The sequence below is a fragment of the Pseudophryne corroboree genome, chromosome 1, assembly GCF_028390025.1.
Source record: "Pseudophryne corroboree isolate aPseCor3 chromosome 1, aPseCor3.hap2, whole genome shotgun sequence".
In the NCBI taxonomy this organism is placed as follows: Eukaryota; Metazoa; Chordata; class Amphibia; order Anura; family Myobatrachidae; genus Pseudophryne; species Pseudophryne corroboree.
In genome coordinates, this window is record NC_086444.1 from 1246081549 (window position 1) to 1246658264 (window position 576716).

At 52.8% G+C, this 576716-nt stretch overlaps 1 protein-coding gene and 1 long non-coding RNA gene across 2 annotated transcripts; both read right to left on the minus strand.

The window, feature by feature from the left end:
• Positions 1-259: 259 nt before the first annotated feature.
• Positions 260-316874, minus strand: LBX2 (ladybird homeobox 2). The gene is made up of 2 exons (XM_063925785.1): positions 316503-316874; positions 260-2023 (listed from the first exon to the last, which is right to left on the minus strand). The coding sequence occupies exons 1-2, from the start codon at positions 316825-316827 to the stop codon at positions 1569-1571; spliced, it is 780 nt and encodes a 259-aa protein (XP_063781855.1). The 5' UTR covers positions 316828-316874; the 3' UTR covers positions 260-1568.
• Positions 316875-429689: 112815 nt separating this feature from the next.
• On the minus strand, positions 429690-541859 carry LOC135033071 (uncharacterized). Its single transcript, XR_010228542.1, has 3 exons — positions 541788-541859; positions 430329-430391; positions 429690-430242 (listed from the first exon to the last, which is right to left on the minus strand). It is a non-coding gene; the product is annotated as an uncharacterized LOC135033071 (long non-coding RNA).
• Positions 541860-576716: the final 34857 nt, after the last annotated feature.

The following is a 576716-nucleotide window of genomic DNA, read 5'->3' on the forward strand; positions in this document are numbered from 1 at the left end:
TATTCCATACATATGACTGATTGCACAGTATCACTTCTCCGGTTCTGTATGCTGGGTGTACTTCTCACTATGTGACATTATTCCATACATATGACTGATTGCACAGTATCACTTCTCCGGTTCTGTATGCTGGGTGTAATTCTCACTATGTGACATTATTCTATACCAGGCATGTCCAAACTGCGGCCCTCCAGCTGTTGTGTAACTACATATCCCAGTATGCCCTGACACAGTTTTGCTGTCAGAGAATGCTAAAGCTGTGTCAGGGCATGCTGGGATGTGTAGTTTCTCAACAGCTTGAGGGCCTCAGTTTGGACATGCCTGTTCTATACATATGACTGCACAGTATCACTTCTCTGGCTCTGTATGCTGGATGCAATTCTCACTGTGACATTATTCTATAAGTATGACTGATTGCACAGTATCACTTCTCTGGTTCTGTATGCTGGATGAAATTCTCACTGTGAGATTATTCTATACGTATGAATAATTGCACAGTATAACTTCTCTGCTGCTGTATGCTGTGTGTAATTCTCACTGTGTGGCATTATTCTATACGTATGACTGATTGCACAGTATCACTTCTCTGGTTCTGTATGCTGGATGAAATTCTCACTATGAGAGATTATATGTATGACTGATTGCACAGTATCACTTCTCTGGTTCTGTATGCTGTGTGTAATTCTCACTATGTGACATTATTCTATACGTATGACTGTACAGTATCACTTCTCTGGTTCTGTGTGCTGGATGTAATTCTCACTGTGTAACATTATTCTATACGTATGACTGACTGCACAGTATCACTTCTCTGGTTCTGTATGCTGGGTGTAATTCTCACTGTGTAACATTATTCTATACGTATGACTGCACAGTATCACTTCTCTGGTTCTGTATGCTGGGTGTAATTCTCACTGTGTAACATTATTCTATATGTATGACTGCACAGTATCACTTCTCTGGTTCTGTATGCTGGGTGTAATTCTCACTATGTGACATTATTCTATATGTATGACTGCACAGTATCACTTCTCTGGTTCTGTATGCTGGGTGTAATTCTCACTATGTGACATTATTCTATACGTATGACTGCACAGTATCACTTCTCTGGTTCTGTATGCTGGGTGTAATTCTCACTATGTGACATTATTCTATACGTATGACTGCACAGTATCACTTCTCTGGTTCTGTATGCTGGGTGTAATTCTCACTATGTGACATTATTCTATACGTATGACTGCACAGTATCACTTCTCTGGTTCTGTATGCTGGGTGTAATTCTCACTGTGTGACATTTTTCTATTCGTATCACTTCTCCTGTCCGGAATTCGGCATACAATGCACAGTATCTCCTCTTTTACTGTATTAGTAAATGGCTGCACAGTACAAGTTCTCTGTTATGTTCCTGTGCGCTGTGCGATACGTCATCTGACGCAGTGCGTCCCCGGAGACCCCGCTGATACCGTCTATACATAATGTCCCCCGATCAGACGGTTCATGCCCATTACACCATCATCTGAGGTGGGATCCAGAAGTTCATTATCAGGGTCCATCAGCCCCGGCCACCCCTAGTCATCCACCTCTATCTCCTCCTCTTCTGAGAACTCATCAGCTGTGCGCTCCATGGAGGAACCGCGAGGGGACTGAAGGAACAGTCCTTGTGAGTTTGGCGAGCAGGATCTCTCTATGGTGTCATCGTCATCCTCCTCCAATCCCACCTCAGGCATGGAGACCAGCTTCTCCAAGTCATGTGGTGGCAGCTTCTTCAGTGACTCCACATCAGCCTTCATCTCCTCCAGGTCCCTCTTCAGCTTGGCTCGGCGGTTCTGGAACCAGGTTATGACTTGGGCATTACTGAGTCCCAGCTGTTGGGCGATGTGGTCGCGGTCTGCGGGGGACAGGTACTTCTGGTACAGGAAACGCTTTTCCAGCTCGTAGATCTGGTGGTTGGTGAAGGCTGTCCGGGATTTCCGCCTCTTCTTTGAAGTGGGCCGATGTCCATACGAGCTGACCTGGTCACGGCCTTTGAGTCAAAGAGGAGTTGGTGAGAGTAAGAACGCACATGGAAGAAAAGAGATAACATACAATTAGTCAGAGTCCTCCAGCAAAGCCTTGTCATCAGTCTAGCATCAGAATAGTGACATTTCCCAATACAGCATCAATTCTTCTAGGTACACTTGCACAGAGTTTTTGAAGGAACTTGGCAGGGAGGTTGTTCCAGACATCTTGGAGAACTAACCACAGATTTTCAGTGGATGTAGCTTGCTCACATCCTTCTGTCTCTTCTTGTAATCCCAGACAGACTCCATGATGTTGAGATCAGGGCTCAACAACCTCCCTGCCGAGTTCCTTCAAACACTCTGTGCAAGTGTACCTAGAAGGACTGATGTTGTTTTGACGGCAAAGGGCGGTCACACCAAATATTGATTTAATGTCTCTTCTCTTCTGTTCATTCACTTTGCATTTTGTTAATTGACAACAATAAACTATTAACACTTCTATCTGTGAAAGTGTTCTTACTCTGCGGCATTTTGACCATACCTGCCTAAAACTTTTGCACAGTATTGTATATGTATACTCTCAATGTTATCAGTCACCCTGGAGAAACCAGCCCATTACAGGTAGGGGTACTGTTAGCACATGGAAGCTTCACTGACGGCTAAACAATTATATATATATATATATATATATACATACACATACAACTTTTTTATAAACTGATTACCAGTTATATTATATAGCACACATATTCACATATTCCGCCACTCCGTACAGAGAGCATATCACAGTCACCCACTATCTCCCTGTCACCCCTGCCTCCCCAGTCACCTACTATTTCCCTGCCTCCCCAGTCACCTACTATCTCCCTGTCACCCCTGCCTCCCCAATCACCTACTATCTCCGTCACCCCTGCCTATATCCCTGTGACCCCTGCCTCCCCAATCACCTACTTTCTCCCCTGTCACCCACTGTGGCCGGAGAGACAAGCCAGCCACACGTGTAATGGCATCTGCGGCACTGAAGGGGTTAACCCTCGTGCCCAGCGCCATGTTGCGGACTGTTTAAAAGTTTGTTGAATGATGTGTTTTAACATGTCATATGTAGTGCTCTGTGCACCATTGCAGGAAGACATGTTTAAATGTATTTATTTTATATTCAAGACAAGCTTGGTGTATATTTAAAGGGAAACACGTGTTTAAATGAAATGTATTTAAAGGAAAAATGGCTCTGTGCTAGCAGAGAGGTGTGAAGGACAAAACCTTTTGATGTGTAAGTTCCTTAGAGAGAGATACTAATCACTGGGTCTATGGGCTTGGAATCTGTTTCATGTAGGGGATGTAATTGATTTACGATCCGTGAATGGCAGATAAAGGAAGGAAGACTGTTTGTTTGTATTGTAGCCATTCCTGTTGTAATCTTAAACACTGGGATTGCCTGCAGATGGGAATGACCAGACACATTTGTATTTTGAAGATATGTGATAAATTTATCAATAGTGAATGTTAATCTGATACCAAACGTTGTCTGGGTGACAGGAAGGAGGATATTGTTTTATTGCACTTATATCCTTGTAAAATGTAATTTATTGGTATTTTGTAAAATAACCTGATTGGTTGGAGAAGACAGGGAGGGCTTACCCCCCTGTGGTACTGTGTGGAAAACTGACATAAAAAGGAGACCTGCGTGCCTCCAGAGTAGTTGTACCATCTTTATTCTGCTGAAACATCTGATTGTATGCTGTTGCCCCTAGCAATAGGGAAGGGTTCTCTTTAGAACTATTGAGCAAATAAATATCTTTGCCTCAAGAAGACTGCTTCATCTTGTGACCAGCAGGGTTAGGCCAAACCTAGCCCCGTCCTCCGGCTGTCCAGGGAAGCACCTGACGTCTCCAAGTTCCGCCTTCCGCCAGCTACCGGTAGAGGCCTAGCAAGTGGCTAGAGGGGATTCGTCAACACCACACAGGTGTGGTAAGGCAGTGCGTCGGCACATACAGAGCAGAACCGTGGTTCCAAACGCCACGGCAGGTTAGGAGTTTGGTGGTGGCAGCGAGAACCCGCCCACAGCGCAGTGGGTGGAGTCAGTAACAGGCGGTTACTGACGGTAAGCGGGAATCCCCTATGTGGTCAGGCCTCGTGCGGCTTGACCTTCCATTCTGTGCGCAGTCAACGGGACGCGGCAAGCGGCGAGTGCTTCCTTACGGTACCGTCCTGTCACACCCACTATCTCCCTGTCACCCATTCCTCCCTCACCAGTCACCTACTATCTCCCTGTCACCCACTATCTCCCTGTCACCCCTGCCTCCCCAATCACCTACTATCCCTGTCACCCCTGCCTCCCCAGTCACCTACTATCTCCCTGTCCCCCCTGCCTCCCCTGTCACACACTATCTCCCTGTCACCCCTTCCTCACCAGTCATCTACTATCTCCCTGTCACCCACTATCTCCGTCACCCCTGCCTCCCCAATCACCTACTATCTCCCTGTCACCCCTGCCTCCCCAATCACCTACTATTTCCCTGTCACCCACTATCTCCCTGTCACCCCTTCCTCACCAGTCACCTACTAATCCCTGTCACCCACTATCTACCTGTTGCCCACTATCTCCGTCACCCCTGCCTCCCCAATCACCTACTATCTCCCTGTCACCCCTGCCTCCCCAATCACCTACTATTTCCCTGCCTCCCCTGTCACCCACTATCTCCCTGTCACCCCTTCCTCACCAGTCACCTACTATCTCCCTGTCACCCACTATTTCCCTGTCACCCACTATCTCCATCAACCCTGTCACCCACTATCTCCCTGTCACCCCTTCCTCACCAGTCACCGACTATCTCCGTCACCCCTTCCTCACCAGTCACGCACTATCTCCCTGTCACCCCTGCCTCCCCAGACACCCACTATCTCCTTGTCGCCCCTTCCTCACCAGTAACCTACTATCTCCCTGTCACCCCAGTCACCCACTATCTCCCTGTCACCCCTGCCTCCCCAGTAACTTACTATCTCCCTGTCACCCCTGCCTTCCCTGTCACCCACTATATCCCTGTCACCCCTTCCTCACCGGTCACCTACTATCTCCCTGTCACCCACTATCTATCTGTCACCCCTGCCTCCCCAATCACCTACTATCTCCCTGTCACCCCTGCCTAACCAATCACCTACTATCTCCCTGTCACCCCTGGCTCCCCTGTCACCCACTATCTCCCTGTCACACCTGCCTCCCCAGTCACCTACTGACACCCCTGTCTCACCAGTAACCTACATCTCCCTGTCACCCCTGCCTCCCCAGTCACCCACTATCTCCCTGTCTCCCCAGTCACCTACTATCTCCCTGTCACCACAGTCAACCACTATCTCCCTGTCACCCACTATCTCTCTGTCACCCCTGCCTCCCCAATCACCTACTATCTCCCTGTCACCCCTGCCTCCCCTGCCACCCACTATCTCCCTGTCACACCTGCCTCCCCAGTCACCTACTGTCACCCCTGTCTCACCAGTAACCTACTATCTCCCTGTCACCCCAGTCACCCACTATCTCCCTGTCTCACCATTAACCTACTATCTCCCTGTCACCACAGTCAACCGCTATCTCCCTGTCACCCCTGCCTCTCCTGTCACCCCTGTCTCACCATCAACCTACTATCTCCCTGTCACCACAGTCAACCACTATCTCCCTGTCACCCCTGCCTCCCCTGTCACCCACTATCTCCCTGTCACTCCTGCCTCCCCAGTCACTATCTTCCAGTCACCCACTATCTCACCATCACCCCTGCCTCCCCAGTCACTTACTATCTCCCAGTCACCCACAATCTCACCATCACCCCTGCCTCCCCAGTCACTTACTATCTCCCTGTCACCCCTGCCTCCCCAGTCAATTACTATCTCCCAGTCACCCCTGCCTCCCCAGTCACTCAAAATCTCCCTTTTACCCCTGCCTCTCCAGTCACTTACTATCTCCCAGTCACCCAAAATCTCCCAGTCACCCATCTTCCTGTCACCCCTGCCTCCCCAGTCACCCACTATCTCCCTGTCACCCCTGCCTCCCCAGTCACGCACTAACTCCTTGTCACCCCTTCTTCACCAGTCACCTACTATCTCCCTGTCACCCACTATCTCCCTGTCACCCCTGTCTCACCAGTAACCTACTATCTCCCTGTCACCCCAGTCACCCACTATCTCCCTGTCACCTCTGCCTCCCCTGTCACCCACTATCTCACTGTCACCCCTGCCTCCCCAGTCACCTACTATTACCCTGCCTCCCCTGTCACCCCTTCCTCACCAGTCACCTACTATCTCCCTGTCACCAACTATCTCCCTGTCACTCCTTCCTCACCAGTCACCCACTATCTCCCTGCCTCCCCGGTCACCCACTATCTCCTTGTCACCCCTTCCTCACCAGTCACCCACTATCTCCCTGTCACCCCTGCCTCCACAGTCACCCACTATCTCCCTGTCTCACCAGTAACCTACTATCTCCCTGTCACCCCTGCCTCCCCTGTTACCCACTATCTCCCTGTCACCCCTGCCTCCCCAGTCACTATCTCCCAGTCACCCACTATCTCACCATCACCCCTGCCTCCCCAGTCACTTACTATCTCCCAGTCACCCACTATCTCACCATCATCCCTGCCTCCCCAGTCACTTACTATCTCCCTGTCACCCCTGCCTCCCCAGTCACTTACTATCTCCCAGTCACTCAATATTTCCCTGCCTCCCGAGTCACTCAAAATCTCCCTTTTACCCCTGCCTCTCCAGTCACTTACTATCTCCCAGTCACCCAAAATCTCTGTCACCCATCTTCCTGTCACCCCAGCCTCCCCAGTCACCCACTATCTCCCTGTCACCACTGCCTCCCCAGTCACCCACTATCTCCCTGTCACCCCTTCCTCACCAGTCACCTACTATCTCCCTGTCACCCACTATCTCCTTGTCACCAGTGCCTCAATGGTCACCCACTATCTCCCTGTCTCCCCAGTCACTTAATATCTCCCTGTCACCCCTGTCTCACCAGTAACCTATCTCCCTGCCACCCCAGTCACCCACTATCTCCCTGTCACCCCTGCCTCCCCTGTCACCCACTATCTCCCTTTCACCCCTGCCTCCCCAGTCACCCACTATCTCCCTGTCACCTGCAGTCTCACCAGTAACCTACTATCTCCCTGTCACCCCAGTCACCCACTATCTCCCTGTCACCCCTGTCTCACCAATAACCTACTATCTTCCTGTCACCCCAGTCACCCACTATCTCCCTGTCACCCCTCCCTCCCCTGTCACCCACTATCTCCCAGTCACCCATTTTCCTGTCAACCCTGCCTCCCCAGTCACCTACTACTGTATCTCCCTGTCACTGAATATCTCCCTGTCACCCTGCCTCCCCAGTCATTTACTATCTCCCAGTCACCCACTATCTCACCATCACTCCTGCCTCCCCAGTCACTTACTATCTCTCAGTCACCCACTATCTCACCATCACCCCTGCCTCCACAGTCACTTACTATCTCCCTGTCACCCACTATCTCACCATCACCCCTGCCTTCCCAGTCACTTACTATTTTCCAGTCACCCACTATCTCACCATCACCCCTGCCTCCCCAGTCACTTACTATCTCCCTGTCACCCACTATCTCACCATCACCCCTGCCTTCCCAGTCACTTACTATCTCCCAGTCACCCACTATCTCACCATCACCCCTGCCTCCCCAGTCCCTTACTATCTCCCTGTCACCCCTGCCTCCCCAGTCACTTACTATCTCCCAGTCACCCACTATCTCACCATCACCCCTTCCTCCCCAGTCACTTACCATCTCCCAGTCACCCACTATCTCACCATCACCCCTGCCTCCCCAGTCACTTACTATCTCCCAGTCACCCACAATCTCACCATCACCCCTGCCTCCCCAGTCACTTACTATCTCCTTGTCACCCCTGCCTCCCCTGTCACCCACTATCTCCCATTTACCCACTATCTGTCTGTCAAACACTATCTCACCATCTCCCCTGTCACCAACTATCTCCCATTTACCCAGTATCTGCCTGTTGAACACTATCTCACCATCTCCCCGTCACCCACTATCTCCCATTTACCATCTATCTGCCTGTCAAACATTATCTTACCATCACCCCTGCCTCCTCTGTCACCCACTATCTCCCATTTACCCTCTATCTGCCTGTCAAACACTATCTCATCATCACCTCTGCCTCCCCAGTCACTTACTATCTCTTTGTCACCCAGTATCTCACCATCACCCCTGCCTCTACAGTCACTTACTATCTCCCAGTCACCCACTATCTCACCATCACCCCTTCCTCCCCAGTCACTTACTATCTCCCAGTCACCCACAATCTCACCATCACCCCTGCCTCCCCAGTCACTTACTATCTCCCAGTCACCCACTATCTCACCATCACCCCTGCCTCCCGTCACTTACTATCTCCCAGTCACCCACAATCTCACCATCACCCCTGCCTCCACAGTCACTTACTATCTCCCAGTCACCCACAATCTCACCATCACCCCTGCCTCCCCAGTCACTTACTATCTCCCAGTCACCCACTAACTCACCATCACCCCTGCCTCCCCTGTCACTTACTATCTCCCAGTCACCCACTATCTCACCATCACCCCTGCCTCCCCAGTCACTTACTATGTCCCAGTCACCCACAATCTCACCATCACCCCTGCCTCCACAGTCGCTTACTATCTCCCTGTCACCCCTGCCTCCCCTGTCACCCACTATCTCCCATTTACCCACTATCTGTCTGTCAAACACTATCTCACCATCTCCCCTGTCATCAACTATCTCCCATTTACCCAGTATCTGCCTGTCGAACACTATCTCACCATCTCCCCTGTCACCCACTGTCTCCCATTTACCATCTATCTGCCTGTGAAACACTATCTTACCATCTCCCCTGCCTCCCCTGTCACCCACTATCTCCCATTTACCCTCTATTTGCCTGTCAAACAAACACTATCTCATCATCACCTCTGCCTCCCCAGTCACTTACTATCTCCCAGTCACCCACTATCTCGCCATCACCCACTATCTCACCATCACCCATTATCTCCATCACCCTCTGCCTTTCCCCGTCACACTCTGTCTATCCCTATTTACCTCTCCCTGTCACCCTCATTTACCCCTATCCCTATTTACCTCTCCCTGTCACCCTCATTTACCCTCGGCCTCCTTTATTGTATCGCTTAACCTGATTCTCTGCCCCAGCAAGTCCTGCTGCCTGTATGCCAACAAGTGTGTGTGCTTGATTAGAGGTGCATGGACCAGCTAATGCAAGCACCAGGGAACGTATGCCTGAGGGAAGGGGGGGGGGGGGGGGGTATGAGATAGCGTTTCATGGCACCATTAGAGTTAGCAATTAGTGGCAGCCTAAAAAAAAATGTAGGATCTGGCTTATTGGCAAAGAATGTCTTGGCTAGTGGGTCTGTTGTGTTTTGCAAGATGCATAGATCCGGCCAGCAAGGTAAAGGTAAGTAGGTAACAAGAGAAGAGGAACACAGCAGTCTGCCCGGAGGAGCTAGTGGAAGAGGTACATAGTACACAGAGCAGAAGGAGGCCATGCTGATATATCTCTGGTAACCGACGCGTATACCAGTTTACATCTTTGTATAAATGCTGCAAAGTGGCAACTGAGCTGCAGGGAAAGGACTATGGCACGCATTCACCTAGCACTGGGGCAGCCCCCGCGGTGTCAGAGTCCAGGTGCTCAGAGGAAAGAATGTAATGCATCGGCCAATGGCAGTCTGCCAGTCATAAGACATACACAGGCTCGCTGGAGGCGTGATAAGGTCATGGCTTTAGTGGTGGGCTATGTTTCATGGAGATCCGAGCATTGATGGAACCACTGTGTGCCAGCCAACATTCCGGCATGAGTGCATCAGAGGAGACACCCCTGCCCATCTAGGGTAAGGATGAGAGGCATGGTGTCACCTGTATGGGGGCCAGAGCAAAGCCACGAGAAGAAAGGGGGAGGGGTTGCAGAAAGGGCAGTAGGTTGGTCACATGATCCGGTTATTGAAAGGGGACCCTCTGCCCTCAGCTCCGGTACATGATTCCGATGCGATAAGGGCTGGTGTCCCACAGCGCTGTCTAGGACACCAAAGGAATAATAGCAAATTTATACTCAAATGTAATAAGGTGTGACCTTCTAATCTGCCATATACTGTACACGTCTCTGCTTATTTCAGGTGTGGGGTTCTCAGGGTCAGGGGGAAGGGTGGGTTACGAGAAGATTCAGATGCTCAAAGGTTTATAGTTTTAAATACGTCCCAAGTTTCAGATGAAGCTCAATGGAACTTGGTGTGAGCAGAACCTGCGGCCTCCCTTCTCCTACAGCCTCAGCCGCACACAGATGTGCGCACATCGCATTCATCACTGTAATCTGGCGCAGTCATTTATTTGCGTCTATGTGTTTTAATTAGAGATGTGCGCCGGCCCAAATCTTGGGTTTTGGTTTTGGATCCGTATTGGTTTTGCCCTAACCGCCCTTCTGGGTTTTTGTTTTGGATCTGTATTTTTATTTTTAGAAAAATATTCTAAAAACAGCTAAAATCACAGGATTTGGGCCTGTTTTTGTTCCTACTGTATTATTAACCTCGATAACATTAATTTACAGTCAATTTTGTCTACCTCACAGCTCACAATATTGTTTTACCCAAGGGATCTTATGGAGCTTCACTCTAAACTAGCAAGACCGCTATTTTGATCTTCAATGATTCAGTTATATCAGGTATGGTTCCCAAAGACTGGCGTATAGCGGAAGTAGTGCCAATATTCAAAAAGGGAAGTAAAGCTGAACCGGGTCACTATAGACCAGTTAGCCTTACATCTATAGTGGGGAAAGTATTCAGAAGTTCCTTGAAGCCAATAACGTAATTAAAACGAACCAACATGGATTTGTGAAGGACAGATTATGTCAAACCAATTTACTTGGCTTTTATGAAACAGTGCGAACCTTGATCAGGGTAAGGAGGTGGATGTAATCTTTTTAGACTTTGCCAAAGCTTTCGACACAGTACCACACATGCGTCTTATCTATAAGCTACAAGAAATAGGGCTAGGGAGCACAATATGCACTTAGGTCAGAAATTGGTTGGTTAATAGGGAGCAGCGCATTGTGGTCAATGGATCATTTTCAAATTGGACTGAAATGCTAAGTGGTGTGCCTCAAGGGTCTGTACTTGGACCACTATTGTTCAACATTTTCATTAACGACCTAACAGTAGGTTTAGAGAGCATGGTGTCAATTTTTGCAGACGATACCAAATTGTGTAAGGTTATAAATACGGAGGGGGATGCTGAGTCTCTTCAGAACGACTTAACTAAACTGGAAGCATGGGCAGCAAAATGGAGAATAAGATTCAACACATACAAGTGTAAGGTAATGCACTGTGGGGGCAAGACCAAAAATTACACCTACATACTAAATGGGGTAATATTAGGGGATTCTGTACTGGAAAAAGACTTAGGGGTTCACGTAGATAACAAATTAAGCAGCAGTACCCAAAGTAGGAGTGCAGCAAAGAACGCAAATAAGATATTAGCATGCATAAAACGGGATATTATATAAATCACTAGTGAGGCCACATCTTGAATAATGTGTACAATTTTGGGCACCATACTACAAAAAGGATATCCTGGAGCTAGAAAGGGTTCAGAGGCGGGTGACCAAACTAATTAAGGGCATGGAGGCGCTGGAATACGAGGAAAGGCTTGCAAGGCTAGGCATGTTTACACTGGAAAAAGAGGAGACTAAGAGGGGACATGATCAACATCTACAAATATATAAGGGGACAATACACAGAGCTTGCGCGGGACCTGTTTTTGGTAAGATCAGCACAGAGGACACGTGGACACTCGCTTAGGTTAGAGGAGAGGAGATTCCACACAAAGCGTCAAAAAGGTTTTTTCACAGTAAGGACAATACGTGTTTGGAATTCCGTGCCTGAGAGAGTAGTAATGGCAGACTCAGTCAACACCTTTAAGAGTGGGTTAGATAAATTCCTAATGGATAAGGATATCCAGGGTTATGGTGCGTAGTCACTAGTGATGTGCACCTGAAATTTTTCGGGTTTTGTGTTTTGGTTTTGGGTTCGGTTCCGTGGCCGTGTTTTGGGTTCGAACGCGTTTTGGCAAAACCTCACCGAATTTTTTTTGTCGGATTCGGGTGTGTTTTGGATTCGGGTGTTTTTTTCAAAAAACCCTAAAAAACAGCTTAAATCATAGAATTTGGGGGTCATTTTGATCCCATAGTATTATTAACCTCAATAACCATAATTTCCACTCATTTTCAGTCTATTCTGAACACCTCACACCTCACAATATTATTTTTAGTCCTAAAATTTGCACCGAGGTCGCTGGATGGCTAAGCTAAGCGACCCTAGTGGCCGACCCAAACACCTGGCCCATCTAGGAGTGGCACTGCAGTGTCAGACAGGATGGCACTTCAAAAAAATAGTCCCCAAACAGCACATGATGCAAAGAAAAAAAGAGGCGCACCAAAGTCGTTGTGTGACTAAGCTAAGCGACCCTAGTGGCCGACACAAACACCTGGCCCATCTAGGAGTGGCACTGCAATGTCAGACAGGATGGCACTTAAAAAAATAGTCCCCAAACAGCACATGATGCAAAGAAAAAAAGAGCTGCACCAAAGTCGTTGTGTGACTAAGCTAAGCGACACAAGTGGTCGACACAAACACCTGGCCCATCTAGGAGTGGCACTGCAGTGTCAGGCAGGATGGCACTTAAAAAAATACTCCCCAAACAGCACATGATGCAAAGAAAAAAAGGGGCGCACCAAGGTCCCTGTGTGACTAAGCTAAGCGACACAAGTGGCCGACACAAACACCTGGCCCATCTAGGAGTGGCACTGCAGTGTCAGACAGGATGGCACTTAAATAAATACTCCCCAAACAGCACATGATGCAAAGAAAAATGAAAGAAAAAAGAGGTGCAAGATGGAATTGTCCTTGGGCCCTCCCACCCACCCTTATGTTGTATAAACAGGACATGCACACTTTAACCAACCCATCATTTCAGTGACAGGGTCTGCCACACGACTGTGACTGAAATGACTGGTTGGTTTGGACCCCCACCAAAAAAGAAGCAATTAATCTCTGCTTGCACAAACTGGCTCTACAGAGGCAAGATGTCCACCTCCTCCTCATCGTCCGATTCATCACCCCTCTCACTGTGTACATCCCCCTCCTCACAGATTATTAATTCATCCCCACTGGAATCCACCATCTCAGCTCCCTGTGTACTTTGTGGAGGCAATTGCTGCTGGTGAATGTCTCCACGGAGGAATTGATTATAATTCATTTTAATGAACATCATCTTCTCCACATTTTCTGGAAGTAACCTCGTACGCCGATTGCAGACAAGGTGAGCGGCTGCACTAAACACTCTTTCGGAGTACACACTGGAGGGAGGGCAACTTAGGTAGAATAAAGCCAGTTTGTGCAAGGGCCTCCAAATTGCCTCTTTTTCCTGCCAGTATACGTACGGACTGTCTGACGTGCCTACTTGGATGCGGTCACTCATATAATCCTCCACCATTCTTTCAATGGTGAGAGAATCATATGCAGTGACAGTAGACGACATGTCAGTAATCGTTGGCAGGTCCTTCAGTCCGGACCAGATGTCAGCATCAGCAGTCGCTCCAGACTGCCCTGCATCACCGCCAGCAGGTGGGCTCGGAATTCGTAGCCTTTTCCTCGCACCCCCAGTTGCGGGAGAATGTGAAGGAGGAGATGTTGACGGGTCGCGTTCCGCTTGACTTGACAATTTTCTCACCAGCAGTTCTTTGAACCTCTGCAGACTTGTGTCTGCCGGAAAGAGAGATCCAACGTAGGTTTAAAATCTAGGATCGAGCACGGTGGCCAAAATGTAGTGCTCTGATTTCAACAGATTGACCACCCGTGAATCCTTGTTAAGCGAATGAAGGGCTCCATCCACAAGTCCCACATGCCTAGCGGAATCGCTCTGTTTTAGCTCCTCCTTCAATGCCTCCAGCTTCTTCTGCAAAAGCCTGATGAGGGGAATGACCTGACTCAGGCTGGCAGTGTCTGAACTGACTTCACGTGTGGCAAGTTCAAAAGGTTGCAGAACCTTGCACAACGTTGAAATCATTCTCCACTGCGCTTGAGACAGGTGCATTCCACCTCCTTTGCCTATATCGTGGGCAGATGTATAGGCTTGAATGGCCTTTTGCTGCTCCTCCATCCTCTGAAGCATATAGAGGGTTGAATTCCACCTCGTTACCACCTCTTGCTTCAGATGATGGCAGGGCAGGTTCAGGTGTTTTTGGTGGTGCTCCAGTCTTCTGTACGCGGTGCCTGTACGCCGAAAGTGGCCCGCAATTCTTCTGGCCACCGACAGCATCTCTTGCACACCCCTGTCGTTTTTTAAATAATTCTGCACCACCAAATTCAAGGTATGTGCAAAACATGGGACGTGCTGGAATTTGCCCAGATGTAATGCACGCACAATATTGCTGGCGTTGTCCGATGCCACAAATCCCCAGGAGAGTCCAATTGGGGTAAGCCATTCTGCGATGATCTTCCTCAGTTGCCGTAAGAGGTTTTCAGCTGTGTGCGTATTCTGGAAAGCGGTGATACAAAGCATAGCCTGCCTAGGAACGAGTTGGCGTTTGCGAGATGCTGCTACTGGTGCCGCCGCTGCTGTTCTTGCAGCGGGAGGCAATACATCTACCCAGTGGGCTGTCACAGTCATGTAGTCCTGAGTCTGCCCTGCTCCACTTGTCCACATGTCCGTGGTTAAGTGGACATTGGGTGCAACTGCATTTTTTAGGACACTGGTGAGTCTTTTTCTGACGTCCGTGTACATTCTCGGTATCGCCTGCCTACAGAAGTGGAACCTAGATGGTATTTGGTAACGGGGGCACACTGCCTCAATAAATTGTCTAGTTCCCTGTGAACTAACGTCTAACACCAACATAGTTGTCAAGGCCTCAGTTATCCGCTTTGCAGCAGGATGACTGCTGTGATATTTCATCTTCCTCGCAAAGGACTGTTGGACAGTCAATTGCTTACTGGAAGTAGTACAAGTGGTCTTACGACTTCCCCTCTGGGATGACGATCGACTCCCAGCAGCAACAACAGCAGCGCCAGCAGCAGTAGGCGTTACACTCAAGGATGCATCGGAGGAATCCCAGGCAGGAGAGGACTCGTCAGACTTGCCAGTGACATGGCCTGCAGGACTATTGGCTTTCCTGGGTAAGGAGGAAATTGACACTGAGGGAGTTGGTGGTGTGGTTTGCGCGAGCTTGGTTACAAGAGGAAGGGATTTACTGGTCAGTGGACTGCTTCCGCTGTCGCCCAAAGTTTTTGAACTTGTCACTGACTTATTATGAATGCGCTGCAGGTGACGTATAAGGGAGGATGTTCCGAGGTGGTTAACGTCCTTACCCCTACTTATTACAGCTTGACAAAGGCAACACACGGCTTGACACCTGTTGTCCGCTTTTCTGTTGAAATACTTCCACACCGAAGAGCTGATTTTTTTGGTATTTTCACCAGGCATGTCAATGGCCATATTCCTCCCACGGACAACAGGTGTCTCCCCGGGTGCCTGACTTAAACAAACCACCTCACCATCAGAATCCTCCTTGTCAATTTCCTCCCCAGCGCCAGCAACACCCATATCCTCCTCATCCTGGTGTACTTCAACACTGACATCTTCAATTTGACTATCAGGAACTAGACTGCGGGTGCTCCTTCCAGCACTTGCAGGGGGTGTGCAAATGGTGGAAGGCGCAAGCTCTTCCCGTCCAGTGTTGGGAAGGTCAGGCATCGCAACCGACACAATTGGACTCTCCTTTGGGATTTGTGATTTCGAAGAACGCACAGTTCTTTGCTGTGCTTTTGCCGCAAGTCTTTTCTTTTTTCTAGCGAGAGGATGAGTGCTTGCATCCTCATGTGAAGCTGAACCACTAGCCATGAACATAGGCCAGGGCCTCAGCCGTTCCTTGCCACTCCGTGTCGTAAATGGCATATTGGCAAGTTTACGCTTCTCCTCAGACGCTTTTAATTTTGATTTTTGGGTAATTTTTTTACTGATCTTTTGTGTTTTGGATTTTACATGCTCTGTACTATGACATTGGGCATCGGCCTTGGCAGACGACGTTGATGGCATTTCATCGTCTCGGCCATGACTAGTGGCAGCAGCTTCAGCACGAGGTGGAAGTGGATCTTGATCTTTCCCTATTTTTTTAACCTCCACATTTTTGTTCTCCATATTTTAATGCGCACAACTAAAAGCCACCACAGGTATACAATGTAGATGGATGGATAGTATAGTATTATATTACTTATGGACGACGAGTGCACTGACGACACAGAGGTAGGTACAGCCGTGGCCTACCGTACTGCTTATATATATAATATACTTTATATAACGGACCTGGTGGACACTGTCAGCAGACTGCTAAACTAGTATGAAGAAAAAAAAAACACCACAGGTAGGTATACAATGTAGATGGATGGATAGTAAGTATAGTATTATATTACTTATGGACGACGAGTGCACTGACGACACAGAGGTAGGTACAGCCGTGGCCTACCGTACTGCTTATATATATAATATACTGTATATAACGGACCTGGTGGACACTGTCAGCAGACTGCTAAACTGGTATGAAGAAAAAAAAAAAACACCACAGGAGTGTTTTTCAGGCAGACAAACGTATACTGGACTGGTGGTCACTGTCAGCAAAACTGTGCACTGTACTCCTGCTATAACTGCTCCCCAGTCCCCACAATTAGGCAGTGTGAGCAGTGCACTCAGCACAGATATATCATGCAGCAGTGCAGCACACTGAGCACAGATATGGTGGAGCGTTTTTTTTTGGGCAGAGAAACAAAGGATTAAACTAACTCACTGGTGGTAAACCCTGCACTGTACTCCCTAACAGCTGCTCCCCGTCCCCAATCCTCCCCACATAACTAAGTCACTCAGTGTACTCTGTTCTTTTCTAATATAACGGAGAGGACGCCAGCCACGTCCTCTCCCTATCAATCTCAATGCACGTGTGAAAATGGCGGCGACGCGCGGCTCCTTATATAGAATCCGAATCTCGCGAGAATCCGACAGCGGGATGATGACGTTCGGGCGCGCTCGGGTTAACCGAGCAAGGCGGGAGGATCCGAGTCGCTCGGACCCGTGTAAAAAAAAGGTGAAGTTCGGGCGGGTCGGATCCCGAGGATCCGAACCCGCTCATCGCTAGTAGTCACACACTATAGTTATTTAAAAAAGAGGAATAAAACACAACGGCTGACATAAGCATCAGACAAAATTAGTCCAAAAATATAGGATATATAGGAGACCACAAATAGGTTGAAATTGATGGACAAATTGTCTTGTTTTCAACCCTAGATACTATGAAACTTTTTAATTCCTTTTAGGCCAAAGGCTGCAGCGAGCTGGCTGGTTACTAACCAACAGAGCAGTGGCACAAACATACGGCAGTTTATAGCACATCTATGAAACATTGTCACACAGCAGTGCAAAAATGAAGAGAGGTGCAAGATGGTGTACTTGTGCTCTCCCACCCACTCTTATGTGGGATATTAAAAAGGATATGCACAGTGTAACAAACCAAGCACTTCAGTGACAGGGACTGACACTTTTGTGGCTGAAGTGCTTGCTTTGTTTGGGCCCCCACAAAACAATTTTTTGGAAGGACTACTGCCGATCACTAATGAGGAGGTTGATGATGAGGGTGTTAATCACATAATCTTGTAAAAAAAATTAATGAATTCGACGCAAATTACATAATATGGAGGAGGTGCCTAGATGGCTACATCCTGGCCTCTACTAACTTAGGCTTCACAAATGGAGCAGATGCCTTCACAATTATTGTCATGATTTGGGTAAAAATAATCCTACACCCAAGTGGTGGCTTTTTTGGTGTTATACCCAGGCATCACAATGGCTTTCTTTTTATCATGGGCAAGAACTGCAGCCTCTGGTGGCTGACTGACACACACAAAATCATCAGCATCCTCCATGTCAGACAGTAGTAGTACACACATATCCCGCTCATCCTGTTCCACTTCCACACATGAATCCTCAATTTCTATTATGTCCTCATCACCATCTTTATGTGTACTGCTCTCTACATGTACAGATGGTGCAGATATGGTGGAAGGAGATGAAAGGCTTTTCTATGAGGACAGTGTGAGAAATGTCAGACTCACACATAGCTGATGTGGACATCCTTTAACGTTCCTCTGAAATATGTGACGGTTCTGAATGCACAGTTTGTTCTACTGCTTTAGTTGTTTTTATTTTATTTTTAAACCTCTTCTAGACTCTTCTGGTTGCAGAACCACCACTTATAAATAAAGGCCACTGCGTGTGGTGAATGACATATTGCCAATTTTATGTTTCTCTGCAGCTAACTTGCCTTTTGATGTTTTTTCTTTTCCACTGCAAAATTATATTGCTTCTTTGATTTTACATGTCCTGACTCAAGCCCTCTGTGCCCTTGTGCATTGGCCTCAGTAGATGATGTTGATGGACTTGTATTGTCATGACTGGTAGCAGCAAATGCAGCACTAGTATGTGCTTCCTGCTCTCCTCTCAATTGTTTGTCTTCCATATCTATCAAGTATCAACAAACACTAACGAAGTGGGGTACAGCACACACCACAATTTGTTCAAAGATGTACCACCTACAGTGTCACAATATGTGTTTGAGTCAGAAATAGTGATCAAACACTGCGTTTTTTATTTCACCAACAGTTTTGCACAATACGTGTATGATTACGAAATAAAATATATTACTGTGGTACCATCTTTCCCCACAGTATCACACAATACGTGTATGAGTATGAACATATATTACTATGGTACCACCTTCACCCACAGTGTCACACAATACATATATGAGTACAAAATATAAAATATATTACTGTGGCACCACCTTCACCCTCAGTGTTGCACAATATGTGTATGAGTACAAAATAAAATGTATTACTGTGGTACCACGTTCACCCACAGTGTTGCGCAATAGGTGTATGAGTACAAAATAATAATATACTGCGGTCTGATCGGCAGTGTGACAGTACTTATGAAAATAAAATAAAAATTATATAGAACACTGCGGTACAGCAAAAACAAAAATATATACATTTTTTATAATTATATATTAGGCTTTTTAGCTTTTATTATTTTAGTTTTACACTGGGGTGGAGCCCCTGGATGGACGGATAGAGCACCCCTAGGTAGACAGAGCACCCCTTGTCAGATACAGCAGATGACAAAGAAATAGGAACCCTAGTTTTTTGGGGGGGCACTCTTATGAAATATATATATATATATGTTAAAATATAACCTTTATTAAATTCGTTAAAACAGATAATTAATCAAAACACAGACAAGGACAGATATCAACATATAACATAAATATAACACCTGACAGGTGGTCCAGGGGGTAGAAAGTTTAGGAAAAGGCACCTGACATCAAAATGTTTCACACTATTACAAAGGGGTAGGAACTGTCACATTAAAAACAGACAAATCAGTGCCCCTCCCCCCCAAAACCCACCCCTACTAAGGCTGAAGAACAAACTTTGCATAGGAAAATGCAGGGGGGGTTCCAGTTGCTCGGAATGCCCCCTTGCCCACAGCCTGCCCAGCGGCCTCTACATGCAGTATAAAAGTGCTGCTGCACATGCCCAGTGGTAGCAGATTTTCCTCCCAGGTCTGCTGTGTGTGTCAGTGGATCTGAGTGCTCAATCATTGCACCCACCAGAGAGAGAGTCTGAAGTGTCATACAGGGATCTTTAGGACTGCACTTTGTGTGGGGCCGGCTATAGGTTGTTACATGCTAATTATACATCCTTCATCGGATGATGACATTCGCTCCAAAAATTTGGAAACCCCCCTCCAGGAATCCAGCATTGACCCCTGCTGGGTGTTCACAAATCCCTGAAGAACATTTAGGGGTGTCCACGTTAGCTATGTGTGTCTGACATTTCTCACACTGTCCTCATAGAGGAGCCTCCTTCACCCTACATCCACCATTTCTGCACCGTCTGCACATGTGGGGAGCAGTACAAGTAAAGATGATGAGGAGGACATAATGAAAATTGAGGCTTCTGTGTCATGACTGTTAGTTTTTGTGCACCCGGCGTATATGTGAAGTCCGTGCAGGGAACTGGAGGACTATGTGTAGAATTGCTGGTCTGTGGGAAACAGTACAATATGGAGGTAAGGAACCGGATATGACTGGACCGGGCTGGTTACTGGATATGTATGGATGGGGCTGGTTACCGGGTATGACTGGACGGGGCTGGTTACCTGGCTTGACTGGACCGGGCTGGTTACTGGATATGACTGGACGGGGCTGGTTACCGGATATGACTGGACGGGGCTGGTTACCTGGTATGACTGGACCGGGCTGGTTACTGGATATGACTGGACGGGGCTGGTTACCGGATATGACTGGACCGGGCTGGTTACTGGATATGACTGGACCGGGCTGGTTACCGGCTATGACTGGACGGGCTGGTTACCAGCTATGAATGGACTAGGCTGGTTACTGGATATGACTGGACCGAGCTGGATACCAGATATGACTAGACCAGGCTGGTTACCGGATATGACTGGACCGGGCAGGTTACTGGATATGACTGGACCAGGCTGGTTACCGGATATGACTTGACGGGGCTGGTTACCGGATATGACTGGACTGGGCTGGTTACCGGATATGACTGAACTGGACTGGTTACCGTATATGACTGGACTAGGCTGGTTACCGGATATGACTGAACTGGGCTGGATACCGGATATGACTGGACTAGGCTGATTACTGGGTATGACTGGACGAGGATGGTTACCGGATATGACTGAACTGGGCTGGTTACCGGATGTGACTGAACTGGGCTGGTTACCGGATATGACTGGACTAGGCTGATTACCAGATTGAATGGATTAGGCTGGTTACTGGATATGACTGGACCGGGCTGGTTACCGGATATGACTGAACTGGGCTGGTTACTGGATATGACTGAACTGGGCTGGTTACCGGATATGACCGAACTGGGCTGGTTACCGAATATGACTGGACTAGGCTGGTTACCGGATATGACTAGACTGGGCTGGTTACCGGATATGACTGAACTGGGCTGGTTACCGGATATGACTGGACTAGGCTGGTTACCGGATATGACTGAACTGGGCTGGTTACCGGATATGACTGAACTGGGCTGGTTACCGGAAATGACTGAACTGGGCTGGTTACCGGATATGACTGGACTAGGCTGGTTATCGGATATGACTGAACTGGGCTGGTTACTGAATATGACTGGACTAAGCTGGTTACCGGATATGGCTGGACCGGGCTGGTTACCGGATATGACTGGACCGGGCTCATTACCAGATATGACTGGACCGGACTGGTCACTGGATATGACGGAACCAGGCTGGATACCAGATATGACTGGACCCGGCTGGTTACTGGATATGACTGGACGGGGCTGGATACCGGATATGACTGAACTGGGCTGGTTACCGGATATGACTGGACTAGGCTGGTTACTGGATATGACTGAACTGGGCTGGTTACTGGATATGACTGTACTAAGCTGGTTACCGGATATGACTGGACCAGGCTGGTTACCGGATATGACTGGACCTGGCTCATTACCAGATATGACTGGACCATACTGGTCACTGGATATGACTGGACCAGGCTGGTTACCATTTATGACTGGACCAGGCTGGATACCAGATATGACTGGACCGGGCTGGCTACTGGATATGACTGGACCGGGCTGATTATCGGATATGACTGGACCGGGCTCATTACCAGATATGACTGGACCGGACTGGTCACTGGATATGACTGGACCAGGCTGGTTACCATTTATGACTGGACCGGGCTGATTATCAGATATGACTGGACCGGGCTGGTTACTGGATATGACTGGACCGGGCTGATTATCGGATATGACTGGACGGGGCTGGTTACTGGATATGACTGGACCGGGCTGATTATCGGATATGACTGGACCGGGCTGGTTACCAGATATGACTGGATCGGGCTGGATACCAGATATGACTGGACCAGGCTGATTATCGGATATGACTGGACCGGTCTGGTTACCAGATATGACTGGACTGCTCACTGTGAACCGGGCTGGGCACCGGTATTACTGGTAATGCACTGTAAACTGGGCTGGGTACCAGTATAACTGGTAGTGCATGGGAACTGGGCTGGGTACCAGTATAACTGGTACGCTCACTGTGAACCAGACTTGAGAGCTACAAAACTGGACAGCAAAATAACAGAGGTTTGCAGGAACTATGGTAATTAATGTTACCTCTTAGGGAGCTCAGCTACTAAGCTCACACTGAGCTGTGTGACTCGAGGAACTGGCAGCTTCTGAAACTCTGGTCTCTCTACTTATACCTCTTGGTCCTCGATGATTGGAGAATAGAGTCAGATGATTCAGGGAGTCTCAGGCTGGCACAGGATTGGATAGCTTATAGTCAGGTGATTAGACCCTGTCACATCAGTACTACAGGTTAGGCTCTGATGTGGAGTGAGGCCTAGCAGTCCAGAAAAACACTGTAGCCTTAACTTCTAAAAATGAACAAAGGATGCTGGATTTTAGGCCCAAACACCAAAGAGCTGAGCACAGTGGAGAATCAAATGCTGCACACAGGATCCTGCTAACTACTCACAGAGGAATTATTACTCAGGTGACTAATCAAGAGTAAGCAACACAGATCACAGTCTATGGGGTAAATTTACTAAGATGGGAGTTCTATTTAAAATGGGATGTTGCCAATAGCAACCAATTAGATTACAGGTATTATCTTCTTGAAGGTGCTAGATAAATGAGATGTAGAATCTGATTGGTTGCTATGGGCAACATCCCATCTTAAATAGAACTCCCAACTTAGTACATTTAACCCTACATGCTGAGCTGAAGCAGATGCAGGTTACAGGAAATGCTGAGGTAAGCCACAGAACATGAGAAATACAGTCAGATTCATGACATGCTAGTGCGGAAGTTTAACAGGATGAGGAGGATATTTGTGTACTGTCTGACACTACTGAGGAGTAGTTCTTGCCCATGATAATAATTCAAGCCATTGTGATGCCTGGGCATAAAACCAAAAGAGCCATCTCTTGTGTGTGGGATTATTTTTCCCCAAATTTTGACATTTGTGAAGGCATCTGCTCCATTTGTAAGGCCAAAGTTAGAGGTAGGGATGTTAACCATCTAAGCACCTCAATGTTACATCATTTAGTGGTGAGTTCATGAAATGTATTTTACAAAATTACAATAATTTGTTGTAATAAACACCTTCATCATCAACCTACTCAATAGTGATTGGAGGAAGTTCTTTAAAAAAAGAATTGGTTTGTGTGGTCCAAACAAACCAAGCACTTCAGCCACAAAAGTGGCAGTCCCTGACACTGAAGTGCTTGGTTTGTTAAATTGTGCATGTTGTTCATAAAAGTGCCGGTCTCTCGAGTGGTGACGGGATTCCGGTGTCAGTCACATGATCACTGGCATCCCATCCATCAGGATGATTAAGACATCCTTATATAGTCCACATCTCAATTTTAATTATTTTTAATAATCAATCGATCACTCTTTTACCTGTCTTCCACTGTTTACTCCGCGTCCATTTCCCTGTACTGCCCTCGGGTCTCTAAGCTAGTTCCTGATGAATGAAAACATTCTTTGTTACTTTCTTTCTGGTCGTATAGTTTATTAAGCTGCCACCCTGTCACCGCAGCGCTGCTCCGTTTCCTAAATGTGCAATGTTTGTAGTTGAACTGCCACGTATGTGCCGCCCACTGCTGTCACTTAGCTTAGTCAGTCAGCTACAGTAGCTCAGCGCAACCTTCTGGCCGGAACTAGATGAAAACAATGGTGAGAGGTGAGGAAATTAATGTTTGTAAGGTTGGTTATATTGCAGGAACCAAAAAAAAGGCCCAATTGATGTGATTTTTTGCTGTTTTTATAAATTTTGAAAAAAAAAATCAGATCCAAATCCAAAAGACGGGTGTTGACGCACATCTCTAGGTAAAATGCACCGATTTGAGTGTGATGGAAATATTGTTTTAATGTGCTGGAGTGTTTCGTTTGATATTTTGTTGGCAACTCATTGTTGTTTTGCTACTGACAATAAAAAATAGTGTGTTTTAAGTTAGGCTAATGCCGAATTCTCGTGTAAATAGACGCCTCCTGCCGACTTCTGCGTTGTGCTGCTGTGGCCGGGACTCAGCCATCATATCCCTCTGCAGGAACATTGGCCATATGTGTCACCCTCAGGTCATTCAAACGGCCATCTCAGAGCCATAGCTGCTCCAGGAAACAGACACTAGCATTGACACACATGGGGGCAACTTGCCTCCGTTATTCAGTGCCACCCCTCCCCACCCAAAAATGGCAGCAGCCTGTCAATCAGGCGGCGGCTTAGAGGGCAGCGCGTGCAATGACACGCACGTGCAGAATGGGTCCTGTGTGTGCATAGTCATCCTTCCATTGGAGTGGCACGCGTACAATTGGGCCTGGGTACAGCTCATGATCAGGCAGTAGATAGGGGTCTCTTTCATTGATCAAATGTATGCATTCAAATTACTACTGGGATAAAGAGTGATGTGGGGCCCGCTTGAAGGTTGGACAGCCAAGTAAAGCCACTTTCAGCCCCAACCGCTACTAAATAGTGAACTATGCAAATGCACAAATTTAATTGCAAAGTTCCACATTTTGAAGTGAAACGCGTTGGTAGAGTGCGTGTCTCAGCTACAGTGAAGATCCATAACTCACACAGAGCTGACAATGGTAGACCCCAAACTCACTGCAACTTCAGTGTGTGATTACAAGCTCTGTGCTAGTTCCTGGCTCTGGGCAGTGGGTGATTACAGGCTCTGTGCTAGTTCCTGGCTCTGGGCAGTGGGTGATTACAGGCGCTGTGCTAGTTCCTGGCTCTGGGCAGTGGGTGATTACAGGCTCTGTGCTAGTTCCTGGCTCTGGGCAGTGTGTGATTACAGGCACTGTGCTAGTTCCTGGCTCTGGGCAGTGTGTGATTACAGGCGCTGTGCTAGTTCCTGGCTCTGGGCAGTGGGTGAATACAGGCACTGTGCTAGTTCCTGGCTCTGGGCAGTGGGTGAATACAGGCACTGTGCTAGTTCCTGTCTCTGGGCAGTGGGTGATTACAGGCACTGTGCTAGTTACTGGCTCTGGGCGGTGGGTGATTACAGGCTCTGTGCTAGTTCCTGGCTCTGGGCAGTGGGTGATTACAGGCACTGTGCTAGTTCCTGGCTCTGGGCAGTAGGTGATTACAGGCGCTGTGCTAGTTCCTGGCTCTGGGCAGTTGGTGATTACAGGCACTGTGCTAGTTCCTGGCTCTGGGCAGTGGGTGATTACAGGCGCTGTGCTAGTTCCTGGCTCTGGGCAGTGGGTGAGAGGCACTGTGCTAGTTCCTGGCTTTGGGCAGTGGGTGATTACAGGCAGTGTGCTAGTTCCTGGCTCTGGGCAGTTGGTGATTACAGGCACTGTGCTAGTTCCTGGCTCTGAGCAGTGGGTGATTACAGGCGCTGTGCTAGTTTCTGGCTCTGGGCAGTGGGTGATTACAGGCACTGTGCTAGTTCCTGGCTCTGAGCAGTGGGTGATTACAGGCACTGTGCTAGTTCCTGGCTCTGGGCAGTGGGTGATTACAGGCGCTGTGCTAGTTCCTGGCTCTGGGCAGTGGGTGAATACAGGCACTGTGCTAGTTCCTGGCTCTGGGCAGTGGGTGAATACAGGCACTGTGCTAGTTCCTGTCTCTGGGCAGTGGGTGATTACAGGCACTGTGCTAGTTACTGGCTCTGGGCGGTGGGTGATTACAGGCTCTGTGCTAGTTCCTGGCTCTGGGCAGTGGGTGATTACAGGCACTGTGCTAGTTCCTGGCTCTGGGCAGTAGGTGATTACAGGCGCTGTGCTAGTTCCTGGCTCTGGGCAGTTGGTGATTACAGGCACTGTGCTAGTTCCTGGCTCTGGGCAGTGGGTGATTACAGGCGCTGTGCTAGTTCCTGGCTCTGGGCAGTGGGTGATTACAGGCACTGTGCTAGTTCCTGGCTCTGGGCAGTGGGTGATTACAGGCTCTGTGCTAGTTCCTGGCTCTGGGCAGTGGGTGATTACAGGCGCTGTTCTAGTTCCTGGCTCTGGGCAGTGGGTGATTACAGGTGCTGTGCTAGTTCCTGGCTTTGGGCAGTGGGTGATTACAGGCACTGTGCTAGTTCCTGGCTCTGAGCAGTGGGTGATTACAGGCGCTGTGCTAGTTCCTGGCTCTGGGCAGTTGGTGATTACAGGCACTGTGCTAGTTCCTGGCTCTGAGCAGTGGGTGATTACAGGCGCTGTGCTAGTTTCTGGCTCTGGGCAGTGGGTGATTACAGGCACTGTGCTAGTTCCTGGCTCTGAGCAGTGGGTGATTACAGGCACTGTGCTAGTTCCTGGCTCTGGGCAGTGGGTGATTACAGGCACTGTGCTAGTTCCTGGCTCTGGGCAGTAGGTGATTACAGGCGCTGTGCTAGTTCCTGGCTCTGGGCAGTTGGTGATTACAGGCACTGTGCTAGTTCCTGGCTCTGGGCAGTGGGTGATTACAGGCACGGTGCTAGTTCCTGGCTCTGGGCAGTAGGTGATTACAGGCGCTGTGCTAGTTCCTGGCTCTGGGCAGTGGGTGATTACAGGCACGGTGCTAGTTCCTGGCTCTGGGCAGTGGGTGATTACAGGCGCTGTGCTAGTTCCTGGCTCTGGGCAGTGGGTGATTACAGGCGCTGTGCTAGTTCCTGGCTCTGGGCGGTGGGTGATTACAGGCTCTGTACTAGTTCCTGGCTCTGGGCAGATGGTGATTACAGGCTCTGTGCTAGTTCCTGGCTCTGGGCAGATGGTGATTATAGGCGCTGTGCTAGTTCCTGGGTCTGGGCAGTGGGTGATTACAGACACTGTGCTAGTTCCTGGCTCTGGGCAGTGGGTGATTACAGACACTGTGCTAGTTCCTAGCTCTGGGTAGATGGTGATTACAGGCACTGTGCTAGTTCCTGGCTCTGGGCAGTGGGTGATTACAGGCGCTGTGCTAGTTCCTGGCTCTGGGCAGTGGGTGATTACAGGCACGGTGCTAGTTCCTGGCTCTGGGCAGTGGGTGATTACAGACACTGTGCTAGTTCCTGGCTCTGGGCAGTGGGTGATTACAGACACTGTGCTAGTTCCTAGCTCTGGGTAGATGGTGATTACAGGCACTGTGCTAGTTCCTGGCTCTGAGCAGTGGGTGATTACAGGCACTGTGCTAGTTCCTGGCTCTGGACAGTGGGTGATTACAGGCGCTGTGCTAGTTCCTGGCTCTGGGCGGTGGGTGATTACAGGCTCTGTACTAGTTCCTGGCTCTGGGCAGATGGTGATTACAGGCTCTGTGCTAGTTCCTGGCTCTGGGCAGATGGTGATTATAGGCGCTGTGCTAGTTCCTGGGTCTGGGCAGTGGGTGATTACAGACACTGTGCTAGTTCCTGGCTCTGGGCAGTGGGTGATTACAGACACTGTGCTAGTTCCTAGCTCTGGGTAGATGGTGATTACAGGCACTGTGCTAGTTCCTGGCTCTGGGCAGTGGGTGATTACAGGCGCTGTGCTAGTTCCTGGCTCTGGGCAGTGGGTGATTACAGGCACGGTGCTAGTTCCTGGCTCTGGGCAGTGGGTGATTACAGACACTGTGCTAGTTCCTGGCTCTGGGCAGTGGGTGATTACAGACACTGTGCTAGTTCCTAGCTCTGGGTAGATGGTGATTACAGGCACTGTGCTAGTTCCTGGCTCTGAGCAGTGGGTGATTACAGGCACTGTGCTAGTTCCTGGCTCTGGGCAGTAGGTGATTACAGACACTGTGCTAGTTCCTGGCTCTGGGCAGTGGGTGATTACAGACACTGTGCTAGTTCCTAGCTCTGGGTAGATGGTGATTACAGGCACTGTGCTAGTTCCTGGCTCTGGGCAGTGGGTGAGAGGCACTGTGCTAGTTCCTGGCTTTGGGCAGTGGGTGATTACAGGCAGTGTGCTAGTTCCTGGCTCTGGGCAGTGGGTGATTACAGGCGCTGTGCTAGTTCCTGGCTCTGGGCAGTGGGTGATTACAGGCGCTGTGCTAGTTCCTGGCTCTGGGCAGTGGGTGATTACAGGCGCTGTGCTAGTTCCTGGCTCTGGGCAGTGGGTGATTACAGGCGCTGTGCTAGTTCCTGGCTCTGGGCAGTGGGTGATTACAGGCACTGTGCTAGTTCCTGGCTCTGGGCAGTTGGTGATTACAGGCACTGTGCTAGTTCCTGGCTCTGAGCAGTGGGTGATTACAGGCGCTGTGCTAGTTCCTGGCTCTGGGCAGTGGGTGTTTACAGGCACTGTGCTAGTTCCTTGCTCTGGGCAGTGGGTGATTACAGGCGCTGTGCTAGTTCCTGGCTCTGGGCAGTGGGTGATTACAGGCGCTGTGCTAGTTCCTGGCTCTGGGCAGTGGGTGTTTACAGGCACTGTGCTAGTTCCTTGCTCTGGGCAGTGGGTGATTACAGGCGCTGTGCTAGTTCCTGGCTCTGGGCAGTGGGTGATTACAGGCGCTGTGCTAGTTCCTGGCTCTGGGCAGTGGGTGATTACAGGCACTGTGCTAGTTCCTGGCTTTGGGCAGTGGGTGATTACAGGCGCTGTGCTAGTTCCTGGCTCTGGGCAGTGGGTGATTACAGGCACTGTGCTAGTTCCTGGCTTTGGGCAGTGGGTGATTACAGGCGCTGTGCTAGTTCCTGGCTCTGGGCAGTGGGTGATTACAGGCACTGTGCTAGTTCCTGGCTCTGGGCAGTGGGTGATTACAGGCACTGTGCTAGTTCCTGGCTCTGGGCAGTGGGTGATTACAGGCGCTGTGCTAGTTCCTGGCTTTGGGCAGTGGGTGATTACAGGCGCTGTGCTAGTTCCTGGCTCTGGGCAGTAGGTGATTACAGGTGCTGTGCTAGTTCCTGGCTCTGGGCAGTGGGTGATTACAGGCACTGTGCTAGTTTCTGGCTCTGGGCAGTGGGTGATTACAGGCGCTGTGCTAGTTCCTGGCTCTGGGCAGTGGGTGATTACAGGCACTGTGCTAGTTCCTGGCTCTGGGCAGTGGGTGATTACAGGCGCTGTGCTAGTTCCTGGCTCTGGGCAGTGGGTGATTACAGGCACTGTGCTAGTTCCTGGATCTGGGCAGTGGGTGATTACAGGCACTGTGCTAGTTCCTGGCTCTGGGCAGTGGGTGATTACAGGCTCTGTGCTAGTTCCTGGCTCTGGGCAGTGGGTGATTACAGGCGCTGTGCTAGTTCCTGGCTCTGGGCAGTGGGTGATTACAGGCGCTGTGCTTGTTCCTGGCTCTGGGCAGTGGGTGATTACAGGCACTGTGCTAGTTCCTGGCTCTGGGCAGTGGGTGATTACAGGCGCTGTGCTAGTTCCTGGATCTGGGCAGTGGGTGATTACAGGCACTGTGCTAGTTCCTGGCTCTGGGCAGTGGATGATTACAGGTGCTGTGCTACTTCCTGGCTCTGGGCAGTGGGTGATTACAGGCGCTGTGCTAGTTCCTGGCTCTGGGCAGTGGGTGATTACAGGCAGTGTGCTAGTTCCTGGCTCTGGGCAGTGGGTGATTACAGGCTCTGTGCTAGTTCCTGGCTCTGGGCAGTGGGTGATTACAGGCTCTGTGCTAGTTCCTGTCTCTGGGCAGTGGGTGATTACAGGCACTGTGCTAGTTCCTGGCTCTGGGTAGTGGGTGATTACAGGCACTGTGCTAGTTCCTGGCTCTGGGCAGTGGGTGAGAGGCACTGTGCTAGTTCCTGGCTCTGGGCAGTGGGTGATTACAGGCACTGTGCTAGTTCCTGGCTCTGGGCAGTGGGTGATTACAGGCACTGTGCTAGTTCCTGGCTCTGGGCAGTGGGTGATTACAGGCGCTGTGCTAGTTCCTGGCTCTGGGCAGTGGGTGATTACAGGCACTGTGCTAGTTCCTGGCTCTGGGCAGTGGGTGATTACAGGCGCTGTGCTAGTTCCTGGCTCTGGGCAGTGGGTGATTACAGGCACTGTGCTAGTTCCTGGCTCTGGGCAGTTGGTGATTACAGGCACTGTGCTAGTTCCTGGCTCTGGGCAGTGGGTGATTACAGGCGCTGTGCTAGTTCCTGGCTCTGGGCAGTGGGTGATTACAGGCACTGTGCTAGTTCCTGGCTCTGGGCAGTTGGTGATTACAGGCACTGTGCTATTTCCTTGCTCTGGGCAGTGGGTGATTACAGGTGCTGTGCTAGTTCCTGGCTCTGGGCAGTGGGTGATTACAGGCACTGTGCTAGTTCCTGGATCTGGGCAGTGGGTGATTACAGGCGCTGTGCTTGTTCCTGGCTCTGGGCAGTGGGTGATTACAGGCGCTGTGCTAGTTCCTGGCTCTGGGCAGTTGGTGATTACAGGCGCTGTGCTAGTTCCTGGCTCTGGGCAGTGGGTGATTACAGGCGCTGTGCTAGTTCCTGGCTCTGGGCAGTGGGTGATTACAGGCGCTGTGCTTGTTCCTGGCTCTGGGCAGTGGGTGATTACAGGCGCTGTGCTAGTTCCTGGCTCTGGGCAGTTGGTGATTACAGGCGCTGTGCTAGTTCCTGGCTCTGGGCAGTGGGTGATTACAGGCGCTGTGCTAGTTCCTGGCTCTGGGCAGTGGGTGATTACAGGCGCTGTGCTAGTTACTGGCTCTGGGCAGTGGGTGATTACAGGCACTGTGCTAGTTCCTGGCTCTGGGCAGTGGGTGATTACAGGCACTGTGGTAGTTCCTGGCTCCGGGCAGCTGGTGATTAGAGGCACTGTGCTAGTTCCTGGCTCTGGGCAGTGGGTGATTACAGGCGCTGTGCTAGTTCCTGGCTCTGGGCAGTGGGTGATTACAGGCACTGTGCTAGTTCCTGGCTCTGGGCAGGGTGTGATTACAGGTGCTGTGCTAGTTCCTGGCTCTGGGCAGTGGGTGATTACAGGCGCTGTGCTAGTACCTGGATCTGGGCAGTGGGTGATTACAGGCGTTGTGCTAGTTCCTGGCTCTGGGCAGTGGGTGATTACAGGCTCTGTGCTAGTTCCTGGCTTTGGGCAGTGGGTGATTACAGGCGCTGTGCTAGTTCCTGGCTCTGGGCAGTGGGTGATTACAGGCGCTGTGCTATTCCTGGCTCTGGGCAGTGGGTGATTACAGGTGCTGTGCTAGTTACTGGCTCAGGGCAGTGGGTGATTACAGGCGCTGTGCTAGTTCCTGGCTCAGGGCAGTGGGTGATTACAGGCGCTGTGCTAGTTCCTGGCTCTGGGCAGTGGGTTATTACAGGCACTGTGCTAGTTCCTGGCTCTGGGCAGTGGGTGATTACAGGTGCTGTGCTAGTTACTGGCTCTGGACAGTGGGTGATTACAGGTGCTGTGCTAGTTCCTGGCTCAGGGCAGTGGGTGATTACAGGCGCTGTGCTAGTTCCTGGCTCTGGGCAGTGGGTGATTACAGGCGCTGTGCTAGTTCCTGGCTCAGGGCAGTGGGTGATTACAGGCGCTGTGCTAGTTCCTGGCTCTGGGCAGTGGGTGATTACAGGCGCTGTGCTAGTTCCTGGCTCTGGGCAGTGGGTGATTACAGGTGCTGTGCTAGTTACTGGCTCTGGACAGTGGGTGATTACAGGCGCTGTGCTAGTTCCTGGCTCTGGGCAGTGGGTGATTACAGGCGCTGTGCTAGTTACTGGCTCTGGACAGTGGGTGATTACAGGTGCTGTGCTAGTTCCTGGCTCAGGGCAGTGGGTGATTACAGGCGCTGTGCTAGTTCCTGGCTCTGGGCAGTGGGTGATTACAGGTGCTGTGCTAGTTCCTGGCTCTGGGCAGTGGGTGATTACAGGCACTGTGCTAGTTCCTGGCTCTGGGCAGTGGGTGATTACAGGCGCTGTGCTAGTTCCTGGCTCTGGGCAGTGGGTGATTACAGGCGCTGTGCTAGTTCCTGGCTCTGGGCAGTGGGTGATTACAGGCGCTGTGCTTGTTCCTGGCTCTGGGCAGTTGGTGATTACAGGCGCTGTGCTAGTTCCTGGCTCTGGGCAGGGTGTGATTACAGGTGCTGTGCTAGTTCCTGGCTCTGGGCAGTGGGTGATTACAGGCGTTGTGCTAGTTCCTGGCTCTGGGCAGTGGGTGATTACAGGCACTGTGCTAGTTCCTGGCTCTGGGCAGTGGGTGATTACAGGCACTGTGCTAGTTCCTGGCTCTGGGCAGGGTGTGATTACAGGTGCTGTGCTAGTTCCTGGCTCTGGGCAGTGGGTGATTACAGGCGCTGTGCTAGTTCCTGGCTCTGGGCAGTGGGTGATTACAGGCGTTGTGCTAGTTCCTGGCTCTGGGCAGTGGGTGATTACAGGCACTGTGCTAGTTCCTGGCTCTGGGCAGGGTGTGATTACAGGTGCTGTGCTAGTTCCTGGCTCTGGGCAGTGGGTGATTACAGGCGCTGTGCTAGTTCCTGGCTCTGGGCAGTGGGTGATTACAGGCACTGTGCTAGTTCCTGGCTCTGGGCAGTGGGTGATTACAGGCAGTGTGCTAGCTCCTGGCTCTGGGCAGTGGGTGATTACAGGCGTTGTGCTAGTTCCTGGCTCTGGGCAGTGGGTGATTACAGGCACTGTGCTTGTTCCTGGCTCTGGGCAGTGGGTGATAACAGGCTCTGTGCTAGTTCCTGGCTCTGGGCAGTGGGTGATTACAGGCGCTGTGCTTGTTCCTGGCTCTGGGCATTGGGTGATTACAGGCAGTGTGCTAGTTCCTGGCTCTGGGCAGTGGGTGATTACAGGCTCTGTGCTAGTTCCTGGCTCTGGGCAGTGGGTGATTACAAGCACTGTGCTAGTTCCTGGATCTGGGCAGTAGGTGATTACAGGCGCTGTGCTTGTTCCTGGCTCTGGGCAGTGGGTGATTACAAGCACTGTGCTAGTTCCTGGATCTGGGCAGTAGGTGATTACAGGCGCTGTGTTAGTTCCTGGCTCTGGGCAGTGGGTGATTACAGGCACTGTGCTAGTTCCTGGCTCTGGGCAGTGGGTGATTACAGGCACTGTGCTTGTTCCTGGCTCTGGGCAGTAGGTGATTACAGGCGCTGTGCTTGTTCCTGGCTCTGGGCGGTGGGTGATTACAGGCTCTGTGCTAGTTCCTGGCTCTGGGCAGTGGGTGATTACAGGTACCGTGCTAGTTCCTGGCTCTGGGCAGTAGGCGATTACAGGTACTGTGCTAGTTCCTGGCTCTGGGCAGTGGGTGATTACAGGCTCTGTGCTAGTTCCTGGCTCTGGGCAGTAGGCGATTACAGGTACTGTGCTAGTTCCTGGCTCTGGACAGTGGGTGATTACAGGCACTGTGCTAGTTCCTGGCTCTGGGCAGTGGGTGATTACAGGCACTGTGCTAGTTCCTGGCTCTGGGCAGTGGGTTATTACAGGCATTGTGCTAGTTCCTGGCTCTGGGCAGTGGGTGATTACAGGCACGGTGCTAGTTCCTGGCTTTGGGCAGTGGGTGATTACAGGCGCTGTCTAGTGCCTGGCTCTGGGCAGTGGGTGATTACAGGCTCTGTGCTAGTTCCTGGCTCTGGGCAGTGGGTGATTACAGGCTCTGTGCTAGTTCCTGGCTTTGGGCAGTGGGTGATTACAGGCTCTGTGCTAGTTCCTGGCTCTGGGCAGTTGGTGATTACAGGCGCTGTGCTAGTTCCTGGCTCTGGGCAGTGGGTGATTACAGGCGCTGTGCTAGTTCCTGGCTCTGGGCAGTGGGTGATTACAGGCGCTGTGCTAGTTCCTGGCTCTGGGCAGTGGGTGATTACAGGCGCTGTGCTAGTTCCTGGCTCTGGGTGGTGGGTGATTACAGGCACTGTGCTAGTTCCTGGCTCTGGGCAGTGGGTGATTACAGGCGCTGTGCTAGTTCCTGGCTCTGGGCAGTGGGTGATTACAGGCACTGTGCTAGTTCCTGGCTCTGGGCAGTAGGTGATTACAGGTGCTGTGCTAGTTCCTGGCTCTGGGCAGTGGGTGATTACAGGCACTGTGCTAGTTCCTGGCTCTGGGCAGTGGGTGATTACAGGCGCTGTGCTATTCCTGGCTCTGGGCAGTTGGTGATTACAGGCGCTGTGCTAGTTCCTGTCTCTGGGCAGTTGGTGATTACAGGCACTGTGCTAGTTCCTGGCTCTGGGCAGTGGGTGATTACAGGCAGTGTGCTAGTTCCTGGCTCTGGGCAGTGGGTGATTACAGGCGCTGTGCTAGTTCCTGTCTCTGGGCAGTTGGTGATTACAGGCTCTGTGCTAGTTCCTGGCTCTGGGCAGTGGGTGATTACAGGCACTGTGCTAGTTCCTGGCTCTGGGCAGTGGGTGATTACAGGCTCTGTGCTAGTTCCTTGCTCTGGGCAGTGGGTGATTACAGGCACTGTGCTAGTTCCTGGCTCTGGGCAGTGGGTGATTACAGGCTCTGTGCTAGTTCCTGGCTCTGGGCAGTGGGTGATTACAGGCACTGTGCTAGTTCCTGGCTCTGGGCAGTGGGTGATTACAGACACTGTGCTAGTTCCTGGCTCTGGGCAGTGGGTGATTACAGACACTGTGCTAGTTCCTGGCTCTGGGCAGTGGGTGATTACAGGCGCTGTGCTAGTTCCTGGCTCTGGGCAGTGGGTGATTACAGGCTCTGTGCTAGTTCCTGGCTTTGGGCAGTGGGTGATTACAGGCAGTGTGCTAGTTCCTGGCTCTGGGCAGTGGGTGATTACAGGCAGTGTGATAGTTCCTGGCTCTGGGCAGTGGGTGATTACAGGCACTGTGCTAGTTCCTGGCTCTGGGCAGTGGGTGATTACAGGCGCTGTGCTAGTTCCTGGCTCTGGGCAGTGGGTGATTACAGGCACTGTGCTAGTTCCTGGCTCTGGGCAGTAGGTGATTACAGGTGCTGTGCTAGTTCCTGGCTCTGGGCAGTGGGTGATTACAGGCGCTGTGCTAGTTACTGGCTCTGGGCAGTGGGTGATTACAGGCGCTGTGCTATTCCTGGCTCTGGGCAGTGGGTGATTACAGGCGCTGTGCTAGTTCCTGGCTCTGGGCAGTTGGTGATTACAGGCGCTGTGCTAGTTCCTGGCTCTGGGCAGTGGGTGATTACAGGCGCTGTGCTAGTTCCTGGCTCTGGGCAGTGGGTGATTACAGGCGCTGTGCTAGTTCCTGGCTCTGGGCAGTGGGTGATTACAGGCGCTGTGCTATTCCTGGCTCTGGGCAGTGGGTGATTACAGGCAGTGTGCTAGTTCCTGGCTCTGGGCAGTGGGTGATTACAGGCGCTGTGCTAGTTCCTGGCTCTGGGTGGTGGGTGATTACAGGCACTGTGCTAGTTCCTGGCTCTGGGCAGTGGGTGATTACAGGCGCTGTGCTAGTTCCTGGCTCTGGGCAGTGGGTGATTACAGGCACTGTGCTAGTTCCTGGCTCTGGGCAGTAGGTGATTACAGGTGCTGTGCTAGTTCCTGGCTCTGGGCAGTGGGTGATTACAGGCACTGTGCTAGTTCCTGGCTCTGGGCAGTGGGTGATTACAGGCGCTGTGCTATTCCTGGCTCTGGGCAGTTGGTGATTACAGGCGCTGTGCTAGTTCCTGTCTCTGGGCAGTTGGTGATTACAGGCACTGTGCTAGTTCCTGGCTCTGGGCAGTGGGTGATTACAGGCAGTGTGCTAGTTCCTGGCTCTGGGCAGTGGGTGATTACAGGCGCTGTGCTAGTTCCTGGCTCTGGGCAGTGGGTGATTACAGGCGCTGTGCTAGTTCCTGGCTCTGGGCAGTGGGTGATTACAGGCTCTGTGCTAGTTCCTGGCTTTGGGCAGTGGGTGATTACAGGCTCTGTGCTAGTTCCTGGCTTTGGGCAGTGGGTGATTACAGGCGCTGTGCTAGTTCCTGGCTCTGGGCAGTGGGTGATTACAGGCAGTGTGATAGTTCCTGGCTCTGGGCAGTGGGTGATTACAGGCACTGTGCTAGTTCCTGGTTCTGGGCAGTGGGTGATTACAGGCAGTGTGATAGTTCCTGGCTCTGGGCAGTGGGTGATTACAGGCTCTGTGCTAGTTCCTGGTTCTGGGCAGTGGGTGATTACAGGCACTGTGCTAGTTCCTGGCTCTGGGCAGTGGGTGATTACAGGCGCTGTGCTAGTTCCAGGCTCTGGGCAGTGGGTGACTACAGGCTCTGTGCTAGTTCCTTGCTCTGGGCAGTGGGTGATTACAGGCGCTGTGCTAGTTACTGGCTCTGGGCAGTGGGTGATTACAGGCGCTGTGCTATTCCTGGCTCTGGGCAGTGGGTGATTACAGGCGCTGTGCTAGTTCCTGGCTCTGGGCAGTTGGTGATTACAGGCGCTGTGCTAGTTCCTGGCTCTGGGCAGTGGGTGATTACAGGCGCTGTGCTATTCCTGGCTCTGGGCAGTGGGTGATTACAGGCGCTGTGCTAGTTCCTGGCTCTGGGCAGTGGGTGATTACAGGCACTGTGCTAGTTCCTGGATCTGGGCAGTGGGTGATTACAGGCACTGTGCTAGTTCCTGGCTCTGGGCAGTTGGTGATTACAGGCGCTGTGCTAGTTCCTGGCTCTGGGCAGTGGGTGATTACAGGCGCTGTGCTATTCCTGGCTCTGGGCAGTGGGTGATTACAGGCGCTGTGCTAGTTCCTGGCTCTAGGCAGTGGGTGATTTCAGGCTCTGTGCTAGATCCTGGCTCTGGGCAGTGGGTTATTACAGGCACTGTGCTAGTTCCTGGCTCTGGGTAGTGGGTGATTACAGGCACTGTGCTAGTTCCTGGCTCTGGGCAGTTGGTGATTACAGGCGCTGTGCTAGTTCCTGGCTCTGGGTAGTGGGTGATTACAGGCACTGTGCTAGTTCCTGGCTCTGGGCAGTGGGTGATTACAGGCGCTGTGCTAGTTCCTGGCTCTAGGCAGTGGGTGATTACAGACACTGTGCTGGTTCCTGGCTCTGGGCAGTGGGTGATTACAGACACTGTGCTAGTTCCTGGCTCTGGGCAGTGGGTGATTACAGGCACTGTGCTAGTTCCTGGCTCTGGGCAGTGGGTGATTACAGGCGCTGTGCTAGTTCCTGGCTCTGGGCAGTGGGTGATTACAGGTGCTGTGCTACTTCCTGGCTCTGGGCAGTGGGTGATTACAGGCTCTGTGCTAGTTCCTGGCTCTGGGCAGTGGGTGATTACAGGCTCTGTGCTACTTCCTGGCTCTGGGCAGTTGGTGATTACAGGCACTGTGCTGGTTCCTGGCTCTGGGCAGTGGGTGATTACAGGCTCTGTGCTACTTCCTGGCTCTGGGCAGTTGGTGATTACAGGCACTGTGCTGGTTCCTGGCTCTGGGCAGTGGGTGATTACAGGCACTGTGCTAGTTCCTGGCTCTGGGCAGTGGGTGATTACAGGTGCTGTGCTAGTTCCTGGCTCTGGGCAGTGGGTGATTACAGGCACTGTGCTAGTTCCTGGCTCTGGGCAGTGGGTGATTACAGGCACTGTGCTGGTTCCTGGCTCTGGGCAGTGGGTGATTACAGGCGCTGTGCTAGTTCCTGGCTCTGGGCAGTGGGTGATTACAGGCTCTGTGCTAGTTCCTGGCTCTGGGCAGTGGGTGATTACAGGCACTGTGCTAGTTCCTGGCTCTGGGCAGTGGGTGATTTCAGGCTCTGTGCTAGTTCCTGGCTCTGGGCAGTGGGTGATTACAGGCACTGTGCTAGTTCCTGGCTCTGGGCAGTTGGTGATTACAGGCTCTGTGCTAGTTCCTGTCTCTGGGCAGTGGGTGATTACAGGCTCTGTGCTAGTTCCTGGCTCTGGGCAGTGGGTGATTTCAGGCTCTGTGCTAGTTCCTGGCTCTGGGCAGTGGGTGATTACAGGCACTGTGCTAGTTCCTGGCTCTGGGCAGTTGGTGATTACAGGCTCTGTGCTAGTTCCTGTCTCTGGGCAGTGGGTGATTACAGGCACTGTGCTAGTTCCTGGCTCTGGGCAGTGGGTGATTACAGGCTCTGTGCTAGTTCCTGGCTCTGGGCAGTGGGTGATTACAGGCACTGTGCTAGTTCCTGGCTCTGGGCAGTGGGTGATTTCAGGCTCTGTGCTAGTTCCTGGCTCTGGGCAGTGGGTGATTACAGGCTCTGTGCTAGTTCCTGGCTCTGGGCAGTGGGTGATTACAGGCACTGTGCTAGTTCCTGGCTCTGGGCAGTGGGTGATTTCAGGCTCTGTGCTAGTTCCTGGCTCTGGGCAGTGGGTGATTACAGGCACTGTGCTAGTTCCTGGCTCTGGGCAGTGGGTGATTATAGACACTGTGCTAGTTCCTGGCTCTGGGTAGTGGGTGATTACAGGCACTGTGCTAGTTCCTGGCTCTGGGAAGTTGGTGATTACAGGCACTGTGCTGGTTCCTGGCTCTGGGTAGTGGGTAATTACATGCGCTGTTCTAGTTCCTGGCTCTGGGCAGTGGGTGATTACAGGCACTGTGCTTGTTCCTGGCTCTGGGCAGTGGGTGATTACAGGCGCTGTGCTAGTTTCTGGCTCTGGGCAGTGGGTGATTACAGGCTCTGTGCTAGTTCCTGGCTCTGGGCAGTGGGTGATTATAGACACTGTGCTAGTTCCTGGCTCTGGGCAGTGGGTGATTACAGGCTCTGTGCTAGTTCCTGGCTCTGGGCAGTGGGTGATTATAGACACTGTGCTAGTTCCTGGCTCTGGGTAGTGGGTGATTACAGGTATGGTGCTAGTTCCTGGCTCTGGGCAGTGGGTGATTACAGGCACTGTGCTAGTTCCTGGCTCTGGGCAGTGGGTGATTACAGGTATGGTGCTAGTTCCTGGCTCTGGGCAGTGGGTGATTACAGGCACGGTGCTAGTTCCTGGCTCTGGGCAGAGGGTGATTACAGGCACTGTGCTAGTTCCTGTCTCTGGGCAGTGGGTGATTACAGGCACGGTGCTAGTTCCTGGCTCTGGGCAGAGGGTGATTACAGGCACTGTGCTAGTTCCTGGCTCTGGGCAGTGGGTGATTACAGGTATGGTGCTAGTTCCTGGCTCTGGGCAGTGGGTGATTACAGGCTCTGTGCTAGTTCCTGGCTCTGGGCAGTGGGTGATTACAGGTATGGTGCTAGTTCCTGGCTCTGTGCAGAGGGTGATTACAGGCGCTGTGCTAGTTCCCGGCTCTGTGCTTAGTAATAAATAGAAGTAAATTATTATCTTGTTATTTTCTGCACTTAGTGATTCTCCATGTGTTACTCATTAATATACTTCTAATTTCAGCGACATATATTCTCCATCTTATAATGTTGAAGGTAGTTCTATAATCTCCTGCTGATTGCCCATTCATTATAACCAGCATGTAGAGAATGTGTGCAATGGGATTCAATGTTTCCGCCTCTGGTTGGAATGTCTGTGGTTCGGGGTGGGTGGTGGGGGGGGGGGGGGGGGGATAGAGACTTTCTGATATATTGCTCTTCCCTGGGAACACGGATAAGAGGAAATAAAAACCCCTGATTGGCTGAGGGCTACACTTCATTTGATGCCCTATTTTGTAGAATGGTGCGTTGCTGATATATAATTGCAGCAGACGTGCCGTTCTGGTGCGCTCAGTTGTGTCACTTGAGGAGGGCATGCAGGAGGTGGCACAGCGAGGGTGCCCGGGACAGACGTGCATCTGCCATGTTGCCTGAAACGTGATCATTAATAGATTAGAGATTCTCCTCCGGATGGGTATTTATATACCTGTCAGTAAGAGATAGTGGACTGTACCCATCATCAGGGGCAGCAGCTGCTCCCGGAGATCCTGTGTCACATGGCTGCCAGCAGCGGAGGGAGAAAATCTCATTTCTAAGATCATTTACTTGATATTAAGTAAAACAAAACTCATATAATAAACGATGCAGAAACTACAGCTGTGACACCTAGGTGCAGGGCATGGAGCAAGCCGCTAAGCTGCCCAGGGGGTACCAGTACCACATGAGGGGTAAAACAATGGCTGGTGATGGGCGGAGTCCTCTAACTGCTACACACATGTGGGCTGAACCTACGACACACACAGCTCTGCATGGAGAAAAGAGAAGATGCAGCTGCACACTCTGGACCTCAGATCTGGTTGGACGTGAGCCCTGCTGCACAAAGTACCGATGTTTGATACGTTGTGTATGGGCCGGTCCCGTTCTGTGCGTGTGCGAGTGGGTCCTACTGCACAGGACGCAGGAATGGCATCAGACTGTCAGGGATTTACACTCTCATGCCATTTGTTGGAGGGGAGGGGGAGACGTGTCGCTATGATTTAGGGGATGGGGAAAAGCCAGGGATTTCCGTAATTGAATTCCTGGACTCTGTGATGTGTGTCCCCATGGGTTCCGCAAGCTGCCCAATGGTATGTGAGTGATTTAATGCCTGGACACAGGTGGGATCACTACTGCAGCAAGAGGTGCCTCGTGTAATAGATGCCTCCTGCTGCATCACCATACATCACTATCACTGCTGCATCACCATACATCACTATCACTGCTGCATCACCATACATCACTATCACTGCTGCATCACCATACATCACTATCACTGCTGCATCACCATACATCACTATCACCGCTGCATCACCATACATCACTATCACCGCTGCATCACCATACATCACTATCACTGCTGCATCACCATACATCACTATCACCGCTGCATCACCATACATCACTATCACTGCTGCATCACCATACATCACTATCACTGCTGCATCACCATACATCACTATCACTGCTGCATCACCATACATCACTATCACCGCTGCATCACCATACATCACTATCACTGCTGCATCACCATACATCACTATCACCGCTGCATCACCATACATCACTATCACCGCTGCATCACCATACATCACTATCACCGCTGCATCACCATACATCACTATCACCGCTGCATCACCATACAGAGCTATCACTGCTGCATCACCATACATCACTATCACTGCTGCATCACCATACATCACTATCACTGCTGCATCACCATACATCACTATTACCGCCGCATCACCATAGATCACTATCACTGCTGCATCACCATACATCACTATCACCGCTGCATCACCATACATCTCTATCACCGCTGCATCACAATACATCACTATCACCGCTGCATTACCATACATCACTATCACTACTGCATCACCATACATCACTATCACTGCTGCATCACCACCATACATCACTATCACTGCTGCATCACCATACATCACTATCACCGCTGCATCACCATACATTACTATCACTGCTGCATCACCATACATCACTATCACCGCTGCATCACCATACATCACTATCACTGCTTCATCACCATACATCACTATCACTGCTGCATCACCACCATACATCACTATCACCGCTGCATCACCATACATCACTATCACCGCTGCATCACCATACATCACTATCACTTCCAAGGAAACAGCAGCAATTACCACTTGGTCCACATCTGAATGACCCTCTCTAAGAACACTGGCAATCACAGAACAATTACAATTATCTCTGCATTTTGAGGTTCTTAGCATAACTGTTGGCCATAACATATCGGCCCCCTTCCATGGCCAGGTGACCTAATCAGGTCACCTCATCAGGTGGGCTGTGGCAGGTCGGCCATATTGTTTGCCCAAACATGATGCTAATAAATTTTCTCCATGTTATATAGCAGGGTGTATTATAATTGTTCTGATTGTCCGTATCCTCAGAATATACGCCTGCATTTTCTTTTTTTCTGTGTGGCACTACAAGTCTCAGCATGGTAGCAGTTCTTATTGTGTGTAGAATTAGGGTGTGCAGCCCTCCCCTCCCATACAGATCTCTGCACGGACACAGGTGGCGAGATTTACTTTCAGCGCATGTGTGTTTCTCCATCCACATACCAGATGGACAAAGAGCACCAGCCGGGCCTGCGGGGTGTCGGCGAGCGTCACTGCTGTGTATGTGGTTCTGTCCGACCGCCATGTCGCAGGCGATCACCCCGGCATTGCATACGATGTATCTTGGGTGATCTCGCCTGCGGGGTCGGACATGATCGTTAGTGCAGCACGGTCAATCTGGAGGATCCCATCCGATGCTCACGGGAACGTGCATCAGATCAGATCGGAAGCACCTCCAAAATGGCTGATTTCCTCCGATATATCGGCCCGAATACCCAAAATATGATGAAATCGGGCATTATCGCTCTAGTGTATGGGGCCCTTAACACCTAGCGTGGAGCTGATGCAACAGCCAATAGTAATGATGTAAAATCAATGCGCGCTGCGGCCGCCGTCTGCACAAACCCTGTATTATCCCTGCAGAGCCGGACATCGGGGTCACACACAGCCTCCCTCTACCAGGGCACACAGCCTCCCTGTACCAGGACACACAGCCTCCCTCTACCAGGGCACACAGCCTCCCTGTACCAGGACACACGGCCTTCCTTTACCAGGACACACGGCCTTCCTTTACCAGGACACACAGCCTCCCTGTACCAGGACACACAGCCTCCCTGTACCAGGACACACAGCCTCCCTGTACCAGGACACACAGCCTCCCTGTACCAGGGCACACAGCCTCCCTCTACCAGGACACACAGCCTCCCTGTACCAGGACACACAGCCTCCCTGTACCAGGACACACAGCCTCCCTGTACCAGGACACACAGCCTCCCTCTACCTGGAAACACGGCCTCATTCTACCAGGACACACGGCCTCCCTGTACCAGGACACACGGCCTCCCTCTACCAGGACACACGGCCTCCCTGTACCAGGACACACAGCCTCCCTCTACCCGGACACACGGCCTCCTTCTACCCGGACACACAGCCTCCCTGTACCAGGACACACAGCCTCCCTCTACCAGGACACACAGCCTCCCTGTACCAGGACACACAGCCTCCCTGTACCAGGACACACAGCCTCCCTGTACCAGGGCACACAGCCTCCCTGTACCAGGACACACAGCCTCCCTCTACATGGACACACAGCCTCCCTGTACCAGGACACACAGCCTCCCTCTACCAGGACACACAGCCTCCCTGTACCAGGGCACACTGCCTCCCTGTACCAGGACACACAGCCTCCCTCTACATGGACACACAGCCTCCCTGTACCAGGGCACACTGCCTCCCTGTACCAGGACACACAGCCTCCCTCTACCTGGACACACGGCCTCATTCTACCAGGACACACTGCCTCCCTGTACCAGGACACACAGCCTCCCTCTACCTGGACACACGGCCTCATTCTACCAGGACACACGGCCTCCCTGTACTAGGACACAGGGCCTTCCTTTACCAGGACACACGGCCTCCATATACCAGGACACACGGCCTCCCTATACCAGGACACACGGCCTTCCTCTACCAGGACACACGGCCTCCCTGTACCGGGACACACGGCCTCCCTGTACCAGGACACACGGCCTCCCTGTACCAGGACACACAGCCTCCCTGTACCAGGACACACAGCCTCCCTCTACCTGGACACACGGCCTCATTCTACCAGGACACACAGCCTCCCTGTACCAGGACACACAGCCTCCCTCTACCTGGAAACACGGCCTCATTCTACCAGGACACACGGCCTCCCTGTACCAGGACACACGGCCTTCCTTTACCAGGACACACGGCCTTCCTTTACCAGGACACACGGCCTTCCTTTACCAGGGCACACAGCCTCCCTGTACCAGAATACACGGCCTCCCTCTACCCGGACACACGGCCTCCTTCTACCCGGACACACAGCCTCCCTGTACCAGGACACACAGCCTCCCTGTACCAGGACACACGGCCTCATTCTACCAGGACACACGGCCTCCCTGTACCAGGACACACAGCCTCCCTCTACCAGAACACACAGCCTCCCTGTACCAGGACACACGGCCTCCCTGTACCCGGACACACAGCCTCCCTCTACCAGGACACACAGCCTCCCTGTACCCGGACACACGGCCTCCTTCTAATCGGACACACGGCCTCCTTCTACCCGGACACACAGCCTCCCTGTACCAGGACACACAGCCTCCCTGTACCAGAACACACGGCCTCATTCTACCAGGACACACAGCCTCCCTGTACCAGGACACACGCCGTCCCTCTACCAGGACACACGGGCTCCCTCTACCAGGACACACAGCCTCCCTGTACCAGGACACACAGCCTCCCTCTACCAGGACAAACGGCCTCCCTCTACCAGGACTCACAGCCTCCCTCTACCAGGGCACACGGCCTCCCTGTAGTAGGACACACGGCCTCCCTCTACCAGGACACACAGCCTCCCTGTACCAGGACACACGGCCTCCCTATACCAGGACACACGGCCTCCCTGTACCAGGACACTCGGCCTCCCTGTACCAAGACACATGGTCTCCCTCTACCAGGACACACAGCCTCCCTCTACCAGGACACACGGCCTCCCTCTACCAGGACACACAGCCTCCCTGTACCAGGACACATAGCTTCCCTGTACCAGGACACACAGCCTCCCGGTGCCAGGACACACAGCCTCCCTCTACCAGGACACACAGCCTTCCTGTACCATGACACACAGCCTCCGTGTACCAGGACACACGGCCTCCCTGTACCAGGACACACGGCCTCCCTCTACCAGGACTCACAGCCTCCCTCTACCAGGACATACGGCCTCCCTGTACCAGGAAACACGGCCGCCCTCTACCAGGACTCACAGCCTCACTGTACCAGGACACACAGACTCCCTGTACCCCAGAACACGCGGCCTCCCTGTACTAGGACACATGGTCTCCCTCTACCAGGACACACAGCCTCCCTCTACCAGGACACATGGCCTCCCTGTACCAGGACACACGGCCTCCCTCTACCAGGACACACGGCCTCCTTCTACAAGGACACACAGCCTCCCTCTACCAGGACACACAGCCTCCCTGTACCAGGACACACGGCCTCCCTCTACCAGGACACACTGCCTTCCAGAACCAGGACACACGGCCATCCAGCAACATAGCACACAGACTCCCTCTACCAGGACACACGGCCTCCCTCTACCAGGACACACGGCCTCCATGTACCAGGACACACAGCCTCCCTGTACCAGGACACATGGCCTCATTCTACCAGGACACACGGCCTCCCTGTACCAGGACACACGCCCATCCTCTACCAGGACACATGGCCTCCCTGTACCCAGACACACAGCCTCCCTCTACCAGGACACACAGCCTCCCTGTACCAGGACACACAGCCTCCCTCTACCAGGACACACGGCCTCCCTCTACCTGGACACACAGCCTCCCTGTACCAGGACACACGGCCTCATTCTACCAGGACACACGGCCTCCCTGTACCAGTACACACAGCCTCCCTCTACCAGGACACACAGCCTCCCTGTACCAGGACACACAGCCTCCCTCTACCAGGACACACAGCCTCCCTGTACCAGTACACACAGCCTCCCTGTACCAGGACACACGGCCTCCCTGTACCCGGACACACAGCCTCCCTCTACCAGGACACACAGCCTCCCTGTACCAGAATACACGGCCTCCCTCTACCCGGACACACGGCCTCCTTCTACCCGGACACACAGCCTCCCTGTACCAGGACACACAGCCTCCCTGTACCAGGACACACGGCCTCATTCTACCAGGACACACAGCCTCCCTGTACCAGAACACACGGCCTCATTCTACCAGGACACACAGCCTCCCTGTACCAGGACACACGCCGTCCCTCTACCAGGACACACAGCCTCCCTGTACCAGGACAGACAGCCTCCCTCTACCAGGACACACGGCCTCCCTCTACCGGGACACACAGCTTCCCTGTACCAGGACACACAGCCTCCCTGTACCAGGACACACAGAGCCTCCCTCTACCTGGACACACAGCCTCCCTCTACCTGGACACACGGCCTCATTCTACCAGGACACACAGCCTCCCCGTACCAGGACACACAGCCTCCCTCTACCTGGACACACGGCCTCATTCTACCAGGACACACAGCCTCCCTGTACCAGGACACACAGCCTCCCTCTACCTGGACACACGGCCTCATTCTACCAGGACACACAGCCTCCCTGTACCAGGACACACAGCCTCCCTGTACCAGGACACACAGCCTCCCTCTACCTGGACACACGGCCTCATTCTACCAGGACACACAGCCTCCCTGTACCAGGACACACAGCCTCCCTCTACCAGGACACACGGCCTCCCTGTACCAGAACACAGGGCCTTCCTTTACCAGGACACACGGCCTCCCTATACCAGGACACACGGCCTCCCTATACCAGGACAGACGGCCTTCCTCTACCAGGACACACGGCCTCCCTGTACCAGGACACACGGCCTCCCTGTACCAGGACACACAGCCTCCCTGTACCAGGACACACAGCCTCCTTGTACCAGGACACACAGCCTCATTCTACCAGGACACACAGCCTCCCTGTACCAGGACACACAGCCTCACTCTACCTGGACACACAGCCTCATTCTACCAGGACACACGGCCTCCCTGTACCAGGACACACGGCCTTCCTTTACCAGGACACACGGCCTCCCTATACCAGGACACACGGCCTCCCTATACCAGGACACACGGCCTTCCTCTACCAGGAAACACGGCCTCCCTGTACCAGGACACACGGCCTCCCTGTACCAGGACACACGTCCTCCCTGTACCAGGACACACGTCCTTCCTGTACCAGGACACACAGCCTCCCTGTACCAGGACACACAGCCTCCCTGTACCAGGACACACAGCCTCCCTGTACCAGGACACACAGCCTCCCTCTAACAGGACACACAGCCTCATTCTACCAGGACACACGGCCTAACTGTACCAGGACATACGGCCTTCCTTTACCAGGACACACGGCCTCCCTCTACCAGGACACACAGCCTCCCTGGACCAGGACACATGGCCTCCCTGTACCAGGACACACGGCCTTCCTCTACCAGGACACACGGCCTACCTGTACCAGGACACACGGCCTCCCTGTACCAGGACACACGGCCTCCCTGTACCAGGAAACATGGCCTCCCTGTACCAGAACACACAGCCTCCCTGTACCAGGACACACAGCCTCCCTCTACCAGGACACATGGCATCCCTGTAAAAGGACACACAACCTCCCTCTACCAGGACACACGGCCTCCCTCTACCAGGACTCACAGCCTCCCTCTACCTGGACACACGGCCTCCCTCTACAAGGACACACAGCCTCCCTCTACCAGTACACACAGCCTCCCTCTACCAGGACACACGGCCTCCCTCAACCAGGAAACACAGCCTCCCTCTACCAGGACTCACAGCCTTACTGTACCAGGACACACAGACTCCCTGTACCAGGACACACGGCCTCCCTGTACCAGGACACTCGGCCTCCCTGTACCAGGACACATGGTCTCCCTCTACCAGGACACACAGCCTCCCTCTACCAGGACACATGGCCTCCCTGTACCAGGACACACGGCCTCCCTCTACCAGGACACACGGCCTCCCTCTACAAGGACACACAGCCTCCCTCTACCAGTACACACAGCCTCCCTCTACCAGGACACACGGCCTCCCTGTACCAGGACACACGGCCTCCCTCTACCAGGACACACTGCCTTCCAGAACCAGGACACACGGCCTTCCAGTAACATAACACACAGACTCCCTCTACCAGGACACACGGCCTCCCTCTACCAGGACACACAGCCTCCATGTATCAGGACACACAGCCTCCCTGTACAAGGACACACAGCCACCCTGTACCAGGACACACGGCATCATTCCACCAGGACACACGGCCTCCCTGTATCAGGACACACGCCCTCCCTCTACCAGGACACACGGCCTCCCTGTACCCAGACACACAGCCTCCCTCTACCAGGACACGCAGCCTCCCTGTACCAGGAAAAACAGCCTCCCTCTACCAGGACACACGGCCTCCCTCTACCAGGACACATAGCCTCCCTGTACCAGGCCACACGGCCTCATTCTACCAGGACACACAGCCTCCCTGTACCAGGACACACAGCCTCCCTGTACCAGGGCACACAGCCTCCCTGTACCAGGACACACAGCCTCCCTGTACCAGGACACACAGCCTCCCTCTACATGGACACACAGCCTCCCTGTACCAGGGCACACAGCCTCCCTGTACCAGGACACACAGCCTCCCTCTACCTGGACACACGGCCTCATTCTACCAGGACACACAGCCTCCCTGTACCAGGACACACAGCCTCCCTCTACCAGGACACACAGCCTCCCTGTACCCGGACACACGGCCTCCTTCTAATCGGACACACGGCCTCCTTCTACCCGGACACACAGCCTCCCTGTACCAGGACACACAGCCTCCCTGTACCAGAACACACGGCCTCATTCTACCAGGACACACAGCCTCCCTGTACCAGGACACACGCCGTCCCTCTACCAGGACACACGGGCTCCCTCTACCAGGACACACAGCCTCCCTGTACCAGGACACACAGCCTCCCTCTACCAGGACAAACGGCCTCCCTCTACCAGGACTCACAGCCTCCCTCTACCAGGGCACACGGCCTCCCTGTAGTAGGACACACGGCCTCCCTCTACCAGGACACACAGCCTCCCTGTACCAGGACACACGGCCTCCCTATACCAGGACACACGGCCTCCCTGTACCAGGACACTCGGCCTCCCTGTACCAAGACACATGGTCTCCCTCTACCAGGACACACAGCATCCCTCTACCAGGACACACGGCCTTCCTGTACCAGGACACACGGCCTCCCTCTACCAGGACACACAGCCTCCCTGTACCAGGACACATAGCTTCCCTGTACCAGGACACACAGCCTCCCGGTGCCAGGACACACAGCCTCCCTCTACCAGGACACACAGCCTTCCTGTACCATGACACACAGCCTCCGTGTACCAGGACACACGGCCTCCCTGTACCAGGACACACGGCCTCCCTCTACCAGGACTCACAGCCTCCCTCTACCAGGACATACGGCCTCCCTGTACCAGGAAACACGGCCTCCCTCTACCAGGACTCACAGCCTCACTGTACCAGGACACACAGACTCCCTGTACCCCAGAACACGCGGCCTCCCTGTACTAGGACACATGGTCTCCCTCTACCAGGACACACAGCCTCCCTCTACCAGGACACATGGCCTCCCTGTACCAGGACACACGGCCTCCCTCTACCAGGACACACGGCCTCCTTCTACAAGGACACACAGCCTCCCTCTACCAGGACACACAGCCTCCCTGTACCAGGACACACGGCCTCCCTCTACCAGGACACACTGCCTTCCAGAACCAGGACACACGGCCATCCAGCAACATAGCACACAGACTCCCTCTTCCAGGACACACGGCCTCCCTCTACCAGGACACACGGCCTCCATGTACCAGGACACACAGCCTCCCTGTACCAGGACACATGGCCTCATTCTACCAGGACACACGGCCTCCCTGTACCAGGACACACGCCCATCCTCTACCAGGACACATGGCCTCCCTGTACCCAGACACACAGCCTCCCTCTACCAGGACACACAGCCTCCCTGTACCAGGACACACAGCCTCCCTCTACCAGGACACACGGCCTCCCTCTACCTGGACACACAGCCTCCCTGTACCAGGACACACGGCCTCATTCTACCAGGACACACGGCCTCCCTGTACCAGTACACACAGCCTCCCTCTACCAGGACACACAGCCTCCCTGTACCAGGACACACAGCCTCCCTCTACCAGGACACACAGCCTCCCTGTACCAGTACACACAGCCTCCCTGTACCAGGACACACGGCCTCCCTGTACCCGGACACACAGCCTCCCTCTACCAGGACACACAGCCTCCCTGTACCAGAATACACGGCCTCCCTCTACCCGGACACACGGCCTCCTTCTACCCGGACACACAGCCTCCCTGTACCAGGACACACAGCCTCCCTGTACCAGGACACACGGCCTCATTCTACCAGGACACACAGCCTCCCTGTACCAGAACACACGGCCTCATTCTACCAGGACACACAGCCTCCCTGTACCAGGACACACGCCGTCCCTCTACCAGGACACACAGCCTCCCTGTACCAGGACAGACAGCCTCCCTCTACCAGGACACACGGCCTCCCTCTACCAGGACACACAGCTTCCCTGTACCAGGACACACAGCCTCCCTGTACCAGGACACACAGAGCCTCCCTCTACCTGGACACACAGCCTCCCTCTACCTGGACACACGGCCTCATTCTACCAGGACACACAGCCTCCCCGTACCAGGACACACAGCCTCCCTCTACCTGGACACACGGCCTCATTCTACCAGGACACACAGCCTCCCTGTACCAGGACACACAGCCTCCCTCTACCTGGACACACGGCCTCATTCTACCAGGACACACAGCCTCCCTGTACCAGTACACACAGCCTCCCTGTACCAGGACACACAGCCTCCCTCTACCTGGACACACGGCCTCATTCTACCAGGACACACAGCCTCCCTGTACCAGGACACACAGCCTCCCTCTACCAGGACACACGGCCTCCCTGTACCAGAACACAGGGCCTTCCTTTACCAGGACACACGGCCTCCCTATACCAGGACACACGGCCTCCCTATACCAGGACAGACGGCCTTCCTCTACCAGGACACACGGCCTCCCTGTACCAGGACACACGGCCTCCCTGTACCAGGACACACAGCCTCCCTGTACCAGGACACACAGCCTCCTTGTACCAGGACACACAGCCTCATTCTACCAGGACACACAGCCTCCCTGTACCAGGACACACAGCCTCACTCTACCTGGACACACAGCCTCATTCTACCAGGACACACGGCCTCCCTGTACCAGGACACACGGCCTTCCTTTACCAGGACACACGGCCTCCCTATACCAGGACACACGGCCTCCCTATACCAGGACACACGGCCTTCCTCTACCAGGAAACACGGCCTCCCTGTACCAGGACACACGGCCTCCCTGTACCAGGACACACGTCCTCCCTGTACCAGGACACACGGCCTTCCTGTACCAGGACACACAGCCTCCCTGTACCAGGACACACAGCCTCCCTGTACCAGGACACACAGCCTCCCTGTACCAGGACACACAGCCTCCCTCTAACAGGACACACAGCCTCATTCTACCAGGACACACGGCCTAACTGTACCAGGACATACGGCCTTCCTTTACCAGGACACACGGCCTCCCTCTACCAGGACACACAGCCTCCCTGGACCAGGACACATGGCCTCCCTGTACCAGGACACACGGCCTTCCTCTACCAGGACACACGGCCTACCTGTACCAGGACACACGGCCTCCCTGTACCAGGACACACGGCCTCCCTGTACCAGGAAACATGGCCTCCCTGTACCAGAACACACAGCCTCCCTGTACCAGGACACACAGCCTCCCTCTACCAGGACACATGGCATCCCTGTAAAAGGACACACAACCTCCCTCTACCAGGACACACGGCCTCCCTCTACCAGGACTCACAGCCTCCCTCTACCTGGACACACGGCCTCCCTCTACAAGGACACACAGCCTCCCTCTACCAGTACACACAGCCTCCCTCTACCAGGACACACGGCCTCCCTCAACCAGGAAACACAGCCTCCCTCTACCAGGACTCACAGCCTTACTGTACCAGGACACACAGACTCCCTGTACCAGGACACACGGCCTCCCTGTACCAGGACACTCGGCCTCCCTGTACCAGGACACATGGTCTCCCTCTACCAGGACACACAGCCTCCCTCTACCAGGACACATGGCCTCCCTGTACCAGGACACACGGCCTCCCTCTACCAGGACACACGGCCTCCCTCTACAAGGACACACAGCCTCCCTCTACCAGTACACACAGCCTCCCTGTACCAGGACACACAGCCTCCCTCTACCAGGACACACGGCCTCCCTGTACCAGGACACACGGCCTCCCTCTACCAGGACACACTGCCTTCCAGAACCAGGACACACGGCCTTCCAGTAACATAACACACAGACTCCCTCTACCAGGACACACGGCCTCCCTCTACCAGGACACACAGCCTCCATGTATCAGGACACACAGCCTCCCTGTACAAGGACACACAGCCACCCTGTACCAGGACACACGGCATCATTCCACCAGGACACACGGCCTCCCTGTATCAGGACACACGCCCTCCCTCTACCAGGACACACGGCCTCCCTGTACCCAGACACACAGCCTCCCTCTACCAGGACACGCAGCCTCCCTGTACCAGGAAAAACAGCCTCCCTCTACCAGGACACACGGCCTCCCTCTACCAGGACACATAGCCTCCCTGTACCAGGACACACGGCCTCATTCTACCAGGACACACAGCCTCCCTGTACCAGGACACACAGCCTCCCTGTACCAGGGCACACAGCCTCCCTGTACCAGGACACACAGCCTCCCTGTACCAGGACACACAGCCTCCCTCTACATGGACACACAGCCTCCCTGTACCAGGGCACACAGCCTCCCTGTACCAGGACACACAGCCTCCCTCTACCTGGACACACGGCCTCATTCTACCAGGACACACAGCCTCCCTGTACCAGGACACACAGCCTCCCTCTACCTGGACACACGGCCTCATTCTACCAGGACACACGGCCTCCCTGTACTAGGACACAGGGCCTTCCTTTACCAGGACACACGGCCTCCATATACCAGGACACACGGCCTCCCTATACCAGGACACACGGCCTTCCTCTACCAGGACACACGGCCTCCCTGTACCGGGACACACGGCCTCCCTGTACCAGGACACACGGCCTCCCTGTACCAGGACACACAGCCTCCCTGTACCAGGACACACAGCCTCCCTCTACCTGGACACACGGCCTCATTCTACCAGGACACACAGCCTCCCTGTACCAGGACACACAGCCTCCCTCTACCTGGAAACACGGCCTCATTCTACCAGGACACACGGCCTCCCTGTACCAGGACACACGGCCTTCCTTTACCAGGACACACGGCCTTCCTTTACCAGGACACATGGCCTTCCTTTACCAGGGCACACAGCCTCCCTGTACCAGAATACACGGCCTCCCTCTACCCGGACACACGGCCTCCTTCTACCCGGACACACAGCCTCCCTGTACCAGGACACACAGCCTCCCTGTACCAGGACACACGGCCTCATTCTACCAGGACACACGGCCTCCCTGTACCAGGACACACAGCCTCCCTCTACCAGAACACACAGCCTCCCTGTACCAGGACACACGGCCTCCCTGTACCCGGACACACAGCCTCCCTCTACCAGGACACACAGCCTCCCTGTACCCGGACACACGGCCTCCTTCTAATCGGACACACGGCCTCCTTCTACCCGGACACACAGCCTCCCTGTACCAGGACACACAGCCTCCCTGTACCAGAACACACGGCCTCATTCTACCAGGACACACAGCCTCCCTGTACCAGGACACACGCCGTCCCTGTACCAGGACACACGGGCTCCCTCTACCAGGACACACAGCCTCCCTCTACCAGGACACACAGCCTCCCTCTACCAGGACAAACGGCCTCCCTCTACCAGGACTCACAGCCTCCCTCTACCAGGGCACACGGCCTCCCTGTAGTAGGACACACGGCCTCCCTCTACCAGGACACACAGCCTCCCTGTACCAGGACACACGGCCTCCCTATACCAGGACACACGGCCTCCCTGTACCAGGACACTCGGCCTCCCTGTACCAAGACACATGGTCTCCCTCTACCAGGACACACAGCCTCCCTCTACCAGGACACACGGCCTTCCTGTACCAGGACACACGGCCTCCCTCTACCAGGACACACAGCCTCCCTGTACCAGGACACATAGCTTCCCTGTACCAGGACACACAGCCTCCCGGTGCCAGGACACACAGCCTCCCTCTACCAGGACACACAGCCTTCCTGTACCAGGACACACAGCCTCCGTGTACCAGGACACACGGCCTCCCTGTACCAGGACACACGGCCTCCCTCTACCAGGACTCACAGCCTCCCTCTACCAGGACATACGGCCTCCCTGTACCAGGAAACACGGCCTCCCTCTACCAGGACTCACAGCCTCACTGTACCAGGACACACAGACTCCCTGTACCCCAGAACACGCGGCCTCCCTGTACCAGGACACATGGTCTCCCTCTACCAGGACACACAGCCTCCCTCTACCAGGACACATGGCCTCCCTGTACCAGGACACACGGCCTCCCTCTACCAGGACACACGGCCTCCTTCTACAAGGACACACAGCCTCCCTCTACCAGGACACACAGCCTCCCTGTACCAGGACACACGGCCTCCCTCTACCAGGACACACTGCCTTCCAGAACCAGGACACACGGCCATCCAGCAACATAACACACAGACTCCCTCTACCAGGACACACGGCCTCCCTCTACCAGGACACACGGCCTCCATGTACCAGGACACACAGCCTCCCTGTACCAGGACACATGGCCTCATTCTACCAGGACACACGGCCTCCCTGTACCAGGACACACGCCCATCCTCTACCAGGACACATGGCCTCCCTGTACCCAGACACACAGCCTCCCTCTACCAGGACACACAGCCTCCCTGTACCAGGACACACAGCCTCCCTCTACCAGGACACACGGCCTCCCTCTACCTGGACACACAGCCTCCCTGTACCAGGACACACGGCCTCATTCTACCAGGACACACGGCCTCCCTGTACCAGTACACACAGCCTCCCTCTACCAGGACACACAGCCTCCCTGTACCAGGACACACAGCCTCCCTCTACCAGGACACACAGCCTCCCTCTACCAAACACACAGCCTCCCTGTACCAGTACACACAGCCTCCCTGTACCAGGACACACGGCCTCCCTGTACCCGGACACACAGCCTCCCTCTACCAGGACACACAGCCTCCCTGTACCAGAATACACGGCCTCCCTCTACCCGGACACACGGCCTCCTTCTACCCGGACACACAGCCTCCCTGTACCAGGACACACAGCCTCCCTGTACCAGGACACACGGCCTCATTCTACCAGGACACACAGCCTCCCTGTACCAGAACACACGGCCTCATTCTACCAGGACACACAGCCTCCCTGTACCAGGACACACGCCGTCCCTCTACCAGGACACACAGCCTCCCTGTACCAGGACAGACAGCCTCCCTCTACCAGGACACACGGCCTCCCTCTACCAGGACACACAGCTTCCCTGTACCAGGACACACAGCCTCCCTGTACCAGGACACACAGAGCCTCCCTCTACCTGGACACACAGCCTCCCTCTACCTGGACACACTGCCTCATTCTACCAGGACACACAGCCTCCCCGTACCAGGACACACGGCCTCCCTCTACCTGGACACACGGCCTCATTCTACCAGGACACACAGCCTCCCTGTACCAGGACACACAGCCTCCCTCTACCTGGACACACGGCCTCATTCTACCAGGACACACAGCCTCCCTGTACCAGGACACACAGCCTCCCTGTACCAGGACACACAGCCTCCCTCTACCTGGACACACGGCCTCATTCTACCAGGACACACAGCCTCCCTGTACCAGGACACACAGCCTCCCTCTACCAGGACACACGGCCTCCCTGTACCAGAACACAGGGCCTTCCTTTACCAGGACACACGGCCTCCCTATACCAGGACACACGGCCTCCCTATACCAGGACAGACGGCCTTCCTCTACCAGGACACACGGCCTCCCTGTACCAGGACACACGGCCTCCCTGTACCAGGACACACAGCCTCCCTGTACCAGGACACACAGCCTCCTTGTACCAGGACACACAGCCTCATTCTACCAGGACACACAGCCTCCCTGTACCAGGACACACAGCCTCCCTCTACCTGGACACACAGCCTCATTCTACCAGGACACACGGCCTCCCTGTACCAGGACACACGGCCTTCCTTTACCAGGACACACGGCCTCCCTATACCAGGACACACGGCCTCCCTATACCAGGACACACGGCCTTCCTCTACCAGGAAACACGGCCTCCCTCTACCAGGACACACGGCCTCCCTGTACCAGGACACACGTCCTCCCTGTACCAGGACACACGTCCTCCCTGTACCAGGACACACGGCCTTCCTGTACCAGGACACACAGCCTCCCTGTACCAGGACACACAGCCTCCCTGTACCAGGACACACAGCCTCCCTCTAACAGGACACACAGCCTCATTCTACCAGGACACACGGCCTAACTGTACCAGGACATACGGCCTTCCTTTACCAGGACACACGGCCTCCCTCTATCAGGACACACAGCCTCCCTGGACCAGGACACATGGCCTCCCTGTACCAGGACACACGGCCTTCCTCTACCAGGACACACGGCCTACCTGTACCAGGACACACGGCCTCCCTGTACCAGGACACACGGCCTCCCTGTACCAGGAAACATGGCCTCCCTGTACCAGAACACACAGCCTCCCTGTACCAGGACACACAGCCTCCCTCTACCAGGACGCATGGCATCCCTGTAAAAGGACACACAACCTCCCTCTACCAGGGCACACGGCCTCCCTCTACCAGGACTCACAGCCTCCCTCTACCAGGACACACGGCCTCCATCAACCAGGAAACACAGCCTCCCTCTACCAGGACTCACAGCCTTACTGTACCAGGACACACAGACTCCCTGTACCAGGACACACGGCCTCCCTGTACCAGGACACTCGGCCTCCCTGTACCAGGACACATGGTCTCCCTCTACCAGGACACACAGCCTCCCTCTACCAGGACACATGGCCTCCCTGTACCAGGACACACGGCCTCCCTCTACCAGGACACACGGCCTCCCTCTACAAGGACACACAGCCTCCCTCTACCAGTACACACAGCCTCCCTGTACCAGGACACACAGCCTCCCTCTACCAGGACACACGGCCTCCCTGTACCAGGACACACGGCCTCCCTCTACCAGGACACACTGCCTTCCAGAACCAGGACACACGGCCTTCCAGTAACATAACACACAGACTCCCTCTACCAGGACACACGGCCTCCCTCTACCAGGACACACAGCCTCCATGTATCAGGACACACAGCCTCCCTGTACAAGGACACACAGCCACCCTGTACCAGGACACACGGCATCATTCCACCAGGACACACGGCCTCCCTGTACCAGGACACACGCCCTCCCTCTACCAGGACACACGGCCTCCCTGTACCCAGACACACAGCCTCCCTCTACCAGGACACGCAGCCTCCCTGTACCAGGAAAAACAGCCTCCCTCTACCAGGACACACGGCCTCCCTCTACCAGGACACATAGCCTCCCTGTACCAGGACACACGGCCTCATTCTACCAGGACACACGGCCTCCCTTTACCAGGACACACAGCCTCCCTCTACCAGGACACACAGCCTCCCTGTACCAGGACACACAGCCTCCCTCTACCAAGACACACAGCCTCCCTGTACCAGGACACACAGCCTCCTTGTACCAGGACACACGGCCTCCCTGTACCCGGACACACAGCCTCCCTGTACCAGGACACACAGCCTCCCTGTACCAGGACACACAGCCTCATTCTACCAGGACACACGGCCTCCCTGTACCAGGACACAAAGCCTCCCTCTACCAGGACACACAGCCTCCCTGTACCAGGACACACAGCCTCCCTGTACCAGGACACACGGCCTCCCTGTACCCGGACACACAGCCTCCCTCTACCAGGACATACAGCCTCCCTGTACCAGAACACACGGCCTCCCTCTACCCGGACACACGGCCTCCTTCTACCCGGACACACAGCCTCCCTGTACCAGGACACACAGCCTCCCTGTACCAGGACACACGGCCTCATTCTACCAGGACACACAGCCTCCCTGTACCAGGACACACGCCGTCCTTCTACCAGGACACACAGGCTCCCTCTACCAGGACACACAGCCTCCCTGTACCAGGACACACAGCCTCCCTCTACCAGGACACACGGCCTCCCTGTACCAGGACACACGGCCTCCAGCTACCAGGACACACTGCCTTCCAGAACCAGGACACACGGCCTTCCAGTAACATAACACACAGACTCCCTCTACCAGGACACACGGCCTCCCTCTACCAGGACACACAGCCTCCATGTATCAGGACACACAGCCTCCCTGTACCAGGACACACAGCCACCCTGTACCAGGACACACGGCATCATTCCACCAGGACACACGGCCTCCCTGTACCCAGACACACAGCCTCCCTCTACCAGGACACGCAGCCTCCCTGTACCAGGAAACACAGCCTCCCTCTACCAGGACACACGGCCTCCCTCTACCAGGACACACAGCCTCCCTGTACCAGGACACACGGCCTCATTCTACCAGGACACACGGCCTCCCTGTACCAGGACACACAGCCTCCCTCTACCAGGACACACAGCCTCCCTGTACCAGGACACACAGCCTCCCTCTACCAGGACACACAGCCTCCCTGTACCAGTACACACAGCCTCCCTGTACCAGGACACACGGCCTCCCTGTACCCGGACACACGGCCTCCCTGTACCAGGACACACAGCCTCCCTGTACCAGGACACACGGCCTCATTCTACCAGGACACATGGCCTCCCTGTACCAGGACACAAAGCCTCCCTTTACCAGGACACACAGCCTCCCTGTACCAGGACACACAGCCTCCCTGTACCAGGACACACGGCCTCCCTGTACCCGGACACACGGCCTCCCTGTACCCGGACACACAGCCTCCCTCTACCAGGACACACAGCCTCCCTGTACCAGAACACACGGCCTCCCTCTACCCGGACACACGGCCTCCTTCTACCCGGACACACAGCCTCCCTGTACCAGGACACACAGCCTCCCTGTACCAGGACACACGGCCTCATTCTACCAGGACACACAGCCTCCCTGTACCAGGACACACGCCGTCCTTCTACCAGGACACACGGGCTCCCTCTACCAGGACACACAGCCTCCCTGTACCAGGACACACGACCTCCCTCTACCAGGACACACGGCCTCCCTCTACCAGAACACACAGCCTCCCTGTACCAGGACACACAGCCTCCCTCTACCAGTACACACAGCCTCCCTGTACCAGGACACACAGCCTCCCTCTACCAGGACACACGGCCTCCCTGTACCAGGACACACGGCCTCCCTCTACCAGGACACACTGCCTTCCAGAACCAGGACACACGGCCTTCCAGTGACATAACACACAGACTCCCTCTACCAGGACACACGGCCTCCCTCTACCAGGACACACAGCCTCCATGTATCAGGACACACAGCCTCCCTGTACAAGGACACACAGCCACCCTGTACCAGGACACACGGCATCATTCCACCAGGACACACGGCCTCCCTGTACCAGGACACACGCCCTCCCTCTACCAGGACACACGGCCTCCCTGTACCCAGACACACAGCCTCCCTCTACCAGGACACGCAGCCTCCCTGTACCAGGAAACACAGCCTCCCTCTACCAGGACACACGGCCTCCCTCTACCAGGACACACAGCCTCCCTGTACCAGGACACACGGCCTCATTCTACCAGGACACACGGCCTCCCTGTACCAGGACACACAGCCTCCCTCTACCAGGACACACAGCCTCCCTGTACCAGGACACACAGCCTCCCTCTACCAGGACACACAGCCTCCCTGTACCAGGACACACAGCCTCCCTGTACCAGGACACACGGCCTCCCTGTACCCGGACACACAGCCTCCCTGTACCCGGACACACAGCCTCCCTGTACCAGGACACACAGCTTCCCTGTACCAGGACACACGGCCTCATTCTACCAGGACACACGGCCTCCCTGTACCAGGACACAAAGCCTCCCTCTACCAGGACACACAGCCTCCCTGTACCAGGACACACAGCCTCCCTGTACCAGGACACACGGCCTCCCTGTACCCGGACACACAGCCTCCCTGTACCAGGACACACAGCCTCCCTGTACCAGAACACACGGCCTCCCTCTACCCGGACACACGGCCTCCTTCTACCCGGACACACAGCCTCCCTGTACCTGGACACACAGCCTCCCTGTACCAGGACACACGCCGTCCTTCTACCAGGACACACGGGCTCCCTCTACCAGGACACACAGCCTCCCTGTACCAGGACACACAGCCTCCCTCTACCAGGACACACGGCCTCCCTGTACTAGGACACACGGCCTCCCTCTACCAGGACACACGGCCTTCCAGTAACATAACACACAGACTCCCTCTACCAGGACACACGGCCTCCCTCTACCAGGACACACGGCCTCCCTCTACCAGGACACACAGCCTCCATGTATCAGGACACACAGCCTCCCTGTACCAGGACACACAGCCACCCTGTACCAGGACACACGGCATCATTCCACCAGGACACACGGCCTCCCTGTACCCAGACACACAGCCTCCCTCTACCAGGACACGCAGCCTCCCTGTACCAGGAAACACAGCCTCCCTCTACCAGGACACACGGCCTCCCTCTACCAGGACACACAGCCTCCCTGTACCAGGACACACGGCCTCATTCTACCAGGACACACGGCCTCCCTGTACCAGGACACACAGCCTCCCTCTACCAGGACACACAGCCTCCCTGTACCAGGACACACAGCCTCCCTCTACCAGGACACACAGCCTCCCTGTACCAGGACACACAGCATCCCTCTACCAGGACACACGGCCTCCCTGTACCAGGACACACAGCATCCCTGTACCAGGACACACGGCCTCCCTGTACCCGGACACACAGCCTCCCTGTACCAGGACACACAGCCTCCCTGTACCAGGACACACGGCCTCATTCTACCAGGACACACGGCCTCCCTGTACCAGGACACAAAGCCTCCCTTTACCAGGACACATAGCCTCCCTGTACCAGGACACACAGCCTCCCTGTACCAGGACACACGGCCTCCCTGTACCCGGACACACAGCCTCCCTCTACCAGGACACACAGCCTCCCTGTACCAGAACACACGGCCTCCCTCTACCCGGACACACGGCCTCCTTCTACCCGGACACACAGCCTCCCTGTACCAGGACACACAGCCTCCCTCTACCAGGACACACGGCCTCCCTGTACCAGGACACACGGCCTCCCTCTACCAGGACACACTGCCTTCCAGAACCAGGACACACGGCCTTCCAGTAACATAACACACAGACTCCCTCTACCAGGACACACGGCCTCCCTCTACCAGGACACACAGCCTCCATGTATCAGGACACACAGCCTCCCTGTACAAGGACACACAGCCACCCTGTTCCAGGACACACGGCATCATTCCACCAGGACACACGGCCTCCCTGTACCAGGACACACGCCCTCCCTCTACCAGGACACACGGCCTCCCTGTACCCAGACACACAGCCTCCCTCTACCAGGACACGCAGCCTCCCTGTACCAGGAAACACAGCCTCCCTCTACCAGGACACACGGCCTCCCTCTACCAGGACACACAGCCTCCCTGTACCAGGACACACGGCCTCATTCTACCAGGACACACGGCCTCCCTGTACCAGGACACACAGCCTCCCTCTACCAGGACACACAGCCTCCCTGTACCAGGACACACAGCCTCCCTCTACCAGGACACACAGCCTCCCTGTACCAGGACACACAGCCTCCCTGTACCAGGACACACGGCCTCCCTGTACCCGGACACACAGCCTCCCTGTACCAGGACACACAGCCTCCCTGTACCAGGACACACGGCCTCATTCTACCAGGACACACGGCCTCCCTGTACCAGGACACTAAGCCTCCCTTTACCAGGACACACAGCCTCCCTGTACCAGGACACACAGCCTCCCTGTACCAGGACACACGGCCTCCCTGTACCCGGACACACAGCCTCCCTCTACCAGGACACACAGCCTCCCTGTACCAGAACACACGGCCTCCCTCTACCCGGACACACGGCCTCCTTCTACCCGGACACACAGCCTCCCTGTACCAGGACACACAGCCTCCCTGTACCAGGACACACGGCCTCATTCTACCAGGACACACAGCCTCCCTGTACCAGGACACACGCCGTCCTTCTACCAGGACACACGGGCTCCCTCTACCAGGACACACAGCCTCCCTATACCAGGACACACAACCTCCCTCTACCAGGACACACGGCCTCCCTCTACCAGAACACACAGCCTCCCTGTACCAGGACACACAGCCTCCCTCTACCAGTACACACAGCCTCCCTGTACCAGGACACACAGCCTCCCTCTACCAGGACACACGGCCTCCCTGTACCAGGACACACGGCCTCCCTCTACCAGGACACACTGCCTTCCAGAACCAGGACACACGGCCTTCCAGTAACATAACACACAGACTCCCTCTTAGAGATGAGCGGGTTCGGTTTCTCTGAATCCGAACCCGCCCGAACTTCATGTTTTTTTACACGGGTCCGAGCGACTCGGATCTTCCCGCCTTGCTCGATTAACCCGAGCGCGCCCGAACGTCATCATCACGCTGTCGGATTCTCGCGAGGCTCGGATTCTATCGCGAGACTCGGATTCTATATAAGGAGCCGCGCGTCGCCGCCATTTTCACACGTGCATTGAGATTGATAGGGAGAGGACGTGGCTGGCGTCCTCTCCATTAGAATAGATTAGAAGAGAGAGAGAGAGAGAGAGATTGTGCAGACAGAGTTTACCACAGTGACCAGTGCAGTTGTTGTTAAGTTAACTTTTATTTAATATATCCGTTCTCTGCTATATCCGTTCTCTGCCTGAAAAAAACGATACACAGCAGTCACACAGTGTGACTCAGTCTGTGTGCACTCAGCTCAGCCCAGTGTGCTGCACATCAATGTATAAAAGCTTATAATAATTGTGGGGGAGACTGGGGAGCACTGCAGGTTGTTATAGCAGGAGCCAGGAGTACATAATATTATATTAATTTAAAATTAAACAGTGCACACTTTTGCTGCAGGAGTGCCACTGCCAGTGTGACTAGTGGTGACCAGTGCCTGACCACCAGTATAGTAGTATATTCATTGTTGTATGTATTGTATACTATCTCTTTATCAACCAGTCTATATTAGCAGCAGACACAGTACAGTGCGGTAGTTCACGGCTGTGGCTACCTCTGTGTCGGCAGTCGGCACTCGGCAGGCAGTCCGTCCATCCATAATTGTATAATTATATACCACCTAACCGTGGTATTTTTTTTTCTTTCTTTATACCGTCGTCATAGTCATACTAGTTGTTACGAGTATACTACTATCTCTTTATCAACCAGTGTACAGTGCGGTAGTTCACGGCTGTGGCTACCTCTGTGTCGGCAGTCGGCAGGCAGTCCGTCCATCCATAATTGTATTATTATAATATATACCACCTAACCGTGGTTTTTTTTTCATTCTTTATACCGTCATAGTGTCATACTAGTTGTTACGAGTATACTACTATCTCTTTATCAACCAGTGTACAGTGCGGTAGTTCACGGCTGTGGCTACCTCTGTGTCGGCAGTCGGCAGGCAGTCCGTCCATCCATAATTGTATTATAATATATACCACCTAACCGTGGTTTTTTTTTCATTCTTTATACCGTCATAGTGTCATACTAGTTGTTACGAGTATACTACTATCTCTTTATCAACCAGTGTACAGTGCGGTAGTTCACGGCTGTGGCTACCTCTGTGTCGGCAGTCGGCAGGCAGTCCGTCCATCCATAATTGTATTATAATATATACCACCTAACCGTGGTTTTTTTTTCATTCTTTATACCGTCATAGTCAGTCATACTAGTTGTTACGAGTATACTACTATCTCTTTATCAACCAGTGTACAGTGCGGTAGTTCACGGCTGTGGCTACCTCTGTGTCGGCACTCGGCAGGCAGTCCGTCCATCCATAATTGTATTATAATATATACCACCTAACCGTGGTTTTTTTTTCATTCTTTATACCGTCATAGTGTCATACTAGTTGTTACGAGTATACTACTATCTCTTTATCAACCAGTGTACAGTGCGGTAGTTCACGGCTGTGGCTACCTCTGTGTCGGCAGTCGGCAGGCAGTCCGTCCATCCATAATTGTATTATTATTATAATATATACCACCTAACCGTGGTTTTTTTTTCATTCTTTATACCGTCATAGTCAGTCATACTAGTTGTTACGAGTATACTACTATCTCTTTATCAACCAGTGTACAGTGCGGTAGTTCACGGCTGTGGCTACCTCTGTGTCGGAACTCGGCAGGCAGTCCGTCCATCCATAATTGTATTACAATATATACCACCTAACCGTGTTTTTTTTTTCATTCTTTATACCGTCATAGTCAGTCATACTAGTTGTTACGAGTATACTACTATCTCTTTATCAACCAGTGTACAGTGCGGTAGTTCACGGCTGTGGCTACCTCTGTGTCGGAACTCGGCAGGCAGTCCGTCCATCCATAATTGTATTACAATATATACCACCTAACCGTGGTTTTTTTTTCATTCTTTATACCGTCATAGTCAGTCATACTAGTTGTTACGAGTATACTACTATCTCTTTATCAACCAGTGTACAGTGCGGTAGTTCACGGCTGTGGCTACCTCTGTGTCGGCACTCGGCAGGCAGTCCGTCCATCCATAATTGTATTACAATATATACCACCTAACCGTGGTTTTTTTATACCACCTAACCGTGGCAGTCCGTCCATAATTGTATACTAGTATCCAATCCATCCATCTCCATTGTTTACCTGAGGTGCCTTTTAGTTCTGCCTATAAAATATGGAGAACAAAAAAGTTGAGGTTCCAAAATTAGGGAAAGATCAAGATCCACTTCCACCTCGTGCTGAAGCTGCTGCCACTAGTCATGGCCGAGACGATGAAATGCCAGCAACGTCGTCTGCCAAGGCCGATGCCCAATGTCATAGTACAGAGCATGTCAAATCCAAAACACCAAATATCAGAAAAAAAAGGACTCCAAAACCTAAAATAAAATTGTCGGAGGAGAAGCGTAAACTTGCCAATATGCCATTTACCACACGGAGTGGCAAGGAACGGCTGAGGCCCTGGCCTATGTTCATGGCTAGTGGTTCAGCTTCACATGAGGATGGAAGCACTCAGCCTCTCGCTAGAAAACTGAAAAGACTCAAGCTGGCAAAAGCACCGCAAAGAACTGTGCGTTCTTTGAAATCCCAAATCCACAAGGAGAGTCCAATTGTGTCGTTTGCGATGCCTGACCTTCCCAACACTGGACGTGAAGAGCATGCGCCTTCCACTATTTGCATGCCCCCTGCAAGTGCTGGAAGGAGCACCCGCAGTCCAGTTCCTGATAGTCAGATTGAAGATGTCAGTGTTGAAGTACACCAGGATGAGGAGGATATGGGTGTTGCTGGCGCTGGGGAGGAAATTGACCAGAAGGATTCTGATGGTGAGGTGGTTTGTTTAAGTCAGGCACCCGGGGAGACACCTGTTGTCCGTGGGAGGAATATGGCCGTTGACATGCCAGGTGAAAATACCAAAAAAATCAGCTCTTCGGTGTGGAGGTATTTCACCAGAAATGCGGACAACAGGTGTCAAGCCGTGTGTTCCCTTTGTCAAGCTGTAATAAGTAGGGGTAAGGACGTTAACCACCTCGGAACATCCTCCCTTATACGTCACCTGCAGCGCATTCATAATAAGTCAGTGACAAGTTCAAAAACTTTGGGTGACAGCGGAAGCAGTCCACTGACCAGTAAATCCCTTCCTCTTGTAACCAAGCTCACGCAAACCACCCCACCAACTCCCTCAGTGTCAATTTCCTCCTTCCCCAGGAATGCCAATAGTCCTGCAGGCCATGTCACTGGCAAGTCTGACGAGTCCTCTCCTGCCTGGGATTCCTCCGATGCATCCTTGCGTGTAACGCCTACTGCTGCTGGCGCTGCTGTTGTTGCCGCTGGGAGTCGATGGTCATCCCAGAGGGGAAGTCGTAAGCCCACTTGTACTACTTCCAGTAAGCAATTGACTGTTCAACAGTCCTTTGCGAGGAAGATGAAATATCACAGCAGTCATCCTACTGCAAAGCGGATAACTGAGGCCTTGGCATCCTGGGTGGTGAGAAACGTGGTTCCGGTATCCATCATTACTGCAGAGCCAACTAGAGACTTGTTGGAGGTACTGTGTCCCCGGTACCAAATACCATCTAGGTTCCATTTCTCTAGGCAGGCGATACCGAAAATGTACACAGACCTCAGAAAAAGAGTCACCAGTGTCCTAAAAAATGCAGCTGTACCCAATGTCCACTTAACCACGGACATGTGGACAAGTGGAGCAGGGCAGGGTCAGGACTATATGACTGTGACAGCCCACTGGGTAGATGTATGGACTCCCGCCGCAAGAACAGCAGCGGCGGCACCAGTAGCAGCATCTCGCAAACGCCAACTCTTTCCTAGGCAGGCTACGCTTTGTATCACCGCTTTCCAGAATACGCACACAGCTGAAAACCTCTTACGGCAACTGAGGAAGATCATTGCGGAATGGCTTACCCCAATTGGACTCTCCTGTGGATTTGTGGCATCGGACAACGCCAGCAATATTGTGTGTGCATTAAATATGGGCAAATTCCAGCACGTCCCATGTTTTGCACATACCTTGAATTTGGTGGTGCAGAATTTTTTAAAAAACGACAGGGGCGTGCAAGAGATGCTGTCGGTGGCCAGAAGAATTGCGGGACACTTTCGGCGTACAGGCACCACGTACAGAAGACTGGAGCACCACCAAAAACTACTGAACCTGCCCTGCCATCATCTGAAGCAAGAAGTGGTAACGAGGTGGAATTCAACCCTCTATATGCTTCAGAGGTTGGAGGAGCAGCAAAAGGCCATTCAAGCCTATACAATTGAGCACGATATAGTAGGTGGAATGCACCTGTCTCAAGCGCAGTGGAGAATGATTTCAACGTTGTGCAAGGTTCTGATGCCCTTTGAACTTGCCACACGTGAAGTCAGTTCAGACACTGCCAGCCTGAGTCAGGTCATTCCCCTCATCAGGCTTTTGCAGAAGAAGCTGGAGACATTGAAGGAGGAGCTAACACGGAGCGATTCCGCTAGGCATGTGGGACTTGTGGATGGAGCCCTTAATTCGCTTAACAAGGATTCACGGGTGGTCAATCTGTTGAAATCAGAGCACTACATTTTGGCCACCGTGCTCGATCCTAGATTTAAAGCCTACCTTGGATCTCTCTTTCCGGCAGACACAAGTCTGCTGGGGTTGAAAGACCTGCTGGTGACAAAATTGTCAAGTCAAGCGGAACGCGACCTGTCAACATCTCCTCCTTCACATTCTCCCGCAACTGGGGGTGCGAGGAAAAGGCTCAGAATTCCGAGCCCACCCGCTGGCGGTGATGCAGGGCAGTCTGGAGCGACTGCTGATGCTGACATCTGGTCCGGACTGAAGGACCTGACAACGATTACGGACATGTCGTCTACTGTCACTGCATATGATTCTCTCAACATTGATAGAATGGTGGAGGATTATATGAGTGACCGCATCCAAGTAGGCACGTCACACAGTCCGTACTTATACTGGCAGGAAAAAGAGGCAATTTGGAGGCCCTTGCACAAACTGGCTTTATTCTACCTAAGTTGCCCTCCCACAAGTGTGTACTCCGAAAGAGTGTTTAGTGCCGCCGCTCACCTTGTCAGCAATCGGCGTACGAGGTTACATCCAGAAAATGTGGAGAAGATGATGTTCATTAAAATGAATTATAATCAATTCCTCCGTGGAGACATTGACCAGCAGCAATTGCCTCCACAAAGTACACAGGGAGCTGAGATGGTGGATTCCAGTGGGGACGAATTGATAATCTGTGAGGAGGGGGATGTACACGGTGATATATCGGAGGGTGAAGATGAGGTGGACATCTTGCCTCTGTAGAGCCAGTTTGTGCAAGGAGAGATTAATTGCTTCTTTTTTGGGGGGGGTCCAAACCAACCCGTCATATCAGTCACAGTCGTGTGGCAGACCCTGTCACTGAAATGATGGGTTGGTTAAAGTGTGCATGTCCTGTTTTGTTTATACAACATAAGGGTGGGTGGGAGGGCCCAAGGATAATTCCATCTTGCACCTCTTTTTTCTTTTCTTTTTCTTTGCATCATGTGCTGATTGGGGAGGGTTTTTTGGAAGGGACATCCTGCGTGACACTGCAGTGCCACTCCTAAATGGGCCCGGTGTTTGTGTCGGCCACTAGGGTCGCTAATCTTACTCACACAGCTACCTCATTGCGCCTCTTTTTTTCTTTGCGTCATGTGCTGATTGGGGAGGGTTTTTTGGAAGGGCCATCCTGCGTGACACTGCAGTGCCACTCCTAGATGGGCCCGGTGTTTGTGTCGGCCACTAGGGTCGCTAATCTTACTCACACAGCTACCTCATTGCGCCTCTTTTTTTCTTTGCGTCATGTGCTGTTTGGGGAGGGTTTTTTGGAAGGGCCATCCTGCGTGACACTGCAGTGCCACTCCTAGATGGGCCCGGTGTTTGTGTCGGCCACTAGGGTCGCTAATCTTACTCACACAGCTACCTCATTGCGCCTCTTTTTTTCTTTGCGTCATGTGCTGTTTGGGGAGGGTTTTTTGGAAGGGACATCCTGCGTGACACTGCAGTGCCACTCCTAGATGTGCCCGGTGTTTGTGTCGGCCACTAGGGTCGCTAATCTTACTCACACAGTCAGCTACCTCATTGCGCCTCTTTTTTTCTTTGCGTCATGTGCTGTTTGGGGAGGGTTTTTTGGAAGGGCCATCCTGCGTGACACTGCAGTGCCACTCCTAGATGGGCCCGGTGTTTGTGTCGGCCACTAGGGTCGCTAATCTTACTCACACAGCTACCTCATTGCGCCTCTTTTTTTCTTTGCGTCATGTGCTGTTTGGGGAGGGTTTTTTGGAAGGGACATCCTGCGTGACACTGCAGTGCCACTCCTAGATGGGCCCGGTGTTTGTGTCGGCCACTAGGGTCGCTTATCTTACTCACACAGCGACCTCGGTGCAAATTTTAGGACTAAAAATAATATTGTGAGGTGTGAGGTATTCAGAATAGACTGAAAATGAGTGTAAATTATGGTTTTTGAGGTTAATAATACTTTGGGATCAAAATGACCCCCAAATTCTATGATTTAAGCTGTTTTTTAGTGTTTTTGGAAAAAAACACCCGAATCCAAAACACACCCGAATCCGACAAAAATAATTCGGTGAGGTTTTGCCAAAACGCGTTCGAACCCAAAACACGGCCGCGAAACCGAACCCAAAACCAAAACACAAAACCCGAAAAATTTCAGGCGCTCATCTCTACTCCCTCTACCAGGACACACGGCCTCCCTCTACCAGGACACACAGCCTCCATGTATCAGGACACACAGCCTCCCTGTACCAGGACACACAGCCTCCCTGTACCAGGACACACGGCATCATTCTACCAGGACACACGGCCTCCCTGTACCAGGACACACGCCCTCCCTCTACCAGGACACATGGCCTCCCTGTACCCAGACACACAGCCTCCCTCTACCAGGACACACAGCCTCCCTGTACCAGGAAACAAAGCCTCCCTCTACCAGGACACACGGCCTCCCTCTACCAGGACACACAGCCTCCCTGTACCAGGACACACGGCCTCATTCTACCAGGACACACGGCCTCCCTGTACCAGGACACACAGCCTCCCTCTACCAGGACACACAGCCTCCCTGTACCAGGACACACAGCCTCCCTCTACCAGGACACACAGCCTCCCTGTACCAGGACACACAGCCTCCCTGTACCAGGACACACGGCCTCCCTGTACCCGGACACACAGCCTCCCTGTACCAGGACACACAGCCTCCCTGTACCAGGACACACGGCCTCATTCTACCAGGACACACGGCCTCCCTGTACCAGGACACAAAGCCTCCCTCTACCAGGACACACAGCCTCCCTGTACCAGGACACACGGCCTCCCTGTACCCGGACACACGGCCTCCCTGTACCCGGACACACAGCCTCCCTGTACCAGGACACACAGCCTCCCTGTACCAGAACACACGGCCTCCCTCTACCCGGACACACGGCCTCCTTCTACCCGGACACACAGCCTCCCTGTACCAGGACACACAGCCTCCCTGTACCAGGACACACGGCCTCATTCTACCAGGACACACAGCCTCCCTGTACCAGGACACACGCCGTCCCTCTACCAGGACACACGGGCTCCCTCTACCAGGACACACAGCCTCCCTGTACCAGGACACACGACCTCCCTCTACCAGGACACACGGCCTCCCTCTACCCGGACACACGGCCTCCCTCTACCAGGACACACAGCCTCCCTGTACCAGGACACACAGCCTCCCTCTACCAGGACACACGGCCTCCCTGTACCAGGACACACGACCTCCCTCTACCAGGACACACGGCCTCCCTCTAAAAGGACACACGGCCTCCCTCTACCAGGACACACAGCCTCCCTGTACCAGGACACACAGCCTCCCTCTACCAGGACACACGGCCTCCCTCTACCAGGACACACGGCCTCCCTGTACCCAGACACACAGCCTCCCTCTACCAGGACACACAGCCTCCCTGTACCAGGAAACACAGCCTCCCTCTACCAGGACACACGGCCTCCCTCTACCAGGACACACAGCCTCCCTGTACCAGGACACACGGCCTCATTCTACCAGGACACACGGCCTCCCTGTACCAGGACACACAGCCTCCCTCTACCAGGACACACAGCCTCCCTCTACCAGGACACACAGCCTCCCTGTACCAGGACACACAGCCTTCCTCTACCAGGACACAGAGCCTCCCTGTACCCGGACACACAGCCTCCCTGTACCAGGACACACAGCCTCCCTGTACCAGGACACACAGCCTCTCTCTACCAGGACACACGGCCTCCCTCTACCAGGACACACAGCCTCCCTGTACCAGGACACACGGCCTCATTCTACCAGGACAAACAGCCTCCCTGTACCAGGACACACAGCCTCCCTCTACCAGGACACACAGCCTCCCTGTACCAGGACACACGGCCTCCCTGTACCAGGACACACGGCCTCCCTCTACCAGGACTCACGGCCTCCCTCTACCAGGACACACGGCCTCCCTGTACCTGGAAACACAGCTTCCCTCTACCAGGACTCATAGCCTCACTGTACCAGGACTCACAGCCTCACTGTACTAGGAAACACGGCCTCCCTGTACCAGGACACTCGGCCTCCCTGTACCAGGACACATGGTCTCCCTCTACCAGGACACACAGCCTCCCTCTACCAGGACACATGGCCTCCCTGTACCAGGACACACGGCCTCCCTCTACCAGGACACACGGCCTCCTTCTACGAGGACACACAGCCTCCCTCTACCAGGACACACAGCCTCCCTGTACCAGGACACACAGCCTCCCTCTACCAGGACACACGGCCTCTCTGTACCAGGACACACGGCCTCTCTGTACCAGGACACACGGCCTCCCTCTACCAGGACACACGGCCTCCCTGTACCCGGACACACAGCCTCCCTCTACCAGGACACACAGCCTCCCTGTACCAGAATACACGGTCTCCCTCTACCCGGACACACGGCCTCCTTCTACCCGGACACACAGCCTCCCTGTACCAGGACACACAGCCTCCCTGTACCAGGACACACGGCCTAATTCTACCAGGACACACGGCCTCCCTGTACCAGGACACACAGCCTCCCTCTACCAGGACACACAGCCTCCCTGTACCAGGACACACAGCCTCCCTGTACAGGACACACGGCCTCCCTGTACCAGGACACACAGCCTCCCTCTACCAGGACACACAGCCTCCCTGTACCAGAACACACGGCCTACCTCTACCCGGACACACGGCCTCCTTCTACCCGGACACACAGCCTCCCTGTACCAGGACACACAGCCTTCCTGTACCAGGACACACGGCCTCATTCTACCAGGACACACAGCCTCCCTGTACCAGGATACACGGCCTCCCTGTACCAGGACACACGGCCTCCCTGTACCAGGAAACACAGCCTCCCTCTACCAGGACTCACAGCCTCACTGTACCAGGACACATGGTCTCCCTCTACCAGGACACACAGCCTCCTTCTACAAGGACACACAGCCTCCCTTTACCAGGACACACAGCCTCCCTGTACCAGGACACACAGCCTCCCTCTACCAGGACACACGGCCTCTCTGTACCAGGACACACGGCCTCCCTCTACCAGGACACACTGCCTTCCAGAACCAGGACACACGGCCATCCAGTAACATAACACACAGACTCCCTCTACCAGGACACACGGCCTCCCTCTACCAGGACACACAGACTCCATGTACCAGGACACATGGCCTCCCTGTACCAGGACACACGGCCTCATTCTACCAGGACACACGGCCTCCCTGTACCAGGACACACGCCCTCCCTCTACCAGGACACGCGGCCTCCCTGTACCCAGACACACAGCCTCCCTCTACCAGGACACACAGCCTCCCTGTACCAGGACACACAGCCTCCCTCTACCAGGACACACAGCCTCCCTATACCAGGACACACAGCCTCCCTGTACCAGGACACACGGCCTCATTCTACCAGGACACACAGCCTCCCTGTACCAGGACACAGCCTCCCTCTACCAGGACACACAGCCTCCCTGTACCAGGACACACAGCCTCCCTGTACCAGGACACACGGCCTCATTCTACCAGGACACACAGCCTCCCTGTACCAGGACACACGCCGTCCCTCTACCAGGACACACGGGCTCCCTCTACCAGGACACACAGCCTCCCTGTACCAGCACACACGGCCTCCCTCTACCAGGACACACGGCCTCCCTCTACCAGGACACACAGCCTCCCTGTACCAGGACACACAGCCTCCCTCTACCAGGACACACGGCCTCCCTGTACCAGGACACACGGTCTCCCTCTACCAGGACACACTGCCTTCCAGAACCAGGACACACGGCCATCCAGTAACATAACACACAGCCTCCCTGTACCAGGACACACGGCCTCATTCTACCAGGACACACAGCCTCCCTGTACCAGGACACACGCCGTCCCTCTACCAGGACACACGGGCTCCCTCTACCAGGACACACGGCCTCCCTCTACCAGGACACACAGCCTCCCTGTACCAGGACACATAGCCTCCCTCTACTAGGACACACAGCCTCCCTGTACCAGGACACACGGTCTCCCTCTACCAGGACACACGGCCTCCCTCTACCAGGACACACAGCCTCCATGTACCAGGACACACAGCCTCCCTGTACCAGGACACACAGCCTCCCTGTACCAGGACACACGGCCTCATTCTACCAGGACACACGGCCTCCCTGTACCAGGACACACGCCCTCCCTCTACCAGGACACACGGCCTCCCTGTACCCAGACACACAGCCTCCCTCTACCAGGACACACAGCCTCCCTGTACCAGGACACACAGCCTCCCTCTACCAGGACACACGGCCTCCCTCTACCAGGACACACAGCCTCCCTGTACCAGGATACACGGCCTCATTCTACCAGGACACTCGGCCTCCCTGTACCAGGACACACAGCCTCCCTCTACCAGGACACACAGCCTCCCTGTACCAGGACACACAGCCTCCCTGTACCAGGACACACGGTCTACCTCTACCAGGACACACGGCCTCCCTCTACCAGGACACACAGCCTCCATGTACCAGGACACACAGCCTCCCTGTACCAGGACACACAGCCTTCCTGTACCAGGACACACGGCCTCATTCTTCCAGGACACACAGCCTCCCTGTACCAGGACACACGCCGTCCCTCTACCAGGACACACGGGCTCCCTCTACCAGGACACACAGCCTCCCTGTACCAGGACACACGGCCTCCCTCAACCAGGACACACGGCCTCCCTCTACCAGGACACACAGCCTCCCTGTACCAGGACACACAGCCTCCCTCTACCAGGACACACGGCCTTCCTGTACCAGGGATCACGGCCTCCCTCTACCAGGACACACAGCCTCCCTGTACCAGGACACACAGCATCCCTGTACCAGGACACACAGCCTCCCGGTACCAGTACACACAGCCTCCCTCTACCAGGACACACAGCCTTCCTGTACCAGGACACACAGCCTCCCTGTACCAGGACACACGGCCTCCCTGTACCTGGACACACGGCCTCCCTCTACCAGGACTCACGGCCTCCCTCTACCAGGACACACGGCCTCCCTGTACCAGGAAACACAGCCTCCCTCTACCAGGAATCACAGCCTCACTGTACCAGGACGCACGGACTCCCTGTACCAGGAAACACTGCCTCCCTGTACCAGGACACTCGGCCTCCCTGTACCAGGACACATGGTCTCCCTCTACCAGGACACACAGCCTCCCTCTACCAGGACACATGGCCTCCCTGTACCAGGACACACGGCCTCATTCTACCAGGACACACGGCCTCCTTCTACAAGGACACACAGCCTCCCTCTACCAGGACACACAGCCTCCCTGTACCAGGACACACAGCCTCCCTCTACCAGGACACACAGCCTCTCTGTACCAGGACACACGGCCTCCTGTACCAGGACACACAGCCTCCCTCTACCAGGATACACGGCCTCCCTGTACCAGGACACACGGCCTCCCTGTACCAGGAAACACAGCCTCCCTCTACCAGGACTCACAGCCTCACTGTACCAGGACACACGGACTCCCTGTACCAGGAAACACGGCCTCCCTGTACCAGGACACTCGGCCTCCCTGTACCAGGACACATGGTCTCCCTCTACCAGGACACACAGCCTCCCTCTACCAGGACACATGGCCTCCCTGTACCAGGACACACGGCCTCCCTCTACCAGGACACACGGCCTCCTTCTACAAGGACACACAGCGTCCCTCTACCAGGACACACTGCCTCCCTGTACCCAGACACACAGCCTCCCTCTATCAGGACACACAGCCTCCCTGTACCAGGACACACAGCCTCCCTCTACCAGGACACACGGCCTCCCTCTACCAGGACACACAGACTCCATGTACCAGGACACACAGCCTCCCTGTACCAGGACACACGGCCTCATTCTACCAGGACACACGGCCTCCCTGTACCCAGACACACAGCCTCCCTCTATCAGGACACACAGCCTCCCTGTACCAGGACACACAGCCTCCCTCTACCAGGACACACGGCCTCCCTCTACCAGGACACACAGCCTCCCTGTACCAGGACACACGGCCTCATTCTACCAGGACACACGGCCTCCCTGTACCAGGACACACAGCCTCCCTCTACCAGGACACACAGCCTCCCTGTACTAGGACACACAGCCTCCCTCTACCAGGACACACAGCCTCCCTGTACCAGGACACACAGCCTCCCTGTACCAGGACACACGGCCTCCCTGTACCCGGACACACAGCCTCCCTCTACCAGGACACACAGCCTCCCTGTACCAGAATACACGGCCTCCCTCTACCCGGACACACGGCCTCCTTCTACCCGGACACACAGCCTCCCTGTACCAGGACACACAGCCTCCCTGTACCAGGACACACGGCCTCATTCTACCAGGACACACGGCCTCCCTGTACCAGGACACACAGCCTCCCTCTACCAGGACACACAGCCTCCCTGTACCAGGACACACAGCCTCCCTGTACAGGACACACGGCCTCCCTGTACGTGGACACACAGCCTCCCTCTACCAGGACACACAGCCTCCCTGTACCAGAACACACGGCCTACCTCTACCCGGACACACGGCATCCTTCTACCCGGACACACAGCCTCCCTGTACCAGGACACACAGCCTTCCTGTACTAGGACACACGGCCTCATTCTACCAGGACACACAGCCTCCCTGTACCAGGACAAACGCCGTCCCTCTACCAGGACACACGGGATCCTTCTACCAGGACACACAGCCTCCCTGTACCAGGACACACGGCCTCCCTCTACCAGGACACACAGCCTCCCTCTACCAGGACACACAGCCTCCCTGTACCAGGACACACAGCCTCCCTTTACCAGGACACACGGCCTCCCTGTACCAGGACCCACGGCCTCCCTCTACCAGGACACACAGCCTCCCTGTACCAGGACACACAGCATCCCTGTACCAGGACACACAGCCTCCCGGTACCAGGACACACAGCCTCCCTCTACCAGGACACACAGCCTTCCTGTACCAGGACACACAGCCTCCCTGTACCAGGACACACGGCCTCCCTGTACCAGGACACACGGCCTCCCTCTACCAGGACTCACGGCCTCCCTCTACCAGGACACACGGCCTCCCTGTACCAGGAAACACAGCCTCCCTCTACCAGGACTCACAGCCTCACTGTACCAGGACACACGGACTCCCTGTACCAGGACACACGGCCTCCCTGTACCAGGACACTCGGCCTCCCTGTACCAGGACACATGGTCTCCCTCTACCAGGACACACAGCCTCCCTCTACCAGGACACATGGCCTCCCTTTACCAGGACACACGGCCTCCCTCTACCAGGACACACGGCCTCCTTCTACAAGGACACACAGCCTCCCTTTACCAGGACACACAGCCTCCCTGTACCAGGACACACAGCCTCCCTCTACCAGGACACACGGCCTCTCTGTACCAGGACACACGGCCTCCCTCTACCAGGACACACTGCCTTCCAGAACCAGGACACACGGCCATCCAGTAACATAACACACAGACTCCCTCTACCAGGACACACGGCCTCCCTCTACCAGGACACACGGCCTCCCTGTACCAGGACACACGCCCTCCCTCTACCAGGACACACGGCCTCCCTGTACCCAGACACACAGCCTCCCTCTACCAGGACACACAGCCTCCCTGTACCAGGACATACAGCCTCTCTCTACCAGGACACACGGCCTCCCTCTACCAGGACACACAGCCTCCCTGTACCAGGAAACACGGCCTCATTCTACCAGGACACACGGCCTCCCTGTACCAGGACACACGGCCTCCCTCTACCAGGACACACAGCCTCCCTGTACCAGGACACAAAGCCTCCCTATAGCAGGACACACAGCCTCCCTGTACCAGGACACACAGCCTCCCTGTACCAGGACACACGGCCTCCCTGTACCCGGACACTCAGCCTCTCTCTACCAGGACACACATCCTCCCTGTACCAGAATACACGGCCTCCCTCTACCCGGACACACCGCCTCCTTCTACCCGGACACACAGCCTCCCTGTACCAGGACACACAGCCTCCCTATACCAGGACACACGTCCTCACTCTACCAGGACACGCGGCCTTCCTGTACCAGGACACACAGCCTCCCTCTACCAGGACACACAGCCTCCCTGTACCAGGATACACAGCCTCCCTGTACAGGACACACGGCCTCCCTGTACGTGGACACACAGCCTCCCTCTACCAGGACACACAGCCTCACTGTACCAGAACACACGGCCTACCTCTACCCGGACACACGGCCTCCTTCTACCCGGACACACAGCCACCCTGTACCAGGACACACAGCCTTCCTGTACCAGGACACACGGCCTCATTCTACCAGGACACACAGCCTCCCTGTACCAGGACACACGCCGTCCCTCTACCAGGACACACTGGCTCCCTCTACCAGGACACACAGCCTCCCTGTACCAGGACACACGGCCTCCCTCTACAAGGACACACGGCCTCCCTCTACCAGGACACACAGCCTCCCTGTACCAGGACACACAGCCTCCCTCTACCAGGATACACGGCCTCCCTGTACCAGGACACACGGCCTCCCTGTACCAGGAAACACAGCCTCCCTCTACCAGGACTCACAGCCTCACTGTACCAGGACACACGGACTCCCTGTACCAGGAAACACGGCCTCCCTGTACCAGGACACTCGGCCTCCCTGTACCAGGACACATGGTCTCCCTCTACCAGGACACACAGCCTCCTTCTACCAGGACACACAGCCTCCCTGTACCAGGACACACAGCCTCCCTGTACCAGGACACACGGCCTCCCTGTACCCGGACACACAGCCTCCCTCTACCAGGACACACAGCCTCCCTGTACCAGAATACACGGTCTCCCTCTACCCGGACACATGGTCTCCTTCTACCCGGACACACAGCCTCATTCTACCAGGACACACAGCCTCCCTGTACCAGGACACACGGCCTCATTCTACCAGGACACACGGCCTCCCTGTACCAGGACACACAGCCTCCCTCTACCAGGACACACAGCCTCCCTGTACCAGGACACACAGCCTCCCTGTACAGGACACACGGCCTCCCTGTACGTGGACACACAGCCTCCCTCTACCAGGACACACAGCCTCCCTGTACCAGAACACACGGCCTACCTCTACCCGGACACACGGCCCCCTTCTACCCGGACACACAGCCTCCCTGTACCAGGACACACAGCCTTCCTGTACTAGGACACACGGCCTCATTCTACCAGGACACACAGCCTCCCTGTACCAGGACAAACGCCGTCCCTCTACCAGGACACACGGGATCCTTCTACCAGGACACACAGCCTCCCTGTACCAGGACACACGGCCTCCCTCTACCAGGACACACAGCCTCCCTCTACCAGGACACACAGCCTCCCTGTACCAGGACACACAGCCTCCCTTTACCAGGACACACGGCCTCCCTGTACCAGGACCCACGGCCTCCCTCTACCAGGACACACAGCCTCCCTGTACCAGGACACACAGCATCCCTGTACCAGGACACACAGCCTCCCGGTACCAGGACACACAGCCTCCCTCTACCAGGACACACAGCCTTCCTGTACCAGGACACACAGCCTCCCTGTACCAGGACACACGGCCTCCCTGTACCAGGACACACGGCCTCCCTCTACCAGGACTCACGGCCTCCCTCTACCAGGACACACGGCCTCCCTGTACCAGGAAACACAGCCTCCCTCTACCAGGACTCACAGCCTCACTGTACCAGGACACACGGACTCCCTGTACCAGGACACACGGCCTCCCTGTACCAGGACACTCGGCCTCCCTGTACCAGGACACATGGTCTCCCTCTACCAGGACACACAGCCTCCCTCTACCAGGACACATGGCCTCCCTTTACCAGGACACACGGCCTCCCTCTACCAGGACACACGGCCTCCTTCTACAAGGACACACAGCCTCCCTTTACCAGGACACACAGCCTCCCTGTACCAGGACACACAGCCTCCCTCTACCAGGACACACGGCCTCTCTGTACCAGGACACACGGCCTCCCTCTACCAGGACACACTGCCTTCCAGAACCAGGACACACGGCCATCCAGTAACATAACACACAGACTCCCTCTACCAGGACACACGGCCTCCCTCTACCAGGACACACGGCCTCCCTGTACCAGGACACACGCCCTCCCTCTACCAGGACACACGGCCTCCCTGTACCCAGACACACAGCCTCCCTCTACCAGGACACACAGCCTCCCTGTACCAGGACATACAGCCTCTCTCTACCAGGACACACGGCCTCCCTCTACCAGGACACACAGCCTCCCTGTACCAGGAAACACGGCCTCATTCTACCAGGACACACGGCCTCCCTGTACCAGGACACACGGCCTCCCTCTACCAGGACACACAGCCTCCCTGTACCAGGACACACAGCCTCCCTATAGCAGGACACACAGCCTCCCTGTACCAGGACACACAGCCTCCCTGTACCAGGACACACGGACTCCCTGTACCCGGACACTCAGCCTCTCTCTACCAGGACACACATCCTCCCTGTACCAGAATACACGGCCTCCCTCTACCCGGACACACCGCCTCCTTCTACCCGGACACACAGCCTCCCTGTACCAGGACACACAGCCTCCCTATACCAGGACACACGTCCTCACTCTACCAGGACACGCGGCCTTCCTGTACCAGGACACACAGCCTCCCTCTACCAGGACACACAGCCTCCCTGTACCAGGATACACAGCCTCCCTGTACAGGACACACGGCCTCCCTGTACGTGGACACACAGCCTCCCTCTACCAGGACACACAGCCTCACTGTACCAGAACACACGGCCTACCTCTACCCGGACACACGGCCTCCTTCTACCCGGACACACAGCCACCCTGTACCAGGACACACAGCCTTCCTGTACCAGGACACACGGCCTCATTCTACCAGGACACACAGCCTCCCTGTACCAGGACACACGCCGTCCCTCTACCAGGACACACTGGCTCCCTCTACCAGGACACACAGCCTCCCTGTACCAGGACACACGGCCTCCCTCTACAAGGACACACGGCCTCCCTCTACCAGGACACACAGCCTCCCTGTACCAGGACACACAGCCTCCCTCTACCAGGATACACGGCCTCCCTGTACCAGGACACACGGCCTCCCTGTACCAGGAAACACAGCCTCCCTCTACCAGGACTCACAGCCTCACTGTACCAGGACACACGGACTCCCTGTACCAGGAAACACGGCCTCCCTGTACCAGGACACTCGGCCTCCCTGTACCAGGACACATGGTCTCCCTCTACCAGGACACACAGCCTCCTTCTACCAGGACACACAGCCTCCCTGTACCAGGACACACAGCCTCCCTGTACCAGGACACACGGCCTCCCTGTACCCGGACACACAGCCTCCCTCTACCAGGACACACAGCCTCCCTGTACCAGAATACACGGTCTCCCTCTACCCGGACACATGGCCTCCTTCTACCCGGACACACAGCCTCATTCTACCAGGACACACAGCCTCCCTGTACCAGGACACACGGCCTCATTCTACCAGGACACACGGCCTCCCTGTACCAGGACACACAGCCTCCCTCTACCAGGACACACAGCCTCCCTGTACCAGGACACACAGCCTCCCTGTACAGGACACACGGCCTCCCTGTACCAGGACACACAGCCTCCCTCTACCAGGACACACAGCCTCCCTGTACCAGAACACACGGCCTACCTCTACCCGGACACACGGCCTCCTTCTACCCGGACACACAGCCTCCCTGTACCAGGGCACACAGCCTTCCTGTACCAGGACACACGGCCTCCCTGTACCAGGACACACGGCCTCCCTCTACCAGGACTCACGGCCTCCCTCTACCAGGACACACGGCCTCCCTGTACCAGGAAACACAGCCTCCCTCTACCAGGACTCACAGCAGGGCCGGCTCCAGGCCTACTAGCACCCTGAGCGAGAAAATGTAAAAGTGCCCCCCCCCCCATGCGCGCGCCGAAGGCGCGCGCGCTCTTGGAAAAGTGGGCGTGGCCTCTTGAAAAAGTGGGCGTGGTCTCGTCCCCCAGCAGTGCCAGCTACACATGACATGCCCTCCAGCAGTGCCAGCTACACGTGCTAGTGTTCACTTTTTAGGGCAGGTTGCTGATCACAGGGAGGACACATTTTTAAGTTAGGTGGGCAAAATGATGTACATACTGTAATGCTTGTTGTTCCCATTTCCACACGCTAAAGCATGGACAGTGCGCGCCGAAGGCGCGCAGCAAAAATTTAGGGGAGTTACTTCGTGGGGAAGGTGCGTAGCCACATTATAGTGGCAATTCACATTACACCACACAGTAGTGCAGCTAACACACATTGCACCAGGTAGAACCTCCTATAAGAGCACGTTAGACACATTGCGCCAGGTACAGCACTGAGACACACTGCCCAGCCACAGACGCCTAGCGGGAACACTACATGATATGCCCCCCAGCAGTGCCAGCTACACATGACATGCCCCCCAGCAGTGCCAGCTACACGTGACATGCCCCCCAGCAGTGCCAGCTACATAAATGGCCACACAGTTCCAGATGGATAAATGCCCCCACAGCGCAGATATGCCCCCACAGTGCCACATACATTAATGCCCTCACAGTGCAAGATATGCCCCCACAGTGCAAGAAATGTCCCCACAGTGCAAGAAATGCCCCCACAGTGCAAGAAATGCCCCCACGGTGCCAGATACATAAATGCCCCCACGGTGCCAGATACATAAATGCCCCCACGGTGCCAGATACATAAATGCCCCCACGGTGCCTGATACATAAATGCCCCCACGGTGCATGATACATAAATGCCCCCACGGTGCATGATACATAAATGCCCCCACGGTGCATGATACATAAATGCCCCCACGGTGCCTGATACATAAATGCCCCCACGGTGCCTGATACATAAATGCCCCCACGGTGCCTGATACATAAATGCCCCCACAGTGCCAGATAAATGCCCCCACAGAGCCAGATAAATGCCCCCACAGTGCCAGATATGTCCCCACAGTGCCAGATATGCCCCCACAGTGCCAGATATGCCCCCACGGTGCCAGAAATGCCCCCACAGTGCCAGAAATGCCCCCACAGTGCCAGAAATGCCCCCACAGTGCCAGATATGCCCCCACAGTGCCAGATATGCCCCCAGTGCCAGATATGCCCCCACAGTGCCAGATATGCCCCCACAGTGCCTGATATGTCCCCACAGTGCCTGATATGCCCCCACAGTGCCAGAAATGCCCCCACAGTGCCAGAAATGCCCCCACAGTGCCAGATAAATGCCCCCACAGAGCCAGATAAATGCCCCCACAGAGCCAGATAAATGCCCCCACAGAGCCAGATAAATGCCCCCACAGTGCCAGAAATGCCCCCACAGTGCCAGATATGTCCCCACAGTGCCTGATATGCCCCCACAGGGCCAGATATGTCCCCACAGTGCCTGATATGCCCCCACAGTGCCAAATATGCCCCCACAGAGCCAGATATGCAATGCCCCCACAGTGCCAGAAATGCCCCCACAGTGCCAGAAATGCCCCCCACAGAGCCAGAAATGCCCCCACAGTGCCAGAAATGCCCCCACATAACCAAAAATGCCCCCTGTGTGCCAGAAATGCCCCCACAGTGCGGATCTCCCCCCCCAAAAAAAAAAAAAAACCTGCGGCGCTGGGGAGGAGTACTGCTGTCCGCCTGTGTGGGAGCGCTGGCGGGCGGGCGGGAGGCCGGGCGAGTGAGCCTGAGCCTGGGTCCGGGCTGGCGGGCGGGTGGGCGGCCACTTGTGCAGGCGGGCTATGCGCGGCGCCGGCGTCTGACGTTAGATACCGGCGCCGCGCAGCGCGCATACACAGCGCGACCGCCAAATGCTGCAGCAGCACACACACAGGGCCGGCTCCAGCATCGAATATGGCGGCGCCAGCGTGTGGCGCCCATTAAGGGTGGCGCCCTGCGCGGCCGCTCTATTCGAACATGCCTAGAGCCGGCCCTGACTCACAGCCTCACTGTACCAGGACACACGGACTCCCTGTACCAGGAAACACGGCCTCCCTGTACTAGGACACTCGGCCTCCCTGTACCAGGACACATGGTCTCCCTCTACCAGGACACACAGCCTCCCTCTACCAGGACACATGGCCTCCCTGTACCAGGACACACGGCCTCCCTCTACCAGGACACACGGCCACCCTCTACCAAGACACACAGCCTCCCTGTACCAGGACACACAGCCTCCCTCTACCAGGACACACGGCCTCCCTGTACCAGGACACACGGTCTCCCTCTACCAGGACACACTGCCTTCCAGAACCTGGACACACTGCCATCCAGTAACACAACACACAGCCTCCCTGTACCAGGACACACGGCCTCATTCTACCAGGACACACAGCCTCCCAGTACCAGGACACACGCCGTCCCTCTACCAGGACACACGGGCTCCCTCTACCAGGACACACGGCCTCCCTCTACCAGGACACACAGCCTCCCTGTACCAGGACACACAGCCTCCCTCTACCAGGACACACAGCCTCCCTGTACCAGGACACACGGTCTCCCTCTACCAGGACACACGGCCTCCCTCTACCAGGACACACAGCCTCCATGTACCAGGACACACAGCCTCCCTGTACCAGGACACACAGCCTCCCTGTACCAGGACACACGGCCTCATTCTACCAGGACACACGGCCTCCCTGTACCAGGACACACGCCCTCCCTGTACCAGGACACACGGCCTCCCTGTACCCAGACACACAGCCTCCCTTTACCAGGACACACAGCCTCCCTGTACCAGGACACACAGCCTCCCTCTACCAGGACACACGGCCTCCCTCTACCAGGACACACAGCCTCCCTGTATCAGGATACACGGCCTCATTCTACCAGGACACACGGCCTCCCTGTACCAGGACACACAGCCTCCCTCTACCAGGACACACAGCCTCCCTGTACCAGGACACACAGCCTCCCTCTACCAGGACACACAGCCTCCCTGTACCAGGACACACAGCCTCCCTGTACCAGGACACATGGCCTCCATGTACCCGGACACACAGCCTCCCTCTACCAGGACACACAGCCTCCCTGTACCAGAAAACAGGGCCTCCCTCTACCCGGACACACGGCCTCCTTCTACCCGGACACACAGCCTCCCTGTACCAGGACACACAGCCTCCCTGTACCAGGACACACGGCCTCATTCTACCAGGACACACAGCCTCCCTGTACCAGGACACACGCCGTCCCTCTACCAGGACACACGGGCTCCCTCTACCAGGACACACAGCCTCCCTGTACCAGGACACACGGCCTCCCTCTACCAGGGCACACGGCCTCCCTCTACCAGGACACACAGCCTCCCTGTACCAGGACACACAGCCTCCCTCTACCAGGACACACGGCCTCCCTGTACCAGGACACACGGCCTCCCTCTACCAGGACACACAGCCTCCCTGTACCAGGACACACAGCATCCCTGTACCAGGACACACAGCCTCCCGGTACCAGGACACACAGCCTCCCTCTACCAGGACACACAGCCTCCCTGTACCAGGACACACGGCCTCCCTGTACCAGGACACACGGCCTCCCTCTACCAGGACTCACGGCCTCCCTCTACCAGGACACACGGCCTCCCTGTATCAGGAAACACAGCCTCCCTCTACCAGGACTCACAGCCTCACTGTACCAGGACACACGGACTCCCTGTACCAGGAAACACTGCCTCCCTGTACCAGGACACTCGGCCTCCCTGTATCAGGACACATGGTCTCCCTCTACAAGGACACACAGCCTCCCTCTACCAGGACACATGGCCTCCCTGTACCAGGACACACGGCCTCCCTCTACCAGGACACACGGCCTCCTTCTACAAGGACACACAGCCTCCCTCTACCAGGACACACAGCCTCCCTGTACCAGGACACACAGCCTCCCTCTACCAGGACACACGGCCTCCCTCTACCAGGACACAATGCCTTCCAGAACCAGGACACACGGCCATCAAGTAACATAACACACAGACTCCCTCTACCAGGACACACGGCCTCCCTCTACCAGGACACACAGACTCCATGTACCAGGACACACAGCCTCCCTGTACCAGGACACACGGCCTCATTCTACAAGGACACACGGCCTCCCTGTACCAGGACACACAGCCTCCCTCTACCAGAACACACAGCCTCCCTGTACCAGGACACACAGCCTCATTGTACCAGGACACACGGCCTCATTCTACCAGGACACACAGCCTCCCTGTACCCAGACACACAGCCTCCCTCTACCAGGACATACAGCCTCCCTGTACCAGGACATACAGCCTCCCTCTACCAGGACACACGGCCTCCCTCTACCAGGACACACAGCCTCCCTGTACCAGGACACACGGCCTCATTCTACCAGGACACACGGCCTCCCTGTACCAGGACACACAGCCTCCCTCTACCAGGACACACAGCCTCCCTGTACCAGGACACACAGCCTCCCTGTACCAGGACACACAGCCTCCCTGTACCAGGACACACGGCCTCCCTGTACCCGGACACACAGCCTCCCTCTACCAGGACACACAGCCTCCCTGTACCAGAATACATGGCCTCCCTCTACCCGGACACACGGCCTCCTTCTACCCGGACACACAGCCTCCCTGTACCAGGACACACAGCCTCCCTGTACCAGGACACACGGCCTCATTCTGCCAGGACACACGATCTCCCTGTACCAGGACACACAGCCTCCCTCTACCAGGACACACAGCCTCCCTGTACCAGGACACACAGCCTCCCTGTACAGGACACACGGCCTCCCTGTACGTGGACACACAGCCTCCCTCTACTAGGACACACAGCCTCCCTGTACCAGAACACACGGCCTACCTCTACCCGGACACACGGCCTTCTTCTACCCGGACACACAGCCTCCCTGTATCAGGACACACAGCCTTCCTGTACCTGGAGACACGGCCTCATTCTACCCGGACACACAGCCTCCCTGTACCAGGACACACGCCGTCCCTCTACCAGGACACACGGGCTCCCTCTACCAGGACACTCAGCCTCCCTGTACCAGGACACACGGCCTCCCTCTACCAGGACACACGGCCTCCCTCTACCAGGACACACAGCCTCCCTGTACCAGGACACACAGCCTCCCTCTACCAGGACACACGGCCTCCCTGTACCAGGACACACGGTCTCCCTCTAATAGGACACACTACCTCCCTGTACCAGGACACACGGCCTCCCTCTACCAGGACACACAGCCTCCCTGTACCAGGACACACAGCATCCCTGTACAGGACACACAGCCTCCCGGTACCAGGACACACAGCCTCCCTCTACCAGGACACACAGCCTCCCTGTACCAGGACACACGGCCTCCCTGTACCAGGACACACGGCCTCCCTCTACCAGGACTCACGGCCTCCCTCTACCAGGACACACGGCCTCCCTGTATCAGGAAACACAGCCTCCCTCTACCAGGACTCACAGCCTCACTGTACCAGGACACACGGACTCCCTGTACCAGGAAACACTGCCTCCCTGTACCAGGACACTCGGCCTCCCTGTACCAGGACACATGGTCTCCCTCTACCAGGACACACAGCCTCCCTCTACCAGGACACATGGCCTCCCTGTACCAGGACACACGGCCTCCCTCTACCAGGACACACGGCCTCCTTCTACAAGGACACACAGCCTCCCTCTACCAGGACACACAGCCTCCCTGTACCAGGACACACAGCCTCCCTCTACCAGGACACACGGCCTCTCTGTACCAGGACACACGGCCTCCCTCTACCAGGACACAATGCCTTCCAGAACCAGGACACACGGCCATCAAGTAACATAACACACAGACTCCCTCTACCAGGACACACGGCCTCCCTCTACCAGGACACACAGACTCCATGTACCAGGACACACAGCCTCCCTGTACCAGGACACACGGCCTCATTGTACCTGGACACACGGCCTCCCTGTACCAGGACACACAGCCTCCCTCTACCAGAAAACACAGCCTCCCTGTACCAGGACACACAGCCTCATTGTACCAGGACACACGGCCTCATTCTACCAGGACACACAGCCTCCCTGTACCCAGACACACAGCCTCCCTCTACCAGGACATACAGCCTCCCTGTACCAGGACACACAGCCTCCCTCTACCAGGACACACGGCCTCCCTCTACCAGGACACACAGCCTCCTGTACCAGGACACACGGCCTCATTCTACCAGGACACACGGCCTCCCTGTACCAGGACACACAGCCTCCCTCTACCAGGACACACAGCCTCCCTGTACCAGGACACACAGCCTCCCTCTACCAGGACACACAGCCTCCCTGTACCAGGACACACAGCCTCCCTGTACCAGGACACACGGCCTCCCTGTACCCGGACACACAGCCTCCCTCTACCAGGACACACAGCCTCCCTGTACCAGAATACACGGCCTCCCTCTACCCGGACACACGGCCTCCTTCTACCCGGACACACAGCCTCCCTGTACCAGGACACACAGCCTCCCTGTACCAGGACACACGGCCTCATTCTGCCAGGACACACGGCCTCCCTGTACCAGGACACACAGCCTCCCTCTACCAGGACACACAGCCTCCCTGTACCAGGACACACAGCCTCCCTGTACAGGACACACGGCCTCCCTGTACATGGACACACAGCCTCCCTCTACTAGGACACACAGCCTCCCTGTACCAGAACACAAGGCCTACCTATACCCGGACACACGGCCTTCTTCTACCCGGACACACAGCCTCCCTGTACCAGGACACACAGCCTTCCTGTACCAGGACACACGGCCTCATTCTACCAGGACACACAGCCTCCCTGTACCAGGACACACGCCGTCCCTCTACCAGGACACACGGGCTCCCTCTACCAGGACACACAGCCTCCCTGTACCAGGACACACGGCCTCCCTCTACCAGGACACACGCCCTCCCTCTACCAGGACACACAGCCTCCCTGTACCAGGACACACAGCCTCCCTCTACCAGGACACACGGCCTCCCTGTACCAGGACACACGGTCTCCCTTTAATAGGACACACTGCCTTCCAGAACCAGGACACACGGCCATCCAGTAACATAACACACAGACTCCCTCTACCAGGACACACGGCCTCCCTCTACCAGGACACACAGCCTCCATGTACCAGGACACACAGCCTCCCTGTACCAGGACACACAGCCTCCCTGTACCAGGACACACGGCCTCATTCTACCAGGACACACGGCCTCCCTGTACCAGGACACACGCCCTCCCTCTACCAGGACACACGGTCTCCCTGTACCCAGACACACAGCCTCCCTCTACCAGGACACACAGCCTCCCTGTACCAGGACACACAGCCTCCCTCTACCAGGACACACGGCCTCCCTCTACCAGGACACACAGCCTCCCTGTACCAGGACATACGGCCTCATTCTACCAGGACACACAGCCTCCCTGTACCAGGACACACAGCCTCCCTCTACCAGGACACACAGCCTCCCTGTACCAGGACACACAGCCTCCCTCTACCAGGACACACAGCCTCCCTGTACCAGGACACACAGCCTCCCTGTACCAGGACACACGGCCTCCCTGTACCCGGACACACAGCCTCCCTCTACCAGGACACACAGCCTCCCTGTACCAGAATACACGGCCTCCCTCTACCCGGACACACAGCCTCCCTGTACCAGGACACACAGCCTCCCTGTACCAGGACACACGGCCTCATTCTACCAGGACACACGGCCTCCCTGTACCTGGACACACAGCCTCCCTCTACCAGGACACACAGCCTCCCTGTACCAGGACACACAGCCTCCCTGTACAGGACACACGGCCTCCCTGTACGTGGACACACAGCCTCCTTCTACCAGGACACACAGCCTCCCTGTACCAGAACACACGGCCTACCTCTACCCGGACACACGGCCTCCTTCTACCCGGACACACAGCCTCCCTGTACCAGGACACACAGCCTTCCTGTACCAGGACACACGGCCTCATTCTACCAGGACACACAGCCTCCCTGTACCAGGACACACGCCGTCCCTCTACCAGGACACACGGGCTCCCTCTACCAGGACACACAGCCTCCCTGTACCAGGACACACGGCCTCCCTCTACCAGGACACACGGCCTTCCAGAACCAGGACACACGGCCATCCAGTAACATAACACACAGACTCCCTCTACCAGGACACACGGCCTCCCTCTACCAGGACACATAGCCTCCATGTACCAGGACACACAGCCTCCCTGTACCAGAACACACAGCCTCCCTGTACCAGGACACACGGCCTCATTCTACCAGGACACACGTCCTCCCTGTACCAGGACACACGCCCTCCCTCTACCAGGACACACGGCCTCCCTGTACCCAGACACACAGCCTCCCTCTACCAGGACACACAGCCTCCCTGTACCAGGACACACGGCCTCCCTGTACCAGGACACACAGCCTCCCTCTACCAGGACACACAGCCTCTCTGTACCAGGACACACAGCCTCCCTCTACCAGGACACACAGCCTCCCTGTACCAGGACACACAGCCTCCCTGTACCAGGACACACGGTCTCCCTGTACCCGGACACACAGCCTCCCTCTACCAGGACACACAGCCTCCCTGTACCAGAATACACGGCCTCCCTCTACCCGGACACACGGCCTCCTTCTACCCGGACACACAGCCTCCCTGTACCAGGACACACAGCCTCCCTGTACCAGGACACACGGCCTCATTCTACCAGGACACACGGCCTCCCTCTACCAGGACACACAGCCTTCCTGTACCAGGACACACAGCATCCCTGTACCAGGACACACAGCCTCCCTGTACCAGGACACACGGCCTCATTCTACCAGGACACACGGCCTCCCTGTACCAGGACACACGCCGTCCCTCTACCAGGACACACGGGCTCCCTCTACCAGGACACACAACCTCCCTGTACCAGGACACACGGCCTCCCTCTACAAGGACACACGGCCTCCCTCTACCAGGACACACAGCCTCCCTGTACCAGGACACACAGCCTCCCTCTACCAGGATACACGGCCTCCCTGTACCAGGACACACGGCCTCCCTGTACCAGGAAACACAGCCTCGCTCTACCAGGACTCACAGCCTCACTGTACCAGGAAACACGGCCTCCCTGTACCTGGACACTCGGCCTCCCTGTACCAGGACACATGGTCTCCCTCTACCAGGACACATCGCCTCCCTGTACCAGGACACACGGCCTCCCTCTACCAGGACACACGGCCTCATTCTACCAGGACACACGGCCTCCCTGTACCAGGACACACGCCCTCCCTTTACCAGGACACACGGCCTCCCTGTACCCAGACACACAGCCTCCCTCTACCAGGACACACAGCCTCCCTGTACCGGGACACACAGCCTCTCTCTACCAGGACACACGGCCTCCCTCTACCAGGACACACAGCCTCCCTGTACCAGGACACACAGCCTCATTCTACCAGGACACACGGCCTCCCTGTACCAGGACACACAGCCTCCCTCTACCAGGACACACAGCCTCCCTGTACCAGGACACACAGCCTCCCTATACCAGGACACACAGCCTCCCTGTACCAGGACACACAGCCTCACTGTACCAGGACACACAGCCTCCCTGTACCCGGACACACAGCCTCCCTCTACCAGGACACACAGCCTCCCTGTACCAGAATACACGGCCTCCCTCTACCCGGACACACGGCCTCCTTCTACCCGGACACACAGCCTCCCTGTACCAGGACACACAGCCTCCCTGTACCAGGACACACGTCCTCACTCTACCAGGACACACGGCCTCCCTGTACCAGGACACACAGCCTCCCTCTACCAGGACACACAGCCTCCCTGTACCAGGACACACAGCCTCCCTGTACAGGACACACGGCCTCCCTGTACGTGGACACACAGCCTCCCTCTACCAGGACACACAGCATCACTGTACCAGGACTCACAGCCTCACTGTACCAGGACACACAGCCTCCCTCTACCAGGACACACAGCCTCCCTGTACCAGGACACACAGCCTCCCTCTACCAGGACACACAGCCTCCCTGTACCAGGACACACGGCCTCCCTGTACCAGGAAACACAGCCTCCCTCTACCAGGACTCACAGCCTCACTGTACCAGGACACACGGACTCCCTGTACCAGGAAACACGGCCTCCCTGTACCAGGACACTCGGCCTCCCTGTACCAGGACACATGGTCTCCCTCTACCAGGACACACAGCCTCCTTCTACAAGGACACACAGCCTCCCTTTACCAGGACACACAGCCTCCCTGTACCAGGACACACAGCCTCCCTCTACCAGGACACACGGCCTCTCTGTACCAGGACACACGGCCTCCCTCTACCAGGACACACTGCCTTCCAGAACCAGGACACACGGCCATCCAGTAACATAACACACAGACTCCCTCTACCAGGACACACGGCCTCCCTCTACCAGGACACACAGACTCCATGTACCAGGACACATGGCCTCCCTGTACCAGGACACACGGCCTCATTCTACCAGGACACACGGCCTCCCTGTACCAGGACACACGCCCTCCCTCTACCAGGACACGCGGCCTCCCTGTACCCAGACACACAGCCTCCCTCTACCAGGACACACAGCCTCCCTGTACCAGGACACACAGCCTCCCTCTACCAGGACACACAGCCTCCCTATACCAGGACACACAGCCTCCCTGTACCAGGACACACGGCCTCATTCTACCAGGACACACAGCCTCCCTGTACCAGGACACAGCCTCCCTCTACCAGGACACACAGCCTCCCTGTACCAGGACACACAGCCTCCCTGTACCAGGACACACGGCCTCATTCTACCAGGACACACAGCCTCCCTGTACCAGGACACACGCCGTCCCTCTACCAGGACACACGGGCTCCCTCTACCAGGACACACAGCCTCCCTGTACCAGCACACACGGCCTCCCTCTACCAGGACACACGGCCTCCCTCTACCAGGACACACAGCCTCCCTGTACCAGGACACACAGCCTCCCTCTACCAGGACACACGGCCTCCCTGTACCAGGACACACGGTCTCCCTCTACCAGGACACACTGCCTTCCAGAACCAGGACACACGGCCATCCAGTAACATAACACACAGCCTCCCTGTACCAGGACACACGGCCTCATTCTACCAGGACACACAGCCTCCCTGTACCAGGACACACGCCGTCCCTCTACCAGGACACACGGGCTCCCTCTACCAGGACACACGGCCTCCCTCTACCAGGACACACAGCCTCCCTGTACCAGGACACATAGCCTCCCTCTACTAGGACACACAGCCTCCCTGTACCAGGACACACGGTCTCCCTCTACCAGGACACACGGCCTCCCTCTACCAGGACACACAGCCTCCATGTACCAGGACACACAGCCTCCCTGTACCAGGACACACAGCCTCCCTGTACCAGGACACACGGCCTCATTCTACCAGGACACACGGCCTCCCTGTACCAGGACACACGCCCTCCCTCTACCAGGACACACGGCCTCCCTGTACCCAGACACACAGCCTCCCTCTACCAGGACACACAGCCTCCCTGTACCAGGACACACAGCCTCCCTCTACCAGGACACACGGCCTCCCTCTACCAGGACACACAGCCTCCCTGTACCAGGATACACGGCCTCATTCTACCAGGACACTCGGCCTCCCTGTACCAGGACACACAGCCTCCCTCTACCAGGACACACAGCCTCCCTGTACCAGGACACACAGCCTCCCTGTACCAGGACACACGGTCTACCTCTACCAGGACACACGGCCTCCCTCTACCAGGACACACAGCCTCCATGTACCAGGACACACAGCCTCCCTGTACCAGGACACACAGCCTTCCTGTACCAGGACACACGGCCTCATTCTTCCAGGACACACAGCCTCCCTGTACCAGGACACACGCCGTCCCTCTACCAGGACACACGGGCTCCCTCTACCAGGACACACAGCCTCCCTGTACCAGGACACACGGCCTCCCTCAACCAGGACACACGGCCTCCCTCTACCAGGACACACAGCCTCCCTGTACCAGGACACACAGCCTCCCTCTACCAGGACACACGGCCTTCCTGTACCAGGGATCACGGCCTCCCTCTACCAGGACACACAGCCTCCCTGTACCAGGACACACAGCATCCCTGTACCAGGACACACAGCCTCCCGGTACCAGTACACACAGCCTCCCTCTACCAGGACACACAGCCTTCCTGTACCAGGACACACAGCCTCCCTGTACCAGGACACACGGCCTCCCTGTACCTGGACACACGGCCTCCCTCTACCAGGACTCACGGCCTCCCTCTACCAGGACACACGGCCTCCCTGTACCAGGAAACACAGCCTCCCTCTACCAGGAATCACAGCCTCACTGTACCAGGACGCACGGACTCCCTGTACCAGGAAACACTGCCTCCCTGTACCAGGACACTCGGCCTCCCTGTACCAGGACACATGGTCTCCCTCTACCAGGACACACAGCCTCCCTCTACCAGGACACATGGCCTCCCTGTACCAGGACACACGGCCTCATTCTACCAGGACACACGGCCTCCTTCTACAAGGACACACAGCCTCCCTCTACCAGGACACACAGCCTCCCTGTACCAGGACACACAGCCTCCCTCTACCAGGACACACAGCCTCTCTGTACCAGGACACACGGCCTCCTGTACCAGGACACACAGCCTCCCTCTACCAGGATACACGGCCTCCCTGTACCAGGACACACGGCCTCCCTGTACCAGGAAACACAGCCTCCCTCTACCAGGACTCACAGCCTCACTGTACCAGGACACACGGACTCCCTGTACCAGGAAACACGGCCTCCCTGTACCAGGACACTCGGCCTCCCTGTACCAGGACACATGGTCTCCCTCTACCAGGACACACGGCCTCCCTCTACCAGGACACATGGCCTCCCTGTACCAGGACACACGGCCTCCCTCTACCAGGACACACGGCCTCCTTCTACAAGGACACACAGCGTCCCTCTACCAGGACACACTGCCTCCCTGTACCCAGACACACAGCCTCCCTCTATCAGGACACACAGCCTCCCTGTACCAGGACACACAGCCTCCCTCTACCAGGACACACGGCCTCCCTCTACCAGGACACACAGACTCCATGTACCAGGACACACAGCCTCCCTGTACCAGGACACACGGCCTCATTCTACCAGGACACACGGCCTCCCTGTACCCAGACACACAGCCTCCCTCTATCAGGACACACAGCCTCCCTGTACCAGGACACACAGCCTCCCTCTACCAGGACACACGGCCTCCCTCTACCAGGACACACAGCCTCCCTGTACCAGGACACACGGCCTCATTCTACCAGGACACACGGCCTCCCTGTACCAGGACACACAGCCTCCCTCTACCAGGACACACAGCCTCCCTGTACTAGGACACACAGCCTCCCTCTACCAGGACACACAGCCTCCCTGTACCAGGACACACAGCCTCCCTGTACCAGGACACACGGCCTCCCTGTACCCGGACACACAGCCTCCCTCTACCAGGACACACAGCCTCCCTGTACCAGAATACACGGCCTCCCTCTACCCGGACACACGGCCTCCTTCTACCCGGACACACAGCCTCCCTGTACCAGGACACACAGCCTCCCTGTACCAGGACACACGGCCTCATTCTACCAGGACACACGGCCTCCCTGTACCAGGACACACAGCCTCCCTCTACCAGGACACACAGCCTCCCTGTACCAGGACACACAGCCTCCCTGTACAGGACACACGGCCTCCCTGTACGTGGACACACAGCCTCCCTCTACCAGGACACACAGCCTCCCTGTACCAGAACACACGGCCTACCTCTACCCGGACACACGGCCTCCTTCTACCCGGACACACAGCCTCCCTGTACCAGGACACACAGCCTTCCTGTACTAGGACACACGGCCTCATTCTACCAGGACACACAGCCTCCCTGTACCAGGACAAACGCCGTCCCTCTACCAGGACACACGGGATCCTTCTACCAGGACACACAGCCTCCCTGTACCAGGACACACGGCCTCCCTCTACCAGTACACACAGCCTCCCTCTACCAGGACACACAGCCTCCCTGTACCAGGACACACAGCCTCCCTTTACCAGGACACACGGCCTCCCTGTACCAGGACCCACGGCCTCCCTCTACCAGGACACACAGCCTCCCTGTACCAGGACACACAGCATCCCTGTACCAGGACACACAGCCTCCCGGTACCAGGACACACAGCCTCCCTCTACCAGGACACACAGCCTTCCTGTACCAGGACACACAGCCTCCCTGTACCAGGACACACGGCCTCCCTGTACCAGGACACACGGCCTCCCTCTACCAGGACTCACGGCCTCCCTCTACCAGGACACACGGCCTCCCTGTACCAGGAAACACAGCCTCCCTCTACCAGGACTCACAGCCTCACTGTACCAGGACACACGGACTCCCTGTACCAGGACACACGGCCTCCCTGTACCAGGACACTCGGCCTCCCTGTACCAGGACACATGGTCTCCCTCTACCAGGACACACAGCCTCCCTCTACCAGGACACATGGCCTCCCTTTACCAGGACACACGGCCTCCCTCTACCAGGACACACGGCCTCCTTCTACAAGGACACACAGCCTCCCTTTACCAGGACACACAGCCTCCCTGTACCAGGACACACAGCCTCCCTCTACCAGGACACACGGCCTCTCTGTACCAGGACACACGGCCTCCCTCTACCAGGACACACTGCCTTCCAGAACCAGGACACACGGCCATCCAGTAACATAACACACAGACTCCCTCTACCAGGACACACGGCCTCCCTCTACCAGGACACACGGCCTCCCTGTACCAGGACACACGCCCTCCCTCTACCAGGACACACGGCCTCCCTGTACCCAGACACACAGCCTCCCTCTACCAGGACACACAGCCTCCCTGTACCAGGACATACAGCCTCTCTCTACCAGGACACACGGCCTCCCTCTACCAGGACACACAGCCTCCCTGTACCAGGAAACACGGCCTCATTCTACCAGGACACACGGCCTCCCTGTACCAGGACACACGGCCTCCCTCTACCAGGACACACAGCCTCCCTGTACCAGGACACACAGCCTCCCTATAGCAGGACACACAGCCTCCCTGTACCAGGACACACAGCCTCCCTGTACCAGGACACACGGCCTCCCTGTACCCGGACACTCAGCCTCTCTCTACCAGGACACACATCCTCCCTGTACCAGAATACACGGCCTCCCTCTACCCGGACACACCGCCTCCTTCTACCCGGACACACAGCCTCCCTGTACCAGGACACACAGCCTCCCTATACCAGGACACACGTCCTCACTCTACCAGGACACGCGGCCTTCCTGTACCAGGACACACAGCCTCCCTCTACCAGGACACACAGCCTCCCTGTACCAGGATACACAGCCTCCCTGTACAGGACACACGGCCTCCCTGTACGTGGACACACAGCCTCCCTCTACCAGGACACACAGCCTCACTGTACCAGAACACACGGCCTACCTCTACCCGGACACACGGCCTCCTTCTACCCGGACACACAGCCACCCTGTACCAGGACACACAGCCTTCCTGTACCAGGACACACGGCCTCATTCTACCAGGACACACAGCCTCCCTGTACCAGGACACACGCCGTCCCTCTACCAGGACACACTGGCTCCCTCTACCAGGACACACAGCCTCCCTGTACCAGGACACACGGCCTCCCTCTACAAGGACACACGGCCTCCCTCTACCAGGACACACAGCCTCCCTGTACCAGGACACACAGCCTCCCTCTACCAGGATACACGGCCTCCCTGTACCAGGACACACGGCCTCCCTGTACCAGGAAACACAGCCTCCCTCTACCAGGACTCACAGCCTCACTGTACCAGGACACACGGACTCCCTGTACCAGGAAACACGGCCTCCCTGTACCAGGACACTCGGCCTCCCTGTACCAGGACACATGGTCTCCCTCTACCAGGACACACAGCCTCCTTCTACCAGGACACACAGCCTCCCTGTACCAGGACACACAGCCTCCCTGTACCAGGACACACGGCCTCCCTGTACCCGGACACACAGCCTCCCTCTACCAGGACACACAGCCTCCCTGTACCAGAATACACGGTCTCCCTCTACCCGGACACATGGCCTCCTTCTACCCGGACACACAGCCTCATTCTACCAGGACACACAGCCTCCCTGTACCAGGACACACGGCCTCATTCTACCAGGACACACGGCCTCCCTGTACCAGGACACACAGCCTCCCTCTACCAGGACACACAGCCTCCCTGTACCAGGACACACAGCCTCCCTGTACAGGACACACGGCCTCCCTGTACCAGGACACACAGCCTCCCTCTACCAGGACACACAGCCTCCCTGTACCAGAACACACGGCCTACCTCTACCCGGACACACGGCCTCCTTCTACCCGGACACACAGCCTCCCTGTACCAGGGCACACAGCCTTCCTGTACCAGGACACACGGCCTCCCTGTACCAGGACACACGGCCTCCCTCTACCAGGACTCACGGCCTCCCTCTACCAGGACACACGGCCTCCCTGTACCAGGAAACACAGCCTCCCTCTACCAGGACTCACAGCAGGGCCGGCTCCAGGCCTACTAGCACCCTGAGCGAGAAAATGTAAAAGTGCCCCCCCCCCCATGCGCGCGCCGAAGACGCGCGCGCTCTTGGAAAAGTGGGCGTGGCCTCTTGAAAAAGTGGGCGTGGTCTCGTCCCCCAGCAGTGCCAGCTACACATGACATGCCCTCCAGCAGTGCCAGCTACACGTGCTAGTGTTCACTTTTTAGGGCAGGTTGCTGATCACAGGGAGGACACATTTTTAAGTTAGGTGGGCAAAATGATGTACATACTGTAATGCTTGTTGTTCCCATTTCCACACGCTAAAGCATGGACAGTGCGCGCCGAAGGCGCGCAGCAAAAATTTAGGGGAGTTACTTCGTGGGGAAGGTGCGTAGCCACATTATAGTGGCAATTCACATTACACCACACAGTAGTGCAGCTAACACACATTGCACCAGGTAGAACCTCCTATAAGAGCACGTTAGACACATTGCGCCAGGTACAGCACTGAGACACACTGCCCAGCCACAGACGCCTAGCGGGAACACTACATGATATGCCCCCCAGCAGTGCCAGCTACACATGACATGCCCCCCAGCAGTGCCAGCTACACGTGACATGCCCCCCAGCAGTGCCAGCTACATAAATGGCCACACAGTTCCAGATGGATAAATGCCCCCACAGCGCAGATATGCCCCCACAGTGCCACATACATTAATGCCCTCACAGTGCAAGATATGCCCCCACAGTGCAAGAAATGTCCCCACAGTGCAAGAAATGCCCCCACAGTGCAAGAAATGCCCCCACGGTGCCAGATACATAAATGCCCCCACGGTGCCAGATACATAAATGCCCCCACGGTGCCAGATACATAAATGCCCCCACGGTGCCAGATACATAAATGCCCCCACGGTGCCTGATACATAAATGCCCCCACGGTGCATGATACATAAATGCCCCCACGGTGCATGATACATAAATGCCCCCACGGTGCATGATACATAAATGCCCCCACGGTGCCTGATACATAAATGCCCCCACGGTGCCTGATACATAAATGCCCCCACGGTGCCTGATACATAAATGCCCCCACAGTGCCAGATAAATGCCCCCACAGAGCCAGATAAATGCCCCCACAGTGCCAGATATGTCCCCACAGTGCCAGATATGCCCCCACAGTGCCAGATATGCCCCCACGGTGCCAGAAATGCCCCCACAGTGCCAGAAATGCCCCCACAGTGCCAGAAATGCCCCCACAGTGCCAGATATGCCCCCACAGTGCCAGATATGCCCCCAGTGCCAGATATGCCCCCACAGTGCCAGATATGCCCCCACAGTGCCTGATATGTCCCCACAGTGCCTGATATGCCCCCACAGTGCCAGAAATGCCCCCACAGTGCCAGAAATGCCCCCACAGTGCCAGATAAATGCCCCCACAGAGCCAGATAAATGCCCCCACAGAGCCAGATAAATGCCCCCACAGTGCCAGAAATGCCCCCACAGTGCCAGATATGTCCCCACAGTGCCTGATATGCCCCCACAGGGCCAGATATGTCCCCACAGTGCCTGATATGCCCCCACAGTGCCAAATATGCCCCCACAGAGCCAGATATGCAATGCCCCCACAGTGCCAGAAATGCCCCCACAGTGCCAGAAATGCCCCCCACAGAGCCAGAAATGCCCCCCACAGAGCCAGAAATGCCCCCACAGTGCCAGAAATGCCCCCACATAACCAAAAATGCCCCCTGTGTGCCAGAAATGCCCCCACAGTGCGGATCTCCCCCCCCCCCCAAAAAAAAAAAACCTGCGGCGCTGGGGAGGAGTACTGCTGTCCGCCTGTGTGGGAGCGCTGGCGGGCGGGCGGGAGGCCGGGCGAGTGAGCCTGAGCCTGGGTCCGGGCTGGCGGGCGGGTGGGCGGCCACTTGTGCAGGCGGGCTATGCGCGGCGCCGGCGTCTGACGTTAGATACCGGCGCCGCGCAGCGCGCATACACAGCGCGACCGCCAAATGCTGCAGCAGCACACACACAGGGCCGGCTCCAGCATCGAATATGGCGGCGCCAGCGTGTGGCGCCCATTAAGGGTGGCGCCCTGCGCGGCCGCTCTATTCGAACATGCCTAGAGCCGGCCCTGACTCACAGCCTCACTGTACCAGGACACACGGACTCCCTGTACCAGGAAACACGGCCTCCCTGTACTAGGACACTCGGCCTCCCTGTACCAGGACACATGGTCTCCCTCTACCAGGACACACAGCCTCCCTCTACCAGGACACATGGCCTCCCTGTACCAGGACACACGGCCTCCCTCTACCAGGACACACGGCCACCCTCTACCAAGACACACAGCCTCCCTGTACCAGGACACACAGCCTCCCTCTACCAGGACACACGGCCTCCCTGTACCAGGACACACGGTCTCCCTCTACCAGGACACACTGCCTTCCAGAACCTGGACACACTGCCATCCAGTAACACAACACACAGCCTCCCTGTACCAGGACACACGGCCTCATTCTACCAGGACACACAGCCTCCCAGTACCAGGACACACGCCGTCCCTCTACCAGGACACACGGGCTCCCTCTACCAGGACACACGGCCTCCCTCTACCAGGACACACAGCCTCCCTGTACCAGGACACACAGCCTCCCTCTACCAGGACACACAGCCTCCCTGTACCAGGACACACGGTCTCCCTCTACCAGGACACACGGCCTCCCTCTACCAGGACACACAGCCTCCATGTACCAGGACACACAGCCTCCCTGTACCAGGACACACAGCCTCCCTGTACCAGGACACACGGCCTCATTCTACCAGGACACACGGCCTCCCTGTACCAGGACACACGCCCTCCCTGTACCAGGACACACGGCCTCCCTGTACCCAGACACACAGCCTCCCTTTACCAGGACACACAGCCTCCCTGTACCAGGACACACAGCCTCCCTCTACCAGGACACACGGCCTCCCTCTACCAGGACACACAGCCTCCCTGTATCAGGATACACGGCCTCATTCTACCAGGACACACGGCCTCCCTGTACCAGGACACACAGCCTCCCTCTACCAGGACACACAGCCTCCCTGTACCAGGACACACAGCCTCCCTCTACCAGGACACACAGCCTCCCTGTACCAGGACACACAGCCTCCCTGTACCAGGACACATGGCCTCCATGTACCCGGACACACAGCCTCCCTCTACCAGGACACACAGCCTCCCTGTACCAGAAAACAGGGCCTCCCTCTACCCGGACACACGGCCTCCTTCTACCCGGACACACAGCCTCCCTGTACCAGGACACACAGCCTCCCTGTACCAGGACACACGGCCTCATTCTACCAGGACACACAGCCTCCCTGTACCAGGACACACGCCGTCCCTCTACCAGGACACACGGGCTCCCTCTACCAGGACACACAGCCTCCCTGTACCAGGACACACGGCCTCCCTCTACCAGGGCACACGGCCTCCCTCTACCAGGACACACAGCCTCCCTGTACCAGGACACACAGCCTCCCTCTACCAGGACACACGGCCTCCCTGTACCAGGACACACGGCCTCCCTCTACCAGGACACACAGCCTCCCTGTACCAGGACACACAGCATCCCTGTACCAGGACACACAGCCTCCCGGTACCAGGACACACAGCCTCCCTCTACCAGGACACACAGCCTCCCTGTACCAGGACACACGGCCTCCCTGTACCAGGACACACGGCCTCCCTCTACCAGGACTCACGGCCTCCCTCTACCAGGACACACGGCCTCCCTGTATCAGGAAACACAGCCTCCCTCTACCAGGACTCACAGCCTCACTGTACCAGGACACACGGACTCCCTGTACCAGGAAACACTGCCTCCCTGTACCAGGACACTCGGCCTCCCTGTATCAGGACACATGGTCTCCCTCTACAAGGACACACAGCCTCCCTCTACCAGGACACACGGCCTCCCTCTACCAGGACACACGGCCTCCTTCTACAAGGACACACAGCCTCCCTCTACCAGGACACACAGCCTCCCTGTACCAGGACACACAGCCTCCCTCTACCAGGACACACGGCCTCCCTCTACCAGGACACAATGCCTTCCAGAACCAGGACACACGGCCATCAAGTAACATAACACACAGACTCCCTCTACCAGGACACACGGCCTCCCTCTACCAGGACACACAGACTCCATGTACCAGGACACACAGCCTCCCTGTACCAGGACACACGGCCTCATTCTACAAGGACACACGGCCTCCCTGTACCAGGACACACAGCCTCCCTCTACCAGAACACACAGCCTCCCTGTACCAGGACACACAGCCTCATTGTACCAGGACACACGGCCTCATTCTACCAGGACACACAGCCTCCCTGTACCCAGACACACAGCCTCCCTCTACCAGGACATACAGCCTCCCTGTACCAGGACATACAGCCTCCCTCTACCAGGACACACGGCCTCCCTCTACCAGGACACACAGCCTCCCTGTACCAGGACACACGGCCTCATTCTACCAGGACACACGGCCTCCCTGTACCAGGACACACAGCCTCCCTCTACCAGGACACACAGCCTCCCTGTACCAGGACACACAGCCTCCCTGTACCAGGACACACAGCCTCCCTGTACCAGGACACACGGCCTCCCTGTACCCGGACACACAGCCTCCCTCTACCAGGACACACAGCCTCCCTGTACCAGAATACATGGCCTCCCTCTACCCGGACACACGGCCTCCTTCTACCCGGACACACAGCCTCCCTGTACCAGGACACACAGCCTCCCTGTACCAGGACACACGGCCTCATTCTGCCAGGACACACGATCTCCCTGTACCAGGACACACAGCCTCCCTCTACCAGGACACACAGCCTCCCTGTACCAGGACACACAGCCTCCCTGTACAGGACACACGGCCTCCCTGTACGTGGACACACAGCCTCCCTCTACTAGGACACACAGCCTCCCTGTACCAGAACACACGGCCTACCTCTACCCGGACACACGGCCTTCTTCTACCCGGACACACAGCCTCCCTGTATCAGGACACACAGCCTTCCTGTACCTGGAGACACGGCCTCATTCTACCCGGACACACAGCCTCCCTGTACCAGGACACACGCCGTCCCTCTACCAGGACACACGGGCTCCCTCTACCAGGACACACAGCCTCCCTGTACCAGGACACACGGCCTCCCTCTACCAGGACACACGGCCTCCCTCTACCAGGACACACAGCCTCCCTGTACCAGGACACACAGCCTCCCTCTACCAGGACACACGGCCTCCCTGTACCAGGACACACGGTCTCCCTCTAATAGGACACACTACCTCCCTGTACCAGGACACACGGCCTCCCTCTACCAGGACACACAGCCTCCCTGTACCAGGACACACAGCATCCCTGTACAGGACACACAGCCTCCCGGTACCAGGACACACAGCCTCCCTCTACCAGGACACACAGCCTCCCTGTACCAGGACACACGGCCTCCCTGTACCAGGACACACGGCCTCCCTCTACCAGGACTCACGGCCTCCCTCTACCAGGACACACGGCCTCCCTGTATCAGGAAACACAGCCTCCCTCTACCAGGACTCACAGCCTCACTGTACCAGGACACACGGACTCCCTGTACCAGGAAACACTGCCTCCCTGTACCAGGACACTCGGCCTCCCTGTACCAGGACACATGGTCTCCCTCTACCAGGACACACAGCCTCCCTCTACCAGGACACATGGCCTCCCTGTACCAGGACACACGGCCTCCCTCTACCAGGACACACGGCCTCCTTCTACAAGGACACACAGCCTCCCTCTACCAGGACACACAGCCTCCCTGTACCAGGACACACAGCCTCCCTCTACCAGGACACACGGCCTCTCTGTACCAGGACACACGGCCTCCCTCTACCAGGACACAATGCCTTCCAGAACCAGGACACACGGCCATCAAGTAACATAACACACAGACTCCCTCTACCAGGACACACGGCCTCCCTCTACCAGGACACACAGACTCCATGTACCAGGACACACAGCCTCCCTGTACCAGGACACACGGCCTCATTGTACCAGGACACACGGCCTCCCTGTACCAGGACACACAGCCTCCCTCTACCAGAAAACACAGCCTCCCTGTACCAGGACACACAGCCTCATTGTACCAGGACACACGGCCTCATTCTACCAGGACACACAGCCTCCCTGTACCCAGACACACAGCCTCCCTCTACCAGGACATACAGCCTCCCTGTACCAGGACACACAGCCTCCCTCTACCAGGACACACGGCCTCCCTCTACCAGGACACACAGCCTCCTGTACCAGGACACACGGCCTCATTCTACCAGGACACACGGCCTCCCTGTACCAGGACACACAGCCTCCCTCTACCAGGACACACAGCCTCCCTGTACCAGGACACACAGCCTCCCTCTACCAGGACACACAGCCTCCCTGTACCAGGACACACAGCCTCCCTGTACCAGGACACACGGCCTCCCTGTACCCGGACACACAGCCTCCCTCTACCAGGACACACAGCCTCCCTCTACCAGGACACATGGCCTCCCTGTACCAGGACACACGGCCTCCCTCTACCAGGACACACGGCCACCCTCTACCAAGACACACAGCCTCCCTGTACCAGGACACACAGCCTCCCTCTACCAGGACACACGGCCTCCCTGTACCAGGACACACGGTCTCCCTCTACCAGGACACACTGCCTTCCAGAACCTGGACACACTGCCATCCAGTAACACAACACACAGCCTCCCTGTACCAGGACACACGGCCTCATTCTACCAGGACACACAGCCTCCCAGTACCAGGACACACGCCGTCCCTCTACCAGGACACACGGGCTCCCTCTACCAGGACACACGGCCTCCCTCTACCAGGACACACAGCCTCCCTGTACCAGGACACACAGCCTCCCTCTACCAGGACACACAGCCTCCCTGTACCAGGACACACGGTCTCCCTCTACCAGGACACACGGCCTCCCTCTACCAGGACACACAGCCTCCATGTACCAGGACACACAGCCTCCCTGTACCAGGACACACAGCCTCCCTGTACCAGGACACACGGCCTCATTCTACCAGGACACACGGCCTCCCTGTACCAGGACACACGCCCTCCCTGTACCAGGACACACGGCCTCCCTGTACCCAGACACACAGCCTCCCTTTACCAGGACACACAGCCTCCCTGTACCAGGACACACAGCCTCCCTCTACCAGGACACACGGCCTCCCTCTACCAGGACACACAGCCTCCCTGTATCAGGATACACGGCCTCATTCTACCAGGACACACGGCCTCCCTGTACCAGGACACACAGCCTCCCTCTACCAGGACACACAGCCTCCCTGTACCAGGACACACAGCCTCCCTCTACCAGGACACACAGCCTCCCTGTACCAGGACACACAGCCTCCCTGTACCAGGACACATGGCCTCCATGTACCCGGACACACAGCCTCCCTCTACCAGGACACACAGCCTCCCTGTACCAGAAAACAGGGCCTCCCTCTACCCGGACACACGGCCTCCTTCTACCCGGACACACAGCCTCCCTGTACCAGGACACACAGCCTCCCTGTACCAGGACACACGGCCTCATTCTACCAGGACACACAGCCTCCCTGTACCAGGACACACGCCGTCCCTCTACCAGGACACACGGGCTCCCTCTACCAGGACACACAGCCTCCCTGTACCAGGACACACGGCCTCCCTCTACCAGGGCACACGGCCTCCCTCTACCAGGACACACAGCCTCCCTGTACCAGGACACACAGCCTCCCTCTACCAGGACACACGGCCTCCCTGTACCAGGACACACGGCCTCCCTCTACCAGGACACACAGCCTCCCTGTACCAGGACACACAGCATCCCTGTACCAGGACACACAGCCTCCCGGTACCAGGACACACAGCCTCCCTCTACCAGGACACACAGCCTCCCTGTACCAGGACACACGGCCTCCCTGTACCAGGACACACGGCCTCCCTCTACCAGGACTCACGGCCTCCCTCTACCAGGACACACGGCCTCCCTGTATCAGGAAACACAGCCTCCCTCTACCAGGACTCACAGCCTCACTGTACCAGGACACACGGACTCCCTGTACCAGGAAACACTGCCTCCCTGTACCAGGACACTCGGCCTCCCTGTATCAGGACACATGGTCTCCCTCTACAAGGACACACAGCCTCCCTCTACCAGGACACACGGCCTCCCTCTACCAGGACACACGGCCTCCTTCTACAAGGACACACAGCCTCCCTCTACCAGGACACACAGCCTCCCTGTACCAGGACACACAGCCTCCCTCTACCAGGACACACGGCCTCCCTCTACCAGGACACAATGCCTTCCAGAACCAGGACACACGGCCATCAAGTAACATAACACACAGACTCCCTCTACCAGGACACACGGCCTCCCTCTACCAGGACACACAGACTCCATGTACCAGGACACACAGCCTCCCTGTACCAGGACACACGGCCTCATTCTACAAGGACACACGGCCTCCCTGTACCAGGACACACAGCCTCCCTCTACCAGAACACACAGCCTCCCTGTACCAGGACACACAGCCTCATTGTACCAGGACACACGGCCTCATTCTACCAGGACACACAGCCTCCCTGTACCCAGACACACAGCCTCCCTCTACCAGGACATACAGCCTCCCTGTACCAGGACATACAGCCTCCCTCTACCAGGACACACGGCCTCCCTCTACCAGGACACACAGCCTCCCTGTACCAGGACACACGGCCTCATTCTACCAGGACACACGGCCTCCCTGTACCAGGACACACAGCCTCCCTCTACCAGGACACACAGCCTCCCTGTACCAGGACACACAGCCTCCCTGTACCAGGACACACAGCCTCCCTGTACCAGGACACACGGCCTCCCTGTACCCGGACACACAGCCTCCCTCTACCAGGACACACAGCCTCCCTGTACCAGAATACATGGCCTCCCTCTACCCGGACACACGGCCTCCTTCTACCCGGACACACAGCCTCCCTGTACCAGGACACACAGCCTCCCTGTACCAGGACACACGGCCTCATTCTGCCAGGACACACGATCTCCCTGTACCAGGACACACAGCCTCCCTCTACCAGGACACACAGCCTCCCTGTACCAGGACACACAGCCTCCCTGTACAGGACACACGGCCTCCCTGTACGTGGACACACAGCCTCCCTCTACTAGGACACACAGCCTCCCTGTACCAGAACACACGGCCTACCTCTACCCGGACACACGGCCTTCTTCTACCCGGACACACAGCCTCCCTGTATCAGGACACACAGCCTTCCTGTACCTGGAGACACGGCCTCATTCTACCCGGACACACAGCCTCCCTGTACCAGGACACACGCCGTCCCTCTACCAGGACACACGGGCTCCCTCTACCAGGACACACAGCCTCCCTGTACCAGGACACACGGCCTCCCTCTACCAGGACACACGGCCTCCCTCTACCAGGACACACAGCCTCCCTGTACCAGGACACACAGCCTCCCTCTACCAGGACACACGGCCTCCCTGTACCAGGACACACGGTCTCCCTCTAATAGGACACACTACCTCCCTGTACCAGGACACACGGCCTCCCTCTACCAGGACACACAGCCTCCCTGTACCAGGACACACAGCATCCCTGTACAGGACACACAGCCTCCCGGTACCAGGACACACAGCCTCCCTCTACCAGGACACACAGCCTCCCTGTACCAGGACACACGGCCTCCCTGTACCAGGACACACGGCCTCCCTCTACCAGGACTCACGGCCTCCCTCTACCAGGACACACGGCCTCCCTGTATCAGGAAACACAGCCTCCCTCTACCAGGACTCACAGCCTCACTGTACCAGGACACACGGACTCCCTGTACCAGGAAACACTGCCTCCCTGTACCAGGACACTCGGCCTCCCTGTACCAGGACACATGGTCTCCCTCTACCAGGACACACAGCCTCCCTCTACCAGGACACATGGCCTCCCTGTACCAGGACACACGGCCTCCCTCTACCAGGACACACGGCCTCCTTCTACAAGGACACACAGCCTCCCTCTACCAGGACACACAGCCTCCCTGTACCAGGACACACAGCCTCCCTCTACCAGGACACACGGCCTCTCTGTACCAGGACACACGGCCTCCCTCTACCAGGACACAATGCCTTCCAGAACCAGGACACACGGCCATCAAGTAACATAACACACAGACTCCCTCTACCAGGACACACGGCCTCCCTCTACCAGGACACACAGACTCCATGTACCAGGACACACAGCCTCCCTGTACCAGGACACACGGCCTCATTGTACCAGGACACACGGCCTCCCTGTACCAGGACACACAGCCTCCCTCTACCAGAAAACACAGCCTCCCTGTACCAGGACACACAGCCTCATTGTACCAGGACACACGGCCTCATTCTACCAGGACACACAGCCTCCCTGTACCCAGACACACAGCCTCCCTCTACCAGGACATACAGCCTCCCTGTACCAGGACACACAGCCTCCCTCTACCAGGACACACGGCCTCCCTCTACCAGGACACACAGCCTCCTGTACCAGGACACACGGCCTCATTCTACCAGGACACACGGCCTCCCTGTACCAGGACACACAGCCTCCCTCTACCAGGACACACAGCCTCCCTGTACCAGGACACACAGCCTCCCTCTACCAGGACACACAGCCTCCCTGTACCAGGACACACAGCCTCCCTGTACCAGGACACACGGCCTCCCTGTACCCGGACACACAGCCTCCCTCTACCAGGACACACAGCCTCCCTGTACCAGAATACACGGCCTCCCTCTACCCGGACACACGGCCTCCTTCTACCCGGACACACAGCCTCCCTGTACCAGGACACACAGCCTCCCTGTACCAGGACACACGGCCTCATTCTGCCAGGACACACGGCCTCCCTGTACCAGGACACAGCCTCCCTCTACCAGGACACACAGCCTCCCTGTACCAGGACACACAGCCTCCCTGTACAGGACACACGGCCTCCCTGTACATGGACACACAGCCTCCCTCTACTAGGACACACAGCCTCCCTGTACCAGAACACAAGGCCTACCTATACCCGGACACACGGCCTTCTTCTACCCGGACACACAGCCTCCCTGTACCAGGACACACAGCCTTCCTGTACCAGGACACACGGCCTCATTCTACCAGGACACACAGCCTCCCTGTACCAGGACACACGCCGTCCCTCTACCAGGACACACGGGCTCCCTCTACCAGGACACACAGCCTCCCTGTACCAGGACACACGGCCTCCCTCTACCAGGACACACGCCCTCCCTCTACCAGGACACACAGCCTCCCTGTACCAGGACACACAGCCTCCCTCTACCAGGACACACGGCCTCCCTGTACCAGGACACACGGTCTCCCTTTAATAGGACACACTGCCTTCCAGAACCAGGACACACGGCCATCCAGTAACATAACACACAGACTCCCTCTACCAGGACACACGGCCTCCCTCTACCAGGACACACAGCCTCCATGTACCAGGACACACAGCCTCCCTGTACCAGGACACACAGCCTCCCTGTACCAGGACACACAGCCTCATTCTACCAGGACACACGGCCTCCCTGTACCAGGACACACGCCCTCCCTCTACCAGGACACACGGTCTCCCTGTACCCAGACACACAGCCTCCCTCTACCAGGACACACAGCCTCCCTGTACCAGGACACACAGCCTCCCTCTACCAGGACACACGGCCTCCCTCTACCAGGACACACAGCCTCCCTGTACCAGGACATACGGCCTCATTCTACCAGGACACACAGCCTCCCTGTACCAGGACACACAGCCTCCCTCTACCAGGACACATAGCCTCCCTGTACCAGGACACACAGCCTCCCTCTACCAGGACACACAGCCTCCCTGTACCAGGACACACAGCCTCCCTGTACCAGGACACACGGCCTCCCTGTACCCGGACACACAGCCTCCCTCTACCAGGACACACAGCCTCCCTGTACCAGAATACACGGCCTCCCTCTACCCGGACACACAGCCTCCCTGTACCAGGACACACAGCCTCCCTGTACCAGGACACACGGCCTCATTCTACCAGGACACACGGCCTCCCTGTACCAGGACACACAGCCTCCCTCTACCAGGACACACAGCCTCCCTGTACCAGGACACACAGCCTCCCTGTACAGGACACACGGCCTCCCTGTACGTGGACACACAGCCTCCTTCTACCAGGACACACAGCCTCCCTGTACCAGAACACACGGCCTACCTCTACCCGGACACACGGCCTCCTTCTACCCGGACACACAGCCTCCCTGTACCAGGACACACAGCCTTCCTGTACCAGGACACACGGCCTCATTCTACCAGGACACACAGCCTCCCTGTACCAGGACACACGCCGTCCCTCTACCAGGACACACGGGCTCCCTCTACCAGGACACACAGCCTCCCTGTACCAGGACACACGGCCTCCCTCTACCAGGACACACGGCCTTCCAGAACCAGGACACACGGCCATCCAGTAACATAACACACAGACTCCCTCTACCAGGACACACGGCCTCCCTCTACCAGGACACATAGCCTCCATGTACCAGGACACACAGCCTCCCTGTACCAGAACACACAGCCTCCCTGTACCAGGACACACGGCCTCATTCTACCAGGACACACGTCCTCCCTGTACCAGGACACACGCCCTCCCTCTACCAGGACACACGGCCTCCCTGTACCCAGACACACAGCCTCCCTCTACCAGGACACACAGCCTCCCTGTACCAGGACACACGGCCTCCCTGTACCAGGACACACAGCCTCCCTCTACCAGGACACACAGCCTCTCTGTACCAGGACACACAGCCTCCCTCTACCAGGACACACAGCCTCCCTGTACCAGGACACACAGCCTCCCTGTACCAGGACACACGGTCTCCCTGTACCCGGACACACAGCCTCCCTCTACCAGGACACACAGCCTCCCTGTACCAGAATACACGGCCTCCCTCTACCCGGACACACGGCCTCCTTCTACCCGGACACACAGCCTCCCTGTACCAGGACACACAGCCTCCCTGTACCAGGACACACGGCCTCATTCTACCAGGACACACGGCCTCCCTCTACCAGGACACACAGCCTTCCTGTACCAGGACACACAGCATCCCTGTACCAGGACACACAGCCTCCCTGTACCAGGACACACGGCCTCATTCTACCAGGACACACGGCCTCCCTGTACCAGGACACACGCCGTCCCTCTACCAGGACACACGGGCTCCCTCTACCAGGACACACAACCTCCCTGTACCAGGACACACGGCCTCCCTCTACAAGGACACACGGCCTCCCTCTACCAGGACACACAGCCTCCCTGTACCAGGACACACAGCCTCCCTCTACCAGGATACACGGCCTCCCTGTACCAGGACACACGGCCTCCCTGTACCAGGAAACACAGCCTCGCTCTACCAGGACTCACAGCCTCACTGTACCAGGAAACACGGCCTCCCTGTACCTGGACACTCGGCCTCCCTGTACCAGGACACATGGTCTCCCTCTACCAGGACACATCGCCTCCCTGTACCAGGACACACGGCCTCCCTCTACCAGGACACACGGCCTCATTCTACCAGGACACACGGCCTCCCTGTACCAGGACACACGCCCTCCCTTTACCAGGACACACGGCCTCCCTGTACCCAGACACACAGCCTCCCTCTACCAGGACACACAGCCTCCCTGTACCGGGACACACAGCCTCTCTCTACCAGGACACACGGCCTCCCTCTACCAGGACACACAGCCTCCCTGTACCAGGACACACAGCCTCATTCTACCAGGACACACGGCCTCCCTGTACCAGGACACACAGCCTCCCTCTACCAGGACACACAGCCTCCCTGTACCAGGACACACAGCCTCCCTATACCAGGACACACAGCCTCCCTGTACCAGGACACACAGCCTCACTGTACCAGGACACACAGCCTCCCTGTACCCGGACACACAGCCTCCCTCTACCAGGACACACAGCCTCCCTGTACCAGAATACACGGCCTCCCTCTACCCGGACACACGGCCTCCTTCTACCCGGACACACAGCCTCCCTGTACCAGGACACACAGCCTCCCTGTACCAGGACACACGTCCTCACTCTACCAGGACACACGGCCTCCCTGTACCAGGACACACAGCCTCCCTCTACCAGGACACACAGCCTCCCTGTACCAGGACACACAGCCTCCCTGTACAGGACACACGGCCTCCCTGTACGTGGACACACAGCCTCCCTCTACCAGGACACACAGCCTCACTGTACCAGGACTCACAGCCTCACTGTACCAGGACACACAGCCTCCCTCTACCAGGACACACAGCCTCCCTGTACCAGGACACACAGCCTCCCTCTACCAGGACACACAGCCTCCCTGTACCAGGACACACAGCCTCCCTGTACCAGGACACACGGCCTCCCTGTACCCGGACACACAGCCTCCCTGTACCCGGACACACAGCCTCCCTGTACCAGGACACACAGCCTCCCTGTACCAGGACACACGGCCTCCCTGTACCCGGACACACAGCCTCCCTGTACCAGGACACACAGCCTTCCTGTACCAGGACACACGGCCTCATTCTACCAGGACACACAGCCTCCCTGTACCAGGACACACGCCGTCCCTCTACCAGGACACACGGGCTCCCTCTACCAGGACACACAGCCTCCCTGTACCAGGACACACGGCCTCCCTCTACAAGGACACACAGCCTCCCTCTACCAGGACACACAGCCTCCCTGTACCAGGACACACAGCCTCCCTCTACCAGGATACACGGCCTCCCTGTACCAGGACACACGGCCTCCCTGTACCAGGAAACACAGCCTCCCTCTACCAGGACTCACAGCCTCACTGTACCAGGACACACGGACTCCCTGTACCAGGAAACACGGCCTCCCTGTACCAGGACACTCGGCCTCCCTGTACCAGGACACATGGTCTCCCTCTACCAGGACACACAGCCTCCCTCTACCAGGACACATGGCCTCCCTGTACCAGGACACACGGCCTCCCTCTACCAGGACACACGGCCTCCTTCTACGAGGACACACAGCCTCCCTCTACCAGGACACACAGCCTCCCTGTACCAGGACACAGCCTCCCTCTACCAGGACACACGGCCTCTCTGTACCAGGACACACGGCCTCCCTCTACCAGGACACACAGTCTTCCTCTACCAGGACACACAGCCTCCCTGTACCAGGACAGACGGCCTCCCTGTACCAGGACACACGGCCTCCCTCTACTAGGACACACGGCCTCCCGGTACCAGGACACACAGTTTCCCTCTACCAGGACACACAGTCTTCCTGTACCAGGACACACAGCCTCCCTGTACCAGGACACACGGCCTCCCTGTACCAGGACACACGGCCTCCCTCTACCAGGACACACGGCCTCATTCTACCAGGACACACGGCCTCCCTGTACCAGGACACACGCCCTCCCTTTACCAGGACACACGGCCTCCCTGTACCCAGATACACAGCCTCCCTCTACCAGGACACACAGCCTCCCTGTACCAGGACACACAGCCTCTCTCTACCAGGACACACGGCCTCCCTCTACCAGGACACACAGCCTCCCTGTACCAGGACACACGGCCTCATTCTACCAGGACACACGGCCTCCCTGTACCAGGACACACAGCCTCCCTCTACCAGGACACACAGCCTCCCTGTACCAGGACACACAGCCTCCCTATACCAGGACACACAGCCTCCCTGTACCAGGACACACAGCCTCCCTGTACCAGGACACACGGCCTCCCTGTACCCGGACACACAGCCTCCCTCTACCAGGACACACAGCCTCCCTGTGCCAGAATACACGGCCTCCCTCTACCCGGACACACGGCCTCCTTCTACCCGGACACACAGCCTCCCTGTACCAGGACACACAGCCTCCCTGTACCAGGACACACGTCCTCACTCTACCAGGACACACGGCCTCCCTGTACCAGGACACACAGCCTCCCTCTACCAGGACACACAGTCTCCCTGTACCAGGACACACAGCCTCCCTGTACAGGACACACGGCCTCCCTGTACGTGGACACACAGCCTCCCTCTACCAGGACACACAGCCTCACTGTACCAGAACACACGGCCTACCTCTACCCGGACACACGGCCTCCATCTACCCGGACACACAGCCTCCCTCTACCAGGACACACAGCCTTCCTGTACCAGGACACACGGCCTCATTCTACCAGGACACACAGCCTCCCTGTACCAGGACACACGCCGTCCCTCTACCAGGACACACGGGCTCCCTCTACCAGGACACACAGCCTCCCTGTACCAGGACACACGGCCTCCCTCTACCAGGATACACGGCCTCCCTGTACCAGGACACACGGCCTCCCTGTACCAGGAAACACAGCCTCCCTCTACCAGGACTCACAGCCTCACTGTACCAGGACACACGGACTCCCTGTACCAGGAAACACGGCCTCCCTGTACCAGGACACTCGGCCTCCCTGTACCAGGACACATGGTCTCCCTCTACCAGTTCACACAGCCTCCCTCTACCAGGACACATAGCCTCCCTGTACCAGGACACACGGCCTCCCTCTACCAGGACACACGGCCTCCTTCTACAAGGACACACAGCCTCCCTCTACCAGGACACACAGCCTCCCTGTACCAGGACACATAGCCTCCCTCTACCAGGACACACGGCCTCTCTGTACCAGGACACACTGCCTCCCTCTACCAGGACACACAGTCTTCCTGTACCAGGACACACAGCCTCCCTGTAGCAGGACAGACGGCCTCCCTGTACCAGGACACACTGCCTCCCTCTACCAGGACACACGGCCTCCCGGTACCAGGACACACAGCCTCCCTCTACCAGGACACACAGTCTTCCTGTACCAGGACACACAGCCTCCCTGTACCAGGACACACGGCCTCCCTATACCAGGACACACGGCCTCCCTCTACCAGGACTCACGGCCTCCCTCTACCAGGACACACGGCCTCCCTGTACCTGGAAACACAGCCTCCCTCTACCAGGACTCATAGCCTCACTGTACCAGGACTCACAGCCTCACTGTACCAGGAAACACGGCCTCCCTGTACCAGGACACACAGCCTCCCTGTACCAGGACACATGGTCTCCCTCTACCAGGACACACAGCCTCCCTCTACCAGGACACATGGCCTCCCTGTACCAGGACACACGGCCTCCCTCTACCAGGGCACACGGCCTCCTTCTACGAGGACACACAGCCTCCCTCTACCAGGACACACAGCCTCCCTGTACCAGGACACACAGCCTCCCTCTACCAGGACACACGGCCTCTCTGTACCAGGACACACGGCCTCTCTGTACCAGGACACACGGCCTCCCTGTACCAGGACACACGGCCTCCCTGTACCCGGACACACAGCCTCCCTCTACCAGGACACACAGCCTCCCTGTACCAGAATACACGGTCTCCCTCTACCCGGACACACGGCCTCCTTCTACCCGGACACACAGCCTCCCTGTACCAGGACACACAGCCTCCCTGTACCAGGACACACGGCCTAATTCTACCTGGACACACGGCCTCCCTGTACCAGGACACACAGCCTCCCTCTACCAGGACACACAGCCTCCCTGTACCAGGACACACAGCCTCCCTGTACAGGACACACGGCCTCCCTGTACCAGGACACACAGCCTCCCTCTACCAGGACACACAGCCTCCCTGTACCAGAACACACGGCCTACCTCTACCCGGACACACGGCCTCCTTCTACCCGGACACACAGCCTCCCTGTACCAGGACACACAGCCTTCCTATACCAGGACACACAGCCTCATTCTACCAGGACACACAGCCTCCCTCTACCAGGACACACAGCCTCCCTGTACCAGGACACACAGCCTCCCTCTACCAGGACACACGGCCTCTCTGTACCAGGACACACGGCCTCTCTGTACCAGGACACAATGCCTTCCAGAACCAGGACACACGGCCATCCAGTAACATAACACACAGACTCCCTTTACCAGGACACACGGCCTCCCTCTACCAGGACACACAGACTCCATGTACCAGGACACATGGCCTCCCTGTACCAGGACACACGGCCTCATTCTACCAGGACACACGGCCTCCCTGTACCAGGACACACGCCCTCCCTCTACCAGGACACACGGCCTCCCTGTACCCAGACACACAGCCTCCCTCTACCAGGACACACAGCCTCCCTGTACCAGGACACACAGCCTCCCTCTACCAGGACACACAGCCTCCCTATACCAGGACACACAGCCTCCCTGTACCAGGACACACGGCCTCATTCTACCAGGACACACAGCCTCCCTGTACCAGGACACACAGCCTCCCTCTACCAGGACACACAGCCTCCCTGTACCAGGACACACAGCCTGCCTGTACAAGGACACACGGCCTCCCTGTACCCAGACACACAGCCTCCCTCTACCAGGACACACAGCCTCCCTGTACCAGAATACACGGTCTCCCTCTACCCGGACACACGGCCTCCTTCTACCCGGACACACAGCCTCCCTGTACCAGTACACACAGCCTCCCTGTACCAGGACACACGGCCTAATTCTACCAGGACACACGGCCTCCCTGTACCAGGACACACAGCCTCCCTCTACCAGGACACACAGCCTCCCTGTACCAGGACACACAGCCTCCCTGTACAGGACACACGGCCTCCCTGTACCAGGACACACAGCCTCCCTCTACCAGGACACACAGCCTCCCTGTACCAGAACACACGGCCTACCTCTACCCGGACACACGGCCTCCTTCTACCCGGACAACACAGCCTCCCTGTACCAGGACACACAGCCTTCCTGTACCAGGACACACGGCCTCATTCTACCAGGACACACAGCCTCCCTGTACCAGGACACACGCCGTCCCTCTACCAGGACACACGGGCTCCCTCTATCAGGACACACAGCCTCCCTGTACCAGGACACACGGCCTCCCTCTACCAGGACACACGGCCTCCCTCTACCAGGACACACAGCCTCCCTGTACCAGGACACACAGCCTCCCTCTACCAGGACACACGGCCTCCCTGTACCAGGACACACGGTCTCCCTCTACCAGGACACGCTGCCTTCCAGAACCAGGACACACGGCCATCCAGTAACATAACACACAGCCTCCCTGTACCAGGACACACAGCCTCATTCTACCAGGACACACAGCCTCCCTGTACCAGGACACACGCCGTCCCTCTACCAGGACACACGGGCTCCCTCTACCAGGACACACGGCCTCCCTCTACCAGGACACACAGCCTCCCTGTACCAGGACACATAGCCTCCCTCTACCAGGACACACAGCCTCCCTGTACCAGGACACACGGTCTCCCTCTACCAGGACACACGGCCTCCCTCTACCAGGACACACAGCCTCCAAGTACCAGGACACACAGCCTCCCTGTACCAGGACACACTGCCTCCCTGTACCAGGACACACGGCCTCATTCTACCAGGACACTCGGCCTCCCTGTACCAGGACACATGGTCTCCCTCTACCAGGACACACAGCCTCCCTCTACCAGGACACATGGCCTCCCTGTACCAGGACACACGGCCTCATTCTACCAGGACACACGGCCTCCTTCTACAAGGACACACAGCCTCCCTCTACCAGGACACACAGCCTCCCTGTACCAGGACACACAGCCTCCCTCTACCAGGACACACGGCCTCTCTGTACCAGGACACACGGCCTCCCTGTACCAGGACACACAGCCTCCCTCTACCAGGATACACGGCCTCCCTGTACCAGGACACACGGCCTCCCTGTACCAGGAAACACAGCCTCCCTCTACCAGGACTCACAGCCTCACTGTACCAGGACACACGGACTCCCTGTACCAGGAAACACGGCCTCCCTGTACCAGGACACTCGGCCTCCCTGTACCAGGACACATGGTCTCCCTCTACCAGGACACACAGCCTCCCTCTACCAGGACACATGGCCTCCCTGTACCAGGACACACGGCCTCCCTCTACCAGGACACACGGCCTCCTTCTACAAGGACACACAGCCTCCCTCTACCAGGACACACGGCCTCCCTGTACCCAGACACACAGCCTCCCTCTATCAGGACACACAGCCTCCCTGTACCAGGACACACAGCCTCCCTCTACCAGGACACACGGCCTCCCTCTACCAGGACACACAGACTCCATGTACCAGGACACACAGCCTCCCTGTACCAGGACACACGGCCTCCCTCTACAAGGACACACAGCCTCTCTGTACCATGTCAAAGTCAGAAAAATATCTCTATGCACACTGCCATATTTGCACCTCATTCAGGTCCGCGCTGCGCATGCGTGCGCTCTCCCGTGAGTGCGCATACCCGCTGTTGCGTGCACCCGCTGGTGCTCGGTATGCGTATTTACGGTAAAGTTTGTGTAGTCGTAGCGTGCGACTCAATCGTTACATATTTTCACTAAATAAGGTATTTTATAGATCATGGTCCCTTTGATAGATTCTGAAAGTTTGGTTAACATAGCATGTTCCTGAACAGAGAGATCCCTCTTTGTATTGTACGAAGGGTCTAACAGGGGTCATACAGTAGTGTTTGGTACCCATCGGAAGAGTATTTAAATAGCAATATTCCGGTGTTGGTTTGGAGCGGATTAATCGCTCGTGCGAATAGCTATGGACATAAGAAGTTTATGTCCATTTACTATTATTTGTTCTTACTTAGTCATGCGGCGGGAAACCCAGTATCCCACCCACCTGAACAGTTGGAAACAGTCACAGCCCACCTGTATGAATCAACCTATGACCTTTTGTTATAATGCGAAGCCGAATTCCTGTGTCCAATGGACAATGAGATTGTAGGGACCATTGAATTGTATTGTGTGTGGGGCATAAATAGGCAGGCCGACCATATCCACTTCACTCTCTTCAACGGTTCTCATTGCTGATAATCGGGAGCTGGATATCGAGGCGCATGCGATCGTTCCCCTTGTGCGTAAGTTTTCTCCGTAATCATATTGTCTTACTGTGAGCCATCTCTCTCTCTCCCTCCTCTATCTCTCTCTCTCTCTTATTTTCCCTTTATTGTATTGTATTGTATTGTATTTCCTGTGTAGATATCTGGTTAGTTGGTTTATGTTATATTGTAGTGTATCATTTGTACTGTGATTCCTTTTGCAAGTATAATAGTTAAAATACATATAATAGGTTTTGGACCCTAAGCCCAGGTATCTGTGTATTCTTTATAGGGTTAAGTATTCTCTGAGCGTCGGTGACGCTCTAGCAGCTTTGTAGTTAATCAGGTTTCACCAGGTTGCACTTACACTCTGTCTCTACACTAAGGTATACTGTGTATCTCATTGTTAAAGGTATAGATATAAAGGTTTTAACGTTGTAAGCGTCTGCACCGCTGGTGATCTCCTCGTGGTCCCGAGCGTACGCTACGCTATAGCGAATCATTACGTTAGTCGGCAGCCAATAGCGTACCTGCCTGTGATCACTGGGCCGTAAGCGAACGTGACGCTTGAGCGTCTCGACTACGGTTGAGCGATCGCTACACAACTTGCGTACCCTTACGGTACTTCTTACGTAGATAGCGTACAGTGTTCTTAGACCTCTTAAAGTGTTTTATATACGATAAATATTTAGCTTTATCAATTGGGGGCTCGTCCGTCCTTCACATATCTGCACTAGGTAGATCAGCAGACATTATCCCTCAGCAAAGGGCGGGAGGTTGTATCCCTCGTAGTGCTGACAGGATAAGCGTCTGCTTCGCTTAGGTAAAGAGTGCTGAAGGAATCCGGGAACCGGAGGTAAGAACAAAACGCTAGTGCCTTTTAAAACTGTTTATTTTTCTGTCTTGCGTACACACGCACGCACACACATATATATCTGCATTTCTTTTTCTTTTTCATTTTCGTATATCACTCTCCTGTCTGCCAGTTTTATAGTTGATAAAAGTGCTAAAAGAGAGTTGCCGTTATTTCATAGTTTAAGAATAGATAACATAGTTAAAGGATAGACAAACACACAGTTTTGCCTGGGAGATAAGGCGAAGTCAGTGTGTTGTGTGGTAGATGATCAAGGATCATCTACATTGATAAAAGTATAAATTGTGTTACGGTGGATCTTTGCTTTGCGTATACGTGTCTCTAACAAAGACTTGCGTACGCAATCCAAAGGCCGACGCACGCAGCGTACGTTACGCAACGGAGCGTCCGGTTACGCCCACGTAGCTCAAGTCACGATAAGTTGATTTTTAATGCAAAGCGATAAACAACGCAAAGCGATAAATAACGCGAGGCGAGAAATAACGCAAGTCTATTTTTGGGTGTCCGAAATTTAATTAACAGATCCTGCTCCTAATTGGTAACACACCTGATCTAAAGAAAAATTTCTGCGCAGAAATAGAAATAGAAACAAAAGTGTACATGTGATGAGTGAGTGTTTTTACAATTTTTAAAGGCTGAACCACAAGAAAAGTCGAGTACTCGTGAGGTACATGCGTGTAAGTGACGTGCACGGTGGCTAGGGAGGCATCCCTGGTTAAATATACAATTTTGAGCATTAGAGTATAGCAGACCAGGAGGTCATACTGTAACAAGACCAGGAGGTCATAGCAGACCAGGAGGTCCAGGTACAGCCGACAAGGAAGTCCGCTATACAGTTCACAGGCACAACACCGAAAAGGGTTGGTGCAACACCCATATAGGCCATATAAGCTCTGGCTGAAGGAATTCGCAGCAGTAATTTTCGATTCCATTGGTCTTTCCGTACATAAGCTTAGTTGTTTGTGTACTGAACTATTGGACCGCACGTAATTGTGTACATTAGTTAGTAATCTGACCTAATACCATTAGAGTAAAGGGGTCACAAACGCTATTTGTACACTCTAACGTGATTTGTGTAATTTTTTTTATTTTAAGGGAAGTTTGCTGCTCACTCAGGAACTATCCAGCAACCAATAGTTACTGGAAAGAGTAAGTGTTCTTCGGATAACCCTTGCAGGTTCCAGTAAATAGAGGTTCAGGTCGCAGGGGCCCTAGGTCGAGTACGCCAGCACCATATCGGTGTGATCAGGTCGTATTGGTCGGCGTGGGCGAGTGAGTGGGGTACTCGGTAAACCGCCACCGTCAGCCTATTTTGGACATTTGGTTTTGCGTAAGAGTTGGCTAAATAAAGCAACACTTTCGAACTATGGGGGCCACTTGTTCAGGTAGGGGGCGATCAACCTCGGTTCGGGTTGATTCAGTGGTCCGACCAATTGGGTCGGCCAGGTATATAATGTGTGAGAAATATGGAAGTCACACAGAAACTTTATGTGATGAATGGGAGAGAATGACTGTACATGACGGGGAGAAATTCCCAAGAGTAGGTAGCTTCAGCTCAGAAGTGTTACAAAATTTAAGGAGGAGGATATGTCTCATAAAATCAACAAAGAGACGAATCCAGCATTATGATTATTTACAGTTGTGGCAACAGGAAGGTGAGATACAGAGAGGTTTGGCTCAGGCGGCGGGATCTGGCTCTAACAGAAAACTGATTGCCACGGCCCCACCGCCACCATATATATCAGGAGAGAAGTTGATTGCGGAGAAAGACGCACTAAGGTGTAACACAAAATCACTTAGTAACTGTGTAAATGTTAATGATAATGTTAACCCATTAACCCATGCAAGTATTAACCCGTGCAAGTTGTACCCTGTTTTGAACTTTCCTCAGGAGTGTGATCAAGAGGACGAATCGGCAACGATTTCAGCGCTCTCTCTAGCAGCCACCATAGCAGAGACCACAGTAGGCACAGCTCCACCCACGAGATTAGTAAAGGCCCCTAGCGGAGGGATAGGTGAGGTCGTATCAACTGGTAAGTACGGCACCATGCATTATGCTGAAACTATTTCACCACAGCCTGTAGAATCTACACAGAATGAGGTTGTTAGAATTACACCTGTTAGAGTAATAGCAGTGCCAAATGGGAAAACAGACACATCAGGAGCCACTCCCATTAGGAACATTGCCATGTACACCCCATTTTCCCGAATGGAATTAAGGACCATAGTGTCTGAATTTCCTGACCCTAGAAAAGACTTAGTTGCCAGTCAAAAATACATCAGAGACTTAGGTAACACTGTAGAGCCCAACAATAAAGACTGGCAGATATTGCTGAGAGCATGTTTACCCTCAAATGTCGACGCAACTCAATTTTTAGCTGATTGCGGACTAGATCATGATGTACCTCTTACAGATGTGTACAACCAAGATAATGTGAAAAGAATAAACTTGCAGTTAGAGTATTTCCCAGCAGTAGCTAAATGGAATAAGATATTCTCCATTAAACAGAAGGAGTCAGAGACAGCTGCAGAGTATTTTCACAGAGCATTATTAGAAATGGCAAAATACACAGGCATAGAGGACATTAAAACAGACACAAACCATCGGGAAGTAGCAGTATCGGTACTGATGGATGGTTTAAAAGAGTCTTTGAAGACTAGGGTACAGACCACACAACCATGTTGGCGAGGTCTGTCTGTGGCTACTTTGAGAGAGGCTGCTATTGATCACGATAGAAACATCACCAGACACAGGGAACAACAAGGTGATAAATTAATGTCAGTAAGTATACAGGCCCTGACCACAAGGCAGCCTTTGTTTGTATCACCAAATCCTGTGGGTAAGTCAAGTATGGTTACCTGTTATTCTTGTCACAAACAGGGACACATGGCACGAGATTGTAGAGTAAAGAATCCACGAAACTCATACCAACCCCCTAGACAACGACACGACACACGACATTGGGATCGGGGTCCACAGAAACGGAGTTATGAGCCACATACAGGGGAAACAAAAAGATATCCCCCGAACAGAGGCTGGCATGCCTCTGGTAGTTCCCAGCTAACTCCCTCACAAGTAGTTGCTGCCAGCGGGATTCAGGAAGGTCACCATACCCAATAGGGGTGCGGCCATACCTGTAATCTGCAGCCAGTAAAATTAATTGCCAACCTTGGAAGTGAACCCGAGATCGCAATTAATGTAGCTGGTAAAACTTTAAACTTTCTTGTAGACACAGGGGCGGCCAAGTCAGTGATAAATTCGACAGTGGGCATGAGAACCACTGGTAGGACAATTCCAGCCATGGGAGTAACAGGAGTAGTCCAGCACTACCCTGTTAGCAAACCAGCCGAGATTACAATAGGGCCTTTGCATACCAAGCATTCCTTTTTGCTGGCTGCATCGGCACCAACCAATCTCCTGGGAAGAGACTTACTGTGTAAAATGGGGTGCGTCATTTATTGTACTCCTGAAGGTGTATTCTTGGACATACCTGAGAAACACGCTCAGGAAGTGCGAGACATGTTAGACTCCCCATCAAAATTAATGTCACATACCATTATGACAAATAGGAATCCATCCCAAATAGAAGAGATGACATCTCAGATACCAGAGTCACTTTGGACAAAAGACGGACAAGACACTGGATTAATGGCAAACGTAGCTCCAGTAGTTGTACAAGTAAAAGATGGTAGGATAGCTCCAAAAATCCCACAGTATCCTCTGAAGCCAGAGGTGGAGTTAGGAGTTTTCCCAGTAATAGAGCGCTTGCTACAACAGGGCATTCTAGTAAGAACGTCCAGCACAGCAAATAGTCCCATCTTCCCTGTTAAAAAGAGTGGGGGGAGGGGTTACAGGCTAGTGCAGGATCTAAGGGGGATTAACAAAATAGTTGAGAGTCAGTTCCCCGTAGTGCCAAATCCAGCTGTCATCCTAATGCAAATCCCTCCCACTGCCAAATTTTTCACTGTTATTGACCTCTGCTCCGCTTTCTTTTCGGTACCTCTGCACCCTGACAGCCAATATTTGTTTGCATTTACATACAGAGGAGTCCAATACACATGGACTCGATTACCACAAGGTTTCATAGATAGTCCAAGTATATTTTCTCAGGCTTTGCATGATTGTTTACAGTCTTTCCAACCAGACAGTGGATCAGTATTGATACAGTATGTGGACGATTTATTACTGTGTTCAGATTCACTGGAAGCATCTCTGAAGGATACGAAACAGCTCCTGTTTCATCTTTCAGACACAGGACACAAGGTGTCCAAAGACAAGTTACAATTATGCCAAACTAAGGTAAAATATTTGGGACACTGTCTAACACAAGGACTGAGACACCTGACCGCTGATAGAATCCAAGCAATTAGAGACATGACCCTGCCACAAACCCAGCAACAGATCAGAACGTTTTTAGGAATGTGTGGGTATTGCCGTAATTGGATCCCAGGGTTTTCCATTTTGGCGTTACCTTTGCAGGAAATGGTCTCCTCAAACAAACCTGATAGGATTTCGCATACAGACGAGTCCGAAACAGCATTTGAGAGACTTAAACAGTGCCTAACACAGGCACCAGCACTAGGTATGCCAGACTATGGAAAACCCTTTGAACTATACGGAACAGAAAGTGCTGGTTGCGCGGCAGGTGTACTAACCCAAAAACACGGTGATGCCAGTAGGCCAGTTGCATACTACAGCGCTCAGCTAGACACGGTAGCGCGATCCCTCCCCACATGCTTGCGAAGCGTTGCTGCGATAGCATTGCTAGTGACAAAAAGCGAAGATGTCGTGCTAGGCCACAACCTCACAATACATACGCCACATGCAGTATCAGCCTTATTGAATTCTGCCCAAACCAGACACGTCTCATCAGCGAGGTTTACAAGATGGGAATTGGCACTAATGGCCCCCGTAAACATCACCATAAGGAGATGCAGTGCATTAAATCCTGCAACGTATCTCCCAGGTGTGCCTGGTCAGGCACAAAGGGTGGAAGGTGAGAGTGATGGGGAAGGAGGATTTAATATAAAGGAAGATACACATGATTGTATGGAATATTTGACCCAAAATTTTACCGCAAGGCCTGACATCAGTGACAACCCACTGGAAGATGCAGAACTCACGTTCTACACGGACGGTAGTTGTCATAGACTGTCAGACTCGGGAGACTTGTGTACTGGATACGCAGTCGTAGATGACCAAGACACCATAGAAGCGGAACCGCTAGGCCCACCTCACTCAGCCCAGGTTGCTGAACTGGTCGCCCTAACCAGAGCATGTGAATTGGCTAAGGGTAAGTCAGCCAATATCTACACCGATTCTAGATACGCATTCGGGGTAGTCCATGATTTCGGAGCCCTATGGCGCCTCAGAAATTTCATGACGGCAGCTGGTACACCGGTAGCGCATGCAATTCACATAAAAAGGCTCCTAACAGCGATACAGGAACCCGACAGAGTGGCTGTTATCAAATGTAAAGCACACACATATAGCCAAGACCCGGTATCACTTGGTAACAGCCGAGCAGACGAAGCTGCTAAGTTAGCAGCTGCTACCCCCATACAGACAGACACCACACAATTGATGGTATTTAATACCATTAACACACAGAAGTTGTGTGAAATGCAAAATTTGTGTTCCACACAGGAAAAGGCAGTCTGGAAGGCAAAGGGATATGGCCAGGAGTCCTCAGGACTCTGGACGGATGGACATGGTAAACCAGTGGCCCCCAGAGCATATCTTCCATGTCTGGCTGAAGCAGCTCACGGGCTGACTCATCTAGGCAAGGAAGGGATGTGCAAATTGGTGAGAGCATATTGGTGCGCCCCAGGATTCTCCTCTCATGCGAGTAAAAGAGCAATGTCATGCCTTACCTGTTTGAGAAAGAATATTGGAAAGGCAATACCTACAGAACCATCCCATATCCCACCTGCCGGCGGCCCTTTCCAGGTAATACAAATTGACTTTATACAATTACCCCCTTGTCGGAATTTGAAATATGTACTTGTTTGTATAGATGTTTTCTCAAATTGGGTCGAAGCATTTCCTGCGGCTACAAATACCGCTATGTTTACTGCTAAGAAAATTGTGCAGGAATTTGTATGTAGATACGGTATCCCTAGAATAATCGAAAGTGATAGGGGTACCCATTTTACAGGTGATGTCTTTCAAGGAATGTGTAAGTTGATGGGAATTGATAGCAAGCTGCACACTCCGTACCGTCCACAGGCGAGTGCGAAAGTGGAAAGAGTGAACAGCACTATTAAAAATAAATTGAGTAAAGTGATGGCAGAGACAGGATTGACATGGCCAGAAGCTTTACCCATTGTATTGTACAGTATCAGAACCACTCCCAGGTCCCCCCTTAATCTGTCTCCCTTTGAAATCTTGTTTGGTCGACAACCGCATGTCATGATTAACCCTCAGGATGATTTGAAATGTAACAATGAAGTAACTATAAAGTACTTGATTAACATGAGTAAACAGTTAAGGAATCAAAATGATAATCTGAAGTTGGTGATTCCTGATCTACCTGATAGTAATTGTCATGACATTGAACCTGGGAATTATGTAATGATACGGAATTTTCTACGCTCAGGTTGCCTTATTGACAGATGGGAAGGACCATACCAGGTCTTATTGACTAGCACTACAGCATTGAAGGTTGCTGAGAGAGAGACTTGGGTCCATTCATCCCACTGCAAGAAGGTTGCTGATCCAGAGAAGTCCCGTGATAAGGAACAGACGGTAGAGGTTGTATCACTGGAGTGTCTGTTCCAGGAGGACTGAGGCGGCACCTGAGCCTTGAAGACCGAGAGCTGTTGTCGACTCCCCACTCCCTTTTATTGTTTTCCTCCACTTCCCATCCCCTCTCCCTCAAATTTCTTTTTCCTCCTTCTCATTCTTCTCCGTTTCCTCCTATAAGATGGACTTGCCCCAAGAGACTGTGATCCGGATTTTCCTGTTGACCATGATGTTGACCAGAGCAGTCTGTTCCGGCGAGAGTACCATGGAGGTCGATAGAGGTTCTGGAATGGGTTCTGATGATAAAGATGGAGGCGTAGTTTTCCAAGATCAACCTAACCAACAAGCAAAGGCGAGTATCAGAAAACGATCCGATAGCATTGACCATAGAAGAAATTGTGACGGATTGTTAGCTGAAGAAAACTGTATCTGTAGGCTCTGTAACAATGTCATTGAAGATGGGTGCATTAAGAAATGCCAATCCAGTTTTAATATCCATATGGACCGGCATCCATTGAGTGACTATCACTCCTTAGTGGGTAATGTGTTAAACAAAACAGATTGTTGGGTATGCTCTCAAGTACCTCAGGGTCATAGCAAATCAGGGCTAGTACCATTTCCTTTAACGATAGGGGAGGTACTTGAGTTAAATGGTGGGAGACCGGTGGACAGGAGGTTTAATATCTCCAGCCCTCCTAGTTTGAAGCTCCACCAATACCATGTGGATAGGTCCCTATTATGTTTCAACATCTCTAATCCCAGAAAGCCGGGAAATTGGGAAGTGTCATGGAGTAACCACACCATGACCTTTTCGCATAGAGCAGATAGAATGCCTACAGATACAGAGCTTGTACGCCACATAGCTAGTAGAGGAAAATCTTTCCGGTATAGGTACACCTTAGGAAATAGGATTACGAGAGTTGGAGAAGTATCACCAGGATACTGTGCACATATCGTACAACCTGATACGTGTATTAAGCAGATGGAAGAATTAGGGTTAGGAGATTTCACCTGGAAGGTGTGTAATATGGTTATGTCCTTCTCCGTCCCATATGTTCTCCCCGATGATGCATATTTCATATGCGGGAGAAAGGCGTACAAGTGGCTTGCCCCAAACTCTGAAGGATTGTGTTATATTGGAAAAGTATTGCCTGAAGTAATGACTGTAACACATGATAAAATGAAAGACATACATCGTGGTGCCCAAGCTCCTTATACTCACACCCACTACGAGCACGTTGTTAAAAGGCACCTGATAGAGAAGACAGAGCATCCGGCCTCTGATCTGATAAGTGAATCCACCGGGATTCAATTCTTAATCGCGTTAGATTTCACCCGCACCGCTAGAGGAGTGCTAAATTATAAATACATATCGGCGCTCGCAAATTTGTTAGATAATATCACTGAAATGTATGATGACACGTTTAGATATACTGGAAGAGAACTTCAAGCTTATAAAACAGAACTGGTGCAGCATAGAATGGTTCTTAATTACCTCACAGCAGTGACAGGCGGATATTGTGTTACATTGGCAACACAGTACGGCGTGAAGTGTTGCACGTATATCACGAATAGCACCGAGGATCCGGTCGAGGTCATAGACCAAAAGATGGACGATATTCTCCAATTGAAGTGGGAATTTCGCCGAAAACACAATCTCACTCTTGCTGCTGTAGGTAATGAGCTGACTGGTTGGGTGTCATGGTTGAACCCACGAAATTGGTTCTCCGGTTTGGGAGACTGGGCTCAAGGAGTCATAATGGATGTTGGGAAGTTTCTCCTATGTATCTTAGGTGTTGTCATATCAATTGGCTTGATATTTAGATGCGGTCAGGCTTTAATGAAGTGCAAACATCGTACCAGGGTAATGAGTTTGAGGAGTGAGGAAACTGTAATTAACCTGGATTTGATTTATGACCCAATGATAGAAATAATGATGTAATGAAAATGCGATTATACGGTCCGTTTCTTTCACCTGTTTTTCTGGTTTTTCCCCAAGATAAAAAGACCCACTTGGACGAGGAAGTTGACGAGACGCTATACAGACAACGGATAGACCAAAGAAGAAGTTTTGACCACTTGAGATATGGACATTTGATGAACTTTGCCATGGATCCCCAGTTTCCCTAGAATTCTTAAACTTACGCTAGCCCAACATTTTTTGTAAATCTAATGGCATTGACAAAGCTTTTTGCTCACACCTAATGGGCAACACAGCGCAAAGAAGACGACTTTCAACTGATACCGAACAAAACTTCAACCGACAGATGTACATTAACCTGACATAGAATACTACTGCATTTTCCATAAGTGTTCTTTATCTTCATCTCTACAACCCTCAGGTAATGACACACATAGTATAGGGAATACAGGCACAGATATCAGCAATCACATATTCCCCCATTCATGTATCATCAACTAAAATGTGCTCCCCATTTTGTTCAAAATCCGAAAAGAGCTCGGTAAAGTTTGACAGCCCATCCACAGACCCGTACCACGGGATAAGAAGGAATTCAAATGTATACTTCGCAATACCTCGAAGCTTGATTTACAACATGTACGGCACGATGATACATGACCCCCCAAACATGGACTCATACACACATGCTTCTGCTATCTCACTAGGTCATACCCTCTTCCCACCTACTCCTCTCTCCTCCCTTACCCAACCATGGAAATGAATTAACCCCAGACATATATTTTTCTCCTTTTGAAATGTTTTAGAAGGTGGCAGTTATTATTGACTGCCAAAGGGTGGACTGTCAAAGTCAGAAAAATATCTCTATGCACACTGCCATATTTGCACCTCATTCAGGTCCGCGCTGCGCATGCGTGCGCTCTCCCGTGAGTGCGCATACCCGCTGTTGCGTGCACCCGCTGGTGCTCGGTATGCGTATTTACGGTAAAGTTTGTGTAGTCGTAGCGTGCGACTCAATCGTTACATATTTTCACTATATAATGTATTTTGTAGATCATGGTCCCTTTGATAGATTCTGAAAGTTTGGTTAACATAGCATGTTCCTGAACAGAGAGATCCCTCTTTGTATTGTACGAAGGGTCTAACAGGGGTCATACAGTGGTGTTTGGTACCCATCGGAAGAGTATTTAAATAGCAATATTCCGGTGTTGGTTTGGAGCGGATTAATCGCTCGTGCGAATAGTTATGGACATAAGAAGTTTATGTCCATTTACTATTATTTGTTCTTACTTAGTCATGCGGCGGGAAACCCAGTATCCCACCCACCTGAACAGTTGGAAACAGTCACAGCCCACCTGTATGAATCAACCTATGACCTTTTGTTATAATGCGAAGCCGAATTCCTGTGTCCAATGGACAATGAGATTGTAGGGACCATTGAATTGTATTGTGTGTGGGGCATAAATAGGCGAGCCGACCATATCCAACTTCACTCTCATCAACGGTTCTCATTGCTGATAATCGGGAGCTGGATATCGAGGCGCATGCGATCGTTCCCCTTGTGCGTAAGTTTTCTCCGTAATCATATTGTCTTACTGTGAGCCATCTCTCTCTCTCTCTCCTCTATCTCTCTCTCTTATTTTCCCTTTATTGTATTGTATTGTATTTCCTGTGTAGTTATCTGGTTAGTTGGTTTATGTTATATTGTAGTGTATCATTTGTACTGTGATTCCTTTTGCAAGTATAATAGTTAAAATACATATAATATGTTTTGGACCCTAAGCCTAGGTATCTGTGTATTCTTTATAGGGTTAAGTATTCTCTGAGCGTCGGTGACGCTCTAGCAGCTTTGTAGTTAATCAGGTTTCACCAGGTTGCACTTACACTCTGTCTCTACACTAAGGTATACTGTGTATCTCATTGTTAAAGGTATAGATATAAAGGTTTTAACGTTGTAAGCGTCTGCACCGCTGGTGATCTCCTCGTGGTCCCGAGCGTACGCTACGCTATAGCGAATCATTACGTTAGTCGGCAGCCAATAGCGTACCTGCCTGTGATCACTGGGTCGTAAGCGAACGTGACGCTTGAGCGTCTCGACTACGGTTGAGCGATCGCTACACAACTTGCGTACCCTTACGGTACTTCTTACGTAGATAGCGTACAGTGTTCTTAGACCTCTTAAAGTGTTTTATATACGATAAATATTTAGCTTTATCAACCAGGACACACGCCCTCCCTCTACCAGGACACACAGCCTCCCTCTACCAGGACACACGGCCTCCCTCTACCAGGACACACAGCCTCCCTGTACCAGGACACACGGCCTCATTCTACCAGGACACACGGCCTCCCTGTACCAGGACACACAGCCTCCCTCTACCAGGACACACAGCCTCCCTGTACTAGGACACACAGCCTCCCTCTACCAGGACACACAGCCTCCCTGTACCAGGACACACAGCCTCCCTGTACCAGGACACACGGCCTCCCTGTACCCGGACACACAGCCTCCCTCTACCAGGACACACAGCCTCCCTGTACCAGAATACACGGCCTCCCTCTACCCGGACACACGGCCTCCTTCTACCCGGACACACAGCCTCCCTGTACCAGGACACACAGCCTCCCTGTACCAGGACACACGGCCTCATTCTACCAGGACACACGGCCTCCCTGTACCAGGACACACAGCCTCCCTCTACCAGGACACACAGCCTCCCTGTACCAGGACACACAGCCTCCCTGTACAGGACACACGGCCTCCCTGTACGTGGACACACAGCCTCCCTCTACCAGGACACACAGCCTCCCTGTACCAGAACACACGGCCTACCTCTACCCGGACACACGGCCTCCTTCTACCCGGACACACAGCCTCCCTGTACCAGGACACACAGCCTTCCTGTACTAGGACACACGGCCTCATTCTACCAGGACACACAGCCTCCCTGTACCAGGACAAACGCCGTCCCTCTACCAGGACACACGGGATCCTTCTACCAGGACACACAGCCTCCCTGTACCAGGACACACGGCCTCCCTCTACCAGGACACACAGCCTCCCTCTACCAGGACACACAGACTCCCTGTACCAGGACACACAGCCTCCCTTTACCAGGACACACGGCCTCCCTGTACCAGGACACACGGCCTCCCTCTACCAGGACACACAGCCTCCCTGTACCAGGACACACAGCATCCCTGTACCAGGACACACAGCCTCCCGGTACCAGGACACACAGCCTTCCTGTACCAGGACACACAGCCTCCCTGTACCAGGACACACGGCCTCCCTGTACCAGGACACACGGCCTCCCTCTACCAGGACTCACGGCCTCCCTCTACCAGGACACACGGCCTCCCTGTACCAGGAAACACAGCCTCCCTCTACCAGGACTCACAGCCTCACTGTACCAGGACACACGGACTCCCTGTACCAGGACACACGGCCTCCCTGGACCAGGACACTCGGCCTCCCTGTACCAGGACACATGGTCTCCCTCTACCAGGACACACAGCCTCCCTCTACCAGGACACATGGCCTCCCTGTACCAGGACACACGGCCTCCCTCTACCCGGACACACGGCCTCCTTCTACATGGACACACAGCCTCCCTTTACCAGGACACACAGCCTCCCTGTACCAGGACACACAGCCTCCCTCTACCAGGACACACGGCCTCTCTGTACCAGGACACACGGCCTCCCTCTACCAGGACACACTGCCTTCCAGAACCAGGACACACGGCCATCCAGTAACATAACACACAGACTCCCTCTACCAGGACACACGGCCTCCCTCTACCAGGACACACGGCCTCCCTGTACCAGGACACACGCCCTCCCTCTACCAGGACACACAGCCTCCCTATAGCAGGACACACAGCCTCCCTGTACCAGCACACAGCCTCCCTGTACCAGGACACACGGCCTCCCTGTACCCGGACACTCAGCCTCTCTCTACCAGGACACACAGCCTCCCTGTACCAGAATACACGGCCTCCCTCTTCCCGGACACACGGCCTCCTTCTACCCGGACACACAGCCTCCCTGTACCAGGACACACAGCCTCCCTGTACCAGGACACACGTCCTCACTCTACCAGGACACGCGGCCTTCCTGTACCAGGCACATAGCCTCCCTCTACCAGGACACACAGCCTCCCTGTACCAGGACACACAGCCTCCCTGTACAGGACACACGGCCTCCCTGTACGTGGACACACAGCCTCCCTCTACCAGGACACACAGCCTCCCTGTACCAGGACACACAGCATCCCTGTACCAGGACACACAGCCTCCCGGTACCAGGACACACAGCCTCCCGGTACCAGGACACACAGCCTCCCTCTACCAGGACACACAGCCTTCCTGTACCAGGACACACAGCCTCCCTGTACCAGGACACACGGCCTCCCTGTACCAGGACACACGGCCTCCCTCTACCAGGACTCACGGCCTCCCTCTACCAGGACACACGGCCTCCCTGTACCAGGAAACACCGCCTCCCCGTACCAGGACACACAGCCTCCCTGTACAGGACACACGGCCTCCCTGCACGTGGACACACAGCCTCCCTCTACCAGGACACACAGCCTCACTGTACCAGAACACACGGCCTACCTCTACCCGGACACACGGCCTCCTTCTACCCGGACACACAGCCACCCTGTACCAGGACACACAGCCTTCCTGTACCAGGACACACAGCCTCATTCTACCAGGACACACGCCGTCCCTCTACCAGGACACACGGGCTCCCTCTACCAGGACACACAGCCTCCCTGTACCAGGACACACGGCCTCCCTCTACAAGGACACACGGCCTCCCTCTACCAGGACACACAGCCTCCCTGTACCAGGACACACAGCCTCCCTCTACCAGGATACACGGCCTCCCTGTACCAGGACACACGGCCTCCCTGTACCAGGAAACACAGCCTCCCTCTACCAGGACTCACAGCCTCACTGTACCAGGACACACGGACTCCCTGTACCAGGAAACACGGCCTCCCTGTACCAGGACACTCGGCCTCCCTGTACCAGGACACATGGTCTCCCTCTACCAGGACACACAGCCTCCCTCTACCAGGACACATGGCCTCCCTGTACCAGGACACACGGCCTCCCTCTACCAGGACACACGGCCTCATTCTACAAGGACACACAGCCTCCCTCTACCAGGACACACAGCCTCCCTGTACCAGGACACACAGCCTCCCTCTACCAGGACACACGGCCTCTCTGTACCAGGACACACGGCCTCCCTCTACCAGGACACACAGTCTTCCTGTACCAGGACACACAGCCTCCCTGTAGTAGGACAAACAGCCTCCCTCTACCAGGACACACAGCCTCCCTCTACCAGGACACACAGCCTCCCTGTACCAGGACACACAGCCTCCCTCTACCAGGACACACGGCCTCTCTGTACCAGGACACACGGCCTCTCTGTACCAGGACACACGGCCTCCCTCTACCAGGACACAATGCCTTCCAGAACCAGGACACACGGCCATCCAGTAACATAACACACAGACTCCCTCTACCAGGACACACGGCCTCCCTCTACCAGGACACACAGACTCCATGTACCAGGACACACAGCCTCCCTGTACCAGGACACACGGCCTCATTCTACCAGTACACACGGCCTCCCTGTACCAGGACACACGGCCTCCCTCTACCAGGACACACGGCCTCCCTGTACCCAGACACACAGCCTCCCTCTACCAGGACACACAGCCTCCCTGTACCAGGACACACAGCCTCCCTCTACCAGGACACACAGCCTCCCTATACCAGGACACACAGCCTCCCTGTACCAGGACACACGGCCTCATTCTACCAGGACACACGGCCTCCCTGTACCAGGACACACAGCCTCCCTCTACCAGGACACACAGCCTCCCTGTACCAGGACACACAGCCTCCCTCTACCAGGACACACAGACTCCCTGTACCAGGACACACAGCCTCCCTGTACCAGGACACACGGCCTCCCTGTACCCGGACACACAGCCTCCCTGTACCAGGACACATAGCCTCCCTGTACCAGAATACACGGTCTCCCTCTACCCGGACACATGGCCTCCTTCTACCCGGACACACAGCCTCATTCTACCAGGACACACAGCCTCCCTGTACCAGGACACACGGCCTCATTCTACCAGGACACACGGCCTCCCTGTACCAGGACACACAGCCTCCCTGTACTAGGACACACAGCCTCCCTGTACAGGACACACGGCCTCCCTGTACCAGGACACACAGCCTCCCTCTACCAGGACATACAGCCTCCCTGTACCAGAACACACGGCCTACCTCTACCCGGACACACGGCCTCCTTCTACCCGGACACACACAGCCTCCCTGTACCAGGGCACACAGCCTTCCTGTACCAGGACACACGGCCTCCCTGTACCAGGACACACGGCCTCCCTCTACCAGGACTCACGGCCTCCCTCTACCAGGACACACGGCCTCCCTGTACCAGGAAACACAGCCTCCCTCTACCAGGACTCACAGCCTCACTGTACCAGGACACACGGACTCCCTGTACCAGGAAACACGGCCTCCCTGTACCAGGACACTCGGCCTCCCTGTACCAGGACACATGGTCTCCCTCTACCAGGACACACAGCCTCCCTCTACCAGGACACATGGCCTCCCTGTACCAGGACACACGGCCTCCCTCTACCAGGACACACGGACTCCTTCTACAAGGACACACAGCCTCCCTCTACCAGGACACACAGCCTCCCTGTACCAGGACACACAGCCTCCCTCTACCAGGACACACGGCCTCTCTGTACCAGGACACACGGCCTCTCTGTACCAGGACACACGGTCTCCCTCTACCAGGACTCAATGCCTTCCAGAACCAGGACACACGGCCATCCAGTAACATAACACACAGACTCCCTCTACCAGGACACACGGCCTCCTTCTACCAGGACACACAGACTCCATGTACCAGGACACACAGCCTCACTGTACCAGGACACACGGCCTCATTCTACCAGGACACACGGCCTCCCTGTACCAGGACACACGCCCTCCCTCTACCAGGACACACGGCCTCCCTGTACCCAGACACACAGCCTCCCTCTACCAGGACACACAGCCTCCCTGTACCAGGACACACAGCCTCCCTGTTCCAGAACACACGGCCTACCTCTACCCGGACACACGGCCTCCTTCTACCCGGACACACAGCCTCCCTGTACCAGGGCACACAGCCTTCCTGTACCAGGACACACGGCCTCCCTGTACCAGGACACACGGCCTCCCTCTACCAGGACTCACGGCCTCCCTCTACCAGGACACATGGCCTCCCTGTACCAGGAAACACAGCCTCCCTCTACCAAGACTCACAGCCTCACTGTACCAGGACACACGGACTCCCTGTGCCAGGAAACACGGCCTCCCTGTACCAGGACACTCGGCCTCCCTGTACCAGGACACATGGTCTCCCTCTACCAGGACACACAGCCTCCCTCTACCAGGACACATGGCCTCCCTGTACCAGGACACACGGCCTCCCTCTACCAGGACACACGGCCTCCTTCTACAAGGACACACAGCCTCCCTCTACCAGGACACACAGCCTCCCTGTACCAGGACACACAGCCTCCCTCTACCAGGACACACGGCCTCTCTGTACCAGGACACACGGCCTCTCTGTACCAGGACACACGGCCTCCCTCTACCAGGACTCAATGCCTTCCAGAACCAGGACACACGGCCTCCCTGTACCCAGACACACAGCCTCCCTCTACCAGGACACACAGCCTCCCTGTACCAGGACACACAGCCTCCCTGTTCCAGAACACACGGCCTACCTCTACCCGGACACACGGCCTCCTTCTACCCGGACACACAGCCTCCCTGTACCAGGGCACACAGCCTTCCTGTACCAGGACACACGGCCTCCCTGTACCAGGACACACGGCCTCCCTCTACCAGGACTCACGGCCTCCCTCTACCAGGACACACGGCCTCCCTGTACCAGGAAACACAGCCTCCCTCTACCAAGACTCACAGCCTCACTGTACCAGGACACACGGACTCCCTGTGCCAGGAAACACGGCCTCCCTGTACCAGGACACTCGGCCTCCCTGTACCAGGACACATGGTCTCCCTCTACCAGGACACACAGCCTCCCTCTACCAGGACACATGGCCTCCCTGTACCAGGACACACGGCCTCCCTCTACCAGGACACACGGCCTCCTTCTACAAGGACACACAGCCTCCCTCTACCAGGACACACAGCCTCCCTGTACCAGGACACACAGCCTCCCTCTACCAGGACACACGGCCTCTCTGTACCAGGACACATGGTCTCCCTCTACCAGGACACACAGCCTCCCTCTACCAGGACACATGGCCTCCCTGTACCAGGACACACGGCCTCCCTCTACCAGGACACACGGCCTCCTTCTACAAGGACACACAGCCTCCCTCTACCAGGACACACAGCCTCCCTGTACCAGGACACACAGCCTCCCTCTACCAGGACACACGGCCTCTCTGTACCAGGACACACGGCCTCTCTGTACCAGGACACACGGTCTCCCTCTACCAGGACTCAATGCCTTCCAGAACCAGGACACACGGCCATCCAGTAACATAACACACAGACTCCCTCTACCAGGACACACGGCCTCCTTCTACCAGGACACACAGACTCCATGTACCAGGACACACAGCCTCACTGTACCAGGACACACGGCCTCATTCTACCAGGACACACGGCCTCCCTGTACCAGGACACACGCCCTCCCTCTACCAGGACACACGGCCTCCCTGTACCCAGACACACAGCCTCCCTCTACCAGGACACACAGCCTCCCTGTACCAGGACACACAGCCTCCCTGTTCCAGAACACACGGCCTACCTCTACCCGGACACACGGCCTCCTTCTACCCGGACACACAGCCTCCCTGTACCAGGGCACACAGCCTTCCTGTACCAGGACACACGGCCTCCCTGTACCAGGACACACGGCCTCCCTTTACCAGGACTCACGGCCTCCCTCTACCAGGACACACGGCCTCCCTGTACCAGGAAACACAGCCTCCCTCTACCAAGACTCACAGCCTCACTGTACCAGGACACACGGACTCCCTGTGCCAGGAAACACGGCCTCCCTGTACCAGGACACTCGGCCTCCCTGTACCAGGACACATGGTCTCCCTCTACCAGGACACACAGCCTCCCTCTACCAGGACACATGGCCTCCCTGTACCAGGACACACGGCCTCCCTCTACCAGGACACACGGCCTCCTTCTACAAGGACACACAGCCTCCCTCTACCAGGACACACAGCCTCCCTGTACCAGGACACACAGCCTCCCTCTACCAGGACACACGGCCTCTCTGTACCAGGACACACGGCCTCTCTGTACCAGGACACACGGCCTCCCTCTACCAGGACTCAATGCCTTCCAGAACCAGGACACACGGCCATCCAGTAACATAACACACAGACTCCCTCTACCAGGACACACGGCCTCCCTCTACCAGGACCCACAGACTCCATGTACCAGGACACACAGCCTCCCTGTACCAGGACACACGGCCTCATTCTACCAGGACACACGGCCTCCCTGTACCAGGACACACGCCCTCCCTCTACCAGGACACACGGCCTCCCTGTACCCAGACACACAGCCTCCCTGTACCAGGACACACAGCCTCCCTGTACCAGGACACACAGCCTCCCTCTACCAGGACACACAGCCTCCCTATACCAGGACACACAGCCTCCCTGTACCAGGACACACAGCCTCCCTGTACCAGGACACATGGCCTCATTCTACCAGGACACACGGCCTCCCTGTACCAGGACACACAGCCTCCCTCTACCAGGACACACAGCCTCCCTGTACCAGGACACACAGCCTCCCTCTACCAGGACACACAGCCTCCCTGTACCAGGACACACAGCCTCCCTGTACCAGGACACACGGCCTCCCTGTACCCGGACACACAGCCTCCATCTACCAGGACACACAGCCTCCCTGTACCAGAATACACGGTCTCCCTCTACCCGGACACATGGCCTCCTTCTACCCGGACACACAGCCTCCCTGTACCAGGGCACACAGCCTTCCTGTACCAGGACACACGGCCTCATTCTACCAGGACACACAGCCTCCCTGTACCAGGACACACGCCGTCCCTCTACCAGGACACACGGGCTCCCTCTACCAGGACACACAGCCTCCCTGTACCAGGACACACGGCCTCCCTCTACCAGGACACACGGCCTCCCTCTACCAAGACACACAGCCTCCCTGTACCAGGACACACAGCCTCCCTCTACCAGGACACACGGCCTCCCTGTACCAGGACACACGGTCTCCCTCTACCAGGACACACTGCCTTCCAGAACCAGGACACACGGCCATCCAGTAACATAACACACAGCCTCCCTGTACCAGGACACACGGCCTCATTCTACCAGGACACACAGCCTCCCTGTACCAGGACACACGCCGTCCCTCTACCAGGACACACGGGCTCCCTCTACCAGGACACACGGCCTCCCTCTACCAGGACACACAGCCTCCCTGTACCAGGACACACAGCCTCCCTCTACCAGGACACACAGCCTCCCTGTACCAGGACACACGGTCCCCCTCTACCAGGACACACGGCCTCCCTCTACCAGGACACACAGCCTCCATGTACCAGGACACACAGCCTCCCTGTACCAGGACACACAGCCTCCCTGTACCAGGACACACGGCCTCATTCTACCAGGACACACGGCCTCCCTGTACCAGGACACACGCCCTCCCTGTACCAGGACACACGGCCTCCCTGTACCCAGACACACAGCCTCCCTTTACCAGGACACACAGCCTCCCTGTACCAGGACACACAGCCTCCCTCTACCAGGACACACGGCCTCCCTCTACCAGGACACACAGCCTCCCTGTACCAGGATACACGGCCTCATTCTACCAGGACACACGGCCTCCCTGTACCAGGACACACAGCCTCCCTCTACCAGGACACACAGCCTCCCTGTACCAGGACACACAGCCTCCCTCTACCAGGACACACAGCCACCCTGTACCAGGACACACAGCCTCCCTGTACCAGGACACACGGCCTCCCTGTACCCGGACACACAGCCTCCCTCTACCAGGACACACAGCCTCCCTGTACCAGAAAACAGGGCCTCCCTCTACCCGGACACACGGCCTCCTTCTACCCGGACACACAGCCTCCCTGTACCAGGACACACAGCCTCCCTGTACCAGGACACACGGCCTACCTCTACCCGGACACACGGCCTCCTTCTACCCGGACACACAGCCTCCCTGTACCAGGGCACACAGCCTTCCTGTACCAGGACACACGGCCTCCCTGTACCAGGACACACGGCCTCCCTCTACCAGGACTCACGGCCTCCCTCTACCAGGACACACGGCCTCCCTGTACCAGGAAACACAGCCTCCCTCTACCAAGACTTACAGCCTCACTGTACCAGGACACACGGACTCCCTGTACCAGGAAACACGGCCTCCCTGTACCAGGACACTCGGCCTCCCTGTACCAGGACACATGGTCTCCCTCTACCAGGACACACAGCCTCCCTCTACCAGGACACATGGCCTCCCTGTACCAGGACACACGGCCTCCCTCTACCAGGACACACGGCCTCCTTCTACAAGGACACACAGCCTCCCTCTACCAGGACACACAGCCTCCCTGTACCAGGACAAACAGCCTCCCTCTACCAGGACTCACGGCCTCTCTGTACCAGGACACACGGCCTCTCTGTACCAGGACACACAGCCTCCCTCTACCAGGACTCAATGCCTTCCAGAACCAGGACACACGGCCATCCAGTAACATAACACACAGACTCCCTCTACCAGGACACACGGCCTCCCTCTACCAGGACACACAGACTCCATGTACCAGGACACACAGCCTCCCTGTACCAGGACACACGGCCTCATTCTACCAGGACACACGGCCTCCCTGTACCAGGACACACGCCCTCCCTCTACCAGGACACACGGCCTCCCTGTACCCAGACACACAGCCTCCCTCTACCAGGACACACAGCCTCCCTGTACCAGGACACACAGCCTCCCTCTACCAGGACACACAGCCTCCCTATTCCAGGACACACAGCCTCCCTGTACCAGGACACACGGCCTCATTCTACCAGGACACACGGCCTCCCTGTACCAGGACACACAGCCTCCCTCAACCAGGACACACAGCCTCCCTGTACCAGGACACACAGCCTCCCTCTACCAGGACACACAGCCTCCCTGTACCAGGACACACAGCCTCCCTGTACCAGGACACACGGCCTCCCTGTACCCGGACACACAGCCTCCATCTACCAGGACACACAGCCTCCCTGTACCAGAATACACGGTCTCCCTCTACCCGGACACATGGCCTCCTTCTACCCGGACACACAGCCTCCCTGTACCAGGGCACACAGCCTTCCTGTACCAGGACACACGGCCTCATTCTACCAGGACACACAGCCTCCCTGTACCAGGACACACGCCGTCCCTCTACCAGGACACACGGGCTCCCTCTACCAGGACACACAGCCTCCCTGTACCAGGACACACGGCCTCCCTCTACCAGGACACACGGCCTCCCTCTACCAAGACACACAGCCTCCCTGTACCAGGACACACAGCCTCCCTCTACCAGGACACACGGCCTCCCTGTACCAGGACACACGGTCTCCCTCTACCAGGACACACTGCCTTCCAGAACCAGGACACACGGCCATCCAGTAACATAACACACAGCCTCCCTGTACCAGGACACACGGCCTCATTCTACCAGGACACACAGCCTCCCTGTACCAGGACACACGCCGTCCCTCTACCAGGACACACGGGCTCCCTCTACCAGGACACACGGCCTCCCTCTACCAGGACACACAGCCTCCCTGTACCAGGACACACAGCCTCCCTCTACCAGGATACACGGCCTCCCTGTACCAGGACACACGGCCTCCCTGTACCAGGAAACACGGTCCCCCTCTACCAGGACACACGGCCTCCCTCTACCAGGACACACAGCCTCCATGTACCAGGACACACAGCCTCCCTGTACCAGGACACACAGCCTCCCTGTACCAGGACACACGGCCTCATTCTACCAGGACACACGGCCTCCCTGTACCAGGACACACGCCCTCCCTGTACCAGGACACACGGCCTCCCTGTACCCAGACACACAGCCTCCCTTTACCAGGACACACAGCCTCCCTGTACCAGGACACACAGCCTCCCTCTACCAGGACACACGGCCTCCCTCTACCAGGACACACAGCCTCCCTGTACCAGGATACACGGCCTCATTCTACCAGGACACACGGCCTCCCTGTACCAGGACACACAGCCTCCCTCTACCAGGACACACAGCCTCCCTGTACCAGGACACACAGCCTCCCTCTACCAGGACACACAGCCACCCTGTACCAGGACACACAGCCTCCCTGTACCAGGACACACGGCCTCCCTGTACCCGGACACACAGCCTCCCTCTACCAGGACACACAGCCTCCCTGTACCAGAAAACAGGGCCTCCCTCTACCCGGACACACGGCCTCCTTCTACCCGGACACACAGCCTCCCTGTACCAGGACACACAGCCTCCCTGTACCAGGACACACGGCCTACCTCTACCCGGACACACGGCCTCCTTCTACCCGGACACACAGCCTCCCTGTACCAGGGCACACAGCCTTCCTGTACCAGGACACACGGCCTCCCTGTACCAGGACACACGGCCTCCCTCTACCAGGACTCACGGCCTCCCTCTACCAGGACACACGGCCTCCCTGTACCAGGAAACACAGCCTCCCTCTACCAAGACTTACAGCCTCACTGTACCAGGACACACGGACTCCCTGTACCAGGAAACACGGCCTCCCTGTACCAGGACACTCGGCCTCCCTGTACCAGGACACATGGTCTCCCTCTACCAGGACACACAGCCTCCCTCTACCAGGACACATGGCCTCCCTGTACCAGGACACACGGCCTCCCTCTACCAGGACACACGGCCTCCTTCTACAAGGACACACAGCCTCCCTCTACCAGGACACACAGCCTCCCTGTACCAGGACAAACAGCCTCCCTCTACCAGGACTCACGGCCTCTCTGTACCAGGACACACGGCCTCTCTGTACCAGGACACACAGCCTCCCTCTACCAGGACTCAATGCCTTCCAGAACCAGGACACACGGCCATCCAGTAACATAACACACAGACTCCCTCTACCAGGACACACGGCCTCCCTCTACCAGGACACACAGACTCCATGTACCAGGACACACAGCCTCCCTGTACCAGGACACACGGCCTCATTCTACCAGGACACACGGCCTCCCTGTACCAGGACACACGCCCTCCCTCTACCAGGACACACGGCCTCCCTGTACCCAGACACACAGCCTCCTCTACCAGGACACACAGCCTCCCTGTACCAGGACACACAGCCTCCCTCTACCAGGACACACAGCCTCCCTATTCCAGGACACACAGCCTCCCTGTACCAGGACACACGGCCTCATTCTACCAGGACACACGGCCTCCCTGTACCAGGACACACAGCCTCCCTCAACCAGGACACACAGCCTCCCTGTACCAGGACACACAGCCTCCCTCTACCAGGACACACAGCCTCCCTGTACCAGGACACACAGCCTCCCTGTACCAGGACACACGGCCTCCCTGTACCCGGACACACAGCCTCCCTCTACCAGGACACACAGCCTCCCTGTACCAGAATACACGGTCTCCCTCTACCCGGACACACGGCCTCCTTCTACCCGGACACACAGCCTCCCTGTACCAGGACACACAGCCTCCCTGTACCAGGACACACGGCCTCATTCTACCAGGACACACGGCCTCCCTGTACCAGGACACACAGCCTCCCTTTACCAGGACACACAGCCTCTCTGTACCAGGACACACAGCCTCCCTGTACAGGACACACGGCCTCCCTGTACCAGGACACACAGCCTCCCTCTACCAGGACACACAGCCTCCCTGTACCAGAACACACGGCCTACCTCTACCCGGACACACGGCCTCCTTCTACCCGGACACACAGCCTCCCTGTACCAGGGCACACAGCCTTCCTGTACCAGGACACACGGCCTCATTCTACCAGGACACACAGCCTCCCTGTACCAGGACACACGCCGTCCCTCTACCAGGACACACGGGCTCCCTCTACCAGGACACACAGCCTCCCTGTACCAGAACACACGGCCTCCCTCTACCAGGACACACGGCCTCCCTCTACCAAGACACACAGCCTCCCTGTACCAGGACACACAGCCTCCCTCTACCAGGACAAACGGCCTCCCTGTACCAGGACACACGGTCTCCCTCTACCAGGACACACTGCCTTCCAGAACCAGGACACACGGCCATCCAGTAACATAACACACAGCCTCCCTGTACCAGGACACACGGCCTCATTCTACCAGGACACACAGCCTCCCTGTACCAGGACACACGCCGTCCCTCTACCAGGACACACGGGCTCCCTCTACCAGGACACACGGCCTCCCTCTACCAGGACACACGGTCTCCCTCTACCAGGACACACGGTCTCCCTCTACCAGGACACACAGCCTCCCTGTACCTGGACACACGGTCTCCCTCTACCAGGACACACGGCCTCCATGTACCAGGACACACAGCCTCCCTGTACCAGGACACACAGCCTCCCTGTACCAGGACACACAGCCTCATTCTACCAGGACACACGGCCTCCCTGTACCAGGACACACGCCCTCCCTGTACCAGGACACACGGCCTCCCTGTACCCAGACACACAGCCTCCCTTTACCAGGACACACAGCCTCCCTGTACCAGGACACACAGCCTCCCTCTACCAGGACACACGGCCTCCCTCTACCAGGACAAACAGCCTCCCTGTACCAGGATACACGGCCTCATTCTACCAGGACACACGGCCTCCCTGTACCAGGACACACAGCCTCCCTCTACCAGGACACACAGCCTCCCTGTACCAGGACACACAGCCTCCCTCTACCAGGACACACAGCCTCCCTGTACCAGGACACACAGCCTCCCTGTACCAGGACACACGGCCTCCCTGTACCCGGACACACAGCCTCCCTCTACCAGGACACACAGCCTCCCTGTACCAGAAAACAGGGCCTCCCTCTACCCGGACACACAGCCTCCCTGTACCAGGACACACAGCCTCCCTGTACCAGGACACACGGCCTCATTCTACAAGGACACACAGCCTCCCTGTACCAGGAAACACGCCGTCCCTCTACCAGGACACACGGGCTCCCTCTACCAGGACACACAGCCTCCCTGTACCAGGACACACGGCCTCCCTCTACCAGGGCACACGGCCTCCCTCTACCAGGACACACAGCCTCCCTGTACCAGGACACACAGCCTCCCTCTACCAGGACACACGGCCTCCCTGTAGCTGGACACACGGCCTCCCTCTACCAGGACACACAGCCTCCCTGTACCAGGACACACAGCATCCCTGTACCAGGACACAGCCTCCCGGTACCAGGACACACAGCCTCCCTCTACCAGGACACACAGCCTCCCTGTACCAGGACACACGGCCTCCCTGTACCAGGACACACGGCCTCCCTCTACCAGGACTCACGGCCTCCCTCTACCAGGACACACGGCCTCCCTGTATCAGGAAACACAGCCTCCCTGTACCAGGACACACAGCATCCCTGTACCAGGACACAGCCTCCCGGTACCAGGACACACAGCCTCCCTCTACCAGGACACACAGCCTCCCTGTACCAGGACACACGGCCTCCCTGTACCAGGACACACGGCCTCCCTCTACCAGGACTCACGGCCTCCCTCTACCAGGACACACGGCCTCCCTGTATCAGGAAACACAGCCTCCCTCTACCAGGACTCACAGCCTCACTGTACCAGGACACACGGACTCCCTGTACCAGGAAACACTGCCTCCCTGTACCAGGACTCTCGGCCTCCCTGTACCAGGACACATGGTCTCCCTCTACCAGGACACACAGCCTCCCTCTACCAGGACACATGGCCTCCCTGTACCAGGACACACGGCTACCCTCTACCAGGACACACGGCCTCCTTCTACAAGGACACACAGCCTCCCTCTACCAGGACACACAGCCTCCCTGTACCAGGACACACAGCCTCCCTCTACCAGGACACACGGCCTCTCTGTACCAGGACACACGGCCTCCCTCTACCAGGACACAATGCCTTCCAGAACCAGGACACACGGCCATCAAGTAACATAACACACAGACTCCCTCTACCAGGACACACGGCCTCCCTCTACCAGGACACACAGACTCCATGTACCAGGACACACAGCCTCCCTGTACCAGGACACACGGCCTCATTCTACCAGGACACACGGCCTCCCTGTACCAGGACACACAGCCTCCCTCTACCAGAACACACAGCCTCCCTGTACCAGGACACACAGCCTCATTGTACCAGGACACACGGCCTCATTCTACCAGGACACACAGCCTCCCTGTACCCAGACACACAGCCTCCCTCTACCAGGACATACAGCCTCCCTGTACCAGGACACACAGCCTCCCTCTACCAGGACACACGGCCTCCCTCTACCAGGACACACAGCCTCCCTGTACCAGGACACACGGCCTCATTCTACCAGGACACACGGCCTCCCTGTACCAGGACACACAGCCTCCCTCTACCAGGACACACAGCCTCCCTGTACCAGGACACACAGCCTCCCTCTACCAGGACACACAGCCTCCCTGTACCAGGACACACAGCCTCCCTGTACCAGGACACACGGCCTCCCTGTTCCCGGACACACAGCCTCCCTCTACCAGGACACACAGCCTCCCTGTACCAGAATACACGGCCTCCCTCTACCCGGACACACGGCCTCCTTCTACCCGGACACACAGCCTCCCTGTACCAGGACACACAGCCTCCCTGTACCAGGACACACGGCCTCATTCTGCCAGGACACACGTCCTCCCTGTACCAGGACACACAGCCTCCCTCTACCAGGACACACAGCCTCCCTGTACCAGGACACACAGCCTCCCTGTACAGGACACACGGCCTCCCTGTACGTGGACACACAGCCTCCCTCTACTAGGACACACAGCCTCCCTGTACCAGAACACACGGCCTACCTCTACCCGGACACACGGCCTTCTTCTACCCGGACACACAGCCTCCCTGTACCAGGACACACAGCCTTCCTGTACCAGGACACACGGCCTCATTCTACCAGGACACACAGCCTCCCTGTACCAGGACACACGCCGTCCCTCTACCAGGACACACGGGCTCCCTCTACCAGGACACACAGCCTCCCTGTACCAGGACACACGGCCTCCCTCTACCAGGACACACGGCCTCCCTCTACCAGGACACACAGCCTCCCTGTACCAGGACACACGGCCTCATTCTACCAGGACATACAGCCTCCCTCTACCAGGACACACGGCCTCCCTGTACCAGGACACACGGTCTCCCTCTAATAGGACACACTACCTCCCTGTACCAGGACACACGGCCTCCCTCTACCAGGACACACAGCCTCCCTGTACCAGGACACACAGCATCCCTGTACCAGGACACACAGCCTCCCGGTACCAGGACACACAGCCTCCCTCTACCAGGACACACAGCCTCCCTGTACCAGGACACACGGCCTCCCTGTACCAGGACACACGGCCTCCCTCTACCAGGACTCACGGCCTCCCTCTACCAGGACACACGGCCTCCCTGTATCAGGAAACACAGCCTCCCTCTACCAGGACTCACAGCCTCACTGTACCAGGACACACGGACTCCCTGTACCAGGAAACACTGCCTCCCTGTACCAGGACACTCGGCCTCCCTGTACCAGGACACATGGTCTCCCTCTACCAGGACACACAGCCTCCCTCTACCAGGACACATGGCCTCCCTGTACCAGGACACACGGCCTCCCTCTACCAGGACACACGGCCTCCTTCTACAAGGACACACAGACTCCCTCTACCAGGACACACAGCCTCCATGTACCAGGACACACAGCCTCCCTCTACCAGGACACACGGCCTCTCTGTACCAGGACACACGGCCTCCCTCTACCAGGACACAATGCCTTCCAGAACCAGGACACACGGCCATCAAGTAACATAACACACAGACTCCCTCTACCAGGACACACGGCCTCCCTCTACCAGGACACACAGACTCCATGTACCAGGACACACAGCCTCCCTGTAACAGGACACACGGCCTCATTCTACCAGGACACACGGCCTCCCTGTACCAGGACACACAGCCTCCCTCTACCAGAAAACACAGCCTCCCTGTACCAGGACACACAGCCTCATTGTACCAGGACACACGGCCTCATTCTACCAGGACATACAGCCTCCCTGTACCAGGACACACAGCCTCCCTCTACCAGGACACACGGCCTCCCTCTACCAGGACACACAGCCTCCCTGTACCAGGACACACGGCCTCATTCTACCAGGACACACGGCCTCCCTGTACCAGGACACACAGCCTCCCTCTACCAGGACACACAGCCTCCCTGTACCAGGACACACAGCCTCCCTCTACCAGGACACACAGCCTCCCTGTACCAGGACACACAGCCTCCCTGTACCAGGACACACGGCCTCCCTGTACCAGGACACACAGCCTCCCTCTACCAGGACACACAGCCTCCCTGTACCAGAATACACGGCCTCCCTCTACCCGGACACACGGCCTCCTTCTACCCGGACACACAGCCTCCCTGTACCAAGACACACGGCCTCCCTGTACCAGGACACACGGCCTCATTCTGCCAGGACACACGGCCTCCCTGTACCAGGACACACAGACTCCCTCTACCAGGACACACAGCCTCCCTGTACCAGGACACACGCCCTCCCTCTACCAGGACACACGGCCTCCCTGTACCCAGACACACAGCCTCCCTCTACCAGGACACACAGCCTCCCTCTACCAGGATACACGGCCTCCCTGTACAAGGACGCACGGCCTCCCTGTACCAGGAAACACAGCCTCCCTCTACCAGGACTCACAGCCTCACTGTACCAGGACACACGGACTCCCTGTACCAGGAAACACGGCCTCCCTGTACCAGGACACTCGGCCTCCCTGTACCAGGACACATGGTCTCCCTCTACCAGGACACACAGCCTCCCTCTACCAGGACACATGGCCTCCCTGTACCAGGACACACGGCCTCCCTCTACCAGGACACACAGCCTCCCTGTACCAGGACACACGGCCTCATTCTACCAGGACACACGGCCTCCCTGTACCAGGACACACAGCCTCCCTCTACCAGGACACACAGCCTCCCTGTACCAGGACACACAGCCTCCCTCTACCAGGACACACAGCCTCCCTGTACCAGGACACACAGCCTCCCTGTACCAGGACACACGGCCTCCCTGTACCAGGACACACAGCCTCCCTCTACCAGGACACACAGCCTCCCTGTACCAGAATACACGGCCTCCCTCTACCCGGACACACGGCCTCCTTCTACCCGGACACACAGCCTCCCTGTACCAAGACACACAGCCTCCCTGTACCAGGACACACGGCCTCATTCTGCCAGGACACACGGCCTCCCTGTACCAGGACACACAGACTCCCTCTACCAGGACACACAGCCTCCCTGTACCAGGACACACGCCCTCCCTCTACCAGGACACACGGCCTCCCTGTACCCAGACACACAGCCTCCCTCTACCAGGACACACAGCCTCCCTCTACCAGGATACACGGCCTCCCTGTACCAGGACACACGGCCTCCCTGTACCAGGAAACACAGCCTCCCTCTACCAGGACTCACAGCCTCACTGTACCAGGACACACGGACTCCCTGTACCAGGAAACACGGCCTCCCTGTACCAGGACACTCGGCCTCCCTGTACCAGGACACATGGTCTCCCTCTACCAGGACACACAGCCTCCCTCTACCAGGACACATGGCCTCCCTGTACCAGGACACACGGCCTCCCTCTACCAGGACACACGGCCTCATTCTACAAGGACACACAGCCTCCCTCTACCAGGACACACAGCCTCCCTGTACCAGGACACACAGCCTCCCTCTACCAGGACACACGGCCTCTCTGTACCAGGACACACGGCCTCCCTCTACCAGGACACACAGTCTTCCTGTACCAGGACACACAGCCTCCCTGTAGTAGGACAAACAGCCTCCCTCTACCAGGACACACAGCCTCCCTCTACCAGGACACACAGCCTCCCTGTACCAGGACACACAGCCTCCCTCTACCAGGACACACGGCCTCTCTGTACCAGGACACACGGCCTCTCTGTACCAGGACACACGGCCTCCCTCTACCAGGACACAATGCCTTCCAGAACCAGGACACACGGCCATCCAGTAACATAACACACAGACTCCCTCTACCAGGACACACGGCCTCCCTCTACCAGGACACACAGACTCCATGTACCAGGACACACAGCCTCCCTGTACCAGGACACACGGCCTCATTCTACCAGTACACACGGCCTCCCTGTACCAGGACACACGGCCTCCCTCTACCAGGACACACGGCCTCCCTGTACCCAGACACACAGCCTCCCTCTACCAGGACACACAGCCTCCCTGTACCAGGACACACAGCCTCCCTCTACCAGGACACACAGCCTCCCTATACCAGGACACACAGCCTCCCTGTACCAGGACACACGGCCTCATTCTACCAGGACACACGGCCTCCCTGTACCAGGACACACAGCCTCCCTCTACCAGGACACACAGCCTCCCTGTACCAGGACACACAGCCTCCCTCTACCAGGACACACAGCCTCCCTGTACCAGGACACACAGCCTCCCTGTACCAGGACACACGGCCTCCCTGTACCCGGACACACAGCCTCCCTCTACCAGGACACATAGCCTCCCTGTACCAGAATACACGGTCTCCCTCTACCCGGACACATGGCCTCCTTCTACCCGGACACACAGCCTCATTCTACCAGGACACACAGCCTCCCTGTACCAGGACACACGGCCTCATTCTACCAGGACACACGGCCTCCCTGTACCAGGACACACAGCCTCCCTCTACCAGGACACACAGCCTCCCTGTACTAGGACACACAGCCTCCCTGTACAGGACACACGGCCTCCCTGTACCAGGACACACAGCCTCCCTCTACCAGGACACACAGCCTCCCTGTACCAGAACACACGGCCTACCTCTACCCGGACACACGGCCTCCTTCTACCCGGACACACACAGCCTCCCTGTACCAGGGCACACAGCCTTCCTGTACCAGGACACACGGCCTCCCTGTACCAGGACACACGGCCTCCCTCTACCAGGACTCACGGCCTCCCTCTACCAGGACACACGGCCTCCCTGTACCAGGAAACACAGCCTCCCTCTACCAGGACTCACAGCCTCACTGTACCAGGACACACGGACTCCCTGTACCAGGAAACACGGCCTCCCTGTACCAGGACACTCGGCCTCCCTGTACCAGGACACATGGTCTCCCTCTACCAGGACACACAGCCTCCCTCTACCAGGACACATGGCCTCCCTGTACCAGGACACACGGCCTCCCTCTACCAGGACACACGGCCTCCTTCTACAAGGACACACAGCCTCCCTCTACCAGGACACACAGCCTCCCTGTACCAGGACACACAGCCTCCCTCTACCAGGACACACGGCCTCTCTGTACCAGGACACACGGCCTCTCTGTACCAGGACACACGGTCTCCCTCTACCAGGACTCAATGCCTTCCAGAACCAGGACACACGGCCATCCAGTAACATAACACACAGACTCCCTCTACCAGGACACACGGCCTCCTTCTACCAGGACACACAGACTCCATGTACCAGGACACACAGCCTCACTGTACCAGGACACACGGCCTCATTCTACCAGGACACACGGCCTCCCTGTACCAGGACACACGCCCTCCCTCTACCAGGACACACGGCCTCCCTGTACCCAGACACACAGCCTCCCTCTACCAGGACACACAGCCTCCCTGTACCAGGACACACAGCCTCCCTGTTCCAGAACACACGGCCTACCTCTACCCGGACACACGGCCTCCTTCTACCCGGACACACAGCCTCCCTGTACCAGGGCACACAGCCTTCCTGTACCAGGACACACGGCCTCCCTGTACCAGGACACACGGCCTCCCTCTACCAGGACTCACGGCCTCCCTCTACCAGGACACACGGCCTCCCTGTACCAGGAAACACAGCCTCCCTCTACCAAGACTCACAGCCTCACTGTACCAGGACACACGGACTCCCTGTGCCAGGAAACACGGCCTCCCTGTACCAGGACACTCGGCCTCCCTGTACCAGGACACATGGTCTCCCTCTACCAGGACACACAGCCTCCCTCTACCAGGACACATGGCCTCCCTGTACCAGGACACACGGCCTCCCTCTACCAGGACACACGGCCTCCTTCTACAAGGACACACAGCCTCCCTCTACCAGGACACACAGCCTCCCTGTACCAGGACACACAGCCTCCCTCTACCAGGACACACGGCCTCTCTGTACCAGGACACACGGCCTCTCTGTACCAGGACACACGGCCTCCCTCTACCAGGACTCAATGCCTTCCAGAACCAGGACACACGGCCATCCAGTAACATAACACACAGACTCCCTCTACCAGGACACACGGCCTCCCTCTACCAGGACCCACAGACTCCATGTACCAGGACACACAGCCTCCCTGTACCAGGACACACGGCCTCATTCTACCAGTACACACGGCCTCCCTGTACCAGGACACACGCCCTCCCTCTACCAGGACACACGGCCTCCCTGTACCCAGACACACAGCCTCCCTGTACCAGGACACACAGCCTCCCTGTACCAGGACACACAGCCTCCCTCTACCAGGACACACAGCCTCCCTATACCAGGACACACAGCCTCCCTGTACCAGGACACATGGCCTCATTCTACCAGGACACACGGCCTCCCTGTACCAGGACACACAGCCTCCCTCTACCAGGACACACAGCCTCCCTGTACCAGGACACACAGCCTCCCTCTACCAGGACACACAGCCTCCCTGTACCAGGACACACAGCCTCCCTGTACCAGGACACACGGCCTCCCTGTACCCGGACACACAGCCTCCATCTACCAGGACACACAGCCTCCCTGTACCAGAATACACGGTCTCCCTCTACCCGGACACATGGCCTCCTTCTACCCGGACACACAGCCTCCCTGTACCAGGACACACAGCCTCCCTGTACCAGGACACACGGCCTCATTCTACCAGGACACACGGCCTCCCTGTACCAGGACACACAGCCTCCCTCTACCAGGACACACAGCCTCTCTGTACCAGGACACACAGCCTCCCTGTACAGGACACACGGCCTCCCTGTACCAGGACACACAGCCTCCCTCTACCAGGACACACAGCCTCCCTGTACCAGAACACACGGCCTACCTCTTCCCGGACACACGGCCTCCTTCTACCCGGACACACAGCCTCCCTGTACCAGGGCACACAGCCTTCCTGTACCAGGACACACGGCCTCATTCTACCAGGACACACAGCCTCCCTGTACCAGGACACACGCCGTCCCTCTACCAGGACACACGGGCTCCCTCTACCAGGACACACAGCCTCCCTGTACCAGGACACACGGCCTCCCTCTACCAGGACACACGGCCTCCCTCTACCAAGACACACAGCCTCCCTGTACCAGGACACACAGCCTCCCTCTACCAGGACACACGGCCTCCCTGTACCAGGACACACGGTCTCCCTCTACCAGGACACACTGCCTTCCAGAACCAGGACACACGGCCATCCAGTAACATAACACACAGCCTCCCTGTACCAGGACACACGGCCTCATTCTACCAGGACACACAGCCTCCCTGTACCAGGACACACGCCGTCCCTCTACCAGGACACACGGGCTCCCTCTACCAGGACACACGGCCTCCCTCTACCAGGACACACAGCCTCCCTGTACCAGGACACACAGCCTCCCTCTACCAGGACACACAGCCTCCCTGTACCAGGACACACGGTCCCCCTCTACCAGGACACACGGCCTCCCTCCACCAGGACACACAGCCTCCATGTACCAGGACACACAGCCTCCCTGTACCAGGACACACAGCCTCCCTGTACCAGGACACACGGCCTCATTCTACCAGGACACACGGCCTCCCTGTACCAGGACACACGCCCTCCCTGTACCAGGACACACGGCCTCCCTGTACCCAGACACACAGCCTCCCTTTACCAGGACACACAGCCTCCCTGTACCAGGACACACAGCCTCCCTCTACCAGGACACACGGCCTCCCTCTACCAGGACACACAGCCTCCCTGTACCAGGATACACGGCCTCATTCTACCAGGACACACGGCCTCCCTGTACCAGGACACACAGCCTCCCTCTACCAGGACACACAGCCTCCCTGTACCAGGACACACAGCCTCCCTCTACCAGGACACACAGCCACCCTGTACCAGGACACACAGCCTCCCTGTACCAGGACACACGGCCTCCCTGTACCCGGACACACAGCCTCCCTCTACCAGGACACACAGCCTCCCTGTACCAGAAAACAGGGCCTCCCTCTACCCGGACACACGGCCTCCTTCTACCCGGACACACAGCCTCCCTGTACCAGGACACACAGCCTCCCTGTACCAGGACACACGGCCTACCTCTACCCGGACACACGGCCTCCTTCTACCCGGACACACAGCCTCCCTGTACCAGGGCACACAGCCTTCCTGTACCAGGACACACGGCCTCCCTGTACCAGGACACACGGCCTCCCTCTACCAGGACTCACGGCCTCCCTCTACCAGGACACACGGCCTCCCTGTACCAGGAAACACAGCCTCCCTCTACCAAGACTTACAGCCTCACTGTACCAGGACACACGGACTCCCTGTACCAGGAAACACGGCCTCCCTGTACCAGGACACTCGGCCTCCCTGTACCAGGACACATGGTCTCCCTCTACCAGGACACACAGCCTCCCTCTACCAGGACACATGGCCTCCCTGTACCAGGACACACGGCCTCCCTCTACCAGGACACACGGCCTCCTTCTACAAGGACACACAGCCTCCCTCTACCAGGACACACAGCCTCCCTGTACCAGGACAAACAGCCTCCCTCTACCAGGACTCACGGCCTCTCTGTACCAGGACACACGGCCTCTCTGTACCAGGACACACAGCCTCCCTCTACCAGGACTCAATGCCTTCCAGAACCAGGACACACGGCCATCCAGTAACATAACACACAGACTCCCTCTACCAGGACACACGGCCTCCCTCTACCAGGACACACAGACTCCATGTACCAGGACACACAGCCTCCCTGTACCAGGACACACGGCCTCATTCTACCAGGACACACGGCCTCCCTGTACCAGGACACACGCCCTCCCTCTACCAGGACACACGGCCTCCCTGTACCCAGACACACAGCCTCCCTCTACCAGGACACACAGCCTCCCTGTACCAGGACACACAGCCTCCCTCTACCAGGACACACAGCCTCCCTATTCCAGGACACACAGCCTCCCTGTACCAGGACACACGGCCTCATTCTACCAGGACACACGGCCTCCCTGTACCAGGACACACAGCCTCCCTCAACCAGGACACACAGCCTCCCTGTACCAGGACACACAGCCTCCCTCTACCAGGACACACAGCCTCCCTGTACCAGGACACACAGCCTCCCTGTACCAGGACACACGGCCTCCCTGTACCCGGACACACAGCCTCCCTCTACCAGGACACACAGCCTCCCTGTACCAGAATACACGGTCTCCCTCTACCCGGACACACGGCCTCCTTCTACCCGGACACACAGCCTCCCTGTACCAGGACACACGGCCTCATTCTACCAGGACACACGGCCTCCCTGTACCAGGACACACAGCCTCCCTCTACCAGGACACACAGCCTCTCTGTACCAGGACACACAGCCTCCCTGTACAGGACACACGGCCTCCCTGTACCAGGACACACAGCCTCCCTCTACCAGGACACACAGCCTCCCTGTACCAGAACACACGGCCTACCTCTACCCGGACACACGGCCTCCTTCTACCCGGACACACAGCCTCCCTGTACCAGGGCACACAGCCTTCCTGTACCAGGACACACGGCCTCATTCTACCAGGACACACAGCCTCCCTGTACCAGGACACACGCCGTCCCTCTACCAGGACACACGGGCTCCCTCTACCAGGACACACAGCCTCCCTGTACCAGAACACACGGCCTCCCTCTACCAGGACACACGGCCTCCCTCTACCAAGACACACAGCCTCCCTGTACCAGGACACACAGCCTCCCTCTACCAGGACAAACGGCCTCCCTGTACCAGGACACACGGTCTCCCTCTACCAGGACACACTGCCTTCCAGAACCAGGACACACGGCCATCCAGTAACATAACACACAGCCTCCCTGTACCAGGACACACGGCCTCATTCTACCAGGACACACAGCCTCCCTGTACCAGGACACACGCCGTCCCTCTACCAGGACACACGGGCTCCCTCTACCAGGACACACGGCCTCCCTCTACCAGGACACACGGTCTCCCTCTACCAGGACACACGGTCTCCCTCTACCAGGACACACAGCCTCCCTGTACCTGGACACACGGTCTCCCTCTACCAGGACACACGGCCTCCATGTACCAGGACACACAGCCTCCCTGTACCAGGACACACAGCCTCCCTGTACCAGGACACACAGCCTCATTCTACCAGGACACACGGCCTCCCTGTACCAGGACACACGCCCTCCCTGTACCAGGACACACGGCCTCCCTGTACCCAGACACACAGCCTCCCTTTACCAGGACACACAGCCTCCCTGTACCAGGACACACAGCCTCCCTCTACCAGGACACACGGCCTCCCTCTACCAGGACAAACAGCCTCCCTGTACCAGGATACACGGCCTCATTCTACCAGGACACACGGCCTCCCTGTACCATGACACACAGCCTCCCTCTACCAGGACACACAGCCTCCCTGTACCAGGACACACAGCCTCCCTCTACCAGGACACACAGCCTCCCTGTACCAGGACACACAGCCTCCCTGTACCAGGACACACGGCCTCCCTGTACCCGGACACACAGCCTCCCTCTACCAGGACACACAGCCTCCCTGTACCAGAAAACAGGGCCTCCCTCTACCCGGACACACAGCCTCCCTGTACCAGGACACACAGCCTCCCTGTACCAGGACACACGGCCTCATTCTACAAGGACACACAGCCTCCCTGTACCAGGAAACACGCCGTCCCTCTACCAGGACACACGGGCTCCCTCTACCAGGACACACAGCCTCCCTGTACCAGGACACACGGCCTCCCTCTACCAGGGCACACGGCCTCCCTCTACCAGGACACACAGCCTCCCTGTACCAGGACACACAGCCTCCCTCTACCAGGACACACGGCCTCCCTGTAGCAGGACACGCGGCCTCCCTCTACCAGGACACACAGCCTCCCTGTACCAGGACACACTGCCTCATTCTACCAGGACACACGGCCTCCCTGTACCAGGACACACAGCCTCCCTCTACCAGGACACACAGCCTCCCTGTACCAGGACACACAGCCTCCCTCTACCAGGACACACGGCCTCCCTGTACCCAGACACACAGCCTCCCTCTACCAGGACACACAGCCTCCCTGTACCAGGACACACAGCCTCCCTCTACCAGGACACACAGCCTCCCTATACCAGGACACACAGCCTCCCTGTACCAGGACACACGGCCTCATTCTACCAGGACACACGGCCTCCCTGTACCAGGACACACAGCCTCCCTCTACCAGGACACACAGCCTCCCTGTACCAGGACACACAGCCTCCCTCTACCAGGACACACAGCCTCCCTGTACCAGGACACACAGCCTCCCTGTACCAGGACACACGGCCTCCCTGTACCCGGACACACAGCCTCCCTCTACCAGGACACATAGCCTCCCTGTACCAGAATACACGGTCTCCCTCTACCCGGACACATGGCCTCCTTCTACCCGGACACACAGCCTCATTCTACCAGGACACACAGCCTCCCTGTACCAGGACACACGGCCTCATTCTACCAGGACACACGGCCTCCCTGTACCAGGACACACAGCCTCCCTCTACCAGGACACACAGCCTCCCTGTACTAGGACACACAGCCTCCCTGTACAGGACACACGGCCTCCCTGTACCAGGACACACAGCCTCCCTCTACCAGGACACACAGCCTCCCTGTACCAGAACACACGGCCTACCTCTACCCGGACACACGGCCTCCTTCTACCCGGACACACACAGCCTCCCTGTACCAGGGCACACAGCCTTCCTGTACCAGGACACACGGCCTCCCTGTACCAGGACACACGGCCTCCCTCTACCAGGACTCACGGCCTCCCTCTACCAGGACACACGGCCTCCCTGTACCAGGAAACACAGCCTCCCTCTACCAGGACTCACAGCCTCACTGTACCAGGACACACGGACTCCCTGTACCAGGAAACACGGCCTCCCTGTACCAGGACACTCGGCCTCCCTGTACCAGGACACATGGTCTCCCTCTACCAGGACACACAGCCTCCCTCTACCAGGACACATGGCCTCCCTGTACCAGGACACACGGCCTCCCTCTACCAGGACACACGGCCTCCTTCTACAAGGACACACAGCCTCCCTCTACCAGGACACACAGCCTCCCTGTACCAGGACACACAGCCTCCCTCTACCAGGACACACGGCCTCTCTGTACCAGGACACACGGCCTCTCTGTACCAGGACACACGGTCTCCCTCTACCAGGACTCAATGCCTTCCAGAACCAGGACACACGGCCATCCAGTAACATAACACACAGACTCCCTCTACCAGGACACACGGCCTCCTTCTACCAGGACACACAGACTCCATGTACCAGGACACACAGCCTCACTGTACCAGGACACACGGCCTCATTCTACCAGGACACACGGCCTCCCTGTACCAGGACACACGCCCTCCCTCTACCAGGACACACGGCCTCCCTGTACCCAGACACACAGCCTCCCTCTACCAGGACACACAGCCTCCCTGTACCAGGACACACAGCCTCCCTCTACCAGGACACACAGCCTCCCTGTACCAGGACACACAGCCTCCCTCTACCAGGACACACAGCCTCCCTATACCAGGACACACAGCCTCCCTGTACCAGGACACACGGCCTCATTCTACCAGGACACACGGCCTCCCTGTACCAGGAAACACGCCGTCCCTCTACCAGGACACACGGGCTCCCTCTACCAGGACACACAGCCTCCCTGTACCAGGACACACGGCCTCCCTCTACCAGGGCACACGGCCTCCCTCTACCAGGACACACAGCCTCCCTGTACCAGGACACACAGCCTCCCTCTACCAGGACACACGGCCTCCCTGTAGCAGGACACGCGGCCTCCCTCTACCAGGACACACAGCCTCCCTGTACCAGGACACACTGCCTCATTCTACCAGGACACACGGCCTCCCTGTACCAGGACACACAGCCTCCCTCTACCAGGACACACAGCCTCCCTGTACCAGGACACACAGCCTCCCTCTACCAGGACACACGGCCTCCCTGTACCCAGACACACAGCCTCCCTCTACCAGGACACACAGCCTCCCTGTACCAGGACACACAGCCTCCCTCTACCAGGACACACAGCCTCCCTATACCAGGACACACAGCCTCCCTGTACCAGCACACACGGCCTCATTCTACCAGGACACACGGCCTCCCTGTACCAGGACACACAGCCTCCCTCTACCAGGACACACAGCCTCCCTGTACCAGGACACACAGCCTCCCTCTACCAGGACACACAGCCTCCCTGTACCAGGACACACAGCCTCCCTGTACCAGGACACACGGCCTCCCTGTACCCGGACACACAGCCTCCCTCTACCAGGACACATAGCCTCCCTGTACCAGAATACACGGTCTCCCTCTACCCGGACACATGGCCTCCTTCTACCCGGACACACAGCCTCATTCTACCAGGACACACAGCCTCCCTGTACCAGGACACACGGCCTCATTCTACCAGGACACACGGCCTCCCTGTACCAGGACACACAGCCTCCCTCTACCAGGACACACAGCCTCCCTGTACTAGGACACACAGCCTCCCTGTACAGGACACACGGCCTCCCTGTACCAGGACACACAGCCTCCCTCTACCAGGACACACAGCCTCCCTGTACCAGAACACACGGCCTACCTCTACCCGGACACACGGCCTCCTTCTACCCGGACACACACAGCCTCCCTGTACCAGGGCACACAGCCTTCCTGTACCAGGACACACGGCCTCCCTGTACCAGGACACACGGCCTCCCTCTACCAGGACTCACGGCCTCCCTCTACCAGGACACACGGCCTCCCTGTACCAGGAAACACAGCCTCACTCTACCAGGACTCACAGCCTCACTGTACCAGGACACACGGACTCCCTGTACCAGGAAACACGGCCTCCCTGTACCAGGACACTCGGCCTCCCTGTACCAGGACACATGGTCTCCCTCTACCAGGACACACAGCCTCCCTCTACCAGGACACATGGCCTCCCTGTACCAGGACACACGGCCTCCCTCTACCAGGACACACGGCCTCCTTCTACAAGGACACACAGCCTCCCTCTACCAGGACACACAGCCTCCCTGTACCAGGACACACAGCCTCCCTCTACCAGGACACACGGCCTCTCTGTACCAGGACACACGGCCTCTCTGTACCAGGACACACGGTCTCCCTCTACCAGGACTCAATGCCTTCCAGAACCAGGACACACGGCCATCCAGTAACATAACACACAGACTCCCTCTACCAGGACACACGGCCTCCTTCTACCAGGACACACAGACTCCATGTACCAGGACACACAGCCTCACTGTACCAGGACACACGGCCTCATTCTACCAGGACACACGGCCTCCCTGTACCAGGACACACGCCCTCCCTCTACCAGGACACACGGCCTCCCTGTACCCAGACACACAGCCTCCCTCTACCAGGACACACAGCCTCCCTGTACCAGGACACACAGCCTCCCTGTTCCAGAACACACGGCCTACCTCTACCCGGACACACGGCCTCCTTCTACCCGGACACACAGCCTCCCTGTACCAGGGCACACAGCCTTCCTGTACCAGGACACACGGCCTCCCTGTACCAGGACACACGGCCTCCCTCTACCAGGACTCACGGCCTCCCTCTACCAGGACACACGGCCTCCCTGTACCAGGAAACACAGCCTCCCTCTACCAAGACTCACAGCCTCACTGTACCAGGACACACGGACTCCCTGTGCCAGGAAACACGGCCTCCCTGTACCAGGACACTCGGCCTCCCTGTACCAGGACACATGGTCTCCCTCTACCAGGACACACAGCCTCCCTCTACCAGGACACATGGCCTCCCTGTACCAGGACACACGGCCTCCCTCTACCAGGACACACGGCCTCCTTCTACAAGGACACACAGCCTCCCTCTACCAGGACACACAGCCTCCCTGTACCAGGACACACAGCCTCCCTCTACCAGGACACACGGCCTCTCTGTACCAGGACACACGGCCTCTCTGTACCAGGACACACGGCCTCCCTCTACCAGGACTCAATGCCTTCCAGAACCAGGACACACGGCCATCCAGTAACATAACACACAGACTCCCTCTACCAGGACACACGGCCTCCCTCTACCAGGACCCACAGACTCCATGTACCAGGACACACAGCCTCCCTGTACCAGGACACACGGCCTCATTCTACCAGGACACACGGCCTCCCTGTACCAGGACACACGCCCTCCCTCTACCAGGACACACGGCCTCCCTGTACCCAGACACACAGCCTCCCTGTACCAGGACACACAGCCTCCCTGTACCAGGACACACAGCCTCCCTCTACCAGGACACACAGCCTCCCTATACCAGGACACACAGCCTCCCTGTACCAGGACACATGGCCTCATTCTACCAGGACACACGGCCTCCCTGTACCAGGACACACAGCCTCCCTCTACCAGGACACACAGCCTCCCTGTACCAGGACACACAGCCTCCCTCTACCAGGACACACAGCCTCCCTGTACCAGGACACACAGCCTCCCTGTACCAGGACACACGGCCTCCCTGTACCCGGACACACAGCCTCCATCTACCAGGACACACAGCCTCCCTGTACCAGAATACACGGTCTCCCTCTACCCGGACACATGGCCTCCTTCTACCCGGACACACAGCCTCCCTGTACCAGGACACACAGCCTCCCTGTACCAGGACACACGGCCTCATTCTACCAGGACACACGGCCTCCCTGTACCAGGACACACAGCCTCCCTCTACCAGGACACACAGCCTCTCTGTACCAGGACACACAGCCTCCCTGTACAGGACACACGGCCTCCCTGTACCAGGACACACAGCCTCCCTCTACCAGGACACACAGCCTCCCTGTACCAGAACACACGGCCTACCTCTACCAGGACACACGGCCTCCCTCTACCAGGACACACAGCCTCCCTGTACCAGGACACACAGCCTCCCTCTACCAGGACACACAGCCTCCCTGTACCAGGACACACGGTCCCCCTCTACCAGGACACACGGCCTCCCTCCACCAGGACACACAGCCTCCATGTACCAGGACACACAGCCTCCCTGTACCAGGACACACAGCCTCCCTGTACCAGGACACACGGCCTCATTCTACCAGGACACACGGCCTCCCTGTACCAGGACACACGCCCTCCCTGTACCAGGACACACGGCCTCCCTGTACCCAGACACACAGCCTCCCTTTACCAGGACACACAGCCTCCCTGTACCAGGACACACAGCCTCCCTCTACCAGGACACACGGCCTCCCTCTACCAGGACACACAGCCTCCCTGTACCAGGATACACGGCCTCATTCTACCAGGACACACGGCCTCCCTGTACCAGGACACACAGCCTCCCTCTACCAGGACACACAGCCTCCCTGTACCAGGACACACAGCCTCCCTCTACCAGGACACACAGCCACCCTGTACCAGGACACACAGCCTCCCTGTACCAGGACACACGGCCTCCCTGTACCCGGACACACAGCCTCCCTCTACCAGGACACACAGCCTCCCTGTACCAGAAAACAGGGCCTCCCTCTACCCGGACACACGGCCTCCTTCTACCCGGACACACAGCCTCCCTGTACCAGGACACACAGCCTCCCTGTACCAGGACACACGGCCTACCTCTACCCGGACACACGGCCTCCTTCTACCCGGACACACAGCCTCCCTGTACCAGGGCACACAGCCTTCCTGTACCAGGACACACGGCCTCCCTGTACCAGGACACACGGCCTCCCTCTACCAGGACTCACGGCCTCCCTCTACCAGGACACACGGCCTCCCTGTACCAGGAAACACAGCCTCCCTCTACCAAGACTTACAGCCTCACTGTACCAGGACACACGGACTCCCTGTACCAGGAAACACGGCCTCCCTGTACCAGGACACTCGGCCTCCCTGTACCAGGACACATGGTCTCCCTCTACCAGGACACACAGCCTCCCTCTACCAGGACACATGGCCTCCCTGTACCAGGACACACGGCCTCCCTCTACCAGGACACACGGCCTCCTTCTACAAGGACACACAGCCTCCCTCTACCAGGACACACAGCCTCCCTGTACCAGGACAAACAGCCTCCCTCTACCAGGACTCACGGCCTCTCTGTACCAGGACACACGGCCTCTCTGTACCAGGACACACAGCCTCCCTCTACCAGGACTCAATGCCTTCCAGAACCAGGACACACGGCCATCCAGTAACATAACACACAGACTCCCTCTACCAGGACACACGGCCTCCCTCTACCAGGACACACAGACTCCATGTACCAGGACACACAGCCTCCCTGTACCAGGACACACGGCCTCATTCTACCAGGACACACGGCCTCCCTGTACCAGGACACACGCCCTCCCTCTACCAGGACACACGGCCTCCCTGTACCCAGACACACAGCCTCCCTCTACCAGGACACACAGCCTCCCTGTACCAGGACACACAGCCTCCCTCTACCAGGACACACAGCCTCCCTATTCCAGGACACACAGCCTCCCTGTACCAGGACACACGGCCTCATTCTACCAGGACACACGGCCTCCCTGTACCAGGACACACAGCCTCCCTCAACCAGGACACACAGCCTCCCTGTACCAGGACACACAGCCTCCCTCTACCAGGACACACAGCCTCCCTGTACCAGGACACACAGCCTCCCTGTACCAGGACACACGGCCTCCCTGTACCCGGACACACAGCCTCCCTCTACCAGGACACACAGCCTCCCTGTACCAGAATACACGGTCTCCCTCTACCCGGACACACGGCCTCCTTCTACCCGGACACACAGCCTCCCTGTACCAGGACACACGGCCTCATTCTACCAGGACACACGGCCTCCCTGTACCAGGACACACAGCCTCCCTGTACCAGGACACACAGCCTCCCTCTACCAGGACACACAGCCTCCCTATACCAGGACACACAGCCTCCCTGTACCAGGACACACGGCCTCATTCTACCAGGACACACGGCCTCCCTGTACCAGGACACACAGCCTCCCTCTACCAGGACACACAGCCTCCCTGTACCAGGACACACAGCCTCCCTCTACCAGGACACACAGCCTCCCTGTACCAGGACACACAGCCTCCCTGTACCAGGACACACGGCCTCCCTGTACCCGGACACACAGCCTCCCTCTACCAGGACACATAGCCTCCCTGTACCAGAATACACGGTCTCCCTCTACCCGGACAGATGGCCTCCTTCTACCCGGACACACAGCCTCATTCTACCAGGACACACAGCCTCCCTGTACCAGGACACACGGCCTCATTCTACCAGGACACACGGCCTCCCTGTACCAGGACACACAGCCTCCCTCTACCAGGACACACAGCCTCCCTGTACTAGGACACACAGCCTCCCTGTACAGGACACACGGCCTCCCTGTACCAGGACACACAGCCTCCCTCTACCAGGACACACAGCCTCCCTGTACCAGAACACACGGCCTACCTCTACCCGGACACACGGCCTCCTTCTACCCGGACACACACAGCCTCCCTGTACCAGGGCACACAGCCTTCCTGTACCAGGACACACGGCCTCCCTGTACCAGGACACACGGCCTCCCTCTACCAGGACTCACGGCCTCCCTCTACCAGGACACACGGCCTCCCTGTACCAGGAAACACAGCCTCCCTCTACCAGGACTCACAGCCTCACTGTACCAGGACACACGGACTCCCTGTACCAGGAAACACGGCCTCCCTGTACCAGGACACTCGGCCTCCCTGTACCAGGACACATGGTCTCCCTCTACCAGGACACACAGCCTCCCTCTACCAGGACACATGGCCTCCCTGTACCAGGACACACGGCCTCCCTCTACCAGGACACACGGCCTCCTTCTACAAGGACACACAGCCTCCCTCTACCAGGACACACAGCCTCCCTGTACCAGGACACACAGCCTCCCTCTACCAGGACACACGGCCTCTCTGTACCAGGACACACGGCCTCTCTGTACCAGGACACACGGTCTCCCTCTACCAGGACTCAATGCCTTCCAGAACCAGGACACACGGCCATCCAGTAACATAACACACAGACTCCCTCTACCAGGACACACGGCCTCCTTCTACCAGGACACACAGACTCCATGTACCAGGACACACAGCCTCACTGTACCAGGACACACGGCCTCATTCTACCAGGACACACGGCCTCCCTGTACCAGGACACACGCCCTCCCTCTACCAGGACACACGGCCTCCCTGTACCCAGACACACAGCCTCCCTCTACCAGGACACACAGCCTCCCTGTACCAGGACACACAGCCTCCCTCTACCAGGACACACAGCCTCCCTGTACCAGGACACACAGCCTCCCTCTACCAGGACACACAGCCTCCCTATACCAGGACACACAGCCTCCCTGTACCAGGACACACGGCCTCATTCTACCAGGACACACGGCCTCCCTGTACCAGGAAACACGCCGTCCCTCTACCAGGACACACGGGCTCCCTCTACCAGGACACACAGCCTCCCTGTACCAGGACACACGGCCTCCCTCTACCAGGGCACACGGCCTCCCTCTACCAGGACACACAGCCTCCCTGTACCAGGACACACAGCCTCCCTCTACCAGGACACACGGCCTCCCTGTAGCAGGACACGCGGCCTCCCTCTACCAGGACACACAGCCTCCCTGTACCAGGACACACTGCCTCATTCTACCAGGACACACGGCCTCCCTGTACCAGGACACACAGCCTCCCTCTACCAGGACACACAGCCTCCCTGTACCAGGACACACAGCCTCCCTCTACCAGGACACACGGCCTCCCTGTACCCAGACACACAGCCTCCCTCTACCAGGACACACAGCCTCCCTGTACCAGGACACACAGCCTCCCTCTACCAGGACACACAGCCTCCCTATACCAGGACACACAGCCTCCCTGTACCAGCACACACGGCCTCATTCTACCAGGACACACGGCCTCCCTGTACCAGGACACACAGCCTCCCTCTACCAGGACACACAGCCTCCCTGTACCAGGACACACAGCCTCCCTCTACCAGGACACACAGCCTCCCTGTACCAGGACACACAGCCTCCCTGTACCAGGACACACGGCCTCCCTGTACCCGGACACACAGCCTCCCTCTACCAGGACACATAGCCTCCCTGTACCAGAATACACGGTCTCCCTCTACCCGGACACATGGCCTCCTTCTACCCGGACACACAGCCTCATTCTACCAGGACACACAGCCTCCCTGTACCAGGACACACGGCCTCATTCTACCAGGACACACGGCCTCCCTGTACCAGGACACACAGCCTCCCTCTACCAGGACACACAGCCTCCCTGTACTAGGACACACAGCCTCCCTGTACAGGACACACGGCCTCCCTGTACCAGGACACACAGCCTCCCTCTACCAGGACACACAGCCTCCCTGTACCAGAACACACGGCCTACCTCTACCCGGACACACGGCCTCCTTCTACCCGGACACACACAGCCTCCCTGTACCAGGGCACACAGCCTTCCTGTACCAGGACACACGGCCTCCCTGTACCAGGACACACGGCCTCCCTCTACCAGGACTCACGGCCTCCCTCTACCAGGACACACGGCCTCCCTGTACCAGGAAACACAGCCTCACTCTACCAGGACTCACAGCCTCACTGTACCAGGACACACGGACTCCCTGTACCAGGAAACACGGCCTCCCTGTACCAGGACACTCGGCCTCCCTGTACCAGGACACATGGTCTCCCTCTACCAGGACACACAGCCTCCCTCTACCAGGACACATGGCCTCCCTGTACCAGGACACACGGCCTCCCTCTACCAGGACACACGGCCTCCTTCTACAAGGACACACAGCCTCCCTCTACCAGGACACACAGCCTCCCTGTACCAGGACACACAGCCTCCCTCTACCAGGACACACGGCCTCTCTGTACCAGGACACACGGCCTCTCTGTACCAGGACACACGGTCTCCCTCTACCAGGACACACGGCCTCTCTGTACCAGGACACACGGCCTCTCTGTACCAGGACACACGGTCTCCCTCTACCAGGACTCAATGCCTTCCAGAACCAGGACACACGGCCATCCAGTAACATAACACACAGACTCCCTCTACCAGGACACACGGCCTCCTTCTACCAGGACACACAGACTCCATGTACCAGGACACACAGCCTCACTGTACCAGGACACACGGCCTCATTCTACCAGGACACACGGCCTCCCTGTACCAGGACACACGCCCTCCCTCTACCAGGACACACGGCCTCCCTGTACCCAGACACACAGCCTCCCTCTACCAGGACACACAGCCTCCCTGTACCAGGACACACAGCCTCCCTGTTCCAGAACACACGGCCTACCTCTACCCGGACACACGGCCTCCTTCTACCCGGACACACAGCCTCCCTGTACCAGGGCACACAGCCTTCCTGTACCAGGACACACGGCCTCCCTGTACCAGGACACACGGCCTCCCTCTACCAGGACTCACGGCCTCCCTCTACCAGGACACACGGCCTCCCTGTACCAGGAAACACAGCCTCCCTCTACCAAGACTCACAGCCTCACTGTACCAGGACACACGGACTCCCTGTGCCAGGAAACACGGCCTCCCTGTACCAGGACACTCGGCCTCCCTGTACCAGGACACATGGTCTCCCTCTACCAGGACACACAGCCTCCCTCTACCAGGACACATGGCCTCCCTGTACCAGGACACACGGCCTCCCTCTACCAGGACACACGGCCTCCTTCTACAAGGACACACAGCCTCCCTCTACCAGGACACACAGCCTCCCTGTACCAGGACACACAGCCTCCCTCTACCAGGACACACGGCCTCTCTGTACCAGGACACACGGCCTCTCTGTACCAGGACACACGGCCTCCCTCTACCAGGACTCAATGCCTTCCAGAACCAGGACACACGGCCATCCAGTAACATAACACACAGACTCCCTCTACCAGGACACACGGCCTCCCTCTACCAGGACCCACAGACTCCATGTACCAGGACACACAGCCTCCCTGTACCAGGACACACGGCCTCATTCTACCAGGACACACGGCCTCCCTGTACCAGGACACACGCCCTCCCTCTACCAGGACACACGGCCTCCCTGTACCCAGACACACAGCCTCCCTGTACCAGGACACACAGCCTCCCTGTACCAGGACACACAGCCTCCCTCTACCAGGACACACAGCCTCCCTATACCAGGACACACAGCCTCCCTGTACCAGGACACATGGCCTCATTCTACCAGGACACACGGCCTCCCTGTACCAGGACACACAGCCTCCCTCTACCAGGACACACAGCCTCCCTGTACCAGGACACACAGCCTCCCTCTACCAGGACACACAGCCTCCCTGTACCAGGACACACAGCCTCCCTGTACCAGGACACACGGCCTCCCTGTACCCGGACACACAGCCTCCATCTACCAGGACACACAGCCTCCCTGTACCAGAATACACGGTCTCCCTCTACCCGGACACATGGCCTCCTTCTACCCGGACACACAGCCTCCCTGTACCAGGACACACAGCCTCCCTGTACCAGGACACACGGCCTCATTCTACCAGGACACACGGCCTCCCTGTACCAGGACACACAGCCTCCCTCTACCAGGACACACAGCCTCTCTGTACCAGGACACACAGCCTCCCTGTACAGGACACACGGCCTCCCTGTACCAGGACACACAGCCTCCCTCTACCAGGACACACAGCCTCCCTGTACCAGAACACACGGCCTACCTCTTCCCGGACACACGGCCTCCTTCTACCCGGACACACAGCCTCCCTGTACCAGGGCACACAGCCTTCCTGTACCAGGACACACGGCCTCATTCTACCAGGACACACAGCCTCCCTGTACCAGGACACACGCCGTCCCTCTACCAGGACACACGGGCTCCCTCTACCAGGACACACAGCCTCCCTGTACCAGGACACACGGCCTCCCTCTACCAGGACACACGGCCTCCCTCTACCAAGACACACAGCCTCCCTGTACCAGGACACACAGCCTCCCTCTACCAGGACACACGGCCTCCCTGTACCAGGACACACGGTCTCCCTCTACCAGGACACACTGCCTTCCAGAACCAGGACACACGGCCATCCAGTAACATAACACACAGCCTCCCTGTACCAGGACACACGGCCTCATTCTACCAGGACACACAGCCTCCCTGTACCAGGACACACGCCGTCCCTCTACCAGGACACACGGGCTCCCTCTACCAGGACACACGGCCTCCCTCTACCAGGACACACAGCCTCCCTGTACCAGGACACACAGCCTCCCTCTACCAGGACACACAGCCTCCCTGTACCAGGACACACGGTCCCCCTCTACCAGGACACACGGCCTCCCTCCACCAGGACACACAGCCTCCATGTACCAGGACACACAGCCTCCCTGTACCAGGACACACAGCCTCCCTGTACCAGGACACACGGCCTCATTCTACCAGGACACACGGCCTCCCTGTACCAGGACACACGCCCTCCCTGTACCAGGACACACGGCCTCCCTGTACCCAGACACACAGCCTCCCTTTACCAGGACACACAGCCTCCCTGTACCAGGACACACAGCCTCCCTCTACCAGGACACACGGCCTCCCTCTACCAGGACACACAGCCTCCCTGTACCAGGATACACGGCCTCATTCTACCAGGACACACGGCCTCCCTGTACCAGGACACACAGCCTCCCTCTACCAGGACACACAGCCTCCCTGTACCAGGACACACAGCCTCCCTCTACCAGGACACACAGCCACCCTGTACCAGGACACACAGCCTCCCTCTACCAGGACACACGGCCTCCCTGTACCCGGACACACAGCCTCCCTCTACCAGGACACACAGCCTCCCTGTACCAGAAAACAGGGCCTCCCTCTACCCGGACACACGGCCTCCTTCTACCCGGACACACAGCCTCCCTGTACCAGGACACACAGCCTCCCTGTACCAGGACACACGGCCTACCTCTACCCGGACACACGGCCTCCTTCTACCCGGACACACAGCCTCCCTGTACCAGGGCACACAGCCTTCCTGTACCAGGACACACGGCCTCCCTGTACCAGGACACACGGCCTCCCTCTACCAGGACTCACGGCCTCCCTGTACCAGGAAACACAGCCTCCCTCTACCAAGACTTACAGCCTCACTGTACCAGGACACACGGACTCCCTGTACCAGGAAACACGGCCTCCCTGTACCAGGACACTCGGCCTCCCTGTACCAGGACACATGGTCTCCCTCTACCAGGACACACAGCCTCCCTCTACCAGGACACATGGCCTCCCTGTACCAGGACACACGGCCTCCCTCTACCAGGACACACGGCCTCCTTCTACAAGGACACACAGCCTCCCTCTACCAGGACACACGGCCTCTCTGTACCAGGACACACGGCCTCTCTGTACCAGGACACACAGCCTCCCTCTACCAGGACTCAATGCCTTCCAGAACCAGGACACACGGCCATCCAGTAACATAACACACAGACTCCCTCTACCAGGACACACGGCCTCCCTCTACCAGGACACACAGACTCCATGTACCAGGACACACAGCCTCCCTGTACCAGGACACACGGCCTCATTCTACCAGGACACACGGCCTCCCTGTACCAGGACACACGCCCTCCCTCTACCAGGACACACGGCCTCCCTGTACCCAGACACACAGCCTCCCTCTACCAGGACACACAGCCTCCCTGTACCAGGACACACAGCCTCCCTCTACCAGGACACACAGCCTCCCTATTCCAGGACACACAGCCTCCCTGTACCAGGACACACGGCCTCATTCTGCCAGGACACACGGCCTCCCTGTACCAGGACACACAGCCTCCCTCAACCAGGACACACAGCCTCCCTGTACCAGGACACACAGCCTCCCTCTACCAGGACACACAGCCTCCCTGTACCAGGACACACAGCCTCCCTGTACCAGGACACACGGCCTCCCTGTACCCGGACACACAGCCTCCCTCTACCAGGACACACAGCCTCCCTGTACCAGAATACACGGTCTCCCTCTACCCGGACACACGGCCTCCTTCTACCCGGACACACAGCCTCCCTGTACCAGGACACACAGCCTCCCTGTACCAGGACACACGGCCTCATTCTACCAGGACACACGGCCTCCCTGTACCAGGACACACAGCCTCCCTCTACCAGGACACACAGCCTCTCTGTACCAGGACACACAGCCTCCCTGTACAGGACACACGGCCTCCCTGTACCAGGACACACAGCCTCCCTCTACCAGGACACACAGCCTCCCTGTACCAGAACACACGGCCTACCTCTACCCGGACACACGGCCTCCTTCTACCCGGACACACAGCCTCCCTGTACCAGGGCACACAGCCTTCCTGTACCAGGACACACGGCCTCATTCTACCAGGACACACAGCCTCCCTGTACCAGGACACACGCCGTCCCTCTACCAGGACACACGGGCTCCCTCTACCAGGACACACAGCCTCCCTGTACCAGAACACACGGCCTCCCTCTACCAGGACACACGGCCTCCCTCTACCAAGACACACAGCCTCCCTGTACCAGGACACACAGCCTCCCTCTACCAGGACAAACGGCCTCCCTGTACCAGGACACACGGTCTCCCTCTACCAGGACACACTGCCTTCCAGAACCAGGACACACGGCCATCCAGTAACATAACACACAGCCTCCCTGTACCAGGACACACGGCCTCATTCTACCAGGACACACAGCCTCCCTGTACCAGGACACACGCCGTCCCTCTACCAGGACACACGGGCTCCCTCTACCAGGACACACGGCCTCCCTCTACCAGGACACACGGTCTCCCTCTACCAGGACACACGGTCTCCCTCTACCAGGACACACAGCCTCCCTGTACCTGGACACACGGTCTCCCTCTACCAGGACACACGGCCTCCATGTACCAGGACACACAGCCTCCCTGTACCAGGACACACAGCCTCCCTGTACCAGGACACACAGCCTCATTCTACCAGGACACACGGCCTCCCTGTACCAGGACACACGCCCTCCCTGTACCAGGATACACGGCCTCCCTGTACCCAGACACACAGCCTCCCTTTACCAGGACACACAGCCTCCCTGTACCAGGACACACAGCCTCCCTCTACCAGGACACACGGCCTCCCTCTACCAGGACAAACAGCCTCCCTGTACCAGGATACACGGCCTCATTCTACCAGGACACACGGCCTCCCTGTACCAGGACACACAGCCTCCCTCTACCAGGACACACAGCCTCCCTGTACCAGGACACACAGCCTCCCTCTACCAGGACACACAGCCTCCCTGTACCAGGACACACAGCCTCCCTGTACCAGGACACACGGCCTCCCTGTACCCGGACACACAGCCTCCCTCTACCAGGACACACAGCCTCCCTGTACCAGAAAACAGGGCCTCCCTCTACCGGGACACACAGCCTCCCTGTACCAGGACACACAGCCTCCCTGTACCAGGACACACGGCCTCATTCTACAAGGACACACAGCCTCCCTGTACCAGGAAACACGCCGTCCCTCTACCAGGACACACGGGCTCCCTCTACCAGGACACACAGCCTCCCTGTACCAGGACACACGGCCTCCCTCTACCAGGGCACACGGCCTCCCTCTACCAGGACACACAGCCTCCCTGTACCAGGACACACAGCCTCCCTCTACCAGGACACACGGCCTCCCTGTAGCAGGACACACGGCCTCCCTCTACCAGGACACACAGCCTCCCTGTACCAGGACACACAGCATCCCTGTACCAGGACACAGCCTCCCGGTACCAGGACACACAGCCTCCCTCTACCAGGACACACAGCCTCCCTGTACCAGGACACACGGCCTCCCTGTACCAGGACACACGGCCTCCCTCTACCAGGACTCACGGCCTCCCTCTACCAGGACACACGGCCTCCCTGTATCAGGAAACACAGCCTCCCTCTACCAGGACTCACAGCCTCACTGTACCAGGACACACGGACTCCCTGTACCAGGAAACACTGCCTCCCTGTACCAGGACTCTCGGCCTCCCTGTACCAGGACACATGGTCTCCCTCTACCAGGACACACAGCCTCCCTCTACCAGGACACATGGCCTCCCTGTACCAGGACACACGGCTACCCTCTACCAGGACACACGGCCTCCTTCTACAAGGACACACAGCCTCCCTCTACCAGGACACACAGCCTCCCTGTACCAGGACACACAGCCTCCCTCTACCAGGACACACGGCCTCTCTGTACCAGGACACACGGCCTCCCTCTACCAGGACACAATGCCTTCCAGAACCAGGACACACGGCCATCAAGTAACATAACACACAGACTCCCTCTACCAGGACACACGGCCTCCCTCTACCAGGACACACAGACTCCATGTACCAGGACACACAGCCTCCCTGTACCAGGACACACGGCCTCATTCTACCAGGACACACGGCCTCCCTGTACCAGGACACACAGCCTCCCTCTACCAGAACACACAGCCTCCCTGTACCAGGACACACAGCCTCATTGTACCAGGACACACGGCCTCATTCTACCAGGACACACAGCCTCCCTGTACCCAGACACACAGCCTCCCTCTACCAGGACATACAGCCTCCCTGTACCAGGACACACAGCCTCCCTCTACCAGGACACACGGCCTCCCTCTACCAGGACACACAGCCTCCCTGTACCAGGACACACGGCCTCATTCTACCAGGACACACGGCCTCCCTGTACCAGGACACACAGCCTCCCTCTACCAGGACACACAGCCTCCCTGTACCAGGACACACAGCCTCCCTCTACCAGGACACACAGCCTCCCTGTACCAGGACACACAGCCTCCCTGTACCAGGACACACGGCCTCCCTGTTCCCGGACACACAGCCTCCCTCTACCAGGACACACAGCCTCCCTGTACCAGAATACACGGCCTCCCTCTACCCGGACACACGGCCTCCTTCTACCCGGACACACAGCCTCCCTGTACCAGGACACACAGCCTCCCTGTACCAGGACACACGGCCTCATTCTGCCAGGACACACGTCCTCCCTGTACCAGGACACACAGCCTCCCTCTACCAGGACACACAGCCTCCCTGTACCAGGACACACAGCCTCCCTGTACAGGACACACGGCCTCCCTGTACGTGGACACACAGCCTCCCTCTACTAGGACACACTGCCTCCCTGTACCAGAACACACGGCCTACCTCTACCCGGACACACGGCCTTCTTCTACCCGGACACACAGCCTCCCTGTACCAGGACACACAGCCTTCCTGTACCAGGACACACGGCCTCATTCTACCAGGACACACAGCCTCCCTGTACCAGGACACACGCCGTCCCTCTACCAGGACACACGGGCTCCCTCTACCAGGACACACAGCCTCCCTGTACCAGGACACACGGCCTCCCTCTACCAGGACACACGGCCTCCCTCTACCAGGACACACAGCCTCCCTGTACCAGGACACCCAGCCTCCCTCTACCAGGACACACGGCCTCCCTGTACCAGGACACACGGTCTCCCTCTAATAGGACACACTACCTCCCTGTACCAGGACACACGGCCTCCCTCTACCAGGACACACAGCCTCCCTGTACCAGGACACACAGCATCCCTCTACCAGGACACACAGCCTCCCGGTACCAGGACACACAGCCTCCCTCTACCAGGACACACAGCCTCCCTGTACCAGGACACACGGCCTCCCTGTACCAGGACACACGGCCTCCCTCTACCAGGACTCACGGCCTCCCTCTACCAGGACACACGGCCTCCCTGTATCAGGAAACACAGCCTCCCTCTACCAGGACTCACAGCCTCACTGTACCAGGACACACGGACTCCCTGTACCAGGAAACACTGCCTCCCTGTACCAGGACACTCGGCCTCCCTGTACCAGGACACATGGTCTCCCTCTACCAGGACACACAGCCTCCCTCTACCAGGACACATGGCCTCCCTGTACCAGGACACACGGCCTCCCTCTACCAGGACACACGGCCTCCTTCTACAAGGACACACAGACTCCCTCTACCAGGACACACAGCCTCCATGTACCAGGACACACAGCCTCCCTCTACCAGGACACACGGCCTCTCTGTACCAGGACACACGGCCTCCCTCTACCAGGACACAATGCCTTCCAGAACCAGGACACACGGCCATCAAGTAACATAACACACAGACTCCCTCTACCAGGACACACGGCCTCCCTCTACCAGGACACACAGACTCCATGTACCAGGACACACAGCCTCCCTGTAACAGGACACACGGCCTCATTCTACCAGGACACACGGCCTCCCTGTACCAGGACACACAGCCTCCCTCTACCAGAAAACACAGCCTCCCTGTACCAGGACACACAGCCTCATTGTACCAGGACACACGGCCTCATTCTACCAGGACACACAGCCTCCCTGTACCCAGACACACAGCCTCCCTCTACCAGGACATACAGCCTCCCTGTACCAGGACACACAGCCTCCCTCTACCAGGACACACGGCCTCCCTCTACCAGGACACACAGCCTCCCTGTACCAGGACACACGGCCTCATTCTACCAGGACACACGGCCTCCCTGTACCAGGACACACAGCCTCCCTCTACCAGGACACACAGCCTCCCTGTACCAGGACACACAGCCTCCCTCTACCAGGACACACAGCCTCCCTGTACCAGGACACACAGCCTCCCTGTACCAGGACACACGGCCTCCCTGTACCAGGACACACAGCCTCCCTCTACCAGGACACACAGCCTCCCTGTACCAGAATACACGGCCTCCCTCTACCCGGACACACGGCCTCCTTCTACCCGGACACACAGCCTCCCTGTACCAAGACACACAGCCTCCCTGTACCAGGACACACGGCCTCATTCTGCCAGGACACACGGCCTCCCTGTACCAGGACACACAGACTCCCTCTACCAGGACACACAGCCTCCCTGTACCAGGACACACAGCCTCCCTGTACAGGACACACGGCCTCCCTGTACGTGGACACACAGCCTCCCTCTACTAGGACACACAGCCTCCCTGTACCAGAACACAAGGCCTACCAATACCCGGACACACGGCTTTCTTCTACCCGGACACACAGCCTCCCTGTACCAGGACACACAGCCTTCCTGTACCAGGACACACGGCCTCATTCTACCAGGACACACAGCCTCCCTGTACCAGGACACACGCCGTCCCTCTACCAGGACACACGGGCTCCCTCTACCAGGACACACAGCCTCCCTGTACCAGGACACACGGCCTCCCTCTACCAGGACACACGGCCTCCCTCTACCAGGACACACAGCCTCCCTGTACCAGGACACACAGCCTCCCTCTACCAGGACACACGGCCTCCCTGTACCAGGACACACGGTCTCCCTCTAATAGGACACACTGCCTTCCAGAACCAGGACACACGGCCATCCAGTAACATAACACACAGACTCCCTCTACCAGGACACACGGCCTCCCTCTACCAGGACACACAGCCTCCATGTACCAGGACACACAGCCTCCCTGTACCAGGACACACAGCCTCCCTGTACCAGGACACACGGCCTCATTCTACCAGGACACACGGCCTCCCTGTACCAAGACACACGCCCTCCCTCTACCAGGACACACGGTCTCCCTGTACCCAGACACACAGCCTCCCTCTACCAGGACACACAGCCTCCCTGTACCAGGACACACAGCCTCCCTCTACCAGGACACACGGCCTCCCTGTACCAGGACACACGGTCTCCCTCTAATAGGACACACTACCTCCCTGTACCAGGACACACGGCCTCCCTCTACCAGGACACACAGCCTCCCTGTACCAGGACACACAGCATCCCTGTACCAGGACACACAGCCTCCCGGTACCAGGACACACAGCCTCCCTCTACCAGGACACACAGCCTCCCTGTACCAGGACACACGGCCTCCCTGTACCAGGACACACGGCCTCCCTCTACCAGGACTCACGGCCTCCCTCTACCAGGACACACGGCCTCCCTGTATCAGGAAACACAGCCTCCCTCTACCAGGACTCACAGCCTCACTGTACCAGGACACACGGACTCCCTGTACCAGGAAACACTGCCTCCCTGTACCAGGACACTCGGCCTCCCTGTACCAGGACACATGGTCTCCCTCTACCAGGACACACAGCCTCCCTCTACCAGGACACATGGCCTCCCTGTACCAGGACACACGGCCTCCCTCTACCAGGACACATGGCCTCCTTCTACAAGGACACACAGCCTCCCTCTACCAGGACACACAGCCACCATGTACCAGGACACACAGCCTCCCTCTACCCGGACACACGGCCTCTCTGTACCAGGACACACGGCCTCCCTCTACCAGGACACAATGCCTTCCAGAACCAGGACACACGGCCATCAAGTAACATAACACACAGACTCCCTCTACCAGGACACACGGCCTCCCTCTACCAGGACACACAGACTCCATGTACCAGGACACACAGTCTCCCTGTACCAGGACACACGGCCTCATTCTACCAGGACACACGGCCTCCCTGTACCAGGACACACAGCCTCCCTCTACCAGGACATACAGCCTCCCTGTACCAGGACACACAGCCTCCCTCTACCAGGACACACGGCCTCACCTCTACCAGGACACACAGCCTCCCTGTACCAGGACACAGGGCCTCATTCTACCAGGACACACGGCCTCCCTGTACCAGGACACACAGCCTCCCTCTACCAGGACACACAGCCTCCCTGTACCAGGATACACAGCCTCCCTCTACCAGGACACACAGCCTCCCTGTACCAGGACACACAGCCTCCCTGTACCAGGACACACGGCCTCCCTGTACCAGGACACACAGCCTCCCTCTACCAGGACACACAGCCTCCCTGTACCAGAATACACGGCCTCCCTCTACCCGGACACACGGCCTCCTTCTACCCGGACACACAGCCTCCCTGTACCAGGACACACAGCCTCCCTGTACCAGGACACACGGCCTCATTCTGCCAGGACACACGGCCTCCCTGTACCAGGACACACAGACTCCCTCTACCAGGACACACAGCCTCCCTGTACCAGGACACACAGCCTCCCTGTACAGGACACACGGCCTCCCTGTACGTGGACACACAGCCTCCCTCTACTAGGACACACAGCCTCCCTGTACCAGAACACAAGGCCTACCTATACCCGGACACACGGCCTTCTTCTACCCGGACACACAGCCTCCCTGTACCAGGACACACAGCCTTCCTGTACCAGGACACACGCCGTCCCTCTACCAGGACACACGGGCTCCCTCTACCAGGACACACAGCCTCCCTGTACCAGGACACACGGCCTCCCTCTACCAGGACACACGGCCTCCCTCTACCAGGACACACAGCCTCCCTGTACCAGGACACACAGCCTCCCTCTACCAGGACACACAGCCTCTCTCTACCAGGACACACAGCCTCCCTGTACCAGAATACACGGCCTCCCTCTACCCGGACACACGGCCTCCTTCTACCCGGACACACAGCCTCCCTGTACCAGGACACACAGCCTCCCTGTACCAGGACACACGGCCTCATTCTGCCAGGACACACGGCCTCCCTGTACCAGGACACACAGCCTCCCTCTACCAGGACACACAGCCTCCCTGTACCAGGACACACAGCCTCCCTGTACAGGACACACGGCCTCCCTGTACGTGGACACACAGCCTCCCTCTACTAGGACACACAGCCTCCCTGTACCAGAACACACGGCCTACCTCTACCCGGACACACGGCCTTCTTCTACCCGGACACACAGCCTCCCTGTACCAGGACACACAGCCTTCCTGTACCAGGACACACGGCCTCATTCTACCAGGACACACAGCCTCCCTGTACCAGGACACACGCCGTCCCTCTACCAGGACACACGGGCTCCCTCTACCAGGACACACAGCCTCCCTGTACCAGGACACACGGCCTCCCTCTACCAGGACACACGGCCTCCCTCTACCAGGACACACAGCCTCCCTGTACCAGGACACACAGCCTCCCTCTACCAGGACACACGGCCTCCCTGTACCAGGACACACGGTCTCCCTCTAATAGGACACACTACCTCCCTGTACCAGGACACACGGCCTCCCTCTACCAGGACACACAGCCTCCCTGTACCAGGACACACAGCATCCCTGTACCAGGACACACAGCCTCCCGGTACCAGGACACACAGCCTCCCTCTACCAGGACACACAGCCTCCCTGTACCAGGACACACGGCCTCCCTCTACCAGGACACACAGCCTCCCTCTACCAGGACACATGGCCTCCCTGTACCAGGACACACGGCCTCCCTCTACCAGGACACACGGCCTCCTTCTACAAGGACACACAGACTCCCTCTACCAGGACACACAGCCTCCATGTACCAGGACACACAGCCTCCCTCTACCAGGACACACGGCCTCTCTGTACCAGGACACACGGCCTCCCTCTACCAGGACACAATGCCTTCCAGAACCAGGACACACGGCCATCAAGTAACATAACACACAGACTCCCTCTACCAGGACACACGGCCTCCCTCTACCAGGACACACAGACTCCATGTACCAGGACACACAGCCTCCCTGTAACAGGACACACGGCCTCATTCTACCAGGACACACGGCCTCCCTGTACCAGGACACACAGCCTCCCTCTACCAGAAAACACAGCCTCCCTGTACCAGGACACACAGCCTCATTGTACCAGGACACACGGCCTCATTCTACCAGGACACACAGCCTCCCTGTACCCAGACACACAGCCTCCCTCTACCAGGACATACAGCCTCCCTGTACCAGGACACACAGCCTCCCTCTACCAGGACACACGGCCTCCCTCTACCAGGACACACAGCCTCCCTGTACCAGGACACACGGCCTCATTCTACCAGGACACACGGCCTCCCTGTACCAGGACACACAGCCTCCCTCTACCAGGACACACAGCCTCCCTGTACCAGGACACACAGCCTCCCTCTACCAGGACACACAGCCTCCCTGTACCAGGACACACAGCCTCCCTGTACCAGGACACACGGCCTCCCTGTACCAGGACACACAGCCTCCCTCTACCAGGACACACAGCCTCCCTGTACCAGAATACACGGCCTCCCTCTACCCGGACACACGGCCTCCTTCTACCCGGACACACAGCCTCCCTGTACCAGGACACACAGCCTCCCTGTACCAGGACACATGGCCTCATTCTGCCAGGACACACGGCCTCCCTGTACCAGGACACACAGACTCCCTCTACCAGGACACACAGCCTCCCTGTACCAGGACACACAGCCTCCCTGTACAGGACACACGGCCTCCCTGTACGTGGACACACAGCCTCCCTCTACTAGGACACACAGCCTCCCTGTACCAGAACACAAGGCCTACCTATACCCGGACACACGGCTTTCTTCTACCCGGACACACAGCCTCCCTGTACCAGGACACACAGCCTTCCTGTACCAGGACACACGGCCTCATTCTACCAGGACACACAGCCTCCCTGTACCAGGACACACGCCGTCCCTCTACCAGGACACACGGGCTCCCTCTACCAGGACACACAGCCTCCCTGTACCAGGACACACGGCCTCCCTCTACCAGGACACACGGCCTCCCTCTACCAGGACACACAGCCTCCCTGTACCAGGACACACAGCCTCCCTCTACCAGGACACACGGCCTCCCTGTACCAGGACACACGGTCTCCCTCTAATAGGACACACTGCCTTCCAGAACCAGGACACACGGCCATCCAGTAACATAACACACAGACTCCCTCTACCAGGACACACGGCCTCCCTCTACCAGGACACACAGCCTCCATGTACCAGGACACACAGCCTCCCTGTACCAGGACACACAGCCTCCCTGTACCAGGACACACGGCCTCATTCTACCAGGACACACGGCCTCCCTGTACCAAGACACACGCCCTCCCTCTACCAGGACACACGGTCTCCCTGTACCCAGACACACAGCCTCCCTCTACCAGGACACACAGCCTCCCTGTACCAGGACACACAGCCTCCCTCTACCAGGACACACGGCCTCCCTGTACCAGGACACACGGTCTCCCTCTAATAGGACACACTACCTCCCTGTACCAGGACACACGGCCTCCCTCTACCAGGACACACAGCCTCCCTGTACCAGGACACACAGCATCCCTGTACCAGGACACACAGCCTCCCGGTACCAGGACACACAGCCTCCCTCTACCAGGACACACAGCCTCCCTGTACCAGGACACACGGCCTCCCTGTACCAGGACACACGGCCTCCCTCTACCAGGACTCACGGCCTCCCTCTACCAGGACACACGGCCTCCCTGTATCAGGAAACACAGCCTCCCTCTACCAGGACTCACAGCCTCACTGTACCAGGACACACGGACTCCCTGTACCAGGAAACACTGCCTCCCTGTACCAGGACACTCGGCCTCCCTGTACCAGGACACATGGTCTCCCTCTACCAGGACACACAGCCTCCCTCTACCAGGACACATGGCCTCCCTGTACCAGGACACACGGCCTCCCTCTACCAGGACACACGGCCTCCTTCTACAAGGACACACAGCCTCCCTCTACCAGGACACACAGCCACCATGTACCAGGACACACAGCCTCCCTCTACCCGGACACACGGCCTCTCTGTACCAGGACACACGGCCTCCCTCTACCAGGACACAATGCCTTCCAGAACCAGGACACACGGCCATCAAGTAACATAACACACAGACTCCCTCTACCAGGACACACGGCCTCCCTCTACCAGGACACACAGACTCCATGTACCAGGACACACAGCCTCCCTGTACCAGGACACACGGCCTCATTCTACCAGGACACACGGCCTCCCTGTACCAGGACACACAGCCTCCCTCTACCAGGACATACAGCCTCCCTGTACCAGGACACACAGCCTCCCTCTACCAGGACACACGGCCTCCCTCTACCAGGACACACAGCCTCCCTGTACCAGGACACACGGCCTCATTCTACCAGGACACACGGCCTCCCTGTACCAGGACACACAGCCTCCCTCTACCAGGACACACAGCCTCCCTGTACCAGGACACACAGCCTCCCTCTACCAGGACACACAGCCTCCCTGTACCAGGACCCACAGCCTCCCTGTACCAGGACACACGGCCTCCCTGTACCAGGACACACAGCCTCCCTCTACCAGGACACACAGCCTCCCTGTACCAGAATACACGGCCTCCCTCTACCCGGACACACGGCCTCCTTCTACCCGGACACACAGCCTCCCTGTACCAGGACACACAGCCTCCCTGTACCAGGACACACGGCCTCATTCTGCCAGGACACACGGCCTCCCTGTACCAGGACACACAGACTCCCTCTACCAGGACACACAGCCTCCCTGTACCAGGACACACAGCCTCCCTGTACAGGACACACGGCCTCCCTGTACGTGGACACACAGCCTCCCTCTACTAGGACACACAGCCTCCCTGTACCAGAACACAAGGCCTACCTATACCCGGACACACGGCCTTCTTCTACCCGGACACACAGCCTCCCTGTACCAGGACACACAGCCTTCCTGTACCAGGACACACGGCCTCATTCTACCAGGACACACAGCCTCCCTGTACCAGGACACACGCCGTCCCTCTACCAGGACACACGGGCTCCCTCTACCAGGACACACAGCCTCCCTGTACCAGGACACACGGCCTCCCTCTACCAGGACACACGGCCTCCCTCTACCAGGACACACAGCCTCCCTGTACCAGGACACACAGCCTCCCTCTACCAGGACACACGGCCTCCCTGTACCAGGACACACGGTCTCCCTCTAATAGGACACACTACCTCCCTGTACCAGGACACACGGCCTCCCTCTACCAGGACACACAGCCTCCCTGTACCAGGACACACAGCATCCCTGTACCAGGACACACAGCCTCCCGGTACCAGGACACACAGCCTCCCTCTACCAGGACACACAGCCTCCCTGTACCAGGACACACGGCCTCCCTGTACCAGGACACACGGCCTCCCTCTACCAGGACTCACGGCCTCCCTCTACCAGGACACACGGCCTCCCTGTATCAGGAAACACAGCCTCCCTCTACCAGGACTCACAGCCTCACTGTACCAGGACACACGGACTCCCTGTACCAGGAAACACTGCCTCCCTGTACCAGGACACTCGGCCTCCCTGTACCAGGACACATGGTCTCCCTCTACCAGGACACACAGCCTCCATCTACCAGGACACATGGCCTCCCTGTACCAGGACACACGGCCTCCCTCTACCAGGACACACGGCCTCCTTCTACAAGGACACACAGACTCCCTCTACCAGGACACACAGCCTCCATGTACCAGGACACACAGCCTCCCTGTACCAGGACACACAGCATCCCTGTACCAGGACACACAGCCTCCCGGTACCAGGACACACAGCCTCCCTCTACCAGGACACACAGCCTCCCTGTACCAGGACACACGGCCTCCCTGTACCAGGACACACGGCCTCCCTCTACCAGGACTCACGGCCTCCCTCTACCCGGACACACGGCCTCCCTGTATCAGGAAACACAGCCTCCCTCTACCAGGACTCACAGCCTCACTGTACCAGGACACACGGACTCCCTGTACCAGGAAACACTGCCTCCCTGTACCAGGACACTCGGCCTCCCTGTACCAGGACACATGGTCTCCCTCTACCAGGACACACAGCCTCCCTCTACCAGGACACATGGCCTCCCTGTACCAGGACACACGGCCTCCCTCTACCAGGACACACGGCCTCCTTCTACAAGGACACACAGACTCCCTCTACCAGGACACACAGCCTCCATGTACCAGGACACACAGCCTCCCTCTACCAGGACACACGGCCTCTCTGTACCAGGACACACGGCCTCCCTCTACCAGGACACAATGCCTTCCAGAACCAGGACACACGGCCATCAAGTAACATAACACACAGACTCCCTCTACCAGGACACACGGCCTCCCTCTACCAGGACACACAGACTCCATGTACCAGGACACACAGCCTCCCTGTAACAGGACACACGGCCTCATTCTACCAGGACACACGGCCTCCCTGTACCAGGACACACAGCCTCCCTCTACCAGAAAACACAGCCTCCCTGTACCAGGACACACAGCCTCATTGTACCAGGACACACGGCCTCATTCTACCAGGACACACAGCCTCCCTGTACCCAGACACACAGCCTCCCTCTACCAGGACATACAGCCTCCCTGTACCAGGACACACAGCCTCCCTCTACCAGGACACACGGCCTCCCTCTACCAGGACACACAGCCTCCCTGTACCAGGACACACGGCCTCATTTTACCAGGACACACGGCCTCCCTGTACCAGGACACACAGCCTCCCTCTACCAGGACACACAGCCTCCCTGTACCAGGACACACAGCCTCCCTCTACCAGGACACACAGCCTCCCTGTACCAGGACACACAGCCTCCCTGTACCAGGACACACGGCCTCCCTGTACCAGGACACACAGCCTCCCTCTACCAGGACACACAGCCTCCCTGTACCAGAATACACGGCCTCCCTCTACCCGGACACACGGCCTCCTTCTACCCGGACACACAGCCTCCCTGTACCAGGACACACAGCCTCCCTGTACCAGGACACACGGCCTCATTCTGCCAGGACACACGGCCTCCCTGTACCAGGACACACAGACTCCCTCTACCAGGACACACAGCCTCCCTGTACCAGGACACACAGCCTCCCTGTACAGGACACACGGCCTCCCTGTACGTGGACACACAGCCTCCCTCTACTAGGACACACAGCCTCCCTGTACCAGAACACAAGGCCTACCTATACCCGGACACACGGCTTTCTTCTACCCGGACACACAGCCTCCCTGTACCAGGACACACAGCCTTCCTGTACCAGGACACACGGCCTCATTCTACCAGGACACACAGCCTCCCTGTACCAGGACACACGCCGTCCCTCTACCAGGACACACGGGCTCCCTCTACCAGGACACACAGCCTCCCTGTACCAGGACACACGGCCTCCCTCTACCAGGACACACGGCCTCCCTCTACCAGGACACACAGCCTCCCTGTACCAGGACACACAGCCTCCCTCTACCAGGACACACGGCCTCCCTGTACCAGGACACACGGTCTCCCTCTAATAGGACACACTGCCTTCCAGAACCAGGACACACGGCCATCCAGTAACATAACACACAGACTCCCTCTACCAGGACACACGGCCTCCCTCTACCAGGACACACAGCCTCCATGTACCAGGACACACAGCCTCCCTGTACCAGGACACACAGCCTCCCTGTACCAGGACACACGGCCTCATTCTACCAGGACACACGGCCTCCCTGTACCAAGACACACGCCCTCCCTCTACCAGGACACACGGTCTCCCTGTACCCAGACACACAGCCTCCCTCTACCAGGACACACAGCCTCCCTGTACCAGGACACACAGCCTCCCTCTACCAGGACACACGGCCTCCCTGTACCAGGACACACGGTCTCCCTCTAATAGGACACACTACCTCCCTGTACCAGGACACACGGCCTCCCTCTACCAGGACACACAGCCTCCCTGTACCAGGACACACAGCATCCCTGTACCAGGACACACAGCCTCCCGGTACCAGGACACACAGCCTCCCTCTACCAGGACACACAGCCTCCCTGTACCAGGACACACGGCCTCCCTGTACCAGGACACACGGCCTCCCTCTACCAGGACTCACGGCCTCCCTCTACCAGGACACACGGCCTCCCTGTATCAGGAAACACAGCCTCCCTCTACCAGGACTCACAGCCTCACTGTACCAGGACACACGGACTCCCTGTACCAGGAAACACTGCCTCCCTGTACCAGGACACTCGGCCTCCCTGTACCAGGACACATGGTCTCCCTCTACCAGGACACACAGCCTCCCTCTACCAGGACACATGGCCTCCCTGTACCAGGACACACGGCCTCCCTCTACCAGGACACACGGCCTCCTTCTACAAGGACACACAGCCTCCCTCTACCAGGACACACAGCCACCATGTACCAGGACACACAGCCTCCCTCTACCCGGACACACGGCCTCTCTGTACCAGGACACACGGCCTCCCTCTACCAGGACACAATGCCTTCCAGAACCAGGACACACGGCCATCAAGTAACATAACACACAGACTCCCTCTACCAGGACACACGGCCTCCCTCTACCAGGACACACAGACTCCATGTACCAGGACACACAGCCTCCCAGTACCAGGACACACGGCCTCATTCTACCAGGACACACGGCCTCCCTGTACCAGGACACACAGCCTCCCTCTACCAGGACATACAGCCTCCCTGTACCAGGACACACAGCCTCCCTCTACCAGGACACACGGCCTCCCTCTACCAGGACACACAGCCTCCCTGTACCAGGACACACGGCCTCATTCTACCAGGACACGCGGCCTCCCTGTACCAGGACACACAGCCTCCCTCTACCAGGACACACAGCCTCCCTGTACCAGGACACACGGCCTCCCTCTACCAGGACACACAGCCTCCCTGTACCAGGACACACAGCCTCCCTGTACCAGGACACACGGCCTCCCTGTACCAGGACACACAGCCTCCCTCTACCAGGACACACAGCCTCCCTGTACCAGAATACACGGCCTCCCTCTACCCGGACACACGGCCTCCTTCTACCCGGACACACAGCCTCCCTGTACCAGGACACACAGCCTCCCTGTACCAGGACACACGGCCTCATTCTGCCAGGACACACGGCCTCCCTGTACCAGGACACACAGACTCCCTCTACCAGGACACACAGCCTCCCTGTACCAGGACACACAGCCTCCCTGTACAGGACACACGGCCTCCCTGTACGTGGACACACAGCCTCCCTCTACTAGGACACACAGCCTCCCTGTACCAGAACACAAGGCCTACCTATACCCGGACACACGGCCTTCTTCTACCCGGACACACAGCCTCCCTGTACCAGGACACACAGCCTTCCTGTACCAGGACACACGGCCTCATTCTACCAGGACACACAGCCTCCCTGTACCAGGACACACGCCGTCCCTCTTCCAGGACACACGGGCTCCCTCTACCAGGACACACAGCCTCCCTGTACCAGGACACACGGCCTCCCTCTACCAGGACACACGGCCTCCCTCTACCAGGACACACAGCCTCCCTGTACCAGGACACACAGCCTCCCTCTACCAGGACACACGGCCTCCCTGTACCAGGACACACGGTCTCCCTCTAATAGGACACACTGCCTTCCAGAACCAGGAAACACGGCCATCCAGTAACATAACACACAGACTCCCTCTACCAGGACACACGGCCTCCCTCTACCAGGACACACAGCCTCCATGTACCAGGACACACAGCCTCCCTGTACCAGGACACACAGCCTCCCTGTACCAGGACACACGGCCTCATTCTACCAGGACACATGGCCTCCCTGTACCAAGACACACGCCCTCCCTCTACCAGGACACACGGTCTCCCTGTACCCAGACACACAGCCTCCCTCTACCAGGACACACAGCCTCCCTGTACCAGGACACACAGCCTCCCTCTACCAGGACACACGGCCTCCCTCTACCAGGACACACAGCCTCCCTCTACCAGGACATACGGCCTCATTCTACCAGGACACACAGCCTCCCTGTACCAGGACACACAGCCTCCCTCTACCAGGACACACAGCCTCCCTGTACCAGGACACACAGCCTCCCTCTACCAGGACACACAGCCTCCCTGTACCAGGACACACAGCCTCCCTGTACCAGGACACACGGCCTCCCTGCACCCAGACACACAGCCTCCCTCTACCAGGACACACAGCCTCCCTGTACCAGAATACACGGCCTCCCTCTACCCGGACACACGGCCTCCTTCTACCCGGACACACAGCCTCCCTGTACCAGGGCACACAGCCTCCCTGTACCAGGACACACGGCCTCATTCTACCAGGACACACGGCTTCCCTGTACCAGGACACACAGCCTCCCTCTACCAGGACACACAGCCTCCCTGTACCAGGACACACAGCCTCCCTGTACAGGACACACAGCCTCCCTGTACGTGGACACACAGCCTCCCTCTACCAGGACACACAGCCTCCCTGTACCAGAACACACGGCCTACCTCTACCCGGACACACGGCCTCCTTCTACCCGGACACACAGCCTCCCTGTACCAGGACACACAGCCTTCCTGTACCAGGACACACGGCCTCATTCTACCAGGACACACAGCCTCCCTGTACCAGGACACACGCCGTCCCTCTACCAGGACACACGGGCTCCCTCTACCAGGACACACAGCCTCCCTGTACCAGGACACACGGCCTCCCTGCACCCAGACACACAGCCTCCCTCTACCAGGACACACAGCCTCCCTGTACCAGAATACACGGCCTCCCTCTACCCGGACACACGGCCTCCTTCTACCCGGACACACAGCCTCCCTGTACCAGGGCACACAGCCTCCCTGTACCAGGACACACGGCCTCATTCTACCAGGACACACGGCTTCCCTGTACCAGGACACACAGCCTCCCTCTACCAGGACACACAGCCTCCCTGTACCAGGACACACAGCCTCCCTGTACAGGACACACAGCCTCCCTGTACGTGGACACACAGCCTCCCTCTACCAGGACACACAGCCTCCCTGTACCAGAACACACGGCCTACCTCTACCCGGACACACGGCCTCCTTCTACCCGGACACACAGCCTCCCTGTACCAGGACACACAGCCTTCCTGTACCAGGACACACGGCCTCATTCTACCAGGACACACAGCCTCCCTGTACCAGGACACACGCCGTCCCTCTACCAGGACACACGGGCTCCCTCTACCAGGACACACAGCCTCCCTGTACCAGGACACACGGCCTCCCTCTACCAGGACACACGGCCTCCCTCTACCAGGACACACAGCCTCCCTGTACCAGGACACACAGCCTCCCTCTACCAGGACACACGGCCTCCCTGTACCAGGACACACGGTCTCCCTCTACCAGGACACACTGCCTTCCAGAACCAGGACACACGGCCATCCAGTAACATAACACACAGACTCCCTCTACCAGGACACACTGCCTCCCTCTACCAGGACACATAGCCTCCATGTACCAGGACACACAGCCTCCCTGTACCAGGACACACAGCCTCCCTGTACCAGGACACACGGCCTCATTCTACCAGGACACACGTCCTCCCTGTACCAGGACACACGCCCTCCCTCTACCAGGACACACGGCCTCCCTGTACCCAGACACACAGCCTCCCTCTACCAGGACACACAGCCTCCCTGTACCAGGACACACAGCCTCCCTCTACCAGGACACACGGCCTCCCTCTACCAGGACACACAGCCTCCCTGTACCAGGACACACGGCCTCCCTGTACCAGGACACACAGCCTCCCTCTACAAGGACACACAGCCTCTCTGTACCAGGACACACAGCCTCCCTCTACCAGGACACACAGCCTCCCTGTACTAGGATACACAGCCTCCCTGTACCAGGACACACGGTCTCCCTGTACCCGGACACACAGCCTCCCTCTACCAGGACACACAGCCTCCCTGTACCAGAATACACGGCCTCCCTCTACCCGGACACACGGCCTCCTTCTACCCGGACACACAGCCTCCCTGTACCAGGACACACAGCCTCCCTGTACCAGGACACACGGCCTCATTCTACCAGGACACACGGCCTCCCTCTACCAGGACACACAGCCTTCCTGTACCAGGACACACAGCATCCCTGTACCAGGACACACAGCCTCCCTGTACCAGGACACACGGCCTCATTCTACCAGGACACACGGCCTCCCTGTACCAGGGCAAACGGCCTCCCTCTACCAGGACACACGGCCTCCCTGTACCCAGACACACAGCCTCCCTCTACCAGGACACACAGCCTCCCTGTACCAGGACACACAGCCTCCCTCTACCAGGACACACGGCCTCCCTCTACCAGGACACACAGCCTCCCTGTACCAGGACACACGGCCTCGTTCTACCAGGACACACGGCCTCCCTGTACCAGGACACACAGCCTCCCTCTACCAGGACACACAGCCTCCCTGTACCAGGACACACAGCCTCCCTCTACCAGGACACACAGCCTCCCTGTACCAGGACACACAGCCTCCCTCTACCAGGACACACAGCCTCCCTGTACCAGGACACACAGCCTCCCTGTACCAGGACACACAGCCTCCCTGTACCAGAAGACAGGGCCTCCCTCTACCCGGACACACGGCCTCCTTCTTCCCGGACACACAGCCTCCCTGTACCAGGACACACAGCCTCCCTGTACCAGGACACACGGCCTCATTCTACCAGGACACACAGCCTCCCTGTACCAGGACACACGCCGTCCCTCTACCAGGACACACGGGCTCCCTCTACCAGGACACACAGCCTCCCTGTACCAGGACACACGGCCTCCCTCTACCAGGACACACGGCCTCCCTCTACCAGGACACACAGCGTCCCTGTACCAGGACACACAGCCTCCCTCTACCAGGACACACGGCCTCTCTGTACCAGGACACACGGCCTCCCTCTACCAGGACACAATGCCTTCCAGAACCAGGACACACGGCCATCAAGTAACATAACACACAGACTCCCTCTACCAGGACACACGGCCTCCCTCTACCAGGACACACAGACTCCATGTACCAGGACACACAGCCTCCCTGTAACAGGACACACGGCCTCATTCTACCAGGACACACGGCCTCCCTGTACCAGGACACACAGCCTCCCTCTACCAGAAAACACAGCCTCCCTGTACCAGGACACACAGCCTCATTGTACCAGGACACACGGCCTCATTCTACCAGGACACACAGCCTCCCTGTACCCAGACACACAGCCTCCCTCTACCAGGACATACAGCCTCCCTGTACCAGGACACACAGCCTCCCTCTACCAGGACACACGGCCTCCCTCTACCAGGACACACAGCCTCCCTGTACCAGGACACACGGCCTCATTCTACCAGGACACACGGCCTCCCTGTACCAGGACACACAGCCTCCCTCTACCAGGACACACAGCCTCCCTGTACCAGGACACACAGCCTCCCTCTACCAGGACACACAGCCTCCCTGTACCAGGACACACAGCCTCCCTGTACCAGGACACACGGCCTCCCTGTACCAGGACACACAGCCTCCCTCTACCAGGACACACAGCCTCCCTGTACCAGAATACACGGCCTCCCTCTACCCGGACACACGGCCTCCTTCTACCCGGACACACAGCCTCCCTGTACCAGGACACACAGCCTCCCTGTACCAGGACACACGGCCTCATTCTGCAAGGACACACGGCCTCCCTGTACCAGGACACACAGACTCCCTCTACCAGGACACACAGCCTCCCTGTACCAGGACACACAGCCTCCCTGTACAGGACACACGGCCTCCCTGTACGTGGACACACAGCCTCCCTCTACTAGGACACACAGCCTCCCTGTACCAGAACACAAGGCCTACCTATACCCGGACACACGGCTTTCTTCTACCCGGACACACAGCCTCCCTGTACCAGGACACACAGCCTTCCTGTACCAGGACACACGGCCTCATTCTACCAGGACACACAGCCTCCCTGTACCAGGACACACGCCGTCCCTCTACCAGGACACACGGGCTCCCTCTACCAGGACACACAGCCTCCCTGTACCAGGACACACGGCCTCCCTCTACCAGGACACACGGCCTCCCTCTACCAGGACACACAGCCTCCCTGTACCAGGACACACAGCCTCCCTCTACCAGGACACACGGCCTCCCTGTACCAGGACACACGGTCTCCCTCTAATAGGACACACTGCCTTCCAGAACCAGGACACACGGCCATCCAGTAACATAACACACAGACTCCCTCTACCAGGACACACGGCCTCCCTCTACCAGGACACACAGCCTCCATGTACCAGGACACACAGCCTCCCTGTACCAGGACACACAGCCTCCCTGTACCAGGACACACGGCCTCATTCTACCAGGACACACGGCCTCCCTGTACCAAGACACACGCCCTCCCTCTACCAGGACACACGGTCTCCCTGTACCCAGACACACAGCCTCCCTCTACCAGGACACACAGCCTCCCTGTACCAGGACACACAGCCTCCCTCTACCAGGACACACGGCCTCCCTGTACCAGGACACACGGTCTCCCTCTAATAGGACACACTACCTCCCTGTACCAGGACACACGGCCTCCCTCTACCAGGACACACAGCCTCCCTGTACCAGGACACACAGCATCCCTGTACCAGGACACACAGCCTCCCGGTACCAGGACACACAGCCTCCCTCTACCAGGACACACAGCCTCCCTGTACCAGGACACACGGCCTCCCTGTACCAGGACACACGGCCTCCCTCTACCAGGACTCACGGCCTCCCTCTACCAGGACACACGGCCTCCCTGTATCAGGAAACACAGCCTCCCTCTACCAGGACTCACAGCCTCACTGTACCAGGACACACGGACTCCCTGTACCAGGAAACACTGCCTCCCTGTACCAGGACACTCGGCCTCCCTGTACCAGGACACATGGTCTCCCTCTACCAGGACACACAGCCTCCCTCTACCAGGACACATGGCCTCCCTGTACCAGGACACACGACCTCCCTCTACCAGGACACACGGCCTCCTTCTACAAGGACACACAGCCTCCCTCTACCAGGACACACAGCCACCATGTACCAGGACACACAGCCTCCCTCTACCCGGACACACGGCCTCTCTGTACCAGGACACACGGCCTCCCTCTACCAGGACACAATGCCTTCCAGAACCAGGACACACGGCCATCAAGTAACATAACACACAGACTCCCTCTACCAGGACACACGGCCTCCCTCTACCAGGACACACAGACTCCATGTACCAGGACACACAGCCTCCCTGTACCAGGACACACGGCCTCATTCTACCAGGACACACGGCCTCCCTGTACCAGGACACACAGCCTCCCTCTACCAGGACATACAGCCTCCCTGTACCAGGACACACAGCCTCCCTCTACCAGGACACACGGCCTCCCTCTACCAGGACACACAGCCTCCCTGTACCAGGACACACGGCCTCATTCTACCAGGACACACGGCCTCCCTGTACCAGGACACACAGCCTCCCTCTACCAGGACACACAGCCTCCCTGTACCAGGACACACAGCCTCCCTCTACCAGGACACACAGCCTCCCTGTACCAGGACACACAGCCTCCCTGTACCAGGACACACGGCCTCCCTGTACCAGGACACACAGCCTCCCTCTACCAGGACACACAGCCTCCCTGTACCAGAATACACGGCCTCCCTCTACCCGGACACACGGCCTCCTTCTACCCGGACACACAGCCTCCCTGTACCAGGACACACAGCCTCCCTGTACCAGGACACACGGCCTCATTCTGCCAGGACACACGGCCTCCCTGTACCAGGACACACAGACTCCCTCTACCAGGACACACAGCCTCCCTGTACCAGGACACACAGCCTCCCTGTACAGGACACACGGCCTCCCTGTACGTGGACACACAGCCTCCCTCTACTAGGACACACAGCCTCCCTGTACCAGAACACAAGGCCTACCTATACCCGGACACACGGCCTTCTTCTACCCGGACACACAGCCTCCCTGTACCAGGACACACAGCCTTCCTGTACCAGGACACACGGCCTCATTCTACCAGGACACACAGCCTCCCTGTACCAGGACACACGCCGTCCCTCTACCAGGACACACGGGCTCCCTCTACCAGGACACACAGCCTCCCTGGACCAGGACACACGGCCTCCCTCTACCAGGACACACGGCCTCCCTCTACCAGGACACACAGCCTCCCTGTACCAGGACACACAGCCTCCCTCTACCAGGACACACGGCCTCCCTGTACCAGGACACACGGTCTCCCTCTAATAGGACACACTGCCTTCCAGAACCAGGAAACACGGCCATCCAGTAACATAACACACAGACTCCCTCTACCAGGACACACGGCCTCCCTCTACCAGGACACACAGCCTCCATGTACCAGGACACACAGCCTCCCTGTACCAGGACACACAGCCTCCCTGTACCAGGACACACGGCCTCATTCTACCAGGACACACGGCCTCCCTGTACCAAGACACACGCCCTCCCTCTACCAGGACACACGGTCTCCCTGTACCCAGACACACAGCCTCCCTCTACCAGGACACACAGCCTCCCTGTACCAGGACACACAGCCTCCCTCTACCAGGACACACGGCCTCCCTCTACCAGGACACACAGCCTCCCTCTACCAGGACATACGGCCTCATTCTACCAGGACACACAGCCTCCCTGTACCAGGACACACAGCCTCCCTCTACCAGGACACACAGCCTCCCTGTACCAGGACACACAGCCTCCCTCTACCAGGACACACAGCCTCCCTGTACCAGGACACACAGCCTCCCTGTACCAGGACACACGGCCTCCCTGTACCCGGACACACAGCCTCCCTCTACCAGGACACACAGCCTCCCTGTACCAGAATACACGGCCTCCCTCTACCCGGACACACGGCCTCCTTCTACCCGGACACACAGCCTCCCTGTACCAGGACACACAGCCTCCCTGTACCAGGACACACGGCCTCATTCTACCAGGACACACGGCCTCCCTGTACCAGGACACACAGCCTCCCTCTACCAGGACACACAGCCTCCCTGTACCAGGACACACAGCCTCCCTGTACCAGGACACACGGCCTCCCTGTACGTGGACACACAGCCTCCCTCTACCAGGACACACAGCCTCCCTGTACCAGAACACACGGCCTACCTCTACCCGGACACACGGCCTCCTTCTACCCGGACACACAGCCTCCCTGTACCAGGACACACAGCCTTCCTGTACCAGGACACACGGCCTCATTCTACCAGGACACACGCCGTCCCTCTACCAGGACACACGGGCTCCCTCTACCAGGACACACAGCCTCCCTGTACCAGGACACACGGCCTCCCTCTACCAGGACACACGGCCTCCCTCTACCAGGACACACAGCCTCCCTGTACCAGGACACACAGCCTCCCTCTACCAGGACACACGGCCTCCCTGTACCAGGACACACGGTCTCCCTCTACCAGGACACACTGCCTTCCAGAACCAGGACACACGGCCATCCAGTAACATAACACACAGACTCCCTCTACCAGGACACACGGCCTCCCTCTACCAGGACACATAGCCTCCATGTACTAGGACACACAGCCTCCCTGTACCAGGACACACAGCCTCCCTGTACCAGGACACACGGCCTCATTCTACCAGGACACACGTCCTCCCTGTACCAGGACACACGCCCTCCCTCTACCAGGAGACACGGCCTCCCTGTACCCAGACACACAGCCTCCCTCTACCAGGACACACAGCCTCCCTGTACCAGGACACACAGCCTCCCTCTACCAGGACACACGGCCTCCCTCTACCAGGACACACAGCCTCCCTGTACCAGGACACACGGCCTCCCTGTACCAGGACACACAGCCTCCCTCTACAAGGACACACAGCCTCTCTGTACCAGGACACACAGCCTCCCTCTACCAGGACACACAGCCTCCCTGTACTAGGACACACAGCCTCCCTGTACCAGGACACACGGTCTCCCTGTACCTGGACACACAGCCTCCCTCTACCAGGACACACAGCCTCCCTGTACCAGAATACACGGCCTCCCTCTACCCGGACACACGGCCTCCTTCTACCCGGACACACAGCCTCCCTGTACCAGGACACACAGCCTCCCTGTACCAGGACACACGGCCTCATTCTACCAGGACACACGGCCTCCCTCTACCAGGACACACAGCCTTCCTGTACCAGGACACACAGCATCCCTGTACCAGGACACACAGCCTCCCTGTACCAGGACACACGGCCTCATTCTACCAGGACACACGGCCTCCCTGTACCAGGACAAACGGCCTCCATCTATCAGGACACACGGCCTCCCTGTACCCAGACACACAGCCTCCCTCTACCAGGACACACAGCCTCCCTGTACCAGGACACACAGCCTCCCTCTACCAGGACACACGGCCTCCCTCTACCAGGACACACAGCCTCCCTGTACCAGGACACACGGCCTCATTCTACCAGGACACACGGCCTCCCTGTACCAGGACACACAGCCTCCCTCTACCAGGACACACAGCCTCCCTGTACCAGGACACACAGCCTCCCTCTACCAGGACACACAGCCTCCCTGTACCAGGACACACAGCCTCCCTGTACCAGGACACACGGCCTCCCTGTACCCGGACACACAGCCTCCCTCTACCAGGACACACAGCCTCCCTGTACCAGAAGACAGGGCCTCCCTCTACCCGGACACACGGCCTCCTTCTTCCCGGACACACAGCCTCCCTGTACCAGGACACACAGCCTCCCTGTACCAGGACACACGGCCTCATTCTACCAGGACACACAGCCTCCCTGTACCAGGACACACGCCGTCCCTCTACCAGGACACACGGGCTCCCTCTACCAGGACACACAGCCTCCCTGTACCAGGACACACGGCCTCCCTCTACCAGGACACACGGCCTCACTCTACCAGGACACACAGCCTCCCTGTACCAGGACACACAGCCTCCCTCTACCAGGACACACGGCCTCCCTGTACCAGGACACACGGCCTCCCTCTACCAGGACACACAGCCTCCCTGTACCAGGACACACAGCATCCCTGTACCAGGACACACAGCCTCCCAGTACCAGGACACACAGCCTCCCTCTACCAGGACACACAGCCTTCCTGTACCAGGACACACAGCCTCCCTGTACCAGGACACACGGCCTCCCTGTACCAGGACACACGGCCTCCCTCTACCAGGACTCTCGGCCTCCCTCTACCAGGACACACGGCCTCCCTGTACCAGGAAACACAGCCTCCCTCTACCAGGACTCACAGCCTCACTGTACCAGGACACACGGACTCCCTGTACCAGGAAACACGGCCTCCCTGTACCAGGACACTCGGCCTCCCTGTACCAGGACACATGGTCTCTCTCTACCAGGACACACAGCCTCCCTCTACCAGGACACATGGCCTCCCTGTACCAGGACACACGGCCTCCCTCTACCAGGACACACGGCCTCCTTCTACAAGGACACACAGCCTCCCTCTTCCAGGACACACAGCCTCCCTGTACCAGGACACATAGCCTCCCTCTACCAGGACACACGGCCTCTCTGTACCAGGACACACGGCCTCCCTCTACCAGGACACAATGCCTTCCAGAACCAGGACACACGGCCATCCAGTAACATAACACACAGACTCCCTCTACCAGGACACACGGCCTCCCTCTACCAGGACACACAGACTCCATGTACCAGGACACACAGCCTCCCTGTACCAGGACACACGGCCTCATTCTACCAGGACACATGGCCTCCCTGTACCAGGACACACGCCCTCCCTCTACCAGGACACACGGCCTCCCTCTACCAGGACACAATGCCTTCCAGAACCAGGACACACGGCCATCCAGTAACATAACACACAGACTCCCTCTACCAGGACACACGGCCTCCCTCTACCAGGACACACAGACTCCATGTACCAGGACACACAGCCTCCCTCTACCAGGACACACGGCCTCCCTCTACCAGGACACACAGCCTCCGTGTACCAGGCAAAACGGCCTCATTCTACCAGGACACACGGCCTCCCTGTACCAGGACACACAGCCTCCCTCTACCAGGACACACAGCCTCCCTGTACCAGGACACACGGCCTCCCTCTACCAGGACACACGGCCTCCCTCTACCAGGACACACAGCCTCCCTGTACCAGGACACACAGCCTCCCTCTACCAGGACACACGGCCTCCCTGTACCAGGACACACGGTCTCCCTCTACCAGGACACACTGCCTTCCAGAACCAGGACACACGGCCATCCAGTAACATAACACACAGACTCCCTCTACCAGGACACACGGCCTCCCTCTACCAGGACACATAGCCTCCATGTACTAGGACACACAGCCTCCCTGTACCAGGACACACAGCCTCCCTGTACCAGGACACACGGCCTCATTCTACCAGGACACACGTCCTCCCTGTACCAGGACACACGCCCTCCCTCTACCAGGAGACACGGCCTCCCTGTACCCAGACACACAGCCTCCCTCTACCAGGACACACAGCCTCCCTGTACCAGGACACACAGCCTCCCTCTACCAGGACACACGGCCTCCCTCTACCAGGACACACAGCCTCCCTGTACCAGGACACACGGCCTCCCTGTACCAGGACACACAGCCTCCCTGTACCAGGACACACGGTCTCCCTGTACCTGGACACACAGCCTCCCTCTACCAGGACACACAGCCTCCCTGTACCAGAATACACGGCCTCCCTCTACCCGGACACACGGCCTCCTTCTACCCGGACACACAGCCTCCCTGTACCAGGACACACAGCCTCCCTGTACCAGGACACACGGCCTCATTCTACCAGGACACACGGCCTCCCTCTACCAGGACACACAGCCTTCCTGTACCAGGACACACAGCATCCCTGTACCAGGACACACAGCCTCCCTGTACCAGGACACACGGCCTCATTCTACCAGGACACACGGCCTCCCTGTACCAGGACAAACGGCCTCCATCTATCAGGACACACGGCCTCCCTGTACCCAGACACACAGCCTCCCTCTACCAGGACACACAGCCTCCCTGTACCAGGACACACAGCCTCCCTCTACCAGGACACACGGCCTCCCTCTACCAGGACACACAGCCTCCCTGTACCAGGACACACGGCCTCATTCTACCAGGACACACGGCCTCCCTGTACCAGGACACACAGCCTCCCTCTACCAGGACACACAGCCTCCCTGTACCAGGACACACAGCCTCCCTCTACCAGGACACACAGCCTCCCTGTACCAGGACACACAGCCTCCCTGTACCAGGACACACGGCCTCCCTGTACCCGGACACACAGCCTCCCTCTACCAGGACACACAGCCTCCCTGTACCAGAAGACAGGGCCTCCCTCTACCCGGACACACGGCCTCCTTCTTCCCGGACACACAGCCTCCCTGTACCAGGACACACAGCCTCCCTGTACCAGGACACACGGCCTCATTCTACCAGGACACACAGCCTCCCTGTACCAGGACACACGCCGTCCCTCTACCAGGACACACGGGCTCCCTCTACCAGGACACACAGCCTCCCTGTACCAGGACACACGGCCTCCCTCTACCAGGACACACGGCCTCACTCTACCAGGACACACAGCCTCCCTGTACCAGGACACACAGCCTCCCTCTACCAGGACACACGGCCTCCCTGTACCAGGACACACGGCCTCCCTCTACCAGGACACACAGCCTCCCTGTACCAGGACACACAGCATCCCTGTACCAGGACACACAGCCTCCCAGTACAAGGACACACAGCCTCCCTCTACCAGGACACACAGCCTTCCTGTACCAGGACACACAGCCTCCCTGTACCAGGACACACGGCCTCCCTGTACCAGGACACACGGCCTCCCTCTACCAGGACTCTCGGCCTCCCTCTACCAGGACACACGGCCTCCCTGTACCAGGAAACACAGCCTCCCTCTACCAGGACTCACAGCCTCACTGTACCAGGACACACGGACTCCCTGTACCAGGAAACACGGCCTCCCTGTACCAGGACACTCGGCCTCCCTGTACCAGGACACATGGTCTCTCTCTACCAGGACACACAGCCTCCCTCTACCAGGACACATGGCCTCCCTGTACCAGGACACACGGCCTCCCTCTACCAGGACACACGGCCTCCTTCTACAAGGACACACAGCCTCCCTCTTCCAGGACACACAGCCTCCCTGTACCAGGACACATAGCCTCCCTCTACCAGGACACACGGCCTCTCTGTACCAGGACACACGGCCTCCCTCTACCAGGACACAATGCCTTCCAGAACCAGGACACACGGCCATCCAGTAACATAACACACAGACTCCCTCTACCAGGACACACGGCCTCCCTCTACCAGGACACACAGACTCCATGTACCAGGACACACAGCCTCCCTGTACCAGGACACACGGCCTCATTCTACCAGGACACATGGCCTCCCTGTACCAGGACACACGCCCTCCCTCTACCAGGACACACGGCCTCCCTCTACCAGGACACAATGCCTTCCAGAACCAGGACACACGGCCATCCAGTAACATAACACACAGACTCCCTCTACCAGGACACACGGCCTCCCTCTACCAGGACACACAGACTCCATGTACCAGGACACACAGCCTCCCTCTACCAGGACACACGGCCTCCCTCTACCAGGACACACAGCCTCCGTGTACCAGGCAAAACGGCCTCATTCTACCAGGACACACGGCCTCCCTGTACCAGGACACACAGCCTCCCTCTACCAGGACACACAGCCTCCCTGTACCAGGACACACAGCCTCCCTCTACCAGGACACACAGCCTCCCTGTACCAGGACACACAGCCTCCCTGTACCAGGACACACGGCCTCCCTGTACCCGGACACACAGCCTCCCTCTACCAGGACACACAGCCTCCCTGTACCAGAATACAGGGCCTCCCTCTACCCGGACACACGGCCTCCTTCTTCCCGGACACACAGCCTCCCTGTACCAGGACACACAGCCTCCCTGTACCAGGACACACGGCCTCATTCTACCAGGACACACGGCCTCCCTGTACCAGGACAAACGCCCTCCCTCTACCAGGACACACGGCCTCCCTGTACCCAGACACACAGCCTCCCTCTACCAGGACACACAGCCTCCCTGTACCAGGACACACAGCCTCCCTCTACCAGGACACACGGCCTCCCTCTACCAGGACACACAGCCTCCCTGTACCAGGACACACGGACTCATTCTACCAGGACACACGGCCTCCCTGTACCAGGACACACAGCCTTCCTCTACCAGGACACACAGCCTCCCTGTACCAGGACACACAGCCTCCCTCTACCAGGACACACAGCCTCCCTGTACCAGGACACACAGCCTCCCTGTACCAGGACACACGGCCTCCCTGTACCCGGACACACAGCCTCCCTCTACCAGGACACACAGCCTCCCTGTACCAGAATACAGGGCCTCCCTCTACCCGGACACACGGCCTCCTTCTTCCCGGACACACAGCCTCCCTGTACCAGGACACACAGCCTCCCTGTACCAGGACACACGGCCTCATTCTACCAGGACACACAGCCTCCCTGTACCAGGACACACGCCGTCCCTCTACCAGGACACACGGGCTCCCTCTACCAGGACACACAGCCTCCCTGTACCAGGACACACGGCCTCCCTCTACCAGGACACACGGCCTCCCTCTACCAGGACACACAGCCTCCCTGTACCAGGACACACAGCCTCCCTCTGCCAGGACACACGGCCTCCCTGTACCAGGACACACGGCCTCCCTCTACCAGGACACACAGCCTCCCTGTACCAGGACACAGCATCCCTGTACCAGGACACACAGCCTCCCAGTACCAGGACACACAGCCTCCCTCTACCAGGACACACAGCCTTCCTGTACCAGGACACACAGCCTCCCTGTACCAGGACACACGGCCTCCCTGTACCAGGACACACGGCCTCCCTCTACCAGGACTCACGGCCTCCCTCTACCAGGACACACGGCCTCCCTGTACCAGGAAACACAGCCTCCCTCTACCAGGACTCACAGCCTCACTGTACCAGGACACACGGACTCCCTGTACCAGGAAACACGGCCTCCCTGTACCAGGACACTCGGCCTCCCTGTACCAGGACACATGGTCTCTCTCTACCAGGACACACAGCCTCCCTCTACCAGGACACATGGCCTCCCTGTACCAGGACACACGGCCTCCCTCTACCAGGACACACGGCCTCCTTCTACAAGGACACACAGCCTCCCTCTTCCAGGACACACAGCCTCCCTGTACCAGGACACATAGCCTCCCTCTACCAGGACACACGGCCTCTCTGTACCAGGACACACGGCCTCCCTCTACCAGGACACAATGCCTTCCAGAACCAGGACACACGGCCATCCAGTAACATAACACACAGACTCCCTCTACCAGGACACACAGACTCCATGTACCAGGACACACGGCCTCCCTCTACCAGGACTCACGGCCTCCCTCTACCAGGACACACGGCCTCCCTGTACCAGGAAACACAGCCTCCCTCTACCAGGACTCACAGCCTCACTGTACCAGGACACACGGACTCCCTGTACCAGGAAACACGGCCTCCCTGTACCAGGACACTCGGCCTCCCTGTACCAGGACACATGGTCTCTCTCTACCAGGACACACAGCCTCCCTCTACCAGGACACATGGCCTCCCTGTACCAGGACACACGGCCTCCCTCTACCAGGACACACGGCCTCCTTCTACAAGGACACACAGCCTCCCTCTACCAGGACACACAGCCTCCCTGTACCAGGACACACAGCCTCCCTCTACCAGGACACACGGCCTCTCTGTACCAGGACACACGGCCTCTCTGTACCAGGACACACGGCCTCCCTCTACCAGGACTCAATGCCTTCCAGAACCAGGACACACGGCCTCCCTGTACCCAGACACACAGCCTCCCTCTACCAGGACACACAGCCTCCCTGTACCAGGACACACAGCCTCCCTGTTCCAGAACACACGGCCTACCTCTACCCGGACACACGGCCTCCTTCTACCCGGACACACAGCCTCCCTGTACCAGGGCACACAGCCTTCCTGTACCAGGACACACGGCCTCCCTGTACCAGGACACACGGCCTCCCTCTACCAGGACTCACGGCCTCCCTCTACCAGGACACACGGCCTCCCTGTACCAGGAAACACAGCCTCCCTCTACCAAGACTCACAGCCTCACTGTACCAGGACACACGGACTCCCTGTGCCAGGAAACACGGCCTCCCTGTACCAGGACACTCGGCCTCCCTGTACCAGGACACATGGTCTCCCTCTACCAGGACACACAGCCTCCCTCTACCAGGACACATGGCCTCCCTGTACCAGGACACACGGCCTCCCTCTACCAGGACACACGGCCTCCTTCTACAAGGACACACAGCCTCCCTCTACCAGGACACACAGCCTCCCTGTACCAGGACACACAGCCTCCCTCTACCAGGACACACGGCCTCTCTGTACCAGGACACATGGTCTCCCTCTACCAGGACACACAGCCTCCCTCTACCAGGACACATGGCCTCCCTGTACCAGGACACACGGCCTCCCTCTACCAGGACACACGGCCTCCTTCTACAAGGACACACAGCCTCCCTCTACCAGGACACACAGCCTCCCTGTACCAGGACACACAGCCTCCCTCTACCAGGACACACGGCCTCTCTGTACCAGGACACACGGCCTCTCTGTACCAGGACACACGGTCTCCCTCTACCAGGACTCAATGCCTTCCAGAACCAGGACACACGGCCATCCAGTAACATAACACACAGACTCCCTCTACCAGGACACACGGCCTCCTTCTACCAGGACACACAGACTCCATGTACCAGGACACACAGCCTCACTGTACCAGGACACACGGCCTCATTCTACCAGGACACACGGCCTCCCTGTACCAGGACACACGCCCTCCCTCTACCAGGACACACGGCCTCCCTGTACCCAGACACACAGCCTCCCTCTACCAGGACACACAGCCTCCCTGTACCAGGACACACAGCCTCCCTGTTCCAGAACACACGGCCTACCTCTACCCGGACACACGGCCTCCTTCTACCCGGACACACAGCCTCCCTGTACCAGGGCACACAGCCTTCCTGTACCAGGACACACGGCCTCCCTGTACCAGGACACACGGCCTCCCTTTACCAGGACTCACGGCCTCCCTCTACCAGGACACACGGCCTCCCTGTACCAGGAAACACAGCCTCCCTCTACCAAGACTCACAGCCTCACTGTACCAGGACACACGGACTCCCTGTGCCAGGAAACACGGCCTCCCTGTACCAGGACACTCGGCCTCCCTGTACCAGGACACATGGTCTCCCTCTACCAGGACACACAGCCTCCCTCTACCAGGACACATGGCCTCCCTGTACCAGGACACACGGCCTCCCTCTACCAGGACACACGGCCTCCTTCTACAAGGACACACAGCCTCCCTCTACCAGGACACACAGCCTCCCTGTACCAGGACACACAGCCTCCCTCTACCAGGACACACGGCCTCTCTGTACCAGGACACACGGCCTCTCTGTACCAGGACACACGGCCTCCCTCTACCAGGACTCAATGCCTTCCAGAACCAGGACACACGGCCATCCAGTAACATAACACACAGACTCCCTCTACCAGGACACACGGCCTCCCTCTACCAGGACCCACAGACTCCATGTACCAGGACACACAGCCTCCCTGTACCAGGACACACGGCCTCATTCTACCAGGACACACGGCCTCCCTGTACCAGGACACACGCCCTCCCTCTACCAGGACACACGGCCTCCCTGTACCCAGACACACAGCCTCCCTGTACCAGGACACACAGCCTCCCTGTACCAGGACACACAGCCTCCCTCTACCAGGACACACAGCCTCCCTATACCAGGACACACAGCCTCCCTGTACCAGGACACACAGCCTCCCTGTACCAGGACACATGGCCTCATTCTACCAGGACACACGGCCTCCCTGTACCAGGACACACAGCCTCCCTCTACCAGGACACACAGCCTCCCTGTACCAGGACACACAGCCTCCCTCTACCAGGACACACAGCCTCCCTGTACCAGGACACACAGCCTCCCTGTACCAGGACACACGGCCTCCCTGTACCCGGACACACAGCCTCCATCTACCAGGACACACAGCCTCCCTGTACCAGAATACACGGTCTCCCTCTACCCGGACACATGGCCTCCTTCTACCCGGACACACAGCCTCCCTGTACCAGGGCACACAGCCTTCCTGTACCAGGACACACGGCCTCATTCTACCAGGACACACAGCCTCCCTGTACCAGGACACACGCCGTCCCTCTACCAGGACACACGGGCTCCCTCTACCAGGACACACAGCCTCCCTGTACCAGGACACACGGCCTCCCTCTACCAGGACACACGGCCTCCCTCTACCAAGACACACAGCCTCCCTGTACCAGGACACACAGCCTCCCTCTACCAGGACACACGGCCTCCCTGTACCAGGACACACGGTCTCCCTCTACCAGGACACACTGCCTTCCAGAACCAGGACACACGGCCATCCAGTAACATAACACACAGCCTCCCTGTACCAGGACACACGGCCTCATTCTACCAGGACACACAGCCTCCCTGTACCAGGACACACGCCGTCCCTCTACCAGGACACACGGGCTCCCTCTACCAGGACACACGGCCTCCCTCTACCAGGACACACAGCCTCCCTGTACCAGGACACACAGCCTCCCTCTACCAGGACACACAGCCTCCCTGTACCAGGACACACGGTCCCCCTCTACCAGGACACACGGCCTCCCTCTACCAGGACACACAGCCTCCATGTACCAGGACACACAGCCTCCCTGTACCAGGACACACAGCCTCCCTGTACCAGGACACACGGCCTCATTCTACCAGGACACACGGCCTCCCTGTACCAGGACACACGCCCTCCCTGTACCAGGACACACGGCCTCCCTGTACCCAGACACACAGCCTCCCTTTACCAGGACACACAGCCTCCCTGTACCAGGACACACAGCCTCCCTCTACCAGGACACACGGCCTCCCTCTACCAGGACACACAGCCTCCCTGTACCAGGATACACGGCCTCATTCTACCAGGACACACGGCCTCCCTGTACCAGGACACACAGCCTCCCTCTACCAGGACACACAGCCTCCCTGTACCAGGACACACAGCCTCCCTCTACCAGGACACACAGCCACCCTGTACCAGGACACACAGCCTCCCTGTACCAGGACACACGGCCTCCCTGTACCCGGACACACAGCCTCCCTCTACCAGGACACACAGCCTCCCTGTACCAGAAAACAGGGCCTCCCTCTACCCGGACACACGGCCTCCTTCTACCCGGACACACAGCCTCCCTGTACCAGGACACACAGCCTCCCTGTACCAGGACACACGGCCTACCTCTACCCGGACACACGGCCTCCTTCTACCCGGACACACAGCCTCCCTGTAACAGGGCACACAGCCTTCCTGTACCAGGACACACGGCCTCCCTGTACCAGGACACACGGCCTCCCTCTACCAGGACTCACGGCCTCCCTCTACCAGGACACACGGCCTCCCTGTACCAGGAAACACAGCCTCCCTCTACCAAGACTTACAGCCTCACTGTACCAGGACACACGGACTCCCTGTACCAGGAAACACGGCCTCCCTGTACCAGGACACTCGGCCTCCCTGTACCAGGACACATGGTCTCCCTCTACCAGGACACACAGCCTCCCTCTACCAGGACACATGGCCTCCCTGTACCAGGACACACGGCCTCCCTCTACCAGGACACACGGCCTCCTTCTACAAGGACACACAGCCTCCCTCTACCAGGACACACAGCCTCCCTGTACCAGGACAAACAGCCTCCCTCTACCAGGACTCACGGCCTCTCTGTACCAGGACACACGGCCTCTCTGTACCAGGACACACAGCCTCCCTCTACCAGGACTCAATGCCTTCCAGAACCAGGACACACGGCCATCCAGTAACATAACACACAGACTCCCTCTACCAGGACACACGGCCTCCCTCTACCAGGACACACAGACTCCATGTACCAGGACACACAGCCTCCCTGTACCAGGACACACGGCCTCATTCTACCAGGACACACGGCCTCCCTGTACCAGGACACACGCCCTCCCTCTACCAGGACACACGGCCTCCCTGTACCCAGACACACAGCCTCCCTCTACCAGGACACACAGCCTCCCTGTACCAGGACACACAGCCTCCCTCTACCAGGACACACAGCCTCCCTATTCCAGGACACACAGCCTCCCTGTACCAGGACACACGGCCTCATTCTACCAGGACACACGGCCTCCCTGTACCAGGACACACAGCCTCCCTCAACCAGGACACACAGCCTCCCTGTACCAGGACACACAGCCTCCCTCTACCAGGACACACAGCCTCCCTGTACCAGGACACACAGCCTCCCTGTACCAGGACACACGGCCTCCCTGTACCCGGACACACAGCCTCCATCTACCAGGACACACAGCCTCCCTGTACCAGAATACACGGTCTCCCTCTACCCGGACACATGGCCTCCTTCTACCCGGACACACAGCCTCCCTGTACCAGGGCACACAGCCTTCCTGTACCAGGACACACGGCCTCATTCTACCAGGACACACAGCCTCCCTGTACCAGGACACACGCCGTCCCTCTACCAGGACACACGGGCTCCCTCTACCAGGACACACAGCCTCCCTGTACCAGGACACACGGCCTCCCTCTACCAGGACACACGGCCTCCCTCTACCAAGACACACAGCCTCCCTGTACCAGGACACACAGCCTCCCTCTACCAGGACACACGGCCTCCCTGTACCAGGACACACGGTCTCCCTCTACCAGGACACACTGCCTTCCAGAACCAGGACACACGGCCATCCAGTAACATAACACACAGCCTCCCTGTACCAGGACACACGGCCTCATTCTACCAGGACACACAGCCTCCCTGTACCAGGACACACGCCGTCCCTCTACCAGGACACACGGGCTCCCTCTACCAGGACACACGGCCTCCCTCTACCAGGACACACAGCCTCCCTGTACCAGGACACACAGCCTCCCTCTACCAGGATACACGGCCTCCCTGTACCAGGACACACGGCCTCCCTGTACCAGGAAACACGGTCCCCCTCTACCAGGACACACGGCCTCCCTCTACCAGGACACACAGCCTCCATGTACCAGGACACACAGCCTCCCTGTACCAGGACACACAGCCTCCCTGTACCAGGACACACGGCCTCATTCTACCAGGACACACGGCCTCCCTGTACCAGGACACACGCCCTCCCTGTACCAGGACACACGGCCTCCCTGTACCCAGACACACAGCCTCCCTTTACCAGGACACACAGCCTCCCTGTACCAGGACACACAGCCTCCCTCTACCAGGACACACGGCCTCCCTCTACCAGGACACACAGCCTCCCTGTACCAGGATACACGGCCTCATTCTACCAGGACACACGGCCTCCCTGTACCAGGACACACAGCCTCCCTCTACCAGGACACACAGCCTCCCTGTACCAGGACACACAGCCTCCCTCTACCAGGACACACAGCCACCCTGTACCAGGACACACAGCCTCCCTGTACCAGGACACACGGCCTCCCTGTACCCGGACACACAGCCTCCCTCTACCAGGACACACAGCCTCCCTGTACCAGAAAACAGGGCCTCCCTCTACCCGGACACACGGCCTCCTTCTACCCGGACACACAGCCTCCCTGTACCAGGACACACAGCCTCCCTGTACCAGGACACACGGCCTACCTCTACCCGGACACACGGCCTCCTTCTACCCGGACACACAGCCTCCCTGTACCAGGGCACACAGCCTTCCTGTACCAGGACACACGGCCTCCCTGTACCAGGACACACGGCCTCCCTCTACCAGGACTCACGGCCTCCCTCTACCAGGACACACGGCCTCCCTGTACCAGGAAACACAGCCTCCCTCTACCAAGACTTACAGCCTCACTGTACCAGGACACACGGACTCCCTGTACCAGGAAACACGGCCTCCCTGTACCAGGACACTCGGCCTCCCTGTACCAGGACACATGGTCTCCCTCTACCAGGACACACAGCCTCCCTCTACCAGGACACATGGCCTCCCTGTACCAGGACACACGGCCTCCCTCTACCAGGACACACGGCCTCCTTCTACAAGGACACACAGCCTCCCTCTACCAGGACACACAGCCTCCCTGTACCAGGACAAACAGCCTCCCTCTACCAGGACTCACGGCCTCTCTGTACCAGGACACACGGCCTCTCTGTACCAGGACACACAGCCTCCCTCTACCAGGACTCAATGCCTTCCAGAACCAGGACACACGGCCATCCAGTAACATAACACACAGACTCCCTCTACCAGGACACACGGCCTCCCTCTACCAGGACACACAGACTCCATGTACCAGGACACACAGCCTCCCTGTACCAGGACACACGGCCTCATTCTACCAGGACACACGGCCTCCCTGTACCAGGACACACGCCCTCCCTCTACCAGGACACACGGCCTCCCTGTACCCAGACACACAGCCTCCTCTACCAGGACACACAGCCTCCCTGTACCAGGACACACAGCCTCCCTCTACCAGGACACACAGCCTCCCTATTCCAGGACACACAGCCTCCCTGTACCAGGACACACGGCCTCATTCTACCAGGACACACGGCCTCCCTGTACCAGGACACACAGCCTCCCTCAACCAGGACACACAGCCTCCCTGTACCAGGACACACAGCCTCCCTCTACCAGGACACACAGCCTCCCTGTACCAGGACACACAGCCTCCCTGTACCAGGACACACGGCCTCCCTGTACCCGGACACACAGCCTCCCTCTACCAGGACACACAGCCTCCCTGTACCAGAATACACGGTCTCCCTCTACCCGGACACACGGCCTCCTTCTACCCGGACACACAGCCTCCCTGTACCAGGACACACAGCCTCCCTGTACCAGGACACACGGCCTCATTCTACCAGGACACACGGCCTCCCTGTACCAGGACACACAGCCTCCCTCTACCAGGACACACAGCCTCTCTGTACCAGGACACACAGCCTCCCTGTACAGGACACACGGCCTCCCTGTACCAGGACACACAGCCTCCCTCTACCAGGACACACAGCCTCCCTGTACCAGAACACACGGCCTACCTCTACCCGGACACACGGCCTCCTTCTACCCGGACACACAGCCTCCCTGTACCAGGGCACACAGCCTTCCTGTACCAGGACACACGGCCTCATTCTACCAGGACACACAGCCTCCCTGTACCAGGACACACGCCGTCCCTCTACCAGGACACACGGGCTCCCTCTACCAGGACACACAGCCTCCCTGTACCAGAACACACGGCCTCCCTCTACCAGGACACACGGCCTCCCTCTACCAAGACACACAGCCTCCCTGTACCAGGACACACAGCCTCCCTCTACCAGGACAAACGGCCTCCCTGTACCAGGACACACGGTCTCCCTCTACCAGGACACACTGCCTTCCAGAACCAGGACACACGGCCATCCAGTAACATAACACACAGCCTCCCTGTACCAGGACACACGGCCTCATTCTACCAGGACACACAGCCTCCCTGTACCAGGACACACGCCGTCCCTCTACCAGGACACACGGGCTCCCTCTACCAGGACACACGGCCTCCCTCTACCAGGACACACGGTCTCCCTCTACCAGGACACACGGTCTCCCTCTACCAGGACACACAGCCTCCCTGTACCTGGACACACGGTCTCCCTCTACCAGGACACACGGCCTCCATGTACCAGGACACACAGCCTCCCTGTACCAGGACACACAGCCTCCCTGTACCAGGACACACAGCCTCATTCTACCAGGACACACGGCCTCCCTGTACCAGGACACACGCCCTCCCTGTACCAGGACACACGGCCTCCCTGTACCCAGACACACAGCCTCCCTTTACCAGGACACACAGCCTCCCTGTACCAGGACACACAGCCTCCCTCTACCAGGACACACGGCCTCCCTCTACCAGGACAAACAGCCTCCCTGTACCAGGATACACGGCCTCATTCTACCAGGACACACGGCCTCCCTGTACCAGGACACACAGCCTCCCTCTACCAGGACACACAGCCTCCCTGTACCAGGACACACAGCCTCCCTCTACCAGGACACACAGCCTCCCTGTACCAGGACACACAGCCTCCCTGTACCAGGACACACGGCCTCCCTGTACCCGGACACACAGCCTCCCTCTACCAGGACACACAGCCTCCCTGTACCAGAAAACAGGGCCTCCCTCTACCCGGACACACAGCCTCCCTGTACCAGGACACACAGCCTCCCTGTACCAGGACACACGGCCTCATTCTACAAGGACACACAGCCTCCCTGTACCAGGAAACACGCCGTCCCTCTACCAGGACACACGGGCTCCCTCTACCAGGACACACAGCCTCCCTGTACCAGGACACACGGCCTCCCTCTACCAGGGCACACGGCCTCCCTCTACCAGGACACACAGCCTCCCTGTACCAGGACACACAGCCTCCCTCTACCAGGACACACGGCCTCCCTGTAGCTGGACACACGGCCTCCCTCTACCAGGACACACAGCCTCCCTGTACCAGGACACACAGCATCCCTGTACCAGGACACAGCCTCCCGGTACCAGGACACACAGCCTCCCTCTACCAGGACACACAGCCTCCCTGTACCAGGACACACGGCCTCCCTGTACCAGGACACACGGCCTCCCTCTACCAGGACTCACGGCCTCCCTCTACCAGGACACACGGCCTCCCTGTATCAGGAAACACAGCCTCCCTGTACCAGGACACACAGCATCCCTGTACCAGGACACAGCCTCCCGGTACCAGGACACACAGCCTCCCTCTACCAGGACACACAGCCTCCCTGTACCAGGACACACGGCCTCCCTGTACCAGGACACACGGCCTCCCTCTACCAGGACTCACGGCCTCCCTCTACCAGGACACACGGCCTCCCTGTATCAGGAAACACAGCCTCCCTCTACCAGGACTCACAGCCTCACTGTACCAGGACACACGGACTCCCTGTACCAGGAAACACTGCCTCCCTGTACCAGGACTCTCGGCCTCCCTGTACCAGGACACATGGTCTCCCTCTACCAGGACACACAGCCTCCCTCTACCAGGACACATGGCCTCCCTGTACCAGGACACACGGCTACCCTCTACCAGGACACACGGCCTCCTTCTACAAGGACACACAGCCTCCCTCTACCAGGACACACAGCCTCCCTGTACCAGGACACACAGCCTCCCTCTACCAGGACACACGGCCTCTCTGTACCAGGACACACGGCCTCCCTCTACCAGGACACAATGCCTTCCAGAACCAGGACACACGGCCATCAAGTAACATAACACACAGACTCCCTCTACCAGGACACACGGCCTCCCTCTACCAGGACACACAGACTCCATGTACCAGGACACACAGCCTCCCTGTACCAGGACACACGGCCTCATTCTACCAGGACACACGGCCTCCCTGTACCAGGACACACAGCCTCCCTCTACCAGAACACACAGCCTCCCTGTACCAGGACACACAGCCTCATTGTACCAGGACACACGGCCTCATTCTACCAGGACACACAGCCTCCCTGTACCCAGACACACAGCCTCCCTCTACCAGGACATACAGCCTCCCTGTACCAGGACACACAGCCTCCCTCTACCAGGACACACGGCCTCCCTCTACCAGGACACACAGCCTCCCTGTACCAGGACACACGGCCTCATTCTACCAGGACACACGGCCTCCCTGTACCAGGACACACAGCCTCCCTCTACCAGGACACACAGCCTCCCTGTACCAGGACACACAGCCTCCCTCTACCAGGACACACAGCCTCCCTCTACCAGGACACACAGCCTCCCTGTACCAGGACACACAGCCTCCCTGTACCAGGACACACGGCCTCCCTGTTCCCGGACACACAGCCTCCCTCTACCAGGACACACAGCCTCCCTGTACCAGAATACACGGCCTCCCTCTACCCGGACACACGGCCTCCTTCTACCCGGACACACAGCCTCCCTGTACCAGGACACACAGCCTCCCTGTACCAGGACACACGGCCTCATTCTGCCAGGACACACGTCCTCCCTGTACCAGGACACACAGCCTCCCTCTACCAGGACACACAGCCTCCCTGTACCAGGACACACAGCCTCCCTGTACAGGACACACGGCCTCCCTGTACGTGGACACACAGCCTCCCTCTACTAGGACACACAGCCTCCCTGTACCAGAACACACGGCCTACCTCTACCCGGACACACGGCCTTCTTCTACCCGGACACACAGCCTCCCTGTACCAGGACACACAGCCTTCCTGTACCAGGACACACGGCCTCATTCTACCAGGACACACAGCCTCCCTGTACCAGGACACACGCCGTCCCTCTACCAGGACACACGGGCTCCCTCTACCAGGACACACAGCCTCCCTGTACCAGGACACACGGCCTCCCTCTACCAGGACACACGGCCTCCCTCTACCAGGACACACAGCCTCCCTGTACCAGGACACACGGCCTCATTCTACCAGGACATACAGCCTCCCTCTACCAGGACACACGGCCTCCCTGTACCAGGACACACGGTCTCCCTCTAATAGGACACACTACCTCCCTGTACCAGGACACACGGCCTCCCTCTACCAGGACACACAGCCTCCCTGTACCAGGACACACAGCATCCCTGTACCAGGACACACAGCCTCCCGGTACCAGGACACACAGCCTCCCTCTACCAGGACACACAGCCTCCCTGTACCAGGACACACGGCCTCCCTGTACCAGGACACACGGCCTCCCTCTACCAGGACTCACGGCCTCCCTCTACCAGGACACACGGCCTCCCTGTATCAGGAAACACAGCCTCCCTCTACCAGGACTCACAGCCTCACTGTACCAGGACACACGGACTCCCTGTACCAGGAAACACTGCCTCCCTGTACCAGGACACTCGGCCTCCCTGTACCAGGACACATGGTCTCCCTCTACCAGGACACACAGCCTCCCTCTACCAGGACACATGGCCTCCCTGTACCAGGACACACGGCCTCCCTCTACCAGGACACACGGCCTCCTTCTACAAGGACACACAGACTCCCTCTACCAGGACACACAGCCTCCATGTACCAGGACACACAGCCTCCCTCTACCAGGACACACGGCCTCTCTGTACCAGGACACACGGCCTCCCTCTACCAGGACACAATGCCTTCCAGAACCAGGACACACGGCCATCAAGTAACATAACACACAGACTCCCTCTACCAGGACACACGGCCTCCCTCTACCAGGACACACAGACTCCATGTACCAGGACACACAGCCTCCCTGTAACAGGACACACGGCCTCATTCTACCAGGACACACGGCCTCCCTGTACCAGGACACACAGCCTCCCTCTACCAGAAAACACAGCCTCCCTGTACCAGGACACACAGCCTCATTGTACCAGGACACACGGCCTCATTCTACCAGGACATACAGCCTCCCTGTACCAGGACACACAGCCTCCCTCTACCAGGACACACGGCCTCCCTCTACCAGGACACACAGCCTCCCTGTACCAGGACACACGGCCTCATTCTACCAGGACACACGGCCTCCCTGTACCAGGACACACAGCCTCCCTCTACCAGGACACACAGCCTCCCTGTACCAGGACACACAGCCTCCCTCTACCAGGACACACAGCCTCCCTGTACCAGGACACACAGCCTCCCTGTACCAGGACACACGGCCTCCCTGTACCAGGACACACAGCCTCCCTCTACCAGGACACACAGCCTCCCTGTACCAGAATACACGGCCTCCCTCTACCCGGACACACGGCCTCCTTCTACCCGGACACACAGCCTCCCTGTACCAAGACACACGGCCTCCCTGTACCAGGACACACGGCCTCATTCTGCCAGGACACACGGCCTCCCTGTACCAGGACACACAGACTCCCTCTACCAGGACACACAGCCTCCCTGTACCAGGACACACGCCCTCCCTCTACCAGGACACACGGCCTCCCTGTACCCAGACACACAGCCTCCCTCTACCAGGACACACAGCCTCCCTCTACCAGGATACACGGCCTCCCTGTACAAGGACGCACGGCCTCCCTGTACCAGGAAACACAGCCTCCCTCTACCAGGACTCACAGCCTCACTGTACCAGGACACACGGACTCCCTGTACCAGGAAACACGGCCTCCCTGTACCAGGACACTCGGCCTCCCTGTACCAGGACACATGGTCTCCCTCTACCAGGACACACAGCCTCCCTCTACCAGGACACATGGCCTCCCTGTACCAGGACACACGGCCTCCCTCTACCAGGACACACAGCCTCCCTGTACCAGGACACACGGCCTCATTCTACCAGGACACACGGCCTCCCTGTACCAGGACACACAGCCTCCCTCTACCAGGACACACAGCCTCCCTGTACCAGGACACACAGCCTCCCTCTACCAGGACACACAGCCTCCCTGTACCAGGACACACAGCCTCCCTGTACCAGGACACACGGCCTCCCTGTACCAGGACACACAGCCTCCCTCTACCAGGACACACAGCCTCCCTGTACCAGAATACACGGCCTCCCTCTACCCGGACACACGGCCTCCTTCTACCCGGACACACAGCCTCCCTGTACCAAGACACACAGCCTCCCTGTACCAGGACACACGGCCTCATTCTGCCAGGACACACGGCCTCCCTGTACCAGGACACACAGACTCCCTCTACCAGGACACACAGCCTCCCTGTACCAGGACACACGCCCTCCCTCTACCAGGACACACGGCCTCCCTGTACCCAGACACACAGCCTCCCTCTACCAGGACACACAGCCTCCCTCTACCAGGATACACGGCCTCCCTGTACCAGGACACACGGCCTCCCTGTACCAGGAAACACAGCCTCCCTCTACCAGGACTCACAGCCTCACTGTACCAGGACACACGGACTCCCTGTACCAGGAAACACGGCCTCCCTGTACCAGGACACTCGGCCTCCCTGTACCAGGACACATGGTCTCCCTCTACCAGGACACACAGCCTCCCTCTACCAGGACACATGGCCTCCCTGTACCAGGACACACGGCCTCCCTCTACCAGGACACACGGCCTCATTCTACAAGGACACACAGCCTCCCTCTACCAGGACACACAGCCTCCCTGTACCAGGACACACAGCCTCCCTCTACCAGGACACACGGCCTCTCTGTACCAGGACACACGGCCTCCCTCTACCAGGACACACAGTCTTCCTGTACCAGGACACACAGCCTCCCTGTAGTAGGACAAACAGCCTCCCTCTACCAGGACACACAGCCTCCCTCTACCAGGACACACAGCCTCCCTGTACCAGGACACACAGCCTCCCTCTACCAGGACACACGGCCTCTCTGTACCAGGACACACGGCCTCTCTGTACCAGGACACACGGCCTCCCTCTACCAGGACACAATGCCTTCCAGAACCAGGACACACGGCCATCCAGTAACATAACACACAGACTCCCTCTACCAGGACACACGGCCTCCCTCTACCAGGACACACAGACTCCATGTACCAGGACACACAGCCTCCCTGTACCAGGACACACGGCCTCATTCTACCAGTACACACGGCCTCCCTGTACCAGGACACACGGCCTCCCTCTACCAGGACACACGGCCTCCCTGTACCCAGACACACAGCCTCCCTCTACCAGGACACACAGCCTCCCTGTACCAGGACACACAGCCTCCCTCTACCAGGACACACAGCCTCCCTATACCAGGACACACAGCCTCCCTGTACCAGGACACACGGCCTCATTCTACCAGGACACACGGCCTCCCTGTACCAGGACACACAGCCTCCCTCTACCAGGACACACAGCCTCCCTGTACCAGGACACACAGCCTCCCTCTACCAGGACACACAGCCTCCCTGTACCAGGACACACAGCCTCCCTGTACCAGGACACACGGCCTCCCTGTACCCGGACACACAGCCTCCCTCTACCAGGACACATAGCCTCCCTGTACCAGAATACACGGTCTCCCTCTACCCGGACACATGGCCTCCTTCTACCCGGACACACAGCCTCATTCTACCAGGACACACAGCCTCCCTGTACCAGGACACACGGCCTCATTCTACCAGGACACACGGCCTCCCTGTACCAGGACACACAGCCTCCCTCTACCAGGACACACAGCCTCCCTGTACTAGGACACACAGCCTCCCTGTACAGGACACACGGCCTCCCTGTACCAGGACACACAGCCTCCCTCTACCAGGACACACAGCCTCCCTGTACCAGAACACACGGCCTACCTCTACCCGGACACACGGCCTCCTTCTACCCGGACACACACAGCCTCCCTGTACCAGGGCACACAGCCTTCCTGTACCAGGACACACGGCCTCCCTGTACCAGGACACACGGCCTCCCTCTACCAGGACTCACGGCCTCCCTCTACCAGGACACACGGCCTCCCTGTACCAGGAAACACAGCCTCCCTCTACCAGGACTCACAGCCTCACTGTACCAGGACACACGGACTCCCTGTACCAGGAAACACGGCCTCCCTGTACCAGGACACTCGGCCTCCCTGTACCAGGACACATGGTCTCCCTCTACCAGGACACACAGCCTCCCTCTACCAGGACACATGGCCTCCCTGTACCAGGACACACGGCCTCCCTCTACCAGGACACACGGCCTCCTTCTACAAGGACACACAGCCTCCCTCTACCAGGACACACAGCCTCCCTGTACCAGGACACACAGCCTCCCTCTACCAGGACACACGGCCTCTCTGTACCAGGACACACGGCCTCTCTGTACCAGGACACACGGTCTCCCTCTACCAGGACTCAATGCCTTCCAGAACCAGGACACACGGCCATCCAGTAACATAACACACAGACTCCCTCTACCAGGACACACGGCCTCCTTCTACCAGGACACACAGACTCCATGTACCAGGACACACAGCCTCACTGTACCAGGACACACGGCCTCATTCTACCAGGACACACGGCCTCCCTGTACCAGGACACACGCCCTCCCTCTACCAGGACACACGGCCTCCCTGTACCCAGACACACAGCCTCCCTCTACCAGGACACACAGCCTCCCTGTACCAGGACACACAGCCTCCCTGTTCCAGAACACACGGCCTACCTCTACCCGGACACACGGCCTCCTTCTACCCGGACACACAGCCTCCCTGTACCAGGGCACACAGCCTTCCTGTACCAGGACACACGGCCTCCCTGTACCAGGACACACGGCCTCCCTCTACCAGGACTCACGGCCTCCCTCTACCAGGACACACGGCCTCCCTGTACCAGGAAACACAGCCTCCCTCTACCAAGACTCACAGCCTCACTGTACCAGGACACACGGACTCCCTGTGCCAGGAAACACGGCCTCCCTGTACCAGGACACTCGGCCTCCCTGTACCAGGACACATGGTCTCCCTCTACCAGGACACACAGCCTCCCTCTACCAGGACACATGGCCTCCCTGTACCAGGACACACGGCCTCCCTCTACCAGGACACACGGCCTCCTTCTACAAGGACACACAGCCTCCCTCTACCAGGACACACAGCCTCCCTGTACCAGGACACACAGCCTCCCTCTACCAGGACACACGGCCTCTCTGTACCAGGACACACGGCCTCTCTGTACCAGGACACACGGCCTCCCTCTACCAGGACTCAATGCCTTCCAGAACCAGGACACACGGCCATCCAGTAACATAACACACAGACTCCCTCTACCAGGACACACGGCCTCCCTCTACCAGGACCCACAGACTCCATGTACCAGGACACACAGCCTCCCTGTACCAGGACACACGGCCTCATTCTACCAGTACACACGGCCTCCCTGTACCAGGACACACGCCCTCCCTCTACCAGGACACACGGCCTCCCTGTACCCAGACACACAGCCTCCCTGTACCAGGACACACAGCCTCCCTGTACCAGGACACACAGCCTCCCTCTACCAGGACACACAGCCTCCCTATACCAGGACACACAGCCTCCCTGTACCAGGACACATGGCCTCATTCTACCAGGACACACGGCCTCCCTGTACCAGGACACACAGCCTCCCTCTACCAGGACACACAGCCTCCCTGTACCAGGACACACAGCCTCCCTCTACCAGGACACACAGCCTCCCTGTACCAGGACACACAGCCTCCCTGTACCAGGACACACGGCCTCCCTGTACCCGGACACACAGCCTCCATCTACCAGGACACACAGCCTCCCTGTACCAGAATACACGGTCTCCCTCTACCCGGACACATGGCCTCCTTCTACCCGGACACACAGCCTCCCTGTACCAGGACACACAGCCTCCCTGTACCAGGACACACGGCCTCATTCTACCAGGACACACGGCCTCCCTGTACCAGGACACACAGCCTCCCTCTACCAGGACACACAGCCTCTCTGTACCAGGACACACAGCCTCCCTGTACAGGACACACGGCCTCCCTGTACCAGGACACACAGCCTCCCTCTACCAGGACACACAGCCTCCCTGTACCAGAACACACGGCCTACCTCTTCCCGGACACACGGCCTCCTTCTACCCGGACACACAGCCTCCCTGTACCAGGGCACACAGCCTTCCTGTACCAGGACACACGGCCTCATTCTACCAGGACACACAGCCTCCCTGTACCAGGACACACGCCGTCCCTCTACCAGGACACACGGGCTCCCTCTACCAGGACACACAGCCTCCCTGTACCAGGACACACGGCCTCCCTCTACCAGGACACACGGCCTCCCTCTACCAAGACACACAGCCTCCCTGTACCAGGACACACAGCCTCCCTCTACCAGGACACACGGCCTCCCTGTACCAGGACACACGGTCTCCCTCTACCAGGACACACTGCCTTCCAGAACCAGGACACACGGCCATCCAGTAACATAACACACAGCCTCCCTGTACCAGGACACACGGCCTCATTCTACCAGGACACACAGCCTCCCTGTACCAGGACACACGCCGTCCCTCTACCAGGACACACGGGCTCCCTCTACCAGGACACACGGCCTCCCTCTACCAGGACACACAGCCTCCCTGTACCAGGACACACAGCCTCCCTCTACCAGGACACACAGCCTCCCTGTACCAGGACACACGGTCCCCCTCTACCAGGACACACGGCCTCCCTCCACCAGGACACACAGCCTCCATGTACCAGGACACACAGCCTCCCTGTACCAGGACACACAGCCTCCCTGTACCAGGACACACGGCCTCATTCTACCAGGACACACGGCCTCCCTGTACCAGGACACACGCCCTCCCTGTACCAGGACACACGGCCTCCCTGTACCCAGACACACAGCCTCCCTTTACCAGGACACACAGCCTCCCTGTACCAGGACACACAGCCTCCCTCTACCAGGACACACGGCCTCCCTCTACCAGGACACACAGCCTCCCTGTACCAGGATACACGGCCTCATTCTACCAGGACACACGGCCTCCCTGTACCAGGACACACAGCCTCCCTCTACCAGGACACACAGCCTCCCTGTACCAGGACACACAGCCTCCCTCTACCAGGACACACAGCCACCCTGTACCAGGACACACAGCCTCCCTGTACCAGGACACACGGCCTCCCTGTACCCGGACACACAGCCTCCCTCTACCAGGACACACAGCCTCCCTGTACCAGAAAACAGGGCCTCCCTCTACCCGGACACACGGCCTCCTTCTACCCGGACACACAGCCTCCCTGTACCAGGACACACAGCCTCCCTGTACCAGGACACACGGCCTACCTCTACCCGGACACACGGCCTCCTTCTACCCGGACACACAGCCTCCCTGTACCAGGGCACACAGCCTTCCTGTACCAGGACACACGGCCTCCCTGTACCAGGACACACGGCCTCCCTCTACCAGGACTCACGGCCTCCCTCTACCAGGACACACGGCCTCCCTGTACCAGGAAACACAGCCTCCCTCTACCAAGACTTACAGCCTCACTGTACCAGGACACACGGACTCCCTGTACCAGGAAACACGGCCTCCCTGTACCAGGACACTCGGCCTCCCTGTACCAGGACACATGGTCTCCCTCTACCAGGACACACAGCCTCCCTCTACCAGGACACATGGCCTCCCTGTACCAGGACACACGGCCTCCCTCTACCAGGACACACGGCCTCCTTCTACAAGGACACACAGCCTCCCTCTACCAGGACACACAGCCTCCCTGTACCAGGACAAACAGCCTCCCTCTACCAGGACTCACGGCCTCTCTGTACCAGGACACACGGCCTCTCTGTACCAGGACACACAGCCTCCCTCTACCAGGACTCAATGCCTTCCAGAACCAGGACACACGGCCATCCAGTAACATAACACACAGACTCCCTCTACCAGGACACACGGCCTCCCTCTACCAGGACACACAGACTCCATGTACCAGGACACACAGCCTCCCTGTACCAGGACACACGGCCTCATTCTACCAGGACACACGGCCTCCCTGTACCAGGACACACGCCCTCCCTCTACCAGGACACACGGCCTCCCTGTACCCAGACACACAGCCTCCCTCTACCAGGACACACAGCCTCCCTGTACCAGGACACACAGCCTCCCTCTACCAGGACACACAGCCTCCCTATTCCAGGACACACAGCCTCCCTGTACCAGGACACACGGCCTCATTCTACCAGGACACACGGCCTCCCTGTACCAGGACACACAGCCTCCCTCAACCAGGACACACAGCCTCCCTGTACCAGGACACACAGCCTCCCTCTACCAGGACACACAGCCTCCCTGTACCAGGACACACAGCCTCCCTGTACCAGGACACACGGCCTCCCTGTACCCGGACACACAGCCTCCCTCTACCAGGACACACAGCCTCCCTGTACCAGAATACACGGTCTCCCTCTACCCGGACACACGGCCTCCTTCTACCCGGACACACAGCCTCCCTGTACCAGGACACACGGCCTCATTCTACCAGGACACACGGCCTCCCTGTACCAGGACACACAGCCTCCCTCTACCAGGACACACAGCCTCTCTGTACCAGGACACACAGCCTCCCTGTACAGGACACACGGCCTCCCTGTACCAGGACACACAGCCTCCCTCTACCAGGACACACAGCCTCCCTGTACCAGAACACACGGCCTACCTCTACCCGGACACACGGCCTCCTTCTACCCGGACACACAGCCTCCCTGTACCAGGGCACACAGCCTTCCTGTACCAGGACACACGGCCTCATTCTACCAGGACACACAGCCTCCCTGTACCAGGACACACGCCGTCCCTCTACCAGGACACACGGGCTCCCTCTACCAGGACACACAGCCTCCCTGTACCAGAACACACGGCCTCCCTCTACCAGGACACACGGCCTCCCTCTACCAAGACACACAGCCTCCCTGTACCAGGACACACAGCCTCCCTCTACCAGGACAAACGGCCTCCCTGTACCAGGACACACGGTCTCCCTCTACCAGGACACACTGCCTTCCAGAACCAGGACACACGGCCATCCAGTAACATAACACACAGCCTCCCTGTACCAGGACACACGGCCTCATTCTACCAGGACACACAGCCTCCCTGTACCAGGACACACGCCGTCCCTCTACCAGGACACACGGGCTCCCTCTACCAGGACACACGGCCTCCCTCTACCAGGACACACGGTCTCCCTCTACCAGGACACACGGTCTCCCTCTACCAGGACACACAGCCTCCCTGTACCTGGACACACGGTCTCCCTCTACCAGGACACACGGCCTCCATGTACCAGGACACACAGCCTCCCTGTACCAGGACACACAGCCTCCCTGTACCAGGACACACAGCCTCATTCTACCAGGACACACGGCCTCCCTGTACCAGGACACACGCCCTCCCTGTACCAGGACACACGGCCTCCCTGTACCCAGACACACAGCCTCCCTTTACCAGGACACACAGCCTCCCTGTACCAGGACACACAGCCTCCCTCTACCAGGACACACGGCCTCCCTCTACCAGGACAAACAGCCTCCCTGTACCAGGATACACGGCCTCATTCTACCAGGACACACGGCCTCCCTGTACCATGACACACAGCCTCCCTCTACCAGGACACACAGCCTCCCTGTACCAGGACACACAGCCTCCCTCTACCAGGACACACAGCCTCCCTGTACCAGGACACACAGCCTCCCTGTACCAGGACACACGGCCTCCCTGTACCCGGACACACAGCCTCCCTCTACCAGGACACACAGCCTCCCTGTACCAGAAAACAGGGCCTCCCTCTACCCGGACACACAGCCTCCCTGTACCAGGACACACAGCCTCCCTGTACCAGGACACACGGCCTCATTCTACAAGGACACACAGCCTCCCTGTACCAGGAAACACGCCGTCCCTCTACCAGGACACACGGGCTCCCTCTACCAGGACACACAGCCTCCCTGTACCAGGACACACGGCCTCCCTCTACCAGGGCACACGGCCTCCCTCTACCAGGACACACAGCCTCCCTGTACCAGGACACACAGCCTCCCTCTACCAGGACACACGGCCTCCCTGTAGCAGGACACGCGGCCTCCCTCTACCAGGACACACAGCCTCCCTGTACCAGGACACACTGCCTCATTCTACCAGGACACACGGCCTCCCTGTACCAGGACACACAGCCTCCCTCTACCAGGACACACAGCCTCCCTGTACCAGGACACACAGCCTCCCTCTACCAGGACACACGGCCTCCCTGTACCCAGACACACAGCCTCCCTCTACCAGGACACACAGCCTTCCTGTACCAGGACACACAGCCTCCCTCTACCAGGACACACAGCCTCCCTATACCAGGACACACAGCCTCCCTGTACCAGGACACACGGCCTCATTCTACCAGGACACACGGCCTCCCTGTACCAGGACACACAGCCTCCCTCTACCAGGACACACAGCCTCCCTGTACCAGGACACACAGCCTCCCTCTACCAGGACACACAGCCTCCCTGTACCAGGACACACAGCCTCCCTGTACCAGGACACACGGCCTCCCTGTACCCGGACACACAGCCTCCCTCTACCAGGACACATAGCCTCCCTGTACCAGAATACACGGTCTCCCTCTACCCGGACACATGGCCTCCTTCTACCCGGACACACAGCCTCATTCTACCAGGACACACAGCCTCCCTGTACCAGGACACACGGCCTCATTCTACCAGGACACACGGCCTCCCTGTACCAGGACACACAGCCTCCCTCTACCAGGACACACAGCCTCCCTGTACTAGGACACACAGCCTCCCTGTACAGGACACACGGCCTCCCTGTACCAGGACACACAGCCTCCCTCTACCAGGACACACAGCCTCCCTGTACCAGAACACACGGCCTACCTCTACCCGGACACACGGCCTCCTTCTACCCGGACACACACAGCCTCCCTGTACCAGGGCACACAGCCTTCCTGTACCAGGACACACGGCCTCCCTGTACCAGGACACACGGCCTCCCTCTACCAGGACTCACGGCCTCCCTCTACCAGGACACACGGCCTCCCTGTACCAGGAAACACAGCCTCCCTCTACCAGGACTCACAGCCTCACTGTACCAGGACACACGGACTCCCTGTACCAGGAAACACGGCCTCCCTGTACCAGGACACTCGGCCTCCCTGTACCAGGACACATGGTCTCCCTCTACCAGGACACACAGCCTCCCTCTACCAGGACACATGGCCTCCCTGTACCAGGACACACGGCCTCCCTCTACCAGGACACACGGCCTCCTTCTACAAGGACACACAGCCTCCCTCTACCAGGACACACAGCCTCCCTGTACCAGGACACACAGCCTCCCTCTACCAGGACACACGGCCTCTCTGTACCAGGACACACGGCCTCTCTGTACCAGGACACACGGTCTCCCTCTACCAGGACTCAATGCCTTCCAGAACCAGGACACACGGCCATCCAGTAACATAACACACAGACTCCCTCTACCAGGACACACGGCCTCCTTCTACCAGGACACACAGACTCCATGTACCAGGACACACAGCCTCACTGTACCAGGACACACGGCCTCATTCTACCAGGACACACGGCCTCCCTGTACCAGGACACACGCCCTCCCTCTACCAGGACACACGGCCTCCCTGTACCCAGACACACAGCCTCCCTCTACCAGGACACACAGCCTCCCTGTACCAGGACACACAGCCTCCCTCTACCAGGACACACAGCCTCCCTGTACCAGGACACACAGCCTCCCTCTACCAGGACACACAGCCTCCCTATACCAGGACACACAGCCTCCCTGTACCAGGACACACGGCCTCATTCTACCAGGACACACGGCCTCCCTGTACCAGGAAACACGCCGTCCCTCTACCAGGACACACGGGCTCCCTCTACCAGGACACACAGCCTCCCTGTACCAGGACACACGGCCTCCCTCTACCAGGGCACACGGCCTCCCTCTACCAGGACACACAGCCTCCCTGTACCAGGACACACAGCCTCCCTCTACCAGGACACACGGCCTCCCTGTAGCAGGACACGCGGCCTCCCTCTACCAGGACACACAGCCTCCCTGTACCAGGACACACTGCCTCATTCTACCAGGACACACGGCCTCCCTGTACCAGGACACACAGCCTCCCTCTACCAGGACACACAGCCTCCCTGTACCAGGACACACAGCCTCCCTCTATCAGGACACACGGCCTCCCTGTACCCAGACACACAGCCTCCCTCTACCAGGACACACAGCCTCCCTGTACCAGGACACACAGCCTCCCTCTACCAGGACACACAGCCTCCCTATACCAGGACACACAGCCTCCCTGTACCAGCACACACGGCCTCATTCTACCAGGACACACGGCCTCCCTGTACCAGGACACACAGCCTCCCTCTACCAGGACACACAGCCTCCCTGTACCAGGACACACAGCCTCCCTCTACCAGGACACACAGCCTCCCTGTACCAGGACACACAGCCTCCCTGTACCAGGACACACGGCCTCCCTGTACCCGGACACACAGCCTCCCTCTACCAGGACACATAGCCTCCCTGTACCAGAATACACGGTCTCCCTCTACCCGGACACATGGCCTCCTTCTACCCGGACACACAGCCTCATTCTACCAGGACACACAGCCTCCCTGTACCAGGACACACGGCCTCATTCTACCAGGACACACGGCCTCCCTGTACCAGGACACACAGCCTCCCTCTACCAGGACACACAGCCTCCCTGTACTAGGACACACAGCCTCCCTGTACAGGACACACGGCCTCCCTGTACCAGGACACACAGCCTCCCTCTACCAGGACACACAGCCTCCCTGTACCAGAACACACGGCCTACCTCTACCCGGACACACGGCCTCCTTCTACCCGGACACACACAGCCTCCCTGTACCAGGGCACACAGCCTTCCTGTACCAGGACACACGGCCTCCCTGTACCAGGACACACGGCCTCCCTCTACCAGGACTCACGGCCTCCCTCTACCAGGACACACGGCCTCCCTGTACCAGGAAACACAGCCTCACTCTACCAGGACTCACAGCCTCACTGTACCAGGACACACGGACTCCCTGTACCAGGAAACACGGCCTCCCTGTACCAGGACACTCGGCCTCCCTGTACCAGGACACATGGTCTCCCTCTACCAGGACACACAGCCTCCCTCTACCAGGACACATGGCCTCCCTGTACCAGGACACACGGCCTCCCTCTACCAGGACACACGGCCTCCTTCTACAAGGACACACAGCCTCCCTCTACCAGGACACACAGCCTCCCTGTACCAGGACACACAGCCTCCCTCTACCAGGACACACGGCCTCTCTGTACCAGGACACACGGCCTCTCTGTACCAGGACACACGGTCTCCCTCTACCAGGACTCAATGCCTTCCAGAACCAGGACACACGGCCATCCAGTAACATAACACACAGACTCCCTCTACCAGGACACACGGCCTCCTTCTACCAGGACACACAGACTCCATGTACCAGGACACACAGCCTCACTGTACCAGGACACACGGCCTCATTCTACCAGGACACACGGCCTCCCTGTACCAGGACACACGCCCTCCCTCTACCAGGACACACGGCCTCCCTGTACCCAGACACACAGCCTCCCTCTACCAGGACACACAGCCTCCCTGTACCAGGACACACAGCCTCCCTGTTCCAGAACACACGGCCTACCTCTACCCGGACACACGGCCTCCTTCTACCCGGACACACAGCCTCCCTGTACCAGGGCACACAGCCTTCCTGTACCAGGACACACGGCCTCCCTGTACCAGGACACACGGCCTCCCTCTACCAGGACTCACGGCCTCCCTCTACCAGGACACACGGCCTCCCTGTACCAGGAAACACAGCCTCCCTCTACCAAGACTCACAGCCTCACTGTACCAGGACACACGGACTCCCTGTGCCAGGAAACACGGCCTCCCTGTACCAGGACACTCGGCCTCCCTGTACCAGGACACATGGTCTCCCTCTACCAGGACACACAGCCTCCCTCTACCAGGACACATGGCCTCCCTGTACCAGGACACACGGCCTCCCTCTACCAGGACACACGGCCTCCTTCTACAAGGACACACAGCCTCCCTCTACCAGGACACACAGCCTCCCTGTACCAGGACACACAGCCTCCCTCTACCAGGACACACGGCCTCTCTGTACCAGGACACACGGCCTCTCTGTACCAGGACACACGGCCTCCCTCTACCAGGACTCAATGCCTTCCAGAACCAGGACACACGGCCATCCAGTAACATAACACACAGACTCCCTCTACCAGGACACACGGCCTCCCTCTACCAGGACCCACAGACTCCATGTACCAGGACACACAGCCTCCCTGTACCAGGACACACGGCCTCATTCTACCAGGACACACGGCCTCCCTGTACCAGGACACACGCCCTCCCTCTACCAGGACACACGGCCTCCCTGTACCCAGACACACAGCCTCCCTGTACCAGGACACACAGCCTCCCTGTACCAGGACACACAGCCTCCCTCTACCAGGACACACAGCCTCCCTATACCAGGACACACAGCCTCCCTGTACCAGGACACATGGCCTCATTCTACCAGGACACACGGCCTCCCTGTACCAGGACACACAGCCTCCCTCTACCAGGACACACAGCCTCCCTGTACCAGGACACACAGCCTCCCTCTACCAGGACACACAGCCTCCCTGTACCAGGACACACAGCCTCCCTGTACCAGGACACACGGCCTCCCTGTACCCGGACACACAGCCTCCATCTACCAGGACACACAGCCTCCCTGTACCAGAATACACGGTCTCCCTCTACCCGGACACATGGCCTCCTTCTACCCGGACACACAGCCTCCCTGTACCAGGACACACAGCCTCCCTGTACCAGGACACACGGCCTCATTCTACCAGGACACACGGCCTCCCTGTACCAGGACACACAGCCTCCCTCTACCAGGACACACAGCCTCTCTGTACCAGGACACACAGCCTCCCTGTACAGGACACACGGCCTCCCTGTACCAGGACACACAGCCTCCCTCTACCAGGACACACAGCCTCCCTGTACCAGAACACACGGCCTACCTCTACCAGGACACACGGCCTCCCTCTACCAGGACACACAGCCTCCCTGTACCAGGACACACAGCCTCCCTCTACCAGGACACACAGCCTCCCTGTACCAGGACACACGGTCCCCCTCTACCAGGACACACGGCCTCCCTCCACCAGGACACACAGCCTCCATGTACCAGGACACACAGCCTCCCTGTACCAGGACACACAGCCTCCCTGTACCAGGACACACGGCCTCATTCTACCAGGACACACGGCCTCCCTGTACCAGGACACACGCCCTCCCTGTACCAGGACACACGGCCTCCCTGTACCCAGACACACAGCCTCCCTTTACCAGGACACACAGCCTCCCTGTACCAGGACACACAGCCTCCCTCTACCAGGACACACGGCCTCCCTCTACCAGGACACACAGCCTCCCTGTACCAGGATACACGGCCTCATTCTACCAGGACACACGGCCTCCCTGTACCAGGACACACAGCCTCCCTCTACCAGGACACACAGCCTCCCTGTACCAGGACACACAGCCTCCCTCTACCAGGACACACAGCCACCCTGTACCAGGACACACAGCCTCCCTGTACCAGGACACACGGCCTCCCTGTACCCGGACACACAGCCTCCCTCTACCAGGACACACAGCCTCCCTGTACCAGAAAACAGGGCCTCCCTCTACCCGGACACACGGCCTCCTTCTACCCGGACACACAGCCTCCCTGTACCAGGACACACAGCCTCCCTGTACCAGGACACACGGCCTACCTCTACCCGGACACACGGCCTCCTTCTACCCGGACACACAGCCTCCCTGTACCAGGGCACACAGCCTTCCTGTACCAGGACACACGGCCTCCCTGTACCAGGACACACGGCCTCCCTCTACCAGGACTCACGGCCTCCCTCTACCAGGACACACGGCCTCCCTGTACCAGGAAACACAGCCTCCCTCTACCAAGACTTACAGCCTCACTGTACCAGGACACACGGACTCCCTGTACCAGGAAACACGGCCTCCCTGTACCAGGACACTCGGCCTCCCTGTACCAGGACACATGGTCTCCCTCTACCAGGACACACAGCCTCCCTCTACCAGGACACATGGCCTCCCTGTACCAGGACACACGGCCTCCCTCTACCAGGACACACGGCCTCCTTCTACAAGGACACACAGCCTCCCTCTACCAGGACACACAGCCTCCCTGTACCAGGACAAACAGCCTCCCTCTACCAGGACTCACGGCCTCTCTGTACCAGGACACACGGCCTCTCTGTACCAGGACACACAGCCTCCCTCTACCAGGACTCAATGCCTTCCAGAACCAGGACACACGGCCATCCAGTAACATAACACACAGACTCCCTCTACCAGGACACACGGCCTCCCTCTACCAGGACACACAGACTCCATGTACCAGGACACACAGCCTCCCTGTACCAGGACACACGGCCTCATTCTACCAGGACACACGGCCTCCCTGTACCAGGACACACGCCCTCCCTCTACCAGGACACACGGCCTCCCTGTACCCAGACACACAGCCTCCCTCTACCAGGACACACAGCCTCCCTGTACCAGGACACACAGCCTCCCTCTACCAGGACACACAGCCTCCCTATTCCAGGACACACAGCCTCCCTGTACCAGGACACACGGCCTCATTCTACCAGGACACACGGCCTCCCTGTACCAGGACACACAGCCTCCCTCAACCAGGACACACAGCCTCCCTGTACCAGGACACACAGCCTCCCTCTACCAGGACACACAGCCTCCCTGTACCAGGACACACAGCCTCCCTGTACCAGGACACACGGCCTCCCTGTACCCGGACACACAGCCTCCCTCTACCAGGACACACAGCCTCCCTGTACCAGAATACACGGTCTCCCTCTACCCGGACACACGGCCTCCTTCTACCCGGACACACAGCCTCCCTGTACCAGGACACACGGCCTCATTCTACCAGGACACACGGCCTCCCTGTACCAGGACACACAGCCTCCCTGTACCAGGACACACAGCCTCCCTCTACCAGGACACACAGCCTCCCTATACCAGGACACACAGCCTCCCTGTACCAGGACACACGGCCTCATTCTACCAGGACACACGGCCTCCCTGTACCAGGACACACAGCCTCCCTCTACCAGGACACACAGCCTCCCTGTACCAGGACACACAGCCTCCCTCTACCAGGACACACAGCCTCCCTGTACCAGGACACACAGCCTCCCTGTACCAGGACACACGGCCTCCCTGTACCCGGACACACAGCCTCCCTCTACCAGGACACATAGCCTCCCTGTACCAGAATACACGGTCTCCCTCTACCCGGACACATGGCCTCCTTCTACCCGGACACACAGCCTCATTCTACCAGGACACACAGCCTCCCTGTACCAGGACACACGGCCTCATTCTACCAGGACACACGGCCTCCCTGTACCAGGACACACAGCCTCCCTCTACCAGGACACACAGCCTCCCTGTACTAGGACACACAGCCTCCCTGTACAGGACACACGGCCTCCCTGTACCAGGACACACAGCCTCCCTCTACCAGGACACACAGCCTCCCTGTACCAGAACACACGGCCTACCTCTACCCGGACACACGGCCTCCTTCTACCCGGACACACACAGCCTCCCTGTACCAGGGCACACAGCCTTCCTGTACCAGGACACACGGCCTCCCTGTACCAGGACACACGGCCTCCCTCTACCAGGACTCACGGCCTCCCTCTACCAGGACACACGGCCTCCCTGTACCAGGAAACACAGCCTCCCTCTACCAGGACTCACAGCCTCACTGTACCAGGACACACGGACTCCCTGTACCAGGAAACACGGCCTCCCTGTACCAGGACACTCGGCCTCCCTGTACCAGGACACATGGTCTCCCTCTACCAGGACACACAGCCTCCCTCTACCAGGACACATGGCCTCCCTGTACCAGGACACACGGCCTCCCTCTACCAGGACACACGGCCTCCTTCTACAAGGACACACAGCCTCCCTCTACCAGGACACACAGCCTCCCTGTACCAGGACACACAGCCTCCCTCTACCAGGACACACGGCCTCTCTGTACCAGGACACACGGCCTCTCTGTACCAGGACACACGGTCTCCCTCTACCAGGACTCAATGCCTTCCAGAACCAGGACACACGGCCATCCAGTAACATAACACACAGACTCCCTCTACCAGGACACACGGCCTCCTTCTACCAGGACACACAGACTCCATGTACCAGGACACACAGCCTCACTGTACCAGGACACACGGCCTCATTCTACCAGGACACACGGCCTCCCTGTACCAGGACACACGCCCTCCCTCTACCAGGACACACGGCCTCCCTGTACCCAGACACACAGCCTCCCTCTACCAGGACACACAGCCTCCCTGTACCAGGACACACAGCCTCCCTCTACCAGGACACACAGCCTCCCTGTACCAGGACACACAGCCTCCCTCTACCAGGACACACAGCCTCCCTATACCAGGACACACAGCCTCCCTGTACCAGGACACACGGCCTCATTCTACCAGGACACACGGCCTCCCTGTACCAGGAAACACGCCGTCCCTCTACCAGGACACACGGGCTCCCTCTACCAGGACACACAGCCTCCCTGTACCAGGACACACGGCCTCCCTCTACCAGGGCACACGGCCTCCCTCTACCAGGACACACAGCCTCCCTGTACCAGGACACACAGCCTCCCTCTACCAGGACACACGGCCTCCCTGTAGCAGGACACGCGGCCTCCCTCTACCAGGACACACAGCCTCCCTGTACCAGGACACACTGCCTCATTCTACCAGGACACACGGCCTCCCTGTACCAGGACACACAGCCTCCCTCTACCAGGACACACAGCCTCCCTGTACCAGGACACACAGCCTCCCTCTACCAGGACACACGGCCTCCCTGTACCCAGACACACAGCCTCCCTCTACCAGGACACACAGCCTCCCTGTACCAGGACACACAGCCTCCCTCTACCAGGACACACAGCCTCCCTATACCAGGACACACAGCCTCCCTGTACCAGCACACACGGCCTCATTCTACCAGGACACACGGCCTCCCTGTACCAGGACACACAGCCTCCCTCTACCAGGACACACAGCCTCCCTGTACCAGGACACACAGCCTCCCTCTACCAGGACACACAGCCTCCCTGTACCAGGACACACAGCCTCCCTGTACCAGGACACACGGCCTCCCTGTACCCGGACACACAGCCTCCCTCTACCAGGACACATAGCCTCCCTGTACCAGAATACACGGTCTCCCTCTACCCGGACACATGGCCTCCTTCTACCCGGACACACAGCCTCATTCTACCAGGACACACAGCCTCCCTGTACCAGGACACACGGCCTCATTCTACCAGGACACACGGCCTCCCTGTACCAGGACACACAGCCTCCCTCTACCAGGACACACAGCCTCCCTGTACTAGGACACACAGCCTCCCTGTACAGGACACACGGCCTCCCTGTACCAGGACACACAGCCTCCCTCTACCAGGACACACAGCCTCCCTGTACCAGAACACACGGCCTACCTCTACCCGGACACACGGCCTCCTTCTACCCGGACACACACAGCCTCCCTGTACCAGGGCACACAGCCTTCCTGTACCAGGACACACGGCCTCCCTGTACCAGGACACACGGCCTCCCTCTACCAGGACTCACGGCCTCCCTCTACCAGGACACACGGCCTCCCTGTACCAGGAAACACAGCCTCACTCTACCAGGACTCACAGCCTCACTGTACCAGGACACACGGACTCCCTGTACCAGGAAACACGGCCTCCCTGTACCAGGACACTCGGCCTCCCTGTACCAGGACACATGGTCTCCCTCTACCAGGACACACAGCCTCCCTCTACCAGGACACATGGCCTCCCTGTACCAGGACACACGGCCTCCCTCTACCAGGACACACGGCCTCCTTCTACAAGGACACACAGCCTCCCTCTACCAGGACACACAGCCTCCCTGTACCAGGACACACAGCCTCCCTCTACCAGGACACACGGCCTCTCTGTACCAGGACACACGGCCTCTCTGTACCAGGACACACGGTCTCCCTCTACCAGGACACACGGCCTCTCTGTACCAGGACACACGGCCTCTCTGTACCAGGACACACGGTCTCCCTCTACCAGGACTCAATGCCTTCCAGAACCAGGACACACGGCCATCCAGTAACATAACACACAGACTCCCTCTACCAGGACACACGGCCTCCTTCTACCAGGACACACAGACTCCATGTACCAGGACACACAGCCTCACTGTACCAGGACACACGGCCTCATTCTACCAGGACACACGGCCTCCCTGTACCAGGACACACGCCCTCCCTCTACCAGGACACACGGCCTCCCTGTACCCAGACACACAGCCTCCCTCTACCAGGACACACAGCCTCCCTGTACCAGGACACACAGCCTCCCTGTTCCAGAACACACGGCCTACCTCTACCCGGACACACGGCCTCCTTCTACCCGGACACACAGCCTCCCTGTACCAGGGCACACAGCCTTCCTGTACCAGGACACACGGCCTCCCTGTACCAGGACACACGGCCTCCCTCTACCAGGACTCACGGCCTCCCTCTACCAGGACACACGGCCTCCCTGTACCAGGAAACACAGCCTCCCTCTACCAAGACTCACAGCCTCACTGTACCAGGACACACGGACTCCCTGTGCCAGGAAACACGGCCTCCCTGTACCAGGACACTCGGCCTCCCTGTACCAGGACACATGGTCTCCCTCTACCAGGACACACAGCCTCCCTCTACCAGGACACATGGCCTCCCTGTACCAGGACACACGGCCTCCCTCTACCAGGACACACGGCCTCCTTCTACAAGGACACACAGCCTCCCTCTACCAGGACACACAGCCTCCCTGTACCAGGACACACAGCCTCCCTCTACCAGGACACACGGCCTCTCTGTACCAGGACACACGGCCTCTCTGTACCAGGACACACGGCCTCCCTCTACCAGGACTCAATGCCTTCCAGAACCAGGACACACGGCCATCCAGTAACATAACACACAGACTCCCTCTACCAGGACACACGGCCTCCCTCTACCAGGACCCACAGACTCCATGTACCAGGACACACAGCCTCCCTGTACCAGGACACACGGCCTCATTCTACCAGGACACACGGCCTCCCTGTACCAGGACACACGCCCTCCCTCTACCAGGACACACGGCCTCCCTGTACCCAGACACACAGCCTCCCTGTACCAGGACACACAGCCTCCCTGTACCAGGACACACAGCCTCCCTCTACCAGGACACACAGCCTCCCTATACCAGGACACACAGCCTCCCTGTACCAGGACACATGGCCTCATTCTACCAGGACACACGGCCTCCCTGTACCAGGACACACAGCCTCCCTCTACCAGGACACACAGCCTCCCTGTACCAGGACACACAGCCTCCCTCTACCAGGACACACAGCCTCCCTGTACCAGGACACACAGCCTCCCTGTACCAGGACACACGGCCTCCCTGTACCCGGACACACAGCCTCCATCTACCAGGACACACAGCCTCCCTGTACCAGAATACACGGTCTCCCTCTACCCGGACACATGGCCTCCTTCTACCCGGACACACAGCCTCCCTGTACCAGGACACACAGCCTCCCTGTACCAGGACACACGGCCTCATTCTACCAGGACACACGGCCTCCCTGTACCAGGACACACAGCCTCCCTCTACCAGGACACACAGCCTCTCTGTACCAGGACACACAGCCTCCCTGTACAGGACACACGGCCTCCCTGTACCAGGACACACAGCCTCCCTCTACCAGGACACACAGCCTCCCTGTACCAGAACACACGGCCTACCTCTTCCCGGACACACGGCCTCCTTCTACCCGGACACACAGCCTCCCTGTACCAGGGCACACAGCCTTCCTGTACCAGGACACACGGCCTCATTCTACCAGGACACACAGCCTCCCTGTACCAGGACACACGCCGTCCCTCTACCAGGACACACGGGCTCCCTCTACCAGGACACACAGCCTCCCTGTACCAGGACACACGGCCTCCCTCTACCAGGACACACGGCCTCCCTCTACCAAGACACACAGCCTCCCTGTACCAGGACACACAGCCTCCCTCTACCAGGACACACGGCCTCCCTGTACCAGGACACACGGTCTCCCTCTACCAGGACACACTGCCTTCCAGAACCAGGACACACGGCCATCCAGTAACATAACACACAGCCTCCCTGTACCAGGACACACGGCCTCATTCTACCAGGACACACAGCCTCCCTGTACCAGGACACACGCCGTCCCTCTACCAGGACACACGGGCTCCCTCTACCAGGACACACGGCCTCCCTCTACCAGGACACACAGCCTCCCTGTACCAGGACACACAGCCTCCCTCTACCAGGACACACAGCCTCCCTGTACCAGGACACACGGTCCCCCTCTACCAGGACACACGGCCTCCCTCCACCAGGACACACAGCCTCCATGTACCAGGACACACAGCCTCCCTGTACCAGGACACACAGCCTCCCTGTACCAGGACACACGGCCTCATTCTACCAGGACACACGGCCTCCCTGTACCAGGACACACGCCCTCCCTGTACCAGGACACACGGCCTCCCTGTACCCAGACACACAGCCTCCCTTTACCAGGACACACAGCCTCCCTGTACCAGGACACACAGCCTCCCTCTACCAGGACACACGGCCTCCCTCTACCAGGACACACAGCCTCCCTGTACCAGGATACACGGCCTCATTCTACCAGGACACACGGCCTCCCTGTACCAGGACACACAGCCTCCCTCTACCAGGACACACAGCCTCCCTGTACCAGGACACACAGCCTCCCTCTACCAGGACACACAGCCACCCTGTACCAGGACACACAGCCTCCCTCTACCAGGACACACGGCCTCCCTGTACCCGGACACACAGCCTCCCTCTACCAGGACACACAGCCTCCCTGTACCAGAAAACAGGGCCTCCCTCTACCCGGACACACGGCCTCCTTCTACCCGGACACACAGCCTCCCTGTACCAGGACACACAGCCTCCCTGTACCAGGACACACGGCCTACCTCTACCCGGACACACGGCCTCCTTCTACCCGGACACACAGCCTCCCTGTACCAGGGCACACAGCCTTCCTGTACCAGGACACACGGCCTCCCTGTACCAGGACACACGGCCTCCCTCTACCAGGACTCACGGCCTCCCTGTACCAGGAAACACAGCCTCCCTCTACCAAGACTTACAGCCTCACTGTACCAGGACACACGGACTCCCTGTACCAGGAAACACGGCCTCCCTGTACCAGGACACTCGGCCTCCCTGTACCAGGACACATGGTCTCCCTCTACCAGGACACACAGCCTCCCTCTACCAGGACACATGGCCTCCCTGTACCAGGACACACGGCCTCCCTCTACCAGGACACACGGCCTCCTTCTACAAGGACACACAGCCTCCCTCTACCAGGACACACGGCCTCTCTGTACCAGGACACACGGCCTCTCTGTACCAGGACACACAGCCTCCCTCTACCAGGACTCAATGCCTTCCAGAACCAGGACACACGGCCATCCAGTAACATAACACACAGACTCCCTCTACCAGGACACACGGCCTCCCTCTACCAGGACACACAGACTCCATGTACCAGGACACACAGCCTCCCTGTACCAGGACACACGGCCTCATTCTACCAGGACACACGGCCTCCCTGTACCAGGACACACGCCCTCCCTCTACCAGGACACACGGCCTCCCTGTACCCAGACACACAGCCTCCCTCTACCAGGACACACAGCCTCCCTGTACCAGGACACACAGCCTCCCTCTACCAGGACACACAGCCTCCCTATTCCAGGACACACAGCCTCCCTGTACCAGGACACACGGCCTCATTCTGCCAGGACACACGGCCTCCCTGTACCAGGACACACAGCCTCCCTCAACCAGGACACACAGCCTCCCTGTACCAGGACACACAGCCTCCCTCTACCAGGACACACAGCCTCCCTGTACCAGGACACACAGCCTCCCTGTACCAGGACACACGGCCTCCCTGTACCCGGACACACAGCCTCCCTCTACCAGGACACACAGCCTCCCTGTACCAGAATACACGGTCTCCCTCTACCCGGACACACGGCCTCCTTCTACCCGGACACACAGCCTCCCTGTACCAGGACACACAGCCTCCCTGTACCAGGACACACGGCCTCATTCTACCAGGACACACGGCCTCCCTGTACCAGGACACACAGCCTCCCTCTACCAGGACACACAGCCTCTCTGTACCAGGACACACAGCCTCCCTGTACAGGACACACGGCCTCCCTGTACCAGGACACACAGCCTCCCTCTACCAGGACACACAGCCTCCCTGTACCAGAACACACGGCCTACCTCTACCCGGACACACGGCCTCCTTCTACCCGGACACACAGCCTCCCTGTACCAGGGCACACAGCCTTCCTGTACCAGGACACACGGCCTCATTCTACCAGGACACACAGCCTCCCTGTACCAGGACACACGCCGTCCCTCTACCAGGACACACGGGCTCCCTCTACCAGGACACACAGCCTCCCTGTACCAGAACACACGGCCTCCCTCTACCAGGACACACGGCCTCCCTCTACCAAGACACACAGCCTCCCTGTACCAGGACACACAGCCTCCCTCTACCAGGACAAACGGCCTCCCTGTACCAGGACACACGGTCTCCCTCTACCAGGACACACTGCCTTCCAGAACCAGGACACACGGCCATCCAGTAACATAACACACAGCCTCCCTGTACCAGGACACACGGCCTCATTCTACCAGGACACACAGCCTCCCTGTACCAGGACACACGCCGTCCCTCTACCAGGACACACGGGCTCCCTCTACCAGGACACACGGCCTCCCTCTACCAGGACACACGGTCTCCCTCTACCAGGACACACGGTCTCCCTCTACCAGGACACACAGCCTCCCTGTACCTGGACACACGGTCTCCCTCTACCAGGACACACGGCCTCCATGTACCAGGACACACAGCCTCCCTGTACCAGGACACACAGCCTCCCTGTACCAGGACACACAGCCTCATTCTACCAGGACACACGGCCTCCCTGTACCAGGACACACGCCCTCCCTGTACCAGGATACACGGCCTCCCTGTACCCAGACACACAGCCTCCCTTTACCAGGACACACAGCCTCCCTGTACCAGGACACACAGCCTCCCTCTACCAGGACACACGGCCTCCCTCTACCAGGACAAACAGCCTCCCTGTACCAGGATACACGGCCTCATTCTACCAGGACACACGGCCTCCCTGTACCAGGACACACAGCCTCCCTCTACCAGGACACACAGCCTCCCTGTACCAGGACACACAGCCTCCCTCTACCAGGACACACAGCCTCCCTGTACCAGGACACACAGCCTCCCTGTACCAGGACACACGGCCTCCCTGTACCCGGACACACAGCCTCCCTCTACCAGGACACACAGCCTCCCTGTACCAGAAAACAGGGCCTCCCTCTACCGGGACACACAGCCTCCCTGTACCAGGACACACAGCCTCCCTGTACCAGGACACACGGCCTCATTCTACAAGGACACACAGCCTCCCTGTACCAGGAAACACGCCGTCCCTCTACCAGGACACACGGGCTCCCTCTACCAGGACACACAGCCTCCCTGTACCAGGACACACGGCCTCCCTCTACCAGGGCACACGGCCTCCCTCTACCAGGACACACAGCCTCCCTGTACCAGGACACACAGCCTCCCTCTACCAGGACACACGGCCTCCCTGTAGCAGGACACACGGCCTCCCTCTACCAGGACACACAGCCTCCCTGTACCAGGACACACAGCATCCCTGTACCAGGACACAGCCTCCCGGTACCAGGACACACAGCCTCCCTCTACCAGGACACACAGCCTCCCTGTACCAGGACACACGGCCTCCCTGTACCAGGACACACGGCCTCCCTCTACCAGGACTCACGGCCTCCCTCTACCAGGACACACGGCCTCCCTGTATCAGGAAACACAGCCTCCCTCTACCAGGACTCACAGCCTCACTGTACCAGGACACACGGACTCCCTGTACCAGGAAACACTGCCTCCCTGTACCAGGACTCTCGGCCTCCCTGTACCAGGACACATGGTCTCCCTCTACCAGGACACACAGCCTCCCTCTACCAGGACACATGGCCTCCCTGTACCAGGACACACGGCTACCCTCTACCAGGACACACGGCCTCCTTCTACAAGGACACACAGCCTCCCTCTACCAGGACACACAGCCTCCCTGTACCAGGACACACAGCCTCCCTCTACCAGGACACACGGCCTCTCTGTACCAGGACACACGGCCTCCCTCTACCAGGACACAATGCCTTCCAGAACCAGGACACACGGCCATCAAGTAACATAACACACAGACTCCCTCTACCAGGACACACGGCCTCCCTCTACCAGGACACACAGACTCCATGTACCAGGACACACAGCCTCCCTGTACCAGGACACACGGCCTCATTCTACCAGGACACACGGCCTCCCTGTACCAGGACACACAGCCTCCCTCTACCAGAACACACAGCCTCCCTGTACCAGGACACACAGCCTCATTGTACCAGGACACACGGCCTCATTCTACCAGGACACACAGCCTCCCTGTACCCAGACACACAGCCTCCCTCTACCAGGACATACAGCCTCCCTGTACCAGGACACACAGCCTCCCTCTACCAGGACACACGGCCTCCCTCTACCAGGACACACAGCCTCCCTGTACCAGGACACACGGCCTCATTCTACCAGGACACACGGCCTCCCTGTACCAGGACACACAGCCTCCCTCTACCAGGACACACAGCCTCCCTGTACCAGGACACACAGCCTCCCTCTACCAGGACACACAGCCTCCCTGTACCAGGACACACAGCCTCCCTGTACCAGGACACACGGCCTCCCTGTTCCCGGACACACAGCCTCCCTCTACCAGGACACACAGCCTCCCTGTACCAGAATACACGGCCTCCCTCTACCCGGACACACGGCCTCCTTCTACCCGGACACACAGCCTCCCTGTACCAGGACACACAGCCTCCCTGTACCAGGACACACGGCCTCATTCTGCCAGGACACACGTCCTCCCTGTACCAGGACACACAGCCTCCCTCTACCAGGACACACAGCCTCCCTGTACCAGGACACACAGCCTCCCTGTACAGGACACACGGCCTCCCTGTACGTGGACACACAGCCTCCCTCTACTAGGACACACTGCCTCCCTGTACCAGAACACACGGCCTACCTCTACCCGGACACACGGCCTTCTTCTACCCGGACACACAGCCTCCCTGTACCAGGACACACAGCCTTCCTGTACCAGGACACACGGCCTCATTCTACCAGGACACACAGCCTCCCTGTACCAGGACACACGCCGTCCCTCTACCAGGACACACGGGCTCCCTCTACCAGGACACACAGCCTCCCTGTACCAGGACACACGGCCTCCCTCTACCAGGACACACGGCCTCCCTCTACCAGGACACACAGCCTCCCTGTACCAGGACACCCAGCCTCCCTCTACCAGGACACACGGCCTCCCTGTACCAGGACACACGGTCTCCCTCTAATAGGACACACTACCTCCCTGTACCAGGACACACGGCCTCCCTCTACCAGGACACACAGCCTCCCTGTACCAGGACACACAGCATCCCTCTACCAGGACACACAGCCTCCCGGTACCAGGACACACAGCCTCCCTCTACCAGGACACACAGCCTCCCTGTACCAGGACACACGGCCTCCCTGTACCAGGACACACGGCCTCCCTCTACCAGGACTCACGGCCTCCCTCTACCAGGACACACGGCCTCCCTGTATCAGGAAACACAGCCTCCCTCTACCAGGACTCACAGCCTCACTGTACCAGGACACACGGACTCCCTGTACCAGGAAACACTGCCTCCCTGTACCAGGACACTCGGCCTCCCTGTACCAGGACACATGGTCTCCCTCTACCAGGACACACAGCCTCCCTCTACCAGGACACATGGCCTCCCTGTACCAGGACACACGGCCTCCCTCTACCAGGACACACGGCCTCCTTCTACAAGGACACACAGACTCCCTCTACCAGGACACACAGCCTCCATGTACCAGGACACACAGCCTCCCTCTACCAGGACACACGGCCTCTCTGTACCAGGACACACGGCCTCCCTCTACCAGGACACAATGCCTTCCAGAACCAGGACACACGGCCATCAAGTAACATAACACACAGACTCCCTCTACCAGGACACACGGCCTCCCTCTACCAGGACACACAGACTCCATGTACCAGGACACACAGCCTCCCTGTAACAGGACACACGGCCTCATTCTACCAGGACACACGGCCTCCCTGTACCAGGACACACAGCCTCCCTCTACCAGAAAACACAGCCTCCCTGTACCAGGACACACAGCCTCATTGTACCAGGACACACGGCCTCATTCTACCAGGACACACAGCCTCCCTGTACCCAGACACACAGCCTCCCTCTACCAGGACATACAGCCTCCCTGTACCAGGACACACAGCCTCCCTCTACCAGGACACACGGCCTCCCTCTACCAGGACACACAGCCTCCCTGTACCAGGACACACGGCCTCATTCTACCAGGACACACGGCCTCCCTGTACCAGGACACACAGCCTCCCTCTACCAGGACACACAGCCTCCCTGTACCAGGACACACAGCCTCCCTCTACCAGGACACACAGCCTCCCTGTACCAGGACACACAGCCTCCCTGTACCAGGACACACGGCCTCCCTGTACCAGGACACACAGCCTCCCTCTACCAGGACACACAGCCTCCCTGTACCAGAATACACGGCCTCCCTCTACCCGGACACACGGCCTCCTTCTACCCGGACACACAGCCTCCCTGTACCAAGACACACAGCCTCCCTGTACCAGGACACACGGCCTCATTCTGCCAGGACACACGGCCTCCCTGTACCAGGACACACAGACTCCCTCTACCAGGACACACAGCCTCCCTGTACCAGGACACACAGCCTCCCTGTACAGGACACACGGCCTCCCTGTACGTGGACACACAGCCTCCCTCTACTAGGACACACAGCCTCCCTGTACCAGAACACAAGGCTTACCTATACCCGGACACACGGCTTTCTTCTACCCGGACACACAGCCTCCCTGTACCAGGACACACAGCCTTCCTGTACCAGGACACACGGCCTCATTCTACCAGGACACACAGCCTCCCTGTACCAGGACACACGCCGTCCCTCTACCAGGACACACGGGCTCCCTCTACCAGGACACACAGCCTCCCTGTACCAGGACACACGGCCTCCCTCTACCAGGACACACGGCCTCCCTCTACCAGGACACACAGCCTCCCTGTACCAGGACACACAGCCTCCCTCTACCAGGACACACGGCCTCCCTGTACCAGGACACACGGTCTCCCTCTAATAGGACACACTGCCTTCCAGAACCAGGACACACGGCCATCCAGTAACATAACACACAGACTCCCTCTACCAGGACACACGGCCTCCCTCTACCAGGACACACAGCCTCCATGTACCAGGACACACAGCCTCCCTGTACCAGGACACACAGCCTCCCTGTACCAGGACACACGGCCTCATTCTACCAGGACACACGGCCTCCCTGTACCAAGACACACGCCCTCCCTCTACCAGGACACACGGTCTCCCTGTACCCAGACACACAGCCTCCCTCTACCAGGACACACAGCCTCCCTGTACCAGGACACACAGCCTCCCTCTACCAGGACACACGGCCTCCCTGTACCAGGACACACGGTCTCCCTCTAATAGGACACACTACCTCCCTGTACCAGGACACACGGCCTCCCTCTACCAGGACACACAGCCTCCCTGTACCAGGACACACAGCATCCCTGTACCAGGACACACAGCCTCCCGGTACCAGGACACACAGCCTCCCTCTACCAGGACACACAGCCTCCCTGTACCAGGACACACGGCCTCCCTGTACCAGGACACACGGCCTCCCTCTACCAGGACTCACGGCCTCCCTCTACCAGGACACACGGCCTCCCTGTATCAGGAAACACAGCCTCCCTCTACCAGGACTCACAGCCTCACTGTACCAGGACACACGGACTCCCTGTACCAGGAAACACTGCCTCCCTGTACCAGGACACTCGGCCTCCCTGTACCAGGACACATGGTCTCCCTCTACCAGGACACACAGCCTCCCTCTACCAGGACACATGGCCTCCCTGTACCAGGACACACGGCCTCCCTCTACCAGGACACATGGCCTCCTTCTACAAGGACACACAGCTTCCCTCTACCAGGACACACAGCCACCATGTACCAGGACACACAGCCTCCCTCTACCCGGACACACGGCCTCTCTGTACCAGGACACACGGCCTCCCTCTACCAGGACACAATGCCTTCCAGAACCAGGACACACGGCCATCAAGTAACATAACACACAGACTCCCTCTACCAGGACACACGGCCTCCCTCTACCAGGACACACAGACTCCATGTACCAGGACACACAGTCTCCCTGTACCAGGACACACGGCCTCATTCTACCAGGACACACGGCCTCCCTGTACCAGGACACACAGCCTCCCTCTACCAGGACATACAGCCTCCCTGTACCAGGACACCCAGCCTCCCTCTACCAGGACACACGGCCTCACCTCTACCAGGACACACAGCCTCCCTGTACCAGGACACAGGGCCTCATTCTACCAGGACACACGGCCTCCCTGTACCAGGACACACAGCCTCCCTCTACCAGGACACACAGCCTCCCTGTACCAGGATACACAGCCTCCCTCTACCAGGACACACAGCCTCCCTGTACCAGGACACACAGCCTCCCTGTACCAGGACACACGGCCTCCCTGTACCAGGACACACAGCCTCCCTCTACCAGGACACACAGCCTCCCTGTACCAGAATACACGGCCTCCCTCTACCCGGACACACGGCCTCCTTCTACCCGGACACACAGCCTCCCTGTACCAGGACACACAGCCTCCCTGTACCAGGACACACGGCCTCATTCTGCCAGGACACACGGCCTCCCTGTACCAGGACACACAGACTCCCTCTACCAGGACACACAGCCTCCCTGTACCAGGACACACAGCCTCCCTGTACAGGACACACGGCCTCCCTGTACGTGGACACACAGCCTCCCTCTACTAGGACACACAGCCTCCCTGTACCAGAACACAAGGCCTACCTATACCCGGACACACGGCCTTCTTCTACCCGGACACACAGCCTCCCTGTACCAGGACACACAGCCTTCCTGTACCAGGACACACGCCGTCCCTCTACCAGGACACACGGGCTCCCTCTACCAGGACACACAGCCTCCCTGTACCAGGACACACGGCCTCCCTCTACCAGGACACACGGCCTCCCTCTACCAGGACACACAGCCTCCCTGTACCAGGACACACAGCCTCCCTCTACCAGGACACACAGCCTCTCTCTACCAGGACACACAGCCTCCCTGTACCAGAATACACGGCCTCCCTCTACCCGGACACACGGCCTCCTTCTACCCGGACACACAGCCTCCCTGTACCAGGACACACAGCCTCCCTGTACCAGGACACACGGCCTCATTCTGCCAGGACACACGGCCTCCCTGTACCAGGACACACAGCCTCCCTCTACCAGGACACACAGCCTCCCTGTACCAGGACACACAGCCTCCCTGTACAGGACACACGGCCTCCCTGTACGTGGACACACAGCCTCCCTCTACTAGGACACACAGCCTCCCTGTACCAGAACACACGGCCTACCTCTACCCGGACACACGGCCTTCTTCTACCCGGACACACAGCCTCCCTGTACCAGGACACACAGCCTTCCTGTACCAGGACACACGGCCTCATTCTACCAGGACACACAGCCTCCCTGTACCAGGACACACGCCGTCCCTCTACCAGGACACACGGGCTCCCTCTACCAGGACACACAGCCTCCCTGTACCAGGACACACGGCCTCCCTCTACCAGGACACACGGCCTCCCTCTACCAGGACACACAGCCTCCCTGTACCAGGACACACAGCCTCCCTCTACCAGGACACACGGCCTCCCTGTACCAGGACACACGGTCTCCCTCTAATAGGACACACTACCTCCCTGTACCAGGACACACGGCCTCCCTCTACCAGGACACACAGCCTCCCTGTACCAGGACACACAGCATCCCTGTACCTGGACACACAGCCTCCCGGTACCAGGACACACAGCCTCCCTCTACCAGGACACACAGCCTCCCTGTACCAGGACACACGGCCTCCCTCTACCAGGACACACAGCCTCCCTCTACCAGGACACATGGCCTCCCTGTACCAGGACACACGGCCTCCCTCTACCAGGACACACGGCCTCCTTCTACAAGGACACACAGACTCCCTCTACCAGGACACACAGCCTCCATGTACCAGGACACACAGCCTCCCTCTACCAGGACACACGGCCTCTCTGTACCAGGACACACGGCCTCCCTCTACCAGGACACAATGCCTTCCAGAACCAGGACACACGGCCATCAAGTAACATAACACACAGACTCCCTCTACCAGGACACACGGCCTCCCTCTACCAGGACACACAGACTCCATGTACCAGGACACACAGCCTCCCTGTAACAGGACACACGGCCTCATTCTACCAGGACACACGGCCTCCCTGTACCAGGACACACAGCCTCCCTCTACCAGAAAACACAGCCTCCCTGTACCAGGACACACAGCCTCATTGTACCAGGACACACGGCCTCATTCTACCAGGACACACAGCCTCCCTGTACCCAGACACACAGCCTCCCTCTACCAGGACATACAGCCTCCCTGTACCAGGACACACAGCCTCCCTCTACCAGGACACACGGCCTCCCTCTACCAGGACACACAGCCTCCCTGTACCAGGACACACGGCCTCATTCTACCAGGACACACGGCCTCCCTGTACCAGGACACACAGCCTCCCTCTACCAGGACACACAGCCTCCCTGTACCAGGACACACAGCCTCCCTCTACCAGGACACACAGCCTCCCTGTACCAGGACACACAGCCTCCCTGTACCAGGACACACGGCCTCCCTGTACCAGGACACACAGCCTCCCTCTACCAGGACACACAGCCTCCCTGTACCAGAATACACGGCCTCCCTCTACCCGGACACACGGCCTCCTTCTACCCGGACACACAGCCTCCCTGTACCAGGACACACAGCCTCCCTGTACCAGGACACATGGCCTCATTCTGCCAGGACACACGGCCTCCCTGTACCAGGACACACAGACTCCCTCTACCAGGACACACAGCCTCCCTGTACCAGGACACACAGCCTCCCTGTACAGGACACACGGCCTCCCTGTACGTGGACACACAGCCTCCCTCTACTAGGACACACAGCCTCCCTGTACCAGAACACAAGGCCTACCTATACCCGGACACACGGCTTTCTTCTACCCGGACACACAGCCTCCCTGTACCAGGACACACAGCCTTCCTGTACCAGGACACACGGCCTCATTCTACCAGGACACACAGCCTCCCTGTACCAGGACACACGCCGTCCCTCTACCAGGACACACGGGCTCCCTCTACCAGGACACACAGCCTCCCTGTACCAGGACACACGGCCTCCCTCTACCAGGACACACGGCCTCCCTCTACCAGGACACACAGCCTCCCTGTACCAGGACACACAGCCTCCCTCTACCAGGACACACGGCCTCCCTGTACCAGGACACACGGTCTCCCTCTAATAGGACACACTGCCTTCCAGAACCAGGACACACGGCCATCCAGTAACATAACACACAGACTCCCTCTACCAGGACACACGGCCTCCCTCTACCAGGACACACAGCCTCCATGTACCAGGACACACAGCCTCCCTGTACCAGGACACACAGCCTCCCTGTACCAGGACACACGGCCTCATTCTACCAGGACACACGGCCTCCCTGTACCAAGACACACGCCCTCCCTCTACCAGGACACACGGTCTCCCTGTACCCAGACACACAGCCTCCCTCTACCAGGACACACAGCCTCCCTGTACCAGGACACACAGCCTCCCTCTACCAGGACACACGGCCTCCCTGTACCAGGACACACGGTCTCCCTCTAATAGGACACACTACCTCCCTGTACCAGGACACACGGCCTCCCTCTACCAGGACACACAGCCTCCCTGTACCAGGACACACAGCATCCCTGTACCAGGACACACAGCCTCCCGGTACCAGGACACACAGCCTCCCTCTACCAGGACACACAGCCTCCCTGTACCAGGACACACGGCCTCCCTGTACCAGGACACACGGCCTCCCTCTACCAGGACTCACGGCCTCCCTCTACCAGGACACACGGCCTCCCTGTATCAGGAAACACAGCCTCCCTCTACCAGGACTCACAGCCTCACTGTACCAGGACACACGGACTCCCTGTACCAGGAAACACTGCCTCCCTGTACCAGGACACTCGGCCTCCCTGTACCAGGACACATGGTCTCCCTCTACCAGGACACACAGCCTCCCTCTACCAGGACACATGGCCTCCCTGTACCAGGACACACGGCCTCCCTCTACCAGGACACACGGCCTCCTTCTACAAGGACACACAGCCTCCCTCTACCAGGACACACAGCCACCATGTACCAGGACACACAGCCTCCCTCTACCCGGACACACGGCCTCTCTGTACCAGGACACACGGCCTCCCTCTACCAGGACACAATGCCTTCCAGAACCAGGACACACGGCCATCAAGTAACATAACACACAGACTCCCTCTACCAGGACACACGGCCTCCCTCTACCAGGACACACAGACTCCATGTACCAGGACACACAGCCTCCCTGTACCAGGACACACGGCCTCATTCTACCAGGACACACGGCCTCCCTGTACCAGGACACACAGCCTCCCTCTACCAGGACATACAGCCTCCCTGTACCAGGACACACAGCCTCCCTCTACCAGGACACACGGCCTCCCTCTACCAGGACACACAGCCTCCCTGTACCAGGACACACGGCCTCATTCTACCAGGACACACGGCCTCCCTGTACCAGGACACACAGCCTCCCTCTACCAGGACACACAGCCTCCCTGTACCAGGACACACAGCCTCCCTCTACCAGGACACACAGCCTCCCTGTACCAGGACCCACAGCCTCCCTGTACCAGGACACACGGCCTCCCTGTACCAGGACACACAGCCTCCCTCTACCAGGACACACAGCCTCCCTGTACCAGAATACACGGCCTCCCTCTACCCGGACACACGGCCTCCTTCTACCCGGACACACAGCCTCCCTGTACCAGGACACACAGCCTCCCTGTACCAGGACACACGGCCTCATTCTGCCAGGACACACGGCCTCCCTGTACCAGGACACACAGACTCCCTCTACCAGGACACACAGCCTCCCTGTACCAGGACACACAGCCTCCCTGTACAGGACACACGGCCTCCCTGTACGTGGACACACAGCCTCCCTCTACTAGGACACACAGCCTCCCTGTACCAGAACACAAGGCCTACCTATACCCGGACACACGGCCTTCTTCTACCCGGACACACAGCCTCCCTGTACCAGGACACACAGCCTTCCTGTACCAGGACACACGGCCTCATTCTACCAGGACACACAGCCTCCCTGTACCAGGACACACGCCGTCCCTCTACCAGGACACACGGGCTCCCTCTACCAGGACACACAGCCTCCCTGTACCAGGACACACGGCCTCCCTATACCAGGACACACGGCCTCCCTCTACCAGGACACACAGCCTCCCTGTACCAGGACACACAGCCTCCCTCTACCAGGACACACGGCCTCCCTGTACCAGGACACACGGTCTCCCTCTAATAGGACACACTACCTCCCTGTACCAGGACACACGGCCTCCCTCTACCAGGACACACAGCCTCCCTGTACCAGGACACACAGCATCCCTGTACCAGGACACACAGCCTCCCGGTACCAGGACACACAGCCTCCCTCTACCAGGACACACAGCCTCCCTGTACCAGGACACACGGCCTCCCTGTACCAGGACACACGGCCTCCCTCTACCAGGACTCACGGCCTCCCTCTACCAGGACACACGGCCTCCCTGTATCAGGAAACACAGCCTCCCTCTACCAGGACTCACAGCCTCACTGTACCAGGACACACGGACTCCCTGTACCAGGAAACACTGCCTCCCTGTACCAGGACACTCGGCCTCCCTGTACCAGGACACATGGTCTCCCTCTACCAGGACACACAGCCTCCCTCTACCAGGACACATGGCCTCCCTGTACCAGGACACACGGCCTCCCTCTACCAGGACACACGGCCTCCTTCTACAAGGACACACAGACTCCCTCTACCAGGACACACAGCCTCCATGTACCAGGACACACAGCCTCCCTGTACCAGGACACACAGCATCCCTGTACCAGGACACACAGCCTCCCGGTACCAGGACACACAGCCTCCCTCTACCAGGACACACAGCCTCCCTGTACCAGGACACACGGCCTCCCTGTACCAGGACACACGGCCTCCCTCTACCAGGACTCACGGCCTCCCTCTACCCGGACACACGGCCTCCCTGTATCAGGAAACACAGCCTCCCTCTACCAGGACTCACAGCCTCACTGTACCAGGACACACGGACTCCCTGTACCAGGAAACACTGCCTCCCTGTACCAGGACACTCGGCCTCCCTGTACCAGGACACATGGTCTCCCTCTACCAGGACACACAGCCTCCCTCTACCAGGACACATGGCCTCCCTGTACCAGGACACACGGCCTCCCTCTACCAGGACACACGGCCTCCTTCTACAAGGACACACAGACTCCCTCTACCAGGACACACAGCCTCCATGTACCAGGACACACAGCCTCCCTCTACCAGGACACACGGCCTCTCTGTACCAGGACACACGGCCTCCCTCTACCAGGACACAATGCCTTCCAGAACCAGGACACACGGCCATCAAGTAACATAACACACAGACTCCCTCTACCAGGACACACGGCCTCCCTCTACCAGGACACACAGACTCCATGTACCAGGACACACAGCCTCCCTGTAACAGGACACACGGCCTCATTCTACCAGGACACACGGCCTCCCTGTACCAGGACACACAGCCTCCCTCTACCAGAAAACACAGCCTCCCTGTACCAGGACACACAGCCTCATTGTACCAGGACACACGGCCTCATTCTACCAGGACACACAGCCTCCCTGTACCCAGACACACAGCCTCCCTCTACCAGGACATACAGCCTCCCTGTACCAGGACACACAGCCTCCCTCTACCAGGACACACGGCCTCCCTCTACCAGGACACACAGCCTCCCTGTACCAGGACACACGGCCTCATTTTACCAGGACACACGGCCTCCCTGTACCAGGACACACAGCCTCCCTCTACCAGGACACACAGCCTCCCTGTACCAGGACACACAGCCTCCCTCTACCAGGACACACAGCCTCCCTGTACCAGGACACACAGCCTCCCTGTACCAGGACACACGGCCTCCCTGTACCAGGACACACAGCCTCCCTCTACCAGGACACACAGCCTCCCTGTACCAGAATACACGGCCTCCCTCTACCCGGACACACGGCCTCCTTCTACCCGGACACACAGCCTCCCTGTACCAGGACACACAGCCTCCCTGTACCAGGACACACGGCCTCATTCTGCCAGGACACACGGCCTCCCTGTACCAGGACACACAGACTCCCTCTACCAGGACACACAGCCTCCCTGTACCAGGACACACAGCCTCCCTGTACAGGACACACGGCCTCCCTGTACGTGGACACACAGCCTCCCTCTACTAGGACACACAGCCTCCCTGTACCAGAACACAAGGCCTACCTATACCCGGACACACGGCTTTCTTCTACCCGGACACACAGCCTCCCTGTACCAGGACACACAGCCTTCCTGTACCAGGACACACGGCCTCATTCTACCAGGACACACAGCCTCCCTGTACCAGGACACACGCCGTCCCTCTACCAGGACACACGGGCTCCCTCTACCAGGACACACAGCCTCCCTGTACCAGGACACACGGCCTCCCTCTACCAGGACACACGGCCTCCCTCTACCAGGACACACAGCCTCCCTGTACCAGGACACACAGCCTCCCTCTACCAGGACACACGGCCTCCCTGTACCAGGACACACGGTCTCCCTCTAATAGGACACACTGCCTTCCAGAACCAGGACACACGGCCATCCAGTAACATAACACACAGACTCCCTCTACCAGGACACACGGCCTCCCTCTACCAGGACACACAGCCTCCATGTACCAGGACACACAGCCTCCCTGTACCAGGACACACAGCCTCCCTGTACCAGGACACACGGCCTCATTCTACCAGGACACACGGCCTCCCTGTACCAAGACACACGCCCTCCCTCTACCAGGACACACGGTCTCCCTGTACCCAGACACACAGCCTCCCTCTACCAGGACACACAGCCTCCCTGTACCAGGACACACAGCCTCCCTCTACCAGGACACACGGCCTCCCTGTACCAGGACACACGGTCTCCCTCTAATAGGACACACTACCTCCCTGTACCAGGACACACGGCCTCCCTCTACCAGGACACACAGCCTCCCTGTACCAGGACACACAGCATCCCTGTACCAGGACACACAGCCTCCCGGTACCAGGACACACAGCCTCCCTCTACCAGGACACACAGCCTCCCTGTACCAGGACACACGGCCTCCCTGTACCAGGACACACGGCCTCCCTCTACCAGGACTCACGGCCTCCCTCTACCAGGACACACGGCCTCCCTGTATCAGGAAACACAGCCTCCCTCTACCAGGACTCACAGCCTCACTGTACCAGGACACACGGACTCCCTGTACCAGGAAACACTGCCTCCCTGTACCAGGACACTCGGCCTCCCTGTACCAGGACACATGGTCTCCCTCTACCAGGACACACAGCCTCCCTCTACCAGGACACATGGCCTCCCTGTACCAGGACACACGGCCTCCCTCTACCAGGACACACGGCCTCCTTCTACAAGGACACACAGCCTCCCTCTACCAGGACACACAGCCACCATGTACCAGGACACACAGCCTCCCTCTACCCGGACACACGGCCTCTCTGTACCAGGACACACGGCCTCCCTCTACCAGGACACAATGCCTTCCAGAACCAGGACACACGGCCATCAAGTAACATAACACACAGACTCCCTCTACCAGGACACACGGCCTCCCTCTACCAGGACACACAGACTCCATGTACCAGGACACACAGCCTCCCAGTACCAGGACACACGGCCTCATTCTACCAGGACACACGGCCTCCCTGTACCAGGACACACAGCCTCCCTCTACCAGGACATACAGCCTCCCTGTACCAGGACACACAGCCTCCCTCTACCAGGACACACGGCCTCCCTCTACCAGGACACACAGCCTCCCTGTACCAGGACACACGGCCTCATTCTACCAGGACACGCGGCCTCCCTGTACCAGGACACACAGCCTCCCTCTACCAGGACACACAGCCTCCCTGTACCAGGACACACGGCCTCCCTCTACCAGGACACACAGCCTCCCTGTACCAGGACACACAGCCTCCCTGTACCAGGACACACGGCCTCCCTGTACCAGGACACACAGCCTCCCTCTACCAGGACACACAGCCTCCCTGTACCAGAATACACGGCCTCCCTCTACCCGGACACACGGCCTCCTTCTACCCGGACACACAGCCTCCCTGTACCAGGACACACAGCCTCCCTGTACCAGGACACACGGCCTCATTCTGCCAGGACACACGGCCTCCCTGTACCAGGACACACAGACTCCCTCTACCAGGACACACAGCCTCCCTGTACCAGGACACACAGCCTCCCTGTACAGGACACACGGCCTCCCTGTACGTGGACACACAGCCTCCCTCTACTAGGACACACAGCCTCCCTGTACCAGAACACAAGGCCTACCTATACCCGGACACACGGCCTTCTTCTACCCGGACACACAGCCTCCCTGTACCAGGACACACAGCCTTCCTGTACCAGGACACACGGCCTCATTCTACCAGGACACACAGCCTCCCTGTACCAGGACACACGCCGTCCCTCTTCCAGGACACACGGGCTCCCTCTACCAGGACACACAGCCTCCCTGTACCAGGACACACGGCCTCCCTCTACCAGGACACACGGCCTCCCTCTACCAGGACACACAGCCTCCCTGTACCAGGACACACAGCCTCCCTCTACCAGGACACACGGCCTCCCTGTACCAGGACACACGGTCTCCCTCTAATAGGACACACTGCCTTCCAGAACCAGGAAACACGGCCATCCAGTAACATAACACACAGACTCCCTCTACCAGGACACACGGCCTCCCTCTACCAGGACACACAGCCTCCATGTACCAGGACACACAGCCTCCCTGTACCAGGACACACAGCCTCCCTGTACCAGGACACACGGCCTCATTCTACCAGGACACATGGCCTCCCTGTACCAAGACACACGCCCTCCCTCTACCAGGACACACGGTCTCCCTGTACCCAGACACACAGCCTCCCTCTACCAGGACACACAGCCTCCCTGTACCAGGACACACAGCCTCCCTCTACCAGGACACACGGCCTCCCTCTACCAGGACACACAGCCTCCCTCTACCAGGACATACGGCCTCATTCTACCAGGACACACAGCCTCCCTGTACCAGGACACACAGCCTCCCTCTACCAGGACACACAGCCTCCCTGTACCAGGACACACAGCCTCCCTCTACCAGGACACACAGCCTCCCTGTACCAGGACACACAGCCTCCCTGTACCAGGACACACGGCCTCCCTGCACCCAGACACACAGCCTCCCTCTACCAGGACACACAGCCTCCCTGTACCAGAATACACGGCCTCCCTCTACCCGGACACACGGCCTCCTTCTACCCGGACACACAGCCTCCCTGTACCAGGGCACACAGCCTCCCTGTACCAGGACACACGGCCTCATTCTACCAGGACACACGGCTTCCCTGTACCAGGACACACAGCCTCCCTCTACCAGGACACACAGCCTCCCTGTACCAGGACACACAGCCTCCCTGTACAGGACACACAGCCTCCCTGTACGTGGACACACAGCCTCCCTCTACCAGGACACACAGCCTCCCTGTACCAGAACACACGGCCTACCTCTACCCGGACACACGGCCTCCTTCTACCCGGACACACAGCCTCCCTGTACCAGGACACACAGCCTTCCTGTACCAGGACACACGGCCTCATTCTACCAGGACACACAGCCTCCCTGTACCAGGACACACGCCGTCCCTCTACCAGGACACACGGGCTCCCTCTACCAGGACACACAGCCTCCCTGTACCAGGACACACGGCCTCCCTCTACCAGGACACACGGCCTCCCTCTACCAGGACACACAGCCTCCCTGTACCAGGACACACAGCCTCCCTCTACCAGGACACACGGCCTCCCTGTACCAGGACACACGGTCTCCCTCTACCAGGACACACTGCCTTCCAGAACCAGGACACACGGCCATCCAGTAACATAACACACAGACTCCCTCTACCAGGACACACTGCCTCCCTCTACCAGGACACATAGCCTCCATGTACCAGGACACACAGCCTCCCTGTACCAGGACACACAGCCTCCCTGTACCAGGACACACGGCCTCATTCTACCAGGACACACGTCCTCCCTGTACCAGGACACACGCCCTCCCTCTACCAGGACACACGGCCTCCCTGTACCCAGACACACAGCCTCCCTCTACCAGGACACACAGCCTCCCTGTACCAGGACACACAGCCTCCCTCTACCAGGACACACGGCCTCCCTCTACCAGGACACACAGCCTCCCTGTACCAGGACACACGGCCTCCCTGTACCAGGACACACAGCCTCCCTCTACAAGGACACACAGCCTCTCTGTACCAGGACACACAGCCTCCCTCTACCAGGACACACAGCCTCCCTGTACTAGGACACACAGCCTCCCTGTACCAGGACACACGGTCTCCCTGTACCCGGACACACAGCCTCCCTCTACCAGGACACACAGCCTCCCTGTACCAGAATACACGGCCTCCCTCTACCCGGACACACGGCCTCCTTCTACCCGGACACACAGCCTCCCTGTACCAGGACACACAGCCTCCCTGTACCAGGACACACGGCCTCATTCTACCAGGACACACGGCCTCCCTCTACCAGGACACACAGCCTTCCTGTACCAGGACACACAGCATCCCTGTACCAGGACACACAGCCTCCCTGTACCAGGACACACGGCCTCATTCTACCAGGACACACGGCCTCCCTGTACCAGGGCAAACGGCCTCCCTCTACCAGGACACACGGCCTCCCTGTACCCAGACACACAGCCTCCCTCTACCAGGACACACAGCCTCCCTGTACCAGGACACACAGCCTCCCTCTACCAGGACACACGGCCTCCCTCTACCAGGACACACAGCCTCCCTGTACCAGGACACACGGCCTCGTTCTACCAGGACACACGGCCTCCCTGTACCAGGACACACAGCCTCCCTCTACCAGGACACACAGCCTCCCTGTACCAGGACACACAGCCTCCCTCTACCAGGACACACAGCCTCCCTGTACCAGGACACACAGCCTCCCTCTACCAGGACACACAGCCTCCCTGTACCAGGACACACAGCCTCCCTGTACCAGGACACACAGCCTCCCTGTACCAGAAGACAGGGCCTCCCTCTACCCGGACACACGGCCTCCTTCTTCCCGGACACACAGCCTCCCTGTACCAGGACACACAGCCTCCCTGTACCAGGACACACGGCCTCATTCTACCAGGACACACAGCCTCCCTGTACCAGGACACACGCCGTCCCTCTACCAGGACACACGGGCTCCCTCTACCAGGACACACAGCCTCCCTGTACCAGGACACACGGCCTCCCTCTACCAGGACACACGGCCTCCCTCTACCAGGACACACAGCGTCCCTGTACCAGGACACACAGCCTCCCTCTACCAGGACACACGGCCTCTCTGTACCAGGACACACGGCCTCCCTCTACCAGGACACAATGCCTTCCAGAACCAGGACACACGGCCATCAAGTAACATAACACACAGACTCCCTCTACCAGGACACACGGCCTCCCTCTACCAGGACACACAGACTCCATGTACCAGGACACACAGCCTCCCTGTAACAGGACACACGGCCTCATTCTACCAGGACACACGGCCTCCCTGTACCAGGACACACAGCCTCCCTCTACCAGAAAACACAGCCTCCCTGTACCAGGACACACAGCCTCATTGTACCAGGACACACGGCCTCATTCTACCAGGACACACAGCCTCCCTGTACCCAGACACACAGCCTCCCTCTACCAGGACATACAGCCTCCCTGTACCAGGACACACAGCCTCCCTCTACCAGGACACACGGCCTCCCTCTACCAGGACACACAGCCTCCCTGTACCAGGACACACGGCCTCATTCTACCAGGACACACGGCCTCCCTGTACCAGGACACACAGCCTCCCTCTACCAGGACACACAGCCTCCCTGTACCAGGACACACAGCCTCCCTCTACCAGGACACACAGCCTCCCTGTACCAGGACACACAGCCTCCCTGTACCAGGACACACGGCCTCCCTGTACCAGGACACACAGCCTCCCTCTACCAGGACACACAGCCTCCCTGTACCAGAATACACGGCCTCCCTCTACCCGGACACACGGCCTCCTTCTACCCGGACACACAGCCTCCCTGTACCAGGACACACAGCCTCCCTGTACCAGGACACACGGCCTCATTCTGCAAGGACACACGGCCTCCCTGTACCAGGACACACAGACTCCCTCTACCAGGACACACAGCCTCCCTGTACCAGGACACACAGCCTCCCTGTACAGGACACACGGCCTCCCTGTACGTGGACACACAGCCTCCCTCTACTAGGACACACAGCCTCCCTGTACCAGAACACAAGGCCTACCTATACCCGGACACACGGCTTTCTTCTACCCGGACACACAGCCTCCCTGTACCAGGACACACAGCCTTCCTGTACCAGGACACACGGCCTCATTCTACCAGGACACACAGCCTCCCTGTACCAGGACACACGCCGTCCCTCTACCAGGACACACGGGCTCCCTCTACCAGGACACACAGCCTCCCTGTACCAGGACACACGGCCTCCCTCTACCAGGACACACGGCCTCCCTCTACCAGGACACACAGCCTCCCTGTACCAGGACACACAGCCTCCCTCTACCAGGACACACGGCCTCCCTGTACCAGGACACACGGTCTCCCTCTAATAGGACACACTGCCTTCCAGAACCAGGACACACGGCCATCCAGTAACATAACACACAGACTCCCTCTACCAGGACACACGGCCTCCCTCTACCAGGACACACAGCCTCCATGTACCAGGACACACAGCCTCCCTGTACCAGGACACACAGCCTCCCTGTACCAGGACACACGGCCTCATTCTACCAGGACACACGGCCTCCCTGTACCAAGACACACGCCCTCCCTCTACCAGGACACACGGTCTCCCTGTACCCAGACACACAGCCTCCCTCTACCAGGACACACAGCCTCCCTGTACCAGGACACACAGCCTCCCTCTACCAGGACACACGGCCTCCCTGTACCAGGACACACGGTCTCCCTCTAATAGGACACACTACCTCCCTGTACCAGGACACACGGCCTCCCTCTACCAGGACACACAGCCTCCCTGTACCAGGACACACAGCATCCCTGTACCAGGACACACAGCCTCCCGGTACCAGGACACACAGCCTCCCTCTACCAGGACACACAGCCTCCCTGTACCAGGACACACGGCCTCCCTGTACCAGGACACACGGCCTCCCTCTACCAGGACTCACGGCCTCCCTCTACCAGGACACACGGCCTCCCTGTATCAGGAAACACAGCCTCCCTCTACCAGGACTCACAGCCTCACTGTACCAGGACACACGGACTCCCTGTACCAGGAAACACTGCCTCCCTGTACCAGGACACTCGGCCTCCCTGTACCAGGACACATGGTCTCCCTCTACCAGGACACACAGCCTCCCTCTACCAGGACACATGGCCTCCCTGTACCAGGACACACGACCTCCCTCTACCAGGACACACGGCCTCCTTCTACAAGGACACACAGCCTCCCTCTACCAGGACACACAGCCACCATGTACCAGGACACACAGCCTCCCTCTACCCGGACACACGGCCTCTCTGTACCAGGACACACGGCCTCCCTCTACCAGGACACAATGCCTTCCAGAACCAGGACACACGGCCATCAAGTAACATAACACACAGACTCCCTCTACCAGGACACACGGCCTCCCTCTACCAGGACACACAGACTCCATGTACCAGGACACACAGCCTCCCTGTACCAGGACACACGGCCTCATTCTACCAGGACACACGGCCTCCCTGTACCAGGACACACAGCCTCCCTCTACCAGGACATACAGCCTCCCTGTACCAGGACACACAGCCTCCCTCTACCAGGACACACGGCCTCCCTCTACCAGGACACACAGCCTCCCTGTACCAGGACACACGGCCTCATTCTACCAGGACACACGGCCTCCCTGTACCAGGACACACAGCCTCCCTCTACCAGGACACACAGCCTCCCTGTACCAGGACACACAGCCTCCCTCTACCAGGACACACAGCCTCCCTGTACCAGGACACACAGCCTCCCTGTACCAGGACACACGGCCTCCCTGTACCAGGACACACAGCCTCCCTCTACCAGGACACACAGCCTCCCTGTACCAGAATACACGGCCTCCCTCTACCCGGACACACGGCCTCCTTCTACCCGGACACACAGCCTCCCTGTACCAGGACACACAGCCTCCCTGTACCAGGACACACGGCCTCATTCTGCCAGGACACACGGCCTCCCTGTACCAGGACACACAGACTCCCTCTACCAGGACACACAGCCTCCCTGTACCAGGACACACAGCCTCCCTGTACAGGACACACGGCCTCCCTGTACGTGGACACACAGCCTCCCTCTACTAGGACACACAGCCTCCCTGTACCAGAACACAAGGCCTACCTATACCCGGACACACGGCCTTCTTCTACCCGGACACACAGCCTCCCTGTACCAGGACACACAGCCTTCCTGTACCAGGACACACGGCCTCATTCTACCAGGACACACAGCCTCCCTGTACCAGGACACACGCCGTCCCTCTACCAGGACACACGGGCTCCCTCTACCAGGACACACAGCCTCCCTGGACCAGGACACACGGCCTCCCTCTACCAGGACACACGGCCTCCCTCTACCAGGACACACAGCCTCCCTGTACCAGGACACACAGCCTCCCTCTACCAGGACACACGGCCTCCCTGTACCAGGACACACGGTCTCCCTCTAATAGGACACACTGCCTTCCAGAACCAGGAAACACGGCCATCCAGTAACATAACACACAGACTCCCTCTACCAGGACACACGGCCTCCCTCTACCAGGACACACAGCCTCCATGTACCAGGACACACAGCCTCCCTGTACCAGGACACACAGCCTCCCTGTACCAGGACACACGGCCTCATTCTACCAGGACACACGGCCTCCCTGTACCAAGACACACGCCCTCCCTCTACCAGGACACACGGTCTCCCTGTACCCAGACACACAGCCTCCCTCTACCAGGACACACAGCCTCCCTGTACCAGGACACACAGCCTCCCTCTACCAGGACACACGGCCTCCCTCTACCAGGACACACAGCCTCCCTCTACCAGGACATACGGCCTCATTCTACCAGGACACACAGCCTCCCTGTACCAGGACACACAGCCTCCCTCTACCAGGACACACAGCCTCCCTGTACCAGGACACACAGCCTCCCTCTACCAGGACACACAGCCTCCCTGTACCAGGACACACAGCCTCCCTGTACCAGGACACACGGCCTCCCTGTACCCGGACACACAGCCTCCCTCTACCAGGACACACAGCCTCCCTGTACCAGAATACACGGCCTCCCTCTACCCGGACACACGGCCTCCTTCTACCCGGACACACAGCCTCCCTGTACCAGGACACACAGCCTCCCTGTACCAGGACACACGGCCTCATTCTACCAGGACACACGGCCTCCCTGTACCAGGACACACAGCCTCCCTCTACCAGGACACACAGCCTCCCTGTACCAGGACACACAGCCTCCCTGTACCAGGACACACGGCCTCCCTGTACGTGGACACACAGCCTCCCTCTACCAGGACACACAGCCTCCCTGTACCAGAACACACGGCCTACCTCTACCCGGACACACGGCCTCCTTCTACCCGGACACACAGCCTCCCTGTACCAGGACACACAGCCTTCCTGTACCAGGACACACGGCCTCATTCTACCAGGACACACGCCGTCCCTCTACCAGGACACACGGGCTCCCTCTACCAGGACACACAGCCTCCCTGTACCAGGACACACGGCCTCCCTCTACCAGGACACACGGCCTCCCTCTACCAGGACACACAGCCTCCCTGTACCAGGACACACAGCCTCCCTCTACCAGGACACACGGCCTCCCTGTACCAGGACACACGGTCTCCCTCTACCAGGACACACTGCCTTCCAGAACCAGGACACACGGCCATCCAGTAACATAACACACAGACTCCCTCTACCAGGACACACGGCCTCCCTCTACCAGGACACATAGCCTCCATGTACTAGGACACACAGCCTCCCTGTACCAGGACACACAGCCTCCCTGTACCAGGACACACGGCCTCATTCTACCAGGACACACGTCCTCCCTGTACCAGGACACACGCCCTCCCTCTACCAGGAGACACGGCCTCCCTGTACCCAGACACACAGCCTCCCTCTACCAGGACACACAGCCTCCCTGTACCAGGACACACAGCCTCCCTCTACCAGGACACACGGCCTCCCTCTACCAGGACACACAGCCTCCCTGTACCAGGACACACGGCCTCCCTGTACCAGGACACACAGCCTCCCTCTACAAGGACACACAGCCTCTCTGTACCAGGACACACAGCCTCCCTCTACCAGGACACACAGCCTCCCTGTACTAGGACACACAGCCTCCCTGTACCAGGACACACGGTCTCCCTGTACCTGGACACACAGCCTCCCTCTACCAGGACACACAGCCTCCCTGTACCAGAATACACGGCCTCCCTCTACCCGGACACACGGCCTCCTTCTACCCGGACACACAGCCTCCCTGTACCAGGACACACAGCCTCCCTGTACCAGGACACACGGCCTCATTCTACCAGGACACACGGCCTCCCTCTACCAGGACACACAGCCTTCCTGTACCAGGACACACAGCATCCCTGTACCAGGACACACAGCCTCCCTGTACCAGGACACACGGCCTCATTCTACCAGGACACACGGCCTCCCTGTACCAGGACAAACGGCCTCCATCTATCAGGACACACGGCCTCCCTGTACCCAGACACACAGCCTCCCTCTACCAGGACACACAGCCTCCCTGTACCAGGACACACAGCCTCCCTCTACCAGGACACACGGCCTCCCTCTACCAGGACACACAGCCTCCCTGTACCAGGACACACGGCCTCATTCTACCAGGACACACGGCCTCCCTGTACCAGGACACACAGCCTCCCTCTACCAGGACACACAGCCTCCCTGTACCAGGACACACAGCCTCCCTCTACCAGGACACACAGCCTCCCTGTACCAGGACACACAGCCTCCCTGTACCAGGACACACGGCCTCCCTGTACCCGGACACACAGCCTCCCTCTACCAGGACACACAGCCTCCCTGTACCAGAAGACAGGGCCTCCCTCTACCCGGACACACGGCCTCCTTCTTCCCGGACACACAGCCTCCCTGTACCAGGACACACAGCCTCCCTGTACCAGGACACACGGCCTCATTCTACCAGGACACACAGCCTCCCTGTACCAGGACACACGCCGTCCCTCTACCAGGACACACGGGCTCCCTCTACCAGGACACACAGCCTCCCTGTACCAGGACACACGGCCTCCCTCTACCAGGACACACGGCCTCACTCTACCAGGACACACAGCCTCCCTGTACCAGGACACACAGCCTCCCTCTACCAGGACACACGGCCTCCCTGTACCAGGACACACGGCCTCCCTCTACCAGGACACACAGCCTCCCTGTACCAGGACACACAGCATCCCTGTACCAGGACACACAGCCTCCCAGTACCAGGACACACAGCCTCCCTCTACCAGGACACACAGCCTTCCTGTACCAGGACACACAGCCTCCCTGTACCAGGACACACGGCCTCCCTGTACCAGGACACACGGCCTCCCTCTACCAGGACTCTCGGCCTCCCTCTACCAGGACACACGGCCTCCCTGTACCAGGAAACACAGCCTCCCTCTACCAGGACTCACAGCCTCACTGTACCAGGACACACGGACTCCCTGTACCAGGAAACACGGCCTCCCTGTACCAGGACACTCGGCCTCCCTGTACCAGGACACATGGTCTCTCTCTACCAGGACACACAGCCTCCCTCTACCAGGACACATGGCCTCCCTGTACCAGGACACACGGCCTCCCTCTACCAGGACACACGGCCTCCTTCTACAAGGACACACAGCCTCCCTCTTCCAGGACACACAGCCTCCCTGTACCAGGACACATAGCCTCCCTCTACCAGGACACACGGCCTCTCTGTACCAGGACACACGGCCTCCCTCTACCAGGACACAATGCCTTCCAGAACCAGGACACACGGCCATCCAGTAACATAACACACAGACTCCCTCTACCAGGACACACGGCCTCCCTCTACCAGGACACACAGACTCCATGTACCAGGACACACAGCCTCCCTGTACCAGGACACACGGCCTCATTCTACCAGGACACATGGCCTCCCTGTACCAGGACACACGCCCTCCCTCTACCAGGACACACGGCCTCCCTCTACCAGGACACAATGCCTTCCAGAACCAGGACACACGGCCATCCAGTAACATAACACACAGACTCCCTCTACCAGGACACACGGCCTCCCTCTACCAGGACACACAGACTCCATGTACCAGGACACACAGCCTCCCTCTACCAGGACACACGGCCTCCCTCTACCAGGACACACAGCCTCCGTGTACCAGGCAAAACGGCCTCATTCTACCAGGACACACGGCCTCCCTGTACCAGGACACACAGCCTCCCTCTACCAGGACACACAGCCTCCCTGTACCAGGACACACAGCCTCCCTCTACCAGGACACACAGCCTCCCTGTACCAGGACACACAGCCTCCCTGTACCAGGACACACGGCCTCCCTGTACCCGGACACACAGCCTCCCTCTACCAGGACACACAGCCTCCCTGTACCAGAATACAGGGCCTCCCTCTACCCGGACACACGGCCTCCTTCTTCCCGGACACACAGCCTCCCTGTACCAGGACACACAGCCTCCCTGTACCAGGACACACGGCCTCATTCTACCAGGACACACGGCCTCCCTGTACCAGGACAAACGCCCTCCCTCTACCAGGACACACGGCCTCCCTGTACCCAGACACACAGCCTCCCTCTACCAGGACACACAGCCTCCCTGTACCAGGACACACAGCCTCCCTCTACCAGGACACACGGCCTCCCTCTACCAGGACACACAGCCTCCCTGTACCAGGACACACGGACTCATTCTACCAGGACACACGGCCTCCCTGTACCAGGACACACAGCCTTCCTCTACCAGGACACACAGCCTCCCTGTACCAGGACACACAGCCTCCCTCTACCAGGACACACAGCCTCCCTGTACCAGGACACACAGCCTCCCTGTACCAGGACACACGGCCTCCCTGTACCCGGACACACAGCCTCCCTCTACCAGGACACACAGCCTCCCTGTACCAGAATACAGGGCCTCCCTCTACCCGGACACACGGCCTCCTTCTTCCCGGACACACAGCCTCCCTGTACCAGGACACACAGCCTCCCTGTACCAGGACACACGGCCTCATTCTACCAGGACACACAGCCTCCCTGTACCAGGACACACGCCGTCCCTCTACCAGGACACACGGGCTCCCTCTACCAGGACACACAGCCTCCCTGTACCAGGACACACGGCCTCCCTCTACCAGGACACACGGCCTCCCTCTACCAGGACACACAGCCTCCCTGTACCAGGACACACAGCCTCCCTCTGCCAGGACACACGGCCTCCCTGTACCAGGACACACGGCCTCCCTCTACCAGGACACACAGCCTCCCTGTACCAGGACACAGCATCCCTGTACCAGGACACACAGCCTCCCAGTACCAGGACACACAGCCTCCCTCTACCAGGACACACAGCCTTCCTGTACCAGGACACACAGCCTCCCTGTACCAGGACACACGGCCTCCCTGTACCAGGACACACGGCCTCCCTCTACCAGGACTCACGGCCTCCCTCTACCAGGACACACGGCCTCCCTGTACCAGGAAACACAGCCTCCCTCTACCAGGACTCACAGCCTCACTGTACCAGGACACACGGACTCCCTGTACCAGGAAACACGGCCTCCCTGTACCAGGACACTCGGCCTCCCTGTACCAGGACACATGGTCTCTCTCTACCAGGACACACAGCCTCCCTCTACCAGGACACATGGCCTCCCTGTACCAGGACACACGGCCTCCCTCTACCAGGACACACGGCCTCCTTCTACAAGGACACACAGCCTCCCTCTTCCAGGACACACAGCCTCCCTGTACCAGGACACATAGCCTCCCTCTACCAGGACACACGGCCTCTCTGTACCAGGACACACGGCCTCCCTCTACCAGGACACAATGCCTTCCAGAACCAGGACACACGGCCATCCAGTAACATAACACACAGACTCCCTCTACCAGGACACACAGACTCCATGTACCAGGACACACAGCCTCCCTGTACCAGGACACACGGCCTCATTCTACCAGGACACACGGCCTCCCTGTACCAGGACACACGCCCTCCCTCTACCAGGACACACGGCCTCCCTGTACCCAGACACACAGCCTCCCTCTACCAGGACAAACAGCCTCCCTGTACCAGGACACACAGCCTCCCTCTACCAGGACACACGGCCTCCCTCTACCAGGACACACAGCCTCCGTGTACCAGGCAAAACGGCCTCATTCTACCAGGACACACGGCCTCCCTGTACCAGGACACACAGCCTCCCTCTACCAGGACACACAGCCTCCCTGTACCAGGACACACAGCCTCCCTCTACCAGGACACACAGCCTCCCTGTACCAGGACACACAGCCTCCCTGTACCAGGACACACGGCCTCCCTGTACCCGGACACACAGCCTCCCTCTACCAGGACACACAGCCTCCCTGTACCAGAATACACGGCCTCCCTCTACCCGGACACACGGCCTCCTTCTACCCGGACACACAGCCTCCCTGTACCAGGACACACAGCCTCCCTGTACCAGGACACACGGCCTCATTCTACCAGGACACACGGCCTCCCTGTACCAGGACACACAGCCTCCCTCTACCAGGACACACAGCCTCCCTGTACCAGGACACACAGCCTCCCTGTACAGGACACACGGCCTCCCTGTACGTGGACACACAGCCTCCCTCTACTAGGACACACAGCCTCCCTGTACCAGAACACACGGCCTACCTCTACCCGGACACACGGCCTTCTTCTACCCGGACACACAGCCTCCCTGTACCAGGACACACAGCCTTCCTGTACCAGGACACACGGCCTCATTCTACCAGGACACACAGCCTCCCTGTACCAGGACACACGCCGTCCCTCTACCAGGACACACGGGCTCCCTCTACCAGGACACACAGCCTCCCTGTACCAGGACACACGGCCTCCCTCTACCAGGACACACGGCCTCCCTCTACCAGGACACACAGCCTCCCTGTACCAGGACACACAGCCTCCCTCTACCAGGACACACGGCCTCCCTGTACCAGGACACACGGTCTCCCTCTAATAGGACACACTGCCTTCCAGAACCAGGACACACGGCCATCCAGTAACATAACACACAGACTCCCTCTACCAGGACACACGGCCTCCCTCTACCAGGACACACAGCCTCCATGTACCAGGACACACAGCCTCCCTGTACCAGGACACACAGCCTCCCTGTACCAGGACACACGGCCTCATTCTACCAGGACACACGGCCTCCCTGTACCAGGACAAACGCCCTCCCTCTACCAGGACACACGGTCTCTCTGTACCCAGACACACAGCCTCCCTCTACCAGGACACACAGCCTCCCTGTACCAGGACACACAGCCTCCCTCTACCAGGACACACGGCCTCCCTCTACCAGGACACACAGCCTCCCTGTACCAGGACACACGGCCTCATTCTACCAGGACACACAGCCTCCCTGTACCAGGACACACAGCCTCCCTCTACCAGGACACACAGCCTCCCTGTACCAGGACACACAGCCTCCCTCTACCAGGACACACAGCCTCCCTGTACCAGGACACACAGCCTCCCTGTACCAGGACACACGGCCTCCCTGTACCCGGACACACAGCCTCCCTCTACCAGGACACACAGCCTCCCTGTACCAGAATACACGGCCTCCCTCTACCCGGACACACGGCCTCCTTCTACCCGGACACACAGCCTCCCTGTACCAGGACACACAGCCTCCCTCTACCAGGACACACAGCCTCCCTGTACCAGGACACACAGCCTCCCTGTACAGGACACACGGCCTCTCTGTACGTGGACACACAGCCTCCCTCTACCAGGACACACAGCCTCCCTGTACCAGAACACACGGCCTACCTCTACCCGGACACACGGCCTCCTTCTACCCGGACACACGGCCTACCTCTACCCGGACACACGGCCTCCTTCTACCCGGACACACAGCCTCCCTGTACCAGGACACACAGCCTTCCTGTACCAGGACACACGGCCTCATTCTACCAGGACACACAGCCTCCCTGTACCAGGACACACGCCGTCCCTCTACCAGGACACACGGGCTCCCTCTACCAGGACACACAGCCTCCCTGTACCAGGACACACGGCCTCCCTCTACCAGGACACACAGCCTCCCCGTACCAGGACACACAGCCTCCCTCTACCAGGACACACGGCCTCCCTGTACCAGGACACACGGTCTCCCTCTACCAGGACACACTGCCTTCCAGAACCAGGACACACGGCCATCCAGTAACAAAACACACAGACTCCCTCTACCAGGACACACGGCCTCCCTCTACCAGGACACACAGCCTCCATGTACCAGGACACACAGCCTCCCTGTACCAGGACACACAGCCTCCCTGTACCAGGACACACGGCCTCATTCTACCAGGACACACGGCCTCCCTGTACCAGGACACACGCCCTCCCTCTACCAGGACACACGGCCTCCCTGTACCCAGACACACAGCCTCCCTCTACCAGGACACACAGCCTCCCTGTACCAGTACACACAGCCTCCCTCTACCAGGACACACGGCCTCCCTCTACCAGGACACACAGCCTCCCTGTACCAGGACACACAGCCTCCCTGTACATTGACACACAGCCTCCCTCTACCAGGACACACAGCCTCCCTGTACCAGGACACACACAGCCTCCCTCTACCAGGACACACAGCCTCCCTGTACCAGAACACACAGCCTCCCTGTACCAGGACACACGGCCTCCCTGTACCCGGACACACAGCCTCCCTCTACTAAGGACACACAGCCTCCCTGTACCAGAATACACGGCCTCCCTCTACCCGGACACACGGCCTCCTTCAACCCGGACACACAGCCTCCCTGTACAGGACACACAGCCTCCCTGTACCAGGACACACGGCCTCATTCTACCAGGACACACGGCCTCCCTGTACCAGGACACACAGCCTCCCTCTACCAGGACACACAGCCTCCCTGTACCAGGACACACGCCGTCCCTCTACCAGGACACGCGGGCTCCCTCTACCAGGACACACAGCCTCCAGGTACCAGGACACACAGCCTCCCTCTACCAGGACAAACGGCCTCCCTCTACCAGGACTCACAGCCTCCCTCTACCAGGGCACACGGCCTCCCTGTAGTAGGACACACGGCCTCCCTCTACCAGGACACACAGCCTCCCTGTACCAAGACACACGGCCTCCCTAAACCAGGACACACGGCCTCCCTGTACCAGGACACTCGGCCTCCCTGTACCAGGACACATGGTCTCCCTCTACCAGGACACACAGCCTTCCTGTACCAGGACACACAGCATCCCTGTACCAGGACACACAGCCTCCCTCTACCAGGACTCACAGCCTCCCTGTACCAGGACACACAGCCTCCCTCTACCAGGACACATGGCCTCCCTCTACCAGGACACACGGCCTCCCTCTACCAGGACACACAGCCTACCTGTACCAAGACACACGGCCTCCCTCTACTAGGACACACAGCCTCCCTCTACCAGAATATATGGCCTCCCTCTACCATGACATATGGCCTCCCTGTACCAGGAAACACAGCCTCCCTCTACCAGGACACACTGCCTTCCAGAACCAGGACACACGGCCATCCAGTAACATAACACACAGACTCCCTCTACCAGGACACACGGCCTCCCTCTACCAGGACACACAGCCTCCATGTACCAGGACACACAGACTCCCTGTACCAGGACACACAGCCTCCCTGTACCAGGACACACGGCCTCATTCTACCAGGACACACGGCCTCCCTGTACCAGGACACACGCTCTCCCTCTACCAGGACACACGGCCTCCCTGTACCAGGACACACAGCCTCCCTGTACCAGGACACACGGCCTCCCTGTACCCGGACACACAGCCTACCTCTACCAGGACACACAGCCTCCCTGTACCAGAACACACGGCCTCCCTCTACCCGGACACACGGCCTCTTTCTACCCGGACACACAGCCTCCCTGTACCAGGACACACAGCCTCCCTGTACCAGAACACACGGCCTCATTCTGCCAGGACACACAGCCTCCCTGTACCAGAATACACGGCCTCCCTCTACCCGGACACACGGCCTCCTTCTACCCGGAAACACAGCCTCCCTGTACCAGGACACACAGCCTCCCTGTACCAGGACACATGGCCTCATTCTACCAGGACACACGGCCTACCTGTACCAGGACACACAGCCTCCCTCTACCAGGACACACAGCCTCCCTGTACCAGGACACACAGCCTCCCTGTACCAGGACACACGGCCTCCCTGTACCCGGACACACAGCCTCCCTCTACCAGGACACACAGCCTCCTTGTACTAGAACACACGGCCTCCCTCTACCCGGACACACGGCCTCTTTCTACCAGGACACACAGACTCCCTATACCAGGAAACACGGCCTCCCTGTACCAGAACACACGGCCTCATTCTACCAGGACACACAGCCTCCCTGTACCAGGACAAACGGGCTCCCTCTACCAGGACACACAGCCTCCCTGTACCAGGACACACAGCCTCCCTCTACCAGGACAAACGGCCTCCCTCTACCAGGACTCACAGCCTCCCTCTACCAGGGCACACGGCCTCCCTGTAGTAGGACACACGGCCTCCCTCTACCAGGACACACAGCCTCCCTGTACCAGGACACACGGCCTCCCTATACCAGGACACACGGCCTCCCTGTACCCGGACACTCGGCCTCCCTGTACCAGGACACATGGTCTCCCTCTACCAGGACACACAGCCTCCCTCTACCAGGACACACGGCCTCCCTGTACCAGGACACACGGCCTCCCTCTACCAGGACACACAGCCTTCCTGTACCAGGACACACAGCATCCCTGTAACAGGACACACAGCCTCCCTCTACCAGGACTCACAGCCTCCCTGTACTAGGACACACAGCCTCCCTCTACCAGGACACATGGCCTCCCTCTACCAGGACACACGGCCTCCCTCTACCAGGACACACAGCCTACCTGTACCAAGACACACGGCCTCCCTCTACTAGGACACACAGCCTTCCTCTACCAGAATAAATGGCCTCCCTCTACCATAACACATGGCCTCCCTGTACCAGGAAACACAGCCTCCCTGTACCAGGACACACAGCCTCCCTGTACCATGACACACGGCCTCATTCTACCAGTTCACACGGCCTCCCTCTTCCAGAATAAATGGCCTCCCTCTACCAGGACACATGGTCTCCCTCTACCAGGAAACACAGCCTCCCTCTACCAGGACACACTGCCTTCCAGAACCAGGACATACGGCCATCCAGTAACATAACACACAGACTCTCTCTACCAGGACACACGGCCTCCCTCTACCAGGACACACGGCCTCCCTCTACCAGGACACACAGCCTCCATGTACCAGGACACACAGCCTCCCTGTACCAGGACACACAGCCTCCCTGTACCAGGACACACGGCCTCATTCTACCAGTTCACACGGCCTCCCTGTACCAGGACACACGCCCTCCCTCTACCAGGACACACGGCCTCTCTGTACCCAGACATACAGCCACCCTCTACCAGGACACACAGCCTCCCTGTACCAGGACACACAGCCTCCCTCTACCAGGACACACGGCCTCCCTCTAACAGGACACACAGCCTACCTGTACCAGGACACACGGCCTCATTCTACCAGGACACACGGCCTCCCTGTACCAGGACACACAGCCTCCCTCTACCAGGACACACGGCCTCCCTGTACCAGGACACACAGCCTCCCTGTACCAGGACACACGGCCTCCCAGTACCCGGACACACAGCCTCCCTCTACCAGGACACACAGCCTCCCTGTACCAGAACACACGGGCTCCCTCTACCCGGACACACGGCCTCCTTCTACCCGGACACACAGCCTCCCTGTACCAGAACACACGGCCTTATTCTACCAGGACACACAGCCTCCCTGTACCAGGACACACAGCCTCCCTCTACCAGGAGACACGGCCTCCCTCTACCAGGACTCACAGCCTCCCTCTACCAGGGAACACAGCCTCCCTGTAGTAGGACACACAGCCTCCCTCTACCAGGACACACAGCCTCCCTGTACCAGGACACACGGCCTCCCTATACCAGGACACACGGCCTCCCTGTACCAGGACACTCGGCCTCCCTGTACCAGGACACATGGTCTCCCTCTACCAGGACACACAGCCTACCTCTACCCGGACACACAGCCTCCCTCTACCAGGACACACAGCCTTCCTGTACCAGGACACATAGCATCCCTGTACCAGGACACACAGCCTCCCTCTACCCGGACACACAGCCTCCCTCTACCAGGACAAACAGCCTCCCTCTACCAGGACACACGGCCTCCCTGTACCCGGACACACAGCCTCCCTGTACCTGTACAAATGGCCTCCCTGTACCAGGACACACAGCCTCCCTGTACCAGGACACACGACCTCCCTGTACCAGGACACACAGCCTACCTCTACCAGGACACACAGCCTACCTCTACCAGGACACATAGCCTCCCTCTACCAGGACACATGGCCTTCCAGTACCAGGACACACGGCCTCCCTCTACCAGAACACAGAGACTCCCTCTAGCAGGACACACAGCCACCAGGACACACGGCCTCCATGTACCAGGACACACAGCCTCCCTGTACCAGGACACACAGCCTCCCTGTACCAGGACACACAGCCTCCCTGTACCAGTACACACGGCCTCCCTGTACCAGGACACACGCCCTCCCTGTACCCGGACACACAGCCTCCCTTTACCAGGACACACAGCCTCCCTGTACCAGGACACACGGCCTCCCTCTACCCGGACACACAACCTCCGTGTACCAGGACACACATCCTCCCTGTACCAGGACACACGGCCTCATTCTACCAGGACACACAGCCTCCCTGTACCAGGACACACGGCCTCATTCTACCAGGAAACACGGCCTCCCTGTACCAGGACACACGCCCTCCCTCTACCAGGACACACAGCCTCCCTCTACCAGGACACTCGGCCTCCCTCTACCAGGACTCACAGCCTAGCTCTACCAGGACACACGGCGTCCCTGTAGTAGGACACACGGCCTCCCTCTACCAGGACACACAGCCTCCCTGTACCAGGACACACGGCCTCCCTCTACCAGGACACACAGCCTCCCTGTACCAGGACACACGGCCTCCCTATACCAGGACACACGGCCTCCCTGTACCAGGACACACAGCCTCTCTGTACCAGGACACACAGCCTCCCTGTACCAGGACACTCGGCCTCCCTGTACCAGGACACACGGCCTCCCTCTACCAGGACACACAGCCTCCCTGTACCAGGACACACGGCCTCCCTATACCAGGACACGCGGCCTCCCTGTACCAGGACACACAGCCTCTCTGTACCAGGACACACAGCCTCCATGTACCAGGACACTCGGCCTCCCTCTACCAGGACTCACAGCCTAGCTCTACCAGGACACACGGCATCCCTGTAGTAGGACAAACGGCCTCCCTCTACCAGGACACACAGCCTCCCTGTACCAGGACACACGGCCTCCCTCTACCAGGACACACAGCCTCCCTGTACCAGGACACACGGCCTCCCTATACCAGGACACACGGCCTCCCTGTACCAGGACACACAGCCTTTCTGTACCAGGACACACAGCCTCCCTGTACCAGGACACTCGGCCTCCCTGTACCAGGACACACAGCCTCCCTCTACCAGGACACACGGCCTCCCTGTACCAGGATACACAGCCTCCCTCTACCAGGACTCACAGCCTCCCTGTACCAGGACACACGGCCTCCATGTACCAGGACACATGGCCTCCCTGTACCAGGACACACGCCCTCCCTCTACCAGGACACACGGCCTCCATGTACCAGGACACATGGCCTCCCTGTACCAGGACACACAGCCTCCCTCTACCAGGACACACGGCCTCCCTGTACCAGGATACACAGCCTCCCTATACCAGGACACACGGCCTCATTCTTCCAGGACACACAGCCTCCCTGTACCAGGACACACAGCCTCCCTATACCAGGACACACGGCCTCCCTGTACCAGGACACACAGCCTCCCTCTACCAGAATAAATGGCCTCCCTCTACCATGACACATGACCTCCCTGTACCAGGAAACACATCCTCCCTATACCAGGACACACGGCCTCCCTCTTCCAGGACACACAGCCTCCCTGTACCAGGACACACGGCTTCCCTATACCAGGACACACGGCCTCCCTCTACTAGGACACACAGCCTCCCTCTACCAGAATAAATGGCCTCCCTCTACCATGACACATGGCCTCCATGTACCAGGAAACACAGCCTCCCTCTACCAGGACACACGGCCTCCCTGTACCAGGAAACACAGCCTCCCTCTACCAGGACACACGGCCTCCCTGTACCAGGACACACGGCCTTCCTGTACCAGGACACACAGCATCCCTGTACCAGGACACACGGCCTCATTCTACCAGGACACACGGCCTCCCTGTACCAGGACACACGGCCTCCCTGTACCAGGACACACAGCCTCCCTGTACCAGGACACACAGCCTCCCTGTACCAGGACACACGGCCTCCCTCTACCAGGACACACGGCCTCCCTGTACCAGGATACATGACCTCCCTGTACCAGGACACACGGCCTCCCTGTACCAGGAAACACGGCCTCCCTGTACCCGGACACACAGCCTCCCTGTACCGGGACTCACAGACTCCCTGTAACAGGACACACAGCCTCCCTGTACCAGGACACACGGCCTCCCTGTAACCGGACACACAGCCTCCATGTACCAGGACACACGGCCTCACTGTACAAGGGCTCACAGCCTCCCTGTACCAGGATGCACAGTCTCCCTGTACCAGGACAAATGGCCTCCCTGTACCAGGACACACAGCCTCCCTGTACCAGGACACACGACCTCCCTGTACCAGGACACACAGCCTACCTCTACCAGGACTCACAGCCTCCCTGTACCAGGACACAATGCCTCCCTCTACCAGGACACATGGCCTTCCAGTACCAGAACACAGAGTCTCCCTCTACCAGGACACACAGCCTCCCTCTACCAGGACACACAGCCTCCATGTACCAGGACACACAGCCTCCCTGTACCAGGACACACGGCCTCCCTGTACCAGGACACACGGCCTCCCTGTACCAGGACACACGCCCTCCCTGTACCAGGACACACAGCCTCCCTGTACCAGGACACACAGCCTCCCTATACCAGGACACACAACCTCCCTGTACCAGGACACACGGCCTCATTCTACCAGGACACACGGCCTCCCTGTACCAGGACACACGGCCTCATTCTACCAGGAAACACGGCCTCCCTGTACCAGGACACACGCCCTCCCTCTACCAGGACACACAGCCTCCCTCTACCAGGACACTCGGCCTCCCTCTACCAGGACTCACAGCCTAGCTCAACCAGGACACACGGCATCCCTGTAGTAGAACAAACGGCCTCCCACTACCAGGACACACAGCCTCCCTGTACCAGGACACACGGCCTCCCTGTACCAGGACACACAGCCTCCCTGTACCAGGACACACGGCCTCCCTATACCAGGACACACGGTCTCCCTGTACCAGGACACACAGCCTCTCTGTACCATGACACACAGTCTCCCTGTACCAGGACACTCGGCCTCCCTATACCAGGACACACGGCCTCCCTCTACCAGGACACACAGCCTCCCTGTACCAGGACACACGGCCTCCCTATACCAGGACACGCGGCCTCCCTGTACCAGGACACACAGCCTCTCTGTACCAGGACACACAGCCTCCATGTACCAGGACACTCGGCCTCCCTGTACCAGGACACTCGGCCTCCCTCTACCAGGACTCACAGCCTAGCTCTACCAGGACACACGGCATCCCTGTAGTAGGACAAACGGCCTCCCTCTACCAGGACACACAGCCTCCCTGTACCAGGACACACGGCCTCCCTCTACCAGGACACATAGCCTCCCTGTACCAGGACACACGGCCTCCCTATACCAGGACACACGGCCTCCCTGTACCAGGACACACAGCCTCTCTGTACCAGGACACACTGCCTCCCTGTACCAGGACACTCGGCCTCCCTGTACCAGGACACACAGCTTCCCTCTACCAGGACACACGGCCTCCCTGTACCAGGATACACAGCCTCCCTCTACCAGGACTCACAGCCTCCCTGTACCAGGACACACAGCCTCCCTATACCAGGACACACAACCTCCCTGTACCAGGACACACGGCCTCATTCTACCAGGACACACGGCCTCCCTGTACCAGGACACACGGCCTCATTCTACCAGGAAACACGGCCTCCCTGTACCAGGACACACGCCCTCCCTCTACCAGGACACACAGCCTCCCTCTACCAGGACACTCGGCCTCCCTCTACCAGGACTCACAGCCTAGCTCAACCAGGACACACGGCATCCCTGTAGTAGAACAAACGGCCTCCCACTACCAGGACACACAGCCTCCCTGTACCAGGACACACGGCCTCCCTGTACCAGGACACACAGCCTCCCTGTACCAGGACACACGGCCTCCCTATACCAGGACACACGGTCTCCCTGTACCAGGACACACAGCCTCTCTGTACCATGACACACAGTCTCCCTGTACCAGGACACTCGGCCTCCCTATACCAGGACACACGGCCTCCCTCTACCAGGACACACAGCCTCCCTGTACCAGGACACACGGCCTCCCTATACCAGGACACGCGGCCTCCCTGTACCAGGACACACAGCCTCTCTGTACCAGGACACACAGCCTCCATGTACCAGGACACTCGGCCTCCCTGTACCAGGACACTCGGCCTCCCTCTACCAGGACTCACAGCCTAGCTCTACCAGGACACACGGCATCCCTGTAGTAGGACAAACGGCCTCCCTCTACCAGGACACACAGCCTCCCTGTACCAGGACACACGGCCTCCCTCTACCAGGACACATAGCCTCCCTGTACTAGGACACACGGCCTCCCTATACCAGGACACACGGCCTCCCTGTACCAGGACACACAGCCTCTCTGTACCAGGACACACTGCCTCCCTGTACCAGGACACTCGGCCTCCCTGTACCAGGACACACAGCTTCCCTCTACCAGGACACACGGCCTCCCTGTACCAGGATACACAGCCTCCCTCTACCAGGACTCACAGCCTCCCTGTACCAGGACACACGGCCTCCATGTACCAGGACACATGGCCTCCCTGTACCAGGACACACGCCCTCCCTCTACCAGGACACACGGCCTCCATGTACCAGGACACATGGCCTCCCTGTACCAGGACACACAGCCTCCCTCTACCAGGACACACGGCCTCCCTGTACCAGGATACACAGCCTCCCTATACCAGGACACACGGCCTCCTTCTTCCAGGACACACAGCCTCCCTGTACCAGGACACACAGCCTCCCTCTACCAGGACACTCGGCTTCCCTCTACCAGGACACACAGCCTAGCTCTACCAGGACACACAGCCTCCCTGTACCAGGACACACGGCCTCCCTATACCAGGACACACAGCCTCCCTGTACCAGGACACACAGCCTCCCTCTACCAGAATAAATGGCCTCCCTCTACCATGACACATGGCCTCCCTGTACCATGAAACACAGCCTCCCTATACCAGGACACACGGCCTCCCTCTTCCAGGATACACAGCCTCCCTGTACCAGGACACACAGCCTCCCTCTACCAGGACACTCGGCCTCCCTCTACCAGGACTCACAGCCTAGCTCTACCAGGACACACAGCCTCCCTGTACCAGGACACACGGCCTCCCTATACCAGGACAAACGGCCTCCCTCTACTAGGACACACAGCCTCCCTCTACCAGAATAAATGGCCTCCCTCTACCATGACACATGGCCTCCCTATACCAGGAAACACAGCCTCCTTCTACCAGGACACACGGCCTCCCTGTACCAGGAAACACATCCTCCCTCTACCAGGACACACGGCCTCCCTGTACCAGGACACATGGCCTTCCTGTACCAGGACACACAGCCTCCCTCTACCAGGACACACGGCCTCATTCTACCAGGACACACGGCCTCCCTGTACCAGGACACACAGCCTCCCTGTACCAGGACACACAGCCTCCCTGTACCAGGACACACGACCTCCCTGTACCAGGACACACAGCCTACCTCTACCAGGACTCACAGCCTCCCTGTACCAGGACACAATGCCTCCCTCTACCAGGACACATGGCCTTCCAGTACCAGAACACAGAGTCTCCCTCTACCAGGACACACAGCCTCCCTCTACCAGGACACACAGCCTCCATGTACCAGGACACACAGCCTCCCTGTACCAGGACACACAGCCTCCCTGTACCAGGACACACGGCCTCCCTGTACCAGGACACACGCCCTCCCTGTACCAGGACACACAGCCTCCCTGTACCAGGACACACAGCCTCCCTATACCAGGACACACAACCTCCCTGTACCAGGACACACGGCCTCATTCTACCAGGACACACGGCCTCCCTGTACCAGGACACACGGCCTCATTCTACCAGGAAACACGGCCTCCCTGTACCAGGACACACGCCCTCCCTCTACCAGGACACACAGCCTCCCTCTACCAGGACACTCGGCCTCCCTCTACCAGGACTCACAGCCTAGCTCAACCAGGACACACGGCATCCCTGTAGTAGAACAAACGGCCTCCCACTACCAGGACACACAGCCTCCCTGTACCAGGACACACGGCCTCCCTGTACCAGGACACACAGCCTCCCTGTACCAGGACACACGGCCTCCCTATACCAGGACACACGGTCTCCCTGTACCAGGACACACAGCCTCTCTGTACCATGACACACAGTCTCCCTGTACCAGGACACTCGGCCTCCCTATACCAGGACACACGGCCTCCCTCTACCAGGACACACAGCCTCCCTGTACCAGGACACACGGCCTCCCTATACCAGGACACGCGGCCTCCCTGTACCAGGACACACAGCCTCTCTGTACCAGGACACACAGCCTCCATGTACCAGGACACTCGGCCTCCCTGTACCAGGACACTCGGCCTCCCTCTACCAGGACTCACAGCCTAGCTCTACCAGGACACACGGCATCCCTGTAGTAGGACAAACGGCCTCCCTCTACCAGGACACACAGCCTCCCTGTACCAGGACACACGGCCTCCCTCTACCAGGACACATAGCCTCCCTGTACCAGGACACACGGCCTCCCTATACCAGGACACACGGCCTCCCTGTACCAGGACACACAGCCTCTCTGTACCAGGACACACTGCCTCCCTGTACCAGGACACTCGGCCTCCCTGTACCAGGACACACAGCTTCCCTCTACCAGGACACACGGCCTCCCTGTACCAGGATACACAGCCTCCCTCTACCAGGACTCACAGCCTCCCTGTACCAGGACACACAGCCTCCCTATACCAGGACACACAACCTCCCTGTACCAGGACACACGGCCTCATTCTACCAGGACACACGGCCTCCCTGTACCAGGACACACGGCCTCATTCTACCAGGAAACACGGCCTCCCTGTACCAGGACACACGCCCTCCCTCTACCAGGACACACAGCCTCCCTCTACCAGGACACTCGGCCTCCCTCTACCAGGACTCACAGCCTAGCTCAACCAGGACACACGGCATCCCTGTAGTAGAACAAACGGCCTCCCACTACCAGGACACACAGCCTCCCTGTACCAGGAAACACAGCCTCCTTCTACCAGGACACACGGCCTCCCTGTACCAGGAAACACAGCCTCCCTCTACCAGGACACACGGCCTCCCTGTACCAGGACACATGGCCTTCCTGTACCAGGACACACAGCCTCCCTCTACCAGGACACACGGCCTCATTCTACCAGGACACACGGCCTCCCTGTACCAGGACACACAGCCTCCCTGTACCAGGACACACAGCCTCCCTGTACCAGGACACACGGCCTCCCTCTACCAGGACACACGGCCTCCCTGTACCAGGACACATGACCTCCCTGTACCAGGACACACGGCCTCCCTGTACCAGGAAACACGGCCTCCCTGTACCCGGACACACGGCCTCCCTATACCAGGACACACGGCCTCCCTGTACCAGGACACACAGCCTCTCTGTACCAGGACACACAGCCTCCCTGTACCAGGACACTCGGCCTCCCTGTACCAGGACACACGGCCTCCCTCTACCAGGACACATAGCCTCCCTGTACCAGGACACACGGCCTCCCTATACCAGGACACGCGGCCTCCTTGTACCAGGACACACAGCCTCTCTGTACCAGGACACACAGCCTCCATGTACCAGGACACTCGGCCTCCCTGTACCAGGACACTCGGCCTCCCTCTACCAGGACTCACAGCCTAGCTCTACCAGGACACACGGCATCCCTGTAGTAGGACAAACGGCCTCCCTCTACCAGGACACACAGCCTCCCTGTACCAGGACACACGGCCTCCCTCTACCAGGACACACAGCCTCCCTGTACCAGGACACACGGCCTCCCTATACCAGGACACACGGCCTCCCTGTACCAGGACACACAGCCTTTCTGTACCAGGACACACAGCCTCCCTGTACCTGGACACTCGGCCTCCCTGTACCAGGACACACAGCCTCCCTCTACCAGGACACACGGCCTCCCTGTACCAGGATACACTGCCTCCCTCTACCAGGACTCACAGCCTCCCTGTACCAGGACACACGGCCTCCATGTACCTGGACACATGGCCTCCCTGTACCAGGACACACGCCGTCCCTCTACCAGGACACACGGCCTCCATGTACCAGGACACATGGCCTCCCTGTACCAGGACACACAGCCTCCCTCTACCAGGACACACGGCCTCCCTGTACCAGGATACACAGCCTCCCTATACCAGGACACACGGCCTCCTTCTTACAGGACACACAGCCTCCCTGTACCAGGACACACAGCCTCCCTCTACCAGGACACTCGGCTTCCCTCTACCAGGACACACAGCCTAGCTCTACCAGGACACACAGCCTCCCTGTACCAGGACACACGGCCTCCCTATACCAGGACACACGGCCTCCCTGTACCAGGACACACAGCCTCCCTCTACCAGAATAAATGGCCTCCCTCTACCATGACACATGGCCTCCCTGTACCAGGAAACACAGCCTCCCTATACCAGGACACACGGCCTCCCTCTTCCAGGACACACAGCCTCCCTGTACCAGGACACACGGCCTCCCTATACCAGGACACACGGCCTCCCTCTAGTAGGACACACAGCCTCCCTCTACCAGAATAAATGGCCTCCCTCTACCATGACACATGGCCTCCCTGTACCAGGAAACACAGCCTCCCTCTACCAGGACACACGGCCTCCCTGTACCAGTAAACACAGCCTCCCTCTACCAGGACACACGGCCTTCCTGTACCAGGACACACAGCCTCCCTGTACCAGGACACACGGCCTCATTCTACCAGGACACACGGCCTCCCTGTACCAGGACACACAGCCTCCCTCTACCAGGACACACAGCCTCCCTGTACCAGGACACACAGCCTCCCTGTACCAGGACACACGGCCTCCATCTACCAGGACACACGGCCTCCCTGTACCAGGACACATGACCTCCCTGTACCAGGACACACGGCCTCCCTGTACCAGGAAACACGGCCTCCCTGTACCCGGACACACGGCCTCCCTATACCAGGACACACGGCCTCCCTGTACCAGGACACACAGCCTCTCTGTACCAGGACACACAGCCTCCCTGTACCAGGACACTCGGCCTCCCTGTACCAGGACACACAGCCTCCCTCTACCAGGACACACGGCCTCCCTGTACCAGGATACACTGCCTCCCTCTACCAGGACTCACAGCCTCCCTGTACCAGGACACACGGCCTCCATGTACCTGGACACATGGCCTCCCTGTACCAGGACACACGCCCTCCCTCTACCAGGACACACGGCCTCCATGTACCAGGACACATGGCCTCCCTGTACCAGGACACACAGCCTCCCTCTACCAGGACACACGGCCTCCCTGTACCAGGATACACAGCCTCCCTATACCAGGACACACGGCCTCCTTCTTCCAGGACACACAGCCTCCCTGTACCAGGACACACAGCCTCCCTCTACCAGGACACTCGGCTTCCCTCTACCAGGACACACAGCCTAGCTCTACCAGGACACACAGCCTCCCTGTACAGGACACACGGCCTCCCTATACCAGGACACACGGCCTCCCTGTACCAGGACACACAGCCTCCCTCTACCAGAATAAATGGCCTCCCTCTACCATGACACATGGCCTCCCTGTACCTGGAAACACAGCCTCCCTATACCAGGACACACGGCCTCCCTCTTCCAGGACACACAGCCTCCCTGTACCAGGACACACGGCCTCCCTATACCAGGACACACGGCCTCCCTCTACTAGGACACACAGCCTCCCTCTACCAGAATAAATGGCCTCCCTCTACCATGACACATGGCCTCCCTGTACCAGGAAACTCAGCCTCCCTCTACCAGGACACACGGCCTCCCTGTACCAGGAAACACAGCCTCCCTCTACCAGGACACACGGCCTCCCTGTACCAGGACACACGGCCTTCCTGTACCAGGACACACAGCCTCCCTGTACCAGGACACACGGCCTCATTCTACCAGGACACACGGCCTCCCTGTACCAGGACACACAGCCTCCCTCTACCAGGACACACAGCCTCCCTGTACCAGGACACACAGCCTCCCTGTACCAGGACACACGGCCTCCCTCTACCAGGACAAACGGCCTCCCTGTACCAGGACACATGACCTCCCTGTACCAGGACACACGGCCTCTCTGTACCAGGAAACACGGCCTCCCTGTACCCGGACACACGGCCTCCCTATACCAGGACACACGGCCTCCCTGTACCAGGACACACAGCCTCTCTGTACCAGGACACACAGCCTCCCTGTACCAGGACACTCGGCCTCCCTGTACCAGGACACACGGCCTCCCTCTACCAGGACACATAGCCTCCCTGTACCAGGACACACGGCCTCCCTCTACCAGGACACACAGCCTCCCTGTACCAGGACACACGGCCTCCCTATACCAGGACACACGGCCTGCCTGTACCAGGACACACAGCCTCTCTGTACCAGGACACACAGCCTCCCTGTACCAGGACACTCGGCCTCCCTGTACCAGGACACACGGCCTCCCTCTACCAGGACACACGGCCTCCCTATACCAGGACACGCGGCCTCCCTGTACCAGGACACACAGCCTCTCTGTACCAGGACACACAGCCTCCATGTACCAGGACACTCGGCCTCCCTGTACCAGGACACTCGGCCTCCCTCTACAAGGACTCACAGCCTAGCTCTACCAGGACACACGGCATCCCTGTAGTAGGACAAACGGCCTCCCTCTACCAGGACACACAGCCTCCCTGTACCAGGACACACGGCCTCCCTCTACCAGGACACACAGCCTCCCTGTACCAGGACACACGGCCTCCCTATACCAGGACACACGGCCTCCCTGTACCAGGACACACAGCCTTTCTGTACCAGGACACACAGCCTCCCTGTACCAGGACACTCGGCCTCCCTGTACCAGGACACACAGCCTCCCTCTACCAGGACACACGGCCTCCCTGTACCAGGATACACAGCCTCCCTCTACCAGGACTCACAGCCTCCCTGTACCAGGACACACGGCCTCCATGTACCTGGACACACAGCCTCCCTGTACCAGGACACACGCCCTCCCTCTACCAGGACACACGGCCTCCATGTACCAGGACACAAGGCCTCCCTGTACCAGGATACACAGCCTCCCTCTACCAGGACACACGGCCTCCCTGTACCAGGACACACAGCCTCCCTCTACCAGGACACACGGCCTCCCTGTACCAGGACACATGACCTCCCTGTACCAGGACACACGGCCTCCCTGTACCAGGAAACACGGCCTCCCTGTACCCGGACACACAGCCTCCCTGTACCAGGACTCACAGACTCCCTGTACCAGGACACACAGCCTCCCTGTACCAGGACACACGGCCTCCCTGTAACCGGACACACAGCCTCCATGTACCAGGACACACGGACTCACTGTACAAGGGCTCACAGCCTCCCTGTACCAGGATGCACAGTCTCCCTGTACCAGGACAAATGGCCTCCCTGTACAAGGACACACAGCCTCCCTGTACCAGGACACACGACCTCCCTGTACCAGGACACACAGCCTACCTCTACCAGGACTCACAGCCTCCCTGTACCAGGACACAATGCCTCCCTCTACCAGGACACACAGCCTCCCTCTACCAGGACACACAGCCTCCATGTACCAGGACACACAGCCTCCCTGTACCAGGACAAACAGCCTCCCTATACCAGGACACACAGCCTCCCTGTACCAGGACACACAGCCTCTCTGTACCAGGACACACAGCCTCCCTGTACCAGGACACTCTGCCTCCCTGTACCAGGACACACGGCCTCCCTCTACCAGGACATATAGCCTCCCTGTACCAGGACACACGGCCTCCCTCTACCAGGACACACAGCCTCCCTGTACCAGGACACACGGCCTCCCTATACCAGGACACACGGCCTCCCTGTACCAGGACACACAGCCTCTCTGTACCAGGACACACAGCCTCCCTGTACCAGGATACTCGGCCTCCCTGTACCAGGACACACGGCCTCCCTCTACCAGGACACATAGCCTCCCTGTACCAGGACACACGGCCTCCCTATACCAGGACACGCGGCCTCCCTGTACCAGGACACACAGCCTCTCTGTACTAGGACACACAGCCTCCATGTACCAGGACACTCGGCCTCCCTGTACCAGGACACTCGGCCTCCCTCTACCAGGACTCACAGCCTAGCTCTACCAGGACACACGGCATCCCTGTAGTAGGACAAACGGCCTCCCTCTACCAGGACACACAGCCTCCCTGTACCAGGACACACGGCCTCCCTATACCAGGACACACGGCCTCCCTGTACCAGGACACACAGCCTTTCTGTACCAGGACACACAGCCTCCCTGTACCAGGACATTCGGCCTCCCTGTACCAGGACACTCAGCCTCCGTCTACCAGGACACACGGCCTCCCTGTACCAGGATACACAGCCTCCCTCTACCAGGACTCACAGCCTCCCTGTACCAGGACACACGGCCTCCATGTACCTGGACACATGGCCTCCCTGTACCAGGACACACGCCCTCCCTCTACCAGGACACACGGCCTCCATGTACCAGGACACATGGCCTCCCTGTACCAGGACACACAGCCTCCCTCTACCAGGACACACGGCCTCCCTGTACCAGGATACACAGCCTCCCTATACCAGGACACACGGCCTCCTTCTTCCAGGACACACAGCCTCCCTGTACCAGGATACACAGCCTCCCTCTACCAGGACACTCGGCTTCCCTCTACCAGGACAGACAGCCTAGCTCTACCAGGACACACGGCCTCCCTGTACCAGGACACACAGCCTCCCTCTACCAGAATAAATGGCCTCCCTCTACCATGACACATGGCCTCCCTGTACCAGGAAACACAGCCTCCCTATACCAGGACACACGGCCTCCCTCTTCCAGGACACACAGCCTCCCTGTACCAGGACACACGGCCTCCCTCTACTAGGACACACAGCCTCCCTCTACCAGAATAAATGGCCTCCCTCTACCATGACACATGGCCTCCCTGTTCCAGGAAACACAGCCTCCCTCTACCAGGACACACGGCCTCCCTGTACCAGGAAACACAGCCTCCCTCTACCAGGACACACGGCCTCCCTGTACCAGGACACACGGCCTTCCTGTACCAGGACACACAGCCTCCCTGTACCAGGACACACGGCCTCATTCTACCAGGACACACGGCCTCCCTGTACCAGGACACACGCCCTCCCTCTACCAGGACACACGGCCTCCCTGTACCAGGACACACAGCCTCCCTGTACCAGGACACACAGCCTCCCTGTACCAGGACACACGGCCTCCCTCTACCAGGACACACGGCCTCCCTGTACCAGGACACATGACCTCCCTGTACCAGGACACACGGCCTCCCTGTACCAGGAAACATGGCCTCCCTGTACCCGGACACACAGCCTCCCTGTACCATGACTCACAGACTCCCTGTAACAGGACACACAGCCTCCCTGTACCAGGACACATGGCCTCCCTGTAACCGGACACACAGCCTCCATGTACCAGGACACACGGCCTCACTGTACAAGGGCTCACAGCCTCCCTGTACCAGGATGCACAGTCTCCCTGTACCAGGACAAATGGCCTCCCTGTACCAGGACACACAGCCTCCCTGTACCAGGACACACGACCTCCCTGTACCAGGACACACAGCCTACCTCTACCAGGACACACAGCCTCCCTATACCAGGACACACAGCCTCCCTGTACCAGGACACACGGCCCCATTCTACCAGGACACACAGCCTCCCTGTACCAGGACACACGGCCTCATTCTACCAGGAAACACGGCCTCCCTGTACCAGGACACACGCCCTCCCTCTACCAGGACACACAGCCTCCCTCTACCAGGACACTTGGCCTCCCTCTACCAGGACTCACAGCCTAGCTCAACCAGGACACACGGCATCCCTGTAGTAGGACAAACGGCCTCCCTCTACCAGGACACACAGCCTCCCTGTACCAGGACACACGGCCTCCCTGTACCAGGACACACAGCCTCCCTGTACCAGGACACACGGCCTCCCTATACCAGGACACACGGCCTCCCTGTACCAGGACACACAGCCTCTCTGTACCAGGACACACAGCCTCCCTTTACCAGGACACTCGGCCTCCCTATACCAGGACACATGGCCTCCCTCTACCAGGACACACAGCCTCCCTGTACCAGGACACACGGCCTCCCTATACCAGGACACGCGGCCTCCCTGTACCAGGACACACAGCCTCTCTGTACCAGGACACACAGCCTCCATGTACCAGGACACTCGGCCTCCCTGTACCAGGACACTCGGCCTCCCTCTACCAGGACTCACAGCCTAGCTCTACCAGGACACACGGTATCCCTGTAGTAGGACAAACGGCCTCCCTCTACCAGGACACACAGCCTCCCTGTACCAGGACACACGGCCTCCCTGTACCAGGACACACAGCCTCTCTGTACCAGGACACACAGCCTCCCTGTACCAGGACACTCGGCCTCCCTGTACCAGGACACACAGCCTCCCTCTACCAGGACACACGGCCTCCCTGTACCAGGATACACAGCCTCCCTCTACCAGGACTCACAGCCTCCCTGTACCAGGACACACGGCCTCCATGTACCAGGACACATGGCCTCCCTGTACCAGGACACACGCCCTCCCTCTACCAGGACACACGGCCTCCATGTACCAGGACACATGGCCTCCCTGTACCAGGACACACAGCCTCCCTCTACCAGGACACACGGCCTCCCTGTACCAGGATACACAGCCTCCCTATACCAGGACACATGGCCTCCTTCTTCCAGGACACACAGCCTCCCTGTACCAGGACACACAGCCTCCCTCTACCAGGACACTCGGCTTCCCTCTACCAGGACACACAGCCTAGCTCTACCAGGACACACAGCCTCCCTGTACCAGGACACACGGCCTCCCTATACCAGGACAAACGGCCTCCCTCTACTAGGACACACAGCCTCCCTCTACCAGAATAAATGGCCTCCCTCTACCATGACACATGGCCTCCCTGTACCAGGAAACACAGCCTCCCTCTACCAGGACACACGGCCTCCCTGTACCAGGAAACACAGCCTCCCTCTACCAGGACACACGGCCTCCCTGTACCAGGACACACGGCCTTCCTGTACCAGGACACACAGCCTCCCTGTACCAGGACACACGGCCTCATTCTACCAGGACACACGGCCTCCCTGTACCAGGACACACGGCCTCATTCTACCAGGAAACACGGCCTCCCTGTACCAGGACACACGCCCTCCCTCTACCAGGACACACAGCCTCCCTCTACCAGGACACTTGGCCTCCCTCTACCAGGACTCACAGCCTAGCTCAACCAGGACACACGGCATCCCTGTAGTAGGACAAACGGCCTCCCTCTACCAGGACACACAGCCTCCCTGTACCAGGACACACGGCCTCCCTGTACCAGGACACACAGCCTCCCTGTACCAGGACACACGGCCTCCCTATACCAGGACACACGGCCTCCCTGTACCAGGACACACAGCCTCTCTGTACCAGGACACACAGCCTCCCTTTACCAGGACACTCGGCCTCCCTATACCAGGACACATGGCCTCCCTCTACCAGGACACACAGCCTCCCTGTACCAGGACACACGGCCTCCCTATACCAGGACACGCGGCCTCCCTGTACCAGGACACACAGCCTCTCTGTACCAGGACACACAGCCTCCATGTACCAGGACACTCGGCCTCCCTGTACCAGGACACTCGGCCTCCCTCTACCAGGACTCACAGCCTAGCTCTACCAGGACACACGGTATCCCTGTAGTAGGACAAATGGCCTCCCTCTACCAGTACACACAGCCTCCCTGTACCAGGACACACGGCCTCCCTCTACCAGGACACACAGCCTCCCTGTACCAGGACACACGGCCTCCCTATACCAGGACACACAGCCTCTCTGTACCAGGACACACAGCCTCCCTGTACCAGGACACTCGGCCTCCCTGTACCAGGACACACAGCCTCCCTCTACCAGGACACACGGCCTCCCTGTACCAGGATACACAGCCTCCCTCTACCAGGACTCACAGCCTCCCTGTACCAGGACACACGGCCTCCATGTACCAGGACACATGGCCTCCCTGTACCAGGACACACGCCCTCCCTCTACCAGGACACACGGCCTCCATGTACCAGGACACATGGCCTCCCTGTACCAGGACACACAGCCTCCCTCTACCAGGACACACGGCCTCCCTGTACCAGGATACACAGCCTCCCTATACCAGGACACACGGCCTCCTTCTTCCAGGACACACAGCCTCCCTGTACCAGGACACACAGCCTCCCTCTACCAGGACACTCGGCTTCCCTCTACCAGGACACACAGCCTAGCTCTACCAGGACACACAGCCTCCCTGTACCAGGACACACGGCCTCCCCATACCAGGACAAACGGCCTCCCTCTACTAGGACACACAGCCTCCCTCTACCAGAATAAATGGCCTCCCTCTACCATGACACATGGCCTCCCTGTACCAGGAAACACAGCCTCCCTCTACCAGGACACACGGCCTCCCTGTACCAGGAAACACAGCCTCCCTCTACCAGGACACACGGCCTCCCTGTACCAGGACACACGGCCTTCCTGTACCAGGACACACGGCCTCCCTGTACCAGGACACACGGCCTCATTCTACCAGGACACACGGCCTCCCTGTACCAGGACACACGCCCTCCCTATACCAGGACACACAGCCTCCCTGTACCAGGACACACAGCCTCCCTGTACCAGGACACACGGCCTCCCTCTACCAGGACACACAGCCTCCCTGTACCAGGACACACGGCCTCCCTATACCAGGACACACAGCCTCTCTGTACCAGGACACACAGCCTCCCTGTACCAGGACACTCGGCCTCCCTGTACCAGGACACACAGCCTCCCTCTACCAGGACACACGGCCTCCCTGTACCAGGATACACAGCCTCCCTCTACCAGGACTCACAGCCTCCCTGTACCAGGACACACGGCCTCCATGTACCAGGACACATGGCCTCCCTGTACCAGGACACACGCCCTCCCTCTACCAGGACACACGGCCTCCATGTACCAGGACACATGGCCTCCCTGTACCAGGACACACAGCCTCCCTCTACCAGGACACACGGCCTCCCTGTACCAGGATACACAGCCTCCCTATACCAGGACACACGGCCTCCTTCTTCCAGGACACACAGCCTCCCTGTACCAGGACACACAGCCTCCCTCTACCAGGACACTCGGCTTCCCTCTACCAGGACACACAGCCTAGCTCTACCAGGACACACAGCCTCCCTGTACCAGGACACACGGCCTCCCTATACCAGGACAAATGGCCTCCCTCTACTAGGACACACAGCCTCCCTCTACCAGAATAAATGGCCTCCCTCTACCATGACACATGGCCTCCCTGTACCAGGAAACACAGCCTCCCTCTACCAGGACACACGGCCTCCCTGTACCAGGAAACACAGCCTCCCTCTACCAGGACACACGGCCTCCCTGTACCAGGACACACGGCCTTCCTGTACCAGGACACACAGCCTCCCTGTACCAGGACACACGGCCTCATTCTACCAGGACACACGGCCTCCCTGTACCAGGACACACGGCCTCATTCTACCAGGAAACACGGCCTCCCTGTACCAGGACACACGCCCTCCCTCTACCAGGACACACAGCCTCCCTCTACCAGGACACTTGGCCTCCCTCTACCAGGACTCACAGCCTAGCTCAACCAGGACACACGGCATCCCTGTAGTAGGACAAACGGCCTCCCTCTACCAGGACACACAGCCTCCCTGTACCAGGACACACGGCCTCCCTGTACCAGGACACACAGCCTCCCTGTACCAGGACACACGGCCTCCCTATACCAGGACACACGGCCTCCCTGTACCATGACACACAGCCTCTCTGTACCAGGACACACAGCCTCCCTTTACCAGGACACTCGGCCTCCCTATACCAGGACACATGGCCTCCCTCTACCAGGACACACAGCCTCCCTGTACCATGACACACGGCCTCCCTATACCAGGACACGCGGCCTCCCTGTACCAGGACACACAGCCTCTCTGTACCAGGACACACAGCCTCCATGTACCAGGACACTCGGCCTCCCTGTACCAGGACACTCGGCCTCCCTCTACCAGGACTCACAGCCTAGCTCTACCAGGACACACGGTATCCCTGTAGTAGGACAAACGGCCTCCCTCTACCAGGACACACAGCCTCCCTGTACCAGGACACACGGCCTCCCTCTACCAGGACACACAGCCTCCCTGTACCAGGACACACGGCCTCCCTATACCAGGACACACAGCCTCTCTGTACCAGGACACACAGCCTCCCTGTACCAGGACACTCGGCCTCCCTGTACCAGGACACACAGCCTCCCTCTACCAGGACACACGGCCTCCCTGTACCAGGATACACAGCCTCCCTCTACCAGGACTCACAGCCTCCCTGTACCAGGACACACGGCCTCCATGTACCAGGACACATGGCCTCCCTGTACCAGGACACACGCCCTCCCTCTACCAGGACACACGGCCTCCATGTACCAGGACACATGGCCTCCCTGTACCAGGACACACAGCCTCCCTCTACCAGGACACACGGCCTCCCTGTACCAGGATACACAGCCTCCCTATACCAGGACACACGGCCTCCTTCTTCCAGGACACACAGCCTCCCTGTACCAGGACACACAGCCTCCCTCTACCAGGACACTCGGCTTCCCTCTACCAGGACACACAGCCTAGCTCTACCAGGACACACAGCCTCCCTGTACCAGGACACACGGCCTCCCTATACCAGGACAAACGGCCTCCCTCTACTAGGACACACAGCCTCCCTCTACCAGAATAAATGGCCTCCCTCTACCATGACACATGGCCTCCCTGTACCAGGAAACACAGCCTCCCTCTACCAGGACACACGGCCTCCCTGTACCAGGAAACACAGCCTCCCTCTACCAGGACACACGGCCTCCCTGTACCAGGACACACGGCCTTCCTGTACCAGGACACACGGCCTTCCTGTACCAGGACACACAGCCTCCCTGTACCAGGACACACGGCCTCATTCTACCAGGACACACGGCCTCCCTGTACCAGGACACACAGCCTCCCTGTACCAGGACACACAGCCTCCCTGTACCAGGACACACGGCCTCCCTCTACCAGGACACACAGCCTCCCTGTACCAGGACACACGGCCTCCCTATACCAGGACACACAGCCTCTCTGTACCAGGACACACAGCCTCCCTGTACCAGGACACTCGGCCTCCCTGTACCAGGACACACAGCCTCCCTCTACCAGGACACACGGCCTCCCTGTACCAGGATACACAGCCTCCCTCTACCAGGACTCACAGCCTCCCTGTACCAGGACACACGGCCTCCATGTACCAGGACACATGGCCTCCCTGTACCAGGACACACGCCCTCCCTCTACCAGGACACACGGCCTCCATGTACCAGGACACATGGCCTCCCTGTACCAGGACACACAGCCTCCCTCTACCAGGACACACGGCCTCCCTGTACCAGGATACACAGCCTCCCTATACCAGGACACACGGCCTCCTTCTTCCAGGACACACAGCCTCCCTGTACCAGGACACACAGCCTCCCTCTACCAGGACACTCGGCTTCCCTCTACCAGGACACACAGCCTAGCTCTACCAGGACACACAGCCTCCCTGTACCAGGACACACGGCCTCCCTATACCAGGACAAATGGCCTCCCTCTACTAGGACACACAGCCTCCCTCTACTAGAATAAATGGCCTCCCTCTACCATGACACATGGCCTCCCTGTACCAGGAAACACAGCCTCCCTCTACCAGGACACACAGCCTCCCTGTACCAGGAAACACAGCCTCCCTCTACCAGGACACACGGCCTCCCTGTACCTGGACACACGGCCTTCCTGTACCAGGACACACAGCCTCCCTGTACCAGGACACACGGCCTCATTCTACCAGGACACACGGCCTCCCTGTACCAGGACACACGCCCTCCCTCTACCAGGACACACGGCCTCCCTGTACCAGGACACACAGCCTCCCTGTACCAGGACACACAGCCTCCCTGTACCAGGACACACGGCCTCCCTCTACCAGGACACACGGCCTCCCTGTACCAGGACACATGACCTCCCTGTACCAGGACACACGGCCTCCCTGTACCAGGAAACACGGCCTCCCTGTACCCGGACACACAGCCTCCCTGTACCAGGACTCACAGACTCCATGTACCAGGACATACGGCCTCACTGTACAAGGGCTCACAGCCTCCCTGTACCAGGATGCACAGCCTCCCTGTACCAGGACAAATGGCCTCCCTGTACCAGGACACAGCCTCCCTGTACCAGGACACACGGCCTCCCTGTACCAGGACACACAGCCTACCTCTACCAGGACTCACAGCCTCCCTGTACCAGGACACAATGCCTCCCTCTACCAGGACACATGGCCTTCCAGTACCAGGACACACGGCCATCCAGTACCAGAACACAGAGACTCCCTCTACCAGGACACACAGCCTCCCTCTACCAGGACACACAGCCTCCATGTACCAGGACACACAGCCTCACTGTACCAGGACACACAGCCTCCCTGTACCAGGACACACGGCCTCCCTGTACCAGGACACACGCCCTCCCTGTACCAGGACACACAGCCTCCCTTTACCAGGACACACAGCCTCCCTGTACCAGGACACACAGCCTCCCTGTACCAGGACACACGGCCTCATTCTACCAGGACACACAGCCTCCCTGTACCAGGACACACGGCCTCATTCTACCAGGAAACACGGCCTCCCTGTACCAGGACACACGCCCTCCCTCTACCAGGACAAACAGCCTCCCTCTACCAGGACACTCGGCCTCCCTCTACCAGGACTCACAGCCTAGCTCTACCAGGACACACGGCATCCCTGTAGTAGGACAAACGGCCTCCCTCTAACAGGACACACAGCCTCCCTGTACCAGGACACACGGCCTCCCTATACCAGGATACACGGCCTCCATGTACCAGGACACACAGCCTCTCTGTACCAGGACACACAGCCTCCCTGTACCAGGACACTCGGCCTCCCTGTACCAGGACACACGGTCTCCCTCTACCAGGACACACAGCCTCCCTCTACCAGGACACACGGCCTCCCTGTACCAGGATACACAGCCTCCCTATACCAGGACACACGGCCTCCCTCTACCAGGACACACAGCCTCCCTGTACCAGGACACACAGCATCCCTGTACCAGGACACACAGCCTCCCTCTACCAGGACTCACAGCCTCCCTGTACCAGGACACATGGCCTCCATGTACCAGGACACATGGCCTCCCTGTACCAGGACACACGCCCTCCCTCTACCAGGACACACGGCCTCCATGTACCAGGACACATGGCCTCCCTGTACCAGGACACACAGCCTCCCTCTACCAGGACACACGGCCTCCCTGTACCAGGATACACAGCCTCCCTATACCAGGACACACGGCCTCCCTATTCCAGGACACACAGCCTCCCTGTACCAGGACACACAGCCTCCCTCTATCAGGACACTCGGCCTCCCTCTACCAGGACTCACAGCCTAGCTCTACCAGGACACACAGCCTCCCTGTACCAGGACACACGGCCTCCCTATACCAGGACACACGGCCTCCCTGTACCAGGACACACAGCCTCCTTGTACCAGGACACACAGCCTCCCTGTACCAGGACACTCGGCCTCCCTGTACCAGGACACACGGTCTCCCTCTACCAGGACACACAGCCTCCCTCTACCAGGACTCACGGCTTCCCTGTACCAGGATACACAGCCTCCCTATACCAGGACACACGGCCTCCCTCTACCAGGACACACAGCCTCCCTGTACCAGGACACACAGCATCCCTGTACCAGGACACACAGCCTCCCTCTACCAGGACACACAGACTCCCTCTAACAGGACACACAGCCTACCTGTACCAAGACACACGGCCTCCCTCTACTAGGACACACATCCTCCCTCTACCAAAATAAATGGCCTCCCCCTACCAGGACACACGGCCCCCCTGTACCAAGAAACACAGCCTCCCTCTACCAGGACACACAGCCTCCCTCTACCAGGACACACGGCCTCCGTTTACCAGGACTCACAGCCTCCTTTTACCAGGACACACAGCCTCCCTGTACCAGGACACACAGCCTCCCTGTACCAGGACACACAGCCTCCCTGTACAAGACACACGGCCTCCCTGTAACAGGACACACAGCCTCCCTGTACTAGGACACACAGCCTCCCTCTACCAGGACACACAGCCTTCCTCAACCAGGACACATGGCCTCCCTGTACCAGTACACACGGCCTCCCTGTACCCGATCACACAGCTTCCCTCTACCAGGACACACAGCCTCCCTGTACCAGAATACACGGCCTCCCTCTCCCCGGACACACGGCCTCCCTGTACTAGGACACACAGCCTCCCTGTACCAGGACACACGGCCTTTCTGTACCCAGACACACAGCCTCCCTCTACCAGGACACACAGCCTCCCTGTACCAGGACACACGGCCTCATTCTACCTGGACACACGGCCTCCCCGTACCAGGACACACGGCCTCCCTGTACCAGGACACACGGCCTCCCTGTACCAGGAAACACGGCCTCCCTGTACCAGGACACACGGCCTCCCTGTACCAGGACACACGGCCTCCCTGTAACCGGACACACAGCCTCCATGTAATAGGACACACGGCCTCCCTGTAACCGGACACACAGCCTCCCTGTAACGGGACACACAGCCTCCATGTAACAGGGCACACGGCGTCCCTGTACCAGAACACACGGAATCCCTTTACCAGGACACACGGCCTCCCTGTACCAGGACAAATGGCCTCCCTGTACCAGGACACACAGCTTCCCTCTACCAGGACACACAGCCTCCCTCTACCAGGACACACGGCCTCCCTGTACCAAGAAACACAGCCTCCCTCTACCAGGACACACAGCCTCCCTCTACCAGGACACACGGCCTCCGTTTACCAGGACTCATAGCCTCCTTTTACCAGGACACACAGCCTCCCTGTACCAGGACACACAGCCTCCCTCTACCAGGACACACAGCCTCCCTGTACCAGGACACACGGCCTCCCTGTAACAGGACACACAGCCTCCCTGTACTAGGACACACAGCCTCCCTCTACCTGGACACACAGCCTACCTCAACCAGGACACACGGCCTCCCTGTACCAGGACACATGGCCTCCCTGTACCAGTACACACGGCCTCCCTGTACCCGAACACACAGCTTCCCTCTACCAGGACACACAGCCTCCCTGTACCAGAACACACGGCCTCCCTCTCCCCGGACACACGGCCTCCCTGTACTAGGACACACAGCCTCCCTGTACCAGGACACACGGCCTTTCTGTACCCAGACACACAGCCTCCCTCTACCAGGACACACAGCTTCCCTGTACCAGCACACACGGCCTCATTCTACCTGGACACACGGCCTCCCCGTACCAGGACACACGGCCTCCCTGTACCAGGACACACGGCCTCCCTGTACCAGGAAACATGGCCTCCCTGTACCAGGACACACGGCCTCCCTGTACCAGGACACACGGCCTCCCTGTAACCGGACACACAGCCTCCATGTAATAGGACACACGGCCTCCCTGTAACCGGACACACAGCCTCCCTGTAACCGGACACACAGCCTCCATGTAACAGGGCACACGGCGTCCCTGTACCAGAACACACGGAATCCCTTTACCAGGACACACGGCCTCCCTGTACCAGGACAAATGGCCTCCCTGTACCAGGACACACTGGCTCCCTCTACCAGGACACACGGCCTCCCTGTACCAGGACAAACGGCCTCCCTGTACCAGGACACACGGCCTCCCTGTACCAGGACACACTTCCTCCCTGTACCAGAACAAATGGCCTCCCTGTACCAGGACACACAGCCTCCCTGTACCAGGACACACAGCCTCCCTGTACCAGGACACACGGCCTCCATGTACCAGGACACACGGCCTCCATGTACCTGTACACATAGCCTCCCTGAAACATGACACACAGCCTCCCTGTACCAGGATGTATCCTCTGTGATATAATGTATCCTGTCTGATAATAGTGTGTGATATAATGTATCCTGTGTGATAATAGTGTGTGTGATATAATGTATCCTGTGTGATAATAGTGTGTGTGATATAACATATCCTGTGTGATAATAGTGTGTGTGATATAATGCATGCTGTGTGATAATAGTGTGTGTGATATAATGCATCCTGTGTGATAATAGAGTGTGTGATAAAATGTATCCTGTGTGATAATAGTGTGTGTGATATAATGCATCCTGTGTGATAATAGTGTGTGTGATATAATGTATCTTGTGTGATAATAGAGTGTGTGATATAATGTATCCTCTGTGATAATAGAGTGTGTGATATAATGTATCCTGTGTGATAATAGAGTGTGTGATATAATGTATCCTGTGTGATGTAATGTATCCTGTGTGATAATAGAGTGTGTGATATAATGCATCCTGTGTGATAATAGAGTGTGTGATATAATGTATACTGTGTGATAAATAGAGTGTATGATATAATGTATCCTGTGTGATAATAGAGTGTTTGATATAATGTATCCTGTGTGATAATAGAGTGTGTGATATAATGTATACTGTGTGATAATAGTGTCTGTGATATAATGTATCCTGTGTGATAATAGAATGTGTGATATAATGTATCCTGTGTGATAATAGTGTGTGATATTATGTATCCTGTATGATAACAGATTGTGTGATATAACATATCCTGTGTGATAATAGAGTGTGTGATATAATGAATCCTGTGTGATAATAGTGTGTGAGATATAATGCATCCTGTGTGATAATAGTGTGTGTGATATAATGTATCCTGTGTGGCAATAGTGTGTGATATAATGTATCCTGTGTGATAATAGAGTGTGTGATATTATGTATCCTGTGTGATAATAGAGTGTGTAATATAATGTATCCTGTGTCATATAATGTATCCTGTGTGATAAAAGTGTATGTGATATAATGTATCCTGTGTGATTATAGAGTGTGTGATATAATGTATCCTGGGTGATAATAGAGTTGGTGATATAATAAATCTTGTGTGATAATAGATTGTGTGATATAATGTATCCTGTGTGATATAATGTATCCTGCGTGATATAACGTATCCTGTGTGATAATAGATTGTGTGATATAATGAATCCTGTGTGATATAACGTATCCTGTGTGATAATAGAGTGTGTGATATAATGTATCCTGCGTGATAATTGAGTTGGTGATATAATGTATCTTGTGTAATAATAGATTGTGTGATATAATGTATCCTGTGTGTTATAATGTATCCTGTGTGATTATAGAGTGTGTGATATAATATATACTGTGTGATATAATGTATCCTGTGTAATATAATAGATCCTGTGTGATAATAGAGTGTCTCATATAACGTATCCTGTGTGATAACAGTGTGTGTGTGATATATTGTATCCTGTGTGATAGTAGTGTGTGATATAATGTATCCTGTGTGATAATAGTGTGTGTGATATAACGTATCCTGCGTGATAATAAAGTTTGTGATATAATGTATCCTGTGTGATAATAGTGTGTGATATAATGTATCCTGTATGATAAGAATATGTGATATAATGTATCCTGTGTGATAATAGAACGTGAAATATAATGTATCCTTTATGATAAGAGTATGTGATATAATGTAACTGTTGCGATATAATGAACCCTGTGTGATATAATGTATCCTGTGTGACAATAGTGCCTGTGATATAATGTATCCTGTGTGATAATAGAGTGTGTGATATAATGTATCCTGTGTGATAATAGTGTGAGCTATAATGTATCATGTGTGATAATAGTGTGTGATATAATGTATCCTGTATGATATAATGTATCCTGTATGATAATATAGTATGTGATATAACATATCCTGTGTGATAATATAGTGTGTGATATAATGAGTCCTGTCTGATAATGGTGTGTGTGATATAGTGTATGCTGTGTAATAATATAGTGTGCAAAATAATGAATCCTCTGTGATAATAGTGTGTGTGATATAATGTATCCTGTGTGATATAACGTATTCTGTGTGATAATAGAGTGTGCGATATAACATATCATGTGTGATAATAGAGTGTGAGAAATAATGTATCCTGTATGATAATAGAGTGTGTGATATAACGTATTCTGTGTGATAATAGAGTATGTGATATAACATATCCTGTGTGATAATAGAGTGTATGAAATAATGTATCCTGTTTGATAATAGAGTGTGTGATATAACGTATACTGTGTGATAATAGAGTTTGTGATATAATGTATCCTGTATGATAATAGAGTGTGTGATATAACGTATCCTGTGTGATAATAGAGTGTGAGAAATAATGCATCCTGTATGATAATAAAGTGTGTGATATAACGTATTCTGTGTGATAATAGAGTATGTGATATAACATACCCTGTGTGATAATAGAGTGTGTGAAATAATGTATCCTGTTTGATAATAGAGTGTGTGATATAACGTATACTGTGTGATAATAGAGTTTGTGATATAATGTATCCTGTATGATAATAGAGTGTGTGATATAATGTATCCTGTGTGATAATAGAGTGTGTGATATAACGTATCCTGTGTGATAATAGAGTGTGAGAAATAATGTATCCTGTATGATAATAGAGTGTGTGATATAACGTATTCTGTGTGATAATAGAGTATGTGATATAACATATCCTGTGTGATAATAGAGTGTGAGAAATAATGTATCCTGTATGATAATAGAGTGTGTGATATAAAGTATTCTGTGTGATAATAGAGTTTGTGATATAATGTATCCTGTATGATAATAGAGTGTGTGATATAATGTATCCTGTGTGATAATAGAGTGTGTGATATAACGTATCCTGTGTGATAATAGAGTGTGAGAAATAATGTATCCTGTATGATAATAGAGTGTGTGATATAACGTATTCTGTGTGATAATAGAGTATGTGATATAACATACCCTGTGTGATAATAGAGTGTGTGAAATAATGTATCCTGTTTGATAATAGAGTGTGTGATATAACGTATACTGTGTGATAATAGAGTTTGTGATATAATGTATCCTGTATGATAATAGAGTGTGTGATATAATGTATCCTGTGTGATAATAGAGTGTGTGATATAACGTATCCTGTGTGATAATAGAGTGTGAGAAATAATGTATCCTGTATGATAATAGAGTGTGTGATATAACGTATTCTGTGTGATAATAGAGTATGTGATATAACATATCCTGTGTGATAATAGAGTGTGAGAAATAATGTATCCTGTATGATAATAGAGTGTGTGATATAAAGTATTCTGTGTGATAATAGAGTATGTGATATAACATATCCTGTGTGATAATAGAGTGTGTGAAATAATGTATCCTGTATGATAATAGAGTGTGTGATATAACGTATACTGTGTGATAATACAGTTTGTGATATAATGTATCCTGTATGATAATAGAGTGTGTGATATAATGTTTACTGTGAGATAATAGAGTGTGTGATATAATGTATCCTGTATGATAATAGTGTGTGAAATAATGTATCCTGTATGATAATAGAGTGTGTGAAATAATGTATGCTGTTTGATAATAGAGTGTGTGATATAATGTATTCTCTGTGATAATAGAGTATGTGATATAACATATCCTGTATTATAATAGTGTGTGAAATAATGTATCCTGTATGATAATAGAGTGTGTGAAATAATGTATACTGTGTGATAATAGAGTGTGTGATATAACGTATACTGTGTGATAATACAGTTTGTAATATAATGTATCCTGTATGATAATAGAGTGTGTGATATAATGTATACTGTGTGATAATAGAGTGTGTGATATAACGTATACTGTGTGATAATAGAGTTTGTGATATAATGTATCCTGTATGATAATAGAGTGTGTGATATAACGTATTCTCTGTGATAATAGAGTATGTGATATAACATATCCTGTGTGATAATAGTGTGTGAAATAATGTATCCTGTATGATAATAGAGTGTGTGATATAACGTATTCTGTGTAATAATAGAGTATGTGATATAACATATCCTGTGTGATAATAGAGTGTGTGAAATAATGTATCCTGTATGATAATAGAGTGTGTGATATAACATATCCTGTGTGATAATAGAATGTGTGATAATAGAGTGTGTGATATAATGTATCCTGTGTGATAATAGAGTGTGTGATATAATGAATCCTGTTTATAATAGAGTGTGTGAATTTCACAGAAAGGGTAGTGGATAATTGGAATAGCCTCCCATCCGAGGTGGTAGAGGCTAAGACTGTAGAGCAATTTAAACATGCTTGGGATAGGCATATGAATATCCTCACAAAGAATTTAGGTTCAAAAAGGGTTGAGATTACCTAAAGGATATAAAAAAAAGGGGCAGACTAGATGGGCCAAGTGGTTCTTATCTGCCGTCAAATTCAATGTTTCTATGTAATAATGTATCCTGTGTGATATAACGTATCATGTGTGATAATAGAGTATGTGATATAATGTATCCTGTGTGATAATAGAGTATGTGATATAATGTATCCTGTGTGATAATAGAGTATGTGATATAATGTATCCTGTGCGATAATAGAGTGTGTGAAATAATGTATCCTCTGTGATATAATGTACCCTGCGTGATATAATGTACCCTGTGTGATATAATGTATCCCATGTGATATAATGTATCCTGTGAGATATAATGTATCCTGTGTGATAATAGAATAGAATGTGTGATATAATATATATTGTGTGATATATGTATCCTGTGTGATATAACGTATCCTGTGTGATAATGGTGTGTGTGACATAGTGTATCCTGTGTAATAATAGAGTGTGTAAAATAATGTATCCACTGTGATAATAGTGTGTGTGTGTGTGTGTGTGTGTGTGTGTGTGTGTGTGTGTGTGTGTTATAATGTATCCTGTGTGATATAACGTATCCTGTGTGATAATAGAGTATGTGATATTATGTATCCTGTGTGATAATAGAGTATGTGATATTATGTATCCTGTGTGATATAACGTATCCTGTGTGTTAATAGTGTGTGTGATATAATGTATCCTGTGTGATAATAGAATGTGTGATATAATGTATCCTGTGAGATAATAGAGTATGTGCTATAATATATCCTGTGTGATAATGGTGTGTGTGATATAATGTATCATGTGTGATAATGGTGTATGTGATATAATGTATCCTGGGTGATAATAGATTGTGTGATATAATGTAACCTGTGTGATATAATATATACTCTGTGATATAATGTATCCTGTGTGATATAATGTATCCTGTGTGATTATAGAGTGTGTGATATAATATATACTGTGTGATATAATGTATACTGTGTGATAATGTATCCTGTGTGATAATAGTGTATGATATAATGTATCCTGTGTGATAATAGAGTGTGTAAAATAATGTAACCCGTGTGATAATAGAGTGTGTGATATAATGTATCCTGTGTAATAATAGAGTGTGTGATATAATGTATCGTGTGATAAAAGTGTATGTGATATAATGTATCCTGTGTGATAATAGAGTGTGTGATATAATGAATCCTGTGTGATAATAGAGTGTGTGATATAATGTATCCTGTGTGACAAAAGTGTATGTGATAAAATGTATCCTGTTTGATAATAGAGTTGGTGATATAATGAATCTTGTGTGATAATAGATTGTGTGATATAATGTATCCTATGTGATTATAGAGTGTGTGATATAATGTATCCTGGATGATAATAGAGTTGGAGATACAATGTATCTTGTGTGATAATAGATTGTGTGATATAATGTATCCGGTGTGATATAATGTATCCTGTGTGATTATAGAATGTGTGATATAATATATACTGTGTGATATAATAGATCCTGTGTGATAATAGAGTGTCTCATATAACGTATCCTGTGTGATAATAGTGTGTGTGATATAATGTATCCTGTGTGATAACAGTGTGTGTGATATAATGTATCCTGTGTGATAACAGTGTGTGTGATATAATGTATCCTGTGTGATAGTAGTGTGTGATATAATGTATCCTGTGTGATAATAGTGTGTGTGATATAATGTATCCTGTGTGATAGAGTGTGTAAAATAATGTAACCTGTGTGATAATAGAGTGTGTGACATAATGTATCCTGTGTGATAATAGAGTGTGTGATATAATGTATCCTGTGTGATAATAGAGTGTGTAAAATAATGTAACCTGTGTGATAATAGAGTGTGTGACATAATGTATCCTGTGTGATAATAGAGTGTGTGATATAATGTATCCTGTGTGATAATAGAGTGTGTAAAATAATGTAACCTGTGTGATAATAGAGTGTGTGATATAATGTATCCTGTGTGATAATAGAGTGTGTAAAATAATGTAACCTGTGTGATAATAGAGTGTGTGACATAATGTATCCTGGGTGATAATAGAGTTGGTGATATAATGAATCTTGTGTGATAATAGATTGTGTGATATAATGTAACCTGTGTGATATAATGTATCCTATGTGATTATAGAGTGTGTGATATAATGTATCCTGGACGATAATAGAGTTGGTGATATAATGTATCTTGTGTGATAGTACATTGTGTGATATAATGTATCATGTGTGATATAACGTATCCTGTGTGATTATAGAGTGTGTGATATAATATATACTGTGTGATAATAGAGTATGTGATATAATGTATCCTGTGTGATATAATGTATCCTGTGTGATTATAGAGTGTGTGATATAATATATACTGTGTGATAATAGAGTGTGTGATATAATGTATCCTGGATGATAATAGAGTTGGTGATAAAATGTATCTTGTGTGATAATACATTGTGTGATATAATGTATCATGTGTGATATAACGTATCCTGTGTGATTATAGAGTGTGTGATATAATATATATTGTGTGATGATACAGTATGTGATATAATGTATCCTGTGTGATATAACGTATCCTGTGTGATTATAGAGTGTGTGATATAATGTATCCTGCGTGATTATAGAGTGTGTGATATAATATATATTGTGTGATAATAGAGTATGTGATATGATGTATCATGTGTGATATAATGTATCCTGTGTGATTATAGAGTGTGTGATATAATGTATCCTGGATGATAATAGAGTTGGTGATACAATGTATCTTGTGTGATAATAGATTGTGTTGTGATATAATGTATCCTGTGTGTTATAATGTATCCTGTGTGATTATAGAGTGTGTGATATAATGTATCCTGGATGATAATAGAGTTGGTGATATAATGTATCTTGTGTGATAATAGAGTATGTGATATAATGTATCCTGTGTGATTATAGAGTGTGTGATATAATGTATCCTGGATGATAATAGAGTTGGTGATATAATGTATCTTGTGTGATAATACATTGTGTGATATAATGTATCATGTGTGATATAACGTATCCTGTGTGATTATAGAGTGTGTGATATAATATATACTGTATGATAATAGAGTATGTGATATAATGTATCCTGTGTGATATAATGTATCCTGTGTGATTATAGAGTGTGTGATATAATGTATCCTGGATGATAATAGAGTTGGTGATACAATGTATCTTGTTTGATAATAGATTGTGTGATTTAATGTATCCTGTGTGTTATAATGTATCCTGTGTGATTATAGAGTGTGTGATATAATGTATCCTGTGTGATGTAATGTACCCCTAGTGTTATAATGTAACCTGTGTGATATAATGTTATATGTGTGATATAATATACCCTGTGTGATATAATGTAGCCTGTGTGATATAATGTACCCTGTGTGATATAATGTAGCCTGTGTGATAATAGAGTGTGTGATACAATGTATCCTGTGTGATATAATGAATCCTCTGTGATAATAGAGTGTGTGTTATTATGTATCCTGTATGATATAATGTATCCTGTATGATATAATGTTTCCTGTAGGATAAAATGTATTCTGTGTGATAATAGAGTTTGTGATATAATGTACACTGTGTGATATAACATATCCTGTGTGATATAATGTATCCTGTGTGATGTAATGTGCCCCTAGTGATATAATGTAACCTGTGTGATATAATGTTACATGTGTGATATAATGTACCCTGTGTGATATAATGTAGCCTGTGTGATATAATGTATCCTGTGTGATATAATGTAGCCTGTGTGATAATAGAGTGTGTGATACAATGTATCCTGTGTGATATAATGAATCCTCTGTGATAATAGAGTGTGTGTTATTATGTATCCTGTATGATATAATGTATCCTGTATGATATAATGTATCCTGTAGGATAAAATGTATTCTTCTGTGATAATAGAGTTTGTGATATAATGTACACTGTGTGATATAACATATCCTGTGTGATATACTGTATCCTGTGTGATGTAATGAGCCCCTAGTGATATAATGTAACCTGTGTGATATAATGTTACATGTGTGATATAATGTACCCTGTGTGATATAATGTTACATGTGTGATATAATGTACCCTGTGTGATATAATGTTACATGTGTGATATAATGTACCCTGTGCAGTGGTGCAAGTGGGCGGGTACGGGTGGGTACGGCGTACCCGTAAGAATTTAGCCGTGGGTACGCCGTACCCACACCGACGGGCCGCCGCTCCTCTTCCTTCCCTCCCTCCCCCACGCCGCACCGCCGCACCGCCGCACCGCCGCACACGCCTCTGATGTGAGGGCAGGAGAGTGCAGCCTGCGCCTCTCGTTCCCCTCAGTCTCCGGTGGGTGTTTCAGTTTACTTCAGCGCCGATCCGTGAGCCAATCAGAGCTCGCACCCGCGAGCTCTGATTGGCTCACGGATCGGCGCTGAATTAAACTGAGACACCCGCCGAAGACTGAGGGGAACGAGAGGCGCAGGCTGCACTCTCCTTCCCTCACATGACAGACAGGAGGACAGCGACGGCAGCGGTGAGTAGGGGAGGGGGGCATGTTATACCTGGCACTGGGGGGGCATGTATACCTGGCACTGGGGGCATATCTGGCACAGGGGGGCATATATACCTGGCACTGGGGGCATATCTGGCACAGGGGGGCATATATACCTGGCACTGGGGGATATCTGGCACAGGGGGGCATGTATACCTGGCACTGGGGGCATATCTGGCACAGGGGGGCATATATACCTGGCACTGGGGGCATATCTGGCACAGGGGGGCATATATACCTGGCACTGGGGGATATCTGGCACAGGGGGGCATGTATACCTGGCACTGGGGGCATATCTGGCACAGGGAGGCATATATACCTGGCACTGGGGGATATCTGGCACAGGGGGGCATGTATACCTGGCACTGGGGTATATCTGGCACTGGGGGGGCATGTTATACCTGGCACTGGGGGATATCTGGCACTGGGGGGCATGTATACCTGGCACTGGGGGATATCTGGCACTGGGGGGGCATGTATACCTGGCACTGGGGGATATCTGGCACTGGGGGGGCATGTATACCTGGCACTGGGGGATATCTGGCACTGGGGGCATATCTAGCACAGGGGGGCATATATACCTGGCACTGGGGGATATCTGGCACAGGGGGGCATGTATACCTGGCACTGGAGGATATCTGGCACTGGGGGCATATCTGGCATTGTAGGGGCATTTCTGTATCAGGCACGGGGGGCAATGTATATCTGACACAGTGGGGGCATTTGTGTATCTAGCACTGTGGGGCAATGTGTATCTGACACTGTGAGGCAATGTATGGCACTCTGGGGGCATTTCTGTATCTGGCACTGTGGGGCAATGTGTATCTGGCACTGTGGGGCAATGTGTATCTGGCACTCTGGGGACATTTGTGTATCTGGCACTGTGGGGCAATGTGCATCTGGCACTGTGGGGCAATGTGTATCTGGCACTGTGAGGCAATGTGTATCTGGCACTCTGGGGGCATTTCTGTATCTGGCACTGTGGGGCAATGTGTATCTGGCACTGTGGGGCAATGTGTATCTGGCACTCTGGGGACATTTGTGTATCTGGCACTGTGGGGCAATGTGCATCTGGCACTGTGGGGCAATGTGTATCTGGCACTGTGAGGCAATGTGTATCTGACACTCTGGGGACATTTGTGTATCTGGCACTCTGGGGACATTTGTGTATCTGGCACTGTGGGGCAATGTGTATCTGGCACTGTGGGGTTATATGTATCTGGCACTGTGGGGCAATGTATATCTAGCACTGTGGTGCAACGTGTATCTGACACTATTGGGGTCATACGTGTATCTGCCCCTCCCCCATATGTGTATCACGCCCCCATTTTCATTGGCCACGCCCCATGTGGCATTTGGCCACACCCATTTTTTTGCGCGCGCTCCTTCGGCGCGCGCACACAGTACCCGTAAGACATTTTTTCTACTTGCACCACTGACCCTGTGTGATATAATGTATTCTGTGTGATATAATGTAGCCTGTGTGATAATAGAGTGTGTGATACAATGTATCCCGTGTGATATAATGAATCATCTGTGATAATAGAGTGTGTTATTATGTATCCTGTATGATATAATGTATCCTTTATGATATAATGTATCCTGTATGATATAATGTATCCTGTGTGATATAACGTATCCTGTATGATAATAGAGTGTGCAATATAATGTATCCTGTATGATAAGAGTATGTGATATAATGTATCCTGTGTGATAATAGAGTGTGAAATATAATGTATCCTGTATGATAAGAGTATGTGATATAATGTACCCTGTGTGATATAATGTATCCTGTGTGATATAATATAACCTGTTAGTGAAGCTCCCTCACATTCCGGGTAGCTGACCCCACTGTCACATGAAAGGTGACTGTCACCCGCTCGTGCCCGGACACTGGGAGTACAGTGAATAAGAGCCGGGTGCGGCTGTATTATGTATGTGTGCGGGAGTGCGGGAGTGTAGTCAGGCGCGGGATTATAGGGAGGCTGCAGAGATTATACTCCGCACTGCTCTATATCATTTATATCTACTGCTCCTGTAATACGCCGGGGCCATAATCATCATCATCATCATCATCATCATATTATTATTATTATTATTATTATTATTATTATTATTATTTTCATCATCCAATACAGAGCGGGTATAATATATAAATGATATAACAGCGGTATACAGAGCATGTATAATATATAAATGGTATAACAGCAGTATACAGAGCAGGTATAATATATAAATGATATAACAGCGGTATAAAGAGCAGGTATAATATATAAATGATATAACAGCGGTATACAGAGCAGGTACACTATATAAATGATATAACAGCGGTATAAAGAGCAGGTATAATATATAAATGATATAACAGCGGTATACAGAGCAGGTATGATATATACATGATATAACAGCGGTATACAGAGCAGGTATAATATATAAATGATATAACAGCGGTATACAGAGCAGGTATAATATATAAATGATATAACATCGGTATACAGAGCAGGTATAATATATACATGATATAATAGCGGTATATAGAGCAGGCATAAAATATAAATGATATAACAGCGTTATACAGAGCAGGTATAATATATAAATGATATAACAGCGGTATAAAGAGCAGGTATAATATATAAATGATATAACAGCGGTATACAGAGCAGGTATAATATATACATGATATAATAGCGGTATATAGAGCAGGTATAAAATATAAATGATATAACAGCGTTATACAGAGCAGGTATAATATATAAATGATATAACAGCGGTATACAGAGCAGGTATAATATATAAATGATATAACAGCGGTATACAGAGCAGGTATAATATATAAATGATATAACATCGGTATACAGAGCAGGTATAATATATAAATGATATAATAGCGGTATATAGAGCAGGTATAATATATAAATGATATAACAGCGGTATACAGAGCAGGTACACTATATAAATGATATAACAGCGGTATAAAGAGCAGGTATAATATATAAATGATATAACAGCGGTATACAGAGCAGGTATAATATATACATGATATAATAGCGGTATAAAGAGCAGGTATAAAATATAAATGATATAACAGCGTTATACAGAGCAGGTATAATATATAAATGATATAACAGCGGTATACAGAGCAGGTATAATATATAAATGATATAACAGCGGTATACAGAGCAGGTATAATATATAAATGATATAACATCGGTATACAGAGCAGGTATAATATATAAATGATATAATAGCGGTATATAGAGCAGGTATAATATATAAATGATATAACAGCGGTATACAGAGCAGGTATAATATATAAATGATATAACAGAGGTATACAGAGCAGATATAATATATAAATGATATAACAGCGGTATACAGAGCATGTACATTACACATAAATGATATAACAGAGGTATACAGAGCAGGTATAATATATAAATGATGTAACAGCTGTATACAGAGCATGTATAATATATAAATGATATATCAGCGGTATACAGAGCATGTATAATATATAAATGATATAACAGCGGTATACAGAGCAGGTATAATACATAAATGATATAACAGCGGTATACAGAGCAGGTATAATATATAAATGATATAACATCGGTATACAGAGCAGGTATAATATATAAAAGATATAATAGCGGTATATAGAGCAGGTATAATATATAAACGATATAACAGCAGTATACAGAGCAGGTATAATATATAAATGATATAACAGCGGTATACAGAGCAGGTATACTATATAAATGATATAACAGCGGTATACTAAGCATGTATAATAAATAAATGATATAACAGAGGTATACAGAGCAGGTATAATACATAAATGATATTACAGAGGTATACAGAGCAGATATAATATATAAATGACATAACAGCGGTATACAGAGCATGTACATTATACATAAATGATATAATAGCGGTATACAGAGCAGGTATAATATATAAATGATGTAACAGCTGTATACAGAGCATGTATAATATATAAATGATATAACAGCGGTATACAGAGCATGTATAATATATAAATGATATAACAGCGGTATACAGAGCATGTATAATATATAAATGATATAACAGCGGTATACAGAGCGGGTATAATATATACATGATATATGACCGGTATACAGAGCAGGTATAATATATAAATGATATAACAGTGGTATACAGAGTGGGTATAATATATACATGATATATGACCGGTATACAGAGCAGGTATAACATATAAATTATATAACAGTGGTATACAGAGCAGGTATAATATATAAATGATATAACAGTGGTGTACAGAGCAGGTATAATATATAAATGATGTAACAGCTGTTTACAGAGCATGTATAATATATAAATGATATAACAGCGTTATACAGAGCAGGTATAATATATAAATGATGTAACAGCTGTATACAGAGCATGTATAATATATAAATGATATAAAAGCAGTATACAATGCCGGTATAATATATAAATGATATAACAGCGGTTTATAGAGCGGGTATAATAACAGCGTTATACAGAGCAGGTATAGATAAAGGATATAACAGCGGTATATAAAGAAGGTATAATATATACATGATATAACAGCGGTATACAGAGCAGGTATAATATATAAATGATATAACAGCGGTATACAGAGCAGATATAATATATAAATTATATAACAGCGGTATACAGAGCAGATATAATATATAAATGATATAATATCGGTATACAGAGCAGGTATAATATATAAATAATATAACAGCGGTATACAGAGCAGGTATTATATATAAATAATATAACAGCGGTTTATAGAGCGGGTATAATAACAGCGTTATACAGAGCAGGTATAGATAAAGGATATAACAGCGGTATATAAAGAAGGTATAATATATACATGATATAACAGCGGTATACAGAGCAGGTATAATATATAAATGATATAACAGCGGTATACATAGCATGTATAAAATATAAATTATATAACAGCGTTATAAAGAGCAGGTATAATACATACATGATATAGCAGCTGTATACAGAGCAGTTATAATATATAAAAATTATATAACAGCGGTATACCGAGCAGGTTTAATATATACTTGATATTGCAGCGGTATACAGAGCAGGTATTATATATAAATGATATAACAGCGTTATACAGAGCAGGTTTAATATATACATGATATTGCAGCGGTATACAGAGCAGGTATAATATATACATGATATTGCAGCAGTATACAGAGCAGGTATAACATATAAATGATATAACAGTGGTATATAGAGATATATACATGGTTTAACAGTGTTATACAGAGCAGGTATAATATATAAATGATATAACAGCGGTATACAGAGCAGATATAATATATACATGATATAGCAGCGGTATACAGAGCAGGTATAATATATAAATGATATAACAGCGGTATACAGAGCAGATATAATATATACATGATATAGCAGCGGTATACAGAGCAGGTATAATATATAAATGATATAACAGCGGTATACAGAGCAGGTATAATATATTAATGATATAAAAGCGGTATACAGAGCAGGTATAATATATTAAAATTATATAACAGCGTTATACAGAGCAGGTATAATATATAAATGATATAAGAGCGGTATACAGAGCATGTACATAATATATAAATGATATAACAGCGGTATACAGAGCAGGTATAATATATAAATTATATAATAGCGCTATACAGAGCAGGTATAAAATATAAATGATATAACAGCGTTATACAGAGCAGGTATAATATATAAATGATATAAGAGCGGTATACAGAGCAGGTATAATATATAAATGATGTAACAGCTGTATACAGAGCAGATATAATATATTAATGATATAAAAGCGGTTTACAGAGCAGGTATAATATATTAAAATTATATAACAGCGTTATACAGAGCAGGTATAATATATTAATGATATAAGAGCGGTATACAGAGCATGTACATAATATATAAATTATATAACAGCGGTATACAGAGCAGGTATAATATATAAATTATATAATAGCGCTATACAGAGCAGGTATAATATATAAATTATATAATAGCGCTATACAGAGCAGGTATAAAATATAAATGATATAAGAGCGGTATACAGAGCAGGTATAATATATAAATTATATAAGAGCGGTATACAGAGCAGGTATAATATATAAATTATATAAGAGCGGTATACAGAGCAGGTATAATATATAAATTATATAAGAGCGGTATACAGAGCAGGTATAATATATAATAATGATATAACAGCGTGGGCCCTACACACTGGCCGACATGACTGCACAATATGAACGATCTCGTTCATTAATGAACGAGATAACGTTCATATCGTGCAGTGTGGAGGCTCCAGCGATGAACGATGTGCGGCCCCGCGCTCGTTCATCGCTGGTCCCCCGTCGGCTGTACATGCAGGCCAATATGGACGATCTCGTCCATATTTGCCTGCACTTCAATGCAGCCGGGTGACGGGGGGAGTGAAGAAACTTCACTCCCCCTGTCACTGCCCCTCCGCCGCCGGGTCGCCCATCGGCCGTATCCGCCGTCTGGCAGCTCGGCGGCGGATCGGCCAATGTGTAGGGCCTATATACAGAGTAGGTATAATATATACATGATATAGCAGCGTTATACAGAGCAGGTATAATATATACATGTTATAGCAGCAGTATATAGAGAAGGTATAATATATAAATGGTATAACAGCTATACAGAGCAGGTATAATATATAACTGATATAACAGGCGTATATAATATATAAATTGTATAACAGAGGTATACAGAGCGGGAATAATATATAAATCATATAAGAGCAGTATACAGAGCAGGTATAATATATAAATTATATAACAGCAGTATACAGAGCAGGTATAATATATAAATGATATAACAGCGGTATACAGAGCAGGTATAATATATAAATGATATAAGAGCGGTATACAGAACAGGTATAATATATAAATGATATAACAGCGGTATACAGAGCCGGTATAATATATAAATGATATAAGAGCGGTATACAGAACAGGTATAATATATAAATGATATAACAGCGTTATAAAGAGCAGGTATAATATATACATGATATAGCAGCTGTATACAGAGCAGGTATAATATATATAAATGATATAATAGAGGTATACAGAGCGTATATAATATATAAATTGTATAACAGAGGTATACAGAGCGGGAATAATATATAAATCATATAAAAGCTGTATACCGAGCAGGTATAATATATAACTGATATAACAGCGGTATAGAGAGCGTATATAATATATAAATTGTATAACAGAGGTATACAGAGCGGGAATAATATATACATCATATAAGAGCGGTATACAGAGCAGGTATAATATATAAATGATATAACAGCGTTATAAAGAGCAGGTATAATATATACACGATATAGCAGCTGTATACAGAGCAGGTATAATATATATAAATTATATAACAGAGGTATACAGAGCAGGTATATTATATACATGATATAACAGCGGTATACAGAGCATGTACATAATATATAAATGGTATAACAGAGGTATACAGAGCAGGTATAATATATAAATTATATAACAGCGTTATACAGAGCAGGTATAATATATAAATGATATAAGAGCGTTATACAGAGCAGGTATGTTATATAAATGATATAACAGCAGCATACAGAGCATGTACATAATATATAAATGATGTAACAGCAGTATACAGAGAAGGTTTAATATATAAATGATATAATAGCGGTATACAGAGCAGGTATAAAATATAAATTATATAACAGCGGTATACAGAGCATGTATAATATATAAATGATATAAGAGCGGTATACAGAGCAGGAATCATTTATAAATTATATAACAGCGGTATACAGAGCAGGTAAAATATATAAATGATATAACAGCGGTATACGGAGCAGGTATACTATATAAATAATATAACAGCGGTATACAGAGCAGGTATAATATATAAATTATATAACAGCGGTATACAGAGCATGTATAATATATAAATTATATAACAGAGGTATACAGAGCAGGCACGTAATATGTAAATGATATAACAGCGGTATACAGAGCATGTACATAATATATAAATGATATAACAGCGGTATACAGAGCATGTACATAATGATATAACAGAGGTATACAGAGCAGGTATAATATATAAATGATATAACAGCGTTATACAGAGCAGGTATAATATATAAATGATATAACAGCTGTATACAGAGCAGGTATAATATATAAATGATATAACAGAGGTATACAGAGCAGGCACGTAATATATAAATGATATAACAGCGGTATACAGAGCATGTACATAATATATAAATGATATAACAGCGGTATACAGAGCAGGTATAATATATAAATGATATAACAGCTGTATACAGAGCATGTATAAAATATAAATGATATAACAGAGGTATACAGAGCAGGCACGTAATATATAAATTATATAATAGCGGTATACAGAGCATGTACATAATGATATAACAGAGGTATACAGAGCAGGTATAATATATTAATGATATAACAGCGTTATACAGAGCAGGTATAATATACAAATGATATAACAGCGGTATACAGAGCGTGTATAATATATAAATGATATAAGAGCGGTATACAGAGCAGGTATAATATATAAATGATATAACAGCGGTATACAGAGCATGTATAATATATAAATGATATAACAGCGGTATACAGAGCCGGCACGTAATATATATTCGAGATAATAACTGTATAAAGAGCACGCATTATAGGTTCATCGCAAAATAACATTATCTTTTGTATACATATAATATTCCTATTTAGAACATGGATATATTTTATAAACAAAAGAATATCTTAATACATCGGAAATGGTTGTGTCTATGTATAGTGATGGGATATTGTAGTTGCTGAAGTGTATAACAGCGGTAAGTTCTCACCTATGTACAGACTAATATACACATTCTATATAGTGTGACAGTGTAATAATAATATAGTGACACGTGTGTGTGTGTGTGTGTGTGTGTGTGTGTGTGTGTGTGTGTGTGTGTGTGTGTGTGTGTGTGTGTGTGTGGTCAGTGTGGTGTATATGGAGTTGCAGGGTAACTATAGTCGGGGCTGCAGAATGTTCATCTGATGGATAGTACATGCTGCTGCTGATTATCGCCATTACATAGTTATCGTTACTGTTATTGCTAATATACTGCCGGTGTAATAAATCCGCGCTATAGAACAGTATCGCGCAGCGCATTGCTGAATCATAGTTATACTATATATATATATATATTATATATATATATATATAGTAACGTGAAATGAGTAATGGAGTCACCTTCCCTGGTCTGACCCTTCCAGCCCCCGATGTCCTGAGTATCACCCCACTCTCCCCTCTGTATGTATAGATAGATAGATAGATAGATAGATAGATAGATAGATAGATAGATAGATACTGTAGATAGATATAAAGTATATATAGGTAATAACAGCATATATACAAGCATAGAAGGTATCTACATTATGTGTGTGAGCATAGTATATAGGGGACACAGTGTGTATACTGTTGGTGTATATAGGGGGACACAGTGTGTATACTATAGGTGTATATAGGGAGACACAATGGTATACTGTAGGTGTATATAGGGGGACACAAAGTGTATACTGTAGGTGTATAAAGGGAGACACAATGGTATACTGTAGGTGTATATAGGGTGTATATGGGGGGACACAGAGTGTATACTGTAGGTGTATATAGGGTGTATACCGAAGGTGTATATAGGGTGTATACTGTAGGTGTATATATGGTGCATATAGAGTGTATACTGTAGGTGTATATAGGGAGACACAATGGAATACTGTAGGTGTATATAGGGTGTATACTGTAGGTGTATATAGGATGAATACTGTAGGTTTATATAGGGAGACACAATGGTATACTGTAGGTGTATATAGGGTGTATATAGGGGGACACAGAGTGTATACTGTAGGTGTATATAGGATGTATACTGTAGGTGTATATAGGGAGACACAATGGAATACTGTAGGTGTATATAGGGTGTATACTGTAGGTGTATATAGGATGTATACAATATGTGTATATAGGGAGACACAATGGAATACTGTAGGTGTATATAGGGTGTATACTGTAGGTGTATATAGGGTGTATACTATAGGTGTATATAGGGAGACACAATGGAACACTGTAGGTGTATATAGAGTGTATACTGTAGGTGTATATAGGGTGTATACTGTAGGTGCATATAGGGAGACACAATGGAATACTGTAGGTGTATATAGGGCGTATACTGTAGGTGTATATAGGGTGTATACTGTAGGTGTATATAGGGTGTATACTGTAGGTATATATAGGGTGTATACAGGGTATATATAGGGTGTATACTGTAGGTGTATATAGGGAGACACAATGGAATACTGCAGGTGTATATAGGGTGTATACTGTAGGTGTATATAGGGTGTATACTGTAGGTGTATATAGGGTATATATAGGGAGTATACTGTAGGTGTATATAGGGAGACACAATGGAATACTGTAGGTGTATATAGGGGACACAGTGTGTATACTGTAGGTGTATATAGAGAGACACAATGGTATACTGTAGGTGTATATAGTGTGTATACTATAGGTGTGTATATGGGACACAATGTTATACTGTAGGTATATACAGACGGTAGGTACCCACCCTCAGCCGCCTGCAGCACCGTCAGCTCCAGTCCCTGGAAGGTCTTGCTGGCCAGTTCCTCCAGAGCGCAGAGAGGGGAGGACAGAGGGGGTCCCCCCGGCCGGGCCCCTCCACAGGGCAGCTTGAGGTGCTGGGGGGTCCCCTGGCCATTCGGGGTCCTCCTGACACAGGGCCTGCTCAGGATGTCCTCAATGCTGAAGGGTGTGAGAGGCTTAGTGGTGGGATCCATCAGCCCTCTCCTTCTCTCCTTCATCTCCCCTCCAGCACTCATACTGCCCCCCTCCCTCTCAGGGAGACCCCACAACTGATGCTGGAAGTGCAGCATTATCCAGGCTGGGAGCCCCTCACACAGAGCAGCACAACTTCCCAGAAAGACCCCTCACCCCCCCCCCCCTCCCTCCCACTGTCAGCCTGCTGCTGGCTCTACCCCCTTCCCTGCTCTGCCCCTGCCCCCTGGAAGCATCCTGACTCCCTCCCTGCTCTGCCCACTGCTTGGGTCTCCCCTGCCCCTGGAGGCATCCTGACTCCCTCCCTGCTCTGCCCACTGCTTGGGTCTCCCCTGCCCCTGGAGGCATCCTGACTCCCTCCCTGCTCTGCCCACTGCTGGGGTCTCCCCTGCCCCTGGAGGCATCCTGACTCCCTCCCTGCTCTGCCCCTGCCCCCTGGAAGCATCCTGACTCCCTCTCTGCTCTGCCCACTGCTGGGGTCTCCCCTGCCCCCTGGAGGCATCCTGACTCCCTCCCTGCTCTGCCCCTGCCCCCTGGAAGCATCCTGACTCCCTCTCTGCTCTGCCCACTGCTGGGGTCTCCCCTGCCCCCTGGAGGCATCCTGACTCCCTCCCTGCTCTGCCCCTGCCCCCTGGAAGCATCCTGACTCCCTCCCTGCTCTGCCCACTGCTGGGGTCTCCCCTGCCCCTGGAGGCATCCTGACTCCCTCCCTGCTCTGCCCACTGCTGGGGTCTCCCCTGCCCCTGGAGGCATCCTGACTCCCTCCCTGCTCTGCCCCTGCCCCCTGGAAGCATCCTGACTCCCTCTCTGCTCTGCCCACTGCTGGGGTCTCCCCTGCCCCCTGGAGGCATCCTGACTCCCGCTCACTGCTCTGCCCACTACTGGGGTCTCCCCTGCCCCCTGGAGGCATCCTGACTCCCTCCCTGCTCTGCCCACTGCTGGGGTCTCCCCTGCCCCCTGGAGGCATCCTGACTCCCGCTCACTGCTCTGCCCACTACTGGGGTCTCCCCTGCCCCCTGGAGGCATCCTGACTCCCTCCCTGCTCTGCCCACTGCTGGGTTCTCCCCTGCCCCCTGGAAGCATCCTGACTCCCTCCCTGCTCTGCCCACTGCTGGGGTTTCCCCTGCCCCCTGGAAGCATCCTGACTCCCCCTCCCTGCTCTGCCCACTGCTGGGGTCTCCCCTTCCCCCTGGAGGCACCCTGACTCCCTCCCTGCTCTGCCCACTGCTGGGGTCTCCCCTGCCCCCTGGAGGCATCCTGACTCCCGCTCACTGCTCTGCCCACTACTGGGGTCTCCCCTGCCCCCTGGAGGCATCCTGACTCCCTACCTGCTCTGCCCACTACTGGGGTCTCCCCTGCCCCCTGGAGGCATCCTGACTCCCCCTCCCTGCTCTGCCCACTGCTGGGGTCTCCCCTGCCCCCTGGAAGCATCCTGACTCCCGCTCACTGCTCTGCCCACTGCTGGGGTCTCCCCTGCCTTCTATTTAATAGGATAGTGATTTATGGATACATCTCTCTCTCTCTCTCTCTCTCTCTCTCTCTCTCTCTCTCTCTCTCTCTCTCTCTCTCTCTCTCTCTCTCTCTCTCCCTCCCTCCCTCCCTCCCTCCCTCATAAAATAACTAATTAATCATCCAATTAGAAAGCTGCTTTCAACTTTCACAGGATTCAATTTAAAGTGTTGTAAGTAAGAGCATGGCTGGCCCCTGAAGTGGGAAGGTAAAGGAGGGTGGGAGATGGTTGTGGAAGGGTTAATTGTTTGATAAGAGGCAATCCTTCCCCTCCCCAGTAATCAGACTGGACGCTGAGGCCGGGGAACATCTGGAGGTGGACAAATAACATAGTAATGGAGCAGTTGTTCAAGTCAATATTAGTAACTGTCACATTAATTCACCTTTCATTACAGCCCCTCAATCCACTATACCTACTAACCACCAGGAGACCTCCCCCTCCTCCAAACCACATCCTTACCACACCAACCCCAGCATCCACCATACATACCACCAGGAGACCTCCCCCTCCTCCATACCACATCCTTCCCACGCCAACCCCACCATCCACCATACCTACCACCAGCAGACCTCCCCCTCCTCCATACCACATCCTGACCCCTGCAACCCACCAACCACTATACCTACCTACCACCAGGAGACCTCCCCCTCCTCCATACCACATCCTGACCCCTGCAACCCACCAACCACTATACCTACCTACCACCAGGAAACCTCCCCCTGATCCAAACCACATCCTTCCCACACCAACCCCAGCATCCACCATACCTACCACCAGGAGACCTCCACCTCCTCCATACCACATCCTGACCCCTGCAACCCCCCAACCACTATACCTACCAACCACCAGGAGACTTCCCCCTCCTCCAAACCACATCCTTCAAACACCAACCCCAGCATCCACCATACCTACCACCAGGAGACCTCTCCCTCCTCCTTATCACATCCTGACCCCTGCAGCCCACCAACCACTATACCTACCTACCACCAGGAGACCTCCCCCTCCTCCAAACCACATCATTCCCACACCAACCCCAGCATCCACCATACCTACCACCAGGAGACCTCCCCCTCCTCCATACCACATCCTGACCCCTGCAACCCCCCAACCACTATACCTACCAACCACCAGGAGACCTCCCCCTCCTCCAAACCACATCCTTCCCACACCAACCCCAGCATCCACCATACCTACCACCAGGAGACCTCCCCCTTCTCCATACCACATCCTGACCCCTGCAACCCACCAACCACTATACCTACCTACCACCAGGAGACCTCCCCCTCCTCCAAACCACATCCTTCCCACACCAACCCCAGCATCCACCATACCTACCACCAGGAGACCTCCCCCTCCTCCATACCACATCCTGACGCCTGCAACCCACCAACCACTATACCTACCTACCACCAGGAGACCTCCCCTTCCTCCAAACCACATCCTTACCATACCAACCCCACCATCCACCATACCTACCACCAGCAGACCTCCCCCTCCTCCATACCACATCCTTACCACACCAACCCCACCATTCACCATACCTACCACCAGGAGACTTCCCCCTCCTCCATACCACATCCTGACCCCTGCAACCCACCAACCACCATACCTACCTACCACCAGGAGACCTCCCCCTCCTCCAAACCACATCCTTCCCACACCAACCCCAGCATCCACCATACCTACCAACAGGAGACCTCCCCCTCCTCCATACCACATCCTTACCACACCTACCCCACCATTCACCATACCTACCACCAGGAGACTTCCCCCTCCTCCATACCACATCCTGACCCCTGCAACCCACCAACCACCATACCTACCTACCACCAGGAGAACCCCCTCCTCCAAACCACATCCTTCCCACACCAACCCCAGCATCCACCATACCTACCAACAGGAGACCTCCCCCTCCTCCAAACCACATCCTTACCACACCAACCCCACCATCCACCATACCTACCACCAGCAGACCTCCCCCTCCTCCATACCACATAATGACCCCTGCAACCCACCAACCACTATACCTACCTACCACCAGGAGACCTCCCCCTCCTCCAAACCACATCCTTACCACACCAACCCCACCATCCACCATACCTACCACCAGCAGACCTCCCCCTCCTCCAAACCACATCCTTACCACACCAACCCCACCATCCACCATTCCTACCACCAGGAGACCTCTCCCTCCTTCATACCACATCCTGACCCCTGCAACCCACCAACCACTATACCTACCTACCATTAGGAGACCTCCCCCTCCTCCAAACCACATCTTTCCCACACCAACCCCAGCATCCACCATACCTACCAGCAGGAGACCTCCCTCTCCTCCATACCACATCCTGACCCCTGCAACCCACCAACCACTATACCTACCTACCACCAGGAGACCTCCCCCTCCTCCATACCACATCCTGACCCCTGCAACCCACCAACCACTATACCTACCTACCACCAGAAGACCTCCCCCTCCTCCAAACCACATCCTTCCCATACCAACCCCAGCATCCACCATACCTACCACCAGGAGACCTCCCCCTCCTCCATACCATATCCTTACCACACCAACCCCACCATCCACCATACACCACCAGCAGACCTCCCCCTCCTTCAAACAACATCCTTCCCACACCAACCCTAGCATCCACCATACCTACCACCAGGAGACCTCCCCCTCCTCCAAACCACATCCTTCCCACACCAACCCCACCATCCACCATACACCACCAGCAGACCTCCCCCTCCTCCAAACCACATCCTTCCTACACCAACCCCAGCATTCACCATACCTACCACCAGGAGACCTCCCCCTCCTCCATACCACATCCTGACCCCTGCAACCCACCAACCACTATACCTACCTACCACAAGAAGACCCCCCCCCTCCTCCAAACCACATCCTTACCACACCAACCCCACCATCCACCATACCTACCACCAGCAGACCTCCCCCTCCTCCAAACCACATCCTTACCACACCAACCCCACAATCCACCATTCCTACCACCAGGAGACCTCTCCCTCCTTCATACCACATCCTGACCCCTGCAACCCACCAACCACTATACCTACCTACCATTAGGAGACCTCCCCCTCCTCCAAACCACATCCTTCCCACACCAACCCCAGCATCCACCATATCTACCAGCAGGAGACCTCCCCCTCCTCCATACCACATCCTGACCCCTGCAACCAACCAACCCCTATACCTACCTACCTACCACCAGGAGACCTCCCCCTCCTCCATACCACATCCTGACCCCTGCAACCCAAAAACCCCTATACCTACCTACCACCAAGAGACCTCCCCCTCCTCCAAATCACATCCTTCCCACACCAACCCCAGCATCCACCATACCTACCACCAGGAGACCTCCCCCTCCTCCATACCACATCCTTACCACACCAACCCCACCATCCACCATACACCACCAGCAGACCTCCCCCTCCTTCAAACCATATCCTTCCCACACCAACCCCAGCATCCACCATACCTACCACCAGGAGACCTCCCCCTCCTCCAAACTACATCCTTCCCACACCAACCCCACCATCCACCATACACCACCAGCAGACCTCCCCCTCCTCCAAACCACATCCTTCCTACACCAACCCCAGCATTCACCATACCTACCACCAGGAGACCTCCCCCTCCTCCATACCACATCCTGACCCCTGCAACTCACCAACCACTATACCTACCTACCACCAGGAGACCCCCCCCCTCCTCCAAACCACATCCTTACCACACCAACCCCACCATCCACCATACCTACCACCAGCAGACCTACCCCTCCTCCATACCACATAATGACCCCTGCAACCCACCAACCACTATACCTACCTACCACCAGGAGACCTCCCCCTCCTCCAAACCACATCCTTCCCACACCAACCCCAGCATCCACCATACCTACCACCAGGAGACCTCCCCCTCCTCCATACCACATCCTTACCACACCAACCCCACCATCCACCATACACCACCAGCAGACCTCCCCCTCCTTCAAACCACATCCTTCCCACACCAACCCCAGCATCCACCCTACCTACCACCAGGAGACCTCCCCCTCCTACAAACCACATCCTTCCCACACCAACCCCACCATCCACCATACACCACCAGCAGACCGCCCCCTCCTCCAAACCACATCCTTCCTACACCAACCCCAGCATTCACCATACCTACCACCAGGAGACCTCCCCATCCTCCATACCACATCCTGACCCCTGCAACCCACCAACCACTATACCTACCTACCACCAGGAGACGCCCCCATCCTCCAAGCCACATCCTTACCACACCAAACCCACCATCCCTACCACCAGCAGACCTCCCCCTCCTCCATACCACATAATGACCCCTGCAACCCACCAACCACTATACCTACCTACCACCAGGAGACCTCCCCCTCCTCCATACCACATCCTTACCACACCAACCCCACCATCCACCATACCTACCACCAGCAAACCTCCCCCTCCTCCATACCACATCCTGACCCCTGCAACCCACCAACCACTATACCTACCTACCAGCAGGAGACCTCCCCCTCCTCCAAACCAAGTCCTTCCCACACCAACCCCAGCATCCACCATACCTACCACCAGGAGACCTCCCCCTCCATACCACATCCATATTGCTGCAACCCCACCATCCACCATTCCTACCACCAGCAAACCTCCCTCTCCTCCAAACCACATCCTTACCACAACAACCCCACCATCCACCATACCTACCACTAGCATACCTCCCCCTCCATACCACATCCATATTGCTGCAACCCCACCATCAACCATGCTTACCACCAGCAGACCTCCCCCTCCTCCATACCACATTCTGACCCCTTCCTCCCACCAACCACTATACATACCTATCACCAGCAGACCTCCCCCTCCATACCACATCCTTACATCTGCAACCCCACCAACCACTATATCTACCTACCACCAGCAGACCTCCCCCTCCTCCAAACCACATCCTTACCACACGAACCCCACCATCCACCATACTTACCACCAGCAGACCTCCCCATCCTCCAAACCACATCCTTACCACACCAACCCCACCATCCACCATACTTACCACCAGCAGACCTCCCCCTCCATACCACATCCATATTGCTGCAACCCCACCATACCTACCACCAGCAGACCTCCCCCTCCTCCAAACCACATCCTTACCACACCAACCCCACCATCCACCATACTTACCACCAGCAGACCTCCCCCCCTCCACACCATATCCTGACCCCTGCAACGCACCAACCACTACACATACCTACCACCGGCAGACCTCATACCACATCCTTACCACACCAACCACTATACATACCTACCACCAGTAGACCTCCCACTCCATACCACGTCCATACTGCAGCTACCCCTCCAACCACTACACATACCTACCACCAACAGACCTCCCCCTCCAAACCACTTCCTTACCACACCAACCCCACCATCCACCATACCTACCACCAGCAGACCTCCCCCTCCATACCAAGTCCATATTGCTACAACACCACCATCCACCATACTTACCACCAGCAGACCTCCCCCTCCTCCATACTACATCCTGACCCATGCAACCCACCAACCACTATACATACCTACCACCAACAGACCTCCCCCTCCATACCACATCCTTACCACAGCAACCCCACCATCCACTATACCTACCTACCACCAGCAGACCTCCCCCTCCATACCACATCATTACCGCTGCAACCCCACCAACCACTATACATACCTACCACCAGCAGACCTCACCCTCCATACCACATCCTTACCGCTGCAACCCCACCATCTACTATACCTACCTACCACCAGCAGATCTCACCCTCTACATACAGTATCCTTACCACAGCAACCCCACCTACCACTATACATACCTACCACCAGCAGACCTCCTCTCCATACCACATCCTTACCACACCATCCACTGTACATTAGAGATGAGCGGGTTCGGTTCCTCTGAATCCGAACCCGCCCGAACTTCATGTTTTTTTTCACGGGTCCGAGCGACTCGGATCTTCCCGCCTTGCTCGGTTAACCTGAGCGCGCCCGAACGTCATCATCCCGCTGTCAGATTCTCGCGAGGCTCGGATTCTATCGCGAGACTCGGATTCTATATAAGGAGCCGCGCGTCGCCGCCATTTTCACACGTGCATTGAGAGTCATAGGGAGAGGACGTGGCTGGCGTCCTCTCCGTTTAGAGAAGAGAGAGACACAGTAGAGACGAGAGAGACACAGTAGTAGTAATTTTGGGGAGCATTATTAGGAGGAGTACTACTATACTACTACTACTTGCTGAAGTGATATAGATTAGATAGTGTGACTGTAAGTGTATTATCTGACTTGTGGGGGAGACACTGACAGTGGGGAGCAGTTAGAGTCTGAGAGCAGGACTCAGGAGTACATATAACGTACAGTGCACACTTTTGCTGCCAGAGTCAGTGCCACACTGCCATTGTTGTGACCACACTGACCACCAGTATAATAATATATTTTGTGATTGTCTGCTTAGGACTCGGAGTACTAGTTGCAAGTTGCAACGTGAGTGACCTGACCACCAGTTTAATAATCAATCACCACCAGTTTAATATATATATATAATTGTATATAATATATATATATATATATATAATATTGTATACCACCTACCGGTGGTTTTTTTTTTTTCATTCTTCTTTATACATACTACTATAGTAGCTTACTGTAGCAGTCTGCGGTGCTGCTGACCTGACAGTGTCCAGCAGGTCCGTCATCAGTCATTACATAATAAATATATATAGTACCTGTCCGGCTGCAGTACTAGTGATATTATATTGATTTCATCTCATTATCAATAATTTATCATCCAGTCTAGACTCTATATTAGCAGCAGACACAGTACGTTAGTCCACGGCTGTAGCTACCTCTGTGTCGGCACTCGGCAGTCCATCCATAATTGTATACCACCTACCCGTGTTTTTTTTTTTTCTTTCTTCTTTGTACATACTACTATAGTATAGTAGCTTACTGTAGCAGTCTGCGGTGCTGCTGAGCTGACAGTGTCCAGCAGGTCCGTCATCAGTCATCATTACCTAATAAATATATTATCTACCTGTCCGGCTGCAGTACTAGTGATATTATATATACATACATATATATATTGATTTCATATCATTATCATCCAGTCTATATTAGCAGCAGACACAGTACGTTAGTCCACGGCTGTAGCTACCTCTGTGTCGGCACTCGGCAGTCCATCCATAATTGTATACCACCTACCCGTGGATTTTTTTTTTCTTTCTTCTTTGTACATACTACTATAGTATAGTAGCTTACTGTAGCAGTCTGCGGTGCTGCTGAGCTGACAGTGTCCAGCAGGTCCGTCATCAGTCATCATTACCTAATAAATATATTATCTACCTGTCCGGCTGCAGTACTAGTGATATTATATATACATACATATATATATTGATTTCATATCATTATCATCCAGTCTATATTAGCAGCAGACACAGTACGTTAGTCCACGGCTGTAGCTACCTCTGTGTCGGCACTCGGCAGTCCATCCATAATTGTATACCACCTACCCGTGGTTTTTTTTTTCCTTTCTTCTTTGTACATACTACTATAGTATAGTAGCTTACTGTAGCAGTCTGCGGTGCTGCTGAGCTGACAGTGTCCAGCAGGTCCGTCATCAGTCATCATTACCTAATAAATATATTATCTACCTGTCCGGCTGCAGTACTAGTGATATTATATATACATACATATATATATTGATTTCATATCATTATCATCCAGTCTATATTAGCAGCAGACACAGTACGTTAGTCCACGGCTGTAGCTACCTCTGTGTCGGCACTCGGCAGTCCATCCATAATTGTATACCACCTACCCGTGGTTTTTTTTTTCTTTCTTCTTTGTACATACTACTATAGTATAGTAGCTTACTGTAGCAGTCTGCGGTGCTGCTGAGCTGACAGTGTCCAGCAGGTCCGTCATCAGTCATCATTACCTAATAAATATATTATCTACCTGTCCGGCTGCAGTACTAGTGATATTATATATACATACATATATATATTGATTTCATATCATTATCATCCAGTCTATATTAGCAGCAGACACAGTACGTTAGTCCACGGCTGTAGCTACCTCTGTGTCGGCACTCGGCAGTCCATCCATAATTGTATACCACCTACCCGTGGTTTTTTCTTTTCTTTCTTCTTTGTACATACTACTATAGTATAGTAGCTTACTGTAGCAGTCTGCGGTGCTGCTGAGCTGACAGTGTCCAGCAGGTCCGTCATCAGTCATCATTACCTAATAAATATATTATCTACCTGTCCGGCTGCAGTACTAGTGATATTATATATACATACATATATATATTGATTTCATATCATTATCATCCAGTCTATATTAGCAGCAGACACAGTACGGTAGTCCACGGCTGTAGCTACCTCTGTGTCGGCACTCGGCAGTCCATCCATAATTGTATACCACCTACCCGTGGTTTTTTTTTTTCTTTCTTCTTTGTACATACTACTATAGTATAGTAGCTTACTGTAGCAGTCTGCGGTGCTGCTGAGCTGACAGTGTCCAGCAGGTCCGTCATCAGTCATCATTACCTAATAAATATATTATCTACCTGTCCGGCTGCAGTACTAGTGATATTATATATACATACATATATATATTGATTTCATATCATTATCATCCAGTCTATATTAGCAGCAGACACAGTACGTTAGTCCACGGCTGTAGCTACCTCTGTGTCGACACTCGGCAGTCCATCCATAAGTATACTAGTATCCATCCATCTCCATTGTTTACCTGAGGTGCCTTTTAGTTGTGCCTATTAAAATATGGAGAACAAAAATGTTGAGGTTCCAAAATTAGGGAAAGATCAAGATCCACTTCCACCTCGTGCTGAAGCTGCTGCCACTAGTCATGGCCGAGACGATGAAATGCCAGCAACGTCGTCTGCCAAGGCCGATGCCCAATGTCATAGTACAGAGCATGTCAAATCCAAAACACCAAATATCAGTAAAAAAAGGACTCCAAAACCTAAAATAAAATTGTCGGAGGAGAAGCGTAAACTTGCCAATATGCCATTTACCACACGGAGTGGCAAGGAACGGCTGAGGCCCTGGCCTATGTTCATGGCTAGTGGTTCAGCTTCACATGAGGATGGAAGCACTCAGCCTCTCGCTAGAAAAATGAAAAGACTCAAGCTGGCAAAAGCAGTAGCACCGCAAAGAACTGTGCGTTCTTCGAAATCCCAAATCCACAAGGAGAGTCCGACTCCAATTGTGTCGGTTGCGATGCCTGACCTTCCCAACACTGGACGTGAAGAGCATGCGCCTTCCACCATTTGCACGCCCCCTGCAAGTGCTGGAAGGAGCACCCGCAGTCCAGTTCCTGATAGTCAGATTGAAGATGTCAGTGTTGAAGTACACCAGGATGAGGAGGATATGGGTGTTGCTGGCGCTGGGGAGGAAATTGACCAGGAGGATTCTGATGGTGAGGTGGTTTGTTTAAGTCAGGCACCCGGGGAGACACCTGTTGTCCGTGGGAGGAATATGGCCATTGACATGCCTGGTGAAAATACCAAAAAAATCAGCTCTTCGGTGTGGAAGTATTTCAACAGAAATGCGGACAACAGGTGTCAAGCCGTGTGTTGCCTTTGTCAAGCTGTAATAAGTAGGGGTAAGGCCGTTAACCACCTCGGAACATCCTCCCTTATACGTCACCTGCAGCGCATTCATAATAAGTCAGTGACAAGTTCAAAAACTTTGGGTGACAGCGGAAGCAGTCCACTGACCAGTAAATCCCTTCCTCTTGTAACCAAGCTCACGCAAACCACCCCACCAACTCCCTCAGTGTCAATTTCCTCCTTACCCAGGAATGCCAATAGTCCTGCAGGCCATGTCACTGGCAATTCTGACGAGTCCTCTCCTGCCTGGGATTCCTCCGATGCATCCTTGAGTGTAATGCCTACTGCTGCTGGCGCTGCTGTTGTTGCTGCTGGTAGTCGATCGTCATCCCAGAGGGGAAGTCGTAAGCCCACTTGTACTACTTCCAGTAAGCAATTGACTGTCCAACAGTCCTTTGCGAGGAAGATGAAATATCACAGCAGTCATCCTGCTGCAAAGCGGATAACTGAGGCCTTGACAACTATGTTGGTGTTAGACGTGCGTCCGGTATCCGCCGTTAGTTCACAGGGAACTAGACAATTTATTGAGGCAGTGTGCCCCCGTTACCAAATACCATCTAGGTTCCACTTCTCTAGGCAGGCGATACCGAGAATGTACACGGACGTCAGAAAAAGACTCACCAGTGTCCTAAAAAATGCAGTTGTACCCAATGTCCACTTAACCACGGACATGTGGACAAGTGGAGCAGGGCAGGGTCAGGACTATATGACTGTGACAGCCCACTGGGTAGATGTATGGACTCCCGCCGCAAGAACAGCAGCGGCGGCACCAGTAGCAGCATCTCGCAAACGCCAACTCTTTCCTAGGCAGGCTACGCTTTGTATCACCGGTTTCCAGAATACGCACACAGCTGAAAACCTCTTACGGCAACTGAGGAAAATCATCGCGGAATGGCTTACCCCAATTGGACTCTCCTGTGGATTTGTGGCATCGGACAACGCCAGCAATATTGTGTGTGCATTAAATATGGGCAAATTCCAGCACGTCCCATGTTTTGCACATACCTTGAATTTGGTGGTGCAGAATTTTTTAAAAAACGACAGGGGTGTGCAAGAGATGCTGTCGGTGGCCAGAAGAATTGCGGGACACTTTCGGCGTACAGGCACCATGTACAGAAGACTGGAGCACCACCAAAAACAACTGAACCTGCCCTGCCATCATCTGAAGCAAGAAGTGGTAACGAGGTGGAATTCAACCCTCTATATGTTTCAGAGGTTGGAGGAGCAGCAAAAGGCCATTCAAGCCTATACAATTCAGCACGATATAGGAGGTGGAATGCACCTGTCTCAAGCGCAGTGGAGAATGATTTCAACATTGTGCAAGGTTCTGATGCCCTTTGAACTTGCCACACGTGAAGTCAGTTCAGACACTGCCAGCCTGAGTCAGGTCATTCCCCTCATCAGGCTTTTGCAGAAGAAGCTGGAGACATTGAAGGAGGAGCTAACACAGAGCGATTCCGCTAGGCATGTGGGACTTGTGGATGGAGCCCTTAATTCGCTTAACAAGGATTCACGGGTGGTCAATCTGTTGAAATCAGAGCACTACATTTTGGCCACCATGCTCGATCCTAGATTTAAAGCCTACCTTGGATCTCTCTTTCCGGCAGACACAAGTCTGCTGGGGTTCAAAGACCTGCTGGTGAGAAAATTGTCAAGTCAAGCGGAACGCGACCTGTCAACATCTCCTCCTTCACATTCTCCCGCAACTGGGGGTGCGAGGAAAAGGCTCAGAATTCCGAGCCCACCCGCTGGCAGGGATGCAGGGCAGTCTGGAGCGACTGCTGATGCTGACATCTGGTCCGGACTGAAGGACCTGACAACGATTACGGACATGTCGTCTACTGTCACTGCATATGATTCTCTCACCATTGAAAGAATGGTGGAGGATTATATGAGTGACCGCATCCAAGTAGGCACGTCACACAGTCCGTACTTATACTGGCAGGAAAAAGAGGCAATTTGGAGGCCCTTGCACAAACTGGCTTTATTCTACCTAAGTTGCCCTCCCTCAAGTGTGTACTCCGAAAGAGTGTTTAGTGCCGCCGCTCACCTTGTCAGCAATCGGCGTACGAGGTTACATCCAGAAAATGTGGAGAAGATGATGTTCATTAAAATGAATTATAATCAATTCCTCCGTGGAGACATTGACCAGCAGCAATTGCCTCCACAAAGTACACAGGGAGCTGAGATGGTGGATTCCAGTGGGGACGAATTGATAATCTGTGAGGAGGGGGATGTACACGGTGATATATCGGAGGATGATGATGAGGTGGACATCTTGCCTCTGTAGAGCCAGTTTGTGCAAGGAGAGATTAATTGCTTCTTTTTAGGTGGGGGTCCAAACCAACCCGTCATTTCAGTCACAGTCGTGTGGCAGACCCTGTCACTGAAATGATGGGTTGGTTAAAGTGTGCATGTCCTGTTTATACAACATAAGGGTGGGTGGGAGGGCCCAAGGACAATTCCATCTTGCACCTCTTTTTTCTTTAATTTTTCTTTGCGTCATGTGCTGTTTGGGGAATATTTTTTGGAAGGGCCATCCTGCGTGACACTGCAGTGCCACTCCTAGATGGGCCCGGTGTTTGTGTCGGCCACTAGGGTCGCTTATCTTACTCACACAGCTACCTCATTGCGCCTCTTTTTTTCTTTGCGTCATGTGCTGTTTGGGGAGGGTTTTTTGGAAGGGCCATCCTGCGTGACACTGCAGTGCCACTCCTAGATGGGCCCGGTGTTTGTGTCGGCCACTAGGGTCGCTTATCTTACTCACACAGCTACCTCATTGCGCCTCTTTTTTTCTTTGCGTCATGTGCTGTTTGGGGAGGGTTTTTTGGAAGGGCCATCCTGCGTGACACTGCAGTGCCACTCCTAGATGGGCCCGGTGTTTGTGTCGGCCACTAGGGTCGCTTATCTTACTCACACAGCTACCTCATTGCGCCTCTTTTTTTCTTTGCGTCATGTGCTGTTTGGGGTGGGTTTTTTGGAAGGGACATCCTGCGTGACACTGCAGTGCCACTCCTAGATGGGCCCGGTGTTTGTGTCGGCCACTAGGGTCGCTTATCTTACTCACACAGCTACCTCATTGCGCCTCTTTTTTTCTTTGCGTCATGTGCTGTTTGGGGAGGGTTTTTTGGAAGGGACATCCTGCGTGACACTGCAGTGCCACTCCTAGATGGGCCCGGTGTTTGTGTCGGCCACTAGGGTCGCTTATCTTACTCACACAGCTACCTCATTGCGCCTCTTTTTTTCTTTGCGTCATGTGCTGTTTGGGGAGGGTTTTTTGGAAGGGACATCCTGCGTGACACTGCAGTGCCACTCCTAGATGGGCCCGGTGTTTGTGTCGGCCACTAGGGTCGCTTATCTTACTCACACAGCTACCTCATTGCGCCTCTTTTTTTCTTTGCGTCATGTGCTGTTTGGGGAGGGTTTTTTGGAAGGGACATCCTGCGTGACACTGCAGTGCCACTCCTAGATGGGCCCGGTGTTTGTGTCGGCCACTAGGGTCGCTTATCTTACTCACACAGCTACCTCATTGCACCTCTTTTTTTCTTTGCGTCATGTGCTGTTTGGGGAGGGTTTTTTGGAAGGGACATCCTGCGTGACACTGCAGTGCCACTCCTAGATGGGCCCGGTGTTTGTGTCGGCCACTAGGGTCGCTTATCTTACTCACACAGCTACCTCATTGCGCCTCTTTTTTTCTTTGCGTCATGTGATGTTTGGGGAGGGTTTTTTGGAAGGGACATCCTGCGTGACACTGCAGTGCCACTCCTAGATGGGCCCGGTGTTTGTGTCGGCCACTAGGGTCGCTTAGCTTAGTCATCCAGCGACCTAGGTGCAAATTTTAGGACTAAAAATAATATTGTGAGGTGTGAGGTATTCAGAATAGACTGAAAATGAGTGTAAATTATGGTTTTTGAGGTTAATAATACTTTGGGATCAAAATGACCCCCAAATTCTATGATTTAAGCTGTTTTTTAGTGTTTTTTTAAAAAAAAACACCCGAATCCAAAACACACCCGAATCCGACAAAAAAAATTCGGTGAGGTTTTGCCAAAACGCGGTCGAACCCAAAACACGGCCGCGGAACCGAACCCAAAACCAAAACACAAAACCCGAAAAATTTCCGGCGCTCATCTCTACTGTACATACCTTCCACCAGCAGACCTCCCCCTCCATACCACATCCTTACCACACCATCCACTATATATAACTACCACCAGCAGACTTCCTCCTCCATACCACATCCATACCACTGCAACCCCACCAACCACTATACATACCTACCACCAGCAGACCTCCCCCTCCACACCACATCCTTACTGCTGCAACCCCACCAACCACTATACATACCTACCACCAGCAGACCTCCCCCTACATACCACATCCTTACCACTGCAAACCCACCATCCACTATACCTATCACCAGCAGACCTCCCCCTCCACACCACATCCTTACCGCAGCAACCCCACTAATCACTAGAGATGAGCGCCTGAAATTTTTCGGGTTTTGTGTTTTGGTTTTGGGTTCGGTTCCGCGGCCGTGTTTTGGGTTCGAACGCGTTTTGGCAAAACCTCACCGAATTTTTTTTGTCGGATTCGGGTGTGTTTTGGATTCGGGTGTTTTTTTAAAAAAACACTAAAAAACAGCTTAAATCATAGAATTTGGGGGTCATTTTGATCCCAAAGTATTATTAACCTCAAAAACCATAATTTACACTCATTTTCAGTCTATTCTGAATACCTCACACCTCACAATATTATTTTTAGTCCTAAAATTTGCACCGAGGTCGCTGTGTGAGTAAGATAAGCGACCCTAGTGGCCGACACAAACACCGGGCCCATCTAGGAGTGGCACTGCAGTGTCACGCAGGATGTCCCTTCCAAAAAACCCTCCCCAAACAGCACATGACGCAAAGAAAAAAAGAGGCGCCATGAGGTAGCTGTGTGAGTAAGATTAGCGACCCTAGTGGCCGACACAAACACCGGGCCCATCTAGGAGTGGCACTGCAGTGTCACGCAGGATGGCCCTTCCAAAAAACCCTCCCCAAACAGCACATGACGCAAAGAAAAAAAGAGGCGCAATGAGGTAGCTGTGTGAGTAAGATTAGCGACCCTAGTGGCCGACACAAACACCGGGCCCATCTAGGAGTGGCACTGCAGTGTCACGCAGGATGTCCCTTCCAAAAAACCCTCCCCAAACAGCACATGACGCAAAGAAAAAAAGAGGCGCAATGAGGTAGCTGTGTGAGTAAGATAAGCGACCCTAGTGGCCGACACAAACATCGGGCCCATCTAGGAGTGGCACTGCAGTGTCACGCAGGATGTCCCTTCCAAAAAACCCTCCCCAAACAGCACATGACGCAAAGAAAAAAAGAGGCGCAATGAGGTAGCTGACTGTGTGAGTAAGATTAGCGACCCTAGTGGCCGACACAAACACCGGGCCCATTTAGGAGTGGCACTGCAGTGTCACGCAGGATGTCCCTTCCAAAAAACCCTCCCCAATCAGCACATGATGCAAAGAAAAAGAAAAGAAAAAAGAGGTGCAAGATGGAATTGTCCTTGGGCCCTCCCACCCACCCTTATGTTGTATAAACAAAACAGGACATGCACACTTTAACCAACCCATCATTTCAGTGACAGGGTCTGCCACACGACTGTGACTGATATGACGGGTTGGTTTGGACCCCCCCAAAAAAGAAGCAATTAATCTCTCCTTGCACAAACTGGCTCTACAGAGGCAAGATGTCCACCTCATCATCACCCTCCGATATATCACCGTGTACATCCCCCTCCTCACAGATTATCAATTCGTCCCCACTGGAATCCACCATCTCAGCTCCCTGTGTACTTTGTGGAGGCAATTGCTGCTGGTCAATGTCTCCGCGGAGGAATTGATTATAATTCATTTTAATGAACATCATCTTCTCCACATTTTCTGGATGTAACCTCGTACGCCGATTGCTGACAAGGTGAGCGGCGGCACTAAACACTCTTTCGGAGTACACACTTGTGGGAGGGCAACTTAGGTAGAATAAAGCCAGTTTGTGCAAGGGCCTCCAAATTGCCTCTTTTTCCTGCCAGTATAAGTACGGACTGTGTGACGTGCCTACTTGGATGCGGTCACTCATATAATCCTCCACCATTCTATCAATGTTGAGAGAATCATATGCAGTGACAGTAGACGACATGTCCGTAATCGTTGTCAGTTCCTTCAGTCCGGACCAGATGTCAGCATCAGCAGTCGCTCCAGACTGCCCTGCATCACCACCAGCGGGTGGGCTCGGAATTCTGAGCCTTTTCCTCGCACCCCCAGTTGCGGGAGAATGTGAAGGAGGAGATGTTGACAGGTCGCGTTCCGCTTGACTTGACAATTTTGTCACCAGCAGGTCTTTCAACCCCAGCAGACTTGTGTCTGCCGGAAAGAGAGATCCAAGGTAGGCTTTAAATCTAGGATCGAGCACGGTGGCCAAAATGTAGTGCTCTGATTTCAACAGATTGACCACCCGTGAATCCTTGTTAAGCGAATTAAGGGCTCCATCCACAAGTCCCACATGCCTAGCGGAATCGCTCCGTGTTAGCTCCTCCTTCAATGTCTCCAGCTTCTTCTGCAAAAGCCTGATGAGGGGAATGACCTGACTCAGGCTGGCAGTGTCTGAACTGACTTCACGTGTGGCAAGTTCAAAGGGCATCAGAACCTTGCACAACGTTGAAATCATTCTCCACTGCGCTTGAGACAGGTGCATTCCACCTACTATATCGTGCTCAATTGTATAGGCTTGAATGGCCTTTTGCTGCTCCTCCAACCTCTGAAGCATATAGAGGGTTGAATTCCACCTCGTTACCACTTCTTGCTTCAGATGATGGCAGGGCAGGTTCAGTAGTTTTTGGTGGTGCTCCAGTCTTCTGTACGTGGTGCCTGTACGCCGAAAGTGTCCCGCAATTCTTCTGGCCACCGACAGCATCTCTTGCACGCCCCTGTCGTTTTTTAAAAAATTCTGCACCACCAAATTCAAGGTATGTGCAAAACATGGGACGTGCTGGAATTTGCCCATATTTAATGCACACACAATATTGCTGGCGTTGTCCGATGCCACAAATCCACAGGAGAGTCCAATTGGGGTAAGCCATTCCGCGATGATCTTCCTCAGTTGCCGTAAGAGGTTTTCAGCTGTGTGCGTATTCTGGAAAGCGGTGATACAAAGCGTAGCCTGCCTAGGAAAGAGTTGGCGTTTGCGAGATGCTGCTACTGGTGCCGCCGCTGCTGTTCTTGCGGCGGGAGTCCATACATCTACCCAGTGGGCTGTCACAGTCATATAGTCCTGACCCTGCCCTGCTCCACTTGTCCACATGTCCGTGGTTAAGTGGACATTGGGTACAACTGCATTTTTTAGGACACTGGTGAGTCTTTTTCTGACGTCCGTGTACATTCTCGGTATCGCCTGCCTAGAGAAGTGGAACCTAGATGGTATTTGGTAACGGGGGCACACTGCCTCAATAAATTGTCTAGTTCCCTGTGAACTAACGGCGGATACCGGACGCACGTCTAACACCAACATAGTTGTCAAGGCCTCAGTTATCCGCTTTGCAGTAGGATGACTGCTGTGATATTTCATCTTCCTCGCAAAGGACTGTTGAACAGTCAATTGCTTACTGGAAGTAGTACAAGTGGGCTTACGACTTCCCCTCTGGGATGACCATCGACTCCCAGCGGCAACAACAGCAGCGCCAGCAGCAGTAGGCGTTACACGCAAGGATGCATCGGAGGAATCCCAGGCAGGAGAGGACTCGTCAGAATTGCCAGTGACATGGCCTGCAGGACTATTGGCATTCCTGGGGAAGGAGGAAATTGACACTGAGGGAGTTGGTGGGGTGGTTTGCGTGAGCTTGGTTACAAGAGGAAGGGATTTACTGGTCAGTGGACTGCTTCCGCTGTCACCCAAAGTTTTTGAACTTGTCACTGACTTATTATGAATGCGCTGCAGGTGACGTATAAGGGAGGATGTTCCGAGGTGGTTAACGTCCTTACCCCTACTTATTACAGCTTGACAAAGGGAACACACGGCTTGACACCTGTTGTCCGCATTTCTGGTGAAATACCTCCACACCGAAGAGCTGATTTTTTTGGTATTTTCACCTGGCATGTCAACGGCCATATTCCTCCCACGGACAACAGGTGTCTCCCCGGGTGCCTGACTTAAACAAACCACCTCACCATCAGAATCCTCCTGGTCAATTTCCACCCCAGCGCCAGCAACACCCATATCCTCCTCATCCTGGTGTACTTCAACACTGACATCTTCAATCTGACTATCAGGAACTGGACTGCGGGTGCTCCTTCCAGCACTTGCATGGGGCGTGCAAATGGTGGAAGGCGCATGCTCTTCACGTCCAGTGTTGGGAAGGTCAGGCATCGCAACCGACACAATTGGACTCTCCTTGTGGATTTGGGATTTCGAAGAATGCACAGTTCTTTGCTGTGCTGCTTTTGCCAGCTTGAGTCTTTTCATTTTTCTAGCGAGAGGCTGAGTGCTTCCATCCTCATGTGAAGCTGAACCACTAGCCATGAACATAGGCCAGGGCCTCAGCCGTTCCTTGCCACTCCGTGTCGTAAATGGCATATTGGCAAGTTTACGCTTCTCCTCCGACAATTTTATTTTAGGTTTTGGAGTCCTTTTTTTTCTGATATTTGGTGTTTTGGATTTGACATGCTCTGTACTATGACATTGGGCATCGGCCTTGGCAGACGACGTTGCTGGCATTTCATCGTCTCGGCCATGACTAGTGGCAGCAGCTTCAGCACGAGGTGGAAGTGGATCTTGATCTTTCCCTAATTTTGGAACCTCAACATTTTTGTTCTCCATATTTTAATAGGCACAACTAAAAGGCACCTCAGGTAAACAATGGAGATGGATACTAGTATACAATTATGGACTGCCTGCCGAGTGCAGACACAGAGGTAGCCACAGCCGTGAACTACCGTACTGTACTGTGTCTGCTGCTAATATAGACTGGTTGATAAAGAGATAGTATACTCGTAACTAGTATGTATGTATAAAGAAAGAAAAAAAAACCACGGTTAGTTGGTATATACAATTATGGACGGGCTGCCGAGTGCCGACACAGAGGTAGCCACAGCCGTGAACTACCGCACTGTACTGTGTCTGCTGCTAATATATAGACTGGTTGATAAAGAGATAGTATACTCGTAACTAGTATGTATGTATAAAGAAAGAAAAAAAAAACACGGTTAGGTGGTATATACAATTATGGACGGGCTGCCGAGTGCCGACACAGAGGTAGCCACAGCCGTGAACTACCGCACTGTACTGTGTCTGCTGCTAATATATAGACTGGTTGATAAAGAGATAGTATACTCGTAACTAGTATGTATGTATAAAGAAAGAAAAAAAAACCACGGTTAGGTGGTATATACAATTATGGACGGGCTGCCGAGTGCCGACACAGAGGTAGCCACAGCCGTGAACTACCGCACTGTACTGTGTCTGCTGCTAATATATAGACTGGTTGATAAAGAGATAGTATACTCGTAACTAGTATGTATGTATAAAGAAAGAAAAAAAAAACCACGGTTAGGTGGTATATACAATTATGGACGGGCTGCCGAGTTCCGACACAGAGGTAGCCACAGCCGTGAACTACCGCACTGTACTGTGTCTGCTGCTAATATATAGACTGGTTGATAAAGAGATAGTATACTCGTAACTAGTATGTATGTATAAAGAAAGAAAAAAAAACCACGGTTAGGTGGTATATACAATTATGGACGGGCTGCCGAGTGCCGACACAGAGGTAGCCACAGCCGTGAACTACCGCACTGTACTGTGTCTGCTGCTTATATAGACTGGTTGATAAAGAGATAGTATACTCGTAACTAGTATGTATGTATAAAGAAAGAAAAAAAAACCACGGTTAGGTGGTATATACAATTATGGACGGGCTGCCGAGTGCCGACACAGAGGTAGCCACAGCCGTGAACTACCGCACTGTACTGTGTCTGCTGCTAATATAGACTGGTTGATAAAGAGATAGTATACTCGTAACTAGTATGACTATAAAGAAAGAAAAAAAAACCACGGTTAGGTGGTATATACAATTATGGACGGGCTGCCGAGTGCCGACACAGAGGTAGCCACAGCCGTGAACTACCGCACTGTACTGTGTCTGCTGCTAATATAGACTGGTTGATAAAGAGATAGTATACTGCTAATATTATATATACTGGTGGTCAGGTCACTGGTCACTAGTCACACTGGCAGTGGCACTCCTGAAGCAAAAGTGTGCACTGTTTAATTTTAATATAATATTATGTACTCCTGGCTCCTGCTATAACCTATAACTGGCACTGCAGTGCTCCCCAGTCTCCCCCACAATTATAAGCTGTGTGAGCTGAGCACAGTCAGATATATATATACATTGATGCAGCACACTGGGCTGAGCAGTGCACACAGATATGGTATGTGACTGAGTCACTGTGTGTATCGTTTTTTTCAGGCAGAGAACGGATATATTAAATAAAACAAACAACTGCACTGTCTGGTGGTCACTGTGGTCGTCAGTCACTAAACTCTGCACTCTCTTCTACAGTATCACAGCCTCAGGTCAATCTCTCTCTCTCTCTCTCAACCCTAATCTAAATGGAGAGGACGCCAGCCACGTCCTCTCCCTATCAATCTCAATGCACGTGTGAAAATGGCGGCGACGCGCGGCTCCTTATATAGAATCCGAGTCTCGCGAGAATCCGACAGCGTCATGATGACGTTCGGGCGCGCTCGGGTTAACCGAGCAAGGCGGGAGGATCCGAGTCTGCTCGGACCCGTGAAAAAAACATGAAGTTCGTGCGGGTTCGGATTCAGAGAAACCGAACCCGCTCATCTCTACTAATCACTATACATACCTACTACCAGCAGACCTCCCCCTCCACACCACATCCTTACCACACCAACCACTATACATACCTACCACCAGCAGACCTCCCCCTACATACCACATCCTTACCACAGCAACCCCACCAACCACTATACCTATCACCAGCAGACCTCCCCCTACATACCACATCCTTACCGCAGCAACCCCACTAATCACTATACATACCTACCACCAGCAGACCTCCCCCTACATACCACATCCTTACCACACCAACCACTATACATACCTACCACCAGCAGACCTCCCCCTTCATACCACATCCTTACCACACCAACCACTATACATACCTACTACCAGCAGACCTCCCCCTTCATACCACATCCTTACCACACCAACCACTATACATACCTACCACCAGCAGACCTCCCCCTCCATACCACATCCTTACCACACCAACCCCACCATCCACCATACCTACCAACTACCAGCAGACCTCCCCCTCCATACCATATCCTCACCCCTGCAACCCCACCAACCACTATACATACCTACCACCAGACTGCTCTGGATACCCCCTACACTGGTTACCACTTCATCACAATCCTCTCCTATTACTACCTCTACCATCTCCACCAGCAGACCAACCCCTCCATACCACATCCTTACCACACCAACCCCACCAACCACTATACATACCTACTACCAGCAGACCTCCCACTCCATACCACATCCTTACCACTGCAAACCCACCATCAACTATATATACCTATCACCAGCAGACCTCCCCCTCCATACCACATCCTTACCACTGCAATCCCACCAACCACTGTACCTACCTACCTACCACCAGCAGACCTCCCCCTCCATACCACATTCTTACCACTGCAACCCCACCATCCACTATATATACCTACCACCGGCAGACCTCCCCCTCCATACCACATCCTTACCACACCAACCACTATACATACCTACCTCCAGCAGACATCTCCCCTCCATACCACATCCTTACCTCTCCAACCCCACCAACCACTAAACCTACCTGCCACCAGCAGACCTCCCCCTCCATACCATATACTTTCCGCTGCAACCAGACCAACCACTATACATACCTCCCACCAGCAGACCTCCCCTCCATATCACAGCATTACTGCAGCAACCCCACCAACCACTAAACCTACCTACCACCGGCAGACCTCCCCCTCCATACCATATCCTTACCGCTGCAACCCGACCATCTACTATACCTACCTACCACAAGCAGATCTCACCCTCTACATACAGTATCCTTACCACAGCAACCCCACCTACCACTATACATACCTACCACCAGCAGACCTCCTCTCCATACCACATCCTTACCACACCATCCACTATACATACCTACAACCAGCAGACCTCCCCCTCCATACCACATCCTTACCACACCATCCACTATACATACCTTCAACCAGCAGACCTCCCCCTCCATACCACATCCTTACCACACCATCCACTATATATACCTACGACCAGCAGACTTCCCCCTCCATACCACATCCTTACCACACCATCCACTATACATACCTTCAACCAGCAGACCTCCCCCTCCATACCACATCCTTACCACACCATCCACTGCACATACCTTCCACCAGCAGACCTCCCCCTCCATACCACATCCTTACCACACCATCCACTATATATACCTACGACCAGCAGACTTCCCCCTCAATACCACATCCATACCGCTGCAACCCCACCAACCACTATACATACCTACCACCAGCAGACCTCCACCTCCACACCACATCCATACCGCTGCAACTCCACCAACCACTATACATACCTACCACCAGCAGACCTCCCCCTCATTACCACATCCTTACCGCTACAACCCCACCAACCACTATACATACCTACCACCAGCAGACCTCCCCCTACATACCACATCCTTACCACAGCAACCCCACCAACCACTATACATACCTACCACCAGCAGACCTCCCCCTACATACCACATCCTTACCACACCAACCACTATACATACCTACCACCAGCAGACCTCCCCCTCCATACCACATCCTTACCACACCAACCCCACCATCCACCATACCTACCAACTACCAGCAGACCTCCCCCTCAATACCATATCCTCACCCCTGCAACCCCACCAACCACTATACATACCTACCACCAGACTGCTCTGGATACCCCCTACACTGGTTACCACTTCATCACAATCCTCTCCTATTACTTCCTCTACCATCTCCACCAGCAGACCAACCCCTCCATACCACATCCTTACCACACCAACCCCACCAACCACTATACATACCTACTACCAGCAGACCTCCCACTCCATACCACATCCTTACCACTGCAAACCCACCATCAACTATATATACCTATCACCAGCAGACCTCCCCCTCCATACCACATCCTTACCACTGCAATCCCACCAACCACTGTACCTACCTACCTACCACCAGCAGACCTCCCCCTCCATACCACATTCTTACCACTGCAACCCCACCATCCACTATATATACCTACCACCAGCAGACCTCCCCCTCCATACCACATCCTTACCACACCAACCACTATACATACCTACCTCCAGCAGACATCTCCCCTCCATACCACATCCTTACCTCTCCAACCCCACCAACCACTAAACCTACCTACCACCGGCAGACCTCCCCCTCCATACCATATCCTTTCCGCTGCAACCCCACCAACCACTATACATACCTACCACCAGCAGACCTCCCCTCCATACCACATCATTACTGCAGTAACCCCACCAACCACTGTTTATACCTACCACCAGCAGACCTCCCCTTCCGTACCACATCCTCACCGCTGCAATCTTACTAACCACTATACCTACCTACTACCAGACTGCTCTGGATGCCCCCTACCCTCCTTACCACTTTATCACAATCCTCTGAAATTACTACCTCTACTATCTCCACCAGCAGACCTCCCCCTCCACATACGACACCAACCCCCACCAATCACCACATCTATCACAGACTGTTCTCTCCATGCCTCCATACACTATACCATTCTTACTTCTACACCACAATCCTCTCCAACCAATTCCCCCACAACCTCCAACAGCAGACGCCCCCTCCATGCCTCCTTACTCCATACCATATGCTTATCATAGCAACTCCAACCAATCACCATCTTTACAGCTAGACCCTCCGCCACATGCCTCCTTACCTCATACCGTACTCTTACCATTCCAACCCCCAGTAACCACCATCTCCACCACCAGACTCCCCCCACGTACCTCCTTACCTCATACCATACTCTTACCATTCCTAACCCCACTAACCACCATCTCCGCCATCAGTCTCCCCCTCTATACTTCCTTACCTCATACCATACTCTTACCATTCCTAACCCCACTAACCACCATCTCCACCACCAGACTCCCCCCACGTACCTCCTCACCTCATACCATACTCTTACCATTCCAACCCCCACTAACCACCATCTTCACCACCAGACTCCCCCCACGTACCTCCTCACCTCATACCATACTCTTACCATTACTAACCCCACTAACCATCTCCACCACCAGACTCCCCCCACTTACCTCCTTACCTCATACTATGCTCTTACCATTCCAAACCCCACTAACCACCATCTCCACCATCAGTCTCATCCTCTATGCCTCCTTACCTCATACCATACTCTTACCATTCCAACCCCCACTATCCACCATCTCCACCACCAGACTCCCCCCACGTACCTCCTTACCTCATACCATACTCTTACCATTCCTAATCCCACTAACCACCATCTCCACCATCAGTCTCCCCCTCTATACCTCCTTACCACATACCATGCTCTTACCAATCCAACCCCCACTAACCACCATCTCCACCATCGGTCTCCACCTCTATGCCTCCTTACCTCATACCATACTCTTACCATTCCAACCCCCACTCACCACCATCTCCACCACCAGACTCCCCCCGCGTACCTCATTACCTCATACCATACTCTTACCATTCCTAACCCTACTAACCACCATCAGTATCCCCCTCTATATTTCCTTACCACATACCATGCGCTTACTATACCAACCACCATCCCCACCACTAGACACTTCCTCCTTATACAATGCTCTTACCATCCCAACCCCCACCAACAACCATCTCCACCACTAGACTCCATACCATACTCTTACCATCTCAACCCGCACCAACTACCATCTCTACCAAAAGACCCCCCCTCCATGTCTTCTTACCAAATCTCTCCTCTGCCCACTCCCACCTCAACTCCCTTCTTCACTCTCAGCCCTTGACTTTGCCACCTATTTCACATTCAAAATTTACTCCAACGGCCAGAATATCACATCCTCCTCCTCTCCCTGACATCCTCTCCCCATCCTTCTCAACAACTCTGACTTCTCTTTCCCTTGTATTGGGAGATGACGTACTGGCCCTCATCCAGTGCTCCCCTCCCCACTAGACACTAGCCCGTTCCATCTCCTCAGCTACCTTTCTCCTTCTGCCTCTTCTCATCTTGAGAAATTTAGAAAAAGGAGGAAAGAATTGGATTTTAATTGGGTGCACATTTCTCCAGAATTTAATTAAAATATAACCTTTAACAGTACTTTTGTTAAAATGTTTCAACAAACCTCACATTATCATTGCAGATTAGGCTAATATAATTGTTGTATTACCAATTAGCCCACTATGGGGCTAGCTAGAGTGAAGAATAAAATTACTGATAGAAATTATGGGGGATCATTCCGACCTGTTCGCACGCAGTGGTTCTTCGCTGTGGTGCGAACGGGTCGGGACTGCGGCTACGCAGTGCCTGCAATGCGCACGCGCATCGTATCGTGGCGATGGTCGTCGCTGGACAGCGCCGCCGCCAGTGCTGAAAGTGATCGCAGCGGCGATCGCAAGAAGATTGACGGTGGGGGGGCATTATGGGGCGTCTACTCACCGTTTCCAGGCGTGGTGAGGCGAGCGCAGGCATGTCCAGGCGTTTGGAGGGCGGATGTCTGACGCCAATCCCGGGACCTTCGTCGCTGGATCCATCGCACAGGGTAAGTAGGTCTGACCTGGTCTTGTTTTGCAGGAAACTTTTTTAGCATAGCAGGGGTGCACAAGTGATCGCAGCCCTGCTATGCTAAAATACACTCCCCCACAGGTGGCGTCAAGTTGATCGCACCAGCAGCAAAAAGTTGCTATGTGCGATCAACTCGGAATGACCTCCTAAGTGATGTGATATAAAGAAAAAATGTGTATTGTAAACAGAATAAAATGGTTACAATGATTTCAAGTGTCCTGTCTATTTCTCTCTGTAAATACTGCATTATATTTTCTGTGTGTATATTTTTATCAACCGTATTATGCGATATGTATCCAACAACTATTCACCAAATAAATTGTTGTTATCTTGTTTGTCAGCTTTGACAGTTTTATTCAGTGCTTTTCAGTTCCATCTGAGATTCTGGATATCCTGTCAGTGCTGTTCCTGTTATTATAGTGTTTCAGGGTAATGGATACAAGTTACTTGTTTCTTGTCAGCCAGTTGTATCTTTGTTACTGGCTGCTCGTGCAATGTAATGTGTAATTCTTTGTATCCAGGTGCACAATGTATTCAGCACTATTACAAGTGGATACTTTCAACCGCTCATATCTGCCACAAACATGGTTCTGTTCACCATTCATGTTATATAGTGCGCATTCATGTCTTAGGGTACAGAGTGTATTCCTTAAATATGTATATTTTATATTGAATCTGTCATAGTAGTGTGTAATAATGATGTTATGTTAGGTGCAGGTATAGTATGCTGCAGCCACTCGGCTCAGGGGTTTAGGTTAACAAACACTATTGTATTATTCTCAATGTTTCTGAATGATGGATGCCTCATATGTAAGCAGTATTCTTCTCCAGTACACCTTCATATAATATATAACACGGCATCCAGATGCCTCAGCACAACAGTGTGTCAGTCAGAGCTCTTCTATTTATCCAAGTGTTCATGCAGTGAGTGATCAGATCTATTTTATATTGTTACTAGTCAAACAACCCGGGTGGGCGTCCCCGACTAGGACAGGAATTCTGTACTAGCACTTTAATTCCAAAATCTTTTTCATGCAATCCCTCTACTATCATAACATTGTGATCCTCAAAACAGTGAACAGTTGCTCTAAGGAATGACACATAATTGCAGGTTGTAAACATTACAATACAAGTGTTACAGGACGCTGCATCTGCCAATGCGCATTTCGCTTACTAAGAAGCTTTTTCATGCAATCCCTCTACAATCATAACACTGTGACCCTCAAAACAGTGAACAGTTGCTCTAAGGAATGACACATAATTGCAGGTTGTAAACATTACAATACAAGTGTTACAGGACGCCGCATCTGCCAATGCGCATTTCGCTTACTAAGAAGCTTTTTCATGCAATCCCTGTACAATCATAACACTGTGACCCTCAAAACAGTGAACAGTTGCTCTAAGGAATGACACATAATTGCAGGTTGTAACATTACAATACAAGTGTTACAGGACGCTGGATCTGCCAACGCGCATTTCGCTTCCTAAGAAGCTTTTTCAAGGCTTACAGATGGAGCCATTCTCATTGAGAGTGGCTACATCGTAGGTGGGGGTGCCTGCGCCTAGGCACGCCGCCCAGCGCACAGAGATTCTCCCATTCACTTTGAATGGGGTGTATGCCCATCTACGATGCACACGCATCCCATTCGTGCTCAGGATTCCGCCTCACTAGGTGCACTCAGTCACAGATGGAGCAACAATTAGCATGGCTCCATCTGTATAGTCACCGGCACCCGCCGCCAGTGACGGATAAATAGGGTAGTCAGACCAATCAGCGGTGGTCTGAGAAGGTGACCTCCAATCAGGAAAATGTATTGGGAGTTTGGGTCTAATTAGCGCCGCTCCCTGGGACTCTGTGTTTAATCAGATGCTCCCATCTCTCCATTATGTTCATGGCGCACCTGCTCCCGCTGATGTAGTGGTCTGGAATTTGTATAATATCTATGTGGACGCTGCTTAAGGATGTCCAAATATTAAAACATACATATTTAATTTGAGTATTTTCATTTATAGATGTTATTTATAGTATATTGTCACATGGTTCTGCTCCGCTGGATACTGTTCGTTATATTAATATCATTTCTCTGAGCATGGTGATCTATACACATTAATTCAGGAATATAGATATAGATGTGTTTGATACTTTTATTCTATTCTTTCATATCTTTTAGGTGTTCCATCTATATGATATATTTTACTTACATTTCTTTATCATGGTGCATGTATTATTGTATATATCTATTTAGCACATTGTTGTGATTCATATTCATTATTATATCCCCCCAATTATGGGGGGTCATTCCGAGTTGATCGCTAGCTAAAAATGTTCGCTGCGCAGCGATGATGCAAAAAAAGGCACTTCTGCGCATGCGTATGCGCCGCAGTGTGCATGAGCGATGTACTTTCACAATGGGCAAAGTATTTTTACACAAGGTCTAGAAAAGCTTTTCAGTCACAATGGCAGCCGTAGAGTGATTGACAGGAAAGGGGCGTTTCTGGGTGTCAACTGACCGTTTTCAGGGAGTGCTCAAAAAAATGCAGGCGAGCCTGAAAAAACGCAGGTGTGCCAGGAAAAACGCAGGCGTGGCTGGCCGAACGCAGGGCGTGTTTGTGACGTCAAATCCAGAACTGAACAGCGTGAAGTGATTGCAAGCTAGGAGTAGGTCTGGAGCTACTCTGAAACTGCACAATTTTTTTCGTAGTTGCTCTGCATACCTTTCGTTCGCACTTCTGCTAAGCTAAAATACACTCCCAGAGGGCGGCGGCTTAGCGTTTGCACGACTGCTAAAAACTGCTAGTGAGCGATCAACTCGGAATGACCCCCTATGTACATGTGTATATAATAAAATAAATATAGTTACTCCCTTGCATGAGTTAAGATAAGGTGATTGTACTCATAACTATTTATTGTTTTATGATCCTAAGTTTTATTTCTTATGAAGAAATGTTTTTGTGTAAATAAATTAAAATAAAATAAAGTAAAATGAAATGGCTCCCCTTATTGGTGCATAAAATAAATTGTGATGAAATGACTATATTGGTGACTCTTTTGTGTATACAATCCTGTATTTTATTTCTTGTACAAAAGTGTATATAATGTAATTTTCCCTGCATTCCTGTACTAATAAATAAACTAATGTGATTGTATTGGTGTTAAACATTTTATTTCTAAAAGTGACTCTACTGTGAATATATTCATTAAAGTGAACAAAACACTGCAAAGCCTGTGAATAATGTTGCGATCTCACTGAACTTGGTGACCGATTATCTGAGTGTCCTGATTTCTGAGATTTTTATTTTATTTTAATAAATAGGTTATTAAATATTGTTATTATGTCTTCTGCCCATTCTTTGCAGACATTATTTTTCGAATAAATCCATGTTTGATTACCAGATCTGTGTGATACGGTAAGAATACGTACATAGATATAATTGCTTAAGTTGAGTTAAATGTAATCACGCCTCCACTGTGTTCTCTGTGTTCATCCTAGCCATGGTATGATTAAATATCATATTAATTAATTCTAATCCATTGGCTAGTCCATGTTATGTTTGGTGCTGTCTGTCTTTATTTAGATAAAATTTCTATAATTTTTTAGTCTTCATATCCCTACTTTGAAAGAATAGTTCTCGTTCCTTGTTAGTTGATGGTGATTATAGTCTACACGTAGGAATGTTTCAAAGATAAGAATATTAAGGTTAATTATAATATCCATGCATGGGTGTAATTGAATATATTTAGTATATTTGTTGGCCCTAGTTGTTAGGGTCTCCTGCCCTGTGCTGCCACGTCATCATGGCAACCGGGAGACAAGTGCTAGCGGAGTAACCTGAGCGCAGCTGATACTCCGGTTCGGGTCTTTTGCTGTGCAGTGGTTATAGGCTCTGTGCACGGCAGGGGATCCGGTGCTGGTTTTTGTGCTCACAGTCTGTGAGGTCTGAGTGGGGCGTGGACAGCACCTGCTTTATAAGGCCTCTTTTCAGGGTAAGCAGATGCTGCTGAATCTCTGTTGGTTAGTCAGTTCATGAAAGTTAGCCAGTACTGTGTAGCTTTGTATTTGTTTGTTGCTTACTGCAAATAGGCCTGGGGATTTGGTATTACACTCTGCCAATCCAGACCTAGCAGTAAGACTGGAGTCAGTCGTTTAGCTTGCTGGGGTTCTGTTATTACTCTGTGAACTTAGCAAGTTTGCGGCTGTATTCTAACACTTGCCTGTCTAATCCTGTCTCACTGTGCTAGGTGTCAGGGGTCAGTTTAGTGGCAGTAAGCTTAAACCTGTGCACTGCAAGTGAGAAATAGGATTGTGGAGGCTCTCCTTGTGTCTATCATTCCATCTCTGACCAAGGAGTTTACTGCCACACCCGTTGGTAACCCTTTAGGGTTTTGCTGTTGCCCTTAGCAACAGCATTTCGGGTTCTCTACGTATTAAAACACAACATCTTGCTTTTTACATCTGAGCAGTTCTAATACAAGGGAGATACCCAGTTCCTTAGCCTCTGGGCTTCTCTGTTCACTGTGTGTGTATTTTGTTACCCTATCACCTTCTGTGTACGTTATGTCTTATTCCCCAGTTTGTCTGTGAGTCCATTTGTTTTGCATAACAGTTCAAACACCAGTACATTCCTGCAGACACTGGAGTGCATAACAGTTCTGACACTAGTACTTTCCTGCAGGCACTGGTGTGCATAACATATTCAGCAGCCCAATACTCCTGTTGAAATTTTGTGGGAATATGGAGCATACCCCTCAAAATACGTTGCAACAGGTGGTCGATCAGGTGCAGGTCCTGACTCGGCAATTTAATGATTTGTCCATTAAAATGCACACCTCCCAGGCTGCTGGCGGAGCTCCCGCAGCAGCAGCACCTGCAGGGGTTAAGGAGCCGAAAGTAAATCTCCCGGATCGTTTTTCTGGAGATCGCTCGCAGTTCTTTTGTTTCAAGGAGAGCTGCAAGCTATACTTCCGGCTTAGGCCTCAGTCTTCTGGGTCGGAGATTCAGCGGGTGGGCATAGTGATTTCCTTGCTACAAGGAGACCCACAGGTCTGGGCATATGGGTTGCAGCCTGACTGACCGTCGCTTAAAAGTGTTGATGCTTTTTTTACGGCACTGGGCATGTTGTATGATGACCCTGACAAGACGGCCTCAGCCGAGGCTCAGATTTCGATCCTTAAGCAAGGGCGAAGGCCAGTTGAGGTTTACTGTACGGAGTTTCGGAGGTTGGCCCATGATACCCAGTGGAATGACCCAGCCCTGAGACACCAGTACCGAAGAGGTCTTTCTAACCAGATAAAGGACCAACTGGTACAATATCCCTTGCCTGATAGCTTGGATCAGCTCATGCAGTTATCCATCCGGGTGGATAGACGGCTGAGAGAGCGTAGGCTTGAAAGGGAGACTGAGATTTCCTTCCTTCCCAAGGGAACCTCAGACTCTGAGGAATTTTCTGAGGAGCCTATGCAGATTGGGGCTACCCGCCTCTCCTCGCGTGAGAAGACGCGGAGGAGACAGCAGGGGTTGTGTTTGTACTGTGGGAATAAAGGTCATGTGGTAGTATCATGCCCAGAAAAGCCGGAAAACTTCAGGGCCTGAGGGTGATGGGAAATATCCTGTCAGGCCAGAAGTCAGGATTTCCCAAGAAGACTTTTATCATTCCGGTGACCTTGAAGATCCTCGGTCAAACTGTCAAGACTGAGGCCTTTGTGGACAGTGGGGCTGACGGGGTTTTTATGGACCGCCAATTCGCCCTAAAACACTCTGTTCCCTTAGTACCCTTGGCATCGGAAATTGAGATTTGTGGGTTAAACGGGGAACCATTATCCCAAGGTAAAATTACCTCTTGCACTAGCCAGATTTCTTTGTTTATTGGAGCCACACACTCTGAAAAATTGTCCTTTTATGTGACTGTCTGTACTTTTGCCCCATTGGTGTTGGGGTTACCCTGGTTAAGGGCCCACAATCCTCAATTTGACTGGGTCTCTGGGGAGATTCTTAGTTGGGGTACTGATTGTTTCAGGAGTTGCTTGAGCCTTCCAGTCAGGCTCTCGCAGCTAAGTTTGCCAGGATTGCCAGGGTGTTATGCAGATTTTGCGGACGTGTTCTCCAAAAAAGTTGCAGAGGTACTACCTCCCCATCGCCCCTATGACTGTGCCATTGATTTGTTGCCAAATGCTAAGCTTCCCAAGAGCAGGTTGTACTCCCTGTCACGTCCTGAGACTCAGGCTATGGCAGAGTACATTCAGGAGAACTTGGCTAAGGGATTTATCAGACCTTCACAGTCTCCAGTTGGGTCGGGGTTCTTCTTCGTGGGTAAAAAGGACGGTTCGTTGCGACCCTGCATCGACTTCAGGGAATTGAACCGTATCACGATTAAAAACTCATACCCACTGCCTCTCATTTCGGTCTTGTTTGACCAGCTTCGTACTGCCACCATTTTTTCTAAGATTGACCTACGCGGTGCGTACAATCTAATCCGAATAAGAGAGGGGGATGAATGGAAGACTGCCTTTAATACCCACTCAGGGCATTATGAATATTTGGTGATGCCTTTTGGGCTCTGTAATGCCCCGGCAGTCTTCCAGGATTTCATGAATGATGTGCTCAGGGAATATTTGGATAGATTCTTAGTTGTATACTTAGATGACATCCTAATCTTCTCCCATTCCCTGGAGGAACATCGGAAGCATGTACGCTTAGTCCTCCAGAAACTCAGAGACCACCGGCTTGGGGCGAAGCTGGAGAAGTGCGAATTTGAAGTTCAGCAAATCGCATTTCTAGGATATATTATCTCCCCAGAAGGTTTCCAAATGGAGGGTTCCAAGGTACAGGCAGTCCTGGATTGGGTGCAGCCCACTAGTTTGAAGGCGCTTCAGCGTTTCCTGGGCTTTGCGAATTTTTATAGACGATTTATCGCTGGATTTTCGTCTATAGTGGCGCCCTTGGTGGCACTCACTAAGAAAGGGGCGGATGTTGCTCACTGGTCTTGTGAGGCTAAAGCGGCTTTTGCCCGTCTCAAAAGGGCATTTGTTTCGGCCAAGGTGCTGCGACACCCAGATCCAGAGCGTCCTTTTGTGGTGGAGGTGGATGCCTCTGAGATGGGTATTGGGGCAGTGCTTTCTCAGATGGGAGTGTCTGATAATCGCCTTCATCCCTGTGCTTACTTTTCCCGTAAATTTTCGCCTGCCGAGATGAATTATGACGTGGGTAACCGGGAATTGTTGGCTATTAAGGATGCACTCGAGGAGTGGAGACACTGGCTTGAGGGGGCTAAGTTTGTGGTCTCAATTCTCACTGACCATAAGAATCTGGCATATTTAGAGTCAGCGAAGCGTCTCAATGCCAGGCAGGCACGATGGGCTTTGTTTTTTGCTCGCTTTAATTTTTTGATAACATATCGCCCTGGGTCAAAAAACATCAAGGCTGATGCGCTCTCGCGGAGTTTTGCTCCAATCCAGGAGACCACCGAGGAGCCGTTGCCCATTGTTTCCCCATCATGTATTAAAGTGGGCATTACCCAGGACCTCTTATCATTAGTCCTTAGAGCACAGGAGCAGGCTCCTCCAGACCTTCCGGTAGGTCTTTTGTTTGTGCCTCCTAGGTTAAGACAGCGAGTGTTCCTGGAATTCCATGCCAAGAAGTCGGCAGGTCACCCGGGTATTGCCAGAACTCGGGAGTTGCTATCTAGGGCGGTGTGGTGGCCCTCGGTGGCTAAGGATGTGGATCAGTGGGTTCGGGCATGTGACATCTGTGCCCGAAATAAGACTCCTAGAGGGGTTCCTGTTGGCCCATTACATCCACTCTCTATCCCATCTAAGCCATGGACCCACATTTCAATGGATTTTGTGGTGGACTTGCCCAAATCCTCGGGGATGACAGCCATCTGGGTTGTCGTTGACAGGTTTTCGAAGATGGCGCACTTCGTTCCACTGGTTGGGCTGCCATCAGCCAGACGCCTGTCTGAATTATTTATGCTGCATGTTGTGCGTCTCCACGGGTTGCCACTTGATGTGGTCTCTGACCGCGGATCCCAGTTTGTGGCCAAATTCTGGAGGGCATTTTGTTCCGATCTCCAGATTTCTGTCAGCTTGTCGTCAGGCTACCATCCGCAGTCTAATGGGCAGACTGAAAGGGTGAACCAGTCCTTGGAGCAGTTCCTCAGGTGTTATGTCTCCAAGTGTCAGACTGACTGGGTTGCTCATCTGTCCATGGCGGAGTTTGCCTATAACAACGCGGCTCACTCTGCTACAGGGATCTCTCCCTTCCTTTGTGTGTATGGGCATCATCCTAAGGCCAATTCTTTTGACCCCCTGGACTCCACGCCTGGTGGTTCCTCTGTGGTTTCGGTCCTTAGAGGTATTTGGCGGAAAGTGAAGAAAGCCCTTGTGTCTGTGTCATTAGTGACCAAAAGGGTTTTTGATAAGCGGAAAAGACCCTGCAGCTTCAAATTAGGAGACTTCGTCTGGTTGTCTACCAAGAATTTGAAGTTGAGACAGCCATCTCATAAGTTAGGGCCCCGGTTCATCGGCCCTTATAAGATCACCAGGGTTATCAATCCGGTGGCATTTCAGTTAGATCTGCCCCGTTCTTTGGGTATCAATAAAACATTTCATTGTTCCCTTTTAAAACGGGCGATTAGTAATCCTTCTTCCAGTGGAAGACCTTCCCCTCTTCTGATACGTGGCCAGAGGGAGTTTGTTGTTGAAAGGATTCTTGACTCCAAGGTGGTTCGGGGTCGGCTGTCATTTTTGGTGCACTGGAAGGGGTATGGCCCGGAGGAGCGGTCGTGGGTGCGCAGTTGTGATCTTCATGCCCCCAGACTGATACGCTCTTTCTTCTCGCAGTTCCCCGATAAACCCGGTGGTAGGGGTTCTTTGACCCCTCGTCAGAGGGGGGGTACTGTTAGGGTCTCCTGCCCTGTGCTGCCACGTCGTCATGGCAACCGGGAGACAAGTGCTAGTGGAGTAACCTGAGCGCAGCTGATACTCCGGTTCGGGTCTTTTGCTGTGCAGTGGTTATAGGCTCTGTGCACGGCAGGGGATCCGGTGCTGGTTTTTGTGCTCACAGTCTGTGAGGTCTGAGTGGGGCGTGGACAGCACCTGCTTTATAAGGCCTCTTTTCAGGGTAAGCAGATGCTGCTGAATCTCTGTTGGTTAGTCAGTTCATGAAAGTTAGCCAGTACTGTGTAGCTTTGTATTTGTTTGTTGCTTACTGCAAATAGGCCTGGGGATTTGGTATTACACTCTGCCAATCCAGACCTAGCAGTAAGACTGGAGTCAGTCGTTTAGCTTGCTGGGGTTCTGTTATTACTCTGTGAACTTAGCAAGTTTGCGGCTGTATTCTAACACTTGCCTGTCCAATCCTGTCTCACTGTGCTAGGTGTCAGGGGTCAGTTTAGTGGCAGTAAGCTTAAACCTGTGCACTGCAAGTGAGAATCAGGATTGTGGAGGCTCTCCTTGTGTCTATCATTCCATCTCTGACCAAGGAGTTTACTGCCACACCCGTTGGTAACCCTTTAGGGTTTTGCTGTTGCCCTTAGCAACAGCATTTCGGGTTCTCTACGTATTAAAACACAACATCTTGCTTTTTACATCTGAGCAGTTCTAATACAAGGGAGATACCCAGTTCCTTAGCCTCTGGGCTTCTCTGTTCACTGTGTGTGTATTTTGTTACCCTATCACCTTCTGTGTACGTTATGTCTTATTCCCCAGTTTGTCTGTGAGTCCATTTGTTTTGCATAACAGTTCAAACACCAGTACATTCCTGCAGACACTGGAGTGCATAACAGTTCTGACACTAGTACTTTCCTGCAGGCACTGGTGTGCATAACACTAGTACACTAAACAGAGTATATAATCTTTGGTAATGTAATTATTTCCATCTATTGGGTTTCTACCACCTTTTGATCTCTGTATCTCTAGGTAAATATATATAAAAGGTATATAAATTATGATTCTACCATCTTTTATATCTCCACGTGTCTTGGTATAGTCATATATTAGCTGTTAGCTGACCATAGTCTGATAAGTAGACTATATTGTATGTGGTGATTATAGTCTACAAGTGGATACATTTCAAAGGTAGGTGCGTTAAAGTTGATTGTACTATCCCTGCATAGGTGTATTTAAGTGTATTTACCATATTTGTTGATCCGGGTCCAATAAACAGACTATATAATATTGGTTATATAGATACGTCCTTCCATTAGGTTTCTACCACCATCTCCATATCTGTGGGTCAGTATGTATACAGGGTAAGTAGGTTTTGGTTCTACAGGTAAGTACATTATATATGATAATATATATCTAATAATGATACATTTCCTTCGATTGGATTTCTACCGTCTCCTGATCTGCATATCTGTAAATGAACAAGTATAGAGGTAAATAGGTTTTTATTCTACAGGTAAATATATTCTTCTCTCATATAGGGAGGATGATTTGATGCTTTAGTTGTGGTAAGAGCTATAATTTATTTGTCAATATAGAAATTTCCTCAAATATCACGATAAACCAAACATGCTCATTCTTGTGTCCTTCATTATAGTTTAATAATGCATTTCTTTGGACATCTCTCTTGAGTTTTCTTCTTGTTCCTATACACGAAATGCAATCCACAAATATCGGTGCAGTCTTGCGATGATGAGATCTTCTTGTTCAAATTTTTGGATATAATTCTCCCATCTGGAAGATGGTTCGATGTATTTTTACCTAATCAGGTTCTCAAAAAGTGTCCCCATTCTTTATAAGGTGCAGTCTTATAATGATGAGACCTTCTTGTTCAAAAACATTTTGGGATATAATTATCCCATCTTTGACTGTTATTATCTTGCCCATCTCCTCAATCTCTCAGTTTCATAAGGCACTGTCCAATCTGCCTTCATGCATGCCCTTGTCTCCCCTATTTTTATAAACACTTACCCTTAATCCTAACACTCTACCGACCCATCTCTCTCCTCCCTTTTACCTAGAAACTCCTGGCGCGTATTGTCTACAACCGCCCTACTTCCTTGCTTTCCAAACACTCAATGCTTGACCCATTAAAGTCTAACTTCCATCCACGCCACTACACTGAAACTGCCCTCACAAAGTCTGCAATGACATCTATGCGGCCAAATCCAAGGGCCACTATTCTCTGCTTTTTCTTCTTGCCCTCTCTGCTGCTTTTGACACTGTGGACCACCCTCTCCTACTGCAAATCCTTCACTCCACTGGTCTGCGTGATACTGCCCTCTCCTGGCTGTCCTCCTGCATCTCTGATTGCTACCTCCCTGTCTCCTCTCATGACTCTAACTCTCTTGCCCTTTCCCTAACAGTAGGTGTCCCCCAAGGTTCTGTTATTGGACCTTTCTTTTTCACTCTCTATATGTTCTCTTTAGGTGAGCTCATTTACTCTTTCAGGTTATTTATTATTATTATTATCCTTTATTTATATGGCGCCACGAGGGTTCCGCAGCGCCCAATTACAGAGTACATATGCACATAATCAAAACAGGACAACAGTAACTTACAGTTGAAGACAATATAGGACAAGTACAGGGTAACTAAGCATAACTACACCAGTAAACGACAAAGAGATAAGTTCCAAGGTGGCCAAAAAAACTGCTGGAATTGGGCAGTTGAGGATTATTAAAGTAAGAAAAGGATAAGCACATGAGAGAAGAGGGCCCTGCTCGTGAGAGTTTACATTCTAAGGGCTTACAATGTAATCGCTATGCTGATGATACTCAAATCTACCTTTCCTCCCCTGACCTCTCCCCTGCTCTCCTCACTCGTGTATCCAGCTGTCTCCCTGCTATCTCTTCTTGGATGTCCCAGCGCTTTCTTACACTTAACTTGCCTTAGACTGAGCTGATCATCTTCCCACCCTCCCGCACAGCCTCACCTCCCATAATCTCATTATCCATTGATGGCACGACTATCTCCCCTAGCCCCCAAGTGCGCTGTCTTGGCGTAATCCTTGACTCCTCCCTCTCCTTCACACCACACATTCAGAACCTCTCACAGTCCTGCCATTTCCATCTCAAATATATTTCCAGGATCAGACCCTTTCTCACCCTGGACGCTAATAAGACCCTCATCCACTCATTAGTCATCTCCAAATTGGAATACTGTAATCTTCCCCTACTTGGCCTACCTTACAAACGCCTCTCCACTCCAACCTATCCTTAATGCTGCTGCCTGGCTCATCTTCCTCTCCAAATGCACAATGTCCACCTCTCCTCTCTTACCAACAATACACTAGCTCCCCTTCTGAGTACAATTCAAGCTTCTCACACTCACTTACAAAGCCCTCACCCACTCCTCTCCCACTTACATCTCTGACCTTATCTCCCTTTACACTCCCACCCGCCCTCTCCGCTCAACAAATACATGCTGCCTCTCCTTCCTATTGATTATTTCCTCACACTTCCTGCCTCCAAGGCTTTGGCCGTGGTGCTACCTACCTGCGGAACACTCTAACTCTCCCTATTAGACTCTCCACCTCTCTACAAACCTTTAAATGGTTTCTCAAGACCAACTTCTTCACCCAAACTCAGCCAACTCTCCTCCTAACCCTCTGTTCCACGCTCACCGTCTTCCCCATCTGTGTCACCCCCGTCTGTGTGCCCCTCCTCTTCAAAATGTAAGTTCTCACGAGCAGGGCCCTCTCCCCTCAATGCAGAACCCTTTGTGGTGCCATAATAAGTAATAACAATAAGATGAAGAGAAAGAAGAAGACAAATAATAAGAATAATTACACAAATTACAAAAGGTCGACATGACAATGATCCACACACACATCGTAGAAACAAGGTTTTTTTGTTTTGTTTTTTTTTGGGGGGGGGATTTCACCTTTTTCATACTTTACCATCCACGTGGACTACGATTGGGAACAGTAACCTGTGCCCAGTGCAGTGGTAGTGGAGCAAGGCACCTTGGGGGTAATTCAGATCTGATCGCTGGGCAGCGATTTCTGCAGCCCTGCGATCAGATCGTCGCCGCCTACAGGTGGAATGAGTTTTCACTGCACTCTGCTGTAGATTGGCTGTGTTGAGACTCCAGATTCTGGTGCTCCTCAGTATTAGTCAGTGATGTATAGGGACACGCTGCTGTATGCTGCACTGTACTCTACTGTAGATTGGCTGTGCTGAGACTCCAGACTCTGGTGCTGCTCTGTATTAGTCAGTGATGTATAGGGACATGCTGCTGTATGCTGCACTGTACTCTGCTGTAGATTGGGTGTGCTGAGACTCCAGACTCTGGTGCTCCTCTGTATTGGTCAGTGATGTATAGGGACATGCTGCTGTATGCTGCACTGTACTCTGCTGTATATTGGCTGTGCTGAGACTCCAGACTCTGGTGCTCCTCTGTGTTAGTCAGTGATGTATAGGGGCACGCTGCTGTATGCTGCACTGTACTCTGCTGTAGATTGACCTGTGCTGAGACTCCAGACTCTGGTGCTCCTCTGTATTGGTCAGTGATGTATAGGGAAACGCTGCTGTATGCTGCACTGTACTCTGCTGTAGATTGGCTGTGTTGAGACTCCAGACTCTGGTGCTCCTCTGTATTGGTCAGTGATGTATAGGGGCACGCTGCTGTATGCTGCACTGTACTCTGCTGTATATTGGCTGTGCTGAGACTCCAGACTCTGGTGCTCCTCTGTGTTAGTCAGTGATGTATAGGGGCACGCTGCTGTATGCTGCACTGTACTCTGCTGTAGATTGACCTGTGCTGAGACTCCAGACTCTGGTGCTCCTCTGTATTGGTCAGTGATGTATAGGGAAACGCTGCTGTATGCTGCACTGTACTCTGCTGTAGATTGGCTGTGTTGAGACTCCAGACTCTGGTGCTCCTCTGTATTGGTCAGTGATGTATAGGGGCACGCTGCTGTATGCTGCACTGTACTCTGCTGTAGATTGGGTGTGCTTAGACTCCAGACTCTGGTGCTCCTCTGTGTTATTCAGTGTTGTATAGGGAAATGCTGCTGTATGCTGCACTGTACTCTGCTGTAGATTGGCTGTGTTGAGACTCAAGACTCTGGTGCTCCTCTGTATTGGTCAGTGATGTATAGGGACATGCTGCTGTATGCTGCACTGTACTCTGCTGTATATTGACTGTGCTGAGACTCCAGACTCTGGTGCTCCTCTGTGTTAGTCAGTGATGTATAGGGGCACGCTGCTGTATGCTGCACTGTACTCTGCTGTAGATTGACCTGTGCTGAGACTCCAGACTCTGGTGCTCCTCTGTATTGGTCAGTGATGTATAGGGAAACGCTGCTGTATGCTGCACTGTACTCTGCTGTAGATTGGCTGTGTTGAGACTCCAGACTCTGGTGCTCCTCTGTATTGGTCAGTGATGTATAGGGGCACGCTGCTGTATGCTGCACTGTACTCTGCTGTAGATTGGGTGTGCTTAGACTCCAGACTCTGGTGCTCCTCTGTGTTATTCAGTGTTGTATAGGGAAATGCTGCTGTATGCTGCACTGTACTCTGCTGTAGATTGGCTGTGCTGAGACTCCAGACTCTGGTGCTCCTCTGTATTGGTCAGTGATGTATAGGGGCACGCTGTTGTGCGCTGCACTGTACTCTGCTGTAGATTGGCTGTGCTGAGACTCCAGACTCTGGTGCTCCTCTGTATTAGTCAGTGATGTATAGGGACACGCTGCTGTATGCTGCACTGTACTCTGCTGTAGATTGGCTGTGCTGAGACTCCAGACTCTGGTGCTCCTCTGTATTGGTCAGTGATGTATAGGGGCACACTGTTGTACGCTGCACTGTACTCTGCTGTAGATTGGCTGTGCTGAGACTCCAGACTCATGTGCTCCTCTGTATTGGTCAGTGATGTATAGGGGCACGCTGCTGTATGCTGCACTGTACTCTGCTGTAGATTGGCTGTGCTGAGACTCCAGACTCCGGTGCTCCTATGTGTTAATCAGTGATGTATAGAGACACGCTGCTGTATGCTGCATTGTACTCTGCTGTAGATTGGGTGTGCTGTGACTCCAGACTCTGGTGCTGCTCTGTATTAGTCAGTGATGTATAGGGGCACGCTGCTGTATGCTGCACTGTACTCTGCTGTAGATTGGCTGTGCTGTGACTCCAGACTCTGGTGCTCCTCTGTATTAGTCAGTGATGTATAGGGGTATGCTGCTGTATGCTGCACTGTACTCTGCTGTAGATTGACCTGTGCTGAGACTGAAGACTCTGGTGCTCCTCTGTATTAGTCAGTGATGTATAGGGGCATGCTGCTGTATAATGCACTGTACTCTGCTGTAGATTGGCTGTGCTGAGACTCGACTCCGGTGCTCCTCCGTATTAGTCAGTGACGTATAGGGACACGCTGCTGTATGCTGCACTGTACTCTACTGTAGATTGGCTGTGCTGAGACTCCAGACTCTGGTGCTCCTCTGTATTGGTCAGTGATGTATAGGGACAAGCTGCTGTATGCTGCACTGTACTCTGCTGTAGATTGGCTGTGCTGAGACTCCAGACTCTGGTGCTCCTCTATATTAGTCAGTGATGTATAGGGGCACGCTGATGTATGCTGCACTGTACTCTGCTGTAAATTGGCTGTGCTGAGACTCCAGACTCCGGTGCTCCTCTGTATTGGTCAATGATGTATAGGGACACGCTGCTGTATGCTGCACTGTACTCTGCTGTAGATTGGCTGTGCTGAGACTCCAGACTCTGGTGCTCCTCTGTATTGGTCAGTGATGTATAGGGGCACGCTGTTGTACGCTGCACTGTACTCTGCTGTAGATTGGCTGTGCTGAGACTCCAGACTCTGGTGCTCCTCTGTATTGGTCGGTGATGTATAGGGGCACGCTGTTGTACGCTGCACTGTACTCTGCTGTAGATTGGCTGTGCTGAGACTCCAGACTCTGGTGCTCCTCTGTATTGGTCGGTGATGTATAGGGGCACGCTGCTGTATGCTGCACTGTACTCTGCTGTAGATTGGCTGTGCTGAGACTCCAGACTCTGGTGCTCCTCTGTATTGGTCGGTGATGTATAGGGGCACGCTGCTGTATGCTGCACTGTACTCTGCTGTAGATTGGCTGTGCTGAGAATCCAGACTCCGGTGCTCCTCTGTATTAGTCAGTGATGTATAGGGACACGCTGCTGTATGCTGCACTGTACTCTGCTGTAGATTGGGTGTGCTGTGACTCAAGACTCTGGTGCTCCTCTGTGTTAGTCAGTGATGTATAGGGAAACACTGCTGTATGCTGCACTGTACTCTGCTGTAGATTGGCTGTGCTGAGACTCCAGACTCTGGTGCTCCTCTGTATTGGTCAGTGATGTATAGGGGCACGCTGTTGTACGCTGCACTGTACTCTGCTGTAGATTGGCTGTGCTGAGACTCCAGACTCTGGTGCTCCTCTGTATTGGTCAGTGATGTATAGGGGCACGCTGCTGTATGCTGCACTGTACTCTGCTGTAGATTGGCTGTGCTGAGACTCCAGACTCTGGTGCTCCTCTGTATTGGTCAGTGATGTATAGGGACATGCTGCTGTATGCTGCACTGTACTCTGCTGTAGATTGGCCTGTGCTGTGACTCCAGACTCTGGTGCTCCTCTGTATTAGTCGGTGATGTAAAGGGGCACGCTGCTGTATGCTGCACTGTACTCTGCTGTAGATTGGCTGTGCTGAGACTCCAGACTCCGGTGCTCCTCTGTATTGGTCAGTGATTTTTAGGGACATGCTGCTGTATGCTGCACTGTACTCTGCTGTAGATTGGCTGTACTGAGACTCCAGACTCTGGTGCTTCTCTGTATTAGTCAGTGATGTATAGGGGCACGCTGCTGTATGCTGCACTGTACTCTGCTGTAGATTGGCTGTGCTGAGACTCCAGACTCCGGTGCCCCTCTGTATTAGTCAGTGATGTATAGGGGCACGCTGCTGTAAGCTGCACTGTACTCTACTGTAGATTGGCTGTGCTGAGACTCTAGACTCTGGTGCTCCTCTGTATTAGTCAGTGATGTATAGGGGCATGCTGCTGTATGCTGCACTGCACTCTGCTGTAGACTGGCAGTGCTGAGACTCCAGACTCTGGTGCTCCTCCTCCGTATTAGTCAGTGATGTATAAGGAAACGATGCTGTATACTGCACTGTACTGTGCTGTAGATTGGATGTGCTGTGGCTCCAGACTCTGGTTCTAATGTGTATTAGTCAGTGATGTATAGGGGCATGCTGCTGTATGCTGCACTGTACTCTGCTGTAGATTGGCTGTGCTGAGACTCCAGACTCTGGTGCACCTCTGTATTAGTCAATGATGTATAGGGGCATGCTGCTGCATGCTGCATGCTGCACTGCACTCTGCTGTAGATTGGCTGTGCTGAGACTCCAGACTCTGGGGCTCCTCCTCCGTATTAGTCAGTGATGTATAGGGAAACGCTGCTGTATACTGCACTGTACTCTGCTGTAGATTGGGTGTGCTGAGACTCCAGACTCTGGTGCTCCTCTGTATTAGTCAGTGATGTATATGGGCACACTGCTGTATGCTGCACTGTACTCTGCTGTAGATTGGCTGTGCTGAGACTCCAGACTTTGGTGCTCCTCTGTATTGGTCAGTGATGTATAGGGGCATGCTGCTGTATGCTGCACTGTACTCTGCTTTAGATTGACCTGTGCTGAGACTCCAGACTCTGGTGCTCCTCTGTATTAGTCAGTGATGTATAGGGGCATGCTGCTGTATGCTGCACTGTACTCTGCTGTAGATTGGCTGTGCTGAGACTCCAGACTCTGGTGCCCCTCTGTATTAGTCAGTGATGTATAGGGGCACGCTGCTGTAAGCTGCACTGTACTCTGCTGTAGATTGGCCTGTGCTGTGGCTCCAGACTCTGGTGCTCCTCAGTATTAGTCAGTGATGTATAGGGGCACGCTGCTGTATACTGCACTGTACTCTGCTGTAGATTGACCTGTGCTGAGACTCCAGACTCTGGTGCTCCTCTGTATTGGTCAGTGATGTATAGGGATACGCTGCTTTATGCTGCACTGTACTCTGCTGTAGATTGGCCTGTGCTGAGACTCCAGACTCTGGTGCTCCTCTGTATTAGTCAGTGATGTATAGGTGTACGCTGCTGTATGCTGCACTGTACTCTGCTGTAGATTGGCTGTGCTGAGACTCCAGACTCCGGTGCTCCTCTGTATTGGTCAGTGATGTATAGGGACACGCTGCTGTATGCTGCACTGTACTCTGCTGTAGATTGGCTGTGCTGAGACTCCAGACTCTGGTGCTCCTCTGTATTAGTCAGTGATGTATAGGGGCATGCTGCTGTATGCTGCACTGCACTCTGCTGTAGACTGGCAGTGCTGAGACTCCAGACTCTGGTGCTCCTCCTCCGTATTAGTCAGTGATGTATAAGGAAACGATGCTGTATACTGCACTGTACTGTGCTGTAGATTGGATGTGCTGTGGCTCCAGACTCTGGTTCTAATGTGTATTAGTCAGTGATGTATAGGGGCATGCTGCTGTATGCTGCACTGTACTCTGCTGTAGATTGGCTGTGCTGAGACTCCAGACTCTGGTGCTCCTCTGTATTAGTCAATGATGTATAGGGGCACGCTGCTGCATGCTGCATGCTGCACTGCACTCTGCTGTAGATTGGCTGTGCTGAGACTCCAGACTCTGGTGCTCCTCCTCCGTATTAGTCAGTGATGTATAGGGAAACGCTGCTGTATACTGCACTGTACTCTGCTGTAGATTGGGTGTGCTGAGACTCCAGACTCTGGTGCTGCTCTGTATTAGTCAGTGATGTATAGGGGCACGCTGCTGTATAGTGCACTGTACTCTGCTGTAGATTGACCTGTGCTGAGACTCCAGAATCTGCTGCTCCTCTGTATTGGTCAGTGATGTATAGGGACACGCTGCTTTATGCTGCACTGTACTCTGCTGTAGATTGGCCTGTGCTGAGACTCCAGACTCTGGTGCTCCTCTGTATTAGTCAGTGATGTATAGGGGTACGCTGCTGTATGCTGCACTGTACTCTGCTGTAGATTGGCTGTGCTGAGACTCCAGACTCCGGTGCTCCTCTGTATTGGTCAGTGATGTATAGGGACACGCTGCTGTATGCTGCACTGTACTCTGCTGTAGATTGACCTGTGCTGAGACTCCAGACTCCGGTGCTCCTCCATATTAGTCAGTGATGTATAGGGACACGCTGCTGTATGCTGCACTGTATTCTACTGTAGATTGGCTGTGCTGAGACTCAAGACTCTGGTGCTCCTCTGTATTAGTCAGTGAAGTATAGGGGCACGCTGCTGTATGCTGCACTGTACTCTGCTGTAGATTGGCTGTGCTGAGACTCCAGACTCTGGTGCTCCTCTGTATTGGTCAGTGATGTATAGGGACACGCTGCTGTATGCTGCACTGTACTCTGCTGTAGATTGGCCTGTGCTGTGGCTCCAGACTCTGGTGCTCCTCAGTATTAGTCAGTGATGTATAGGGGCACGCTGCTGTATACTGCACTGTACTCTGCTGTAGATTGACCTGTGCTGAGATTCCAGACTCTGCTGCTCCTCTGTATTGGTCAGTGATGTATAGGGACACGCTGCTTTATGATGCACTGTACTCTGCTGTAGATTGGCTGTACTGAGACTCCAGACTCTGGTGCTCCTCTGTATTAGTCAGTGATGTATAGGGGAACGCTGCTGTATGCTGCACTGTACTCTGCTGTAGATTGGCTGTGCTGTGACTCCAGACTCTGGTGCTCCTCTGTATTAGTCAGTGATGTATAGGGGTATGCTGCTGTATGCTGCACTGTACTCTGCTGTAGATTGACCTGTGCTGAGACTCCAGACTCTGGTGCTCCTCTGTATTAGTCAGTGATGTATAGGGGCATGCTGCTGTATAATGCACTGTACTCTGCTGTAGATTGGCTGTGCTGAGACTCGACTCCGGTGCTCCTCCGTATTAGTCAGTGACGTATAGGGACACGCTGCTGTATGCTGCACTGTACTCTACTGTAGATTGGCTGTGCTGAGACTCCAGACTCTGGTGCTCCTCTGTATTGGTCAGTGATGTATAGGGACAAGCTGCTGTATGCTGCACTGTACTCTGCTGTAGATTGGCTGTGCTGAGATTCCAGACTCTGGTGCTCCTCTATATTAGTCAGTGATGTATAGGGGCACGCTGATGTATGCTGCACTGTACTCTGCTGTAAATTGGCTGTGCTGAGACTCCAGACTCAGGTGCTCCTCTGTATTGGTCAATGATGTATAGGGACACGCTGCTGTATGCTGCACTGTACTCTGCTGTAGATTGGCTGTGCTGAGACTCCAGACTCTGGTGCTCCTCTGTATTGGTCAATGATGTATAGGGGCACGCTGTTGTACGCTGCACTGTACTCTGCTGTAGATTGGCTGTGCTGAGACTCCAGACTCTGGTGCTCCTCTGTATTGGTCGGTGATGTATAGGGGCACGCTGCTGTATGCTGCACTGTACTCTGCTGTAGATTGGCTGTGCTGAGAATCCAGACTCCGGTGCTCCTCTGTATTAGTCAGTAATGTATAGGGACACGCTGCTGTATGCTGCACTGTACTCTGCTGTAGATTGGGTGTGCTGTGACTCAAGACTCTGGTGCTCCTCTGTGTTAGTCAGTGATGTATAGGGAAACACTGCTGTATGCTGCACTGTACTCTGCTGTAGATTGGCTGTGCTGAGACTCCAGACTCTGGTGCTCCTCTGTATTGGTCAGTGATGTATAGGGGCACGCTGTTGTACGCTGCACTGTACTCTGCTGTAGATTGGCTGTGCTGAGACTCCAGACTCTGGTGCTCCTCTGTATTGGTCAGTGATGTATAGGGGCACGCTGCTGTATGCTGCACTGTACTCTGCTGTAGATTGGCTGTGCTGAGACTCCAGACTCTGGTGCTCCTCTGTATTGGTCAGTGATGTATAGGGACACGCTGCTGTATGCTGCACTGTACTCTGCTGTAGATTGGCCTGTGCTGTGACTCCAGACTCTGGTGCTCCTCTGTATTAGTCGGTGATGTAAAGGGGCACGCTGCTGTATGCTGCACTGTACTCTGCTGTAGATTGGCTGTGCTGAGACTCCAGACTCTGGTGCCCCTCTGTATTAGTCAGTGATGTATAGGGGCACGCTGCTGTAAGCTGCACTGTACTCTACTGTAGATTGGCTGTGCTGAGACTCTAGACTCTGGTGCTCCTCTGTATTAGTCAGTGATGTATAGGGGCATGCTGCTGTATGCTGCACTGCACTCTGCTGTAGACTGGCAGTGCTGAGACTCCAGACTCTGGTGCTCCTCCTCCGTATTAGTCAGTGATGTATAAGGAAACGATGCTGTATACTGCACTGTACTGTGCTGTAGATTGGATGTGCTGTGGCTCCAGACTCTGGTTCTAATGTGTATTAGTCAGTGATGTATAGGGGCATGCTGCTGTATGCTGCACTGTACTCTGCTGTAGATTGGCTGTGCTGAGACTCCAGACTCTGGTGCTCCTCTGTATTAGTCAATGATGTATAGGGGCACGCTGCTGCATGCTGCATGCTGCACTGCACTCTGCTGTAGATTGGCTGTGCTGAGACTCCAGACTCTGGTGCTCCTCCTCCGTATTAGTCAGTGATGTATAGGGAAACGCTGCTGTATACTGCACTGTACTCTGCTGTAGATTGGGTGTGCTGAGACTCCAGACTCTGGTGCTCCTCTGTATTAGTCAGTGATGTATATGGGCACACTGCTGTATGCTGCACTGTACTCTGCTGTAGATTGGCTGTGCTGAGACTCCAGACTTTGGTGCTCCTCTGTATTGGTCAGTGATGTATAGGGGCATGCTGCTGTATGCTGCACTGTACTCTGCTTTAGATTGACCTGTGCTGAGACTCCAGACTCTGGTGCTCCTCTGTATTAGTCAGTGATGTATAGGGGCATGCTGCTGTATGATGCACTGTACTCTGCTGTAGATTGGCTGTGCTGAGACTCGACTCCGGTGCTCCTCCGTATTAGTCAGTGATGTATAGGGACACGCTGCTGTATGCTGCACTGTACTCTACTGTAGATTGGCTGTGCTGAGACTCCAGACTCTGGTGCTCCTCTGTATTGGTCAGTGATGTATAGGGACACGCTGCTGTATGCTGCACTGTACTCTGCTGTAGATTGGCCTGTGCTGTGGCTCCAGACTCTGGTGCTCCTCAGTATTAGTCAGTGATGTATAGGGGCACGCTGCTGTATACTGCACTGTACTCTACTGTAGATTGGCTGTGCTGAGACTCCAGACTCTGGTGCTCCTCTGTATTGGTCAGTGATGTATAGGGATATGCTGCTGTATGCTGCACTGTACTCTGCTGTAGATTGGCTGTGCTGAGACTGCAGACTCTGGTGCTCCTCTGTATTAGTCAGTGAAGTATAGGGGCACGCTGCTGTATGCTGCACTGTACTCTGCTGTAGATTGGCTGTGTTGAGACTCCAGACTCTGGTGCTCCTCTGTATTGGTCAGTGATGTATAGGGACACGCTACTGTATGCTGCACTGTACTCTGCTGTAGATTGGCCTGTGCTGTGGCTCCAGACTCTGGTGCTCCTCAGTATTAGTCAGTGATGTATAGGGGCACGCTGCTGTATACTGCACTGTACTCTGTTGTAGATTGACCTGTGCTGAGACTCCAGACTCTGGTGCTCCTCTGTATTGGTCAGTGATGTATAGGGATACGCTGCTTTATGCTGCACTGTACTCTGCTGTAGATTGGCCTGTGCTGAGACTCCAGACTCTGGTGCTCCTCTGTATTAGTCAGTGATGTATAGGGGCACGCTGCTGTATGCTGCACTGTACTCTGCTGTAGATTGGCTGTGCTGAGACTCCAGACTCTGGTGCCCCTCTGTATTAGTCAGTGATGTATAGGGGCACGCTGCTGTAAGCTGCACTGTACTCTACTGTAGATTGGCTGTGCTGAGACTCTAGACTCTGGTGCTCCTCTGTATTAGTCAGTGATGTATAGGGGCATGCTGCTGTATGCTGCACTGCACTCTGCTGTAGACTGGCAGTGCTGAGACTCCAGACTCTGGTGCTCCTCCTCCGTATTAGTCAGTGATGTATAAGGAAACGATGCTGTATACTGCACTGTACTGTGCTGTAGATTGGATGTGCTGTGGCTCCAGACTCTGGTTCTAATGTGTATTAGTCAGTGATGTATAGGGGCATGCTGCTGTATGCTGCACTGTACTCTGCTGTAGATTGGCTGTGCTGAGACTCCAGACTCTGGTGCTCCTCTGTATTAGTCAATGATGTATAGGGGCACGCTGCTGCATGCTGCATGCTGCACTGCACTCTGCTGTAGATTGGCTGTGCTGAGACTCCAGACTCTGGTGCTCCTCCTCCGTATTAGTCAGTGATGTATAGGGAAACGCTGCTGTATACTGCACTGTACTCTGCTGTAGATTGGGTGTGCTGAGACTCCAGACTCTGGTGCTCCTCTGTATTAGTCAGTGATGTATATGGGCACACTGCTGTATGCTGCACTGTACTCTGCTATAGATTGGCTGTGCTGAGACGCCAGACTTTGGTGCTCCTCTGTATTGGTCAGTGATGTATAGGGGCATGCTGCTGTATGCTGCACTGTACTCTGCTTTAGATTGACCTGTGCTGAGACTCCAGACTCTGGTGCTCCTCTTCCGTATTAGTCAGTGATGTATAGGGGCATGCTGCTGTATGATGCACTGTACTCTGCTGTAGATTGGCTGTGCTGAGACTCGACTCCGGTGCTCCTCCGTATTAGTCAGTGATGTATAGGGACACGCTGCTGTATGCTGCACTGTACTCTACTGTAGATTGGCTGTGCTGAGACTCCAGACTCTGGTGCTCCTCTGTATTGGTCAGTGATGTATAGGGATATGCTGCTGTATGCTGCACTGTACTCTGCTGTAGATTGGCTGTGCTGAGACTGCAGACTCTGGTGCTCCTCTGTATTGGTCAGTGATGTATAGGGACACGCTGCTGTATACTGCACTGTACTCTGCTGTAGGTTGACCTGTGCTGAGACTCCAGACTCTGCTGCTCCTCTGTATTGGTCAGTGATGTATAGGGACACGCTGCTTTATGCTGCACTGTACTCTGCTGTAGATTGGCCTGTGCTGAGACTCCAGACTCTGGTGCTCCTCTGTATTAGTCAGTGATGTATAGGGGTACGCTGCTGTATGCTGCACTGTACTCTGCTGTAGATTGGCTGTGCTGAGACTGCAGACTCTGGTGCTCCTCTGTATTGGTCAGTGATGTATAGGGACACGCTGCTGTATGCTGCACTGTACTCTGCTGTAGATTGGCCTGTGCTGTGGCTCCAGACTCTGGTGCTCCTCAGTATTAGTCAGTGATGTATAGGGGCACGCTGCTGTATACTGCACTGTACTCTGCTGTAGATTGACCTGTGCTGAGACTCCAGACTCTGCTGCTCCTCTGTATTGGTCAGTGATGTATAGGGACACGCTGCTGTATGCTGCACTGTACTCTGCTGTAGATTGGCTGTGCTGAGACTCCAGACTCTGGTGCTCCTCTGTATTAGTCAGTGATGTATAGGGGTACGCTGCTGTATGCTGCACTGTACTCTGCTGTAGATTGGCTGTGCTGAGACTCCAGACTCCGGTGCTCCTCTGTATTGGTCAGTGATGTATAGGGACACGCTGCTGTATGCTGCACTGTACTCTGCTGTAGATTGGCTGTGCTGAGACTCCAGACTCTGGTGCTCCTCTGTATTAGTCAGTGATGTATAGGGGCATGCTGCTGTATGCTGCATTGCACTCTGCTGTAGATTGGCTGTGCTGAGACTCCAGACTCTGGTGCTCCTCCTCCATATTAGTCAGTGATGTATAGGGAAACGCTGCTGTATACTGCACTGTACTCTGCTGTAGATTGGCTGTGCTTTGGCTCCAGACTCTGGTTCTCCTCTGTATTAGTCAGTGATGTATAGGGGCATGCTGCTGTATGCTGCACTGTACTCTGCTGTAGATTGGCTGTGCTGAGACTCCAGACTCTGGTGCTCCTCTGTATTAGTCAGTGATGTATATGGGCATGCTGCTGTATACTGCACTGTACTCTACTGTAGATTGGGTGTGCTGAAACTCCAGACTCTGGTGCTCCTCTGTATTGGTCAGTGATGTATAGGGACACGCTGCTGTATGCTGCACTGTACTCTGCTGTAGATTGGCTGTACTGTGACTCCAGACTCTGGTGCTCCTCTGTATTAGTCAGTGATGTATATGGGCACACTGCTGTATGCTGCACTGTACTCTGCTGTAGATTGGGTGTGCTGAGACTCCAGACTCTGGTTCTCCTCTGTATTAGTCAGTGATGTATATGTGCACACTGCTGTATGCTGCACTGTACTCTGCTGTAGATTGGCTGTGCTGTGGCTCCAGACTCTGGTGCTCCTCTGTATTGGTCAGTAATGTATAGGGACATGCTGCTGTATGCTGCACTGTACTCTGCTGTAGATTGGCTGTGCTGAGACTCCAGACTCTGGTGCTCCACTGTATTAGTCTGTGATGTATAGGGGCATGCTGCTGTATGCTGCACTGTGCACTGCTGTAGATTGGCTGTGCTGAGACTCCAGACTCCGGTGCTCCTCTATATTAGTCAGTGATGTATATGGGTACGCTGCTGTATGCTGCACTGTACTCTGCTGTAGATTGGCTATGCTGTGGCTCCAGACTCTGGTGCTCCTCTGTATTAGTCAGTTATGTATAGGGGCATGCTGCTGTATTCTGCACTGTACTCTGCTGTAGATTGACCTGTGCTGAGACTCCAGACTCCGGTGCTCCTCCATATTAGTCAGTGATGTATAGGGACACGCTGCTGTATGCTGCACTGTACTCTGCTGTAGATTGGCTGTGCTGAGACTCCAGACTCTGGTGCTCCTCTGTATTAGTCAGTGATGTATAGGGGTACGCTGCTGTATGCTGCACTGTACTCTGCTGTAGATTGGCTGTGCTGAGACTCCAGACTCCGGTGCTCCTCTGTATTGGTCAGTGATGTATAGGGACACGCTGCTGTATGCTGCACTGTACTCTGCTGTAGATTGGCTGTGCTGAGACTCCAGACTCTGGTGCTCCTCTGTATTAGTCAGTGATGTATAGGGGCATGCTGCTGTATGCTGCATTGCACTCTGCTGTAGATTGGCTGTGCTGAGACTCCAGACTCTGGTGCTCCTCCTCCATATTAGTCAGTGATGTATAGGGAAACGCTGCTGTATACTGCACTGTACTCTGCTGTAGATTGGCTGTGCTTTGGCTCCAGACTCTGGTTCTCCTCTGTATTAGTCAGTGATGTATAGGGGCATGCTGCTGTATGCTGCACTGTACTCTGCTGTAGATTGGCTGTGCTGAGACTCCAGACTCTGGTGCTCCTCTGTATTAGTCAGTGATGTATAGGGGCACGCTGCTGCATGCTGCACTGCACTCTGCTGTAGATTGGCTGTGCTGAGACTCCAGACTCTGGTGCTCCTCCTCCGTATTAGTCAGTGATGTATAGGGAAACGCTGCTGTATGCTGCACTGTACACTGCTGTAGATTGGTTGTGCTGAGACTCCAGACTCTGGTGCTCCTCTGTATTAATCAGTGATGTATATGGGCACACTGCTGTATGCTGCACTGTACTCTGCTGTAGATTGGCTGTGCTGAGACTCCAGACTCTGGTGCTCCTCTGTATTGGTCAGTGATGTATAGGGACACGCTGCTGTATGCTGCACTGTACTCTGCTGTAGATTGGCTGTGCTGAGACTCCAGACTCTGGTGCTCCTCTGTATTAGTCAGTGATGTATATGGGCATGCTGCTGTATACTGCACTGTACTCTACTGTAGATTGGGTGTGCTGAAACTCCAGACTCTGGTGCTCCTCTGTATTGGTCAGTGATGTATAGGGACACGCTGCTGTATGCTGCACTGTACTCTGCTGTAGATTGGCTGTACTGTGACTCCAGACTCTGGTGCTCCTCTGTATTAGTCAGTGATGTATATGGGCACACTGCTGTATGCTGCACTGTACTCTGCTGTAGATTGGGTGTGCTGAGACTCCAGACTCTGGTTCTCCTCTGTATTAGTCAGTGATGTATATGTGCACACTGCTGTATGCTGCACTGTACTCTGCTGTAGATTGGCTGTGCTGTGGCTCCAGACTCTGGTGCTCCTCTGTATTGGTCAGTAATGTATAGGGACATGCTGCTGTATGCTGCACTGTACTCTGCTGTAGATTGGCTGTGCTGAGACTCCAGACTCTGGTGCTCCACTGTATTAGTCTGTGATGTATAGGGGCATGCTGCTGTATGCTGCACTGTGCACTGCTGTAGATTGGCTGTGCTGAGACTCCAGACTCCGGTGCTCCTCTATATTAGTCAGTGATGTATATGGGTACGCTGCTGTATGCTGCACTGTACTCTGCTGTAGATTGGCTATGCTGTGGCTCCAGACTCTGGTGCTCCTCTGTATTAGTCAGTTATGTATAGGGGCATGCTGCTGTATTCTGCACTGTACTCTGCTGTAGATTGACCTGTGCTGAGACTCCAGACTCCGGTGCTCCTCCATATTAGTCAGTGATGTATAGGGACACGCTGCTGTATGCTGCACTGTATTCTACTGTAGATTGGCTGTGCTGAGACTCCAGACTCTGGTGCTCCTCTGTATTGGTCAGTGATGTATAGGGGAACGCTGCTGTATACTGCACTGTACTCAGCTGTAGATTGACCTGTGCTGAGATTCCAGACTCTGCTGCTCCTCTGTATTAGTCAGTGAAGTATAGGGGCACGCTGCTGTATGCTGCACTGTACTCTGCTGTAGATTGGCTGTGCTGAGTCTCCAGACTCTGGTGCTCCTCTGTATTGGTCAGTGATGTATAGGGGAACGCTGCTGTATACTGCACTGTACTCTGCTGTAGATTGACCTGTGCTGAGATTCCAGACTCTGCTGCTCCTCTGTATTGGTCAGTGATGTATAGGGACACGCTGCTTTATGATGCACTGTACTCTGCTGTAGATTGGCCTGTGCTGTGGCTCCAGACTCTGGTGCTCCTCAGTATTAGTCAGTGATGTATAGGGGCACGCTGCTGTATACTGCACTGTACTCTGCTGTAGATTGACCTGTGCTGAGATTCCAGACTCTGCTGCTCCTCTGTATTGGTCAGTGATGTATAGGGACACGCTGCTTTATGATGCACTGTACTCTGCTGTAGATTGGCTGTGCTGAGACTCCAGACTCTGGTGCTCCTCTGTATTAGTCAGTGATGTATAGGGGTACGCTGCTGTATGCTGCACTGTACTCTGCTGTAGATTGGCTGTACTGAGACTCCAGACTCTGGTGCTCCTCTGTATTAGTCAGTGATGTATAGGGGAACGCTGCTGTATGCTGCACTGTACTCTGCTGTAGATTGGCTGTGCTGAGACTCCAGACTCTGGTGCTCCTCTGTATTAGTCAGTGATGTATAGGGGCACGCTGCTGTATGCTGCACTGTACTCTACTGTAGATTGGCTGTGCTGAGATACCAGACTCTGGTTCTCCTCTGTATTAGTCAGTGATGTATAGGGGCATGCTGCTGTATGCTGCACTGCACTCTGCTGTAGATTGGGTGTGCTGAGACTCCAGACTCTGGTGCTCCTCCTCCATATTAGTCAGTGATGTATAGGGAAACACTGCTGTATACTGCACTGTACTCTGCTGTAGATTGGCTGTGCTTTGGCTCTAGACTCTGGTTCTCCTCTGTATTAGTCAGTGATGTATAGGGGCATGCTGCTGTATGCTGCACTGTACTCTGCTGTAGATTGGCTGTGCTGAGACTCCAGACTCTGGTGCTCCTCTGTATTGGTCAGTAATGTATAGGGGCACGCTGCTGCATGCTGCACTGCACTCTGCTGTAGATTGGCTGTGCTGAGACTCCAGACTCTGGTGCTCCTCTTCCGTATTAGTCAGTGATGTATAGGGAAACGCTGCTGTATACTGCACTGTACACTGCTGTAGATTGGGTGTGCTGAGACTCCAGACTCTGGTGCTCCTCTGTATTAGTCAGTGATGTATATGGGCACACTGCTGTATGCTGCACTGTACTCTGCTGTAGATTGGCTGTGCTGAGACTCCAGACTCTGGTGCTCCTCTGTATTGGTCAGTGATGTATAGGGACATGCTGCTGTATGCTGCACTGTACTCTGCTGTAGATTGGCTATGCTGAGACTCCAGACTCTGGTGCTCCACTGTATTAGTCTGTGATGTATAGGGAAACGCTGCTGTATACTGCATTGTGCTCAGCTGTAGATTGGCTGTGCTGAGACTCCAGACTCTGGTGCTCCTCTGTATTAGTCAGTGATGTATATGGGCATGCTGCTGTATACTGCACTGTACTCTACTGTAGATTGGGTGTGCTGAAACTCCAGACTCTGGTGCTCCTCTGTATTGGTCAGTGATGTATAGGGACAAGCTGCTGTATGCTGCACTGTACTCTGCTGTAGATTGGCTGTGCTGTGACTCCAGACTCTGGTGCTCCTCAGTATTAGTCAGTGATGTATATGGGCACACTGCTGTATGCTGCACTGTACTCTGCTGTAGATTGGGTGTGCTGAGACTCCAGACTCTGGTTCTCCTCTGTATTAGTCAGTGATGTATATGGGCACACTGCTGTATGCTGCACTGTACTCTGCTGTAGATTGGCTGTGCTGTGGCTCCAGACTCTGGTGCTCCTCTGTATTGGTCAGTAATGTATAGGGGCATGCTGCTGTATGCTGCACTGTACTCTGCTGTAGATTGGCTGTGCTGAGACTCCAGACTCTGGTGCTCCTCTGTATTAGTCTGTGATGTATAGGGGCATGCTGCTGTATGCTGCACTGTGCACTGCTGTAGATTGGCTGTGCTGAGACTCCAGACTCTGGTGCTCCTCTATATTTGTCAGTGATGTATATGGGCATGCTGCTGTATGCTGCACTGTGCACTGCTGTAGATTGGCTTTGCAGAGACTCCAGACTCCGGTGCTCCTCTATATAAGTCAGTGATGTATATGGGCACGCTGCTGTATGCTGCACTGTACTCTGCTGTAGATTGGCTATGCTGTGGCTCCACACTCTGGTGCTCCTCTGTATTAGTCTGTGATGTATAGGGGCATGCTGCTGTATGCTGCACTGTACTCTGCTGTAGATTGAACTGTGCTGAGACTCCAGACTCTGGTGCTCCTCTGTATTAGTCAGTTATGTATAGGGGCATGCTGCTGTATGCTGCACTGTACTCTGCTGTAGATTGGCTGTGCTGTGACTCCAGACTCTGGTGCTCCTCTGTATTAGTCAGTTATGTATAGGGGGATGCTGCTGTATTCTGCACTCTACTCTGCTGTAGATTGACCTGTGCTGAGACTCCAGACTCCGGTGCTCCTCTCTATTAGTCAGTGATGTATAGGGACACGGTGCTGTATGATGCACTGTACTCTACTGTAGATTGCGTGTGCTGAGACTCCAGACTTTGGTGCTCCTCTGTATTGGTCAGTGATGTATAGGGGCACGCTGTTTTATGGTGCACTGTACTCTACTGTAGATTGGCCTGTGCTGTGGCTCCAGACTCTGGTGCTCCTCAGTATTAGTCAGTGATGTATAGGGGCATGCTGCTGTATGCTGCACTGTACTCTGCTGTAGATTGGCTGTGCTGAGACTCCAGACTCTGGTGCTCCTCTGTATTGGTCAGTAATGTATAGGGGCACGCTGCTGCATGCTGCACTGCACTCTGCTGTAGATTGGCTGTGCTGAGACTCCAGACTCTGGTGCTCCTCTTCCGTATTAGTCAGTGATGTATAGGGAAACGCTGCTGTATACTGCACTGTACACTGCTGTAGATTGGGTGTGCTGAGACTCCAGACTCTGGTGCTCCTCTGTATTAGTCAGTGATGTATATGGGCACACTGCTGTATGCTGCACTGTACTCTGCTGTAGATTGGCTGTGCTGAGACTCCAGACTCTGGTGCTCCTCTGTATTGGTCAGTGATGTATAGGGACATGCTGCTGTATGCTGCACTGTACTCTGCTGTAGATTGGCTATGCTGAGACTCCAGACTCTGGTGCTCCTCTGTATTAGTCTGTGATGTATAGGGAAACGCTGCTGTATACTGCATTGTGCTCAGCTGTAGATTGGCTGTGCTGAGACTCCAGACTCTGGTGCTCCTCTGTATTAGTCAGTGATGTATATGGGCATGCTGCTGTATACTGCACTGTACTCTACTGTAGATTGGGTGTGCTGAAACTCCAGACTCTGGTGCTCCTCATTATTGGTCAGTTATGTATAGGGACACGCTGCTGTATGGTGCACTGTACTCTACTGTAGATTGGGTGTGCTGAGACTCCAGACTCAGGTGCTCCTCTGTGTTAGTCAGTGATGTATAGGGACACGCTGCTGTATGCTGCACTGTACTCTGCTGTAGATTGACCTGTGCTGAGACTCCAGACTCTGGTGCTCCTCTGTATTGGTCAGTGATTTATAGGGACATGCTGCTGTATGCTGCACTGTACTCTGCTGTAGATTGACCTGTGCTGAGACTCCAGACTCTGGTGCTCCTCTGTGTTAGTCAGTGATGTATAGGGACACGCTGCTGTATGCTGCACTGTACTCTACTGTAGATTGGCTGTACTGAGACTCCAGACTGCGGTTCTCCTCTGTATTAGTCAGTGATGTATAGGGCACGCTGCTGTATGCTGCACTGTACTCTGCTGTAGATTGGCTGTGCTGTGGCTCCAGACTTTTGTTCTCCTCTGAATTAGTCAGTGATGTATAGGGACACGCTGCTGTATGCTGCACTGTACTCTGCTGTAGATTGGCTGTGCTGAGACTCCAGACTCTGGTGCTCCTCTGTATTGGTCAGTGATGTATAGGGGCACGCTGCTGTATGCTGCACTGTACTCTGCTGTAGATTGACCTGTGCTGAGACTCCAGACTCTGGTGCTCCTCTGTATTAGTCTGTGATGTATAGGGGCATGCTGCTGTATGCTGCACTGTACTCTACTGTAGATTGACCTGTGCTGAGACTCCAGAGTCTGGTGCTCCTCTGTATTGGTCAGTGATGTATAGTGACACGCTGTTGTATGCTGCACTGTACTCTGCTGTAGATTGACCTGTGCTGAGACTCCAGACTCCGGTGCTCCTCTGTATTAGTCAGTGATGTATAGGGAAACGCTGCTGTATGCTGCACTGTACTCTGCTGTAGATTGACCTGTGCTGAGACTCCAGACTCCGGTGCTCCTCTGTAATAGTCAGTGATGTATAGGGAAACGCTGCTGTATGCTGCACTGTACTCTGCTGTAGATTGGCTGTGCTGTGACTCCAGACTCTGGTGCTCCTCTGTATTAGTCAGTGATGTATAGGGAAATACTGCTTTATGCTGCACTGTACTCTGCTGTAGATTGGCTGTGCAGTGACTCCAGACTCTGGTGCTCCTCTGTATTAGTCTGTGATGTATAGGGGCACGCTGCTGTATGCTGCACTGTTCTCTGCTGTAGATTGGCTGTGCTGAGACTCCAGACTCCGGTGCTCCTCTGTATTAGTCAGTGATGTATAGGAACACGCTGCTGTATGATGCTCTGTACTCTGCTGTAGATTGGCTGTGCTGTGGCTCCAGACTCCGGTGCTCCTCTGTATTAGTCAGTGATGTATAGGGACACGCTGCTGTATGCTGCACTGTACTCTGCTGTAGATTGACCTGTGCTGAGACTCCAGACTCTGGTGCTCCTCTGTATTGGTCAGTGATGTATAGGGACACGCTGCTGTATGCTGCACTGTACTCTGCTGTAGATTGGCTGTGCTGAGACTCCAGACTCTGGTGCTCCTCTGTATGAGTCAGTGATGTATAGGGCACGCTGCTGTATGCTGCACTGTACTCTGCTGTAGATTGGCTGTGCTGTGGCTCCAGACTTTGGTTCTCCTCTGTATTAGTCAGTGATGTATAGGGACACGCTGCTGTATGCTGCACTGTACTCTGCTGTAGATTGGCTGTGCTGAGACTCCAGACTCTGGTGCTCCTCTGTATTAGTCTGTGATGTATAGGGGCACGCTGCTGTATGCTGCACTGTACTCTGCTGTAGATTGACCTGTGCTGAGACTCCAGACTCTGGTGCTCCTCTGTATTAGTCTGTGATGTATAGGGGCATGCTGCTGTATGCTGCACTGCACTCTGCTGTAGATTGACCTGTGCTGAGACTCCAGACTCTGGTGCTCCTCTGTATTAGTCTGTGATGTATAGGGGCATGCTGCTGTATGCTGCACTGTACTCTACTGTAGATTGACCTGTGCTGAGACTCCAGAGTCTGGTGCTCCTCTGTATTGGTCAGTGATGTATAGTGACACGCTGCTGTATGCTGCACTGTACTCTGCTGTAGATTGACCTGTGCTGAGACTCCAGACTCCGGTGCTCCTCTGTATTAGTCAGTGATGTATAGGTTAACGCTGCTGTATGCTGCACTGTACTCTGCTGTAGATTGACCTGTGCTGAGACTCCAGACTCCGGTGCTCCTCTGTATTAGTCAGTGATGTATAGGGAAACGCTGCTGTATGCTGCACTGTACTCTGCTGTAGATTGGCTGTGCTGTGACTCCAGACTCTGGTGCTCCTCTGTATTAGTCAGTGATGTATAGGGAAATACTGCTTTATGCTGCACTGTACTCTGCTGTAGATTGGCTGTGCAGTGACTCCAGACTCTGGTGCTCCTCTGTATTAGTCAGTGATGTATAGGGGCACGCTGCTGTATGCTGCACTGTACTCTGCTGTAGATTGACCTGTGCTGAGACTCCAGACTCCGGTGCTCCTCTGTATTAGTCAGTGATGTATCGGGACACGCTGCTGTATGCTGCACTGTACTCTGCTTTAGATTGACCTGTGCTGAGACTCCAGACTCTGGTGCTCCTCTGTATTAGTCTGTGATATATAGGGGCATGCTGCGGTATGCTGCACTGTACACTGCTGTAGATTGGCTGTGCTGTGACTCCAGACTCTGGTGCTCCTCTGTATTAGTCAGTGAAGTATAGGGACACGCTGCTGTATGCTGCACTGTACTCTGCTGTAGATTGGCTGTGCTGAGACTCCAGACTCCGGTGCTCCTCTGTATTAGTCAGTGATGTATAGGAGCACGCTGCTGTAAGATGCACTGTACTCTGCTGTAGATTGGCCTGTGCTGAGATTCCAGAATTAGATGCTCCTCTATATTAATCAGTGATGTATAGGGGCACGCTGCTGTATGCTGCACTGTACTCTGCTGTAGATTGACCTGTGCTGAGACTCCAGACTCTGGTGCTCCTCTGTGTTAGTCAGTGATGTATAGGGGCACGCTGTTGTACGCTGCACTGCTCTCTGCTGTAGATTGGCTGTTCTGAGACTCCAGAATCCGATGCTCCTCTATATTAATCAGTGATGTATAGGGGCACGCTGTTGTATGCTGCACTGTACACTACTGTAGATTGGCCTGTGTTGAGACTCCAGACCTTTGTGCTCCTCTGTATTAGTCAGTGATGTATAGGGACATGCTGCTGTATACTGCACTGTACTCTACTGTAGATTGGCTGTGCTGAGACTCCAGACTCCTGTGCTCCTCTGTATTGGTCAGTGATGTATAGGGGCACGCTGCTGTATGCTGCACTGTACTCTGCTGTAGATTGGCTGTGCTGAGACTCCAGACTCCGGTGCTCCTCTGTATTAGTCAGTGATGTATATGGGTGGTCTTTCCAAGTTGTTCGCTCGTTGCTGATTTTCACTATGCTGCGATTTGTTGCTAAATGCGCATGCGCATGGTAAGCAGCGCGCATGCGCTTAGTTATTTAACTAAATACTTAGTAGATTTGCTGGTGTTCGTGCGGCGCTTTTCAGTCGCACTGCTGATCGGTGAGCGATTGACAGGAAAGGGGCATTTCTGGGTGGTAACTGAGCGTTTTCCGGGAGTGTGCTAAAAAACGCAGGTATGTCAGGCAAAAACACAGGAGTGTCTAGAGAAACGGGGGAGTGGCTGGCTGAACGCAGGGCGTGTTTGTGACGTCAAACCAGGAACTAAACGGACTGAGCTGATCGCAGTCTAGGAGTAGGTCTGGAGCTAATCAGAAACTGCAAGGAATTATTTAGTAACAGTTCTGCTAATCTTTCGTTCGCAATTCTGCTAAACTAAGATACACTCCCAGAGGGCGGCGGCTTAGCGTATGCAATGCTGCTAAAAGCAGCTAGCGAGCGAACAACTCGGAATGACCACCATGGTCACGCTGCTGTATGTTCTGCTATACTCTGCTGGTTAAATTGTTTGGGCTGTATTGCTCTAAAGTGGCTGTCTGATAACAAGCAGCACTATAGTATGCATTGTCATTGTGAAGTCAAAAAAATTGAAACGTTAAAAAGTAGTAAAAACAACAAACCTAAAAAAAATATTATTTTACGTTTGCAGAACATTGTGTGTGCTGTACCCCTGTGTGTTTATTATTCACTTACAAAATAAAATAAAAGCCCTTTCAATTTCTGCCATGAGAGTTGAGACACAAAGTTAAAAATAAAGATATTCTTCTATTGTTTGTACTGTTCGGTGCACTTTACCATTGTGCACCTTGTTCAAAGCCCTGATACTTCATGCAGTTTGAACCGAGCTGTAAGATAAAAAAAAAAAATCACCTCTAATAAAGGTAATGTTTCCTGCAGAAAAACATAATATTGGCAATTTCCTATTCACCACAAGCAGTAGTAAGGAAGGGCTCTGGACTTGGACTTTATTTGGGAGTAGTGGTTCTGCAACTGTCAGTTAGGCATCTTCCTCTGACTCTCATGACTATGCAATACCTTTGCACGCAGAGTATAAAAGAGGTGTAAAAAAACTTTAAAATTCTAAGGCAGTACAACTAAAAGTGAGAAGTGATGTTGCTCATGGTAACCAATCAGATTCTTTCTATAATTTCCTAGAGTGCAATAAATAAATGGTAGAATCTGATAGGTTGCTATGGGCAACATCACTTCTTTTCACTTTAGCTTTAGTAAATTTACCGCTAAGTGTGTTCACAAGTGCTATGCGTGAGCCTACCCTTTCTGATACTATACCCATAGAGTAGCCTCCTTCCACCATTTCTGTACCCTCTGCAAGTGTGGGGATGAGCAGCACAAGTCAACATGCTGACATAGAAATTGAGGATGTTACCGTGGAAGTGACAGAGGATGAGGGGGATATTTGTGTAGCTGATGCCAGCACTAAGGAGAATATTGATGATGAGGATGTTGTTTGTGTAAGTCAGGCATCAGTGGAAGCAGTCCTTGCCTGGGATAAAAAGAATGCCATTGTCATGCCTGGGCATAAGACCAAAAAATCCACCTCTTGTTAGTGGAATTATTTTTACCCAAATCCTGACAACCGTTGTCCTGCCATCTGTAGCATTTGTAAAACCACAGTAAGCAGAGTTAAGGACCTTAACCATCTAGGAACCTCCTCCCTGTTACGTAATTTGCAGCGAGTTCATGGAACATTTTTGGGAAAATCAGAAACTAGTGCTAAAAACCATACCAACAACCAGTCCAGCATCAGTTTACTCCCTATCCTCCGCTAGATCCCAGCACTTGCAATCTCCACCGGCAACACATTCATCCTCAATGTTCTCACTAATGATCGGAGGTAGTCCTGTATCCAGAATAAGGCTAGGTAACTCCTTTCCATTCCTGTAATCCTTCAGTGCTAGGCCTGCTGCTGCTGGGGGTGGATCTTCATCCCAGAAGGGGTCCAAGAAGACTACTAGTAGTTTCAAACAAAAATTGACTGTAAAACAATCCTTTGCGAGAGGGTCCAAGTATGACAGCAGTCACCCAGTCGCACAGCGGATTACTGATGCTATAACGGCTATGCTGGTATTAGATCTACGTCCAATATCCACCATTAATGCAGCAGGTTTTAAAGAGTTAATTGAGGGCCTGTCTCCCCGCTACCAAATTCCATCTCTGTTCCATTGTACTAGACAAGCAATTCCTCAGCTGTACCAGGACATTAAATAAAACCTCATTATTGACCTACAAATGGCATTCTTCAGCTGCATGCAGAAGACTTCAGCCCTTGCAAGATTGCAATTCAATTTTCCCTGCCGCCAACTGAAGCAAGAGGTGGTAACAACGTGGAATTCCCCCCATTACCTGCATCAGCGGATGGAGGAACAGCAGAAAGCCTTCCAAAGCCACACAACGAGCCATGACATTGGGAGAGGAGGGGGAGTGGACCTTAGTGCAGCACAGTAGATCCGCTCTGATGGTTAGCAACCAGCCAGCTCGCTGCAGCGTTTGGCCTGGATGAGAACAATATTGTGAGGTGTGAGGTGGACAAAATGACTGGAAATGACTGTAATTGAGGTTAATAATATGAAGGAACAAAAAAAAAGGCCCAAATTCTGTGATTTTAGCTGTTTACTTTTTATACATTTTTGGAATAAAAAAATACAGGTCCAAAACCAAAACTGAATCCAAAATATAAAGTTAATACAGATCCAAAACCAAAATGAAAACACGGGGGTCGGCGCACATGTCTAATCGTCCAGGACATACCATCCGACGGTAACTGGGTAAGTGCGGGAGAGAGCCAGGGCGGATGTGACCTTCAGGCCTACGTGCAGTAACTCAGCGCTCTCAGGATCCTTTCCAGTGTATGAAAGAAGTGGGGTCTCCGGTGCCCATTTATCATTATATATTTGCTGCTATGTAAAAAGGAAAGATCGCAGCAGATATCGCCAGTACCTACGGCGATCTCTCCATTGCTGCCCGCAGCTGCGTCCCCCCCCACCCCCCCGTCATTGGAAGATGCAACGCTGCCTGATTTACCAATATCCGGAATACACCCGCCCGTTGTAGCCTATAGCCCACCCATCACGCAGCCGGCGGCGGAGGGTTGCCCCTCCCTGGAAGTGGCCGCTGTGCAGCACGGTCTTCCCTGACCACACCTGCGCAGACCCTCGGCAGCCCTCACAGCTCATCGCAGGGAGGGGCTCATTTGGAGTCCTTGTCCCTGCGGGGGCTAATTACTACATTAGGCCGATGTGATGGCATAGTGCGATGTGGAGAGATCATTCAGTATGCGATGATAAATACGCCCTGTCACTTGTCACAGGGACACCCACTGCTGGTAGGAAGTCATCTAATCCCGCAGGATCTCTCGGACGGACACCGCGTCCTCCCGGTGAGCCTCCTGGGCGCTTTAAGATGAATAGTACTCACAGTCATTCGCACAACTTCTTCATATTCTGCAGCGCTTTCCAGGGAATATTTCTCCAGTCTGATCAGTACCTGCACCAGTGGAGCTTACAATCTATAATATTGTCAGATACTTAGCACTACACGGAGGTGGTGTAGGTTACTATGTCACACTGGGAAATGAGGATTCATGTTCCAGTACACAATTCAGCTAAATGTTCCAGCAGCCAGAGTGGGAAATGCTCGGGAGAGTGCTGTAAGGAGAACCTGCTACATGGGGCATTGCACAGTGTTACCACTAGGTAGGTGGTACCTCCGCAGACCGTGCCCTGGTGCTGCCATCACTCACAGATAATCCTACACTTGTGGAAGTGTTATAAGGTATGGCCGCAGATAACAGTCCCTCTCTCCCACCGGTCTGCATATTACATGGCCATCTACCAGTGTCTTCCTGGGTCTTGTCCAAGGTCATAAGCAGCTGACCCTGGGATTTGTAGTGCGGTCTCTGGAAAGCCCCTGACCCGTGAGTCAGTGATCCGTCTGGTGTCTGGTCCCCATCTTCTATCCACATAAGAAACCCCCCAGTCCCATTTCTCCGTATCATCCAGTCCTGACTTTCATTCCTCCCACCTCTCAGGGTACAATGCATTTTATACAGCAATTCCTTTTAATGGTTCTTTTTTTATGAATGTATCATAATAGGTCGGTGGTGATGGAAAGCAGCTATTGTCATGTTGTATAGGGAACACTCCGGCTCAGGTCAGCCGGGGTCCCACCTCCCCCCGTGCTCCACGTACAGTTATGGCGCTCCCTTTGTACATAGCTGTGAGCAGATGAGGCTGGGAGTGATTAGGGGAAGAGAGGTTTCACTTACACACTATAAAATCCTTGTACAAATAGCTGTGTGATAGCGGAGATACATTATCCCTAAGCGGCCCCATGTGTGACTGCCGGGTGTCTGTCTGTCTGTGCAGCGCTTCCGCTGGGACATCCTGCGGGGGGAATAGCGCAGGCTTTAGGATGTCACCTGCGGCCTGGGAGGTGGAATGGTCTCCTCAGAGCCGTAACTACAAGTGTGTGCCAGGTGTGCCGGGCACACATCGCAGTTGCCCTAAGAGTGCAACGGCCAGCGGCTTGTAATGCTGTGCTGTGTGCGCCGCGCCCAGAGGAGAAGAGGAGAGCAGCAGCGCCGGAGGCAGGGGCGGAGGAGGAGGGAGGGGGACTGGAGCCGCAGCAGCGCTATGTAATTGGTAGTGGCGGCGCTGCAGCTGTCCCTCTCTCCTTCTGCATTGGCTGCCCAGCGCTGCTGTGAATGCTGGGATGCGCTTCCCTCATCCCAGCATTCACAGCGGCGTCAGTCAGCCAATGCGGAAAGAGAGGGACTGCTGCAGCGGTGCCGCCACCATTTACACTGCGCTGCTGCTGCTCCAGTCCCCCTCCCTCCTCCTCCTTCTCCTCTGCCCGGGATCTGCTGCATGAAGCCTGCACCAAGGAGCCTGAGCCAGTGGGGAGAGATGGTATCTATCTATCTATGTCTGTCTCTGTCTATCTGTCTATCTATCTATCAATCACATATCTATCCATCTGTCTAGCTATCTGTCTGTCTGTCTATCTACTCTGTCTGCCGTAATGTGTAATAAGGGGACGCTGTCTGCCGTAATGTGTAAAAGGGGGACGCTGTCTGCCGTAATGTGTAAAAAGGGGACACTGTCTGCCGTAATGTGTAATAAGGGGACGCTGTCTGCCGTAATGTGTAAAAGGGGGACGCTGTCTGCCGTAATGTGTAAAAAGGGGACACTGTCTGCCGTAAGGTGTAAAAAGGGGGACGCTGTCTGTCGTAATGTGTAAAAAGGGGACGCTGTCTGCCGTAATGTGTAAAAGGGGGACGCTGTCTGCCGTAATGTGTAAAAGGGGGACGCTGTCTGCCGTAATGTGTAAAAAGGGGACACTGTCTGCCGTAAGGTGTAAAAAGGGGGACGCTGTCTGTCGTAATGTGTAAAAAGGGGACGCTGTCTGCCGTAATGTGTAAAAGGGGGACGCTGTCTGCCGTAATGTGTAAAAAGGGGACACTGTCTGCCGTAAGGTGTAAAAAGGGGGACGCTGTCTGTCGTAATGTGTAAAAAGGGGACGCTGTCTGCCGTAATGTGTAAAAAGGGGACGCTGTCTGCCGTAATGTGTAAAAAGGGGACACTGTCTGCCGTAAGGTGTAAAAAGGGGGACGCTGTCTGTCGTAATGTGTAAAAAGGGGACGCTGTCTGCCGTAATGTGTAAAAAGGGGACACTGTCTGCCGTAATGTGTAAAAATGGGACACTGTCTGCCGTAATGTGTAAAAAGTGGCCGCTGTCTGCCGTAATGTGTAAAAAGGGGGACTGTCTGTCTTAATGTGTAAAAAGGGCACGCTGTCTGCCGTAATGTGTAAAAAGGGGGACGCTGTCTGCCGTTATGTGTAAAAAGGGGGCCGCTGTCTGCCGTAATGTGTAAAAAGTGGCCGCTGTCTGTCGTAATGTGTAAAAAGGGGGACTGTCTGTCTTAATGTGTAAAAAGGGCACGCTGTCTGCCGTAATGTCTAAAAAGGGGGACGCTGTCTGCCGTAATGTGTAAAAAGGGGGACGCTGTCTGCCGTAATGTGTAAAAAGGGGGACGCTGTCTGTCGTAATGTGTAAAAAGGGCACGCTGTCTGCCGTAATGTGTAAAAAGGGTGACCTTGTCTGCCGTAATGTGTAAAAAGGGGACGCTGTCTGCCATAATGTGTAAAAAGGGGATGCTGTCTGCCGTAATGTGTAAAAAGGGCACGCTGTCTGCCGTAATGTGTAAAAAGGGGGACGCTGTCTGCCGTAATGTGTAAAAAGGGCACGCTGTCTGCCGTAATGTGTAAAAAGGGCACGCTGTCTGCCGTAATGTGTAAAAAGGGGACACTGTCTGCCGTAAGGTGTAAAAAGGGGGACGCTGTCTGCCGTAATGTGTAAAAAGGGGACGCTGTCTGCCGTAATGTGTAAAAAGGGGACACTGTCTGCCATAATGTGTAAAAATGGGACACTGTCTGCCGTAAGGTGTAAAAAGGGGGACGCTGTCTGCCGTAAGGTGTAAAAAGGGGGACGCTGTCTGCCGTAATGTGTAAAAAGTGGCCGCTGTCTGCCGTAATGTGTAAAAAGGGGGACTCTCTGTCTTAATGTGTAAAAAGGGCACGCTGTCTTCCGTAATGTGTAAAAAGGGGGACGCTGTCTGCCGTTATGTGTAAAAAGGGGGACGCTGTCTGCCGTTATGTGTAAAAAGGGGGACGCTGTCTGCCGTTATGTGTAAAAAGGGGGACGCTGTCTGCCGTTATGTGTAAAAAGGGGGACGCTGTCTGCCGTTATGTGTAAAAAGGGGGACGCTGTCTGCCGTAATGTGTAAAAAGGGGGACGCTGTCTGCCGTAATGTGTAAAAAGGGCACGCTGTCTGCCGTAATGTGTAAAAAGGGTACGCTGTCTGCCGTAAGGTGTAAAAATGGGACACTGTCTGCCGTAAGGTGTAAAAAGGGGTACGCTGTCTGCCGTAATGTGTAAAAAGGGGACGCTGTCTGCCGTAATGTGTAAAAATGGGTAACTTTCTGCCGTAAGGTGTAAAAAGGGGGACGCTGTCTGCCGTAATGTGTAAAAAGTGGCCGCTGTCTGCCGTAATGTGTAAAAAGGGGGACTCTCTGTCTTAATGTGTAAAAAGGGCACGCTGTCTTCCGTAATGTGTAAAAAGGGGGACGCTGTCTGCCGTTATGTGTAAAAAAGGGGACGCTGTCTGCCGTTGTGTGTAAAAAGGGGGACGCTGTCTGCCGTAATGTGTAAAAAGGGGGACGCTGTCTGCCGTAATGTGTAAAAAGGGCACGCTGTCTGCCGTAATGTGTAAAAAGGGTACGCTGTCTGCCGTAATGTGTAAAAATGGGACACTGTCTGCCGTAAGGTGTAAAAAGGGGGACGCTGTCTGCCGTAATGTGTAAAAAGGGGACGCTGTCTGCCGTAATGTGTAAAAATAAGATTTTACTTACCGATAAATCTATTTCTCGGAGTCCGTAGTGGATGCTGGGGTTCCTGAAAGGACCATGGGGAATAGCGGCTCCGCAGGAGACAGGGCACAAAAAGTAAAGCTTTTTCCGATCAGGTGGTGTGCACTGGCTCCTCCCCCTATGACCCTCCTCCAGACTCCAGTTAGGTACTGTGCCCGGACGAGCGTACACAATAAGGGAGGATTTTGAATCCCGGGTAAGACTCATACCAGCCACACCAATCACACCGTACAACTTGTGATCTAAACCCAGTTAACAGTATGATAACAGCGGAGCCTCTGAAAGATGGCTTCCTTCAACAATAACCCGAATTAGTTAACAATAACTATGTACAATTTATGCAGATAATCCGCACTTGGGATGGGCGCCCAGCATCCACTACGGACTCCGAGAAATAGATTTATCGGTAAGTAAAATCTTATTTTCTCTATCGTCCTAGTGGATGCTGGGGTTCCTGAAAGGACCATGGGGATTATACCAAAGCTCCCAAACGGGCGGGAGAGTGCGGATGACTCTGCAGCACCGAATGAGAGAACTCCAGGTCCTCCTTAGCCAGAGTATCAAATTTGTAAAATTTTACAAACGTGTTCTCCCCTGACCACGTAGCTGCTCGGCAAAGTTGTAATGCCGAGACCCCTCGGGCAGCCGCCCAAGATGAGCCCACCTTCCTTGTGGAGTGGGCCTTTACAGATTTAGGCTGTGGCAGGCCTGCCACAGAATGTGCAAGTTGGATTGTGCTACAGATCCAACGAGCAATCGTCTGCTTAGACGCCGGAGCACCCATCTTGTTGGGTGCATACAATATAAACAACGAGTCAGATTTTCTGACTCCAGCTGTCCTTGCAATATATATTTTTAATGCTCTGACAACGTCCAGTAACTTGGAGTCCTCCAAGTCACTTGTAGCCGCAGGCACTACAATAGGCTGGTTCAGATGAAATGCTGACACCACCTTAGGGAGAAAATGCGGACGAGTCCGCAGTTCTGCCCTGTCCGAATGGAAAATCAGATATGGGCTTTTGTAAGATAAAGCTGCCAATTCTGACACTCTCCTGGCAGAAGCCAGGGCTAGAAGCATGGTCACTTTCCATGTGAGATATTTCAAATCCACCTTTTTTAGTGGTTCAAACCAATGAGATTTTAGGAAATCCAAAACCACATTGAGATCCCACGGTGCCACTGGAGGCACCACAGGAGGCTGTATATGCAGCACTCCCTTAACAAAGGTCTGGACTTCAGGGACTGAAGCCAATTCTTTTTGAAAGAAAATCGACAGGGCCGAAATTTGAACCTTAATAGATCCCAATTTGAGACCCATTGACAATCCTGATTGCAGGAAATGTAGGAATCGACCCAGTTGAAATTCCTCCGTCGGAGCACTCCGATCTTCGCACCACGCAACATATTTTCGCCAAATTCGGTGATAATGTTGCACGGTTACTTCCTTCCTTGCTTTAATCAAAGTAGGAATGACTTCTTCCGGCATGCCTTTTTCCTTTAGGATCCGGCGTTCAACCGCCATGCCGTCAAACGCAGCCGCGGTAAGTCTTGAAACAGACAGGGACCCTGCTGAAGCAAGTCCCTCCTTAGAGGTAGAGGCCACGGATCTTCCGTGATCATCTCTTGAAGTTCCGGGTACCAAGTCCTTCTTGGCCAATCCGGAACCACTAGTATCGTTCTTACGCCTCTTTGCCGTATAATTCTCAATACTTTTGGTATGAGAGGCAGAGGAGGAAACACATACACCGACTGGTACACCCAAGGCGTTACCAGCGCGTCCACAGCTATTGCCTGCGGATCTCTTGACCTGGCGCAATACCTGTCCAGTTTTTTGTTGAGGCGAGACGCCATCATGTCCACCATTGGTCTTTCCCAACGGGTTACCAGCATGTGGAAGACTTCTGGATGAAGTCCCCACTCTCCCGGGTGAAGATCGTGTCTGCTGAGGAAGTCTGCTTCCCAGTTGTCCACTCCCGGGATGAACACTGCTGACAGTGCTATCACATGATTCTCTGCCCAGCGAAGAATCCTTGCAGCTTCTGCCATTGCACTCCTGCTTCTTGTGCCGCCCTGTCTGTTCACATGGGCGACTGCCGTGATGTTGTCCGACTGGATCAACACCGGTTTTCCCTGAAGCAGAGGTTCTGCCTGGCTTAGAGCATTGTATATTGCTCTTAGTTCCAGAATGTTTATGTGAAGAGACGTTTCCAGGCTCGTCCATACTCCCTGGAAGTTTCTTCCTTGTGTGACTGCTCCCCAGCCTCTCAGGCTGGCGTCCGTGGTCACCAGGATCCAATCCTGTATGCCGAATCTGCGGCCCTCCAATAGATGAGCACTCTGCAACCACCACAGAAGAGACACCCTTGTCCTTGGAGACAGGGTTATCCGCAGGTGCATCTGAAGATGCGACCCTGACCATTTGTTCAACAGATCCCTTTGGAAAATTCTTGCGTGGAATCTGCCGAATGGAATTGCTTCGTAAGAAGCCACCATTTTTCCCAGGACTCTTGTGCATTGATGTACAGACACCTTTCCTGGTTTTAGGAGGTTCCTGACAAGCTCGGATAACTCCTTGGCTTTTTCCTCCGGGAGAAAAACCTTTTTCTGAACCGTGTCCAGAATCATCCCTAGGAACAGCAGACGAGTTGTCGGCATTAACTGGGATTTTGGAATATTCAGAATCCACCCGTGCTGTTTTAGCACTTCCTGAGACAGTGCTAATCCCATCTCTAGCTGTTCTCTGGACCTCGCCCTTATTAGGAGATCGTCCAAGTATGGGATAATTAATACGCCTTTTCTTCGAAGAAGAATCATCATCTCGGCCATTACCTTTGTAAAGATCCGAGGTGCCGTGGACAATCCGAACGGCAGCGTCTGAAACTGATAGTGACAGTTTTGTACAACGAACCTGAGGTACCCCTGGTGTGAGGGGTAAATTGGAACGTGGAGATACGCATCCTTGATGTCCAAGGATACCATAAAGTCCCCTTCTTCCAGGTTCGCTATCACTGCTCTGAGTGACTCCATTTTGAACTTGAACTTCTTTATGTACAGGTTCAAGGACTTCAGATTTAGAATAGGCCTTACCGAGCCATCCGGCTTCGGTACCACAAAAAGAGTGGAATAATACCCCTTCCCTTGTTGCAGAAGAGGTACCTTGACTATCACCTGCTGAGAGTACAGCTTGTGAATGGCTTCCAACACCGTCTCCCTTTCGGAAGGGGACGTTGGTAAAGCAGACTTCAGGAAACGGCGAGGTGGATCTGTCTCTAATTCCAACCTGTATCCCTGAGATATTATCTGCAGGATCCAGGGATCTACTTGCGAGTGAGCCCACTGCGCGCTGTAATTTTTGAGACGACCCCCCACGGTCCCCGAGTCCGCTTGAGAAGCCCCAGCGTCATGCTGAGGCTTTTGTAGAAGCCGGGGAGGGCTTCTGATCCTGGGAAGGAGCTGCGTGTTGCTGTCTCTTCCCTCGACCTTTGCCTCGTGGCAGATATGAATAGCCCTTTGCTCTCTTATTTTTAAAGGAACGAAAGGGCTGCGGTTGAAAAGTCGGTGCCTTTTTCTGTTGGGGAGTGACTTGAGGTAGAAAGGTGGATTTCCCGGCTGTAGCCGTGGCCACCAAATCTGATAGACCGACTCCAAATAACTCCTCCCCTTTATACGGCAAAACTTCCATATGCCGTTTTGAATCCGCATCGCCTGTCCACTGTCGCGTCCATAAAGCTCTTCTGGCCGAAATGGACATAGCACTTACCCGTGATGCCAGTGTGCATATATCCCTCTGTGCATCACGCATATAAAGAAATGCATCCTTTATTTGTTCTAACGACAGTAAAATATTGTCCCTGTCCAGGGTATCAATATTTTCAATCAGGGATTCTGACCAAACTACCCCCGCACTGCCCATCCAGGCAGTCGCTACAGCTGGTCGTAGTATAACACCTGCATGTGTGTATATACTTTTTTGGATATTTTCCATCCTCCTATCTGATGGATCTTTAAGTGCGGCCGTCTCAGGAGAGGGTAACGCCACTTGTTTAGATAAGCGTGTTAGCGCCTTGTCCACCCTAGGAGGTGTTTCCCAGCGCTCCCTAACCTCTGGCGGGAAAGGGTATAATGCCAATAATTTCTTTGAAATTATCAGCTTTTTATCAGGGGCAACCCACGCTTCATTACACACGTCATTTAGTTCTTCTGATTCAGGAAAAACTATAGGTAGTTTTTTCATACCCCACATAATACCCTGTTTAGTGGTACCTGTAGTATCAGCTAAATGTAACGCCTCCTTCATTGCCAAAATCATATAACGTGTGGCCCTACTGGAAAATACGGTTGATTCGTCACCGTCACCACATAAAAAACCTAGCTAAACTTTCTCTAAGCAGCTCTTTAGGAGAGCCACCTAGATTGCACCCTTCTCGGCCGGGCACAAAAATCTAACTGGAGTCTGGAGGAGGGTCATAGGGGGAGGAGCCAGTGCACACCACCTGATCGGAAAAAGCTTTACTTTTTGTGCCCTGTCTCCTGCGGAGCCGCTATTCCCCATGGTCCTTTCAGGAACCCCAGCATCCACTAGGACGATAGAGAAAAGGGGACACTGTCTGCCGTAAGGTGTAAAAAGGGGGACTCTGTCTGCCGTAATGTGTAAAAAGTGGCCGCTGTCTGCCGTAATGTGTAAAAAGGGTGACTGTCTGTCTTAATGTGTAAAAAGGCACGCTGTCTTCCGTAATGTGTAAAAAGGGGGACGCTGTCTGCCGTAATGTGTAAAAAGGGGGACGCTGTCTGCCGTAATGTGTAAAAAGGGGGACGCTGTCTGTCGTAATGTGTAAAAAGGGCACGCTGTCTGCCGTAATGTGTAAAAAGGGGGACGCTGTCTGCCATAATGTGTAAAAAGGGGACGCTGTCTGCCGTAATGTGTAAAAAGGGGGACGCTGTCTGCCGTAATGTGTAAAAAGGGACGCTGTCTGCTGTAATGTGTAAAAAGGGGGACTTGCTGCTGTAATGTGTAAAAAGGGGACGCTGTCTGCCGTAATGTGTAAAAAGGGGACGCTGTCTGCCATAATGTGTAAAAAGGGGACACTGTCTGCCGTATTGTGTGAAAAGGGGGACTGGCTGCCGTAATGTGTAAAAGGGGGACGCTGTCTGCCGTAATGTGTAAAAAGGGGATGCTGGCTGCCGTAATGTGTAAAAGGGGACGCTGTCTGCCGTAATGTGTAAAAAGGGGGATGCTGTCTGCCGTAATGTGTAAAAAGGGGGACGCTGTCTGCTGTAATGTGTAAAAAGGGGGACTGTCTGCCGTAATGTGTAAAAGGGACTCTGCCTGGTATAGTGGCGCTACTGTGCGGCGTAATTTGAATAATGGAGACTACTGTGCACTGTAGTATGAATTGGTCTTATTTTGTGGCCACACCCTTTCCCCATGAAGCCACGCCCCTATATATTTTCAGTGCGACTACAGCTCGCACTGCCCCTTTCTTGCATAGGGGGGCGCCAATGCCGTTTCTTGCACACAGCGCTAAAATGCCCAGTTACGGCACTGAGTCTCCTGATAGGGGAGAAGGATGTGGTCTCCCCTATAGAGGTTCCAGCATGGGAAGACAAGTGTGACGGGACCCTACTTTCTCCGTCACCTCTCCTGCCCCAGTTGACACCATGTGCCCATCCCAGTGATTACCCCCCAGTGCCCTCTCCCTGTAGATTGTAACCTCCTCTGCATCATGGACCGTCTCCCTCCTGTTCCATGTCTGTGCTGCAGGCTTCTGTGGTGCCTCATTACTGGGAAATGTAGTCAATGTGTCGGCAATGACAATGTCATCATTCAATACGTCATGTTGCCAGTTATGATGTCGACACTGAAACATCAACAGGCAACGTGTCCACCAGTGGCGTAAGTTTGTTCCGGTTGCCCAGAGGCAAGATAAATATTGGTGCCCCCCCCCCTATATTTAGATAAATATATGTATGTGTGTGTGTGTGTGTGTGTGTGTGTGTGTGTGTGTGTGTGTGTGTGTGTGTGTGTGGTGTTATTTTTTATCACACATGTCTTAGCAGTCATACCCAGGATTAGAACCCATGACCTGTTATACTGACAGCAGACACTTTACTGATGGAGCTATTTGCTCCTGTACAGGAAGCATGAGAATTGTAACTATATGAAGTTACGTGTAATTGTCAGAGAAGTATCTTCATATAGTTATAATTCTCATATTTCCTATACAGGAGCAAATAGCTCCATCTGCTTCCAGTGTAATAGGTTGTGGGTTCTAATCCTGGGTGTGATACTTGTAAAATGTGTATCTACAGTATAATAAAAAGTGTGTGACTTGTAAGGTGCAGGGACCAGTGATGAAGTTGGTCACTGAAGAGATAGCGGCAGCTATCAATTAACTTAATTGAATGGTGTCACGGAATGGGAGGATAGGTGCACCCCTTCAGAGCAGGAGCCCGGCGGCAGATGACTCTGTTGCCTCCCAGAGTTCTGCCTCTGGTGTCCACATTGTCAATGTCAGCAATAGGGTTAGGCTGTGGGGGAGGATAGGGTTAGGCCGTGGGGGTAGGTTAGGGTTAGGCTGCAGAGGGGAGGTTAGGGTTAGGCTGCGGGGGGAGGTTAGGGTTAAGCTGTGAGAGGGGAGGTTAGGGTTAGGCTGCAGAGGGGAGGTTAGGGTTAGGCTGCGGGGGGAGGTTAGGGTTAGGCTGCAGAGGGGAGGTTAGGGTTAGGCTGCAGAGGGGAGGTTAGGGTTAGGCTGCGGGGGGAGGTTAGGGTTAGGCTGCAGAGGGGAGGTTAGGGTTAGGCTGCGGGGGGAGGTTAGGGTTAGGCTGTGAGAGAGGAGGGTAGGGTTAGGCTGTGAGAGAGGAGGTTAGGGTTAGGCTGCAGAGGGGAGGTTAGGGTTAGGCTGCACGGGTGGGTTAGGCTGCATTGGGGAGGTTAGGGTTAGGCTGCAGGAGTAGGTTAGGGTTAGACTGCAGAGGGGAGATTAGGGTTAGGCTGCAGAGGGGAGGTTAGGCTGCAGAGGGGAGGTTAGGGTTAGGCTGCAGCAGTGCTTAAAGTGGTCCTAGAGAGGTGGTGGAACTCACCCCCCTCCCCACGGTGCCCATGTAATAAAGGTATTGCACGCGCCGTAGGCGCGCGCAGCAAAAAGGGGGTGTAGCCTCAAAAAGAAAGGGGGCGTGGTCACACAATAGTAATAATGCCCACAGTAGTAGTACCCAAGTGGAAATTTTGAAGTGGGGGTATGGAAAAGTGAAGGGTGCAATTATGTGCGCGCCGAAGGCGCGCGCACTCCTGACAAGGGGGCGTGCCCTTCAGTGTAGTTTACCACACCATATACCCCTTATACACATTATGCACCACAATAGTAGGACCCCTTTCACATTATACCACACAGTATGAGCCAAAATTCACATTTATACCACACAGTATGATCCGAAATTCACATTACACCACACAGTATGAGCCACATTCATATTACACCACACAGTATGAGCCAAATTCACATTACACCACACAGTATGAGCCAAATTCACATTACACCACACGGTATGAGCCGAAATTCACATTATAGCACACAGTATGAGCCAAAATTCACATTACACCACACAGTATGAGCCGAAATTCACATTATAGCACATGGTATGAGCCGAAATTCACATTATAGCACACGGTATGAGCCGAAATTCACATTATAGCACACGGTATGAGCCGAAATTCACATTATAGCACACAGTATGAGCCGAAATTCACATTATAGCACACGGTATGAGCCGAAATTCACATTATAGAGTGACAGAGTGACAGGGAGAGTGACAGCAGGGACATGGAAAGTGACAGCAGGGACATGGAAAGTGACAGCAGGGACATGGAAAGTGACAGCAGGGACATGGAAAGTGACAGCAGGGACATGGAAAGTGACAGCAGGGACATGGAAAGTGACAGCAGGGACATGGAAAGTGACAGCAGGGACATGGAGAGTGACAGCAGGGACATGGAGAGTGACAGCAGGGGCATACAGTAGGGACTAGGGAGAGAGAAAGGCAGCAGGTTAGATTACCTGTTTAGCAGCGGCGGTGGTCTGTGGTGCTGTGGATGAGTAGGCTGTGGTAGGCGTGACGTGGAGGAGGCTGTGGGCCTCGGAGATAGTGCGGAGGAGGAGGCTGTGGGTGCGCAGAGGTCCGAGGGCGGGGCGGCAGAAGAGGCTGAGGGCGGCTGCAGTGGATCTGGAACCAGGCTGGCTTTATTATCCCTGCCGCCGCATCGAGCTCCTGTGACCACGGCGCTAATATTTAAAAACTGCTGTGGACCGGCAGCCAATCAGCGACAGATTTGAACTAGTAGCGCCGCGGTCACAGGAGCTCGATGCAGCGGCAGGGATAATAAAGCCGGCCTGGTCCCAGATCCGCTGCAGCTGGGAGTCTGGAACCTGGGCTTCCAGTGCGGCGGCGATGGTAGGGGTGGAGCGACGGAGGGCGGACCGGGAACGCAGCTTCTTTGTCGGCCCATACAGTAATGCCCCCAGCAGTAGCACCCCTTATACAATGCCCACAGTAGTAGTGCCCCTTATGCAATGCCCCCAACAGTAGTGCCCCTTATGAAGTGCCCCCTTTACAATGCCCTCATTAGCTGTGCACCCCATCAGTAATGCCCTTAATGGTAATGCCCCTGTGTAGTATTGCCCCTAGTCGTTTAGCCCCAGTAGTCATGCCCATACTGGTAATGCCCCTGCAGTTATGACCCCAGCAATTTACTCCCCCCCCCCCTTTAGTTTAGCCTCTGAGTGGTAATGCCCCAAGTAGTTTTGCCCTCATGTAGTTTGCCCCATGTAGTTTATCCCCCAGTGGTAATGCCCCCTGCAGTTGTGCCCCCAGTTGTTTAGCCCCTGTAGTTTAGCCCCCATGTAGTTTGCCAAAGTTAGTAATGTCCCCAGTAGTTTGCCCCCTTGTAGTTATACCCCCAGTAGTTTAGCTCCTGTAATTATGCCCCCTTGTAGTTTAGCCCCCAGTAGTAATGCTGCCAGTAGTTTGCCCCTTTGTAGCTTGCCCCCTTGTAGTAATGCTCCCAGTAGTTTGCCCCTTGTAGTTTGCCCCAGCAGTAAAGCCCCCCAGTAATTTGCCCCCAGTACTAAAGCCCCCCAGTAGTTTGCCCCTCTGTAGTTTGCCCCAGTAGTGAAGCCCCCCAGTAGTTTGCCCCTCTGTAGTTTGCCCCAGTAGTAAGGCCCCCCAGTAGTTTTGCCCCTCTGTAGTTTGCCCCAGTAGTAAAGCCCCCCAGTAGTAAAAGCCCCCCAGTAACTAGCCCCCAGTAGAAACGCCGCTAGTGGTACACATATAAGAGGGAGGGGGGGGGGAGCACCATACTTACCAAGCCCCGCTCCCGCCGCAGTCCTCTCTCGCCGCCCGCTCCTCGGCACTATGGGAGAGACGTCATGACGTCTCTCCCATAGCGCGCACTGACAGAGCCGGAAGCCGGAGCTCAGTACTGAGCTCCGGCTGCCGCTGCGGAGAGGGAGACGGGCGCCCGCTGGTAACGCGATCTCAGCGGGCGCCCGGCATCTCCCTGCAGCGCCGCCCGGGACATCGGGTTAGGTGAGCCGGGGGAGGCGGAACTGCGTTCCGTCTCCTGGTGGAACTGACGGAACGCAGTTCCGCCCCGTTCCGGCTCACTTTAACCCCTGGGCTGCAGAGGGGAGGTTAGGGTTAGGCTGCAGGGGGAGGTTAGGGTTAGGCTGCAGAGGGGAGGTTAGGGTTAGGCTGCAGAGGGGAGGTTAGGGTTAGGCTGCAGGGGGAGGTTAGGGTTAGGCTGCAGGGGGAGGTTAGGGTTAGGCTGCAGAGGGGAGGTTAGGGTTAGGCTGCAGGGGGAGGTTAGGGTTAGGCTGCAGAGGGGAGTTTAGGGTTAGGCTGCAGGGGGAGGTTTGGGTTAGGCTGCAGGAGGAGGTTAGGGTTAGGCTGCAGGAGGAGGTTAGGGTTAGGCTGCAGAGAGGAGGTTAGGGTTAGCCTGCAGGGGGAGGTTAGGGTTAGCCTGCAGAGGGAGGTTAGGGTTAGCCTGCAGGGGGAGGTTAGGGTTAGCCTGCAGAGGGGAGGTTAGGGTTAAGCTGCAGGAGGAGATTAGGGTTAGGCTGCAGAGAGGAGGTTAGGATTAGGCTGCAGAGGGGAGGTTAGGGTTAGGCTACAGAGGGGAGGTTAGGGTTAGGCTACAGAGGGGAGGTTAGGGTTAGGCTGCAGGGGGAGGTTAGGAAAAGGCTGCAGAGGAGAGGTTAGGGTTAGGCTGCAGAGGAGAGGTTAGGGTTAGGCTACAGAGAGGTGGTTAGGGAGAGGCTGCGGGAGTGGTAGGTTAGGGTTAGGCTGCATAGGGGAGGTTAGGATTAGGCTTCGAGGGAAGACAAAGGGTAAGGATGCAGAGAGGAGGTTTGGGTTAGGTTACAGAGAGGAGGTTAGGGTTAGGCTACAGAGAGGAGGTTAGGGTTAGGCCACAGAGAGGAGGTTAGGGTTAGGCTACAGAGAGGAGGTTAGGGTTAGGCTGCAGGGGGAGGTTAGGGTTATGCTACAGAGAGGAGGTTAGGTTAGGCTGCAGGGGGAGGTTAGGGTTAGGCTGCAGAGTGGAGGTTAGGGTTAGGCTGCAGAGTGGAGGTTAGGGTTAGGCTGCAGAGGGGAGGTTAGGGAGAGGCTGCAGAGGGGAGGTTAGGGTTAGGCTGCAGAGGGGAGGTTAGGGTTAGGCTACTGAGAGGAGGTTAGGGAGAGGCTGCGGGAGTGGTAGGTTAGGGTTAGGCTGCATAGGGGAGGTGGGAATTTAGGGAAAGGGTGTAGGGGAAAGGCTGTGGGGGGAGGTTAGGGTTAGGCTTCAGGGGGTGGTTAGAGAAAGGCTGTGGGTGGTGGGGTTGGGAAAGGCTGCGGGGAGAAGGTTAGGGTTAGGCTGCAGAGGGGAGGTTAGGGTTAGGCTGCAGAGGGGAGGTTAGGGTTAGGCTGCAGAGGGGAGGTTAGGGTTAGGCTGCAGAGGGGAGGTTAGGGTTAGGCTGTAAGGGAAAGGATGTGGGCACAGATGGTTATAGAAGATGCTGAGGGGGCTGGGAAAGGTTGCGGGGAGGAGGGTAGGATAAGGCTTCAGGGGGAGGTTAGGGAAAGGCTACAGGGGGGAAGATAGAATTAGGTTGCAGGGATAGGTTAGGGAAAGGATGGGGGGTAGAGGTTAGGGTTAGGTTGTGGTGGGAAGATACAATTAGGCTGCAGGGGGGCAGAGGTTAGGGTTAGGCAATAGAGGAAGGGTTAGGATTAGAGGTAGGGATTAGAATCAGGGCATACATACTTTAGAGAACACCAGGGAATCACAGCTCTGACCTGCAAGTCACATGACCACCAGGCCATCAGCAGCAGATAAGTCACCACTGGGCCAACAGGGACGATCAACATTCTAACATGTCAGCGTTGTATCAGTATGTGGGCGGGATGTACTAAGGGAAAAATGTGATAAAACCCCCATTTTCAGGGGTTTTACTGCATTTTCAAATGTACTAAGGCCCGGACACCGGGTTTTCGCCGCCCAGGGTTTCGCCATCTTTGGATGGGCGATACCCCACAGAAGCCTATGGGCTTCTTATCACCGGCCACTGCAACCCGACACCTCTGATGCCCCCCGACGCAGATACCAACCCCCCTACCCCCGGCATACCTTCCTCCAGGCAGCCCTGGTCCCGGAAGGTAATCTCCTCATCCCCCTAGCAACACAGCCGGAGGCGCCGGGGACAGCCTGCTGCTGCTTCCCGGCATGCAGGGAGTGTGGAGACCCCTGGGAGGTGATGGAGACCCCCCCCAGACCACCTCACAGGTATCGCGGGGGGCCTCCGTCACCGCATTGCGATATTGATCACATATGTTAGTACATATGCGATCAACATCGCTGAGATGGGCGGCAATGTATCTTAATACATCCCGCCCTGTATATGATATATGTCGACATATTATACCTCACCCATTGCTAGGACCTGGAGCTGATTTAGTGACTGACAAAGCAAGATGTGGCCACCAGGCGTGTGCAGTCGGGTACAGGTTACAGAACGCCTCATATAAGTGTATAGTTTATACTGTATATTATAGACAGAATGATACAGGCATGCATACCTACAATCTTTCCTTAGGTCCATGTTGTACTTAGGGGGTGTGGCCTCGCAGGAAATGATGGACCCGTGAGCCATGCCCCCCATCTTCATCAGGCGGGGGGCATGCCCAGTGCTCCGGAGCTGCTGGTGATACCCCCAGTACCTCTCTCCAGTGATTAGACCATGCACACGCCATCTAGTCACCACTTGCTCGGCAGTGCTAAGCAGACAGCCAATGAGATGGGACCACCCAACTTCCCACCACCGCGGGACATGTCATGACTGTTTGTATTGTGAACCCGGAGTCTATGTGTAGTCTGTGTGGGTAACTGGAGGACTATGTGCCGAGTTGGCTGGTTTGAAGGAAACAGTGGGATGGAGGAGGTAAGAGCAATCCCTGACCGAGGGTTGAACATGGGTCTCAGCAGAGAGAGCCGTATCCTGACCACTGGAACACCAAGGACTTTGGTGTTGATGACAGGATGGTGAATGTAGTAGGGAGGCGTGTAGTAGTGGATTAACCATCTGAGTTCTGGATGGATGCTGTAGGTAATAATATAATACTCTCCTTACTTGGTAAGAAACACAGAAGGTAAGAGTGGCAGAATCCGGCAGGGTGATGAGCGAGGGTTAACAGGACCAATGTTGAGCAAGGTTCAGCTGGAACCAATGATGACACTTCTGGATAAGAACTAAACTGGAGGGCTGACTGAACTGGAACTGGGAGAACTGGACTGGAACCAGATTGCAATGCAACCAGATTGGAACAGGACAAACCGGTTTGGAATTCAACTGTACTGGAACAGGACTTAAGTGCAACCGGACTGAAGTGTAACTGGAGTACATCCAGACTGGAACAGGGCAAACCGGATTGGAATGCAACTGTACTGGAACCAGACTTAAGTGCATCCGGACTGGAGTGCAAATGTACCGCAACCGGACTGGAACAGGACAAACTGGATTGGAATGCAACTGTACTGGAACCGGACTTCTGTGCAACTGGACTGAAGTGCAACCAGACTGGAACCCATACCTCCCAACATGACCTCTCCAGGAGGGACAAAATGCTCTGCTTCTGGACTTTTCTCTTAATTCAAGATTGCCGGCACCTGTTTCGAACAGGTAATGGATAAGAAAGGTGTTTCAGCACAGGTGATGGCAATCAGAAATTAAGAGGGAAGACCAGGAGCAGAGCATTGTGTCCTCCTGGAGAGGTCATGTTGGGAGGTATGACATAGATATGAGCACTGGGTCAGTATTAGGGTAAAGCACAAGAGATGGTAATCATACAGTAAGAGGGAAGTGCAGGAGCAGAGCATTGTGTCCTCCTGGAGAGGGTCATGTTGGGAGGTATGAGCACTGGGTCAGTATTAAGGTACAGCACAAGAGATGGTAATCATACAGTAAGAGGGAAGTGCAGGAGCAGAGCATTGTGTCCTCCTGGAGAGGTCATGTTGGGAGGTATGACATAGGTATGAGCACTGGGTCAGTATTAGGGTACAGCACAGGTGATGGTAATCATACAGTAAGAAGGAAGTGCAGGAGCAGAGCATTGTGTCCTCCTGGAGAGGTCATGTTGGGAGGTATGACATAGGTATGAGCACTGGGTCAGTATTAGGGTACAGCACAGGAGATGGTAATCATACAGTAAGAGGGAAGAGCAGGAGCAGAGCATTGTGTCCTCCTGGAGAGGGTCATGTTGGAAGGTATGACATAGGTATGAGCACTGGGTCAGTATTAGGGTACAGCACAGGTGATGGTAATCATACAGTAAGAGGGAAGTCCAGGGGCAGAGCATTGTGTCCTCCTGGAGAGGGTCATGTTGGAAGGTATGACATAGGTATGAGCACTGGGTCAGTATTAGGGTACAGCACAGGTGATGGTAATCATACAGTAAGAGGGAAGTGCAGGAGCAGAGGATTGTGTCCTCCTGGAGAGGTCATGTTGGGAGGTATGACATAGGTATGAGCACCATGGCCCTCATTCCGAGTTGTTCGCTCGTTCTTTTTCATCGCATCGCAGTGAAAACTGAAAATCCGCTTAGTACGCATGCGCAAAGTTCGCACTGCGACTGCGCCAAGTAACTTTACTATGAAGAAAGTATTTTTACTCACGGCTTTTTCTTCGCTCCGGCGATCGTAATGTGATTGACAGGAAATGGGTGTTACTGGGCGGAAACACAGCGTTTCAGGGGCGTGTGGCTGAAAACGCTACCGTTTCCGGAAAAAACGCAGGAGTGGCCGGAGAAACGGTGGGAGTGCCTGGGCGAACGCTGGGTGTGTTTGTGACGTCAACCAGGAACGACAAGCACTGAACTGATCGCACAGGCAGAGTAAGTCTGGAGCTACTCTGAAACTGCTAAGTAGTTAGTAATCGCAATATTGCGAATACATCGGTCGCAATTTTAAGAAGCTAAGATTCACTCCCAGTAGGCGGCGGCTTAGCGTGTGTAACTCTGCTAAATTCGCCTTGCGACCGATCAACTCGGAATGAGGGCCCATGTTGGGAGGTATGCTGGAACCAGATTGGAATGCAAAGGTACAAAGGATTGCAGGTATTAAGGTAATATCTGTAACTTTGGGGTGCTCAGCTACTAGGCTCACACACTGAGCTGTGTCACTCATGGAACTGGTAGATTCTGAAACTCAGGTCTCCTTATTTATACCATACCCTCCAGCTGGACCTTTTTAGCAGGTAAAGTACCTTTTTTATGGTCTGTATTGATTTTTGGCTCTCCAAACTTCCATTGAAAGTATAAGAAAAGGGGCGTGGCCACGTCCACTTTACTCGTGCCCATGCCCCCTTTCCTAATTTGTACCAATTTTTCTGTACAAAATGTTGGAGGGTATGTTATACCCCTTGGTGCTTGACGATTGGTGGATAGAGTCAGGTGATTCAGAGAGTCTCTGTCTGGCTTAGGAGTGGATAGATCATGGTCAGGTGATCAGAACCTGTCACAGCAGTACTCCAGGTTAGGCTCTGATGTGGATTGAGGCCTAGCAGGCTGGGAAAAACTGAAGCCTAAACACCAGTAAGCAGAGTACTATGGAGAATCAGATGCTGGACAGAGGAATTCTCACACAGGTGACTGATTAGGAGTTTACACCGCAGCTTGTGTGCTGATCTGTGTAGCAGGTGCAGGTCTGCAGAGTATACTGGGCTGCAGAGCAGATGCAGGCTTGCAGGAAATACTGAGGTAAGTCACAGTACGTGAGTGATTTAGTCAGGACCGAGACACACTGTGGCTCATGGGTGGGATGGTGGTGTGAGAGTGGCAGTGCAGTGTAGTGCCTGCTGCCATGCAGGTGTGATTCCACTCCTTACCGCAAGTCGCCCTTCTCACCTTCCAGACACAGAACTTCTTTAGGCCAGGAAGCTTTCCTGAGATCCCAACACAGTGATTTGTCCTGGAGTACAGACGAGCTGGGGGAAGAGAAACACTAGTCACCGAGTTTCAACTCTTTCCGCAGCAAGAGAGAGGACACAATGGGGGGTGGCAGCGACCTTCACCGGTTAGGTGAACATCATCACTGGCCCTAAGGCCTCAGCCAACCAATCGTCACCTATCGGTACTTGCGCACCAGGTGGAGGCGAGCCTCACTTGGCCTAGTGAGGTCTTGCGAACCAGCGCCCAACGCGGACAACAACACGAACACAGAGCGGAATACTCACACAGCCACTCTTGTCACCTTGCCTGTCGCGGGTCTCTGCTCCTGGAGAGAAAATGACAGCAGCCTCCCCACAAACTAGTAAATAGGCTAACAACTAACCTGGCCTATTGTACTGAACATATACAACTTGGGCAAACTGCTACACGTCTCCAACTACAGAACCTACACATACAAAGCGAAAACAGTAGAGATATACAACAGTATGAGTTACCTTTAAATCTGGTTTGGTGAATGGTCTAGCCCCTTCGCGCCAGCTGCCAATCGCCTGTGCTGAACCCCTGGGCACCTGTGCAATTTAGCTCCCTGTCGTGGACAGCTGCCCACTTCAGGATTACGGGATGGTGAGGCATGTGGGGCGGGACCGTCTCTCCACAGCCTTCCCAAACCTTTACGAGTACGGAAAGTGGGGGCCAGCCAGCCCTTCACACCCAACCAGCAACAGGCCTCAAGCAAGCTGCCGCACAGCCCACTTGCTGTGGGGACCTGGTTGGAGAGGGATCTGTACCCTACAGGCGTTCCCACCTGTAAGGGCGGAGCCCTGCTAAACACGCTAGAGCGGGACTGTTCTAGCCCCACCCTGTGTTGGGTCCACGGACATATGGACATGGCCTCAGGAGCTTGGCCTCGATGGCTCAGGTCGGAGTCCTAGGTAGGAGTACAAGCCAGAGGGGCCTGACTATATGGACACAGGCTGTGGGCCTCAGTGGAGCCGCAGGCCAGGGGGGCCTGACTGTATGGGCACAGGCCTAACGCCTGTATGAACTCACGGGCCTAGCGCCATCTACTGGAGGCCCAGGCCTAATGCCTGTGATCAACCACAGGCCTAGTGCCCGCCTCCCGGATCCCCCAGTGGCCTTGCCCAAATACCAAGATCACTTACCAGAAAACGTACTTCTAACATACTCGCAGGCCTAGTGCCTGTATTTGTCCCTCAGACCTAGTGCCTGCCTATCGGAGGGCAAGTAATCTTGGCCTACTGCCAAGATTGCAAACACCTATGGTAGCCCCTTCTCTCCTAACTATCCCTCAGGCCTAATGCCCGTATGTGTCCACAGGACTAATGCCTGCCTAACGGTTGGACAGTAATATTGGCCTAATGCCTAATGCCAAGATTACTATATACAGCTACTCCTAACTAGCGTTCAGGCCTATTGCCTGTGCCCACAGGCCTAATGCCTGACACCCCTACAGCTTCCTATTCCTACCAAATTCGATGGGAACCCCAAAAATTGCCGTTTTTTTTTTTTATCAATGTGAGATCCATTTTGAATTACAACCTAATCATTTTCCAACTGAATGTACCAAGGTGGCATATATCATCTCCCTTCTCTATGGGTCAGCTCTGAATTGGACATCTCCACTCTGGGAAAAATCCAATGCAATATTGTCTTCATACAAAGACTTTGTAACATCTTTTCGCTGGATTATTGATGAGCCTGGGACAGTGACACAGACATTTTACGTCTTCGCCAAGGATCTCACTCTGTTGGCCAATACTAGAGATGTGCGGCTGGCACTTTCTGTGTTTTGTGTATTGGTTTTGGTTCTAATTCCATTTTCGTGTTTTGGTTTTGGCTTGGTTTTGCTAAAACCACCCTTTCGTGTTTTGGTTTTGGACGATTTTTGAAAAAACAACAACATAAAAACAGCTAAAATCACAGAATTTGGGGGTAATTTTGCTCCCATGGTATTATTAACCTTAATAACATTAATTTCCACTCATTTCTAGTCTATTCTGAACTCCTCACACCTCACAATATTATTTTTAGGGTTAAAAGTTGCACCGAGGTCGCTGGATGACTAAGCTAAGCGACCCTAGTGGCCGACACAAACACCTGGCCCATCTAGGAGTGGCACTGCAGTGTCAGACAGGATGGCACTTCAAAAAAACTAGTCCCCAAACAGCACATGATGCAAATAAGAAAAAGAGGTGCAAGATGGAATTGTCCTTGGGCCCTCCCACCCACCCTTATGTTGTATAAACAGGACATGCACACTTTAACAAACCCATCATTTCAGTGACAGGGTCTGCCACACGACTGTGACTGAAATGACTGGTTTGTTTGGGCCCCCACCAAAAAAGAAGCAATCAATCTCTCCTTGCACAAACTGGCTCTACAGAGGAAAGATGTCGACCTCATCATCATCCTCCGATTCCTCAACCCTTTCACCGTGTACATCCTCCTCACAGAGTATTAATTCGTCCCCACTGGAATCCACCATCACAGGTCCCTGTGTACTTTCTGGAGGCAATTGCTGGTAAAGGTCTTCCCGGAGGACTTTATAATTCATTTTGATGAACATCATCTTCTCCACATTTTCTGGATGTAACCTCGTACGCCGATTGCTGACAAGGTTACCAGCTGCACTAAATACTCTTTCGGAGTACACACTTGTGGGAGGGCAACTTAGGTATAATAAAGCCAGTTTGTGCAAGGGCCTCCAAATTGCCTCTTTTTCCTGCCAGTATACGTACTGTCTGACGTGCCTACTTGGATGCTGTCATTCATATAATCCTCCACCATTCTTTCAATGGTGACAGAATCATATGCAGTGACAGTAGACATGTCAGTAATCGTTGGCAGGTCCTTCAGTCCGGACGAGATGTCAGCTTTCGCTACTGACTGCCCTGCATCACCGCCAGCGGGTGGGCTAGGAAATGTTATCCTTTTCATCGCAGCCCCAGTGGCAGGAGAAATTGAAGGAGGAGCTGTTGACCGGTCACGTTCCGCTTGAGTTGACAATTCACTAACCAGCAGGTCTTTGCACCTCTGCACACTTGTGTCTGCTGGAAAGAGAGATACAACGTAGGCTTTAAACCTGGGATTGAGCATGGTGGGCAAAATGTAGTGCTCTGATTTCAACAGATTGACCACCCTTGAATCCTGGCAAAGCGAATGAAGGGCTCTATCCACAAATCCCGCAAACTTTGCGGAATCGCTCCGTCTTAGCTCCTCCTTCAATTTATCCAGCTGCTACTGCAAAAGCCTGATGAGGGGAAGAACCTGACTCAGGCTGGCAGTGTCTGAACTGACTTCACGTGTGGCAAGTTGGAAGGGTTGCAGAACCTTGCACAAGACGGAAATCATTCTCCACTGCGCTTCCGTCAGGTGCATTCCCTCTCCTTTGCCTATATTGTAGGTGAATGTATAGGCTTGAATGGCCTTTTGCTGCTCCTCCATCCTCTGAAGCATATAGAGGGTTGAATTCCACCTCGTTACCACCTCTTGCTTCAGTTGATGGCGGGGCAGGTTCAGGAGTGTTTGCTGGCACTCCCAGGGGCGGAACTGTGGGAGGCAGTGGAGTCGGCTGCCGCCGGGCTCCTGGCCACAAGGGGGCGCATCTCCTCCACTGTCTCCCGCAGCCTGAGAACTGCGCTGCTATTGCAGATGGAGGAGCTGTGTCAGTGACACGGAAGCTGCCTCCTGTAGAGAGAGATGGCACTGGCTGCAGCTAGGGGGAGCTCCAGAGCACAGCTCCTCCCGGGCCCTTAGTAAGCCAGCCGAGGGAAGCTCAGAACTCTCTGCTCCTCCATGCTCTGGATGATAGCCAAAGGTAGGCACTGTGTGGGGGGTGGGGGAGAGGTGTATTTGGGGGGGAAGTACTGTGTTTTGTGTGTGCTTGTTTTTAAGTGAGGTGTGTGTGTTTTTAAGGAAAGTTGTACATTCAAGTAAAAGAGGCATGTGTGATGTGTGTGAGAGTGGCATGTGTGTGAGAGGCATGTATGTGTATGTAAGTGAGAGGCATATGTGTGTGTGTGTGTGTGTGTGTGTGTGTGTGTGTGTGTGTGTGTGTGTGTGTGAGGCATGTGTATGTAAGTGGGAGGCATGTGTATGTAAGTGAGAGGCATGTGTGTGTGTGTGTGAGAGGCATGTGTATGTAAGGGGCCCTACACACTAGGCGATGCGCCACCAAGGTGCCCGACGGCCGATACGGCCGACGAGCGACCCGGCGGCGGGGGGGAAGTGACGGGGGGAGTGAAGTTTCTTCACTCCCCCCGTCACTCGGCTCCGTAGACTTGCAGGCAAATATGGACGATCTCGTCCATATTGGCCTGCATGCACAGCCGACATGGCCCCAGCGATGAACGAGCGCGGGGCCGCACATCGTTCATCGCTTGGGACTCCACACTGCACGATATGAACGATATCTCGTTCATTAATGAACAAGATCGTTCATATCGTGCAGTGAAATCGCTATGTGTGTAGGGCCTATAAGTGAGAGGCATGTGTATGTAAGTGAGAGGCATGTGTATATGAGAGGCACGTGTATGTGAGAGGCACTTGTGTGAGAGGTGTGTGTAAGTGAGAGGCACGTGTGTGAGAGGTGTGTGTAAGTGAGAGGCATGTGTATGTAAGTGAGAGGCGTGTGTGTTTAAGTGAGACGTGTGTGAGTGTTTAAGTGAATGAGGCGTTTGTGTTTTTTTTAATATATATCTAGTGTTCACGCTAGGTGTCTGCCCCTTTTTTAGACAGCTGAATCCCGCCCTGCCCGTTTTTGTGCGCCCTGCCGCCCCGCCGTTTGCTGCCTGCCGGACCCCTCCACGTCGGCCAGCCGTGCGCCGCCAGACCCGGTACGTACATGAGAGTCCCCCTGGGCTAAATTAACCTTGTAAGTATTTTGCAGCTGTAAACATTAATCTCAGTGCTCTCTACCTGGTGCAATGTATCTCAGTGCTCTCTACCTGGTGCAGTGTGCCTCAGTGCTCTCTACCTGGTGCAGTGTGCCTCAGTGCTCCCTACCTGGTGCAGTGTGCCTCAGTGCTCCCTACCTGGTGCAGTGTTCCTGAGTGCTCTCTACCTGGTGCAGTGTGCCTCAATGCTCTCTACCTGGTGCAGTGTGCCTCAGTGCTCTCTACCTGGTGCAGTGTGCCTCAGTGCTCCCTACCTGGTGCAGTGTGCCTCAGTGCTCTCTACCTGGTGCAGTGTGCCTCAGTGCTCTCTACCTGGTGCAGTGTGCCTCAGTGCTCCCTACCTGGTGCAGTGTGCCTCAGTGCTCCCTACCTGGTGCAGTGTGCCTCAGTGCTCCCTACCTGGTGCCGTGTGCCTGAGTGCTCTCTACCTGGTGCAGTGTGCCTCAGTTCTCTCTACCTGGTGCAGTGTGCCTCAGTGCTCTCTACCTGGTGCAGTGTGCCTCAGTGCTCTTTACCTGGTGCAGTGTGCCTCAGTGCTCTTTACCTGGTGCAGTGTGCCTCAGTGCTCTCTGCCTGGTGCAGTGTGCCTCAGTGCTCTCTACCTGGTGCAGTGTGCCTCAGTGCTCCCTACCTGGTGCAGTGTGCCTCAGTGCTCCCTACCTGGTGCAGTGTGCCTGAGTGCTCTCTACCTGGTGCAGTGTGCCTCAGTGCTCTCTACCTGGTGCAGTGTGCCTCAGTGCTCTCTACCTGGTGCAGTGTGCCTCAGTGCTCTTTACCTGGTGCAGTGTGCCTCAGTGCTCTTTACCTGGTGCAGTGTGCCTCAGTGCTCTCTGCCTGGTGCAGTGTGCCTCAGTGCTCTCTACCTGGTGCAGTGTGCCTCAGTGCTCTCTACCTGGTGCAGTGTGCCTCAGTGCTCTCTACCTGGTGCAGTGTGCCTCAGTGCTCTCTACCTGGTGCAGTGTGCCTCAGTGCTCTTTACCTGGTGCAGTGTGCCTCAGTGCTCTCTACCTGGTGCAGTGTGCCTCAGTGCTCTCTACCTGGTGCAATGTGTCTCAGTGCTCTCTACCTGGTGCAATGTATCTCAGTGCTCTCTACCTGGTGCATTGTGCCTCAGTGCTCTTTACCTGGTGCAATGTGTCTCAGTGCTCTCTACCTGGTGCAATGTGCCTCAGTGCTCCCTACCTGACGCAATGTGTATAATGTGCTCTATCTGACGCAATGTGTATAATGTGCTCTATCTGGCGCAATATGTATAACGTGCTCTACCTGGCGCAGTGTGTATAGGAGGTTCTAACTGGTGCAATGTGTATTAGGGGCACTACCTTCCCCACGAAACAACGCCCCTAGATTTTTGCTGCGCACCTTCGGTGCGCACTGTCCATGTTTTGGCCATAGGAATGGGAGCACCAAGCATTATAGTATGTACCTAAGTTTGCCCATCTAACTTAAAAATGTGCCCTCCCGAATGAAAAATGTGCCCTCCCCGTGATCAGCACCCTGCCCTAAAAAAAAATACCACAGTGAACACTAATTATATTGGCACACCGCTGCGCCAAAGCATCTCCATGGAGACCTGGCGGGTGAGGGAGCACTGTAGGTGTACTATAATGGTATGCTGGTGTCTGTTTTATTGTAATGACTGACTTGGAGTGCGTCCACTTTCTATGTGTATCTATATTACTATTGGGAAAGGTACCTGAGCACGCTGCTACTGTTCACCCTGGGTGCCGGATAGCTACATATGGTATGTGTGTGTATGTGTAGGGGGGCACCAAAATGTATCATGCCTCCGGGCGACTAGGACGAACTTACGCCACTGGGCACTCCAGTCTTCGGCACGCAGTGGCAGAATGCCGAAAGTGGCCCGAAAAATTTCGGGACACCGACAGCATCTCCTGCACACCTCTCTCATTTTTAAAAATATTCTGGACCACCAAATTAATTGTATGTACAAAACATGGGACGTGCTGGAATTTGCCCACATGTAATGCACGCACAATATTGGTGGCGTCCGATATCACAAATCCCCAGGAGATTCCAATTGGGGTAAGCCATTCTGCGATGATGTTCCTCAGTTTCTGTAAGAGGTTGTCAGCGGAGTGTCTTTTATGGAAAGCGGTGATAAAAAGCGTAGCCTGCCTAGGAACGAGTTGGCGTTTGCAAGATGCTGCTACTGGTGCTGCTACTGGTGTCGCTGCGGGAGGCAATACATCTACCCAGTGGGCTGTTATAGTCATATAGTCCTTAGTCTGCCCTGTTCCACTTGTCCACATGTCCGTGGTTAAGTGGACACTGGATACAACTGCATTTTTTTAGGACACTGGTGACTCTTTTTCTGACGTCTGTGTACATTCTCAGTATCGCCTGCCTAGAGAAGTGGAACCTAGATGGGATTTGATACCGGGAACACAGTACCTCAAACAAATATTTTAGTGACTCTGAACTAATGGTGGATACCGGACGCACCTCTAACACCAACATAGTTGTCAAGGCCTCAGTTATCCGCTTTGCAGCAGGATGACTGCTGTCATATTTCATCTTCCTCACAAAGGACTGTTGGACAGTCAATTGCTTACTGGAAGTAGTACAAGTGGGCTTACGACTTCCCCTCTGGGATGACGATCGACTCCCAACAGCAACAACAGCAGCGGCAGCAACAGCAGGCGTTCCACTCAAGGATCCTACGGAGGAATCCCGGTTAGGAGAGGACTCCTCAGTCTTGACAGTGACATGGCCTGCAGGACTACGGACATTCTTGACTGATGAGGAAGTTGACACTGAGGGAGTTGGTGGTGTGGCTTGCAGGAGCTTGGGTACAGGAGGAAGAAGGGATTTAGGTGTCAGTGGACTGCTTCCGCTGTCACCCAAAGTTTCTGAACTTGACACTGACTTATGATGAATGCGCTGCAGGTGACGTATAAGGGAGGATGTTCCTAGGTAGTTAACAACCTTATCCCTACTTATTACAGATTGACAGAGGCAACAGATGGCTTGACACCTGTTGTCCGTATTTGAGGAGACATAATTCCACACCGAAGAGGTGGCTTTTTTTGTAGTTTACCCAGGCATCACAATGGGCTTCTTCATCCCAAGGACAAATGGTGTCTCCCCCGATGCCTGACTTAAACAAACCACCTCACCATCAGAATCCTCCTTGTCAACTTCCTCCTCAGCACCAGCAACACCCATATCCTCATCCTGGTGTACTTCAACAGTGACATCTTCAATTTGAATATCAGGAACTGGACTATGGGTGCTCCTTCCAGCACTTGCAGGGGGCGTGCAAATGGTGGAAGGCGCCACCTCTTCCCGTCCAGTGTTGGGAAGGTCAGGCATCGCAACTGGCGACACAATTGGACTCTCCTTGGGGATTTGTGATACCATCTCAGAGCACACAGTTCTTTTCTGTGCTCTTTCCAGCTTAATTTTTCTAGCGGGAGGATGAGTGCTTCCATCGTCATGTGAAGCTGAACCACTAGCCATGAACATAGGCCAAGGCCTCAGCCGTTCCTTGCCACTCCGTGTTGTAAATGGTATATTGGCAAGTTTAAATTTCTCCACAGACGATTTAAATTTCTTTTTTTTTGGTTCTTTTTAATGAACTTTGGCTTTTTGGATTTTAGATGCCCTCTACTATCACATTGGGCATCGGCCTTGGCAGATGACGTTGATGGCATTTCATTGTCTATGTCATGGCTAGTGGCAGCAGCTTCAGCACTAGGAGGAAGTGGTTCTTCTTGATCATTCCCTATTTTCTCCTCAAACTTTTTGTTCTCCATTATTTTTCTGTAGTTATAAGAGACAATATGTGTCACAGGAATGACTGGAATGACTGATGACACAGGACACTACCAATGGTCTGATGCAGCCTAACAGGTTATTATAATTGTTATACTGCAGCAGTGGATATATAGCAGCAGCGTATATCACCACTGGAATTACTGATGACACAGGACACTGGATATATGGCAGCAGATAACACCAACACTGTAACTGCCTGGACTGATGCAGCACAATACACTGACTACACTGGACTGGTCTGCACAACACAGCACCACTTTACAGCTACACTGGATATATGGCAGCAGAGAACACCAACACTGTGACTTCCTGAACTGATGCAGCACAATACACTGAGTGACTACACTGGACTGGTCTGCACAACACAGCACCATTTACCGCTACACTGGATATATGGACTAGACTGAGCAGCACAACTACTGTCACCCCACTTTCCCACCCCAATAAACAGAGACTGAGCACACTGAATAGTACACGTCCTCTCACTCTCCAAGACTGGAGTGAAAATGGCTGCGACGCGCGGCTCCTTATATGGAATCCAAATCCCGCGAGAATCCGACAGCGGGATGATGACGTTTTGCCGAGTTTGGGTTTCCGAGTCAAGATGGAAAATCTGAGCCCGGTTCGGATCCGGACTCGGAAGCCAAAGTTCGGGGGGGGGTTCTCTGAGAACCGAACCCGCTCATCTCTAGCCAATACATGATCCAATTTCAAATATACGCTTCTTAATTAAGCTGGAATGATGAGGCACTCTATATAGTGTTTTGGAATGGTCTATATGAGAAAATCAAAGATGAACTTGCCACTCGGGACCTCCCAGACAAGTTGGAGTCCTTAGTCTCTCTATGTACTAAACTGTACTTATGTTTCCGGGAGCGAGCTATTGAAAGAGGAAGATTTTCTCTGCCTAAAACATCAGCAGGGTCAACATCTCGTCAGGTCTCTCCTTCTTAGGAAGAACCGATGCAAGTAAACCATTCTCGTTTGTCCCAGCTGGAACGCCAAAGACTACTTTCTGAAAATCTTTGTCCCTACTGCACTGTCTCCTTCACATCAATTCAATTCTTGTCCCAAACGTTCGGTAAACTCCCGCTCCTAGTCTAGCAAGGAGAGGCTCAACTGGGGGTGCTCAACTCCTCTCCACGAAATTCTGATTGTATTTTTTCAGTTTATTTACAGGTCGCTCAAAGGTTCAAGAAAGTTTCAGCTCTTCTCGACTCCAGTGCTGCTGGGAACGTCATCACCACAGATTTAGTACAGAAATGGGCTCTACCCTTTGAAAGATTGTCCAAACCTGTTTATTTAACTGCGGTAGATGGGAGTCATATATTAAGTGGTACCATTACCCACCAGACTAAACCTCTTCGAATCAAAATTAGGGCCTTGCATTCCAATCTTTTAAGTTTTTTAATTATTCCCAGGGTATCACATTCCATTGTTCTGGGCCTTCCTTGGCTCCGCAAGCATAATCCCCAAATCAATTGGGAAACCTCTCAAATCACTGCTTGGGGGTTGTCCTGTTTCAAGTCCTGCCTGCAACAAGCATTAGCAACACATTCCACAGGTACATCTCATCAGGATATTCCTCCTCATCCTTATGAAGAATTTGCAGACGTATTCAGCGAGATGGTGGATTGCATCCCTTTATTGACTATAGAGGCCTGAACGATATTACTATTAAAAAATGCTATCCTTTACCTCCAATCACAGAACTTTTTGACTGAGTCAATGATGCTACCATATTTACCAAACTTGACCTATGTGAAGCTTACAACTTAATCCCCATATGAGAGGGCGATGAGTGGAAGACTGCATTTAACGCCCACAACGGTCAGTATGAGTACCTCATCATGCCCTTTGGCCTCAGTAATGTTCCTCCTGTATTCCAGCAATATGTCATTAAGATATTTCTTGATCTACTGTACAAGCATGTTGTAGTATATCTAGACGCCATTCCTATCTTTGCCAATAATCTGGAAGATCACAGTCAAGTCAAGGAGGTACTTAATCGTCTCAGGTCCAATTGTCTCTACTGCAAATTCGAAAAATGTGTTTTTGAAGTCAAGTCCATTTCCTTCATGGGATACATTATCTCAGGTTCAGGTCTCAGAATGGATCCTGCCAAGTTTCAAGCAATTCAAGAGTGCCACTCCCAACAACTCTACCATCATAGCACCCATTACCTCTCTCACACGGAAGGGTGCCAATCCATCTCGCTGGTAAGAAGAGGCGGCTTTCCAAATGCTTAACCAAAGATTCACTACTGCTCCTGTACTGCGTCAACCGGATGATATTCAACCATTTATTCTGGAGGTAGATGCAGGGCCGTTTCTAGACAATTTGGCTCCCAGTGCGAGATTTAAAAATGCGCCCCCCCCCATTGCTATAAAAAAAAATTGCGTGCCCCCCCCCCCCCCCCCCACATAGCTATAAAAAGAAAAAGCATGTTTGCGCCTAAGGCGCGCGCGCTCCCGACAAGGGTGTGTGGCCTGATTAAAATGGGCGTGGTCTCATTAAAGTGGGCATGACCTCGTCTGATATCATCACGCCCACCACAGGGGGGGGAAATAAAAATAAAAAAAGTCCCCATTTTACACATTACAGCAGGCAAGTGTCCCCATTTTACACAGCGCGGCAGGCAGGTGTCCCCATTTTACACAGCGCGGCAGGCAGGTGTCCCCATTTTACACAGCGCGGCAGGCAGGTGTCCCCATTTTACACAGCGCGGCAGGCAGGTGTCCCCATTTTACACAGCGCGGCAGGCAGGTGTCCCCATTTTACACAGCGCGGCAGGCACGTGCCCCCATTTTACACAGCACGGCAGGCAGGCACGTGTCCCCATTTTACAAAGTGCGGCAGGCAGGTATCCCCATTTTACACAGTGCGGCAGGCAGGTATCCCCATTTTACACAGTACGGCAGGCAGATATCCCCATTTTACACAGTACGCAGGCAGGTGCCCCCATTTTACAAAGTGCGGCAGGCAGGTATCCCCATTTTACACAGTACGGCAGGCAGATATCCCCATTTTACACAGTACGCAGGCAGGTGCCCCCATTTTACACAGCACGGCAGGCAGGTATCCCCATTTTACACAGTGCGGCAGGCAGGTGTCCCCATTTTACAAAGTGCGGCAGGCAGGTATCCCCATTTTACACAGTGCAGCAGGCAGGTATCCCCATTTTACACAGTATGGCAGGCAGGTGCCCCCATTTTACACAGTACGGCAGGCAGGTATCCCCATTTTACACAGTGCGGCAGGCAGATATCCCATTTTACACAGTGCGGCAGGCACGTGCCCCCATTTTACACAGTGCGGCAGGCAGGTACCCCCATTTTACACAGTACGGCAGGCAGATATCCCCATATTACACAGTACGGCAGGCACGTGCCCCCATTTTACACAGTGCGGCAGGCAGGTACCCCCATTTTACACAGTGCGGCAGGCAGATATCCCCATTTTACACAGTACGCAGGCAGGTGCCCCCATTTTACACAGTGCGGCAGGCAGATATCCCCATTTTACACAGTACGCAGGCAGGTGCCCCCATTTTACACAGTGCGGCAGGCAGATATCCCCATTTTACACAGTACGCAGGCAGTTGCCCCCATTTTACACAGTGCGGCAGGCAGATATCCCCATTTTACACAGTACGCAGGCAGGTGCCCCCATTTTACACAGTGCGGCAGGCAGGTGTCCCTATTTTACACAGTGCGGCAGGCAGGTATCCCCATTTTACACAGTGCGGCAGGCAGGTGTCAAGTGGGGGGGGGAGGAAGGGGGAGAGAGAGAGATAGATATACTACTTACATCTTCCCGCTCTTCGGGTCCGGCCGCCTCACGTCCCTCGCGCCGGCCGCCTCCTCCTTCCAGGCTTATCTCCTCTACTCCTTCTTCCCGAGCGCTCCTGCTCGGGGGGGGGGGGGCTTCGCGGAATGACGCGTTTGCGTCATGACGTCATGACGCAAACGCGTCATTCCGCAAAACTCCTCCCCCCGAGCAGGAGCGCTCGGGAAGAGGGAGGAGAGGAGATAAGGACACACAAAGTGCCGCGGCGGGCGCCCCGTGCGGTTGCACGGCTCGCCTGCCGCTAGAAACGGCACTGGGTAGATGCCTCCTCTGTAGGTGTAGGTGCAGTACACTCCCAGCGTTTTCAAGATGGTCATCTTCACCCTTGTGGTTTCTTCTCCCACAATTTCTTCCATCAGAATGTAACTACACTATAGGAGACCAAGAATTGCTCGCAATCAAGTTGGCCCTCGAGGAATGGCGCTACCTACTCGAGGGTGCTATTCACCCTATTTCCATACTGACTGATCATAAAAATCTGTTATACATGAAGTCTGCTCACTGTTTAAATCTGAGGCAAGCTAGATGGGCTCTCTTCTTTTCATGCTTAAATTTCAAATTGTACTTTCATCCAGGAGTCCAGAATAAGAAAGCTGATGCTCTCTCTCTCATTGCATGGAACAGGATAGTGGGGGTCATTCCGACCCGTTCGCACGCTGCAATTTTTCGCAGCCATGCAAACGGTTCACAACTGCGCCCGTCTCCAGGCAGCGACAATAACTGCAAGGGAAGCCATCGCAGCAGAGGCCGCAAGAAGATTGACAGCAGGGAGGCGGATCTGGGTGTCAACTGACCGTTTTCTGGGAGTGGTGAGGAAAATGCAGGCGTGTCGAGGCGTTTGCAGGGCGGGAGTCTGACGTCAATTCAGGGACCTGACAGGCTGAAGAGATCGCAGTGGCTGAGTAAGTACAGAGCTACTCAGAAACTGCACAAAACTTTTTTGCCGCGCTCCCCTGCACATGCTCTCGCACACTTGCTAAGCTAAAATACATTCCCCCATAGGCGGCGTCTATCTGATCGCAGCGCTGCAAACAGTTGCAGCATGCGATCAACTCGGAATGGCCCCCACTGAGACTACTTCCACTGAGAAACACCTCATCATTGATCCTGTAGCATTTTCTGCAGTTGGAATAGTTCCCAAGCCTCCTGTAGGGAAATCCTTTGTCAAGCCTGCTTTGCGTAAGAAATTGTTACATTGGTCTCTTTCTTCCCATTTTGCAGGTCATGCAGGAATTCAGAAGACTTCCAAATTCTTTTCCAGATCCTACTGGTGGCCTTCATTAAAAAAAGACGTACAGGAATTTTATTTCTTCATGTTCTAAATGTGCCCAGCATAAGATTAATCGTCAAGCTCCAGCTGGAAAGTTAATGCCTTTGTCGGTTCCACATCAGCTGTGGTCCCATTTGTCTATGGACTTTGTTACAGATTTACAACTTTCAAATAAATTTACCACCATCTGGGTGGTAGTTGACCGGTTAACCAAGATGGCACACTTCGTTCCTCTCAATGGTCTTCCTTCAGCATGTAAATTATCTCAGCTTTTCATTCAGGAAATCTTTCGTCTTCATGGCCTTCCAATAGAAATCGTCTCTGATTGTGGAGTCCAATTTGTTGCCAAATTCTGGCGTTCCTTTTGTTCTGCTCTACAGATCCAGCTCAAATTCTCTTCAGCATACCATCCTCAGACCAACGGTCAGACAGAAAGAGTTAACCAGGATCTGGAGTCATTTCTGCGCTTGTACGTATCTTCTTCACAAGACAACTGGGCTGAATAACTTCCTTGGGCAGAATTTTGTCACAACAATCAATATCATTCATCTTCTGGAACTACACCCTTCTTTGCCAACTATGGACTTCATCCTAGAGTACCAGATTTCCAGCCTATTCCAGCATCTCAAATGCCAGCGGCTGACCAATCTGTACAGCAGTTTTCAAAAATCTGGAAGGAGGTTCGATCCTCTCTCCTTAAGTCTTCAGTCAGGTACAGGGAGGGGATATATTGGGTTCTAGGAGGAGATACAGGGAGGGGATATATTGGGTTATAGGAGCAGATACAGGGAGGGGATATATTGGGTTCTAGGAGCAGATATAGGGAGGGGATATATTGGGTTCTAGGAGGAGATACAGGGAGGGGATATATTGGGTTCTAGGAGCAGATATAGGGAGGGGATATATTGGGTTATAGGAGGAGATACAGGGAGGGGATATATTGGGTTCTAGGAGCAGATACAGGGAGGGGATATATTAGGTTCTAGGAGGAGATACAGGGAGGGGATATATTGTGTTATAATGAGGAGATACAGGGAGGGGATATATTGGGATATAGGAGGAGATATAGGGAGGGGATATATTGGGTTATAGGAGCAGGTACAGGGAGGGATATATTGGGTTATAGGAGGAGATACAGGGAGGGGATATATTGGGTTATAGGAGGAGATACAGGGAGGGGATATATTGGGTTATAATGAGGAGATACAGGGAGGGGATATATTGGGTTATAGGAGGAGATATAGGGAGGGGATATATTGGGTTATAGGAGCAGGTACAGGGAGGGATATATTGGGTTATAGGAGGAGATACAGGGAGGGGATATATTGGGTTATAGGAGGAGATACAGGGAGGGGATATATTGGGTTATAGGAGGAGATACAGGGAGGAGATATATTGGGTTATAGGAGGAGATACAGGGAGGGGATATATTGGGTTATAGGAGGAGATACAGGGAGGGGATATATTGGGTTATAGGAGCAGATACAGGGAGGGGATATAATGGGTTATAGGAGGAGATACAGGGTGGGGATATATTGGGTTATAGGAGGAGATACAGGGAGGGGATATATTGGGTTATAGGAGGAGATACAGGGAGGGGATATATTGGGTTATAGGAGGAGATACAGGGAGGGGATATATTGGCTTATTGGAGCAGATAATGGGAGGGGATATATTGGGTTATAGGAACAGATACAGGGAGGGGATATATTGGGTTATAGGAGGAAATACATGGAGGGGATATATTGGGTTATAGGAGCAGATATAGGGAGGGGATATATTTGCTTATTGGAGCAGATATAGGGAGGGGATATATTGGGTTATAGGAGGAGATACAGGGAGGGGATATATTGGGTTATAGGAGGAGATACAAGGAGGGGATATATTGGGTTATAGGAGGAGATACAGTGAGGGGATATATTGGGTTATAGGAGGAGATACAGGGAGTGGATATATTGGGTTATAATGAGGAGATACAGGGAGGGGATATATTGGGTTATAGGAGGAGATATAGGGAGGGGATATATTGGGTTATAGGAGCAGGTACAGGGAGGGATATATTGGGTTATAGGAAGAGATACAGGGAGGGGATATATTGGGTTATAGGAGGAGATACAGGGAGGGGATATATTGGGTTATAGGAGGAGATACATGGAGGCCTGGAGGGGATATATTGGGTTATAGGAGGAGATACAGGGAGTGGATATATTGGGTTATAATGAGGAGATACAGGGAGGGGATATATTGGGTTATAGGAGGAGATATAGGGAGGGCATATATTGGGTTATAGGAGCAGGTACAGGGAGGGATATATTGGGTTATAGGAGGAGATACAGGGAGGGGATATATTGGGTTATAGGAGGAGATACAGGGAGGGGATATATTGGGTTATAGGAGGAGATACAGGGAGTGGATATATTGGGTTATAGGAGGAGATACAGGGAGGGGATATATTGGGTTATAGGAGGAGATACAGGGAGGGGATATATTGGGTTATAGGAGGAGATACAGGGAGTGGATATATTGGGTTATAATGAGGAGATACAGGGAGGGGATATATTGGGTTATAGGAGGAGATACAGGGAGGGGATATATTGGGTTATAGGAGGAGATACAGGGAGGGGATATATTAAGTTATAGGAGCAGATACAGGGAGGGGATATATTGGGTTATAGGAGGAGATACAGGGAGGGGATATATTGTGTTATAATGAGGAGATACAGGGATGGGATATATTGGGTTATAGGAGGAGATATAGGGAGGGGATATATTGGGTTATAGGAGCAGGTACAGGGAGGGATATATTGGGTTATAGGAGGAGATACAGGGAGGGGATATATTGGGTTGTAGGAGGAGATACAGGGAGGGGATATATTGGGTTATAATGAGGAGATACAGGGAGGGGATATATTGGGTTTTAGGAGGAGATATAGGGAGGGGATATATTGGGTTATAGGAGCAGGTACAGTGAGGGATATATTGGGTTATAGGAGGAGATACAGGGAGGGGATATATTGGGTTATAGGAGGAGATACAGGGAGGGGATATATTGGGTTATAGGAGGAGATACAGGGAGGGGATATATTGGGTTATAGGAGGAGATACAGGGAGGGGATATATTGGGTTATAGGAGGAGATACAGGGAGGGGATATATTGGGTTATAGGAGCAGATACAGGGAGGGGATATATTGGGTTATAGGAGGAGATACAGGGAGGGGATATATTGGGTTATAGGAGGAGATACAGGGAGGGGATATATTGGGTTATAGGAGGAGATACAGTGAGGGGATATATTAGGTTATAGGAGCAGATGGGTGTGGTTCGTTTTATCGACAGTATCTAGGTCGACAATGTTTAGGTCGACCACTATAGGTCGACAGTCACTAGGTCGACATGGATGGAAGGTCGACAGGGTTTCTAGGTCGACATGTGCTAGGTCGACAGGTCTAAAGGTCGACATGTGGAAAAAAAACATTTTTTGGTGTCGTTTTCTTCGTAGAGTGAGCGGGATCCCAAATTAGTGCACCGCGTCCCCTCGCATGGTGCCTTCGATCCGCTACCGCTTCGCTCGTCACACTTTACCGTTCCAATCGTAGTCCACTTGGATCGTTAAGTATGAAAAAATAAAAAAATAAAAATGTGAAAAACTCATGTCGACCTTTAGACCTGTCGACCTAGTACATGTCGACCTAGAAACCCTGTCGACCTTCCATCCATGTCGACCTAGTGACTGTCGACCTATAGTGGTCGACCTAAACATTGTCGACCTAGACACTGTCGATCTTCATACCGGATCCCGGAGCAGATACAGGGAGTGGATATATTGGGTTATAGGAGGAGATACAGGGAGGGGATATATTGGGTTATAGGAGGAGATACAGGGACGGGATATATTGGGTTATAGGAGATACAGGGAGGGGATATATTGGGTTATAGGAGGAGATACAGGGAGTGGATATATAGGGTTATAGGAGCAGATACAGGGAGGGGATATATTGGGTTATAGGAGCAGATACAGGGAGGGGATATATTGGGTTATAGGAAGAGATACAGGGAGGGGATATATTGGGTTATAGGAGCAGATACAGTGAGGTGATATATTGGGTTATAGGAGGAGATACAGTGAGGTGATATATTGGGTTATAGGAGCAGATACAGGGAGGGGATATATTGGGTTATAGGAGGAGATACAGGGAGGGGATATATTGGGTTATAGGAGGAGATACAGTGAGGTGATATATTGGGTTATAGGAGGAGATACAGGGAGTGGATATATTGGGTTATAGGAGGAGATACAGTGAGGTGATATATTGGGTTATAGGAGGAGATACAGGGAGGGGATATATTGGGTTATAGGAGGAGATACAGTGAGGTGATATATTGGGTTATATGAGGAGATACAGGGAGGGGATATATTGGGTTATAGGAGCAGATACAGGGAGGGGATATATTGGGTTATAGGAGGAGATACAGGGAGGGGATATATTGGGCTATAGGAGGAGATACAGGCAGGGGATATATTGGGTTATAGGAGGAGATACAGGGAGGGGATATATTGGGTTATAGGAGCAGATATAGGGAGGGGATATATTGGGTTATAGGAGGAGATACAGGGAGGGGATATATTGGGTTATAGGAGGAGATACAGGGAGGGGATATATTGGGTTATAGGAGCAGATACAGGGAGTGGATATATTGGGTTATAGGAGCAGATACAGGGAGTGGATATATTGGGCTATATGAGGAGATACCGGGAGGGGATATATTGGGTTATAATGAGGAGATACCGGGAGGGGATATATTGGGTTATAATGAGGAGATACAGGGAGGGGATATATTGGGTTATAGGAGCAGATACAGGGAGTGGATATATTGGGTTATAGGAGCAGATACAGGGAGTGGATATATTGGGCTATAGGAGGAGATACCGGGAGGGGATATATTGGGTTATAATGAGGAGATACAGGGAGGGGATATATTGGGTTATAGGAGCAGATACAGGGAGTGGATATATTGGGCTATAGGAGGAGATACCGGGAGGGGATATATTGGGTTATAATGAGGAGATACAGGGAGGGGATATATTGGGTTATAGGAGGAGATACAGGGCGGGAATATATTGGGTTATAATGAGGAGATACAGGGAGGGGATATATTGGGTTATAATGAGGAGATACAGGGAGGGGATATATTGGGTTATAGGAGGAGATACAGGGAGTGGATATATTGGGTTATAGGAGGAGATACAGGGAGGGGATATATTGGGTTATAGGAGGAGATACAGGGAGGGGATATATTGGGTTATAGGAGCAGATACAGGGAGGGGATATATTGGGCTATAGGAGGAGATACAGGGAGGGGATATATTGGGTTATAGGAGGAGATACAGTGAGGTGATATATTGGGTTATAGGAGCAGATACAGGGAGGGGATATATTGGGTTATAGGAGGAGATACAGGGAGGGGATATATTGGGTTATAGGAGGAGATACAGGGAGGGGATATATTGGGTTATAGGAGCAGATACAGGGAGGGGATATATTGGGTTATAGGAGGATACACCGTGAGGTGATATATTGGGTTATAGGAGCAGATACAGGGAGGGGATATATTGGGTTATAGGAGGAGATACAGGGAGGGGATATATTGGGTTATAGGAGGAGATACAGGGAGGGGATATATTGGGTTATAATGAGGAGATACAGGAAGGGGATATATTGGGTTATAATGAGAGATACAGGGAGGGGATATATTGGGTTATAGGAGGAGATACAGGGAGGGGATATATTGGGTTATATGAGGAGATACAGGGAGGGGATATATTGGGTTATGAGGAGATACAGGAAGGGGATATATTGGGTTATAATGAGGAGATACAGGGAGTGGATATATTGGGTTATAGGAGGAGATACAGGGAGTGGATATATTGGGTTATAGGAGGAGATACAGGGAGGGGATATATTGGGTTATAATGAGGAGATACAGGGAGGGGATATATTGGGTTATAATGAGGAGATACAGGGAGGGGATATATTGGGTTATAATGAGGAGATACAGTGAGGGGATATATTGGGTTATAATGAGGAGATACAGTGAGGGGATATATTGGGTTATAATGAGGAGATACAGGGAGGGGATATATTGGGTTATAGGAGCAGATACAGGGAGGGGATATATTGGGTTATAGGAGGAGATACAGGGAGGGGGTATATTGGGTTCTAGGAGGAGATACAGGGAGGAGATATATTGGGTTATAGGAGGAGATACAGGGAGGAGATATATTGGGTTATAGGAGGAGATATAGGGAGGGGATATATTGGGTTATAGGAGCAGATACAAGGAGGGGATATATTGGGTTATAGGAGGAGATACAGGGAGGGGATATATTGGGTTATAGGAGGAGATACAGTGAGGTGATATATTGGGTTATAGGAGGAGATACAGTGAGGTGATATATTGGGTTATAGGAGGAGATACAGGGAGGGGATATATTGGGTTATAGGAGGAGATACAGTGAGGTGATATATTGGGTTATAGGAGGAGATACAGGGAGGGCATATATTGGGTTATAGGAGCAGATACAGGGAGGGGATATATTGGGTTATAGGAGGAGATACAGGGAGGGGATATATTGGGTTATAGGAGCAGATACAGGGAATGGATATATTGGGTTATAGGAGGAGATACAGGGAGGGGATATATTGGGTTATAGGGGCAGATACAGGGAGTGGATATATTGGGTTATAGGAGGAGATACAGGGAGTGGATATATTGGGTTATAGGAGGAGATACAGGGAGGGGATATATTGGGTTATAATGAGGAGATACAGGGAGGGGATATATTGGGTTATAATGAGGAGATACAGGGAGGGGATATATTGGGTTATAATGAGGAGATACAGTGAGGGGATATATTGGGTTATAATGAGGAGATACAGTGAGGGGATATATTGGGTTATAATGAGGAGATACAGGGAGGGGATATATTGGGTTATAGGAGCAGATACAGGGAGGGGATATATTGGGTTATAGGAGGAGATACAGGGAGGGGATATATTGGGTTCTAGGAGGAGATACAGGGAGGAGATATATTGGGTTATAGGAGGAGATACAGGGAGGAGATATATTGGGTTATAGGAGGAGATATAGGGAGGGGATATATTGGGTTATAGGAGCAGATACAAGGAGGGGATATATTGGGTTATAGGAGGAGATACAGGGAGGGGATATATTGGGTTATAGGAGGAGATACAGTGAGGTGATATATTGGGTTATAGGAGGAGATACAGTGAGGTGATATATTGGGTTATAGGAGGAGATACAGGGAGGGGATATATTGGGTTATAGGAGGAGATACAGTGAGGTGATATATTGGGTTATAGGAGGAGATACAGGGAGGGCATATATTGGGTTATAGGAGCAGATACAGGGAGGGGATATATTGGGTTATAGGAGGAGATACAGGGAGGGGATATATTGGGTTATAGGAGCAGATACAGGGAATGGATATATTGGGTTATAGGAGGAGATACAGGGAGGGGATATATTGGGTTATAGGGGCAGATACAGGGAGGGGATATATTGGGTTATAGGAGGAGATACAGGGAGGGGATATATTGGGTTATAATGAGGAGATACAAGGCGGGGATATATTGGGTTATAATGAGGAGATACAGGGAGGGGATATATTGGTTTATAGGAGCAGATACAGGGAGGGGATATATTGGGTTATAGGAGGAGATACAGGGAGGGGATATATTGGGTTATAGGAGCAGATACAGGGAGGGGATATATTGGGTTATAATTAGGAGATACAGGGAGGGGATATATTAGGTTATAGGAGGAGATAAAGGGAGGGGATATATTGGGTTATAGGAGGAGATACAGGGAGTGGATATATTGGGTTATAGGAGGAGATACAGGGAGGGGATATATTGGGTTATAATGAGGAGATACAGGGAGGGGATATATTGGGTTATAATGAGGAGATACAGTGAGGGGATATATTGGGTTATAATGAGGAGATACAGGGAGGGGATATATTGGGTTACAGGAGCAGATACAGGGAGGGGATATATTGGGTTATAGGAGGAGATACAGGGAGGGGATATATTGGGTTCTAGGAGGAGATACAGGGAGGAGATATATTGGGTTATAGGAGGAGATACAGGGAGGAGATATATTGGGTTATAGGAGGAGATATAGGGAGGGGATATATTGGGTTATAGGAGCAGATACAAGGAGGGGATATATTGGGTTATAGGAGGAGATACAGTGAGGTGATATATTGGGTTATAGGAGGAGATACAGTGAGGTGATATATTGGGTTATAGGAGGAGATACAGGGAGGGGATATATTGGGTTATAGGAGGAGATACAGGGAGGGGATATATTGGGTTATAGGAGCAGATACAGGGAGGGGATATATTGGGTTATAGGAGGAGATACAGGGAGGGGATATATTGGGTTATAGGTGCAGATACAGGGAATTCATATATTGGGTTATAGGAGGAGATACAGGGAGGGGATATATTGGTTTATAGGAGCAGATACAGGGAGGGGATATATTGGGTTATAGGAGGAGATACAGGGAGGGGATATATTGGGTTATAGGAGCAGATACAGGGAGGGGATATATTGGGTTATAATGAGGAGATACAGGGTGGGGATATATTGGGTTATAATGAGGAGATACAGTGAGGTGATATATTGGGTTATGGGAGGAGATACAGGGAGGGGATATATTGGGTTATAGGAGGAGATACAGGGAGGGGATATATTGGTTTATAGGAGCAGATACAGGGAGGGGATATATTGGGTTATAGGAGGAGATACAGGGAGGGGATATATTGGGTTATAGGAGCAGATACAGGGAGGGGATATATTGGGTTATAATTAGGAGATACAGGGAGGGGATATATTGGGTTATAGGAGGAGATACAGGGAGGGGATATATTGGGTTATAGGAGGAGATACAGGGAGGGGATATATTGGGTTATAGGAGGAGATATAGGGAGGGGATATATTGGGTTATAGGAGCAGGTACAGGGAGGGATATATTGGGTTATAGGAGGAGATACAGGGAGGGGATATATTGGGTTATAGGAGGAGATACAGGGAGGGGATATATTGGGTTATAGGAGGAGATACAGGGAGGCGATATATTGGGTTATAGGAGGAGATACAGGGAGGTGATATATTGGGTTATAGGAGGAGATACAGGGAGGTGATATATTGGGCTATAGGAGGAGATACAGGGAGGGGATATATTGGGCTATAGGAGGAGATACAGGGAGGGGATATATTGGGTTATAGGAGGAGATACAGGGAGGGGATATATTGGGTTATAGGAGGAGATACAGGGAGGGGATATATTGGGCTATAGGAGGAGATACAGGGAGGGGATATATTGGCCTATAGAAGCAGATACAGGGAGGGGATATATTGGGTTATAGGAGCAGATACAGGGAGGGGATATATTGGGTTATATGAGGAGATACAGTGAGGTGATATATTGGGCTATAGGAGGAGATACAGGGAGGGGATATATTGGGTTATAGGAGGAGATACAGGGAGGGGATATATTGGGTTATAGGAGCAGATACAGGGAGGGAATATATTGGGTTATAGGAGGAGATACATGGAGGTGATATATTGGGCTATAGGAGGAGATACAGGGAGGGGATATATTGGGTTATAGGAGGAGATACAGGGAGGGGATATATTGGGCTATAGGAGGAGATACAGGGAGGGGATATATTGGGCTATAGGAGCAGATACAGGGAGGGAATATATTGGGTTATAGGAGGAGATACATGGAGGTGATATATTGGGCTATAGGAGGAGATACAGGGAGGGGATATATTGGGTTATAGGAGGAGATACAGGGAGGTGATATATTGGGCTATAGGAGGAGATACAGGGAGGGGATATATTGGGCTATAGGAGGAGATACAGGGAGGGGATATATTGGGCTATAGGAGCAGATACAGGGAGGGGATATATTGGGTTATAGGAGCAGATACAGGGAGGGGATATATTGGGTTATAGGAGGAGATACAGTGAGGGGATATATTGGGCTATAGGAGGAGATACAGGGAGGGGATATATTGGGTTATAGGAGGAGATACAGGGAGGGGATATATTGGGTTATAGGAGCAGGCCCGGCGACAGGGGGGGTCAAAGGGGACATCCATCCCGGGCCCCGACGTTGTGAGGGGCCCCAAGGTCCACCTGCAGCAGTGCAGCATGGATTCACGTTTGTAATTGTAGGTATAAGTTTTGATATCGCGGCATCTCGCCGGCCGCCCGCTGTGTGTAGCTCCCATCTCCCCAGGTCAGCTGTCCGGAACTCCTGAAGTCCCCGTGTGCAGCGATGTCGCGCCGGGCTATGCGCGAGACCGCTGCGTCCTCCACTTCTCTCCTCCCCGACCGCCCTGTGTCTCTGCTGTGTGGAGCAGCCGAGCAGGAGCGGGACTGCAATCGGCTATAGAGACCGCACGGCCGGCGCAGCTCACAGACAGACTTGAGGAATACAACAGCCTCAGGCTGTCTGGAGACTCGGAGCCTTGTCTGGATAGCGGCAGGCAGCTGTGTATATTGGTAAGTGTGCGCTCTTGGCTCTCCAGGAGTTTGGGGATTTGGAACTAGGCTTCTGAAAGTAGCTGATAAATGTTTTCTTGATGCACTGGATAAAACAATATTAATAGAATTATATGTTAAATATGCTTATCCAGGGTGTTTATGTTATGTGAGATTTATTTTATTGATTAATGCCATTGTTGTTATACAATGTATAATTATTTTAATATTGTTCTATCCAGTCAAGAAATCATTTATCAGCGCCACCATCTCTTTCTTTTTATATATTGTTTATTGTGGGTCTGACTACCCCTTTTTTATGGTGGCAGCTTGCAGCAAAGCACACCATTTCAAGCGCCTGGGTTGTATTTATTTACCATTTTAGCTTCTTAAAGGACTGTTTCCCACGGAATGTAGTTGGGATCCCGGCAGTCAGAATGGTGACGCTGGCATCCCGAACGTAAGTATGCCAAGGAGGGTTAGGGTTAGGCTGCGGGGGAAGGGTTAGGTTTGCAGGCAGGGATGTGTGGGTCTGAGGTCAAGGGGGAAGGGGGAGTAGGTTGGGGAGGGGGAGGCCCGCAGAGATATCAGTGTACCGGGCCCCAAGATTTCTGTTGCCGGCCCTGTATAGGAGGAGATACAGGGAGGGGATAAATTGAGTTATAGGAGTAGATACAGGGAGGGGATATATTGGGTTATAGGAGGAGATACAGGGAGGTGATATATTGGGCTATAGGAGGAGATACAGGGAGGGGATATATTGGGCTATAGGAGGAGATACAGGGAGGGGATATATTGGGCTATAGGAGGAGATACAGGGAGGGGATATATTGGGTTATAGGAGGAGATACAGGGAGGGGATATATTGGGTTATAGGAGGAGATACAGGGAGGGGATATATTGGGTTATAGGAGCAGGTACAGGGAGGGAAATATTGGGTTATAGGAGGAGATACAGGGAGTGGATATATTGGGTTATAGGAGGAGATACAGGGAGTGGATATATTGGGTTATAGGAGGAGATACAGGGAGTGGATATATTGGGTTATAGGAGGAGATACAGGGAGGGGATATATTGGGTTATAGGAGGAGATACAGGGAGGGGATATATTGGGTTATAGGAGGAGATACAGGGAGGGGATATATTGGGTTATAGGAGGAGATACAGGGAGGTGATAGATTGGGTTATAGGAGGAGATACAGGGAGGTGATAGATTGGGTTATAGGAGGAGATACAGGGAGGTGATATATTGGGTTATAGGAGGAGATACAGGGAGGTGATATATTGGGTTATAGGAGGAGATACAGGGAGGGGATATATTGGGCTATAGGAGGAGATACAGGGAGGGGATATATTGGGTTATAGGAGGAGATACAGGGAGGGGATATATTGGGTTATAGGAGGAGATACAGGGAGGGGATATATTGGGTTATAGGAGGAGATTCAAGGAGGTGATATATTGGGTTATAGGAGGAGATACAGGGAGGTGATATATTGGGTTATAGGAGGAGATACAGGGAGGTGATATATTGGGTTATAGGAGGAGATACAGGGAGGGGTTATATTGGGTTATAGGAGGAGATACAGGGAGGGGATATATTGGGTTATAGGAGGAGATACAGGGAGGGGATATATTGGGTTATAGGAGGAGATACAGGGAGGGGATATATTGGGTTATAGGAGGAGATACAGGGAGGGGTTATATTGGGTTATAGGAGGAGATACAGGGAGGGGATATATTGGGTTATAGGAGGAGATACAGGGAGGGGATAGATTGGGTTATAGGAGGAGATACAGGGAGGTGATAGATTGGGTTATAGGAGGAGATACAGGGAGGGGATATATTGGGTTATAGGAGGAGATACAGGGAGGGGATATATTGGGTTATAGGAGGAGATACAGGGAGGGGATATATTGGGTTATAGGAGGAGATACAGGGAGGGGATATATTGGGTTATAGGAGGAGATACAGGGAGGGGATATATTGGGTTATAGGAGCAGATACAGGGAGTGGATATATTGGGTTATAGGAGGAGATACAGGGAGGGGATATATTGGGTTATAGGAGCAGATACAGGGAGGGGATATATTGGGTTATAGGAGGAGATACAGGGAGGGGATATATTGGGTTATAATGAGAAGATACAGGGAGGGGATTTATTGGGTTATAATGAGGAGATACAGGGAGGGGATATATTGGGTTATAGGAGGAGATACAGGGAGTGGATATATTGGGTTATAGGAGGAGATACAGGGAGGGGATATATTGGGTTATAGGAGGAGATACAGGGAGGGGATATATTGGGTTATAGGAGGAGATACAGGGAGGGGATATATTGGGTTATAGGAGGAGATACAGGGAGGGGATATATTGGGTTATAGGAGGAGATACAGGGAGAGGATATATTGGGTTATAGGAGGAGATACAGGGAGGGGATATATTGGGTTATAGGAGCAGATACAGGGAGGGGATATATTGGGTTATAGGAGCAGATACAGGGAGGGGATATATTGGGTTATAGGAGCAGATACAGGGAGGGGATATATTGGGTTATAGGAGGAGATACAGGGAGGGGATATATTGGGTTATAGGAGGAAATATAGAGGGGATAAATAAAGGGGTAATAGGAGATATAGGGAGGTGATATATGGAATAATAGGAGGATATATTGGCAGGTAATATAGGGTGGGATGTAGAAAAGGGAAAATGCAGACAAAACACCTGAAAAGGGGCATTTTCTTCAGACTTTGTCCACATTTCCCTTTTGTAGCAATGCTCCAGAATGTGATTCCAGGGATCGGATGTGCCTATAGCTGCCTATGGGCTTCTTTCCGCATTCTGCCCTATGGGGGATCCAATCCCAGGAACAGCCATGGCGTGTAGGTCACTCAGAAGGGCTCTGATTGGGTACCTACCTGAAGGGTAAGTGTGGTGGGATGTACTGCATTGTGAATGCCGCCCGTATTGGGTCATTAGAGAATGTATTACGTGGTTGTATAATTCTATCATTTCTGCCTCAGTACTGACAGCGCTGCTCTATGAGATGAGAAGACTCAGATGATGGGATCAGCGATAGTTTCCCGCATATGAAGGAGTTAAGTTGTGGAAGCCCCTCTGTCAGCGCTCCCTGCGCTGGGAATCCTCCCCACCCTCTCTCAGCCACATTAGGGAGCGTTACCTGTGGAAGATGGATGACTGACTTGTAGAGAATCTGGAAATATGAGAGCAAATGAGACATGAAGAGAAAAATGCAGTCTGTGTCCCCAGGACAACCCCAAAAACCAGCCCCCCACCCCTGGGACCGCGGGGAGAGAGTGAGGCCCCAAGTGTGTACAAGGAGGTGGTATGTCCATTACACAGATCAGGCTCCACTGGGCCCATATGAGAGAAGAGCTGACAATCTAATACAGTGTCTCCACTCTGCCTTGTATTTCCCAGAGAAATATTGGTGCAAAGAGCTAGCACTCCAGTGTACAGTCATTAGTGACAGCTTACCTTTATTATACGTGTTATAGAAAAACACTGGAGCAAAGATCTGACAATCTGCAACAGAAGGAGGAGACTCTCATTCACACAATGCTTGCTGCAAAGAAAGTTGGACCAAAGAACTAACAATCTGATATGGAGGGAGTAGGAGCAGGAGCTGGGATTCCTTTATTTAATATTCTGTATATTGAGCATCATACACATAACAGAAGTAGGACGATGTAATGGTCAGCACAGTGCCTAGAAGTAGGACGATGTAATGGTCAGCACAGTGCCTCACAGCACAGAGGTCATGGCCCTATCTGTGTGGAGTTTGTATATTCTCCCCGTACTTGCGTGGGTTTCCTCCGGGTACTCCGGTTTCCTCCCACAATCCAAAAATATACTGGTAGGTTAATTGGCTCCCAACAAAAGTAACCCTAGTGTGTAAGTGTACATGTAGGGCCGGCAACAGAAGTCTAGGACAATGGAATTTGCTGTGCTATATAAGAAACTGTTAATAAATAAATACATATATATAAGGGTTGTGCGCCGGCCCAGATCTCAGGTTTTGGGTTCTTGTTTTGGATCTGTATTTGTTTTTTAAATGAAAAAAAAACAAAAAACAGCTAAAATCACAGAATTTGGGGGTGTTTTTGTTCCTACAGTAATATTATTAACCTCAATAACATTCATTTCCAGTTAATTTTGTCCACATCTCAATATTGTTTTCATCCAGCGTCGGATCTTGCAGGTTTTGGATTCCATATAAGGGAGCCGCATCCGGGACTCGGCGCAATTGTACTCCCTTTGCCACGATATCTGCAAAAAAGTGGAAATATGTTGCATTAATACAAACATTTGTTTTGTATATTGGTAAAAAAAAACATTTACATGGTAATACATACCTTGCATAAAGCTGGTTGAAGTGGAACCTTCTCAAGGTCGAACATAACTTTCAGGAACTGATCCTACATTGAGGATGAAAATAATCTGTACAGATGATTACAGCATATAAAAATATATATTGCACAATATATATTTTTAATTGTACTGTGGTCAAAATGGCTTAGAAATGAATGTTATTATGGTTAATAATACTCTAGGAACAAAAAAATTGTGATTTTTAGCTGTTTTTGTAAATTTTGAAATAAAAAAAGATGAAACCAAAATCAGCAAAAAATGGTCTGACACAGAATATTATCAATAACTAGATCAGGGGCCCAAGGTAGGTAGAGTATGTATGTATGTATGTAGTGGATGAAAGGATTGATTAGTAATTTCATTTAATTTGTTTGATTTTAAAACTGTAAATGAATCATTGGGCGCATTGGAGACGGTCTTTATTGCATAGACTACAATTTTTATTGGTCATATTATTGCACTAATCCGACTTTTACTTTTTCTTAGATTTTACATGCCCCGAATTAAGAGCCTAAATCAGATCTGATCACTATTGTGCGAAATCGCAAGGCATCCGATTCTCGAATGACTGCGAATGCGTACGGATCATAATGCGCAGGCACGGTGGGCCAACCTGCAAAAGAAAATATATTTTTTGATCGCTAGGCGAACGCAGGCTGATTGACGGGAAGAGGGCGTTTGTGGGTGGTAACTGCCCGTTTCCTGGGAGTGTCAGGGAAAACGCAGGCGTTCCCAAGCGTTGTCAGGGCGGGTGTGTGGCGTCAGCTCCATCGCCGATCAGCCTGTTTGTATCGCACTGTAGGGGTAAGTACTGGGCTACGCACACACTGGATAAATCATTAGATGGTGAGGGAGTTGTGAACGGATTTGCAGCTGGCCGGTGTTTGCAAAGCTTTTAGCACGGCGTACGCAGACGTGCACGGGACGTATTTCACTCTGTCTGGGCGGCGACTCTCCGATCACAGACCTCTGCAAATTCACAGAGGAGCAATCAGGTCTGAATTAGGTTCCAAGCCGCCTATGCCTCTGCTCTCAACTGTTTGTCCTCCATATTTATCAACAAACACAAACCCAGTGGGGTACAGCGCACACTACAATTTGTACACCTACAGTATCACAATACGTGTATGAGTCAGAGATGATAATCTAACGCTAACGGTTTCATTTCACCAATAGCTTTGAACAATGCGTCTATGAGTAGTAAATAATATACTGCAGTCTGACCGGCAGTGTCACAGTACTTCTGAAAATAGAATAAAAATTATATATTACACAGGGGTACAGCACACAAAAAAATATATAATTATATTTTTAGGCTTTTTGTTTTTAGCTTTTATTATTTTAATTTTACAATGGGGCGGAGCCCCTGGATGGACGGACAGAGCACCCCTTTCAGATACAGCCGACAGAGCACCCACCGTACGCCAGACAACACAGTACTGAGATGGACACGTCCGTCCAGTACACTCTCCACAGCCGCAGTGAAGATGGCGCCAATCACCTTTATAGAATACAAAACCCGCAAGAATGCGACAGTGCGATGATGAAGTTCGGCCTCGATTTGGAATCTGAGTAAGAAGGGAAGTCCCGAGCCAGAACTGCTCATCTCCCGATTTTTTAAAGGGTGTGTGACTTGCTGAAAAGGGGCGTGGATTCACGGGAGTCCAGCAATCACGAGCCACGCCCCCCATTTTCATCACTGAGGGGGCATGCCCCGCGCTCTCTGAGCTGCTGGCATGCCCCCTCTCCCTCTGTCCCCTGTAAACAGACGCTGTGCACATATGGTATTCAGGTTCAGGTATGGTTACAGGTAATATTTTAGTGTGCTGGGGTGATACGTACCAGGGGGGGAAAAGCACGCCCCCTCTCTGTCTATATAAAACAAATACATGTGAACCGCACAGCACCAAACTTATCCATCGGAGGGTGTCCGGACAATGTATTCAATATGGTTACATCCACCCCATGAGGCTCCAGCAGGGGCTATGCTGCAGACGAGACCAACACTCCATTAATAGCATACAGAAAGTGAAACATGTAATACAATTGTAGATAGGAGAGCATTAGCATGGAAGAGGTATCCGGCCAGAGAGCACACGTAGTATACTACACCATCCTAGGACAGCAAGCCTGGTGATAGGTTATACCTTTATACTACCCATTACAGAAAACATGGAAATGTCAACTCTTCATTTAGCACATCGCATTTAATTGATACATCCACCAACTCTCCTGTTTCAATAAGAGTTTATTCCATCGCCACCTCACCTTAATGGTGGCACATGATCCAATGGCATAAATGTAAAATCTCTTATACTGTGTCCATTGTTGGCAAAGTTCCCAGCAACTGGTGGCGTATTGGGTTCCAGTAGCTGTAATGCCTTCTTAAATCGATGAACGATGCATAGAAATCCTTTCCTTTACCATGCGTATAGTATAGTCCACATATAATTTCTTACATGGGCATAGAATCACGTATGTTACATATCAGGTTTCACAGGTCATTCTGCACGGAATAGAGTATTTATCACCCAGAGTGGGATGTACAAAATCTTTACCGGTGAGCATAAAAGTGCAGTTTGCACAACCACCACACTTAAATGCTCCCATTTGTGGACTAAGCCAGTTCCTATTGGACAACACTCCCGGACTAATATCATAAAGCGAAATCCGTTCCTTCTGATTTTTACTCCTCTTGTAGCTGAAAAGTGGAGTGTTTGCACAAAATCTGCTCAATATTGGATCCGTCTGGATAATTTGCCAGTGTTTCAATATGGATTTCTTAACCAAACCCGAGGTGACCGCATATGTACTGAAAAATACTAAACGTTCTGCATCGTCCTTCGTGCTCCGAGGTTACAAAAGATCCTTCGCGCTTAAGCTCCAAACACTTTGTCACAGCTTTTTTTTTTTACTTCATACAGATCATAGCCACGATCGATGAAATTCTGCCCCATACTTGCTAGAGCCTTGTCAGGAATCGGCGCTCTGCTACGTCTCACTTACCAGCGCGCTGGTGTGCGGGCCTCCGGAGGTCTTGTCCCCAGTTGCGGCTGCGTGGGTGTAGTAACCGCGAGCGTTCTATTTCACATTGCTGAGTACTCCTGAGTCTGGTCCTGTGTGGGTTTTGCGGCGTGCCGATGTCCAGCCTGTGTGGACGTTACCATGACACCTGCACGCAGCTGATTCTGATGTTCAATCCAGCACTGTATCTCCGCCTGCAGTTTGTGTCCAATCACTGCTGAGCAGGAGGTATAACTTCCAGCTTGTGGCTCTCTCACATTGCCTCGGACAAGAAGTCACACACCGTGTGCCTTAGTTCTTCTGGTTCCTGTTTCCAGCGATCCCCGTGGTTACTTCCATTTGTTCCAGTCTTCATTCTCTCAGCTCTCCTGTTAACTCCGGACTCCAATTCCATCCAGCCACAATCACCAGCAGCAGAGACTCTCCTCAGGTGTTCGTATTACCATCTCACTTGTACACTGGCTATCTGTATTCCATCTGTGCATTTCAGCAGTATTACTATTGATGGCTTAGAGACTATTTCCTGCTTGAGCCTAGTAAAACTATCTGGACTTGTGTGCTTTATAGAGACTGAGTGTTTCTCATACATACCGGAGTTCTGCCTTTCAAGTTACTTTATCCTACGTTATACCGAGACTGTGTGCTATCAAGTACTATTGGACTTTAGTTATATCATCTGCCTTCAGTTTTGTTGTTTCACATTTCATTTGCAAGAAACCTCAGCTATTTATATCCAGTTATCAACCATTGTCATTCCATTACCGGTTTTCTGTTTATACTGTGTTATCCGATCTGCTCAGTAATAATAAAACATCAGCGCCTATGCGCAGGACTATTATATTGCCTCCACGTTTTATCCATCAGACCAACACTGACCCACTAGCGCCCCCGCCGGGGACAGACAAACCTAGAGACCTGACAGTTTGTCCGAGGCCCATGGACCCGGACGGTGGTCAGAGTGTGGGGTCAGGGACACTCCAAGACCTAGTGTCACGACTGGATAGTCAAGAGGCTGCGCAGCAGCAGATTATGCAATTCCTGCAAGGAATGTCTTTACGATTAGATACTTTGCAACAATCACTTCCAATTCCAGTTTCCCCAGTGTCCTCTTCAGTTCCAGTTCCTGCTCCAGGTTCCTCAGTTTCCAGCTCTCCAGTTGCTCCTGTTCCAATGTCTCGCATCCATCTTCCTACACCGAGTAAATTTGATGGTAATTCTAAGATGTGTCGTGGGTTTCTAAATCAATGCGAAGTTCAGTTTGAATTGCAGCCACAGAACTTTCCAACACCTAGAACAAAGGTTGCTTATATTGTTTCTCTTCTAGCTGGCTCTGCTCTGAGCTGGGTCTCTCCGCTGTGGGAGCGAGCAGATGCAATATTGAACAACTATACTGAATTTGTTGCCGCATTCCGACGCATCTTTGACGAACCTGGGCGTACGACCTCTGCTTCTTCTGACCTCCTTCAGATCCGCCAGGGAACACGTATTGTGGGTCAGTACGTTATCCAGTTCCAGACATTGGCATCGGAGGTGAAGTGGAACAACCAGGCATTGGTTGCCGCCTTCTGGCATGGTCTGTCTGACCGCATAAAGGATGAACTGACTACTCGAGATTTACCAGAGCAACTGGAAGCTCTAATTTCCCTATGTGTCAAATTGGATCTACGTTTACGCGAGCGGACCTGTGAACGCTCTCAAGGTGATCTTCGCAAGCACCGAGCTATGCTTCCTGTACAGTCTCCAACTATTATTACTGATGAACCCATGCAGGTAAACAAATTTCGTTTAACACCTGAGGAGCGGTCCAGAAGATTAAAGGAAAGACTGTGTCTCTATTGTGCTGCTGCTGGTCATGTGATTGGTTCCTGCCCTGCTCGGCCGGGAAACGCCAGGTCCTAACTTGTAGAGGAGGAGTCAAGTTAGGGCTTTTGAATAAAGCTCCTTCATCTCAGGATCTTATATTACCTGTCACCTTGGAAAGGTCTGAGGGACTCCAATCTTTGTCTGCCTTAGTGGATTGTGGTGCTGCTGGGAATTTTATCACGCAAGCTGCAGTGGATAGACTTCATCTCCCAGTGACTAAGCTGTGTCGTCCAGTTTATCTCACGGCCGTGGACGGAAGTCGTATTTCTGAAGGTTCCATCTTTCAGCAAACCAAGCCGGTAGTTCTAGGAGTAGGCTTCCTGCATTCTGAGCTCATTGAGTTCCTGGTTATACCCAAAGCGGGCTATGAGATAGTACTGGGTATGCCTTGGCTCCAACTGCACAATCCGCAATTTGACTGGTCCACATTGCAGTTAACATCATGGAGTTCCTCCTGTCATCAGTCTTGTCTGGCTCAAGTGTTTCCAATAAAGTCTTCTGGTGTAAAGTCTCAGTCTGGCCTCCCGGAGGCCTATCAGGAATTCACTGACATCTTCAGTGAGAAAGCAGCGGATGTCTTGCCTCCCCATCGAGAGTGGGATTGTCCCATCGATCTGGTTCCAGGGAGCAAGCCGCCTAGAGGGCGTACATACCCTCTTTCAGTCCCAGAAACTCAAGCAATGAGTGAATACATAAAGGAAAATTTACAGAAAGGTTTCATCCGTCCATCCACTTCCCCAGCTGGTGCTGGATTCTTCTTCGTCAAGAAGAAAGATGGAGGACTTCGCCCCTGTATCGATTATCGGGGTTTAAATGACATCACGATCAAAAATAGCTACCCGTTACCTCTGATCACAGAGCTGTTTGACAGAGTTAGAGGGGCTTCCATCTTCACGAAACTGGATCTTCGCGGGGCTTACAACCTTATCAGGATTCGAAGTGGTGATGAGTGGAAAACCACCTTCAATACTCGTGACGGCCACTATGAATATCTAGTGATGCCCTTCGGTTTAAGTAATGCCCCAGCCGTGTTTCAAAACTTTGTCAACGAAGTGTTTAGAGATCTCCTGTATAAATGTGTGGTGGTTTACCCCGATGACATCTTGATATTCTCCCGTGATTTAGTCTCTCATCGCCAACAGGTGAAGGAGGTTCTGCAACGTCTTCGACGGAATCATCTGTATGGCAAGTTGTCCAAATGCACATTTGAAGCTTCTTCAATATCTTTCTTAGGATACATCATTTCCGGAACAGATCTTCAAATGGATCCAGCTAAACTGGAAGCCATAGAAAACTGGTCTCTTCCAACAACACTCAAGTCAGTTCAACGCTTCATTGGCTTCGCCAATTACTACAGAAAGTTTATTAAAGGCTTTTCCACGCTAATAGCTCCAATTACCTGCCTTACCCGGAAAGGGGGAAATCCTTCTCAATGGTCTGACGACGCACTGTCCGCTTTTCACAAAATAAAACAAGCTTTTATTTCAGCTCCTGTGTTACAGCAGCTGGATGTCAGTAAAGCCTTCATCTTGGAAGTGGACGCTTTAACGGTTGGCGTGGGCGCAGTCCTGTCCCAGGTTGGCAGTGATGGTAAGACTCACCCCTGTGGGGTTTTTCTCGTAGGTTCTCGTCTGCAGAAATGAACTATACCATCGGCGACCAGGAGTTGTTAGCAATCAAATTGGCCCTTTAAGAATGGAGGTATCTGCTGGAGGGTACGAGATTTCCCATTACCATCTACACGGATCACAAGAACCTTCTCTACTTGAAAGCCGCGCAGTGTCTGAATCCTCGGCAAGCAAGGGGCTCTATTCTTTTCTCGCTTTGATTTTAAGTTGATGTTTAGACCGGGCTCACAAAATGTCAAAGCGGATGCTTTGTCTCGCTTCATGAGCTCAAACGAGGAATCCGCAGAACAGGCTGCTCGACCAGTATTAAATCCGGTGGTTATCGCAGCTACAGGGATGTCGCAAGTCCCGCCTCCAGGCAAGATGTTTGTCTCTCCGAAGCTTCGTCCAAACCTTCTGTCTTGGGCTCATACGTCCAAGTTTACTGGTCACCCTGGGGTTCTAAAGACTTTTAAGTTTCTGTCTCAAACGTATTGGTGGCCTCGTATGAAGGTAGATATTCAAGAGTTCATAGCTTCATGTCCCAAATGTGCTCAGCATAAAAATTCTCGTCAGGCTCCTGCAGGCCAATTGATACCCAATTCCATTCCTAGGCGTCCCTGGTCCCATGTGTCGATGGACTTTATTTCTGATCTCCCTCCATCCAAAGGTTATAAGTATGACACCATCTGGGTAGTAGTTGATAGGTTTTCAAAAATGGCACACTTCATTCCACTCATGGGATTACCCTCTGCTCCAAAGTTGGCTCAGTTGTTTCTTCGTGAAATATTCAGGTTACATGGACTTCCAACAGAAATCATATCTGACCGAGGAGTACAATTTGTGGCCAAGTTTTGGAGGGCTCTGTGTTCAGTGCTACAGGTAAAACTGAAGTTCTCTATGGCCTATCATCCTCAAACAAATGGGCAGACTGAGAGGGTAAATCAAGAACTTGAGACCTATTTGAGACTGTATATCTCTTCTTCACAGGATGACTGGGTAGAATTGTTGCCATGGGCGGAGTTTGCTCATAATTTCTGTTATCATACTTCAACTGATACAACTCCTTTTTTCGCAGTTTATGGTCAGCATCCTAGAGTACCGGATTTACAAGAATTACCTGCCATAGATGTGCCTGCGGCTGCTTCTGCTCTTCAGCGGTTCGCTCAAATTTGGAAAGAGATCCATTCATCTCTTAAAAAAGTTTCTCAACGGTACAAAATGTTCGCTGTTCAGAAGAGGCGAGCAGTTCCTAGTTTGAAACCGGGCGATAAGGTCTGGTTATCTACCCGTAATCTCCGGCTCAGAGTCCCCTCAATGAAGTTTGCGCCACGGTTTATTGGACCTTTTCCAGTAGAAAGTGTTATTTAATCCGGTGGCTTATAAGTTGAAACTGCCTGCTTTTTTGAAAATACCCAACTCATTCCATATTTCTCTCCTCAGATCACTAATTCTCAATCGTTTCCAGAGAACGCTTCCAGCAGCTCCAAAGGTACGAACTCATCGGGGCGTGGAATACGAGGTGTAAAAGATATTAGACTCTCAACATCGTTATGGTCATCTGCAATATCTCATTGACTGGTCTGGATATGGTCCTGAAGAGAGGAGTTGGGTCGACGCCACGTATGTACATGCTCCACGTCTGATCCAAGCCTTCCACAGACTCTTCCCTGCCAAGCCTCGTGGGTGTTCGGTGCTCACCCATAAAGGAGGGGGTACTGTCAGGAATCGGCGCTCTGCTACGTCTCACTTACCAGCGCGCTGGTGTGCGGGCCTCCGGAGGTCTTGGCCCCAGTTGCGGCTGCATGGGTGTAGTAACCGCGAGCGTTCTATTTCACATTGCTGAGTACTCCTGAGTCTGGTCCTGTGTGGGTTTTGCGGCGTGCCGATGTCCAGCCTGTGTGGACGTTACCATGACACCTGCACGCAGCTGATTCTGATGTTCAATCCAGCTCTGTATCTCCGCCTGCAGTTTGTGTCCAATCACTGGTGGGCAGGAGGTATAACTTCCAGCTTGTGGCTCTCTCACATTGCCTCGACAACAAGTCACACACCGTGTGTCTAAGTTCTTCTGGTTCCTGTTTCCAGCGATCCCCGTGGTTACTTCCATTTGTTCCAGTCTTCATTCTTACAGCTCTCCTGTTAACTCCGGACTCCAATTCCATCCAGCCACAATCACCAGCAGCAGAGACTCTCCGCAGGTGTTCGTATTACCATCTCACTTGTACACTGGCTATCTGTATTCCATCTGTGCATTTCAGCAGTATTACTATTGATGGCTTAGAGACTGTTTCCTGCTTGAGCCTAGTAAAACTATCTGGACTTGTGTGCTTTATAGAGACTGAGTGTTTCTCATACATACCGGAGTTCTGCCTTTCAAGTTACTTTATTTTACGTTACACCGAGACTGTGTGCTATCAAGTACTATTGGACTTTATGTTATGATTCTGATACTCAGGTCAGGGGTGATCTTGTACGGTAGGACCTGAATACCAGAACGTAATGCTGGGAAAGGGGAATGGAAAGGGAATAGCCCCTGGCACCCTATCTCCGTTGTCTCGCCCGTGCTGTCAGTACACTCTTGCGAGACTATGGTTGCTTGGGCCCATGGCAGCCGCGTTTGAAGGGCGGATTACGTCTGCCCAACTCCGATGCCCCCTCAGGTCTTAATGAGAGACAAAGAGTGAACCGAGACAGGGTGATAACAAGGGGCCCTCTAACTGAACAACAAAGCCAGGGGCTACTAACAAAGCTGAAACTAAAGTATGCGCGGATTTCCGCCAGGGAAAAGAACAACAAAGGAAATGCTGTCCACACGCCGACACAATACTTTTGTGTATCGGCGGTGACAGCATAAGCAGAACCCTCTGCAAAACACCAGTGACAGATATAACCAAGGAATACAGCGGCCTAGGCCGATGGACGCGGCAGAGCCGCTACTCACGGAACCGGTACAAATACTGGCAAACGGACAGGAACCCCCAACGCTGCCGACACAGACTCTCAGAACTGGAGGACAGGCAGAATCCCAAACGACAGACCGGTGGACACCAAGAAGCCAGAAACTCGACCAGGCATAGGCAAAGCCACAGGACTTCTGGACAGGAACGCTTCACGGCAGGACACGGGATCAGACACAGGAATCGACACAGGGACTGACACAGGAATCGACACAGGAAGCAGCTAAACAGACACTGCTAGACTGGAGCTCAGGAACTGGCAGGAACAAGCTCAGAACTCAAGCAGACTGGAAACTTAGAAATATCACCAGCATCTGTGAATTGCACTCAGCCAGCATATAACAGAGAGGCCTAATTAATTATGTCATGCAGCTGCCCTGTTGCATGACTCCAAACTGACAAGATGCAATTAGCAGCCAGGTGAGGCTGAACACATGGGAACAGACTGCAATTACACAGACTGACCACTGACAGCAAACAATAATCCTCTAAACCAGAGCAAAGGGAAATCCTGGCCTGCAAGAGTACTATAAACATAAAATAGGAATGAACCACTACCTGTGGTTCATAACCGTATCCTCTCCTTAAGGGAGAGCTCCAAGCACCCCATGACACCCACGGGGAACATAAACAGAAGTATAACATAAAATACCTAACCGACATGCAAAACAGGAATGAGCCACAGCCGTGGCTCATAACAGTACCCCCCCCCCTTGAGGAGGGATCAAAGGACCCCAAAATACAGACTATCCAAAACAAGGGATACAAAAAAAACCTGACACACTGGTCTAGCAGACAAGAAAACAGAAACAAGCTGTAACAACAGCTTGTAACAGTGCCCTCCCCTTGACAGTGGCCACTGGACACAAGACAAGGAAAAAAAATCTTTTTTTTTTTTTTTATATCAAGGCAAGAGTCAAAAATTATTTCTTTTTCTTCTTATTATTTTTACAAAGCTCTTTAGGTCTGACCAAGGTAATTCCCCAAACATTGTCTGAACTGATGGTACCACCCAGCAAGGCTGCGTTCAAATCAGAGATAGGTTTCTTAACCCTTGGGAGCTGAACTTTCAGGCAAAGTACTTCTATTAGAAAAAGAAGACAGAAAAGCACATCCTGCAGTCAAAACAACGGGCTGAGACTCTTGTGCCGAGTTTACAGTATTTGGTGGACTCTCAGCAGACAAGACGGGTGACTTAGAGGAACCTGAACCAATTTCTTTGGAACCATATCTTTTAATAATTGCATCACTGAATGCTGGGGGATCCTGAAGAATGGGATCTTCAGCTTTCATTAGGCTGGTCGCCCACTCAAAAGGCTCTCCTCTAAAAGAATAAATCAGATAGAGCACAAGGTTCTCTGAAGTGATGTCCAGAAATGGTCTAGACAACATAATAATGTAATAGTGTTTGTAAAGCGCCAGAAATTGGACTAAGTCCCCATCAAAGATTATAGATGTTGAGATATCAACAGAGTCAGGATCTGCTTCATTCCCATCTGACTGACTAGAGTGCTTTGCTAGGACCTGGTCACTATTGACCTTACTCGAGGCTGAGACTTTCTGAACCCCACCCGGGGCAGTGACTTTCTGAACCCCACCCGGGGCAGTGACTTTCTGAACCCCATCCGGGGCAGTGGCCTTCGGGAACCCCGCTGGGGCAGTGGCCTCCGGGAACCCCACTGGAGCAGTGGCCTCCGGGAACCCCACTGGAGCAGTGGCCTCCGGGAACCCCGCTGGGGCAGTGGCCTCCGGGAACCCCGCTGGGGCAGTGGCCTCCGGGAACCCCGCTGGGGTCAGCACCTCGGATTCTTTTACTGGGACCGAGCCGTCGGCCTCCCCCACTGGGACCGAGCCATCAGCCTCCCTCACTGGGACCGAGCCATCGGTTTTCCTCACTGGGACTGAGCCATTGGCTTCCCTCTCTGAGTCGATAATTATCGAAACTTCTCCCGGGACTATGACTTCCGGGACTTTTGCTGAAGCTATAACCTTCAGAACCTCCACAAATGCTATGCCTCTTTAGTTCTTTCCTGGGGAAGCGACCTCTAGACCCTTCTTTGAGGCTGCGTCTCTCGAGACCCCACTTGGGGATATTACTTCAAAGATCCCTTCTGGGGTTTTGCTTCTCGAGTTCCCTTCTAGAACTATGGTTTTAGATACCCTTTCTGGGGTTGCGCTCTTCAAGTCCCTACCTGGGGTAACAGCTTCTGAGACCCCTTCTGGTATGGAAACCTGAGCTATAATATTTGATGTCCCTCTATAAGCTAGAGCATCGGGTACCGCTCTGGGCATCGGGTACCGTTCCAGCACTCTGGGCATCGGGCACCGCTCCAGCACTCTGGGCATCGGGCACCGCTCCAGCACTCTGGGCATCGGGCACCGCTCCAGCACTCTGGGCATTGGGTACCGCACCAAGATCCTGAGCATCGGGCACCTCTCCAGGACCCTGGGCAACGGGCACCACTCCAGGACCCTGGGCAACGGGCACCACTCCAGGACCCTGGGCAACGGGCACCACTCCAGGACCCTGGGCAACGGGCACCACTCCAGGAACCTGGGCAACGGGCACCACTCCAGGAACCTGGCATCGGGCACCTCTCCAGGGGCTTGCAACTCTGCTTCAACAGGAACCTCAAGAGAGGAGAGAAACATTCTCTTTTGATTCCTGAATCTATAATGGGGCTCCCTTGCCCAAGGACCCCAATTATAGGACAGAGAGCTTTTTAGTGTGGGTTGTGTGACAAGTACCTCTGCCACAGTAGAGACAGGAGTAGGTCTTGTATCCTGACTCAACTTGGCCAGAGGGCAAGACTCGTCACCACACTTTGGCTTGCGCAACTCACAGGTCTGCAGATAGTGGCCTAAACCCCCACAATATAGGCATAAGTTTAAGTTTCTGCGACGCAGATGCTCCTCTTCTGAGAGCCTGGGCCGCAGAAAACTTTTAAACCTTTTCTCTTCAATTAAACCAGAGGATTCTCTTGTCACCATACTGTGAACAAGAGTCTCTTTAGAGATAGATGTACTCTCAACGACTTCTGGCAAGATGAGCAAGATTTTAGTCAGAAGGTTTTGCAGTTGCTTTAAGGATTGCTGCAAAACTTCTAGTCGCTCAGGTCTCAAAGCACTGAAAGCAGAGTTCAGGGCTGAGAGAGATGCCTGCAGGGCTTGCATAGTAGACATAGGAGGATTTAAAACTAGACAAGACAAGACAAGGCAAGACTAGACAAGGCAAGACTAGACAAGGCAAGACTAGACAAGGCAAGACTAGACAAGGCAAGACTAAATTTTTAAACTAGACAAAACAAGACTGGATTTTTTTTAAACACCGGACTGGATTCTAAACACCGGACTGGATTCTAAACACCGGACTGGATTTTAAACTAGACACTGGACTGGGCCAAAAAAGAAAAAAGTTTTATTTCTTTTTTGTGGTATGGCTGGTGATAATGTTATGATTCTGATACTCAGGTCAGGGGTGATCTTATACGGTAGGACCTGAATACCAGAACGTAATGCTGGGAAAGGGGAATGGAAAGGGAATAGCCCCTGGCACCCTATCTCCGTTGTCTCACCCGTGCTGTCAGTACACTCTTGCGAGACTATGGTTGCTTGGGCCCATGGCAGCCGCGTTTGAAGGGCGGATTATGTCTGCCCAACTCCGATGCCCCCTCAGGTCTTAATGAGAGACAAAGAGTGAACCGAGACAGGGTGATAACAAGGGGCCCTCTAACTGAACAACAAAGCCAGGGGCTACTAACAAAGCTGAAACTAAAGTATGCGCGGATTTCCGCCAGGGAAAAGAACAACAAAGGAAATGCTGTCCACACGCCGACACAATACTTTTGTGTATCGGCGGTGACAGCATAAGCAGAACCCTCTGCAAAACACCAGTGACAGATATAACCAAGGAATACAGCGGCCTAGGCCGACGGACGTGGCAGAGCCGCTACTCACGGAACCGGTACAAATACTGGCAAACGGACAGGAACCCCCAACGCTGCCGACACAGACTCTCAGAACTGGAGGACAGGCAGAATCCCAAACGATGGACCGGTGGACACCAAGAAACCAGAAACTCGACCAGGCATAGGCAAAGCCACAGGACTTCTGGACAGGAACGCTTCATGGCAGGACATGGGATCAGACACAGGAATCGACACAGGAAGCAGCTAAACAGACACTTCTATACTGGAGCTCAGGAACTGGCAGGAACAAGCTCAGAACTCAAGCAGACTGGAAACTTAGAAATATCACCAGCATCTGTGAATTGCACTCAGCCAGCATATAACAGAGAGGCCTAATTAATTATGTCATGCAGCTGCCCTGTTGCATGACTCCAAACTGGCAAGATGCAATTAGCAGCCAGGTGAGGCTGAACACATGGGAACAGACTGCAATTACACAGACTGACCACTGACAGCAAACAATAATCCTCTAAACCAGAGCAAAGGGAAATCCTGGCCTGCAAGAGAACTATAAACATAAAATAGGAATGAACCACTACCTGTGGTTCATAACAGTATCCTCTCCTTAAGGAGAGCTCCAAGCACCCCATGACACCCACGGGGAACATAAACAGAAGTATAACATAAAATACCTAACCAACATGCAAAACAGGAATGAGCCACAGCCGTGGCTCATAACACTTTAGTTATATCACCTGCCTTCAGTTTTGTTGTTTCACATTTCATATGCAAGAGACCTCAGCTATTTAAATCCAGTTATCAACCATTGTCATTCTATTACCGGTTTTCTGTTTATACTGTGTTATCCGATCTGCTCAATACAATAAAACATCAGCGCCTATGCGCAGGACTATTATATTGCCTCCACATTTTATCCATCAGACCAACACTGACCCACTAGCGCCCCTGCCGGGGACAGACAAACCTAGAGACCTGACAAGACTCTGGTAATTTTGTGTGGTCTGAAGATATCTGTGTCACTCTTATTAACTGTGAGAACGGGAGTCCTTTTTTCAAAGGTTGTGGGTGAAAACTTGATGTGAGGAGAAGCGTATTTTTATCAGTCTGGTTTTCTTTTATAAATATTGGTGGTAAAATGTCCCTTCTCAATTCCTACCATCACATCAAGGAATTCTATATTACCAGTACTATACCAGTACTATACTGATAGGTAAACCTAATGGAACCAGGCCTGCTATTCAATTTAATTACAAATTCAGTAAGCGCTCTCTCACCACCAGTCCACAGCATGAACAGGTCATCTATGAACCTAACATAAAAAGAAATGAACCTAGAAAAATCCTGATCATTCATAATGTTATGCTGCTCAAAATCATACATAAGTAAATTGGCATACAACGGGGCCATATTAGACCCCATTGCCATACCATTAAGCTGTAAATAAAACGAATTGTTAAACAAAAATAATTTTTATGTAAAATGATCTCGATGAGCAGTAACAAAAAATCCACTGGTGGACCCTCATACTATGGACTGGTGGTGATGGCTCTCCTGACTGGCTCAATGCCTTCAACATGTTTAATACTGGTGTATAAGCTGGAGACGTCTAGGGTCACCAGCATACATGCTTTAGGTGGTGGGCCATATCTCTCAAGTTTATTGATAAAATCAGATGTATCCTTGATGAAACAGGGAGTGTGCTGCGCTACAGGTTGCAAGTGGTAATCCACAAACTGGGATAGCGGTTGCCCTAATGATCCATTGGAGGAGATAATAGGCCTACCTGGAGGATCCACTATACTCTTGTGTATCTTAGGCAAGATATACAAGAGCGGGATCCTTGGGTAGTCTTGGGTTAGAAATCTCTCAGTTTGCTCATCTATTCAGCCATCACTATGACCTAGCTGGATAATAGAATCGATCTCCCTCTTAAAATTTGATGTTGGATCAACGTAAGTCTTTTGTAACATGTGTCATCTGACAGCTGTCTCATTACCTAATTTACATAATTAGTTTTGTTCAATAGGATGACAATATTAGCGTTGTTATGCAGAGATTTAACTGCTGCTATTTCCTCACCACTAAGATTAGAATATTTAATTTTGGCTTTACGCAAAAGTAGCAAAGTGTCCCTCTTGACCAACTGCATGAAAGTTTCAATCGATGCGTTGGACGAAGGTGGATCAAATGTACTAGGACATGTAAAAGGTGTTTTTATTTATGTTCAATAGATGCCCTTTTGCTAAAGAAGTCTTTGAGACGTCACTGCCTACGGAACTTGTAAAATTCGATTATAAAATCAAATGGTTTCTGTCTATGGGTTTGAAGAAAAGACAAACCCTTAGTACATTTATCTCAGGTTCTGTTAAATTATAGGAACACAGATTAAACAATGTTATCTGCGAATTGTATTGGCACTTCTTTCTTTTTGATTTTTGGTGCTTGACACCCCCTCTCCTGTTGAATTATCTATCTGTTGGTAATTTGCTGCGTGTATAAACTCCCCCTCCTAAAAAATGTTGTTTTGATTTACCAGATTGGCCTGAGTCACTTTGGGAAGTGTTGGACTCAATAGGCGGTATGTACTAAAGAAAAAATGCGGTAAACCCCCGTTTTCGGGGGATTTACCGCATTTTCAAATGTACTATCACCCGACCGCTGCATTTTCGCCATCTCTGGATGGCGATACCCTATAGAATCCTATGGGCTTGTTTTTGCCAGCCGCTGCAACCTGCCGCAGACGCCGACCCCCCTCGCCCCCGGCATACCTTCCTCCAGGAAGCCTGGAGCCGAAAGGTAATCTCCTCCTCCCCCTAGCAACACAGCCGGAGGAGGAGATTACCTGGGGAGGTGACGGAGACCCCCCACAGACCACCTCACAGGTATCGCGGGGGACCTCCGTCACCGCATTGCGATATTGATCGCATATGTTAGTACATATGCGATCAACATCGCTGCGAGAGGCGGCGATGTGTCTTAATACATCCCACCCAATATCAGTAAAATGTGTAGGCTGTCGCCTGCGAAATGTTTGTCCAGTCCGCCACTGGCGTTTATTGGACTGTATCACCAACCAAGGATAGACGCAAAGATCCCCGTAATCTTCTTTCACATTTTTATACTTCACTTTTTTAAAGGTTAATAACTCTGCTGTAAACGTAGCCACACTCTCCTCCAATTTAGTGAGCCAGTCAGTGTTACTATCAGATTTAATAACATCTAATCCTGACGAGTCACAGGCTCGGATATCCTTTTCCGCACTTTTAATGTCGGTGTTAACCTGCTGGATGACTAGTAATAACATTAAATCAAAACTGCATTGATTCAGGATTAAACGCCGCTGTCTGCAGAACTTTTTACTATTGCGTCCCAGCGTGGTTTTATTTTTAATTCTGAATCCTCTAGGGATTACGCTTTCTTTGCGATACTGTGATAGTGTGAGCCCGTGTAATTCAAGCTCCACAAGCCTTTTGCGCAATCTTCTTAACAAGTCTGCATGTACTTCTTGTGGCCTATCCTGATCAAAAGCCAATGGTTCTGTGGGGTCATTCCGAGTTGATCGCTCGGTAGCTATTTTTTGCAGCGCTGCGATCAGATAGTCGCCGTCTATGGGGGAGTGTATTTTCTCTTTGCAAGTGTGCAATCGCTTTTGCAGCCGAGTGGTACAAAAAAGTTTTGTGCAGTCTCTGCGCAGCCCAGGACTTACTCAGCTGCCGTTATCACTTCAGCCTGTCCGGTCCCGGAATTGACGTCAGACACCCGCCCTGCAAACGCTTGGATACGTCTGCGTTTTTCGAAGCACTCTCAGAAAACAGTCAGTTGACACCCATAAACGCCTTCTTCCTGTCAATCTCCTTGCGATCGTCTGTGCGAATGGATTCTTTGTTAAATCCATAGCTCAGCAACGATCTGTTTTGTACCCGTACGACGCGCCTGCGCATTGCGGTGACTACACATGCGCAGTTTTGCCAAGTTTTGACCTGATCGCAGCGCAGCGAAAAAACCTAGCGTGCGATCAGATCGGAATGACCCCCCTGTGTTAGCAAATAATATTTTAGAAACATCCTTTTCTAAGAATCTTTTAGTCGCAGTGATGTCACCGACACTGAACTCCATGACCACAAGTAATCTACACTAATGAACAAAACATACACAAATCACACTAATGTATAACAACCACATAGAAATGGAAAACACCTGTATAAATTACACATATATAAAACCGTGGTGCGGTCCAAATCCAGTCCATGGAAATTATCTAACAAATACGTGTGAACCGCACAGCACCAAACGTATCCATCGGAGGGTGCCTGGCCGATGTATTCAATATCGTTACAGCCACACCATGAGACATCATGTATTTTGTCATTGGTAGTATAAAGGTATAACCTATAACCAGGCTTGCTGTCCTAGGAAGGTGTAGTATACTACGTGTGCTCTCAGGCCGGATACCTCTTCCACGCTAATGATCTCCTATCTACAATTGTATTACATATATCACTTTCTGTATGCTATTAATGGAGTGCTGGTCTCGTCTGCAGCATAGCCCTGCTGGTGTGGATGCAACGTATATGTATTATATATATATATATATTTATTTATTTATAAGAGCTGAGCGGGTTCGGTTTTCAAAGAACCGAACCCTACCGGACTTTGCCTTCCGAGTTCGGTTCCGAGCCAGGCTCGGGTTTTCCCGCCTGACTCGGAAACCCGAACGCGGCAAAACGTCATCATCCCGCTGTTGGATTCTCGTGGGATTTGGATTCCATATAACGAGCCGTGCGTCGCGGCCATTTTCACTCCAGTCTCGGAGAGTGTATTGAGATGACGTGTCCTCAGTGTTCAGTGTCTGTTTGGGGGCGGGAAAGTGGGGTGGCGAGTCTTGTGCAGTGTTGTGCTGTCCAGTCCAGTCCAGTGTAGTCACAGTGTTGGTGTCCTCTGCTGCCATATATCCAGTGTAGCTGTATAAAGTGTTGTTGTGTTGTGCTGCATCAGACCAGTGGTAGTGTCCTGTCCATCAGTCATTCCAGTGCCGCTTATTGTCTCATATAACTCCCAAAAAATAATGGAGAACAAAAATTTTGAGCATAAAATAGGGAAAGATCGAGAAGAACCACTTCCTCCTAGTGCTGCTGCCACTAGCCATGACATAGACGATGAAATGCCATCAACGTCGTCTGCCAAGGCCGATGCCCAATGTCATAGTAGAGGGCATGTAAAATCCAAAAAGCCAAAGTTCATTAAAAAGAACCAAAAAAAGAAATTGAAATCATCTAAGGAGAAGTGTAAACTTGCCAATATGCCATTTACGACACGGAGTGGCAAGGAACGGCTGAGGCCCTGGCCTATGTTCATGACTAGTGGTTCAGCTTCACATGACGATGGAAGCACTCAGCCTCTCGCTAGAAAAATGAAAAGAGTTAAGCTGGAAAAAGCACAGAAAAGAACTGTGCGTTCTTCGAAATCACAAATCCCCAAGGAGAGTCCAATTGTGTCGGCGGTTGCGATGCCTGACCTTCCCAACACTGGACGGGAAGAAGTGGCGCCTTCCACCATTTGCACGCCCCCTGCAAGTGCTGGAAGGAGCACCCGCAGTCCAGTTCCTGATAGTCAAATTGTAGATGTCACTGTTGAAGTACACCAGGATGAGGATATGGGTGTTGCTGGCGCTGAGGAGGACGATGAGGATTCTGATGGTGATGTGGTTTGTTTAAGTCAGGAACACGGGGCGACACCTGTTGTCCATGGGATGAAGAAGCCCATTGTGATGCCTGGGCAAAATACCAAAAAAGCCACCTTTTCGGTGTGGAATTATTTCTCCACAAATCCGGACAACAGGTGTCAAGCCGTGTGTCGCCTTTGTCAAGCTGTAATAAGTAGGGATAAGGATGTTAACCACCATGGAACATCCTCCCTTATATGTCACCTGCTGTGCATTCATCAGAAGTCAGTGTCAAGTTGTGAAACTTTGGGTAAGAGTGTAAGCAGTCCACTGACACCTAAATCCCTTCTTCCTCCTGTACCCAAGCTCCTGCAAGCCACACCACCAACTCCCTCAACGTCAATTTCCTCCTCAGTCAGGAACATCAGTTGTCCTGCAGGCCATGTCACTGGCAAGACTGAGGAGTCCTCTCCTAACCGGGATTCCTCCGATGGATCCTTGAGTGGTATACCTCATGTTGCTGCCGCTGCTGTTGTTGCTGCTGGGAGTGGATCGTCATCCCAGTGTCAGGAATCGGCGTTCAGCAGCATCTCACTTACCAGCGCGCTGGTGTGCAGGCCTCCGGAGGTCATGGACCCAGTCGCGGCTGCATGAGTGCACTGCCCACGAGCGACATAACTGATGTTGCTGAGTACCCCTGAACCGCACCCAGTATGTGCCCCGCTGTGTGGCGGCGTCTGTCTGGTATGGGCGCCGCCATGACATCTGCGCTCAGCTGATCCGGACACCCAATCCAGCAGGGTGTGTTCTCACAGAAGTTCAACATCCAATCATCACAGAGCAAGGGGTATAAGTTCCAGTCCGTGGCTCAGTCTCATCGCCTCGGACAACGAGTCACATTCGGTGTGCAAGTTCTCCTGGTTCCCGTGTTCCTGCCTCCAGTTATTCCTCGTGGTTGTTCTCATTGTCTCATTCTCCAGTCTTCATTCCTCCTGCCTGCTTCAGACTCCAGCCACAGCCTGCTACAATCCATCTGCAGTAAGAGACGCTCCTCAGGTGTTTATTCATTGCCTAATCTGTGCACCTAATTACCAGCATTACATTCTGTGCATTGCATCCAGCACTTTACCAACTTGCTGAGTCAGGACTGTTTTCTGCCTGGGCCTTGCTTGGCCATAAGAACTTGTGTGCTACAGAGACTGTGTGCTTTTCTATAATTACCGGAGTTCTGTCTGCCTCAGTGATATTTTCAAAACCGTTTGCATCCAGTTATCAAGTTCATCGTTATTCCTCATTTGTGTTACCAGTGACTTTTTGCATATTCATTTCCTTGGATCAAGTTTCGATTCATTATTCCTATTATCAGTTGTACCAGTTATTATCCATATATCATTTACTGCTGCTGCTGGTTCCAAGTTATTATCATTTGCATTCCATCGTTATTCCATTGCTCTGTGACATAATAAACATCAGCGCATATGCGCAGGACTTTTCTCCAGTCTCCTCGCTTTATACACCACACCTGCACTGACCCACTAGTGCCCCCTCCGGGGACAGACAAAACCAGAGACCTGACACCCAGATGGAAAGTCTGGAAGACCACTTGTACTACTTCCAGTAAGCAATTGACTGTCCAACAGTCCTTTGCGAGGAAGATGAAATATCACAGCAGTCATCCTTTTGCAAAGCGGATAACTGAGGCCTTGACAGCTATGTTGGTGTTAGAGGTGCGTCCAGTATCCACGATTAGTTCAGTGGGACTTAGAGAATTGCTTGAGGTAGTGTGTCCCCGGTATCAAATCCCATCTAGGTTCCACTTCTCTAGGCAGGCGATACCGAGAATGTACACAGACGTCAGAAAGAGACTCACCAGTGTCGTAAAAAATGCAATTGTATCCAGTGTCCACTTAACCACGGACATGTGGAAAAGTGGAACAGGGCAGACTCAGGACTATATGACTTTGACAGCCCACTGGGTAGATGTATTGCCTCCCGCAGCAACAACAGCAGCAGAGGCACTAGTAGCAGCATCTCGCAAACGCCAACTCGTTCCTAGGCAGGCTACGCTTTGTATCACCGCTTTCCAGAATACGCACACAGCTGACAACCTCTTACGGAAACTGAGGAACATCATCGCAGAATGGCTTACCCCAATTGGACTCTCCTAGGGATTTGTGATATCGGACAACGCCACCAATATTGTGCGTGCATTACATCTGGGCAAATTCCAGCACGTCCCATGTTTTGCACATACAATTAATTTGGTGGTGCAGAATTTTTTTTAAAATGACTGGGGCGTGCAGGAGATGCTGTCGGTGGCCCAAAAAATTGCGGGCCACTTTCGGCATTCTGCCACGGCGTGCCGAAGACTGGAGCACCAGCAAACACTCCTGAACCTGCCCTGCCATCAACTGAAGCAAGAGGTGGTAACGAGGTGGAATTCAACACTCTATATGCTTCAGAGGATGGAGGAGCAGCAAAAGGCCATTCAAGCCTATACATCCACCTATGATGTAGGCAAAGGAGGTGTAATGCACCTGACGGAAGCACAGTGGAGAATGATTTCCGTCTTGTGCAAGGTTCTCCAACCCTTCGAACTTGCCACACGTGAAGTGAGTTCAGACACTGCCAACTTGAGTCAGGTCATTCCCCTCATCAGGATTTTGAAGAAGCAGCTGGATAAATTGAAGGAGGAGCTAAGACTGATCGATTCCACAAGGTATGTGGGACTTGTGGATGGAGCCCTTCATTCGCTTTGCCAGGATTCAAGGGTGGTCAATCTGTTGAAATCAGAGCACTACATTTTGGCCACCGTGCTCGATCCTAGGTTTGAATCCTACGTTGTATCTCTCTTTCCAGCAGACACAAGTCTGCAGAGGTTCAAAGACCTGCTGGTGAGAAAATTGTCAACTCAAGCGGAACGTGACCCGTCAACAGCTCCTCCTTCACATTCTCCAGCAAATGGGGCTGCAAGGAAAAGGATAAGATTTCCTAGCCCACCCGCTGGCGGTGATGCAGGGCAGTCAGGAGTGAAAGCTGACATCTGGTCCAGACTGAAGGACCTGCCAACGATTACTGACATGTCGTCTACTGTCACTGCATATGATTCTGTCACCATTGAAAGAATGGTGGAGGATTATCTGAGTGACAGCATCACTGTAGGCCATATTTGCCTACTTTCTGGCAGCTCTCTCCGGGAGAGAGCTGCCAGGATGGCTCAGTGGAGGGGCTGGGTTGGGCAATGATGAGAGGCGGGGGCGCGGAGGAGGCGGATTGGGGCGGGGTGGAGGTGGGACAGAGGTGGAACGAGGGCGGGGTTACAGCATCACAACATCTAAATCACGCCCCCCCCCGCTCTGCAATGCCGCAATAACCGGCATTTTACAGCAGGGGGCGTGACTATGATGACGCGATTCAACAAAAATCGCGTCATCTACTGTCCGGACCGCCCACTTTACTCTCAAACTAGCCGGCAGGGCAGGGAGGAAATGAAAAACCGGAAGACTTGTCTGCTCTTCCGTGGGGTCGGGAGGGTCACCCGATTTTCGGGAGCCTCCCGGCCATTCTGGGAGAGTAGGCAAGTATGCTGTAGGCATGTCAGACAGTACGTACGTATACTGGCAGGAAAAAGAGGCAATTTGGAGGCCATTGCACAAACTGGCTTTATTCTACCTAAGTTGCCCTCCCACAAGTGTGTACTCCGAAAGAGTGTTTAGTGCCGCCGCTCACCTTGTCAGCAATCGGCGTACGAGGTTACTTCCAGAAAATGTGGAGAAGATGATGTTCATTAAAATGAATTATAATCAATTCCTCCGTGGAGACATTGACCAGCAGCAATTGCCTCCACAAAGTACACAGGGAGCTGAGATGGTGGATTCCAGTGGGGACGAATTGATAATCTGTGAGGAGGGGGATGTACACGGTGATATATCGGAGGGTGAAGATGAGGTGGACATCTTGCCTCTGTAGAGCCAGTTTGTGCAAGGAGAGATTAATTGCTTCTTTTTTGGTGGGGGTCCAAACCAACCCGTCATATCAGTCACAGTCGTGTGGCAGACCCTGTCACTGAAATGATGGGTTGGTTAAAGTGTGCATGTCCTGTTTTGTTTATACAACATAAGGGTGGGTGGGAGGGCCCAAGGACAATTCCATCTTGCACCTCTTTTTTCTTTTATTTTTCTTTGCGTCATGTGCTGTTTGGGGAGGGTTTTTTGGAAGGGACATCCTGCGTGACACTGCAGTGCCACTCCTAGATGGGCCCGGTGTTTGTGTCGGCCACTAGGGTCGCTAATCTTACTCACACAGCTACCTCATTGCGCCTCTTTTTTTCTTTGCATCATGTGCTGATTGGGGAGGGTTTTTTGGAAGCGACATCCTGCGTGACACTGCAGTGCCACTCCTAGATGGGCCCGGTGTTTGTGTCGGCCACTAGGGTCGCTAATCTTACTCACACAGCTACCTCATTGCGCCTCTTTTTTTCTTTGCGTCATGTGCTGTTTGGGGAGGGTTTTTTGGAAGGGACATCCTGCGTGACACTGCAGTGCCACTCCTAGATGGGCCCGGTGTTTGTGTCGGCCACTAGGGTCGCTTATCTTACTCACACAGCTACCTCATTGCGCCTCTTTTTTTCTTTGCGTCATGTGCTGTTTGGGGAGGGTTTTTTGGAAGGGCCATCCTGCGTGACACTGCAGTGCCACTCCTAGATGGGCCCGGTGTTTGTGTCGGCCACTAGGGTCGCTTAGCTTAGCCATCCAGCGACCTCGGTGCAAATTTTAGGACTAAAAATAATATTGTGAGGTGTGAGGTGTTCAGAATAGACTGAAAATTAGTGGAAATTATGGTTTTTGAGGTTAATAATACTATGGGATCAAAATGACCCCCAAATTCTATGATTTAAGCTGTTTTTTAGGGTCTTTTGAAAAAAACACCCGAATCCAAAACACACCCGAATCCGACAAAAAAAATTCGGTGAGGTTTTGCCAAAACGCGTCAGAACCCAAAACACGGCCGCGGAACCGAACCCAAAACCCGAAAAATTTCAGGTGCTCATCACTAGTCTCTACATGTGCTGGTGATACACTCAGGGGGGATCACACATTGCTCTACAATCCCCGGAAGTGACCTCGGTGCAGTGTTATCTGTCCGCGCAGGTACAGACCCCCCGTCACAGCATATAGCAGGGTCTCTGCGTGTGCTGGGTGATACACTCAGGGGGGATCACACATTGCTCTACAATCCCCGGAAGTGGCCTCGGTGCAGTGTGGTCTTATCTGACCGCGCAGGTACAGACCCCGCGGCACAGGACATAGCAGGGTCTCTGCGTGTGCTGGGTGATACACTCAGGGGAGAGGATCACACATTGCTCTACAATCCCCGGAAGTGGCCTCGGTGCAGTGTGGTGTGACCGCGCAGGTACAGACCCCGCGGCACAGGACATAGCAGGGTCTCTGCGTGTGCTGGGTGATACACTCAGGGGGGAGGATCGCACGTTGCTCTCCCGTCCTGTACCATAAGATCCCGCCCAGATCACAGTGAATACGCGATCCTCGATATTAGCACCGGATGGGGAGCAGAATGTCAAATGTCAGCAGCACAATTTCTGGGAATGGAAATGAGATCTCAGATTGTAGATAAATGTGAGAACTGTTACACAGAGCTAACACTCTAATAGCGACAGCCTTGTGGCTCTGAGACATTCAGGCGACGTTGGGTTAACTGGTGGAAAGCTATAAATCTGCCTCTTGCTCTGAGGTCCAGGGATCAAATCAATGAACAGAGAAGATTAATGAGGTCTGGGAGATTCCTTTCATCTGCAGGAGGGGATCTGTGACCAATTAGGAGGAGACTGCAGAGCCCACTACTCAGTGCTGGGACCAGACAGGGAGAGGGGACCGGTCACACTGAGGGAGATAGAGTGTCCTAGTGACCCACTGCTGACCCAACACAAATACTGTACCTCCATATAACACACATACCTCCATATAAACCACAGATACCTCCCACTGTATAACACACAGATACTGTACCTCCATATAACACACATACCTCCATATAACACACATACCTCCATATAACACACAGATACCTCCATATAACACACATACCTCCATATAAACCACAGATACCTCCCGCTGTATAACACACAGATACTGTACCTGCATATAACACACATACCTCCATATAACACACAGATACCTCCCACTGTATAACACACAGATACTGTACCTCCATATAACACACAGATACTGTACCTCCATATAACACACTTACCTCCATATAAACCACAGATACCTCCCGCTGTATAATACACAGATACTGTACCTCCATATAACACACATACCTCCATATAAACCACAGATACCTCCCGCTGTATAACACACAGATACTGTACCTGCATATAACACACATACCTCCATATAACACACATACCTCCATATAAACCACAGATACCTCCCACTGTGTAACACACAGATACTGTACCTCCATATAACACACATACCTCCATATAACACACAGATACCTCCCACTGTATAACACACAGATACTGTACCTCCATATAACACACATACCTCCATATAAACCACAGATACCTCTCGCTGTGTAACACACAGATACTGTACCTCCATATAACACACATACCTCCATATAACATACAGATACCTCCCACTGTATAACACACAGATACTGTACCTCCATATAACACACATACCTCCATATAAACCACAGATACCTCCCGCTGTGTAACACACAGATACTGTACCTCCATATAACACACATACCTCCATATAAACCACAGATACCTCCCGCTGTGTAACACACAGATACTGTACCTCCATATAACACACATACCTCCATATAAACCACAGATACCTCTCGCTGTGTAACACAGATACTGTACCTCCATATAACACACATACCTCCATATAAACCACAGATACCTCCCGCTGTGTAACACACAGATACTGTACCTCCATATAACACACATACCTCCATATAAACCACAAATACCTCCCGCTGTGTAACAATACACAGATACTGTACCTCCATATAGCACACATACCTCCATATAACCAACATACCTTCCGCTGTATAACACACAGATACTGTACCTCCATATAACACACATACCTCCATATAACACACAGATACCTCCCACTGTATAACAACACACAGATACTGTACCTCCATATAACACACATACCTCCATATAAACCACAGATACCTCCATATAACACACAGATACCGTACCTCCATATAACACACATACCTCCATATAAACCACAGATACCTCCATATAACACACATACCTACATATAAACCACAGATACCTCCATATAAACCACAGATACCTCCATATAACACACTTACCTCCATATAAACCTCAGATACCTCCATATAACACACATACCTCCATATAAACCACAGAAACTGTACCTCCATATAACACACAGATATAGTACCTCCATATAACACACATACCTTTATATAAACCACAAATATATCCCGCTGTGTAACACAGATACTGTACCTCCATATAACACACATACCTCCATATAACACACAGATACCTCCCACTGTGTAACACACAGATACTGTACCTCCATATAACACACATACCTCCATATAACACACAGATACCTCCCACTGTATAACACACAGATACTGTACCTCCATATAACACAAATACCTCCATATAAACCACAGATACCTACTACTGTATAACACACAGATAATGTACCTGCATATAACACACATACCTCCATATAAACCACAGATACCTCCATATAACACACATACCTCCATATAAACCACAGATACTATACCTCCATATAACACACATAACTCCATATAACACACAGATACCTCCCACTGTATAACAACACACAGACACTGTACCTCCATATAACACACATACCTCCATATAAACCACAGATACCTCCATATAACACACAGATACCGTACCTCCATATAAACCACAGATACCTCCATATAACACACATACCTCCATATAAACCACAGATACCTCCATATAAACCACAGATACCTCCATATAAACCACAGATACCTCCATATAACATACATACCTCCATATAACACACAGATACCTCCCACTGTATAACACACAGATACTGTACCTCCATATAACACACATACCTCCATATAAACCACAGATACCTCTCGCTGTGTAACACACAGATACTGTACCTCCATATAACACACATACCTCCATATAAACCACAGATACCTCCCGCTGTGTAACACACAGATACTGTACCTCCATATAACACACATACCTCCATATAAACCACAGATACCTCCCGCTGTATAACACACAGATACTGTACCTGCATATAACACACATACCTCCATATAAACCACAGATACCTCCATATTACACACATACCTCCATATAAACCACAGATACCTCCATATAACACACATACTTCCATATAAACCACAGATACTGTACCTCCATATAACACACAGATATTGTACCTCCATATCACACACATACCTCCATATAAACCACAGATACCTCTCGCTGTGTAACACACAGATACTGTACCTCCATATAACACACATACCTCCATATAAACCACAGATACCTCCATATAACACACATACCTCCATATAAACCACAGATACCTCCATATAACACACATACCTCCATATAAACCACAGATACTGTACCTCCATATAACACGCATACCTCCATATAAACCACAGATACCTACTACTGTATAATACACAGATACTATACCTCCATATAACACACATACCTTCCGCTGTATAACACACAGTTACTGTACCTCCATATAACACACATACCTCCATATAAACCACAAATACCTCCCGCTGTGTAACAACACACAGATACTGTACCTCCATATAACACACATACCTCCATAAAAACCACAGATACTGTACCTCCATATAACACACAGATACTGTACCGTCCTCCATATAATACACAGACACCTCCCTCTATATAGCACAGATACCTCCCTCCATATAACACACATACCTCCATATAAACCACAAATACCTCCCGCTGTGTAACAACACACAGATACTGTACCTCCATATAACACACATACCTCCATATAAACCACAGATACCTCCCGCTGTATAACACACAGATACTGTACCTCCATATAACACACATACCTCCATATAAACCACAGATACCTCCCACTGTATAACACACAGATACTGTACCTGCATATAACACACATACCTCCATATAAACCACAGATACCTCCATATTACACACATACCTCCATATAAACCACAGATACCTCCATATAACACACATACCTCCATAAAAACCACAGATACTGTACCTCCATATAACACACAGATACTGTACCGTCCTCCATATAATACACAGACACCTCCCTCTATATAGCACAGATACCTCCCTCCATATAACACACATACCTCCATATAAACCACAAATACCTCCCGCTGTGTAACAACACACAGATACTGTACCTCCATATAACACACATACCTCCATATAAACCACAGATACCTCCCGCTGTGTAACACATAGATCAGTGTTTCCCAACCACGGTCCTCAAGGCACACTAACAGTCCTGGTTTTAGTGATATCTAGGCTTGAACACAGGTGACTTAATTAGTAGCTCAGTTATTTTGATTTAACCATCTGTGCTGAAGCCTGGATATCACTAAAACCTGCACTGTTGGTGTGCCTTGAGGACCGCGGTTGGGAATGCCTGACATAGATACTGTACCTCCATATAACACACATACCTCCATATAAACCACAGATACCTCCCACTGTATAACACACAGATACTGTACCTGCATATAACACACATACCTCCATATAAACCACAGATACCTCCATATTACACACATACCTCCATATAAACCACAGATACCTCCATATAACACACATACCTCCATAAAAACCACAGATACTGTACCTCCATATAACACACAGATACTGTACCGTCCTCCATATAATACACAGACACCTCCCTCTATATAGCACAGATACCTCCCTCCATATAACACACATACCTCCATATAAACCACAAATACCTCCCGCTGTGTAACAACACACAGATACTGTACCTCCATATAACACACATACCTCCATATAAACCACAAATACCTCCCGCTGTGTAACACACAGATACTGTACCTCCATATAACACACATACCTCCATATAACACACATACCTCCATAAAAACCACAGATACTGTACCTCCATATAACACACAGATACTGTACCGTCCTCCATATAACACACAGACACCTCCCTCTATATAGCACAGATACCTCCCTCCATATAACACACATACCTCCATATAAACCACAGATACCTCCATATAACACACAGATACTGTACCTCCATATAACACACATACCTCCATATAAACCACAGATACTGTACCTCCATATAACACACAGACACCTCCCTCTATATAGCACAGATACCTCCCTCCATATAACACACATACCTCCATATAAACCACAGATACCTCCATATAACACACAGATACTGTACCTCCATATAACACACATACCTCCTTAAAAAACCACAAATACCTCCCGCTGTGTAACACAGATACTGTACCTCCATATAACACACATACCTCCATATAAACCATAGATACCTCCCTCTATATAGCACAGATACATCCCTCCATATAACACACAGATACCTCCATATAAACCACAGATACCTCCATATAGCACACAGATACCTCCCGCTGTATAACACACCGATACCTCCCTCCATATAGCACACAGATTCCTCCCTCTGTCTAGCACATGGCTCCCGACATATAAAACATACACCGCTCTCTCCCTCCATATAACATACACACAGCTCTCTCCCTCCATATACCACACTCACAGCTCTCTCCCTCCATATAACACACACACATCTCTCTCCCTCCATAGAACACACAGCTCTCTCCCTCCATATACCACACTCACAGCTCTCTCCCTCCATATAACATACATCTCTCTCCCTCCATATAACACACCTCTCTCCCTCCATATAACACACATCTCTCTCCCTCCATACAACACACACACAGCTCTCTCCCTCCATATACCACACTCACAGCTCTCTCCCTCCATAGAACACACATCTCTCTCCCTCCATATAACACACATCTCTCTCCCTCCATATAACACACATCTCTCTCCCTCCATATATTTATAACACACACACACACACACACACACACACACACACACACACACACACACACACACACACACACACACCTCTCTTCCTGCATATAACACACACATCTCTCTCCCTCCATATACCACACTCACAGCTCTCTCCCTCCATATAACACACATCTCTCTCCCTCCATATAACACACTCACACATCTCTCACCCTCCATATAGCACACATCTCTCTCCCTCCATATAACACACATCTCTCTCCCTCCATATACCACACATATCTCTCCCTCCATATACCACACACCTCTCTCCCTCCATATAACACACATCTCTCTCCCTCCATATACCACACTCACAGCTCTCTCCCTCCATATAACACACATCTCTCTCCCTCCATATACCACACACCTCTCTCCCTCCATATAACACACCTCTCTCCCTCCATATAACACACCTCTCTCCCTCCATATAACACACATCTCTCTCCCTCCATATACCACACATCTCTCTCCCTCCATATACCACACTCACAGCTCTCTCCCTCCATATACCACACTCACAGCTCTCTCCCTCCATATACCACACTCACAGCTCTCTCCCTCCATATAACATACATCTCTCTCCCTCCATATAACACACATCTCTCTCCCTCCATATACCACACTCACAGCTCTCTCCCTCCATATAACACACATCTCTAACCCTCCATATACCACACTCACAGCTCTCTCCCTCCATATAACACACAGCTCTCTCCCTCCATATACCACACTCACAGCTCTCTCCCTCCATATAACATACATCTCTCTCCCTCCATATAACACACACCTCTCTCCCTCCATATAACATACATCTCTCTCCCTCCATATAACACACATCTCTCTCCCTCCATATAACACACATCTCTCTCCCTCCATATAACACACATCTCTCTCCCTCCATATACCACACTCACAGCTCTCTCCCTCCATATAACACACATCTCTCTCCCTCCATATAACACACCTCTCTCCCTTCATATACCACACTCACAGCTCTCTCCCTCCATATAACACACATCTCTCTCCCTCCATATAACACACATCTCTCTCCCTCCATATAACACACATCTCTCTCCCTCCATATAACACACCTCTCTCCCTTCATATACCACACTCACAGCTCTCTCCCTCCATATAACACACATCTCTCTCCCTCCATATAACACACATCTCTCTCCCTCCATATAACACACATCTCTCTCCCTCCATATAACACACATCTCTCTCCCTCCATATAACACATCTCTCTCCCTCCATATACCACACTCACAGCTCTCTCCCTCCATATACCACACTCACAGCTCTCTCCCTCCATATACCACACTCACAGCTCTCTCCCTCCATATAACATACATCTCTCTCCCTCCATATAACACACATCTCTCTCCCTCCATATAACACACATCTCTCTCCCTCCATATACCACACTCACAGCTCTCTCCCTCCATATAACACACATCTCTCTCCCTCCATATACCACACTCACAGCTCTCTCCCTCCATATAACATACATCTCTCTCCCTCCATATAACACACATCTCTCTCCCTCCATATAACACACATCTCTCTCCCTCCATATAACACACATCTCTCTCCCTCCATATACCACACTCACAGCTCTCTCCCTCCATATAACACACATCTCTCTCCCTCCATATAACACACCTCTCTCCCTTCATATACCACACTCACAGCTCTCTCCCTCCATATAACACACATCTCTCTCCCTCCATATAACACACATCTCTCTCCCTCCATATAACACACATCTCTCTCCCTCCATATACCACACTCACAGCTCTCTACCTCCATATAACACACATCTCTCTCCCTCCATATACCGCACTCACAGCTCTCTCCCTCCATATAACATACATCTCTCTCCCTCCATATAACACACATCTCTCTCCCTCCATATAACACACATCTCTCTCCCTCCATATACCACACTCACAGCTCTCTCCCTCCATATAACACACATCTCTCTCCCTCCATATAACACACATCTCTCTCCCTTCATATACCACACTCACAGCTCTCTCCCTCCATATAACACACATCTCTCTCCCTCCATATAACACACATCTCTCTCCCTCCATATAACACACATCTCTCTCCCTCCATATGCCACACTCACAGCTCTCTCCCTCCATATAACACACACACAGCTCTCTCCCTCCATATAACACACACACACATATCTCTCCCTCCATATAACACACTCACAGCTCTCTCCCTCCATATAACACACATCTCTCTCCCTCCATATAACACACATCTCTGGCACTCCATATACCACACTCACAGCTCTCTCCCTCCATATAACACACATCTCTCCCTCCATATAACACACACACAGCTCTCTCCCTCCATATAACACACAGTTCTCTCCCTCCATATAACATACATCTCTCTCCCTCCGTTTAACACACATCTCTCTCCCTCCATATAACACACATCTCTCTCCCTCCATATAACACACATCTCTCTCCCTCCATATAACACACATCTCTCTCCCTCCATAGAAAACACATCTCTCTCTATATATATATATATATAAAACACACACAGCTCTCTCCCTCCATATAACACACAGTTCTCTCCCTCGATATCACACACCTCTCTCCCTCCATATAACACACACCTCTCTCCCTCCATATAACATACGTCGCTCTCCCTCTATATAACACACAGTTATCTCCCTCCATATAACACACATCTCTCTCCCTCCATATAACATACATCTCTCACTCTATATAACACACATCTCTCTCCCTCTATATAACACACAGTTATCTCCCTCCATATAAAACACATCTCTCTCCCTCCATATAACACACACCTCTCTCCATCCATATAACACACACCTCTCTCCCTCCATATAACATACATCTCTCTCCCTCCATATAACATACATCTCTCTCCCTCCATATAACATACATCTCTCACTCTATATAACACACATCTCTCTCCCTCTATATAACACACAGTTATCTCCCTCCATATAAAACACATCTCTCCCACCATATAACACACACCTCTCTCCCTCCATATAACATACATCTCTCTCCCTCCATATAATGTACATCTCTCTCCCTCCATATAACATACATCTCTCTCCCTCTATATAATACACAGTTATCTCCCTCCATATAAAACACATCTCTCTCCCTCCATATAACATACATCTCTCTCCCTCCATATAACATACATCTCTCTCCCTCCATATAACACGCATCTCTCTCCCTCCATATAACATACATCTCTCTCCCTCTATATAACACACAGTTATCTCCCTCTATATAACACAGTTATCTCCCTCCATATAACACACATCTCTCTCCCTCCATATAACACACACCTCTCTCCCTCCATATAACATACATCTCTCACTCTATATAACACACATCTCTCTCCCTCTATATAACACACAGTTATCTCCCTCCATATAACACACACCTCTCTCCCTCCATATAACATACGTCGCTCTCCCTCTATATAACACACAGTTATCTCCCTCCATATAACACACCTCTCTCCCTCCATATAACACACACCTCTCTCCATCCATATAACACACACCTCTCTCCCTCCATATAACATACATCTCTCTCCCTCCATATAACATACATCTCTCTCCCTCCATATAACATACATCTCTCACTCTATATAACACACATCTCTCTCCCTCTATATAACACACAGTTATCTCCCTCCATATAAAACACATCTCTCTCCCACCATATAACACACACCTCTCTCCCTCCATATAACATACATCTCTCTCCCTCCATATAATGTACATCTCTCTCCCTCCATATAATGTACATCTCTCTCCCTCCATATAACATACATCTCTCTCCCTCTATATAATACACAGTTATCTCCCTCCATATAAAACACATCTCTCTCCCTCCATATAACATACATCTCTCTCCCTCCATATAACATACATCTCTCTCCCTCCATAAAACACGCATCTCTCTCCCTCCATATAACATACATCTCTCTCCCTCTATATAACACACAGTTATCTCCCTCTATATAACACAGTTATCTCCCTCCATATAACACACATCTCTCTCCCTCCATATAACACACACCTCTCTCCCTCCATATAACACACACCTCTCTCCCTCCATATACCACACTCACAGCTCTCTCACTCCATATAACACACATCTCTCTCCCTCCATATAACACACATCTCTCTCCCTTCATATACCACACTCACAGCTCTCTCCCTCCATATAACACACATCTCTCTCCCTCTATATAACACACATCTCTCTCCCTCTATATAACACACAGTTATCTCCCTCCATATAACACACACCTCTCTCCATCCATATAACACACACCTCTCTCCCTCCATATAACATACATCTCTCTCCCTCCATATAACACATGCATACACAGCTCTCCTTCCATATACCACACACATAGCTCTCTCCCTCCATATAACACACGCATACACACCTCTCTCCCTCTATATAACACACATCTCTCTCCCTCCATATAACACATGCATACACAGCCCTCTCCATCCATGTAACACACAGCCCTCTCCATCCATATAACACACAGCCCTCTCCCTCCATATAACACACAGCCCTCTACCTCAATATAACACATATCTCTCTCCCTCCATATAACACACAGCTCTCTCCCTCCATATAACATACATCTCTCTCCCTCCATATAACATACATCTCTCACTCTATATAACACACATCTCTCTCCCTCTATATAACACACAGTTATCTCCCTCCATATAAAACACATCTCTCTCCCACCATATAACACACAGCCCTCTCACTCCATATAACACACACCTCTCTCCCTCCATATAACATACATCTCTCTCCCTCCATATAATGTACATCTCTCTCCCTCCATATAACATACATCTCTCTCCCTCTATATAATACACAGTTATCTCCCTCCATATAAAACACATCTCTCTCCCTCCATATAACATACATCTCTCTCCCTCCATATAACATACATCTCTCTCCCTCCATATAACACGCATCTCTCTCCCTCCATATAACATACATCTCTCTCCCTCTATATAACACACAGTTATCTCCCTCTATATAACACAGTTATCTCCCTCCATATAACACACATCTCTCTCCCTCCATATAACACACACCTCTCTCCCTCCATATAACTAGAGATGAGCGGGTTCGGTTTCTCTGAATCCGAACCCGCCAGAACTTCATGTTTTTTTTCACGGGTCCGAGCGACTCGGATCTTCCCGCCTTGCTCGGTTAACCCGAGCGCGCCCGAACGTCATCATGACGCTGTCGGATTCTCGCGAGGCTCGGATTCTATCGCGAGACTCGGATTCTATATAAGGAGCCGCGCGTCGCCGCCATTTTCACACGTGCATTGAGATTGATAGTGAGAGGACGTGGCTGGCGTCCTCTCCGTTTAGAATAGATTAGAGAGACACTTGATTTACTAATTTTGGGGAGCATTAGGAGTACTCAGTACAGTGCAGAGTTTTGCTGATAGTGACCAGTGACCACCAGTTTTATTTATAATCCGTTCTCTGCCTGAAAAAAGCGATACACAGCACACAGTGACTCAGTCACATACCATATCTGTGTGCACTGCTCAGGCTCAGGCCAGTGTGCTGCATCATCTATTATCTATATATAATATTATATATATCTGTCTGACTGCTCAGCTCACACAGCTTATAATTGTGGGGGAGACTGGGGAGCACTACTGCAGTGCCAGTTATAGGTTATAGCAGGAGCCAGGAGTACATAATATATTATATAGTGAGTGACCACCAGACACACAGTGCAGTTTATTTAATATATCCGTTCTCTGCCTGAAAAAAGCGATACACACAGTGACTCAGTCAGTCACATACCATATCTGTGTGCACTGCTCAGGCTCAGGCCAGTGTGCTGCATCATCTATATATATTATATATCTGTCTGACTGCTCAGCTCACACAGCTTATAATTGTGGGGGAGACTGGGGAGCACTACTGCAGTGCCAGTTATAGGTTATAGCAGGAGCCAGGAGTACATAATATTATATTATATAGTGAGTGACCACCAGACACACAGTGCAGTTTATTTAATATATCCGTTCTCTGCCTGAAAAAAGCGATACACACAGTGACTCAGTCAGTCACATACCATATCTGTGTGCACTGCTCAGGCTCAGGCCAGTGTGCTGCATCAGTATATATATTATATATCTGTCTGACTGCTCAGCTCACACAGCTTATAATTGTGGGGGAGACTGGGGAGCACTACTGCAGTGCCAGTTATAGGTTATAGCAGGAGCCAGGAGTACATAATATATTATATAGTGAGTGACCACCAGACACACAGTGCAGTTTATTTAATATATCCGTTCTCTGCCTGAAAAAAGCGATACACACAGTGACTCAGTCAGTCACATACCATATCTGTGTGCACTGCTCAGGCTCAGGCCAGTGTGCTGCATCATCTATTATCTATATATAATATTATATATATCTGTCTGACTGCTCAGCTCACACAGCTTATAATTGTGGGGGAGACTGGGGAGCACTACTGCAGTGCCAGTTATAGGTTATAGCAGGAGCCAGGAGTACATATTATATTAAAATTAAACAGTGCACACTTTTGCTGCAGGAGTGCCACTGCCAGTGTGACTGACCAGTGACCTGACCACACTGACCACCAGTATAGTTAGTAGTATACTTATATTGTGATTGCCTGAAAAAGTTAAACACTCGTCGTGCGACTTCACTTGTGTGTTTTTTTTTTTTTTATTCTATAAAAATAAAACTCATTCTGCTGACAGACAGTGTCCAGCAGGTCCGTCATTATATAATATATAATATATACCTGTCCGGCTGCAGTAGTGATATATATATATTTTTTATATCATTTATCATCCAGTCGCAGCAGACACAGTACGGTAGTTCACGGCTGTGGCTACCTCTGTGTCTCTGCACTCGGCAGGCAGTCCGTCCATAATTGTAATACCACCTAACCGTGGATTTTTTTCATTCTTCTTTATACATACATAGTTACATAGACCTCTTCTCTTTATCAACCAGTCTATATTAGCTGCAGACACAGTACAGTACGGTAGTTCACGGCTGTGGCTACCTCTGTGTCTGCACTCGGCAGGCAGTCCGTCCATAATTGTATACCACCTAACCGTGGTTTTTTTTCATTCTTCTTTATACATACATAGTTACATAGACATCTTCTCTTTATCAACCAGTCTATATTAGCTGCAGACACAGTACAGTACGGTAGTTCACGGCTGTGGCTACCTCTGTGTCTGCACTCGGCAGGCAGTCCGTCCATAATTGTATACCACCTAACCGTGGATTTTTTTCAGTCTTCTTTATACATACATAGTTACATAGACATCTTCTCTTTATCAACCAGTCTATATTAGCTGCAGACACAGTACAGTACGGTAGTTCACGGCTGTGGCTACCTCTGTGTCTGCAGTCGGCAGGCAGTCCATAATTGTATACTAGTATCCATCTCCATTGTTTACCTGAGGTGCCTTTTAGTTGTGCCTATTAAAATATGGAGAACAAAAATGTTGAGGTTCCAAAATTAGGGAAAGATCAAGATCCACTTCCACCTCGTGCTGAAGCTGCTGCCACTAGTTATGGCCGAGACGATGAAATGCCAGCAACGTCGTCTGCCAAGGCCGATGCCCAATGTCATAGTACAGAGCATGTCAAATCCAAAACACCAAATATCAGAAAAAAAAGGACTCCAAAACCTAAAATAAAATTGTCGGAGGAGAAGCGTAAACTTGCCAATATGCCATTTACCACACGGAGTGGCAAGGAACGGCTGAGGCCCTGGCCTATGTTCATGGCTAGTGGTTCAGCTTCACATGAGGATGGAAGCACTCAGCCTCTCGCTAGAAAAATGAAAAGGCTCAAGCTGGCAAAAGCAGCACAGCAAAGAACTGTGCATTCTTCGAAATCCCAAATCCACAAGGAGAGTCCAATTGTGTCGGTTGCGATGCCTGACCTTCCCAACACTGGACGTGAAGAGCATGCGCCTTCCACCATTTGCACGCCCCCTGCAAGTGCTGGAAGGAGCACCCGCAGTCCAGTTCCTGATAGTCAGATTGAAGATGTCAGTGTTGAAGTACACCAGGATGAGGAGGATATGGGTGTTGCTGGCGCTGGGGAGGAAATTGACCAGGAGGATTCTGATGGTGAGGTGGTTTGTTTAAGTCAGGCACCCGGGGAGACACCTGTTGTCCGTGGGAGGAATATGGCCGTTGACATGCCAGGTGAAAATACCAAAAAAATCAGCTCTTCGGTGTGGAGGTATTTCACCAGAAATGCGGACAACAGGTGTCAAGCCGTGTGTTCCCTTTGTCAAGCTGTAATAAGTAGGGGTAAGGACGTTAACCACCTCGGAACATCCTCCCTTATACGTCACCTGCAGCGCATTCATAATAAGTCAGTGACAAGTTCAAAAACTTTGGGTGACAGCGGAAGCAGTCCACTGACCAGTAAATCCCTTCCTCTTGTAACCAAGCTCACGCAAACCACCCCACCAACTCCCTCAGTGTCAATTTCCTCCTTCCCCAGGAATGCCAATAGTCCTGCAGGCCATGTCACTGGCAATTCTGACGAGTCCTCTCCTGCCTGGGATTCCTCCGATGCATCCTTGCGTGTAACGCCTACTGCTGCTGGCGCTGCTGTTGTTGCCGCTGGGAGTCGATGGTCATCCCAGAGGGGAAGTCGGAAGCCCACTTGTACTACTTCCAGTAAGCAATTGACTGTTCAACAGTCCTTTGCGAGGAAGATGAAATATCACAGCAGTCATCCTACTGCAAAGCGGATAACTGAGGCCTTGACAACTATGTTGGTGTTAGACGTGCGTCCGGTATCCGCCGTTAGTTCACAGGGAACTAGACAATTTATTGAGGCAGTGTGCCCCCGTTACCAAATACCATCTAGGTTCCACTTCTCTAGGCAGGCGATACCGAGAATGTACACGGACGTCAGAAAAAGACTCACCAGTCTCCTAAAAAATGCAGTTGTACCCAATGTCCACTTAACCACGGACATGTGGACAAGTGGAGCAGGGCAGGGTCAGGACTATATGACTGTGACAGCCCACTGGGTAGATGTATGGACTCCCGCCGCAAGAACAGCAGCGGCGGCACCAGTAGCAGCATCTCGCAAACGCCAACTCTTTCCTAGGCAGGCTACGCTTTGTATCACCGCTTTCCAGAATACGCACACAGCTGAAAACCTCTTACGGCAACTGAGGAAGATCATCGCGGAATGGCTTACCCCAATTGGACTCTCCTGTGGATTTGTGGCATCGGACAACGCCAGCAATATTGTGTGTGCATTAAATATGGGCAAATTCCAGCACGTCCCATGTTTTGCACATACCTTGAATTTGGTGGTGCAGAATTTTTTAAAAAACGACAGGGGCGTGCAAGAGATGCTGTCGGTGGCCAGAAAAATTGCGGGACACTTTCGGCGTACAGGCACCACGTACAGAAGACTGGAGCACCACCAAAAACTACTGAACCTGCCCTGCCATCATCTGAAGCAAGAAGTGGTAACGAGGTGGAATTCAACCCTCTATATGCTTCAGAGGTTGGAGGAGCAGCAAAAGGCCATTCAAGCCTATACAATTGAGCACGATATAGGAGGTGGAATGCACCTGTCTCAAGTGCAGTGGAGAATGATTTCAACGTTGTGCAAGGTTCTGATGCCCTTTGAACTTGCCACACGTGAAGTCAGTTCAGACACTGCCAGCCTGAGTCAGGTCATTCCCCTCATCAGGCTTTTGCAGAAGAAGCTGGAGGCATTGAAGAAGGAGCTAAAAGGGAGCGATTCCGCTAGGCATGTGGGACTTGTGGATGCAGCCCTTAATTCGCTTAACAAGGATTCACGGGTGGTCAATCTGTTGAAATCAGAGCACTACATTTTGGCCACCGTGCTCGATCCTAGATTTAAAGCCTACCTTGGATCTCTCTTTCCGGCAGACACAAGTCTGCTGGGGTTCAAAGACCTGCTGGTGACAAAATTGTCAAGTCAAGCGGAACGCGACCTGTCAACATCTCCTCCTTCACATTCTCCCGCAACTGGGGGTGCGAGGAAAAGGCTCAGAATTCCGAGCCCACCCGCTGGCGGTGATGCAGGGCAGTCTGGAGCGACTGCTGATGCTGACATCTGGTCCGGACTGAAGGACCTGACAACGATTACGGACATGTCGTCTACTGTCACTGCATATGATTCTCTCACCATTGATAGAATGGTGGAGGATTATATGAGTGACCGCATCCAAGTAGGCACGTCACACAGTCCGTACTTATACTGGCAGGAAAAAGAGGCAATTTGGAGGCCCTTGCACAAACTGGCTTTATTCTACCTAAGTTGCCCTCCCACAAGTGTGTACTCCGAAAGAGTGTTTAGTGCCGCCGCTCACCTTGTCAGCAATCGGCGTACGAGGTTACATCCAGAAAATGTGGAGAAGATGATGTTCATTAAAATGAATTATAATCAATTCCTCCGCGGAGACATTGACCAGCAGCAATTGCCTCCACAAAGTACACAGGGAGCTGAGATGGTGGATTCCAGTGGGGACGAATTGATAATCTGTGAGGAGGGGGATGTACACGGTGATATATCGGAGGGTGAAGATGAGGTGGACATCTTGCCTCTGTAGAGCCAGTTTGTGCAAGGAGAGATTAATTGCTTCTTTTTTGGGGGGGGTCCAAACCAACCCGTCATATCAGTCACAGTCGTGTGGCAGACCCTGTCACTGAAATGATGGGTTGGTTAAAGTGTGCATGTCCTGTTTTGTTTATACAACATAAGGGTGGGTGGGAGGGCCCAAGGACAATTCCATCTTGCACCTCTTTTTTCTTTAATTTTTCTTTGCGTCATGTGCTGTTTGGGGAGGGTTTTTTGGAAGGGACATCCTGCGTGATACTGCAGTGCCACTCCTAGATGGGCCCGGTGTTTGTGTCGGCCACTAGGGTCGCTTATCTTACTCACACAGCTACCTCATTGCGCCTCTTTTTTTCTTTGCATCATGTGCTGTTTGGGGAGTGTTTTTTGGAAGGGCCATCCTGCGTGACACTGCAGTGCCACTCCTAGATGGGCCCGGTGTTTGTGTCGGCCACTAGGGTCGCTAATCTTACTCACACAGTCAGCTACCTCATTGCGCCTCTTTTTTTCTTTGCGTCATGTGCTGTTTGGGGAGGGTTTTTTGGAAGGGACATCCTGCGTGACACTGCAGTGCCACTCCTAGATGGGCCCGGTGTTTGTGTCGGCCACTAGGGTCGCTTATCTTACTCACACAGCGACCTCGGTGCAAATTTTAGGACTAAAAATAATATTGTGAGGTGTGAGGTATTCAGAATAGACTGAAAATGAGTGTAAATTATGGTTTTTGAGGTTAATAATACTTTGGGATCAAAATGACCCCCAAATTCTATGATTTAAGCTGTTTTTTAGTGTTTTTTGAAAAAAACACCCGAATCCAAAACACACCCGAATCCGACAAAAAAAATTCGGTGAGGTTTTGCCAAAACGCGTTCGAACCCAAAACACGGCCGCGGAACCGAACCCAAAACCAAAACCCGAAAAATTTCAGGCGCTCATCTCTACATATAACATACATCTCTCACTCTATATAACACACATCTCTCTCCCTCTATATAACACACAGTTATCTCCCTCCATATAACACACACCTCTCTCCATCCATATAACACACACCTCTCTCCCTCCATATAACATACATCTCTCTACCTCCATATAACACATGCATACACAGCTCTCCTTCCATATACCACACACATAGCTCTCTCCCTCCATATAACACACGCATACACACCTCTCTCCCTCTATATAACACACATCTCTCTCCCTCCATATAACACAGCCCTCTACCTCAATATAACACATATCTCTCTCCCTCCATATAACACACAGCTCTCTCCCTCCATATAACATACATCTCTCTCCCTCCATATAACATACATCTCTCACTCTATATAACACACATCTCTCTCCCTCTATATAACACACAGTTATCTCCCTCCATATAAAACACATCTCTCTCCCACCATATAACACACACCTCTCTCCCTCCATATAACATACATCTCTCTCCCTCCATATAACACACATCTCTCTCCCTCTATATAATACACAGTTATCTCCCTCCATATAAAACACATCTCTCTCCCTCCATATAACACACATCTCTCTCCCTCCATATAACACATGCATACACAGCCCTCTCCATCCATGTAACACACAGCCCTCTCCATCCATATAACACACAGCCCTCTACCTCAATATAACACATATCTCTCTCCCTCCATATAATACACAGCTCTCTCCCTCCATATAACACATGCATACACACCTCTCTCCCTCTATATAACATTAGAGATGTGCACTTGAAATTTTTCGGGTTTTGTGTTTTGGTTTTGGGTTCGGTTCCGCGGCCGTGTTTTGGGTTCGACCGCGTTTTGGCAAAACCTCACCGAATTTTTTTTGTCGGATTCGGGTGTGTTTTGGATTCGGGTGTTTTTTTCAAAAAACCCTAAAAAACAGCTTAAATCATAGAATTTGGGGGTCATTTTGATCCCAAAGTATTATTAACCTCAAAAAACATAATTTCCACTCATTTTCAGTCTATTCTGAACACCTCACAATATTATTTTTAGTCCTAAAATTTGCACCGAGGTCGCTGGATGACTAAGCTAAGCGACCCTAGTGGCCGACACAAACACCTGGCCCATCTAGGAGTGGCACTGCAGTGTCACGCAGGATGGCCCTTCCAAAAAACACTCCCCAAACAGCACATGACGCAAAGAAAAAAAGAGGCGCAATGAGGTAGCTGTGTGAGTAAGCTAAGCGACCCTAGTGGCCGACACAAACACCTGGCCCATCTAGGAGTGGCACTGCAGTGTCACGCAGGATGGCCCTTCCAAAAAACCCTCCCCAAACAGCACATGACGCAAAGAAAAAAAGAGGCGCAATGAGGTAGCTGTGTGAGTAAGATAAGGACCCTAGTGGCCGACACAAACACCTGGCCCATCTAGGAGTGGCACTGCAGTGTCACGCAGGATGGCCCTTCCAAAAAACACTCCCCAAACAGCACATGACGCAAAGAAAAAAAGAGGCGCAATGAGGTAGCTGTGTGAGTAAGATAAGCGACCCTAGTGGCCGACACAAACACCTGGCCCATCTAGGAGTGGCACTGCAGTGTCACGCAGGATGGCCCTTCCAAAAAACACTCCCCAAACAGCACATGACGCAAAGAAAAAAAGAGGCGCAATGAGGTAGCTGACTGTGTGAGTAAGATAAGCGACCCTAGTGGCCGACACAAACACCTGGCCCATCTAGGAGTGGCACTGCAGTGTCACGCAGGATGGCCCTTCAAAAAAATACTCCCCAAACAGCACATGACGCAAAGAAAAATGAAAGAAAAAAGAGGTGCAAGATGGAATTGTCCTTGGGCCCTCCCACCCACCTTTATGTTGTATAAACAGGACATGCACACTTTAACCAACCCATCATTTCAGTGACAGGGTCTGCCACACGACTGTGACTGATATGACGGGTTGGTTTGGACCCCCACCAAAAAAGAAGCAATTAATCTCTCCTTGCACAAACTGGCTCTACAGAGGCAAGATGTCCACCTCATCTTCACCCTCCGATATATCACCGTGTACATCCCCCTCCTCACAGATTATCAATTCGTCCCCACTGGAATCCACCATCTCAGCTCCCTGTGTACTTTGTGGAGGCAATTGCTGCTGGTCAATGTCTCCGCGGAGGAATTGATTATAATTCATTTTAATGAACATCATCTTCTCCACATTTTCTGGATGTAACCTCGTACGCCGATTGCTGACAAGGTGAGCGGCGGCACTAAACACTCTTTCGGAGTACACACTTGTGGGAGGGCAACTTAGGTAGAATAAAGCCAGTTTCTGCAAGGGCCTCCAAATTGCCTCTTTTTCCTGCCAGTATAAGTACGGACTGTGTGACGTGCCTACTTGGATGCGGTCACTCATATAATCCTCCACCATTCTTTCAATGGGGAGAGAATCATATACAGTGACAGTAGACGACATGTCCGTAATCGTTGGCAGGTCCTTCAGTCCGGACCAGATGTCAGCATCAGCAGTCGCTCCAGACTGCCCTGCATCACCGCCAGCGGGTGGGCTCGGAATTCTGAGCCTTTTCCTCGCACCCCCAGTTGCGGGAGAATGTGAAGGAGGAGATGTTGACAGGTCGCGTTCCGCTTGACTTGACAATTTTCTCACCAGCAGGTCTTTGAACCCCAGCAGACTTGTGTCTGCCGGAAAGAGAGATCCAAGGTAGGTTTTAAATCTAGGATCGAGCACGGTGGCCAAAATGTAGTGCTCTGATTTCAACAGATTGACCACCCGTGAATCCTTGTTAAGCGAATTAAGGGCTCCATCCACAAGTCCCACATGCCTAGCGGAATCGCTCTGTGTTAGCTCCTCCTTCAATGTCTCCAGCTTCTTCTGCAAAAGCCTGATGAGGGGAATGACCTGACTCAGGCTGGCAGTGTCTGAACTGACTTCACGTGTGGCAAGTTCAAAGGGCAGCAGAACCTTGCACAACGTTGAAATCATTCTCCACTGCGCTTGAGACAGGTGCATTCCACCTCCTATATCGTGCTGAATTGTATAGGCTTGAATGGCCTTTTGCTGCTCCTCCAACCTCTGAAGCATATATAGGGTTGAATTCCACCTCGTTACCACTTCTTGCTTCAGATGATGGCAGGGCAGGTTCAGGCGTTTTTGGTGGTGCTCCAGTCTTCTGTACGTGGTGCCTGTACGCCGAAAGTGTCCCGCAATTCTTCTGGCCACCGACAGCATCCCTTGCACGCCCCTCTCGTTTTTTAAATAATTCTGCACCACCAAATTCAAGGTATGTGCAAAACATGGGACGTGCTGGAATTTGCCCATATTTAATGCACACACAATATTGCTGGCGTTGTCCGATGCCACAAATCCACAGGAGAGTCCAATTGGGGTAAGCCATTCCGCGATGATCTTCCTCAGTTGCCGTAAGAGGTTTTCAGCTGTGTGCGTATTCTGGAAACCGGTGATACAAAGCGTAGCCTGCCTAGGAAAGAGTTGGCGTTTGCGAGATGCTGCTACTTGTGCCGCCGCTGCTGTTCTTGCGGCGGGAGTCCATACATCTACCCAGTGGGCTGTCACAGTCATATAGTCCTGACCCTGCCCTGCTCCACTTGTCCACATGTCCGTGGTTAAGTGGACATTGGGTACAGCTGCATTTTTTAGGACACTGGTGACTCTTTTTCTGAGGTCTGTGTACATTTTCGGTATCGCCTGCCTAGAGAAATGGAACCTAGATGGTATTTGGTACCGGGGACACAGTACCTCCAACAAGTCTCTAGTTGGCTCTGCAGTAATGAAGGATACCGGAACCACGTTTCTCACCACCCAGGATGCCAAGGCCTCAGTTATCCGCTTTGCAGCAGGATGACTGCTGTGATATTTCATCTTCCTCGCAAAGGACTGTTGGACAGTCAATTGCTTGGTGGAAGTAGTAAAAGTGGTCTTACGAGTACGACTTCCCCTCTGGGATGACCATCGACTCCCAGCAGCAACAACAGCAGCGCCAGCAGCAGTAGGCGTTACACGCAAGGATGCATCGGAGGAATCCCAGGCAGGAGAGGACTCGTCAGAATTGCCAGTGACATGGCCTGCAGGACTATTGGCATTCCTGGGGAAGGAGGAAATTGACACTGAGGGAGTTGGTGGGGTGGTTTGCGTGAGCTTGGTTACAAGAGGAAGGGATTTACTGGTCAGTGGACTGCTTCCGCTGTCGCCCAAAGTTTTTGAACTTGTCACTGACTTATTATGAATGCGCTGCAGGTGACGTATAAGGGAGGATGTTCCGAGGTGGTTAACGTCCTTACCCCTACTTATTACAGCTTGACAAAGGCAACACACGGCTTGACAAATGTTGTCCGCATTTCTGTTGAAATACTTCCACACCGAAGAGCTGATTTTTTTGGTATTTTCACCAGGCATGTCAATGGCCATATTCCTCCCATGGACAACAGGTGTCTCCCCGGGTGCCTGACTTAAACAAACCACCTCACCATCAGAATCCTCCTTGTCAATTTCCTCCCCAGCGCCAGCAACACCCATATCCTCCTCATCCTGGTGTACTTCAACACTGACATCTTCAATCTGACTATCAGGAACTGGACTGCGGGTGCTCCTTCCAGCACTTGCAGGGGGCGTGCAAATGGTGGAAGGCGCATGCTCTTCACGTCCAGTGTTGGGAAGGTCAGGCATCGCAACCGACACAATTGGACTCTCCTTGTGGATTTGGGATTTCGAAGAACGCACAGTTCTTTGCTGTGCTTTTGCCAGCTTGAGTCTTTTCAGTTTTCTAGCGAGAGGCTGAGTGCTTCCATCCTCATGTGAAGCTGAACCACTAGCCATGAACATAGGCCAGGGCCTCAGCCGTTCCTTGCCACTCCGTGTGGTAAATGGCATATTGGCAAGTTTACGCTTCTCCTCCGACAATTTTATTTTAGATTTTTGAGTCCTTTTTTTACTGATATTTGGTGTTTTGGATTTTACATGCTCTGTACTATGACATTGGGCATCGGCCTTGGCAGACGACGTTGCTGGCATTTCATCGTCTCGGCCATGACTAGTGGCAGCAGCTTCAGCACGAGGTGGAAGTCGATCTTGATCTTTCCCTATTTTTGGAACCTCAACATTTTTGTTCTCCATATTTTAATAGGCACAACTAAAAGGCACCTCAGGTAAACAATGGAGATGGATGGATACTAGTATACTTATGGATGACGAGCGACTGCCGACACAGAGGTAGCTACAGCCGTAGACTACCGTACTGTGTCTGCTGCTAATATAGACTGGATGATAATGAGATAAAATTAAAATATATATATATATCACACTAGTACTGCAGCCGGACAGGTATATATTATGTAATGACGGACCTGCTGGACACTGTCTGTCAGACTCAGCACTGCAGACTCCTAAAGTAAGCTACTAGTATCAAGAAGATAGAAAAAAACAAAAAACCACGGGTAGGTGGTATACAATTATGGATGGACGAGCGACTGCCGACACAGAGGTAGCTACAGCCGTGGACTACCGTACTGTGTCCTGCTGCTAATATAGACTGGATGATAATGAGATAAAATTAAAATATATATATATATCACACTAGTACTGCAGCCGGACAGGTATATATTATGTAATGACGGACCTGCTGGACACTGTCTGTCAGACTCAGCACTGCAGACTCCTAAAGTAAGCTACTAGTATCAAGAAGATAGAAAGAAAAAAAAAACCACGGGTAGGTGGTATACAATTATGGATGGACGAGCGACTGCCGACACAGAGGTAGCTACAGCCGTGGACTACCGTACTGTGTCTGCTGCTAATATAGACTGGATGATAATGAGATAAAATTAAAATATATATATATCACACTAGTACTGCAGCCGGACAGGTATATATTATGTAATGACGGACCTGCTGGACACGGTCTGCAGAATGCGTTTATAAAAACACCACACGACGAGTGTTTAACTTTTTCAGGCAGACAATCACAATATACTGGTGGTCAGCAGACAATCACAATACTGGTGGTCAGTGGTCACTGGTCAGTCACACTGGCAGTGGCACTCTGGCAGCAAAAGTGTGCACTGTACTTAAAATATGTACTCCTGCTATAACTGCTCCCCAGTCTCCCCCCGCAATTAAGCTGTGTGAGCAGTGAGCACTCAGCACAGTCAGATAATGATATACAGTATTACATATGATGCAGCACACTGGGCTGAGCACAGATATGGTATGTGACTGTGTCACACTGTGTATCGTTTTTTTCAGGCAGAGAACGGATTAATTAAACTGGTGGTCACTGGTCACACTATCAGCAGCAAGTAGTACTCCTCCTAATAATATGCTCCCCAAAATTTGTGTCTCTCTCTAGTACTCTAGTCTAAACGGAGAGGACGCCAGCCACGTCCTCTCCCTATCAATCTCAATGCACGTGTGAAAATGGCGGCGACGCGCGGCTCCTTATATAGAATCCGAGTCTCGCGATAGAATCCGAGCCTCGCGAGAATCCGACAGCGGGATGATGACGTTCGGGCGCGCTCGGGTTAACCGAGCAAGGCGGGAAGATCCGAGTCGCTCGGCCCCGTGTAAAAAAAACCTGAAGTTCGGGCGGGTTCGGATTCCGAGGAACCGAACCCGCTCATCTCTATATAACATACATCTATCTCCCTCTATATAACACACACCTCTCTCCATCTATATAACACACATCTCTCTCCCTCTATATAACACACAGTTCTCTCCCTCCATATAACACACAGCCCTCTCCCTTCATATAACACACAACCCTCTCCCTCCATATAACACACACCTCTCTCCCTCCATATAACATACATCTCTCTCCCTCCATATAATATACATCTCTCTCCCTCCATATAACATACATACCTCACTCTATATTACACACATCTCTCCCTCTATATAACACAGTTCTCTCCCTCCATATAACACACATCTCTCTCCCTCCATATAACACATGCATACACAGCTCTCCTTCCATATACCACTATACCACACACATAGCTCTCTCCCTCCATATAACACACGCATACACACCTCTCTCCCTCTATATAACACAGTTCTCTCCCTCCATATAACACAGCCCTCTCCCTCCATATAACACACAGCCCTCTCCATCCATATAACACACATCTCTCTCCCTCCATATAACACACAGCCCTCTCCATCCATATAACACACAGCCCTCTCCCTCCATATAACACACATCTCTCTCCCTCCATATAACACATGCATACACACCTCTCTCCCTCTATATAACACACATCTCTCCCTCTATATAACACACAGTTCTCTCCCTCCATATAACACACAGTTCTCTCCCTCCATATAACACACAGCCCTCTCCCTCCATATAACACACAGCCCTCTCCCTCCATATACCACACTCACAGCTCTCTCCCTCCATATAACACACATCTCTCTCCCTCCATAGAATACACATCTATCTCCATCCATATAACACACAGCCCTCTCCCTCCATATAACACACAACCCTCTCCCTCCATATAACACACACCTCTCTCCCTCCATATAACATACATCTCTCTCCCTCCATATACCACACAGCCCTCTCCCTCCATATAACACACAACCCTCTCCCTCCATATAACACACATCTCTCTCCCTCCATATAACACACAACCCTCTCCCTCCATATAACATACAGCTCTCTCCCTCCATATAACACACATCTCTCTCCCTCCATATAACACACAACTCTCTCCCTCCATATAACACACACCTCTCTCCCTCCATATAACATACATCTCTCTCCCTCCATATAACACACAACCCTCTCCCTCCATATAACAGCATTTTCATGATCTCGGGTCCCTCCTGTGGTCCTAGCAGTCACATCAGCCTATCAGTAAGTGGCAGCTGTGTGTACATCGTCTCCTCCCAACATAAGGTAAGCCAAGCACAGGGGGTTGGCTAGGGTTAGCAATTAACTTTTAATGGTCTGAGGCCAGGCGATTGCGTCCTCTGCCGATAGAATAGCGATTGCTGATCCGGGGGTGACTCACAGCTGCGTTTTGAGTATGCTCCGACTGCACTTGTGCAAAACGTATAGTATCAATGGCTCATACGTGATGGTTGAAGAGCATCAGTCACTTATGGTCAACATTAGGGGTGGCTGCCTGCTCAGGCTCTGGTGGTATCAAGGGTCCGTCATGTAAAGGGGCAGCAGAGGAGTCAGCTTGGTAGTTTGTAGAGGGCTCTGGCACGTAAAGGGGCACGCAAGGCCCAGGCATATAAATGGGCATGTGGAGTACAGATAATTACATATGAGTCAAGTGAAGGAAAATTGATGGCATGAAAGGGCTCTGATGACATATGAAGGGGCATGTGGCGCATATGAAGGGGCATGTGGGTGGTGTGATGGCATATGAAGGGCCACATGGGTGGTGTGATGGCATATGAAGGGCCATGTGTGTGGTGTGATGGCATATGAAGGGCCATGTGGGTGGTGTGATGGCATATGAAGGGCCATGTGGGTGGTGTGATGGCATATGAAGGGCCATGTGAGTGGTGTGATGGCATATGAAGGGCCATGTGGGTGGTGTGATGGCATATGAAGGGGCATGTGGTGCATATAAAGGGGCACATGGGGGGCTGATGGCATATGAAGGGGCATGTGATGCATATGAGGGGGCATGTGGGTGGTCTGATGGCATATGAGGGGGCATGTGGGTGGCCTGATGGCATATGAGGGGGCATGTGGGTGGCCTGATGGCATATGAGGGGGCATGTGGGTGGCCTGATGGCATATGAGGGGGCATGTGGGTGGCCTGATGGCATATGAGGGGGCATGTGGGTGGCCTGATGGCATATGAGGGGCCATGTGGGTGGTCTGATGGCATATGAGGGGGCATGTGGGTAGTCTGAGGAATTATGAGGGGGCATTTGGGTGGTCTGATGGCATATGAGGGGGCATGTGGGTGGTCTGAGGAATTATGAGGGGGCATGTGTTTGGTCTGAGGAATTATGAGGGGGCATGTGGGTGGTCTGATGGCATATGAGGGGGCATGTGGGTGGTCTGATGGCATATGAGGGGCCATGTGGGTGGTCTGATGGCATATAAGGGGCCATGTGGGTGGTCTGATGGCATATGAGGGGCCATGTGGGTGGTCTGATGGCATATGAGGGGGCATGTGGGTAGTCTGAGGAATTATGAGGGGGCATTTGGGTGGTCTGATGGCATATGAGGGGCCATGCGGGTGGTCTGATGGCATATGAGGGGGTATGTGGTTGGTCTGATGGCATATGAGGGGGCATGTGGGTGGTCCGAGGAATTATGAGGGGGCATGTGGGTGGTCTGAGGAATTATGAGGGGGCATGTGGTTGGTCTGATGGCATATGAGGGGGCATGTGGTTGGTTTGATGGTATATGAAGGGCCCTGTGGGTGGTCTGATGGCAAATGAGGGAGTATGTGGGTGGTCTGATGGCATATGAAGGGGCATGTGGGTGCCTGCAATCTGAGAAAAAAATGCTTGTTACTCTACTGTGACTTTAGCCCATATCTGGGAATCTGAAAATGAAAAGGTGGTAATGGTAATCTCCAGCAGCCCCACGTCTCTTTATATGCCTCAGAGCAGCCCACCCACACCACTCTACTGCACTGGCCTTTGCCCTAAGAGTGTACCTCCCACAACAGTCTGACCACTTAGCAGATATAAGGGCCCTATCACTAGAAATGACCTGTTGGGACATCAATATCAAAAACAGGCTGGGTGTAGTACACTAATGTATCAACACCACTCTACTGCCTAGTGGCCGTCTAACAAGGGGTCAGAGATAATAGTATTATAGGGCTTAATGCCCACTGGGGCTTGGGCCTAGTACCCACCTAACACTGGTTATTTCCCTGGTGCTTAGGGACTAGTGCCTGGCAATAAAAACAATTAGAAAAAATGTCCTAATTAGAAAAAAGTTCCCCACTGGTTCCTACCTACTCTGGCATCTTCACATGATCCCAATCCTGGATCACCCACGACTGACCATGCTGTGTTCACCTGAGATAGGCCACTTCCAACTGCCTCCGAGCGTTCCAGCAGCGTTTTACTGAGCAGTGGCCTGCTTTAGTTCTGTTGTAATGACCACTGCTATCTCAGGGCTTCAGGTGTCATCACCAACCTCTCTTCCATTGGATGTCAACTCTGATCTTCAGGTTATCGGCAGACTGCTTAAGCTCTTTTGCGATGGACACCAGTAGCCCAGGGCTTATTTAATCTTTAGTGCCTCTTCCTTCTTCTGTAGTCTTCAGGAGCACTTCCCTGTTCCTTCTTGCTGCCTCAATCTGACTAATAAGCCAGCACCAGAGGGCAAGGCGATGATGCGGTTCACTGTGGACATCTTAGATTGGTGCCATGAAATGCCATAATTGGCTTGCTCACAGCACATTTTTCAAAATGGGCTACTGTGATTGGTAGGGCCTGAAACCCTGCATACTCAGGCCTGCTATTGCGGGACCCCATCACTGCTGGACCCACAGATGCTTCCAGACTCCACTGCACTAGCTGGTGGGGGCTTGAAACTTTGGGATATAGACCAGTGGGGATATAGAGACTGGAGATATGCAGAGAGACGAATTGGGATATAGAGGCTGGAGATACACAGATACTGTAGAGATATCTATGGGCTACAGAGACTGGAGATACAGATATAGAGCTCTATGGGTTATAGAGACTGGAGATACAGATAGAGAGATATATGGGCTATAGAGGCTGGAGATACACAGAGAGATCTATGGGATCCAGAGGCTGGAGATACACAGATAGAGAGGTCTATGGTATACAGAGGCTGGAGATACACAGATAGAGAGATCTATGGGATACAGAGGCCGGAGATACACAGATAGAGAGATCTATGGGATACAGAGGCTGGAGATACACAGATAGAGAGGTCTATGGGATACAGAGGCTGGAGATACACAGATAGAGAGGTCTATGGGATACAGAGGCTGGAAATACACAGATAGAGAGATCTATGGGATACAGAGGCTGGAGATACACAGATAGAGAGATCTATGGGATACAGAGGCTGGAGATACACAGATAGAGAGATCTATGGGATACAGAGGCTGGAGATACTGTACATAGATAGAGAGAGATCTATGGGATACAGAGGCTGGAGATACTGTACATAGATAGAGAGAGATCTATGGGATACAGAGGCTGGAGATACTGTACATAGATAGAGAGAGATCTAAGGGATACAGAGGCTGGAAATACACAGATAGAGAGATCTATAGGATACAGAGGCTGGAGATACACAGATAGAGAGATCTATGGGATACAGAGGCTGGAGATACACAGATAGAGAGATCTATGGGATACAGAGGCTGGAGATACACAGATAGAGAGATCTATGGGATACAGAGGCTGGAGATACACAGATAGAGAGATCTATGGGATACAGAGGCTGGAGATACACAGATAGAGAGATCTATGGGATACAGAGGCTGGAGACACACAGATAGAGAGATCTATGGGATACAGAGGCTGGAGATGCACAGATAGAGAGATCTATGGGATACAGAGGCCGGAGATACACAGACAGAGAGATCTATGGGATACAGAGGCTGGAGACACACAGATAGAGAGATCTAAAGGATACAGAGGCCGGAGATACACAGATAGAGAGATCTATGGGATACAGAGGCCGGAGATACACAGATAGAGAGATCTATGGGATACAGAGGCCGGAGATACACAGACAGAGAGATCTATGGGATACAGAGGCTGGAGACACACAGATAGAGAGATCTAAAGGATACAGAGGCCGGAGATACACAGATAGAGAGATCTATGGGATACAGAGGCCGGAGATACACAGATAGAGAGATCTATAGGATACAGAGGCTGGAGATACACAGATAGAGAGATCTATTGTATATAGAGGCCGGAGATACACAGATAGAGAGATCTATGGGATACAGAGGCTGGAGATACACAGATAGAGACATCTATAGGATACAGAGGCTGGAGATACACAGATAGAGAGATCTATGGGATACAGAGGCCGGAGATACACAGAGAGATCTATAGGATACAGAGGCCGGAGATACACAGATAGAGAGATCTATAGATACAGAGGCCGGAGAAACACAGATAGAGAGATCTAAAGGATTCAGAGGCTGGAGATACACAGACAGAGAGATGTATGGGATACAGAGGCTGGAGATACACAGATAGAGAGATCTATGGGATCCAGAGGCCGGAGGTACACAGAAAGAGAGATCTATGGGATCCAGAGGCCGGAGATACACAGATAGAGAGATCTATGGGATACAGAGGCCGGAGATACACAGATAGAGAGATCAATGGGATACAGAGGCTGGAGATACACAGATAGAGAGATCTATGGTATACAGAGGCTGGAGATACACAGATAGAGAGGTCTATGGTATACAGAGGCTGGAGATACACAGATAGAGAGGTCTATGGTATATAGAGGCTGGAGACACACAGATAGAGAGGTCTATATGATACAGAGGCTGGAGATACACAGATAGAGAGATCTATGGGATCCAGAGGCCGGAGATACACAGATAGAGAGATCTATGGGATACAGAGGCCGGAGATACACAGACAGAGAGATCTATGATATACAGAGGCTGGAGATACACAGATAGAGAGATCTATAGGAAACAGAGACTGGAGGTACACAGATAGAGAGATCTATGGTATACAGAGGCTGGAGATACACAGATAGAGAGGTCTATGGTATACAGAGGCTGGAGATACACAGATAGAGAGGTCTATGGTATATAGAGGCTGGAGACACACAGATAGAGAGGTCTATATGATACAGAGGCTGGAGATACACAGATAGAGAGATCTATGGGATCCAGAGGATGGAGATACACAGATAGAGAGATCTATAGGATACAGAGGCTGGAGATACACAGATAGAGAGATCTATGGGATACAGAGGCTGGAGATACACAGATAGAGAGATCTATAGATACAGAGGCCGGAGAAACACAGATAGAGAGATCTATGGTATATAGAGGCCGGAGATACACAGATAGAGAGATCTATGGGATCCAGAGGCCGGAGGTACACAGAAAGAGAGATCTATGGGATACAGAGGCCGGAGATACACAGATAGAGAGATCTATGGGATACAGAGGCTGGAGATACACAGATAGAGAGATCTATGGTATACAGAGGCTGGAGATACACAGATAGAGAGGTCTATGGTATACAGAGGCTGGAGATACACAGATAGAGAGGTCTATGGGATATAGAGGCTGGAGACACACAGATAGAGAGGTCTATATGATACAGAGGCTGGAGATACACAGATAGAGAGATCTATGGGATCCAGAGGCCGGAGATACACAGATAGAGAGATCTATGGGATACAGAGGCTGGAGATACACAGATAGAGAGATCTATGGGATACAGAGACTGGAGATACACAGATAGAGAGGTCTATTGGATATAGAGGCCGGAGATACACAGATAGAGAGATCTATGGGATACAGAGGCTGGAGATACACAGATAGAGAGATCTATGGGATACAGAGGCTGGAGATACACAGATAGAGAGATCTATGGGATACAGAGGCTGGAGATACACAGATAGAGAGATCTATGGGATACAGAGGCTGGAGATACTGTACATAGATATAGAGAGATCTATGGGATACAGAGGCTGGAGATACACAGACAGAGAGATCTATAGGATCCAGAGGCTGGAGATACACAGATAGAGAGGTCTATGGGATAAAGAGGCTGGATATACACAGAGAGATCTATGGGATACAGAGGCTGGAGATACACAGAAAGAGAGATCTATAGGATACAGAGGCCGGAGATACACAGATAGAGAGATCTATGGGATGCATAGGCTGGAGATACACAGATAGAGAGATCTATGGTATGTAGAGGCCGGAGATACACAGATAGAGAGATCTATGGGATACAGAGGCTGGAGATACACAGATAGAGAGATCTATGGGATACAGAGGCTGGTGATACACAGATAGAGAGATCTAAAGGATACAGAGGCCGGAGATACACAGATAGAGAGATCTATGGGATACAGAGGCTGGAGATACACAGATAGAGAGGTCTATGGGATACAGCGGCTGGAGATACACAGATAGAGAGATCTATGGTATACAGAGGCTGGAGATACACAGATAGAGAGATCTATGGGATACAGAGGCCGGAGATACACAGATAGAGATATCTATGGGATACAGAGGCTGGAGATACAGATAGAGAGATCTATGGGATACAGAGGCCGGAGATACACAGATAGAGAGATCTATGGGATACAGAGGCTGGAGATACACAGATAGAGAGATCTATGGGATACAGAGGCCGGAGATACACAGATAGAGAGATCTATGGGATACGGAGGCTGGAGATACACAGATAGAGAGATCTATGGTATACAGAGGCTGGAGATACACAGATAGAGAGGTCTATGGAATACAGAGGCTGGAGATACACAGATAGAGAGATCTATAGATACAGAGGCCGGAGAAACACAGACAGAGAGATCTATGGTATATAGAGGCCGGAGATACACAGATAGAGAGATCTATAGGATTCAGAGGCTGGAGATACACAGACAGAGAGATGTATGGGATACAGAGGCTGGAGATACACAGATAGAGAGATCTATAGGATTCAGAGGCTGGAGATACACAGACAGAGAGATGTATGGGATACAGAGGCTGGAGATACACAGACAGAGAGATCTATGGGATACAGAGGCCGGAGATACACAGATAGAGAGATCTATGGGATACGGAGGCTGGAGATACACAGATAGAGAGATCTATGGTATACAGAGGCTGGAGATACACAGATAGAGAGGTCTATGGGATATAGAGGCTGGAGACACACAGATAGAGAGGTCTATATGATACAGAGGCTGGAGATACACAGATAGAGAAATCTATGGGATACAGAGGCCGGAGATACACAGATAGAGAGATCTATGATATACAGAGGCCGGAGATACAGATAGAGAGATCTATAGGATACAGAGGCCGGAGAGACATAGACAGAGAGATCTATGGGATACAGAGGCTGCAGATACACAGATAGAGAGATCTATAGGATACAGAGGCTGGAGATACACAGATAGAGAGATCTATGGTATACAGAGGCTGGAGATACACAGATAGAGAGATCTATGGTATACAGAGGCTGGAGATACATAGACAGAGAGATCTATGGGATACAGAGGCTGGAGATACACAGACAGAGAGATGTATAGGATACAGAGGCCGGAGATACACAGATAGAGAAGTCTATGGGATACAGAGGCTGGAGATACACAGACAGAGAGATCTATGATATACAGAGGCTGGAGATACAGATAGAGAGATCTATGGGATACAGAGGCTGGAGATACACAGATAGAGAGATCTATGGGATACAGAGGCTGGAGATACACAGACAGAGAGATCTATGATATACAGAGGCTGGAGATACACAGATAGAGAGGTCTATAGGATACAGAGGCCGAAGATACACAGATAAAGAGATCTATGGTATACAGAGGCCGGAGATAAACAGATAGAGAGATCTATAGGATTCAGAGGCTGGAGATACACAGACAGAGAGATGTATGGGATACAGAGGCTGGAGATACACAGATAGAGAGATCTATGGGATCCAGAGGCCGGAGGTAAACAGAAAGAGAGATCTATGAGATCCAGAGGCCGGAGATGCACAGAAAGAGAGATCTATAGGATACAGAGGCCGGAGATACACAGATAGAGAGATCTATGGGATACAGAGGCCGGAGATACACAGATAGAGAGATCTATGGGATACAGAGGCTGGTGATACACAGATAGAGAGATCTAAAGGATACAGAGGCCGGAGATACACAGATAGAGAGATCTATGGGATACAGAGGCTGGAGAAACACAGATAGAGAGATCTATAGGATACAGAGGCTGGAGAAACACAGATAGAGAGATCTATGGGATACAGAGGCTGGAGATACACAGATAGAGAGATCTATGGGATACAGAGGCTGGAGATACACAGATAGAGAGATCTATGGGATACAGAGGCTGGAGATACAGATAGAGAGATCTATAGGATACAGAGGCTGGAGATACACAGATAGAGAGATCTATGGGATACAGAGGCTGGAGATACACAGATAGAGAGATCTATGGGATACAGAGGCTGGAGATACACAGATAGAGAGATCTATGGGATACAGAGGCTGGAGATACACAGATAGAGAGATCTATGGGATACAGAGGCTGGAGATACAGATAGAGAGATCTATAGGATACAGAGGCCGGAGATACACAGATAGAGAGATCTATGGGATACAGAGTCTGGAGATACAGATAGAGAGATCTATGGGATACAGAGGCTGGAGATACAGATAGAGAGATCTATGGGATACAGAGGCTGGAGATACACAGATAGAGAGATCTATGGGATACAGAGGCTGGAGATACACAGACAGAGAGATCTATGATATACAGAGGCTGGAGATACACAGATAGAGAGGTCTATAGGATACAGAGGCCGAAGATACACAGATAAAGAGATCTATGGTATACAGAGGCCGGAGATAAACAGATAGAGAGATCTATAGGATTCAGAGGCTGGAGATACACAGAGAGAGAGAGATCTATAGGATACAGAGGCCGGAGATAAACAGATAGAGAGATCTATAGGATTCAGAGGCTGGAGATACACAGATAGAGAGATCTATGAGATACAGAGGTTGGAGATACACAGATAGAGAGATCTATGGGATACAGAGGCCGGAGATACACAGACAGAGAGATCTATGGGATACAGAGGCTGGAGATATACAGATAGAGAGATCTATAGGATACAGAGGCTGGAGATACACAGATAGAGAGATCTATGGGATACAGAGGCTGGAGATACACAGATAGAGAGATGTATGAAATACAGAGGCTGGAGATATACAGACAGAGAGATGTATGGGATACAGAGGCTGGAGATACACAGATAGAGAGATCTATGGGATACAGAGGCTGGAGATACACAGATAGAGAGATCTATGGGATACAGAGGCCGGAGATACACAGATAGAGAAGTCTATGGGATACAGAGGCTGGAGATATACAGATTGAGAGATCTATGGGATACAGAGGCTGGAGATACACAGATAGAGAGATCTATGGGATACAGAGGCCGGAGATACACAGATAGAGAAGTCTATGGGATACAGAGGCTGGAGATACAGATTGAGAGATCTATGGGATACAGAGGCTGGAGATACACAGAGAGATCTATGGGATACAGAGGCTGGAGATACACAGATAGAGAGATCTATTGGATACATAGGCTGGAGATACACAGATAGAGAGATGTATGGGATCCAGAGGCTGGAGATACACAGATAGAGAGAGCTATGGGATACAGAGGCCGGAGATACACAGATAGAGAGATCTATGGGATCCAGAGGCTGGAGATACACAGATAGAGAGATCTATGGTATACAGAGGCCGGAGATACACAGATAGAGAGATGTATGGGATCCAGAGGCTGGAGATACACAGATAGAGAGATCTATGGGATACAGAGGCTGGAGATACACAGATAGAGAGATCTATAGGATACAGAGGCCGGACATACACAGATAGAGAGATCTATGGGATACAGAGGCCGGAGATACACAGATAGAGAGATCTATGGGATACAGAGGCTGGAGATACACAGATAGAGAGATCTATGGGATACAGAGGCCGGAGATACACAGATAGAGAGGTCTATGGACTGTTAAAGCTGGAGATACACAGATAGAGAGATCTATGGGATACAGAGGCTGGAGATACACAGATAGAGAGGTCTATGGGATACAGAGGCTGGAGATACACAGATAGAGAGATCTATGGGATACAGAGGCTGGAGATACACAGATAGAGAGATCTATGGGATACAGAGGCTGGAGATACATAGACAGAGAGATCTATGGGGTATAGAGGCTGGAGATACACAGAGAGGTCTATGGACTGTTAAAGCTGGAGATACACAGATAGAGAGATCTATGGGATACAGAGGCTGGAGATACACAGATAGAGAGATCTATGGGATACAGAGGCTGGAGATACACAGATAGAGAGATCTATGGGATACAGAGGCTGGAGATACATAGACAGAGAGATCTATGGGGTATAGAGGCTGGAGATACACAGAGAGGTCTATGGACTGTTAAAGCTGGAGATACACAGATAGAGAGATCTATGGGATACAGAGGCTGGAGAAACACAGATAGAGAGGTCTATGGGATACAGAGGCTGGAGATACACAGATAGAGAGATCTTTGGGATATAGAGGCTGGAGACACACAGATAGAGAGATCTATGGGATACAGAGGCTGGAGATACACAGATAGAGAAATCTATGGGATACAGAGGCTGGAGATACACAGATAGAGAGATCTATGGGATATAGAGGCTGGAGACACACAGATAGAGAGATCTATGGGATACAGAGGCCGGAGATACACAGATAGAGTTATCTATGGGATACAGAGGCTGGAGATATACAGATAGAGAAGTCTATGGGATACAGAGGCTGGAGATACACAGATAGAGAGATCTATGGGATACAGAGGCTGGAGATATACAGATAGAGAAGTCTATGGGATACAGAGGCTGGAGATACACAGATAGAGAGATCTATGGGATACAGAGGCTGGAGATATACAGATAGAGAAGTCTATGGGATACAGAGGCTGGAGATACACAGATAGAGAGATCTATGGGATACAGAGGCTGGAGATACATAGACAGAGAGATCTATGGGATATAGAGGCTGGAGATACACAGATAGAGAGATCTATTGGATATAGAGGCTGGAGATACACAGATAGAGAGATCTATGGGATACAGCGGCCGGAGATACATAGACAGAGAGATCTATGGGATACAGAGGCTGGAGATACACAGATAGAGAGGTCTATGGACTATTAAAGCTGGAGATACATAGGCCAGAGACACAAATAATTTGGGATGCATCTCACCCCACATAGCGGATCGGTGCTCAGCGATGGGTTTGTGCGAAGAATCCATTTGCACGGGCGATTGCAAGGAGACTGACAGGAAGAGGGCGTTTATGGGTGTGACCGTTTTCTGTGAGTGGTTGTAAAAATATAGGCGTGTCCAGGCGTTTGCAGGGCGGGTGTCTGACGTCACTTCCGGTCCCGGACAGGCTGAAGTGATCGCAGCGGCTGAGTAATTCCTGGGCTGCGCAGAGACTGCACAAGATCTGTTTGTACCGCTCTGCTACACATGTGATCAAACACTTGTAAAGCTTTAATACATTCCCCTATGGGGGGCGACTATCTGATCGCAGCGCTGCAAAAATCTCTGCCCAGTGATCAGGTCTGAATTAGGCCCCGAGTGACTAGTATTTGTCCTAACATCACAGGGTGTGAGCGCAGTGACCCCCCTTTCTGTCTCTATAACGTATTATCAGCCACGGACATAACCGTATCCACTGCCCGAAACAGGACCAGCCGCCTTTAGTGCGCAAACTACTTTCTAGAATCTTTATCAAAGCCTAAAATGCTGTAAAACCTCCGGGAATTGCTGTTTTCTGAGCTCTCCCACAGCACATACGTATCTCCATATGTATTAGGATTATACTGGGCTGCTCCTGCCTGTGTGCCGTCCTATAGAAGCGTATGGGCTTCTCTTTGCAAATATTCAAGATAGGTACACCAAAGAGGCCCACCGGCTTTTACAGGCAACATCAATGCCAGAGGTACAAATTAATGTATTATGTGTGCGTGCAGGGTAAATACTGGCTGCTTCTGCATGAAGCCCACACACGCTCGTACACTGCAATTTATATAGGACACCCCCTCCCAAACCTAACTCCCTGCACGTTACACCTGCCCCCCTTACAGCCCAGCATGGCATCACGCAGGTGCAGTTACTGGCACTATATTGCTTTATGCCCAGCTCAGAATCAGCCGTCTAGAGCGGCCAATCACATATAGACAGGCCAGGGGACTAGAGCGGCCAATCACATATAAACAGGCAGTGGACTAGAGCGGCCTAGAGCAGCCAATCACATTTAGACAGGCAGTGGACTAGAACGGCCAATCACATATAGACAGGCAGTGGACTAGAGCGGCCAATCACATATAGACAGGCAGTGGACTAGAGCGGCCAATCACATATAAACAGGCCAGGGGACTAGAGCGGCCAATCACATATAAACAGGCCAGGGGACTAGAGCGGCCAATCACATATAAACAGGCAGTGGACTAGAGCGGCCTAGAGCAGCCAATCACATTTAGACAGGCAGTGGACTAGAACGGCCAATCACATATAGACAGGCAGTGGACTAGAGCGGCCAATCACATATAGACAGGCAGTGGACTAGAGCGGCCAATCACATATAGACAGGCAGTGGACTAGAGCGGCCAATCACATATAGACAGGCAGTGGACTAGAGCGGCCAATCACATATAGACAGGCCAGTGGACTAGAGCAGCCAATCACATATAAATAGGCAGTGGACTAGAGCGGCCAATCACATATAGACTAGAGATGTGCACTTGAAATTTTTCGGGTTTTGGGTTTTGGTTTTGGGTTCGGTTCCGAGGCCGTGTTTTGGGTTCGACCGCGTTTTGGCAAAACCTCACCGAATTTTTTTTGTCGGATTCGGGTGTGTTTTGGATTCGGGTGTTTTTTTCAAAAAACACTAAAAAACAGCTTAAATCATAGAATTTGGGGGTCATTTTGATCCCAAAGTATTATTAACCTCAAAAACCATAATTTCCACTCATTTTCAGTCTATTCTGAACACCTCACAATATTATTTTTAGTCCTAAAATTTGCACCGAGGTCGCTGGATGACTAAGCTAAGCGACCCTAGTGGCCGACACAAACACCTGGCCCATCTAGGAGTGGCACTGCAGTGTCACGCAGGATGGCCCTTCCAAAAAACACTCCCCAAACAGCACATGACGCAAAGAAAAAAAGAGGCGCAATGAGGTAGCTGTGTGAGTAAGATAAGCGACCCTAGTGGCCGACACAAACACCTGGCCCATCTAGGAGTGGCACTGCAGTGTCACGCAGGATGGCCCTTCCAAAAAACACTCCCCAAACAGCACATGACGCAAAGAAAAAAAGAGGCGCAATGAGGTAGCTGTGTGAGTAAGATAAGCGACCCTAGTGGCCGACACAAACACCTGGCCCATCTAGGAGTGGCACTGCAGTGTCACGCAGGATGGCCCTTCCAAAAAACACTCCCCAAACAACACATGACGCAAAGAAAAAAAGAGGCGCAATGAGGTAGCTGTGTGAGTAAGGTAAGCGACCCTAGTGGCCGACACAAACACCTGGCCCATCTAGGAGTGGCACTGCAGTGTCACGCAGGATGGCCCTTCAAAAAAACACTCCCCAAACAGCACATGACGCAAAGAAAAAAAGAGGCGCAATGAGGTAGCTGTGTGAGTAAGATAAGCGACCCTAGTGGCCGACACAAACACCTGGCCCATCTAGGAGTGGCACTGCAGTGTCACGCAGGATGGCCCTTCAAAAAAACACTCCCCAAACAGCACATGACGCAAAGAAAAAAAGAGGCGCAATGAGGTAGCTGTGTGAGTAAGATAAGCGACCCTAGTGGCCGACACAAACACCTGGCCCATCTAGGAGTGGCACTGCAGTGTCACGCAGGATGGCCCTTCCAAAAAACACTACCAAACAGCACATGACGCAAAGAAAAAAAGAGGCGCAATGAGGTAGCTGTGTGAGTAAGATAAGCGACCCTAGTGGCCGACACAAACACCTGGCCCATCTAGGAGTGGCACTGCAGTGTCACGCAGGATGGCCCTTCAAAAAAATACTCCCCAAACAGCACATGACGCAAAGAAAAATTAAAGAAAAAAGAGGTGCAAGATGGAATTGTCCTTGGGCCCTCCCACCCACCCTTATGTTGTATAAACAGGACATGCACACTTTAACCAACCCATCATTTCAGTGACAGGGTCTACCACACGACTGTGACTGAAATGACGGGTTGGTTTGGACCCCCACCAAAAAAGAAGCAATTAATCTCTCCTTGCACAAACTGGCTCTACAGAGGCAAGATGTCCACCTCATCATCATCCTCCGATATATCACCGTGTACATCCCCCTCCTCACAGATTATCAATTCGTCCCCACTGGAATCCACCATCTCAGCTCCCTGTGTACTTTGTGGAGGCAATTGCTGCTGGTCAATGTCTCCACGGAGGAATTGATTATAATTCATTTTAATGAACATCATCTTCTCCACATTTTCTGGAAGTAACCTCGTACGCCGATTGCTGACAAGGTGAGTGGCGGCACTAAACACTCTTTCGGAGTACACACTTGTGGGAGGGCAACTTAGGTAGAATAAAGCCAGTTTGTGCAAGGGCCTCCAAATTGCCTCTTTTTCCTGCCAGTATAAGTACGGACTGTCTGACGTGCCTACTTGGATGCGGTCACTCATATAATCCTCCACCATTCTTTCAATGGGGAGAGAATCATATGCAGTGACAGTAGACGACATGTCCGTAATCGTTGGCAGGTCCTTCAGTCCGGACCAGATGTCAGCATCAGCAGTCGCTCCAGACTGCCCTGCATCACCGCCAGCGGGTGGGCTCGGAATTCTGAGCCTTTTCCTCGCACCCCCAGTTGCGGGAGAATGTGAAGGAGGAGATGTTGACAGGTCGCGTTCCGCTTGACTTGACAATTTTGTCACCAGCAGGTCTTTGAACCCCAGCAGACTTGTGTCTGCCGGAAAGAGAGATCCAAGGTAGGTTTTAAATCTAGGATCGAGCACGGTGGCCAAAATGTAGTGATCTGATTTCAACAGATTGACCACCCGTGAATCCTTGTTAAGTGAATTAAGGGCTCCATCCACAAGTCCCACATGCCTAGCGGAATCGCTCCGTGTTAGCTCCTTCTTCAATGTCTCCAGCTTCTTCTGCAAAAGCCTGATGAGGGGAATGACCTGACTCAGGCTGGCAGTGTCTGAACTGACTTCACATGTGGCAAGTTCAAAGGGCAGCAGAACCTTGCACAACGTTGAAATCATTCTCCACTGCGCTTGAGACAGGTGCATTCCACCTCCTATATCGTGCTCAATTGTATAGGCTTGAATGGCCTTTTGCTGCTCCTCCAACCTCTGAAGCATATAGAGGGTTGAATTCCACCTCGTTACCACTTCTTGCTTCAGATGATGGCAGGGCAGGTTCAGGCGTTTTTGGTGTTGCTCCAGTCTTCTGTACGTGGTGCCTGTACGCCGAAAGTGTCCCGCAATTCTTCTGGCCACCGACAGCATCTCTTGCACGCCCCTCTCGTTTTTTAAATAATTCTGCACCACCAAATTCAAGGTATGTGCAAAACATGGGACGTGCTGGAATTTGCCCATATTTAATGCACACACAATATTGCTGGCGTTGTCCGATGCCACAAATCCACAGGAGAGTCCAATTGGGGTAAGCCATTCCGCGATGATCTTCCTCAGTTGCCGTAAGAGGTTTTCAGCTGTGTGCGTATTCTGGAAACCGGTGATACAAAGCGTAGCCTGCCTAGGAAAGAGTTGGCATTTGCAAGATGCTGCTACTGGTGCCGCCGCTGCTGTTCTTGCGGCGGGAGTCCATACATCTACCCAGTGGGCTGTCACAGTCATATAGTCCTGACCCTGCCCTGCTCCACTTGTCCACATGTCCGTGGTTAAGTGGACATTGGGTACAACTGCATTTTTTAGGACACTGGTGAGTCTTTTTCTGACGTCCGTGTACATTCTCGGTATCGCCTGCCTAGAGAAGTGGAACCTAGATGGTATTTGGTAACGGGGGCACACTACCTCAAGAAATTGTCTAGTTCCCTGTGAACTAACGGCGGATACCGGACGCACGTCTAACACCAACATAGTTGTCAAGGCCTCAGTTATCCGCTTTGCAACAGGATGACTGCTGTGATATTTCATCTTCCTCGCAAAGGACTGTTGGACAGTCAATTGCTTACTGGAAGTAGTACAAGTGGTCTTCCGACTTCCCCTCTGGGATGACCATCGACTCCCAGCAGCAACAACAGCAGCGCCAGCAGCAGTAGGCGTTACACGCAAGGATGCATCGGAGGAATCCCAGGCAGGAGAGGACTCGTCAGAATTGCCAGTGACATGGCCTGCAGGACTATTGGCATTCCTGGGGAAGGAGGAAATTGACACTGAGGGAGTTGGTGGTGTGGTTTGCAGGAGCTTGGTTACAAGAGGAAGGGATTTACTGGTCAGTGGACTGCTTCCGCTGTCGCCCAAAGTTTTTGAACTTGTCACTGACTTATTATGAATGCGCTGCAGGTGACGTATAAGGGAGGATGTTCCGAGGTGGTTAACGTCCTTACCCCTACTTATTACAGCTTGACAAAGGCAACACACGGCTTGACAAATGTTGTCAGCATTTCTGTTGAAATACTTCCACACCGAAGAGCTGATTTTTTTGGTATTTTCACCAGGCATGTCAATGGCCATATTCCTCCCACGGACAACAGGTGTCTCCCCGGGTGCCTGACTTAAACAAACCACCTCACCATCAGAATCCTCCTTGTCAATTTCCTCCCCAGCGCCAGCAACACCCATATCCTCCTCATCCTGGTGTACTTCAACACTGACATCTTCAATATGACTATCAGGAACTGGACTGCGGGTGCTCCTTCCAGCACTTGCAGGGGGCGTGCAAATGGTGGAAGGCGCATGCTCTTCACGTCCAGTGTTGGGAAGGTCAGGCATCGCAACCGACACAATTGGACTCTCCTTGTGGATTTGGGATTTCGAAGAACGCACAGTTCTTTGCTGTGCTGCTTTTGCCAGCTTGAGTCTTTTCATTTTTCTAGCGAGAGGCTGAGTGCTTCCATCCTCATGTGAAGCTGAACCACTAGCCATGAACATAGGCCAGGGCCTCAGCCGTTCCTTGCCACTCCGTGTGGTAAATGGCATATTGGCAAGTTTACGCTTCTCCTCCGACAATTTTATTTTAGATTTTTGAGTCCTTTTTTTACTGATATTTGGTGTTTTGGATTTTACATGCTCTGTACTATGCCATTGGGCATCGGCCTTGGCAGACGACGTTGCTGGCATTTCATCGTCTCGGCCATGACTAGTGGCAGCAGCTTCAGCACGAGGTGGAAGTCGATCTTGATCTTTCCCTATTTTTGGAACCTCAACATTTTTGTTCTCCATATTTTAATAGGCACAACTAAAAGGCACCTCAGGTAAACAATGGAGATGGATGGATACTAGTATACTTATGGATGGACGAGCGACTGCCGACACAGAGGTAGCTACAGCCGTGGACTACCATACTGTGTCTGCTGCTAATATAGACTGGATGATAATGAGATAAAATTAAAATATATATATATATATCACACTAGTACTGCAGCCGGACAGGTATATATTATGTAATGACGGACCTGCTGGACACTGTCTGTCAGCACTGCAGACTCCTAAAGTAAGCTACTAGTATCAAGAAGATAGAAAAAAAAAAAAAACCACGGGTAGGTGGTATACAATTATGGATGGACGAGGGACTGCCGACACAGAGGTAGCTACAGCCGTGGACTACCGTACTGTGTCTGCTGCTAATATAGACTGGATGATAATGAGATAAAATTAAAATATATATATATATATCACACTAGTACTGCAGCCGGACAGGTATATATTATGTAATGACGGACCTGCTGGACACTGTCTGTCAGCACTGCAGACTCCTAAAGTAAGCTACTAGTATCAAGAAGATAGAAAAAAAAAAAAACCACGGGTAGGTGGTATACAATTATGGATGGACGAGCGACTGCCGACACAGAGGTAGCTACAGCCGTGGACTACCGTACTGTGTCTGCTGCTAATATAGACTGGATGATAATGAGATAAAATTAAAATATATATATATATATCACACTAGTACTGCAGCCGGACAGGTATATATTATGTAATGACGGACCTGCTGGACACTGTCTGTCAGCACTGCAGACTCCTAAAGTAAGCTACTAGTATCAAGAAGATAGAAAAAAAAAAAAACCACGGGTAGGTGGTATACAATTATGGATGGACGAGCGACTGCCGACACAGAGGTAGCTACAGCCGTGGACTACCGTACTGTGTCTGCTGCTAATATAGACTGGATGATAATGAGATAAAATTAAAATATATATATATATATATATATCACACTAGTACTGCAGCCGGACAGGTATATATTATGTAATGACGGACCTGCTGGACACTGTCTGCAGAATGCGTTTATAAAAACACCACACGACGAGTGTTTAACTTTTTCAGGCAGACAATCACAATATACTGGTGGTCAGCAGACAATCACAATACTGGTGGTCAGTGGTCACTGGTCAGTCACACTGGCAGTGGCACTCTGGCAGCAAAAGTGTGCACTGTACTTAAATGTACTCCTGCTATAACTGCTCCCCAGTCTCCCCCACAATTAAGCTGTGTGAGCAGTGAGCACTCAGCAGTCAGATAATGATATACAGTATATGATGCAGCACACTGGGCTGAGCACAGATATGGTATGTGTGACTGTGTCACACTGTGTATCGTTTTTTTTCAGGCAGAGAACGGATTAATTAAACTGGTGGTCACTGGTCACACTATCAGCAGCAAGTAGTACTCCTCCTATATGCTCCCCAAAATTTGTGTCTCTCTCTAGTACTCTAGTCACTCTAAACGGAGAGGACGCCAGCCACGTCCTCTCCCTATCAATCTCAATGCACGTGTGAAAATGGCGGCGACGCGCGGCTCCTTATCTAGAATCCGAGTCTCGCGAGAATCCGACAGCGGGAAGATGACGTTCGGGCGCGCTCGGGTTAACCGAGCAAGGCGGGAAGATCCGAGTCGCTCGGCCCCGTGTAAAAAAAACTGAAGTTCGGGCGGGTTCGGATTCCGAGGAACCGAACCCGCTCATCTCTAATATAGACAGGCCAGTGGACTAGAGCGACCAATCACATATAGACAGGCCAGTGGACTAGAGCGGAGAATCACATATAGACAGGCAGTGGACTAGAGCGGCCAATCACATACAGACAGGGCAGTGGACTAGAGCGGCAAATCACATATAGACAGGGCAGTGGACTAGAGCGGCCAATCACATATAGACAGGCCAGTGGACTAGAGCGGCCAATAACATATAGACAGGCCATTGGACTAGAGCGGCCAATCACATATAGGCAGGCCAGTGGACTAGAGCGGACAATCACATATAGACAGGCAGTGGACTAGAGCGGACAATCACATATAGACAGGCAGTGGACTAGAGCGGCCAATCACATATAGACAGGCCAGTGGACTAGAGCGGCCAATCACATATAGACAGGCCAGTGGACTAGAGCGGCCAATCACATATAGACAGGCCAGTGGACTAGAGCGGCCAATCACATATAGACAGGCAGTGGACTAGAGCGGCCAATCACATATAGACAGGCCAGTGGACTAGAGCGGCCAATCACATATAGACAGGCAGTGGACTAGAGCGGCCAATCACATATAGACAGGCCAGTGGACTAGAGCGGCCAATCACATATAGACAGGCCAGTGGACTAGAGCGGCCAATCACATATAGACAGGCAGTGGACTAGAGCGGCCAATCACATATAGACAGGCCAGTGGACTAGAGCGGCCTATCACATATAGACAGGCAGTGGACTTGAGCGGCCAATCACATATAGACAGGCAGTGGACTAGAGCGGCCAATCACATATAGACAGGCCAGTGGACTAGAGCGGCCAATCACATATAGACAGGCAGTGGACTAGAGCGGCCAATCACATATAGACAGGCCAGTGGACTAGAGCAGCGAATCACATATAGACAGACAGTGGACTAGAGCGGCCAATCACATATAGATAGGCAGTGGACTAGAGCGGCCAATCACATATAGATAGGCAGTGGACTAGGGCGGCCAATCACATATAGACAGGCCAGTGGACTAGAGCGGCCAATCACATATAGACAGGCAGTGGACTAGAGCGGCCAATCACATATAGACAGGCCAGTGGACTAGAGCGGCCAATCAAATATAGACAGGCAGTGGACTAGAGCGGCCAATCACATATAGACAGGCCAGTGGACTAGAGCGGCCAATCACATATAGACAGGCAGTGGACTAGAGCGGCCAATCACATATAGACAGGCAGTGGACTAGAGCGGCCAATCACATATAGACAGGCCAGTGGACTAGAGAGGCCAATCACATACAGACAGGCAGTGGACTAGAGCAGCCAATCACATATAGACAGGCCAGTGGACTAGAGCGGCCAATCACATATAGACAGGCAGTGGACTAGAGCGGCCAATCACATGTAGACAGGCCAGTGGACTAGAACGGCCAATCACATATAGACAGGCAGTGGACTAGAGCGGCCAATCACATATAGACAGGCGAGTGGACTAGAGCGGCCAATCACATATAAACAGGAAGTGGACTAGAGCGGCCTAGAGCGGCCAATCACATATAGACAGGCAATGGACTAGAGCAGCCAATCACATATAGACAGGCCAGTGGACTAGAGCAGCCAATCACATATAGACAGGCAGTGGACTAGAGCGGCCTAGAGCTGCCAATCACATATAGACAGGCAGTGGACTAGAGCAGCCAATCACATATAGACAGGCCAGTGGACTAGAGCGGCCAATCACATATAGACAGGCCAGTGGACTAGAGCGGACAATCACATATAGACAGGCAGTGGACTAGAGCTGCCTAGAGCTGCCAATAACATATAGACAGGCAGTGGACTAGAGCAGCCAATCACATATAGACAGGCCAGTGGACTAGAGCGGCCAATCACATGTAGACAGGCCAGTGGACTAGAGCGGCCAATCACATATAGACAGGCAAGTGGACTAGAGCGGCCAATCACATATAGACAGGCCAGTGGACTAGAGAGGCCAATCACATACAGACAGGCAGTGGACTAGAGCAGCCAATCACATATAGACAGGCAGTGGACTAGAGCGGCCAATCACATGTAGACAGGCCAGTGGACTAGAACGGCCAATCACATATAGACAGGCAGTGGACTAGAGCGGCCAATCACATATAGACAGGCGAGTGGACTAGAGCGGCCAATCACATATAAACAGGAAGTGGACTAGAGCGGCCTAGAGCGGCCAATCACATATAGACAGGCAATGGACTAGAGCGGCCAATCACATGTAGACAGGCAGTGGACTAGAGCGGCCAATCACATGTAGACAGGCCAGTGGACTAGAACGGACAATCACATATAGACAGGCAGTGGACTAGAGCGCCCAATCACATATAGACAGGCCAGTGGACTAGAGCGGCCAATCACATATAAACAGGAAGTGGACTAGAGCGGCCTAGAGCAGCCAATCACATATAGACAGGCAGTGGACCAGAGCGGCCAATCACATATAGACAGGCAGTGGATTAGAGCAGCCAATCACATATAGACTGGCAGTGGACTAGAGCGGCCAATCACATATAGACTGGCAGTGGACTAGAGCGGCCAATCACATATAGACAGGCAGTGGACTAGAGCGGCCAATCACATATTGACAGGCAGTGGACTAGAGCGGCCAATCACATATAGACAGGCAGTGGACTCGAGCGGCCAATCACATATAGACAGGCAGTGGACTCGAGCGGCCAATCACATATAGACAGGCCAGTGGACTAGAGCGGCCAATCACATATAGACAGGGCAGTGGACTAGAGCGGATAATCACATATAGACAGGCAGTGGGCTAGAGTGGCTAATCAAATATAGACAGGCCAGTGGACTAGAGCAGCCAATCACATATAGACAGGCAGTGGACTAGAGCGGCCTAGAGCTGCCAATCACATATAGACAGGCAGTGGACTAGAGCAGCCAATCACATATAGACAGGCCAGTGGACTAGAGCGGCCAATCACATATAGACAGGCCAGTGGACTAGAGCGGCCAATCACATATAGACAGGGCAGTGGACTAGAGCGGACAATCACATATAGACAGGCCAGTGGACTAGAGCAGCCAATCACATATAGACAGGCAGTGGACTAGAGCGGCCTAGAGCTGCCAATCACATATAGACAGGCAGTGGACTAGAGCAGCCAATCACATATAGACAGGCCAGTGGACTAGAGCGGCCAATCACATATAGACAGGCCAGTGGACTAGAGAGGCCAATCACATATAGACAGGCCAGTGGACTAGAGAGGCCAATCACATATAGACAGGCCAGTGGACTAGAGAGGCCAATCACATATAGACAGGCAGTGGACTAGAGCAGCCAATCACATATAGACAGGCCAGTGGACTAGAGCAGCCAATCACATATAGACAGGCCAGTGGACTAGAGCAGCCAATCACATATAGACAGGCAGTGGACTAGAGCGGCCTAGAGCTGCCAATCACATATAGACAGGCAGTGGACTAGAGCAGCCAATCACATATAGACAGGCCAGTGGACTAGAGCGGCCAATCACATGTAGACAGGCCAGTGGACTAAAGCCGCCAATCACATATAGACAGGCCAGTGGACTAGAGAGGCCAATCACATATAGACAGGCCAGTGGACTAGAGCGGCCAATCACATATAGACAGGCAGTGGACTAGAGCGGCCAATCACATGTAGACAGGCCAGTGGACTAGAACGGCCAATCACATATAGACAGGCAGTGGACTAGAGCGGCCAATCACATATAGACAGGCGAGTGGACTAGAGCGGCCAATCACATATAAACAGGAAGTGGACTAGAGCGGCCAATCACATATAGACAGGCAGTGGACTAGAACGGCCAATCACATATAGACAGGCAGTGGACTAGAGCGGCCAATCACATGTAGACAGGCCAGTGGACTAGAACGGCCAATCACATATAGACAGGCAGTGGACTAGAGCGGACAATCACATATAGACAGGCCAGTGGACTAGAGCGGCCAATCACATATAAACAGGAAGTGGACTAGAGCGGCCAATCACATATAGACAGGCCAGTGGACTAGAGCGGCCAATCACATATAGACAGGGCGGTGTACTAGAGCGGACAATCACATATAGACAGGGCAGTGGACTAGAGCGGCCAATCACATATAGACAGGCAGTGGACTAGAGCAGCCAATCACATATAGACAGGCAGTGGACTAGAGCGGCCAATCACATATAGACAGGCAGTGGACTAGAGCGGCCAATCACATATAGACAGGCCAGTGAACTAGATCGGCCAATCATATATAGACAGGCCAATGGACTAGAGTGGCCAATCACATATAGACAGGCCAGTGGACTAGAGCGACCAATCACATATAAACAGGCAGTGGACTAGAGCGGCCTAGAGCAGCCAATCACATTTAGACAGGCAGTGGACTAGAGCGGCCAATCACATATAGACAGGCAGTGGACTAGAGCGGCCAATCACATATAGACAGGCAGTGGACAAGAGCGGCCAATCACAATATAGACAGGCAGTGGACTAGAGCGGCCAATCACATAGACAGGCCAGTGGACTAGAGTGGCCAATCACATATAAACATGCAGTGGACTAGAGTGGCCTAGAGCAGCCAATCACATATAGACAGGCAGTGGACTAGAGCAGCCAATCACATATAGACAGGCAGTGGACTAGAGCAGCCAATCACATATAGACAGGCAGTGGACTAGAGCGGCCAATCACATATAGACAGGCAGTGGACTAGAGCGGCCAATCACATATAGACAGGCAGTGGATTAGAGCGGCCAATCACATATAGACAGGCAGTGGACTCGAGCGGCCAATCACATATAGACAGGCAGTGGACTAGAGCGGCCAATCACATATAGACAGGCAGTGGACTAGAGCGGCCAATCACATATAGACAGGCAGTGGACTAGAGCGGCCAATCACATATAGACAGGCCAGTGAACTAGATCGGCCAATCATATATAGACAGGCCAATGGACTAGAGTGGCCAATCACATATAGACAGGCAGTGGACTAGAGCGGCCAATCACATATAGACAGGCCAGTGGACTAGAGCGGCCAATCACATATAAACAGGCAGTGGACTAGAGCGGCCTAGAGCTGCCAATCACATATAGACAGGCAGTGGACTAGAGCAGCCAATCACATATAGACAGGCCAGTGGACTAGAGCGGCCAATCACATGTAGACAGGCCAGTGGACTAGAGCGGCCAATCACATATAGACAGGCCAATGGACTAGAGCGGCCAATCACATATAGACAGGCCAGTGGACTAGAGAGGCCAATCACATATAGACAGGCAGTGGACTAGAGCAGCCAATCACATATAGACAGGCCAGTGGACTAGAGCAGCCAATCACATATAGACAGGCCAGTGGACTAGAGCGGCCAATCACATATAGACAGGCAGTGGACTAGAGCGGCCAATCACATATAGACAGGCAGTGGACTAGAGCGGCCAATCACATATAGACAGGCAGTGGACTAGAGCGGCCAATCACATATAGACAGGCCAGTGAACTAGATCGGCCAATCACATATAGACAGGCCAATGGACTAGAGCGGCCAATCACATATAGACAGGCAGTGGACTAGAGCGGCCAATCACATATAGACAGGCCAGTGGACTAGAGCGGCCAATCACATATAAACAGGCAGTGGACTAGAGCGGCCTAGAGCAGCCAATCACATTTAGACAGGCAGTGGACTAGAGCGGCCAATCACATATAGACAGGCAGTGGACTAGAGCGGCCAATCACATATAGACAGGCAGTGGACTAGAGCGGCCAATCACAATATAGACAGGCAGTGGACTAGAGCGGCCAATCACATATAGACAGGCCAGTGGACTAGAGCGGCCAATCACATATAAACATGCAGTGGACTAGAGCGGCCTAGAGCAGCCAATCACATATAGACAGGCAGTGGACTAGAGCGGCCAATCACAAATAGACAGGCAGTGGACTAGAGCGGCCAATCACATATAGACAGGCAGTGGACTAGAGCGGCCAATCACATATAGACAGGCAGTGGACTAGAGAGGCCTAGAGCAGCCAATCATATATAGACAGGCAGTGGACTAGAGCAGCCAATCACATATAGACAGGCAGTGGACTAGAGCGGCCAATCACATATAGACAGGCAGTGGACTAGAGCGGCCAATCACATATAGACAGGCCAGTGGACTAGAGCGGACAATCACATATAGACAGGCAGTGGACTAGAGCGGCCAATCACATATAGACAGGCAGTGGACTAGAGCGGCCTAGAGCGGCCAATCACATATAGACAGGCAGTGGACTAGAGCGGCCAATCACATATAGACAGGCAGTGGACTAGAACGGCCAATCACATATAGACAGGCCAGTGGACTAGAACGGCCAATCACATATAGACAGGCAGTGTGTCACAACTGAGGGCCTGAGCTGACGGGAGGCAGCCTCAGTTGTAGGGGCTGAGATGTACCGGAACCTGGGAGGTTGTATCAGACCCCTGGACATGTAAGTAACATGAATAATAACTGCCCGAAGGCGTGACCACGACAACTTGGATAAAAGTCAATGATGTTTATTATGACAACTCCGCAACACAGCAGCAGTAAAAGAAAACGTAAAAGTCAGCAAAGAATAAATACAGTTCCTGGGTACTACAGGATGGCAGGAGCCACAGGGCACTGGTAGTGTGAGATAGTTCTTATGATCTTCTAGATGGAAAGTCCTTACCAGGCCCGACTGTAGCAATGGAGATAACCCAGGATTGTGCCAGCTGGTGTTCCAGGAAAAGCTGGGTTGCTGAAGATAAAACAGCTGCTGTGGATACTGGCTGGAACCAGACTGTTGTTAGCACGGAGTGGATACTGGCTGGAACCAGTTAAATAATAAATGAACTTGGGAGCGATGAAATATGAACTGAAATGTAGAACTTGAGAGCGGAGAAATAATAATACCGGTGGAGAGTGGTAAAGTGTAGAAAGGACACCGGCCCTTTAAGGGAAGCTGTACTCTGCTGGAAGCTGAGCTGGAAGCAGGTAATGTTGTAGCTGGAAACAGATGAATCCACAATGGATTGGAGAGTCAGGCTACACCGCAGGTGGAATGCTGGTGCGGGTCTCTATGGTGGAAGTCTTGAGACAGGAGCTGGAACCTGGAAGACAATCACAGGAGAGAGACAAACAGGAACTAGGTTTGACAACCAAAGCACTGACGCCTTCCTTGCTCAGGCACAGTGTATTTATACCTGCAGCAAGGAAGGGATTGGCTAGGCAATTATGCAGATTATCAATACTGAGAACAGATTGGTGGAAATGATCAGCTGACAGAATCCAAGATGGCTGCGCCCATGCAGACACTTGGAGGGAAGTTTGGTTTGTAATCCATGTGGTAATGAAAACAGTAATGGCGGCGCCGGCCACCGGAGACAGGAGGCGCCAGGCTGACAGATGCACATCCAACCACGCGGACACAGCGGAGGCCGCGGCTGACGTAATCGCCACTCAGACACTCTGCATGCAGAAGTTCAGGGACGGCGGCGGAGGCCGCGGGAGACGCCATGCCAGGTGTAATATGGCGTTTACTGTGACAGTGTCCCAGAGTGACAGGAGAGGATACAGGAATGTACACATCAGGATAACAGATGGGATCCGGTCCTGGAGCGCTGAGCCAGCCTTAGGAGGCATCTGATGGGTAAGAAATGGCGTCCAGATACCCGGATCGTGACAGCACCCCCCCCTTTAGGAGTGGCCCCAGGACACTTCTTTGGCTTTTGAGGAAACTTGGAATGGAATCTCCGGACCAAGGCAGGAGCATGGACATCAGAAGCATTGGTCCATGAACGTTCCTCAGGACCATAACCCTTCCAGTCAATAAGATATTGTAGTTGACCGTAACGGTGACGTGAGTCCAGGATCTTGGCCACTTCATACTCAACGCCTCGTTGAGTTTGGACTTTCGGAGTTGGAGGAAGTGAGGAATGAAACCGATTCAAGATCAGCGGTTTCAACAGGGAAACATGGAATGTCCTGGGTATTTTTAAGAAGGGAGGCAACTGGAGTCTGTAAGCAACAGGATTGATGACTTGTTCAATCTTGAAAGGACCGATATAGCGAGGTGCAAACTTCATACTGGGAACTCTTAACCTCAAATTCTTCGTGGATAACCATACCCGATCACCCACCTTGAGAGCAGGAACTGCTCGACGCTTCTTATCCGCAAACTTCTTGTACCTGAACGATGCCTTGAGCAGAGCTGATCGTACGCTCTTCCAGATATTGGCAAACTGATGCAAGGTGATATCCACTGCGGGAACAGAAGTTGCTGGAAGCGGTTGGAACTCAGGAACTTTAGGGTGGAATCCAAAGTTAGTGAAGAATGGTGTTGAAGCAGATGAAGAATGATACTGGTTGTTATGACAGAACTCGGCCCAGGGAAGTAATTGAACCCAGTCATCTTGAGAGGAGGACACATAGATGCGGAGGAAGGCCTCCAAGTCCTGATTCACCCTCTCGGTTTGACCATTGGTCTGAGGATGGTAAGCTGTGGAAAACTTTAGCTTGACTTGGAGGACTTGACATAAACTTCGCCAGAATTTGGCTGTGAATTGAACTCCTCGATCTGAGATAATTTCTTCAGGAAGACCGTGGAGTCGGAAGATCTCTTGTATGAATACTTGAGCCAACTTGGAAGCTGACGGAAGACCGGTGAGAGGAATGAAGTGTGCCATCTTGGTGAACCGGTCAACTACCACCCAGATGGTATTGAACTTGTTGCACATGGGTAAGTCTGTAATGAAATCCATCGACAAGTGGGTCCATGGTCGACGGGGAACGGATAGTGGAACCAGTTGCCCCGCAGGCGACTGGCGGGATACTTTATGTTGGGCACACTTTGGGCAAGATGCAATAAACTCCAAGACGTCCTTTTTCAGAGTTGGCCACCAATAGGACCTAGAGATAAACTCCAGGGTTTTTTGGATACCTGTATGTCCGGCAAAACGGGAAGCATGGGCCCAATGCATGAGCTTCTTCCTTAGCATCGGCTTCACAAAACTTTTCCCTGATGGGGGCGTAGAGTCCATCCCTACCGTGGAGAATGCCAACGGATTTATAATAGGATGCTTGTCTGAAGACTCTGACTCATTTTCTTGCTCCCATGAGCGGGAAAGGGCATCGGCCTTGCGATTCTGAGAGCCCGGACAGAACTGGAGTTTAAAGTCGAACCTGGAAAAGAAAAGTGCCCATCTGGCCTGACGAGGGTTGAGACATTGTGCGCCCTTCAGGTATAAAAGGTTCTTGTGGTCTGTAAGTATGGTGATTGAATGAGAAGCTCCCTCCAACAGATACCTCCACTCTTCTAGAGCGAGCTTGATGGCTAGCAACTCCTGGTCGCCAATGGCATAGTTGCGCTCAGCTGGGGAGAACTTCCGGGAGAAGAAACTGCAAGGGTGTAAATGGCCATCTTTAGCCCTCTGAGATAACACCGCTCCTACTCCAACGGAGGAGGCATCCACCTCTAAGATGAAAGGAGAGTCGATGTCAGGCTGTTTCAGAACAGGCGCAGAGATGAACCTTTGTTTTAAAAGATGAAATGCTTGCATGGCTTCTTCAGACCACTTGGACGGGTTAGCACCCTTCTTAGTGAAAGCAGTAATAGGCGCCACAATGGTGGAAAAGTCTCATATAAACTTTCGGTAATAGTTGGCGAACCCTAAGAACCTCTGGACCCCTTTGAGGGTTAAGGGTACCGGCCAATTTTGGATTGCTTGTAGTTTCTCAGGATCCATCTCTAGTCCGGAACCGGACACAATGTACCCTAGAAACGGAATGGACTTGACTTCAAAGACGCATTTTTCTAATTTGCAATAGAGATGATTGACACGGAGACGGGACAGAACCTCTTTAACCCAAAAACGATGTTCCTCTAAATCGTTGGCAAAAATGAGGATATCGTCTAGATAGACCACGACATGACGGTATAGAATGTCTCTGAAGATCTCATTGACAAAATGCTGGAAGACAGCTGGAGCATTGCTCAATCCGAAGGGCATGACGAGGTACTCATAATGTCCGTCACGGGTGTTAAAGGCGGTCTTCCACTCGTCACCCTCACGGATCCGGATGAGATTGTATGCACCTCTCAAGTCCAGCTTTGTAAAGATGGTAGCTCCGCTAACTCTGTCAAAGAGCTCAGTAATCAGGGGTAAAGGATAACGGTTCTTGATGGTAATGTCGTTCAAACCTCTGTAGTCGATGCACGGCCGCAGACCACCATCTTTCTTTTTTACAAAAAAGAAGCCTGCGCCGGCTGGAGAAGAAGAAGGTCGAATGAACCCCTTTGCTAGGTTCTCTTTAATGTATTCCTCCATAGAATGCGTCTCAGGCAGAGACAACGGATAAGTTCGGCCTCGAGGTGGAACCTTCCCTGGAACGAGATCAATCGGGCAGTCCCATTCTCTATGAGGAGGAAGGATATCAGAAGCTTTACTGAACACATCCGTGAAATCTTGATATGGAGGAGGTGGAACATCAGACGACCTGGGGGAGGAAGAACAGACAGGCAATACTTTAAACAAACATGTCTCAGCACAGGAGGAACCCCATGCCAGGATTTGCGTAGTCGTCCAATCAATTGTAGGATTGTGAAGACGGAGCCATGGAAGGCCCAGGACCACAGGATGTGTGGCTCTTGGAATCACTAAAAAAGAAATAAATTCAGAATGAAGAACTCCCACTCTCAGACGAACTGGTAGAGTCCTTAGGGAAATAACTGCATCAAAAATCTTGCTGCCATCCACGGCAGTTAAGGAGATGGACGAAGGAAGTCTCTCGGTGGGTAGGGACCACCGTTTAACATAGGCTTCGGTAATAAAGTTCCCAGCTGCTCCGGAATCAAGGAGAGCAATGACGTTCTGATAACGTTGAGCAATTTGGAGCGACACTGGGAGATTACAATCATGAGGAGATGGAGAGGAGATCATTACTCCTAGCCGGCCCTCTCCTGGGCGAGCTAGGGTTTGGAGTTTTCCCGGACATTCGGGACAGGCATTGATGGTGTGAGACGGAGCTGCACAGTAAAGACAAAGAGACTTGGAGAGACGTCTTCGGCACTCAGCAGGAGTTAAACGGGAACGGCCAATTTGCATGGGCTCATCTTTAGTTGGTGACAGTTGGCGAGGAGGAGGAGCAGAAGATTTTGGAGCAGATGATCTTCCACGCTCAATTGCTCTCTCTCTGAAACGTAAATCAACTTTCGTGCAGAGTGAGATTAGCTCATCTAACTTAGAAGGTAAGTCTCTGGTAGCTAACTCATCTTTAATACGCTCAGATAAGCCATGCCAGAATGCAGCATACAGGGCCTCGTCGTTCCATGCCAGTTCGGATGCCAGGATCTGGAACTGTATCAGATATTGTCCTACAGTACGTGACCCCTGGCGTAAACGGAGAATCTCGGATGAAGCTGAGGTTACCCGGCCTGGCTCGTCGAAGATGCGCCTGAATGTTGACACGAAGGCAGTGTAGGAAGATAGCAGGGTGTCGGACCTCTCCCATAACGGTGATGCCCAATCAAGGGCTGAGCCACTGAGAAGAGAAATAATGTAGGCAATTTTTGTACGGTCACTGGGAAAATTGCCAGGTTGTAGCTCAAACTGAATCTCACACTGGTTGAGAAATCCCCTGCAGAATCTTGGAGATCCGTCAAATTTTGCTGGCGTTGGAAGATGAAGACGTGGAGCAGAAATGGGTAAGGTGGGTGGGGTTATAGCTGGAGTCACTGTGGTTGACGCACCAGACGCGCCTGATCCACGGAGAGTTGTCTGAATCCCATCCAGCCGAGTAGAGAGATCCTGGAGACAGCGGATGATGTGGCCCTGTGCAGCCTCCTGATGTTCTAGTCGGGCTGCCAGTTCTTGCATCGGCCTGGCCGCTTGATCCTGGTCTCCGGCTGGATTCATTAGGTCAGTGCTTACTGTCACAACTGAGGGCCTGAGCTGACGGGAGGCAGCCTCAGTTGTAGGGGCTGAGATGTACCGGAACCTGGGAGGTTGTATCAGACCCCTGGACATGTAAGTAACATGAATAATAACTGCCCGAAGGCGTGACCACGACAACTTGGATAAAAGTCAATGATGTTTATTATGACAACTCCGCAACACAGCAGCAGTAAAAGAAAACGTAAAAGTCAGCAAAGAATAAATACAGTTCCTGGGTACTACAGGATGGCAGGAGCCACAGGGCACTGGTAGTGTGAGATAGTTCTTATGATCTTCTAGATGGAAAGTCCTTACCAGGCCCGACTGTAGCAATGGAGATAACCCAGGATTGTGCCAGCTGGTGTTCCAGGAAAAGCTGGGTTGCTGAAGATAAAACAGCTGCTGTGGATACTGGCTGGAACCAGACTGTTGTTAGCACGGAGTGGATACTGGCTGGAACCAGTTAAATAATAAATGAACTTGGGAGCGATGAAATATGAACTGAAATGTAGAACTTGAGAGCGGAGAAATAATAATACCGGTGGAGAGTGGTAAAGTGTAGAAAGGACACCGGCCCTTTAAGAGAAGCTGTACTCTGCTGGAAGCTGAGCTGGAAGCAGGTAATGTTGTAGCTGGAAACAGATGAATCCACAATGGATTGGAGAGTCAGGCTACACCGCAGGTGGAATGCTGGTGCGGGTCTCTATGGTGGAAGTCTTGAGACAGGAGCTGGAACCTGGAAGACAATCACAGGAGAGAGACAAACAGGAACTAGGTTTGACAACCAAAGCACTGACGCCTTCCTTGCTCAGGCACAGTGTATTTATACCTGCAGCAAGGAAGGGATTGGCTAGGCAATTATGCAGATTATCAATACTGAGAACAGATTGGTGGAAATGATCAGCTGACAGAATCCAAGATGGCTGCGCCCATGCAGACACTTGGAGGGAAGTTTGGTTTGTAATCCATGTGGTAATGAAAACAGTAATGGCGGCGCCGGCCACCGGAGACAGGAGGCGCCAGGCTGACAGATGCACATCCAACCACGCGGACACAGCGGAGGCCGCGGCTGACGTAATCGCCACTCAGACACTCTGCATGCAGAAGTTCAGGGACGGCGGCGGAGGCCGCGGGAGACGCCATGCCAGGTGTAATATGGCGTTTACTGTGACAGTGTCCCAGAGTGACAGGAGAGGATACAGGAATGTACACATCAGGATAACAGATGGGATCCGGTCCTGGAGCGCTGAGATAGCCTTAGGAGGCATCTGATGGGTAAGAAATGGCGTCCAGATACCCGGATCGTGACACAGTGGACTAGAGTGGCCAATCACATATAGTCAGGCCAGTGGACTAGAGCGGCCAATCACATATAAACAGGAAGTGGACTAGAGCGGCCAATCACATATAGAAAGGCAGTGGACTCGAGCGGCCAATCACATATAGACAGGCAGTGGACTAGAGCGGCCAATCACATATAGACAGGCAGTGGACTAGAGCGGCCAATCACATATAGACAGGCCAGTGGACTAGAGCGGCAAATCACATATAGACAGGCAGTGGGCTAGAGCGTCCAATCACATATAGACTGGCCAGTGGACTAGAGCAGCCAATCACATATAGACAGGCCAGTGGACTAGAGCGGCCAATCACATATAGACAGGCAGTGGACTAGAGCGGCCAATCACATATAGACAGGCAGTGGACTAGAGCGGCCAATCACATATAGACAGGCAGTGGACTAGAGCGGCCAATCACATATAGACAGGCAGTGGACTAGAGCGGCCAATCACATATAGACAGGCCAGTGAACTAGATCGGCCAATCACATATAGACAGGCCAATGGACTAGAGCGGCCAATCACATATAGACAGGCAGTGGACTAGAGCGGCCAATCACATATAAACAGGCAGTGGACTAGAGCGGCCTAGAGCAGCCAATCACATTTAGACAGGCAGTGGACTAGAGCGGCCAATCACATATAGACAGGCAGTGGACTAGAGCGGCCAATCACATATAGACAGGCAGTGGACTAGAGCGGCCAATCACAATATAGACAGGCAGTGGACTAGAGCGGCCAATCACAATATAGACAGGCAGTGGACTAGAGCGGCCAATCACATATAGACAGGCCAGTGGACTAGAGCGGCCAATCACATATAAACATGCAGTGGACTAGAGCGGCCTAGAGCAGCCAATCACATATAGATAGGCAGTGGACTAGAGCGGCCAATCACATATAGACAGGCAGTGGACTAGAGCGGCCAATCACATATAGACAGGCAGTGGACTAGAGCGGCCTAGAGCAGCCAATCATATATAGACAGGCAGTGGACTAGAGCAGCCAATCACATATAGACAGGCAGTGGACTAGAGCGGCCAATCACATATAGACAGGCAGTGGACTAGAGCGGCCAATCACATATAGACAGGCCAGTGGACTAGATCGGACAATCACATATAGACAGGCAGTGGACTAGAGCGGCCAATCACATATAGACAGGCAGTGGACTAGAGCAGCCAATCACATATAGACAGGCAGTGGACTAGAGCAGCCTAGAGCGGCCAATCACATATAGACAGGCAGTGGACTATAGCGGCCAATCACATATAGACAGGCAGTGGACTAGAACGGCCAATCACATATAGACAGGCCAGTGGACTAGAACGGCCAATCACATATAGACAGGCCAGTGGACTAGAACGGCCAATCACATATAGACAGGCAGTGGACTAGAGTGGCCAATCACATATAGACAGGCCAGTGGACTAGAGCGGCCAATCACATATAAACAGGAAGTGGACTAGAGCGGCCAATCACATATAGAAAGGCAGTGGACTCGAGCGGCCAATCACATATAGACAGGCAGTGGACTAGAGCTGCCAATCACATATAGACAGGCAGTGGACTAGAGCGGCCAATCACATATAGACAGGCCAGTGGACTAGAGCGGCAAATCACATATAGACAGGCAGTGGGCTAGAGCGTCCAATCACATATAGACTGGCCAGTGGACTAGAGCAGCCAATCACATATAGACAGGCAGTGGACTAGAGCGGGCTAGAGCTGCCAATCACATATAGACAGGCAGTGGACTAGAGCAGCCAATCACATATAGACAGGCCAGAGGACTAGAGCGGCCAATCACATGTAGACAGGCCAGTGGACTAGAGCGGCCAATCACATGTAGACAGGCCAGTGGACTAGAGCGGCCAATCACATGTAGACAGGCCAGTGGACTAGAGCGGCCAATCACATATAGACAGGCCAGTGGACTAGAGCGGCCAATCACATATAGACAGGCCAGTGGACTAGAGCGGCCAATCACATATAGACAGGCCAGTGGACTAGAGAGGCCAATCACATATAGACAGGCAGTGGACTAGAGCAGCCAATCACATATAGACAGGCCAGTGGACTAGAGCGGCCAATCACATATAGACAGGCAGTGGACTAGAGCGGCCAATCACATATAGACAGGCAGTGGACTAGAGCGGCCAATCACATATAGACAGGCAGTGGACTAGAGCAGCCAATCACATATAGACAGGCAGTGGACTAGAGCGGCCAATCACATATAGACAGGCGAATGGACTAGAGCGGCCAATCACATATAGACAGGCAGTGGACTAGAGCGGCCAATTACATATAGACAGGCCAGTGGACTAGAGCGGCCAATCACATATAGACAGGCAGTGGACTAGAGCGGCATAGAGCAGCCAATCACATTTAGACAGGCAGTGGACTAGAGCGGCCAATCACATATAGGCAGGCAGTGGACTAGAGCGGCCAATCACATATAGACAGGCCAGTGGACTAGAGCGGCCAATCGCATATAAACATGCAGTGGACTAGAGCGGCCTAGAGCAGCCAATCACATATAGACAGGCAGTGGACTAGAGCAGCCAATCACATATAGACAGGCAGTGGACTAGAGCGGCCAATCACACATAGACAGGCAGTGGACTAGAGCGGCCAATCACATATAAACAAGCAGTGGACTAGAGCGGCCTAGAGCAGCCAATCACATATAGACAGGCAGTGGACTAGAGCGGCCAATCACATATAAACAGGCAGTGGACTAGAGCGGCCAATCACATATAGACAGGCAGTGGACTAGAGCGGCCAATCACATATAGACAGGCAGTGTACTAGAGCGGCCAATCACATATAGACAGGCAGTGGACTAGAGCAGCCTAGAGCAACCAATCACATATAGACAGGCAGTGGACTAGAGCGGCCAATCACATATAGACAGGCAGTGGACTAGAGCAGCCAATCACATATAGACAGGCAGTGGACTAGAGCGGCCAATCACATATAGACAGGCAGTGGACTAGAGCGGCCAATCACATATAGACAGGCCAGTGGACTAGAGCGGACAATCACATATAGACAGGCAGTGGACTAGAGCGGCCAATCACATATAGACAGGCAGTGGACTAGAGCGGCAAATCACATATAGACAGGCAGTGGGCTAGAGCGTCCAATCACATATAGACTGGCCAGTGGACTAGAGCAGCCAATCACATATAGACAGGCAGTGGACTAGAGCGGGCTAGAGCTGCCAATCACATATAGACAGGCAGTGGACCAGAGCGGCTAATCACATATAGACAGGCAGTGGACTAGAACGGCCAATCACATATAGACAGGCAGTGGACTAGAGCGGCCAATCACATGTAGACAGGCCAGTGGACTAGAACGGCCAATCACATATAGACAGGCAGTGGATTAGAGCGGCCAATCACATATAGACAGGCCAGTGGACTAGAGCGGCCAATCACATATAAACAGGAAGTGTACTAGAGAGGCCTAGAGCGGCCAATCACATATAGACAGGCAGTGGACTAGAGCTGCCAATCACATATAGACAGGCAGTGGACTAGAACGACCAATCACATATACACAGGCAGTGGACTAGAGCGGCCAATCACATGTAGACAGGCCAGTGGACTAGAACGGCCAATCACATATAGACAGGCAGTGGACTAGAGCGGCCAATCACATATAGACCGGCCAGTGGACTAGAGCGGCCAATCACATATAAACAGGAAGTGGACTAGAGCGGCCTAGAGCAGCCAATCACATATAGACAGGTAGTGGACCAGAGCGGCTAATCACATATAGACAGGCAGTGGACTAGAGCAGCCAATCACATATAGACAGGCAGTGGACTAGAGCGGCCAATCACATATAGACAGGCAGTGGACTAGAGCGGCCAATCACATATAGACAGGCAGTGGACTCGAGCGGCCAATCACATATAGACAGGCAGTGGACTAGAGCGGCCAATCACATATAGACAGGCAGTGGACTAGAGCGGCCAATCACATATAGACAGGCCAGTGGATTAGAGCGGCCAATCACATATAGACAGGCAGTGGACTAGAGCGGCCAATCACATATAGACAGGCAGTGGACTAGAGCGGCCAATCACATATAGACAGGCCAGTGGACTTGATCGGCCAATCACATATAGACAGGCCAATGGACTAGAGCGGCCAATCACATATAGACAGGCAGTGGACTAGAGCGGCCAATCACATATAGACAGGCAGTGGACTAGAGCGGCCAATCACATATAGACAGGCCAGTGGACTAGAGCGGCAAATCACATATAGACAGGCAGTGGGCTAGAGCGTCCAATCACATATAGACTGGCCAGTGGACTAGAGCAGCCAATCACATATAGACAGGCAGTGGACTAGAGCGGGCTAGAGCTGCCAATCACATATAGACAGGCAGTGGACCAGAGCGGCTAATCACATATAGACAGGCAGTGGACTAGAACGGCCAATCACATATAGACAGGCAGTGGACTAGAGCGGCCAATCACATATAGACAGGCAGTGGACTAGAGCAGCCAATCACATATAGACAGGCAGTGGACTAGAGCGGCCAATCACATATAGACAGGCAGTGGACTCGTGCGGCCAATCACATATAGACAGGCAGTGGACTAGAGCGGCCAATCACATATAGACAGGCAGTGGACTAGAGCGGCCAATCACATATAGACAGGCAGTGGACTAGAGCGGCCTAGAGCAGCCAATCACATATAGACAGGCAGTGGACTAGAGCGGCCTAGAGCAGCCAATCCCATATAGACAGGCAGTGGACTAGAGCGGCCAATCACATATAGACAGGCCAGTGGACTAGAGCGGCCAATCACATATAGACAGGCAGTGGACTAGAGCGGCCAATCACATATAGACAGGCCAGTGGACTAGAGCGGCCAATCACATATAGACAGGCAGTGGACTAGAGCGGCCAATCACATATAGACAGGCAGTGGACTAGAGCGGCCAATCACATATAAACAGGAAGTGGACTAGAGCGGCCTAGAGCAGCCAATCACATATAGACAGGCAGTGGACTAGAGCGGCCAATCACATATAGACAGGCCAGTGGACTAGAGCGGCCAATAACATATAGACAGGCAGTGGACTAGAGTGGCCAATCACATCACACAGGCAGTGGACTAGAGCGGCCAATCACATATAGACAGGCAGTGCACTAGAGCGGCCAATCACATCACACAGGCAGTGGACTAGAGCGGCCAATCACATATAGACAGGCAGTGGACTAGAGCGGCCTAGAGCAGCCAATCACATATAGACAGGCAATGGACTAGAGCGGCCAATCACATCACACAGGCAGTGGACTAGAGCGGCCAATCACATATAGACAGGCCAGTGGACTAGAGCGGCCAATCACATATAGACAGGCAGTGGACTAGAGCGGCCAATCACATATAGACAGGCAGTGGACTAGAGCGGCCAATCACATATAGACAGGCCAGTGGACTAGAGCGGCCAATCACATATAGACAGGCAGTGGACTAGAGCGGCCAATCACATATAGACAGGCAGTGGACTAGAGCGGCCAATCACATATAAACAGGAAGTGGACTAGAGCGACCTAGAGCAGCCAATCACATATAGACAGGCAGTGGACCAGAGCGGCTAATCACATATAGACAGGCAGTGGACTAGAGCAGCCAATCACATATAGACAGGCAGTGGACTAGAGCGGCCAATCACATATAGACAGGCAGTGGACTAGAGCGGCCAATCACATATAGACAGGCAGTGGACTAGAGCGGCCAATCACATATAGACAGGCAGTGGACTAGAGCGGCCAATCACATCACACAGGCAGTGGACTAGAGCGGCCAATCACATATAGACAGGCAGTGGACTAGAGCGGCCTAGAGCGGCCAATCACATATAGACAGGCAATGGACTAGAGCGGCCAATCACATATAGACAGGCCAGTGGACTAGAGCGGCCAATCACATATAGACAGGCAGTGGACTAGAGCGGCCAATCACATATAGACAGGCAGTGGACTAGAGCAGACAATCACATATAGACAGGCCAGTGGACTAGAGCGGCCAATCACATATAGACAGGCAGTGGACTAGAGCGGCCAATCACATATAGACAGGCCAGTGGACTAGAGCGGCCAATCACATATAGACACGCAGTGGACTAGAGCGGCCAATCACATATAGACAGGCAGTGGACTAGAGCGGCCAATCACATATAGACAGGCCAGTGGACTAGAGCGGCCAATCACATATAAACAGGAAGTGGACTAGAGCGGCCTAGAGCAGCCAATCACATATAGACAGGCAGTGGACTAGAGCGGCCAATCACATATAGACAGGCAGTGGACTACTGCGGCCAATCACATATAGACAGGCAGTGGACTAGAGCGGCCTAGAGCAGCCAATCACATATAGACAGGCAGTGGACTAGAGCGGCCAATCACATTTAGACAGGCAGTGGACTAGAGCGGCCAATCACATATAGACAGGCAGTGGACTAGAGCGGCCTAGAGCAGCCAATCACATATAGACAGGCAGTGGACTAGAGCGGCCAATCACATATAGACAGGCCAGTGGACTAGAGCAGCCAATCACATATAAATAGGCAGTGGACTAGAGCGGCCAATCACATATAGACTAGAGATGTGCACTTGAAATTTTTCGGGTTTTGTGTTTTGGTTTTGGGTTCGGTTCCGCGGCCGTGTTTTGGGTTCGACCACGTTTTGGCAAAACCTAACCGAATTTTTGTCGGATTCGGGTGTGTTTTGGATTCGGGTGTTTTTTTTCAAAAAACACTAAAAAACAGCTTAAATCATAGAATTTGGGGGTCATTTTGATCCCAAAGTATTATTAACCTCAAAAACCATAATTTCCACTCATTTTCAGTCTATTCTGAACACCTCACAATATTATTTTTAGTCCTAAAATTTGCACCGAGGTCGCTGGATGACTAAGCTAAGCGACCCTAGTGGCCGACACAAACACCTGGCCCATCTAGGAGTGGCACTGCAGTGTCACGCAGGATGGCCCTTCCAAAAAACACTCCCCAAACAGCACATGACGCAAAGAAAAAAAGAGGCGCAATGAGGTAGCTGTGTGAGTAAGCTAAGCGACCCTAGTGGCCGACACAAACACCTGGCCCATCTAGGAGTGGCACTGCAGTGTCACGCAGGATGGCCCTTCCAAAAAACACTCCCCAAACAGCACATGACGCAAAGAAAAAAAGAGGCGCAATGAGGTAGCTGTGTGAGTAAGATAAGCGACCCTAGTGGCCGACACAAACACCTGGCCCATCTAGGAGTGGCACTGCAGTGTCACGCAGGATGGCCCTTCCAAAAAACACTCCCCAAACAGCACATGACGCAAAGAAAAAAAGAGGCGCAATGAGGTAGCTGTGTGAGTAAGATAAGCGACCCTAGTGGCCGACACAAACACCTGGCCCATCTAGGAGTGGCACTGCAGTGTCACGCAGGATGGCCCTTCAAAAAAATACTCCCCAAACAGCACATGACGCAAAGAAAAATGAAAGAAAAAAGAGGTGCAAGATGGAATTGTCCTTGGGCCCTCCCACCCATCCTTATGTTGTATAAACAGGACATGCACACTTTAACCAACCCATCATTTCAGTGACAGGGTCTGCCACACGACTGTGACTGAAATGACGGGTTGGTTTGGACCCCCACCAAAAAAGAAGCAATTAATCTCTCCTTGCACAAACTGGCTCTACAGAGGCAAGATGTCCACCTCATCATCCCCCTCCTCACAGATTATCAATTCGTCCCCACTGGAATCCACCATCTCAGCTCCCTGTGTACTTTGTGGAGGCAATTGCTGCTGGTCAATGTCTCCACGGAGGAATTGATTATAATTAATTTTAATGAACATCATCTTCTCCACATTTTCTGGAAGTAACCTCGTACGCCGATTGCTGACAAGGTGAGCGGCGGCACTAAACACTCTTTCGGAGTACACACTTGTGGGAGGGCAACTTAGGTAGAATAAAGCCAGTTTGTGCAAGGGCCTCCAAATTGCCTCTTTTTCCTGCCAGTATAAGTACGGACTGTCTGACGTGCCTACTTGGATGCGGTCACTCATATAATCCTCCACCATTCTTTCAATGGGGAGAGAATCATATGCAGTGCCAGTAGACGACATGTCCGTATCCGTAATCGTTGGCAGGTCCTTCAGTCCGGACCAGATGTCAGCATCAGCAGTCGCTCCAGACTGCCCTGCATCACCGCCAGCGGGTGGGCTCGGAATTCTGAGCCTTTTCCTCGCACCCCCAGTTGCGGGAGAATGTGAAGGAGGAGATGTTGACAGGTCGCGTTCCGCTTGACTTGACAATTTTCTCACCAGCAGGTCTTTGAACCCCAGCAGACTTGTGTGTGCCGGAAAGAGAGATCCAAGGTAGGTTTTAAATCTAGGATCGAGCACGGTGGCCAAAATGTAGTGCTCTGATTTCAACAGATTGACCACCCGTGAATCCTTGTTAAGCGAATTAAGGGCTCCATCCACAAGTCCCACATGCCTAGCGGAATCGCTCTGTGTTAGCTCCTCCTTCAATGTCTCCAGCTTCTTCTGCAAAAGCCTGATGAGGGGAATGACCTGACTCAGGCTGGCAGTGTCTGAACTGACTTCACGTGTGGCAAGTTCAAAGGGCAGCAGAACCTTGCACAACGTTGAAATCATTCTCCACTGCGCTTGAGACAGGTGCATTCCACCTCCTATATCGTGCTCAATTGTATAGGCTTGAATGGCCTTTTGCTGCTCCTCCAACCTCTGAAGCATATAGAGGGTTGAATTCCACCTCGTTACCACTTCTTGCTTCAGATGATGGCAGGGCAGGTTCAGGCGTTTTTGGTGTTGCTCCAGTCTTCTGTACGTGGTGCCTGTACGCCGAAAGTGTCCCGCAATTCTTCTGGCCACCGACAGCATCTCTTGCACGCCCCTCTCGTTTTTTAAATAATTCTGCACCACCAAATTCAAGGTATGTGCAAAACATGGGACGTGCTGGAATTTGCCCATATTTAATGCACACACAATATTGCTGGCGTTGTCCGATGCCACAAATCCACAGGAGAGTCCAATTGGGGTAAGCCATTCCGCGATGATCTTCCTCAGTTGCCGTAAGAGGTTTTCAGCTGTGTGCGTATTCTGGAAACTGGTGATACAAAGCGTAGCCTGCCTAGGAAAGAGTTGGCGTTTGCGAGATGCTGCTACTGGTGCCGCCGCTGCTGTTCTTGCGGCGGGAGTCCATACATCTACCCAGTGGGCTGTCACAGTCATATAGTCCTGACCCTGCCCTGCTCCACTTGTCCACATGTCCGTGGTTAAGTGGACATTGGGTACAACTGCATTTTTTAGGACACTGGTGAGTCTTTTTCTGACGTCCGTGTACATTCTCGGTATCGCCTGCCTAGAGAAGTGGAACCTAGATGGTATTTGGTAACGTGGGCACACTACCTCAAGAAATTGTCTAGTTCCCTGTGAACTAACGGCGGATACCGGACGCACGTCTAACACCAACATAGTTGTCAAGGCCTCAGTTATCCGCTTTGCAACAGGATGACTGCTGTGATATTTCATCTTCCTCGCAAAGGACTGTTGGACAGCCAATTGCTTGGTGGAAGTAGTAAAAGTGGGCTTACGACTTCCCCTCTGGGATGACCATCGACTCCCAGCAGCGCCAGCAGTAGTAGGCGTTACACGCAAGGATGCATCGGAGGAATCCCAGGCAGGAGAGGACTCGTCAGAATTGCCAGTGACATGGCCTGCAGGACTATTGGCATTCCTGGGGAAGGAGGAAATTGACACTGAGGGAGTTGGTGGTGTGGTTTGCAGGAGCTTGGTTACAAGAGGAAGGGATTTACTGGTCAGTGGACTGCTTCCGCTGTCGCCCAAAGTTTTTGAACTTGTCACTGACTTATGAATGCGCTGCAGGTGACGTATAAGGGAGGATGTTCCGAGGTGGTTAACGTCCTTACCCCTACTTATTACAGCTTGACAAAGGCAACACACGGCTTGACAAATGTTGTCCGCATTTCTGTTGAAATACTTCCACACCGAAGAGCTGATTTTTTTGGTATTTTCACCAGGCATGTCAATGGCCATATTCCTCCCACGGACAACTGGTGTCTCCCCGGGTGCCTGACTTAAACAAACCACCTCACCATCAGAATCCTCCTGGTCAATTTCCTCCCCAGCGCCAGCAACACCCATATCCTCCTCATCCTGGTGTACTTCAACACTGACATCTTCAATCTGATTATCAGGAACTGGACTGCGGGTGCTCCTTCCAGCACTTGCAGGGGGCGTGCAAATGGTGGAAGGCGCATGCTCTTCACGTCCAGTGTTGGGAAGGTCAGGCATCGCAACCGACACAATTGGACTCTCCTTGTGGATTTGGGATTTCGAAGAACGCACAGTTCTTTGCTGTGCTTTTGCCAGCTTGAGTCTTTTCATTTTTCTAGCGAGAGGCTGAGTGCTTCCATCCTCATGTGAAGCTGAACCACTAGCCATGAACATAGGCCAGGGCCTCAGCCGTTCCTTGCCACTCCGTGTGGTAAATGGCATATTGGCAAGTTTACGCTTCTCCTCCGACAATTTTATTTTAGATTTTTGAGTCCTTTTTTTACTGATATTTGGTGTTTTGGATTTTACATGCTCTGTACTATGACATTGGGCATCGGCCTTGGCAGACGACGTTGCTGGCATTTCATCGTCTCGGCCATGACTAGTGGCAGCAGCTTCAGCACGAGGTGGAAGTCGATCTTGATCTTTCCCTATTTTTGGAACCTCAACATTTTTGTTCTCCATATTTTAATAGGCACAACTAAAAGGCACCTCAGGTAAACAATGGAGATGGATGGCTACTAGTATACTTATGGATGGACGAGCGACTGCCGACACAGAGGTAGCTACAGCTGTGGACTACCGTACTGTGGCCCTCATTCCGAGTTGTTCGCTCGCAAGGCGATTATAGCAGAGTTACACACGCTAAGCCGCCGCCTACTGGGAGTGAATCTAAACATCTTAAATGTGCGACCGATGTATTCGCAATATTGCGATCAAAACCGAGTTAGCAGTTTCTGAGTAACTCCAGACTTACTCTGCCTGTGCGATCAATTCAGTGCTTTTCGGTCCCGGCTGACGTCATAAACACACCCAGCGTTCGCCCAAGCACTCCCACCGTTTCTCCAGACACGCCTGCGTTTTTTCCGGAAACGGTAGCGTTTCCTGCCACACGCCCCTAAAACGCCGTACATCCGCCCAGTAACACCCATTTCCTGTCAATCACAATGCGTTCTCCGGAGCGACGAAAAAGCCGTGAGTAAAATTACTTTCTTCTTAGTAAAGTTACTTGACGCATGCGCAGTGCGAACATTACGCATGCGCACTAAGAGAATTCTCACTGCGATGCGATGAAAAATACCGAGCGAACAACTCGGAATGAGGGCCAGTGTCTGCTGCTAATATAGACTGGATGATAATGAGATAAAATTAAAATATATATATATCACACTAGTACTGCAGCCGGACAGGTATATATTATGTAATGACGGACCTGCTGGACACTGTCTGTCAGACTCAGCACTGCAGACTCCTAAAGTAAGCTACTAGTATCAAGAAGATAGAAAAAAAAAAAACCACGGGTAGGTGGTATACAATTATGGATGGACGAGCGACTGCCGACACAGAGGTAGCTACAGCCGTGGACTACCGTACTGTGTCTGCTGCTAATATAGACTGGATGATAATGAGATAAAATTAAAATATATATATATCACACTAGTACTGCAGCCGGACAGGTATATATTATGTAATGAGGGACCTGCTGGACACTGTCTGCAGAATGCGTTTATAAAAACACCACACGACGAGTGTTTAACTTTTTCAGGCAGACAATCACAATATACTGGTGGTCAGCAGACAATCACAATACTGGTGGTCAGTGGTCACTGGTCAGTCACACTGGCAGTGGCACTCTGGCAGCAAAAGTGTGCACTGTACTTAAATGTACTCCTGCTATAACTGCTCCCCAGTCTCCCCCACAATTAAGCTGTGTGAGCAGTGAGCACTCAGCACAGTCAGATAATGATATACAGTATTACATATGATGCAGCACACTGGGCTGAGCACAGATATGGTATGTGACTGTGTCACACTGTGTATCGTTTTTTTTCAGGCAGAGAACGGATTAATTAAACTGGTGGTCACTGGTCACACTATCAGCAGCAAGTAGTACTCCTCCTAATAATATGCTCCCCAAAATTTGTGTCTCTCTCTAGTACTCTAGTCTAAACGGAGAGGACGCCAGCCACGTCCTCTCCCTATCAATCTCAATGCACGTGTGAAAATGGCGGCGACGCGCGGCTCCTTATATAGAATCCGAGTCTCGCGATAGAATCCGAGCCTCGCGAGAATCCGACAGCGGGATGATGACGTTCGGGCGCGCTCGGGTTAACCGAGCAAGGCGGGAAAATCCGAGTCGCTCGGCCCCGTGTAAAAAAAACCTGAAGTTCGGGCGGGTTCGGATTCCGAGGAACCGAACCCGCTCATCTCTAATATAGACAGGCCAGTGGACTAGAGCGGCCAATCACATATAGACAGGCAGTGGACTAGAGCGGCCAATCACATATAGACAGGCCAGTGGACTAGAGCGGCGAATCACATATAGACAGGCAGTGGACTAGAGCGGCCAATCACATATAGACAGGCAGTGGACTAGAGCGGCCTAGAGCAGCCAATCACATATAGACAGGCCAGTGGACTAGAGCGGCCAATCACATATAGACAGGCAGTGGACTAGAGCGGCCAATCACATATAGACAGGCAGTGGACTAGAGCGGCCAATCACATATAGACAGGCAGTAGACTAAGAGATCATAGATACATGACATTATACTGACAGCCGGAATCTCAACACCCTCCTGGAATTCCCACACCAGTGCTGGGTCCACGCCACCAACTCAGTGGAATTAGAACCTGCGGTGAGCTTGAAGCGCACGGGGACTTGCTGCGGGGATACCGGCAGACGGGATGACGCTGTCGCTGTATTGACAGTCGACATCCCATCTGGTCAGATGCTTTAGGCTGGCGAGGTACACCGCACTCGTACAGATTCTATATTTCCTCTTAGAGGTGTTGTAGTCTGTGTCCGGAGAACAGGTCTGCGCAGGGGGAGGAGTTCGGGGAGTGAGGATTTGCACACAGTGATTATAGAATGGCGATACATTGGGGGAGGGCACAAATCTTTAGCGCTGTTCCTTGTTGTGACATAAAAGTCTGAATTCTGTTCCAGTTCCAGACCGAGCATCTGTGGGGAACCAGAGGAGTGGGATGGATTATACGTCATCGTGTCACAGAAACAGACATGTAATAGGCCAATCTAGTACCGGCGATAGCGCCGCGCATCGCTATGGGGCATAGTACCAGTGACGTGCGGTGAGGTCCCTGCCTGGTGAGGCACACATGAAAGTGGGTCTATCCATCCCCTACCACACTGCATCCACCTGCACCACCACATCCTGCCACACTGCATCCACCTGCACTGGCACCCCCTGCCACACTGCATCCACCTGCACTGGCACCCCCTGCCACACTGCATCCACCTGCACTGGCACCCCCTGCCACACTGCATCCACCTGCACCACCACATCCTGCCACACTGCATTCACCTGCACCACCACATCCTGCCACACTGAACCCACCTGCACCACCACATCCTGCCACACTGCATCCACCTGCACCACCACATCCTGCCACACTGAACCCACCTGCACCACCACATCCTGCCACACTGAACCCACCTGCACCACCACATCCTGCCACACTGCATCCACCTGCACCACCACATCCTGCCACACTGAACCCACCTGCAACACCACATTCTGCCACACTGAACCCACCTGCACCACCACATCCTGCCACACTGCATCCACCTGCACCACCACATCCTGCCACACTGCATCCACCTGCACCACCACATCCTACCACACTGCATCCACCTGCACCACCACATCCTGCCACACTGCATCCACCTGCACCACCACATCCTGCCACACTGCATCCACCTGCACCACCACATCCTACCACACTGCATCCACCTGCACCACCACATCCTGCCACACTGCATCCACCTGCACTGGCACCCCCTGCCACACTGCATTCACCTGCACCACCACATCCTGCCACACTGAACCCACCTGCACGACCACATCCTGCCACACTGAACCCACCTGCACCACCACATCCTGCCACACTGCATCCACCTGCACCACCACATCCTGCCACACTGAACCCACCTGCACCACCACATCCTGCCACACTGAACCCACCTGCACCACCACATCCTGCCACACTGCATCCACCTGCACCACCACATCCTGCCACACTGCATCCACCTGCACCACCACATCCTACCACACTGCATCCACCTGCACCACCACATCCTACAACACTGCATCCACCTGCACCACCACATCCTGCCACACTGCATCCACCTGCACCACCACATCCTACCACACTGCATCCACCTGCACCACCACATCCTGCCACACTGCATCCACCTGCACCACCACATCCTGCCACACTGCATCCACCTGCACCACCACATCCTGCCACACTGCATCCACCTGCACCACCACATCCTACCACACTGCATCCACCTGCAACACCACATCCTACCACACTGCATCCACCTGCACCACCACATCCTGCCACACTGCATCCACCTGCACCACCACATCCTGCCACACTGCATCCACCTGCACCACCACATCCTACCACACTGCATCCACCTGCACCACCACATCCTACAACACTGCATCCACCTGCACCACCACATCCTACAACACTGTATCCACCTGCACCACCACATCCTGCCACACTGCATCCACCTGCACCACCACATCCTGCCACACTGCATCCACCTGCACCACCACATCCTACCACACTGCATCCACCTGCACCACCACATCCTACAACACTGCATCCACCTGCACCACCACATCCTGCCACACTGCATCCACCTGCACCACCACATCCTACCACACTGCATCCACCTGCACCACCACATCCTGCCACACTGCATCCACCTGCACCACCACATCCTGCCACACTGCATCCACCTGCACCACCACATCCTACCACACTGCATCCACCTGCACTGGCACCCCCTGCCACACTGCATCCACCTGCACTGGCACCCCCTGCCACACTGCATCCACCTGCACCACCACATCCTACCACACTGCATCCACCTGCACCACCACATCCTGCCACACTGCATCCACCTGCACTGGCACCCCCTGCCACACTGCATCCACCTGCACCACCACATCCTACCACACTGCATCCACCTGCACCACCACATCCTGCCACACTGCATCCACCTGCACTGGCACCCCCTGCCACACTGCATCCACCTGCACCACCACATCCTGCCACACTGCATCCACCTGCACCACCACATCCTACAACACTGCATCCACCTGCACCACCACATCCTGCCACACTGCATCCACCTGCACCACCACATCCTACCACACTGCATCCACCTGCACCACCACATCCTACAACACTGCATCCACCTGCACTGGCACCCCCTGCCACACTGCATCCACCTGCACCACCACATCCTACCACACTGCATCCACCTGCACCACCACATCCTGCCACACTGCATCCACCTGCACCACCACATCCTGCCACACTGCATCCACCTGCACCACCACATCCTACCACACTGCATCCACCTGCACCACCACATCCTGCCACACTGCATCCACCTGCACCACCACATCCTGCCACACTGCATCCACCTGCACCACCACATCCTGCCACACTGCATCCACCTGCACCACCACATCCTGCCACACTGCATCCACCTGCACCACCACATCCTGCCACACTGCATCCACCTGCACCACCACATTCTGCCACACTGCATCCACCTGCTCCACCACATCCTGCCACACTGCATCCACCTGCACCACCACATCCTACCACACTGCATCCACCTGCACTGGCACCCCCTGCCACACTGCATCCACCTGCACCACCACATCCTACCACACTGCATCCACCTGCACCACCACATCCTGCCACACTGCATCCACCTGCACTGGCACCCCCTGCCACACTGCATCCACCTGCACCACCACATCCTACCACACTGCATCCACCTGCACCACCACATCCTACCACACTGCATCCACCTGCACTGGCACCCCCTGCCACACTGCATCCACCTGCACCACCACATCCTGCCACACTGAACCCACCTGCACCACCACATCCTGCCACACTGCATCCACCTGCACCACCACATCCTGCCACACTGCATCCACCTGCACCACCACATCCTACCACACTGCATCCACCTGCACTGGCACCCCCTGCCACACTGCATCCACCTGCACCACCACATCCTACCACACTGCATCCACCTGCACCACCACATCCTGCCACACTGCATCCACCTGCACTGGCACCCCCTGCCACACTGCATCCACCTGCACCGCCACATCCTGCCACACTGCATCCACCTGCACCACCACATCCTGCCACACTGCATCCACCTGCACCACCACATCCTACCACACTGCATCCACCTGCACCACCACATCCTGCCACACTGCATCCACCTGCACCGGCACCCCCTGCCACACTGCATCCACCTGCACCACCACATCCTGCCACACTGCATCCACCTGCACCACCACATCCTACAACACTGCATCCACCTGCACCACCACATCCTACCACACTGCATCCACCTGCACCACCACATCCTGCCACACTGCATCCACCTGCACTGGCACCCCCTGCCACACTGCATCCACCTGCACCACCACATCCTGCCACACTGCATCCACCTGCACCACCACATCCTGCCACACTGCATCCACCTGCACCACCACATCCTACCACACTGCATCCACCTGCACCACCACATCCTGCCACACTGCATCCACCTGCACCACCACATCCTGCCACACTGCATCCACCTGCACCACCACATCCTGCCACACTGCATCCACCTGCACCACCACATCCTGCCACACTGCATCCACCTGCACTGGCACCGCTGCCACACTGCATCCACCTGCACTGGCACCCCCTGCCACACTGCATCCACCTGCACCACCACATCCTACAACACTGCATCCACCTGCACTGACACCCCTTGCCACTCTGCACATACCTGCACCGCTACCCTCTACCAAACTTTGCCCACCTGCACTGTCACCCCCTGCCACGCTGCACCCGACAGACAAATACAGCAGTGCCGGCAGCCCCCCACTCTCGGCCCAGCAGCTGCTTGCATCCTCCCTCTTTGCCCCCCCTCCCCCCCGCTGCAGCCTGCATCCCACTCCCCCACCCCCTGCAGAATGTCTATTTGCTGTGAGCCGTCAGCAAATCTCCGCTCTGTTCCCCCGCAGCAGCTCTCTGCACCTGTAGCGGCCGTATACGGGGTGAAGTTCCAGGGAAGAGATCTGAGTAGTGAGAAGTTACATGGCCGGCTTGGGGATCATCTGGCACTCCGCCCCTTCTGCGCTGTCCAATGAGGTGGGCTGAAGGCACAGCCCCATCAATGAGGCAGCTCTGCTCGTGCCGCTTACCCTCTTTCTTTCCGATGGACTTTTACTGCCCACGGCTTGGCCCCGCCCCCTGCGTCAGACACTGTATTGCAGTCAGTGGGAGGCAGCGCTCTAGATTTGGCACCATTAATAATTAAAATAATACAAACAAGATATTTATCTCACAGAGTATGTGTTATAAACATCTTCTGTGTATTGTTGTAATCATTATTACAGGGGAGGCACTGCCTCCTACCTCCCCTGCCTCCTACCTCCACGTCCCTGGGGCACACACACACAGAGATCCGTGATTAACTTCTAAGCGCTCCAGTCTGATCTCTGCGTGTGTTACCGGGCTCATTATTAGGACATAACACAGTATCAGGCTTCTATTCACTCCTGTAATTACTCCAGTGATCACAGTCTGTATATCTCCTGACATTAGCCGAATAATGAGCCTGGATAATGTGGGCCGTGTCTGTGCAGCATTGCGGAGCCCCCGGAGGAATCAGCCTTATGTTGTGCATGACAGGCCATGACAGCTTATTCAATCTCACACACGTCCCTATCTGGGGGGAGTTATTGACCCGGACCCCCTGACTGTTCCCGGCTGCTGTGACTGAGAGCTGGGCGGCGCGGGGGAAGCCGGGGGGAACAGCACAATAAGACTTAATAACTGCAAGCGTTGGAAGGGCGGAGGTTAATTAATGATCACTGCGCAGATCCCTCTCTAGAGACAGCGGCGCAGATACAGGAAGATTATCCGAGCGGACGAGGCGGCTGCTGCAGCACACACAGTATATATTATATATATATGTTTCCAATTGTAAAGTGCAACAGAATGTGCTGGTGCTATATAAATGATTGTACAAAATATACGCGTCACGTATGTTAATAAATAGTAACCAGTCAGTGGGTGAGAAGAAAGCGGACAGATGTATAGGATGTGATACGTACTAAAGATATAAATAAGTAACAAATGTATACGTTGTATGTTTATCAGAAACACTTTAGGAAATGTGTATAACATATATATGTGACACTATGATTACTCCATACAGCTGTATCTTGTTTATAGCGTCTGTATATTACAGATGAGCGGGTTCGGTTCCCAGAGAACTGAACGCTACCGTACTTTGTCTTCAGAGTCCGGATCAGAGCCCGGCTCGGGTTTTCCCGCCTGACTCGGAAACCCGAACGAGGCAAAACGTCATCATCCCGCTGTCAGATTCTCGCGGGATTTGGATTCCATATAAGGAGCCGCGCGACGCGCCCATTTTCACTCCAGTCTCGGAGAGTGTAGTGAGAGGACGTGTCTCCGTCCTCAGTGTCTGTGTGTGGGCGGGAAAGTGGGGTGACAAGTGTTGTGCTGCTCAGTCCAGTCCAGTGTAGTCAGTGTGTTGTGCTGCATCAGTCCAGTGTAGTCACAGTGTTGGTGTCCTCTGCTGCCATATATCCAGTGTAGCTGTATAAAGTGGTGCTGTGTTGTGCAGACCAGTGGTAGTGTCCTGTCCATCAGTAATTCCAGTGACAATATACGCTGCTGCTATATGTCCACTGCTGCAGTATAATAATTATAACAACGTGTTGTGCTGCATCAGACCAGTGGTAGTGTCCTGTCCATCAGTCATTCCTGTGCCGCATTTTGTCTCATATAACTCCCAAAAAATAATGGAGAACAAAAATGTTGAGGACAAAATAGGGAAAGATCAAGAAGAACCACTTCCTCCTAGTGCTGAAGCTGCTGCCACTAGCCATGACATAGACGATTCAATGCCATCAACGTCGTCTGCCAAGGCCGATGCCCAATGTCATAGTAGAGGGCATGTAAAATCCAAAAAGCCAAAGTTCAGTCCACAGTGGTTTAGTATTTTATTGTTTCACAGTAATCACAAATGTCACTTTTCATTTGCACTATATTTCGTTTGTTGTTTTAATAGAGAAATAAAAGTTAAATTTTATATATAAAAAAATGAGTGGTCATCCACCAAATGGTGTGCGACTGAGAGAATATATTAGTTTGTGAGTGCCATAAACAAGGAATAACTTGCTCTTTTGAGTTGTTTGTACATGTTTAATTTTATTCCATGAGCACCTCCCAAATGGATTGTGATACGATTAAATATTAATGGGAAAGAACTAATATATATATTCAGATACATTTGTTAATATCTTATTGTCTGTCTGTGCGACCTTCCTTTTTGTTTGATTATGATACCGAGAATGTACACAGACGTCAGAAAAAGACTCACCAGTGTTCTACAAAATGCAGTTGTACCCAATGTCCACTTAACCACGGACATGTGGACAAGTGGAGCAGGGCAGACTCAGGACTATATGACTGTGACAGCCCACTGGGCAGATGTATGGACTCCCGCCGCAAGAACAGCAGCGGCGGCACCAGTAGCAGCATCTCGCAAACGCCAACTCGTTCCTAGGCAGGCTACGCTTTGTATCACCGCTTTCCAGAATACGCACACAGCTGACAACCTCTTACGGAAACTGAGGAAGATCATCGCAGAATGGCTTACCCCAATTGGACTCTCCTGGGGATTTGTGACATCGGACAACGCCAGCAATATTGTGCATGCATTACATGTGGGCAAATTCCAGCACGTCCCATGTTTTGCACATACTGTACATTGAATTTGGTGGTGCAGAATTATTTAAAAAAAAGACAGGGGCGTGCAAGAGATGCTGTCGGTGGCCCGAAGAATTGCGGGCCACTTTCGGCATTCAGCCACCGCGTGTCGAAGACTGGAGCACCAGCAAACAGTCCTGAACCTGCCCTGCCATCATCTGAAGCAAGAGGTGGTAACGAGGTAGAATTCAACCCTCTATATGCTTCAGAGGATGGAGGAGCAGCAAAAGGCCATTCAAACCTATACATCCACCTACGATATAGGCAAAGGAGGTGGAATGCACCTGTCTCAAGCGCAGTGGAGAATGATTTCAACGTTGTGCAAGGTTCTGCAACCCTTTGAACTTGCCACACGTGATGTCAGTTCAGACACTGCCAGCCTGAGTCAGGTCATTCCCCTCATCAGGCTTTTGCAGAAGAAGCTGGAGACATTGAAGGAGGAGCTAAAACGGAGCGATTCCGCTAGGCATGTGGGACTTGTGGATGGAGCCCTTAATTCGCTTAACCAGGATTCACGGGTGGTCAATCTGTTGAAATCAGAGCACTACATTTTGGCCACCGTGCTCGATCCTAGGTTTAAAACCTACGTTGTATCTCTCTTTCCGGCAGACACAAGTCTGCAGGGGTTCAAAGACCTGCTGGTGAGACACTTGTCAACTCAAGCGGAACGTGACCCGTCAACATCTCCTCCTTCACATTCTCCCGCAACTGGGGGTGCGAGGTAAAGGCTCAGAATTCCGAGCCCACCCGCTGGCGGTGATGCAGGGCAGTCTGGAGCGAGTGCTGACATCTGGTCTGGACTGAAGGATCTGCCAACTATTACGGACATGTCGTCTACTGTCACTGCATATGATTCTGTCACCATTGAAAGAATGCTGGAGGAGTATATGAGTGACCGCATCCAAGTAGGCACGTCAGAAAGTCCATACGTATACTGGCAGGAAAAAGAGGCAATTTGGAGGCCCTTGCACAAATGTGGCGGGAGTCTTGGCCTCTGCGGCCATTTATCATTAGCACACATAGTGGACGGTACGGAGCCAGTCCCTACAATGTGGCGGGAGTCTTGACAACGGCTCTGCACACCCAATTCCCGCTATTCATACATGTGCCAGCATTGCATACCCCATGACCACCTAGGGGGACTGCAGCGGAGGCCGGCACTGGAGGGACTGCAGCAAGTGTCGGGGATACCGGCTATAGTTCCTCCTAACATTGCAGTAATATTGAATGTTTGTGGATTGCCCCAAAGTGGATTTTTGGGGAGACATAGCCACAAATATCATTTGATAAAAGTCCAACACAGTATGTTTCTTAGCACAGTTTTACCCCCTATCTGTCGATGAAGACAGGAGTGCTGCGATCAGACAGGAGTGCTGCGATCAGACAGGAGTGCTGCGATCAGACAGGAGTGCTGCGATCAGACAGGAGTGCTGCGATCAGACAGGAGTGCTGCGATCTGCAGATGTTGCAGTGACATGTGGTGGGCGTGGCTGGCTGAATATTAGGATTAATTTGACTTTTTATAAAAATGTATCGGTTTACGTTGAATGTTAATTTATGTTCTGAGTAAAGTGTGTTGGTGTTTATCTGATATATGTAGGAAAACATTCATTAATCTGTTGTGTTTGATGCCTTTACGGTTTGGTTACACCCAATAGTGAGAGTGGGAAATACAGATATACTGACGCTCTGTATATTGCGTTTGCTATTGCATACACATCTGCGGTCGGATTTGTTTCACAGAACGACATTTGGGCAGCCCTAGTCACCTCTATTTTTGTCGTTACAATGGGTGTTGCATATACTATTTTTGGGGAGATTGTTGTCTGTACCCAATTTTTTGATAAACTATTTGCACTAGTGAGCCATGCTGACTTAGGCCGCTGTGTGCGCTGACCTGTTCTGTTATAGCCTGGTGATCCCATGGGGTGTGGGTGCACCCTGGTGGTTTGTGTGTGTGTGTGTGTGTGTGTGTATGTGAGTGTGACTGAGTGTGAGTGTGTATGTATGTGTATGTGTGTGTGTGTGTATGTGAGTGTGTATGTATGTGAGTGTGTGTATATATGTGTGTGTATGTATGTGAGTGTGTGTATATATGTGTGTGTATGTGTGTTGTGTGTGTATATGTGTATATATGTATGTATGTATGTATGTATGTGTATATGTGTGTGTATATGTGTGTGTGTATGTGTATATGTGTATGTATGTATGTATGTGTGTGTATGTGTATATGTGTGTGTATATGTGTATGTATATGTGTGTATGTATGTATGTGTGTATATGTGTGTGTGTGTGTATGTGTATATATGTGTGTGTGTGTGTGTGTGTATATATGTGTGTGTATATATGTGTGTGTGTGTGTGTGTGTGTGTGTGTGATGACCCCGGTAAGTCAGGAGTCAGAAACCACCATTACTTTATTAGTATTTCCCTTCCTATGAAGATGGCGTTATCTCTGTATCATGGCGTATGACTTTTCACTGTTGCGGACGTTTGGGGTAAGTGCAATATCTCCGCTCACAAGAATCATAGAAAGCCGAGATAAAAATCATTATTTTCTTCTTTTTTTTTTTATAGAAAACTTTTTATTGAAGAGATTACAGTGCAATACCCCAAAAAATCTGTATAACAGTTACATATATTCACATAGCACAAAATACATAAAATTAGGACTTTACAATAAACTGAGCGATCATTCTTATTTATGGAGAGAAGAGAGTCCTCACACAATGGTAAGGGGAACAGTAAGAGGACACGGTATAAAAAACAGAGAGAAAGAGAAAGAATAGAAGAAAAGTGGAGTGATCCCATGGGGGGGGGGGGGGGGGGGGGGGGAGACCCCAAAAGGAGGACTACGGTCTTTCCATCCCATGGTGGGTATTAGTGGGAAAAAGGGGCAGGGGCATGCTGTGATGCCAACCAAGGGCTCCAAATGTTATCAAAGAATTTGGCAGAGTGTCTAATTATATTCCTCATATGCACTCTGTAATTGGGCGCTGTGGAACCCTTGTGGCGCCATATAAATATAGAATAAAAATAAATGAGGAGGTAACACTACTTTGTGAGGGGTAACACTACACCGTGAGGGGTAACACTACTCCGTGAGGGGTAACACTACACCGTGAGGGGTAACACTACTCTGGGTGGGATGTATTAAGATACATCGCCTCCCCTCACCGCTTACCGCAGCGATGTTGATCGCATATGTACTAACATATGCGATCAATATCGCAATGCGGTGATGGAGGCCCCCCGCGATACCTGTGAGGTGGTCTGCGGGGGGTCTCCGTCACTTCCCTGGGGTCTCCACAATGCCTGGACGCCGGGCAGCAGCAGCAAGCTGCCCCGGCGCCAACTCCTCCCTCCTGCAGCCGGAAGGACCTCCGGCTGCGTTGCTAGGGGTAGAGGGAGTTTACCTTCCGGGTCCAGGGCAGCCTGGAGGAAGGTATGCCGGGGGGGAAGGGGGGGGGGAGGCGTCTGCGGCGGGGGCGGCGGTCAGCGATAAGAAGCCCATTGGCTTCTATAGGGTATCGCCATCCAAAGATGGCGATACCCTGGACGTCGAAAAACCGGCGGTAGGGTCTTAGTAAATTTGAAAATGCTGTAAATCCCCCATTTTCGGGGGTTTTACCGCATTTTTCCTTTAGTACATCCCGCCCTCTATGAGGGTAACACTACTCCGTGAGGAGTAACACTACTCTGTGATAGGTAACTCTAAAAAAAACAAAAAAAAAAAAAAAACATTTGGCGTTTGATTTTACATTTTTTGAAATGGGAAAAAAATGGAATAACTCCTCTGTCCTGCTAATAATGCTATGTCCCACTGCTGCTCCCCCCAAACCCCAAAGCTACAATCCTGATACCTCTCCCACCAATGTGGCTTTTCCCTTAAATCAGCCTTCATCCTCTAGCCCTCCCAACATAGGTGTCCCTCACTACTGTCAGCCCAAAGCGACTACCCCAGTACAAGTCTAAGACCCTTTTACCTGTTCTCAAAACATAGGTGCCACCCCACCAGGAGGACTAAACGCCCCTTCCCCCAACACAATGATTTCCACCCCAACAGAAAATGGCCATATCACTCATGCCCGAACTATCGGTGTCCCCTGTGATCTCAGACCTCAGTGATTTCCTCAGTACAAGGCTAAGACCCATTTACCTTTTCTCCCAATGCAGGTTCCATCCCCCCAGAAAGACCACCTGCCCCTTCACGCAACATAATGCTTTGCCCTAACACAACCCGGCTATGTCTCTTATCCCTCATAGTGACTGTGGCCACCGTGCTGAGGGACACTGTATGGCTCTACCCAACAGTGCCCCATCAAGACCCCATTCTCCAACCAAAGAAGATATTTATTCCAATATGCTACTAGAAAAAGCCCTAAAAAGAGACCCCAACTCATTGGAAAGCTGACTAAATATCTGCAGCTAACTTTAGCCAGCCATAGACACGTAGACAGAGATGTAGATGACGTTGGATAGGTTCCTTCTCCCCCAGAGACCTTCCCTGTCTGGAAAACGCTCAAGATATAGCAATACATAAGATGCTATTTTATACTTCTATATAAAATCTGCTCTTTGTGCGGTGTAATGGCTCTCCCGGGAGCGGATACTGCTCAGAATACGTCTATAAATAGCCGACGCTTGCGGTGGGAAGGAAGGTCCGTCTGGGTTAAACCTTTAAGGGTGTCCCCATCCTGCCACCTCCATATCCTGTGTTTAGACACCAAGCGTTGTGTGCTATTAACCTTTACCCACCCAGCTGTGGAATCCAGCAATCATGACTCCCATTTATATCAGCACTTCTCCTAAAGAGCTTACAATCTACTAGAGCCATAAGGCCATCAGGTGCCTCCACCTACCATACTTTAGGGTCTCCTCACCCCAGGTTAAAACAACCTTTATTTCTATCAGTAAAACCCATGAGATAATCTGCAGCAGGAGCGGTCACCCATTCATCGAATGATGGGAACCTCTCACTAAGCAAACTCATGGCGGCCAACCTGTCCCAGAAACAGAGGGGACACCTCTGTCCTCACTATTCTCAGATGAGGATCAGAGATGGGAGTGACGTCAGCCCAATAGGATACAGGGAAGAGACAGGGAGATAGAAAGAGATCAGTCATATAAACCTGCTTACCTTCTCAGTCCAGGCAAGGTAGGTGGCTTTACAGATGGAGTCGTGCTCATCTGAGGCGGCTCCATCGCAGGCGTGCACTCCCGGCGTGACTAGTCCGGGAGGCGCTGTTGTCATTAGGCGCGCCTGGGCGGACGCGCCCAGGTACAGACTGAGCCACAACTATCATGGCTCCATCTGTATATCAATTTCACACCCAGGGGGTCATTCCGAGTTGATCGCTCGCTGCCGAATTTCGCAGCGCAGCGATCAGGTGAAAAAATGGCATTTCTGCGCATGCGTATGCCCGCAATGCGCACGCGCGTCGTATGGGTACAAAGGTCTTTGTGGTTGTGCTCAGGTTCTAGCAAATATTTCCTTCGCACTGATGGCCGCAAGAAGATTGATGCGATTGGGGCGTTTCTGGGTGTCAACTGACCGTTTTCAGAGTGTGTCTGAAAAAACACAGGCGTGGCTGGGCGTTCACTGGGCGGGTGTATGACATCAAATCCGGACAGGAATAGGCTGAAGTGATCGCAAGTGCTGAGTAGGTTCAGAGCTGCTCAGAAACTGCACAAACTGTTTGTGCAGAGCTCGGCTGCACATGCGTTCCCACTTCTGCTAAGCTAAAATACACCCCCCAGTGGGCGGCGGCATAGCGCTTGCCTTGCTGCTAAAACTAGCTAGCGAGCGAACAACTCGGAATGACCCCCCCCCAATCCCTACTGTGACAAGTGATAGATTCTTACATAGTGATCACTAGAGATGTGCACCGGAATTTTTTTGGGTTTTGTGTTTTGTTTTTGGATTTGGTTCCGCGGCCGTGTTTTGGATTCGGACGCGTTTTGACAAAACCTCCCTTAAAATTTTTTGTCGGATTCGGGTGTGTTTTGGATTCGGGTGTTTTTTTTCAAAAACAGCTTAAATCATAGAATTTGGGGGTAATTTTTTTGATCCTATAGTATTATTAACCTCAATAACCACAATTCCACTCATTTCCAGTCTATTCTGAACACCTCACAATATTATTTTTACTCCTAAAATTTGCACCGAGGTCGCTGGATGAGTAAGCTAAGCGACCCAAGAGGGCGGCACAAACACCTGGCCCATCTAGGAGTGGCACTGCAGTGTCAGACAGGATGGCACTTCAAAAAAATAGTCCCCAAACAGCACATGATGCAAAGAAAAGAGAAAAAGAGGTGCACCAAGGTCGCTGGACGGCTAAGCTAAGCGACACAAACACCTCAATATCACAGGAATTATTTGTTCTAATCAATGGTATTATTGGTCCAAATCACTGGAAGAAAATGACAAATTCACTGGAATCATTTGGCAACATCACTGTAATTAATAATTATAAATCACTGATATTAATTGGTAAAATCTCGCTATCGCCTGCCTAGTGAAGTGGAATCTAGATGGGATTTTGTACCGGGGACACAATAACTTCATCAATTGTCTAAATCTCAATGCACTAATGGCGGAAGACGGGCGCACGTCTAACAGTGCACTGATGATACTGAGCACTGATTATACTGATCAATCACTGATTATACTGAGCACTGATTATACTGATCACTGATTATACTACATAGAACTGACACTGAGCAGCGAGAACAGCACTGGACTATTGTACTGTAGTATACTGGTCACCACAATGCAGCACTGACACTGAGCACAGATATTGAGCACTGATCAGGATACTAGAAGTGACACGGTGCAGCAAGATAACGCTATGGCCTACTGTACTGTACTACTATATACTGGTGGTCACCACAATGCAGCACTGTACTACTATATATACAGGTCACCACAATGCAGCACAGATGTTGAGCACTGATCAGGAGAATAGAACCGAGTCTGACACGGAGCTGCAAGATACAGCAATGGAAGCAATGGACTACTGTACTGTACTACTATATACTGGTGGTCACCACAATGCAGCACTGTACTACTATATACTGGTCCCCACAATGCAGCACAGATTTTGAGCACTGATCCGTGTCAGACTCAGTTCTATTCTCCAGATCAGTGCTCAATATCTGTGCTGCATTGTGGGGACCAGTATATAGTAGTACAGTGCTGCATTGTGGTGACCACCAGTATATAGTAGTACAGTACAGTTGTCCATTGCTGTATCTTGCAGTTCCATGTCAGACTCAGTTCTGTTCTCCGGAACTGCAAGATACAGCAATGGACAACTGTACTGTACTACTATATACTGGTGGTCACCACAATGCAGCACTGTACTACTATATACTGGTCCCCACAATGCAGCAAAGATATTGAGCACTGATCTGGAGAATAGAACTGAGTCTGACACGGAGCTGCAAGATACAGCAATGGAAGCAATGGACAACTGTACTGTACTACTATATACTGGTGGTCCCCACAATGCAGCACTGTACTACAATATACTGGTCCCCACAATGCAGCACAGATATTGAGCACTGATCTGGAGAATAGAACGGAGTCTGACACGGAGCTGCAAGATACAGCAATGGACAACTGTACTGTACTACTATATACTGGTGGTCACCACAATGCAGCACTGTACTACTATATACTGGTCACCACAATGTAGCACAGATATTGCGCACTGATCCGGAGAATGTATACAGGACACAGAGAGGGAGCGATGTGACTGTATACAGGACACAGAGAGGGAGCAATGTGACTGTATACAGGACACAGAGAGGGAGCGATGTGACTGTATACAGGACACAGAGAGGGAGCGATGTGACTGTATACAGGACACAGAGAGGGAGCGATGTGACTATATACAGGACACAGAGAGGGAGCGATGTGACTGTATACAGGACACAGAGAGGGAGCGATGTGACTATATACAGGACACAGAGAGGGAGCGATGTAACTGTATACAGGACACAGAGAGGGAGCGATGTGACTGTATACAGGACACAGAGAGGGAGCGATGTGACTGTATACAGGACACAGAGAGGGAGCGATGTGACTGTATACAGGACACAGAGAGGGAGAGATGTGACTGTATACAGGACACAGAGAGGGAGCGATGTGACTGTATACAGGACACAGAGAGGGAGCGATGTCACTGTATACAGGACACAGAGAGGGAGCGATGTCACTGTATACAGGACACAGAGAGGGAGCGATGTGACTGTATACAGGACACAGAGAGGGAGCGATGTCACTGTATACAGGACACAGAGAGGGAGCGATGTCACTGTATACAGGACACAGAGAGGGAGCGATGTGACCGTATACAGGACACAGAGAGGGAGCGATGTGACTGTATACAGGACACAGAGAGGGAGCGATGTGACCGTATACAGGACACAGAGAGGGAGCGATGTGACCGTATACAGGACACAGAGAGGGAGCGATGTGACCGTATACAGGACACAGAGGGGGAGCGATGTGACCGTATACAGGACACAGAGAGGGAGCGATGTGACTGTATACAAGACACAGAGAGGGAGCGATGTGACTGTATACAGGACACAGAGAGGGAGCGATGTGACTGTATACAGGACACAGAGAGGGAGCGATGTGACTGTATACAGGACACAGAGAGGGAGCGATGTGACTGTATACAGGACACAGAGAGGGAGCGATGTGACTGTATACAGGGCACAGAGCGGGAGCGATGTGACGGTATACAGGATACAGGGAGTGTTCTGTATACTGTAGGTATGTTGGGGGTATATACACACGCAGACAATACACTGATCTCCATGCTGTGTACGGCTAATGCATTGTTTATGGGAGCCTGGTGTCTTACAGATGAATACATGAGTAGATATAGAGGAGGGGGCTGATCCCCTCCGCAGCTGTTCCCCCGAGTGTGGACAATCTCCAGATGGGACGTGCCTGGACCGTCATGTCACCCAGTATTACATTACACAGGATGGGGGATACATATTACCTGAGCACGCATCTTGTTTCCAGACATCGGCTGTCTCACTGACAGAATAACATGGGCACTGGGAATACAGGCAGAGCGCGCGAGAGAGAGACAGAGACGGACAGAGAGAGCGCGCGCGAGAGAGAGAGAGAGAGAGAGAGAGAGAGAGAGAGAGTGAGCTAACTTCATGGTAAATCCCCCAAATACATCCACAAACTTCAAGCATACTCAGCATGTATATAAGAAGTAGTAAGGTGTATATATATATATATATACACGGCTGTCTGTATTACACGTGTCCTGAGAGTGAGGGGACACGGGGACTGTCTGTATTACACGTGTCCTGAGAGTGAGGGGACACCGGGACTGTCTGTATTACACGTGTCCTGAGAGTGAGGGGACACCGGGACTGTCTGTATTACACGTGTCCTGAGAGTGAGGGGACACCGGGACTGTCTGTATTACACGTGTCCTGAGAGTGAGGGGACCCTGGGACTGTCTGTATTACATGTGTCCTGAGAGTGCGGGGACCCCGGGACTGTCTGTATTACACGTGTCCTGAGAGTGAGGGGACACCGGGACTGTTTGTATTACGTGTCCTGAGAGTGAGGGGACCCCGGGACTGTCTGTATTACACGTGTCCTGACAGTGAGGGGACCCCGGGACTGTCTGTATTACACGTGTCCTGAGAGTGAAGGGACACCGGGACTGTCTGTATTACATGTGTCCTGAGAGTGAGGGACACCGGGACTGTCTGTATTACGTGTCCTGAGAGTGAGGGGACACCGGGACTGTCTGTATTACATGTGTCCTGAGAGTGAGGGGACCCCAGGACTGTCTGTATTACACGTGTCCTGAGAGTGAGGGGACACCGGGACTGTTTGTATTACACGTGTCCTGAGAGTGAGGGGACACCGGGAGTGTCTGTATTACACGTGTCCTGAGAGTGCGGGGACACCGGGAGTGTCTGTATTACACGTGTCCTGAGAGTGAGTGGACACCGGGACTGTCTGTATTACATGTGTCCTGAGAGTGAGGGGACCCCAGGACTGTCTGTATTACATGTGTCCTGAGAGTGAGGGGACACCGGGAGTGTCTGTATTACACGTGTCCTGAGAGTGAGGGGACACCGGGACTGTCTGTATTACACGTGTCCTGAGAGTGAGGGGACACCGGGACTGTCTGTATTACATGTGTCCTGAGAGTGAGGGGACCCCAGGACTGTCTGTATTACATGTGTCCTGAGAGTGAGGGGACACCGGGAGTGTCTGTATTACACGTGTCCTGAGAGAGAGGGGACCCCGGGACTGTCTGTATTACACGTGTCCTGAGAGTGAGGGGACACCGGGACTGTCTGTATTACACGTGTCCTGAGAGTGAGGGGACACCGGGACTGTCTGTATTACATGTGTCCTGAGAGTGAGGGGACACCGGGAGTGTCTGTATTACACGTGTCCTGAGAGTGAAGGGACACCGGGACTGTCTGTATTACACGTGTCCTGAGAGTGAGGGGACCCCGGGACTGTCTGTATTACACGTGTCCTGAGAGTGAAGGGACACCGGGACTGTCTGTATTACACGTGTCCTGAGAGTGAGGGGACCCCGGGACTGTCTGTATTACACGTGTCCTGAGAGTGCGGGGACACCGGGACTGTCTGTATTACACGTGTCCTGAGAGTGAGGGGACACCGGGACTGTCTGTATTACATGTGTCCTGAGAGTGAGGGGACACCGGGAGTGTCTGTATTACATGTCTCCTGAACGTGTGAGGACACCGGGAGTGTCTGTATTACACGTGTCCTGACAGTGAGGGGACCCCGGGACTGTCTGTATTACACGTGTCCTGAGAGTGCGGGGACACCGGGACTGTCTGTATTACACGTGTCCTGAGAGTGAGGGGACCCCGGGACTGTCTGTATTACACGTGTCCTGAGAGTGCGGGGACACCGGGACTGTCTGTATTACATGTGTCCTGAGAGTGAGGGGACACCGGGAGTGTCTGTATTACACGTGTCCTGAGAGTGCGGGGACACCGGGACTGTCTGTATTACACGTGTCCTGAGAGTGAGGGGACCCCGGGACTGTCTGTATTACACGTGTCCTGAGAGTGCGGGGACACCGGGACTGTCTGTATTACATGTGTCCTGAGAGTGAGAGGACACCGGGACTATCTGTATTACACGTGTCCTGAGAGTGACGGGACACCGGGACTGTCTGTATTACACGTGTCCTGAGAGTGCGGGGACCCCGAGAGTGTCTGTATTACACGTGTCCTGAGAGTGAGGGGACACCGGGACTGTCTGTATTACACGTGTCCTGAGAGTGAGGGGACACCGGGACTGTCTGTATTACACGTGTCCTGAGAGTGCGGGGACCCCGAGAGTGTCTGTATTACACGTGTCCTGAGAGTGAGGGGACACCGGGAGTGTCTGTATTACATGTGTCCTGAGAGTGAGGGGACACCGGGAGTGTCTGTATTACACGTGTCCTGAGAGTGAGGGGACACCGGGAGTGTCTGTATTACATGTGTCCTGAGAGAGAGAGGACACCGGGACTGTCTGTATTACATGTGTCCTGACAGTGAGGGGACACCGGGAGTGTCTGTATTACATGTGTCCTGAGAGTGAGGGGACACCGGGAGTGTCTGTATTACACGTGTCCTGACAGTGAGGGGACACCGGGAGTGTCTGTATTACACGTGTCCTGAGAGTGAGGGGACCCCGGGACTGTCTGTATTACACGTGTCCTGAGAGTGCGGGGACACCGAGAGTGTCTGTATTACACGTGTCCTGAGAGTGCGGGGACACCGAGAGTGTCTGTATTACACGTGTCCTGAGAGTGAGGGGACACCGGGAGTGTCTGTATTACACGTGTCCTGAGAGTGAGGGGACCCCGGGACTGTCTGTATTACACGTGTCCTGAGAGTGCGGGGACACCGAGACTGTCTGTATTACACGTGTCCTGAGAGTGAGGGGACACCGGGAGTGTCTGTATTACACGTGTCCTGAGAGTGAGGGGACCCCGGGACTGTCTGTATTACACGTGTCCTGAGAGTGAGGGGACACCGGGAGTGTCTGTATTACACGTGTCCTGAGAGTGAGGGGACACCGGGACTGTCTGTATTACACGTGTCCTGAGAGTGAGGGGACACCGGGAGTGTCTGTATTACACGTGTCCTGAGAGTGAGGGGACCCCGGGACTGTCTGTATTACACGTGTCCTGAGAGTGCGGGGACACCGAGAGTGTCTGTATTACACGTGTCCTGAGAGTGCGGGGACACCGAGAGTGTCTGTATTACACGTGTCCTGAGAGTGAGGGGACACCGGGAGTGTCTGTATTACACGTGTCCTGAGAGTGAGGGGACCCCGGGACTGTCTGTATTACACGTGTCCTGAGAGTGAGGGGACACCGGGACTGTCTGTATTACACGTGTCCTGAGAGTGAGGGGACACCGGGAGTGTCTGTATTACACGTGTCCTGAGAGTGAGGGGACCCCGGGACTGTCTGTATTACACGTGTCCTGAGAGTGCGGGGACACCGAGACTGTCTGTATTACACGTGTCCTGAGAGTGAGGGGACACCGGGAGTGTCTGTATTACACGTGTCCTGAGAGTGAGGGGACCCCGGGACTGTCTGTATTACACGTGTCCTGAGAGTGCGGGGACACCGAGAGTGTCTGTATTACACGTGTCCTGAGAGTGAGGGGACACCGGGAGTGTCTGTATTACACGTGTCCTGAGAGTGAGGGGACCCCGGGACTGTCTGTATTACACGTGTCCTGAGAGTGCGGGGACACCGAGAGTGTCTGTATTACACGTGTCCTGAGAGTGCGGGGACACCGAGAGTGTCTGTATTACACGTGTCCTGAGAGTGAGGGGACACCGGGAGTGTCTGTATTACACGTGTCCTGAGAGTGAGGGGACCCCGGGACTGTCTGTATTACACGTGTCCTGAGAGTGAGGGGACACCGGGACTGTCTGTATTACACGTGTCCTGAGAGTGAGGGGACACCGGGAGTGTCTGTATTACACGTGTCCTGAGAGTGAGGGGACCCCGGGACTGTCTGTATTACACGTGTCCTGAGAGTGCGGGGACACCGGGAGTGTCTGTATTACATGTGTCCTGAGAGTGAGGGGACACGGGGACTGTCTGTATTACACGTGTCCTGAGAGTGCGGGGACACCAGGACTGTCTGTTTTACACGTGTCCTGAGAGTGAGGGGACACCGGGAGTGTCTGTATTACACGTGTCCTGAGAGTGAGGGGACCCCGGGACTGTCTGTATTACACGTGTCCTGAGAGTGAGGGGACACCGGGACTGTCTGTATTACACGTGTCCTGAGAGTGAGGGGACACCGGGAGTGTCTGTATTACACGTGTCCTGAGAGTGAGGGGACCCCGGGACTGTCTGTATTACACGTGTCCTGAGAGTGCGGGGACACCGGGAGTGTCTGTATTACATGTGTCCTGAGAGTGAGGGGACACGGGGACTGTCTGTATTACACGTGTCCTGAGAGTGCGGGGACACCAGGACTGTCTGTTTTACACGTGTCCTGAGAGTGAGGGGACACCGGGAGTGTCTGTATTACACGTGTCCTGAGAGTGAGGGGACCCCGGGACTGTCTGTATTACACGTGTCCTGAGAGTGCGGGGACACTTAGCATACAGGCGGATATCCACATTCTGTTCCGTGCAGGCAGTGTGAGTGCAGTTGTAGTAGACCCACACACAGGCAGTGCGAGTGCAGTTGTAGTAGACCCACACACAGGCAGTGCGAGTGCAGTTGTAGTAGACCCACACACAGGCAGTGCGAGTGCAGTTGTAGTAGACCCACACACAGGCAGTGCGAGTGCAGTTGTAGTAGACCCACACACAGGTATCTTTGAATCAGCCCAGCAGACGTGCATTAGGTGAAATGACAAATAGGAATAAATACAGCGAGTACCGGGGTCATGGAGAGAGAGTAAGGAGCAGGAAGGGTGGGGAGGTGGGGATCAGTTCTGCTCTATGTGTCTCATCTCCTCAGCCAGGTGACGAGAGAGAAGGAAAAATCAGAGAAAGACGTAAACCCTTTACTGTCCTGCTCCAACGTCTTTACTGAAGAGAGAGAAGGGAATATAGGAGGGAGACCCCTCTGCCATGATACATACACAGGCAGCCTAATACCATAAAGAGGGGCCACAGGCAGCCTAACGCCACAGACGACATATGGAGGGGCCACAGATAACAGATGAGGGGCCACACGCAGCCTAATGCCATAAATAGATGATGGACCACAGCCAAAGTCCCACCCATGAGAGAGAGACGGGGCCACAGTCCCACCCATGAGAGAGAGACGGGGCCACAGTCCCACCCATGAGAGAGAGAGACGGGGCCACAGTCCCACCCATGAGAGAGAGATGGGGCCACAGTCCCACCCATGAGAGAGAGATGGGGCCACAGTCCCACCCATGAGAGAGAGATGGGGCCACAGTCCCACCCATAAGAGAGAGATGGGGCCACAGTCCCACCCATGAGAGAGAGACGGGGCCACAGTCCCACCCATGAGAGAGAGACGGGGCCACAGTCCCACCCATGAGAGAGAGACGGGGCCACAGTCCCACCCATGAGAGAGAGACGGGGCCACAGTCCCACCCATGAGAGAGAGACGGGGCCACAGTCCCACCCATGAGAGAGAGACGGGGCCACAGTCCCACCCATGAGAGAGACGGGGCCACAGTCTCACCCATGAGATGAAAATGCCGAAATATACTGCCATGTAGTAGATTATATATATATATATATATATATATATACATATACACACACACACACACACACACACACACACACACACACACTGCTCAAAATAATAAAGGGAACACTTAAACAACACAATATAACTCCAAGTCAATCACACTTCTGTGAAATCCAACTGTCCACTTAGGAAGCAACACTGATTGACAATCAATTTCACATGCTGTTGTGCAAATGGAATCGACAACAGGTGGAAATGATAGGCAATTAGCAAGACACCCCCAATAAAGGAGTTGTTCTGCAGGTGGTGACCACAGACCACTTCTCAGCTCCTATGCTTTCTGGCTGATGTTTTGGTCACTTTTGAAAGCTGGCGGTGCTTTCACTTCTAGTGGTAGCATGAGACGGAGTCTACAACCCACACAAGTGGCTCAGGTAGTGCAGCTCATCCAGGATGGCACATCAATGCGAACTGTGGCAAGAAGGTTTGCTGTGTCTGTCAGCGTAGTGTCCAGAGCATGGAGGCGCTACCAGGAGACAGGCCAGTACATCAGGAGACGTGGAGGAGGCCGTAGGAGGGCAACAACCCAGCAGCAGGACCGCTACCTCCGCCTTTGTGCAAGGAGGAACAGGAGGAGCACTGCCAGAGCCCTGCAAAATGACCTCCAGCAAGCCACAAATGTGCATGTGTCTACTCAAAAGATCAGAAACAGACTCCATGAGGGTGGTGTGAGGGCCAGACGTCTACAGGTGGGGGTTGTGCTTACAGACCAACACCGTGCAGGACGTTTGGCATTTGCCAGGCAACACCAAGATTGGCAAATTCGCCACTGGCGCCCTGTGCTCTTCACAGATGAAAGCAGGTTCTCACTGAGCACATGTGACAGACGTGACAGAGTCTGGAGACGCCAAGGAGAACGTTCTTCTGCCTGCAACATCCTCCAGCATGACCGGTTTGGCAGTGGGTCAGTAATGGTGTGGGGTGGTATTTCTTTGGGGGGGCCGCACAGCCCTCCATGTGCTTGCCAGAGGTAGCCTGACTGCCATTAGGTACCAAGATGAGATCCTCAGACCCCTTGTGAGACCATATACTGGTGCGGTTGGCCCTGGGTTCCTCCTAATGCAAGACAATGCTAGACCTCATGTGGCTGGAGTGTGTCAGCAGTTCCTGCAAGACGGAGGCATTGATGCTATGGACTGGCCCGCCCGTTCCCCAGACCTGAATCCAATTGAGCACATCTGGGACATCATGTCTCGCTCCATCCACCAACGCCACGTTGCACCACACACTGTCCAGGAGTTGGCGGATGCTTTAGTCCAGGTCTGGGAGGAGATCCCTCAGGAGACCATCCGCCACCTCATCAGGAGCATGCCCAGGCATTATAGGGAGGTCATACAGGCACGTGGAGGCCACACACACTACTGAGCCTCATTCGGACTTGTTTTAAGGATATTACATCAAAGTTGGATCAGCCTGTAGTGTGTTTTTTCACTTTAATTTTGAGTGCGACTCCAAATCCAGACCTCCATGGGTTAATAAATTTGATTTCCATTGATAATCTTTGTGTGATTTTGTTGTCAGCACATTCAACTATGTAAAGAACAAAGTATTTAATAAGAATCTAAAAAAGGGGAGGTAGAGGACTGCTGCGCCTCAGAGAGCTGCAGTAGGGATACCAACAGATGATCACTCAATCACCCTGGAACACAATGCACAAGAAAATAAGGGATCCCTTCTGCGCTCATCCAACAACAATAAACAGTAATGCAATAAATGATAGGTTCCCAATGGATAAGTCTATGACTAAATTATAGTCTCTTTTAGTTCTTATACAAAGCGGAAGTGCTGGATGTAGGGAGACTCAATGCATACCATACTCGCAAGGAGTCGTGGTATGTCCCGCATGTAGAGGTGTCTTAAGTCGCTTGGTTCTTCTTTACCTTCTCCGAGGTGGAAAGTTCTTATCCTCGTAGTTGGATGACCTTAAATGCAGAGATCTGACCCATCTGGCTCCGCTACCGGTTCGCCCTCCCTGCCGTCCCCGGCTGCTGCTGCTGCGGGCGGTGGCACTGACTGGACGGGTCGCTGTATCTCCGAACTTGTTTGCAGAGCTCTCATGCCAAGTTTGTTGGCATGAGAGCTCTGCAAACAAGTTCGGAGATACAGCGACCCGTCCAGTCAGTGCCACCGCCCGCAGCAGCAGCAGCCGGGGACGGCAGGGAGGGCGAACCGGTAGCGGAGCCAGATGGGTCAGATCTCTGCATTTAAGGTCATCCAACTACGAGGATAAGAACTTTCCACCTCGGAGAAGGTAAAGAAGAACCAAGCGACTTAAGACACCTCTACATGCGGGACATACCACGACTCCTTGTGAGTACGGTATGCATTGAGTCTCCCTACATCCAGCACTTCCGCTTTGTATAAGAACTAAAAGAGACTATAATTTAGTCATAGACTTATCCATTGGGAACCTATCATTTATTGCATTACTGTTTATTGTTGTTGTATTTAATAAGAATATTTCATTCATCCAGATCTAGGATGTGGTATTTTAGTGTTCCCTTTATTTTTTGGAACAATATTATATATATATATATATATATATATATATAAATATATAAATAAAAAACCCAGCCAGACACCACTGTAATGGAAGCTCATATGATTTATTGGCAATTTTTAGTTATTTTTAGTCAGTTTTGCAAATCGATTTACTTAGGGCATAACCAACTGAAATATCAAATATGAAACAGATTCTCGACCAACACCAAATATCAACCAAACATTGGTCTTTTCTTTCAAGACTACAAGATCCCCAGATTTAATAAAGGTGAGATTTTGAACAGACCTCATAATGGAGGGACAATCCCCCCAACAATCCACCTGCCCGTGGCAGACGAGTCTGGGAGATCCACGTCGTCTGTGCAGAGACTCTTAAAAGTTCCTTGGGCAGTAGGGTCCCACAAATTAAAGGGACCCCTTCCCGGGGATTCTCCAGACCTGGGGTGAAGACCAGGAGTATGCCCCGCACCCCTGTGGTGGTGGGTGCTGGGTTGATGGTGTAACAAGTAATATTGTTCATTACAGTGGGATTACAGGTGCCAGCAAGCATGCCCTGTATCCTGGCACTTGGAGAACCACAAGTGGCAGCATGCCCTGACAGTAAGGGCGCTTTGCACCTGTAGAGGAAACTTAAAAAAAAAAAAGTACTCACACACCGAAAATTGTTACCCTTTACTACACATTTGCCCAGTTCACACCTCCTGCATAGCAATGCTCAGTCCACTTCTCCAATAGTATTTCCATCTCATAACACCCGGACAGCACCATCTACTGTACATATCAAACAGAATCTAGTGTACGTATCACATCCAGACTGTGCCATCTAGTGTATACACCACATATCATCCAGACTGTGCCATCTAGTGTATATACATCACATATCATCCAGACTGCGCCATCTCTTGTATATACATCACATATCATCCAGACTGCGCCATCTAGTGTATGCACATCACGTATACCATCCAGACTCTGCCATCTAGTGTATACATCACTTATCATCCAGACTGCGCCATCTAGTGTATGCACATCACATATATCATCCAGACTGTGCCATCTAGTGTATACATCACATATCATCCAGACTGTGCCATCTAGTGTATATACATCACATATCATCCAGACTGCGCCATCTCTTGTATATACATCACATATCATCCAGACTGCGCCATCTAGTGTATGCACATCACGTATACCATCCAGACTCTGCCATCTAGTGTATACATCACTTATCATCCAGACTGCGCCATCTAGTGTATGCACATCACATATATCATCCAGACTGTGCCATCTAGTGTATACATCACATATCATCCAGACTGCACCATCTAGTGTATGCACATCACATATACCATCCAGACTGTGCCATCTAATGTATACACCACATACCATCCAGAAAGCGCCATCTAGTGTATGCACATCATATATAACATCCTGACTGTGCCATCTAGTGTATATATCACATATAACACCCGGACAGTGCTATCTACTGTACATATAAAACAGAATCTACTGTACGTATTACATCCAGACTCTGCCATCTAGTGTATACACCACATATCATCCAGAAAGCGCCATCTAGTTTACACATCACATATAGCATCCAGACTCTGCCATCTAGTGTATATATCACATATCATCCAGAAAGCACCATCACTGTACACCTCAAACAGAATCTAGTGTACGTATTACATCCAGACTCTGCCATCAGTGTATACACCACGTCATCCAGAAAGCACCATCTAGTGTATGCCCATCACATATAACATCCAGACTGAGCCATCTAGTGTATGCCCATCACATATAACATCCTAACTGTGCCATCTAGTGAATATATCACGTATAACACCCAGACAATGCCATCTACTGTACATAGCAAACAGCCAGACAGCATCTACTGTACTTATTACTAGAGATGAGCGGGTTCGGTTTCTCTGAAACCGAACCCGCACGAACTTCATGTTTTTTTCACGGGTCCGAGCAGACTCGGATCCTCCCGCCTTGCTCGGTTAACCCGAGCGCGCCCGAACGTCATCATGACGCTGTCGGATTCTCGCGAGACTCGGATTCTATATAAGGAGCCGCGCGTCGCCGCCATTTTCACACGTGCATTGAGATTGATAGGGAGAGGACGTGGCTGGCGTCCTCTCCATTAGAAATTAGATTAGAAGAGAGAGAGAGATTGTGCAGAGTCAGACAGAGTTTACCACAGTGACCAGTGCAGTTGTTGTTAGTTAACTTTTATTTATTTTAATATATATCCGTTCTCTGCTATATCCGTTCTCTGCCTGAAAAAAAACGATACACAGCAGCAGCCAGTCACACAGTGTGACTCAGTCTGTGTGCACTCAGCTCAGCCCAGTGTGCTGCACATCAATGTATAAAAGGCAAAGCTTATAATAATTGTGGGGGAGACTGGGGAGCACTGCAGGTTGTTATAGCAGGAGCCCCCAGGAGTACATAATATTATATTAATTTAAAATTAAACAGTGCACACTTTTGCTGCAGGAGTGCCACTGCCAGTGTGACTAGTGGTGACCAGTGCCTGACCACCAGTATAGTAGTATATTCATTGTTGTATGTATTGTATACTATCTCTTTATCAACCAGTCTATATTAGCAGCAGACACAGTACAGTGCGGTAGTTCACGGCTGTGGCTACCTCTGTGTCGGCAGTCGGAACTCGGCAGGCAGTCCGTCCATCCATAATTGTATTACAATATATACCACCTAACCGTGGTATTTTTTTTTCTTTCTTTATACCGTCGTCATAGTGTCATACTAGTTGTTACGAGTATACTACTATCTCTTTATCAACCAGTGTACAGTGCGGTAGTTCACGGCTGTGGCTACCTCTGTGTCGGCAGTCGGCAGGCAGTCCGTCCATCCATAATTGTATTATTATTATAATATATACCACCTAACCGTGGTTTTTTTTCCATTCTTTATACCGTCGTCATAGTGTCATACTAGTTGTTACGAGTATACTACTATCTCTTTATCAACCAGTGTACAGTGCGGTAGTTCACGGCTGTGGCTACCTCTGTGTCGGCAGTCGGCAGGCAGTCCGTCCATCCATAATTGTATTTATTATTATAATATATACCACCTAACCGTGGTTTTTTTTCCATTCTTTATACCGTCGTCATAGTGTCATACTAGTTGTTACGAGTATACTACTATCTCTTTATCAACCAGTGTACAGTGCGGTAGTTCACGGCTGTGGCTACCTCTGTGTCGGCAGTCGGCAGGCAGTCCGTCCATCCATAATTGTATTATTATTATAATATATACCACCTAACCGTGGTTTTTTTTCCATTCTTTATACCGTCGTCATAGTGTCATACTAGTTGTTACGAGTATACTACTATCTCTTTATCAACCAGTGTACAGTGCGGTAGTTCACGGCTGTGGCTACCTCTGTGTCGGCAGTCGGCAGGCAGTCCGTCCATCCATAATTGTATTATTATTATAATATATACCACCTAACCGTGGTTTTTTTTCCATTCTTTATACCGTCGTCATAGTGTCATACTAGTTGTTACGAGTATACTACTATCTCTTTATCAACCAGTGTACAGTGCGGTAGTTCACGGCTGTGGCTACCTCTGTGTCGGCAGTCGGCAGGCAGTCCGTCCATCCATAATTGTATTATTATTATAATATATACCACCTAACCGTGGTTTTTTTTCCATTCTTTATACCGTCGTCATAGTGTCATACTAGTTGTTACGAGTATACTACTATCTCTTTATCAACCAGTGTACAGTGCGGTAGTTCACGGCTGTGGCTACCTCTGTGTCGGCAGTCGGCAGGCAGTCCGTCCATCCATAATTGTATTATTATTATAATATATACCACCTAACCGTGGTTTTTTTTTCATTCTTTATACCGTCGTCATAGTGTCATACTAGTTGTTACGAGTATACTACTATCTCTTTATCAACCAGTGTACAGTGCGGTAGTTCACGGCTGTGGCTACCTCTGTGTCGGCAGTCGGCAGGCAGTCCGTCCATCCATAATTGTATTATTATTATAATATATACCACCTAACCGTGGTTTTTTTTCCATTCTTTATACCGTCGTCATAGTGTCATACTAGTTGTTACGAGTATACTACTATCTCTTTATCAACCAGTGTACAGTGCGGTAGTTCACGGCTGTGGCTACCTCTGTGTCGGCAGTCGGCAGGCAGTCCGTCCATCCATAATTGTATTATTATTATAATATATACCACCTAACCGTGGCAGTCCGTCCATAATTGTATACTAGTAAACTATCCAATCCATCCATCTCCATTGTTTACCTGAGGTGCCTTTTAGTTCTGCCTATAAAATATGGAGAACAAAAAAGTTGAGGTTCCAAAATTAGGGAAAGATCAAGATCCACTTCCACCTCGTGCTGAAGCTGCTGCCACTAGTCATGGCCGAGACGATGAAATGCCAGCAACGTCGTCTGCCAAGGCCGATGCCCAATGTCATAGTACAGAGCATGTCAAATCCAAAACACCAAATATCAGAAAAAAAAGGACTCCAAAACCTAAAATAAAATTGTCGGAGGAGAAGCGTAAACTTGCCAATATGCCATTTACCACACGGAGTGGCAAGGAACGGCTGAGGCCCTGGCCTATGTTCATGGCTAGTGGTTCAGCTTCACATGAGGATGGAAGCACTCAGCCTCTCGCTAGAAAACTGAAAAGACTCAAGCTGGCAAAAGCACCGCAAAGAACTGTGCGTTCTTTGAAATCCCAAATCCACAAGGAGAGTCCAATTGTGTCGTTTGCGATGCCTGACCTTCCCAACACTGGACGTGAAGAGCATGCGCCTTCCACTATTTGCATGCCCCCTGCAAGTGCTGGAAGGAGCACCCGCAGTCCAGTTCCTGATAGTCAGATTGAAGATGTCAGTGTTGAAGTACACCAGGATGAGGAGGATATGGGTGTTGCTGGCGCTGGGGAGGAAATTGACCAGGAGGATTCTGATGGTGAGGTGGTTTGTTTAAGTCAGGCACCCGGGGAGACACCTGTTGTCCGTGGGAGGAATATGGCCGTTGACATGCCAGGTGAAAATACCAAAAAAATCAGCTCTTCGGTGTGGAGGTATTTCACCAGAAATGCGGACAACAGGTGTCAAGCCGTGTGTTCCCTTTGTCAAGCTGTAATAAGTAGGGGTAAGGACGTTAACCACCTCGGAACATCCTCCCTTATACGTCACCTGCAGCGCATTCATAATAAGTCAGTGACAAGTTCAAAAACTTTGGGTGACAGCGGAAGCAGTCCACTGACCAGTAAATCCCTTCCTCTTGTAACCAAGCTCACGCAAACCACCCCACCAACTCCCTCAGTGTCAATTTCCTCCTTCCCCAGGAATGCCAATAGTCCTGCAGGCCATGTCACTGGCAAGTCTGACGAGTCCTTTCCTGCCTGGGATTCCTCCGATGCATCCTTGCGTGTAACGCCTACTGCTGCTGGCGCTGCTGTTGTTGCCGCTGGGAGTCGATGGTCATCCCAGAGGGGAAGTCGTAAGCCCACTTGTACTACTTCCAGTAAGCAATTGACTGTTCAACAGTCCTTTGCGAGGAAGATGAAATATCACAGCAGTCATCCTACTGCAAAGCGGATAACTGAGTCCTTGACAACTATGTTGGTGTTAGACGTGCGTCCGGTATCCGCCGTTAGTTCACAGGGAACTAGACAATTTATTGAGGCAGTGTGCCCCCGTTACCAAATACCATCTAGGTTCCACTTCTCTAGGCAGGCGATACCGAGAATGTACACGGACGTCAGAAAAAGACTCACCAGTGTCCTAAAAAATGCAGTTGTACCCAATGTCCACTTAACCACGGACATGTGGACAAGTGGAGCAGGGCAGGGTCAGGACTATATGACTGTGACAGCCCACTGGGTAGATGTATGGACTCCCGCCGCAAGAACAGCAGCGGCGGCACCAGTAGCAGCATCTCGCAAACGCCAACTCTTTCCTAGGCAGGCTACGCTTTGTATCACCGCTTTCCAGAATACGCACACAGCTGAAAACCTCTTACGGCAACTGAGGAAGATCATCGCGGAATGGCTTACCCCAATTGGACTCTCCTGTGGATTTGTGGCATCGGACAACGCCAGCAATATTGTGTGTGCATTAAATATGGGCAAATTCCAGCACGTCCCATGTTTTGCACATACCTTGAATTTGGTGGTGCAGAATTTTAAAAAAAACGACAGGGGCGTGCAAGAGATGCTGTCGGTGGCCAGAAAAATTGCGGGACACTTTCGGCGTACAGGCACCACGTACAGAAGACTGGAGCACCACCAAAAACTACTGAACCTGCCCTGCCATCATCTGAAGCAAGAAGTGGTAACGAGGTGGAATTCAACCCTCTATATGCTTCAGAGGTTGGAGGAGCAGCAAAAGGCCATTCAAGCCTATACAATTGAGCACGATATAGGAGATGGAATGCACCTGTCTCAAGTGCAGTGGAGAATGATTTCAACGTTGTGCAAGGTTCTGATGCCCTTTGAACTTGCAACACGTGAAGTCAGTTCAGACACTGCCAGCCTGAGTCAGGTCATTCCCCTCATCAGGCTTTTGCAGAAGAAGCTGGAGGCATTGAAGAAGGAGCTAACACGGAGCGATTCCGCTAGGCATGTGGGACTTGTGGATGCAGCCCTTAATTCGCTTAACAAGGATTCACGGGTGGTCAATCTGTTGAAATCAGAGCACTACATTTTGGCCACCGTGCTCGATCCTAGATTTAAAGCCTACCTTGGATCTCTCTTTCCGGCAGACACAGGTCTGCTGGGGTTGAAAGACCTGCTGGTGACAAAATTGTCAAGTCAAGCGGAACGCGACCTGTCAACATCTCCTCCTTCACATTCTCCCGCAACTGGGGGTGCGAGGAAAAGGCTCAGAATTCCGAGCCCACCCGCTGGCGGTGATGCAGGGCAGTCTGGAGCGACTGCTGATGCTGACATCTGGTCCGGACTGAAGGACCTGACAACGATTACGGACATGTCGTCTACTGTCACTGCATATGATTCTCTCAACATTGATAGAATGGTGGAGGATTATATGAGTGACCGCATCCAAGTAGGCACGTCACACAGTCCGTACTTATACTGGCAGGAAAAAGAGGCAATTTGGAGGCCCTTGCACAAACTGGCTTTATTCTACCTAAGTTGCCCTCCCACAAGTGTGTACTCCGAAAGAGTGTTTAGTGCCGCCGCTCACCTTGTCAGCAATCGGCGTACGAGGTTACATCCAGAAAATGTGGAGAAGATGATGTTCATTAAAATGAATTATAATCAATTCCTCCGCGGAGACATTGACCAGCACCAATTGCCTCCACAAAGTACACAGGGAGCTGAGATGGTGGATTCCAGTGGGGACGAATTGATAATCTGTGAGGAGGGGGATGTACACGGTGATATATCGGAGGGTGAAGATGAGGTGGACATCTTGCCTCTGTAGAGCCAGTTTGTGCAAGGAGAGATTAATTGCTTCTTTTTTGGGGGGGGTCCAAACCAACCCGTCATATCAGTCACAGTCGTGTGGCAGACCCTGTCACTGAAATGATGGGTTGGTTAAAGTGTGCATGTCCTGTTTTGTTTATACAACATAAGGGTGGGTGGGAGGGCCCAAGGATAATTCCATCTTGCACCTCTTTTTTCTTTTCTTTTTCTTTGCATCATGTGCTGATTGGGGAGGGTTTTTTGGAAGGGACATCCTGCGTGACACTGCAGTGCCACTCCTAGATGGGCCCGGTGTTTGTGTCGGCCACTAGGGTCGCTAATCTTACTCACACAGCTACCTCATTGCGCCTCTTTTTTTCTTTGCGTCATGTGCTGTTTGGGGAGGGTTTTTTGGAAGGGACATCCTGCGTGACACTGCAGTGCCACTCCTAGATGTGCCCGGTGTTTGTGTCGGCCACTAGGGTCGCTAATCTTACTCACACAGTCAGCTACCTCATTGCGCCTCTTTTTTTCTTTGCGTCATGTGCTGTTTGGGGAGGGTTTTTTGGAAGGGCCATCCTGCGTGACACTGCAGTGCCACTCCTAGATGGGCCCGGTGTTTGTGTCGGCCACTAGGGTCGCTAATCTTACTCACACAGCTACCTCATTGCGCCTCTTTTTTTCTTTGCGTCATGTGCTGTTTGGGGAGGGTTTTTTGGAAGGGACATCCTGCGTGACACTGCAGTGCCACTCCTAGATGGGCCCGGTGTTTGTGTCGGCCACTAGGGTCGCTTATCTTACTCACACAGCGACCTCGGTGCAAATTTTAGGACTAAAAATAATATTGTGAGGTGTGATGTGTTCAGAATAGGCTGAAAATGAGTGTAAATTATGTTTTTTGAGGTTAATAATACTTTGGGATCAAAATTACCCCCAAATTCTATGATTTAAGCTGTTTTTTTAGGGTTTTTTGAAAAAAACACCCGAATCCAAAACACACCCGAATCCGACAAAAATAATTCGGTGAGGTTTTGCCAAAACGCGTTCGAACCCAAAACACGGCCGCGGAACCGAACCCAAAACCCGAAAAATTTCAGGCGCTCATCTCTACTTATTACATCCAGACTCTGACATCTAGTGCATATATCACATATAACATCCAGACAGCGCCATCTAGTTTACACATCACATATAACATCCAGACTACACCATCTAGTGTGTATACATCACATATAACATCCAGACTGCGCCATCTAGTGTGTATATATCACATATCATCCAGAAAGCACCATCTAGTGTATGCACATCACATATAACATCCTGACTGTGCCATCTAGTGTATATATCACGTATAACACCCGGACAGCACCATCTACTGTACACCTCAAACAGAATCTAGTGTACGCATTACATCCAGACTCTGCCATCTAGTGTATATATCACATATCATCCAGAAAGCGCCATCTAGTGTATGCACATCACATATAACGTCCTGACTGTGCCATCTAGTGTATATATCACATATAACACCCGGACAGTGCCATCTACTGTACATATCAAACAGCCAGACAGCATCTACTGTACTTATTACATCCAGACTCTGACATCTAGTGTATATATCCCATATAACATCCAGACTGCGCTATCTAGTTTACACATCACATATAAAACATCCAGACTACACCATCTAGTGTGTATACATCACATATATCATCCAGACTGCGCCATCTAGTGTATATATCCCATATAACATCCAGACTGCGCTATCTAGTTTACACATCACATATAACATCCAGACTACACCATCTAGTGTGTATACATCACATATAACATCCAGACCGCGCCATCTAGTGTATATACATCACATATAACATCCAGACTACACCATCTAGTGTGTATACATCACATATATAATCTAGACTGTGCCATCTAGTGTATATACATCACATATAACATCCAGACTGTGCCATCTAGTGTATATACATCACATATAACATCCAGACTACACCATCTAGTGTATATACATCACATATAACATCCAGACTACACCATCTAGTGTGTATACATCACATATATCATCTAGACTGTGCCATCTAGTGTATGCACATCACATATAACATCCTGACTGTGCCATCTAGTGTATACATCACGTATAACACCTGGACAGTGCCATCTACTGTACATAGCAAACAGCCAGACAGCATCTACTGTACTTATTACATCCAGACTCTGACATCTAGTGTATATATCCCATAGAACATCCAGACTGCGCTATCTAGTTTACACATCACATATAACATCCAGACCGGGTAGATAGATTGTTGGGAGGGGCTGGGAAAGACCCGGCGGTCTTGGTGCACGTTGGCACCAATGACAAAGTTAGTGGAAGGTGGGACGTCCTTAAGAAAGACTACAGGGACTTAGGAAAGAAACTGAAGGCAAGGACATCTAAGGTAATATTCTCGGAATTATTACCCGTGCCACGCGCTAGTCCATGGAGGCAGAGGGAGATTAGGGAGGTAAATGTGTGGCTTAGGGATTGGTGCAGGAAAGAGGGGTTTGTGTTCCTGGAACACTGGGCGGACTTCTCAGTCAGGCGCCATCTTTTTGGACGTGATGGATTGCCCTGAATGAGGAGGGGGCAGCGGTGCTGGGGGGAAGGATGGTTAGAAGGTTGGAGATTTTAAACTAGGAGCCTGGTGGAGGGTTTAGCTAGAAAGTACGGGTCATGCAGTGAGAATAGTGGGGATGGCGGTAGTAAACGAAATGGGGGAGAAGTTGGGGGGAGGGTAAGAGCAGGCGGTAAGGTTACTAACATGGGTACTAAAAGAGATTTTACTAAAGCACTAACTAATAACGATTACAGGTCATCATTGCTACATAAGGTGAAAGATGTCCCTAACGCAAGGGAAAATACTTATCTTAGTTGTATGTATGTGAACGCCAGAAGCATTACTGGTAAAAAGGGTGAACTAGAAATACTTGCAGCAAGCAAACAGTATGATATTATAGGCATTACTGAAACTTGGTGGGATGAATCTCATGATTGGACAGTCAATCTAGAGGGCTATACACTGTTTAGAAGAGACAGACTAAATAAAAGGGGTGGAAGGGTGTGTCTTTACGTAAAGCCGTTTTTAAAACCTGATATACGGGAAGATATTCAGGAGGGGACTGTAGACACTGTCGAGACATTATGGGTAGAAATTGCATGCGGGGAAAAAGGAATAAAAAAGTTAGTATTGGGTGTATGCTATAGGCCGCCTGGTATCAACGCATCTGATGAGGAATTGTTACTAAAGCAAATTGAAAAAGCAGCAGGAGTAGGAGACATAGTAGTGATGGGAGATTTTAACTATCCAGAGATAAACTGGAAAAACGATTCATGTGATACTGCTAGGGGCAATATGTTTTTAAACACACTTAATGATAACTACTTAGTTCAATTAATTAAGGAACCAACCAGGTACAATGCAATCTTAGACCTGGTATTAACAAACAATGGTGATTTGGTATCAGGTATTATAGTAGGGGAACCCATAGGAAACAGCGACCACAATATGGTCACATTCAATATCAGTTTTCATAAACAGCCCTATACTGGCTCAACTAGGACTCTAAACTTTAGCAAAGCAACTTTTGAAAAGATGAGAGTATTTTTCAGGGATATTGAATGGGAAGGTTTGTTTTTAGGAAAAAATACTACGGAGAAATGGGAGGTACTAAAATTCCTGCTAGCTAAAAATACACTCAAATTTATTCCTACGAGCAGCAAAAAAAAGGACTAAAAATCATAAACCGATGTAGCTTAACAAAAAGATTAAGGAACTTATGGGCAAGAAAAGGCGAGCATTTAAAAAATACAAATCTGACGGGGAAGCAGAGTAATTTCAGCACTATAAGGAATGTAACAAAATATGCAAAAAGGAAATAAGAGCGGCTAAAGTAGATGCTGAAAAACTAGTAGCAAAGGAAAGCAAAGCGAATCCCAAAAAATTATTTAAATACATTAATAGCAAGAGATTAAAGAAGGAGAGTATAGGCCCTTTAAAAGACAAGTTGGGAGTCTTAAGCAAAAATGATAATGACATAGCGGACACACTAAATGAGTTTTTTTCAACAGTATTTACTAGAGAGGACCCAATTCAGGGACTAACATATAATCTCAATAATGAGAATATCCCACTGATAGGTACTTATTTAAGCGAGGAAGTAGTCTGTGACCGATTAAAACATTTAAAGATTAATAAGTCACCAGGTCCCGATGGTATTCACCCAAGGGTTCTAATGGAGCTTCATTCTGAACTTGCAAAACCGCTATTTTTGATCTTTAAGGATTCAGTAATATCAGGTATGGTTCCCAAAGACTGGCGTATAGCGGAAGTAGTGCCTATATTCAAAAAGGGAAGTAAAGCTGAACCAGGTAATTATAGACCAGTTAGTCTTACATCTATAGTGGGAAAAGTATTGGAAGGTATTCTAAGAGATAGTATTCAGAAGTTCCTTGAAGTCAATAACGTCATTAAAAGGAATCAACATGGGTTTATGAAGGACAGATCCTGTCAAACCAACTTACTTGGCTTTTATGAAACAGTAAGCGCAAACCTAGATCAGGGTAAAGAGGTGGATGTAATCTTTTTAGATTTTGCCAAAGCGTTCGATACTGTACCACACATGAGACTTATCTACAAGCTACAAGAATCAGGGCTAGGAAGCACAATATGCACTTGGGTCAAAAACTGGTTAGATAATAGGGAGCAGCGCGTTGTGGTTAATGGATCTTTTTCAACTTGGACTGAAGTGCTAAGTGGTGTGCCGCAAGGCTCAGTATTAGGACCGCTATTGTTCAATATTTTCATTAATGACCTAACAGAAGGTCTAGAGAGCATGGTGTCAATTTTTGCAGATGATACTAAATTGTGTAAAGTTATAAATGCGGAAGGGGATGCCGAGTCGCTTCAGAATGACTTAGTTAAATTAGAAGCTTGGGCAGCGAAATGGAGAATGCACTTCAATACAGACAAGTGTAAGGTAATGCACTGTGGTAACAAGAACAAAAATAACACCTACCTACTAAATGGGGTAAAATTAGTGGATTCTGTACTGGAAAAGGACTTAGGTGTCCTCATAGATAGCAAACTAAGCAGTAGTACCCAAAGAAGGACTGCAGCAAAGAAGGGTAATAAGATATTAGCATGCATAAAGTAGGTGATGCTAGGGACGAGAGTATTATACTCCCGTTATATAAATCACTTGTGAGGCCACACCTTGAATACTGTGTACAATTCTGGGCACCTTACTACAAAAAGGATATCCTGGAGCTAGAAAAGGTTCAAAGGCAGGCGACCAAACTAATTAAGGGTATGGAGACGCTGGAATACGAGAAAAGGCTTGCAAGACTAGGCATGTTTACACTGGAAAAGAGGAGATTAAGAGGGGACATGATCAACATTTACAAATATATAAGGGGACAATATACAGATCTTGCGCAGGACCTGTTTTTGGTTAGATCAACACAGAGAACTCGTGGACACTCGCTCAGGTTAGAGGAGAGGAGATTCCACACAATACGGCGTAAAGGCTTTTTTACAGTAAGGACGATACGTGTTTGGAATTCCCTGCCTGAGGGAGTTGTAATGGCCAACTCAGTCAACACCTTTAAGAATGGGTTAGATAAATTCCTAATGGATAAGAATATCCAGGGTTACGGGGCATAGTCACGCACTATGGTTATTATAAAAAAGAGGGGTTAATTGGAACGGCAGTCAGCAACTTCAGTCAAAATGTTATACAAAATAATCGTGCATAGGAGACCACAAAATAGGTTGAACCCGATGGACAATTGTCTTTTTTCAACCTTAGATACTATGTTACTATATGTTACTACACCATCTAGTGTGTATACATCACATATAATATCCAGACTGCGCCATCTAGTGTATATACATCACATATAACATCCAGACTACACCATCTAGTGTGTATACATCACATATATCATCTAGACTGTGCCATCTAGTGTACATACATCACATATAACATCCAGACTGCGCCATCTAGTGTATGCACATCACATATAACATCCTGACTGTGCCATCTAGTGTATATATCACATATACCATCCAGACTGTGCCATCTAGTGTATATATCACGTATAACACCTGGACAGTGCCATCTACTGTACACATATCAAACAGCCAGACAGCATCTACTGTACTTATTACATCCAGACTCTGACATCTAGTGTATATATCCCATATAACATCCAGACTGCGCTATCTAGTTTACACATCACATATAACATCCAGACTACACCATCTAGTGTGTATAAATCACATATATCATCCAGACTGTGCCATCTAGTGTATATACATCACATATAACATAGAGGCTCTGCCATCTAGTGCATAGGTTCTCAAACTCGGTCCTCAGGACCCCACACAGTGCATGTTTTGCAGGTAACCCAGCAGGTGCACAGGTGTATTAATTACTCACTGACACATTTTATAAGGTCCACATGTGGAGCTAATTATTTAACTTGTGATTCTGCGAGGTGACCTGCAAAACATGCACTGTGTGGGGTCCTGAGGACCGAGTTTGAGAACCTGTGATCTAGTGTATACATCACATCCAGAAAGCGCCATCTAGTGTATGCACATCACATATACCATCCAGACTGTGCCATCTAATGTATATACATAACATATAACATCCAGACTGTGCCATCTATATACATTGTAGGGGAAAGTTTTCACAGCGCTTCACTTTTTCCACATTTTGTTATGTTAAAGCCTTATTCCAAAATGGAATACATTTATTTTCCCCCCTCAAAATTCTACACACAATACCCCATAATGACAACGCGAAAAAGTTTGAGATTTGTGCAAATTTATTAAAAATAAAAAACTAAGAAATCACATGTACACAAGGATTCACACCCTTTGCTCAATACTTTGTTGATGCACCTTTGGCCGCAATTACAGCCTCAAGTCTTTTTGAATATGATGCCACAAGCTTGGCACACCTATCTTTGGGCAGTTTCGCCCATTCCTCTATGCAGCACCTCTTAAGCTCCATCAGGTTGGATGGGAAGCATCGGTGCACAGCCATTTTCACATCTCTCCAGAGATGTTCAATCGGATTCAAGTCTGGGCTCTGGCTGGGCCACTCAAGGCCATTTATAGAGTTGTCCTGAAGCCACTCCTTTGATATCTTGGCTGTGTGCTTAGGGTCGTTGTCCTGCTGAAAGATGAACTGTCGCCCCAGTCTGAGGTCAAGAATGCTCTGGAGCAGGTTTTCATCCAGGATGTCTCTGTACATTGCTGCATTCATCTTTCCCTCTATCCTGACTAGTCTCCCAGGTCCTACCGCTGAAATCATCCTCACAGCATGATGCTGCCATCACCATGCTTCACTGTAGGGATGGTATTGGCCTGGTGATGAGCTGTGCCTAGTTTCCTCCAAACATGACACCTGGCATTCACGCCAAAGAGTTCAATCTTTATCTCATCTGACCAGAGAATTTGGTTTCTCATGGTCTAAGAGTCCTTCAGGTGCATTTTGGCAAATGCCAGGTGGGCTGCCATGTGCTTTTTACTAAGGAGTGGCTTCCGTCTGGCCACTCTACCATACAGGCCTGATTGGTGGATTGCTGCAGAGATGGTTGTCCTTCTGGAAGTTTTGCCTCACTCCACAGTGGTGGAATGATGTAGCTCTGACAGAGTGATCATCGGGTTCTTGGTCAGCTCTAGGAAGAGTCCCGGTGGTTTCGAACTTCTATTTTCGGATGATGTAGGCCACGGTGCTCATTGGGACCTTCAAAGAAGCAGATATTTTTCTGTACCCTTCCCCAGATTTGTGCCTCGAGACAATCCTGTCTCGGAGGTCTACAGACAATTCCTTTGACTTCATGCTTGGTTTGTGCTCAGACATGCACTGTCAAGTGTGGGACCTTATATAGACAGGTGTGTGCCTTTCCAAATCATGTCCAATCAACTGAATTTACCACAGGTGGACTCCAATTAAACTGTAGGAACATCTCAAGGATGATCAATGGAAACAGGATGCACCTGAGCTCAATTGTGAGCTTCATGGCAAAGGCTGTGAATACTTATGTACATGTGATTTCTTAGTTTTATATTTTTAATAAATTTGCAAATATCACAAACACACTTTTCACGTTGTCATTATGGGGTATTGTGTGTCGAAAAAGTGAAGTCTGTAAATACTTTCCGAGTGCACTGTAACATCCAGACTGTGCCATCTAGTGTATACATCACATATAACATTCAGACAGCTCCATCTAGTGTATACATCACATATAGCATCCAGACTGTGCCATCTAATGTATACATCACATATAACATTCAGACTGCTCCATCTAGTGTATACATCATATATAGCATCCAGACTGTGCCATCTAGTGTATACATCACATATAACATTCAGACTGCTCCATCTAGTGTATACATCATATATAGCATCCAGACTGTGCCATCTAGTGTATACATCACATATAACATTCAGACAGCTCCATCTAGTGTATACATCACATATAGCATCCAGACTGTGCCATCTAGTGTATACACATCACATATAACAGATAATGCCATCTAGTGTATGTCACACATAACCGCATACTGCGTCATCTAGCGTACATAAAAACAGACACCATTTAGCGTATATATCAGGGGTTCCCAAACACGGTTCTCAAGGCACCCCAAAGGTCCTGGTTTTAAATGTATCCATTCTTGGCCACAGGTGACTTAATTAGCACTTAAGTCAATTTGATTTAACCATCTGTGCTGAGCTATGAATATACCTAAACCTGGACTGTTGGGTGCCTTGAGGACCGTGTTTGGGAACCTCTCATATATGTAATTGAGAACAGCCAGACAGCGTCATCTAGTGGTGGGTCTCTGCTCCCATATCCCAGGTAAGCTATGGAACTCTGCACTGACCTGTTGGATATGTGTCTGGTACCTCTTGCACCGATGTGATTTGAGCCAGTGTCACTTTTCTGTTACCACGGATAATTCTGGGCAGATGCCGCTGGTTACCATCATTAAGTACAAGTTTTCAGCCACTGTGTCATTCACGATGGATGGTAGTGCCTTCTATGAGATATTCCCGGTACACAAGTGACACAGCAGATCAAGGAATGTTGAATGTCCACACAACTTTGGAAATGGAATGCCCCATCTAGTGTAATGTATATAGCACATATAACAGCCAGATAGTATCTTGAAGCCTGTTCCTACGGAGTGGCTGTACAAGGGTGCCACCTAATAGCGGCAGTGTGTGTATTTATTTATTAGCAGTTTCTTATATAGCGCAGCATATTCCGTTGCGCTTTACAATTAGAACAGTTATAGAACAAAACTGGGCAAAGACAGACAGACATAGATGTAGGAGGGCCCTGCTCGCAAGTTTACAATCTATAGGGAAATCAGGATTTTGGTACTTACCGATAAATCCCTTTCTCCGATTCCACAGGGGCCACTGGAGCGCAGTTACAATGGGGAAATAGTAGGCAGTAATTGGGAGCTGGCACTTTAAAATTCTAATACTGTGGCTAGCTCCTCCCCTACTATCTCCCGTCCAAGCCAGTCTACGTAAAACTGTGCCCGAGGAGAGCTGTAATAAACAAACCTTAAGGTAGAGGAAGTTAATGACGCCCTGTAAACCAGGATAACCCAAACCAAACCTGGAACAGACCAGGCTAACCTGAACTCAACAAGCAGTCATATATTTGTCTGCAAACCGTTAAGCAAAAAACAAGGAGGAAACAGCGCTGGGCGGGCGTCCAGTGGCCCCTGTGGAATCGGAGAAAGGGATTTATCGGTAAGTACCAAAATCCTGATTTCTCCTTCATCCACTAGGGGCCACTGGAGCGCAGTTACAATGGGGACGTCCCAGAGCTCCCAAAACGGGTGGGAGAGCGCTGAGAGTCCTGTAAAACCGCTCGGCCAAACTGAGATGCCAAGGCTGCAAAAGTGTCAAACTTGTAGAATTTGACAAACGTATGTCGGCCCGACCAAGTAGCCGCCCGACATAAAGTAGTCATGGAGACCCCACGGGCAGCCGCCCACGAAGGTCCCACAGAGCGCGTGGAGTGCGCTGAAATGGAAGATGGAGGTTCCCGAGAAGCTGCCAAATAAGCTTGTCTGATGGTCAGTCGAATCCATCGAGACAAGGTCTGCTTAGACGCCGGCCAACCACGGCGGGCAGCATCGTATAGAACAAATAATGAATCTGACTTCCGAATAGCTGAAGTCCTATTCACATAGATCTTGAGCGCCCTGACAACGTCCAGTGATCTCGAATCTGGAGAGTCCCCCAAGAGGGCCGGGACCACAAGCGGCTGATTGATGTGAAAATCAGACACCACCTTAGGTAGAAAGGACATACGAGTACGAAGCTCGGCCCTATCCGCATGAAACACCAGGTAAGGAGACCTACAAGAGAGAGCCCCAAGTTCCGACACCCGTCTAGCTGAAGCCAGCGCCAGGAGAAGAACCACCTTCCAGGTGAGATATTTTATCTCTACTGATTCCAGGGGCTCAAACAATGAAGACTGCAGAAAAGACAGGACCAGACTGAGGTCCTATGGCGCTGTCGGAGGACGGAAGGGAGGCTGTATTCGAAGAACCCCTTGAAAGAAAGTCTGAACCTCAGGCAGCAAGGCTAACTATTTCTGGAAGAAACCGAAAGAGCAGAGACCTGCACCTTTAGTGAACCCAGTCTTAGGCCTGCTGAAAAACCCGCCTGCAAAAAACGGAGAAGACGGGCTAAACTATACACGGAAGGAGAAAATTCTCGACGTTCACACCAGGCTACATAAGCCTTCCAAATGCGGTAGTAGTGAGAAGATGTGACTGACTTTCTAGCCCGAAGCATAGTAGGGATAACTGTACGAGGAATCCCCTTCCTTTTCAAGATGGCTTTCTCAACAGCCACGCCGTCAAACGTAGCCTGCGTAAGTCTGGATAAAGAAAAGGACCCTGTTGTAGAAGATCGTCTCGTAGAGGCAGGGGCCAAGGCTCGGCCACTGACAACAGGTGTAGGGTGGAGTACCAAACCCTGCGTGGCCAATCCGGAGCCACCAGGAGGACCAGCGCGTCTTCTCTCTTGATGCGTTGCAGAACCCTCGGCAACAGCAGGAAAGGAGGAAAGAGGTAAACGAACCAGAAATTCCAAGTAGCCGTGAGGGCATCCACGGCCGCCGCCGCCGGGTCCCTTGTCCGAGAGTAATAAAGAGGCAACTGATGGTTCCGGCTGGACGCCATGAGGTCGATCTGTGGTTTTCCCCACCGGCGTACCAGTTGCCAAAACACCTGGGGATGTAGTGACCACTCTCCCGGGTGCATGTCCTGGCGGCTTAGATAATCGGCTTCCCAATTGTCCACTCCCGGAATGAATATTGCCGAGAAGGACAGAGCATACTTCTCCGCCCAGAGAAGGATGTTGGTGACCTCCCTCATCGCCGCCCTGACGGTTGATGTACGCTACCGTCGTGGCGTTGTCGGACTGAACTCTGACCGCTCGACCGCGCAGTAGGTGATGTGCCTGAAGCAGGGCGTTGTACACCGCCCTTAGTTCGAGAATGTTTATGGGGAGAGCGGATTCGTGGATCGACCAGCGCCCCTGAAACCGATGTTCCAGGGTCACTGCCCCCCAACCTCGCAGACTGGCGTCCATGGTGAGTAGAGTCCAATCCCATATACCGAACCGTCTTCCTTCCAACAGATGTGTCGACTGGAGCCACCAGAGCAGCGACGACCGTGCCTTTGGAGATAGTGTCACCCGCTGATGAAGGAACAGATGAGATCCTGACCACTGATGTAGAAGACACAGCTGAAACGGTCGAGAGTGGAAGCGACCGTACGGAAGAGCTTCGAACGCTGCTACCATCTTTCCCAGAAGGCGAATGCACAGATACACTGACATCCGACGGTGTTGAAGAACCAATCTTACCAGTGTCTGCAGAGACAGTATCTTGTCCTGCGGAAGGAAAACCCTCTGACGGACTGTGTCGAGAATCATCCCCAGAAACAACAGCCGTTGTGAGGGGCATAAGTGAGACTTCGGCAAATTCAGGATCCACCCGTATCGAATCAGAAGGTCCTGTGTCATCCGGATATTCTGAAGTAACCGTTCTGCTGAGCTTGCTTTTATTAGCAGATCGTCCAGATAGGGAACAAATTGTCACACCCTGCTTCCGAAGTAGGGCCATCATGACCGCCATGACCTTTGTGAACACTCTGGGAGCAGAAGAGAGACCGAAAGGAAGGGCCTGGAACTGTAAATGAGCGTCCTGTATTGTGAACCGGAGAAAAGCCTGATGAGGAGGCCAAATGGGAACATGTAAGTATGCATCCTTGATGTCTAAGGATGTCAGAAACTCGTTTTTTTCCAACCCCGCAATAACAGACTGGAGGGTGTCAAAGTCAGAAAAATGTCTCAATGCACGTTGCCATATTTGCACCGCACACTGGTCCGTGCTGCGCATGCGTACGCTCTCCCGTGGAAGCGCATACCCGCAATAGCGTGCACTCGCACGCTCAGTATGCGCATTTACGGTAGAGTTTATGTGATCGTAGCGTGCGACTCATTAGTTACAAATGTTCACAATTAATGTAGTTTATAGATCATGATCCCTTTGATAGTTTCTGTAAGTTTGGTTAAAGTATAATGTCCCAGAGCTGAGGAATCCCTCTTTGCATCGTACGAAGGGTTTAACAGGAATCATACAGCAGTGTTTGGTACCCATCGGAAGAGTATTTGATTAGCAATATTCCGGTGTTGGTTTGGAGCGTATTAATCGCTCGTGCGAATAGTTATGGACATAAGAAGTTTATGTCCATTTCTATGATTTGCACATACTCAGGTATGCGGCGGGAAACCCAGTTTCCCACCCACCTGAGCTGTTAGAAATCGTCACAGCCCACCTGTATGAATCACCCTATGACCTTTTGTTATGATGCAGGGCCGAATTCCTTCGGCCAATGGACAATGGGATTGTAGGACCAGGAGATTGCATTGTGTGTGGAGCATAAATAGGCAGGCCGACCACATCCAGCTCTCACTCTCTCATCAACGGTTATCTGCTGATAATCGGGAGCTGGATATCGAGGCGCTGGCGATCATACCCTTTGTGCGTAAGTTCTCTCCATAATCATTGTCTTTCTGCGAGCCAATCTCTCTCTCTCTCTCTCTCTATCTCCCTCTCCTCTTTTTCTCTTAAATACCTTATAGTATTATAGTATTGTATCGTATTGCATTTAGGTCAGTGTAGTATTGTCTTTTTGTATTTATTGTTTAGTTCTGTGGTTAGGAAGTCTCTGTTATATTGTAGTGTATCATATGTACTGTTATCCCCTTTTACAAGTATATTAGACATAATACAGTTAATAGGCCTTGGAAACCTAAACCAGTATCTGTGTATTTCCTATAGTGATAAGTGTTCATTTGAGCGTCGGTGACGCTCATGCAGCTTTGTAGATAGTCAGGTTCCACAAGGTTGCACTTACACCCTGTACTCACATTAAGGTATTCAGTGTATTTCATCGGTATAAGGTTTAACATAAAGGTATAGTGTTGTGAGCGTCTGCATCGCTGGTGACCTCCTCGTGGTCTCTAGCGTACGCTACGTTACAGCGAATCTTTCCCCTAGACATAACCAATAACGTGTCCTGTGATCACTGGGCCGTGAGCGAACGTGACGCTTGAGCGTCTCGCCTACGGCTGAGCGATCGTTACGCAAATAGCGTATCATTACGGTATTTCTTAAATAAACAGCGTACAGTGTTCTTAGCTTCATAAGGGTTGTTTATACGACAAGGAATTTAGCATTGTCAATTGCGGGCTCGTCCGGTCCTTTTCACATCTGCACTAGGTAGATCAGCAGACGTTATCCCCCAGCAAAAGGGTGGGAGGTTGTCTCGCAGTTGCTGACGGGATAAGCGTCTGCTTCGCTTAGACAAAGAGTGCTGAAGGAACCCGGTAACCGGAAGTAAGAACAAAACGCTTGTGTCTTTTAAAACTGTTTATTTTTCTTTTGTCTTGCGTACGCATACATTTATCTGCATTTCTTTTTCAAATTTCGTATATCACTATTCCTGTTTGCCAATTTTTTTTTTATAGTTGATAGAAAGTGCTAAAAAGAGATTTGCTGTTATTTAAAAGTAGAGGTAATAGTTAAAGTATAGAACAAACACACGGTTTGTCTGAGATACAAGGCAGTCAGTGTGGATTGCGGTAGACGATCAGGGATCATCTACATTGATAAATAAATATATTGTGTTACGGTGGATCCTTTGCATTGCGTACACGTGTCGCTAACAAAGACTAGCGTACGCAATCCAAAAGGCAGACGCACGCAGCGTTCATTACGCAACGTAGCGTCTGGTTACGCCCACGTAGCCCAAGTCACGAAAAGCGATAATTAGCGCAAAAGCGATAAGTAACGCACAGCGGTAGATAACGCGACGCGGTAAATAACGCAAATCTATTTTTTTGGAAAATCTGAAATTTAGTTTAACAGATCCTGCTCCTAATTGGTAACACTTTTGGCCTGAAGACAATTTCTGCGCAGAAATAGATATAGAAACAAAGTGTACATGTGTTGAGTGAGTGTGTTTTGTATACAAAAGTTTATATAACTTTAAGGTGGAACCAAAAGGAAAGTCGGGTACTCGTCAAGGAACATACGTGTAAGTGACATATACGGTGGCCAGGGAGGCATCTCTGGTTAAATAATATTTGAGCATTAGAGTATAGCGGACCATAAGGTAACAAGACCAGGAGGTCATAAGGAACAAGACCAGGAGGTCGTAAGGTAAAAGGTCCGCTATAAAAGTCCAGTGGCACAACGCCTGGGGTGTTGGTGCAGAACCCATATAGGCCATAAGCTCTTGCTGAAGGAATCGCGGCCGGAAACATCGATTCCATTGGTCTTTCAGTACATGACAAATAGTGCTCGTGTACTGAACGATTGGACCACACGTAATTGTGTGCAGTAGTTAGTAATCTGACCTAAATACCATTAGAGTAAAGTGGTCACAAACGCTATTTGTACATTCTGACGTGATTTGTGTAATTTTTTATTTTTGGAAGGGAAGTTCGCTGGTCACTCAGGAACTATCTAACAACCCCAACTTTACTGGAAAGAGTAAGTGTCCTGCGGGTAACCCTCATATGTTCCAGTAAACTGAAGGTTCCATAGGGGCCCTGTATCGAGTACGCTGGCATCATAACGGTGTTTACAGGTCGTATTGGTCGAGGTGGGCGAGTGAGTGGGGTACTCGGTAAACCGCCACCGCCGGCCTACTGTGGAGTAATTTGGTTGTCTGAAAAGGCTTGCTGAAAACCTTGATACAGAAAATCCAAGGAGGATTAAGCAACACCTACAGACTATGGGGGCCAGTTGCTCAGGTAGGGGGCGATCAACCCTGGTTCAGGTTGATTCTGTGAACCGACCAGTTGGGTCGGCACGATATGTAATGTGTGAAAAATATGGAATTCACACCGAATCTTTATGTGATGAATGGGAGAGAATGACTGTACAAGACAGGGACAAGTTCCCAAGAATAGGTAGCTTCAGTCCAGAGGTGTTACAAAATTTAAGGAGGAGGATATGTCTCGTAAAATCAGCAAAGAGACGAATTCAGCATCATGATTATTTACAGTTATGGCACCAGGAAGGTGAGATACAGAGAGGTTTGGCTCTGGCGGCGGGATCTGGGGCAGTCAGGAAGTTGATTGCCACAGCTCCTCCTCCACCATACATTGCAGGAGAGAAGTTGATTGCGGAGAGAAACGCACTGGGTTGTAAAACACAAACTCTTAGTAACACTGTAAATGTTAATGATGTTAACCAAATAACTCATGCAAGTATTAACCCGTGCAAGATGTACCCTGTTTTGAACCTTCCTCAGGAGTGTGATCAAGAAGACGATTCAGCAACAATTTCAGCTCTCTCTCTTGCAGCCACCATAGCAGAGACCACAGTAGGCACAGCGACACCCACGAGATTAGTGAAAGCCCCTAGCGGAGGGATAGGTGAGGTCGTGTCAACGGGTAAGTACGGCACCATGCACTACACTGAAACAATTGTACCACAACAAGCTGTAGAATCTACACAGGAAGAGGCTGTTAGAATTGCTCCTGTAAGGGTAATAGCAGTTCCCAATGGAAAAACAGATGTGTCTGGAGCCACTCCCATAAGGAACATTGCCATGTACACTCCATTTTCCAGAATGGAATTAAGAACAATAGTGTCCGAATTTCCTGACCCCAGGAAGGATTTAGTTGCTAGCCAAAAATACATCAGGGATTTAGGTAACACGGTAGAACCCAACAACAAGGATTGGCAGATACTGCTAAGAGCTTGTTTACCTTCCAATGTTGATGCAACTCAGTTTTTAGCTGATTGTGCATTGGATAAAGATGTACCGCTTACAGACGTGTACAATAAGGATAATGTAAAAAGGATAAATTTACAGCTAAAAGAGTATTTCCCAGCCGTTGTTAAATGGAATAAAATATTTTCCATTAAGCAAAAGGAGTCCGAAACGGCAATAGAATATTTTCACCGGGCACTATTAGAAATGGCAAAGTACACTGGTATAGAAGACATTAAGACCAACCCAAACCATCGAGAAGTAGCAGTATCTGTACTGATGGATGGTTTGAAAGAAACATTAAAAGCTAGGGTACAGACCACGCAGCCATGTTGGCGAGGTCTGTCAGTGTCCACCTTGAGAGAGGCTGCTATTGATCACGACAGAAATATCACTAGGCACAGAGAGTCGCAAAGTGATAAGTTGATGTCCGTAAGTATACAGGCGCTGACCACAAGGCAGCCTGCGTATGTACCACCGAATCCTGTGGGTAAGGCAAGTGTAATAACATGTTTTTCTTGTAACAGACCGGGACACTATGCACGAGACTGTAGAGTAAGAAATGTACAAAGATCTTTTCAACCCCCTAGACAACAACACCACACACGACATTGGGAGCAGGGTCCACAGAGGCGGAGTTTTGAGCCACATACAGGGGAAACAAAAAGATATCCCCCACACAGAGATTGGCATGCCTCTGGTAGTTCCCAGCTAACTCCCTCACAAGTAGTTGCTGCCAGCGGGATTCAGGGAGGTCAGCATACCCAATAGGGGTGTGGCCATACCTGTAATCTGCAACCAGTTAAATTGATTGCCAGTCTTGGAAGCGAACCAGAGATTGCAATCAATGTAGCCGGTAAAACTTTAAACTTTCTTGTAGACACAGGGGCGGCCAAGTCAGTGATCAATTCGACAGTGGGCATGAGAACCACTGGTAGGACAGTTCCAGCCATAGGAGTAACAGGAGTAGTCCAGCACTACCCTGTTAGCAAACCAGCCGAGATTACAATAGGGCCTTTGCATACCAAGCATTCCTTTTTGCTGGCTGCATCGGCACCGACCAATCTCCTGGGAAGAGACTTACTATGTAAAATGGGTTGCGTCATTTATTGTACTCCTGAAGGTGTATTCTTGGACATCCCTGAGAATCACGCTCAGGAAGTACGAGACATGTTAGACTCCCCATCAAAATTAATGTCACATTCCATTATGACAAATAGGAATCCATCCCAAGTAGAAGAGATGACATCTCAGATACCAGAGTCGCTTTGGACAAAAGATGGACAGGACACTGGATTAATGGCAAATGTAGCCCCAGTAGTAGTACAAGTAAAAGATGGTAGGATAGCTCCAAAAATCCCACAGTATCCTCTGAAGCCAGAGGTGGAGTTAGGAGTTTTCCCGGTAATAGAGCGCTTGCTACAACAGGGCATTCTAGTAAGAACGTCCAGCACAGCAAATAGTCCCATCTTCCCTGTTAAAAAGAGTGGGGGGAGGGGTTACAGGCTAGTGCAGGATCTAAGGGGGATTAACAAAATAGTTGAGTCAGTTCCCCGTAGTGCCTAATCCAGCTGTCATCCTAATGCAAATTCCTCCCACTGCCAAATTTTTCACTGTTATTGACCTCTGCTCCGCTTTCTTTTCGGTACCTCTGCACCCTGACAGCCAATATTTGTTTGCATTCACATACAGAGGAGTCCAATACACGTGGACTCGGTTACCCCAAGGTTTCATAGATAGTCCAAGTATATTTTCTCAGGCTTTGCATGATTGTTTACAGTCTTTCCAACCGGAAAGTGGATCAGTGTTGATACAGTACGTGGATGATCTACTACTGTGTTCTGATTCATTGGAGGCATCCCTGAAGGATACGAAACAGCTCCTGTTTCATCTTTCAGACACAGGTCACAAGGTCTCCAAAGACAAGTTGCAATTATGCCAAGCTAAGGTAAAATACTTGGGACACTGTCTAACACAAGGACTGAGACACCTGACCGCTGATAGAATCCAAGCCATTAGAGACATGACACTGCCACAAACCCAGCAACAGATCAGGACGTTTTTAGGAATGTGTGGGTATTGCCGTAATTGGATCCCAGGGTTTTCCATATTAGCACTACCTTTGCAGGAAATGGTCTCCTCAAACAAACCTGATCGGATTTCGCATACAGACGAATCCGAAACAGCATTTGAGAGACTCAAACAGTGCCTAACGCAGGCACCAGCATTAGGTATGCCAGACTATGGGAAACCCTTTGAGCTATACGGAACAGAAAGTGCTGGGTGCGCAGCAGGTGTACTAACACAAAAACACGGTGATGCCAGCAGGCCAATTGCATACTACAGCGCTCAGCTAGACACGGTAGCGCGATCCCTCCCCACATGCTTGCGTAGCGTTGCAGCGATAGCATTGCTAGTGACGAAAAGCGAAGATGTCGTGCTAGGCCACAACCTCACAATCCATACACCACATGCGGTATCGGCCTTATTGAATTCTGCCCAAACCAGACATGTCTCATCAGCAAGGTTTACGAGATGGGAATTGGCATTAATGGCCCCAGTAAACATCACCATAAGGAGATGCAGCGCATTAAACCCTGCAACATTTCTCCCAGGTGTGCCTGGACAGGCACAAAGGGTGGGAGGTGAGAGTGATGGGGAAGGAGGATTTAATGCAAAGGAAGATACACATGATTGTATGGAATATTTGACCCAAAATTTTTCCGCAAGGCCTGACATCAGTGACAATCCACTAGAAGATGCAGAACTCACGTTCTACACGGACGGTAGTTGTCACAGACA

Coding starts and splice junctions, on each gene's coding strand:
- LBX2 (XM_063925785.1), bottom strand. CDS start 316,827: ATGCTGCACTTCCAGCATCAGTTGTGGGGTCTCCCTGAGAGGGAGGGG. Junction 2,024..316,502: donor GGTGCTGCAGGCGGCTGAGG/GTGGGTACCTAC, acceptor TTTGACTCAAAG/GCCGTGACCAGGTCAGCTCG.